General features: G+C 45.0%; 1 protein-coding gene across 1 annotated transcript; it reads left to right on the plus strand.

Annotated features, from left to right (window-relative positions):
• The first annotated feature begins 209324 nt into the window (after nucleotides 1-209324).
• Nucleotides 209325-477958, plus strand: CRISPLD1 (cysteine rich secretory protein LCCL domain containing 1). The gene is made up of 15 exons (XM_069220372.1): nucleotides 209325-209609; nucleotides 210398-210719; nucleotides 286605-286723; nucleotides 329770-329902; nucleotides 336218-336333; nucleotides 345717-345817; nucleotides 355427-355603; nucleotides 363511-363571; nucleotides 363672-363738; nucleotides 364165-364295; nucleotides 393013-393056; nucleotides 393569-393641; nucleotides 399952-400027; nucleotides 445887-446017; nucleotides 473716-477958. The coding sequence occupies exons 2-15, from the start codon at nucleotides 210462-210464 to the stop codon at nucleotides 473765-473767; spliced, it is 1539 nt and encodes a 512-aa protein (XP_069076473.1). The 5' UTR covers nucleotides 209325-209609; nucleotides 210398-210461; the 3' UTR covers nucleotides 473768-477958.
• The last annotated feature ends 98758 nt before the right edge of the window (nucleotides 477959-576716 follow it).

A 576716-nucleotide genomic window follows, 5' to 3' on the forward strand; every position in this document is an offset into this window, starting at 1 on the left:
TTCACCGGCCGCCAGGGTCAGAATCAGGCCCTTTGTCTAATGCCAGAAATAAAATGCAGAAAATGCCTTTAAGGATTGTTTTTGTGCAGAAAGGTGTCCCTTCCTACACAAAAACAATCCTGCCTGTACTGCAAGCACCCTTGCACCACGCTGGAAGGCTTCCTGCAGTGGCACAAGGCAGCATCCAGTGTGCCAGAGCAAAGAGGCATCAGAAATGCACCATCTTTTTGTAAACATGGTGCATTTCGGATGTCTTCTTTTCACGCAGCACAGTGCCTTGCGTTGCGCTGCATGAAAAGTTAGTAAATCGGCCTCTACGTATGCAGGTGGCCGGTGACCCTGGCGGTCACCGGCCGCCAGGGTCAGAATCAGGCCCTTTGTCTAATGCCAGAAATAAAATGCAGAAAATGCCTTTAAGGATTGTTTTTGTGCAGAAAGGTGTCCCTTCCTACACAAAAACAATCCTGCCTGTACTGCAAGCACCCTTGCACCACGCTGGAAGGCTTCCTGCAGTGGCACAAGGCAGCATCCAGTGTGCCAGAGCAAAGAGGCATCAGAAATGCACCATCTTTTTGTAAACATGGTGCATTTCGGATGTCTTCTTTTCACGCAGCACAGTGCCTTGCGTTGCGCTGCATGAAAAGTTAGTAAATCGGCCTCTACGTATGCAGACAAAATGACATAAATGTCCTCCGCTTGTGCAGACATACTAATAGTTGTGTTTACAACTACCCCTAGTTCTACCCATGTCGTCATCAAATTTCATAGCCCATATAATAATTGAACACATGAGAAAACAGAGATATTAAATGCCTACAACCACCTATTCAAGCACACTTGCAAAGACATGCCGCAGATGCAAAAACATGTTGCATGCATGTGTACACATATGTAGCAGCCACACAATTATCTATAGTCTCATACACATCTACTACACACGTATGACCTGGACTCTATGACCAGTCAAATTTTGAAGGCTGGAATTGACATGTAAAGTAAACCCTTATCACGGTCCCATAAGAGTGCTCATTTATATCAACGTCATGATATGTACCATACAAGTTATGTGTGCAGCTGAATATGACCTGAAGTCATGGAGCTAGCCTCAGTAGTTAATTCAGAAAGACAATTAATTGAGATTGTTTAATAAGACCTCCAGTCGTCTAAAGGGATTTTGTGCTTCGAAATACAAATCTACAGCTCTAAAGTACTGACAGACCCAATCAAATGCTGAAAAACCAGAATTATAACCTCCTGACCCGCCTTTCAACTATTCCACAGGTCTATAAATGGACATTTTTCAGGTATGGATAGAGAAAGATTTAGCTGTCTTGAAGGTTCCATGTTATAATAGAGAATTAACAATTGAAAAATACATATATTCGAGTGAGCCCTCTTCATCTGTCTGTTTAACTGTGAACCAATTTTCGCTTCCACCCCTCCATGGACTCAATTCACCAAAATGCCAAGGGGAGCGGAAGTGACATCACACGCCATTTTACTTTCACTTGCGTGCTCTTTCTTACACATAGACAGATAGTCACACATACACTCTCACTCACAGTCATGCACACATCATACATGTAAAAGCGTTTTTAGCTTATCTCAGGACCCAGGAAGGGTCGTATTCCAGCAAATTGCACTCCATTTTTTATTACACTAATAATGAATAATATATAATTATTCACTATTAGTGTAATAAAAGAATGACAGAAAACAAGGCAAGTGGGGCTGAATTGCGTTTCTTAGAACGAGCTGTCCCCTGTGTTCCTGGCACTGATTTTGCCACCTCTGAGGTCAGGGGTCACAAAGATAGTGCAGGGGTCGCAAGGGGCAAGTCAGGGGTTACAGCTGCGACCCCTGGCGACCCCTAAATGACTTCGATGCACCCTGACAGAATTCAACAGAGGTAATGCTCAAGCGCACCTCAGCCATTAGTTCTATTGCAATGTCAAGGACAGTATTTTTCCTGCTCCTTGGCCTTATTCTCCTTAAAGGGAGTGCACTGCCCTGCTGTTGACACAATACTTTTATTTGCCAATGTTTTTTTTTTCTACTCTTTAGCTTTTTATTTTTAAGTCCTTCTTGTGCGTTTAAACTATGTCTTTAGGTTACAATAATTAATGACAAAGTACATTTTCTTTGGAACAATCATATTTTCTTGTGATGTTCATTGAAACAAAACAATATTTCTTTAACTCCCGTACCTGCACCTGCCTGCTAAGAAAGTCACCCACAGTTTACACAATTATACGTGATGGTTATTTTGTATCGATTTTTTTTTTTTTTTCCTTCTTTGTATATTTGTGGAAAGGGTTTGCAATATAAAAATAATAAAAACAATAATAATCATTGCAGGTGTTTGCAAAGGTCAGACCTAATGGCTCTGCTAGTTTTGTTAGTTTATATATCTGAACTGTGCTTACAAAAGAACTTCATTGGAATGCGAAGGCCGCGCGCCTGTTATGCAAGTCTCACATACAATTCTGCAGATGCGAGGACGCTGAAACCATTAGAGAAGTATAGGAAAGTAGAAAAGGAAGTATTGCACCAGTTTACCCATGACTTTTCTGACATCTAGTGGAGATAAGTGGAACAGTGCTTGTTCTGTTAAAACAGAACTAACCGGCAGTGATCCGCGACTTTTTTGGCCTTTTGAACCAAAAGCAGAGCATTACTTATTGTCAGCGCAGAAGTCAAGTGCTCAGGCGGGTTCCTTACGTGTAAATTGGGGATGTTACTGTTAACCATTTTGATACTGACATGCATGATTTACGTTTTTGAAACATTCAAATAGTGCACAGGGGCATAACTTCCAGGGGGTTAGTGGGGGTGTTTGCGGTGTTACACCCCCTAAATAAATGTATTTTCTAGTAAATAGTTGGGTGCAGGTACTTTCAGTTGCGTATGGTGAGGTGACTGTCGGATTACAACATGCTGGGGCATATTTGCAAGCCCCTAGTGCCTCCTTGTGCTGCCCTAGCATCATTTTTTATTTAACGCTAAGGTGGCATCATGGAGACCTTTTCACAGTGCCAAATTTACAAAGTGGCACAATGCAAGCATTGCACCACTTTGTAACCCCATGTGCCACATCATGCTTGCGCCAGGCATAATGTATGCAAGGGGGGCATTCCCCCATTAGGAGGCCCATAAAATTGGGCCGGGAAATTTAGAGATTTCACTGCACCATTTTTCTCGTCATTTTGAACACCTGCCCAAGGCGCGCGTTAAAGTGAGCCCCCATTGTTTCCAATGGGCCTCCCCACGCATTGCTGGACTAGCACCATAATTTTTTCCTCTAGTTGACCAATGTGCCACAATAAAGTCAAAAATGTTGATGCTATTGTGCTAACGTGCGCCATGGTGCACTGTATTGTAAATATGACGCTGAAGTGGTGAAGTTAGGGGGCTCAGGTGGAGCAAGAAAAGTGGGGCAACATAGCTGATGCACCACTTTCTTTTAAATATGCCCATTGTCTATTAAGTAACCCTAACAATCCACACTGCTATCCCTTTCATCTGCCCCTTAAGGACCCTGCTGCTCTGCTTCTCAAATATTGGTCGAAATTTAAGAAAAGTGGCGCAGCATTATATATAGCGCCACTTTTCTTGCGCCCCTTAGTGCCCCCTAGGGCCACTATGTGTGTGCCATATTCCACATACGGCGCACCATGGCGCAAGTTAGGGATAATAGCATCATCATTTTTGACACTATTGGGGTACATTGCAGGATAAGGGCCAAAAATGCTGGCACTAATCATGCAAGGTAAATAGGGGCCCCGTAAGAATAATGGTGTGCCCCCTTTAACACCTGTTCTGGTAAAAATAGCTGCTAAAATTGGTGCAGTGGAATCTTACAGATTCCACTGCTCAATTTTTGCAGTCCCCGTAACGGGGAAATGCCCCCTTACATACATTAAGCCTGGCATGCATTGCAGCACTCTGCAAATCAGGTGCCGCGAATTTGGCCTTGTTGAGCCACATTAGCGCCATAAAAAATGACAAATCAAATGTGCATCATTATATTATCCTGATTCTGCAATTTGAAATTCTTCTGAGAGACACCAGGATGTCTCTATTGCTCTTGATAACAAATCAAAAGTAAATGAAAAATAAATGTCCTCTATATTTACCAAAGACTATACTTTGAACCAAAAGTTCTAAAATCTTTTTCTTTAGCCTGCTATCAAAATTAAAATGAATATGAAAAAATTCTAGTAGTGCTACTGTAAAATCGAAACTTACTGTCCCTTTTCATTTTAGTTGACAGGACTTTTTTGTCATTGACAAAGTGATGAAAGAGGTAAACAAGTAGGTTTAAATAGGCTTCATTAAGAGTGAACCTAGGGGCAGATTTATGAAAAGTGGCGCTCCACTTAGTGCAGCGCCACTTTTCTTGTGCCCCTTAGCACCCTCCTAATGTCACTATGGTAGCACCGTATTTAAAATATGGTGCACCATCGCGGTTGTTAGGGGGTCTAACTACAGCTAGAAGGTAGTATCTAGTTTGCCTGCAGATTCGCAGTGCTGGTGCCTCATACACAGGTCTTATGCATAGAGGCGGAGTACCGACAAATGCAACTGTTTGATTTACTCACTCTATCTAATGCACAAGCTGTCCTACTTGCGGAGATCCAGCCAACGGCTGTAAAAGCTGGAATTCATTTTAGACTCTATAAATGTTTTGAGAATACAGATCTGCATTTGCTTGGGCAAACAATGTGGAATTGTGCACTCTCCAGACCCCTGCAAATAGGTGATCTTTTCATCTTGACTGTTTCCAATACAAAATGTAAATCTCAGAGTAACTGGAGATTCTGAAAAGGTTCTGTCAGCATGCTGTCAGGGAATGGAGGCATAAAGGATATTAGTCCCCAGGCCCCATGCTTTTTTCAGGTCCCCCCTCTCATGCTGTTTAATCTATTTATAGATTGAAGCAAGTCTGCCATGTTTAATCATGGGAGCTAACACAGCTAAAACCACTAGATGGCACTAAAGAACCTTGTTGCGTTGTTTCCTCTCTGCTGAGTGTTTTTTTTTTTTACTTAAAAACATGCACTTAAGATACGTGAGCCCATATTTATGAAAAAGTGGTGCATCAGAGATGATGCACCACTTTTTCTGAACTCCCTTACCGGCATATTTAAAATACTGTGCACCATGGCCGTCGTTAGTACAATAGCGTAAACCTTGTTGACACTATTGTGGCGCTTGCAACACTGGCGTTAAAAATGTTGGCGCTAGTGTAGCAAAGTGCAAGGAGGCCCATAGATTTCTATGGGTATGTCTTTTTAAGGTCCAGATTCAAGAGGGCCCAGCTCCTCCTTGGGCCACATTAGCGTCATTTTTTAAATGCTAATATGGCCCAACGAGGCCAAAATCGCTGCACAAGATTTACAAAGTGATGTAGTGCATGCAATGTGCCACTTTATAACCCCTTGCACCACATTATGCCTTTGCCAGGCATAATGTATGCGAGGGGGGCATTCCCCCATTAGGTGGGCCGAAAAAATGGTGCAAAGCAGGCATTAAAAGGAGGCAGAACATTGGCTACAATGGACCCCTATGTACTGTTCAGGGTTAGTGCCAAAATTTTAGTGCTAACCCTAAACAGTACATCAATAGCGTCACAACGAATGACTATGTTGCCATTGTGTGCCACATTTTAATTACGGCGCACACATAGTGGCGGTAGGGGGCGGTAAGTGGTGCAAGGAAAGTGTCACTGCACTGGGTGCAGCACCACTTTTCTTAAATCTGCCCCTAACTTCTGCTCTGAGCAGGAGTTAAAAATGACACCAAACGCGATAGAGTGAAATCTGTTAAATTTCACTACACCATTTTTGCAGGCCTCCTAGTGCCCGAACGCCCCTCTTGCATACATTATGCCTAGTGCAGGCATAATGTGGTTCAAGGGGTTACAAAGTGGCGCAATGCATGTATTGCTCCACTGTGGAAATATGGCAGGGGGAAAAGGTCACCTTAGTACGTGGGTACTCACAAACATTTTCCCAGGTGCCAAAATCTTTGGTCTGCGATGTGAGCGAGGGCCGCATTAACGCCAGCAGTGGGGGTTTGGGGAGTGGCATGGGAGGAAGAGGGGGGTTGCGGGTTAGGAGGGTGTAGGGGAAGCAAAGCATAAACATTTAGGCCCATATTTATACTTTTTGACGCACAACTGCGCCAACGCAGTTGTGCGTCAAAAATTTTAACGCCGGCTAACGCCATTCCAAAGCGCCATGCGGGTGCCTTATTTATTGGATGACGTTAGCCGGCGCTGCGGACTGGTGTGCGTAAAAAAAAATGACTCACACCAGGCAGCGCCGGCGTAGGGGAAAATGGAGCTTGGACGTCAAAAAATGGGGCAAGTCAGGTCTGAGGCAAAATTTTGGCCTCAACCCGATTTGCGCCATTTTTTTGGACGCCCAACCCCCATTTAAATGACTCCTGTCTCAGCAAAGACAGGAGTCATGCCTCCTTGCCCAATGGCCATGCCCAGGGGACTTATGTCCCCTGGGCATAGTGGCATGTAGGGGGGCACAAATCAGGCCCCCCTATGCCACAAAAAAAATCGAAAAAATATACTTACCTGAACTTACCTTAACTTCCCTGGGATGGGTCTCTCCATCCTTTGGTGTCCTCCTGGGGTGGGCAAGGGTGGCAGGGGGTGTTCCTGGGGGCATGGGAGGGCACCTCTGGGCTCCTTCTGAGCCCACAGGTCCCTTAAAGCCTGCCCTGACCCAGGCGTTAAAAAACTGCGCCAATCAGGCTGGGCGCTGTTTTTTAAGGCCTGCACCCTCCTGTGCGTCAAAATGACGTCACAGTATAAATATGGGGCACAGGCCTTAAAGTCATTTTTTAGAAGGGAACGCCTACCTTGCATATAATTAACGCAAGGCTGGTTCACCCTTCTAAAAAATGACGCACATGGTGGAACTTTGACGCCTGCGGGTCGGACGTCAAAGTATAAATATGGGGCAGTGTTTGCGCCGAATGTGCGTCAAAAATTTTGACGCACATTCGGCGCAAACAGAGTATATATATGCCCCTTAGTGGCTGAACTGCACAATGTGTAACAAGAAAACCTAGGATTAATTCCAACTTCCCCACTAAACCAAATTGTGTGATTCTAGTCAATTGTTTTATTTCTATAGCCCTCCCTTTTCTTCATTTTCACATATAAGAGGGCCTTAAAATACACGACTTCAGGATGTGCAAACATACAAAACGTTGTTTGGTTTAATAAACTATAATGGTGTTCATGTATAATAAGAACCCAGGCAACCCAAAGAGTGCACGTAACAACTGGCTTGCGTCTTAGTTCATTGGTCTCATTGTGGGGGGGGTGAATGCTCCTAAATCCATTTTTAAAACTATCACTTTAAAAAACATACTTCTGAATGCACATATATAATCCGATGTACTAAGGTGAAACGGTTCTGCTTGTAAATAAAAGGACCCGTTTTGAATTTTTAAGTGATTTTTGCTGCAAGATGTCTTTAAAATGAAGGTGTTCCTTTCTTTTACGTCGTTAACCTTTAAATAAATGATTGCCTGTTTATGTAACATCTTTGTATGCTATTGCTGAGTTAGGTAAATAGCAGCACATTGCTGCTATTGACCAGGGGCCACATGTAAAGGTCAGGAGGGCCGCACGCAAACTTTGAGTATCAGTGCCTTAGCATAAAAAAAATTAGGCTAAGGCGGCGCTAAAGCAGCACAAGGTGCTCTTAAGCATGCCCTGTGGAGTCCAGAATGATGTTTTTTTCCTCGTTTGTCAGAATGTGCATTTTTGAAAGTGATATTACTGGGTAGGGATTGAGGCCACCAAGTTATCTATGTGTCAGATGCAACTTTTGGCATTAGAATAAGTAACCAGGGTACCCATGTTTTATCATGTCTCCAGGTCCTAAACAACACAAAAAGATTCGCACTGAAAACAATATAAAATCCAAACACATACATGTGACATCATGTCAGAAAAATTTCTTGCACAATTTGACACGACCAGAGCCACAGGAGCCAGAAAACTTACAGGAAGAACCACTTGGAGTAGAAGAAGGCCACTTTACTTTCAATCATCTGCCCTATATGTTTCCAAGTATCTCAGAAGGCATCATGTGGATACTGATGCACCATAGAAAGAGGGCACAATCAATATAGGATTGTCGCTAAAGTGCCTCTCCTTGCAGCTAGAGACAGAGATTCATCAGGTAACTCACTCTGAGTCAACCTTGACTTTTCCTGATGTTTTCCATTCTGTCATTTACAGTAACATGATTGACTATTGCTGAACATTTGAGTCATCACTCTCATTCTTCATGCATTACAAGGAGAAGCTGTGTCGTAAGACTCCCATTGTTAGAACAAGACTGCTGGATTAGGAGCGGCAGCACCACCATTTATGAGTGACTGAGCCAAACCTTGGAGCATGATGGGGTAGACGGGTGTGGAGGAACACTTGCTTATCCTCCTTTGGAGGCTACATGCCAATGCAACGGTGAGGGTTTGGTATGCCCCAGGAGGGGAGTGTACAGACTCCCTGATTTCAACGGAAGGAGTACAACAAGGATGTATCTTGGCCCTTTCTTATTCCATGTCTACGTAAACAGCTTGAGGCTTTTTTGTTACAGAGGAAAATAGATTATCCAAGGGTTTGGAATCACTTCATTTTGATACTATCCTCCTGGCAAGGACAGCAAATGGCCTACAGTAAGTACTTGATGCCTTTGCAGAGTTTATGTCCTCGCTGGTCCTAATGGTGAATTAAAAAAAACATACATAAAGGTTTGTAGTCCCAAAACAGCTCAAACTAAAATGTTTTTTCTTCAAGGCAATCAGGTGGATAAAGTCACAGATTTTTGTTACTTAAGGTTCTGTTTAATAATCGCTGAATTGGGATGCCTTGTTATCTGCACAGGTGCAGCATGTTAACAGATCTGTTGAATCAGTATTTTGTTTTGTGGCTAAACTAGGACATAAGCCTGTAAATGAACTGATTACGTTACATAAAGCAAACTGTTTGTCCATAGCTGTCTACGGGTTGGGAGTGTGGAGTTCTAGTAAGTGCTCCAAGTTACAGGTAGCAGAGAATGCTTGTCTTAGGAGAGATTGCTGGTGGTTCCTAAGAGCTCTGCATCCACTTTTTCCATTCTGAAGTGGGTAAGAACTACCTGGAGAAAAGTGGGGGGGGTGATCTGTAAAAATATGGTCTACTCCTGAATTACATTTTTCTAGACATGTTCTTTCTGACTGTCAGTCTTTGTGTAATTCGGCTAAAATTTCATGGTTAAACTATGCTAAAGATACCCTTGGCGTGCTTGGGTTCTCTGAGTTTTTTGATAATCCAGCTTCCATTCCATTTTATGCTAAAATCCATCTAAAGGAAGAATATTCTGATAAGGCTTTGGTTATCCATGGGTGCTCACTGCATTGGCAATACCTTCAGAATATTTTTTGTTCGGCTAATTTATGTGTTCTAGGGCCTCCACCTTATTTGTTGTGCTAACCAAATCCACAGCATAGTTTTTATTTGACCAGATTTTGCCTCAGAATTTTGTACCTCCTTTTCCCATAGAGTGTGGTTGGTTTGAAAATCTCCCGCCATTTCCTTGTGATAATACGGCAAACCAATCTACTGCATACTTCCTACTTTTGTGTCCATTATATCACACTCTGAGAAGAACCTTTTTGCACCCCATATTGAGGTCATCCAGACCCAGTTCTTACCAGGAAGGCCTCAATCACCTGAACTCATTGGATACACAATAAATTTGTCATGCTCTCCTCAGTTTTATAAGGGGGGTCCTTTTGATTAGAAAGCGGTATGGGCAATGGTTGCCCCGTGATTATTAGGAGTTTTGATTAGTGTATTCATGTCAAGGTTTTCTTTTGTTAAAATTTATTTTTCTTTTATTTTTTTCTACAAACTGGAAAGTTTTTAAATGAGTAGATGTATTTCTGTACTTATATTATGCTATTATGATACTCTGAAATCGACTAAAGTTTTTATGACTGACTGAATAACTGACTGACTGAGTCAATCTCATATGATCTTGGCAGCTGTCAGCCCAATCCTTTCTGCTAGCTAGCAGCACTGCAGCAAACCCTGAGAGTGACTTCTCAGGGGAAGTTGTGGTCGACAAGTCCTGCCCCTTCCTTCCATTAGCAAAAAGGTATTATGCGCACACATAGGCAAAGAATGAGATGCTGGATGGTTTTCAATACAATTATTGTAAAGACTGCAATCAACAATAAAATAAATGAGCTGCAATTATTAGGGCAATGAGGCATAGCAGTACCAGAATGGTGGTGACCAGTGAGAAGAAAACGAACAGCCTCAGCACATTGGAATGACATATGTAAATGACTCCTACCTAACCCCTAACTCCAAAGTTAGAACAAGGTTATAGTAGCCGCCAATCCTGCATGGGCAGAAGCAACACCCTTGTGCACTGCTTTAATGAGATCTGGTCTCTGATCTTGGTTGGGGATCATACTATCACCCACTTCTGGAATTATTGCAAAAGCAATGTTTTGGGCCTTGAGGTAGGTAAATTTAACAGGGTATGCTTTTGGTAAGAGCTTGCCTTCAGCCGAAGCTTTCAAGTCAACCAATTTCTCACTGTCTAGTCTTGTGTGGGAATGAGTAATTGAAGGGTTCTATTACTCCCTACTACTCCAGTTGTGTGAGAATGTCCCTCAGGGGTGCTTTAGCTTCATGTTTTTTTTTATATTAAGGCTGGATTTCTGGAGTAGATCTAATGGGTATTATATGGTAGGGGGAATCTCTAACCCAACCTACATGGTTGTGGTACAGAGCAGGAGCCTGAGCCAAAGCCCAATCTGAAGCATAGGCTTCCTTTACTTCATCTGGAACTAAGACTGAGAAGGTAGGCAAAATTACATCTTCCCCTTGTAGGAGTATGTGGACAAATTCAGGTGGCCAATCTTTCTGTGTCAATAGGGTATCATGATTTAGTGGTAATCGTCTCCAGAGGATTACTTTAGTTGTGCGTTCAATGTCTCCCTCATTCTGAATATTCAATCTATAGACACTGTTGGGTGTGGAGATGCTCCTGTCTGCAGTTTCGACTTCAAGGAAGTCTTTAGCCGGAGTCACATCCAGAAGATCTATAAGATTTTTGTGACATAATGTGACCTTTCAGTACGAGTGGCATCTTTAATTAAAAATTCTGCCACCTTTTTCTTTTTAAATTGGGGCTTTTGATGTGTACATTTCACTTTTTGGAAAAATCTCTGAGGAGCACTGAGAGTCTTTATTTGGCTTCATGTAGTCGATTGAGTGTTCTGACCATCCTCCTCTTCACTCCATTTATCTGGTGTGTCCTTAAAGTAACGAGATGGGTGAATGTCAGTATATTGATATCTATCTGGTGTTTTTAAAATATCCCTATTTCTAAGGTTGTATCTTTTTTCAGAGGTTTTAGGTGGAGATTCTCCTCTTTGCTGTCTTTTATCTTTATTTAGTTTTTGTTTATCCCAGGCATTTTTAGAGCTCTCTTGTGGTTGGTTATCACCTTCCTTAGTGGAGGTTCTCTGTAGTTGTGATTTAGTTGGTCTGGCCCTAGACTATCCCAACCTATACTCGTATCAGTTTCAGAAACAATATTTGACAGCTCGTGCTCTTGGTGCCATTGAGGAACCTCCTGGAGCCCCTGGCATAATGTCAGTGCTGCTGCTTCCCTTTTGATATTACTTAAAATTATTGAGGAGACTTTGTCAAAATTGTGCATCAGCTTCATCCCCATGTCCAGGGCCGGGGCTGCCCTGTGTTCATTTTGAATTTGTTTTAACACTTTGGGAAATTTGGAAATGCCAGTGTACCATGTGGGGTGGTGTATATTGCGGCAAAGACTGCACCCCTAAAAGCACAGTCTTCAATTGAGGGGACCATTCCAAATGAGACGCACATTGTGAGAATTCTATGTTTATCTTGGGTCCCGTATGGGGAAACACTTCTTCCAGCTGATCTGGTTTTTGCGCAACTTAGAATGGAATCTTCTCCCATTCAGGAGGCACTTTGCCTATTACTGAATGGACAGTTTGCAGATTAATCCCTGTAACGGCCAATTGATTTACAGTTGGAGCAGGCCTCGCGAGGGTGGTGTTTAGAGTCAGCATCATAAATTGTATTAATTGTCTATATATCACTACCAGATCAGTGTATAGTCAGTGACAGCCACTGACAGAGCCTGCACATTGGAATGTGGTGTGTACGTGGACAATGTTGGTTATGGTTGTCCTTCACTGCTCAAAGGACCTAAAGTATTGGATTGTATTACATGTAGAAGGACACCATCACACCAATCTTGATGTTCGTGATAATTTAGAGGTATTTTTAAACATTGGTATGCTCTGCACTTTAAAGGTATATTTGCTACTCTATGTATGAAATATGTTGGAGTCAGCATTTATTTCTGGAAAGGTGACCCATGAATAGAATATTTCTGTTCTGTATGTGTCTTGAGCTTCAACCCCAAAAGTGACAGCCCTGTCCTCAGTTGTTAAGCCATTAGCTAAAAGAAACTATGTAACAGGTTCTCTATGGTAACCTCAAATGTTTACGGGTTGTGCCAATTTAAGGAATAGGTAACAGAGTTGGGAACACTTATGGGGAAATCGTTTTAAGGTTAAAGCTTGAACAACCTACAGCCTACATAGGTGCTCCCTAGTCAGCTGCAGAGGGTTTTCCCTAAGTCCAAGGATGTCTCCATAAAATGGTACTTAGGGTACCTTAGTGTGTGTAGGACAGAGTACTCAGGGGACCGGCATAATTAGTGCCTACCCATCCTTGGCAGCGCCATGTCATATGGCAATGGATCTGCAAGTGGTCTGTGGCATGAGATTTCAAAGTTTTGAAGCTTAATTTCTCAAAAGCTACTGAACAGATTTACACAAAGTCACATAAAGTACGCTTTCAGGACCAAGATCTAGCTTTCTGCCCAAAGTGGTGTAGTTCCATTCAGCTGTCTTTGCAGTATCTCTGTTCAGTATCCTATGGAAAAATGGGAAAACACATTTTGGAACTCCCCCCTTTTTCTCAGCCCTCACTTGACGGATCACCCTAAAACTTCCCATGAAGGATGAGACTGTTTTAGAATGTTTCATGAGGATTTGTCAAACAGTGGCAAAGTTATTAGGAAAACAGTTTTATGTGTATAACTATTACTATTAATTTTTTGTTATTTTTTATTTTTGGGGTTCACAAACCTGTACCTTGGTCTGCAACCCTAAGATGGGGAGCAATAAGGATATGAGATCTGCAGACCCAGGAAAAAGAGTCTGTTAACCTTTGAATTTTGCAAACCCTGACCCTCTCTCTATCAACCCCAACACAAGAACTTGCAGCCCAAGAGATGAACTCCTGGTCCTCTTATTGGCAATTGTAATATTTTTTTTACAAGGCACAGAAACCAAACTACCTGACCTCTAATGGGTTTACTACAGCATAGTTTCTGTTTCATGACTTTGCGGCCGCAGACCATGGTGTGAGCCAATTCTCCCTTGACTAATTATGTGTTTTATTTTTATTTATAGGTTTACAGACAGTCCATAAACTCAGATTCGAGAACTGTCCATGGCCTAATGGTCCAGCTATGTCCAAATTTTCAGTCTTTAGAGCTGACTCTATAGATTAGGGCCATATTTATATTTTTTTAGTGCTGCATTTTGACGCATAAACGGCGCAAACTTACAAAATACAATTGTATTTTGCAAGTTTGCGCCGCTTTTGTGTAAAAAAATTACGCAAATGAGGCACTAATAAAATGTATAAATATGTGCCTATGTTTTTCATAAAATGCTAAACAGTCATGCACAAAGTCAGGAAAACTTTCTTCCCAGAGCAATGTTCCTGTCTCATGCCAAGTTTAGTATAGTTCCATTCAGCATCTTGTTCTATAGTGGACAGCAGGGGTAAAAATGGAAACATTTTTTTCAGCCCCCTCCCTTGATAAATTTGCATGAAACTTGCTATTCCAAACCCAAACTAGATGAATGTTTTTTTTAAAGTTGCATACTGATTTGTCAAATAGTGTCAAAGTTAGCTTTTCAACAGAATCCCTGACCTACTCAGGTGGCAATAGCTTGTGAGTAGTTGTAGTGAGCTCAGACATTCTATAGAAAATGCATTTTTTGTTTTTTTAGTAACTTTGGTGCCATTTAATGAATCTGCTTAAAGCTTTCCCAAAAAGGTTTATCCTCTTTGGCTCCTTCAGGAAAAGCTTACACTGATCCAGTAAGCCAGGAAAAAGAACAAGAGGAGTCCTAAAACATTGATTTCCCATTTTAATTCCTACAGAGAAAATGCTCCATTTCAGAAAAAAACTGCTGAACTGAATTACCCCACATTTGGCAGAAAGTTAGAACTTTACCCAGAAAGCATGTTGGTGTTATCCATTTTATATGTTTAAACAAATTAGCGTTTAAAAGGGTATTTAGGAGTGGGATGAAGGGGTAAACCACCAAAAAAGGTTAGTGATATCTGGACCGATAATGCCCATAGATACTTTGAAAGTTCAATTTAAAGTGGATTGGACAATCCTAATTGGCTGACCACAACATGAATAGTAGGTTGTGACAGCCATGACAGGTCTCAGGGACATGGTCCCTGCATCTTAAAAATGAATTAAAGAAACATATAAGGGGACGGGTGAGCAGACCCTGACACTAAGCAGTATTTTAGGGAGATCCCAAGGCGTCCTCTTTTGATAGGCTTGCCACAGCAGTGACATGTTGTGGCAGCCATTACAGGACTTGGGAACTTAGTTAAAACCTTTTTTGGGGGGTCACAAAAGAGAAAACATAGAGATCTATCTTCCCAGTTGTCTATGTGGGTATATATTTGCATCGACTCTGTTAATCACCCTAATCTACAGTCTGCTTTTTCATACTTTGGTATCTTATCAATTCAAAACCCACTTTGCTGTTCCTTATTTGGATAACTTTTCATGGGATGACCAGTCTTACCTGTGTGCACATGGATGTGTAGATGTGTGTAGGCTGCACATGTGAGACTACAGTCATGGCAGCCCAGTAATTCTGCATAGGTAGCCTGGCACAGAAGGGACTCTGCAAGGACAGATGCTGACCTGGGGTAGGCCTTACAGTATTAGTGGGCATTCATAGGGAGGTCAATAGGGTTTACTGGATTTTATGTAGTGTCACTGTATTATATCACACTCTGAGAAGAACCTTTTTGCACCCCATATTAAGGTCATCCAGACGAGTTCTTACCAGGAAGGCCTTAATCTCCTGAACTCATTGGATACACAATAAATGTGATATGCTCTCCTCAGTTTTATGCTGTATGGGCAATGGTTGCCCCGTGATTATTATGAGTTTCGATTAGTGTGTTCATGTCAATATTTTCTTTTGTTAAAACGTATTTTTCTTTTATTTCTTTCTACAAACTGGCAAGGTTTTAAATGAGTAGATATATTTCTGTACTTATGCTATTATGATTCTTTGAAATTGAATAACGTGTTTAGGACTGACTGACGGACTGACTGAGTCAATCCCACATAGGTTCAATCTGCCTTAAATTGCAGTTTTGTCCAGTAGGGTTTCAAATTGAAGTACAATATGCACACCAGGTTTGAACATGCAGGTCTCTAGAACTACTTGTACATCTTATGGATCATCCAGAATTTTCATATTTCTCTGGCCCAGCTCACAATCAGATTCAAGGTCTTTTATCTTCCTGCTGGTCCAAATTAGTTACTGTGCTCTCTGACAGAGGGAGCAAAGACCTCTTCACAAAAAGGAGCAATTATCAGTACTTGAGAAGGGATTAGGAGAAAAGTCTGCATGTGGTAATTGGTTGTGTCGGGCCCCCACACACAACAAATTACTAGATGCAGATTTTCCTCCTAACCCCTTTCTTCCCAAAGTCCTACAAGGCCCAGTTCCCCATCTTCCAGACTGTTCCACATATATTGGGGCTCAGGACCATATCACTGTGCCCCAGGGACCAAGACTGAGTCCAAGGACGCCATCCCCATGACCCAGGAGAGCCACGATTGCTCCTGCCATGGGTGGGAGCCAGAAAGCAAGATTGCTCCCGCTTAGTGAAAGCACGAGAAGTTGATGTTGGCTTATGTGGCAACAATGGAAGACACCAAGTGAGTCTGCCAGGCAATACAGGAGTGGGCTTCCCGTGTTACCCCCACAATGTCCACTACCATGGGGACCCATCTCATAAGAGGGGGGAAAAGAATACACCGCACAGTCAAAGCTGCTATAGCAATATTAATTGGTCAACAGAGGGAATACTCCATAATGCCCTTCCTGACCTAATGTACACAGGATTGTCTTCCTTCTGGTGTCCCAAGAAGGGTCAGGGACACCACCAATGTAACATTTAATTGCTGCAGGACCTTCAGGGAGTACAGTAGCCCCCAAGAATACTTTTTTAAGTTAGCCCTATGTGTTCTAGGTCTGTGGATAGAAGAACCTGGAGGACTTTTTCACATTTCCTTTATTGCTTAGGAGTCCAGGGACCTCTAGAATTTGGTTATATTTTTGCATTGTATGTTGTGTAAAGGGGTAAAAGGAAAACTGTGCCACATGTTATGTTGATTTCTAAATTCTTCATTGAAAACCTGTTGCTGACAGTGAATTTTGATAAACATTGTGATGCTTTTATTGACAATAATAATTGCATTTGAAGTAAACATGAATACCGTTTCCAGTGATAAGATGGTCATTTTTAACATGTAGTTATTGGTCTTATAATGTGGAGACCCCTTTGACAAAGACAACAGGCATGCCTTATATATTGGTGTGATGATCCCCTGAAAAATGTAATAGGCCTATATAATTAAAAATGGCATCCTCTTATAATGTCCTATCTGGAATAATAATGGTATAGTGATTTTGTGGGGTATTACCCACTCTGGGTTACATGTGATTTCAGAATGTCACCAAAGATATTTCCACATACTATATATATATATATATATACATATATATATATATATATATATATATAAACACTTGAATACGGCAATTCCCTTGCCGCTCCTGACCGCCAATGGTGCCTGGATACGACGCGCGCCACCGCGTCTAACATAAACACAACACCTTATTCCTTAATAAGGCAACCGGCACTCCGTGAATGTGCTAAATAAGGTTTAATACAACCAAACAGGAACGCGTTTCGGCATCTCCGCCTTTCTCAACCTGTGGGGGCCGTCATTTTTTTCCCCTTTTATGTACAAGTGATTTTCTTAAAGCAACATGGTAACACAAAATAGTGATAATACGTTTGAACAAACATATATATACAATTATGCATGGAATTTCCTATATCACATTTTTTGTCTATTATCTGTATAAACCCAATCTTTGTAGAAAATAAATGTGAGAAAATATAAAGAAATATATAAATATCAAGTTTGTCATGAACTGTACAGCTTACAAAAATTAATTAAATGAATTAAACATTGATCTACAAAAAACAAAACTAAACTACATTACCATGGACAAGTCGTAAGACCTATTAGAGACTCATATGAATACTGCAACAACAATGCACTGCTGTGACCATGCTTTACAATCAAGTCGATGTTATGCTTGTTTTTATTTTTATTCGTGGAGAGGTGAGTTACAACTCCAGAGGAAAGACCATGCTGACAAGGAGAGAAAATGTGTGATCAAGTGAAAGTAAATACACAGTGGTGAGAACCAACATGCATTAACACAGATGAATATATAATTCTTCACTGGAATTTAACCCTGCTGGTTCTCTAGAGTCTAGTGACAAAATGTATCTGGATTCTAACTTTCTAACAATGTTCTCCCTGTCACCTCCACGGACATCTTTTCCTATGCCGTCAATTACACTGTATTTGATACTTTCCACTAGTCCTGCATGAAACTCATGTACATGTCTGGCAACAGGGTCTCTAATAGGTCTTACGACTTCAGTTCATTATCACTATTTTGTGTTACCATGTTGCTTTAAGAAAATAACTTGTATATAAAAGGGGGAAAAAATGGCGGCCCCCCACAGGTTGAGAAAGGCGGAGACGCCGAAACGCGTTCCTGTTTGGTTGTATTAAACCTTATTTAGCACATTCACGGAGTGCTGGTTGCCTTTTTAAGGAATAAGGTGTTGTGTTTATATATATATAATATATATATATATATATATATATATATATATATATATATATATATATAAATTAGTGTGTAGTAGCACAGGCTCGACAATCATTTATTGAGTGTTGGTGAGCGCCAGCAGACAGAAATGAGTATATTACACCACCTTTCCTGAGTAGACCTTGGACTGCTCCGCTTTGCTACTGCGAAAGAATCAAGTGATCTAATGGGTGCTTGGTTTCCAGTAAGGAGACCATTTTGGATCTATTACTTGTGCAGGTCTCACATCCTGCATAATTAATAGCCCAATTTCTTAAAGGCATCACATACATTCAATAATTAAGATGAAGGATGTTGCAATTTGCAATATTAAAATATTTATTTTGAATTGTTACTTTCAAAACACGAAACATTTCATGAAGTGAAGATATTCTACTTTTAAAGTCATATAAATTCAAGAGGAAAGGACCTCTTTCTGTAACCCACCCTTCATATCACAAAATCTTTCCAACTCCATCAATCTTTTCCTCTAACTCAACTCTCCTCCTAGCTCGCAATATTCATTAAAATAGTTCCCTTTCTATTTATATGTACCTGTCTCTCTTTCCATTCCTTCACCATCCTTTGCATTACTTAATCTTTGAGCTGTCTGTTGCTTACAGCCTTTATTTCCTTCCCTCACTCTTTTTGCGTGATCCTCCTTCATTCACTTTCATTCTCTTTTGTTTACCAAGTCATCATGTCCATCTCAATCTATCCGACTTAGTGAATGTTTTCTTTGTAAATGGTAGTCTTTTTATTTTCCTCACCTCTGTCTCTCCTATTCACTTTTGTGCACTGTCAACCTGCTCAATGATACCTGTCAATCACTAACCTGTTTATCCCACGGAGACACAATGGTGGTCCAAGTTGCTTATTCCCAACTCCACCTGGGCATTGTGTGCTGTCTGCAGATATCACGTGACTAGCACAGGAACATCCCATGGGGAAAGGGATGGAAGAGAGAAAGAGAGAGACAGAGAGAGATGGTGTTTCCACTGCATCAGAGAATGATGGCCTGTGACTGATCACAGGACCAATTCACGATAAGTGAATGTCTACTGTGGTGACTTAAAACACTGGTTATAATTCTCTTCTCTTTGAACATGTGCTACAACTTGGGGTACACCTGGCAATATCTTGATAACTGTGATTATCCCCTTTCCTGTTTTTGATGTCTCCTTCTCTCCTTAGACTCCAGAAGGATGTGATGGAATTCCTGTAATTAGATAGATTTGTTTACCTAACTATGGTTCTCCACACATGTCCCACCTATATTCCTAAGTCAATCCTTAACACTTACTTAAATGCCTATCCAAGATATTCCTGGTGTGTCCTTTTCTTCCTACTTCTTAGGTTTTGACAGTAGTCACCCAAACATACTAACTTAATAGGGACATACATTGAGAAAAGCAACAATAAGCACAACATTAGTCCAAGCAATTAACATCAACGTACTTCTGTGTTAATGCAAACATTAGTATACTGAAGAGAAGAACTGTGTTTAAAAGCACAATAAGAATGCGATTAGTGTACTAATACAGCAAAAGATATGTTATTCTATCACATACAGCCACTTCTGTGATTTAACACTGATCCTGCACGGTGTATCTCGGCAATCAGTTGCACAAATAAGCACACTTCCAATTAGTTCTCAAATTCACAAGTGTGCCAGGTGCAGGTACTATTAAGCAACTGAGGGCTTGTTTGGCATCAGTAAGTCGTCAGTTAGTTCGCGCCATTTAGATAACGGAGCATACGTCACAAAAATACACTACTACATGAACGGGTTAAGTTTAGTACATTTGGCACAATGAATTCAACACACATGCTTCATTCTACAGGGGCATCAACTGCACGGTGAACAGATGAGCAATATTATTCAACAGGTATTCTGGCAAGTCAAGCAACAGGTAAGTTGTCTTTTAAGCACACACTGCACGTTACCACCTTTCAGATGGAGTCACTACTCTTGTCTTCCTGCGTTTTCCTAGGAGCAGCTCCAGTGATGGAGGGTTTCTGGAAACACATGATTCAGGCCTGAGAGTGGAGCCGAGAAGATCTCTCTCTGCATCAGAAGACATCCAACAGTAAGTGGTCAATTTGAGAACGGATGTGGTTGAAGTACACGCTACACCAGGCCATGCCCCCTCTAGCTCACGAGGCAGGCCCACCCATTCCAACTCATGAGGATGGTACTCCTCATACAATAAGCATTGGCTAAGAGTAAAGAGAAGTCAAAACAACAAGCACTGCAGAATATAAACTCAACAGGCATTAGACAGTGTAAAATACAACAAGCATTGGTTAACCCCTCGGGTGCCCTTGACGTAACGGTGATGTCCAGACAGGGGCCCACGGGGGAAGCGTTAGCGCTCCCCCCGGGGGCCTGGCACCCCCCTACTCTGGGCAGGGATGGAAGGGGAATCACTTCCCCTTCCACCCCAGCCCTCTCTGGATCCCCGCAGGCATCTAATGACGTTAGTGCGCGATCGCGCGCTGACCTCATCAGAGGCTTCCCACACCGCCCTGGATCGGAGGAGAAATGCAAAAGCATTTCTCCTCCAATCACATGGAGGGGCGAGAAAGGCATGAAAGGAGAGGAAAGGCGATGCGATCGGGCAGCAGAAATGCCACTAGACACCAGGGATTTTTTTGTTTGTTTATATCATAAGGGGAGCTGCCCCTTGGGCAAGGGCCGCTCCCCAGGGGGGCAATTTATTTTTAGGCAATTCTGCCCCCCCAGAGCAGATCGGCCTATTATAATTAGGCCGATCTGCCCCCAGGGAGGGCAGGAACAGCTAGACACCAGGGATCTTTTTTTTTTGTCAGTTTCACGTGAGGGGAGTGACCCCTTAGGCAAGAGTCGCTCACCTGGGGGGGGCAAATTTGTTGTAGGCCATTTCTGCCCCCCTTGTGGCCAGATCGGCCTATTGTAATTAGGCTGATCTGCCCCCAGGGAGTGCAGCAACAGCTAGACCCCAGGGATCTTTTTTTTTGTCAGTTTCACGTGACGGGAGTGACACCTTAGGCAAGAGTCGCTCACCTGGGGGGGTGGAATTGTCTTTAGGCCATTTCTGTCCCCTTTGTGGCCAGATCAGGCTATTTTTGTTAGGCCAATCTGCCCCCAAGGAGGGCAGAAACGACTAGACACCAGGGATTTGTAATATTTTGCGTCAATTTCACGCAAGGGGGGGCGACCCCTTAGGCAAGGGTCGTTCCCCTGGGGGCAAATTTATTGTAGGTCATTTCTGTCCCCCTTGGGGGCAGATCGGCCTATTTTTATTAGGCTGATCTGCCCCGGGGGGTGAAGAAGTAACTTAGGCACCAGAGATTGGTGTGTGTGTTTTGTTTGGGGGGTAGCCCCTTGGGCAAGGGTCACTCCCAATGGGAGGCACATTACTGTTGGTCATATCTGTCCCCCGGGGGCAATTGGCCTATTTTTGGAAGGCCCTTCTGCCCACAAGGGGTGCAGAAAGCCCACCAGAGACCGGGGAAGATTTTTTTTCCCAAAACAAGAGGGTGGGGGTATGGCCATACCCCACCCCAAATAAATGGGGCCAAAGTTGCTCTGCCCACCGGTGCTCAGATGGGGCAATTACCCCAGATCCACTCCTGGGGGTGCAGAAAGCATACTAGATACCAGGTAATTAAAAAAAAAAAAAAGTAGTGGGGTGGTTGCTCCCAACCAGTATGGGCCTGGTTATGCCCCTACCCCAACTGAACGGGGTAACAGTCTTTCCGCTCTCCCCCCGCACACTAAAACTTCTTAGCCCACGGCAAGCAAGAGGACATTTGAGTATTTTGGGTTTTGGTTATACATTTGGGTCATGAGAGCTTGGCTAACTCTCAAAATCGTCCCACTTGGAATGGTGAGGGCTGCACTTTTTGGACTTTGGGACGCTGCCATGTAGAAAAACACACATGACCTAGACACATCTGAAAACTAAACATCTGGGTGATTCCAGGGTGGTGTGCTTCACATGCACCCAACACCATTTTCTTACCCACAATGCCCTTCAAACCTCTAATTTGCTGGAAATCACACATTTTTCCCACATTTTTGTGATGGAACCTTCCGGAATGTGCACGAATCCACAAAATTCCTACCACCCAGCATTGTCTCATCTATACTGATAAACATTCTTCCCCACTTGTCAGCCAACATTTTTTTTTTTTTCAAACTGCCCTTTTGGACCCGCTTTGGTTCCCCCTCAATTTCAACGTGTTTTTAACTCTTCCCTGTCACAGGCACTTGGCCCACCTACACAAGTGAGGTATCATTTTTACCGGGAGACTGAGGGTAACATTGGGTGGTAGGAAATTTATCCCAGTGCTGTGTTACCACACAGAAATGGGAGGAAAATTTGATTTTTTAGCTAAATTTGAGGTTTGCTGAGGATTCTAGTTATGAAAACATTGGGGGATTCAGGCAAGTCACACCTCCCTAGACTCCCTCGGGTGTCTAGTTATCAGAAATATCTGGGTTTGGTAGATTTCACTATATGGCTTCTCACCCCAGGGCCAAACACCCAGGTGCCCCCCACAAAAACAGGGAGTTTTGTATTTGATCATTTTGATGTGTCCAGTGTTTTGGGGCATTTCCTTTCACGGGCACTAGGCCTACCCACACAAGTGAGGTACCATTTTTATCGGGAGAATTGGGGGAATGTTAGGCAGAAGGAAATTTGTGGCTCCTCTCAGATTCCAGAACTTTGTGTCACGGAAATGTGAGGAAAAAGTGTTTTATTTGGCAAATTTTAAGGTTTGCAAAGGATTATGGGTAACAGAACCTGGTGAGAGCCCCACAAGTCACCACATCTTGGATTCCCCTAGGTGTCTAGTTTTAAAAAATGCACAGGTTTGGTAGGTTTCCCTAGGTGCCGGCTGAGTTAGAGGCCAAAATTCACAGCTAGGCACTTTCCAAAAAACAGCTCTGTTTTCTTTGGGAAAATGTGATGTGTCCATGTTGTGTTTTGGGGCATTTCCTTTAGCAGGCGCTAGGTCTACTCATACAAGTGAGGTACCATTTTTATCGGGAGACTTGGGGGAACGCTGGGTGGTAGGAAATTTGTGGCTCCTCTCAGATTCCAGAACTTTGTGTCACCGAAATGTTAGTAAAAAGTGCTTTTTTTAGCCAGATTTTGAGGTTTGCAAAGGGTTCTGAGTAACAGAACCTGGTGAGAGCCCCACAAGTCACCACATCTTGGATTTCCCTAGGTGTCTAGTTTTAAAAAATGTGCAGGTTTGGTAGGTTTCACTAGGTGCCGACTGAGATAGAGGCCAAAATTCACAGCTAGGCACTTTAAAAAAAACAGCTCTGTTTTCTTTGGGAGAATGTGATGTGTCCACTTTGTGTTTTGGGGCATTTCCTTTAGCAGGCGCTAGGTCTACCCATACAAGTGAGGTACCATTTTTATCGGGAGACTTGGGGGAACACTGGGTGGTAGGAAATTTGTGGCTCCTCTCAGATTCCAGAACTTTGTGTCACCAAAATTTGAGGAAACCTGGTGAGAGCCCCACAAGTCACCCCATCTTGGATTCCCCCCAGGTGTCTAGTTTTCAAAAATGTGCAGGTTTGGTAGGTTTCCTTAGGTGCCAGCTGAGTTAGAGGCCAAAATCCACAGCTAGGCACTTTCCAAAAAAACTGTTCTGTTTTCTTTGGGAGAATGCGATGTGTCCATGCTGTGTTTTGGGGCATTTCCTGTTGTGGGTGCTAGGCCCACCCACACAAGTGAGATACCATTTTTATCAGGAGACTTGGGGGAATGCTGGGTGGAAGGAAATTTGTGGCTCCTCTCAGATTCAAGAACTTTGTGTCAACAAAATGTGAGGAAAAAGTGTTTTTAGCCAGATTTTGAGGTTTGCAAAGGGTTATGGGTAACAGAACCTGGTGAGAGCCCCCAAGTCACCACATCTTGGATTCCCCTAGGTGTCTAGTTTTCAAAAATGTGCAGGTTTGGTAGGTTTCCCAAGGTGCCGGCTGAGTTAGAGGCCAAAATTCACAGCTAGGCACTTTCCAAAACACAGCTCTGTTTTCTTTGGGAGAATGTGATGTGTCCATGTTGCGTTTTGGGGCATTTCCTTTAGCAGGCACTAGGTCTACCCATACAAGTGAGGTACCATTTTTATCGGGAGACTTGGGGGAACACTGGGTGGTAGGAAATGTGTGGCTCCTCTCAGATTCCAGAACTTTGTGTCACCGAAATGTGAGGAAAAAGTGTTTTTTAGCCAGATTTTGAGGTTTGCAAAGGGTAAAAGAACCTGGTGAGAGCCCCACAAGTCACCCCATCTTGGATTCCCCTATATGTCTAGTTTTAAAAAAGGTGCAGGTTTGGTAGGTTTCACTAGGTGCCGGCTGAGCTAGAGGCCAAAATCTACAGCTAGGCAGTTTGCAAAAAATACGTCAGATTTCAATGTAAAAAAGTGATGTATACATGTAGTGTTTCCTGTTGCGAGCATTAGGCCTACCCACGCAAGTGAGGTACCATTTTTATTGGGAGACTTGAGGCAACACAGAATAGCAAAAACAATTGGTATTGCCCCTTGTCTTTCTCTACATTTTTTCCTCCAAATGTAGAACATTGTATAAAGAAGAATGCCCTGTAATTCACATGCTAGTATGGGCACCCCGGTATTCAGAGATGTGCAAATAACCACTGCTTCTCAACACCTTATCTTGTGAACATTTTGGAAATACAAAGGTTTTCTTGATACCTATTTTTCACTATTTATATTTCAGCAAATGAATTGCTGTATACCCGGTATAGAATGAAAACCCATTCCAGGTTTTGCTCATTTATTGTCTCTGCGTACCTAGGGTTCTTGATGAACCTGTAAGCACTATGGGGGTCATTCCGACCTCGGCAGTAAAAGTCGCTTACCGCCAGCCAGAAGGCCGCCATAACACCGCCGCGGCCGCGGTAAACCGCCACGGTCATTCTGACCTGCAACTGGCAAACCGCCAAAAACCCGACATCCACAAAAGTCCGCCACACCAAAGGTCAGCGGGAAACTGGCGATGACCAAACCTCCAATGTCACGCCAACAGAAATACGCCCATGCCATTCCAACCCGCAAATCCCCGCAGCGGTCTTTCAACCGCGGTATTCCATTGGCGGTACACACCGCCGCGGTCAAAATACACACACCTTTACAAAACACTACCACATTGGATAATTCAAAATACACACACCTGAGACACATACACACACCACTCCCACACACCCAATTAACTATAAAACACACACCCACATCACCCACAAACCCCTATGACCACAATTGCGAGTGAAGTACAGAGAGAGAGAGAGCACAGCATAGAGTACACCATCACACAGAGGCAAATCACAACATCACCCACACAATTTCCACGCACAAAACACCATACACCACCACACTCACCACACTCTACAACACATACACCACCCCTCACCTCATCCACACCACCCCATGGCACCCCAAAGACACCCCAGGTTCTCTGATGCAGAACTCAGGGTCATGGTGGAGGAAATAGTTTGTGTAGAGCCCCAGCTCTTCGGGGCACAGGTGCAGCACACCACCATTGCCAGGAAGATGGAGCTATGGAGCAGAATAGTGGACAGGGTCAACGCTGTGGGACAGCATCCACGCAATCGGGACGACATCAGGAAGCGGTGGAACGACCTACGGGGGAAGGTGCGTTCCATGGTATCAAGGCACAACATCGCGGTACAGCGGACTGGCGGCGGACCCCCACCTACTCCCCCAGAATTCACAGCATGGGAGGAGGAAGTCTTGCACATCCTGCATCCTGAGGGCCTTGCAGGAGTAGGCGGAGGAATGGACTCTGGTAAGTCAAATCTTCACTACTCCATTCCTCCCACCCCACCTGCATGCCAAATCATACCCCCACCCTCACCCCCACCCCCATCACACCAACTCCTTGCAAATGGCTCACCATCACATCCCACCCATCCCAAAACCTAGCCCTGCGTGCGTCCCCAAAGCATGGACACCCATCCCCAAAGCATGCCCACTGCACACACCCATCACCCCCACAAGCCACCGTCACAAAAGCCCCCACAAGGGAATGCCAGCACTGGGGGACACGGCCACCCACCCATTACACTAAATGCCACACACAGAAGCAATAACCATACTCTTACACCCCTGCAGGACCCGAACGCCACCACACCACCACGGAGGGTCCAGAGATGTCCATCCCACCCCCAGAAGAGGCCCCCAGTGATGACAGCAGCTCTGTCTCCCTGGACCCTGATGACCAGCCCGGCCCATCGGGGACCTCGGGATATTCGTTTCCCCATAGACAGCCACAGGCTACACCAGACCTAACCCCCTCTGGGAACACCAGCACAGCTCCCACCCAGCGGGCCCATGCCTCTGTCTCCAGGACCCGTCAATCAGCGGTGTGTCCACTACTACAGGGCACCCAGGTTGACCCACCACCCCAAAAACAACAGGGACCTGGGGGCAGTGGTAGTGGGCACACCGTCCAGGGGACAGAGGCCCAGGAAAACAGGGGAACTGGGAGGGCTGCTGTGCGACAGAGGGGGGACAGGCCCAGGGAACCGACTCTCCAAGAGGCCCTCTCCTCCATCATGGGAGCATACCACCACTCCCAGGAGACGATGGCTACGGTACTGGCCAGGTTCCAGGAGATCCAGGTCATGCAGGAGCAACAGTACATGGGGTTCAGAGAGGAACTGAGGAACATTAGTTCCGCAATGGGGACCATCGTCGTGGCCCTAACCCAGATAGTCACCACATTGCGGGACCATGAGGCACCACAAAGGGCCCCTGTCACTAGCCTGGACCAGGAACAGCCTACCACCTCCGCCGTCGCTAGTGGACAGGAGGCCCCCACACAACGACGGGCCACCAGAACCCCACCTCCTGCAGAAGAAGAACCACCCCGCAAGGGGAACCTGAGATCTCACAAGAAGACAGAGTAGGATTGCAAGACCCCCGCCAGCAAACGATACCCCCTGATGTCATCCCACTGTCCCACATTGTCACCCTGTCCAACCTTGAACTGCCCCTGCTCCATCCTTCCACAGGCATATGGACAATGCACCTGTGCGACTGAGAACTGGACTCTGCCATGGACATTACTCCACCATCACCCATCCCCGTTTTACAATCATGTCCCTTGAATTTAGCACTTGAATTAAATCACTTCTTGCACTAAAAAAATCTGGAGTCTGCTTGTATTTTGAACAAATGTATTAGACATAACGGTGCCAAAATGTTCAGTTACATTGTGATGACAACATACCACTGTCACACAGCTGTAGTCCATGGGCAAACAAAGCAGAGGTCACGCAGTGGGGCCCACAGCTCTGAAAACTGAAGAGAATGTCACAACTCAGTTAACAGGAACTGGGGGGGAACTCAGACAGTAGAGAGGCAGGAGACTTTAAGTAAATGTAAAATGGCGTGGTTGATTCGTACCTGTGTGCTACTGGAAATACTGTTGTATCACTGTGTCCCTGTTGTCTGTGTCGTCCCCGTCGTCCTCCTACTCTTCACTCTCCACAGGCTCCACAGCTGCTACAACACCACCAGCTGGACCATCCTCCTGCAGGAAAGGCACCTGGCGTCGCAAAGCCAGGTTGTGAAGCATACAGCAGGCCACGATGATATGGCACACCTTCTTTGGTGAGTACATTAGGGATCCCCCTGTCATATGCAGGCACCTAAACCTGGCCTTCGGGAGGCTGAAGGTTCTTTCTATAATCCTCCTTGTTCGCCCATGGGCCTCATTGTAACGTTCCTCTGCCCTTGTCCTGGGATTCCTCACTGGGGTCAGTAGCCACGACAGGTTGGGGTAACCAGAGTCACCTATTAGCCACACACGGTGTCTCTGTAGCTGTTCCATCACATAAGGGATGCTGCTATTTCGCATGATGTACGCGTCATGCACTGACCCAGGGAACTTGGCATTTACATGGGAGATGTACTGGTCAGCCAAACAGACCACCTGAAAATTCATAGAATGATAACTTTTTCTGTTCCTGTACACCTGCTCACTTCCACTGGGGGGAACCAAGGCCACATGGGTCCCATCAATGGCACCAATGATGTTGGGGATATGTCCAAGGGCATAGAAATCACCCTTCACTGTAGGCAAATCTCCCACCTCAGGGAAAACAATGTAGCTCCACATGTATTTCATCAGGGCAGACAACACTCTGGACAAAACCTTAGAAAACATAGGCTGAGACATCCCTGATGATATGGCCACTGTTGTTTGGAATGATCCACTTGCCAAAAAATGGAGTACTGACAGAACCTGCACCAGAGGGTGAATCCCTGTGGGTTGGCGAATGGGGGACATCAGATCTGGATCCAGCTGGGCACACAGTTCCTGTATAGTGGCTCGGTCAAGTCTGTATGTAAGTATGACATGTCGTTCTTCCATTGTCGACAGGTCCACCAGCGGTCTGTACACGGGAGGATTCCTCCATCTCCTCGCAAGTCCCAGCGGACGGTGCCTAGGAAGGACAACATGGAGCACAGAGTCAAGCAACCCACAGGTACCTAACCACAGCTTGCACATCACACGATTCGCTATGCATTGAATGGCTTGTATGAGTGGCAATGCAAGGCCTAGGCCTGTGTGATGCCGTAGACATTCAGCCATGTGGGCCCTTGAAATGGTGGCTGCCTGACCTGTGAAGTGTGACAATGGGATGTGAGGTCAATGCTCTGGCGTGGCACACCGTGGCGGTAGACGGTCGAAGACCGCGGCGCAAAGCAGCATTGGTTAACATTGAACCCGATGGGTCTCAGGAGCCAATGACGATGTGCGCCGGCGGTCGTGGTACGCACCGCCGCGGTACGCACCGCCGCGGGCGTGACCGCCATTTTCTACTTGCTTAATCACTCGAGACCTGATCATCCACAAGAGAGGACCTATACTGCAAGTGCTGCTGTGAACTCGGTCTGGAAGAGACAATGGCTGCTGCGACTGGGGAAAGGGCCCCTGCCTTCACATCTGAGGAATTGGATAAACTTGTTGATGGGGTCCTCCCCCAGTATGCGCTACTCTACGGTCCTCCAGACCAACAGGTAAGTGCACTGGGAGCACGTAGTATGGGCTATGCCTGTGTTGGGTGGGGTGGATATAAGATGGTGGGGAGGGGAGCGAATGAGGAGTGCAACGCACGACAGATGAGACCATGTGCCACATGGCAAGGTTGGGGAGGGGGGGGCCGCGCACATCGACCATGCAGAAAAGTGAAGAATTTTATTTTTCAACCCTGTACATGTCACATAGGTCAGCGCCCATCAGAAGATCGACATTTGGCGTGCCATCGCCAAGGACGTCCGGGCCCTGGGGGTCCACAACAGATGGGGCACCCACTGCCGCAAGAGGTGGGAGGACATCCGCCGCGGGAGCAGAAAGACCGCCGAGGCTCTGCTGGGGATGGCCTCCCATCGTAGGAGGGGTGCCAGTCGTCAATTGACCCCCCTGATGTCCCGGATCCTGGCGGTGGCCTACCCCGATTTAGATGGGCGAGTGAGGACATCACAGCAGACACAAGGGGGTGAGTATCAGCACATTCCACTATATTAGAGCACAGTGGAGGCGTCTGGGTGGGGGAGGAGGGCTGTGGCTATCTCTAGGCCAGGGCGGTTTCTGTAGGCTAGTCCCCTCCATTAGGCATGGCCCTGTGCCCTGCCCCCCACCTCTGTAGGGTGCCAAGTACAGCTATCCATGGCCCGGGCTCACCTATGTGTGCATTTGTCGTCCATAGACCTGTAGGCCTAGTCACAAGAACTGAGTAGTGTACCCCGATTGCGCAGCGTAGTGCAGGGGGCTTCTGTGTCTGTCCTCTCCGCCAACGGTGTTGCCAATGCATGCACTCAAACTGTCTTCATCTCTCCCCCCACCCATTTTCTTTTTCTTCCTGTGCATGTGTGCATTAGCATCATCAGGCGGAGGAGAAGTGGCATCGGCGCACGAGGGAGCTGCATCTCACATGGCCCCGGAGGGCCATGCAACCGACTCAGAGTTCACCAGTGAGACGGAGGGCGAGGGGAGCTCCACAACAGGGACCCGTGGAGATGTCAGCGACACCGACACTGCCTCGGAAGGGTGCTCCCCTGCGGTGGCGGCAACATCCGTGCCCACCGCCACAACAGGTACAGCCGCCACCCAGCGCACCAGCCCCGCCCTCCCTGCAGCCCCTCGGCCTTCGCTCCGTGCCCGCTCGCCCAGGAAGGCGGGCATCTCCTTCGCCCCAGGCACCTCAGGCCCTGCCCCAGTTACCCCTGCTGCCCTCAGTGAGGAGGTCATTGACCTCCTCAGGACACTCATTGTTGGGCAGTCTACCCTTTTGAATGCCATCCAGGGTGTAGAAAGGGAGGTGCATCGGAGCAATGCATACCTGGAGGGCATTCATCTGGGTCAGGCTGCCCATCAGCGATCATTCAACGCTCTGGCCTCAGCACTGACGGCAGCCATTGTCCCTGTCTCCAGCCTCCCTCTTCTAACTCCCTCCACCCAGTCCCAGTCTCCTGTTCCTCTGCCTATCCCATCCACACCATCAGACCAGCCTGCACACACCTCAACACCCAAGGGCAGCTCATCCAGACATAAGCACCACAGATCCCACAAGCATTCACACAAACAACATCCAGATGCAGACATGCCAACAGTCACTACTACCTCTGTGTCCCCCTCCTCCTCGTCTCCCTCCTCCCTCCCTGTGACGTCTCCACTCACACCTGCATGCACACCAGCATCAGCCAGTACTTCCATCACCAGCACACCTTCCATTACAGTCAGCACACGTGCAGTCACCACCCCCACTGCCATTTACACGTCCCCTGTGTCCTCTCCCACTGTGTCTGTCACCCCCTCTTCCAAAGCACACAAACGCAGGCAGCCACCCACCCAACAGCCATCCACCTCACGAAAGCCTCCAGCCCAAGCACCTGCACCCAAAGACAGCACACTTGACTCTCCTACAACCACATCCTCTTCCTCCACTCCCATACCCACTGCACCTACCCCTCCCATTGCTCCCAAGAAACTTTTCCTCTCCAAAATTAACCTCTTTGCATCACCTGACCCACCCCCTCCATCTGGTAAGAGTCCAAAGAGCACCTCAGCCACCACCAGCCCTGCATCTAGTATCACCATAGTGCAGGTCTATTGGAGTCCACCAGCTCCTAGGGAAGGAACATCGGCCAGCAGCAAGGGGACAGCTAGCCCACCCCCTGGGAAGAGGACAAGAAAAATTAAGGGCCGGCGCGAAAAGCCTGAGACGGCTGCCACCAAGGAGAGTGGCCTTGCCCTGTCACCTGCCACATCATCTAAGGGAGGCAAGGGCCAGAGAGCTGCAGCGAAGTAGGGCAAGGGCAGCAGGGCGGAGAAGACATGCAGCATGCGAGTGCACCAGGAGGGCCCCACCAGCCCCATACCGGGTGTGACGGACGACACCCACGGGCCCAAGACTCCATCACAGGAGGGCCCCGCTACCGCAAGGTCGGAGGGCGACTAAGCGGGGAGTCTTGGCCAGGTCTGGGTCCCTTGAAAGACAGGACAAGCACCGCTGAACAGGGGCCCGCCAAGACAGGCACTGCTGAACAGGGCCCCGCCGTGAAGAGCACCGCTGAACAGGACCCCGCCGTGAAGAGCACCGCTGAACAGGGCCCCGCCGGGACAAGCACCGCTGAACAGGGCCCCGCCAAGACAAGCACCGCTGAACAGGGCCCCGCCAAGACAGGCACCGCTGAACAGGGCCCCGCCGTGAAGAGCACCACTGAACAGGGCCCCGCCGTGAAGAGCACCGCTGAACAGGGCCCCACCAAGACAGGCACTGCTGAACAGGGCCCTGCCGTGAAGAGCACCGCTCCGCTGGGCCCCGCCGTCTCAAGCACCGCTCCGCTGGGCCCTTCCTGTCAAGCACCGCTCCGCTGGGCCCTTCATCTCAAGCACCGCTCCGCTGGGCCCCGCCGTCTCAAGCACCGCTCCGCTGGGCCCTTCCTGTCAAGCACCGCTCCGCTGGGCCCTGCCGTCTCAAGCACCGCTCCGCTGGGCCCTTCCTGTCAAGCACCGCTCCGCTGGGCCCTTCCTGTCAAGCACCGCTCCGCTGGGCCCTACCGTCTCAAGCACCGCTCCGCTGGGCCCTTCCTGTCAAGCACCGCTCCGCTGGGCCCCGCCGTCTCAAGCACCGCTCCGCTGGGCCCTTCCTGTCAAGCACCGCTCCGCTGGGCCCTTCCTGTCAAGCGCCGCTCCGCTGGGCCTTTCCTGTCAAGCACCGCTCCGCTGGGCCCTTCCTGTCAAGCACCGCTCCGCTGGGCCCCGCCGTCTCAAGCACCGCTCCGCTGGGCCCTTCCTGTCAAGCACCGCTCCGCTGGGCCCCGCCGTCTCAAGCACCGCTGGTCCATTGACAGTGCCGGTTCTGTGTCGAGCAGGTGTTCACGAAGCACTCTGGGCACCATGCCTCCTTCAATACCAGTGGAGTCGGTTATCCATCTGATGGACTGTGGCTTTGCACTCCCCAGGATGGTACAGTGGGCATGGAGGCCCCTCGTGGATCTGGCGTCGTGGACTCATGTGGCTGAGGTGCCCCCCTTTCCCTTCCCCCTGAGGTGCCTGTTGTTTTATCATCTGATGCCCCTGCAGTGTTCTCTCCAATGGTATCCGGTCTCCTGTGTGGGCTTTGCCCATGTCTTTGTACACATTGGCCCATGGACTATGGATATTTAATGGACTGTGCAGGACTTATTGAATATGTTTATACTTTGCACTATGTTCATTATTTCTTTTGTATATTTCATATGGCATATTTACCATGACTTCAATGAACCTATTTTATACATAAATTTGAAACTTCATTTTAATTATGTCTTTGCATTCTTCTGGGGGGTTTGGGGGGTGTCACTCTGACTTGTTGCTCTGCATTGGTGTGTAGGTATTGGGGGGGTGGGTTGGGGGGGTGGGTGTATGGCGTATGTGTGTGCACGTAACCTTTCCTCCTCCCCCCTCCCCTGTGTCGTAGGTGCAGTACTCACCGTTGTCGTCTGCGCCGGCGTTCGTACTCGTGGTAGATGAGCAGGTAGACAAGAGCTGGTAGTATGTTTAATTCGGGTTCCATGCTGTCCAGATTCCTCGTGGAGTGTGTGGAGGTGAGCGTTTTCCCGTTCGTGGTCTGTTTCCGCCGTGTTTTTATCGGCGGGGCTCCTGCCCCGGAAAAGGTGGCGGATTGGTGAGTTGTGAAAGGGTGGGCGGTACATTGTCTGCCGCCTGCCTGTTGGCGGTGACCGCCATGCTGTTTGTCGGACCCGCCGTGGCGGTCGGAGTGTTAAAGTGGCGGGCTGTGTTGGCGGTTCCCGCCAGGGTCAGAATTGCAATTTTTGGACCGCCTGCCTGTTGGCGGGTTGGCCGCCGCTTTATCACCGACCGCCAGGGTTGGAATCACCCCCTTAGTCTCTTTCAGGGGAACCCACAAAGTCTGGGTACCTCTATAATCCCTAGGATGTTGGAAAAAAAGATACAAATTTGGCGTGGGTAGCTTATGTGGACAAAAAGTTATGAGAGCCTAAGCGCGAACTGCCCCAAATAACAAAAAAAGGCCTGGCACCAGAGGGGAAAAGGCCTGGCAGCAAAGGGGTTAAAGTAATAACATATTGTGCACTTTTAGCAGAACTGTTTATCCAGCTGGGGCACTTCTTGAATGCCCGGTGTAGGTTCTGGCACAGGCCAGGGTCTGCAGGCCCGAAAATACCTCTATCTCTGTCTCTTTGAAGAAGCTGGCCACCTCAATAGGGATGTAAATCATTTTATTTTAGTCAGAGCAACAACCCCTTATATGTCCTCACAGAGTCCACTCTTCACCGCAACTATCTGCTTCCTCTGCTGGATTTCACAATTTAGAATCCAGAGGAGTCAGTATTGGTTGCTAGTATACAACACATCTCCCCTTTCTCAATTTTAATACGTTTAATATATACCGACTTACTCAAATATACATCATAAACATTGAAAGTAAATACATCTTCAATTGATAATACATTTAAGAACATACATAATGTTTGTGCCAAATTGGTTTCCTTCTGCATCACTCATCTCTTCTAGTTTCCACGTCAGATTTCACATTTAACTGTGTTGTAATTCCTCCCTCCTTATCCAAAAAACTTTGCATTCCAATACTTTGCACAAAGTGATTTTTCTCACATTCCACTTCGTACCATCGTCTCCGGTATTTCCAATTTCTTTTTTTAATTTCTTTGGGCTTAGACCATTTAGAATGGCTATGCTTTTGATTGCATATTACAGCAGTTTTCACCCAATCCCCCCCAGAAAACATATGGGTGCTCCTTTTCAACCTGTCGTTATGGGGGTCATTCTGACTCCCACGGGCGGCGGAAGCCGCCCGCCTGGCGGGAACCGCCAGAAGACCGTACCGCGGTCAAATGACCGCGGCGGTCATTCTGACTTTCCCGCTGGGCCGGCGGGCGACTGCCAGAAGGCCGCCCGCCGGCCCAGCGGGAAAGCCCCTTCAACAATGAAGCCGGCTCCGAATGGAGCCGGCGGATTTGCTGGGGTGCGACGGGTGCAGTTGCACCCGTCGCGATTTTCAGTGTCTGCCAAGCAGACACTGAAAATCTGAATGGGGCCCTGTTTGGGGGCCCCTGCACTGCCCATGCCGGTGGCATGGGCAGTGCAGGGGCCCCCAGGGGCCCCACGACACCCGTTCCCGCCAGCCTCTTCCTGGCGGTGTAAACCGCCAGGAACAGGCTGGCGGGAAGGGGGTCGGTATCCCCATGGCGGCGCTGCATGCAGTGCCGCCATGGAGGATTCCCCCAGCCGGGGGAAATCCGGCGGGAAACCGCCGGACCCGGCTGGGCGACCGCGGCTTCACAGCCACGGTCGTAATACCTAGGCCCATATTTATACTTTTTGACGCAAAACTGCGCCATCGCAGTTTTGCGTCAAAAAAAATTGCGCCGTCTAACGCCACTTGGATGCGCCATTCGGGCGTCAAATTTATACTTTGACGTACGGCGGCGCAACCAACAGGTGGGAGTCATTATTTCGTGACGCAAACAGCGTCGGTCTGTCGTAAGGCAAACCCACGTAAAAGTGACGCAAATCACTGTGGGTCGATTTACGACAGCGCTATCGTGAATACGCCGTTTTTTTTCACGCTATTGCGTGTCATTTTTGCGCGAAAACTGCACTGACAGGAGAGGAGACCCAAAATGGATCCCAGATGCCCCAACAGACCCCAGGAGGATGAGAGCAGACCAGGACCCAGCCAGGAGGAAGCATACAGGAACCAGGACATGTTAAAGAAAAAAAGAAAGTGTCGCTTCAGTGCAGAGGAGCAGGAAATCCTGGTGAAAGAGGTGACGGAACACCAGCACCAACTTTTCATATCCTCAAAATTGCCACTCAGTAGGAGAGAGGCCATCTGGAAAGAAATTGTGGACAAGATAAACAGTGTGGCTGAAGAACGCCGGACAGTCACCGAGTGTTAGAAACGCTGGCATGACTGTAAACGTAGGACCAAAGAGAAAATGGCCAGGAACAGGAAGGCAGCAATGCAGACTGGAGGGGGGAGTCCAGCACAACAGGAGGCTCTGGACCACATGGAGGAGATGGTCGCAGCCGTCATCCCAGAGGAGATCGTCACAGGGATACAAGGACTGGACAGCGCAGACTACCACGACACTACGCACATGCAGGGTAAGTCGCATGGGGAATTACAATGCAATAATGGGGACTGTAAGCAGGGGGGGGATACCTACTACATAATGCATGTAACTTAGCACATATATGAAGTGGCATGGGGAAAGGGGCACAGCAGGGGGGAATGCCCAGTACTGACCATAGCCGGGCCACGACAAAATACTGCCACCACTACAGTCCCATGGGGACATCCTGTAATTACAACAAGAGAGCCAAGGGAAACCAGTGACAGGTGGGAAGGACACTACCCTGAATCCACATCCAGGCACTTGTTTTGCACAAAATATTCCCCATCAACTAGGTCCCTACCTGTAATGCAGTAGCAAATACAACAACTGCAACTTAACTGCCACCACAGTTGACAATAACACCTCTCATCTCTGGGCAGCTATAGTACCAAATGGCAGGAACCCCACCCTGGAACATACATTCCTAAATTAGGGGGTGAGGATGACATCTGCAACTACTCCTAGAAATAAGACAAAGCTACCAGTACACTTAAATGCCGAATGTCCATAACTGACACATACATAAGCCTAAGTAAACAGCAATAGGAGCCACACAGCACTAACGACACACACATGCTGCATACATCAGGGTCCCTCACGTGCCTGCCTAACAATGCTACATCACAAATGTCATACTGCTCAGACAACAACATTGACGAGGGGACACAGGCAACTGGTCAATGAAACACATCTGCACAGTCTAACCAAAAAATAGGACATCCATACGATAAACAAGCCAATCCAGTAAGACACACGAGACCCCATCAGATACAAACATCAACAATGTTTACATCCATACCACATCCTAACATTGACATACATAGGTCATGCCACCTAACATGTACAGATCATGCAATGTGAATAAAAAGTGTATGGTGCAGGGCCTGTGAGGCAAGTGTGCTGGCAGGGCAGTCACAACACCCACAGTCAGTCAAAGTGTAGCGTGGCAAGTGAAACGTATACTTTGCGCAATAGCCTCAGGCTGGAGGCCTTTGTGCATCTTACCCTGAATGTACTTATACTCATTTGCTCACATCTAAGTGCCTCAGAGCACTTTGCACTAAATGAATCTCATTGCCCTTCCTATCAGTTAATGTAGCAAATAGTCAGTCCTGAGGTGTTGGCAATTAGTCAAATCACCCTGTTTTGCCTACTTCTGCACTGGAGTTTGCCAGAACATATTCACTCTGTGCCCCAGTCAAGGATACCGTCTGGTTCGTTGATGATAGATGTGGTAGGGGTTAAGGTTTGCCATTCCTGCGTAGGGAAACTTTGTCATCACCATGACATATGTCTTTTAAATTCACTTCCTCGTCCCAAGACACGCATGGGGGAGTTTACAAACAGAAAATCACATCTAGATGCTGCCTGCCTTGCTGCTGATGCACAACCAGATCCCAGCCCATTCCTCTGATATGAGGGATGATGTCTCCCCTGTGATTCAGACAGACAAGCTCCAAACTTAACATGCAGTGCTATATATAGAACAAGCAGAGGGAGAGTAGAAACTGTTAGGCACCATGATAGCTGTGTACCAATGTATTACTTTCATGCAGACTATTTCAGTTCTAACTGTGTGTATTGTTTTGGTTATTGGGGCTCACAACGAAATTCCTACAAGTCAGTTGTACACTGAAACTTCATATCCAACAAATACTGTCTGTGTCATTTGTGTATGGGAACATACCGGAAAAGATAGAAATGTGTAGGACCTGAGTGACCACCACTTCCCTGAGAAGTCCCAAAGATGTCATGGGCTTGGACTTCTAAACATTCCTCTGTTGTGGGAGACCAGAGGCACTGCTAGTCTGTCTGAGCTAAATACAATATCTGGGTGACAGAGTTATTTACAAGTGGGTCAAACTTAGTCCCCCACACCATTAGCTATCCTGCTGCCTAGAAAGCCAAGAATCACATGTAGGATAATGAGAGCCCACCCAAACAAATGTCCCTCCATAACAATAGTGAAACACCGAGAGAGGAGTAGGACAAAAAAATGCATATTCCAAAATAATTACAAATCAACACCTAGAGATGTCCTGGCAGGCATGTCTGATAGCTCCATATCATATATGTGACACACAGGTGGGCCATAGGCCTACAACAATGCCCTATGACAGACAGCAGATACCAAGACAAAATCAGAGTACAAAGTAAAGGCATCCAAAGGCTTGTATCTTAGTGCTAAATGATCTCAACACAGACCCACTAATTGTACCCTGTTTCTTTGCAGAGGAACACGGATCTCCTGCCGATATGCCTGTCCATGAGTTCCCTGATGACATGGATGACGAGAACATCAACCTCACACAAGAGACCATTGACATGGTCCTCGAAAGCCTCCAAACCCCCCCTTCAGTAACAAGGAGGAGCCAAGATGAAGCAGCCACCACAGTAGAACCACCCGCCACCCCAATTGTAAGACCTGCCAGCTCCAACACAGCTGAGGACTCTGACGACACTGGCACCAGCTTCGAAAGAACAGTCGTTGGGGTCCAGCGGGAGCTGGCCAAGGAGGTGCGGGTGGGGATGCAAACTATGGCAGCCAGCCTTGAGGGGGTGCGTTCGTGCATGCTGTCAACTGCTGATCAGGCAGCTGCAATGCAAGCCAGAACATCGCTGTTGGAGGAACTTTTAGTAACACAGAAGGCAATCTGCACAGCTGTCCTCCAGTTGACCAAACAACTCCAACAGCAAGCCAGTCAGCGTGTGCACGAATGCAACATCGAACCCCTCAGGGCAGACCTGGCTGCCTACCATCGGGATGTGGCTGCCATTCTGAAAAACCAGCACGCTCTCCTTGCTGCAGTACTGCCCTTCATAACTGGACAGGGATCAGCCCCCGGGATGTCTGCCTCCATGTCTTCTGACACTGAGGTGTGTGTTGCCCCTTCAAAACCAACAACAACAAGGACACACCAGGCAACACACACATCAGAAGAAGAAGACATGGAACAGATAACATTCACACGCAAGAGTACCCGGAAGCCCTAGTCCCTGCACCATGCCCCACTCTGACCAAGGTCCTACGTTTTGACACATGCCAGCCTCACTCCAACTACCCTCAATGAGTGTTCGGCAATCTACTGTTTAACTTGTCCACATTGGCTGTAAATGTTTCTCTCCTACCATTTGGCAATTCCTGTTCCTCTGCACCGTCTGTGACATCACCCCAGCATGTCAGGAGCATCATCCACACCCTGTAAATAGGATCACCATTTAAGAATGCACCAGAACGGACTCACCTAACATTGTTAATGGACTTTTTGCACTACTCCACCTAAAAATAAATATCACTTGCACAACAATTGTGTCTCTGTGTCATTTCACACTTCAACTGTGCAGTACATAACTCCAAAGTGGCTGTGTGGCAACCATGTTGATTCTCTAGACTACTGTCCTGATTTCATGTCTACTGAAACATCTGTGCAGTGGCCAGGATTGCATCATAGCTTTACTAGACTGAGGAAAATAACTGATGTAGGGACTAAGCACACACAATCATGCTGTGTTGGACAGAATGAGGCCCCATCCATAGCTATTCTAGACAACTAATGGTGGATGAGAAATGTAGGCACCTTGCGATACTAACACAATACATTATGCTGTAAAATGAAAGGAATGTTAACCAAATTACACTGCATCAATCACCCTTACAGCGTATACTACCATGAAGGAAAGTCATGCTCAAGCAGTACACACATGATGTAGGTCAGCAATGACAGCAACAAGACAAGAGTGTGAACAAATACTCATCTACAAAGCTCTCCCTGAACTTCACAATGCTGTCCGACCTATCTATTTACCTACAAAATCAACTCTGGAAGCACTCTTTGTGAAGTAGGATACATACCAACCCCAAATCTTGATGATCTATGCAGACTACCAATGGTGGCTCTCCCACACGGTGGATACTTACCAAGTTAGCACACCGGTAGCTGGCATGTTAAACCTCAATAGCCTGGGGATAGCGAGCATAGGACACAAATGTCATACTAAAACTTTCTGCTACACTGATGTCAAAGCCATGAAAAGGTAGCACCTAACGCATCTGGTAAAGGGTTAACAAATTTTTTATTTCAAATAAGTAAGAAAAGAGGCAACTAAGGGAAAGATAAACCTACACTAATCTAACCTGACTACTACTAACCCACAACTGTCCCTAACTAACCTAAGCTAAACTTACTCTACACATGTAACGAAACGATCTAAACATCAACCCCCCACCCACCATTATGAGACAAGACACATGCAGGACAACACTTACTAACCTACACACATACAATACTATCCTAAACAAACATATATTTTTTTGTATTTTTTTTTTTTTATATATTTTTTTTTTTTTTTTTTTTAATCAAACAGGAATCCCAACATTGCCCCCGACCCACCCACCCACACAAAAATATTAGATAGAAAGTATAAGGACCCCCCACCCTCTTACCTAACACTAACTAAGCTAATTACCTATACTTATCCTACAACTAACCCCCCAAACCCAACTAACAGTATGAAAAGAGGAAAGAGGGGAGAGGGGAGGGGTAAAAGTTCAGGAGGGCAAAATAACTAAGGATTTGCCCTCTGAAGTGTGCGCCGGATGGAGCGCACCTTCTTTTTGACCTCTGCCATGTCCTCCGTCAGGTTGTCAACCTTTTGAATTAACCTGTCCAGTTTCCTAGACAATGCGTTGAAGGCTGCAGGGTCAATTGGAGGGTCACTGCTGGTCTGCGTGCCGGTGGAGGTGGAGATTGTTGCTGGAGTGGAGTGGCCACGGGACAGCCCTGCTCCCAACACACGGCTGGGTCCAGGTCGGGAGGAAGATGGCTGGTCCGTCGCTGGGTCCCCTTGGGCAGACCTGGTGGTTGTAGGTGGCACCGTTGGTGGAGCCTGTGGTGTGGCATACCACGCCCCGGAGGCCCGTTCCGAATTGTATCTGCGGGCCATCCTCCGATACCCACACTGCACCTGCAGGATGTGCCTGTACCTCATTGCACGGCGCTCAAACTGGTTTCGAGCTGCGGCACTCAGGTTTGCAGCTGTGAAGGGAAAAGGCAAATATTGAGCATAGAATTTACAGTGGGTTGAATACCACAATGGGTAATTTGACCATTACTAGCAATGTATTGGTTGCAGCAATTGTTACAACATATGTCACGGGAAGGCTCAGAGGAAGTACATGTGAATCATGCATACTGAAGGGCATATCACATATAGCAGATCCATGTCTCTACATGATGGATGACATCACCCTAAACTACTCCTACAATTCATACCTAAGCCATTATACATTATGGCACCAGCTCGTCCGCATACTGACTTCACTACATATGTCATTCTATGTGATAAGAATCACACTCCTCACTCAATGGCATTTCGAAATAGTTGTGTGCTAAGATTGAACCCCTGGCCATGAATCATATGTCGACACTATGGGCCAGATGTAGGAATTGATGGGAAATCAACTAGCAAATTGCAAAGCTGAACGGTGTCTCTGACACCGTCTGCGAGTCACTATGGGGTCCCTAAATCCCACCTCATGAACATCAATGATGTGGGTTCCAACTTGCACCACCTTAGCAACTATGGGCACTCACGGGGATGGAGGCCTGCTGGGAACAGCAGAACTCCATAGACGTGACTGCTTTTAAATGAAGCAAGTTATTTTTCACCAAGTGTAGGCCCTTTATCTGAAAGGAAAATGAGCTGCGATTTGTTTAAATTCACAACAATTGATTGTTCGTAATTTACACAATAATGATTGCTCCCCTAGACCACTGGCTGTTTTGTGCAGGAGTATTTTGGTCCACTCACAAAGGTGAAGGTTCACAATGAGGACCCCTTCCAGTCAGCAAGTTGGTTAGCAGCCACTTCAAGTGGATGATAACAGCTACTCACTTTGCAACCACGTACTCGTTAGCAAATGGGATTGCCTAACACTGTGATTTGCAAGTAGGGCTGGTAAACTCCTTTATTTTTTTACTTTAGAAAACCAATTTGCGAATATGTACATGACCACCAATAACATTTCGGATTAGGAAACAGACGTTTGCAACTCACTAACATCAAATTATGCTATTTGCAATGTGGAGACATTTTGCTACATCTGGACCTAGGTACAAACTCAAGTCACAAAAGGTGTTAAGTACGTGTAACATACTGGTTGCTACAGTCCTAGGTACCCTGTTTCACAGTAACATCCCAGTCTTTGTGGGTGGTGTGGGAAGAACAAACAACAATCCCATGATCAATGCACAACCAGGAGTGTACAGAAAGTGCAACAAGCATGTGCCTTCACACACAACACCTATGAAGGGCTAGCAACACGTTGGAGTCAGCCCAACCTTGTCACATCCCAGGTCCACACATGTCAAAATGATATGACTTAGCCAAACATAACATACTATTAGTGAGGCATGTTTTACAACACACACAGAGGAGGTAGAACACCCATTCACATGATTCAACAGAACACCTAGGCCATTGCACTCAAGTCACACACACTTCGAGGTCACCTTGTGGAAGTACATGCCCCCGGAAGATCCGACCTACAGTGTACACAGTCCATCCTCAACTAGGAAGAAGCACTTGTCATCGAAGCCATGTGCCTAAGCTATCTGGGAGACTGTCAGTCTGATATGCTGACTCAGTTAATGGCAAGTTCCTGACCAAGTCTAACATTGACCAGTGTGTTCAAAATGAGTCATGCTATTCCCAATAGTCGCACTAATTGAATGACCTACTGCCCCTCAATCTGAGAGATGACTAGGGATTGCTTTACCGAAACATTATTCCAATTTGATATCACACCAAAACAACAAAGCCAATGAACGGCCAGCACATCATATCATGAATTGTCCTGAACACACAGTAATCCATCATGCTTCATTTCCAAACAATGTAAATAGCACTTAGGCAACACTCACTGTAGGTATCGGGGTCGTCAAAATGGGCTACCTCACCAACGGTGTACGGGGCTGGTCCACCTGTACAGTAAAGCATGAAAGGAAGATTATACTCAGACTGGGTGAACAGACAAATAATTTCTGTTACAATGACAGTGTGTGAATATTACATGGTAATGATACACTTTCACACATGCTCATCCTGCCTGGCTGACTTTGTATTCTAGATTATCATTGGATGAGTCTCCTGCTCCATTGACACACCCTACTACACTCATGCAGTGGCCAGGACAGTCATGTGTCGTCCAAGTTACTCCTCCATTAGTAGGCCCGAACAATCATGTGATCCATACATCTCAGCATGTGCATCACAGAGAGAAACATTTCACAACTGGTTCCATGAGGACTGCATGACCACTCACCATCAAACAGGCTATGGGGACAGGTTCAACACACAGCAACCAGACACACATGTGACATATGTGTGGACAACATGACTAACTTCATGTGACGTGAAGGCAACACACAGGTGTTGCATCATCATGTGTTTGCAATTTTCGGTCTAGCTATGGCGTCTACATATGTAGGTATGTTGTTTCTACATGACGTACTCACTGGCCATTATGACCAGTAGAGTACAAATTGAGCAGTTCACGTGTTGCTTTTCAGACACAAATGCAACACTACATTCCATGCAGCTACAGCCATCTGGTATGTGTTGCAAAGATAAGGCATCGGCCTGGTAGCATAGGTCTTCATACACACCCGGCAACAAATACACATTTGGACACATATGTATACCTTTGTAGCGCAGCATTTGCATCATTTTGTGACGCAGAGAGGGGGCTACTTAGCAAAATACTAATAGATGTTGCATTTTACTGCTGTTATTGGGTGTACATGTGTAGCAAAAATGGGGATTTATGTGTATGCCCATGGGCCTAGGTTTCCCTAGTATAACACGCAGTCAGCTACTTATTTTGCAGATTGGCTACCAATCATCACATGTTCACGCACACATTCCTATTATTCCCATGTAATTGATTATTACTCACCAACATAGCCACCAATCCGGAGTCCCAGGTGGTCCAGCAGGTCCTGTTCCCTGGTGATCAGATCTGCCCAGCGGTGCTTGAGTTGATGGACATTCCTCATACTCCCGTAGACCCGGACCAGGTGATGGCGCACCTTCTCCCAACGTATTTTCCTCGCCTCCGTGTGATACCCCTGTATCACACGGCCCCCAGCCTCCAGCATCAGTGGGAGGAAATGGCTTACGAGCCAGATGAAGCCCCCCAATTCGTCCTCACCCATCCTGGACAGGCGAGGCCTACCTGACATGATGCGAGGTTGAAAAAAGTAACAAAGAAAAATGAAAGAAAAAGTGGGAAATGGGGAAAGGTAGAGGTGTGAAAGAAAAAGAAGAAGGAGAAAAATAGCCCAACTAACACCCCAAACTATGCTACCCACAACAGACTCCCACAGACAATACAAACTATCACAGGTATAGACCAAACAACACTAAACAGACTGAGACAATGTTTGACAACAATAAAAGATTGACACAAAGACAAAATACAAGGCACACAGGACACTAAAGCAGTAAAACACAGGACAACACCTTTCACACAACCACACAGTCTAGATAACTCTGAGACTGCAAAGTGAAAGTGAAAGTCAACTCCCAGTACAGATTTGGTAAACAGGATATCCTATTACATCACTTCCTGCATAAAATGGCCGCCGTTTTTATTTTCGCGTAATGCGTCATATTTTCACGCATACACAGATGTGCGTCATATTTTTTTGACGCATTACAGTGTACATGATGCGGAGTGTAAAAATATGCTATGAATATTAATATTTCCAATTGTACATGAGATGACCAACATATTGTGCATGTAGCATCAATTACACCACGCATACATCATGGGCGTCGTTTTTTTTTCACGTACAGTGGTGCACATGATGCGGAGTCAAAAAATATGATATGAATATTAATAATTGATAATGTACATGAGATGACCAACATATTGTGCATATAGCGTCATTTTGACCACGCATACATCATGTGCGTGGTTTTTATTACACGTACAGTGGTGCACATGATGCGGAGTCAAAAAATATGATATGAATATTAATATTGATAATGTACATGAGATGACCAACATATTGTGCATATAGCGTCATTGTGACCACGCATACATCATGTGCGTGGTTTTTATTACACGTACAGTGGTGCACAAGATGCAGAGTCAAAAAATATGATATGAATATTAATATTGATAATGTACATGAGATGACCAACATATTGTGCATATAGCGTCATTTTGACCACGCATACATCATGTGCGTGGTTTTTATTACACGTACAGTGGTGCACATGATGCGGAGTCAAAAAATATGATATGAATATTAATATTGATAATGTACATGAGATGACCAACATATTGTGCATATAGCGTCATTTTGACCACGCATACATCATGTGCGTGGTTTTTATTACACGTACAGTAGTGCACACGATGCAGAGTCAAAAATATTGTGGATGTAAATCATAATTTGAAGGTGAAACATCAAGACACTTTTGGATACATTTGTATCTGACTCTGCATTGTGTGCACTCATGTACATGAACAAATTATGACGGCCATGCTGTATGCGTAGAATATGGAGCAAATTGATCCAAATGTCTTCATGTGTTTAGCTTTGGAAAGGTGATTTGTCATGGTAAAACGGTGCGATGTGAGACACATTTGTGTTTGTATCTGACAAATGTCCGTACTTTTATGTATAGACGGCCTTCACACTGTGATGTTTGGGATACGTTAACTAATGTATTGACCATATTTGACAACATATTTGGTGTAATTGCTGATGGCTATTTTGAAATGAGATTTTTGATACCATTATGTATTCCGTCTCCAAAATGTCCCCACCTTTATGATGGGGATGCTTTTATCTGTAGTCCTAACAGGGAGTGGGAGAGTCACTTTCAGTTTTTAGGGGGCTGACCATGTCCCATTATGATTCTGTGTTTCATATTTGTGTAGGACTTGTGACATTGAGGCCACATATGTGCCTTATGCATGTGTTTAGTTCACAAGTACATGATTCCAGTATGTTTTGGGGGTGGTAGAGGTGGAGTTAGTCCCCCAGCACAATAGGATTTGACCATCCAGAATAGCTACTGTATCCATGGAGTATTTTTATCATATCCTGGCAAACCTGCAGCAGCGGGCGAATGTAAGGCCATATGGTATGAATGACTGTTGACCATTCATTCATATCATTAGCCCATTTGACGTTTGCAGTATTGATGATTTGGAGCTAAGTTGCATACCATTTTCATATGACTAAGGGGGTCATTCTGACCGCGGCGGGCGGCGGTCGCCGCCCGCAAAGCGGTTCCCGCCGAAAGACCGCGGCGGTCATTCTGGCTTTCCCACTGGGCTGGCGGGCAACTGCCAAAAGTCCGCCCGCCAGCCCAGCGGGAAACACCCTTCCCACGAGGACGCTGGCTCAGAATGGAGCCAGCCGAGTGGGAAGGTGCGACGGGTGCAGTTGCACCCGTGGCGAATTTCTGTGTCTGCAAAGCAGACACTGAAATTCTTTGTGGGTCCCTCTTACGGGGGCCCCTGCAGTGCCCATGCCATTGGCATGGGCACTGCAGGGGCCCCCAGGGGCCCCGCGGCAGCCCCTACCGCCATCCTGTTCCTGGCGGAAGACCCGCCAGGAACAGGATGGCGGTAGGGGGTGTCAGAATCCCCATGGCGGCGGAGCGCGCTCCGCCGCCATGGTGGATTCTCAAGGGCAGAGGGAAGTCCGTTTCTGGCCGCGGCTGAACCGCCGCGGTCAGAATGCCCATCGGTGCACCGCCAGCCTGTTGGCGGTGCTACCGCCGACCTCCGCCAGGGCGGTAATTACCACCAGGGTCCGAATGACCCCCTAAGTTTGCAAGACTCTCAGCGTTCACGATGTGATAATGCGAAGATTGGTTTGCTTGTCTGTGTCCCTTTCTGCATAAACTGGTTTAGTGTCATGTTACAATCGTCCTGCTAGGTTCAAACTGGGACACAACTGTGATGGTCTACTTTCAAATATTAGGTTGGTTGTATGACATATGTGTACATGTGTGTGGGAATGTGGATCCAGTATGACCTGTCTGTGTGTATGTTGTCACTGTAACTTCAAGGTCTCCTCCTGAGTTAGTGGCAGCTGATGTTGTTGCAATTGTGTATTGCTCATATCATACACTTGAGAGAAGCCATTGATGACATGTTCACGTACACATGGATGGTCCCACCCTGTCTCTGAACCCGTGTGATGTGACTTTCAAATGATCTCCAATTTTGGGCTGGATGAGAGACTGTTTCAGTTGTTTGGATCCGGCATGTCTAATTGTCACATTTGTACTCTTGTTGGGCTCTGTGTATGGTAATGTAACATGTCACATCCTACCCTCTGTGGATACAGTTGTGATGTTTATTTTTGGTGTGATGATTTTTAATGGCATTCTTGATCAATGAGACGACATTCATCTTCAGCTATTTCAAACTAAAGGTGGTCAGAAATGAATAGGCCAAAGCATAATGTGGTGTTTGTGATCAGTGTTTATTTACAAGTGTGGAATACAAGTGATGATAATGACTTAAGTAAAAAAATTGTTCACAAGCTGTTGGCGCCTACGCACTCCTGCTGCGGTGTTAGGTTGTTCCCCCTCCTGTTGCAGGCCAGCATCCTCCTCATCATCATCCTCAGGCATGTCTGGGTCCGGTTCAAGGAGGGGAATGTTCCTTTGTACACAAATATTGTGTAATATGGCACAAGTGAGTATAATTTTGCATACCATCTCTGGGGAGTATAGTAGGCTTCCGCCAGTGATGTCAAGGCAGCGGAACCTTGACTTTAGGATCCCAAAGGTCCTCTCCACAATGCTGCGTGTCCTCTTGTGGGCATCATTGTATGCCCGCTCAGCAGCAGTATTTGGGTTCCCATATGGTGTCATTATCCAAGGCTGGATGCCATACCCCTGATCAGCTGAAAGAGAAACACAGAATGGTATCAATTAGATGTAGGAGGCACTGTTGTACGTATCTTTGATGGCAGTAGTTGTGTTGTGTTGTCTGTGACTATTTTGTGTACTAATGTGACAACCTATGGTTGTTGGTGGAAACTTTGGCATTGTTTATTTTCCTTGGCTGAGCAAGTGTTTGTTGTCTAACTGTTTGTCAGCAGGATGTATTGGTTTCTCAAGTACAGTGTGCCCTCCCTTGCATTGTGACTTGTGACACAGGTGTCCGTGTGTCCTCACTGGGGGTGTGATGATAGTTCCATGCAGAGTTGAAACATGAAAGGGTATTAGAAACGTCCATATGAACATAGCCAGGCCATCCCATCCCTTAAAAGTTATGCATTGTATTAGTGTACAGGTTATTGTGAGACTTCCAATTTGCAAGGTGACATTTAGGCAACCACAGTCATGAATGTCTTCACACTAAGCTGTGGAGTAAATTCAAATGTGTGAGAGGTTCAATGGTGACTTGTGACACATGGCTAGTGATGTGAGTACCTCAGTGTGTTCCTGTCTAGGTGTTGCTATTGTGGTGTATGTGTTGTTCATCCTAGAGGGTTTCTGTGCAGTGAGTATATAAGAAGATTTTTGTCCTTACCAACAAGTAGTCCATTGCCATACCGTCCATCCTGGAAGTGTTGGTTGATGGTGCAGTGACGGAAGATGAATGCATCATGTACACTCCCAGGATATTTAGCCACGATGTTGCTGATCAGTCCTTGGTGATCGACTATGGCCTGCACGTTGATGGAATGTGTGTGCTTCCTGTTGCGGTAGAGGTGTTCACTCGCAGCAGGTGGCACAAGGCGTACGTGTGTGCAGTTGATTGCACCAAGGACGTGCGGGAAGCCACTGATGGCGTAGAACCCCTGTTTTGTTTCCTGCTGCTTCTGCAGTGTGTTAGGGAAGCAGATGTGGCGGGGTGTCAGTCCAATGATGGCATCCAGTACTTTAGGCAGGAATGCAGAGAAAGATGGTTGTGAGATTCCACCAACCAGGGCACCAGTTGTCTGAAAGGAGCCACTTGCCAGCATGTGAAGTACGGCAAGCAGCTTTGTTTCTGTTGGGATAGTGCATGGAGTCACTAAAGTGGGGGCCAATTGCTGTTCAATATTTGTCAGCAGCTGCTGAATGGCCTGCCAGTTCAACCGGTACCTCTGGATGATGTCTCGTTCCCTGAGGCCATGCAGGGTTGTTCTTGGGCGGAATATCCTCTCCTGCCTTCTGCGCTGTCTTTGGGGTCCCTGCTGTTGTTGTTGTGGCTGCTGTTGTTGCTGCAGGGCTCTGCGTCTACGTGCACGTTGAAGAAAAAGCACCTCCATGTCTCCCTGTTGCTGCTCTGCTGCTCTGTTGTTTGTTCTGTGTGTTCTGATTAAGTACAGGTGTGTTTGCCCCATTTTAACGCCTGCCCTGACCCAGGCGTTAAAATGTCACGCTATTCATGCTTTGCACCATTTTTTTGCGCCGCCTGCCGCGCAGGAGTGATTTTTGCCCTGGAGCATAAATACCACGCACCGCTATGTGCGTCTGTTTTTAGACGGGAACGCCTTCCTTGCATCTCATTAACGCAAGGAAGGCGTTCACGAAAAAAAATGACGCTATTTGCCAATACTTTGGCGCTAGACGCGTCTAACGCCAAAGTATAAATATGGCGTTAATTTTGCGCCGAATTTGCGTCGAAAAAAACGACGCAAATTCGGCGCAAACGGAGTATAAATACGGGCCCTAATGTAGCACCGCCAGCCTGTTGGCGGTGCTACCTAATGAGGCCCTATGTCTCTGTACATACTTCTCTTGATACTTGGTTACTCTCTACTCCAATCTCATTCTGTCAATCTCTCTCTTGGATGATTTACACATCCATGCAGGTGTTGCCAAGGTGCATGCCAGCCTTCCTTTCAACAAAGAAAAAGTAGTCTCAGGAGTAGCTGCATGCAGCATATTGAGGCAACTCCACAGCATCTTTTTGACAGCTTCTTTACTATCATTTCCACATTCCTCTGCCAATTGCACACACTATTTTACTACATGATTAAATCGTTCCACAGACCATTTTCTTTTGGGTGGTACACTGTTGCCTTGTGATGTGTCAAATCTGTTTTTTTAGTTCATTAAATTCTTCAGCAATGACTGTGGTCCATTATCACTGATTATGCATTCTGAACATCCCTCACTCCTAAATGCTTCTTCACAGAAGTTTATTATGGAGCTTGCTCTTGTCTCCCTTACAAATGCTACGTTGGTCCATATAGAAAACTAATCCACTAAAAGTATGGCCCACTTTCCTTCTATTCCCTTACTACTGAATGATTCACAAATGTCAATGGTAACTTTTTTCGAAGGTTTATCAGGAAACTCAGTTGGTGTAATGGGCGTTTCTGTGAGATTTGTCACTGCACATGCACGCTGAGCACTGACATACAAATCTTTCTATCTCTTTATCCATATTCAAACACCAAAAATCATCTTGTGCCCTTCTTTTCATGCTGGACCTTCAAGTAATAGCTTCAGCATTCTGTTTTGCAATCCAACTGGCATCACTAATCTCTCATTTCTCCTTAAAATACCATCCAACACAGACAATTCCTATCATATAGTCACCATACTCCTTCTCCACATTTTCCACTTGACTAGGAGGGCTCGATAAACATGCTGAGCTGTCTCAAAACATCATCATCTACGGTAGCTTGTTTCCATTCCGATTCTGTTATGGCTCCACCACACAATTCACTCACACTAGCAAGTAACCATTCCTCACTGTTGTCATCTCTTTCATCCACCTCTTCCTTTTCCAATGGTAGTCTAGACAAACAATCTGCATTGCAATTTTTGTTATCTGGAACATACTACAATTTGAATCATACTCTTGTTGTCAATATACCACTTAGCAATCCTAGCTGTCGCCTTTCCTGGCCCTTTTGTGGTTAACTATGGGTTTATTGACGGTTCTTAACTCAAATGTGGTTCCCCATATATAGGTCTTGAAATGGTTCACACCCCAGTAGCATGCTAGTGCATCCCTTTCTGTTACCAAATATGTTGCCTTGGCACCTTTAGGGGTGTGTGAGCAAAGGCAATAACGTTTTCTAGTCCATGTTTCCTTTGCATCAGTACCGCCACCAATCTGTAAGCACTAGCAACCACCACCAGTATAGATTCATCCTGGAAATCACATGGCGTTAGTGCTACAGCTTTTACAATGTCCGATTTGATCCTTTCAAATGCTTGTTAACATTCTTGCGTCCACATATACTGCACACCTTTCTTCATTAACCCTCTCAATACATGTATTTTGTCTGCAAAATGTTGCACAAATCTTGAATAATACTCGGCTAATCCAAGAAATGAAGGAAGTTGTTCTTTGTTTGTCTGCAAATGTGCACATTCATTTGCTTCTAGAAGTTTCATTTTGGGTTTCACCCCCTCCGCTGATAGAGTATGTCCTAAATAATAAACTTGTAATATACCAAACGTGCACTTATCCATGCTGTTAAACCCGCATCTTGTAATGTGGAAAATATTTCATCCAGTCTGTGATCGTGACCCTCCATACTCACACCCCACACCAAAATATCATCTTGGAAAACCAGAACATTTGAAATCTTCTTCAGTATACTACTCATGAGTCTCTGGAAGCCCACAGAAACTGAAGCCAGTCTGAATGGCATCCATTTACATATAAATGCACCTTTTGGAGTTATAAATGATGTAAGGTGTTTTGAGTCAGAATCCAACCAGATCTGATGACATGCACTCAACAGATGTATGTAGGAGAAGTGCTTAGCATCTTTGATATAATCTGATTTACATGTGGAAGCAGGTAACGATCTATGCATATGGTTTGGTTAAGATCCCTCAAATGAACACACATGCACACTTCTCCGTTGGCTTTGAATGCTAAAACTATGGGACTGAGCCATTCTGAAAACTCTATTTACTTTATTACCCCTGCCACAAATAAACGATCAAGCTTCTATTTGAGGTGAGTTCCTAAAACAAGAGGAACATTCCTCACTTTGAGCAAGTAACCTAATTCATTGGCAAGCAATTTTGGGTACTTCATATGCCATTCGTTTCTTTGCACCTTTTCAGTTAGTGACACTTGTTCAGGGTGATTAGGATCTAGAACTATGTTAAGTGCCTTTTGCTCTCTCCACCCCAAAAGTGCTCTGTATTTTTCCACAACATATACCCTTCCTTTGGCACACCTATCCTTCTATGATATTTTGCAATTAAAACATTCAATCATGGGTAATTTTAAGCCACAATAACTTTCTGGTTCAACATCATTAATTTGCATTCTTCCAAACTTTTCCAAACATGTTTGTCACTTATAGTGTAAGTAGAGCATGAGTCTGCCCATAATGCGACTTTGTTTCCCTCAATTTCCTTGTGCATTTGGGAAGATGTTATCCTTTCTTTATTTCCCCCTCTGTATCCTTTTCATGCATTGTATCTTCACATATTACTAATACTTCAACTCTATTTTCATCTTCATCAGCTTCTAAAATATCACAATTGTACTTCACCACATTTACTCTGCTTTTGAGCTCAACATGACTCTGCTTTACACATGCAAGAACAATGTCCCAACCTTTTTCATTTGAAGCATTTTGCTTTTCTAGCAGGACATGTTTTTGCTTCCGCCATGTGTTTTATACTACTGCCTCTCTAGCACATTAGTTTTTCCTTCACTACAGGACTCTCATGTATTACTTCAAGAAGTTTCCTTCCCTTGTATACAACATTCAATCTGCTATTATCATTTTTTTCTTTGTATTGATCATCATTATGCTCCTTTACATATCTAAGTGTATTTTCTATGCGCCTTGCTATATTTATTGTTTTCTGTAAGTAAGGATGCTTCAATTCTAACAATTTATCTTGAATCTTAGTGATATTCGTTAAGTTTATAAATTGATCACATGTGATTTCTTCGTGTAAATCTTTACATTTACAGGTCACAGTTAAGGTTCTCAAAGTGGATACATATTGTTCCACAGACTCTCCTGGCAATTGAGGTCTTGAAAATAATTTGTGCCTCTCTACAACTATGCTGGTTTTATTTCTCTAATTATCTTCTAGGGCCTTCATTGCACACATATACTCATCTGAAGAAGTATCTTCAGCTTCGGATATCTCTTCTTCATCGCCCTCATGGTTGTTCACTAATGTACCCATTGGCTTGGGCAATGTTTTTAAAACATTTCTCCCTTCAATTCCTAAACAATGTTTTAATACGGCTAACTTGCATGATGCTGCAAATGTTACTCCTCCAACTGTCTCTAAATATTTATCAGAAGACTCACACCAGTCTTCCCATACCATTAACTGGGACTCTTGGTTTTGTAAGAATTTTGGAGGAGCTACAATTGATGCAGCCATAATATACTTCAAGTGTCACCGTAACCTTATGTTCTTTTGCGGTTCTTTTTCTGTAGCATTTTAAATTTCACTTGCCTTAGTATGCTCCTTTGCATTCAGTTTCAATCAACACATTTACACTTATACAAGTCCATGTAGCAGCGTTTATCCCAGGACCTACATTTATAAAATTAGAAACCAAGTAAATAATGTGCTGTAAGTTGTTGAAATGATAAATATTGTCACCGCTTCGCTCCCAAACAGTTCTGCTTCAATGCAATGGGGAAATGTTTTTACCAATACCTTCAAGGGTGAATTCTGCGAAGACGCCGCACTCCCCTCTGAATTGGTTGCCAGGCAAATTAACATCATGTGCACTGCACGTCAAGTGTGATACAGGAAACTCTTGTTCGTGTCTTGCGTGCTGATGCAGCTCCCCAGTCCAGGCAGGCAGAGCATGAACCAAGCAAATTCTATGGCAGCTGTATCTGTGACACGCAGCGGAAGGCTCCACAGTGTAGGGTCTCTTCTCCAAGAAAGAACTCGGTTACTGCAACGTGTGGTGAGTTTTCAAACATCCACAGAGGGTCACATGCAGGGCTGGGGCACACAAACTTGCAGGACCGCTAGCGCCAATCTTTCTCAATAAAATGCCTGAGATAACTCACCCGTGATCCCACAGTCTTGAAATACACCTTCTGAGCACTTCCTTCAGAAGGTCTCATAGACGAGGACCAGGGGTTTTCATCTGGAATCAAAAGTTCTCCTTATTGTAGAATATGCTTGTAGCCGGGAGACGGACCCCTCGGCTACACAACGGTCCGAGCCTGACCCGGACCGACACACAACAACTCCCGAAATGAACACTTACCGTGTGACCGGGAAACCAGACGGACGAGTCCCCTTCGACTCCCCAGAGGGAGGAGGGGACAGCAGCAGCCGAGTGGAAGAGGAAGGACGCGTCGGAACGGGGAACCCGGACATCCGGGTTCCCGAAATGGTAAAAAGGGTAGAAGGACTCTGTGCGCGGGGCGCAAGGAAGGAGGAGGAAGACGCCGAGAGAGTGGACCGCAGAGGAGAAAGAACTGAAAACGCGAATAGAGAAGGAGACGGAGAGAACAGTGGACGACCCTTTGGAAGGGCAACCTCAAGAAACACCTGAGAGGCTCCTGCAGAGGGACAGGAAAGCCCAGAGAAGCCCGAACTCCGCCACATCCCTGGAGGGATGTGGCTAAAGCAGGTACGGTCCTGCCTAAAGAATAAAATATTATCTGCGATTAGAGGAGGAGGGTGGTGAGGTGCAGATAGAGGGAGGAGGGGGGGAAAAGGGTAGGGTCTGTAGAAAAAAGAATGCCCGCAACAGGAGTACTAACCTATCTACAGGGGAGATAGAAGTTTTAGTAATCCTCCTGGGATAATATTTACAGAGGTGTAGGGTTGAGGTTCTGTCTTCCTTCCCATTCCCTCTCACCAAAACCTCCTATTTCTTTACCCTCTCTTGAGAGAGGGTATTTCTACCACACCTCACTCACACCCCATCTCTCTCTCTCTCTCTCTCTCTCTCTCTATCCCACCACATTCACACCCTCCGTGCACGGTGACAAAACTACAACCATCCTTACAGAGACATTACTTACCTGCTTTCCGTTCCTCTCTTTCCGGTTCTCCTGATCACACCAACATCAGGAATTACATCTACAACTACTGGAGCCCCGAGGGAGAAGAAAAGAGGAGGTCACCCACGTTAAAATCTGCAGATAGAGATTGTTGGAAAAACATTTTTTGAATATAATACAGTCCCTTATATGCACCACCTTCACCTGAGTGTCGTCTTGCTCCCTATCGTTATACCCACGGCCACAATGCTTCTAGACCACTCCTGGTAGGTTGTATCCCATCTTCCTTGTCACCATTTTTAAGAAGCAGAACACCTCACTAAAGATGTGAATCAGTTTATGTTATTCCAGAGCCACAACCCCTTACACAAACTCTCTGAGTCTATCCTTCACCACAACTGTCTGCTTGCTCTACTGGAATCCACAATTTAGTATCCAGCAGATCTAGCATCGGTTGCTAGAATACAACAGTCTGAACCTTGCTTATTCTTTAACTTAAACTTTGGCTCTGTGTGAGCCGTCATTTCTCCAAAATCCTCTGCCATTCTTTCACCCTTCTTCACTATCTGACAGAAAATGTAGATATTTAACCAATGATTGCTCCAGGATTGCCAAGTATACCTAAATGTAGTCCTGTGTCATTAGAAATGTTGTGAAAGAATATACAACTAGACGGATGAAACTGAAAAATTAAAATTGCAAATGTTCGACTCTTGCCAAGTAGAAAAACTAAGTAAATTGCAGGGGCATCATTCACTAGAAATGTGGCAGTTCATTCCATAGTATCCAAAAGATTCTGTCCATCACACACATAGACACACACACGCATGCATACACACACACACACTAACACACACACATACTCACGTGGAAGCTGTTGCATAGACTGTACCATAAAAATAATCCATCTGTTTTTCTTGAGCATCTCAATGAAGCTCTCTCAGATGGATGTGTCACTGATGCTGAATGTATTTTAATTTGCCACAAGCCAAAGAGAATACAGAGGAGGACCCTATACGTGATGAGCCACAAAATTTAAATTTACATTGAACTGAGCTGAGAATCCAAAAGCACATTAGTAAGTTTCAAATAAAAAGTACATAAATGCCTATACATGTTTGTGTGTGTTGTTGTTGCACTGTTACAGGGAACAAAACAAAATAAATTGACAGGAAAGTCTGTTGTTTAAGCTACTCTTTCACCTGGTGGATAAGGATAGTTTTGACATAAAGGACTTGCAAGTACTAGTGAAATACTGCTTGTACAAATTAAATACCAACACCATCCCAAGATGAATAGTATGGACATTGGCCTCTTGCTAAGAGAGCTCAGAAAACTCAATGTCTATGAAACTATATTAAAATAGAGAATGAACCCCTTTGAAGCTATTATTCATATACAGCCAAGGACCTTAACACTATCCCCAAATGAATTATTGAAGAGGCTCAAAGGAAATGTGATCTATTTTCCAGTAGATTTAAAAAAAAAAAACATTCAGCATGACTGTTAGGTAACAGAACCAATTGTTGTTTTTGTGAATGGTGTGCCAACAAAATATCAAGAACTAGTTAGTCTGGAGAAAACATAAACAGCACTCTAATATCTAAAGGCAAAATAAATATATATAATTCAGATAGATATATAGAAAGCATCATGCCAGCAGTTGGAATGGAGGACACTCGGGGACAGTTTGAAAGAGTAGGAGATGACAGACAAGAAGAATTATATGGATGATGCAATTAAAATGTACCAGATGTGACATACTGTGGCTAAAAATAAAAATACATACTCCCTGTACTGGGACTAAGGCTCAAATGCAGTAATGACTACAACACACTTTGAGCATGTGCAATGCTAATATTGATGTGCAGTTTGTTGCAGATAACTCCACAGCAGTTGCATGATGGGTTACGTATATCCCAAAGACAGCCAAAACAGAAATAAAGGATCTCTCGGATGTGATGTCATCTGACAAGACTCTGACTAAGAAAGTTTACAACTACAGAGTATTATCACAGTGGGAATGTTGTGCATATGAGGGATGCAACCAGAAAAGTGGGTGCATATTTTAAAGGAAATGTAAAACAATTATTTGGCTGACCTAACTGTGGGATGGGTTCCAGATGCAAATGTGTTTAGAAATCTTCCAGAGAAATCGAAGTAATAGTGATTATGGATCCTGACAATACAGGCATTGTAAAGAAAAAAAAGAAGATATATATTTACTATACACAAAAGGTTCAATATTAGGAAATGTCTGTTTATATGAATTAGTACACATCTACTCATATCAGACAAGATTGGAACTCAGTGGAGACACTCAGACCCATATTTATACTTTTTTAGTGCCGCATTTGCGTCATTTTTTTATGCAAAAGCGGCACAAACGTACAAAATATAATGGTATTTTGTAAGTTTGCGCGGCTTTTGTGTCGAAAAAATGACTAAAATGTGGCACAAAAAAGTAGACATATGGTCCTGGGACTTTCCTGTTTCAAGCTGTGAATAAAGTTTGTTGAAACAAAAAAATTCAAGCATAATAAATCATTGATGCCTAACCTGTGAAATAACAAAAACAAGATTTTACTACATAAGGGCAAAGCCCTAATATTGAAATGAGTGATCCACTAGATATAACAATCATCTAGAATATAGCACAGATGACAAATAATAAAATAGAGTAGCCTTAGAACAAGCAACTGAATAAATAGTTCACTTGCAAGCCATTGTTGATAACGGAACATAGAATAAAAAACTGTGAATGAAAGAGTGATTCAAGAGGTTGACCATGGATTTCCCCATGAAACATCAAGCATCAATTTCTCAAAATGTACCACTCTACTTCAACATGTGATTGAACACGTAAAGGCACGGACATATTTTGTTAGTCGGGCCATATTGGGCTATGTGCATCAGAAGACAAAATCAAATCAACAATGTCATAAATTGTTACAGCACCAACAGGACTGGCTGACTACAACATCAAAGACTTAACAATGGATCAGTACTAGACATTGACTGTAGAACATAATAATATACTGGACTTCAAAACTTCAGTCCAGAGATGTTACAGGAACTTAACTGAGCCAGAATAAAAATGAATTTGTGGTTCACAGACGATGTAAACTTGTTATCCAATTTAATGCTTGATAACATACAGTGTAGAATGAAAAATGTTTTACAAACAGGATATGATGAGTTATTTGAGATTCGCTGGAAATAACACCAATGAAAGGGTAGCAAGTGTTCAAAAAATATACTTACAAGCAAACAAAAAGCAGCATTGACAGAATAGGAAATCAGAACATTTTAACACTTTTCAAGTACGATAAATAAACAAAAAACGTGACGGTTAGCAGACACAAAGTTTGGTGAAATGTTAAAAAAATAAGAGCTGGCAAAATCAGTGAAGCTGGGAAGCAGAAACGTACAATAAGGTTCACAAAGAAACCGTATGGTAAAAAATAACAGGGCCAGAAGTCATACAACAAAACTAATTGGACAACAGAAAGAAACAGTGGCCCATATTTAGGAATAAGTGGCACATCAGTTATGATGCACCAATGCGCCACTTTTCTTGCGCCCCACTACTGGCACCTAACAACACCATGGTTGTGCTGTATTTATGATTTAGCGCACCATGGCGGTCGTTAGCACAAAAACGTCAACTTTTTTTATGCTATTGTGGTGCTCTGCTACACTAGTGTCAAAGATTTTGACGCTAGTGCAGCAAAGTGCAAGGAGGCCCATAGGTTACTATGGGAGCGTCATTTTAACACCTGCTGTGAGCAGACATTAAAAATTATGCAAAAAGTGGTGCAATTAGATCTTTTAAATTTCACTGTGCCATTTTTGCAGGTCTCCTAGTGACGGAATTCTCTTCTTTCATACATTATGACTGGCACAGGCATAATGTGTCGCAAGGGGCTACAAAGTGGTACAATGCATGCATTGCACCACTTTGTAAATATGGCACGGGGGTAAAGCCACCACTTTAGCGCCACCTTAGCATCAAAAGAATGATGCTAAGACGTCACTAAGATGGTGCTAGGGGCTCTGAAATGTGCCCCAGTGTGTCTACGCAAACCTTAGAGAAATGTCCAAAGTGTAGTTTTGTCATGCTAGAGTCAGAAAGGAAACAAATTGTAGAACTAACAGCCATTAATCAGCTGGCAAAACAAACTATAAACTTCTTAGTAGGCCAAACAGCAGCCAAGAGAGTGGATGAACTTGAAAATGCATCACACATGGAAAGAGGAATTAATGAGGAGAAATAAAGATATTTCTACTCATTACTCCAGACTCAGGGGGTCATTCCAACCCTGGCGGCAGGCGGTTTGCTGGCGGGAAAACAGCCAACAGGCTGGCGGTGTCCCGCCAGCAAGTATGACCGTGGCGCAAAAGCCACGGCCATACCGCCGGCCCCTCCATTTTCCCGCCAGGTTTCCGCCTGGAGGTCATAATCCCCAGGGCAGCGGTGCAAGCACCGCTGCCCTGGGGATTATGAGTCCCCGACCGCCAGCCTGTCCGTGGCGGTAGACACCGCCATGGAAAGGCTGGCGGTAAGGGGACGCACGGGCCCCTGGGGGCCCCTGCACTGCCCATGCACTTGGCATGGGCAGTGCAGGGGCCCCCAGGCGTAGCACCCGTCGCTCATTTCACTGCCCGAATTTTGTGAAATGCGCAACAGGTGCTACTGCACCCGCTGCACATCAACATTGCCGCCGGCTCTATTATGAGCCGGCGGCAATGTTGATGTGCCATTTCCGCTGGGCCAGCGGAAATGTCGGAATAGGGAGGCATGAATACCGCCGGCACTGGCGGTATTCTGTCTCCCCCGGCCTCGGCGGTCTGGAAAAAAGACCGCTGAGGTCGGAATGACCACCTCAGTTAGGTGCACTATTTTGCTGGAAACCCATGTTTAGAAGTCTTTAGTAAATATGGGTTTGCTTCAGAATATGGATGGATGCACAGGAATACCCATGCTTCACCAATGTAATGTGATGATGGTAACGCAAGGCAGTGCCTTCCGCTGCCTTGCAACATTTAAAAAAAACTCCATGCAATCCCAGTACAAAAGTTAATCTGTGCCAGCATGTGTGCTATGTGGAGCCATTTTGTAAAATCTGGAAGAATATTGCACTGAGGAACAAAATCCAGTACCATCCTCTCTCTACAAAAGCTAATTAGCCAGAAGTACCACCTCATAACACCACCATGTCCTCAGCAAGGCTCAAGAAGATTAATGTTTCAGGGTGTGAGTGGCAGGTTCTACCTCAAAAAGTAGTCAGGGAGAAGCCATGCATCACTGGACACCTTTTGGACAAGGTTAGTGGAAAGGTATGGGCCAGACTGTGGCAAATAATCACAGACAGTGTTAATGTGTTGTTCTTTAATCACAGAACAGTGGAGGGTTAAGAAAAAATCAATGACCTGAATTGCAGGGCTGGGATTTCTTTTCAAATATCACTGTGAATCCTTTGCCCCAGGTGACCTCACCAGCCGTTGACTTGTAACTGGAGATTTTGGAAGATAGAATCAGAAGTATCATCAATTCTCTCAGCTTTGAGAGATTAGTAGGTGAATGGTGGAGGGCACATTGATTCTGACAAGTACCTGGCACCATTCACCAGCCTAGTAGGTAAACTGGTTTCTAATGACATTGAAAAGATGGCCCATATGAAGCTGAACTCAATTATAGCATGTCTACATTATGCATATGGTGATGCAAAATGTGCAGCCACATTTTGACATGTTAGGCACAGGTTAGACCATGAGTGGCACATATCCACAAATTGCAAGCTTTGTGTGTGGATCAGAGCACAATTACTGTTACCTTCCTAGAATCTGTTGTGAGGGTCAACAAAGCAACATAGGTCTACACACATATATTTGAAAAGGAAGAAAGCCTGGATGGTGACGATGACACCCAACATGTGTCCCTTCTGGATGTCTCAGCAGAATATAAGGCATGGCTGAGTCTGTCCATTCAATTGAGCATGGAAAGGGAATTACAATGTATTGTGGGGAGCTTGGGAGCCCTATTGGTGGGACATAGTACTTTACAGGATAATTTGGGGTCCAATGCAGTTGCACAGAGAACACAATCAGAAATTCATGGAATCATTGTTGACGTGTCAAAGACATAGAATTGAGAGGCTTGATCAGTGCAAAATACAACAGAGGATGGACATAAGGACTGCACAACATCACAGGGTCTAGTTGACAGAGACAGGCCTCACTGTCATGTGATGAGATACATTGCAGTAGCAGTCAGTGGAACTACAGTCAATAAATAGCCCAGAGAGGGGTGGTCATTCAAGACCTCATTACTCACATTGCACAAGTAGAGCTTGCCATACTATCTGCTCTTTACGTACACACACATGTGTTGGAGAGGCTTGTGGTGCAGATGATGCCTGGAGTTCAGGCAGCCGAGACCTAAGCCAGAGCAGCAGAATACCTCCAGACTCCATCTCCTTGCCTTCACATGGCTTCCTTCAAGTCTCATCAATCAGGCCTTGCAGGAATTTCAGAGCTTTTAGCAAATGGCCACACCCCAGCCAAGAAGGTCACAAAGTAATCATAATTTTCCTCTTGGGGTGAGAGATAGCCGGGGTTAGGGTGAGAGTTTGGAATGTGCTAGTGAAGGGTGTAGATTGTGTTTCTATGTGTGTTTTTCCTTGAATTGGTTGGGGTGTAGGTGGAAGTAGAGTGATGCTGTCTTGAGACTTGTATTGGGCCTTTTAAACTGGATACAGCATTATTTGTAATTTTGTAAAGTGGTATTGCCATATGAAACCATGTGGTAACACTGTTCCATTAAGATTGTAGTGAGGGCTATTGTCTGTCTCTTCCTTTGTGCTCCAAACACCAAGTACTGCATGCCCTTGTACCACAATCTCCTCTTGTGTCATGCCTATGTGTTGCATTGTAAAATGATTTATTTGCTCTTCAGTGCTTGCTGTATTCATTTCAGGGCATGCCATATCAATTTTATTACCTGCAATATAAATTTCAGCATTTATGTACTTGCTATATTCCTTTCAGTGAGGTCCATATTCATGTCAGTATGATAGACATATATTTTAGTATATGTTTTAGTCAATTTAGCATATATGTTAATCATATAATTCACTAAGCATTCCTTATGCTGTGCATCTTATTTGCTTAGCTCCATGGTATATTGATTCTGCCATGTATCATATTCATTTTGATCTAAGCTTTATTCTTTCTGGCATGTGCTATCTTTTTTTTGCTATATGAAATGTATTTCAAGATGTTTCATAGTTGAAGAATTGTCATTTTGACATGAACGGCTTCCCATATTCATGTAAAACCAACACCTAGTGTAGCTAGTTTGTACTTGTTGTGTCCCAGAATGGTTTGAATTAACAGAGCACTTACAGGTCTCATATGAGTTTTAAGACCCATATACATCCATTTATCTCTCAGGTAGCAGCAATTACAAACAAAGCATAAGAATGAAGGGGCTGGACTGAGGTATGGGGTGTCAAAGAAGACAGCAGGAAAGAAGGAGGAGAAAGATCATTAGTTAAATGGAAAATGGAAAAAGTTGAAATGTAGCAGAGGAAGCTTTAGATGAGGATGGATGGAGGGACTAGACAGCAAAAGATGAAAGAGCAGGGAAGATGTGCATTTTGACAATGGCGATGTAGGAAGAGGAGAGTGAGAGAAGACATAACCGTTAGTGAGAAGAAAGGTCATATACTCAAATTCTCCTTCTGATGAGCAAAGCTTCCATCTCGGAGCTGAAAACACTGATGTTCCTCAACATTCGTTTACATTTCTCTCTCCTAAATATCTCACAGTAAAATGTAGAAACCACTACTGATCAATATGCTATAAAACCTATGTACTGAAGGAATTTTGGTGGGTTGAATGTGAGTACATGAGTTCAAGGGAAGAAGCAAAAGGAAACAAAAGAAGAATCATGAAGGTAGAAACACTGGGAAGGGCTTAGAAAGACAGAGGCATAAAGTGAGACACTAGTGCAGGAGAAGGAGCATCTTTGGGGAGGAGAGATGTAGGAGAGAAAAAGCATAAGATGAGAAGGGGGTTCACCAGGGAGATTGGAGACTTAAGAGGGAAGTCACATCAATGCTGCAGGGACGTGAAGGAGAAGAGAGGCTTCAGTGTACAATGGAATTTGTGGAGCAAAGCTACGTGAAGACAGGATGAGAAAAAAGAGATGAGAGGCATCAAGGGAGAAAAGAGGGAAAAGGGGAAGAGGAAGAAAAGCTAGAGGAATGAGAGAAGTTCTGGAGTAGAGCAGCAATATGGAAGAATGAAAGTGAAGGAAAGAAACATCAGTGAAGAAAGGAAGCCCAGGAACAGACTGATGTTAGGCGATTAGTGAAGTGCAGTGGATAAATTACAGCTGAGTATTAGAGAGGCGCAGTAAGAAGGTGCAGCAGTGGGAAACATGAGGGACATAGGGGCGTGTAGAAGTGTATAAGCATTAGGAGAGAAAGAAAGTTCAAGAGGTGAGAATCACTGAAAAAGAATACAAGTGCAGCAGGAGAAGTTAGAGAGGGAGTAGGCAGGTACAAAGCTGCATGGAAGTGGACAATTAGAGTGCAACAAAAAGTAGGAAACTCATAGAGAGCTCTATCAGGGTGCAGTTGGAGTCATAATGTGACCAGAGCCCTATGTCCCTGTGGAGGTACAAGGATTCCAGACAGGGTCTTTGCGCCACTGACCAGCAACACTCTTTGTAGGAAATGGTTTTTCAGTGCAAACACGGAGGTCCTGTACAAGTATTTTTCCTCTGAGGCACAATCTGAGGAGGCAGAGGTTGAGTGAACTAGAAGACAAAGACCCAATAGCCTGTGCCAAAACAGGGCATTCTGGTCCCTCAGCACCTCTTCCTCAGTGTCAATTCCCAACTGACATCCACATCATGTCACTACTGATTATTGCATTACTTCTGTAAACATGATGGTAAGAGGCAATCAGATTCCACTTCTGCACCATCACAAGCTTTGAGTTCCTCTGTAACACAGGGAGTCACTTGCAGGGCCAGGCGTTGGACAGAGACTCTTTTAATGGACCCTGGGGCGGCTCAGGATTTATCAGCTATTTTACTCTTCTTCTTGACATTTGTCCACACCCTGAGCCATTTTCCATTTTGGGTGGTGTTAGACCTGACAGCCTTAGGGTGGTCACCCTTACCTTTTTGCTTGCCTCCCTCCACTTTTTGGACACTGTTTTTGCTGGTTTTAGGACTCTGTGCACTTTACCACTGCTAACCAGTTCTAAAGTGCATATGCTCTCTCCCTTAAAACATGGTGACATTGGTTCATACCCAATTGGCTTGTAAGACCCCAGTAAAGTGCACTACATGTGCCCAGGGCCTGTAGATTAAATGTTACTAGTGGGCCTGCAGCACTGATTGTGCCACCGACATAAGTAGCCCCTTAACCATGCCTCGAGTCTCCCATTGCAAGGCCTGTGTGTGCAGTTTGACTGCCATTTAGACTTAGCATTTAAAAGTACTTGCCAAGCCTTAAACTCCCCTTTTTCTACAAATAAGTTACCCTTAAGGTATGCCCTAGTTAACCAATAGGGCAGGGTGCTACGTAGGTAAACGGCAGGACATGTACATGTGTAGTTTATATGTCCTGGTAGTGTAAAACTCCTAAATTTGTTTTCCGCTACTGTGAGACCTGCTCCTTTCATAGGCTAACATTGGGGCTACCCTCATATACTTTTTGAGTGGTGGAATATTGCTAGAAATGGGGTCTTTGGTTGACAGTAAGGTTACCCCCTGTTCAAGCAAGGACCCTCACTCTAGTCAGGGTAAAAGAGAATCACCCTCAGCTAACCCCTGCTTACCCCCTTGGTAGCTTGGCAGAGCAGTAGGCTTAACTTCAGCGTGCTAGGTGTAAAGAATTTGTACCAACACACACAGTAACTTAATGAAAACACTACAAAATGACACAATACCAGTTTAGAAAAATAGGAAATATTTATCTAAACAAAACAAGACCAAAACGACAAAAATCCGACACACACAAGTCATGAATTTTTAAAGATTAAACTCAAAAATAGCGCTTAGAAACACAAAATGATTCGATGAGGTGTTAACACGCCGTCGTGATGGAGTCTTTCCCAACAAGCCGACACCAGCGGCGCCGGACACGGAGTCGCATAGACCCCCCCAAGTACAGTACCTTTGATGAAGAGTGAAAACAAGTCGATGCGTGAAGTCGGGGATCGCGGCGTCTGTGCGAAACGTTGAATCCGCGCACTTCGAGCGGCGTCGGTCACGACGTGGTGCGGCAACTTCCACGGAGTTGCGGACTTCAGTGGGGCTGCAGCGGCATTGGGCCTGCGAAGGTCGTCGCGTTCCAGCGAAGATCACGGAGTCGGTTGCAGGCGGCGTCACTGGATTCAGCAGCAGCGTCGGTCCGAAGTCGCCCGAAGTAGATTTCCTTGGATTTCCACCAGCTTTCCTTTCAAGGGCCAAGGGACTGGATAGGGCACCACTTGTCAGAGCAGGAGTCTCTCCAGAGACTCCAGGTGCTGGCAGAGAGAAGTCTTTGCTGTCCCTGAGACTTCAAACAACAGGAGGTAAGCTCTAAATCAAGCCCTTGGAGATTTCTTCACAAGACACACAAAGTCCAGTCTTTGCCCTCTTACTCTGGCAGAAGCAGCAACTGCAGGATAGCTCCACAAAGTACAGTCTCAGGCAGGGCAGCACTTCTCCTTAGCTCTTCAACTCTTCTCCAGGCAGAGGTTCCTCTTGTTTCCAGAAGTGTTCTAAAGTCTGTGGTTTTTGGTGCCCTTCTTATACCCAATTTCTCCTTTGAAGTAGGCCTACTTCAAAGTAAAGTCTCTTTTGAATTTGAAATCCTGCCTTTCCCAGGCCAGGTCCCAGACACCCACCAGGGGGTTGGAGACGGCATTGTGTGAGGACAGGCACAGTCCTTTCAGGTGTAAGTGACCACTCCTCCCCTCCCTCCTAGCACAGATGGCTCATCAGGAAATGCAGACTACACCCCAGCTCCCTTTGTGTCACTGTATAGTGTGAGGTGCAACCAGCCCAACTGTCAAACTGACCCAGACAGGGAATCCACAAACAGGCAGAGTCATAGAAATGGTATAAGCAAGAAAATGCTCACTTTCTAAAAGTGGCATTTTCAAACACACAATCTTACAATCAACTTTACTAAAAGATGTATTTTTAAATTGTGAGCTCAGAAACCCCAAACTCCACATGTCCACCCGCTCCCAAAGGGAATCTACACTTTAATTAGATTGAAAGGTAGCCCCCATGTTAACCTATGAGAGGGACAGGCCTTGCAACAGTGAAAAACTAATTTAGCAGTATTTCACTGTCAGGACATATAAAACACATTACTATGGCGGTCATTCGGTCACCGTCAAAAGACCGCGGAGGCCATTCTGGCTTTCCTGCTGGGCCGGCGGGCGCCCGCCAAAGGAACGCCCGCCGGCCCAGCGGGAAAGGCCCTGCAACACAGAGGCCGGCTCCGAATGGAGCCGGCGGTGTTGCAGGGGTGCTACGGGTGCAGTTGCACCCGTCGCGATTTTCACTGTCTGCTATGCAGACAGTGAAAATCATGCAGGGGCCCCCAGGGGCCCCACGACACCCGTTCCCGCCATCCTGTTCCTGGCGGTCAAAACCGCCCGAAACAGGCTGGCGGGAAGGGGGTCGGAATCCCCATGGCGGCGCTGCTTGCAGCGCCGCCATGGAGGTTCAGCCCTGCCAGGGGTATTCCGGCGGGAAACCGCCGGATCCCCTTTTCTGACCGTGGCTTTACCGCCACGGTCAGAATGGGCAATGAAGCACCGCCAGCCTGTTGGCGGTGCTTCCGTTGCCCGCAGCCCTGGCGGTTTAGGACCGCCAGGGTCAGAATGAGGGCCTATGTGTCCTACCTTAACCATACACTGCACCCTGCCCTTGGGGCTACCTAGGGCCTACCTTAGGGGTGCCTTACATGTATGAAAAGGGAAGGTTTAGGCCTGGCAAGTGGGTACACTTGCCAAGTCGAATTTACAGTTAAAACTGCACACACAGACATTGCAGTGGCAGGTCTGAGACATGATTACAGAGCTACTTATGTGGGTGGCACAACCAGTGCTGCAGGCCCACTAGCAGCATTTGATTTACAGGCCCAGGCACCTCTAGTGCACTTTACTAGGGACTTACTAGTAAATCAAATATGCCAATCATGGATAAACCAATTACATACAATTTTACACAGAGAGCATATGCACTTTAGCACTGGTTAGCAGTGGTAAAGTGCTTAGAGTTCAAAAGCCAACAGCAACAGGTAAAAATAAATAGGAGGTAGGAGGCAAAAAGACTGGGCATGACCCTGCGAAAAGGGCCATTTCCAACACATATGATCTGAAAGGAGTAAGCAGGTCATATTTAGGGGCATATTTATACTCTGTTTGCGCCGGATTTGCGTCGTTTTTTTTTACGCAAATCCGACGCAAAGCTAACTCCATATTTATACTTTGGCGTTAGACCCGTCTAGCGCCAAAGATCTTGGAGTTTGCGTCATTTTTTAGCGTGGACACCTACCTTGCGTTAATGATATGCAAGGTAGGCGTTCCCTTCTAAAAAATTACTCTAAGGCATGTGCGCCTTATTTAAACTCCCATGCAAAAATGACGCACAGGAGTGAGCGGGCCTTAAAAAATGACGTCCAGCCACTTTTGGGTAATTTTTTAACGCCTGGTCAGGGCAGGCGTTAAGGGACCTGTGGGCTCGGAAGGAGCCCAGAGGTGCCCTCCCATGCCCCCAGGGACACCGCCTGCCACCCCTGCCCACCCCAGGAGGACGCCCAAGGATGGAGAGACCCGTTCCCAGGGAACTTAAGGTAAGTTCAGGTAAGTATTTTTTTTTTTTGTGGCATAGGGGGGGCCTGATTTGTGCCCCCCTACATGCCACTATGCCCAATGGCCATGCCCAGAGGACATAAGTCCCCTGGGCATGGCCATTGGGCAAGGGGGCATGACTCCTGTCTGTGCTAAGACAGGAGTCATTTCAATGGGGGTTGGGCGTCAAAAAAAATGGCGCAAATCGGGTTGAGGCCAAAATTTTGCCTCAGTCCTGACTTGCCCCATTTTACGCCGGCGCTGCCTGGTCTGAGTCATTTTTTTTTACGCACACCAGTCAGCTGCGCCAGCTAACGTCATTCAATAAATAAGGCGCCCGCATGGCACTTTGAAATGGCGTTAGCCGGCGTTAAAATTTTTGACGCACAACTGCGTTGGCGCAGTTGTGCGTCAAAAAGTATAAATATGGCCCTTAGTATGCTCAGATGGGAATACAAAATCCTGCTGACTGGTGAAGAGGGATTTAATATTACTGTTTAAGAAATGCCATTTTTAGGAAGTGAGCATTTCTCTGCACTTAAATCCTTCTGTGCATTACAATCCACGTCTGGCTGGGTTAGTTGACAGCTCCCTTGTGCATTCCACTTAGACAACCCCAAGCACAGGCTGCTCAGTCACACCTGCATACATCTGCATACTGAATGGGTCTTCCTGGGCTGGGAGGGTGGACGGCCTGACACTTACATGTCAAAGGACAGTGGCCTGCCCTCACACAATGGACTGCCACACCCCCTACTTGGACCCTGGAGGACATGATGGAACTAAAAGGGGACCTTGGGCACTTCTAAGACACTCTTTGAAGTCTCCCCCACTTCAAAGGCACATTTGGGCATTTAAACAGGGCCTCTCACCCCACCAACTCAGACAATTCTTGAGAAGAGTTACTGGGAAAGGAACTCTGAACCAGAACCTGCAACCTACTAAGAGAAGCTGCCTGGCTGCACAAAGGACTCATCTGACTGCTTTGATGAAAAGTACTGCTGCCTTGCTGTTTCCCTGCTGCCTTGCTGCTCTCTGGCTTTGCTGAGAAGTGCTCCCCAAGGGCCTGGATTGAACTTGCCTCCTGTTTTCTGAAGTCTCAGGGCCAAAAAGACTTCATCTCTGCAAAGAACTCCTTGTGTGGTGAAAAAAAGATGCACAGCCTGCCAGAATCGACACACAGCCTGCACCGCGGTGAGAAAATCACCACACGCTGACCTGGAACAACGCAGCCCAGCTCCTCGAGTGGAGAGGCGTCAGCATTGCGACTGGAACTTCGATGCACGGCCCACTGGATCGATGAATTGCCGAAGCTGGAACGATGCAGCCCGACTTCCTGCGAAGAGGAATCGACGCAGTGCCTGCCGTGGGAAACAAAATTCACTGCATCGCCCACGGATCGATGCAGCTCCTGTGACTTCGTCCCACACACCCAGGATTTCTCCGCATCGTCTCTGGGGCGTCCAAATACCCTGCAACCTGAAGAGGATCCAAGTCTGTGCGCCGGATAATGACGCAAAGCCCTTGTTGCTTGAAAAAGAGTTGATGCATCACCTGTGTGCGCCCGGAGAAACCAACACACACCTTCCAGTTTTCCATGCATCTCCTCCTCTACGGTCCCTTGCAGATAATTTAGATGCAAACCAGGTACTTTGTGTTTGCAGGAGACACTTATTGCTTTTAAGAACTTAAGACTCTTTTTATCATTTTCAACATGTACTTATCAAACCTTGATCGTTTTGACCTTCATATTATCAGATCGATATTCTATATTTTCTGAAACCTGTGTGGTGTATTCTTGTGGTGCTTATATTGTGTTATTGCATGATTTATTGCACAAATACTTTACACATTGCCTTCTAAGTTAAGCCTGACTGCTCAGTACCAACCTACCAGAGAGTGGGCACAGGATAATTTGGATTGTGCGTGACTTACCCCTACTAGAGAGAGGGTCCTTGGTGGACAAAGGGTAACCTGACTGCCAACCAAAGACACCATTTCTAACAGGTGGTTAGCGCCAGTTCAAAAGGGGGGAGGTATTACTGTGACCACTGTTAACGCGTCCAGCCCTTATAAATTACCTGTACCTGGACACGTTGGAGGTCGGTGAATCTTTTAATCGAGTCGGGCTCTCCTCATTCTAAAATAGTCGAGTCACTCAGATCAATAATCAATAACTACTGTAATCAGTAATCAATACTCAATTAATAGGTCAATATAACACATCAGAAATCAATAACAGTTGGTATTTCGGCGTACCATGACCTTTCAGTCATGAATAACCACACCAGTTTATTAAAAGTTAGTGAATTTATTTCCCTATATTAACAAAGCTAGCACGATATATATATGTCTCAAAACCAATTGATATATGTATATGAACATTACTAGCTGTCCATGACGGCGGAAGAAACGCAATCTACGTAAAATCTGAATAATGATACACTCTGTTATCGCAATGCAAATCACCAATGTGACTAACTGTATTTGACTAATTGCATACATTCGGTCAGCATAACAAGATTTCAATTTAGCATGGTACATTGAATGAATACCTCGACTAACCTCCAATTAGCATCGGCATGTGGGGCTTCATGCAAAACAAATTTAGTCAACACAAATTTGTAAAAAAACTTCTAATTAGGACCCTATCAAAATTAGCAGTTGGTACCTAAAAGGAAAAACACAATGCATAATACATTTATCCTTTCATATTTACCAAATACAATCAGCATTCAAGAAAAGTCTTCGTCCTTCAGGTACCGGTTGATCAGCATGGGGCAAATTTCAAAGGGGCAAAGTTAAGGGCAAGCTTCCTTGCAGCGGCAAGGAGAATGGGGCAAAGTTACTGCATAGGCAAGACGGGGGCAAATCAAAGTTAAAGTCTCTAGGGTGAGAATTCTTAAAGTCTCTTTCTCTCAGATAGAGAAAAGGGCATCAGGGTGTCGTCCAAAATGGAGTCTGGCATCAGGCTTCAAACTGGCATTGAGGAAAAAAATGGCTGACTTCTCTTTGTCCGGTGGGTTTAAGTAAGAAACATTCCAAATTCTGCAGGGTCTTCCATTGGAGGGTTCATAGGTTGGCTTTAAATTGTCCAATCAAAAATTGTCTTTTACCAGCGCTCATTTATGCATACACTGTCCTTGGAGCCTTGGAACACAAATTGTATCATGGTTTGCCAATTATTTTACTATCTGTACCTTCATTGTCCGCACCTGCAGAGACTGGCCTTGTATCAAAGGGGATGAAACCGGCCTAGCACGAAACCTTGGAGATAAGTGTACCAGTCAGCTCTACTGGAAAAATACAACTTCAAGCAAGAATATATGTTTCATTAGTTCAAGGAAAAATCATGCAGTTAGAATTTGAAACCAAGCAACTAGGCCAAAGCCTATACTAAATTTAAGCTAAGCAAAACAGTTTTTAAACAAGAAACATGGCATACATTTGCGATTTATGACGGATTACTACATTTCCAATACTTCATGATTAATAAAGCTCGTTTACAAATGATGGCGAACTACCCCGAGGGCACAATTTCCCTCGTACATTATTTTCTTTACTAAAATCACACTTTATTATATGTATTGATTACACGGTATGTATGAATATATGTCGGACCTTCTTTTTCTGCGTCATCAATCCCTCCTCTGATGACTAATTATGTCATCACATCAAATCTACCCACCATATTTATTCCATTAAAATTCTGTATAGTAATTTGGCACTTCAGTCAATTCCCTTTTTCTTTTAGTCCCTTTTGACTTTTCTCGATATATTTCCACCATTTTGTTCTCTATTTTCTCTTCTCTTTTTCTTTTGTTCCTTGCTTTTAACATTTTGAAAGCTTTCCATATTCCCCAAGGGCCTAATAAACAAATTAATACTATTAATATTCCCTTTACTATTTTTAATAACAATCCGTTCCAAACGTTGCTGAGCCAATTTCCCACAGAAGCAAATCCTTTTCCAACTTTCTCCCAAACTCCAGGTTCTTTCAATTCCTTTAAATCTACACTTTCTTTAGTTAAATTTGTAAGCATCGTTCTAATTTTTCCACTGCTGTCTGGTATATATGTACAACAGTGACGTGTACCAAGCATTTTTCAAACGCCGCCATCCTTTGCTAAAAGAATGTCTAAGGCAAGCCGATTTTGAAGAGTCATAGCTCTTTCTGCAGCAAGTTCAGCATCCATCAGGATTATAGCTCCTGAAAATTTTGTCAACATGTTATCCACAATAGTAGACAACTTTCGTATTTTGATGGAATTCAATATGACTCCTACTGAAGGAATCAATGCTCCAAATATATCTCCTACCACACCAGAAGCTGTCTCCCTTTTCTGAACATGATGTGATTCAGACAGCCTTGGAAATGTCTTTAAGTCGTCTAGTTGGTAAACCTTTGGGAACACTATTCCCAAATAACACCTCCCATACCATCCTTTAGGAAGACGATAATAGGCGTTGAGTCTACAAATATAATATACTCCAGGAATAACTGGGTCTTGTCCATTCAGCATGAACGTCCACTTAGATTAAAATGCATACGTATGTTTGCATTCACTCGTTCCCACAAAAACTGTGTCATAATATGATTGAAATCTATGTATACAGAATCTTCCCACATGCAATGTATCTAAAGCTATTTTCCCTTGTGTCTTTATTGCAGCAAAAGCATAATTATCCACAGACGTTCTTTCGTGTAATTCCCTCTCTAATTTCTCCTTCATTTCATTCTTCCTATCATCAGTGCGGTCTAAAAATTATATTTCTACTGGTGAAAGCAAACATGTAAGGTTCTCTCTATGTGCGTGAGCTGTGTGAAAAGGTGACATCGGTTCGAAGAATTCCCTCATTAATTTGGCATAATAATCTCGAGCTATCTTACTTAGGTGCCCTATTATGGGGACATATGCAAAAGTAACATCGTAATTAGTATAGAAATAATGAATGTCCTTTTGAGCATAAAATCTGGAAGCTATTATACTACATGTAATTCCATACATAAGAGGCATGCTGTGATACGTTACCCCTTCCACTACTGAGGTAGGTATTTGTGTACACACATAACAATCTTTCGCATCCATGGTCTCAACATACTCACTCAGCAAGCGATAGAAAATGTTAGATGAAAGTTCCTTCTTATCATGCAAGTGTCTCTCATCTTGCTCGAGTCTCTTCAGAGCTGTTAGTTCAGTAACAATAATAGGTTTAGAAGTAGAAGCATCATTCGTCTCACTCTCATTTTTACCATGCATTCCAAGAACTATTGCTACGATGATTAGTACGTATGCGGTTATTAGACTGATACACATGTATTTACAACACTTCATCTTACGTCCCTGTGTAGTGAAGCTAGTCATGATCTGTATAGAATCAGAAAGCTGAAGGCACTTTATCAAAGCGTATTTGCAGGTATTTACAAAGCTGAACGAGTTCAATGTTCACACAGTTTTCTTCAGCAGCTTAGTCTCTTATCGGTTAGCAGCGTTGTCTCAAAATCGGTTTCAAAGTCAATCAAGTTAGCAATGTCTTAGCCGGTTGAAAAGTCAATCAGGTGATCAATGTCTTCAATCAACAGAGTCCATAAAGTTTTTATTTCCAAAATGAAGTTCTGCCTCTTCGTTCTCAAGACTGAGGGATACGAATTTGTCTGACCAATCGTTATTGGCTACGTATGCCCACTCCGGACCGGAATACCTTCTGCTTGGTATCCTTTTTCTTTTCAATTTTGCATCTCTCTTTGATTCTTTCTCACTGGTACTTTCCTCTTTGGCCAAGTCCTTTTCTTCACTTGGCGTTGGTACTACAACAGACACTTCCTTTCTCTTCTCTTTCACTCTTGGTCCTTCGCTGTCGTTCAATGTTTCTCTAGTTCTCAGTTTTATTGGCGATATGCTTTGTCTACGTTTTGCACTGGGTCCATTCGACGGACCTGCAACCTCTTCCAAAGGAGTTTGAACAGTTTCACTCTGTCTTGTTTCGTCTTCTTCTTCTGGGAAGTCAATCAGGTTTTCCTGTTCCTTTCCTGTATCATCTGCTTCTGGGAAAGCCCTCCTCTGACCAGGCTCTCCTGCTTCTTCACCTGTTTCGAGCCCTTTGTCACCGTTACTTTCTTCAGGCTCTTTGTCACTTTCAGCTGCTTCAGGTTCTTTGTTACCTTCAGCCGCTTCGTCCCTTTCTGAGGCTCCTTCTTGGTCTTCCCCAAGTGAATCAGTTGCTTCGTCCTCAGAGAATATTTCTCCCTCCTCTATTTCTGCCTGTTCGCTTCTAGTTCTTTTTCGCTCTGTCTCAGCGCTTGGCACTTTGTTATCAGGTACTGGTAACTTCAGCACTTCAACTTCCTCGTCTGTGGGACACAATACCCTCTTTGTGTGACTGGCGTGAATCCAGTTGGGAACTCCCGCACACTTCACAGCGGTGGTAGTCGTCAGAATCACTTGAAAAGGTCCTTTCCAACGGGGTTCCAAACACGACTTCCTCACGTGCTTCTTTATCACGACCAAGTCACCTGCTTTCAGGGCGTGTCCTGGACCCTGGATCGGTGGCAAGGTGGTTGCCTCCACCTGGTGAGAGAAAGAGCGAACCACATCAGCTAGACCTTTGCAGTAGTCTAACACCATATCATCCGTAATATTCAAAAGCGCATTTGCAGGAACTGCTGGAAGTCTCATAGCTCTGCCCATGAGAATCTCGTGTGGGGACAGCCCAGTCTTTCTGTCAGGGGTGTTTCTCATTGACATTAGTACCAAAGGCAATGCGTCAGGCCATTTCAAGTTTGTTGATGCGCATATTTTCGCCATTCTTGATTTCAATGTGCCATTCATTTGCTCCACTAGACCTGATGCTTCAGGGCGGTAACTACAATGCAGCTTTTGCTCAATGTTCCGTGCTGCACAAAGCAATTTTATTACTTAATTATTGAAGTGACTTCCCCTATCTGATTCTAAAGAGATCGGGAATCCAAAACGTGGTATTAGCTCTCTCAAGAGTAGTTTTGCAACTGTAAGACTGTCATTTCTGCGTGTAGGGTATGCTTCAATCCAGTGACTAAAAATGCACACAATCACCAACACATACTTCAAGCCTCCATGCACAGGCATCTCAATGAAGTCCATTTGCATCCTGCTGAATGGACCCCCTGCTCTTCCAATGTGGCTCAAATTTACTACGGTTCCCTTCCCTGCGTTCATCTGTTGGCAAATGACGCAACGGTGGCAAACTGCTTCAGCAACTTGACGGAATTTGGGGTTAAACCAATCAGTTTTAAACAATCTAATCATGGCATCCCTCCCAAGAGGAGCTTGTCCATGGTAAAATCTGGCTATCTGTGTCAAAAGGCTGTTTGGAAGAACAAATTTCCCTTCACTTGAAACCCATAAATCATCTAGCCTCTTTACACATTGCGATTTGGTCCATGAGAGTTTCTCATCCTCACTGACATCATTCTGTAAGGATTTCAATTCATCCATTGTATCTATAACCTTTAGAGCAAAGATTTCGCTTTGTTCAAGTTCTGGTTCACTTATCAAATTCCATTCATCCCTGAGCAATATACAGTTCAATGCGCAAAACCTTGCAACTTGATCCGCATATCCATTTCCCAGGGAAATGTAGTCTTGTCCCTTCGAGTGTGCACTGCATTTTACCACTGCTACCTCTCCTGGTAATTGGATGGCATGTAACAATTCTCTTATTCTTTCACCATTTTTCACTGGTGATCCTGAAGAGGTCATGAAGCCTCTCTGTGACCACAATTGACCGAAATCATGCACTATTCCTAACCCGTACTGACTGTCAGTGTAAATGGTAACTTTCATTAATGCAGAGAGTTGGCACGCTCTGGTAAGGGCTACCAATTCTGCTACCTGTGCAGAGTAAACTCCTTGAAGCCAAGATGCTTCCAGAACACCTGTTACAGTACATACAGCATATCCTGCTTTCAATACACCCAGTGCATCTCTTAAACATGAACCATCAACAAAAATAACTTGATCATTTTCTTCCAATCGGGTATCTTTGATATCAGGTCTTGGTTTGGTGCAAAATTCAGTCACCTGAAGACAGTCGTGCTCGATGTCTTCAGCATTCTAAATTTCAGCATTTTCACTGGGAAACAAGGTTGCTGGATTCAACGTAGTGCACCTTTTCAGCTGCACATTAGGTTATCCCAGAATTATTGTTTCGTACCTTGTTAGTCTAGCACCAGTCATGTGCTGTGTTCGGGAACGTGTCAAAAGTATCTCGACTGAGTGAGGGACCATGACTGTTAAAGGGTGTCCCATCACTATTCCTTCACTTTGAGTGAGGCTGATCCCAACTGCGGCTACGGCGCGCAAACACCCTGACAGTGCTGCTGCGACCGGATCCAAAGTCGCTGAAAAATATGCTACTGGTCTGTTTACACCACCATGGGATTGGGTCAAGACAGACAAGGAACATGCATCACGTTCATGACAAAACAATGTGAAAGGCTTTGTGTAATCAGGCATACCTAAAGCTGGAGCCCTGCACATGCATTCTTTCAATTCAATAAAAGCATCCATCTCATCTCCTTTCAGCTCAATTTCATCTAATGCATCCTTTTGGGTCAGTCTCAGTAAAGGTTTTGCTAAAGTTGAGAAGTTGGGAATCTATTGGCGACAGTAGCTCACCATTCCCAAAAACTTCCTCACCTCCCTCCTCGTCTTTGGGGGACTCATTTGGAGTACACTTGTTATTCTTTCCTTCATTATCCTACGTGACCCCTTCTCTATTTGGTGACGCAAATATTTCACTTTCTTTTGACAGAATTGTAACTTCGAAGGGGACACCTTATGTCCATTTCTTCCCAAATGGTTCAGTAGGGCAATGGTGTCAGCTGTGCAGTCACTTTCTGTCTTGGACGCGATCAGTAAGTCGTCAATGTACTGTACTAGGGTTGACTCAAATGGCAACTCCAGTGCTTCCAGATCTTTCTTAAGAATCTGATTGAAGATTGACGGCGACTCTGAAAACCCTTGAGGAATTCGACACCAACTGTAAACTCTATCTAGGAATTTGAAACAAAAGAGAAACTGGCTGTCCTCATGAAGAGGCACAGAAAAGAATGCTTGCGATAAGTCGATAACTGAGAACCATTCAGCATCACAGGGAACTTGAAACATTATCACAGCTGGATTCGGTACTACGGGACAACATTTTACTATTATGTCATTTATTTTCCTCAAATCCTGAACAATTCGGACCTTTCCACTGGGTTTTATTAGTCCCATTATTGGCGAATTACATGGACTGCTCAACACTTCTTTCAGTACTCCCTGTTTCACAAACTCATCAATGAGTTGGGCAACTTTCATGAGAGTGTCTTGTGCCATGTGGCACTGTGGGGTCTGGGGAAAGGTTACATTGGGTTTTATAGTCACTTTCACTGGTTCTACTCCTTTCACCAGTCCCACCTCTTTCCCTGTCATGTCCCACACTTCCTTTCCGACTTTTTCTTGTAACTCAGCAGGAATGTCTGCCTCAGTGACCATTGGATAAAGAGTAATCAGGGGATACTCTTCATCAACGGTTTCCACTTCATCTCCTCCTACACTGTCCTCTTCTTCCCCATCGCTACTCGTCTGAATTTTAATTCCATCATTTGAACACATAATTGAACATCCCAATTTGCACAATAGGTCTCTCCCTAACAGTGATATTGGGCTTGAGTCACACACCACGAATTTATGTGACCCTCGGTAGTTGCCAATTCTGACTTGTACTGGGTCTGTGATTGGGTTCGTCAGGTACCTATTTGCTACTCCCACTACCTGTACTGTTCTCCCTGAAAGTGGCAAATTTGGTACTTCAATGCTCCTAACAGTGGAACGTGTAGCTCCTGTGTCGACCAAGAATGAAACGCGATGACCCATAACTCTTCCCTCCACATACGGACCCCTTTGATCAACTTCCAAAGATGCTGCAAGCACACAATTTCCCTCCTCATCTGAACTTTCGCTCTCCCATACATCGTTTATTCCATTCTCGCTGTGTAATGGGAATTGGTGTACTGTGTCATTTTGACTCATTCCCTGACCCGTGACCTGTTGAGGAAGCATTGCTTGCTGCTGATTCATTGGTGGTAAGGGTATTTGCATTTGCTGATTAGGTACCATAGGAAACTGCTGTTGCATTGGCTGCAATTGTGTCATTTGCACACGAGGCATCGGCACCTGTTGCGGTTGCATGGGTTGTAAACCCTGCATCAGGTTTATATTGTTTTGAAAATTTGGGTTCGGACCTCTCAACTTTTGTCCTCTCATAGTCTGGAATGCATTGACATCATTGTTTTGCTGACCTACACCTTCCTACACCATCATTGGGCACTCCCGTTTCCAATGCCCGACAATTCCGCACGTGTGACATGGCATCACCTTCTTCATTGCCTGTATACCATTTGGAATCATAACGGTATTCAAATCAGGACCATTATTCACAAAACCTCCTCGGCCTCTGCCTCTCATCTGCGGCTGAAACATAGCATTTCCCTGCTGCTGCTGCGGCATCTGTTGCTGAAAACCTTGCAAGCCTTGCAAACCTGTCTGGGCTGCTCTGAGCTGCATCACCATCACCTTTTCTTTTAATCTTTTCTGTTTGGTCTCAATCTCATCACTGCAGTATTTCGCATAATTCAACACTTCATCAATCGACTTTGACTGCCAACAAATCAAATGTGACTTAATCATCTGGCTAATTTCGGGTCTCAGCCCTTCCACAAACCTGAACACAAAATGGAGCATGTCCTTTGGCTCAATCGTTTCCGTGCCACTGTAATTTTTAAACGCTTTCAACAACCTCTCATAATACGCGTGTATAGATTCGACGCAACCTTGGTTTTCAAGTGCTCGATCACCTTGTGGTACAAACTCATTACCGTAGGTGATGGCGCACCTGTGTCCCTATCTCTCTCTGGTTCACTCGTCGGCCAACCTACAGCCCTTTTACAATCTTCCCACAAATCTGCCGGAACCACAATTTCAAATAAAGTATTCAGGTCTTCCCAGAGACACTTCGCTAGTTTCACAAATCTATCTGTTTGTTGATACCACTCAATCGGCTTCTCTCTCAATTTGGGAAAGTCATCCGTAAAGGACTGAATATCGCACCTGTGCCACGGTACATGTACAAGTTTTCCCCCTGCTGTCTCTCTCATTGGTAACATAGTTATCAGATCGTCATTCTGTTGTTTTTTCTCATTCCGCTCTAGAGTATTTTCTTTCTTTTTATCCTTTTTCTTAACCCATCTGCTTTCCCATTTGTCTAAACATCTCCATACCTGTGCACTCTGCAGTATCTCTTTAAGGTGAGTTTTCAATCCTGCGGATCTCATGTGTTCAAAATCTTTTGTGTCGAAATCTAGCCTGTAACTTCTACTCAGGTGTTTAGTCTTACTTATATCAATCTTGTGTCTGTCTGCAATTTCCTGTAATTTCTTATGTATGCTGCTTACTTCTCTTGTAATCCTAGGGCACATGTATCTTAGTTCTTCCTCTGTGTATGATTCTAATCTGTTCAAACCCATTGTTCCCTCAACTAGCTCATCTGCCTCCATACCCAACCTTATTTTATTCAGGTATTCTTCTCCCTTCCCGCTGGATGCACTCTGTGGGGAGTTCAGGCTGTTGAACCATTGCGTTAACTGTTGTGCGTTCAGTCCCATCAGTGTAGCAGTTACATCAACCGCCACTGACGGTTTCTGCAATGTTTCAGTCTGTGAGGTTAACGGTACTAATAGTGGTGGATGTGACCTTACCACGGTTGACGGAGCACAAATTGGAATTGGACTAAATTCCGACAAGGACCCAGATCCATTTGGCAGTGTCGCTATCAGAGTTGTCTCTGGAGTGGTTTCTATGCACCTTCTTCCTGTCCCATTCTGTATCATTAACCCTTGGTCGCTTGTGCTTGAATTTGCCTGTATGTACAGTGGTACTGGTGGACCTACAGTGATAGGTAGAGATATTGCATCTGGATTCTGTCTGTTCCCCCGAATTCTGTGGCATGTTAATCCCCACATTGTGGTTCATCATTGCTGGCATACCTAACTGGCTTTCTACTACTCGCACTTCTTGTGTCTGCTTTTGAGGCATCGAGAACTGTGTTGATTCAGCTTGAATCAATGTCGGTCTCTGATAGTTTTGTCCTCCCTGTGCCATTGAATCGGAAGTCATTCCCATATTATGCTCATCGCAACAGTGCCTTTGAACCTGTGGCTGATAGTCATCAGCAGGTTTCAATGTAGGCACGTCTGGGTACATTCTCTAAACCCGTGGTATTCATGGTGAGAAAGGCATGTCGGAGCTTCTCGGCCTCTGAGATATTCTCAAATTTGGTGTTACATTACCCTGTATTGGTTCTGGAGGGGCAGTACTAATGCTTGAGCCTTTTTCGCTTTCCACGTATGGTGGTGGGCGATCATTCAGCAATTGTATAATGAACTCCTCATCATCTGACTCGTCTCCCCTTTTCGAGTTTCTATTGCTCTCTCTCTCTCTGGACTGACTCCTGTTTGTCTTATAGGTGGCTTTCCTTCCTTCCATCTCCGCTTCATCAGTAATCGCTGGAAACAGTTTAATCCCCTGCAATACGTCTGATCTCCAAACCTTTTGTGTGCTGTCCCATGTAGCATCCACTAGTGTCTTTTCTACTTTTCTTATTCTTGTCTCAAATTTCTTTTGTTGTTGGTTTCTAGCTATTAGCTCCCAAATTGCTAGTGCCTCAAACTGTGCTGGTCTTGGAGGTACTTTCATATCGTATAGCACAAATCTCAGATTTTCTAAAACTCTTAGATTAAACGACCCGTGGATAGGGAACGCTACCATGTTTTTCTGTTAATTTGCACCATTGTTTTAACCAAAGACATGGCGCTACACCCTTTTCTTCAATGACGATGTAAGCTGGTGTACCCTCAGGCGGTGTTTCTTCTCCTACATTTGCTTTAATATAAACATCTCCCCTCATGGCACTCTTAAATGCTTTGAAAAATGTCATCTTTCCGTCTTTTGTTTTTCTAAAATATGTAATCGATAAGTGACTTTAATTCCTGGAATACTCTTCGCTTGCCTTTCCCCTTCCAATTGCGCTTCACGGACTGCGTCCAATCCGTGCGCGACCCTTCTCACCAACCGACCTATCCCAGCGCGGCTCCTAGTGACATCACACTCACACACTGCGGCTGACAAAGTCCCGCGGCTTGTCCTCTTTTCATTCGGCTTCACTCATAAACTAATTTCTGCAATATAACGCGAGCACTTAACCAAAAGAATAAAACAGATCTGTCGGTTTACTACAGGAAAGGTAATACAATCGCTTCAGAAACCTTAGGGATTTTTCACTAGCCTCGGCAGTTATTCCATCTTTCTCGGTTTCCCACTTTCGCAAGCAAAATTTGACCCGCAAACTTTACTCTCAACTGATCAATGAACTATTCTAGTGCACTTTAGAATTCGTCAAATCTCAAAGTCGAAGTTTTCTTTCACTCCGCAACATTCATACCGACTTGTTGACCACGCCCGATCAACCTATTAAACCTGACCAGATCACAACATCAAACAAGTGTCACATACACTTTTCAACATACTCCGGAGTCTCTTGACCTCACAGGGCCCGTCTCAACATCAACAACCACGTGGACAATTTTTTCTGCTCAAAGCGCTACACACACGTGAAGTTCAACGACTTCCCTACTCTCACACCTTTGAAGTAACACTCATCTAATATCTTTTAACCCCCCTAAAGTCCTCACAAACTTCTCAATTAATCTGCGGCGATAAGCTCTGCAAGCGCAAAACCCTAACTTCACTCATACCATCACTAGAAACGCTGAGACCATCATCATACCTCCATGTTCCTCATTCGCAAGCTCCGAGATTCCGGGAAAGTCATTGGGGACTTAGGGCATCATCATCTCTCCAACTTGTTTTATCACAGAAAATTCTAACTTGACTCTGTCTATTGTTCGGATGGGGTCCCAAAGGGCTAAACCATCAATCTCTGCTACCATCTACTGTTAACGCGTCCAGCCCTTATAAATTACCTGTACCTGGACACGTTGGAGGTCGGTGAATCTTTTAACCGAGTCGGGCTCTCCTCATCCTAAAATTGTCGAGTCACTCAGATCAATAATCAATAACTACTGTAATCGGTAATCAATACTCAATTAATAGGTCAATATAACACATCAGAAATCAATAACAGTTGGTATTTCGGCGCACCATGACCTTTCAGTCATGAATAACCACACCAGTTTATTAAAAGTTAGTGAATTTATTTCCCTATATTAACAAAGCTAGCACGATATATATATGTCTCAAAACCAATTGATATATGTATATGAATATTACTAGCTGTCCATGACGGCGGAAGAAACGCAATCTACGTAAAATCTGAATAATGATACACTCTGTTATCGCAATGCAAATCACCAATGTGACTAACTGTATTTGACTAATTGCATACATTCGGTCAGCATAACAAGATTTCAATTTAGCATGGTACATTGAATGAATACTTCGACTAACCTCCAATTAGCATCGGCATGTGGGGCTTCATGCAAAACAAATTTAGTCAACACAAATTTGTAAAAAAACTTCTAATTAGGACCCTATCAAAATTAGCAGTTGGTACCTAAAAGGAAAAACACAATGCATAATACATTTATCCTTTCATATTTACCAAATACAATCAGCATTCAAGAAAAGTCTTCGTCGTTCAGGTACCGGTTTATCAGCATGGGGCAAATTTCAAAGGGGCAAAGTTAAGGGCAAGCTTCCTTGCAGCGGCAAGGAGAATGGGGCAAAGTTACTGCATAGGCAAGACGGGGGCAAATCAAAGTTAAAGTCTCTAGGGTGAGAATTCTTAAAGTCTCTTTCTCTCAGATAGAGAAAAGGGCATCAGGGTGTCGTCCAAAATGGAGTCTGGCATCAGGCTTCAAACTGGCATCGAGGAAAAAAATGGCTGACTTCTCTTTGTCCGGTGGGTTTAAGTAGGAAACATTCCAAATTCTGCAGGGTCTTCCATTGGAGGGTTCATAGGTTGGCTTCAAATTGTCCAATCAAAAATTGTCTTTTACTAGCGCTCATTTATGCATACACTGTCCTTGGAGCCTTGGAACACAAATTGTATCATGGCTTGCCAATTATTTTACTATCTGTACCTTCATTGTCCGCACCTGCAGAGACTGGCCTTGTATCAAAGGGGATGAAACCGGCCTAGCACGAAACCCTGGAGATAAGTGTACCAGTCAGCTCTACTGGAAAAATACAACTTCAAGCAAGAATATATGTTTCATTAGTTCAAGGAAAAATCATGCAGTTAGAATTTGAAACCAAGCAACTAGGCCAAAGCCTATACTAAATTTAAGCTAAGCAAAACAGTTTTTAAACAAGAAACATGGCATACATTTGCGATTTATGACGGATTACTACATTTCCAATACTTCATGATTAATAAAGCTTGTTTACAAATGATGGCGAACTACCCAGAGGGCACAATTTCCCTCGTACATTATTTTCTTTACTAAAATCACACTTTATTATATGTATTGATTACACGGTATGTATGAATATATGTCGGACCTTCTTTTTCTGCGTCATCACCACCAGCATTAGTCATGAATTTCAGGATAAAGATGTGCAATCGTTGCAGGCCCAGTAATAAAAAAAAGAAATCATGTGCACACATGAACAATACAAATATTTAAAAAAACTATGGGCCTCATTTACAATGCCATAGTGGCACACTGCTCCACCGAAGCGTCATTTTTTCAACGCTCCGGTGGCCCAGTGTGCTGGCCCATATTTACAAGGCCACGCAAAGCACCTTGTGTGGCTTTTAATGGCCTTGTTAATATCTCCACTTTCACGCATAACTCTGCGTGAAAGGGGCGATCCATGGGTGTTGCTTTGGGTGTTCCCGCGTAACACCCATGGAACCTGACGGAATCTGATGCATTCCCAGATATACAAGGTTGGGAATGCTTCAGATTCCTACACCACCTCAGGGGTGGTGTTATATGTGGCAATAGGGACAATTTACATTATTTCTCTCTATTTTTTCTCTTTCTAGAAAGAGCAAAATGCCAATAATGATTGTTTATGTGAAGGAAGGTGTCCCTTCCCGCATACAAACAATCATCTCTGCAACCCAGGCATTCTTGCACCATGGAGCAAGGGTACCTGCGTTGGGGCTAGGCAGACGTTTGTGCACCAGCTCAGAGGAAAGTACAGGTATGCATTGTATTTCTGTAAATATGATGCATCCCTGAACTTCTGAAATGATGCAGCGTGGTGCAGCAAGCTGGCTTGCAGTGTCACGCTGTGTCATTTCCTAGTAAATGAGGCTCTAGGTGTGCATAATGCTAGGCACAGTTTGCTTGCCTCCACTGTGGTCACTAACAGAGCTGCCCATATCACCTGCACAACTTCTTCTTCCCCCACTTCAGTCCCAAGAGCCCTACTTTTAGGACATCTTCTTGGGGTCATTGTCTGCCTTAAAGTTCTGCTCTTGGAGAGCCTTAAGTGTGATCTTCTCTCCCATGACTGTTCTCAGAAGTGTCTTCACTTTTTAATCTCTGTCTCGGAGCTGCATGCATTGATAGCCAGTGTCTCTTGTGTGCAACTGTCGTTGTAACTCACTCTGGTTTCCTGAGACAGCTTTAAGTAAATTAGACACATAAAGGAAGTAACAATAACAGAGGACCGGCAGCATGCCCCCCACAGCTCCATAATAGGGGCATTGCTGCACTCACTCTTAAACTGGAGCAGTGGAGAGTGAGTTCTTGCTTCAGTAGAGGTGCCAGAGCATCTTGTCCATTGCACCTTTTCAGTGGAGCCCCACAGCACAGTCGCCTGTTGCTGCAGGGGCATAGAAGCATGCACTATCCAGGTCGAGTGAAAGGGAAAGATTGATGGTGCCTTAGGTCGTGTTTCTTTGTTCGGCTTTACTGTTTTCTGGGCATTTTCGCAGGGCTTATTTTTTGACAGTTGTGCCCTCTCCTCCTTTTTTCCATACTAATAACATTGCACCACACCGCTAAAAATATTGTGCATAGCTCTTTATTCAGACTTTTGCAATTATTGCTTCAATGGAACGTCATGAAGGTTACTTCAAGCATAAACTGGCTATAGAATGGGCCGGTCCAGAATGTGAGTGACCCTATCAACAGGCAGTGGCTAAATGAGGTGGACTCACTGCTTCTCTCTCCGAATGTGTGTTGATGGCATTTTTTCTGGCTAAGGCTAAATATGCCTTTAGCCAGATCTACAATGGTCACTACAAAATTACTGGTCTGGTCACTACAACATTTCTCTAGGGGCACTCTGAAATTACTTCAAAAGAGGTTATAGCATATAATTGAAGAGCCTCCACGCGGTCAATAGATTTTCACTTAGTTAAAATCAGAAGGTATGTTTCTTACTTTGCAATGAATTAGTTGGAAAGGGCAATCTTGTGTTTCTGTGCAGTGGATATGTGCAAATGCGTGTTTCTTTCCAGTTCTACAATGTGCTTGGGCCGAAGTTTGCGATTTAATAGATTTTTGAGATACGATCACAGCCTGCAGCTTTAGAATAAATTTCTTAGGCATCACTGTAGTCAATATTTATTCAGCATGAAAAGCTCCATGTACTGCAGAACAATAAATACAGCAAAGACTCATGACTGCTGGCGCTGTGGTAGTGTCCCAGTGGGATTGAGGTTGCAGTGATGATTACTGGTTCAGGTCACTGCCCAATATGCTTCTCTTCCCACTCAGAGAAGAAACCCATATTGTGGTAGGGCGAGCAGCCAAAGCGTAGTCAGTCCAGTCCAACGAAAAGAAAGCAACCCTACTTCTTACCATAATGGTCTATATTTAGCCAAGAGCAAAGAAGCAACAGAAGTGAAGTTTTGAGGCCTGTTTTAATCACTGTTACGAATTAGGTGCTCGTCTTAAAGACATAATTGTCTTGCCTTTAAGCAGCCATTGATACTATCTACAACGTCATGGAGTATTAGCATGGCACACATCTACAGGCTTTAATGTCCAAATTAGTACGCTTGTGTTAGCACTAACTCTGATGTGTCTGTTTATGTTCAAATGTAACTCTGAAAAGTTATTCATTCTGAAGGTATTTGAGGAGATTCGCAGAATCTTTGGATAGTAGCCCAGTGGTTACTGAGAAAAGGCATGGTGTTACTCATCTGTAAAAGACCCACACTGCTCCCTGATAGAAATGAGGTGCTCCCCTAATAGGCCAATTAACCCAATCTGAATAGGTCAAAACAAAATTCAGAGAGAATATCTGCTTGACACTGTGTAGCTATTACACAAGCAGCAAACCATTCCCAGAGAAGTGTGTGCTAAGTTCAAACAGGACCAAAAATTAAAGAATAGAACATGAAACAATAAAATTCTCAAACTAATGCAGAGAAAAATGTAGTGACACCAGGATCATCAAAATTGTTTAAGGGAAACTAGGCATAGGGATTTGTAAAGCTTGAAGTCAAAAGTGCCTCGAAAAAGTAAAGAACTATAAAAACAACTAACCGTTTTTAGTGGATTGGTACCTTGGTGCAATTTCAGTCTGACTGTGATAGAGTGGAGGTTGGATACACCAAGCAAGTTGTTCTGGTCAAAGGTTATACCTTTGGACTTGAGGCCTGGTCTAGAGTTTGGCACAAAGGATAATGTCTGTCAGTTGTGCATTACTGTCGCATTGACAGACATCTCAAGTGCCAAATTTAGAGATGCTTTCTGGTCCCATGGACATGTCTCTACAGTGACGTGAAGTACCGTCCTGGCGTTCCTGTCAATGTTGTGAAAGTTTGATGGACGGTAACACCAGGAATGATGGCTGGTCATAAAACATTTCAAATATTTTTGTTTTTGTAATAACAAAATCCCAAAGTGTGAGTTTGTATTTGAAAAACAAAATACTAATGACGCCTAAACCCTGGGAGTTTTCTCTGAGGGTGTGAGGATAATTTAAAATCTTTTCGCTGTCTCTCAGTGCCAGGTTTTTCCTGGCAGTGATGGAGATGAAAAAAGGCAGTTCACATTCACTCTCCTTTGGGCCATCAGGCAAAGTATTCCATCAACAGAGCCAAAAGGGGCTCTGTTGATAGAATACTTAAGGTCTGTCTGTCTCCTAATAAGTCTAGAGGACATAGGATTTGGCAGGGGGAGTACTAAGTCACGTTTGCAATGGAGTACCCTGTCCACCAATCTCTGCATCATGCCCAAGTATCCAACTACTGAAAACGTTTCTTCTGCTCAGTCCTGAAGCCCCCTAGCTCCTCGGAGAATGCAGCTGGGCACCAGGTCTCTCCCTGGCCAAATCTCCTGCAGAGCTGCATCCTCTTCAGTCAGCAGAGCCCCCTTGCAGTCAAGAGTCCTTCTGCTTTTTGTGCCACTGAAGCAGGTAAACAGGAGGCCAACCACTTGACCCATGGTGAGCAGTTCCAGTCCCTAGGTACCAGCAGGATTTAGGGGTCCTTGTGCGAGTCCTCTCCTCCCAGCAGGAGCCAGGAGTGATGATTTGTCATCCTGCACGGCCTTCTTCTTCAGATAGAGTATTTTCAGATCTAGGAATGTTCTGGAGACGTGGTGGTGGAAGTGTCAAATCTATCCTTTCGCCTAGTCAGGGACTGGATGAATTCTACTGCCCAATCCTTGCAATTTTCTAGCAGACCCCTCGCATCCTTTTGCAGAACGTCTGCTTTGCCTTACTGTAATATTTTCCAGGCAACCCTATTTCAAGATGGTGGGACAAAGCTGCCAGGAAACAGGCCTGTCTTCACCTTCTTGGTCACTGACAGGCCCAAAAAAGTTTTATCCCACTTACTGCGGCTTGCGCCTAACTGTCAAAAAGCATCCTGGGGATGAATATGGGAAGTCTTTCTAAGTGGTCAGCTGATAACATCCAATGGTGCTGCTGGGCACAGAGGCAATCCATTGTCCTCTGAATTAGAACTGCCAGCATAGGTTCATGTTAACTCGCTGATGGCTGGACACATTTCATCGACGTGTTAGCTTTCCTAATCCGATACTGGTCAGAATATTTGATCAACTGCCCCTGTAATGTTTCCAGACAAGGAACTTTTCACATTACTTTTTTTTGTACCTTTTATGATGTATCTCAAAGTTATTTTATGTTGCCAATTCTTCGTGAAATGAATAATATTCAATTTTGTCCTGCACTTTTGTTCTTACATCAACTTGCTGCAGGATGTCAAAGTTTTTATGGTCAGTGATATGCATCAGGAAACTAAGGACCGGCTAGCAACCATGTACCACCTCTCGCTTCTTAATGACCCACTTAGTATCAAGTGTCGATTTACTTTGATTTTGAAATATGCCTTGCACTTTATAGTTTTTTACGCACTTTATACTCTACTGTATGCTTTTATGGTTTCCATACATGAAAATCGAATAAAGCTGATTTTGACTTTTAATTGTCAATTCCCCCAGGCAAGGATTAGGCCTGGATAGAAATTTAAATTATGCTGGCATAATTGTCATAATGGCATAATTCCAGGAATTTTGTGATATGGGTGTCACACAAAATTCATGAAATTATTCCATTGCATCACTTCAAGTAATTATACACCATTTATACCAACTATTATAGAAAATAAACAGCTTTCAACAACTATTTGCTGCAAATGCACAGGAACAAAAGAACACTAGTGGCTGTTGTGTTTTGGACTAGCATTTTAGTGAGAAATGTGTTTTTGCACCAAACATTGACACTAGGATGCATTTCACACTAAAATGTAACACAAAATAATGAAGTTCGATTTTGCATACTTATGCATAATTTTGCCAACATTTCATGTAATTATGCAAAAGCAAATCACACAAATTTTTGACACCCCTAACAAGAATGTGTATTTCAGCTCTGGAGGTATGATGAGTCTCAGAACGAAGGCAGCCTAAAATACCGTTTTACAAAGTTAATTTTCTGCTTACGTTCTCAAAAATCTGATTTCACTATTAAATCAGGTTTTAAACTAAGCAGGAAGTAACTTTGAAGCAGTTTTCTAGACATTTCCTACGTGGAGGTGGAAAAATAAAGATTTTTATCCCACTTAGGCCACTTAGAGTAAATTCTGTCCGGGCCTATGAAGTGAAATAGCTTTTTACCTTTTATTTCACCATGAGGGCAGACTAATCCAGATGTGTAGTGTGCCTTATTGGTATAATTTAGCACCCTGCTCTGCGAGCTCACTAGACACATTTTATGGGTGATATAACTGAATAGAAATATTAATTCTCTAAATGTAAAACAAAGCTTTTCCTGTCGTATGTCACTACAATGCATTCAAAGTGCAGCCTTCCCACAGCACAGTATTGTTCCTGGCAGAAATAAGTTTTTGTCAAAAATGTGGCAAACATCGTTTTTAAATCTTTGAAGGAGCGTAAAGATCGTTTGAGAAATGGTATAACAGAGGGCTGCAAAAAATCATAAAATAGTGGTAAAAATAGACAGGTATGCAGATATGTGCAAGAGAAATGCAAGAAAAGTATATCAAGGTTCAAGCAAGGCTTACACCTTCCAAGACTAGATGCAAATGTTTTCAATTTATTACATTAACTTGCATTCCAACACTGTGCCTATACAATCGCTATTGGTTGACTTGTAATACCTCTAGCTCAATGGGAAGAGTTTATGTTTTAGCTAGATGACATACTTTAATATCAATTGAAAATGGTGAAGGAAGGAAGGGCAAGGGAAGTGGTAGGAGAAGGGCAGATAGATAGAGGCTATTTAGATAAAATGTTATACTATTTGATCAAAATTATTCACAGATACAATTTTCCAAAATTCACTTTATGATCTTGCAATAGGAGCTCTATCCAGTGTGGGATAATCAACAGCCCATTTGGAAGTGGACTGCATTGGACCCTATATGCAGTCGAGAAGCATTCCTAAGGATCTGGGATTAATGAAAGATACCAGGGTTGACTTTCACAACATTAACGAGAATTGAGATGTTTTTATTTAATATCTTGTATTGATGTTAACAATAATGACACTGGACATATGACAATTTGTAAAAGACATGTTCTAGGTCAGTGTTTATAAAACATTTTGACATACAGAATCGTGGTTGGTGCCCCTTAACCTGCCATCACATTGATTCACACAGTATCAAGCCTCATAGCTGCTACATATTCTTCGACATGTTCCTCTGCTTCCTTTTGAAAATAGCATGTCACTCCAGCAGTACAAAAGCACTCTTCAGAGAACTATTTACTCATTATTTCTTTCATCTCCCACATTACTAATTGTTCTTTAGGACCTTCCCCCTCTGGAAGATTGTCAGCATGGGCAAGATAAATGAATGGTAGAGCAGGTTTACATTGAGAGTCATAGTTTACTGCATCCATTCCAAGCAAATAGTTCTAAAGATACTATTTCCACCAAACAAAACAATTGAATAAATATCCATTTGTCTCTTTTAAGAGAAGCTTGTGAGCAAACTGATGCTGTATTAAGTGAAAGCCAAATACTGCCTATTTGAGGCTAAACATAAAATTGCCTCACAATAGGCAGCTATAAGTATCTGTGTTTTAAGCAGTTTCTTCCTTTTTTTCTTTTTCTTACTATCTACAGTTTAAATTGCTGTGTATTAAGACAACCAGTTGATTGTATCATTTCTTGTCGGAGTGTCTCGCCATAGAAATGCTGGTCCAAAACCAATTAAAAACGGCTGTGACTTGTGACATAATAAAACAAGTAGGATGATGGGTGTGCTGTGATGCAGCAGGAGTTTAAGGAAGCACAGTTAAAGCAATAGCACAAGGTAACTGAAATTAAACTGTCATTAATTGTGATATTGATGATTTCTTCCAAATATCTTCCTTCAAGTGAAGAAGTGATAAACACGATTTCATATGGCACAAAGAAGTCAGTCAGAGTTCATCATATTATTTTCTTCTTCAGTTCAACAGAATGAAATTATGATCACAAGAAACCAAAAATTACCAACATGTGTTTCACGACTATAAAAGGATAATGTTTTTCATCACCAGGGCCTATATCATTAACATGTCCAGAACACATTCCAGTCAGATCAGAAAAAGTGTTTAAATACAGAAATGCTCTTCACTAAATGCAAAAAGGAGTTGCAGTTACCCTTGAGTATATTTGTGGGATGAACATAATTCAGTTTTTAACTTGGCATGACAACCGGTCCTACAGCTATATGTGCCAATTCCAAAATGTATGCAACTGTAGGAAATAGCATATATTTCCATAAACATATATGAAAAGTATTTTAAGACGATATGATTTTAGAAAGCACTAAAATCTAAAACAAAACACAAAATTAACATTAACAAAATTATACACAAAATTAAAAGAAAAATGTATTTCAATTAAAAGGGTTTTAATAAAAGGTTTAAAACGCTTTTCACCCTATTAACTAAAATTACAACCACAAAACCAAATGAATTAATAATAGAAAAATAACTACACATTATAACAGTATAAATGTATTTTTTTTCTTCATCAGTGTTCATCCTTTGTGCATATTAACTGACTATTTTCTTCATCGGTGTTAATCCTTTGTGCATATTTTGACATCAGAATGGCTTTTTGGTATTTCTAAAACCACTTGCCAAGACCCCTGCCAGGAAATGAGACTCTCCTGATTGTCACCCTTGTGTCCCACTCAGTCACCCTGCCCACCTTGAACTGCCATTGCTCCCCTTCCCATGTCCCCTTGGACAATGCACCTGTGCTACAAACAGATTGGAACAATACCCTGGATTTTCCTCCATCATCAACCCATCCCATTGCACTTGCCCCTCACTAAACACCCTTTGAAAAAAAAACATTTTGGAGTATGTCATGTATATTAAATATGTATTCAGTGTAACAGGTACAAACATTGCAAACCAAATATACAGAGAATGAGCATAGACTAATGACCTGTAGCTGGCTGTAGTGATCACACCAGGAGTATATGTCAGGTCACCAACATCTGCTAAATGAATTGCCACAGGGAACAGTAAGTGGGCCTAGAAGTTGAAAGTATCAGCATGCCATTGCCACACAAATTAATAAAAAAGTAATTGAAATGTGAAGTAACACTGTCCTACCTGTGTGTCCTTGGAAGTATTGTCGGATCACATATGTTCTGTTGTCCTCATCCTCATCCTCCCTGTCCACAGGGTCTACTGCTGCCACACGGGCATCTCCAGCCTCCTCCTTCTGCAGGAATGGGACATGGCGTCTGAGGGCCAGGTTATTCAACATGAAGCATGCTATCTGGCAGACCTTCTTTGGTGAGTAGCAGAGTAGCACCTGCTAGATGGAGGTACCAGAACCTGGCCTTTAGGAGGCCAAAGGTCCTTTCAATGATCCTTCTGGTTCGTCCATATGTCTCATTATAACGTTCTTCTGCCCTTGTCCTGGCATTCCTCACAGGGGTCAGTAGCCATGATAGGTTTGGGTAACCAGAGTCACCTGCAAATATTGAGGGACAACATTTAGCCACACACTATCCTATATGACCCACACCATAACCATACACCAACATATAATGGGTGGGAACCAGGGCTCACCTATTAGCCACACCCTGTGCCTTTGTAGTTGGCCCATCACATTTGGGATGCTGCTATTCCTTTGAACAAAGGCATTATGCACCGACTCTAGATACATAGCATTCACAGTGGGAAGTGTCCTGTCTGCCAAGCACACCATCTGAACTTTCAGAGAGTGAAAACTCTTACGATTCATGAACACCTGTTCATTCTGCCGAGGGGGAACAAATGCAATATGTGTTCCATCAATCACCCCAATTATATTGGGGCTATGTCCCATTGCATAAAACTCGGCCTTCACTGTGGCCAAATCTTCAACCTGGGGGAAAACAATGTAGCTGCACAAGTGTTTTATCAGTGCAGACAACACACTTGTCAGCACTATTGAGAACATTGGCTGTGACATGCCTGCTGCCAAGCCCACTGTCACTTGGAAAGAATCAGTTGCCAGGAAATGGAGTACTGATAGCACTTGCACAAGAGGGGGGATCCCAGTGGGGTGACGGATAGCAGAAATCCGGTCAGGCTGCACCCTGTCAAGTCCATAGGTGAGGATAATGTGCCTGTCCTCCAGTGTCGCCAAGTCCACCAGGGGTCTGTACACAGGGGTATGTCTCCATCTCCTATTCATCCGCAGTGGTAGGAATCCAAGGGACAAAAGAGTGACAATCGGTCTCAAACTGAACAATGGAGCTGCAACAGTACTTTGCATCCTGTAAACATGTTATGGGTCATTGTGATTTGTACAGTATGTGCTAATATTTCCTGTGATGCAGCATTATTCCAGGGCCAGCCCCCACCCCCTTAAATGTCGTCCACCTCTCCTGTGTGGAGGGACAGGTGGAGGTGAAGTGAGGTAATTCGTTGATGTTGTGTGCCGTTGCGGGAGGCGGTCAGGAACCAATGTGCAACTCCTCATTGGCTAACATTGGGCCCTATGGGGTACAGTGGCCACTAGTGATCTATGCCGGCTGAGATGGTATGCACTGCTGCGGATGTGACTGCCATTTTCTATCATATTCCTCACTTGCTACCAGGATAGGACTTACACTGCATGTGCTGCTGTGACCTGTGTCTGGAACCTACTATGGCCTGTGTGACCCAGGAAAAGGCCCCAGCCTTCACTTCGGAGGAGTTGGAGAGACTGGTGGATGGGGTCCTACCCCAGTGAGGACTGCTGTATGGACCTCCAGGCCAACAGGTGAGTACATTGTGAGCACGATGCATGTGGCATGAATGCATGGAGTTGTGTGTGTGAAGACCTCGTGTAAGGGGGGTGGGTGGATGTCTTCTTGGTGGTGTACAGGTTGTGTGCTGGGCCATGTGTGTGTAAATGGTGATGAGAAGGGGTATGGTGGGCCATATGTGTAACAGGCAGGACTAATTCTATTTTCCTGTGTGTATTGCCACTGTAGGTCAGTGCCCATCAAAAGAAGGGTATATGGCATGCCATCGACAAGGAGGTGTGGACCCGGGGGGTCTTTGGCTGGTGGAGCACCCACTGTTGCAAACAGTGGGAGGACCTGAGACTCCCGGCATGGAAGACGGTGGAGTCCCAGCTGGGGATGGCCTCCCAATGAGGAAGGGGTGCCCGTCGAACCCTGACCCCCCTGATGGCCTGCATACTGGCGGTGGCCTATCCAAAGCTTGATGGCTGCTTGAGGGCATCACAGCAGCCACAAGGGGGTGGCTAAAGTGCCCATCATTACAACTTACGCATGGTAGGGTGGTATTCGGGTGGGGGATGTGTGTCAGTCGGTGCCCCTAGGCCAGGCCTTACATTGCAGCGTGGGTCCCCTGGTGGCTAGGGTTCTAAAGGGATAATCCTGCTACCCAGCTCGTAGGCATCCACTACTGTTCAGGGCTGCGTGGGTCCCAGGTGTGTTGCATTTGGCAGTGTGTGCCACTCCTCATGCCTTGGTGGCAAGCTATTTCTCTGGTAGTGCAATGCATGTTGCATAGGCCTGTTCCCTGTGTGTGAGGGTGCTGTGTACGCCAGTGGTAGTGTTGGTGCAGCCATTGACCCAGTGTATCCTTTGTCTCTTCTCCCCCTTTCTTGTTTTGTCATTCTGTCCTTATGTGCATTAGCATCATCTGGCGAAGGAGCAGAGGCACCGGCGATGGAGGGAGCTGCATCCTATAGGACCCAGGAGGCAGAGTCCACCGACGGTGGGGGCACCAATAGGATGGAGGGCGAGGGGAGCACCACGGCGGAGACTGGAGGGGACAGTTCAGACACAGATACCTCCTCCGATGGAAGCTACCTGGTGGTGGAAGACACTTCTGTGACTACCCCAGCTACAGGTACAGCTGCCACCCTCCATACCAGCACTGCCCTCCCGGCAGCCCCTCATCGAGTTGCCCTTGCCCGCTCACTCAGGAGGATGGGCATCTCCTTCTCCCCAGGCACCTCAGGCCCTGTCCCAGTTAGCCCTGCTGCCCTGAGTGAGGTGGCTATTGACCTCCTGAGATGCAGTCAACCATTGTGAATGCCATCCAGGGGCTGGCAGCCAAGATGCAACAATCTAATACATTCATGGAGGGCATTCACACTGGATTGGTGGCCCAGGCTCTGGCCTCCTCTCTGATGGCAGCCACTGTCCCTGTTTCTACAGTTCCCCCTCCAACTTCCACTGCCCAGTCCCATTCCCCTCAACTCCAACCTATCCCAGGCACACATACAGATGAGCATGCACACATGACAACACCCAAGAGTGTCACAGGCAAACATAAGCACCACACTCCATCCCACAGGCACTCACACAAACACCATCCAGTTGCAGAAACAGCAACATTCACTATTTCCACTGTCTCCCCCTCCTCCTCCTCCCCCTCCTCCCTCCCAGCCAGGTCTACACTCACACCTGCGTGCACTACATCATCAGCCACTACCAGCATCATCACCACACCAAGCAGAACTCACACCTCACTGGCAGACACCTCCACAACATCCATGCACACATCCCCTGTGTCCTCTCCCACTGTGTCTGTCCCCCTCCTAAAGTACACAAACACAAGCACTCAGACACCCAACAGCCATCCACCTCACAACAGCATACAGCCCATGCACCTGCACCCAAAAGCAGCAGACAGACACCTCCAACAACCACTCCCTCATCTTCCACTACCATTCCTTCACCCTCTTCCCACCCCAATGTCCCTAAAAAACTGTTCCTATCCACCATTGACCTCTTCCCAACCCCACCCCCTGTCCTGCACGTATAGCCAGGGTATCACAAACCCAACAAAGCACCTCAGCCACACAGTCCACTGGCCCAGTCCTAACCGCACCCACTCTAGTGGCAAGGGATCCAGGCCACATGTACTGAAGGGGAAGGAGCCTGCACCAGCCAGCCTAAAGGGAAAGAAGCCTGCCCCAGCAGGCAAGAAGGGCAAGGAGCCTGCACCGGAAGACAGGAAGGGCAAGGAGCCTGCACCAGCAAGCAGGAAGAGCAAGGAGCCTGCACCAGCAGGCAGGAAGAGCAAGGAGCCTGCACCAGTAGGCAGGAAGGGCAAGGAGCCTGGACCAGCAACTGTGACGGAGCCCCAACCACCAACCATGGTTGTGCATCTGTCCGAGGGTGCAGGGGATGTGCAGGAGCCTCCTCCCTCAGGCAGCACCACCACAGTGCATCAGTCCAAGGGTGCAGGGGATGTGCTGGAGCCTTCCTCCATCAGCAGCACTACCACTGTGCATCTGTCCGAGGGTGCAGGGGATGAGCAGGAGCCTCCACCCACTAGCAGCACCACCACTGTGCAGCTGTCATTGCCGGCAGACACTATTTAATCCTGCCATCATGGACTGCTGTGCAGCCTACCCCCTCCAGAACCAGTGGAAAAGACACCCACATGAGAGACTGTGGCCCATCACTCCCCAGGATCAAGCACAGGGCATGTTGTGCCATCCAGAACCAGTGGGCAAGACACCCACCTTAGAGACTGTGGCCCATCACTCCCCAGGATCAAGCACAGGGCATATTGAGCCCTCCAGAACCAGTGGGCAAGACACCCTCATGAGAGACTGTGGCCCATCACTCCCCAGGATCAAGCACAGGGTAGGTTGTCCCCTCCAGAACCAGTGGTCTTGTTTCATCTCCTGGCTGAGGTACCCCCCACGTCCCTCTGAGGTGCCTCCCTATTTACCAACTGATGCCCCTGCAATGTTCTCTCTGTGTTGAAGCAGGTGACAAGCGGGGCCTTGGACTTTGGCCTGTGGCTATGTGGCCCACGCAAATTGAGGACTGGGCTGTATCATTTTTTCTGTAAATATGTATATATCTATTATCTTGCCTAACCTATTATTTCTACTGTGTTGATCCTATTACAAACACTTTGGCGAAATTGTTTTGTCCTTGCATTATTCAACTGAGTTACGGGGTCAAATTGTTTTTGTAGTGCATCTGGTTGTGTGTATGGTGTGTGTGTGGGGGGGGTGTATGGTGCATGTGTGTGTCACTGTCGTTTTCCTCTCCCCCTCCCTTGTGTGCTAGGAAAAACATGCAGTTCTGGTTCCATGGCAGCGTCGTTCTTCCCTGTGTCTCCAATGGTGAGTCCTTTCACTTCTGAGCTCAGTTTCGGCCAGGCTTATGATGTTGTTGGTACCACCCCGGGAAAGGTGGCGGTTTGTAGGGTCTTAATATGGTGGGTGGAACATTGACTTCTGCCTGGCTGTAGGCGGCTATCGCCGTGGGGGCTGTTGTTTCGGCCCTGGTGGTCGGTGTGGTACATTGGCTGTCTTTCGGAGATCTTTCCACCATGGTCATAATTTGGTGGTAGTTACTGCCAGCCTGTTGGCGGTATTACCGCCACTTTATCACCGACCGCCAGGGTCGTTATGAGGGCCTCTGTGTCAGAAGATACCATTAAATGTTTCATCAGGCAGGATTTTAATATAAGAGTTGATCTATCAGTGCTTTTGATATCTCAACATTGTAGCAACTAACCCATTGATGCACTTCTGCAAATTTATTGAGTCTGACATTACTATCGGTAAGAAGGCGAGGTTTCTTTTTTGTGAATCCCAATTATGATTTCTGTAATTTGGTGAGTTGCTTTGTCATGTCCACTCTTTTCTTCAGGTTGTGTGAGTCATCTGTGCACGTGCTATAATAGTGTCCTACTAAATAGTAATACACTGTAGTTTTTAGATCCCTCCAACAGACATCTTTAGCTGTCTCTTGTCGAAGATTTTTTTGTCTCCAATACAATAAAATAACATAAAGAGTGGATTTTGGATGAGACCCTTACTTATGATTGGATAGCTTTTCCAACTATCTCAATTAAATGCTCTTGATTTGTTGGCCTATTCCCTATTATTGTGTTTGTCATGCTCCTTGAACACTTCTTTACCCTCTCATTAATTGCATAAGTTGTATCTTTCTGCTGCCAACATTAGGGGCGTATATGCTTTATTTTAACACTTGGGCCAGGATTTAAGGGGGCCTAGCGCCTCCTTGGGCCACATTAGCATATTTTGTTCATGCTTATGTGGCCCAACAAGGCCAAAATCGCAGCACCAGATTTAAAAAGTGTCGCAATGCATGCAATGCGCCACTTTGTAACCACTTGTGCCACATTATGCCTGCGCCAGACATAATGTATGCATTAGAGGAACTGAAAAAATGGCACAGTAAATGTAAAAGATTTATTTGCGCCATTTTTTGCAGCTTTTCTAAAGCCTGCACAAAGCAGGCATTAAAAGAAGGCACGCCATTATTTATAATTGGCCTCAATGAGCTTTGCAGAATTTGCATCAAAAGTTTTGATGCTAATCCTGCAAAGCACCAAAATAGCGTAAAAACTGTTGATGGTAGTTCCCTAACTACCACCATGGTGCATTGTATCTTAAATATGGCACACGTATTGTGGCATTAGGGGGGCACTAAGGGGCACAAGAAAAGTGGCGCTGCATTGGAAAGTCAGTATATTGTTATGATCTCTCAGTCTGTTTCCTCCAATTGTACATTCAGCATCAACCCCACTCATAGACTATCCCCTTGTCCTTCCTGGCTTGGTATCTGCACAAAGATATTGGGCTACTCACGTCCCAGCTCCTTATTTCATTCTGCCCATTTCCTTCCTTTTTGCTTTATTTGTGTTTTTTATTATTTCGGAGAAGGCCCTGCAGGAGCACATTGCTGCTAGGATTCTGGTTCAAATTTCCACTGTATTGTACATACCTTTTTTTATAATACATGGGACTCTGTAATCATTGTATAACCGCCAGTAACTAATTTCTTTATAGTCAGCGAATTGGGATGCACCCAGTTGCCAATCATAAAGAAAAGATGTCAAAACGCCTGCTGCCAGCAGGGGAAGAGAAAGGCAGGTCAGCTAACAGAGCGTAACTGAAGCAGATGTTTAAAGCAACAAAAACAGAATGTTGCTCTTCTTTCTCCTGCACTATTTTTTACCTTACAATGACAAGCAGAAAGAACATGTTTATTTTTTGCACTGCTTAGATAGTTATTTCAAAAGGTTGTTTCAAGCCACCACTGAGTTCCACAACCTTATAAAGGAACTTGGCCTTCGGTCTCATCCCTCTATATGATTATGGAACTCCTTGGTGACATGCCATGCCCTTATAATGTACATCAGGGGGTACTCTATCTCTGACATATTGACTCTTCCAGCATGGTCATTGGCTGCCTTCGAATGGTAAATAAAAGTTTGAAATAACATGCCACGTGTGTCCCAACCAAGGCACAGATACAGGTTGCCATCTTGCAAGATTTATTCTTTATAAGTAAAAAAAATCCAAGATGGCCATTCATGTATGCACGTACCTATGCCTATGTCGTCATGACCTTGGAGGTAATCAGTTGAGGCTTGCGGGAGGGAGAAGGGGCGGTCTGGCGGAGTGGGTAGTCAGGAGGAGAGGGGAGAGCGACCAAAACAAAAAGTACAACAATTTTAAAAAGTACCTGTTTCGTCACACTACCTATGAACCGCTCCTCATCTGCAGGCACAGGCTCCCAGCCTGCCCTGCATCCATCTGCCTCCATGAAAGCAGCAGTAGGATTGGACGGAGCAACCAGGCTGCCATAACGTAGGAGTCGCCCCTGCATCAAAGAATGCTTCTCTTTTTTCCTAATTCCAATGCAAAAAACCGTTATCAAAACTAATAACTCAGGCTTGTAAAGGCGAGACGTCTTCGCTCAGCAAATGATTTTTAAAATAGAAAATGATGCCAGGCGAGTGTTAGAGTAAATTGCCAACTGTTGTCAAGGTGGGAAGGGATGGGATTGAAGACTGATTGACCATAAATATAGCGTTTATGGGTGTTTCCAAACAGCCAAGGAATCCACGCCTTGGAATCCCCACTTCCTCAGACATGAGGGATTTACAGCTACAGAGGCCTCCACATTAGTGGCAGAATTCTTCACACCTATAAATGGGTTCACACCAGTCAGAAATCTCTTTGTGATTTCTTGGTTGGTATATCAAAAGTAAAGTCAGTTATAAAAGGACGTTTACGGCTAACTTAACTTATGACAAAGCTTCTTTGAGTATTCCAGTCTGTCTTTGTACAGTCTTTGTGAAAGAAATGGTGTTTCTTTAAGGAAATATATATGTTTATATCAGCAACAAACGCTAAGTGGCACTGCAGGGCAAAAGATCCATGCACTGCACATGCATGGATCCTCCAAAGGCTCTTAGACGAGTTCTAAATTCAAATAGCTATCTAAAGTTATGCATTTCACCCAAAACATCAAAGCAAGTAAAGTAGCACATATTGACTGTAACACTAACATATTGCTTAAAGCGCAAATCAGTTTCTTTCAGTTAAATATGGATCAGCCAATAACCTCAATGTGGTGAAGAGAAAAGATTTAAGCGGCTACAATAAATGGCAAAATTAGTCACGAAATACAGCAAAGTATGAAACACATATTTACTGAATTGTACAAAGTAAGCAGGAAATTCAGAAACAAAAGTAAACGGATAGTTGTGAAATCGGGGAAATGCGAAAAGATTGTACAAACAAAATGATTAGTTAAAAGTCCAAGACTTAAAATAGAGTATAAGCCACAACGTGACTAGTTAATTGCTGAATAAATGTTCCTAACAGTACACGCATGCACGTGTATATATATATATATATGTGTGTGTATATAAACATACAAAACCTTAGAAATTCGCCAGTTATAACTAGAGTAATCTCAAGTAACTATAACTCGTGCCTTAAGGTAACTATGACTCTCGTCCTCGCCACCCACTGATATTTACCCACAAATTATGGCACTTATGACATCTTTGATAACATCATTGATAATATCAATGTCCTATTTGCAGTAAACTTTTTGATGCACCTTTGGTTTTTCAGCAAATTTCTATGTGTTTTTAAAATTCTATTACCTAACTATGACGTCCCTGTAACCTTTGGTTTTGTCAGTGAATTTCTATGGCTTTTTTAACGTATAGTCATTTTCTTTACTATATGTCAATCCTACCACAGCCACGCACGGCCACAGGCCTGGCCCTGTGGCAAACCCCCCATAGCCACCCAACCTTACAATGTGTACGGCCTTCACCTATGTGCAGCAGAGGTTGCCCACAAGACCTGGCCTGCAGCCATAACCTGCAGCCAACTTCCCTCACCACCCAACCTCATTTTGCACATTGCCCTTTGGCTGTACGCGACAGGAGTTGTCTGCAGCCTCTCTGAGTGTGAGAATAGGTGTGAGAGGGTGTATCTGGGGGTGAGAGTGGCTGTCAGATTGTCGGTGTGTGAGAGTCCGTATATCAGTTTTTAGGTGTATGCATCAGTGTGTGTGTGTGTGTGTGTGTGGGTCTGTGAGTGGGTGCATGAGCGTGTCACTGGGTCTGTGAGTGGGTATGTGACAGTCTGGGTGTGTGAGTATGTATGTGATCGTGTTTGTGGGTGGGTGCGTGAGGTTCAGACTGTATCTGTGAGTGAGTGCTTGAGGGTCTGAGTGGGTCTCTGAGTGGGTGAGTAAGTGTCTGAATGGGTGTTTGAGAAGGAGAAAATGATTGAAATCGAGACTGAAAGAGAGAAAGAAAGTAAGGGGGAGAGAGATAGAATTTTTTAAGGTTTGATGTCTGATATTCGTAGAATGAGATATTTGTGTAAAATTTAACCTCAAAAATCTATTTGTTATATTTAAAAAAAAAAGAATAATTTGTTTAAAAAAAAAAAAAAAAGAGTGCAGCTGGACTCGGACCCCCCATACTCGGTGTGACGGTCTGTGGCCTTCACACTGAGGTATGGGTTTTCAATTTTTTTTTAGGCCTTTATGGGCTATCTGGGACCGTGAGGACCTAGTGGTTAAGGTCTCAGACATGCACACTGAAGGTGAAGGGTTGTAGTCTAGGTGAGTCTGTGGTCATTTTCTGCTTTATTTTCTTTCAAACTATACATAACATTTTTAAGTTACATACTGAAAGGTGATCTCCCTCTTTTGAACTGACAAAAAAAAAATATTTTTAATTTGTCTGAAAATATCTCATTCTAAGTATATCATTCACCAAAGCCTAAATCACTCTCTCTCTCAAACTCTCACTTTCTCTATCTGTCTCAGGGTAGGATGGTTAGTTAGGGTTATCTGCAGAGACTCGCTGCAGGCGAGGGCCTGCGGCCAAACCCACTGTGCATGGCCAAAGGCTGTGTGTGATGCAAGGTTGGGTGGTTAGAGAGAGCTGGGCACAGGGCCTGGCAACAATCCAGGCCCTGCGCCCAACTGCAGCCACGCACAGCCAAAGGCCATGTCTGGCAGTGGTTCGATTAACATATGGTAATGAACATTGCTATACATTAAAAAAAACATAGAAATTCACTGAAAAAACAAAGGTTAAAGGGACATTATAGTTAGGAAATAGATTACAGGGACACTATACTTAGGCTCATATTTTAAACGTACTAACCCATAGAAATTGACGAATTATAGTTAGAGTGACCTCAAGTAACTATAACCTGTGCCCTAAAGGAATTATAACTTGCGCCCTCACCATGCACTGCTAATTACTCCACAAAGTACGGCACTCATGACATCTTTTATAACGTCATTGATAATATCAATGAAATATTTGCAGTTAAAATTTTTGATGAGAAAACTGTGCATGGTGGGGGCACGAATTATAGATACTTGAGATAACTCTAACAGGTGGATTTCTGTGATTTTGTACCTTTAAAATGTGAACCTAAATATAACATCCCTGTAACCTTTGTTTTTTAAGTGAATTTCTATGATCTTTTTAATTTTATTTTCTAACTATAACATCCCTGTAATCTTTGTTTTTTTTCAGTGAATCTATATATTATTTAAGCATACCTACAGCAGCTTCACAATTGCAAGGTAGGTATAGGTGTCAGATGATTTATTTTGTGTTTTTAGATCAGGCAGAATGTACTTAATGGGCTTTCAGTCAGTCATTTCTATCCACTGGTCTTTTGCCAGTCACAATTTTCTTCCTCTCACTACACCATATAGCATGGTGCAATTGGATTAGCTGACTTCAGCCACTGGCTCAAATCATTGTAAGTGATGGCACACCTGCACAAAAAGTAATTAGCTAATGTAAGAGTCTGCTACAGTAGAGTGTACATTTTGAGACCAAAAAAATATTTTTGCTTTTAGCCATTTTTCGGCATGCCATTAGCCAAGACCTTTTGATTTTAGTATAATTATGAATTTGATATGCTTATAAGAACTTTTAGCTTCTTCCATTTTTCATTCACATTTTCTGAACCCTCCACTACAGCATACAGCAGAGGGCAGTGGGTCAGCTCACTTCAATCATTGGCTAATTTCATTGCGAGTTATTACATTCGGCTCTTTCAAAATGATCATATCAGAAACCAAAGTAGTTCTCTTTAGTATCAGGGGCTGTTGGACTTTTTTGCTTATGCAGGGTCATCCTCAATCTTTTTGCCTCCTGCCTCCTATTTTTTCTGACCTGTTGCTGTTGGCTTTTGAACTCTGAGCACTTTACCACTGCTAACCAGTGCTAAAGTGCATATGCTCTCTCTGTAAAATGTGTATGTGATTGGTTTATCCGCGATTGGCATATTTGATTTACTAGTAAGTCCCTAGTAAAGTGCAGTAGAGGTGCCAGGGCCTGTAAATCAAATGCTACTAGTGGGCCTGCAGCACTGGTTGTGCCACCCACGTAAGTAGCTCTGTAATGTGTCTCAGATCTGCCACTGCAGTGTCTGTGTGTGCAGTTTTAACTGTAAATTCGACTTGGCAAGTGTACCCACTTGCCAGGCCTAAACCTTCCCTTTTCTTACATGTAAGGCACCCCTAAGGTAGGCCCTAGGTAGCCCCAAGGGCAGGGTGCAGTGTATGGATAAGGTAGGACATATAGTAATGTGGTTTATATGTCCTGACAGTGAAATACTGCCAACTTCGTTTTTCACTGTTGCAAGGCCTGTCTCTCTCATAGGATAACATGGGGGCTACCTTTAAAACTGATTAAAGTGTAGATTCCCCTAGAGAGTAGATGGACATGTGGAGTTTGGGGTCCCTGAACTCACAATTTAAAAATACATATTTTAGTAAAATTGATTTTAAGATTGTGGGTTTGAAAATGCCACTTTTAGAAAGTGAGCATTTTCTTGCTTAAACCATTCTGTGACTCTGCCGTGTTTGTGGATTCCCTGTCTGGGTCAGTTTGACAGTTGGGTTGTTTTTCACCTCACACTAGACAGTGACACAAAGGGAGCTGGGGTGTAACCTGCATTTCCTGATTAGCCATCTCTGCTAGGAGGGAGGGGTGGAGTGGTCACTCTCATCTGAAAGGACTGTGCCTGCCTCTGACAATGCCGGCTCCAACCTCCCGCTGTGTGTCTGAGGCCTTGCCTGGGCAAGGCAGGATTTCACAAGTAGGTGTGAGTCCCCTTTGAAGAAAGGTGACTTCAAAGACTAAAATGGGTAAAAGAAGGGCACCCAAATCTACAGACTGGAGAAACACTTCTGGAACCAAGAGGAACCTCTGCCTGGAGAAGAGCTGATAGCTGAGGAAGAAGTGCTGCCCTGCCTGTGACTGTGCTTTGTGGAGCTTTCCTGCAGTGCTGCTTTTGCCAGAGTAAGAGGGCAAAGACTGGACTTTGTGTGCCTTCCATCTTGTGAAGAAATCTCCAAGGGCTTGATTTAGAGCTTGCCTCCTGTTGTTTGAAGTCTCAGGGACAGCAAAGACTTCTCTCTGCCAGCACCTGGAATCTCTGGAGAGACTCCTGCTCTGACAAGTGGTGCCCTATCCAGTCCCAGGGCCCTTGAAAGGAAAGCTGGTGGAAATCCAAGGAAATCGACTTCGGACAACTCCGGACCGACGACGCTGCTGAATCCGGTAACGCCGCCTGCACTTGACGCCGTGACCTTCGCTGGAACGTGACGCTCTTCACAGGCCCGACGCCACTGCAGCCCCGCTGAAGTCCGCGGGTCCGTGGAAGTTGCCGCACCACGTCGTGACCGACGCCGCTCGAAGTGCACGGATTCAACGTTTCGCACAGATGCTGCAATCCCTGACTTCGCGCATCGGCTTGTTTTCTCTCTTCACCAAAGGTACTGTACTTGGGGGTCTACACGACTCCGTGTCCGGCACCGCTGGTGCCGGCTTGTTGGAAATGACTCCGTCACGACGCCGTGTTAACATCTCATTGAAGCATTTTTGTTTCTAAGTGCTATTTTTTAGTTTAATCTTTAAAAATTCATAACTTGACTTGTGTATGTCGGACTTTTGTCGTTTTGGTCTTGTTTTGTTTAGATAAATATTTCCTATTTTTCTAAACCGGTGTTGTGTCATTTTGTAGTGTTTTCATTAAGTTACTGTGTGTGTTGGTACAAATACTTTACACCTAGCGCTCTGAAGTTAAGCCTACTGCTCTGCCAAGCTTCCAAGGGGGTAAGGAGGGGTTGGCTGAGGGTGATTCTCTTTTACCCTGACTAGAGTGAGGGTCCTTGCTTGAACAGGGGGTAACCTGACTGTCAACCAAAGAACCCATTTCTAACATTGGTGATCAGCGGTTGGGATTTGGACTTGTATTTGTACTTGACATACAGTGACTAAGTGTACACTACTGTTTGAGTTCAGACCACTACGTGACCACATACTACTTGTTTGGTGATCTTTTGCTTTTTCTCTAAAGGACTCCTTTTTGTTCTACTTCCATGATTTTGCTGATCCCTTGACGGAATCTTTTTACTTCATTGGGAACTTATTTTCTGCCTTTGGAACTTTGCACTTGTGACCATCATGTCTCAATCTGGAGATGCAACAGCTGGAGCTGTGTTTGAAATAGAGAAACTGAAAGAGTACTCAGTTGCTCAATTGAAACAGTTCCTTAAAGATCTTGACTGTCCCACTGAGAGCTCCACCAGGCAGGGGTAGCTGCAAAAGGCACAGAGGGCCTGGGAGACAGTCAAGGAGGCTGGTGGGCACACAGAGGAGGAGAATGTGGGTAGGGAAGTGCAGAGGATACACAGTGGTGTAGTGGAGGTACCTGTTACGCCCGGGGGGAGGGCGCCCCCGGGAGGGGTGGCAGGGTGTCATCCAAGGATCTGACTCCTGAAGAGTTACAGGACAGACAGGCAGAGAAGGCTCACCGGTTGAGGTTCAAGGAGTTGAGGATGCAAAGGGAGAAGGAGTTGGAAGAAAGGAGGAGGGACTTAGAGATCAAAAAGAGGATTTGGGCTTATGAGCTCAAAATGAGGGAGCTGGAAGTCATAAGGGCTGAGTCCAGCTGGAATGGTGGCAGCAACAATTTTATATCTAGTGCTGCTGAAGAAGTGCACATGACCAGAGATGTGGTGCCCTACTTGAAGGAGGGAGTTAACACACACCAGGAGGTTCAGGGGTACGAGGTAGCTCCAGTGATGCACAGGGTCCCTGAGGTGGATTGGGGAACTGGCATGGGGAGTCATATTCCTACTGGTGGGAGGGACACTCTACTGACTCTAGGTGAGAGTGACAGGGAGAGGGGTTCCCCACAGGTAGAAGTCCTGGTTATGGAGTGTGAAGACATCCCAGAAGAGTGTGGGTTGAGTGTCAGGGACAGTCAGGTACTGTCTCACCAGTCTCAGGAGGGTGATGTGGGGTGCTTTTTCAAAGCAGAGTCACTGGATGGTTGGGTGAAGGGTACTTTGGTTAATTCATGTGAGGGGCTGAGTGATGTAATTGCTGGAGAGCATATGTCTAGTCCTTATTTTCCAGAGCTACACCAACACCAGGTGGAGTGTGAATTATCTGACCCCAGGGAGCTTACAATGGAGGCAGACTTCTGGGTGAGTACCAGAGAGTCTGAAGAGGCATTTGGGGGTGCTCCTGAGAGGAATGGTCTAGGTAGTTCCCAACCAGGTGAGGTAGGGAAGGATTGTAGTGTCCCAGTGTAGTGGGATGGGTGAGGGACCCCATGTCCAGTCTCAGAGGAGAGGGAATGGGGATGGGTTGAGGCCCAACGTGCCCGAGATCCGGTCCCAGGTCCTGGAGGGTTCCATGAGGGAACACCAGGAGGGGAGCCTAGCCTATACCATAGGGCCATCTGTTGAGGGAGACCCCACAGTGTCAGGAGAACTTGGGGAGCAGCTGTAGACAGCATCCCACCAGTTCAGGCGTCTGGCAGTACCACTCCCAGTGAGAGGGTGCAGAAGTCCATACAGAGGGTTGAGAGGGGGTTGCGGACCCCAGTGGAGAACCTGGAGGGTCAGGGGTCAGCTCTGAGAGCAGAGCCCCCCATGAATGACCTTGGTGAGACCAATTCTGGGTTGGGGGGAATCCAGACTCTGTCAGATGGGCAGAGGTCAGGAGACCTACGCCAGCCAGACTCTTGTGTGGCCCTCGGGGACGGTGTGTCCCTTAAGGGGGTAAGTGTGCCCCCCTAGAAGTCCTGGTGTGCCAGGCAATGGTTCAACTGCAGGTTGGTGACTCTGGGTTGAATGATCAGGTTCAGGGGGTAAACTCTGACCTGATGGGGGGTAGGTGTACTCCCAAGGACGTCCTGGTGTGCCAGGCAGTGGTTCAACTGCAGGGTGGTGACTCTGGGTTGGATGACCAGGTTCAGAGGGTAAACTCTGACCTGTTGGGGGGTAGGTATGCCCCCCAGAAAGTCCTGGGTTGCCAGGCGGTGGTCTAGTCTGTGGGTACAGACCCTGGACTGGAGGATCAGGTTCAGGTTGCCCCCCTGACCTGGAAGAAGGGGCTACTGCTAACAGTGCCCATCCCATGTTGCCTTCTGAGGGGGCCACTTCTAGTTGGGAGGTGCAGGACCCCAGAAGGGAGGGTAGGGGAGGGAAGCCTCACCCCTGGCCCTGGTCCAACCTGAAGGTACAGACCCCAGGTTGCGGACCAGTTGCAGGTTAACAGCCCTGCACTGGTGGAAGAATTGTGCAGGACTGCTTCTACAAGCACCCTGAAATGTTTTGACTCTGGGGGTGCCGTTTTTTGCTGGGAGGGTACAGAGCCCCAGAGGGGAGGACCAGGGTCAGGTCGTCATCCCTGACCTGGTGGAAGAGAGAGTGGTCAAAGGGTGCCGCCCCCCACTCTCCGCAGTCACAGTGGTTGGAGAGGCCTGAGGTCGGGCTCTCATCCCTGACAGTTGTCCGGGGCCACCGTGGCTTGCTGTCCTGGTGGACAGAGTTGCCCCTGGGGGGGGAACGAGAGTCACACCCCAGGGGTGGAGTGGGCAACACCACTGTGTTGGCCCTGGTGGTGCTATCTGCCCATTGGGATACATCTGTGATCAAAGTAAAGTTAGGTGCTACACAGATGGTGTCTGCAGATGTGGAGAAGGATTCTCCATGGGTTAGCTTATTGGACCCTGAGAGTATGGACAGAGGGATCCAACTGGAGTCAGGAAGGCATAGAACTGGAACATGCCCCTGCTGTTTTGGGCCTGGGTCCTTGTTCTATCGCCCCAATCAGGGAATGTACATCAAGGTATTGATTGTTCTCCCCTGGCTTTAGGCTGGTAGGGGGTCGTGTTGGACTTTTTTGCTTATGCAGGGTCATCCTCAATCTTTTTGCCTCCTGCCTCCTATTTTTTCTGACCTGTTGCTGTTGGCTTTTGAACTCTGAGCACTTTACCACTGCTAACCAGTGCTAAAGTGCATATGCTCTCTCTGTAAAATGTGTATGTGATTGGTTTATCCGCGATTGGCATATTTGATTTACTAGTAAGTCCCTAGTAAAGTGCAGTAGAGGTGCCAGGGCCTGTAAATCAAATGCTACTAGTGGGCCTGCAGCACTGGTTGTGCCACCCACGTAAGTAGCTCTGTAATGTGTCTCAGACCTGCCACTGCAGTGTCTGTGTGTGCAGTTTTAACTGTAAATTCGACTTGGCAAGTGTACCCACTTGCCAGGCCTAAACCTTCCCTTTTCTTACATGTAAGGCACCCCTAAGGTAGGCCCTAGGTAGCCCCAAGGGCAGGGTGCAGTGTATGGATAAAGTAGGACATATAGGTGGTCATTACAACCTCGGCGGTCTTTTAAGAAGACCGCCGAGGGACCGCCGTGTGGAAGACCGCCAGTAGTGGCGGTTTGCCGCTCAGCGTATTATGACCATTGGCTGCCCTCCGTCGTTTTTCCAACGGAGAGCCGCCAACAGCCATACTTGCGGGCGGCGGGGAAGTGGAGGTTGCTCCACTTCCACCGCCACGCCAACAGAACACCGCCGAGCTAATCACGTCCTGTGATTCTGCGCGGCGGTGTTCTGTTGGCGGTGTGGTGTTGGCGGAGCTGCTACCATGGCTCCTGTCCCCTCACGGAGGGTCGACGAAACAGGTAAGTCAATCGTCTGTTAGGGGAGGGAGGTGGGGGGTGTTGTGTGTTGTGTGGGTGCATGGGGGTGTGCGTCTGTGTATGTAGGGGGAGTGTGTGAGTGCATGTATGCTTGCGGGGGTGTTGCGTGTTTCGGAAATGTGTGCGTGTCTGTATGGATGTCTGTATGGATGTGTGAATGCATGTTTGAATGTGGGTGTGCGTGTCTGACTGTGTGTGTGGATGTTGGCATGTATGTCGGTGTGTGTGCGTGTAAGTATGTAGGTGGTGACTGCGTGCGTGTCGGGTGTGTAAGTGTAAGGTAATGTCGGGGGTCGGGTGGGGAGGGGGGCCCTGCCACCTTTGGGGGGTGGCAGGGGTGGTGGGGGGGTAGGGGAGGAAGTTGGGGTGGGGGTGGGAGGTGGGAGAGACCCCTATCAGTGCCAGGGAAGGAATTCCCTGGCACTGATAGTGCTTACCACCATGGATTTCATGGCGGTTCCTACCGCTGGAAATCCACGGCGGTAAGCCGGGTCACAATACCGGCGGCGGTATTGTCACTGCTGCTGGGCTGGAGACCCAGGTCTCCAGCCCAGCGGTCGTCTCCACCCTGGCGGGCGGAACGGGGAAGCGGCAGATGACCATGGTCATAATACTAAAAAAAAGACCGCCAGCCTGTTGGCGGTCTTATCGCCGCATTAACACTGTCCGCTAGGGTTGTAATGACCCCCATAGTAATGTGGTTTATGGGGGTTATTACAACTTTGGAGGAGGTGCTAATCTGTCCCAAAAGTGACGGTAAAGTGACGTATATACCACCAGCCGTATTACGAGTTCCATAGGATATAATGGACTCGTAACACGGCTGGTGGTATATCCGTCACTTTACCGTCACTTTTGGGGCGGATTAACACCTCCTCCAAAGTTGTAATAACCCCCTATATGTCCTGACAGTGAAATACTGCCAACTTCGTTTTTCACTGTTGCAAGGCCTGTCTCTCTCATAGGATATCATGGGGGCTACCTTTAAATATGATTAAAGTGTAGATTCCCCTAGAGAGTAGATGGACATGTGGAGTTTGAGGTCCCTGAACTCACAATTTAAAAATACATCTTTTAGTAAAGTTGATTTTAAGATTGTGCGTTTGAAAATGCCACTTTTAGAAAGTGCGCATTTTCTTGCTTAAACCATTCTGTGACTCTGCCGTGTTTGTGGATTCCCTGTCTGGGTCAGTTTGACAGTTGGGTTGTTTTTCACCTCACACTAGACAGTGACACAAAGAGAGCTGGGGTGTAACCTGCATTTCCTGATTAGCCATCTCTGCTAGGAGGGGGGGGTGGAGTGGTCACTCTCACCTGAAAGGACTGTGCCTGCCTCTGACAATGCCGGCTCCAACCCCCTGCTGTGTGTCTGAGGCCTTGCCTGGGCAACGCAGGATTTCACAAGTAGGTGTGAGTTCCCTTTGAAGAAAGGTGACTTCAAAGACTAAAATGGGTATAAGAAGGGCACCCAAATCTACAGACTGGAGAAACACTTCTGGAACCAAGAGGAACCTCTGCCTGGAGAAGAGCTGATAGCTGAGGAAGAAGTGCTGCCCTGCCTGTGACTGTGCTTTGTGGAGCTTTCCTGCAGCGCTGCTTCTGCCAGAGTAAGAGGGCAAAGACTGGACTTTGTGTGCCTTCCATCTTGTGAAGAAATCTCCAAGGGCTTGAGTTAGAGCTTGCCTCCTGTTGTTTGAAGTCTCAGGGACAGCAAAGACTTCTCTCTGCCAGCACCTGGAGTCTCTGGAGAGACTCCTGCTCTGACAAGTGGTGCCCTCTCCAGTCCCGGGGCCCTTGAAAGGAAAGCTGGTGGAAATCCAAGGAAATCGACCTCGGACGACTCCGGACTGACGCTGCTGCTGAATCCGGTAACGCCGCCTGCACCTGACGCCGTGACCTTCGCTGGAACGTGGCGCTCTTCACAGGCCTGACGCCGCTGCAGCCCCGCTGAAGTCCGCGGCTCCGTGGAAGTCGCCGCACCACGTCGTGACCGACGCCGCTCGAAGTGCACGGATTCACCGTTTCACACAGACGCCGCGATCCCCGACTTCGCGCATCGGCTTGTTTTCACTCTTCACCAAAGGTACTGTACTTGGGGGTCTACACGACTCCGTGTCCGGCGCCGCTGGCGTCAGCTTGTTGGGAACGACTCCGTCACGACGCCGTGTTAACATCTCATCGAAGCATTTTTGTTTCTAAGCGCTATTTTTGAGTATAATCTTTAAAAATTCGTAACTTGACTTGTGTATGTCGGATTTTTGTCGTTTTGGTCTTGTTTTGTTTAGATAAATATTTCCTATTTTTCTAAACTGGTGTTGTGTCATTTTGTAGTGTTTTCATTAAGTTACTGTGTGTGTTGGTACAAATACTTTACACCTAGCACTCTGAAGTTAAGCCTACTGCTCTGCCAAGCTACCAAGGGGGTAAGCAGGGGTTAGCTGAGGGTGATTCTCTTTTACCCTGACTAGAGTGAGGGTCCTTGCTTGAACAGGGGGTAACCTGACTGTCAACCAAAGAACCCATTTCTAACAGGGGCCATATGGCAATGTGCTATTTTTGAAACCAAAAAAAAATAGTTTTGCTCTTAGGCAATTTTTGCTGTTCATATTGTGAATGGCCCAGCAGCCCACCAAACAATAACATTTTACAAAAAGAAGTGTTGGCAAAGCCAAAATGCAAGAAGTCAGCATCGGAGCTACAGTTGTTGCCAATGCTTGTTTTCAAATTGATTAGAGCCCAGAATATTTCCTAACAATAAAGTTTTACAAAAGCAATGATGGACAAAAAAAGCACTGACAAATCCAAAAGGTGTGTACCTAAAGCAGACCTATTGGCATGCCAATGCTTGTTTTTATTTTGCTTTCAATTGCCTGGCTTTTGCATGAACAAAACTGACTTTAAATGCAGATCATGATTCATAACCTTTCATTTTTTTGGTGTGGAGTTAGTAGTGAAAGTGAGGTTGTCAAGAGAATGGGGTTGGCAACTACCCTGGAGGAGTCCTTTGGAGAGAACAGCCCATAAGATGGGAATGGATATTTTTGTTTGTGTTTCATTAGCTCATCCTTCTTGCACACATTTGTTTCACTATGCTCCTGCAGTTTTCTGTCTTTCTCATGCATCCCAAGATTGTAATGTGCTTTTCTGTCTCTATTTTGATCTTTTTATTAAACCCTTTAGCTCCCGTCACCATCTTGGAGCCATGTGCAACCTGATACTCGGAGGAGTGGGGTAGGGTTGAGGATCCCTACCTGAACCAAGGGGTATATTTACAAGAAAGTGGCACATCATCTCTGATGCACCACTTTTCTTGCATTGTCCTGTGCACCTCTAACGTCATCATGGTAGCTCTGTATTTACTATACAGAGCACTAAGGCTCACGTTAGCACAATAGCGTCATAATCTATGACGCTTTTGTGGTGCTTTGCTGGATCTGCAGTTGGGATTCAATCTTATGATCTAGAGGGGTTATATACAGTGTTGATGTTTATGAAACGGACATTCGTTGGAATTGTTGTACATTTGTTTGAACTTCCTGAATCCTATTGAGTAATATATTGAATTTTAACAGTACAGAATTGTCTTATTCATTAATTGAAGACTGGATCGTATGTACGCATACTATATCTAAATAATTCCTCTAGGAGCATTTTTAAGTGAGATATTGCTGGATTAGTGGCATAAATTATGGTGCTAGTCCGGCAAAGCACAGGGAGGTCCATAGTTTATTATGGGAGTGTCACTATAACACCCACCCTGAGCAGGCTTTAAAAATCTTGTAAATTTCACTGTGCCATTTGTTTGGGCCTCCTTCCGTGAGAATGCCCACCTTGAATACATTATACCTGGCACATGAATGTGGTTCAAGGGGATACAAAGTGGCGCAATGCATGCATTGCTCCACTTTGCAAATATGGCACACATTGGGGGCCTCCTTAGCGTCAAAAGAATGAAGCCAGGGCAGCACAAGGAGGAGCTAAGGGCTTGTAAATATCATCATCAGCAGCATTCTGCAGAGATTCTTGCATATGGATTTTTTTAATGTTGGTGAAACATGATCTATATTCAATGAATTTAAGCTCAGTTTAAGGGTATGAGCTGTAAAACTGTCTTTACAGAAGGAGTCTATCCATAGTGTGAGTGCAAGCAGCTCCGCCATGGGGATTCCGACCCCCTTCCCGCCATCCTGGTCCTGGCGGTAAAAACCGCCAGGAACAGGATGGCGGGAACGGGTGTTGTGGGGCCCCTGGGGGCCCCTGCAGTGCCTATGCCACTGGCATGGGCACTGCAGGGGCCCCCTAACAGGGCCCCATTGAGATTTTCAGTGTCTGCTTGGCAGACACTGAAAATCGCGACGGGTGCAACTGCACCCGTCGCACACCAGCAACTCCGCCGGCTCCATTCGGAGCCGGCTTCCTTGTTGCTGGTGCTTTCCCGCTGGGCGGGCGGGCGGCCTTTTGGCGGTCGCCCGCCAGCCCAGCGGGAAAGTCAGAATGACCGCCGCGGTCTTTTGACCGCGGTACGGTCTTCTGGCGGTTCCCGCCAGGCCGGCGGCTTCTGCCGCCGGCGGGGGTCAGAATGACCCCCTAAGTCTGGACATTGTAATGCAAGGTTCACAAACTGTCTGTGACCTCAAGCGACGAGCAAAGCATACTATCAAATTGGACATAGGACTTCTGTCATTGCCCTGGATGGGTCACATAATTCAGTGGTGGCAGAATACTGAGTTTTTACTGCTCAGTAGTGTCACCACACATTTTTCTTTGTGCCTGGGACAGCTTGGTTTACTGATCCCTCTTGGGTAAATTTTGATTGCTTGTGCTGACATTCCATGAGTGTGTCCAATGCAGTGTGAGTCCTATGACCAGTGGAATCCATTTCGGATGACATTTGATTTAGCATGGCACAGGATGCCGAGTGGCTACAGAAGCAGTGGAATTGCATTGACTGCATTCCTGTGTCTGGAGTGTGGAGACCAAGATAACAATGTGAAGGAGGATGAAGACAGCGATTCTCTTAGAATTTTAATGAGGACTGTGATAGCAAAATAATTCTGTTTAGTTTTCCCTGAACAATACCATTTGGTAGATCGTAGGGATGAGGGGTGGTACTGCAGATTATGGTGGTAAAGATAAGAATGTTTCTAGGCCGGCTGTCCCTAAATGCTGCTTCGGGAAGACTCAATGATTACGGCCAAGTGCAGAGATCTCACACTTCATTGTGTCCTTGTTTTGGATACTGCTTCTTAGAGCCAGTGCCTTAGACAGAGGATTCACATCTCCTGTCTGTAAAATGGGTATAAAAGTGGCCTCAAAGCCAACTCACTTTATTCCAAGATCCTTGGTCTTTAGGATGAAGGGAGTAAGACCTCTGCAAAGAATTTAAAAGACTGTTGTGAGGCCAGGGCTCAGGTCTGCAAGACACCCAGTCCCCTAGATAAGGTGGCTCATCACCTGAAGTCTGTAGTTTATGTTAGAGGAGGTGAGAGTAAAAGCAGCTGTGTGCATGCAAAGAAAGGGAAGGGTTGTGCCAGGCCCTACAGATGACTGTCCAGGAGAAGAAATCTATTGCATTCATGGTGTATGTTACATCAGAGACAGCAAGAGACTATAATGAAGTCAGGAGTGACCCATGTATTGAGGGGTCTGAAGGTCTCTTTGAACCATTCTTGTCAGAAACTGCACCAAGCATTCTAAAATTGCAAGCATCATGCATGACCGATAGTGTGCCCTGAAACTAAAAGACTGATGCTGCAGACATCAGATTTGGGATAATAGCTGCCTAGGTGGGAGCACTGATTGGCCCAGAGGCTACAACTGCCAAAGACACCCACATGTTGTTAATGATTCAGAGTCCACTTCTGCCATCCCTGCACCCCATTTACACCCAGTCTAGGGAGGCAACCTCTGCCAAAGGCACATCCCGTTGGAAACTTTACCTTCTGACTTAGTCGTTTTTCTGGAAAATGTCCTCATCAACGAGGTTGGTGGTCGGTCAAGGAGGGAGCTGGATCCGAAGTGGGGTTATTCAATGGTGGCTGGCTTAAGTGCAGGACCTCGATGGGAGCTGAGGCTCTTAATGGTGGGAAAACTCAGAGTGGGAGGAGTCTGATGTCAGGGCTCAGGAAGGCTCCATCATTATTGGATTGCTGCTTGCTGTTGGTCTCAATTAAATCCTCTACATTCGGACTTAGAAACTTTTCTGAAAGTCAAGATCCTTTCAGTGGGGCAAATCAGGAAGTTGAGTCCTACTGGTAGTTCAACATTAGTGGCTGCGGCTCGGTGGTGATTTGGTGGTAGGCTCAGTCTTTCATTTTTAAAGGGGGGAAATAATACACTTGAACACAGCTAAGAATCCATGTCCTTTTGGGCACCACTTAGGAGTTAGGACTCATGTCCCAGAAGCCACAAGCAGGGTCCAGTGTAAATCCAGTTGGAAATGGTCAGCACTGTTCAGCAGAGATTTGTGCTTCTTGCAACTTTTGTGATGTTGGAGCTGAACAGGGTGCTAGCCAACAAGTCCCTGAAGCTCACTCTTCTGTCCTAGATACTAGAGGGGAGCAGGTCTTACCCTTCTCTCCACAGTTTCAACAGCAGGTGCAGCTCTTCTTCTGTCTTCCACTGGTCCAGAGGTGTTCTAAAGAGGGTACAGTATGTTTGCCCTGTACCAGCCTGTGGGGGAAACTCCTGGCTACTCCTTAACCAATTTGGCATACATTCCCAGGGGCACCCCTATCCACCTTTGCAGCACGTCCCATGTATTTTGCTGTATAGTATCCCACAGTGCCCTTCTCTACCTAAAACCAATATGGCATAACCTATCTTCCCTTGTGCAGAGATCTGGGCAAAGTCCTGAGGTGTGTGTAGGAAAAGGAGAGAACTACCCCTGCAAACCAGTTCATAACAGGTCACCACCCCGACTGGGATTGGTACCCTCTGGCTACTTGGACAATGGCAGAGGTAGGACTATGAGCGTGTTACATCTAACTGTTACAGGGGATGCCCCTTTAATGTTTGTACAGTTTGTGGGCACAATCCCCCCCCCAGACAAATCTACCAGGTGGAGGTCACACCTCTTCACAGCCAAGGCCCATTTGCTCTTTTTCCTAGGAGCCATTCACATCTCCTTTCAGGGTGCCAGCAGGCTGCCAGGTGACAGCTGGGGATTAACTCTGAAAAGGCTGTCAGAGGTGTTTGGCAGCAAAATAGGAATTTAAAAAGAGACTTGGATTACATTTTAAAGTATGATTAATTTGAGTCCTTGCATCATGGTTTTGGCTATTTTCAGGCTGAAAGTGTGCATTATAAGATGTTATAATATAATCCAGTGTTTTTCTATGGGAGAGACTGTCTTGCCTCAGTGAAGAGCGACTAGGTATTTTTCACTGAGAAGAAATGTAAAACTTAAGTACATATGTCCTACTTTTTAAATGCAATGCTCTATGGGCATTTAGGGCATACCTTAGGGTGACCTATCGGCATTAAAAAGAAAGGTTTAGGTCTGGCTAGAAAGGTTTATTATTAGGTCGAATTTGCAGGCCTGGAGACATGTTTTGCATTGTCACTTTAGTGTGGGCACAATTGGTGCTGCACTCAGCTAAATGATGTTTTACTCACATGCCCTGGGTACACTGGGTACCACATACAAGGGACTTATAAGTAGGTTAAATGTGCTATTTAAGAGTTTAAGCCAATTCAACACATTCTATGAACCAGGGCACATGCACTGGGGCCTGTTAGCAGGGCCCCAGTGTGCAGAGTCCAAAAACGAACAAGATCAGTTAAAAAAAAATGTGGGTGATCATGCAAAATGATTTTTTTTTACAATTTACTTTCATTTAACTTAAAACATAAACACTGGGCTGGAAATTACATAATGTGGTCTGTTGGTTGACTGTTGAGGTCTGAAGCCTTTGACTGCTTACTTTCAATATCCTGGGAATCAAGTGCAAAAAAGGTGTACTTGTCACAGTTGCCAAAGCCATAGTTGGACAGACCAAAGGACTCCTGTAGCCCCTATCCTCCCTCTGCCCAAACTGGATCTCACAAAGAGCTATAGAATATCAGAATGTAATGTATTTGATGATAAATATATATGTTAATAATGTGTACCTTGCTTAGTGCACCTGAATATGTGCGGCATTTTAAATGTTTGGTTGGTAGTTTTTTACATACCATTTTAAACGTTTTGGCAACTTTTATCAGCGTCTTCTTGTTTTGTTCTTGCAAAAATTCATAAGAGTGTTTGCAAACATTTCGCATCTTTAAAGGATTAAAAGCTAATTCGTCGTTTTAAAATATCATACCGATTAGTTTGGTCTTTCAGCGACCCATTTCAGAGGCACTACATGTCAAAGCACGCAGACTGCTGGATATATGTTGAAAATGCCAAAGAAAAAAATAAGCTTCTTATTTTATAATAATTGCTTCTTTGCATCATCGGACAAGCGTTTAATAACCATAAGTATTTTAGAAAAATGAAATATGACAGCGACGTCTCCCTTCATATGCTCTAAAATGGAATCAATGTATTTAATGATTTGATCACTGTGCATTTTTAATGAATAATGTGCGCGTGGTAATCATGTCTGAACTTTTGCGCCGCATTAGTGTCATTTGTTTGCACAAAAGCGGCGTCAACTTACAAAATACAATTGTATTTGGTAAGTTTGCTCTGCTTTTGCTTAAAAAAATGACGATAATGCGGCGCAAAAAAAGTATAAATCAGGGCCTTGGCACCTTTGCTCAAGTATACCCATACTTCAGCAACATGTTGACAAATTCATGATTTAGTTGTGCTTTTGAAAGTGCAATCTTACTAAAGTTTGATGCCTGGAAAGGAATTACTAGTGTACATTTTTTTCCTAAATCTTCCAGCTTTTCCGGAGCTTGAAATCATCCAACTACAACAACATTGCTCCCCATCCTCATGATGCAAATGATTTGGCATTGCATCAATGCATGCGATGGAATCTTCACTGTGGAACAACCTGCGTGCAAACCTAAGAATTTCAATCTTTTTCTTAGGGTTTCAGAATGATCTGAGGATCACCCCTTCTTAACAGGCCTTGTCAAAAATGCTGTCTTCTTATGGCCTTCAAAACTTTACAGCACAGGTTTGTCTGATCAGTTGCGTAAGAGTAGACACAGCTTTTATAAGTTCCATGGCAGATACATGGCCCTCATGGTCTTTTGCAAGGCTTTTACATCCTCTTACAGTGGTCGACAAGATATGTGCAGTCAAGTATGAATGCTTCCTTTCCTGTACTCAAGTACTACCATCCTTCCACAGTGGTCAACAGGACATGTTCAGTCATGGATGGATGCTTCCTTTTCTGTTGTCAAGTACTACCGTCCTCCCACAACAGGCGACAGCAGTGAAGCATTTCAGGCATGCTCTAAATGAGGTTGACAGATCTTTTCACCCTAGCAAGTGGTAAAAGAAGTTAACGTCACAATCAATTGACATTTAAATTTACAGTATGACCAATTTGGTCACACAAGGAAAACCCAAGTCGGTAATAAAGTTAAAGGGCTTTATTACAATATTATACTCAGGATAATATAAACCATTCTCACAACAGAGTGGCCCAAGTCGCGGAAAAACGTTTAGGCGAGCTAACATAGGACAAATAAATATTTAATAAAAGCTATACAGAACAACTGAAAAAGAAGCTGATGTTCTGAAAACAAACAGTGTCCAACTCCCCTGAACATGAAGACAATCTAAGAAATCATCTAAGTTAGCTAACTAAGCAAGGGAAATCCCTAAAAATAACAAGACACTAATTGGAATGTGCTGGGCTACAAAACATGGAGAAAAAAAGTGAAAAGAAAGAAAAGGACATAAAGAATTTGGAAAAAAAACTGGGGCAAAAAGAAGCCGAGTAAAGTTGGCAAAAAGTAGGTAAAAAAGGAAAGAGTCAGCATTTCAGAAGCTTGGTCAAGGGTAATTGCTTGGGGAAAACCTACGTACTCAGCAAACATTGGGAAAATGCGGGACAAGGGCAAAGAGGTCTATACCTCTCAAAGTCCAAGGGATCTCTCCTAGTGAAACTAACTGGAAACGATAAATTAAAGCCCAAAGTGAATGATAATTTGTCCTTTGGTAATGCCACATGGATCAAAACGTTTCATTGCCCAATCACACCACAAAATGCGACAAGCATCAGCAACATCAAGATAAATTCTCAACAACGTCATGGGACGGCATTCATTTTTGCTCTAAGGTACAACTTTGCAACAAATTGTAAGTCGGGCCAACCTTTGAATTCTTTGTTTCTCCTTGTGGTGTCCTCAACGTTACTTTCTCAGGCTTTCTATAGGTAAAACAATAGCTCATCTATTTCCAAACTAACATTTTATGGGAATAACATCTGGAAAGAAATGACACGTAAGCAAAAGAAAACAGTTTTCCCACATTCTGCGAAGTCCGAGTCCTAGCAAATCAATATGGTTTAACCAAAGCAAAGTAAAATTTCAATAGTATATTTTATTCACGTTTAAGCAAACATGTATAAACATTACAATTATAAGTTTATCAATAATAAATTGTGTCTAATTTCATCTTAAAATAAATTGCAAAAGTAAAATAACTTGTTAATGCATCCAGTAAATATGACGGGGAACTATATTTTTCAACGTTATCATGCGATATTTGAAGCATATTCATCAAGAAATTCATTATCGTTTCAGGGAAAACTATCCACTAACATCACAAGAAAACATATGGAATCAAAATAAACCATTGTATGTTTGTATGTTTCTTAAAATGGCTATAAAAACATACATCAAACACTAGTTTACACTGAATGGACTTTAATATAGACTTTTAGTGCACCACTTTACAATTGGCTACTTACCAATTTACACAGTAAAAATGTTAATGTGGTCACATATAGATCAACATTGTGATGTCAAAGGTAACAGCCAAATCTCAGCTGCACCAGTCGCCCCACTGATGACAAATCAAGCCATCACACCACATTACAATCTCTCATATCAATCAGAAAGGATCAAAATCTTTGAGGTAGCACCCGGTAAGATCTGGGGACTCCTCTAACTGCTTAACGTCACTGTAGTAGATACTTCGTCTATTGTCAAGCTCCAATTTCTCTTCTCTTCTTCGCCTTCTCTGCTCTCTCAACTTTCATTTTCTTTTAGAGCTTGAAATAACCAAATGCAACTAAGGCACACAAGGCTATCATCAGGACAGGTCTCAAGATACTACCAGTAACTACACTACCTTGATTTCCAAACCACTTTCCAACTGCTGAGAAAACACTCCCTATAGCTTCCTGGGCATCTGTTGCTTCCAATTCCTTCAAATCATCTTTCAGGTCAGTCATCTTCCTAATGTACTTGCTCAGCTCCTTACTCTTATCTGATAGGAAAGTATAACATTGTTGAACTTTCAGCATCTTGCAAAAACTATCCTCTTCTGCAAAAAGGATGTCTAAAGCAAAACAGGTTTGCAAAATCATTGATCTTATGGCAACCATTTCAGTTTTGACTAACAAGAAGGCACCTGCTGTATCTGTATACAACTTATCTCCAATAGTTGACAGTTCCTTATCATCACATTATTCATGATTACACCTACAAATAAAATCATTGCACCCAAAATATATCCTACTATCTCTGAAGCACTGGCATCTCTCTTGATTCTGGCATTTGACGCCTCATCTCACATGGGATAATCAAAATGTTCCACATGAGAAATCTTTGGAAAAACTATTTCTAAGTAACATGCATCAAACCATCCTTTTGGCAATCTAAAGTAAGCCTGCTTTCCAAAAATGAAATAAAATCCTGGAACTGCTGGATCCTTTCCATTCAACGTAGATGTCTAACTACTCTGAAATTTCAATACATGTCTGCACTCACTTGTCCCTACGAACTTTGTATCACTTTTCAACATGGGCCTATATACACATAACTTCCCTATATGTTGCCAGTCTAAACTCATGGTAGCTTGACTTCCTGCTGCGGAATGGGCTTCTTCTTTCTTTCCCCATTACATACAACTACTCCTCTCTTTGTCTTTTTTTTCATTGCTCTTCTTCTATCTTCACCTTGTCCTAAACATCCTTTTTCTACCAATATAAAAATACAGGTCAAAATATTTCTATGGGCATAAACTCTACCAAATATCAAAGTAGGCTCAAAGAATTTACTGTGTCTATGCTTTTCCCCTTGGAAACTTTATTCAGGTGTCTCATGATAGGTAATCCTGAACAGACAAGATCAATCATAATTGGAATAATAATACTGAACATGTTCCTGTTCATCATTAACAAACTACATGAAATAACATATGTCAAGGGAAGGCTCTGATATGTAATTCCCTCACTAACTGATGTGTACAAACTTAGCAGTTCATAGCATCCATTGCATCAATGTACTCATAAAGTAATTTATAATAAATGTTTGAGGAACAATCTCCTCTTGAGATGTCTATATGTAACTCTTTATCTTCTAGTGTAAGCATTAATTTTATTATCAGTAGGAACTGTGGAACTTGGGACACTTGTAGAGCTAATGTTTCCTAATCTAGAAGATGTAGGTAAGCTCAATCAGATAAGCAAAGCAATCATCAAAATAACTGTCACAAAAACTCTTGTTTCTGTTTGGCTTCATGAGTTCTATAATTTCTGACCAGAAATCCAGAAATAAAATTCAAAAATGCAAAAATGTAAAATGCAAATTGCAACAGCAAAAATAGCAACTGTCTCTTTTAGTCCTTTTCATTGTGAGCAAAGCAAATAATTAGCAATTGTTTCTTCAGCAAAGGTAAATTGTTAGTTGTAAAAATGTATTTTTATTTTCCACAAGGTCTATCGATTGTCTCTAATAAAGTTCAAGTGTCTGTAATAAATGCGCAATTTGAAATCACTAGTAATCACATACAGGGTATAATGTTGCTGTCTGTCTTGTGGCATGACATTTCAAAGTTCAGTTCCACCACAAGAACAATTCCAAGAATGTTCAACTGGATATGTATTGTTAAAACAAAATCTTGCAAATTCCTTCTCCCATTAATTTGCTGCACAATATGTCCATTCAGGTGCTATGTACTTTTGAGAAGGTGCCCTCCTTTGCTTTGATCGCCAGACTTCTGGCCTTTATGTATCACTGTAATTCTGACCAGACTCTTCAGTCTCTTCTGGGCTACTTGGGGGCACTTGTACTACAGGCACAGCCTGTTCCCTTGACCACTGACTGCCAGGTATAACACTATTTGCTACAGCACTAGGTCCTTCGTCAACATCTGAACTTTGTGCGATCAACTGTGTTTGTCTCAGCCCTTCCGTACTAACAGCTGCTGTTGACTCACTCAGACCCCATAGACCATAACTGTGGTGTTTCAGCCACTTGCTCATCCCTAGCAGCTTGACTAACGTGCTCCCTTTGTCTCACTGTCAGCAGTCCCTTCCATTAGGCTCCAGGCTGGACTTCCCTGCATGCTTCTTTACATTGACTCAGTCACCTGGACATAGGTCACGGCACAGCTCCTGCTGCAGCTGGACTGTAGCTTCTCCAACCTGTTGAGACACAGAATGAACCACATCAGCTAGTCTTTTGCAATAATTGAGTACCTATGTCATCTGTAATGTTCACAAGTGCATTTGCAGGCACAGCTAGTAATCTCATGGCATTGCCCATGATTATTTCATGTGGCAATAGTCCTGATTTTCTGTCTGGGGTGCTGCGCAAACTCATCAACACAAGAGGGAATGGATCAGGTCAGTTCAATGAGGTGGGGACACAAACTTTTGCCAGTGGGGACTTCAGAGTTCCTTTTACTTGTTCCACCAATCCTGAAGCCTCTGGCCTGTAACTGCAATGTAGTCTTTGCTCAACTTGTAATGAAGCACACAGTTATTTCAGGACCTCACAATTAAAGTAAATCCCTCAGTCCAACTCTAGGGCAGTCAGGAGGGAGTTAACTCCCTATGTAACAGTTTTGCTACTATGAGAATGTCATTTCTCCTAGTCGGGTAAGCTTCAACCCAACAAGAGAAAGCATATGAAATAACCAAGACATATCTCAGTCCATTGTATGAGGGTAGCTCATTGAAATTGAGATGCATTCTGTTGAAAGGTCCTCCTTCAATTCCTATGTGACTCAGGGTAACTGCAGTATGTTTGACTACGTTCCTCTGCTGAAATGTGACAGAGTTTCTGCCATCAATCTGAATCTGGGATAAAACCACGTCTGCTGAAAAACTCTCACCATGGCATCACGACCAACATGAGCTGGAATATGCTAAGGCCTCACTATAGGAGGTAATAAACTGTTAGGCATCCCTACTCTTCCATCAGTGGAAACCCAAACATCTACTTCATCTCTTTTAGTACAACTTGTTCTAATCCAACTCTGCTACTATTCCTCTGTCACCTCTTCCTGAAATCCTTTGACTTCCTCCCATGTATCTGTAGCCATTAACAAGATATTGTAATTTATCCCATCAATACCATCACTCACATATTCACTGTTAAAGGCAGTGCAATTTAAGGCACAATACATAGCCACCTCATCTGCATAATTATTTCCAAGAGTAACATAATCAGTTGTTTTGAGGTGTTTGAAGCACTTCACAACCGCAGTTTAGGCAGGCAAGCATTCAACAAATTGTTAACTTTTTCTCAATTTCTGATAGGGGATCCAGAAGAGGTCATATAACCTCTCTGGGACCACAACTGTCCAAATCACGAACAACACTAAAGCCATACTGACTATCGGTGAAAATGGTCACCAATAGTCAGCAGGCTCTTGTAAGAGCAATTAGTTCAGCTATGTAAGCCTCTTTCTAGCATGGTTACCCCCACTTTGTGGCCTGTTTGGAAGTGTGTTTGACTGTGTTCACTGGGATCCTGCTAACCAAGACCCCAGTGAGTATGCTCTCTCCTTTAAACTTGGTTGATCTAACCTTTTTCACCCCAACATTTGGCATACTGGTGCTCCCACGTAAGTCCTTAGTATATGGTACCTAGGTACCCAGGGCATTAGGGTACAAGGGGATCCCTATGGCTGCAGCATCTATTATGCCACCCATAGGGAGCCCATGCACAGTATTCTGCAGGCCTGTTATTACAGTCTGCGTGAAAGGGTACATGCACCCTTTCACTACCAGGTCACTGCACCAGGTCACTATAAGTCACCCCTATGGTAGGCTTTCTCAGCCCAGAGGGCAGGGTGGAGGTACCTGTGTTTCAGCGCACCACTGCACTAGCAAAGGTGCCCCCACAAACTCCACATCCAATCTCCTGGACTTTGTGAGGCGGGGACACCATTTAATGGTAACTCTGAACCTGGGCATGTTTGGTATCAAACATGTTGGAATCATACCCCAATATGTTTGCAAGTATTGGAAGTATGATTCCATGCACTCTGGGGGCTCTTTAGAGGACCCCCAGCCTTGCTACCACCAGTCTTACAGGGTTTTCTGGGCAGCTGTCACCACTCAGACATGTTTCTGCCCTCCTGCTGCTTGATCTGATCAAGCCAGCCCAGGAAGGCAGAACAAAGGATTTCCTTTGGGAGTGGAGATGACACCCTCTCCCTTTGGAAATCGGTGTGACTGGCTTGGGGGGGGGGTAGCCTCCCAAAGCCACTGGTATGCTTTGAAGGGCACATTTAGTGCCCTCCATGCATAAACCAGTTCAGGGACCCCCAGTCCCTGCTCTGGCACAAAACTTGACAATGGAAAGTGGAGTGATCACTCCCCTGTCCATCATCACCCCAGGGGCGGTGCTCAGAGCTCCTCCACAGGGTCCCTGGGTTCTGCCATATTTTTTCTAAGGTTGGCAGAGAACTCTGGGAGCATCTGAGTGGCCAGGCTAGGCAGGTGATGTCAGAGCCCCCTCCTGAGAGGTGCTTACCTGGCTAGGTGACTAAGCCCCCTTTCAGGGGTATTTAGGGCATCTCTCTTGAGTAGGTCCTCAGATTTGGCTTGCAAGACTCCAGCAGGATTCGTGTTCAACCTCCACTTCAACATCTGGCCACTGGAACTGCGACCTGACTCTCCAGGGGCCGACAACGCTACAAACAACAAAGAAGAAAATTTCCCTGGCTGTGCATCCTCAGACGACAGCAGCTCTTCAGCCTGCACAAGAAGAAGTAGGAATCTCCCTTGGAGTGAAGGAATCACTCCACTGCAACCGCATGCACCTACAGCAAACAACGACCTCCTGGGTGGATCTCCCCTCATCTTGAGCTGTGTGGATCCTGCATCACAGGTGGTGGTCTGGAGGAGTCCTCTTGGTCCTCTCTGCCAGCTGTCCAACTTTGGTGGAAGTAAGCCTTTGCCTTCCCTTGCAGGACAGCACCCCTGTGCACCACGACTTTTGCAGCTGCCGAGACTTGTCGGCATCTCCTCCCAGGTATCTTCGGGCTATGTGCAGTGCCAGCCCCCTGCACTCCTTCTTACAAAGCACAGCCTCCTGTGTGGTTCTCTGGTGGTGTGGGATCCTCCTTTGTAGTGCTGCGTGGGCTCCTTCTGTGACTCTTGTGTCCCCATCCTGTGGGGCTCCTGTGGGTGCTGCCTCTGCTCCTGTGAACTCTGTGCAATACTGAGGGTCTCCTGTGACTCCCCCTCCAGATTTGAGTCCTCCTGGGCCTTGCTGGTCCCCGGCAGCACCACTTTTCCACTAATCACAAGTTTACCTTTGCCTGTGCTTGTTGGGGGAATTCCTGCACTGACACCCATCTGCAATCTTCACTGCAGCGTGGGATATCATCTGCATCTATCAGGAACTCTTCTCCGGCTCCAGGGCTGCAGTGCTTACCTGTTTTTCATCACCGACGACCAACTCCTGCAAGTACAGCTGAGTGGGTAGTAGCTCGTACTCCTCCTGGACTCCACTGTGACTCTTGGACTTGGTCCCCTCTCTCCACAGGTCTTCTTTCTTCAGGAATCCACCACTGTTTTCTTGCAGTCTTGTCTGGGCTCGTCTGGGTGTCTTCTTTTTATTATTTTCCTCCTTTTGGGTGGTTTGGGGAAGTTCCAGTGATTTATTCCTGCTTTCCTGCTCGCTGGGGATACTGTGTTACTTACCTCTGTGGTTTTCTAGTACTCCCAGCTCCCCTCTACACATTCCACTTACCTAGGTGGGGGTCCTGTGTTTGCATTACATTTTTGTAGCATATGATTAGTGCTCCCCCCCAGGGCCACTATTGGTTATTGGTATTTGCACTGTTTGCCAACCTTTTCTATGCTTATTTCTGATTACTAGTGTATATTTTTAGTGTATTACTTACCTCCTAGTGGAGGGTTGCCCTTCTAGTATTTTGTGCTATTGTGTTCCAAAAATAAAGTACAATCATTTGTGTTCAACTGAATGTTTTCTTTCATGTGTGTAAGTGCTGTGTGACTACAGTGGTATTGCATGAGCTTTGTATGTCTCCTAGATAAGCCTTGGCTGCTCATCTACTTCTACCTCTATAGAGCCTGGCTTCTAGACACTGCCTACATTTCACTAAGAGGGGATACCTGGGCCTGGTATGAGGTGTAAGTACCTTGGGTACCCACCAGACACCAGGCCAGCTCCCTACAGGGTACTTGGGCAGAAAAGGCTCCTTTCAGCCAGGAAGCTTTGACCATAACTGAGACAGTGCAACCTGCATAAGCAACCTTCAGAGTTCCATCATGGTCTCTCAAACAGGAGCCATCAGCAAATGTCACATAATCATATTTGGGAAGTGGAATACTAGTTCTTGGCTTGGTGCATAGTTCAGTAACATCTAGACTATCAGGCTCAATTTCTTCGTTAGACAACATTTGTTATCATCAACAGGCAATGGTAACAAATTTGCTGAGTTCAGAGAAAGACATCTTTTCAGTCTAACGCTGGAAGCAACTAAAATGGTTTGTTCATAACCGGTAAGTCTGTCAGTTGTCTGTGCTGAGTTTTGGTATGGGTCAACAAGATTTCCACAGAAAGAGGAACAAAACATTCAGAAGATGATCCATGACAATGCTTTCGCACTGCTCAGTGCTGACACTGGCAGCAGCAGCCAACTTAAGACTGTTGGGCAATGCTGAAGCTGCAGGATCAAGAGTGGCTGAGAAATAGGCAACTTGTCTCTTCACATATCCAGGCAACTAAGTCAAAACTGAGAAAGCGCATCCTCCATCTCACAGCAGTACAAACTAAAATGTTTGTTGTAATCAGCCTTTCCCAGAGCAGGGGCACAACAAAGATTTTCTATCAGCTCAGCTCTGTGAAGGCACATATGCAGATGTCTTCCAATGCAACTGGATCAGACACATCCTTGTGAGTCTGCCTCTGTAGAGACTTGGCCAAAAGGGAAAAGTTTGGAATCTATTGGTGACAGTAGCCAGCCATTCCCAAGAGTATCTTGACTTCTTTCTCAGTTGTTGGGGAGTCATTTTACGAATTGCTGAGATTCTTCCTTGCCCCTTTCTCAATATGCTGTCCTAAGTACAAAACTTATTTCTTACTTTCTTTTTTCTTTCATTGGGGAAACTTTGGGCCATATTTATACTTTTTGACGCAAAACTGCGCTAATGCAGTTTTGCGTAAAATAAATTAGCGCCGGCTAACGCCATTCTGAAGCGCCATGCGGGCGCTGTATTTAATCAATGACGTTAGCCGGCGTTAGCCGCCGGCGCTGCCTGGTGTGCGTGGAAAAAAACGACGTACACCAGGCAGCGCCGGCGTAGGGGGATATGGAGCTTGGGCGCCAAAAAATGGGGCAAGTCAGGCTGAGGCAAATTTTTCGCCTCAACCCGATTTGCGCCATTTTTTTCGACTCCCAACCCCCATAGAAATGACTCCTGTCTTAGCAAAGACAGGAGTCATGCCCCCTTTCCCAATGGCCATGCCCAGGGGACTTCTGTCCCCTGGGCATGGCCATTGGGCATAGTGGCATGTAGGGGGGCACAAATCAGGCCCCCCTATGCCACAAAAAAAATTAAAAAAAATACTTACCGGAACTTACCTCAATGTCCCTGGGATGGGTCCCTCCAGCCTTGGGTGTCCTCCTGGGGTGGGCAAGGGTGACAGGGGGTGTCCCTGGGGGCATGGGAGGGCAACTCTGGGCTCCTTCCGAGCCCACAGGTCCCTTAACGCCTGCCTTATCCAGGCGCTAAAAAACGGCGCAAAAGCAGCCGTACGTCATTTTTTTTTACCCGCCCACTCCCGGGCGTGAATTTTGCCCGGGAGTGTAAATACGGCGCACATGCCTCGGAGTCAATTTTTTAGACGGGAACGCCTACCTTGCATATCATTAACGCAAAGGAGGTGTCCACGCTCAAAAATGACGCAAACTCCATGGACTTTGGCGCTAGACGCGTCTAACGCCAAAGTATAAATATGGAGTTAGTTTTGCGTCGTAATTGCGTCAAAAAAAACGACGCAATTCCGGCGCAAACAGAGTATAAATATGCCCCTTTATGTCCACTCTCAGCTACGTGGTTCAACAGAGCAATTGTGTCACTCCTGCATGCTTCTTGAATATTTGATACCACTAACAGGTCATCAATACACTGAATCAGAAGTGGTAGGGCATTTTAAGCGACTCCAAATTCTTTTTCAAGACCTGGTTGAAAATTGAGGGGATCTCAGTATGCCCTTATGGGACTCAACACCATGCTAATGCACAAGTGCCAAACCAAAACATGAAGAGAAACTGGCTCTCTTCACGCAATGGTATGGAGAAAAATTACTGGCACAGGGCAATCACAGTGAACCACTTGGCTTCACATGGAATTTGAAACAATTTCACTGATGGATTCGTTACCACGGGGCAGAAAGAAACAACTATTGAATTTTACTTTTGAAGATCCTAGACTATGCAGTATTTTCTTTTGGGCTTCCGCAGTCCCATAATGGGAGATTTACAAAGACTTCCCATTATCGCCTTCAAAATTCCTGTTCTATTAAGGACTCGATTACTGGGGTAATTCCTGCAAGCAAACTCACAGGACTCAAATCACACACTGCAAATTGGTGCTCATATAGAAAAGACCCTATCTTTACAGGGGCAGCTTCTGTTATGGGGTTGGTCAGTGTCTGATTTAAAATTCCTACAACTTGGATCTTCATTCCTGAGAAGGGGAGGTTAGGAACCTCTGCAGTCCTCACAGTAGAGCGGATAGCAACAGTGTCAATTAGAAAGGACCTGTGGTGGCCATTCTTTTTACCATCAACGTACGGACCAAGGTGGGCTACCACTAGGAAAGCACCAACTATGCATTCCTCCTCCCCTCTTGGGCACTATCATTGAGACATATCCGAGAAATTCCCATCATCCAAATCAATCATCAGGATCTGACTTGCCAATTGATTGAATTTACATTTGTGACCTGGCTTACATTCTGTCGGGGAACATTTGACTGTTGTTGGGGCATTGGGCTTGTGGAATGTGCATCTACTGTCTTTGGAACACAATTGAATTTTGAATTTGGGGTCTTTGTATTCGCTGCATTTCAACCTGATTATTTTCCTGCATTTGCACAAATCCATTATTCTTCATCTGATTATTATTTGCATTAAGGGGACACTCCCTCTTCCAATATCCCATATTTTCCACGCATGTGATAGGGATGAATTCTCCTCAAAGTTTTTACATCCACAGCTACTTTCTCATCCAAAGGAACATGTAGTCCTCTTGCTTGCTGCTGGAAAGCATTCTTTCCCTGCATCCTGGGCGCACCCTCCTGATACACTCCCTGCATTCTGCCAGTATTTCCTGCCAACTGCGGATTCTGAGTTCTCTGTGTAGCCTTCAGTTGCATCTTCACTAACTTTTCCTTCAACGTTTACTACTTTGAATCCAATTCATCACTGCAATAATTTGTATTGATCTCATCAATTGTTTTCTTCTGCCAACAAAGCAAATGCTGCTGAATCATGGTATTCACTTCTGGTTTCAATCCCTGAACAAATCTAAAAACAAAATTACCCACAGTTTTCACCTCGATGGTTGCAGTACCACTAAAATGCTTGAAAGCCTGCAACAATCCCTCATAATAGGAATGCATTGACTCCTTTGATTTTTGAGTCGTTATGTCTATTCACAGCCAATCAATATCTTTAGGGGTCAGCTTTTCTTTCAGAAAAGCAATCACCTTCTGATAATTTTTCATTACCTCTTCAGATGGCTCATTTATCACTGGATCTCTTGGAGGTTCACTTTCAGGCCATTCAACAGCAACTTTACATTCAGTCCACAAGTCACTTTGAATCACAATGACAAACAATGTATTCAAATCTTCCTGCAAACATTTGGAAAGTTTCACAAATCTTTTGGTTTCTCTCAATTTTCAGAAATCATTTGTGAATGACAAAATATCACTTCTACTCCTAGGTACATGAACATATCCTCCACCGGGAACTTCTCCCATGGGAAGCATCTTCACATCTCCCTCACTCTGACCTGCTCCTATCAGAGGCAGATCCATTCTCACTTTCTTCTGAACTCTCTTCTTTGCCCATCATCCTTCCCACTTGTCTAAAGCACCCCATGTTTTAATGTAACAAATTAATTCTCTAATCTGCAATTTAATTCCCGGAGGTCTCATGGTCATAATATCCTTGTCGCTGAATCCTAATCGATAACATTTGTTTGGGGGCTGAATCCTAATCAATAACATTTCTTCAGGGGGTTTTGAGTTTTCTAAGAAAACATATCTCTGGGCTCATTCAGGTAGTCTTTCATAAGCTTATCCTGCACATTTTATAATGTCTTTGCATACAAACCACAGTAAGTTCTCTCTGTGTCTAAATGAGCTGTATCTACAGTTCCCAGTATTATCTCATAACATTCTAATTTTAATCTGGTTATGTCTAATGGTCTTTCTCTCTCTCAGGTTTGTACTGATCTTCCACTGCAATTCATAACTCATGCTGCACCTGTAGTACTCAGACCATTTAATCAATCATTTAATTAGACATTAAAACCTAGCAAGCTTTTTTTTATGATTCAACAATGCTTCTCCTCTTGAGGGGAACGGATTTGCCTGCTCAGAAGTATTTGCAATAGACATGTCTTCATTCCGAAGAGTTAAAGGGTAATCTATCTATTACGGGTACTACAACCAATGTTCATAACGCGTTCTGATTTGGGCACAAAATATTTTGAGGATCTCTGAGGAAACCTCGCAACCGGAATAAATCCTGTCTGACGTGTTTTTGGAGTCGGATCTGAAATGCGAATAGGGGTCAATGTTCTTGGAAGTGAAATACATTTTTCTAATTCTGAACCACTTGTGCTAACAAATCCGAGCACTTGTCGATAAAGGAACAGTTCCTGTCACGCCTGGACCTATAAAGGAACAACTGGACCTATTGTTACTGGGACTGTTACTACACCTGGATTAGCGTAATTCATTTTATTTGGTGGAACTGTCATTCCTAAGCTTTGTCCTGTCAAAGATGTATTGAAACCCTGCCCTGTCTAATTTTAACTAAAACATTTGATTTGAATTTGAACTTTGCACTGTCTGACTAGAGCTCTGTTAAATGTGTGCAGTAGGTATATCACATTTCTCAATATCTCACCTGACACTCCTGTCTGCTCAGACTTGTATGGAGGCGGACAGTAACTGATTTATAAAAGCATCATCTGAATCACTTTCTTAGGTTTTAGCTTTTTTTGCTGTCTCTATGACTTGTTTTGCCTTTGCTGTCTGTTTCATTCACTTTGGTTTAGTGCTTTCTCCTTCCTCCCTCACAGGATACAATCTAGTTCTCTCTATTATGTTTGCTCTCTAAGCCTTCTGTTGATTGTCCCCTCTTGCCTCTGTGACAGTTCTTGTTGCTTTCTTTACTCTACCATCATACTTCTCTTTCTGTCTCTGAAGGACTATGTGTGCCAAAGTGTTAGGGGCTTCAAATTGTGCAGGCCGCAGCTTTTCAATGCTTTAAAGAATTTCTTTTTATATCACAATTTAACAATTCACAATTTGAATTTTGTTTGCAATCAGGAATTAACTCTGTTCCCATTATCCTCTTTTCAATGTTCACAACCAATAGCAGTGCAACACTCTGTGACATATTTCACCAATAACATTGCGGCTTCACACCAACCAACCTATATCAGCGTGACACAGTGTGACGTCAGTCTCACTCCTTGCAGCAGTCCACCCTCCTTTGCAATTTCTCTTACACAATCACTCTGTCACGCACACCTAATACAAAATAATGCAAGCAAAAAACAACAACATCTGCTTCACTGAAGGATCAGAAAATCAAAGACTTCAAAAGTAGCATGGAGATTTATTTTCTAACTATGCTTTCACAAACTATGCTTATACTGTGAATAAGACTCAAGTCGCGAATCTCACTCGGATTGATATAGTTCCTCTCTCTGAGCATGTGAGACTCACTAATACCAACCACACCAGGAATACTACTGGCACTGTTGATGACGTTTCATGACTAGGACCTCACACAGAAGACAATAAATTAACCATGTTTTTCTACACTTGTTCATTAGCTGAGGATCTTAGGCGGTGACAGACCTGTTACCAACACAACTTCTTAGCAGTAAGCATCATATTCACACAACTTCAAAAACTCTGCAAAACACCTCACAACTCACACTTCACCACACTCGTGAGCCAAAGCAATGCAAAAAGCAAACCCTATTAATACTCACACATCCACTGCAAAGGAACGCTCCTGAAACTCCTTTAATCTTCTAAACAAACCAGGGGATCAGAACTCTTGGGCTCAGTCTGGACAATTTACATGATAGGACTCTCAAAGTTCGTAACACTATGCCTAATTCTTTTCTCACCCCCTCATGGGAGAAGCCATATTCTGCTATCAGATTTGCTGGGACATTTCACGTATGCTCTAAATGAGGTCAAGAGATCTTTACACCCTAGCAAGGAGTAAGAGAAGTTAATATCACAATCAATCAACATTTAAATTTACAGTATGACCAATTTGGTCACTGTTAGACCTGACACGCAGAGGTAGTGGTTCCCCCAAATTTATTTTCTTTTCCTAGGAGGCTTTGCTGATTCTCTTTGCTTGGCCCTCAAGTCCTGGGCACTTTCCCACTGTAAGTACAGTGGGAAAGTGCATATGCCCTTCCTACATCTACTAGGAAGTGGCACTGAGCAGTATGTGCACACTTGCATATTGGTGTTTTCATGTAAATACTGAGCCTGGCGTAGCTTATGTGTATGTGCACATTTGCGCAATGGTGTATTTTATATATACTCAGCTTGGCATAACTTTCCTGTATGTGCACACTTGCAGATTGATGTTTTCATATATATACTGAGCCTTTCACAGTAGGCCTGTATGGGTACACTTACACCTTTGTGGTGTTCTCAAAGCTTGTGTCCAGCCTGCCCCTGCAGGCTTGTGCATGAGCCAGGACACAAGTGCCCTGGGAGTGAAGAATACCCATATGTGTTTTCACTACCATTGAAAGCTGCTCTTTCCATAGGTTAATATGGGGGAACATGTATAATTCATTTTAGCTGTAATAGTGGGTTGCAGTGGAGCAGTCTTATAATACTTACTATCATTGGATTCACAATGACAGCCCCTTTCTAATGGTAAATGTGGCTTTGTCATTAACACCTTGGAAATGCCACTTCTAGAAAGTGGGTATTTCCAAGTTCTAAAAGCCTTTTATATGCCTTTTTAATTCAAGCGTCATTCCCCTGGGGGATGGGACAAAACACATCTGTGCATTTGTCAGCAACAGCTATAAAACTTAGGCAACTGGAATGGCAAACCTTTGCTATTTGGGGGCCTGGCTGGATAGATACTTGTGTACGTTGTCTGATGGATTCCACCTGGTAGCAGTTGTGTGAGTGTTGAAATAAGTATTGTGCCTGCAGCCCGAATTTGCCTGGTGTGGAGCCTTCAAAGTAATACCCGTATTCAAGGTGTATGGCCTTTTATTGTGGGGCCACGACACGCATAAGCATTTGGTTGGTAGTAAGTGGATTTACCAGTTGCAGGACTGCGCATAGCCCGCCTTTGTCAAGCCTGCTGCATTTATCTTGTGCAACACCTGACTTTATGCTCATTGCGTGCGGTGTCCATGTCACTGGCTGCAACCCTTGGAGGAGCGGGCGTAGCCGGAGCAGTGCTGCATTCTATCTCATGCTGCACGGCTGAACTGACGTCGGTGTGTGTGTGTGAGACCAGATTTGCCTGGTGTGGCTCAAATCATTGTGCACCTACTGTTGTGCCTCATTCAAGGGAGGTACAGGACTGGAACTAATTGTATGTTCAGAGTATCTGGTACGACTCAAGTCATTGCGCACCAGATGTTGTGCCTCATTCCAGGGAGCTGCTGCACTGGTAACTTTTCATGTGCAAGTAGAATTTCAGAAGTGTCTGGTGCAACTCAAGCCATCTCCCACCAGACGTTGTGCCCCATTCTGTGGAGGCATGCATTGATAACCTTTTGTGTGCAAGCAAAATTGCCTGGTGCAATCCAAGTCATCACGCACCAGACGTTTTGTCTCATTCCAGGTAGGCAATGCTTTGTTAATTTTTCATGTACGAGTGGAATTGTCTGGTGTGACCCAAATCATCGTGCACCAGACGTTTCACCTCATTACAGGCAGGCACTGCATTGGTAACTTTTTGTATGTGAGCGGAATTGTCTGGTGCGACTCAGGTCATCGCACACCAGACCTTGTGCCCATACCATGACGGCAAGTCATTGTGCTCCAGACCTGGTGTCTCCTGTCCTGGGAAGTTTGGAATTGGTAACCATTTGGGAATTTGAGTGTCTGGCTTGGCTGGGTGCCACTGTGAACAGTGGGTATCCCAAGGTGATCCTCCCCCTGTGCTTTGCAGCCCAGGGCCCATGCTGGAAGGTGGGAGTGGAGACCTCTGAGTGAACTTCCCGAGTAGGAACCAAACATCCTTTTGCCGACTGTTGCCTGACCAGACATTCTCTCTTTCTTCCCCTGTACCTTTACCCAGGATCCTGATTAAGTGTAACCACCAGCTGCGAGCAGCCTAGTATCTGGAGAAGGGTTGCTACACCTCTAACTCGGAGGGTGTAGGAATTGGTTGGGGGGATGGACAAAGCTTTTTGTCCAAGAGGGATCTGCAAACTCATTTACACCTGACCTGCTGGATGTCAGAGCACTGTATTAGGGTGCTGGAAGCGACTGTGTACAAGTGAGTGTATGCTAGCTTGACTGATATCCGTGGCACCGCATAGTGGTGCAGAGTGAGTGTGTGGGACTTATTGACTGGCCTTGACTAAACTGCACATCAGCATTACTGTGTACACTGTTTACAATTTGTGGTTGACATTGAAGTTTACTAATGTGGCCTAGGTTGCTAAACTATTTTGAAAGTACAGCAGTTTACTGTATGTATAGATTGCTGCTATTGTCGGTAACCAGGATACATGCTATGATCGTTTGATATTCAATTTGGGTGATCTCTGGGGTAGGTCTTGTGCTGCTAATGCGGTTGCCCTCCTTATGGGTGATGGGCAGGAAACTATAATTTTTCTCACTTGTACATACTGCTGATGTTGTTTTAAGACACTTGAGCCTAGTACTACTAGTTATAATTCTAAATGTGATTCATGCCCAAATTTACATGATGTTCATGTGGTGTTAATTCATGTGTGGGTTGAGTACAAGCTTGATTTACATACACCTTGTGCCATGTCTCTTTTGTGATGCTCAGTGTAATTATTGTGTGGAAGTGCTGTGCCAGTGCTTTACACATTGCCTCTGTGATATGCCTGACTTCTTTGTGCCAAGCTACCCAAGGGTGAGCGCAGGTTATACAGTGAGTGTAATCACTCACCCCTGAGAGGAGTGGTAGGTTCTGCCTGGATAAGGCCACACCTCAGCCAACCAGAACGTGCTGCCTCCAACAATCACACAACGAAAACCCAAGTTGGAAATAAACTTAAAGGGTTTTATTACAAGCTTATACTCAGGTTACTATAAATGATTCTCAAAACCAATCTGTGAAGATACAGTATCACCATAGGGTGGCCCGCACTGGGGAGAACATTAATGCAAACTAACATTAAATAAGAGCTATACAGAACAACAAAAGAAGAATATCATAATGTTCCAAAAAGAAATGCTGTCAAACTCTCCTGAACATGAAGATGATCCAAGAAATCATCCAAGTTAGCTAATTAAGCAAGGGAAATCCCTAAAAATAACAAGTCATTAATTGACATGTGATGGGCTACAAAATATGGAGACAAAAAGTAAAAAGAAAGTAAAGCAGAAAGGGCCAGATGTATGAAGAATTTCGTTTGCGAGTCACTAATAGCGAATTTTAAGAAATCGCTATTTCCGGCACGCAAAATGTGATGTAACAAAATTGCGAGTCGGAAATAGCGATTTCTTAAAATTCGCGAATGCAATTTGCAAAGTCCAAATACCGAATCGCAAAAAAAATTGCGATTCGGTATTTGAAAATCGCAAATTGCGAAAACGGTCACCTGGCACAGCCTGATGACATCACAAGCAGGGAGGGAGTCAGCCCATGCTGTTTCCAGGTACCACACCCACAGGAGCAGTCAGACAGTCACAGACCAGCCCCAGGGAGCAAGTTTGTGAGCAAGCTAGGACCTAACACCAACATGGCCAATGCTGGTAATGGGAAGGAGAAGGGAGAGAGGAAGAGGAAGCTGAAATTCAGTGAGCAAGAATTGGAGGTGCTCACTGAAGAGGTGGTCAGGAGCCATGACCAGCTCTTGGGGAAGAGCTCACTCCAGGTACCAGAGAGTGAGAAGAGGAAACTTTGGGCTGATATTCGAATGAAAATCTGCGCAGTGGGGGTTGCGCAGCGCTCGGTGGAAGAGATACACAAGAGGTGGTACGACCTGCGTTCCCGTGCAAAGGAGAGGGTGGCCAGCAGGCTAAAGGAGGCAAGGAGCACAGGAGGCAGACCATCCACCGTGACACCCTCCACCCCATGGAAGACCTGGTGGAGTCCACACTGCTTCCAGAAGCTGTCAGTGGGGTCACTGACATTGACACTTCCGCCACACCCAGCACCAGTAAAGGTAAGTCCAATAATGATATGTAACCCCAATATGTGCATGTACAAATGACCCTTAGGAAATAGCAAGTAGTGCAAAGCACTGTGATAAGTAGTCCATTCCACATCTTACATGCAGCACAACAATGCCTTATGGGAGTGGTAGTCCACAACCCAGAGCTGAAAATAGCACATAGATAGCAAATAAGTATACCGACACACAGAAGAACAAAACACACAGTTCATAGTGATACAATGTAAGTGTACATTTATTACCATTGTGCCACATTTGGTGATACATACATAAATGACATGCTACACATTGTCGTTGCAGATGGCTCAGGCCCAGCAGCAGCAGAATGTGCCAATGTGGGGAATGCAGAAACACAGCCTCTGTCCGACTCTAACACCAGTGAGCCATTGTGTATAGCACCAATCAGACGCAGGGCAAGGGTGTTACCTCTCCACGATTTGAACCAGGACTCCAATGACATGCCGGATGAAGGCCACACACCACACCCAGAAGTTAGATCCACAGGAAGGCAGCAGTCCCTGCCCTAGTGTCACTCAACTGCCCCAGCGTCACTCAACTCCCCGCAGGAGACCTCACAATGCAGGCACACAGCACACAGATGGAGGTGAGGGCCCATCATTCTTTGGTGGCCTTGAAGCGTCAATGCTCAAGGTCTCAAGGTACAGCGCCTGCAATGCAAAAACATGAGGGCAATGCACAGGCAGTTGCAGGCACACAATGCCAATATGGGGGGGGGGGCTACGCAAGCAGTTGGATTGTCTGAATGCAAACATCTGCAAGCTGCATGAGGGACAGCAAACAGCTGCGGATAACACCAAGGAACTGACAAATGCCATTAAGGAACTCTGTACTGAGATCAGGCATGAGCGTGTTAGCCACCGCAGACGCGAACGGCAATTCATGGGAATGTTCAATGGCTTTTGCAGATCTGTATATCGTCTTACTACATCAACTGCCCTGATATCACGGCGTGCTGTGGCCGTACAGGTGGAGGCAGCACATAGCAGTCGGGATGTTGCCCAGGGATTGGTGCAAATAACCGGATCTGGATGCTATGCTGACAGCACGCAGTGCTACACCCAGCGAACTGGCAGTTGGGGATACTGAGGAGTCATCTAGCCTCAACAGTCTTGCAGTGCCCATGATGGAGCCTAGGCGTCGCAATGCCAGGCACAGTAGTGCCTGTGAGCCTGATACAAGAGGTGCCGGTGAGGCCACTGCGCACTCAAGTGGAATGCGTGGTCGTAAGAAGTGACATTGAGGGCTACAGGGGACTACCTTCACATGTAGCAATACAGTAAACTATGATGATAGTAGTGTGGCACTGTTAATGGCTCATGTCTGACTCATGTGTATTGCTTTGTCCTAGTGACACGTATGTTACCTGAAGTCAAGGTAATGAAGGTGCGAACTACCTTGTCAGTGAGGTGGTGTTGTCATTACTTACATCTGAAATGGTTGTGCGTGATGTCAGCACGCCTTTGCCTGCCCTCTGCTGCACTGGTCCTGCCTTCTGGCTGTAGAGGTAGTATGGGATCATCATCCTCTTCTGAGTCTGGCTCCGATATTTCCACAGGTATGCCCCTGGTGGTAGCTATATTGTGCAAAATCGCACATGTGGCCACTATTCTACAGGTCGTGTCCGGGCTGTACTGTAGTGCCCCTTCACTTTTGTGGATGCACCGGAAGCGACTCTTCAGCAGGCCAAAGGTGCGCTCCACAACATTGCGGGTTGCCCTGTGTGCTGAATTGTATCTCCGCTCTGCTGGTGTTGCAGGATTTAGGTAGGGCGTCATCATGTAGGTGCGCACTGCGTAGGCACTGTCTCCTGGAAGGAACAGAGGGTATAATGAGTAGCTGTGCCATCTGATGTCACACTGCCATCAATGCAACATTGTAAAGTTGGAAATTACCCAGTAGATATCCTTCACCAAATTCCCCAGCTAGCAGTCTTGTGTGAATCCCGCTGTGGCGAAAGATGTACAAATGATGTGTGCTCCCTGGGTACCTGGCCACGAGATCAGTTATGATGTAGGAGGCATTGCATATCACCTGTATGTTCATTGAATGTTGGTATTTACGGTTGCAGTACACATACTCTGTGGTCGATGGTGGACAGATTGCCACATGTATCCCATCTATGGCACCTAGGATGTTGGAGAACTGTGCTATCTGGTAGAAATCTATTTTTGTCTGCTGTATTTCCTGTGGGGTGGGGGGGAATCTGATGTACTGGTGTATCCTACTCAGCATGACATTTAGAAATCCATTGAAAAATCTGGAGAGGGCACTCTGTGATACCACTCCAGCTGCTGCTATGGCCCCTTGATAGCTCCCTGAGGCAAGTAGGTGCAGGGAGCATAATACCTGCACATGGGTGGGTATGCTATTGGTCCTGTGTGTTGTGCGCTGCAGTATGGGTTGAAGCTCAGCTATCAGGATTAGGATCATGGCTGAGCTCAACCTGTACTTCTAAAAAATGTCCTCCTCAGTCTGGTCAAAAAGGGTAATGCGCACTCTGAAAATGCGCCCCTGTCTCCTCCTCCCTCTCCTCAAACCTGCCAAGATCCTCATTCTCCTCGCCATGACGTAGAGTGCAGCCATTGTGGAAAAGAGGCTGAGGCATTCTGGGCCTCTTTATATAGGTTGCACCTGGTTACCACCTGGTTTCAATCTGTGGTAAATTGCATGCGCAAAAGGCCATTCTGCGAATATTCGCAATTTGCGATTTTTTGATGCATCGAATTGCGGCATGGTTTAGCGTGACGCAATCTCCGTATCTCAATTTGCGACACGAAATACTGAATCTGTATTTGCGAGTCAGAATTCGGGCTCGCAATTTTCGATATACAAATAGCGATGCAGTATTTCATGTCTCACTTTGCGGTACGCAGATTGCGACGCGCTAAACCATGTTGCTTCGCAAAAAATCAAAATTTTTGCGATTCCTTGTTTTTGGCCTGCGAATGACTTTGATACTTCGCAAAACACGTTTTTGCATTTGCAAACGGCCGATTTCTGCGAATCGCACCGTTTGCGAATGCAAAAACGTTTGATACATCTGGCCCAAAAAGAATTTGGAAAGACAACATCTGGGGCAAATTGATCCTAGGTAAAGTTGGCAAAAGGTAGGTAAAAAGGGAAGGTGTCAGCATATAAGAAGCTCGGTTAAGAGTCTTCTCATGAGTCAGGGGAAAATGTAAGTTCTCTCAGCAAGCATTAGGAAAATGCAGGATAAGAACAGAGAGGTCTGTACCTCCTAAAGTCTAAAGGATCTCTCCTGCTGAGACTAACTGGAAAAGATAAACTTAAGTGCAAACTGAATAATGATTTGTCAATTGATAACGCCACATGGATCGAAAGGTCCAATCACAGCACATCACACAACAGACATCTGCAACATCAAGACAAATTCCTAAGAATGTCATGGGAAGGCATTCATCTTTGCTCTCCTGTACAACTTTGCAACAAATTGTAAGTCAAAGCAATCTTCAGACTCTCTGTTGCTTCATGTGTATTCCTCAAACTTACTTTTGCAGGTTCTCTATGGGTAAAACAATAGCACATATATTTTGACCATTTTATTGAAACAACATTTGGAAAAAATAACATGTTAGCAAAAGAAAAAAGCTATCCCATATTCGCCAAATTCTGAGGCCTAGCAAATCAATATGGTTTAACGTAAGCAAAGTACATTTTAAATGGCACACTTAATTCTTGTTTAAGCAAACACATCTAAACATTATAATTATAATTTTATCGTTATTTAATCTTGTTTTATTTCATGTTACAGTAAATTTCAAAAGTAAAATACCTTGTTAATGCATGTCAGTAAATATGATGGGGAACTACATTTTCAACATTAACTTATGACATTTAAAGTATTTTCATCAATAAATTAATGATTGCTTCAGTGGAAACTTTCCTCGGACATCATAAGGAAACATATAGAATCAAAATAAACTGTACTTTTGTAAAAATGGCTATACCACATACATTAAATACTAGTCTACAGTTAATGCACCACTTTACAATTATCTTGTTAACAACTGCACACTATAAAATGTTAATGTAGTCACATATAAATCAACATTGTGACGTCAAAGGTAACAGCCAAATCTCAGCTGCATCAGCAGGACTCATTACATTTTAGAATGAACTATAAGGATGGCTATCAAGAGACGTGTAATCACAAGGAGGTAGCTGTGCTTCCATTCTTGTCGCCAGGAGCTACTCAACTGGCTGATAATTGTATGCTGTTCAACCCAAAGCACTCTAAGTCAGTAAGTCAGTTTGCAGCTGCATGGGACAATTTTCAAATACAATAAATAAATATTATACTAATGTATATTGGAATGCATGGCACTAGAAATCTCAAAGTCAGTCTTCTCTTGACAAGTCCCACAGTTAGTGCTCCAACTAACCAGCAGTTCCTATGATATGAAGCAAACAGGTTACATGTGCTATCAATTAGATTCTACTGTGCTATGTCTTCCAGGTGACAACCATCCTTATAGTTCCTTCAAAAATAGAGGCTTCTCATTAAACATATAAGAAGTATGCACTAATAACGATCTGCTATTTGCACCATAACATTTTACACACAAACAATAACTTTGGCAATTTTTGATGCATAGATTTACTCCTCCTTTCAGACTTTTTTGAATGGTGGTCCTGAATATTCTTTTGTTAGGGTGTGGGTGGTCGATCACAAGCCATCAAACTTGTGTCATTGATAGAGTCCCTTTGGTATTTTATTTTGCCTTTAAACACTTCAATGTGATTTTATGTGTACATCATGAAAATGCTTATTTCACTCATCAGTTGTTTTATGATTCAAACCTGTATTTGATTTTCAAATGGCTATCTCCATTTGTAAAGTTATTTATTGGGCAATTGTTCAAAGACATGCACCAATCTGGATTTATCCCCAATAGAAATGTTGCTGATAATTCCCATACTTTTCTAAATCCCATTAAGAAAGCTTCTAAGATTAAAAATCCTTTGACGGCTCTCTCATTCGATGTGGAGAAGGCATTTAATAGTTTCCTGGTGTTTTCGATCAGAAATGTTGAAGTCGCATAGTCTTAGCCAAATTATTCTTCACCTTATATCCTTACTATTCTACTCACCATGTTCCTCTGTATTAATTAATGGTATTCCACCTCCCTTCTTTCCTCTTAACCTGGGTACCCACCAGGTATGTCTAATATCTCCCCTACTTTTTCTTTGGCTCTTGGACCTTTTCTTCACTAACTATGGACTTCAAAAACATTCACACATTTTAAAATAAACAACACACAAGGTAAACTTACAGCTTATGCTGACAATATTCTATTATTTATGTCACATCCAGATTATTCCCTTCCAGCCTTTTTTCATGAACTCCTTATTTACTCTGTTGTTTCAGGATATAAGCTTAATGTAGATAAAATTGAAGTTCTACCTCTTAATGCACACTGGTCTAGGTCTGTCTTTGCAGAAGCAGACTTATCTTGAAAGTCTTCTAAAATTAAATGTCTAGGTATATGGTACTTCAAAACATTCTAGGATACTCTGAAGTCTAATTCAGATGTTTTACCCGAAAAGCTTTTAACCCTGTATCGGAAATTGCCTCTGCTATATTCATCCTGGTATAGTCACCTCCAAACCATACAAAATGATGCTTCTTCCTATGATGCTTCATTTCAGATTATCCAAGTCCTTTTTTTGGTATAATAGACAAGATCTCGTCCAAATTTCCTTGGAAGGGTAATCCATCTCGAACTTCTCTTTCAAATTTAAAACTCCCCAAATCCCTGGCCGGTGTCAACTTTCCAGACTTCATTAATTACCATAAGTCTTTTGCAATAAACAATTACAACCTTACATGTCTACACCAACTACAGTGCCTTAGAAATTATGGTTTTCTCTGGAACAATCTCTTCTTTTACCCTTTCCTCACAGGTGTTAGCGCGTCTGACATTAGTAAGTAAACTCACAAGGGGACGTGAATAGGTCGATGAACCTTTTAAATCGCAAGTAAGATGTTCTTACCATAACTCCAGTACATGTAAATCAATACACAATATCACTAATCAACAACAATCAATAACAGTAGTAATCAATAGAGTCAATAATTGACACACACCATAACCGTTCAGTCATGAAAAACCACACCTTTTAATAAAAGTTAGAATATTTATTTCCCAATTGTTAACAATGCTAAGGTCATGTAGACTAATAGCAATGTCGAATGAAACACATGCAGAAACAATACTGGCTGTCCAAAGCAGCAGAAGAAACCTAATCTAATCAAAGCTTGAACTACGACACATTCTAAGGTTATGGTGCCAATTAATTACAAAGTCAACGGCGTTGAAGAGATTACATACATTTGAGTTCAGCAGATAAATTCATCAAGCATTATTCCCTAGTAGCACAATTTTATTAGTGAGGATCCTTAACTAACACCAGATTAGCATCAGCATGTTTGGCTTCATGCAAAACAATTTAGTAACACAAAAATGGAAAACATCCAACTGTGGCTCTATCAAAACAGAGTGGTTGGTACCTAGAAAGAAAGAACAAATAGACATAATAATCAATACTCTAATTAATAATACCTATCCTAAATGTGGATCAGAAAGCAGAGTCAGTCTTTGTCCTCAGGACCTCAGTCGATTAGCAATGCATCAGGATTCAGAATCAAAGTTCGGAAAATGCAAAGTCTTTAAGCGTTAAAGTTAAGCACGTCTCGTGTCAAGATGAGAAATGGGGAAGAATGAGCTATCCCTTCCCTGTGCAATCCAGTTAAATTAAAACCACTAAAACTATTTCCCAAATCCCAATTGGTCAATGAATCACATGTTCACACTTTGTCCAATAAAACTAAAACTCAAAATCTATGAATTCTACTATTACCCCATTCACATGTCATTGATTGGTTGTCCTGCAATGTACTCATCATCTGGCTTGTCAGGTAACAATATTGTTGCAGCTTCTACTCCAGTCAGTGTCTTGATTGTTCTCCTCCTGAGAAAGTCAGTCTCGCACACATTACACACAAAATGTTACATTAGCAAGAACAGCATCTTCTAGCAGTCGGTTCTCATGAGAAAAGATCTCAGCGTTGAGCACACTTAAACAATGCAAATGGAAATCACGGTTTAACTTTCTAAGACAGCCATTTATTAAATGTTAAAAAATACAGCTTTGACATGAGGCCTGGCAGCTGGGCCAAGACCTTCACTAAGTTAAGGCCTACAATTAATAAAGCTAATACATAATGTATAACCCTTAAAATGACATATTACTACATTAGTCAAATACATTTTCAACTTTTCACAGTATTAGAATATTAATAAGTACACTTTGTGAACATTGGCGGCCTCTCATCGTAATCACATTTTGAAATGTGTGCATTATTTTTCTACATTATTATTTTCTACACAAATCCATTATTCAGAATACATGAACACTCATAAATAATTTTTATTAGAACACCTCCGCTAGCACTTTCTATTCTTTTTATATCCAATATCCCCAAACATTGGTTACCTAACACTGATTCTCATGCCTGTACCATATGGAAATTATATTTTACCTTACCCCTATAGATCAATTATTTAACAGTCCTATATGGCATAACAATCTCCTTAAAAAACAGGGTACGACTTTGTGTTCGGAGGCCAGGATGAATAAAGGTATCCTTCTTATTTCTCAAATATACCATTGAGGCTCCCTGATCCCTTTTTCTGATCTTTCGTTAACATAGAATCTTCACCTTGCATGCAATCCCAATATCATGCACTGTGTAATATGATTTGAGACGCTCTTAAACAGCATTAGCCTTCTGATGTCTCATATCCTAGTTCCTATCCTCACCCCATTACAACCTTCACTCACCACAAGACAGCATGTATTTATAAACTCATATGAACCTCTGGTCCAAATAGGGTCAAAACACATATTGAGACATTGTGGGAATCGGATTTTGGTGTTGTATGGCCAATCGCTATACGGGATAGACTTTGGAGTAAAATACATTTTGCAGCCCATACACCAAGACTCACTCAAACCTTGTATTTTTTCATAGCAGACTTTTTACATCCCCATCCGCCTATTTAAACTTAAACTCATGTCTCATGCTGGCACTTTCATGTCCATTAGGGTACAAATTTTCATATGTTCTCCCCCTGCCCAGCTTAGTCCTCATATTGGGTTTCCATCGGAACTTGCATTGGTGCCATTACCCAGATTTGCTTACCTCTGTCATATGAAATGCTGTTTTTGGGTGGTGTGCACAAACCCTGGAGTTTACACCAGCAGCTTGGGAAACTAGTAGATCCTTTGATCTCTATACCGATTGTTGTTATTACTTCGAGTTGGAAATCTTCAGACAATATCACTATCCTAAAGTGGTGGAATTTAATCTGTTATCACCACAGACTACACAGTTTTAAACCTCACTCGTTGAAACTCTTCATCAAGCGTCACCAGCTGTGGATGCCACTCACATTTATTAAATTGCCATCACGCCCCACAAGGTGACAGCTCATCCAACGTCACTGTAAAAAGGAGTAAAGTAACAGTTTACAATAGGGTATTCGGTTGTCAAGGGAGTGACGTAAAAAGAACATGATCTTTCATAGTATGAGTTTTAAGGTATCTCTGTTTCAGTTATTCACAAATGTAAATGACTCCTGTATTTAAGGGTTCAGGGAAATGCTGAAAGATAGCTCAGGTACCTCAAACAATAAATCAAACATAGCAGCTACCGTGTACATAATTTAAAAATTATCTGTTTAAAGTATGAAAATACTTTCACAATTTTTTTCCCAACAACTAGCACCTTTACAATCTACCCCAGTACACATCTTTTGCCTGACGTCGGTACTGATAAAGCACACATGGTGTATTTCACAACATATTTTTCAAATATATTTTCTGCTATTGCCAAGACATTTAGGGGGTGATTCTGACCTCGGCGGTAAAATGCCCTTACCGCCGATCATAAGACCGCCATAACACCGCCGCGGCCGCGGTCAACCGCCACGGTCATTCTGACCCACAACGGCCAAACCTCCAAAAATCCGTCCTCCACTGCAGCCCGCCACATCGGCGGGCAGCGATAAACTGGAGATGACCAAACCTCCACCGTCACGCCAACAGAAATACGCCCATGCCATTACGACCCACGAATCCACACGGCGGTCATTCAAACGGGGTATATCATTGGTGGTACACCCCGCCGCGGTCAGAATACACACACATCACCAAAACACAGCCACATTGGACAATTTGAAATACACACACCTGATACACATACACACACCACTCCCACACAATCAACCAACTATAAAACACACACCCACATCACCCACAAACCCCTGCGACCCTAATTACTGAGAGAAGGAGAGAGAGACACAGCAGACAATCCATAGCAAGACACACTGAGGCACACTACACCATCACACACACCACATAGTAGCACAAAGCACCACTCACCAACACACTCCTCATCACATACACCACCCCACACCTCACCCACACCACCCCATGGCACCCCAAAGGCACCCACGCTTTTCGGACCAAGAACTCCGGGTCATGGTGGAGGAAATCCTAAGAGTGGAACCCCAGCTCTTCGGCTCGCAGGTGCAGCACACCAGTATAGCCAGGAAGGCGGAGCTATGGCAGCCGATCGTGGACAGGGTCAACGCGGTGGGACAGCATCCCAGGAATAGGGAGGACATCCGCAAAAGATGGAACGACCTACGGGGGAAGGTCCGATCGATGGTCTCCAGGCACAACATCGCGGTCCAGAAGACTGGCGGCGGACCCCCACCCACCCCTCCCGAATTTACATCGTGGGAGCAAGAGGTCTTGACCATCCTGCATCCTCAGGGCCTCGCAGGAGTAGCCGGAGGAATGGACTCTGGTAAGTCCAATCTCAACTACTATATCCCCCCCACCCCACCAGCATGCCAACCCACACCCCCACCCTCACCCCCAACCCCCCAGCACACATCCTCCCTGACAATGTCTCACCAGCACAACCCACCCATCCCAACACCAACTCCTGCATGCCAACACAAATCATGGGCACCCATCACCTAAGCATGACCACTGCACTAACCCCTCCCCCCCACTAAATACCCTCACAACACCTCCCTCCAGGGAATGCCTGCACTGGGGGACAAGGGCACCCACAACACGCATGCTATTGCACACACAGAAATAATAACCAAACTCTCTTACCCCATGCAGGACCCGAACAACAACACACCAGCCAGGAGGGTCCAGAAGTGTCCATCCCACCACCGGAACAGGCCCACACTGAGGATAGCAGCTCTGTCGACAGTGAACCTGATGACCAGCCCGGACCATCGGGGACCTCTGGGCAGTCGGTTCCCCTCAGGCAGCCACAGGCCACACCAGACCCGACCCCCTCTGCCGACACCAGCACAGCTCCCACCCAGCGGGCCCATGCCTCTGTCTCTAAGACAGCTCAATCAGCGGTGTGTCTGCCACTACAGGGCACTCAGGCTAACCCAACACCCCAACAACAACAGGGACCTGGGGGCAGTGGTGGCGGGCACACCGTCCAGGGGACAGAGGCCGGGGGAAACCGGGCAGCTCGGAGGGCTGCTGTGCGACAGGGGGGGGAGGAGAGGCCCAGGGAACCCACTCTCCAAGAGGCCCTCACCACCATCATGGGGGCATACCACCACTCCCACGAAACGATGGCGACGGTACTGGCCAGGTTCACTGAGATCCAGGCACAGCAGGAGGAACGCTACATGGGTTTCAGGGAGGAGCTGAGAATCATCGGGACCGCAATGGGGACCATCGTCCTGGCCCTCCACAGGATAGAGGACGCGTTGCGGGACCATGGTGCACCACACAGGGCCCCTGTCACTAGCCCGGACCAGGAACAGCCTACCACCTCCGCCGGCGCTAGTGGACAGGAGGTCCCAACACCTCGACAGCCCCCCAGAATCCCACCTCCTGCTGAAGAACAACCACCCCGTAAGAGGAGCCTGAGACCAAAGAAAAAGACAGAGTAGGATGTCAAGACCCCCGCCTGCAGGACATACCCCCTCAAGTCTTCGCACTGTCCCACATTGCCACCCTGTCCAACCATGAACTGCCTATGCTCCATCCTTCCATAGGCAAAAGGACAATGCACCTGTGAGACTGAGAACTGGACTCTGCATGGATATTCCTCCACCCCCACCCATCACCCTAAGAATCACATGTACCGATATCTAGCACTGTAAATAAATCACATTTTGCACACAAATCTGTTTTGAGTCATGCTGTATTATTGACAAATGTATTACATATTGCTGTTCGATTTCTGTTCTGTCAATTAGTCATGACAACATACCAATGTCAATACGCTGTATTTCATGGGCGAACCAAGCAGAAGTCAGGTACTGAGTCAGACAGCACTGAGAAGGGAAGGGAAAGGCAAAAATCAATGACAAACATCTGTGGGGAACTACAGAAAGTACAGATGCAGGAGGCTATAAGCAATTGTGAAATGGCGTGGGTGATTCTTACCTGGGTGTTACTGGAAATACTGTTGTATCACTCTGTCCCTATTGTCTGTGTCGTCCTCTGAGTCTTCCTCCTCTTCACTCTCCACAGGCTCCACGGCTTCTACAACACCACCATCTGGACCATCCTCCTGCAGGAAAGGCACCTGGCGTCGCAAAGCCAGGTTGTGAAGCATACAGCACGCCACGATGATATGGCACACCTTCTTTGGTGAGTACATTAGGGATCCACCTGTCATATGCAGGCACCTAAACCTGGCCTTCAGGAGGCCAAAGGTTCGCTCAATCACCCTCCTAGTACGCCCATGGGCCTCATTGTAGCGTTCCTCTGCCCTTGTCCGGGGATTCCTTACTGGGGTCAGTAGCCACGGCAGGTTGGGGTAACCAGAGTCACCTATTAGCCACACACGTTGTCTCTGTAGCTGCTCCATCACATAGGGGATGCTGCTATTTCGCATCACATACGCGTCATGCACTGACCCTGGGAACTTGGCATTTACATGGGAGATGTACTGGTCAGCCAAACAGACCACCTGGACATTCATCGAATGATAATTCTTTCTGTTTCGGTACACCTGCTCATCGTCTTTTGGGGGTACCAAAGCCACATGGGTCCCATCAATGGCACCAATGATGTTGGGGATATGTCCAAGGGCATAGAAATCACCCTTCACTGTAGGCAAGTCACCCTCCTCGGGGAAAATGATGTAGCTCCGCATGAGTTTCATCAGGGCAGACAACACTCTGCTCAAAATCTTAGAAAACATAGGCTGAGACATTCCAGATGACATGGCCACTGTGGTCTGGAATGACCCAGTTGCCAAAAAATGGAGGACTGACAAAACCTGCACCAGAGGGGGAATCCCTGTGGGTTGGCGGATGGGGGACATCAGGGCTGGCTCCAGCTGGGCACACAGTTCATGGATAGTGGCACGGTCAAGTCTGTATCGAAGTATTATATGGCGTTCTTCCATTGTCGACAGGTCCACCAGCGGTCGGTACACGCGAGGATTCCTCCTTCTCATCGCAAGTCCCAGCGGACGGTGCCTAGGAAGGACAACATGGAGCACAGAGTCAGCCAAACCACAGGTACGTACAGACAGCTTGCACAGTTAAAGAATGGCAATGGGTTGAAAGGTGTGTATGTGTGGCAATGCAAGGCCTAGGCCTGTGTGTCGCAGTCAAAATTAAGCCATGTGGGCCCTTGAAATGGCGGCTGCCTGACCTGTGAAGTGGGACAATGGGATGTGAGGTCAATGCGCTGGCGGGGCACACCGTGGCGGTAGGCGGTCGAAGACCGCGGCGCAAAGCCGCATTGGTTAACATTGAAGCCTATGGGTTTCAGGAGCCAATGACGAAGTGCGCCGGCGGTCGCGGTACGCACCGCCGCGGTACGCACCGCCGCGGGCGTGACCGCCATTTTCTATCTGCTTAATCACTCGAGACCTGATCATCCACAGGAGAGGACCTATACTGCAAGTGCTGCTGTGACCTCGGTCTGGAAGATACAATGGCTGCTGCGCCTGGGGAAAGGGCCCCTGCCTTCACGTCTGAAGAGTTGGAGAAGCTCGTGGATGGGGTCCTCCCCCAGTATGCGCTACTCTACGGTCCTCCAGACCAACAAGTGAGTACACCGGGTGCTAATGGAATGGGCTATGCCTGTGTGGATTGGGGTGGATGTAAGTTGGTGGGGTGGGGGGCGAATGAGGAGTGCAACGCCCGACAGATGAGAGCATGTGCCATATGGCAAAGTGGGTGGGTTAGGGGCCAATTACATCTAACATGCAGGTCATTGATGATTTCCTCCTTTCCACCCTGTACATGTCTAATAGGTCAGCGCCCATCAGAAGATCGAGATTTGGCGTGCCATCGCCAAGGAAGTCCGGACCTTGGGGGTCCACAACAGACGGGCCACCCACTGCCGCAAGAGGTGGGAGGACATCCGCCGCGGAACAAGGAAGACCGCAGAAACACTGCTGGGGATGGCCTCCCAACCTAGGAGGGGTGCCAATCGCACCATGACCCCCCTGATGTCCCGGATCCTGGCGGTGGCCTACCCTGAATTGGATGGGCGCTTTAAGACATCACAGCAGACACAAGGGGGTGAGTCTCAGCACATTCTCCTATCTTTCTGCGCAGTGGAGGCGTCTGGGTGGGGGAGGAGGGCTGTGGGTGACATTAGGCCAGGGCGCTTTCTGTAGTGTAGTCCTCTCCCTTAGGCATGGCCCTGTGCCCCCGGCCCCCACCTCTGTAGGGTGACAAGTACAGCCATTGAAGGTCCAGCATCTCCCATGTGCGCGTTTGACGTCTCTTGGCCTGTTGTCTTAGTCAGTAGTACTGAGTAGTGTACCCCGAATGCGCGGCTTAGTGCATTAGGCACCTGTGTCTGTCCTCTCCGCCAACGGTGTTGACATTGCATGCACTCAACGTGGTCTTCTTTTTTCTCCCCCCACCCTTTCTCTTCATCTTCTTGTGCATGTGTGCATTAGCATCATCAGGCAGAGGAGATATGGCATCGGAGCACGAGGGAGCTGCAGGACACAAGGCCCCGGTGGGCCCAGGAACAGACACCGAGGGCACCAGTGATCCGGAGGGCGAGGGGAGCACCACGACGGGGACCGCTGGTGAGAGCAGCGAAAGCGACACGTCCTCGGATGGGAGCTCCCTAGGGGTGGCGGCAACATCCGTGCCCCCCGCCTCTACAGGTACAGCCGCCACCCAGCGCACCAGCCCCGCCCTCCCAGCAGCCCCTCAGTCTTCGCTCCGTGCCGGTTCGCCCAGGAAGGCGCGCGTCTCCTTCGCCCCAGGCACCTCAGCCCCTGCCCCTGTTGCCCCTGCTGCCCTCAGTGCGGAGCTCATTGACCTGGTAAGGACGCTCATTGTTGGGCAGACGACCCTTTTGAATGCCATCCAGGGTGTGCAAAGGGAGGTGCAACAGAGCAATGCGTACCTGGAGGGCATTCATTCGGGTCAGGCTGCCCATCAACGAGCGTTCACTGCTCTGGCCTCAGCACTGACGGCAGCCATTGTCCCTGTTTCCAGCCTCCCTCTTCTGACTGCCTCCAGCCTGTCTCTGTCTCCTGTTCCTCAGCCTATCCCATCCACACCATCAGACCAGCCTGCACACACCTCAACACCCAAGAGCAGCTCATCCAAACACAAGCACCACAGATCCCGCAAACACTCACCCGAGCAACACCCAGATGCAGACATGCCAACAGCCACTGCCACCCCTGTGTCCCCCTCCTCCTCGTCTCCCTCCTCCCTCCCTGTGACGTCTACACTCACACCTGCATGCACCCCAACATCAGCCAGTGCTTCCATCACCACCTCACCCTCCAGTACAGTCCACACTCGTGCAGTCACCACCCCCACTGCCATGTACACGTCCCCTGTGTCCTCTCCCACTGTGTCTGTCACCCCCTCTTCCCCCGGCAAGAGGACCCGCAAAACCAAGGACCGCCGTGCGAGGACCGACAGGGCTGCCCCCAAGGAGCAATGTGCGGCCACTTCACCCCCGACACCATCTAGGGGAGGCAAGGGCCCGAGAGCCCCATCAAAGGAGCGGAAGGCCAGCAGGAGCGCGGAGAAGGTGGACCCCACATGCCACATCCCAGCTGGGAAGGAGGACACTAAGGAGGCCAGGAGTCCGTCCCCGAAGGGTCCAGAAACGTCACGGTCCGAGGGCGACTGAGCAGGGAGTCGAGGCCAGGTCTGGCTCCCTTGACCTGCTGGATGAGCACCGCTGAACAGGGCCCCGCCGTGGAGAAGAGCACCGCTGAACAGGGCCCCGCCGTGGAGAAGAGCACCGCTGAACAGGGCCCCGCTGTGGAGAAGAGCACCGCTGAACAGGGCCCGCGGTGCAGAAGAGCACCGCTGAACAGGGCCCCGCCGTGGAGATAGGCACCGCTGAACAGGGCCCGCGGTGCAGAAGAGCACCGCTGAACAGGGCCCCGCCGTGGAGAAGAGCACCGCTGAACAGGGCCCGCGGTGCAGAAGAGCACCGCTGAACAGGGCCCCGCCGTGGAGAAGAGCACCGCTGAACAGGGCCCCGCCGTCTCAAGCACCGCTCCGCTGGGCCCCGCCGTCTCAAGCACCGCTCCGCTGGGCCCTTCCTCTCAAGCACCGCTCCGCTGGGCCCCGCCGTCTCAAGCACCGCTCCGCTGGGCCCTTCCTCTCAAGCACCGCTCCGCTGGGCCCCGCCGGCTCAAGCACCGCTCCGCTGGGCCCTTCCTCTCAAGCACCGCTCCGCTGGGCCCTTCCTCTCAAGCACCGCTCCGCTGGGCCCTTCCTCTCAAGCACCGCTCCGCTGGGCCCTGCCGTCTCAAGCACCGCTCCGCTGGGCCCTTCCTCTCAAGCACCGCTCCGCTGGGCCCTTCCTCTCAAGCACTGCTCCGCTGGGCCCTTCCTCTCAAGCACCGCTCCGCTGGGCCCTTCCTCTCAAGCACCGCTCCGCTGGGCCCTTCCTCTCAAGCACCGCTCCGCTGGGCCCTTCCTCTCAAGCACCGCTCCGCTGGGCCCTTCCTCTCAAGCACCGCTCCGCTGGGCCCCGCCGTCTCAAGCACCGCTCCGCTGGGCCCCGCCGTCTCAAGCACCGCTCCGCTGGGCCCCGCCGTCTCAAGCACCGCTCCGCTGGGCCCTTCCTCTCAAGCACCGCTCCGCTGGGCCCTTCCTCTCAAGCACCGCTCCACTGGGCCCCGCCGTCTCAAGCACCGCTCCGCGGGGCCCCGCCGTCTCAAGCACCTCTCCGCTGGGCCCTTCCTCTCAAGCACCGCTCCGCTGGGCCCTTCCTCTCAAGCACTGCTCCGCTGGGCCCTTCCTCTCAAGCACCGCTCCGCTGGGCCCCGCCGTCTCAAGCACCGCTCCGCTGGGCCCTTCCTCTCAAGCACTGCTCCGCTGGGCCCTTCCTCTCAAGCACCGCTCCGCTGGGCCCTTCCTCTCAAGCACCGCTCCGCTGGGCCCTTCCTCTCAAGCACCGCTCCGCTGGGCCCTTCCTCTGAGGCACCGCTCCGCTGGGCCCTTCCTCTCAAGCACCGCTCCGCTGGGCCCTTCCTCTCAAGCACCGCTCCGCTGGGCACCGCCGTCTCAAGCACCGCTCCGCTGGGCACCGCCGTCTCAAGCACCGTTTATGGTTCACTGTGCCCACCATGCCTCCTCCTTGACCAGTGGAGACTGTCATCCACCTGATGGACTGTGGCTTTGCACTCCCCAGGATGGTCCAGTGGGCAGCCCACCCACTGTAGAGACATTGAGAGACTGTGGCTTTGCACTCCCCAGGATGGTCCAGTGGGCAGCCCACCCACTGTAGAGACATTGAGAGACTGTGGCTTTGCACTCCCCAGGATGGTCCAGTGGGCAGCCCACCCACTGTAGAGACATTGAGAGACTGTGGCTTTGCACTCCCCAGGATGGTCCAGTGGGCAGCCCACACACTGTAGAGACTTGAGAGACTGTGGCTTTGCACTCCCCAGGATGGTCCAGTGGGCAGCCCACCCACTGTAGAGACATTGAGAGACTGTGGCTTTGCACTCCCCAGGATGGTCCAGTGGGCAGCCCACCCACTGTAGAGACATTGAGAGACTGCGGCTTTGCACTCCCCAGGATGGTCCAGTGGGCATGGTGGCTCCTCGTGGATCTGGCGTCGTGGACTCATGTGGCTGTGGTGCCCCCCCCTTCCCTTCCCCCTGAGGTGCCTGTAGTTTTTACATCTGATGCCCCTGCAGTGTTCTCTCCAAAGGACTCAGGTCTCCTGTGTGGGCTTTGCCCTTGTTTCTCAAGACTTTGGCCCACGGACATGCTGAATTCGTAGGATGTGCAGGACTTGTTTCTTCAGTTATACACTGATGTGTATGTCATTAGTTTTGTTGTGGATATCTTTCATGGTTGTACTCTAATTTTCTGGAGCTTTTTGGTACATAAATATTTATTCCAAATATGATTACGTCCTGGCATTTTTCAGGGGTGTTTGGGTGGTGTCACTGTGACTTGGTGCTCTGCATTGGTGAGTACATAGTTGGGGGGGGGGGGTCGCATATGTGTGTGCCCGTGACCTTTCGTCCTCCCACTCCCGTGTGTCGTAGGTGCAGTACTCACCGTTGTCGTCTGCGCCGGACTTCGTACTCGTGGTAGATGAGAAGGTAGACGAGAGCAGGTAGGATGTTTAATTCGGGTTCCATGCTGTCCTCCTTCCTCCTGGAGTGCGTAGTGGTGAGCGTTTTCCCGTCCGTAGTCTGTTTCCGCCGTGTTTTTATCGGCGGTGCTCCAGCCCCGGAAAAGGTGGCGTATTGGTGAGTTGGAATAGTGTGGGCGGTACATTGTCTCCCGCCTGTCTGTTGGCGGTGACCGCCGCGCTGTTTGTTTGTACCGCCGTGGCGGGCGGAGTGTTAAGGTGGCTGTCTGTGTTGGCGGTTCCCGCCAGGCTCAGAATCCCATTTTTTTTACCGCCAGCCTGTTGGCGGGTTGGCCGCCGCTTTAACACCGACCGCCAGGGTTAGAATCACCCCCTTAATGTATGTGTCTTTAATGTCAGGGAGAATACAATCTCTCTCTAAATATAGAAATCTGTCAATTATTTTCGTATTACAAGCTTTTTACGGTGTCAGAAGATGGATGTTAAGGAGAAATGCATCACCAATCACCTTTCAATTACAAGCTCCTGCACTCCTAATACTCAGGGATTAGGAGTGCAGTAAGTGGAACAGAGCTGTCATCTGCTGATCACAGCTGCATTCTTCCGCTCGCCCAGATGGAGAGAATATGAGGATGTCTGAGCTGTGCAGTATAAGGCCTGCAGCGTGAGGACTGTCACCCACTGCTGAGCATTCTAAGCACTGCTTGTACTTTCTCATACTCTCGCCATGTTTTTGCGTGACAGGAGTTCTGCAAACACAAGCAGCATGTAACTAGAACGAGTCTCAAGTGGGTGGTTGACAGGCAACACACTGGTGTGACAGGGTCATGATGACAGTATAGGCAGTATGTGTTAGGTCTCACACAGCACTGTTGAACACTTCCATGCTTTCTGATTGTCATACTCTGATGATGTGATTGTGCATACACAGAGCTGCTCGCACTTCCACACTGGGCGGCCATCTGGTTGCCCACCTGGTTGTGACCCTCACAGCAGTGCAGAGCGGCTTTTAAGCATGCACAATGGCAGCCATCACAATGGCCTGATGAGACCAGCAGACCACCATGACTGTGATTGCTTTTCAATAAATCTGTTTTTAAATGCAATCTGTTTTCCTTAAAGTAAACTTATATGTATTTTAAAAATGAATGAAAGTGTAAATTTCATTTCTAGTGGTCCTCCGGGCTACTGCGTGCTCTGAAAAAATGTTTTTGTCAACATTCACAAAAGGGAAGGGATATTTTAGGGACCCCCTTCCCATTTGCGTATGTCTTACTACTTCTGTTGAGCAGGTGATAAAAGATTAATGTTTCCCGACTGGAATCCAGTTGCAAATAATTAATAAATTCCAATATGATTTGGTAGTTAGAAGGGATGCCCTAAACATGCCCCTTCAAAATACCGAATCGGTATTAGGTAGCAAACCTAAACCGAGATTCATGAAGTTGTTACTGAGTCGCAATTTGTATATAAAAAAATGCATTTTTGCAATTACAATTGCTCGATTCTGCAAATCAGGATGTTTGTAAATCTTTGTAAATCTGCCCCAAACTATGTGCAGTAGTAGCTGAGCCTATAAAATAAGTAATGTATTTGTGTAATCTGCACTTGAGGTACTCTATCTACAATCGCCTCCCAGCCTTTCTACCACCCCTCGCCATTTACAATGCTCTGTTGCTTCCTAGGTAGGTTTATGCCTTTTAAATACCAATACATACAATTACAAGTCAAAGGTCCTTGTGTACATACAGATAGAAGGTAAGTGATGCGGGCTGCATAAGCACTCACATACAACATGAAAGCTGCCAAAATATAAACTTCTGTACTTCCATCCAAAAAGCAGCACACTAATGCCGCGTTGGAGAGTTTTCTCTCGATTGCGCAGGTGTCTCAAATATGAAGCATGAATATGAAGTTCCTAACAGAGTGACTGCACATTTCGGTCTGTCAGTATATGATAAAAATAATATAGGCCATAAGATTAAGTCACAAACTGCATGTGTTTGACTGGTTAGCACATTAGTGGTCTAAATCTTTAATTCAAGAACAGCAGCCTCTCTCCCAGCAGGACTCCAGGCCAGGCTCCAGATTACACTACAATATCGGCGCGGCTTAGCCTCCTCTGAATGAGGCTGTTAGAATCAAAAAGATCCAATTCCAACCTCAGCCAAGTTTAGTAAACACTGTCTGCCTGCAGCTGTGCGCCCACAGACCAGATGACTCAAGAAACAAACCACAGAGCTGTGAAAATTTACAGAGCAGGTGGTCACAGCAGTATCATTATTTTCAACCTTTGCTAAGGATACTCCTTTTTACTGCTTAGAGTTAAATACTTTTGAGTCTTAGTTTGTCATACTCAAAAGATTATTGGGATTATTTTGCTATCCATTTACAAAATTGGGGTTTTCGTGACCTTAAAACTTCCTGCTGAGTACATTTAGGCTTTTCTCTGTGGCATATATTATGCCATGTAACACCTTGTTTGTTATAGACCCATAAGGCTTCTGAACATAATATTTCATCAGCGATATATTTTACACAAAGAAATTGTGCTGTCCTCATTAAGATAATGTCTTTGTCTTTGCCTACCTCAAATCCATTAACTATTAATCATGGTTGGTTAGAAAAAGGAACTGTCTCAATTATATAGGTTTCAATCTCCGAATTTTGTGATATGCATCTCAGTGGGTCTCCCGTTTAATATATGTGAGACACAGCTTCCGCTCATTAAATCGCCATTGATTATTAACTTGTTATGGTCTTCTCACTATCTGAATCGCAGTACACTCTATTATATTGGTTTGGGAGTGCTAACCATCAGGATCTGCCTTTTAAGATATGGTCCACTGCTGCCCAACTAAGGTAAGAGGCTCTCAGCTGGTTGCATTTGAACACATCCACATACATGTGTGCATACATGCACTCTCACTCAGCCTGATATCTGCTCACAGGTAGCCTATCCCAGAAGGATCATTCAGGGATTGGTGACACTCTAGGCAAAGCTTATAATAAAAGTGAGCATTTATAGTGGGAGTATGCACATCTGTAGTGATTACTGAAATGTCTGTGTTCTCATACACTCAAACACAGAATTCACATTAAGTCCTGCATAACAGCAATCCCCGTGGCACTTCAAAATTGATCATTTCTCTCTGACTCAGCATCTAATGCAGATTTTTGTTCCATCTGATGGTCCAAGTTAATTATTCTGCTGGCCAGGGTTAAGATAAAAGACTTCCCAACACACTAGGGCCATTAGTCAGTTATTAGACCTGCTCCTAGGGAAGAAAAGGAGGGGAACTGTCATGTGCTAATTTCTTTTTTGCACTCCACTTGGCCTGTGAAGCCTCAAACCCATAGAAACAAAAGAGAATTGCCATACATCTGGAGCCACTCACTGGAGGGGTTCTTTTATGATGTTTTGGAAGGAAGGGAGTAGGCAGTTGTGGCAGTTAGTGGTTGTTATTAGACTCACATAGATGTTCTTTCAGTAGACCATTTAATGGCATCATCTTAGAAATTTCCAAATGCTGTGCAGTCGGATTGAGGCAGGGGAGAGTGATGATATTTAACCCTAGCTTCTGGAACAACCCACACCCATTTAAAAAATGTCTTGCAGAAAATCTGCCCATTCCACATTGTCACCATAGATTCTTTGCCTTTTTCTCGATCCTATTTTTACTGTTTTGTTGAACTCTGCCTATTAGCACACTGTTGTCCAGGCCCCAATGTATGTGCTTTAACCCTTTAAACATGGTTACATTGGATTATCCATGCCTGACATATTTAACTTGCAGATAAGTCCCTACTACATGATGTGAAAAAGCTCCCAGGGCCTGGAACTTAAATGACACCTGCCAACTGCAGCACCTTTTGCACCATCTACAGGGTTGGCCTGTAAGACATGTCTTCAGACCTATAACATGTGGCATGACCACACCTATAAGTACACATTGTTGCCCACAAGGTAGGGTGCCTGATATTTAAAAGTGAATTTGTGCAAAATTAAAGTTGTCATGTTCCTCAAGTGATTAGCCCCTAAAAGCTTTTTTCACTGGCAGGGCTGTAGCTGGATCCTGGAAAATGGTAAAGTACAGATTATAAACAGTAATATTTAACTTTTGATAGGAAAATACTCTTTCAAAGTCTCTTTTCATATTTCTTACAAATCAAATTAATCTGAGAAGTTCCAATAAATATTTAGGAAAAGTAACTTTAGAAAGTTAGCTTTTCACTGTCCAAAGCTCCTTGAGGCTAATTGCATTAGCCTTCCAGTACCTGCCTAGTCAGTGCTTGACCTTAAAGAGCTGTCTTAACTGCTCCCAGAGCAGAACAATGACTTGGGCCTCGTGAAAGGATGGGCTGGGTGTAGGGCATGTGATCCATATCAGCTCACTAGGGGCAGCGGTGGAGGTTCCATGAGATCTATTAGCTTGAAAGGGCTACAGGTGAGGCCTGCCAATTCATAGTTTTGTGTAACAAGAGTCCTGGTAGGGGTAAACTCTTTAAACCCTGGACACATGGTAGTCAACCTAGCTATGTCTCAGTTGGAGGAACAGCTGCCCCCAGAACCAGTTAGATGTAGATTAGGAAGTGGGACTGCTCATTTACCTAAACAAATCCCTGACTAGCTCACAAGCTCCCTCCAGAGGTAGAAGGACTGTGCCAATGTGGATTTCCCTTACAATGGTGCAATGTGAGATAGTTTGCAGTAAGGGAAACAGGATAATCTGCAAGTGTGGGCAGGGTTGCTCCTGGGCACCCTTTCCTTATTGGTTATGGAGAGTCCAGAAGTCATGCCTGCCTGTTGGCTAGTGAAACCTATGAAACCGGCACTTCACCTACAGCTCTAGAGAACACTTTCTCGATCTGCAGAATAACAGAAGATAACGGGACCTGCTGACTGTCACTTGAGTAGAGACCTTAAAGACTTGGCCTTTCCCCCATTGTAACCATGATGGAAAAGTGGACTGCAAGAGTCAGTGGTCTGACTTCCTGTGTGGCTACAGGGACACAGCACGAGGTAATTTTCCTGTAGTGATCAGTTGATCAGTAACAACTGGATGTGGACTTGTCCCTAAGGGCTATCCCTGTGGTACTGGGAGCTTTAGTAGTGACCCAGTGGGGCTGTTTAAAAAATCCTGAAAAATTAGGACTTACACAATTATGGGAAATCCAAGAACTCCAGACCATCAGTGGGATCTTATGGTAAAGGTTTTCGATTTCAATACAACTTTGTCGAATACACCATCAGGTTTGCTCGGCTGAAGGATGTTGAGCTCCATACAGAACACTAAGTCAGAAGGTAAAAACTTTGACCAGCTTGATGTATCCGATTTTCAATCCATTGCAGTTAGTTTGAAATCGGACCTAGGTCCCAGTCTGCTGCATTCAAGTATTGTCAGTAGCACTTATTGTTTTCTAGCACTATTTTCACTGAAATATATTAAAATGTACATCTCTGGTTCTCCTTGTTGGATTTTTGTCATTTTAGTATCATTTTTTTTAACCTAAATGTACTTTATTTTTTATTTCAGTTTGGGATTTTTATTGTTTGAGGTTTTGATGTTATTGCTGTTTTGGCGCTACATTGCCCTAAGCCGTGCTGCTCTGTACTATAGCTATGAAAGGGTTAAGCTCAGGATAATTTAGTGACATTTGGGGTTCTCGCTTACATGTTAGTGTTTGTATTTCTTGAGGTGGGAGACTGCCTACCCCAAATAATAATCAATTCTTACAACACTGCACAACAAAGATACTTTGGGGGAAAGTCTGTAAACAGGGAAACAACACCAGAGGAATGCTCAGCTCGAAGAAAGAAGACTTAAGGACTTCTGATTTCAGTTGGCACCCAGAGATTATGATTTGTTTCTCCAGGGATAGTGGTGCTGGTCATCCTACACTCTCTGGGAAGCAGTAGAGGGGTGGACCTGGTGGGGGAACCTTGGGTAGCTCCCCTGGATCTTCTGTAGATTGGTCCTGCATGAGTGACCTCAAGAAGGAGTGGGACCCTGACCAAGGTGCTCAAAGAAGGCCGTGGGACCTGGAGGGTGACGGCAGGGAGGGCACTCAGCCTTGAGATGCTGCTGAGGAAATCCCAAGCTCATGGATTGGTCATGGGGCCCAAACAGAGGACATGTCCAAAGGGAGAGAGCAGTTGAAAAGAGAAATCTAGATATCCAAGGAAAACAAGCCTTAGAGGTCAGGAAACCTGAAGGAATCCCCCTTATTCGCTAGAGCTGGCCACCAGGAGAAAAACTAGAGTTTCATCTTCCAAATTGATCGATCCACAATGAACAGCAGGAAACAACTTAGTCCCTCTGGATTCTCTCATGCTACACCAGGGAAATACCAAGGACCCATGGATTGCCACAGTACGGTGTGATGGCTGCCAGGAAGGGCATGCATGGATCCACCCCCTGCCACTGGCAATCCTGTCCAAGTGGACCCCCAGATTTGAGGACCAGTGGTGAAAAAACAAGGATCGCTGCTGTGCACTTAATCAAACCACTCCCAGGAAGGCTAGAGGTCTAGGTGCAAGACAGTGGTGGTCATTCTGACCTCGGCGGTAAAAGGTGCTTACCGCCGGTCAGAAGGCCGCAACAACACCGCCGCGGTAAACCGCCACAGTCATTCTGACCCTCAAGAGGCAAACCGCCAAAAACCCGACATCAACAAAAGTCCGCCACACCAACGGCCAGCGTTAACCCCTTAGCTGCTGGGCCTTTTCCCCCCCAGTGCTGAGCCCTTTTTTGGCTATTTGGGGTAGTTCGCGCTTAGGGCTTCATAACTTTTTGTCCACATAAGCTAACCACGCCAAATTTGCGTCCTTTTTTTCCAACATCCTAGGGATTCTAATGGTACCCAGAGTTTGTGGTTTCCCCTGGAGGAGACCAAGAAAATAGCCAAAATACAGTGAAATTTTTGTTTTTTCCAAAAAAATGGGAAAAAAGGGCTGTCGTAGAAGGCTTGTGGTTTTTTCCCTGAAAATGCCATCAACAAAGGGTTTCTGGTGCTGAAATCACTATCTTCCCACCTTTCAGGAACGGGCAGACTTGAATCAGAAAACCACATTTTTCAACACAAATTTGGCATTTTACTGGGACATACCCCATTTTTACTATGTTTGGTGCTTTCAGCCTCCTTCCAGTTAGTGACAGGAATGGGTATGAAACCAATGCTGGATCCCGGAATGCTAAACATTTCTGAAAACTAGACAAAATTCTGAATTCAGCAAGGGGTCATTTGTGTAGATCCTACAAGGTTTTCTTACAGAAAATAACAGCTGAAATAAAAAAATATTGAAATTGAGCTGAAAACAACAGCCATTTTTCTTTATGTTTTACTCTGTAACTTTTTCCTGCGATGTCAGATTTCTGAAAGCTATATACTGTTTTGTCTGCTGGACTCTTCTGGTTGCGGGGATATAAAGGGCTTGTAGGTTCATCAAGAACCCTAGGTACCCAGAGCCAATAAATGAGCTGCACCCTGCAGTTGGTTTTCATTCTATACTGGGTATGCAGCAATTCATTTGCTGAAATATGAAGAGTGAAAAAGAGGTATCAAGAAAACCTTTGCATTTCCAAAATGTGATCAAGATAAGGTTTTGAGGAGCAGTGGTTATTTGCACATCGCTGAATTCCGAGGTGCCCATACTAGCATGTGAATTGCAGGGAATTTCTCAAATAGACGTCTTTTTTACACACTCTCTTATATTTGGAAGGAAAAAATGTAGAGAAAGATAAGGGGCAATAACACTTGCTTTGCTATTCTATGTTCCCCCAAGTCTCCCGATAAAAATGATACCTCACTTGTGTGGGTAGGCCTAGTGCCCGCGACAGGAAATGCCCCAAAACACAACATGGACACATCCTATTTTTTTTATAGAAAACACAGCTGTTTTTTCCAAAGTGCCTACCTGTAGATTTTGGCCTCTAGCTCAGCCGGCACCTAGGGAAACCTACCAAACCTGTGCATTTCTGAAAACTAGAGACCTAGGGGAATCCAAGGAGGGGTGACTTGCGGGGCTCGGACCAGGTTCTGTTACCCAGAATCCTTTGCAAACCTCAAAAAGTGGCTAAAAAAAAAAGTTTTCCTCACATTTCGGTGACAGAAAGTTCTGGAATCTGAGAGGAGCCACAAATTTCCTTCCACCCGGCGTTCCCCCAAGTCTCCCGATAAAAATGATACCTCACTTGTGTGGGTAGGCTTAGCACCTGTGACAGGAAACGCCCCAAAGCGCAACGTGGACACAACCAAATTTTTGGAAGAAAACAGAGGTGTTTTTTGAGAAGTGCCTACCTGTAGATTTTGGCCTCTAGCTCAGCCGGCACCAAAGGAAACCTACCAAACCTGTGCATTTCTGAAAACTAGAGACCTAGGGGAATCCAAGGAGGGGTGACTTGCGGGGCTCGGACCAGGTTCTGTTACCCAGAATCCTTTGCAAACCTCAAAAAGTGGCTAAAAAAACAAGTTTTCCTCACATTTCGGTGACAGAAAGTTCTGGAATCTGAGAGGAGCCACAAATTTCCTTCCACCCGGCGTTCCCCCAAGTCTCCCGATAAAAATGATACCTCACTTGTGTGGGTAGGCCTAGCGCCTGCGACAGGAAACGCCCCAAAGCGCAACGTGGACACATCCAAATTTTTGGAAGAAAACAGAGGTGTTTTTTGAGAAGTGCCTACCTGTAGATTTTGGCCTCTAGCTCAGCCGGCACCTAGGGAAACCTACCAAACCTGTGCATTTCTGAAAACTAGAGACCTAGGGGAATCCAAGGAGGGGTGACTTGCGGGGCTCGGACCAGGTTCTGTTACCCAGAATCCTTTGCAAACCTCAAAAAGTGGCTAAAAAAAAAAGTTTTCCTCACATTTCGGTGACAGAAAGTTCTGGAATCTGAGAGGAGCCACAAATTTCCTTCCACCCGGCGTTCCCCCAAGTCTCCCGATAAAAATGATACCTCACTTGTGTGGGTAGGCTTAGCACCTGTGACAGGAAACGCCACAAAGCGCAACTTGGACACATCCAAATTTTTGGAAGAAAACAGAGGTGTTTTTTGAGAAGTGCCTACCTGTAGATTTTGGCCTCTAGCTCAGCCGGCACCTAAAGAAACCTACCAAACCTGTGCATTTCTGAAAACTAGAGACCTAGGGGAATCCAAGGAGGGGTGACTAGCGGGGCTCGGACCAGGTTCTGTTACCCAGAATCCTTTGCAAACCTCAAAAAGTGGCTAAAAAAACAAGTTTTCCTTACATTTCGGTGACAGAAAGTTCTGGAATCTGAGAGGAGCCACAAATTTCCTTCCACCCGGCGTTCCCCCAAGTCTCCCGATAAAAATGATACCTCACTTGTGTGGGTAGGCCTAGCGCCTGCGACAGGAAACGCCCCAAAGCGCAACGTGGAAACATCCAAATTTTTGGAAGAAAACAGAGGTGTTTTTTGAGAAGTGCCTACCTGTAGATTTTGGCCTCTAGCTCAGCCGGCACCTAGGGAAACCTACCAAACCTGTGCATTTCTGAAAACTAGAGACCTAGGGGAATCCAAGGAGGGGTGACTTGCGGGGCTCGGACCAGGTTCTGTTACCCAGAATCCTTTGCAAACCTCAAAAAGTGGCTAAAAAAACAAGTTTTCCTCACATTTCGGTGACAGAAAGTTCTGGAATCTGAGAGGAGCCACAAATTTCCTTCCACCCGGCGTTCCCCCAAGTCTCCCGATAAAAATGATACCTCACTTGTGTGGGTAGGCCTAGCGCCTGCGACAGGAAACGCCCCAAAGCGCAACGTGGACACATCCAAATTTTTGGAAGAAAACAGAGGTGTTTTTTGAGAAGTGCCTACCTGTAGATTTTGGCCTCTAGCTCAGCCGGCACCTAGGGAAACCTACCAAACCTGTGCATTTCTGAAAACTAGAGACATAGGGGAATCCAAGGAGGGGTGACTTGCGGGGCTCGGACGAGGTTCTGTTACCCAGAATCCTTTGCAAACCTCAAAAAGTGGCTAAAAAAACAAGTTTTCCTCACATTTCGGTGACAGAAAGTTCTGGAATCTGAGAGGAGCCACAAATTTCCTTCCACCCGGCGTTCCCCCAAGTCTTCCGATAAAAATGATACCTCACTTGTGTGGGTAGGCCTAGCGCCTGCGACAGGAAACGCCCCAAAGCGCAAGGTGGACACATCAAAATTTTTGGAAGAAAACAGAGGTGTTTTTTGAGAAGTGCCTACCTGTAGATTTTGGCCTCTAGCTCAGCCGGCACCTAGGGAAACCTACCAAACCTGTGCATTTCTGAAAACTAGAGACCTAGGGGAATCCAAGGAGGGGTGACTTGTGGGGCTCGGACCAGGTTCTGTTACCCAGAATCCTTTGCAAACCTCAAAAAGTGGCTAAAAAAACAAGTTTTCCTCACATTTCGGTGACAGAAAGTTCTGGAATCTGAGAGGAGCCACAAATTTCCTTCCACCCGGCGTTCCCCCAAGTCTCCCGATCAAAATGATACCTCACTTGTGTAGGTAGGCCTAGCGCCTGCGACAGGAAACGCCCCAAAGCGCAACGTGGACACATCAAAATTTTTGGAAGAAAACAGAGGTGTTTTTTGAGAAGTGCCTACCTGTAGATTTTGGCCTCTAGCTCAGCCGGCACCTAGGGAAACCTACCAAACCTGTGCATTTCTGAAAACTAGAGACATAGGGGAATCCAAGGAGGGGTGACTTTCGGGGCTCGGACCAGGTTCTATTACCCAGAATCCTTTACAAACCTCAAAAAGTGGCTAAAAAAACAAGTTTTCCTCACATTTCGGTGACAGAAAGTTCTGGAATCTGAGAGGAGCCACAAATTTCCTTCCACCCGGCGTTCCCCTAAGTCTCCTGATAAAAATGATACCTCACTTGTGTGGGTAGGCCTAGCGCCCGCGACAGGAAATGCCCCAAAACAGAACGTAGACACATCACATTTTTTCATAGAATACAGTGCCTACCTGTGGATTTTGGCCTCTAGCTCAGCCGGCACCTGGGAAAACCTAGCAAACCAGCACATTTTTGAAAACTAGAAACCCAGGGGAATCCAAGATGAGACGACTTGTGGGGCTCGGACCAGGTTCTGTTACCCAGAATCCTTTGCAAACCTCAAAATGTGGCTAAAATAACACGTTTTCCTCACATTTCGGTGACAGAAAGTTCTGGAATCTGAGAGGAGCCACAAATTTCCTTCCACCCAGCGTTCCCCCAAGTCTCCTGATAAATATGATACCTCACTTGTGTGGTTAGGCCTGGTGCCTGCGACAGGAATAGATCACACAACGGTCAATGTTGGTCGTTACGTGAGGCAGCTGTTGACCCTGGGGTGATCCATTCCTGACACAGGCACTAGGTGTAGGCACTCAAGTGGGGTAGTGTTTTTTTTCTGGACAGGTGAGAAGTCACTGGGTGGTAGGAATGTTGTGGATCCCAGCATATTCCTGTAGTTTGTGTGACAGAAATGCGAGAAAAATAGAGTTTTTTTTCAACATTTCAGCTTTGCAGGGTATTCTGGGTAAGAAAACTTTGGGGAATCCACACAAGTCACACCTCTGTGGACTCCCCCGAATGTCTAGTTTCCAGAAATGTTTGGGTTTAGTGTGTTTCTCTATATGGCCGCCGAATCCAGGACCAAAAACACAGATGCCTGCCTTACAAAACCAGTTTGTTTTGCCATAGACAATTTTGATGTCTCCACAATGTGATTTGGGTGGTGGAATTTGGGGCTGAACTAAATTGGTGAGCTCCCAAGAGAGCACTCTCTCTCTGCTTGCCGCCGCATTCACCTGCTCTCTGGGTTGGCCTAACCCACTATTACCCAGTTGCACGAACAGCTTGCGAAGGGACAGCAGGACTGTCCTCATCACCTCCCTCATAATGTACTGGAAGAGGAGTTTTCGAATGGGACTCCTCTGACTGAAAAATCACTCCCAGAGTCTGCGCCATTGTCCTATCCCTCAGATGCTGTCTCAGTATCTGATGTCTCAGTCTCTGATCCTATGTCAGAGCGGTCCTCTATAACCCGAGTGCAGGCAGCAGTCATCCATCAAGATGCCATCTCTGCTATTGGCTAAACTGTTGCTCTAAAACACTAGCCTACGTAGACAGTCACAAAATCGATGGTGTGTGTGAGATACGTGCAACAGTAGAGGCCACCTTACCTGCGCTTCTTCCCTCAATCAGCACGTACTTTCAAGACACTCAAAAAACACCTTGTCACATACCATTCGTCACAGTCTTTAGCACCTCCTGCGCCCAGTCCAACAATCATTATTGGTGCTCCCACTCCCTCCTCCTCGGATTCCCTCATTACCACCCAGCAAAAGTGCCCTTCATCTCTCCATAGACTTTACTAATGTACTCAGCTATTTACATAAAATACAGATGTGCTCTTTGCAGTAGGCATATAAACCTTCTGCGCTTCTTTATGGCACTAAAACTGCCACTAGACAAGTCGGACCCTTCTCCCCCCAGGGAAACCACACACATATTGACAAAAGTGATATATATATGACAGCCAACCACCTGAAACTCAACTCAAGCAAAACCGAAATAATCCTCTTTGGCCCACACAAAAACACCTGGGACCCCCCATGGGGCCCACCACGCTAGGCCCTGCACCCACCCCCGCCAACCACGCACGCAACCTCAGCATCATCCTAGACTCCTCCCCCTCGATGACCCAACAAATCAACGCTCTTACCTCCTCATGCTTCAACAAACTCCGTATACTGAAAAACATTCAAATGGATCCCCACAGAGACCAGAAAAACTGTCACTCACGCACTCATCCGCAGCAGGGTTGATTACGGAAACGCCCTCTACGCGGGCACCACTCTAAAACTCAAGCGCAAACTACACGCATCCAGAACTCAGCAGCACGACTCATCCTCGACCTCCGCCGACACCAACACATCTCTCCACACCTCAAATCCCTCCACTGGCTCCCCATTGACAAAAGGATCACCTTCAAGATCCTCATCCTCGCACACAAATCACTCCACAACACAGGCCCTGCCTACCTCAACGAGAGTCACATTCCACACCCTCACACGAAACGTCCGCTCAGCTGACCTCTCTCTCGCCTCTGTCGCCTGCATCAAACACACCACCACATAGGGGGCAGATCCTTCTCCTACATTGCACCCAAAACCTGGAACGCACTCACAACCCACCTTCGCAAGACCCAAAACCTACTTCTTTTCAGGAAGGGCCTCAAAACCTGGCTTTTTGAACAGTGAACCTCCCAGCCCCTTTCCCTCCCCCCGTCCTCCCCCCCCAGCGCCTTGAGACCCTCACAGGTGAGTAGCGCGCTTTATAAATCTCTTTGATACAGATCTACCTCTATATATATATATATATATATATATATATATATATATATATATATACATATATATATCTACATAGATATATCTATAGATATATCCATGTACCTAGATATATCTATCTACATAGATATATACATAGATATATACATATATTTTTTTTTAGTAGTTGTATGGTTTCCTTGGGGGCCAAAATGGCCCCCAGGGAAACCCTTCAACTTCTAAAAAAAATTGCCCCCACAGGGGGTCACCCTGCCCACGGGCGACCCCCTGTCATTTCATTTTTTTAGTAATTTTTTTTTTTTTTTTAAACAAAAAAAAAATCCCCTGGGGGGGGCACGATCGCGCCCCCCCCCAGGGGGCTCCTACCTTTAAAAAAAAAAAAAAATTATGCCGGGTGGGGGCGGCCCGTTTTCCGGGGGGGCCGCCCCCAAAAGTGAAATCCCTGGTGTCTAGTGGGGTTTCCTGGCCCCTGATCGCAGCTGTGCTGCGATCGGGGGCCAGGAAACCGTTTCAGAAGGCCTCGTAAGAAAGGGGAGACTCTCCCCTTTCTTACAAGGCCTTTTCAAAGTGTTTCCTGGCCCCCCCGATCGCAGCTGTGCTGCGATCGGGGGCCAGGAAACACTTTCAGGAAGGCCTCGTAGGAAAGGGGAGACTCTCCCCTTTCTTACGAGGCCTTCCCGAACGTGTAAAAGGCCGTTTTCCCCATCAAAGCAGGAAGCGGCCGCAAGGCTGCTTCCTGCTTTGATGGGGAAAACACCTTTGCAACGTCAGCGCGTCACAAAGGGGCGGGTGGGGGGCGGGGGGAGACACGGTAGCTTCCGTGTCTCCCCAGGGAAGAAAAAAAATAAATAATAAATCCTCGGGTGCGACGCACCCGAGGATTTATTAATGCCCTTCCTGGTGTCGGCCACTGGTCGTGACCCGCACCTAAGCGGTTAAACTGGCGAAGACCAAACCTCCACCGTCACGCCAACAGAAAAACGCCCATGCCATTATGACCCACGAATCAACGCGGCGGTCTTTCAACCGCGGTATTCCATTGGCGGTACACACCGCCGCGCTCAAAATACACATACAGCTCCAAAACACAGCCACATTGGACAATTTGAAATACACACACCTGAGACACATACACACAACACTCCCACACACCCAATTAACTATAAAACACACACCCACATCACCCACAAACCCCTACGACCACAAATCAGAGAAGAAGCCCAGAGAGAGACAGCACAGAATAGAGAACACCATCACACAGAGGCACACTACACCATCACCCACACAACAACCACGCACAAAACACCACACACCACTACACTCACCACACTCATCACCGCAAACACCACCCCACACCTCATCCACACCACCCCATGGCACCCCAAAGACACCCCAGGTTCTCAGACGCAGAACTCAGGGTCATGGTGGAGGAAATAGTTCGGGTAGAGCCCCAGCTCTTCGGGACACAGGTGCAGCACACCACCATTGCCAGGAAGATAGAGCTATGGCAAAGAATAGTGGACAGGGTCAACGCTGTGGGACAGCATCCACGAAATCGGGACGACATCAGGAAGCGGTGGAACGACCTACGGGGGAAGGTGCGTTCCATGGTATCCAGGCACAACATCGCGGTGCAGCGGACTGGCGGCGGACCCCCACCTCAACCGCCAGAATTTACAACATGGGAGGAACAGGTCTTGAACATCCTGCATCCTGAGGGCCTCGCAGGAGTATCTGGAGGAATGGACTCTGGTAAGTCTCATCTTCACTACTTCATCCCCCCACCCCACCAGCATGCCAACTCATACCCCCACCCTCCCCACCACCACCATCACACATCCTCATTGCTAATGTCTCACCATCACAACCCACCCATCCCAACACCAAACCCTGCATGCCAACACAAACCATCAACAGCCATCACCTAAGCATGCCCACTGCACATACCCATCTCCCCCACAAACCGCCGTCACAACAGCCCCCACAAAGGAATGCCAGCACTGGGGTACACGGGCACCCACCCATTGCACGCTATGGCACACACAGAAGCAATAACCATACTCTTATACCCCTGCAGGACCCGAACGTCACCACACCGCCCAGGAGGGTCCAGAAATGTCCATCCCACCCCCAGAAGAGGCCCCCAGTGTTGACAGCAGCTCTGTCTCCCTGGACCCAGATGACCAGCCCGGCCCATCGGGGACCTCGGGACAGTCGGTTCCCCTCAGACAGCCACAGGCTACAGCAGACTACCCCCCTCTGGGAACACCAGCACAGCACCCACCCAGCGGGCCCATGCCTCTGTCTCCAGGACACATCAATTAGCGGTGTGTCCACCACTACAGGGCACCCAGGTTAACCCACCACCCCAACAACAACAGGGACCTGGGGGCAGTGGTAGTGGGCACACGGTCCAGGGGACAGAGGCCCAGGGAAACAGGGGAACTGGGAGGGCTGCTGTGCGACAGTGGGGGGACAGGCCCAGGGAACCCACTCTCCACGAGGCCCTCACCTCCATCATGGGAGCATACCACCCCTCCCAGGAGACGATGGCGACGGTCCTGGCCAGGTTCCAGGAGATCCAGGTGCTGCAGGAGGAACAGTTTATGGGGTTCAGGGAAGAACTGAGAAACATTAGTTCCGCAATGGGCACCATCGTTGTGGCTCTCAACCAGATTGTCACCACATTGCGGGACCATGTGGCACCACAAAGGGCCCCTGTCACTAGCATGGACCAGGAACAGGTTACCACCTCCGCCGGCGCTAGTGGACAGGAGGCCCCGACACAGCAACAACCGGCCACCAGAACCCCACCTCCTGCAGAAGAAGAACCACCCCACAAGCGGGGCCTGAGATCTAGGAAGAAGACAGAGTAGGATGCCAAGAACCCCGCCAGGAAAGGATACCCCTGATGTCATCCCACTGTCCCACATTGTCACCCTGTCCAACCTTAAACTGCCCCTGCTCCACCTTCCACAGGCATATGGACAATGCACCTGTGAGACTGAGAATCTGGACTCTGCCATGGACATTCCTCCACCATCACCCATCACCGATTTTCAACCATCTCCCAAAATTGAGCACTTTAATAAACACACTTATTGCACACAAATAATCTGGAGTCTGCCTGTTTTTTTGAAAATGTGTATTAGACATAAACGTGCCAAAATGACCAGTTACATTGTGATGACAACATACCACTGTCACACAGCTGTAGTCCATGGGCAAACAAAGCAGAGGTCACGCAGTGGGGCCCACATCTCTGAAATTGGAAGGGAAAGTCACAACTCTGTTAGCATACACTGGGTGAAAAGGACAGACAGTAGAGAGGCAGGAGACTGTAAGTAAATGTAAAATGCCAGTGTTGATTCTTACCTGTGTGTTATTGAAAATACTGCTGTATCACTGTGTCCCTGTTGTCTGTGTCGTCCTCTTCGTCTTCCTCCTCTTCACTCTCCGAAGGCTCCATAGCTGCTACAACACCACCATCTGGACCATCCTCCTGCAGAAAAGGCAGCTGGCGTCGCAATGCCAGGTTGTGAAGCATACAGCAGGCCACGATGATCTGGCACACCTTCTTTGGTGAGTACATTAGGGATCCACCTGTCATATGCAGGCACCTAAACCTGGCCTTCAGGAGGCCGAAGATTCTTTCTATAATCCTCCTTGTTCGCCCATGGGCCTCATTGTAGCGTTCCTCTGCCCTTGTCCTGGGATTCCTCACTGGGGTCAGTAACCACGACAGGTTGGGGTAACCTGAGTCACCAATTAGCCACACACGGTGTCTCTGTAGTTGTTCCATCAAATAAGGGATTCTGCTATTTCGCATGATGTACGCGTCACGCACTGACCCAGGGAACTTGGCATTTACATGGGAGATGTACTGGTCAGCCAAACAGACCACCTGGACATTCATGGAATGATAACTTTTTCTGTTCCTGTACACCTGTTCACTTTCACTGGTGGGTACCAAAGCCACATGTGTCCCATCAATGGCACCAATGATGTTGGGAATATGTCCAAGGGCATAGAAATCACCCTTCACTGTAGGCAAATCCCCCACCTCAGGGAAAACGATGTATCTCCGCATGTGTTTGAGCAGGGCAGACAACACTCTGGACAACACCTTGGAAAACATAGGCTGAGACATCCCTGATGAAAGGGCCACTGTTGTTTGAAATGACCCACTTGCTAAGAAATGGAGTACTGACAGCACCTGCACTAGAAGGGGGATCCCTGTGGGTTGGCGGATGGGTGACATCAGGTCTGCCTCCAGCTGGGCACACAGTTCATGTATAGTGGCTCGGTCAAGCCTGTATGTCAGAATGACATGTCGTTCCTCCATTGTCTACAGGTCCACCAGCGGTCTGTACACGGGAACATTCCTCCATCTCCTCGCAAGTCCCAGCGGACGGTGCCTAGGAAGGACAACAGCGAGCACAGAGTCAATCAACGCACAGGTAAGTTCCCACAGCTTGCACAGTACACAATTCTCTATGCATTGAATGGCTTGTATGAGTGTCGATGCAAGGCCTAGGCATGTGTGACGCAGTAGAAATTAAGCCATGTGGGCCCTTGAAATGGCGGCTGCCTGACCTGTGAAGTGCGACAATGGGATGTGAGGTCAATGCGCTGGCGTGGCACACCATGGCGGTAGGCGGTCGAAGACCGCGGCGCAAAGCCGCTTTGGTTAACATTGAACCCTATGCGTTTCAGGAGCCAATGACGAAGTGCGCCGGCGGTTGCGGGACGCACCGCCGCGTTACGCACTGCCGCGGACGTGACCGCCATTTTCTATCTGCTTAATCACTCGAGACCTGATCATCCACAGGAGAGGACCTATACTGCAAGTGCTGCTGTGACCTCGGTCTGGAAGATACAATGGCTGCTGCGACTGGGGAAAGGGCCCCTGCCTTCACTTCTGAAGAATTAAGAAACTCATGGATGGGGTCCTCCCCCAGTATGCGCTACTCTACGGTCCTCCAGACCAACAGGTAAGTACACTGGGAGCATGCTTTGGGGGCCATGCCTGTGTTGAGTCGGGTGGATGAAAGATGGTGGGGAGGGGAGCGATTGAGGCATGCATCAAACGACGGATGAGAGCATGTGCCACATGGCAAGGGTGGGGATGGGGGGGCCACTCACATCGAGCATGCAGAAAATTATAATAATGTTATTTCTCCCCCTGTACATGTCACATAGGTCAGCGCCCATCAGAAAATCGACATTTGGCGTGCCATCGCCAAGGACGTCTGGACCCTGGGGGTCCACAACAGACGGGGCACCCACTGCCGCAAGAGGTGGGAGGACATCCGCCGCGGGAGCAGGAAGACCGCGGAGGCTCTGCTGGGGATGGCCTCCCAACGTAGGAGGGGTGCCACTCGTCAATTGACCCCCCTGATGTCTCGGATCCTGGCGGTGGCCTACCCATATTTGGATGGGCGCGTGAGGACATCACAGAAGACACAAGGGGGTGAGTACCAGCACATTCTGCTATCTTAGCGCGCAGTGGAGGTGTCTGGGTGGGGGAGGAGGGCTGTGGGTATCCCCAGGCCAGGGCGATTTCTGTAGGCTAGGCCCCTCCGTAAGGCATGGCCCTGTGCCCCGCCCCCACCTCTGTAGGGTGCCAAGTACAGCTATCCATGGCCCTGTGTCACCTATGTGTGCAGTTGTCGTCCATAGGCTTGTAGGCCAAGTCCCAATGATTGAGTAGTGTACCCCAAGTGCGCGGCGTAGTGCAGGGGGCTTCTGTGTCTGTCCTCTCCGCCAACTGTGTTGCCAATGGATGCACTCAACATGTCTTCATTTCCCCCCCTCCCCCTTTTTTGCTGCTCTTCCTGTTCATGTGTGCATTAGCATCATCAGGCGCAGGAGAAGTGGCATCGGAGCACGAGGGAGCTGCATCTCACATGGCCCTGGAGAGCCATGCAACCGACTCGGAGTTCACCAGTGAGACGGAGGGCGAGGGGAGCTCCACAACGGGGACACGTGGAGACATCAGCGACACAGACACGTCCTCGGAAGGAAGCTCCCTTGTGGTGGCGGCAACATCCGTGCCCACCGCAACAACAGGTACAGCTGCCACCCAGCGCACCAGCTCCGCCCTCCCAGCAGCCCCTCTGCGATCGCCCCGTGCCCGCTCGCACACGAATGCGGGCATCTCCTTCACCCCAGGCACCTCAGGCCCTGCCCCAGTTACCCCTGCTGCCCTCAGTGAGGAGGTCATTGACCTCCTCAGGACGCTCATTGTTGGGCAGTCTACCCTTTTGAATGCCATCCAGGGGGTAGAAAGGGAGGTGCACCGGAGCAATGCATACCTGGAGGGCATTCATTCGGGTCAGGCTGCGCATCAGCGATCGTTGAACGCTCTGGCCTCAGCACTGACGGCAGCCATTGTCCCTGTCTCCTGCCTCCCTCCTCCTACTTCCTCCACCCAGTCCCACTCCCCTGTTCCTCTGCCTATCCCAGACACACCTACAGACCAGCCTGCACACACCTCAACACCCAAGGGCAGCTCATCCAGACATAAGCACCACACATCACACAAGCATTCACACAAGCAACAGCCACATGCAGACATACCAACAGCCACTGCCTCCTCTGTGTCCCCCTCCTCCTCGTCTCCCTCCTCCCTCCCTGTGACGTCTCCACTCACACTTGCATGCACAACATCATCAGCCACTACGTCCATCACCAGCACACCCACCAGAACACTCCGCACACGTGCAGTCACCACCCCCACTGCCATTTACACGTCCCCTGTGTCCTCTCCCAGTGTGTCTGTCACCCCCTCTTCCAAACCACACAAACGCAGGCAGCCACCCACCCAACAGCCATCCACTTCACGACAGCCTCCGTCACAAGCACCTGCACCCAAAGACACCACACTTGACTCTCCTACAACCACATCCTCTTCCTCCACTCACATACCCACTGCACCTACCCTTCCCACTGCTCCTAAAAAGTTTTTCCTGTCCAAAATTAACCTCTTTCCATCACCTGACCCACCCCCTCCATCTCGTAAGAGTCCAATCAGCACCTCAGCCACCACAACCCCTGGACCTACAAGGTCCATAGTACAGGGATATTGGAGTCCACCACCTTCAAGGGCAGCAACATCGGCCAGCAGTAAAGGTTCAGCCAGCCCACCCCCTGGGAAGAAAACCAAGAAAGGCAAGGCCCGGCGCGAGAGGCCAGAGACGGCAGCCTCCAAAGGCACTACCCTGGCACCATCAGGAAGTGGGGTGCCACCTGGCACATCTACAAAGGGAGGCAAGGGCCACAGAGAATCACGGAAGGATGGCAAGGGCAGCACGGCTGACAAGTCCGGCAGCAGGCGAGCTGCCCAGGAGGGCCCCACCCGCCCCATTCCGGGTGTGAAGGAGGACACCCACGGGCACGGGACTCCAGCACAGGAGGGCCCCGGAAGCGAGAAGTCGGATGGCGAGTGAACTCCATATATTGGCCCGATATGGTGCCCTGGAGACACATGTCAAGAACCGCTGAACAGGGCCCTTCAAGACAAGCACCGCTGAACAGGGCCCTTCAAGACAAGCACTGCTGAACAGGGCACCGCCGTCTCAAGCACCGCTGAACAGGGCCCTTCAGGACAAGCACCCCTGAACAGGCCACCGCCGTCTCAAGAACCACTGAACAGGGCCCTTCAAGACAAGCACCGCTGAACAGGGCACCGCCGTCTCAAGAACCACTGAACAGGGCCCTTCAAGACAAGCACCGCTGAACAGGGCACCGCCGTCTCAAGAACCGCTGAACTGGGCACTTCAAGACAAGCACCGCTGAACAGGGCACTTCAAGACAAGCACCGCTGAACAGGGCCCTTCAAGACAAGCACCGCTGAACAGGGCCCTTCAAGACAAGCACCGCTGAACAGGGCACCGGCGTCTCAAGAACCGCTGAACAGGGCCCTTCAAGACAAGCACCGCTGAACAGGGCCCTTCAAGACAAGCACCGCTGAACAGGGCACCGCCGTCACAAGCACCGCTGAACAGGGCCCTTCAAGACAAGCACCGCTGAACAGGCCACCGCCGTCTCAAGAACCGCTGAACAGGGCCCTTCAGGACAAGCACCGCTGAACAGGCCACCGCCGTCTCAAGAACCACTGAACAGGGCGCTTCAAGACAAGCACCGCTGAACAGGGCACCGCCGTCTCAAGAACCGCTGAACTGGGCACTTCAAGACAAGCACCGCTGAACAGGGCACTTCAAGACAAGCACCGCTGAACAGGGCCCTTCAAGACAAGCACCACTGAACAGGGCACCGCCGTCTCAAGCACCGCTGAACAGGGCCCTTCAAGACAAGCACCGCTGAACAGGCCACCGCCGTCTCAAGAACCGCTGAACAGGGCCCTTCAAGACAAGCACCGCTGAACAGGGCACCGCCGTCTCAAGAACCGCTGAACAGGGCCCTTCAAGACAAGCACCGCTGAACAGGGCACCGCTGTCTCAAGAACCGCTGAACAGGGCCCTTCAAGACAAGCACCACTGAACAGGGCACTTCAAGACAAGCAACGCTGAACAGGGCCCTTCAAGACAAGCACCGCTGAACAGGGCACCGCCGTCTCAAGAACCACTGAACAGGGCCCTTCAAGACAAGCACCGCTCCGCTGGGCCCTTCAAGACAAGCACCCCTCCGCTGGGCCCTTCAACTCAAGCACCGCTCCGCTGGGCCCTTCAAGACAAGCACCGCTCCGCTGGGCCCTTCATCTCAAGCACCGCTCCGCTGGGCCCTTCAAGACAAGCACCGCTCCGCTGGGCCCTTCATCTCTGCACCGCTCCGTTGGGCCCTTCATCTCAAGCACCGCTCCGCTGGGCCCTTCATCTCAAGCACCGCTCCGCTGGGCCCTTCAAGACAAGCACCGCTCCACTGTGCCCTTCATCTCTGCACCGCTCCGCTGGGCCCTTCATCGCTGCACCGCTCCGCTGGGCCCTTCAAGACAACCACCGCTCCGCTGGGCCCTTCATCTCTGCACCGCTCCGCTGGGCCCTTCATCTCAAGCACCGCTCCGCTGGGCCCTTCAAGGCAAGCACCGCTCCGCTGGGCCCTTCATCTCAAGCACCACTCCGCTGGGCCCTTCATCTCAAGCACCGCTCCGCTGGGCCCTTCAAGACAAGCACCGCTCCGCTGGGCCCTTCATCTCAAGCACCGCTCCGCTGGGCCCTTCAAGACAAGCACCGCTCCGCTGGGCCCTTCATCTCTGCACCGCTCCGCTGGGCCCTTCATCTAAAGCACCGCTCTGCTGGGCCCTTCATCTCAAGCACCGCTGCGCTGGGCCCTTCATCTCAAGCACCGCTCCGCTGGGCCCTTCATCTCAAGCACCGCTCCGCTGGGCCCTTCATCTCTGCACCGCTCCGCTGGGCCCTTCAAGACAAGCACCGCTCCGCTGGGCCCTTCATCTCTGCACCGCTCCGCTGGGCCCTTCATCTCAAGCACCGCTCCGCTGGGCCCTTCAAGGCAAGCACCGCTCCGCTGGGCCCTTCATCTCAAGCACCGCTCCGCTGGGCCCTTCATCTCAAGCACCGCTCCGCTGGGCCCTTCAAGACAAGCACCGCTCCGCTGGGCCCCTCATCTCAAGCACCGCTCCGCTGGGCCCTTCAAGTCAAGCACCGCTCCGCTGGGCCCTTCATCTCAAGCACCGCTCCGCTGGGCACCGTCGTCTCAAGCACCGCTCCGCTGGACCCTACAAGACAAGCATCGCTCCGCTGGGCCCTTCATCTCTGCACCGCTCCGCTGGGCCCTTCATCTCTGCACCGCTCCGCTGGGCCCTTCATCTCAAGCACCGCTCCGCTGGGCCCTTCATCTCAAGCACCGCTCCGCTGGGCCCTTCATCTCTGCACCGCTCCGCTGGGCCCTTCAAGACAAGCACCGCTCCGCTGGGCCCTTCATCTCAAGCACCGCTCCGCTGGGCCCTTCATATCAAGCACCGCTCCGCCCTTCATCTCAAGCACCGCTCCGCTGGGCCCTTCATCTCAAGCACCGCTCCGCTGGGCCCTTCAAGACAAGCACCGCTCCGCTGGGCCCTTCATCTCTGCACCGCTCTGCTGGGCCCTTCATCTCAAGCACCGCTCCGCTGGGCACCGCCGTCTCAAGCACCGCTCCGCTGGGCACCGCCGTCTCAAGCACCGCTCCGCTGGGCCCTTCATCTCAAGCACCGCTGGCCCATTGGCAGAAGGGGCAGGCCCGGATCTGTGTCAGGCAGGGCTGCACGATGCACTCTGGGCACCATGCCTCCTCCAGTACCAGTGGAGTCTGTAATCCACTTGAGAGACTGTGGCTTTGCACTCCCCAGGATTGCACAGTGGGCAACCCACCCACTGTAGAGACTTGTGAGACTGTGGCTTTGCACTCCCCAGGATGGCACAGTGGGCAAGCCACCCACTGTAGAGACTTGTGAGACTGTGGCTTTGCACTCCCCAGGATGGCACAGTGGGCAAGCCATCCACTGTAGAGACTTGTGAGACTGTGGCTTTGCACTCCCCAGGATGGCACAGTGGGCAAGCCACCCACTGTAGAGACTTGTGAGACTGTGGCTTTGCACTCCCCAGGATGGGACAGTGGGCATGGAGGCCCCTCGTGGATCTGGCGTCGTGGACTCATGTGGCTGAGGTGCCTCCCCTTCCCTTCCCCCTGAGGTGCTTGTAGTTTTTCTATCTGAAGCCCCTGCAGTGTTCTCTCCAATGGCTTCGGGTCTCCTGTGTGGGCTTTGCCCATGTGTTGAGGCCCATCGGCCCACGTACAATGACTGAAACCCAATTTGGACAGGACAATTTACATATGTGTATATAGTTATAGATGTTTGAATTTTTTTTTTACGTAGCCTTACAATATATTTGAATTTCATGATCATTTTATTTTGTCTTTGCATTCTTCCGGGGGGTTTGGGGGGTGTCACTCTGAGTTGTTGCTCTGCATTGATGTGTAGGTAGTTGTGGGTGAGGGTGGGTGTGTCGCGTATGTGTGTGCCCGTAATCTTTTCTCCTCCCCCCTCCCCTGTGTTGTAGGTGCAGTACTCACCGTTGTCTTCTGCACCGGCGTTCGTGCTCCTGGTAGAGGAGCAGGTAGACAATAGCTGGTAGGATGTGTAGTTCTGGTTTCATGCTGTCCAGATTCCTCGTGGAGTGTGTAGAGGTGAGCGTTTTCCCGTTCGTAGTCTGTTTCCGCCGTGTTTTTATCGGCGGGGCTCCCGCCCCGGAAAAGGTGGCGGATTGGTGAGTTGTGATAGGGTGGGCGGTACATTGTCTCCCGCCTGTCTGTTGGCGGTCACCGCCGCGCTGTTTGTTTGTCCCGCCGTGGCGGTCGGAGTGTTAAAGTGGCGGTCTGTGTTGGCGGTTTCCGCCAGGGTCAGAATTCCATTTTTTTGACCGCCTGCCTTTTGGCGGGTTGGCCGCCGCTTTAACACCGACCGCCAGGGTTGGAATGACCCCCAGTGTGTCTCCTCCACCCCCTGTGTCCATGTATGTAGGGGGAAGAGTGAACTGAAAAGCTTTAGCCTGGTCGAATCCATGTGGGTGGTAGAAGAAAGGTTGACAGTTCCTGTGCTGACACAGGACACAGGCCCCTCCTGTTGATCCTTAGGCCAGCAGATGCCAGGTGCCCCCTAGGAGCAGCAGAGAACCTGGCCTTTGAAAAAATAAAAGGAGCATTGTGAAGCTACGAAGTATAAGAAAAACAGAAATGCCTGAGTGCAGCGTGAGGCCACTCGTTGAATATGCATGCCTCAGAGGTATGGAACACCCCATAGACACCCTGTGGTGCCCTGGAAAGGGCAGAGGCACTCTTAACAAGCACAGAGTGTTTTGGGGGTTCCCAGGGATGCAGTTACCCTCATAAAAGCAATTCCTACATGTATTTGAATTCTCCACTTTAAGTCTTCCAAGTTAGAGAAGGAGTGATCTGGAAGGACACATTCTAAACTCCAAGGATTTTTAAAGCAGAGTTGCAATTTAACTAGGATTTCTACAGTGTCTGGGGTTCATTTCGGCACATAGCTGTATAGTTCAGTCAATAAATAGTGACCAGGCATGCATGCTATCTTATGTACCTTCACAGTCTAAACATTAAGCACATTCAACTTTGTCTTAACACTCTCTGGTGAACAAAGCACATACCCCGTTTTCAGTGCTATTGCTCACATGCATGTCCATCTGACTCTAGATCAGTATGTATGGCCACCCCAATTTCCCCACCCACCATTGTATGGCAGACTTGAAGAGAGGGAGGGGAGTTTCATTTCCTGCACATTCTTAATGGACTCATGCTGTACTATGAGTTAATGTGAGGAAGTATCACAATAAAATTTCCATGCATCATTCATATGTATAATATTTTTGTAGGGATGTTGTGGGAGCTGCTGTTATTAATGCTGAGTATGATTTGTTTGCTCAATGTTCAATTACATTCCTTGTGATTCCTGACGGTGAACTGAATGCATCTTCTATGGCACACCCATTCTCAGTTGCTGAAGAACTGTCATCACTTTTTTACAATGAATCAAGCAATATGTTGAGATCAAGTAAGACTATGTAGCATCAACCTTGGAAAGGGAGTTGTTATTTTTGAAGAAAATCTTACTGTCATGGTGTGCTTAGATCACCTGCCCAGGAGGGCATAGTTCTTTGTTTAGCTTTTGCCTTGCAACATTAAGACTATTCCAGTTGGTGATAAGTGTCCCTCTGAGTACAAAGGAATGACAAGGTGCCACAATATTCGCATAGTAGAACTCAGACAATGGTTAATAGACCCCCTGCTTGGTGTCGAGAAAGTTCGCCTTCACATAAGCTTGATAGACAGGCAACATTGTCCTGAAGAGAACCATGGCTTTTATCCATAACTTTGAAACATCAATATAATCTCGGGATGGTTGCTACATGAACTGATGTCAAACTATGATTCAAACACTGTGTGTTGAATTAGTACTATCTATATTGACATGGCACCCTGAGTTCCATGTACAGATGTACATATGTAATTATTATTCACACACCAAGTAGTTTCACCACACTATTTAGATTGCATTATATGTTGTACTATGATGTTTGAATAATACAATCCATCAATATATTTACAATGGCCCTTTGTTGCATTTTTGGGGTACTACTGAACCTGTTTATGAAGAATTACGTGATATTTGTATATCAGTATATGAGTTTAACTCACAGAACCATTGTCTGTATTCTACTTACTAAGCAGTGTTTCGTTCTACATACAAGAACCCGTACTGTATGCTTATATCTTACCTCGGCATACACATAAAAATTGGCACAGACTTTGAAACAGAGTACACAACAAATTCTAATCCTACTGGATGTCACAAACATTTGAGGCTTGTACCAATAAAGTAGTCTGTCATGGTTGTGATTTTCTGCTGTTTAGGAGGGACCCACTGGACTGATTGACACCCATGAGGGACAACAGGACATCCTGTTTTAGGGCTAGTGCTCAACTTGTGCTTCAAACAGTGTTATCACAAGACATAAAAATCACAGAATGGCTCCTAGCTGAGGGTGACCTGCTTCTGCCGCCTCATAGGGAAGGAGAGGCAGAATGTTTGCATCTCTATGAGAAGTGATACGAAAAGAGGACTGATTTATCTAAGAAGCTGCATCTTCAAAGACATTGGGATTCTACCCCAGAAAAAACTGAGCACAATCTATTGGCCACCCTTGCCGATAACATGCCTGGGCTTGGCTCATGTATGCCGCTTCTGTAACTGACTTATCATAAGAGCAGGTTAATAATTACTATCATTTTGGTGGTAGGATTTCTATGAAAAATATAAACACATACATAGTGTTCATTTTTTCATTATTTTGTTTATGTTCAATGTTATCAATATACTCATGATTCTTGCTTCAACTTTGCTACATATATTCTGTAGAAGGTTACTGCATAATAAAGACCTAGAGTATATGATGGTAGATGTTTTGTGTGTTTTCAGTTCTGGGGGGTGCAGAAATCACCACAAACCTGCAGAGTCTTTGGCAGGACTGATTGTTTGTCCCGGTATGCTAAAACCTCTGAGGCACTATAGTTAGCCTTGCTAGCTGTCTTCCTATCTTGACCTGCAACATGGCTGGCTCCTGACATAAGTCATATGCGGACGTGTGCAGTCGGGCTTACTTTCAGCATGCTAGTGGCATGTCCACTAGGTGTTTGTGCAGCTGAGTTTGTTAAATAGGGCAGTACTGTAACGGTCATTCCTAACTGAAATGGTACTTTAGGCAGATCTCCACAAAGGAAGAAAAATGGCTTTGGGATATCCGTGCTGAAGAATCAGACTGGAGAGCAGGTCAAGAGCAATGCATTTTGAATAAGCCCAGTAAAAACACACACACAGACTATTAAAAAAAAACGAATAGTATATTGTGTCAAAATCAAGAAACTTTGTGCAAAATCACAAAAGTATTACGAGACAAGCAGCCTTCCTGGATGTGTCCCCACTGCAGCATTCATTTAGCACTGGTCATTCCATCATAGAGCAGCCAAAGAATAGCAAACTAAAATGGCACCTCGAAAATAGTCTCCACAAAGGGCGAAAAATGGCTGAAGGATCTCCCTCCAAAAAAACAGACTGGAAGCATGTCAAGATCAATTTGTATGAAATGCCCAGTAAACACACTACACAGACTATTAAAAAAAAAAAAAAAAATCATATTGTCCCAGAAGAAAGAAACTGTGCAAAATCCTAAAAGGATTCATTAAATAGGGTGAGACCTTAGTGGTCACTCCTGTCTTAGAGCAGCTAGAGTGCTCCTACCTAAATTAGCGCCTCTGCCCATTCCCTTTTAATTTTCTGCAGGACTTGAGGAATGAGGGGAAATGGAGGAAATGCATAGAAAAGGGGAAGCAGCCTGAACCACAACTCCCGAACAATTAAGTCATGGACAACGAAAACAGAACAGCGCTTTCGTTAACCACGACTTCCTTGTTCGGTGCCTTGACCACACATGTGCTGAACCACGCACATGTGTAGTTAAGGCACAGAAGAAGGGAGTCGGCTTCGGAGGATGACGTGATCAGGTAAGTGGGGCTGGGACTGGGGTTGTTTTAGGGATGGGGCGGGGTATTTTTAGTTTTAGGGGCGGAGTAGGGGGTCGGGGTATTTTTAGGTTTTGGGGGTGGGGTCGGGGTAGGGGCATTTTTAGTTTTAGGGGCGGGGTGATGGGTCGGGGTATTTTCAGTTTTTTTGGGTGGGGGGTCGGGTGGTTTAGGTTTAGGCGCGGGGGAGAGGGGACTGGGGCATTTTTTTTTTTGGGCTGGGTGCGGGGGTCGGGGTATTTTTAGTTTTAAGGATGGGGGTGGTGGGTCAGGGTATTTTTACTTTTTGGGGTGAAGGGTGGGGGAAGTTTAGGTTTTTTGGGCGGGGTGGGAGATTGGGGTGGTTTTAGGTTTTAGGGGCGGAGATGGGGGGTCATGGTAATTTTAGGGGTGGGGTGGGGGGTTGGGGTGGTCTTAGGTTTTAGGGGCGGGGTGGGGGGTTGCAGTAGTTTTAAGGTGGGAGGTGGGGGAATGGGGTAGTGTAGGTTTTAGGGGTGGGGTGTGGGGCTGGGGGTTTTAGGGGTGGGGATGGGGAGTCACGGTAATTTAGGTGCGGAGGTGGGGGTTGGGGTGGTTTTAGGTTTTAGGGGCGGGGTGGGGGTCATGATAATTTTAGGGGCTGGGTGGGGGGTTTGGGTAGTTTTAGGTTTTAGTGCTGGGGATAGGGATTGGGGGCTGGGGTGGTTTTAGGTTTTAGGGGTGAGGTGGGTGTTCGGGTAGTTTTAGGGGCAGGGGTGGGAGGTTGGGGTGGTTTTAGGTTTTAGGGGTGGGGTGGGGGGGTCGCAGTAATTTTAGGGGTGGGGGTGAGGGGCCAGGGGGGTTGCATGCTGGAACCATGCATGCCATTCCACGCATGCCTTTTCCAGGAATGCCTTTACAACAAAACGTCGCTGTTAAGGCATTTGTGGTAAAGGCGTTAGTGGTAACAACGCGGTCATTGTTCCAACCCCGTTGTTCAGGCATGCGTATTTCCAGCATTCGTTGTTCCGACATACATTCATAGAAAAGTACCTTTGGCTAAGAGGGCACCAGAACCTTAATCTCCCCAATTATGTAACTGGGAATAAAACGGAGCCACCAGGCGACCCTCTCTGGTAGTGAATAGATCCATTAGGGGCAGCTGAACTTCTGACAACTTGAATGCAGCACTGTTTTTGATAAGCAATGATCTCAGGAAAATGAAAGTATCCTGCTAAGGTAATCTACCTGCCAATTGAATACACCCTTCAGACAAATGTCTGTCAGAGAAGGTATGCAAGCCTGCCTACAGGAAGTTGTAGTTCTTCGCCTAAGAGCATCCCTTGGACTTCATCCCCTGGCTGTTGATCTATGCATTTGTTACAGTATTGTCTATCTATCCTTATACTTGGAACCTCTCAATACTGTGAACAATGAATCTGTATTGCAAGTGCCAGAAGACCCCTCCTCCCTCCAATTGGATGACTATTAGCTTTCAGTTGGTGTAAAACTTCTTTGAAATTTCAGTTCCCCCAACATGGCCCACCATCCAATGGTGCTGCCATCTGATGTTACTACACAATGAACATAGGGCCCCAGGGGTACCCTTACAGAGAGATAACCTTGCACCACCTACCACTCTAAACAACTCAGAAGGGATGGATGGACAAGAAGCACACCATTGTCCTATGAATCGGGGCATCACTTTGCTAATAGGTGATGAAGTAAAGGCTTGAGATGAAAACAAGACCATTCAACAAGAATACAGTGGATACTATGGCCCTCATTCCGACCCTGGCGGTTTCAAACCGCCAGGGTGGAGGGCAGAGGAAGCACCGCCAACAGGCTGGCGGTGCTTCCCGGGCCATTCTGACCGCGGCGGTAAAGCCGCGGTCAGAAAAGGGGAACCAGCGGTTTCCCGCCGGTTTTCCCCTGGCCCAGGGAATCCTCCATGGCGGCGCTGCTTGCAGCGCCGCCATGGGGATTCCGACCCCCTTCCCGCCAGCCTGTTCCTGGCGGTTTACACCGCCAGGAAGAGGCTGGCGGGAACGGGTGTTGTGGGGCCCCTGGGGGCCCCTGCACTGCCCATGCCATTGGCATGGGCAGTGCAGGGGCCCCCTAACAGGGCCCCACAAAGATTTTCAGTGTCTGCTTTGCAGACACTGAAAATCGCGACGGGTGCCACTGCACCCGTCGCACCCCTGCAAATCCGCCGGCTCCATTCGGAGCCGGCTTCCTCTTTGCAGGGGCTTTCCCGCTGGGCCGGCGGGCGATCTTTTGGTGATCGCCCGCTGGCCCAGCGGGAAAGTTGTAATGACCCCCGCGGTCATTTGACCGCAGTGCGGTCTTTTGGAGGTTTCCGCCCAGCGGAATGACCCCCTATGTGCCTTGGAATCCTAAAGAGAGTCACTGGTGCTATCCTTTTGTCTAGCAGGGCTTTCGCCTAAGCTTGGACCCCTGTACTCTGCATTCAGGAAGGAACACCCTGATCATTGTCATATGAAAAGCTGCCCCAATCCATTCCAGCATCTGATATGGCATTAGATGTGATTTTGAGAGGTTAGTAGTAATCCATGCTTCAACAACACTCCACACACTCTCTGAATGAGACCAACAGCTATATCAGCCAGTCTTCTAAATAAGGGTGCAGCATTGTGCTTTGCTAATGAAGTAGATCCACCATGGAAGCCAGAAGTTCGGTGATGACCCTTGGGCAGTCTTAAACCAGAAGGGTAGGACGGTAAACTGGTTTTAATATTGAAAACAGTGAAATGAAGGCACTTGTGGTGAGAGTCTCAGATTAATATATGATGTTAGTAGGTCTTCTGCATGCTTAGTGAGGACAGGTACTTCTAAGATCACACCCACTGCAACTCTTACCTTATGATCCAGAACCACTCTGAACCCATCTGATGCTTTTGGCACCACAAAGATTCTCAAGTAGAATTCTCTAACCTATTTGATCCTTGGGACTAAACACAAACCCTTTTTTCATATAATCCAGAATCTCTTGCTGAGGAGCCCTGTTTTTGCATTGACCTTGGTCAATGGATCAGCAAAGTTTGGGACTCTGTTGGAGGTAACTTTATTTCCAGACAAAAGACAATGGTGAGTATAAAAAGAAATTATGGATCTCTCATCAACTGTTCCCAGGATGTCTTCAACAGGCATAGGTACCTTCCGACCAGTGAGTGGCAGTTGAGGGGACAACCAGTCAGAATTGTTGCTTCTTTTCCTGGACACAAGGGAAAATATGTTTTACCTGAAGACCACCGCAATATTTATTTCATGAACAGCCACTGTAGAACCTCCTATGAATGCTGATGCCTGAAAGAGTGAAAAGCCACATCCATGAGAATATCCACTAGAATCTCAGAACAGTCTTTTTCATCTAAGATAAAGTAATAAAGATTAGTAAAATCGTGTTTTAATGATTTTGCCACAAAAGCTGCATATGTTCCAGCCCTAAAGGAAAGGTAAGCACCTGCCTACATCAATGTGCACTTCTTAAATAAACCTTTGTAGAAGGATTGCTCTTTCAGAGCAAAGATTTATTCAGCTGATCATTATCCCAAGCCAAGTGCCTATAGCATATCTAACACGTAATCTCAAAACACGGCTAGATATAGCTTACTTCAGCAAAGGAATATCATCAGTCAATAGGGTTCTAAAGCAAGAAAGACAGTGTACATTAATTAAACTGCAACATCTCCTGGTACAACAGATAACATTAATATGCATTCTTCCCATCATGGTTTCAGCCTTGAAATGAAGCTGCCAAGGCTAAGTCGGAAATACAACATACAATCCCTTATCTTCTCACAACATCAGAAGCTGAGCTCTTCAAAATACCATCTATTGATTCTATTTGTTAAATCTTAAAACTTGTGCATGTGCTGTAGCTGAGTTTTTCACAATCTAACCAAGTTGGAGTCAGTCTGTTTTCATGATATTGGCCTATTTGCTCACAATTCTCTCCTCCTGACACTTAAGTGCCAACATTCACTTATCATTCAATGTCATTTCAATCAGTGACTGGCCTCCCTTTGGGGTAATTCGACTTCTTTGACTCAACCCCCTGTTGATAATTCTTGGACACTGCTGTTCCATTCTACATTAGCACATATCAAACACAATCTATGCCCTACAAATGTTAGTAACAATAAAATAAGAAAAACTAGAACTACAGCACATAAATGCCCAAACTTGCACTGTCCCCTTATCTTATCAGCCTGCTCTGTCCAGAAACCTTGCCTGCTCATTGCATGCTCTTCTTGTAAAACATTTGATATATCAAATGTGAGAAACCACATTTTGTGCATTAACAGGAATGAAGGTGCAACGCTGAGTATTGATGACTTTACACACCCTGCCTTCTTTTGACAGGACCAAATATGAAACCATTCTGTTCTAAATGAGCATACTGCATATCATAATCATTTATTCGATTGTATAAGAAAGAGCAGCAGCTGTTTCACTGGCCAACCTCTCAATGAACTAAGTTGTTTTCTTAATTTTACTATATTCAATGTGATCCACATAGGAATAATCACTGCTGATAATATATCAAGATATCCTTCTCTGCATCTCTCCTCTGAAGCTAGAAATGAATATTTCTAATTTTTTTGTTATGAGGTATACTTGTAGACACCAGGGCTAAATAGCAAGAACCACTTCATCCAATGGACAATGAAAAGTAAGGTTTTCTTTTGCAAACTTGAAACATATCTCAATTGGTCCCTATTCTATTGTAATGCATAAAACTCTCAGGCATCTTGAAAACATGCAGGCAATTGCTGTCACGTATATTAATAATTCCCTTTTTGGGTATGTGAAGCATTCCTGCTCTTTCATGCCAAAGACTTAAAGCTGGGTGTATTAGTAATGAAGCAATCATTCAACACCTTTTTGGATGTCCATGTAGTGTTTACTTTCATTTTCATAATCTGGTAACAATCCCCGCTCCTCTCTGGATAGCCTGCAATGCACATCTTAAGGCATTGCAAACTTGATTTCTCTTGACCTTTTTTAAAATTACTTAAAACATCCCTAATAAACATTTCAAAATGCTTGTGAGTCAAGATAGAAAGGTAAATGGTTCATGCCAACAGAAAAGAAAGCAAATTTTAGTGAAGAGGTATCTCCCTTTGTTAGGTATGCAGGCAAATGTGTGCAAGCCCAACAATTTGAAACATTCATAGTTTCATAAGTTTCAACCTGCTGGACATGCAAGTTTTGTCCATGCTCATTTTGCCGATGGATGTGCATCTTCTCCTTATTCACCTTCAGTTTGCTGAGTATCACTGGGGTGGAGTGCATACCGTACACTATAAGATGAATCATCTGCACTAGCAGTGTCGAAATCATTTGAACTGTGCATGTAGTAAATGCAGGCCCCATGATGACCAAGGTTATCTTCTGATTCTATCCCTTCATCTTTCCTCTTAGATTTATTGTGACTGTTTACTTTGTTCACTTTAAGTAACTCAACTGCCCCTTTCAGGTTCCTACACTCGCAATGCTTCTGGACCAGAATAGTTAATTTCCTGAGGGCCACAAGGTCTTGGTCACCCTCCTTTTGTGCTTTCATATTCTTTGTGTGTGATGTATGTACCCAGATTGGCAGCTTTTCACATTTCACTATAGGATTCATAAGCAGAAGGGCATGATCAGGCCCTTTCCACCTGGACTGCAAACAATTCTTTCAAATGTGGTTCTTCATGTGGTTCTTCACCAGAAACCAACCACTTGGTTCTAGACTATGGCACAGAGCAGTCAATTGAATCGTAGCAGCTTTATGAACCTGGCAGGACACAGAGCATACCACATCAGAGAGCCGCTTGCAATAATCCAAGATCAGGTTATCAGTTATTGACAACACCAAAGCAGCATGATTGCTGGACATTCAAGACTTCAGGCTGGATAAGTCAAATTTTTCTGTTGGGAGTGTAGTGAACTCTCATGCGCATTAGAGTCAGAGTGTTGGATTTCTTCAGTATGGTGGAAGCACATTTACATTTTTTTGCCAGTTTATTTACACAATATTGAGTCTCTCCTTCAGAGCCAATTACTGGGGGCACTATACACAGTGCAATCTATTGGTAATGCCTACAGCCTCACAAATTAGATTCATGAGCTCATTCTTGAAGTGACCACCTTGATGACTTTCTATGTACTTCAGTAATCTGCACATTAAATCAGTTATCTGAGCAACAGCTTTGCCAAAGTCATTGCATCACACCAGCATGTTGAAAAGGACTCCAACCATTTCAGAACATACAAACAACAGCCAGGATGTATAAGTAGCCCCCTCTCAAAAGTAACTCATTGAAATCAATCTGACGTCTCAAAAAATGGTCCATTGGCCATTGGAGAGTGAAAATTCCTTTCCCTGCATTATTTTTCTGGCACACCAACTATTGTGAACAATAATCATGAGCAACCTTCCAAAGTATTTAATTTGACCAAAGTTTATCAAAACTAGCTGTCATTACAGCCCTTCCTGAGTGAGTTGGCTCATGGAAGAGTTTTTGTTAGCAAATAATTTGTCAGTGTCATCCTTTCTCCTGAATCCATTCACACACCTCCCCCATTGCATCTGCAACTCTTTAGCACTTACTCATGGGTCTCGTCTTGTTATGCCCTTTTTTGTGCATTCCTCATCTCTTTTTTAGTACATACAGACATATTCAGACTGTCCCCTCTGCAAATAGCAGCGTGGGACCCATGAGGGCATTCAGGGCATAAAACCTTGCTACCAAGTAAACAAAATGATTGTCTTTTGAAAAATCATCTGATCCTTTCCAATGTACTGCACATTTCACATTTCACAATCTAGGCTGGTATTTTCAGAGTTCTCAGCAAAACTAACTGTTAGAAATGGGGTCTTTGGTTGGCAGTCAGGTTACCCCCTGTCCAAGCAAGGACCCTCACTCTAGTCAGGGTAAGTCACACACAATCCAAATTATCCTGTTCCCACCCTCTGTTAGCTTGGCACTGAGCGGACAGGCTTAACTTAGAAGGCAATGTGTAAAGTATTTGTGCAATAAATCATGCAATAACACTGTAGAACACCACAAAAATACACCACACAGTGTTTAGAAAAATATATGATATTTATCTGATAAGATGCAGGTCAAAACTATTAGAATGCAATACGTATATGTTGAGATATCACTGTAAAAATGATATAAAGTGTCTTTAAAAGCAATTAATGTCTCTTGCAAGTACAAAGTACCTGGTTTGCATTCAAAACCTCCGCAAAGAACCGCCTAGGAGGAGATGCGTGGAAAACAGGAAGGTGTGTGTGCGTCGATTTCTCTCTGGAAGTCGGGCTGCGTCATTCCGGCTTGGCTGTGCATTGATCCAGTGGGCTGTGTGTCGAATTTCCAGTCACCACACTGGTGCTGCATCGATCTTCTCCCTGCGAAGTTGGGCGACATCATTCTGGTTCGGTGTGTGGTGAATTTTTCACTGCAATGCAGGATGTGTGTCGTTTGTGGAAGGCTGTGCGTCAATTTTGGCCGCACAAAGAGTTCTTCTTGCAGAGGTGAAGTCTTTTTGGTCCGGAGACTTCAGGGAACAGGAGGCTAGCTCTATCCAAGCCCTTGGAGAGCACTTCTCAGTACAGCCAGAGAGCAGCAAGGCAGCAGGACAACAGCAAGGCAGCAGTCCTTCACAGAAAGCAATCAAGTGAGTCCTTTGGGCAGCCAGGCAGTTCTTCTGGGCAGGTTGCAGATTCTGGTTCAGGTTCTCTTCTCCAGGAAGTGTCTGAGTTGGTAGGGGCAGAGGCCCTATTTAAGTTCCCAAATGTGCCTTTGAAGTGGGGTGAGACTTCAAAGAGTGGCTTAGAAGTGCACAAGGTTCCCTTTCAGTTAAATCCTGTCTGCCAGGCTCCCAGTAGGGGGTGTGGCAGTCCTTTGTGTGAGGGCAGGCTACTGTCCTTTGACATGTAAGTGTCAGGCCCTCCACCCTCCCAGCCCAGGAAGACCCATTCAAAATGCAGATGTATTCAAGTGAGGCTGAGCATCCTGTGTTTTGGGGTTTGTCTTAGTGAATGCACAAGGGAGCTGTCAACTGAACCCAGCCAGACATGGATTGTAAGGCACAGAAGGATTTAAGTGAAAAGAAATGCTCACTTTCTAAAAGTGTTAAAATAATGTGCATGGAGCTATAACTAAAATGGCTACACAACAAGTGGGTGGCACAATCAGTGCTGCAGGGCCACTAGTAGCATTGAATCTACAGGCCCTGGACACATCTAGTACACTTTACTAGGGAATTATAAGTAAATTAACTAATCCAGTTGGGTGTGATCCAATGCTATCGTGTATAAAGGGAGACAGCATATGCACTTTAGCAGTGGTTAACAGTGGTAAAGTGTGCAGAGTCTTAAAACCATCAAAAACAGTACCCACAAAGTGGAGGGAGGCAAGCAGAAAGTTATGGGTGACCAGCCCAAGGCTGTCAAGTCTAACACTAACACTCTGGGAAAATTGTGTGTGTGAGCACCAGAAGAAATAATAAATCCCCTATGGGACCAAAGTTGATAAAAATCATGGACAATCCCAAATACATAACGAGAGTCTGTATAAATTAGCACATTGTTTGCTTGACAACCAGACTTTGCAAGTGTTAGCAAAGCTCCTACTTGTGCTGGCCGCACATTTGCCAAAGAAGAAGCTTCAATAGTTCTGTTAATGGTACAAACAGCATGTCTGGCTCTTCAAATTCCAGCATTGTCTCTCAAAAATTAGCAATCTACATAAAATACCTTAGCACAATATTTCAGTGGTTCATCTTTAGTATCTGGTCATGGAATTATGCACCATTTTGTCACTAAAATACAATTGTGACCTTCTGCTTCATCCTTTTGGGAGGTAAAGGCAATCATATAGTAAAATTCAAAAAACTCATTTTTAATATATATTGTGGAAGTTGGGAGAGTTATTATTTTATAACGAGTTAGTTGAGCATCAGTCAAATGTTGCATTTTGCATTGTGTAAGCAGAATTTAAACTAAATGAGGCATAATGTTATAGAGTGTCCCATCAAAATGTTATCACACTGATCTACTGCCACTGCAGCAGGTGGAGTAGCTCTTTAACACTCTGGAAGCACTACAAGATCCAGAACAGATGAAATGTATGCAGCTGGGCACTGTTGAATGCCATGACAATGAGTAAGCACAGACAATTAGCACCATTCTCACTCTGTGCAATATATTAAAAATTCCTTATCATAATAAGGCATGTCTAAAGTTGGGGATGTCAAAAGGGAGCTATTTAACTCCAGAAATGCTTTCTGGCACTCGTATGTCCAGGACATTTGATCAGGTACATCACTTTTGTCAGGGCTGTGCTATGAGGGAGAAATCTGGTATCCATTGTCTGCAGTACCTCACCATATCAATCAAACCTCTCACCTCTTTTTAGGCATGATTCACAAAAGCCTTCACAATCATGGTGGAGACTCTGCAGTCATGGTAGGATTTCCACACTTATGGTTGGATCTCCACACTGCAGTTTCTTTTTGTAGAGATTGCGCAATGAGTGACAAGATCTCACCACAACTGCAGAGTCTCCTCCATGAGTGCGGAGGCTCTTAGTGAATCTGGTCCTGTCTGTTCAGGGTGGTGGTATCTGTAATACACTTGTCATCCTCTCTTGGGACACCACCTTTCTCAAATTCATGTCAACAATAAATAACTTTGGTCTGACAATATTGCAGCTTTGTGAGGGAGATCTTATATCGTCCCTGAGCCAAATGATTGATTAAACAATTGTATCCTGTTTGAAATTGCACAGTTGAGGAGGGGTGAGAACCCACCTCAAAAACTAGTCATAGTCCTTGTCAGGGTGAACCACAAAAGCCAGTAAATAACCTGTACTCAACTACCGTCAGCCTGGCACAAAGCAGTCAGGCTTAAGTTAGAGGCAATGATTAATGTATTTATGCTGCACTCAAACAGAAATAACATGAAAATACAACTCAATAAAAATCCCAATTTAGATAATTAGAGGATATTTTAAAAAATAAATGACACCACAATTAGAAAAATCCAATGGCTAGAACGAAAGGTATGAATTTTTACATTTTGAATTAAAAATAGTGCCAAAAAGCATAAAGCACCAACCACACTTCGTTGGTCACGCTAGACCGAGTCAAAATCAAATGTTTAGGCTAACAGCGATGGAGCACGGGTGGGATACAGAGTTCAGGTTTGTTCCAGTGGAGAATCTACCTTCTTACTTAGAAGCCTTTGTTTAGAAGTCAGAATTTATGAGTTGTTGGTAAAGTAAGGTGCAAGACTGATCCAAACTGGTACTCATGAACATCAGGCTCCTGAAGTGCAGGGTCCTGGTTCATTCATCACTGAAGGCAGGAAAGTTCCAAGCAGGCAAAGTTCAAATTGTGTTGGTCCTGATTTAGCCCTCCATGTTTGGACTTAGAAACTTTTCTGTAGGTGAGATCTCCTTCACCAGGCAAACCAGCAAGCTGAGACCGACCAGCAATTCAACGTCAATGGCTGTGACTTTGATGGCGATCTTGGTCTCTGTAAAATATCCAGGCAAAAATTTGGCAAAATGTTTCTAAGTCCCTCTTATACTTTGGGACAGGAGGAGTACACTCAAACACCTGCCAAGGATCCAGGACTTATGACTTAGGACTCACAGAAGGGTCCAAGACAGGTCCAGTTGGACCTAGTCAACTGGGCAGTTGCAAGGGGAGAACCCTTGATGTTTATTGTGTCCCTAAAGCTCAAACAGGAGATCAGGAAAATGTCTTCTTGGAGTCACTTCTGGGGTGCTAGGCTCAAGGCAAGCAGATCTAGTATTCATTGAGGTTCTTCTGAAAGCAGGGCAGTCCTTTAGATTCTCAGTCCTGGATTGCTCTGATGAGATGTCTGTGGGGTCTACTTTTATGTCAAAAACCAGCCTGTGGGTGGAGGATAAGCCTTTGCCCAACCCTCGAAAACAGTTCTGGTCAGTTCTCCTCCCTCTGGTTTTGGTGCCAGCATGACTAGAAAGACAAAAGAGAGGCAGACCTATGTGTGAGCTCCAACTACAATTGACAAGTTAGGTATCTTTGAAGCTTACAAAGGGAGTGGGACCATCCCCAAGTCATCTATCCTGTCAAGCAAGGAGCTCCTTCCCTACACCCTGAGTCCTTTGTCCACTGCTTGTGAGCAATCCACATCTCAACAGAAGGGAGCCATCAAGGGTCAGGCGACAGCTGGACACTGACAAGAAAGAATGAATGAATTAATGTATAGTTAATAAAAACCATTACAGTCATTAAAATCAAAGTATCACCACATAAAATACATAAAGATAGGAACTTCCTTAAAATAAAATTACATTTAAAAAGTAGACTTGAAACATAACAACCATATTCTACATGACCTGTGCCAGGGTTAGTCCAAATTTTGCAGTATCTTGTTCTCGCTCTACTGGTACTGCTATTATTCTGTTACTTTGCTTAATAGTGTTTATTTCTCTGCCCCCTTTAGAAATTTCACCATATGGAAATTCAAGATGGGATCATGTGGTTTTAGACATGCTATTACTGCCTGTCTACAGGTTTGAATACCACGTTTATTGAAAATAGTTTTTAACAGACATTTTCTTTCTTGCATTTCAGCTGGGCACAAACATAGGAGATGTATCAAATTCCTCTGGCAAAAAGACTTTTGACTTTACACAGGAAAATTATTATTCTCTAAAAATGTTGTTTCCCAAATAGCAATATAATGCCAACTTGACCTTAAGTTGGGTTTTCTATTAATATTAAAATGAGTCCTTGGACTTTTTTTCTAGCTATTGACAGAGAAAATTTAGCACTTATTAACAGTAATAGTGTAACCCAGTGTTAACCTATGGGAGAGCTAGCTTTGCCACAGTGAAAAACACATTTAGAAGTTCTTCACGGCGAGGACAGGTAAAACATTAGATTTACATGCCCTACCTTTTTAATAACATGCACCCTTCCCATTGGGCAGTTAAGGCCTATCCTAGTAGTGACCTATACGTATTAAAAGGTAGGTGTAAGCCTTGTGAATGGTTTGTTTTCCCAGGTTAAAATCGTCATTTAAAATTGAACACGCAAACTGCAGCGGCAGGCCTGAACGCATGTTTTCCAGTGCTACTCTAGTGGGTAGCACGAGTGTTGCAGCCTATAAGAAGCTTTTTATTTACAGGCCCTGAATACAGGTGGTACCAGATACTATGGACTTACAAGTAAATTAAATGTGGCAAATAGGGGTATGCTAACTCTAATCTGTTTAGAGGGGAGAGGTTAGCTGGAGTAAAGTGTGCATTCTATGACCAGTTGTTAGAAATGGGGTCTTTGGTTGGCAGTCAGGTTACCCACTGTCCAAGCAAGGATCCTAACTCTAGACAGGGTAAAGGAGAATCACTCTTAGTTAACCTTCGTTCACCCACTTGGTAGCTTGGCACAAGCAGGCAGGCTTAACTTCAGAAGCACGGTGCAACGTATTTGTACCAACACACACAGTAACTCAGTGAAAACACTACATAATAACACAACACAGGTTTAGAAAGATAGATACTATTTATCTACACAAAACAAGACCAAATCAACAAAAATCCAACATATACACAAGTCAAGTTATGAAGTAAAAAGCAAAAAGAGTCTTAAATCCTTTAGAAAACAGTGAGAACGCTGTTAGCGTGCAAAAGTACCTAGATAGCATAAAAAATAAAGCTGCACAGGTGAGTGTGCGTCAAAAAAGGCCAGCGATGCGTTGATTTCTCACCAGCACGTGAGAACGTGCATCGTTCTTTCTCCGGTAGGGTCAGCGTGTGTTGTTTCTTCTCTCCCGCAAGAGTGAGGGCCCCTCGGGTCCGGGCAGGCTTTGCGTTCATTTTCTGTGCCCAGCAGTGTTGCGTCGAAATCCGGTCACACGGTCTCAAGAACCTGAGCTATGTAGGGGCTTGCATCATTTAGAGCAGCAGCTGCGGGTGTTGCACATCATTTCTCCAGCAACATTGCAGCGATCTCAAGCCGCGATGCAGATGGAGTGTCGTTTTTAGCTGCGAGGCCGGCGGGCGTGGTTTCTCACCTGCAAGGCGGGTGGTGCATCGAAAGCGGCGGTCTTTGCGTGGTTCCTCTTGGTTCCAGAAGTAATCTGACTGTCAGGGGTTTTGGGTGCTCTTCTTATTTCATTTTCTGCCTTTGAAGTAGGCCTACTTCAAAGAGAAGTCTCTGTTATTTACAAGTTCTTGCCTTGCCCAGGCCAGGCCCCAGACACACACCAGGGGGTTGGAGACTGCATTATGTGAGGGCAGGCACAGCCCTTTCAGGTGTATGTGACCACTCCTCCCCTCCCTTCAGCCCAGATGACCCATCAGGATATGCAGCCTAAACCCCAGCTCCCTTTGTGTCACTGTCTACAAGAGAGGTGCAAACAGCCCGACTGTCAAACTGACCCAGATAGGGAATCCACAAACAAGCAGAGTCACAGAATGGTTTAAGGAAGAAAATGCCTACCTCTTAAAAGTGGCATTTTCAAACACACAAACTAAAAAAACAACTTCACTAAAAGATTTATTTTTAAATTGTGAGTTCAGAGACCCCAAATGCAATATGTCTATCTGCTCCCAAAGGAAATCTGCGCTTTAATACTATTTGAAGGCAGCCCCCATGTTAACCTATTAGAGAGATAGGCCTTGCAACAGTGAAAACCGAATTTGGCAGTATTTCACTGTCACAACATGTAAAACACATAAGTGTGTGTCCCACCTTTAACATATATGGCACCCTGCCCATGGGGCTACCTAGGGCCTACCTTAGGGGTGTCTTACATGTAAGAAAAGGGAAGGTTTAGGCCGGGCAAGTGGGTACACTTGCCAAGTTGAATTGGTTTAGTAGCATTTGGGCCCATATTTATACTTTTTGACGCTAAACTGCGCTAACGCAGTTTAGCGTCAAAAATTTTTGCGCCGTCTAACGCCATTCTGAAGCGCCATGCGGGCGCCGTATTTATGGAATGGCGTTAGCCGGCGCAAGCAGACCGGCGCTGCCTGGTTTGCGTGGAAAAAAACCACGTACACCAGACAGCGCCGGCGTAGGGGGAAAATGGCGTATGGGCGTCTTAAAATGGGGCAAGTCAGGTTACGTCGAAAAAATCGTCGTAACTCGACTTGCGCCATTTTTTTTTCAACGCCCATCCCCCATCAACATGACTCCTATCATTGTAAAGATAGGAGTCATGCCCCCTTGCCCAATGGCCATGCCCAGGGGACTTATGTCCCCTGGGCATGGTCATTGGGCATAGTGGCATGTAGGGGGGCACAAATCAGGCCCCCCTATGCCACAAAAAAAAATTGAAAAATAACAAAAATTATACTTACCTGAACTTACCTGTACTTCACTGGGATGGGTCCCTCCATCCTTGGGTGTCCTCCTGGGGTGGGCAGGGGTGGCAGGGGGGGTCCCTGGGGGCAGGGGAGGGCACTGTGGGCTCATTTTGAGCCCACTTGTCCCTTAACGCCATCCCTGACCCAGGCGTTAAAAAGCGGCGCAAATGCGCCGTTTTTGGCCACGCCCACTCCCGGGCGTCATTTTTGCCCGGGAGTATAAATACCACGTAAAGGCCTGGGAGTCATTTTTTAAGACGGGAACGCCTCCCTTGCATCTCATTAACACAAGGAAGGGGTTCACGCTAAAAAATGACGCTCACTCCGGGCACTTTGGCGCCCGAAGCGTCTAACGCCATAGTATAAATATGGCGTTAGTTGGCGTTAGTTTAGCGTCGAATTTGCGTCGAAAAAAACGACGCAAATTCGGCGCAACCAGAGTATAAATACGGCCCTTGATTTACAGGCCCTAAGCACCTCTAGTACACTTTACTAGGGACTTACTAGTAAATCAAATAGGTCAATCATGGATAAGCCAATGTACATATACAATGTATACAGGGAACACTTACACTTTAGCACTGGTCAGCAGTGGTAAAGTGTCCAGAGCAAACAAAAACAGCAAAAACAGAGTCCAGCACACATAAACAACCTGGGAGGAAGAGGCAAAAGGTTAGGGGAGACCATGTCAATGATGTCAAGTCTAACACCAGCAAAAATGGGTTTAGCAAATCAGAGGAAATACCATGCAAAAGATGGTAATTTCCAACAAATCCTATTTTCAAGCTTTTGTAGTAGGGGAGGCACTCAACAAATTATCACTGTTCTGGTCTGTAGACCCATAAACAAGGTGCAAGAATTCTAAATTCTTATGGCGGGGTCAGGAAAAAAATAGAAGGGACTCTGTTGTGGAATTCTTTAACAACAATAAACTGTGTTTTTGATCCTGAAGGCAAATAGATACTGAATATCCTCAAGTATAACACTGAGCACATGTCAACAATTGTAAACCACTTTGCAGTTACTGGACTCTGGGACAGAATCACAGCAGGATTCGGGACAATAGGAAAACTAGGGAACACCATATCATTAATGTCTCTCAGGTGTTGGACCATACTCCAGGCAAGCCTGCTGGCTTTTCACACAGGGAGAGGAAGAGTGAGGCAAAGACTAAACTTTATCCTCTGTATAGTGCCCTGCCTCAAAAAATCTTGTATCATTAGTTTGATTCCTTCTTCTGCCTTCCGTGACACCATATCTTTGGGGAACCTGTGGTAGTCTGGCACTTACTCTCCGTTTTACACATATCAGTTGAGCACTTTGTATTTTTCCTATTTCTCCACCTTTCACAGCCCAGAGCCCAACCAACACAGTTTGGCACAGATTGTCAGTTATTTCACTCAATTCTAAGGAGGACACATTCTGCGTAGTCATCGGAGTCATTGCTGTCATTCATGCACATCTGGGACTCTTGCCTGTATGAACATCCCCTCAGGGTTTTCCATACAAAGTACATTTCATTTTAAACAAACTATCAGTACCCAAAAGATTTACAGGACAAGCGTAGCTCATCAAAAGCTCCTGGTGCTCCGTAATGGGTCCTATACTTACCATTATACAAGTCAAAATTAGGTAAGTAATGAGAGAATTGGAATTACTAACTGCTAGCACTTTTCTACTGAGAGGGGTAGTTAGGAAACTTCAGTAGGACTTCTGGTAGAGTGGGAAGCCCAATTGTCTACCTGGAAATTTGCAAAGTGTCCATACACTCTCTCAATTGGTAGCATTGGAGTCTGCAAGCAGGTTTCCCCTCCTCAGTTAGCCCTAGGCTACATAACTGTGGCCTGTCACCCCCCATAATGCCCCATCCCAGCAAATTGGGGAAAAGCATCACTCATTACAGACATTTGCTGGTTAGGGTAACCGTGGCTCAAGGGAGGGCTGGTGGATAAACCGAGGTTAGGATCAAAACTATGGGAACAGGAGGAGTCTGCAAGGCTGGGTAAATTTGGTATCACAGGAGTGACGGGCTGGCTCTTTGGAATTCCCTCTGGCACATTTCCATTCTTCTGCAATGAACACAGTGTCCTGGTGTCTCACACTTAAAACACATATCTTCTTTTTCCCCTCTCCATGTACCTGCCCCTTCTCCTTCCTTGGCCATTCCAGCCTCTCTCTTCAACCCCTCTGGGATGGCATTGCTACCTCTGCAGCCCCATCACTTGTACATTCTAGGGCACCTGCTGCAAAAAGTGCAGAGTCTCCTAGATAATAATGAAGGAGAGTACTGATTTTCTTGAAAATAAAGGCAGTGAATATTATGTGGTCCCTCTTATTGCTTTAGTTTATACAACACTACATCTCCCATAATCCTGCTCCCTTGGGCAGGACGTCACAAAGGATATTTTCAACTATAACTAGCAGAATACATTGTTTCTTCTTTTATTGATGGGTCTGAATCTCTAGTCCATTAAAAAAATGAAAAGTCACAGTCAGTAGCAGAAAACCAAGAAGCAGATAAAGAACATCTTTCCTTTGGCTGCCCTCCTCCGAAGATAAATGATAAACTTGAGTTTCATGCCATTGTCCAGCCAGATTATGGTTGGATGCTTGAACTCATTGCTTGGCTGATCAAGACTGGCACTAGAAGTATGCAAACACAAAAATTACTATCAGCCACAGGAAAGGCCAAAAAATATCAGCGTTGGAATAATTGTTGCCTCCTCTGTCTTTAATAAAATCAGGACTTTCCTTAAATATGATCTAGGAGAATCTAGAATTTTAATACATGATAGTAGGCTCTATTATGCATGTTTAAAACCTTTGAACAACTGTTTGTGGGTTTGCAAAAGAAGCTTTAAATGTAGATGCCCTTGACCAATCTACAGTTCTCAAAATAGTCTTCAACCTTGTTCTCAGCCAAACATCATTAGACATCATGATATCTCTAATCGATTGAGACCCAAAACAATCTTTGTCCACACCTGCCATGACCAGTACACTTTTAACTCACAGACTACTAAGGGTAGTAGAAGACACGTGGCTTGTGGAACGCTATAAAAAGCTGGAGACCATATATTCTCAAACATGCTTTTACATATAAACACAGCTTGAAACATCTGACCATACACAACTTCGGAAGTAGAGGAAAGGCAGGCTACTCGTGGATGTAGAGGTGTCTTTGGTCGGGCTTAATATTGTAAAATTAATCTCCATCAGAGAAAAATGCATGGCAGAAATATCTGGTGCTCTTCAATAATTTACAAACCAGTTGGTACTCCATGACCAGTTTACCTTTGACTTTCTGATGCCCTGCTGGTATAGCTGATGTAGGCGCATTAATATTTCTACCAGCCTTCTGTCCCACTGCTGAGGATGCCAGAAAATGTAAAGGATTTTGGAGATCAATAAAAATGGGATTGATACCTCTTCCCACATAATAGCTACTCCTAGTATCCCATGGTGACCCTTGTTCTGCCTATCATCCATGATGATCTAATATAAAAAAGCTGATTCTAAAAAGCCAGTCAAGCCTATGGATACCCCGAAATTCTCCACGCCACCAGAGTAAGGCTTCCCTCCAAAACCAGGTTGTGAAACCACCCCAGAGGGTTCCTCAACAGCTGAGGTAAGGATGGAACAAGAGTTGAACAATTGACTAACAATTCTAGTAGTCAAGGGAACCCAGGTAATGCCCTCCACAATGGAGTTACCAATGTGACCCTTACCTACTGTCTATAGACGTGGGAACACATCTTGAATTCATGATAATTGGTGGAAAAGCATGAAGATTCCCACTGGAACAATGCTGACGAAAAGCATCAATAGCTAAATCATTGGGATCTTCCTAACTGAGCTGTCAAGTGGGATACAAAGAGGACTACACTAAAAGGACCACATGTCTTATTTAGAGCCGGAAATGCTTGGTGATCCAGACGCCACTTGATGCTGTTATGTGTGGCCCTTGAATACCAATTTGCTTATGCAGTGTTCTGTCCTCTGACTCAATCTGCCACCAGACATATTTTTCTACTCTGAAAAAAAAACCTAAGCAACATGCTTAGCCCCATCCGCAGCTTTGACCTTTTGCCTCTGAGTCGGATTATGAACTTGACTACTTTCATGTTGGCCATGCAAAAGAGGATCAGATATTTGGGCCTGCTTTTTTTTCACAAAGCCGTGGTTTGCAAAGGAGACTTCAAGACTCAGTGAACAATGTATGTGCATTAAGGATTACTTCCTGGACCATCCTTCTCTAGTACAGTAACTGCCAAATCTTGACTCCAGCACATAGACTTGCATCTGACTCTAAAAGAAGATCTAGGGATGTGGGGAAGATGGCTCACCCATTCCAGGTGGCTACATATTGTAGCATCAACTCATCCCTACTTTTGACTCCTGATCTAAATAGACTGTGAGTATTCTACAACCCACTGAAGGTGCCTTAACTTCAGGCACTGGAGAACCCTGTAAAAGAGGAGTCCTGGAAAAAATGCCTGAATTGAGAAACAAATCAGTCTCATGATCCTTGCCATCTTGCAGAGAGAAATCTTATGTTGTGACAACGTGACCCACAACTCCTTCTTTACCGCCTTTAAATTTGCTTCTGGTAACAGAAAAATCTCATTTTTGCAATCCATCAGAATCCTCATTATTCCAACCTTCCTGAGTGCACCAATTCAGATTATTCTCCATTGATAATGAAGCCCAGTGACTAAGTTAACTCTGTGCCCACCTGAACATGCCCGACCAATCTCCCTGTCTCATGTTGCAGGAAAATGGTTTCATCCAGGTACACAACCATCCTCAGACCCTGTGCTCTGATGGTGGTAAAGCACCACAGATTATCTGGAAGGTCGAATGGAAGAGACTTGAAACTTAACACCTGTCCTTGCCACCAAAACTGCAGGTACTTCCAGGGGCACTGTCAGGTAGGGGTTTTTAACTCCAGACGCACTATGCAGTCCCGTCGGAAGAAGGTTGTCTCTTAGGCATATGACAGTCTCAGTTTTGAAAAGGCTGAACAGCACTAATTGTTGAAGCTCCCTCAAATTTATTATTGGCAGATATTTTTTGCTCTGCACCACAAAGACATTGCTGACAAAACACTAAGGGTGTAAGTGGCATGGTTCTATAGGCCATTTCTGCAGGAACCAGACTCTAATCTTCCTGAGAAATATATATTAGAACATTGGAAGTTGGCAGCTCCATTGAAAACAATGGAATGCTGCGGGCTTTTACTGGCCGGTAAAAGCCCGCAGCGCCAACATTCCAATGGGCTTTGTTCACAGCAGCATCTGTGAACAAAGCCTCATGGAGCCCGAGGGGATTCTAATCCCCTCGGCTCCGTGAGCAATTTGTTTTTTTTAAGAGAACATTCTGCCCTGAGTGGCAGAATGTTCTAATAGCCTTAGAACCCGCCATAGCGGGCTCTACCGGCTATTAAAGGCCCTTTCCCTTGTTAAATGCCCTCGCGTTCGGCTCGGGCATTTAACTCGGGAGTGGGCCTTTAATAGCCGGTAGAGCCCGCTACGGCGGGTTCTAAGGTTATATTGGCAAATGCCACCTGGTCTGTATTGGAATTTCATAGAATTCTATTTGAAACCCTCTCATTGTCTGTAACAACCATGGGTCTTTTCATATTAAACTTCACTGTTGAATAAAAACTGCTAACCTGCCTCCCATTGTCAGAATGGGAGAGGACACTACACTTACCTTAAGTACCCCCTTCTCTTGCTTGGTCAATAATGATGACAAAGCATCCTCTCCTTCTTATTTGTGGGAAAAATTTTGACATTGAGTATTTCTACTGTTGGTGGTAGAAGGGTGTGCAGACGATCGCGGCCAGTGAAACAACCCCAGTTTATTCTTTGTGTTGTTCCTACAGTACATTAGGTGATTGTGTTTGGTCCTGAAGACAGATGCACTAAAGTAAATCTGTACTACATAATTGTTAATGCCCATTAATGTTCACAAGCTCTGTTCACTTGTCTTTCTGATTTCTATACTATCTTTTTTGTAACCGTGGCTAATGCATTTGTCAGAATTTGGGGTGACATTTACTTATGACAAATGTAATAAATAAAGTTTGAAAAAATACAGGAAACAAGACCTGTGGTTCCAATGCTTTAACTTGCCACGAGAAACCATGCCCTGTTCACATCTTTTCTAGGGTCTGTTCCACAGGTGCTTAAACGTGTTAAACTTTTAGCACCCAAACCCGGAGTCGTGGTCTTTTTCTTAGCTATTATTGACATTAAGCACTCTGCCCTCATTTTAGATCTAAAACTTCCGCCCACTGATCTTTTTATCCTGGACGTAATGTATTCATTTATAAATGAAGGAGGAGCCCACTCTGCTAAATTTTGGATGCTGAATGGCCCAGGCTCAAACACGAGGGTACCTCTCGTATCCAAAATAACAAAATGAAGCTTATTCCCAGTTTTCATCTTTTTGAGAACATTAGTACCTTCGTAAACATCACTGTAATAATTGTCATTGTTATAGTAGTCATCAGAATTATGTGAATATAAATCATTATATGGCCACTTACTTGGGCCCCCCATATTACCCACAATTAGGTTTTGCCACGTTGACATCAAGTCATTATCTCCTTGTAGAACTGAACGACCACCAAAATCATCTCCATCATACTCATGAGGGAATACATAATTGTCTTCATCATGCATTTGCTATAATGGATACATAATTCATTTTTCCGGGGATGTAACCTGGCATCTGCAACAATTAAAGAGCTACTAGCATTCAGCACAGAATGTCCTACATCAGTGGCCACACTTAATGATAAGGAGACTGTTAAAAAACCTCACCCTCTTCGTTATTAAAACCGTGTCAACCATTTTAATCAGCAAACAATAGAAAATGTAACCCCCACAATATTTTCTTTGAATAATTTGTGTCAAAAATATTGAACTGAGCACAAAGGAAAAAGGTTTTGCTTTTAACCGACATTCACATAAACCCAGGCAGCTGCTTGCATAAATACTTTCCCAGGCAAGCAGCTGCCTTTCATCAAATAATAAAATGCATTTAACCATGAAATAAACGTAGACAACACTCCCCAACAGTGCTGTGCAGCTACAATATAATTATCCATATGTGAGCCTTGAAAACAAGCAAATTGAACCTTAAATTAAAAAACAACCACATCGGCCTCAATAGCAGGCACCCATGTGAAACTGGCTCCAACCCAAGTAACAATTTGACACAGATCCTTGAAAACACCAGTGTGAAATTGACCTAAAGAAATTTAAACTTCTGTTTAAACACCAATAAATAAATAAATCTATAGTAAATCAGAATCCTATGCTAGCAAACCGTGTTTTGCAATGCAATCATCTCTAGCAGCAAGAATAGACAAAAATTACTTATGGACTACTGCCATTTTTTAGGTAGGGATGTCCATAGTTTGTGTTAATATCGTCCTGCCCAGAGGAGTGGATTATGGAAGCTGTAGTGTTCTTTTTTATTTGCTGTAGAAAACAAAGAAGAAGAAAGACTGCATGATAGAGCCACCAGACTGGTAATAAAATTCAGTCTGCACAACCATCAATTTATCCTTATTTTGCTTTGTTTTCTAATCCAACTATTTCTTACAATATCATGCAAAAGGTAACGTCCCCTCTATTGTCTTAACCTACCAACTAGGGTTGGGTGAAATATTCCATTTCCCCAGTAGAACTGGAGACTCCACATTATTCTTTGAACATGGAGTTCTGGCAAAATTCTGGTAATTGGTGTGTGGTGGAATTTTTTCTTGTACTTGTCTCCAGAAAGGTAAGTTGGCGAAACCGAGTGAGATTTGGCATCTCCTAGCACAATTCCTGTTTGCTAGGATGAACATGCAGTGAGAGTATTCTAATGAGGGTGGTAGTGGTAGTTCACAGTCAGAAAGCTGCCACTAAAGAAGAAAATCTACTTGAAGGGCGGTAAAATCAACTGCAGTAGCTTTGCCCTCTGGCACATCATGTGGTGCTATTCATGCTGGTTTTACAGCACACAATGTGCTACTGGCACTAAATCACAACACAAGCAGAGTGATGTGCCTGTTTCCACCCATTGGCAGAACTTCACGGAATCTCACAGAGTTTATATGTAAGTCCACTGAATTCTGCAGAGTAAAGTTCAATCACTTCCGCCCACCCCTTCTGCCAACATATTATAGCTTGTTGCTTTTGGGTGCTAATACTGGGCCCAGTCCCATCACAAAAGCTCATATCATGGCTAACATTCCCTGCTGAGAAGAGTCCTCTATTTCATTGTGCTGTTTATGTGCCTGTAACAATCTCTCATAATAAGCATGCATGCTCTCATCCTTGTTTTTTGTGGTTTACATAATTTTTTACACATTAACACATGGCGGCATCTTTCCCTTCAAGTAAGTCATCATATCCTTACGCTTTTTCATCACAATTGTGAAGGGTTCATATTTAGGAGCTCTTTGCCTGAGTAAGCAGGGTACGTTTGGCAATTCTTCGATGCAGAACTACCAATAATAAGGCAATTATGCCCATTCTCAAAATTAATAGCAATTTGGGGCAAAAAATCACACTGCAAGAGCACATTTAGCAAGCACAATTCAAGGTAATATTCTAAAGGTTTTTAGTCTTATCCTCCCGTAGCTTTTCCACTGACTATCTAGGCGTACTGGGAGGAAGAGGATGAAAATTCAACAAATCTTCATTAAGGTAACCCTTCTTGATCTCTGGTCCTCTGGAGCTGGAGGCTTTGCCAAACAGGGGTACATTCCAGTTTCTTACATACTATAGTCTTGAAAGCTCTCCTTTTGTTTCTGCAAAGTTTCCTTTCTCAGACAACTCAGCACCTTGCACACCTGTTCCTTTGACATGCTCTCATTCACTTTGTCTGTTGCTAGCTGTTTCCGCTCATTAAGTGCCTGCGTCTCCAAAGATCGAAGCGCCAAAGGTCTATTCATTCTTTTGTGTTTTCAAATATTGCAAGTATTTTACACCCAACAAACCATTCTCAGGAAATTACAATGTCAGATCATTTTTCTTGAGTTCATGCTATTCTTTCAACCAAAAACAATTAAAAATACTCACCTTTATCTCAACATTTCGTGAGTTAATGTTCCTTCGTGAGAGGGACAGATGTGCCTCATCAAATCTTTTACTATTAAATGTACCCATGACTTTGGTTGGTGGGATCCTACTGCTCATACACTTGGAGGGGAACCACCCCTTCAAAACCATTTCCACACTCACAACCTCTAAGGGAGAAATGTGTTACAATTCATCTTTCTTGCCCTGCCTGTGAGATTACCTGAGTAAGGGTACAGTTCGCAATCACACCTGCCTGTAACTTCTAATCATGACCTGACAGCAGTGTACCTGTTCCTTCCTTTCTTGTTTAACCTTTACTCAACCTCCCCCACAGTGAGCCCCTCATAGCTTTCAAAGGACTACTGGGGTTACATGCATGCCACTTACCAATGCATCCAAGTTGAGTCAATAAGAGGAGGTCAGAATTTTGGGGAAATCCATCCATTTGAAGCACCTGCCACATTAACAAGGATCACTGTGACTTGGATGCCATGGTTTGTGTTGACAGCGTGAACACGCTTCTCCAACAAACGGTCCACATGCAATTCTTAAATAAAACTCTGTAGCAGGACTGATCGTGGAGACTGAAAGTTTATTCAGCTGAGTTGCATCTCAAGTCAAATGACTACTGCATGTCTAACATGTAATTTCTAAACACGTTTAGATATACCCTTTTTCATCATAAGATGTTTCACAGCATTTGTGTGCTCAAGCAAGAAAGACAGTGTGCATTCATTAAAATGTGACATCTCCTGTACTGCAGATAACATTAATAAGTATTCTTCCTACCATACTTCGATTAGGCCTTAAGATGCAGCTGGCAAAGCTGAGAAAGAAGAATTGTGATACACTTTCTTGTCATCCCACACCACCAAAAGCTGAGCTCAGCAAAATGCCATCTATTGAATCTATTTGTTAAATCTTAAAGGTTGTGCTTGTGCTGTAGCTGAGTTTTAGTGCCGGTCACTGCATATGTCGGGGGGCGACGACGGTGATGGGGGAAGCAGAAAAAAAGACATGAATAAAACACTCTTATTGTACTGAGGGCAACCACAGAGGTGGCATTTTTTGTCCTTTTGGTCCTTTTATGTCAGGACAATCATCCCCAACTCAGCACCCATACTGAGTCCAACCACAGTGGATGTAGCGGATCCCGAAACTAACATGGTGCACTGGTTGAGAGCCAAGTCTGAGCTGCAGAAAGGGTTTAGAACTTGGGCAAGGATTTCCTTCTGAGGGAAAGGAGGCAGAGTCAGTGTGCACATGGGAAGCCTGGAGCCTGCTTCGGAAGGTGGTGTAGGAGTGAAGAAAGCAAGTGCGGGGCAGCTTTCAGATGCAGAATTCTATGCAGACTAAGCCTTCGATAGCTCAGTACCTAGAGGAGGTGGAGCAGAGGAGTCAGGGTTAAGCCCTTTTCACTGGCTTATTTAGATGACTGCAACATCTCCCTGTCTAGTCTTTTTTTCTTTTCTTTTGTCTTTTTGTCTTGCCTCCCTTTTGACAACCTTGTCTCGTACCCATGGATATTTCATACACTGATGTAAGGTTACCCTTCACAAGAACCCTGACTTAAAGACTTTAATAAATTAAATGTAAAACTCTACACAAATTGTCCCCCAGATAATAATGCTTTAACAAACTTTGCAAATCTGTTCAATTAACTTTATCAAATGTTTCTGTAGCATCCAAGATTATGACCAGCAATGGTACCTTAAAGGAAGTGACCAGATCTATTGAACCAATGAGGCCAAAGGTTAACGTGTGCAATGTAAAAAGTCCTTTTGATCTTTATGTAGCATGCCTCCTAATAGGGTTCAACCTCTCAGACTAAACGTTGGCAAAATCTTATAACCACAGTATAGGAGTGCCATAGGTCTATATGATTCAGAACTACTGGGATTTTTTATATTGAAAATATATGCTCAGTAAGACACATTCAATTCCAACAAATTTACAATTCAGTGCTGAGTTTATGCCCCCTTCCAAGGCAACAGAACTCGAATGTCGGCACACCTCCTTTGACCTCTGTACTTGACTTCACCTTGAAGGGGGAGCTCAGATGATCTGCTTGCAGGGAAACCTCCAGCTAAACATATGAGCACCCTGCCCTGCCCCACCACTCCATCCCAATTTCTACTTGTTGGGGTCAGTCAACGGACAGAAAAACTAGTTGAGTTCCTCTCCTCACAGCATGTAAATTATAGAGGAGTGAGTCATTCAGGAGGAGGGAGTGGTAATGGGCAATGGCTTCAGGAGAGTCTGCTAGCAATGCAGGATGTTTCTCAAGATAAGTAATTGGAGAAAGGATACGGAGACGTCAGTTGTGCCATCATCTTAGATCTGCAAACTCGAAAAGACAGTGCTTTAGAACTAGGAACATTAGCTGGATCAAGAACATGCTCAAGAATTAATCTACTTTGAAAAAGTGCTAATTTATAGCATTAGCATTAGATTTAGTGGGGAACGAGGAGACTCTTTGGGAAGACAAAACTTTCTAGAATTAAAAAGCATTGAATAAACTAAGGCATGTTTTACAGCATATAATTTAATTACTTTTTCTACAATGTACAATGTTTGCCTTAAATGTGATTTTTTCTATTCAAGTGGTGAGGTCTACAATATAGAAATACTGCTTAACATAGATAAAGTTAATAAATGCAGTATCACGATCTCTGAAGCATCAATGTAGTCCCGTTGTATAGACCCAATCCTTTCCGCGAATAAGAGGAAACGTATATTTGGGGGATGATACTTTGCCTTTAAGAATTTGAACTATTAGTAACCTGATAGGGGGTGTTAGTTGTGCAGTCGAGCAGCTGAGCGGTTCAGTGCGCCACTGGAGGGAAAGGAACACACAGTTGAAGGCTTCCAGCGTCTGCTCTCTCTGCCAAACATAGCTGCAGGGAAGGCATGAGCAGGGGCGCACTGCAAGCTTTTTCTGGGCTGCGGTTCTTCAGCCGATTTCAGCTTCTCAACACTGTGTGAAATCTGAAGAGGAAATTAACTCCTAGTCACATCTGGGAAATCATCATTTATTTTGGCTGAAAATCACAGCGCTCTCTCTACCTGCTCTTTTTGTAATCTCAGGTAAAATGAATGTCCTTCTCTGTTGAAAAGGTGTCGGTTTTAACTTCTAAATGAGGGTCAGTGTTTTGGTCATGGTTGTACATACGAACTGTCCAGATAATGCAAATCTTGAACTGTTTTTAGTTGGGCGCAGATATTGCTGTGTGTGCTCCGTTTTGGGTTGGGTGCAGTTAATGCAAAGCTTGCACTGTGTTGATTTTACTGCAGAGTCTGAATTGTGTCGCAGCCATAGTGAGTTTAATATCTTCGACTTTAAAAGGCTTTTCGGTTAGTTTTTTTTTTTTTTGAAGAAAGACACAAATGTGTTTTTTACTGTAAGGTTTCCGTAAAAGGCTTTGGGAGGAAACACGCGCACACAGGCTAGCAAGTGGCTTTATTTTAGAATTTGGAAGCTATATTTCTTTCTATTCTGGAATTTAATTGTAGGTTTTAGTGCACTTCTATTCCCTTTGTGTTTTGTAAATCCATAATGTGATCACATGGTTGTGTTGGAAATGATCGCTCGCAAGGAATGAGAATACCTTTCGTCAGGTCGCTCGTTAGGGGGAAAGCAACCCGTTTTAAGTAAGCCCCCAGTGCGGGGGGCTGCAGATAAGATTACGCCTGAATACCTCGGTGTGCAGTGTAAATGGAGAGTGTCTGCGTTCACTGGCGTCTTGGTCTGTCTCCCTAGAAACCACACTGGCACACTCGCCCTCCGCCACAGTTTGACTTCTGTGATTTAGCAGGGTAGCTGGTGCCAGTCATTTCACCTCAGAATCAATCCACTCTCTCTTGTGCCCTGACAGGTTGCAGGTCTGGGAGAAGCTCGTGCCTTGCTGTTTACCCGGGGAAGCCGCGAGACCATCCGTCATGAAGTCCGCCGTGCAGGAATGGCTCAGAGTGGCAGCCTTGCTATACATAGCCCAAGCAGTTGCTGTCATGGCTGTGCCCAATGCCACACAGTTAGAAGAACTTTTGGATAAATACACTGATGAGGACGGCGAATGGTGGGCGGCCAAGTCAAGAGGGAAGAGAGCTATCACAGAGAGTGACATGCAGATCATCCTGGACCTGCACAACAAACTGAGAGGGGAGGTGTATCCTCAGGCTTCCAACATGGAATATATGGTAAGAATAAGTTATTGCTGGTGTCGGATATATCTTTAACATATGCAATTCTATGTGCTACACATAGAAGGTTGGCGTTTTGCTTCCAAAAAATACAACTGTGGTGCGTGTTCCGACATAGTTCTAAAGCTACAGCTTGGGTTTGCCTTGTTCATCCATTCAACCTTCTTTTGTTGCATTCTGGCAGGTGACGTATGATTTGTCCCACGACTGAAAGTAGAGCTGCAAATAATAGCATTCAATGCAAAGGCGAGAATAGGATGAGCCAACTGGAATGGAAGTCTGCTTAGATGTGGTAACTATTTGGTTAACAAATGCGTTCACTCTCTTCTGTGTACGCGCGCCCTTATAATTCAAACCCAAACTTTAGATGTTACTGAACAAGGAAACCAATTCGTGCAGTTGTTAGTTTAGGACCCTGAGCGGAATGTAACAGGTGCTCAGTGAGCAGGCAAAGGAAGTGCAACTAAGGTTGTGCACAAAATGCGAAACACCTGATTTATCTCCTGTTAGACGTAAACACGTCCAAAAGAAACAGGTAAAGATGTGATGGTGATGTGAAGGGAAGCTTACGAGTTTAATTAATAGTTATTTGTTACTGCGTTGACATTTTGATGAGCTAAGCTGACCAGATCTGAACTCCTCGGCACTTCTGACGAGCAAAGATGTCCTGAAATGTTCGCAATGGATACCACTTTCTTATGGACGTTATTTATACATTGTTACGTGTTTGAAGATCAGTCGATCATGTCGGCGCTGTTTTGAATTCTCAGCCCCATATGGAGCCGCACTTTAATTGGCTAAAATTAAGCAATTGCCATTAATTATGACCCATAATTCACAGGCATGAAAATATTGCTTCGAATAACAGGTTTTGAAGTGTCTGGAAAACATAAAGAATTGACGCATAAACAGTGTGAAAGTTATGTAGTTAAACGTGGATTTTTGAAGAAACATGAGCAAAGTCAGATAATGATACAACATCAACTAACATCACTTTTAAACGAAACAGTGTACCACCACTAACTATGCTTTTAACATACCACGCAAGGTGCAATGACTGCAGACAGTTTCTGTATCCGCCTTTCTATGCTCTGCGTGCATGACTATAGTGCTACATTGCCATTCCTAGTCTAGTGAGCATGACTGTGCAGTATTCACTGACTCCCTCGTGTTCATGTGTGTGAACACAAGGGAACCGCTTTCTCACGAATGACTGTCTTTAGCTAAAACCTTTTTCTGGTGAACTCAGAGAAAGAATCTTTGTTGACTTAAGGATGTGGTGTGGAGTTTGGGAAACTTTGAGATTGGTGAGAAATGGAAGCGTCATGTATCACGTGGGACGATCTGCTATTAGCATACAGCAGTAGGGGACATTTGCAATTTCTCTCGCTCTCTCCTACACACACAGACATATAGAACTATCACCCAAGTACAAAGTTCTACCATGACACAGCCGAGACTTGTAATCTCCCTTCAGTCAGTGCAGCCATTCCAGGCATCGCAGGGGCACCAGTTAATCCCTCCATGTTTTAAAGACCAGTCAACAGCATGTGGTCGATTTACAAAACCCTTTTCCCTTGAATAAGTATGTCATATGGAAATTTAAGGGGGAGTCACTCCTAAGCCAGGAATAACACTCTGCTATTGTAGGTAAAGATTGACGAAGAGACCTTTGATACGGTGCCAGTTATTTACTGGTAATGTTCATTACACAAGTCCTAGTTTTCCTTGCCACAGGAATTACCCATGAGCAACTTGGACTTGCAGTGTTGAAGGTAAGTTAACCGAGGCATTAGCTCCTTGCCAGTCTTCCTCACCACAGTGATTACCCAGGAGTTGACACCAAAACAAAAATCGTCTTTAAGTAAAAAGTAAAAAAAAAGTTCATCTGATGTAAATGCCATGACAAGAATTAAAATTTATTGATATATATATATTTCATCTAACCACATCATAGGTTATACATTCCATATAAGAGGTTGCTGCTTGTGTTTAAAACCATCAAAGAAAAAGCAATCGACTTATTACCTCCCAACACCAGTCTATAATAGTCCATAAACATGAGCAGACGACCATGTAGCCGCACTACAGATGTCTTTCTTTGACTTTCCTCTAAAGACGTTGACATATTCAATGTAGATCGCCCTTGGCCGTGAGTCCCCAAGTCTGAACCTTGCTTTTCATAAGCAAGGAAAATAGCTTGCTTAAGCTGTGTACTTAAGGTAGAAGTGGAAGGCTTCTGTCAACATCAAACTGACCGAATTTTACAAAAAGATTATCTGCCTTTCTGAATCTCTCAGTTCTTTGGAAATAGACCAAAACAGCCCTTCTTACATCTAAGAGATGTAAAGTAGCCTTCTTTTCTAACTGAGAATTCAGGGAAAAAAACATTGGTAAAATTACCTCCTGTGACTGTTGATGAAAATGTAGGCAACAAAAAAAAACATTTCAGACTGAATCTCAAGACAATCTTATCTGAGATAAGCAGAAAGGCCTTGAGAGCCAGACGTACAGCCCGTAACTCTAACAGATTGATGTGAAAAATCTGTTCCTCTGGAGACCAAAGACCTTTGATCTCCAGATCCCCCAGATGAGCTCCCCACCCTAGAGTGGAAGCATCCGTTATGACTGTTGTCACTGGTGGCGACTGCTGGAACGGCTTTCCTTGTGAAAGATTGTTGCTTGCAATCCACCACTTCAAATCCACAGCAGCATCTCTGGAGATCTTGACAGTACCCTCTAGATCCCCTCTGTGTTGAGACCACTGCCTTCGGAGGCACCACTGAAGAGCCCTCATGTGCCAGCGAGCATGCGTGACCAACAGAATGCAGGAGGCAAAAAGACCGAGCAGACGAAGGACCTTGAGGACTGGAACTACCGCTCCATTTCGAAACATTGGAACCAAATCCTGAATATCTTGAATCCGCTGAGGTGGAGGAAAGGCCCGACCCAATGTTGTATCCAGTACTGCCCCTATGAACAGGAGGCGCTGAGAGGGCTCTAGGTGAGATTTGGGCTCGTTCACCGAAAAGCCCAGGTCGAACAACAACTGGGTTGTTGACTGCAGATGACGCAACACAAGCTCCGGGGACTTGGCTTTGATTAACCAATCGTCCAAGTAAGGGAATACTGCTATCCCCTTCCTTCTGAGCTCTGCCGCAACCACCGACATCACCTTCGTGAAGACTCGAGGTGCTGAAGTAAGACCAAACGGAAGGACCGCAAACTGGTAGTGTTGCGATCCCACCACAAACCGGAGATACTTCCTGTGTGACTTGAGTATCGGGATATGAAAGTAAGCATCCTGCAAGTCGACAGACACCATCCAGTCTTCCATGTTCAACGCCAAAAGCACCTGTGCTAGGGTCAGCATCTTGAACTTTTCCTGCTTGAGGAACCAATTCAAGATCCTCAGGTCCAGAATTGGTCTCAAACGACCATCCTTCTTGGGAATCAGGAAATACCTTGAGTAAACTCCTTGACCCCTTTCCTGCTCCGGGACCAACTCCACCGCGCCCTTTAAAAGGAGGACTTCTACCTCCTGTTCTAGCAACAGGAGGTGTTCTTGTGAACAATACGAAGGGCGGGGCGGGATGAGGGGCGGAAACTCCCGAAAGGGAAGGGTGTAGCCTTTTCCCACAACACTGAGAACCCAAGTGTCCGACGTAACAGTCTCCCATTTGGTGAGAAAATGCTGTAATCTTCCCCCTACAGGAGAGGAGTGAGTGGGAAATGGTGGAAGCCTAAGGCTGCTTCCCCTGCTGCACCCCGCCAGAGGATGAGGAAGAGGCAGAGTGCTGCTGAGAAGCTCCCCTGGTGCGGACCCTACCCCTCCCCCTAAAAGATCTATAGGGATGGGAAGAGGCAGGTTGCTGATATCTTCCCAGAAAGGAAGAGGAGGAAGAGCCACGCCCAAATCCACGAAACCTCCTGAAGAATCTGGAAGAGGCCGTGGAAGAAGGAGCTTGGAGTCCCAGCGACTTAGCCGTGGCCCTGCTCTCCTTAAACCGTTCCAAGGCCGAATCAGCCTTAGCCCCAAACAGTTTGTCCCCATCAAACGGGAGATCCAACAATGTGGACTGTACATCTGCCGAAAAGCCCGAGTTACGGAGCCAGGCCTGTCTCCTTTCCACCACAGTTGTGCCCATTGCTCTGGCTACTGAGTCGGTGGTATCCAGTCCCGTCTGGATAATTTGGGTCGCAGCAGCCTGGGCATCAGAGACAAGATCCAAAAGACCCTGGGGAAGCTCTGTAAACGAAGAGGAGATGTCATCCATCAGAGCATGAATATACCTCCCCAGGATACAGGTTACATTGGTGGCTTTTAAAGCCAGACTGCAGGACGAAAAAATCTTCTTCGACTGCGCCTCCAGCTTTTTTGAATCTCTGTCCCCCGGCACCGTCGGAAAAGAACCAGGCGCTGACTTGGACGAACAGGAGGCCTGCACAACCAAGCTCTCCGGCGTAGGGTGCCTAGATAGGAAACCAGGATCAGTTGGAGCCGTCCGATACCTCCTGGCCACGGCTCTGTGAACTGCTGGGGAAGATGCCGGCTTCTTCCACACCTCTAAAACCGGATCCAGCAGAGCGTCATTAAAAGGTAATAGAGGCTCCGCCGCGGCTGAGGCTGGATGCAACACCTCTGTCAAAAGGTTTTGTTTCGCCTCCACCACCGGCAAAGGCAGGTCCAAAAAACGAGCTGCCTTCCGTACCACTGTATGAAAGGAAGCAGCTTCCTCGGTATATTCCCCCGGGGACGAAAGGTCCCACTCAGGGGAAGTGTCCAGCCCACTGGCCGACTCCAGTCCACGCAGCCCATCACCCGAGTCCTCTAGCTCTCCTTCCTCTAGGGCTCGTTGGTACTCCTGCTCCTCTAGTACCCGGAGAGCACGCCTCCTTGAATGCAGTCGTTGCTCAATCCGCGGAGTCGACAATACCTCCGCCGAAGTCGGAGATCGGCGCCGATCTTCCGAAGCCACCGACGCCGCATCCGGCGCCACAGGTAACTTCGGCGCCGACTGAAGAGCAGATGAAACGGATGGACCCACCGGAGTCACAGGCCGAAATCTCGACGTCGACGGGATGGAAATCCCTGGGGCCAATCCCTCCGAAGCCATCGGAGCGGCCACCGGCGCCGACACTGGCGCCGAGCCCACGTTCCCAAACGGGAGAAAGGGCATAAAGGGTGCCGGCCGAAGAGGCGCAGGATCACCCAAAGAAAAGGCCAAAGGCCCAGCCGGAGCACCCCCTGGAGCCATCTGTTGGAAGATGGCATACATCGCATTCAAGAATGCGGAACTATCGGCTCCAGGGGTGGGAAAAGCCGGATACTGGGGTGCCTGACTCGGAGGCGACCCCGACGCCGGCCTCGGCGTCTGCGCTGGAGAAAACACTTGAGGCTCCAATACCTCAATCACCGACGCCTGTCCAGGCGAAGTTGGAGATGCCGGAGAGAGCAACGGCGTCGAAGGATGCGGCGTCACCGTGGGGCTGACCTCCCATGTCCTCCGGCGCCGATCCGGAGACCTGGAACGAGCCTCCCTTGAATGACGCCGAGATTCTCTACGGCGCCGGGAGTCTCGATGACGCCGATGTCTTGGAGAAGACTTTTTCTTGTGATGCTTCTCCTTTGACTTGGCCATAAACAGCTTCGCCTCGCGTTCTTTAAGGGCCTTCGGATTCATGTGCTGACACGAATCACAAGTCGAGACGTCGTGGTCGGAGCTCAAACACCAAAGGCAATCGGAATGAGGATCCGTCACCGACATCTTGCCTCCACACTCACGACAAGGCTTAAATCCAGACTTTCTCTGCGACATTATTTCCACAGAGAAAGAGTACGCAGCAAGATATACACTGTAACCGCAAGAGTAACAGTTGCTCACTCGAAGATAACCGTTTCGAATGCACGGAAAAAAGGGAACTGACGTCTGCACGTCGTCGAGGACCTCTTATTGCCTGTATGACGTCAGACGGCGTTGCGTGCGAGACAGTGACGTCCTCGTCGACGTGCAGAGACTAGTAAGAAGATTTCCGTCGAATGCTGGCGCCATGGGAGTATTCATGAGGTGAGGAATCCACAGGTAGTTGTATCCATCAGAAGAACGAGTTACTTACCTTCGGTAACGACTTTTCTGGTGGATACATTAGCTACCTGTGGATTCCTCACCTCATGAATACTCCCATGGCGCCAGCATTCGACGGAAATCTTCTTACTAGTCTCTGCACGTCGACGAGGACGTCACTGTCTCGCACGCGACGCCGTCTGACGTCATACAGGCAATAAGAGGTCCTCGACGACGTGCAGACGTCAGTACCAATCATTTTTTACGTGCATGAGAACAACCAGGCAATGCAATGAAAGAGCAAGGCAACATCCATTATATTGTAAAATACACCACATTGTATGAATAACTGTAAATCTTTTTATGTACATATATATATATATATATAAAAAAAAACTCTCTCTTTTAAAATATATACACACACCAATTATATATATAAAGATATATACACATATACACATATATATATATAAATATATTATATATATACATCTATTGCACCCTCAAGGACCAAGAGGAGCGCACTCAAGGATTACTTGGCAAGACCATAAAGGCAACGGGGAGGCGGGTGGGACCGTGGGAATCCACAGGTAGCTAATGTATCCACCAGAAAAGTCGTTACCGAAGGTAAGTAACTCGTTCTTCTGATGGATACAACTACCTGTGGATTCCTCACCTCATGAATAGAGTCCCAAAGCAGTACCACGCCCGGCGGTGGGTGCCTAAATGGTCAAACCAAGAAATCCTGCAGCACTGACCGTGCAAAATGGCCGTCCCTTCTAACCTCAGAATCTAAACAGTAATGTTTTGCAAAAGTGTGAAGGGACGACCAAGTTGCGGCCTTGCAGATGTCGACCACAGGAACACCTCTGGCTAAGGCCGAAGTGGCCGACTTAGCTCTGGTGGAATGAGCTCTAATGCCCTCAGGAGGATCCTTCTTTGCCAAAGAGTAACATATTTTAATGCAAAGAACAACCCACCTGGATAGTGTTCTCTTGTGGACTGCCTTTCCTCTCCTCTTGCCCACGTATCCAATAAACAGCTGATCCTCCAGCCTGAAATCCCTTGTTCTATCGATAAAGAAGCTCAACGCTCTCTTTGGGTCCAGACGGTGCAGTCTTTCTTCCTCTTTGGAAGGATGAGGCGGAGGATAGAACGTGGACAAAGTAATTGCCTGAGCCAAATGGAAGGGTGAAACAACCTTCGGGAGGAAAGCAGCCTTGGTCCTCAACACCACCTTATCCCCATAAAAAGTTGTATAAGGGGGTTTTACTGATAAGGCCTGCAACTCACTCACTCTCCTTGCTGATGTTATAGCTATCAGGAAGACTGTTTTTAAAACCAAATACCTCAAGGGGCAAGAATGCATAGGTTCAAAAGGGGACCCCATAAGGAAAGTCAGGACTAAGGACAAATCCCATTGCGGCATAACGAATGGCTTTGGAGGATATTGATTTAGAAGACCTTTCAAGAATCTGATAACAATAGGGGATTTAAATAAAGATGGTTGGTCTGGAAGACATATGAAGGCTGACAAGGCCGATAAATAACCTTTAATGGTAGCCACTGCACAACCTTTTTGCGCCAGAGATAGAGCAAAAGACAAAATGTCCGATAGATGAGCATGTAAGGGATCAATCTGCCTCTCTCCACACCACGCAACAAATTTAGACCACCTATTAGCGTTGATAGATTTAGTGGAGTGTCGCCTGGCCGCTAATATAACATCCACTACCTCAGGCGGGAGAGAGAAGGAACTCAGGTTGCCCCGTTCAATCTCCAGGCATGTAGGTGCAGACTCTGGAGGTTGGGGTGTAGAACCTGCCCCTGCGACTGTGAGAGGAGGTCTGCCCTGAAAGGGAGACGGAGCGGCGGGCACGTTGAGAGTTGGAGAAGGTCGGAGTACCACACCCTCCTTGGCCAATCCGGAGCTATTAAGATTACTAGAGCCCGGTCTTGGCGAATCTTCCTCAATACTCGAGGAATCAAGGGTATGGGAGGAAACGCGTAAAGCAACTGGCCGCACCAGGTCATTTGAAACGCGTCCCCCAACGCTTCCTGCATCGGATACTGAAGGCTGCAGAACAACGGACAATGCGCGTTCTCTCGAGTGGCGAACAGATCTACCCGAGGAAACCCCAACTTCTGGAAGATTAAACGGACTTGATCTGGATGGAGACGCCACTCGTGGTCTGCCGAGAAGTGGCGACTGAGACTGTCCGCACGCACGTTCAAAACTCCGGCCAGATGGTTTGCTATCAAGCAAATCCGATGGTCCTTTGCCCAGGACCATAGTCGAAGAGCTTCTCTGCAGAGAAGGTACGACCCCACTCCTCCCTGCTTGTTTATGTACCACATCGTGGTAGTATTTTCCGTTAGGACCTGTACCGACTGACCACGAAGGGAAGGGAGGAAGGCCTTGAGAGCCAGACGTACAGCCCGTAACTCTAACAGATTAATGTGAAAAATCTGTTCCTCTGGAGACCAAAGACCTTTGATCTCCAGATCCCCCAGATGAGCTCCCCACCCTAGAGTGGAAGCATTCGTTATGACTGTTGTCACTGGTGGCGACTGCTGGAACGGCTTTCCTTGTGAAAGATTGTTGCTTGCAATCCACCACTTCAAATCCACAGCAACATCTCTGGAGATCTTGACAGTACCCTCTAGATCCCCTCTGTGTTGAGACCACTGCCTTCGGAGGCACCACTGAAGAGCCCTCATGTGCCAGCGAGCATGCGTGACCAACAGAATGCAGGAGGCAAAAAGACCGAGCAGACGAAGGACCTTGAGGACTGGAACTACCGCTCCATTTCGAAACATTGGAACCAAATCCTGAATATCTTGAATCCGCTGAGGAGGAGGAAAGGCCCGACCCAATGTTGTATCCAGTACTGCCCCTATGAACAGGAGGCGCTGAGAGGGATCTAGGTGAGATTTGGGCTCGTTCACCGAAAAGCCCAGGTCGAACAACAACTGGGTTGTTGACTGCAGATGACGCAACACAAGCTCCGGGGACTTGGCTTTGATTAACCAATCGTCCAAGTAAGGGAATACTGCTATCCCCTTCCTTCTGAGCTCTGCCGCAACCACCGACATCACCTTTGTGAAGACTCGAGGTGCTGAAGTAAGACCAAACGGAAGGACCGCAAACTGGTAGTGTTGCGATCCCACCACAAACCGGAGATACTTCCTGTGTGACTTGAGTATCGGGATATGAAAGTAAGCATCCTGCAAGTCGACAGACACCATCCAGTCTTCCATGTTCAACGCCAAAAGCACCTGTGCTAGGGTCAGCATCTTGAACTTTTCCTGCTTGAGGAACCAATTCAAGATCCTCAGGTCCAGAATTGGTCTCAAACGACCATCCTTCTTGGGAATCAGGAAATACCTTGAGTAAACTCCTTGACCCCTTTCCTGCTCCGGGACCAACTCCACCGCGCCCTTTAAAAGGAGGACTTCTACCTCCTGTTCTAGCAACAGGAGGTGTTCTTGTGAACAATACGAAGGGCGGGGCGGGATGAGGGGCGGAAACTCCCGAAAGGGAAGGGTGTAGCCTTTTCCCACAACACTGAGAACCCAAGTGTCCGACGTAACAGTCTCCCATTTGGTGAGAAAATGCTGTAATCTTCCCCCTACAGGAGAGGAGTGAGTGGGAAATGGTGGAAGCCTAAGGCTGCTTCCCCTGCTGCACCCCGCCAGAGGATGAGGAAGAGGCAGAGTGCTGCTGAGAAGCTCCCCTGGTGCGGACCCTACCCCTCCCCCTAAAAGATCTATAGGGATGGGAAGAGGCAGGTTGCTGATATCTTCCCCGAAAGGAAGAGGAGGAAGAGCCACGCCCAAATCCACGAAACCTCCTGAAGAATCTGGAAGAGGCCGTGGAAGAAGGAGCTTGGAGTCCCAGCGACTTAGCCGTGGCCCTGCTCTCCTTAAACCGTTCCAAGGCCGAATCAGCCTTAGCCCCAAACAGTTTGTCCCCATCAAACGGGAGATCCAACAATGTGGACTGTACATCTGCCGAAAAGCCCGAGTTACGGAGCCAGGCCTGTCTCCTTTCCACCACAGTTGTGCCCATTGCTCTGGCTACCGAGTCGGTTGTATCCAGTCCCGTCTGGATAATTTGGGTCACAGCAGCCTGGGCATCAGAGACAAGATCCAAAAGACCCTGGGGAAGCTCTGTAAACGAAGAGGAGATGTCATCCATCAGAGCATGAATATACCTCCCCAGGATACAGGTTGCATTGGTGGCTTTTAAAGCCAGACTGCAGGACGAAAAAATCTTCTTCGACTGCGCCTCCAGCTTTTTTGAATCTCTGTCCCCCGGCACCGTCGGAAAAGAACCAGGCGCTGACTTGGACGAACAGGAGGCCTGCACAACCAAGCTCTCTGGCGTAGGGTGCCTAGATAGGAAACCAGGATCAGTTGGAGCCGTCCGATACCTCCTGGCCACGGCTCTGTGAACTGCTGGGGAAGATGCCGGCTTCTTCCACACCTCTAAAACCGGATCCAGCAGAGCGTCATTAAAAGGTAATAGAGGCTCCGCCGCGGCTGAGGCCGGATGCAACACCTCTGTCAAAAGGTTTTGTTTCGCCTCCACCACCGGCAAAGGCAGGTCCAAAAAACTAGCTGCCTTCCGTACCACTGTATGAAAGGAAGCAGCTTCCTCGGTATATTCCCCCGGGGACGATAGGTCCCACTCAGGGGAAGTGTCCAGCCCACTGGCCGACTCCAGTCCACGCAGCCCATCACCCGAGTCCTCTAGCTCTCCTTCCTCTAGGGCTCGTTGGTACTCCTGCTCCTCTAGTACCCGGAGAGCACGCCTCCTTGAATGCAGTCGTTGCTCAATCCGCGGAGTCGACAATACCTCCGCCGAAGTCGGAGATCGGCGCCGATCTTCCGAAGCCACCGACGCTGCATCCGGCGCCACAGGTAACTTCGGCGCCGACTGAAGAGCAGATGAAACGGATGGACCCACCGGAGTCACAGGCCGAAATCTCGACGTCGACGGGATGGAAATCCCTGGGGCCAATCCCTCCGAAGCCATCGGAGCGGCCACCGGCGCCGACACTGGCGCCGAGCCCACGTTCCCAAACGGGAGAAAGGGCATAAAGGGTGCCGGCCGAAGAGGCGCAGGATCACCCAAAGAAAAGGCCAAAGGCCCAGCCGGAGCACCCCCTGGAGCCATCTGTTGGAAGATGCATACATCGCATTCAAGAATGCGGAACTATCGGCTCCAGGGGTGGGAAAAGCCGGATACTGGGGTGCCTGACTCGGAGGCGACCCCGACGCCGGCCTCGGCGTCTGCGCCGGAGAAAACACTTGAGGCTCCAATACCTCAATCACCGACGCCTGTCCAGGCGAAGTTGGAGACGCCGGAGAGAGCAACGGCGTCGAAGGATGCGGCGTCACCGTGGGGCTGACCTCCCATGTCCTCCGGCGCCGATCCGGAGACCTGGAACGAGCCTCCCTTGAATGACGCCGAGATTCTCTACGGCGCCGGGAGTCTCGATGACGCCGATGTCTTGGAGAAGACTTTTTCTTGTGATGCTTCTCCTTTGACTTGGCCATAAACAGCTTCGCCTCGCGTTCTTTAAGGGCCTTCGGATTCATGTGCTGACACGAATCACAAGTCGAGACGTCGTGGTCGGAGCTCAAACACCAAAGGCAATCGGAATGAGGATCCGTCACCGACATCTTGCCTCCACACTCACGACAAGGCTTAAATCCAGACTTTCTCTGCGACATTATTTCCACAGAGAAAGAGTACGCAGCAAGATATACACTGTAACCGCAAGAGTAACAGTTGCTCCCTCGAAGATAACCGTTTCGAATGCACGGAAAAAAGGGAACTGACGTCTGCACGTCGTCGAGGACCTCTTATTGCCTGTATGACGTCAGACGGCGTCGCGTGCGAGACAGTGACGTCCTCGTCGACGTGCAGAGACTAGTAAGAAGATTTCCGTCGAATGCTGGCGCCATGGGAGTATTCATGAGGTGAGGAATCATGAGGTGAGGAATCCACAGGTAGTTGTATCCATCAGAAATCAGAAAATACCCCAGCACACCAATTCGTTTGGCTGAAGAAATAGGCACCAAAAATAAAACCTTAAGAGTCGGAAATTTTAACTCTACAGTCTCAGGTGGCTCAAAAAATAGAAGGTGGAGGGATTTGAAATCGAAGGGAAGATCATAAGCTGAAGATGGGCAAAAGAATCTAGGTCACGTCCGAAAGACGGGTTTAATCGGTTTTGAAACCAATGGTTAAAGATGGTCTAAAAAAGGACTCATCTGAGCTTGTAAAGTTGAGTGAGCTAAACCCAAAGCAAACTTATAAGAAAAATCTAGCACCTTTATGCGATCAACTAAAACTGAATCTAATATTTTCTTGTGGCACCATTTACAAAAACCGTTCCAGTGTCTGGAATAGGATTTTAATATAGACAGTTGTCTGAAATTCTGTATCGCGTTCACAACATCTGCTGAACTACCTTTGGAAGAAAGGCTTACCCCTACTACAGCTAGGCCTGAATAGGAAAACCTTTGAGACATACCCAGAGGAAGAGGGCCTCTACTAGATGACATTGATGAATCAGGATTCCTCAAAAGGGCTGCAATCTCTAATAGACAGAGAACGGGGAACACCTCTCCCAGGCTGGGACTGTCATGAGAACCCAGGATATGTCCGCTCTGATCTTTTGGAGAACCCTAGAAACCATTGGAATGGGAGGAAATGCATAAATTAGTTCCCCCAGCCACTTGAACTACATTGTGTCTGTTAGAAATGGGGGTTTCTGTTTGGCTAGGGTATGCACCTAATCCAGGGAGAACCCACCCACTCTAGTTAGGGTGAGGGAGTTACACACCCAAAATAACCCCTGTTCATCCCCTTGGTAGCTTGGCGCGAGCAGTCAGGCCTATCCCAGAGGCAATGTGAAAAGCTAGTGCACAATAGATAACACATGTGACGCACTATCCCCACAACAAAGGAAACACAACCCCATGTTATATAAAAATAAACTATTGTACACAACATTATTTGACCAAACACAACATGTCAGTAATACCCTGCGACCCAAGGAGTTGTCAGAACATTACACAGTACTATTACTCTGCGAAAGCCAGCAGTACTCACATAAAACACATAGGTTACTGGTTACTCTGCAACATAAGCAGTAGTCAGGAAAACATTGCTAAAAGAATGCACATGTCATAATAACATACATCATCATGAATGCACCAGGTCAAAGAAAACATGTTACCAAAAATGCACATGCCCTAGTACACATGCCATCCTAAATGCCCATACAAGGAACATCGGAGAACACATTGGCAAGTCATGAGAAACATATCACCATAAAACCATTCCCCCAAACAATATAGGTCACACACTGGGAAAATGTACTTAGCCCTGAAACACCCCCACTGGTACATCACGTAGGATTAGAACAACCAAGTTCGTACAGGTCCCAATCCAGGAGCTCCTGCACTCCAATCAGGGAGGAATGTAATTGTAATTGTAATCGTATTTATATAGCGCTTACTACCCCGGACGAGGCGTCGAAGCGCTTTTCGATGAGTAGCACGCTACTCCGGTACCCAAACAAGAATTAGTGATGGATTAGTATAATTTAATAAGGAGTACAGTTTTTGTATTATTATGAGTTAATTTGAGTTGCGGATATGAGAGTTTGTTAGTTAGATTGACTGGAGTAATGGAGGGGTGGAGGAGGAAAGAAATCCAGAAGTGTTAATTGGGAGTTTATCCTTCATTTACTCAATCCAAAGGCTTGAGATGAATAAAAGGGGGGCGGAGGGGAAAGAGGATGTGGAAGGGTTAGGGAGAGCATATTAGCAGGGTGAGATGAATGCAGGAGAATTTAGTAGGGTTGTGTGGGAGGTCACAGAGGTAGAGTGAGGTTTGGTGAGTTAGATGTGGGGGTGGAGGGATGAGCTTAGGCAGAGATATTTAGGAGATGAAAGTGGTCGAAGGGATTTGGGATGAGTCCGAGTGAGAATGGAGGATAGTTTGATAGAGACATGACATAAGAGTGATGAGTAGATAAGTGTGATAAAAAGAGAGCAGAAATTCATAGAAACATGCCAGGCACAGATACGACATATACACATACATACACATATATATATATATTTATACACACACACACATGACTATACACACACATCTGCACATACAATACATAATTAGAATCATGGGTAAAAAATACTTAGTCGTCCATCCATCATCCTGGTAAAAGGCGGGAACTCCCCCACCTACCTCGAGGGTGGACGGGGCGTGGCCCAGCGGGCGGAGCCCACAGGTGCTCCACAAAGGGAGAAACCCTCCACTCTGTGTCTCCAGCAGAGGAAGACAGAAACCGCGCGTCCCAGTCAGACACAGACCACGTTCCAGCACAATGTGATCCCCAAAGGAATACTAGTAACCACAAGGAGCTCACGTGCTCCTACTGAACGAACAGGGAAAGAAACCAAGGCACACGCAGCTCCACTAGCAACAGGGAGACCCCTCGAGGTCCTCCTGTGTAGAACCACGTGCCCAGCACCAACCACCAGCAGTCGTCCATGCGGAATGGCTATCCAGCGATGCTAGCTGTTTCAATTAGGAAGCACCCTCGGAGCCTCCCCCAGGGCTTCCCAGGTCGCGGCTGACCTTTACCAGCAGCAGGGCTACTTGAGATGTATTCACTTATCTGCCAGGCCCTGCGCCTCCTCCTAGTGAGGCTTCCAGCTTGGGGGCACACAAATTAGCTCTTCCACTCCACCTGCGGGGGGACCCTCTATCCTGCCCAGTCGGCAGGTGATATTACTTTCTCCCCGGGCCCGGCACTCTTCAAGTGGCCAATTCAGATCCGCCCAGGTCAATGCATTTACTCCTCTGTGAAGGAGCTCCTGCTTGTGCCCAAGGGGCACTTTCCCAAGCGTTCCTGTGCCCCAGGGGCTCTAACCCACAAACGTGCTCAGTGCACGCTGGATTTTCTTGATCCGGCTGGGTCGCGGCGGTGAGTCTCCCTCTGAGCACACAGACTAAGCACTCTCCATGCAATTTGTCCCAAATAAATCAAATCGCTCTGCAAGCACTAGTACCAGATCCAGTAAAGCGCTCTTGTAAAGTGCTCTAAACAGAGGAAATAAAGCGCTCCTTCTTCTCTTCCAGGGTCCACCAAAAAGTGCTCTTTCTGTTCCTAAAGCAATAAAGATGCAGGGGAGCAGGGGCCACAGCACCCAGCCCCTGGGGACACCAGTGGACACAGAGGGCTGTAGGGCCCAACAAACAGGCCAGCACAAGGGTGTTTGCAGTCAGGCAGTTCCTCCAAGTGACCCAGTAGGTCAGCAAAGTAGCAGCAGTCCAAGGCATTTCCTGTTGAGTCCCTCCAACAGCATTCTGTGTCCCAAAAAAATGTCTCTTCTTATCTCAAGGTGTCTCCCAACATGAGGAAAATCCCCTGTACGGATACTCAGAGTTATAATCACAGAGAAAAGCTCACTTTCTAGAAGTGGCATTTGTATAATGGTAATAAGAATCCACCTACACCAGTAAGCAGCATTTCTCACTGCCATTACAAACATGCTTATGCTACCCCTCATAAATCAGACGATACCCCTTATCCATTAGGTAGGTAATTTCCAATGTAATCCTATGAGTAAGGGAGTGCTCACAGTAGTGAGAAACCAAATAGGCTGCTTGTCACTACCAGATGAGGCCATGCAACCAGGCGCATGTCCTGCCTTCTACATACATAGCACCCTACTCATAGGAGTTTCTAGGGCCTACCTTAGGGGTGACTTACATGTAGTACAAGGGGAGTTCTAGGCCTGGCAAGTAAATTTAGATGCCAGATCCCTGTTGCAGTAAACTGTGCATGCAGGCCCTTCTGTGGTGGCACAAGCTGCACTGCAGACCCACTAGTAGCATTTAATTTACAGGCCCTGGGGATAGAGATACAACTTTAAAGCGTCTTATAAATAAATTAAATGTGCCAATTAGGTGTAAGCCAATCATACCAACTTTTAGAAGGGAGAGCACCTGCACTTTAGCACTGATCAGCGGTGATAAAGTGCTCAGAGTCCTTGAGCCAACAGCAAGACGTCAGAAACAATTTAGGGATGACCCTGCAAAATGACCAGGGCCAAAAATGTCCAACGTCCATGCTTCCTCGCAGGAAATAATTGTGTAAAATCATAGAAACAAAGCATTATCCCTGCTGGAAAAACATCTTCTGCAAATCTGGAATACTTCTTTCTGCAATGTTATTGCACTCAGTGGTAAGAAAAAATCCAACTCAGATTCTCGGGTGCCTTATTTCCTTCCTTGGGAGATAATCCACCCTTGTGGATTCAGAATAGATTCTGCCCATGTGACAATCTCCTGTGTCAACAACCAAAGTGACTGGACCCTGCAACCCCCTTGATGGTTCAGGTACCTCATTACTACCTTGTTGTATGTTTGTACCTATACATGATGCACTAGGATCTGAGAAGCAAATCCCTGAAGGGCTAACTGAACCACTTTCAGTTCCCCGAAATTTGACAGGAAGCTTGTGGCTGAACCAGTTTCCACTAGATGAACCCAAATTCCAAGGTGGCCACCCATTCCAGCTTGCTGGCGTGTGTGATCACGACAATCATTGGGGTTATGTGAAATGGGAGCTCCCTGGCCAGATTCTGTTTGTTCAATCACCAACCCAATGAACACTTGGTATGTTCTGAAATGGTAACCTGTTGACTGTATTCCTGTCAACAAGGGAGTCAAAGGAACAATAAGTGATTGAATATCGGGTATATGTGAAAACATGCCAAAGGAAGTTCATTGATAGCTGCTACCATCAAGCCTTGAATTCTAACCATTGGGAAACTGGAGAAGAACTCTGTTCCACAAAAAACCTGTGATATCCCTTCGAAGAGTTTCTCCCCTCTCTGCTGACAGGGACACCTGCTCCCCTTGTGTGGGTGTCAGACAAGACTTCTTGATGTTGAAAAGGAGACCATGTTCCTTCAGAATCTACCACAATTCCTGAGTATGCAGAGAATCATTAGAAAAAGAAGAGACAGAGATGAGCTAGTCACCAGGATAAGGAAAAATCTGAAACCGCTTCTTAGGAAGGTAACCCGTCAAAAGTGCTAACACCTTAGTGAACACCTGTGATGAAGATGAATGCCCAAATGGTAATACCTGGAACTAGAAATGGGGGTTGTTTATTAGGACCTAAGAAATCTTTGGGACATCTTATGCATTGACTGAAGAAGATAAACACCCCCAACAATCTAGGGACACCAGGACATCTCTCTGGTTCACACGAGATAGTATCTCCTGGAGTGACTATATCTTAAAAATAAGGGAATTAATTAATGTACATCCTTGATGTCCAACACAAGCCTGTAATCTCCTGATTATTTTTATACCAGGAATAGCATTAAATACACTTCCTGACCCTCTGCAGAGGAGGAAGCAGGATGATAACTACCTCTGAATGGAGATCTCAAATACCTTCTGAAAGCCCCTTCATTTTCAGAGGATTTACTGGAAGAGGAGTCCATTTAAAATATTCTGGGGATGGAATAAAAAACAATCTTGTATCCTCTCTCAACCACATTCAAGACCCATTGGTGTTAGACTTTTCATCCTTGGCTGGTCTCCCTTAACTTTTTGCCTCTGTATCCCAGTTTGCTGATGTGTGCTGGACTCTGTTTTTGCTCTTTCCATTACCCTGGGCACTTTATCACTGCTAACCAGTGTTAAAGTGCAAGTGCTCCTATACAAAATGTGTATGTAATTGGTTCATCCATGATTGGCATATTTGATTCACTAATAAGCCCCTAGTAAAGTGAACTAGAGGTGCCCAGGGCCTGTAAATCAAACACTACTAGTGGGCCTGCAGCACTGGTTGTGCCACCCACCTAAGTAGCTCTGTAATCATGTCTCAGACCTGCCACTGGAGTGTATGTGTGTGCAGTTTTTAACTGTAATTTTGACTTGGCAAGTGTATCCACTTGCTAGGCCTAAACCTTCCCTTTTCTTATATGTAAGGCACCCCTAAGGTAGGCCCTAGGTAGCCCCAAGGGCAGGGTGCAGTGTATGATTAAAGCAGGGCATATAGTAATGTGTTTTATATGTTCTGACAGTGAAATACTGCTACATTCATTTTTCACTGTTGCAAGGCCTGTTCCTCTCATAGGCTAACATGAGGGCTACCTTTAAATATGATTAAAGTGTATATTCCCTTTGGGAGTGGATAGAATTGTGACGTTTGGAGTCTCTGAGCTCACAATTTAAAAAAAAAATCTTTTAGTAAAGTTGATTTTGAGATTGTATGTTTGAAAATGCCACTTTTAGAAAGTGAGCATTTTCTTGCTTATACCATTTCTGTGACTCTGCCTGTTTGTTGATTCCCTGTGTGGGTCAGTTTGACAGTTGGGCTGGTTGCACCTCTCACTAGACAGTGACACAAAGGGAGCTTGGGTGTAGTCTGCATTTCCTGATGAGCCATCTGTGCTAGGAGGGTGGGGAGGTGTGGTCACTCACACAATGCAGTCTTGTGAACATCTCCAGGGGCTTGATTTAGAGCTTGCCTCCTGTTGTTTGAAGTCTCAGGGACAGCAAAGACTTCTCTCTGCCAGCACCTGGAGCTTCTGGAGAGACTCTTACTCTGCCAAGTGGTGCCCATCCAGTTTCTGGGGCCCTGAGAAGGGAAGCTGGCAGCACAAGAGTGAGAAATCCACGCACAGACCATCGTGCGGGGAAAAGATTAATGCGACTCTGATCTGCAGCTGAAAAATCGACGCGCCGCCGGCTTGGCGGCTGAAAATCGACGCTCGCCTGCAAGATCGACGCCCGGGCCTGGAGAAACGAAGTGCAGCATCGCTGACGGAGACCGGTGAGATCACAACCCGCGCTGCGTGGTTTTCGGACCATCGTGCGGCTGAATTTCTGACGCAAATACCGCTGGGTGTGTAAAAACAAAGCAAGGCCTGCCCGGACCTGTTAGTGCTGACCGGATCAACGACACACACCGACACGACTGAAGGAGATACAATGCAAGGTCTTGCTTGTGAGTGAAATCAATGCGTTGCAAGCCCTTTTTGATGCACAGCTGCCCATGTGGGGTTATTTTTGACGCACCCAAGGTACATTTTCATGCTAACAGCATTAGCGTTGTGTTTAAAACTACATGAAGACCCTTTTTGCTTTTTAATTGATAACTTGACTTGTGTATTGTGGATTTTTGTCGTTTTGTTCTTGTTTTGTTTAGATAAATATTTCCTATTTTTCTAAACCTGTGTTGTGTCATTTTGTAGTGATTTCATTGAATTACTGTGTGTGTTGGAACAAATACTTTACACCTAGCACTCTGAAGATAAGCCTGCTGCTTGTGCCAAGCTACCAAAGGGCTGAGCAGGGTTTAGCTGAGGGTGATTTTCCTTTACCCTGAGTAGAGTGAGGGTCCTTGCTTGGACAGGGGTTAACCTGACTGCCAACAAAAGACCCCATTTCTAACAATTGGTTTGAAACTGAACTTTGCAAGGCCTCCGGAAAAAAATGATATTCAACCCCCCATTGGCAAATCCATTTTGTTGATGACATAGTCAGAACTTTGTCTGTGACCGGGACCTCCATCTTGTTGCTGAGATCAGGCTTTATCAGAGGGAGGGACCACCCTTCCCTTCCATGAAAGGGCTAATTTAACTTACCCCTAAAAGATAGGAAAAAGGCTCTCATTATAAATAAAAAAGGTATCCCTTGGTGCTTTTGTTGAAACAAAAAGTTTTGGTTTTCCACCAACATTTTTACCATTTCCTCTGAAGGTACCCCTACACAATTTTGGACCTGAAAGGGGGATTTTCTTTTGAATTAGAAGAGTTTTTTTGTGTTGCGTCCACCTTCCAGTGTCTGAGCTAAAGTTGTCTTCTGGCCTGACTAGAATATTCTGCTGTAGATGCAGCTGCATTCAATGTATAGTAGGAAATACCCAACGGCGTTCTAGTCTGTTGTTCCATAACCTCCAGAGTGGATGTGATATCCCCAGATTCCATCAGCTTTAACAACATTTGGAAATCTTTTATGAGCAATTGAATTGTATATGAAGAATAGGCATCAGCCCTAATGGAAACATTTGCTAATGCATGTGTGCACTTCACTGCTGTCTATTAGCCTCTTATTGACAGAGTCCGAAGGGGAAGAATCTTTAGAAAAAGTAGTGCCCGGTGATGCTGACCCCGCCAACAATGAGTCCACTTTCACCAACATGGGAAAGTCATTTGCAAAGTTCTGAATGGGGTAGCTCCTTAATTAATATCTAGGAAAGGAGGCTTTGCTAATATCCTTTCACTCATTCTCAACTGCCTCTTTATTGAGACATGTAGGGGTGGTGACCCTGGCTCCCTTTCCTCCTATTGAGAAAATAAATCATCCTGTTCCTCCCTGTTAGTAATTTCTGGGAAAGTCATAATGGTCTTGATGTGCTGGATTAATTACTTTAACTCCTACCCCTATACAATCTGCCCATAACCTCTTCCTCCTCTCTCTCTGGATCCTCACTTCTAGAGGGATCCAATCATAGGGCCAGATTTAGAGTTTGACAGATGGGTACTCAGAAATGTGAAAGATATCCCGTCCACCATATTAGGATTTTCACTAGACTTAAGGGAATGGTAATACGGCGGACAAGATATCCGACGTGTTTGTGATGGAATTACCCCATCTGCCAAACTCTAAATCAGGCCCAGATTGTTTTGAGAAAAGAATGAGACTCCTTTTCCTTAGACTCAGCTTCTGCTGCAGCCTGAATCATTTGCAGTATAGCAGTCATCGAGGCTGTAGCAGCAGAGTCAGCATCTATATTGTGTGCCTTTTCAATGGATTTTCGTGGCTCTTACATGTTGCTACGTTTCTATTGAAAACCACAGCACTGGAGAGCTCTTCCTCTCGCTTTTGTAGTTGCTAAGCAATGAGCCCGACAAGTACTCACTGTGAGCTACGTTGCATAGCAACTGCAAAGAGCTGTGACTGAGCACAACACCTTGCCTGATTCATTCAGCATGCAGAGAGACACAGAGGGGCATATTTATACTCCGTTTGCGCCTAATTTGCGTCGTTTTTTTCGACGCAAATTCGACGCAAAACTAACTCCATATTTATACTTTGGCGTTAGACGCGTCTAGCGCCAAAGTTCATGGAGTTAGCGTAATTTTTTTGCGTGAACACCTTCCTTGCGTTAATGATATGCAAGGTAGGCGTTCCCGTCTTAAAAAATGACTGCGATGCATATGCGTTGTATTTATACTCCCGGGCAAAAATGACGCCCTGGAGTGGGCGGGACTAAAAAACCCGCATTTGCGCCGGATTTTAGAGCCTGGGTCAGGGCAGGCGTTAAGGGACCTGTGGGCTCAGAATGAGCCCAGAGGTGCCCTCCCAAGCCCCCAGGGACACCCCCTGCCACCCTTGCCCACCCCAGGAGGACACCCAAGGCTGGAGGGACCCATCCCAGGGAAGAAAAGGTAAGTTGTGGTAAGTATTTTGTAATTTTTTTTTTTGTGGCATAGGGGGGCCTGATTTGTGCCCCCCTACATGCCACTATGCCCAATGACCATGCCCAGGGGACAGAAGTCCCCTGGGCATGGCCATTGGGCAAGGGGGCATGACTCCTGTCTTTGCTAAGACAGGAGTCATGTTAATGGCGTCTGGGCGCCCAAAAAAAATGGCGCAAATCGGGTTAAGACGATTTTTTTTGCCTCAGCCTGACTTGCCCCATTTTTGGACACCCAAACGCCATTTTTCCCTACGCCGGCGCTGCCTGGTGTACGTGGTTTTTTTTCACGCACACCAGGCAGCGCCGGTCGGCTAACGCCGGCTAACGCCATTCAATAAATACGGCGCCCGCATGGCGCTTCAGAATGGCGATAGCCGGCGCTAATTTTTTTGGCGCAAAGCTGCGCTACCGCAGTTTTGCGTCAAAAAGTATAAATATGGCCCAGAGAGTGTAAAACGGCTTGATCCGTGTAAACCAACGATGTTTACCAGAATATGATCCACTACAGCAGGATCTAGTCTCTGTCGTACTGCTCATTGGCACAAGGCCACCATCATGCTCTAGAAATAGTGCAGCTGCCTTGCTCAATAATGTTGTTTTTTTCATTGGAAAAATATATATATGTAAGCAAAAGATGTAAACTCATAATTGTATCTACTGAAGGAGTTTAACAAAAATATTGCTGGCACATGTTTTTCATAAGTGGGACCATAATGTATCTTTTCAACATTATTTCTTCTTGTCAAAGGCACAGCTTTATTTGGGTGACTTTAGACAACTTCCAACACATGCTGTAGTGAATCCTAATTCATTTTAATGGGATAACAGGAGTTAGCTTAGCTTCTGGCTTGCAGACTCGTGCCCCCGTCACCTAGTGACTTTTAACCTACTTAGCTTGCTCTGTCTTAGCCATTTAATTATTTATTTCTTCTAAGATGGCTGCCTTGTTTATAGATAGGCCACTTGTTATGGGTAACATTATCAGTGTCACTGCGCCAAGGAGTCAAGATCAAGCACCAAAGACAAACAAACAGTAGGTGTTCACACTTAGGGATTTTCCCTCTCTATTCTTTCGAGGGATTGTTTATATTAATTGCCGTCCCAAGCATGTCTGTTATCTATTGTTTAGGAACACACCTATGTCAGGGGTCCTTGGAGATCTGTATAAATACATCACACTTTAGACAGATAGTCAGAGGGATTCAGACCAGAGGGCATCGCCACCATTGCTGATACCGATGCTGCAGTCGTCTTGACGCTGACCCAGTCTTTGTGTCCCTGCGGAGTCTGAGATAGAGACCTCATTCCAAGGTAACAAGGGTTGGGGGCTCCTCTCATGGGCATGGCCTTGGCAGATTAGGATTAATAAACCCAGCTCTCCTTTAGGTAGGAGGTTAGGACTTTCACATTAGGGTATTAGGGCATATTACATCTCATATATATTTTTTACTCTCGTCTTCACAATGCTGTTTCTTGCATTATTCATTATCCTAATCATTGCAGCCCATGCAACTTATCGCAAATTGCAGTTATGTTAAATGAAAACTATTGAAACTCTACTGCATCTTTGTCATTGCCTGTGTTTGTATGAGACATGATATATCTGTGAGAAAGGGGTAATCTCCGTTTAACCACGACACTTCCTGAGATATCTTATTCTCAAGCCCATGCGTAACGGCTGCCATAAATCACCTTTTACTATTGTGTTTCTGGTGAGGTGCTGCGAGTGAGCCAGTAAGGTTGGGACAACAGTTGCGACTTGTTGTAGGAAAGGTGTAGTCGCCTACAAACAAAAGTACTGTCATCCTTAAACCAGCAGTCTTGCTCAGAGCAAGAGTCCAAACTACGACATGGCGCCACCAACGATGGTGTTTAGGCACTAATTTACGGATACCCCGACTATCACTGTCTCACAGACAACAGGTACCCTAAGTACCATTATACGGAGACGTCCGTGGTCTTTGGGAAAATCCTCCTTGGATGAAAAGGTAACCTGATTAAGCTGTAGGTTTTTCGAGCTCAAACTCATAAAAGGACTTTACTACCCACTTTTGGTGTTACGTTTTTCTAAACAAATATGGCTGACGCATTGACATTCCTGAAAATGCTAGACAAGCACTAACACAACATTTATTAATGCATGGCCTTACAGATGAGGGCGGGATGTTACTCTGATAATAGAAGCTACTGAAGCATACCAAACAGAAACATTTTACTGTTGTGTCACCTTTCCTGAGGTTGACCAAAGAACAAACACATTCCACACATATGAAGTTGCAAACGTACCTTTACGGTACCAAGCATACCAGTATCATGAAATATCGCTCACATACCAGGAGAATCAGAAGTGGTTCGAAGGCGCCCTACCACATGTATTACGAAGAGTGAAGTTAGGTCCCTTAAGTAATGATGGACCTGCATGGCCTATGTTTGCCACAAACACACCTCACCCAGGCATACAAAATATGACAATAGCAGATCTACGAGTTTTATATAATGAATTAGTGGCATTATATAGACGATTAGTCCAGTACGTAATGCTAACATTGAACACAACACCAGCGCGTCCAGCACCGCCAGTAGCTGGTGGTTATCAATTGGCTACTGGGATTAATCCGCAAACAGTGCATACTATTATGGGTAAAGTGGCCACGGAACGTGAAAAAATACGTTCTGGATTGCCCAGAAAACGAATCAGCTGGAAGCTGTGTTTCCCCATACGGGACCACAGGAAAAACATGGGTTGCTCACTTTGTGCTTGCCTTTTGGGATGGTTCCCTCTGTAGATGACTGTGCCACATGGGGTACAGTCTTCGCTGCCATATATACTACCACACATGGTACCCCGACACTTGCCAATTTACCGGATGTGTTAAAACAAATACAAAATAAGCATGGGCCTGCACCAGCCCTGGATTTGGGGATGAAATTAATGCGTAACTTTGACGCCGTATCCTCAATAATACTGAGTAATATTAGGGGGAGGCGGTAGCACTGGCAATTTTCCAGCGTCTCCGGGAAACTCCACACCAGGAACAAGAGAGACAGCTACCGAAAATAATTTCCGATACCTATACTAGTATAGGACGGGATAGTTTGGGAGCCAAACCTAAAAAATTGGAGTCACAAGGTACCGTCCATAAGGAGGGTACAAAGCAGGCATAAGAGGGCTCTAAGAAGCGATGGGACAAACAAAAAGATTTCAAAGAAAGAAGAAATACGAGAGCTGATTTTCCACACCTGGAGAACTCCGAAAGGAGATATAGGCCCTCATTCCGACAACCGCCAGGGTGGAGGGCAACGGAAGCACCGCCAACAGGCTGGCGGTGCTTCCAGGGCTATTCTGAGGGGAACCGGCGGTTTCCCGCCGGTTTTCCCCTGGCCCAGGGAATCCTCCATGGCGGCGCTGCTTGCAGAGCCGCCATGGGGATTCCGACCCCCTTCCCGCCAGCCTGTTCCTGCCGGTAAAACCCGCCAGGAACAGGATGGCGGGAACGGGTGTCGTGGGGCCCCTGGGGGCCCCTGCACAGCCCATGCCTCTGGCATGGGCAGTGCAGGGGCCCCCTAACAGGGCCCCACCATGATTTTCACTGTCTGCTATGCAGACAGTGAAAATCGCGACGGGTGCTACTGCACCCGTCACACCCCTGCAACTCCGCGGGCTCCATTCGGAGCCGGCTTCCTCGTTGCAGGGGCTTTCCCGCTGGGCCGGCGGGCAATCTTCTGGAGATCGCCTGCCGGCCCAGCGGGAAAGTCAAAATGACCCCCACGGTCATTTGACCGCGGTGCGGTCTTTGGGCGGTTTCCACCCGGCGGGCGGTGCCCGCCGCCCGCCGGACTCGGAATGAGCCCCATAATCTCAGAAATAGGGAGAACATTAAAACTCCATACAGATATACTGATTCACGTCCCTCTCGTTCCTTTCAGGATGCACCGGATAGACATAGCGAGAGAGGGGGCCGTCCAGATCGACGTCCTGACTACATGAAAGAGAAGAAAGACTCTACGCAGTCTACCATTAAAAAAGAAGAAAAGACTCCTCAGCAAAAGCCACAGTTTAAAAAGAAGAAGGTGGCGGCACTGACAGTTAAAAATGCCAGTAAAATTGAGAACACTGTTGAGGAACAAGACGTGGGCAGTGACTCTGTTAGACAGCGCGGCAGAAGTCACGATATGTCGCCAGAGTCAGAAAGCCTATGCTACTGAATGGTCTTTCGCGCAGGCACCTGCGCTATATCGCAATCATGTAGGTTGGGACAAGGAGTCTCCTTGTCATATTATTCCCGTTTACACCCCAACCGCAGCCACAATACCCTGTCAAACATGAAATGAAGGCTCCGGTGAAGGAGATCCTCACCCAACTTGAGTACCAGGGGGTTATTGAGCCCTGTACATCTGCAATGAATAATCCGTCATTCCCCGTTGCAAAGCCAAACCATTCATATAGAATAGTCGTTGATTATAGACACTTAAATAGTCATACACGCACGTATGCTATACAAAATTCACACAGCATGGCACTGATAAACTATATAGTGCGTAAAAAATATAAAACAACATTAGACATATCTAATGGATTCTTCTGCCAGAATTTAGCACATGAAAGTCAGGACCTGAGTGCATTTGTCGTTTACCTCAGGGCTATAAAAATAGCCCAGGACTGTTTTCAGCCCGTGTAACATCAATATTACATGATATTGATTCCGAGGCATTGTCCTATGTGGATGACATATATCTCACAGACGACATCCTCGACATTCATCTTGCGAGGGTCAATCAGATCATTTTGGGATATGCAGATCTCGGTTACAAATTCAATTTTAAGAAAAGCAAGATAGCCTTTCTTAGCGTATTATTCCTGGGATATGAGCTATCAAACGAGGGGAAGAGCCTGGCACCCGCACTTTCTAGAGAAGTGGGCTCAACTTCAGCCTCCAAACACACTTAAGAAATTGCAGTCATTACTGGGTTTCTTCAATTTTGGCAGAACATACATTCCAGATTATGCAGAACGCATCAAGCCACTTTATGACTTAGTTCAGCCCAAATTTTCGAGCAGACACTGGACAATTGAACACACGCACATCCTTAGGGGCATGCAACAGGACATGCTAGAAGCTAGACACTTACACACACGCGACAATAAAACAAATTTGGTCATCAGAATAATTGCTGGTGCCATTGGATTTACTTATGTCACCTTTAATGAGGATGACACGGTACCCATAGCATATAAATCACATTTATACTCAAATGCTGAACAACGTTTTGCACCTACAGAAAAGATTCTGACAGCAGTTCAGATGGCCGTCATAAAAGAAAGGCCACTTGCCCAGGGGAAACACATAATTGTTGTCTCCCCGGTGCCGGCCTTAGAGGCTGTCACCAAAGCAAGCATTCCTAACGCAAAAGCATTACATCCACATTAGATTCAATGGGCAACGTCTCTGACCGCCACTGATGTTGATTATATATTCGATCCAAAACGTCAGACACAGGAATTCCTCCAGTATGAACAAGCGTACCCCTCTCCTCTAAATATCTTGCCACTAGACAGCTACCATACAGTCATATACACTGACGATTCAGCACCACCGTCTGTAGGTACTAAACATCAACACTCAGCAGCTTGCGCAGCCGTGAGCGGAGTGATGGAAGATGGAGTTTTCCACCCTCACAATACCTACACGCAGACCTTAGGGGACTGCACAGCCCAGTTGGCTGAGCTTAAAGCTCTTATCCTAGCGCTCGAACATACTGAGACAGGAAGACTGACTTTGATTGTCTGGGATTCATATTACTGCATCCAGTCATACAATGAATATCTCAATCATTGGAAATTGAACGGGATTAGAGATTCTAAAGGGAACACCATTAAACACAAGACATTGTGGGGGAGGGTGGCTGATCTTAAGGATAAGCTACCGTGTGTCCATGTAGTCCATACATTGGGACACCAACATGTAGGAGTGCACGTTACCGGTAATACACTGGCTGATGAAGCGGCGAAAACAGCAGTAGCTACGGCTTCTGTGGCTGCAGTGACTCGTTCACAAACGAGAATAGATAATGAAATATTGATTGCCGTTAAAGCTTCAGCTAAAAACAAGCCCCTTCCGAAAGGATATCCTACAAACTATACTTACCATATCAGTGCACAGAATGTTACTTACACAACGATTCCTGGGGTTGGAGATCGAGTGATCCCCAATGAAGACCAGAGATTAGATCTAATCAAAGCACCGCATGAGGGTGTCGCTTCTGCACATGCTGGTATACAGGCCACGATAACACTCCTACAGAAACGCTTCTGGCGGCCTGGTCTATGCAGACGAACAAAGCAGTTTGTCCTTTGCTGTGACATTTGCCAGCAGATCAGGGGCTCTAATAAAATAATAAACGCCCACCGCAGACATCCCTCTTAGTGTCCAACAAGCCACTACAGTGTGTGTACCTAGACCATTGTGGTCCCTTACAGCCTGATGGTGCATACAAATACATTTTAGTAGCTGTAGATTCCTGTTCTAGATTCCTGTGGGTATGGCCAGAGCGGTTGGCTGACACCCGGACTGTTATAAAAGATTTGCTGATCTTTATCGGTACATATGCGGTTGCAGCATTCCATTCAGACCAGGGCCCTGCATTTGCCTCTAAGGCATTCAGGGACACCATGGGGACGATGGGTGTTGAACTCCATTACTCCTCACCATACCATCCCGAGGGAAATTCGGTCGTGGAGAGGCGGAATCGTGATCTAAAGCAGTCCTTAACAGCTCGAGTATTAGGTTCAGGCCGCAGCTGGTTACACCACCTATATGGGGTCCAGAGAGCACTGAATAATCTGCCAAGACGGTCCTTGGGGGGATGCTCTCCATATGAGGTTATCTTTGGGATACCTATGTATGTCCCAGATGCCCCTGGTATGGTGGCAGCAGAAACACCGTTTGACATAAAAGAACGTCTCACTGTTTTACAGGAGCTTCAACAATTTTGGCATGATAAATCATCTGCAAGTGCTGCCACCTTAGGAATAAGGGATTTGGTGAAAACTTCAACTGGCTGGATTCCTAAAGTTGGGGATCTGGTTCATGAGAAGATCGCTGTGAAGAAGGAGTTCGGTCCATCATACAGAGCACCTGTACCAGTCTTGGGAATACAAGGCACCAGGACTGTCATCTTACCACCACTGTCTGGTTCTAAGACAAACAGATTCATCTCCATTGATGACATCAAACTACACCATGTGGCCGATCCTTCGTAGTAGACCAGAAGGTCCCTTGGGTGGTTCCTGATACCCTCTCACTACCCAACAGGACATCCATCTACATAGTAGGTTGAACATCACTACTACAGACTATGCAACAATGTCAACTGCTGTTCAAGACACCTCCTCGACCATGGGGAGGGCGGAAAATTATCTCTTGTCGGTTTCAGTCACATCTTCAGTGACCACCCCGCTTCAAGATTTCACTGTATTTTACACTAACACATCACCGCCTGATGACGTTGTCTACCAAGAACTTCCACGTGCAGTGGACCAGAGTACACCGGCTCCTGTGTTTGCAGAGACTACCTCTGGCTATTTCATTGACATTGATGATTTTTCTTCAGATTCATCCACTACTATGATTGACAATGTCTCAAAAAGTAGTAAGCTGTATCGATGGCTTAAAAAGAACTATTTGGAACTACTTGTGGTTCTGTTGGACATTTTTTGCATTATTTTTTTGGATTGGTTTTGTGACTGTTTTCTTTTTGCTTATAAATGGCCACTATATTCCTGATCGCGCCTCAGTGGAGCCTGTTGATGAAGTTTTAACACCACATCATTCTTCACATTAGGTCCGCAGAGATTTTTCCCCTGTAAATATTACAGCAATACCGATTACTGATGGGATTGTGTGGGACAAAGTTCCATTCGATATATACGGGCCTACAGAAATTATTCGAATACCATACGTGTTAAAAATTTCCATGACTGATGTAATTACACCTGATGTTATCTCTGATGATTGGGATGTCCAAACAGTTGATTCCATGCTTACTGAAATGAAGGACTATTCTGCTTTTGAAAGTGATGATGTATATGATTATACAATGAATTATGGGGAAATGTTTTGCTATAACAATTGGGGACATCACTACCTACTCCGGGGCACTAGATACAGGCCAGTATTGAACTACACACAGTGGGAACATTGTTCTACACCACTGGTAAGGGAGTCCAAAGTATTTTAGCGATAAATGTACATACTTTTCTGGGCATGATACAAGAAAATCAGAGTCGTATTATTTTAAATTACCTCCGGCACAAATTAGGAAAATTTTGCTAACTGATACAAAACTGATTTATTCAGATCCCTTTGTTTCCCAGCTCGCAATTGAGGGTTACGAATACTGGAAGAGCACTATTGACTTGAAAATTGTATGGGGAACACAAGATTGGCAAATACAGGGTGGGGAGGCTTTATTTCGAGCATGCCTGATTCCTGTGCAAATGATTTTCTTAAATGACACTATTCAGCAGAAATCCTGTCTGGGGTTAGCGAAAATTAAGGATCTGAACACACCCTGTATCCCTACCCCGGCAAGGTTTAGAGATTGGCAACACTTCCTTAATATCACAGAAGAAAGGTTAGATGCAATGGTTAAGGCTGGTACCTATAATTCTTCACTTTCCAATCCCGGCGGGTGGTTAATATGGCCCACTGACAATAATGAGTGTCAAGCGCGTTTTTTTAACTCTTCAGGGTTTTTTTCAATTAACAGGCCAGACCCTCACTTTATATCGGTTCAACATACAGGTACAGTTACAACATACAGTGTGGGTAAGCTGTGCCAGCAATGGGTACAAACAAACACGTTAGCCGCGGTTAAGAAACACCTGAACACTCTTTCTGACAATATAGAATTGCAGGATTTTCTGCTGGGTTCTAGGAAACAACGCTTGAAAAAGTTTTTATATGCTATGTACAATGAAATTTGGAAACTTTCCCAGATTGAGGCTGCTGCGCGTTTAAGGCAATTGGATAAAGAAAATTTAGAAAAGACATTAGCTGTTGTCGACAACGGCATGAATACACTGTCCAACAGAATTTATTCACTATCAAATATAGTGTTGTCTGCTACTGATATCACTCAGACAGACTTGTCCCGGTTATATCATGGGCAAACACAGCTACGTTCCATCATGCAGCTAGGTTGGACATTACAGACACTGAAAAGTGGGCGCATTCCATGGAAGTATATTAATGAGAGTGAATTCTTCACTGCCTTTACTTTTTCCAAGGAACAAGCGACAATGGCTAAAAGGGATGCTAGTTTCACCCTGCTTCAAGTAGAGAAGTTAGATAAGTTGCCCTTCACGGTAGCAGAGAGTCCTTCAACTATCTGGCTCTTACATGGCATCATTAATTTACCGATTTCGACCTTTCGTTTCTCGAGCTGCCTGAAACACCTTGCAGTGGGAAGATATGAGCAACTAGGAGATAGCTTTATTAAGGAAGAGTGGGGGTTGCCCTTTGACTATAGAAGTCTGAACGGTGAAAAGGAGGTCTTTCTTAGCGGAAGCGAATGTCAGACTGCTGTTCGTCATTCTATGATATGCAGGCAGGTGTCTCTTCACGGTCTTTGCAATGCGGGGGTCGCGAATTTGGCCTGTTTTCTGAAGGGTACTCCCATCCCTTTGATTCACCCGGTATTTCATGTACTTTCCAATGGAAGTTATGTGGTACTGAACGATCAAAGTTGTTGCGGCATGCGACCAGGCATTGCCTACGCAATCTCGGTCTCGAAGGTCGTTACGTGTTGTGGACATGTTTTGTTTCCCCCCACACAAGAGATTAAAGTATCTGACATGTGGCCCCACATAGATACTATTAATGTGAACTATGACAAGCTGAGTAGGGTAAAGGTGCTATTGTTTAAAAAACAGGTCGCCTTGACATCCGCAAAGGAGACGTATGCTCTACAGATTGCGAGATCTACAGATTGCGAGATCATCAATGAGGTACAAATGAAGAAAGCAAAGAAATTCAACAAAGATAGATGATGCCACAGTTATGATACATTTGTGAAGAGGTTTAACTCATTTTACACCAGACAAACCATGGATAAAACCATTGATCCTGACAAAGCCCCGGCAAGCATTGACAGTTCAGATCTTAGTTTAGGGGATGAAGTTCCAATGTAAATGGGCCCAAAATTTGACTTTTCAGGAGAGATGTGCCTCTACAATACGGAGACAAGGAGATGTGGGAGGGGAACACATAGCAAAGTATATGTGAGAGCATGAGGAGATCAAAGAGGAGAAGGAAAGGCAAGAAGAGGATGAGACAAGAAGGATTAATAAAGTCAGCAGTACAGGAAGATTTGATCATCAACCTCTCTTCCAAACAATTGGAGGACAAACATAAAATTGTTGAACAAAGGATTGAGTTTTTGCCCTATGGCACATATGGATCTAGCGGCTTTCAGAACTGACCTGTATGAATTCTTTGGAAAATTTCAACTAAAGAAGTTCTTTGCATTAGTGTAAGAAGCTTTATACTCCCAGCCATCACGATAACCCCCCATTAGTACTAGGGATATGGATCATTTGAGAACTCCATCCAGTTCGGAAGAGGAGTCTGGGGGAACTTCACAAACACCGACCCTGGGAAATTTATCAGATCAGGACTCATGTCAAGCCTTGGGGATCCCAATGGATGCTACGACATCTAGCCCTTGCAGGCCAAAATCACATTTTATCCCAAAAGGAACAATAAGAAGAGTGACACAAAGTGCCCTTAAATCAAGGAGATATGATTATATTAACATGACAAATTAGGACTGATTGGCAATGCAGCATCTGCGAAACGATGAGACAATCATAATAAAGACATTGGATAAGTGAGGCAATATTGTGATTTTGAATCATACACACTACATCAAAGAAGCTAAAGGACAACTTGGTGACAGAGCCAGTTATTTCAAACTGGAGACGAGTCCGATGGAGCACCTTACCATTATATATCATTAGAAATTGCACAGTTTGTTTGAGAGAGGTACGTTAGAGGAGGAGGAACTAAGATACCTCAAGATAGATCATCCAATTACCCTAACGATATATTTCTTACTGAAAGAGCATAAAGATAACATCAATCCACTTAGAAGACTGACTGTGAGCTCAATAGGGTCCTTTTTAGAAATGCTTCGAGATTTGTGGATTTCTTCTTGTTTCCCTATGTTCCCAATTTTCCATCCTATCTTAAGGACTCAATGGATTGTCTGAATAGAAATAACAACATACCATGAAAGAAGAACTATGTAATGGCTACAATAGATGTTGTGTCCTTCTATACTTCTATTGAACATGAGGATGGGTTAAAAACCTGCAGATACTTCTTAAGGTCAAGGTCCATCAGTCTATTAGAATACACTGAAATGCTAATGGAAATGCTACAGTTCTGTTTTAAGCACAACACCTTTTTTTTTAATGGGGATTACTACCTCCAAAAGAGAGGGACGGAAATGGGCACATCCTTTCCCCGACATAATCAAACCTGACAATGGCATGGTGGGAGGCAGAGACTGTCTGGACAGAGAAAAATCAAGGGACTTTGGAATGTGCGATTCTGTGGGCACATTATATCAATCACTTATTTTTAATTTCCGAAAGGGGACAAAAGGATTTGGTTGAATTTATTGTGCCACTCAACAAAAATCCTCAAAGTCTGCGATAAGTACAACAAATATTAATTATATAGACATTGGGATCTACATCAAAGATGGTAAGATATGCACCAAAATCTGCAGGAAACAGACAAGTTGTAACAGTTTGTTACACACTAACTGTGGACATCCTCGGCCTCTGAAGTAGAGTGTGTTCTAGGGTGAATTTGTGACCAGATGTAACTGCTCAGAAGAGGGGGAATTTGAGGTACAAGCTACAGATATGTACACAAGATTCACCCATAGAGGATATCCCAAATAAGAACTTGTAGATTCCATGACAAGAACTAGGTGGGTTAAATGAGATGGACTATTGATACCGAAATCAAAGTTTGCAAACGATACAGCATGTGACAATGAGACTATATATGCTATGTAGTTTGATGCTGTGAGTCAGGAAACAAAAGAGCTGTTGAAAAAGAACTGGAACCTACTATTAATGGATTAGACATTGAGAGGAATGTTGCTCGATCACCCACAGAGCACCTACAAAAAGCAACTTTATTGGGGGATCATCTAACAAGAAGTTATATGGCACCCCAAAAGAAGGATGGCTCAAATTAGTTAAAACAAAAACAATTGGGCTTTTGGAGATGCTTTAAGTGTAAAGCTTGTTCATTTGGCAAGAACATGACATTGTTTAAATTACACAATGGTAAGGGGATGAAGATCATGAAATGGATAAGCTGGGAGACCTTGTATGCAGTTTATGTGATGGAGTGTGGGTGTCGTAAAATGTACGTGGGCAGCACAGTCAACAATTTGAAATTACGCATATTACAGAATCTCAGAGCCATCAGCAATAAAGACACAACCTACTCCATGGTTAAGCACATTTGGAAACAGCATGATGTTTATAGATCTGGATTAAGATATTATGGCATCCAACACATTACCCAGGCCCCAGAGGAGGTGATCAAAAATGATGGTTACGCAGATTGGAATCCAAGTGGATCATACTGATGGAGACCTACATACTATGGGGACTTAATGCAGATGCAGAGCTACATGTACACTTATGCTGGTATAGAAGAAATGGATGATACTAAGATGTACTAATAGTGAAACTTGCCAGCAACTGTCACCCAGACAGTCTGACGTAGCTACAGCTCGGATGGATGTAAGAGCTCCCAAGCTAGTGTTGGTGACGCATTCTCTCCCCTTCTAAATTTTGAATTGGGATATGGGGTAGTTTTGAGTCCCTGAAATTGGGGAGGATTACAATTGGTTTTAGATCATAAATACAACTCACCATCCATTACAATGTATGGTGATTGCTTGAATGGAATTAATTTTATTGATATCCTTATGGGGGGAATGTAGTGCATTTGACACTTAAGATAAGTACAACGGTTATTCCTTGAACAGTGAAATGTAATGTGTGCATGTTGAGCCATGAAGTATCCAGAGAATTAGAGGTGCATAATGTGGATGTGATAATATTTGAAGATTAACTCTGCTGCAGTGTTTCAGTGGGCATTAAGGAAAAACAATACATTATGATGAAATATGCCATAGGTATTGCAACAGATGAGGAGGTGATTTTGTTAATCATGAACATCCGGACAGAATAATGTGGTCATCCATTTTTGATTGAAGATAGTGTAAAGTATCTGTTACTATATCAAATGAATTAGGTTCTAATTGAGAAAAGGGCAATGACAAAATATGTACTTTACCTATAATCACCCAACCACACAATTTCCTTTTATGAACAATGCCATTGAGGGAAGAATATTGACATCAGTGGGAGGTAGAATTGAGAATCAGACATTTTGATGGGTACTTATAACTCCTGTTCAGTTCTTCTTGATTCATCAGCATAGAGAGAGGTTTGTGTTTTAAGGCATTGATGCTGCAGTAGCAATTGAATTGGAATACCATGGGTAAATGGTAATGATGAAAACAGGACTTTATCAATGACTACTCAATGATGTGGTTCCTATTTACAGTAATGCCATTGCAAAAAGATCAACACAGGAAATGTGTAAAGAACAGGGGTTTATCAATGACAGTTTATGATGTTGCTCCGATTTGTAATAAAGCCATTGCAAACAGATCAACAAGGAAATGAGCAGAATGTTTTTTCATATTTTATGTACCAATTTGACATTTCTGTTCAGTTTCCTCTGAATTTTCAGTTTGTCAATAAGTTCATATTTTGAAGGCATTGGTGTTGCTGCAGTACTTGAATTGGGCTATGTGAAGAAGGAAATGATGAAATCAGAATTTTAACAATGACCAGTCAATGATGTTGTTTCCATTCATGAGTAATGCCATTGCAAAAAAAGATTGAATCAGGAAATGAGCAGAATTAATTATCGTATTTGATTGGGTGCTTAACCATGATTTAACTTTTTGGTTTGATTCTCTTTTTAAGAATCAAGATGTCAACATGTTCATAGTACTGTAGTGTATACTTATGTAATGGCAACCATTTGTAAACCAGTCGGAAACCGAATGAGTGAGAAGTTAGCGATCTAGTGTTCACCACTTTTCAATTAGTTGCGGGATGAATGTCACTGTTTATACACAATCTGAAATGTAAAACACTATAGTCAGTCAAAGGCTCATGCCGAAATGCTTCGCCATTTTTCCTTGCACCCTGCACTTTTTGGTTTAATTTGCAATAAATATATTAACTTGGGGCTTGGTGGTGCTGCCGGTTCTTTCTGCGACTCCCTCCTGGGGTGTAATGCTGAGGATTCTGTATATATATATATATATATATATATATATATACATATATATATATATATATATGTTAGAAATTGGGTCTTTGGTTGACAGTCAGGTTACCCCCTGTTCAAGCAAGGACCCTCACTCTAGTCAGGGCAAAAGAGCATCACCCTCAGCTAACCCCTGCTTACCCCCTTGGTAGCTTGTCAGAGCAGTAGGCTTAACTTCAGAGTGCTAGGTGTAAATTATTTGTACCAACACACACAGTAACTTAATGAAAACACTACAAAATGACACAACACCAGTTTAGAAAAATAGGAAATACTTATCTAAACAAAACAAGACCAAAACGACAAAAATCCACAATACACAGGTCAAGTTATCAATAAAAATGCAAAAAGAGTCTTTAAGTAGTTTTAAACACACACTAGCTCTGCTAGCGTGAAAATGTACCTGGTGCGTGTCAAAAATAACCCCACATGGGCGGGTGTGTGTCAAAAATAACTCTGCATGGCGGTACGTGAGTCGGAAATCCAGCGGCACGATGATCCAAAATCCCCGCAGCGCAGGTTTTGATCTCACTGCCTCCGTCAGCGAAGCTGCGCATCATTTTTCCTGCTCCGTGCGTCGATTCTTCAGTCGCATTTCCTGCGAGAGTCGTTTTCTCAGCTGAAGAGCCAGCAGCGCGTTGTTTTTTCAGCTGCAGATCGGAGTCGCGCCAATCTTTTCCCCGCACGACGCTCTGTGTGTAGATTTTCTTGTCTTTTGGCTGCCAGCTTCTCCTTTCAGGGTCCCAGGAACTGGATGGGCACCATAGGGCAGAATAGGAGTCTCTTTAGAAGCACCAGGTGCTGGCAAAGAGAAGTCTTTGCTGTCCCTGAGACTTTAAACAACAGGGGCAAGCTCTAGATCAAGCCCTTGGAGATTTTTTCTCAAGATGGAAGGCACACAAAGTCCAGTCTCTGCCCTCTTACTCTGGCAGAAGCAGCAACTGCAGGATAGCTCCACAAAGCACAGTCACAGACAGGGCAGCTCTTCTTCCTCAGCTATTTAGCTCTTCTCCAGGCAGAGGTTCCTCTTGGCTCCAGAAGTGTTTCTAAAGTCTGTGGTTTTGTGTGCCCTTCTTATACCCAATTTCTCCTTTGAAGTAGGCCTACTTCAAAGTAAAGTCTCCTTTGAATGTGAAATCCTGCCTTGCCCAGGCCAGGCCCCAGACACTCACCAGGGGGTTGGAGACTGCATTGTGTGAGGGCAGGCACAGCCCTTTCAGGAGTGAGTGAGCACTTCTCCCCTCCCTCCTAGCATAGATGGCTCATCAGTATATGCAGGCTACACCCCAGCACCCTTTGTGTCACTGTCTTGTGTGAGGTGCAACCAGCCCAACTGTCAAACTGACCCAGACAGGGAATCCACAAACAGGCAGAGTCACTGAAATGGTATAAGCAAGAAAATGCTCACTTTCTAAAAGTGGCATTTTCAAACACACAATCTTAAAATCAACTTTACTAAAAGATGTATTTTTAAATTGCGAGCTCAGAGACCCCAAACTCCACATGTCCATCCGCTCCCAAAGGGAATCTACACTTTAATCAGATTTAAAGGTAGCCCCGATGTTAACCTATGAGAGGGACAGGCCTTGCAACAGTAAAAAACGATTTTAGCAATATTTCACTGTCAGGACATATAAAACACATTACTATGGCCCTCATTTCAAGTTGAAACTGCCGCGCGGCCACCAATGGGGCCGAACACCGCTGTGTCTATTTGGAGATTCCCGGTGGTTTCCTGGTTTCTGCCCGCTGGCCCAGCGGGGATTTCGGCCGCAACACGGGAGCCAGCTCCAAATGAAGCCGGCAGGGTTGTGGCGGGTCACTGTCTGCTATGCAGACAGTGAAAAGCTCCATGGGGCCCTGCGACTCCCCTTTCCGCCAGCCTTTTCGTGGCGGTTCATACCGCCATGAAAAGGCTGGCGGGAGGGGGACTCGTAGTCCCCAGTGCAGCGCTGCAAGCAGCACTGCCCTGGAGGATTAAATCCGCTGGGACAAAAGTGTTGGGAAACCGCCGGTCCCGGCAGTGCGACCGCGGCGCTTCCGCTGTGGTCGTAATGCCCGGGTTTGTACCGCCAGCCTGTTGGCGGTACAAACTCCAGAACAGGGTTGTAATGAGGGCCTATATGTCCTACCTTAACCATACACTGCACCCTGCCCTTGGGGCTACCTAGGGCCTACCTTAGGGGTGTCTGACATTTAAGAAAAGGGAAGGTTTAGGCCTGGCAAGTGGGTACACTTGCCAAGTCGAATTTACAGTTAAAAACTGCACACACAGACACTGCAGTGGCAGGTCTGAGACATGATTACAGAGCTACTTATGTGGGTGGCACAACCCGTGCTGCAGGCACACTAGTAGCATTTGATTTACAGGCCCTGGCCCCTCTAGTGCACTTTACTAGGGACTTACTAGTAAACCAAATATGACAATCATGGATAAACCAATCACATACAATTTTACACAGAGAGCATATGCACTTTAGCACTGATTAGCAGTGGTAAAGTGCTCTGAGTTCAAAACCCAACAGCAACAGGTCAGAAAAAATAGGAGGCAGGAGGCAAAAAGACTGGGGATGACCCTGTAAAAAGGGTCATTTCCAACAATATATATACATATATATATATATATATATCGCTTAGTGACGATTGCCACTAGGTAGGTATAGTTAGGACCTAGTTTCTATAGAAAAAACATTTTTTGTTTTGCTAATAACTTTGGCACCATTTGATGAATCTTCAAGAAATTTTAAAAAATATACTTTGCTAAGTTCAGCTTCTGTCTTGAAAGTTTTGCGGTGATCTGTCAAGCAGGGGCAGAGAAAAAGGGGGAGGTCCAGAACCACTGAACGGAATTGCACCAAATTTGGTATGAAGCTAGATTCTGTTCCACAGATAACGCTTTTTGTGATTTGGTGCAAATCCTTACAGTAATTTTAGAGTCATTTAAGGCCAATAACTATAAATATATAGAGACGCGGATCCAGACCCATGGTTCTGGCTCTGGATTCACGAATTTGGGAGAAAAGCAAGGCCCTGATTGACTGGTCGCAACCTGACAGAACAGTTGTGGCCCCCATTTTGTTTGTCACAACCGGCTGGGGGGGGAGAGTGCAAAAACACATAAGGGGTCACAATAGAGGTATCCTGACCTCCTTAGACAGATAGGGGTTTCCCTTAGGGACATCTCATGGGCAAAAAATGGCCCACAATTTTTTTTTTGTCTGATCCGTGGAGCTGCAGATCCATGAGTGGATCCTCGAGTCAGGACATGTGGTTTCAAAGGATGCACCACGGTTCCAGAGAAAAATTGGAAAAAAAAAAAATCGACTGCATCCAACCTCATGCTGCACACAGCCGAAGACCGTGTGCAGCTTGGGTTTGGGTGCATGCTGGTGGGTTGTCTGATGGGACTGGCTATGGACAGTGCCCTGCGGCCCACCCCTGATGTGCATGGCCAAAGGAAGTGCACGGTGCTGTTTATATTTACATCTGCGCATGCTAAAAAAACACTCACTGCATCCAACTCATGCTGCACATGGCCGAAGACCATGTGCAGCTTGGGTTTTGGTGCCTGCAGGCGGGCTGTCTGAGGGCACTGGCTATGAGCAGGGCCCTGCGGCCAACCCCTGCTGTGCACATCAAAAGGACGTGCATGGTGCTGCTTGTATTTACATCTGCGCATTTCCATCCATATATGAACGAATAAACTAGAAGCTTTGTGCAATGCGGGGTTTTAGCAAAGTTTGCGTTTCTGCCATGGTTAGGCCACAGAATGGTTAGGGGCAATCATTAGAATTAGTCCCTTTTTCTTCTTTTATTTCCGTCAGCCCTATCCTATGATGTCCTGGGATACAAATAAATAAGACAGGAGGAAAAGAAATACTAGCACCTGGAGTTATACGTGCAAGTACTGATTTTTGTTCACATCTTAAAAATCTGAATGAATTATTTTGCATGATTTCCACATTAATTCTATCACATAACGTTTCGATGTTTTCATGTGTAATCCATCAACATATGCCAAGCAATAGATAATTTGTAATCTGGCATTAGATCAGTGCTGAATTTGGTCAATAGTGCCTAACAGATACGCAGCAATAGCAACTTATTACTGTACACTTCACACCATGTGCCACAGCAAATCATACTAGGCAGAGCTGCTAGAGTGTTACCAGATGCCCAGCAACAAGACTATGGCCCTCATTACAACCCTGATGTAGAAGACTGGCAACATACTGCTACGGCCGCGGAATTCCGCTACAGGTATTACTACCCACAGCTAGGAATCCGCCACAATACAGACACCCACACAAGTCCGCCACACCGAAGGTCAGTGATAAACTGGCGATACCAAAACCGACACTGTCACGCCAACAGGAATTCGCCCACACTATCATGACACACGAATCAACGCAACGGTCTTTCAACCACAGTATTCCATTGGCGGGACATACCGCCGCGCTCAAAATACACACACATTTACAAAACAGAACCACATTGGACAATTAGAAATACACATACCTGATACATATACACACACCACTCCCACACACCCAATCCAATATAAAGGACACACCCACATCACCCAACAACCCTTACTGCCAAAATTTTGAAAGAATGCCAGAGAGAGAGCCTACCTAAAACAACACCAGCATCCACAGGCACACAACACCATCACTTACACAACATCCACGCACCTCAAACAACACACACAACAAATCCCCTCACACATCACAACTGACCCCACCTTACACATCACCCACACCACATCATGGCATCTCAAAGACACCCCAGGTTCTATGAGGAGGAGCTGAGGGTCATGGTGGAGGAAATCGTCTGAGTAGAGCCACGGCTATTCGGATCACAGGTGCAGCAGACATCCATTGCTAGGAAGATGGAGCTATGGCGCAGAATTGTCGACAGGGTCAACGCAGTGGGACAGTATCCAAGAACACAGGATGACCTCAGGAAGAGGTGGAACGACCTACAGGGGAAGGTACGTTCCGTGGTATCCAGACACCAGATTGCTGTACAGAGAACTGGCGGTGGACCCCCACCTCCTCCCCCACAACTAACATCATGGGAGGAGCAAGATTTGGCAATTATGCAATTATGGGAGGTGGGCAGTGGGTTCCCCTAGGCCAGGGAGAACTTGGTAGGCAAGGTCCCTTGTGAGGCAGGCTATGTGGAACCCCCAATCCCACTAGTGGTAAGAGCCATCTACACCTAGTCAGGCTCCTGTGACTTCCAGGTGTGCAGCAATTGGGCTTAGACCTCGGACCCCATGGTCAGGTGAAATTTCTAGGAACTGTTAGTGCATGGCGTAGTGCAGAGGGCTGCTCCCTGTGTGTTGTGCCCACCAATGGTAGTGGTGTTGCATGCACTGAACATGTTTTTCTTCTGTCTCCCCCCCCCCTTTTTGTGGTCTCCCTGTTCTTGTGTGCAATAGCATCATCAGGCAGAGGAGCATTGGCACCAGAGCAGGAGGGAGCTTCAACCCACTTGGCCCTGGAGGGTGAAGCAAAAGAGTCTGAAGCCACCAGTGGGACGGAGGACAAGGGGAGCTCCGCGGCGGGGACAGGAGCAGACACCAGTCACAGCAACTCCTCCTCTGATGGGAGCTCCCTTGCGGTGGCGGGCACCTCTGTGCCCACCGCATCAACAGGTACAGCCGCCACCCCCCCTACCAGCACCGCCCTCCCAGCAGCCCCTCAGCGTGTGTCCCGTGCCCGCTCACCCAGGAGGATGGGCATCTCCTTTGCCCAAGGCACCTCAGGCCCTGCCCCAGTCATCCCTGCTGCCCTCAGTGAGGAGGCTATTGACCTCCTGAGATCCCTCACTGTTGGGCAATCTACAATTTTGAATGCCACCCTGGGTGTTGAGAGGCATTTGCAACAAACAAATGCATACCTGGAGGGCATTCATTCTGGGCAGGCGGCCCAACAGAGAGCATTTCAGGCTCTGGCCTCAGCACTGATGGCAGCCATTGTCCCTGTTTCCAGCCTCCCCCTCCAACTTCCTCCACCCAGACCCAATCCCCTGTACCTCAGTCTATCCCAAGCACACCATCAGACCAGCATGCACACACATCAACACACAAGAGTGGCTCAGGCAAACATAAGCACCACACATCCCACAGGCACTCACACAAGCACCATCCCCATGCACACACCAACATCCACAGTCTCCACTGTGCCCCCCCTCCACGTCCTTCTGCTCCCTCCCTGTCTCGCCTCCACTCACACCTGCACGCACTACATCCTCAGCCACTACCTCATCACCAGCACGCCCATCACCACACACCGCTCACATGCACTCACCACCCCGACTACCATTCACACATCCCCTGTGTCCTCTCCCAGTGTGTCTGTGAGCCCTCCTTCCAAACTACAAAAACCCAGGCTCACACCCACCCAACAGCCATCCTCCTCACAACAGCCTCTGGCACTTGCACCTTCATTCCAATTCAGCAGACGTACACGTCCTAAAACCACTACCTCTTCCTCCACTCCCATACCCCCTCCATCTTCCCCTCCCAGTGTGTCTAAAAAACGTTTCCTGGCAAGTTTTGACCTCTTTCCTTCACCTCTCCCCCGCCCTTCCCCTAGGGCCAGGCTTTCCAGGTCCCAGCCCAGCACCTCAGCCACCAAATCCCCAGGCACAGTGGTGCTAGCAACTGCGGGGTCATCGAGTGCGCCACCCATCAGGGCTGCCAGTGTGCCACGTAGTGAGGGCAAGGACATTCCACCACCTGCCAAGGTGAAAAAGGTGCCCACATCCGGGAGGGAGAATCTGAAAATACCAGCCTGTTGGCGGTGACCGCCGCAGTGTTTGTTTCTACCGCCGTGGCGGTCGGAGTGTTAAAGTGGCTGTCTATGTTGGCGGTTTCCACCATGGTTGTGATTCCTTAATTTTTTCCGCTGGACTGTTGGCGGTATTACCGCTGCTTTAACACTGACTGCCAGGGTTGTAATGAGGGCCTATAACTCTTACTGTCCTGTAATGAAGATGTAGGTCTTAAAGTCACATTCACTGTCATGCCAGTCAAAGTCAAACATATGTACTACTCAAGTGTATTTCTTCCTGTAACATTAGTGCAACTAGCTCCACACTCTTATTCAGTTAGTTGAAAGTGACTAGAAGGTGCAGGAGCCCAGTAGTTGAGTTTGTGCCTTGTTATTTTTATAAGTGGGTAGGCTATTATGTGCCCTCGTTACTTCATGCCATCATTGCATGCCATCTTATATTAGTGATTTACTCACTAGAATCAGAAGTTTGCCTTTACTTGATGTGTAATCCATCACTATGTAGTGAGAGTAAGCACAAATGTGCTTAATGATAGTGTTTAAACAAAATCAGTAATTTAAATCTGAAATCCTGCCAAGGCACAAAGTACTGTCTTGTGTAAGGATCAGCAAATGTTTATGAATTTATCATAAATGCATAATTAATGAGGATTTTAACATTAAGAGTGAATGTCAATGTTCAGAGCAAAAACATGAATTGTCTATCTAATGGGGTAATTATTGTGAGCCAAGGTTTTGTTAAGGGTTACTAGTTTTGTGATCTATTTACTGAGAAACATATTGCTACATTATTCATAATTCTATTTTATATCTTTAATGTTATCATCTTACATATCTTAGATATCATGAATAAACAAGTGAATAAATCATAACTTCATGATTACAATCAGTGTGTATTGTGTGTTTGTTGTCATATAAAGGCTGCAATCTGTTTCATTGGTGGTGTTTGTAAATTTACATATTACACAATTAGTGCAGGAGTGGTGGCCCATGACCCTTAGTATGGACACAAGTGTTGTCTAGGTGTCCAACAGATGTTCTGTTGCGTAGGTCTGGTGTGAACCAGGTCATACCTATGGCTTCTCCCTTGTATGAACATACAAAGTGGCGTGCTAAAGTTCACTGCTCCTGAGTTCAAGATGTACTAGGTTTTATAAATGTTCAGTTTATTTGAGATGGGTATACATCTTGTTACACAGATAAATATATTTTTTGCTTTCTGGTTACTTTCAAGGAGGGCTTCCCTATTGTTTTTAATGTCTCTTAGACTGTTGTAATATTGTCTATGGTTAAGTACTAGGCATATGTTTATCTGTAAGGATTTTTTTAATGTTTTTCATTTCTCTAAAAGTCTGTGCAGTTTTGATTAATGCAAAATCAATGTTTTCTTTTGCATAAAGACTATTTAAACTATAGTAATGAATTTCTGTCAGCTGCATTTATATAGATTTCACTTGTGATCTGGCTTCCTCGGGATACAATAAAAAGGTTACGGAAAGCTGGCTTGTATCTGTCCTTACAGTAAGTAAAGTGAAAGTAAGGGTCAAGATTGTTTAACCACTTAGTGAACTTGGGCAAAGTATCCTAAATGCCCCTCCAAAAGATGTGGACATCATCTAAAGGGAAACATTGTTTTTGGAAGGATTTGACATTAATTGATCTAATCTCAAAATCCTTTGTATAATGGCAGGCCAAGCTTGCAGCAAAAGTACTGTTCATAGATGGCCCACCTGTTTTGTGGACTATATTATCTTCAAACTGAACTTAGTTCTTTTAATGCTGTTTCTGGAATGAACGTAACAAGGCTGACTGTGGTTTGCTAGTTTCAGTCTCTACTTCCTAAGATTCCCTCCAACACCTTGAGTGATACTCCTAAGAAAAAGTAGTGTATACAGCTCCCCCATACACTGTAACCAAAATGTCATAGATAGGATCTTATTCTATAACTTTGATCAAAAGTAGAACACTCTTGGTGTCCTTTAGATAGAAAGGCTTTTTTGTACCTTTGGTCATAGAAACAAGGTACAAAACTACAACAGGAAATCCAGAATTGTCCAATCCCTGAGACAATCAGTCTCCTTGGTGTGGTTGACCCCTTTGTATATCTTTGTCAGGGTGCTATCTAAGTGTTCTTCTTGCTTTTATAGACAGGTTGCTGAGAGTCCATCTGATATCACTGTATTCAGCTCATTTATGATTTTCTCAGTGGCGTCTCTATATTGTGAGTCATTAATGAAGAGTCATACATATTCATTTATTTTCCCTGTCCAAGGGTGGAGCACTGTTGCACCCCCTTTAGCAGCTGGTTTTATTTTTAAGTCTGAATTAATCTTAATATATGCCAGTGACCATCACTCCTCTTTCAAAATATTGTTTTAAGGATGTATTTTCTTCTTCTCCTGGATTGGCAAGTTATGTAGGACTGCATTCATGAAGATCTGTACTTTCTGACCAATCGTATGAAGTTGTACACAAAAAAGGAAGCTCTTTTTAAGAAATGTGACGTTTTCCTTTAGGAACTGTGGGTGATTAATGAAGTAGTATATAAGTTCAATCTTATGAAAAATTGAAGGAGCTTAGTCTATATTTCATCATATTGTTCAACAGGGATGAAGCCCAATCACTTGTTGTTGACCCTCAATTCCATTTCAGATAAGAAAAAGCTTGTAAATTTCACCAAACATAAATCTGTTGTTGATTTCCTTGTTTTTCTGTGCACTTCAAGTCACTATTGATAACTCGTAGGCCCATATTTCTACTTTTTTTTCACTGCATTTGCATCATTTTTTTATGCAAAAGCGGCGCAAACTTACAAAATATAATTGTATTTTCTAAGTTTGTGCCACTTTTGCATCAATAAATGGTGCAAATGCAGTGCAAAAAAATGGGCCTTAGTTCCATAGGCCATGGTACCCTTTTTTGTTTCTTTCCCTGCCTTTCCCTTTTCCTTGTCACAAAAAAATGTTTAACTTTAGTTCATGTAATTTTTGAGGGAAGGGATGTTGCCAGAATTGTGCGTGGTCAAAATAGCCATTGCTGGGGCCTTGCCTCCGCTGCTTGACTCATTAGAGCAGAAGGTCCACTTCTAAGTTGTGGGGTGCTGTTTGGTGTTAGGTTTCTTTGTTTGGACAGGTGGTGGCATGTTATTATCATTTTTAACATAATATAAGAGCGTAGACTGAAAATCTTTGTATATTTTTATTAAGTTTAGTTTTTTTCTGTGGTGGCGAGAATATGTTTCACTCGGACATCTAATTGTTAATTTCATCTAAGCCTTTCTTACAGTTAGAATGAGAATGAGAAACCAAGGTTTTTTTTTACTGTCCTTGTTTGTTGTGATTTCAATCAGCATTTTGCCTGACAGGTGCTTGATAGCATGGTGTGGATTGAAAATGCAAGGCACTCACCATTCATGGTTGGCATGGAGGAGATGAGTGATAGGAGGAAAATTAAGATAGAATTGTTTCAGCTGAAACAACATGTATTGTGGAGGATCAACAGTCCACCAGGAGACATTGCCTGCCCACCCATCCCCGCCAGCAGACTGAGACCCTATACTTTAAGTTCACATAAATTGTAATACAATGTGAGAGGCAACCAAAAACTAGGTAGGAACGACTGTTTGCAGTCCCAACTGGAGGGGGTAACAGTTATTCAGCTCTCCCCCACATACTAAAATATCTTATCCCACGACAAGCAAGAGGACATTTGATTATTTTGGGTTTTAGTTTTACAGTTGTGCCATGAGAGCTTGGCTAACTCTCAAAATCGTCCCACTTGGAATGGTGAGGGATGCACTTTTTGGACTTTGGGACACTACCATGTAGAAAAATACACAAGACCTGGACACATCTGAAAACTAAACATCTGGGTAAGTCCAGGGTGGCGTGCTTCACATGCACCCCGCACCATTTTCTTACCAAAAATGCCCTGCAAACCGCACATTTTCTGGAAATCACACATTTTGCCACATTTTTGTGATGGGACCTTCCGGAATATGCAGGAATCCACAAAATTTCTACCGCCCAGCATTGTCTCATCTATACCACTAAAAAATCTGCCCCACTTGTTAGCCTAAAAATGTTTTTTTTTTCAAACTGCCCTTTTGGACCCACTTTGGTTCCTCGTCAACTGTGACACGTTTTTGGCTCTTCCCTGTCACAGGCACTTGGCCCACCTACACAAGTGAGGGGAATGTTGGGTGGGTGGACATTTGTCCCGGTGTGGTGATCCCACACAGAAATGGGGAAATTTGATTTTTTAGCTACATTTAAGGTTTGCTGGGGATTCTGGGTTAGAAAACATTAGGGGATCCATGCAAGTCACCCCTCCCTGGATTCCCTAGGGTGTCAAGTTTTCAGAAATGTTTGGGTTTGGTAGGTTTCCCTATATGGCTGCTGAGTCCAGGACACAAAACGCAGGCCCTCCCCCACAAAAACAGGTAGTTTAGTATTTGATCATTTTAAAGTGTTTTAGGGCATTTCCTTTCACGGGGACTAGGCCTACCCAGACAGGTGAGGTACCATTTTTATCGGGAAACTTAGGGAAACGCTGGGTGGAAGGAAATTTGTGGCTCCTCTCAGATTCCAGAACTTTCTGTCACCAAAATGTGAGGAGAAAATGTTTTTTTTAGCCAGATTTTGAGGTTTGCAAAGGATTCTTGGTAACATCCTGGAAAATCTACAGCTAGGCACTTTGCCAAAAAGACGTCAGATTTCAATGTAAAAGTGTGATGTGTCCATGGTGTGTTTCCTGTCGCGAGCATTCGGCTTACCCATGCAAGTGAGGTACCATTTTTATTAGGAGACTTGGGAAACACAGAATAGCAAAACAAGTGTTATTGCCCTTTGTCTTTCTCTACATTTTTTCTTTACAAATGGAAGACAGTGTGTGAAAAAGACATTTATTTGAGAACTGCCCTGTAATTCACATGTTAGTATGGGCATCCCGGAATTCAGAGATGTGCAAATAATCACTGCTTTTCAACACCTTATCTTGTGCCCATTTTGGAAATACAAACGTTTTCTTAATACCTATTTATCACTCTTTATATTTCAGCAAATGAATTGCTGTATACCCGGTATAGACTGAAAACCCATTGCATAGTGCAGCTTATTTATTGGCTCTAGGTACCTAGCGTTCTTGATGAACCTACAAGCCCTACATATTCCCATAACCAGAAGAGTCCAGCCGACATAACAGTATATTCCTGTCAAAAATCTGACATTGCAGAAAACAGTTACAGAGTAAAACGTTGAGAAAATTGCTGTTTTTTTCACCTCAATTTCAATTATTTTTATTTCAGCTGTTATTTTCTGTAGGAACACCTTGTAGGATCTACACAAATTACACTTTGCTGAATTTACAGTTTGGTCTACTTTCCGTAAATGTTTAGCTTTCTGGGATCCAGCATTATTTCACACCCAATTCTGTCACTAACTGGAAGGAAGCTGAAAGCACAAAAAATAGTAAAAATGGGATATGTCCCAGTAAAATGCTGAAATTGTGTTGAAAAATTGGGGTTTCTGATACAAGTCTGCCTGATCATGGAATCTGGGAAGATGGTGATTTTAGCACCCCAAACCCTTTGTTGATGCCGTTTTCAGGGAAAAAACACACAAGCCTTCTTCCGCAGCCCTTTTTCCTATTTAAAAGAAAATATACAGAATTTCCACTGTATTTTGGCTAATTTCTTGGTCTCCTTCAGGGGAACCCACAAAGTCTGGATACCTCTAGAATCCCTAAGATGTTGAAAAAAAAGGATACAAATTTGGCATGGGTAGCTTATGTGGACAAAAGGTTATGAGGGCCTAAGCGTGAACTGCCCTAAATAGCCAAAAAAAGACCTGCCACCTGAGGGGAAAAGGCCTGGCAGCGAAGGGGTTAATGTTTATATTGTTTATAAAATAAGAATTGTTTATTTACATTTTATTTTTGTATTCAATTTCCTTTTATTTTCAGTTCACATACTCATTTGTATAATAATCTTGTTTTTTCAATATGCTTGTTGATTTTTATTAAAGTTATTAATATTGTTTATGTACTATTGTGAATGAGTGCTTAATTTTTTTATATTTTTAGTGAACATATATTAATATACACACACACGCCCTATATATAGATATATATATATATATATTTATATACATTTACATATATATTCATTACTAACTAAAACTATTTATTTTTAAATATATTATTATTATATATAATGGTATATGTTTCAAAATTTCAATATACTGCTCATTTTTGTCAATATTTGTCATTCTATTCCATGATATTGTTGACTCAATATTCTGGTAGTTTACATAGAGAATATGTAAACTCGATATTTTTTTTTATTGGTATTTTTAACACCATATTCTGGTATTCTTGATATTCTGTCATACAACCCAATAAGTTACTTGTTATGAGATAAGATTGTACCATGATGACAAGTTTGTGCAGTTCTGTTTCAGAGGTTTTGACTGTAACACTTGCTCTTCTTCAGAAGCTAGTAGTGCCAAACAGAAGCTGACAATCAGGCACTACTTTTACAATATTGTAAAGATCTTTGATACCTGACATATTTATAATAAATGCTAGATTTTTTTTTAGGCAACTAAATACATTAACCTTCCTGGAAGTGATACAAAATACTAGTCCGCCTAGCGTCATTTTCTGATGCTCACACAGCCAAATAATGACTCCTGTCTAAGTATAGACATGAGTCATTACCTCTACCCCAATGCCCACCACAGGGGACCAGTTTCCCCAAGGCAATCCCAAAATACACAGTGCCAGGCAGGGAGCCCCACGTAAGGGGCCTCCAGTGGCACACCACACATACATATACACTTACCTTCAACTTACCTAGGATGGGCTCCCTCCTTTTGTAGTGTCCCTGTGGTGTTGGGTTGGGGTGGGCATCTATGTGCCCATTCCCTGGTGTTTACCCATGAAAATGGGCCTACCTGCACTTTCTCCACTTTAATGGGGCTGTGGGCTAGAGTTATTTTTAGGAAGGGAACACCTACCTTGCATCCCATTTATGGAAGATGGGTTGGCGCTTTGTATAAATGGCGCTAACACCAATATTTTTACGCTAGATGGGTCAAGCGGCAAAATATAAATATGGAGTTGTTAGCGACGCTTTAGCGTCAAACTAAATTACGCTAAGGCAACGCTAACTTTCCATAAATATGGGCCAAAATATGGTAGAGTCACAAAGAATTCCCTATAGGCCACTAGTCTCCTAGTCTTCTGCCCAAACACCTACACTGCCTCACGAAGAACAATCTTGCAGTTGAGGCATGACTTGAATAGAATTTACCATTGAAAGTTTTTCCTGAATTCCTGTGAAAGTTTCAACGTTCACATGCGAAACAATTTGTCCAAACCATGGGAGATTTCAACCACAAGTATGGAGGCAAGTAAAATAACTAGACCAGCCTTGCAGGCTTTTGTAGCTTGAGTCTTAGGCCTAAATGTAAGAAAAGTGGCGCTGCATTATATGTAGTGCCACTTTTTTTGCACCCATCAGCACCTCCTAAAGCCACTATGTGTGCGCCGTATTAAACATACAGCGCACCATGGCGCAGGTTAGGAACAATAACATCATCATTTTTGATGCTATTGTAGTACATTGCAGGATTAGCGCCAACAAAATTGGCCCTAATCCTACAAGGTACATAGGGGCCCATTACAAATATTGGTGTGCCTTCTTTTAACACCTGCTCTGTGCAGGCGTTAAAAATAGCCTAAAAAAATGTTGCATTGAAATTTCATAGAAACCACTGTGCCATTTTTGCAGTCCCCCTAAAGGGGGATCGCCCCCCTTGTGTACATTATGCCTGGCATAATGTATGCATTGCACCACGTTGTAAATATGGCGTGGTGAATTTGGCCATGTTGAGCCATATTAAACGCCATTAAAAATTATGCTAATGTGTCGCAGGGAGGCGCTCGGCCCTCTTAAATTTCGGCCTTAGTTTCTTCATAAGTATATCCAAAAGCTGACATATTCCACTCTATATAGTGCTTCTGTGCTTATTTTTTGGTAACAAATTGTTGTGATTCTATCTTCACAATTAATAACTTACTCTTCAGTTCAGGGACTTTTTGTCAAGGGTCCTGTCATGTTTGTGCTAATTGTGCCATCAAAAAAATTCAAGTTAAAGGAACAAGAACAATCATTTTAGTAGCTCACATCATTCTCTTCTTTGTACATTTATAAAAATCTATTTTGGAGCTGAAAACAGAAATTAAAAACACAACAACTGCCCTCACATTACTCCATTGGAAATTCATGAAAGCATGTGAAAACACTGTGAGGGGCTTTAATACACCCAGAATTCTAATACCCAAATAACATTAATGTACATTTCCAAAGGTTACTTTAAGGAATATGCTTTGTTACATAATACCTATTTAGTTTCAATGTTCACATATATTATCTTGTTAAGGTGTATGGGCTGTCTTCCATATTGCAGTCACCATTCCCCTCTGAGGGTTTTGATGAAACACGACTATAAGTAAAAGTATGCATTTGTTAAACAAGACAGACTTCCCATGTGCATGCATTGAGTGCTACTCCTCCAAATTAGAATGATTGTGTCATGAGACTTTGGACCTAACAACTAAGTCAGCATCCTCATGAATGTCTTATGTAGATATACATAACAATATTGATATCACTTTTCTAAATAAAGTTAGTGGGATCAATTAATTAAAAAACATTACCTTAGTACAAAATGTAAGTATAGACATGCTGAACTATTAAGTGTCCCCACAACATTACTAACAATATGTAGTATTTTGGGTAAATAAGGATTAGACAGGACACCATGTATGAAATGCTATAGTTATCACAAACTGCATCTAATATTATTCATCTCACAAATATGTCTGCGTGCAATTATAGTCACCTTTAATCCTCTAAAACCATATTGTTATTAGATGGTAGCACATAAAAACCAAACACACAAAATAATCAAAATATAATATGAATAGGTTGAAAAGTGAATGCAGATCTTAAAGTCTTGCTGCTATTGTGGATTTGACATTAATTGATCTAATCTCAAAATCATTTGTATAATGGCAGGCCAAGCTTGCAGCAAAAGTACTGTTCATAGATGGCCCACCTGTTTTGTGGAATATATCATCTTCAAACTGAACTTAGTTCTTTTAATGCTGTTTCTGGAATGAAGGTAACAAAGCTGACTGTGGTTTGCTAGTCTCAGTCTCTACTTCCTAAGATTCCCTCCAACACCTTGAGTGATACTCCTAAGAAAAAGTAGTGTATACAGCTCCCCCATACACTGTAACCAAAATGTCATAGATAGGATCTTATTGTATGACTTTGATCAAAAGTAGAACACTCTTGGTGTCCTTTGGATAGAAAGGCTTTTTTGTACCTTTGGTCATAGAAACAAGGTACAAAACTACAACAGGAAATCCAGAATTGTCCAATCCCTGAGACAATCAGTCTCCTTGGTGTGGTTGACCCCTTTGTATATCTTTGTCAGGGTGCTATCTAAGTGTTCTTCTTGCTTTTTTAGACAGGTTGCTGAGAGTCCATCTGATATCACTGAATTGAGCTCATTTATGATTTTCTCAGTGGCGTCTCTATATTGTGAGTCATTAATGAAGAGTCATAGACATTAATTTCTTTTCCCTGTCCAAGTGTGGAGCACTGTTGCACCCCCTTTAGCAGCTGGTTTTATTTTTAAGCCTGAATTAATCTTAATATATGCCAGTGACCATCACTCCTCTTTCAAAATATTGTTTTAAGGATGTATTTTCTTCTTCTCCTGGATTGGCAAGTTATGTAGGACTGCCTTAATGAAGATCCGTACTTTCTGACCAATCGTATGAAGTTGTACACAAAATAGGAAGCTCTTTTTAAGAAATGTGACATTTTCCTTTAGGAACTGTGGGTGATTAATGAAGTAGTATATAAGTTCAATCTTATGAAAAAATTGAAGGAGCTTATCATCATATTGTTCAACAGGGAAAAGCCCAATCACTTGTTGTTGACCCTCAATTCCATTTCAGATAAGAAAAAGCTTGTAAATTTCACCAAACATAAATCTGTTGTTGATTTCCTTGTTTTTCTGTGCACTTCAAGTCACTATTGATAACTCGTCGGCCCATATTTATACTTTTTTTGCACTGCATTTGCGTCATTTTTTTATGCAAAAGCGGCGCAAACTTACAAAATATAATTGTATTTTCTACGTTTGTGCCACTTTTGCATCAAAAAATGGTGCAAATGCAGTGCAATAAAATGGGCCTTAGTTCCATAGGCCATGGTACCCTTTTTTGTTTCTTTCCCTGCCTTTCCCTTTTCCTTGCCACAAAAAAATGTTTAACTTTAGTTCATGTAATTTTTGAGGGAAGGGATGTTGCCAGAATTGTGCGTGGTCAAAATAGCCATTGATGGGGCCTTGCCTCCGCTGCTTGACTCATTGGAGCAGAAGGTCCACTTCTAAGTTGTGGGGTGCTGTTTGGTGTTAGGTTTCTTTGTTTGGACAGGTGGTGGCATGTTATAATCATTTTTAACATAATATAAGCGTGTAGACTGAAAATCTTTGTATATTTTTATTAAGTTTAGTTTTTTTCTGTGGTGGCGAGAATATGTTTCACTGGGGCATCTAATTGTTAATTTCATCTAAGCCTTTCTTACAGTTAGAATGAGAAACCAAGGTTTTTTTTTACTGTCCTTGTTTGTTGTGATTTTAATCAGCATTTTGCCTGACAGGTGCTTGATAGCATGGTGTGGGTTGAAAATGCAAGGCACTCACCATGCATGGTTGGCATGGAGGAGATGAGTGATAGGAGGAAAATTAAGATAGAATTGTTTCAGCTGAAACAACATGTATTGTGGAGGATCAACAGTCCACCAGGAGACATTGCCTGCCCATCCATCCCCGCCAGCAGACTGAGACCCTATACTTTAAGTTCAGATAAATTGTGATACAATGTGAGAGGCAACAAAAAACTAGGTAGGAACGACGGTTTGCAGTCCCAACTGGAGGGGGTAACAGTTATTCAGCTCTCCCCCACACACTAAAATATCTTATCCCACAACAAGCAAGAGGACATTTGATTATTTTGGGTTTTAGTTTTACAGTTGTGCCATGAGAGCTTGGCTAACTCTCAAAATCGTCCCACTTGGAATGGTGAGGGATGCACTTTTTGGACTTTGGGACACTACCATGTAGAAAAATACACAAGACCTGGACACATCTGAAAACTAAACATCTGGGTAAGTCCAGGGTGGCGTGCTTCACATGCACCCCGCACCATTTTCTTACCAACAATGCCCTGCAAACAGCACCTTTTCTGGAAATCACACATTTTGCCACATTTTTGTGATGGGACCTTCCGGAATCTGCAGGAATCCACAAAATTTCTACCGCCCAGCATTGTCTCATCTATACCACTAAAAAACCTGCCCCACTTGTTAGCCTAAAAATGTTTTTTTTTTCAAACTGCCCTTTTGGACCCGCTTTGGTTCCTCGTCAACTGTGACACGTTTTTGGCTCTTCCCTGTCACAGGCACTTGGCCCACCTACACAAGTGAGGGGAATGTTGGGTGGGTGGACATTTGTCCCGGTGTGGTGATCCCACACAGAAATGGGGAAACGTGATTTTTAGCTACATTTGAGGTTTGCTGGGGATTCTGGGTTAGAAAACATTAGGGGATCCATGCAAGTCATCCCTCCCTGGATTCCCTAGGGTGTCAAGTTTTCAGAAATGTTTGGGATTGGTAGGTTTCCCTATATGGCTGCTGAGTCCAGGACACAAAACGCAGGCCCTCCCCCACAAAAACAGGTAGTTTAGCATTTGATAATTTTAAAGTGTTTTAGGGCATTTCCTTTCACGGGGACTAGGCCTACCCAGACAGGTGAGGTACCATTTTTATCGGGAAACTTAGGGAAACGCTGGGTGGAAGGAAATTTGTGGCTCCTCTCAGATTCTAGAACTTTCTGTCACCAAAATGTGAGGAGAAAATGTTTTTTTTAGCCAGATTTTGAGGTTTGCAAAGGATTCTTGGTAACATCCTGGAAAATCTACAGCTAGGCACTTTGCCAAAAAGACGTCAGATTTCAATGTAAAAGTGTGATGTGTCCATGGTGTGTTTCCTGTCGCGAGCATTAGGCTTACCCATGCAAGTGAGGTACCATTTTTATTAGGAGACTTGGGAAACACAGAATAGCAAAACAAGTGTTATTGCCCTTTGTCTTTCTCTACATTTTTTCTCTACAAATGGAAGACAGTGTGTGAAAAAGACATTTATTTGAGAACTGCCCTGTAATTCACATGTTAGTATGGGCATCCCGGAATTCAGAGATGTGCAAATAATCACTGCTTTTCAACACCTTATCTTGTGCCCATTTTGGAAATACAAACGTTTTCTTAATACCTATTTATCACTCTTTATATTTCAGCAAATGAATTGCTGTATACCCGGTATAAAATGAAAACCCATTGCAAAGTGCAGCATATTTATTGGCTCTAGGTACCTAGAGTTCGTGATGAACCTACAAGCCCTACATATTCCACAACCAGAAGAGTCCAGCCGACATAACAGTATATTTCTGTCAAAAATCTGACATTGCAGAAAACAGTTACAGAGTAAAACGTTGAGAAAAATTGCTGTTTTTTTCACCTCAATTTCAATATTTTTTTTATTTCAGCTGTTATTTTCTGTAGGAACACCTTGTAGGATCTACACAAATTACACTTTGCTGAATTTACAGTTTTGTCTACTTTCCGTAAATGTTTAGCTTTCTGGGATCCAGCATTGTTTCCCACCCATTTCTGTCACTAACTGGAAGGAAGCTGAAAGCACAGAAAATAGTAAAAATGGGGTATGTCCCAGTAAAATGCTGAAATTGTGTTGAAAAATTGGGTTTTCTGATACAAGTCTGCCTGATCATGGAATCTGGGAAGATGGTGATTTTAGAACCGCAAACCCTTTGTTGATGCCGTTTTCAGGGAAAAAACACACAAGCCTTCTTCCGCAGCCCTTTTTCCTATTTAAAAGAAAATATACAGAATTTCCACTGTATTTTGGCTAATTTCTTGGTCTCCTTCAGGGGAACCCACAAAGTCTGGATACCTCTAGAATCCCTAAGATGTTGAAAAAAAAGGATACAAATTTGGCATGGGTAGCTTATGTGGACAAAAGGTTATGAGGGCCTAAGCGTGAACTGCCCTAAATAGCCAAAAAAAGACCTGCCAACTGAGGGGGAAAAGGCCTGGCAGCGAAGGGGTTAATGTTTATATTGTTTATAAAATAAGAATTGTTTATTTAAATTTTATTTTTGTATTCAATTTCCTTTTATTTTCAGTTCACATACTCATTTGTATAATAATCTTGTTTTTTCAATATGCTTGTTGATTTTTATTAAAGTTATTAATACTGTTTATGTACTATTGTAAATGAGTGCTTAATTTTTTTATATTTTTAGTGAACATATATTAATATACACACACACACGCTATATATATATATATATATATTTATATACATTTACATATATATTCATTACTAACTAAAACTATTTATTTTTAAATATATTATTATTATATATAATGGTATAGGTTTCAAAATCTCAATATACTGCTCATTTTTGTCAATATTTGTCATTCTATTCCATGATATTGTTGACTCAATATTCAGGTAGTTTACATAGAGAATATGTAAACTCAATATTTTTGTTGATTGTATTTTTAACACCATATTCTGGTATTCTTGATATTCTGTCATACAACCCAATAAGTTACTTGTTATGAGATAAGATTGTACCATGATGCCAAGTTTGTGCAGTTCTGTTTCAGAGGTTTTGACTGTAACACTTGCTCTTCTTCAGAAGCTAGTAGTGCCAAACAGAAGCTGACAATCAGGCACTACTTTTACAATTTTGTAAAGATCTTTGATACCTGACATGTTTATAATAAATGCTAGATTTGTTTTTAGTAAACTAAATACATTAACCTTCCTGGAAGTGATACAAAATACTAGTCCGCCTAGCGTCATTTTCTGATGATCACACAGCCAAATAATGACTCCTGTCTAAGTACAGACATGAGTCATTACCTCTACCCCAATGCCCACCACAGGGGACCAGTTTCCCCAAGGCAATCCCAACATACCCAGTGCCAGACAGGGAGCCCCACGTAAGGGGCTTCCAGTGGCACACCACACATACATATACACTTACCTTCAACTTACCTGGGATGGGCTCCCTCCTTTTGTAGTGTCCCTGTGGTGTTGGGTTGGGGTGGGCATCTATGTGCCCATTCCCTGGTGTTTCCCCATGGAAATGGGCCTACCTGCACTTTAATGGGACTGTGGGCTAGAGTTATTTTTAGGAAGGGAACACCTACCTTGCATCCCATTTATGCAAGATGGGTTGGCGCTTTGTATAAATGGAGCTAACTCCAATATTTTTACGCTAGATGGGTCAAGCGGCAAAATATAAATATGGAGTTGTTAGCGCCGCTTTTGCGTCAAACTAAATTACGCTAAGGCAACGCTAACTTTCCATAAATATGGGCCTAAATATGGTAGAGTCACAAAGAATTCCCTATAGGCCACTAGTCTTCTGCCCAAACACCTACACTGCCTCACGAAGAACAATCTTGCAGTTGAGGCATGACTTGAATAGAATTTACCATTGGAAGTTTTTCCTGAATTCCTGTGAAAGTTTCAACGTTCACATGCGAAACAATGTGTCCAAACCATGGGAGATTTCAACCACAAGTATGGAGGCAAGTCAAATAACTAGACCAGCCTTGCAGGCTTTTGTAGCTTGAGTCTTAGGCCTAAATTTAAGAAAAGTGGCGCTGCATTATATGCAGTGCCACTTTTTTTGCACCCATCAGCACCTCTTAAAGCCACTATGTGTGCGCCGTATTAAACATACAGCGCACCATGGCGCAGGTTAGGAACAATAACATCATAATTTTTTATGCTATTGTAGTACATTGCAGGATTAGCGCCAACAAAATTGGCCCTAATCCTACAAGGTACATAGGGGCCCATTACAAATATTGGTGTGCCTTCTTTTAACACCTGCTCTGTGCAGGCGTTAAAAATAGCCTAAAAAAATGTTGCAGTGAAATTTCATAGAATCCACTGTGGCATTTTTGCAGTCCCCCTAAAGGGGGATCGCCCCCCTTGTGTACATTATGCCTGGCATAATGTATGCATTGCACCACGTTGTAAATATGGCGTGGTGAATTTGGCCATGTTGAGCCATATTAACGCCATTAAAAATTATGCTAATGTGTCGCAGGGAGGCGCTAGGCCCTCTTAAATTTCGGCCTTAGTTTCTTCATAAGTATATCCAAAAGCTGGCATATTCCACTCTATATAGTGCTTCTGTGCTTATTTTTTGGTAACAAATTGTTGTGATTCTATCTTCACAATTAATAACTTACTCTTCAGTTCAGGGACTTTTTGTCAAGGGTCCTGTCATGTTTGTGCTAATTGTGCCATCAAAAAAATTCAAGTTAAAGGAACAAGAACAATAATTTTAGTAGCTCAAATCATTCTCTTCTTTGTACATTTATAAAAATCTATTTTGGAGCTAAAAACAGAAATTAAAAACACAACAACTGCCCTCACATTACTCCATTGGAAATTCATGAAAGCATGTGAAAACACTGTGAGGGGCTTTAATACACCCAGAATTCTAATACCAAAATAACATTAATGTACATTTCCAAAGGTTACTTTAAGGAATATGCTTTGTTACATAATACCTATTTAGTTTGAATGTTCACATATATTAACTTGTTAAGGTGTTTGGGCTGTCTTCCATATTGCAGTCACCATTCCCCTCTGATGGTTTTGATGAAACACGACTATAAGTAAAAGTATGCATTTGTTAAACAAGACAGACTCCCCATGTGCATGCATTGAGTGCTACACCTCCAAATTAGAATGATTGTGTCATGAGACTTTGGACCTAACAACTAAGTCAGCATCCTCATGAATGTCTTATGTAGATATACATAACAATATTGATATCACTTTTCTAAATAAAGTTAGTGGGATCAATTAATTAAAAAACATTACCTTAGTACAAAATGTAAGTATAGACATACTGAACTATTAAGTGTCCCCACAACATTACTAACAATATGCAGTATTTTGGGTAAATAAGGATTAAACAGGACACCATGTATGAAATGCTATAGTTATCACAAACTGCATCTAATATTATTCATCTCACAAATATGTCTGCGTGCAATTATAGTCACCTTTAATCCTCTAAAACCATATTGTTATTAGATGGTAGCACATAAAAACCAAACACACAAAATAATCAAAATATAATATGAATAGGTTGAAAAATGAATGCAGATCTTAAAGTCTTGCTGCTATTGTGTGACTAAATGGTAATTTGACAACTGACAACTGTGATGTAGATCTCTAGTGACTACCTAAAGGAATTTGTGGGTTCCCTAAATCCTTTAACACCTTTAGAGTTGCAACTTAATTAAGGCCCACTCAATTGTGTGAAAACCTTAATGGCTCAATCCCCAATACCCTGAGTTTTCCTGATGGAATGTTTATAAAAGCCTATTACCTAGATATTTATTTCTCCTAAAACACAACCAAATCAAAATAATTTTACTGACAGTGTATGAGAGTAAGATGGCACAGCCTGCCCAAACAAAAAGATCTGAAATATAAAAAACATATATTTCCTAAGCTTATACTTGGCTCACCTTTTGTGGCTTAAGATGGACAGAAAATCAAACATTCAGACATCATGGGATTTCTGTAGCCAAATTAATTGAAAAGAAATTCATTTAAAGAAATTAAGAATATAGAGTTCCATCACAGTGTAAATTAAAACAGTAGACATTTAGGACCTCATTATGACATTGGCGGTAAATGCCACTTACAGCCACGCTGACGGCTGCCAACTTACCGACGCATCTGCGGATATCCGCTCACCATATTATGACACACACTCACCAATCCAACAGAATTCCGCCACATACACAAATCCATTAGTCCAAAGTGGCAGTATCAAAACCCACGCCGTTATGCCAACAGAAGAACGCCCACCACATTATGACCCACGAATCACCACGGTGGACATTCAAAGGCGGTAAACCAATGGCAGTACATACTGCCATGTTCACAATGGACAGCACATACAAAACAACACTAAATTGGACAACTCACACCTTACACCCATACACACAAAACACCCACACACTCACACACCCACACCACTATAAAACACACACCCACATTACCCACAACCCTTTACGATTACAATTCATTGCCACCAGAGAGACAGCAAGACCACTAACACAACTAGAGCCACACGCTACTCACCCCTATACACCACTCACGCACTCCATCTGACACACCCCAACACATTATCCAACACACCCTCACCAACACACCTCACATAACACCCATGGCACCTCAAAGACACCCCTGTTTCACAGAGGAGGAGCTAAGGGTCATGGTAGAGGAAATCGTCAAGGTAGAGCCACAGCTATTTGGAGCACAGTTGCAGCAGATATCAATAGCCAGGAAGATGGAGCTATGGCAGAAAATTGTGGACAGGGTCAACGCCTTGGGACAGCACCCCGGAACTAGGGATGACATCTAGAAGAGGTGGAATGACGTACGGGCGAAGGTACATTCCATTGCAGCAAGACACCAGCTCGCTATCCAGAGGACTGGCGGTGGACCCCCATCTCCTCCCCCACAACTCATAGCATGGGAGGAGCAAGTCTTGGCAATACTGCATCCTGAGGGCCTGGCCAGAGTTGGAGGATGACTGGACTCTGGTAAGTCAGCTCTCAACTACTATCAACCCCCTACCTGCATGTCATCACATACCCTCACCCTCACCCCATCACTCCACTACATCCCACACACCCCACCACCACGGTGGTATTCACTTGCAGTGGTGTGGGTAGATGCCTATGAAGAAGCATAGCACAATAAGTTGTGGGTGAGGTGTTCACTACAAAATATCGTTGATTTCATTCATGGCAAGTTCCACATTCCAATTTGGACTTGGTTGTCTTTGTGTTTTTAGTGTTTAACTTAGGGAGGACACAACCAGGTTTTGCTTTCTTCTCTCTCGCTGTGTAACAGAAACCTATTGTAACAGACCAATGCAACAATATTAAAACTGTCAGGGATAATACCACCTTACAATGACATTTATTGGAACATGTAATGATTCACTGTGAAAAAGGTGGTCATCAATTTGAATAATTCCCGAGAACCGTCATTAAAACATATAATGACTAATTGTCAACATTGTCATTGTCAGTAAAATGTATGCATTAGTATTTCTTTTACTTTTAATGCACTGCAAGTGAGTATTATGAACCAGCAACAGGGATACCCACATTTCAAAACCGATTAGCAAAAGCTCAATCTCCAGAAATGTTTATAAACAAGGACAACTTATTCCAGGCTCCTAAATATACCTCCACAAGGGACTTTGGGCGAAAACCTTCAATTAAATGTGGAGCCTCCTCTTGGGGTTGTTACACTCCTAGCATCTCCAAGGACACTATACATCTCATTGGTGGTGCCCCTACTCTTCCTTCTGCTTTCCTTGGGAGCAAAACAGCCCATTTCCCATTCACAGTCAACATGGACAGGAGGCTTGAAGCAGAGGGCCTTTACCCTCCCCAGTCATGGGCACAAGGGGTGTGAGGAGTGCCCGGCCTATTCTCATCCTTGTGGCTGTCAGGGAGGTTGAGTCACTTGGAACAATGAAAGTAAAGAGTACAACAGGGATAAGAATGTGTTAGTGTCAGGTGGCTCCATGAACACACACTGCTATCCTCACTTTTGCCTTGCAATGACCTCTGAGGGCCATTAGGAGTTCAAAAAGCTCACAGAGCAAAGTAATACTTGCACCCATTCAACCAGTCCCCTTGAGTTCTGAGGCCCTCATTACAACCCTGCCAGTCGGTGGAGAAGTGGCAGTAATACTGCAAACAGGGCGGCAGTAAAAAAATCGGAATTACAAGCATGGTGATGACCGCCATGCGAAACCGCTACTTCTCCACTCCGACCGCCAGGGTGGTAAAGACCGCTGGGCTGGAGACTTCAGTCTCCAGCCCGGCGGCTGTCACTGCACCGCCGGCGGTATCACGACCCCGCATACCGCCATGGATTTCGTGGGGTTCTGTACTGCCACGAAATCCATGGTGATAGGCACTATCAGTGCCAGGGAATACGTTCCCTGGCACTGATATGGGTCTCCCCACCCCCTCCCCCTACCCCTCCCTAGAGACCTCCCCCCAAACCCACAACCCCCCTCCCACCCCCAAAGGCGGTAGGACCACCACCCCCCAATATTGACACACACACCCCCCTACATGCACACTCACACAACAACTACACATACACGCACACATACTCTCACACATACACACAGACATACACAGACATTTTCCATACACACAGCACACCCCCCCACATGCATACACGCACTCACACACCCCCTCTACACACTCACATGCACACCCCCATGCACGCACACAACACACAACACACCCCACCCCCCAGTTCCCCATCACCAGAACACCTCCACACCGAATCATGGGTTATGATTCGCTGGGTGGTGTTCTGATGACATGGCGGTGGAGCAGCCTCTACTTCGCCGCCAACCGCCAGTATGGCTGCTGGCGGCTCTCCGTCCGGAAAAGGGTGGAGGGCTGCCAGCAGTCATGATACGCTGTGCGGAAAACTGCCTGCACTGGCAGTTTTCAGCACAGCGGTACCTCGGCGATCTTGGTAAAAGACCGCTGAGGTTGAATTGAGGCCCTGAGTTTTTTGGTCTTTTCTCTGCTCTGGGTGGCCGTTTAGGATGCATTTGGTGTCTTTTTGTTCCTGGTAGCCCACTCAAGCCACCAGTAGTAACTTATTTGTGGTCCTAGCCCCCCACCTTGCCCTGGGGATCAGGGTGTACCCACCAAACACTTTGAATGGACCAATAAAAGCATATCTGGACACCAGTGGTCCCATTAGAGCTAACATTTTACGCATAGCCCCTTTTAAATGCTAATGCAATAAGCATTAGAAAAGACAATAGAGCTCGCCTTTTGGTTTTGCCATTTAAGAACTACTGGCTGTGCCACTGCTTTTTGCCCATGGGGTTCAGCATCTACAATTTTTTTTTTATTGTTAATGCTGGTCTATTACAACTGTTACACAAAGTCAGGCAAGGAGGACACATTACCTGCAATAAACCTGAAGTAAAGAATAAAACACTGACTGAAACCTTTGAAGACTTGCTTTTCAAAACTTTAAACAACCTAAACATAGTATTTTGAAGCAATTTAATATGACGCACATTAATTTGCATGCACGTTATACTACATATAACCAAATATATGGCATAGCTTTCCAGAGGGTAAGAGATTGTGCACGTAATTCTTGTTTCTGTCATAAATATATCCATAAAATGACCTAGTGCATCATGTGTCAGACCTGGTCATATAGTTACTGTGTGGAAGATTTTAGCATACTCCTAATCTTGTCATATATCTGTTTTCACTGCTCTTATAACTGTAACCTTCCACTGTAAACATGCACTTAGCAGTGCTCCGAAATGATCACGTTTTGGGGTGTGATGCTTTTAAAGGAACACCTAATAGGTAGTCTATGCTCAGAATTAACCAAGTATTGACATAAGGCATACGGCAAAAGCATGAAATTACACTTCCTTCACTTGATGTTAAGAATTATCAATATAATTCTCTATTCTAGCCCTCACCAAAATAAATGTGATTTTACATAGTGTACCTACTTGTATGCTGGCTGAGTTAGCAAACTAACTGTTTGTACATTTTATTATTTATATTATTGCATGCAGTAAACCATGAAAACACACTGCCATGTTCCAAATTTCAAAATACCTTTTGTTGGTCAAACTTATTAACTGTAGGTACACTAAAATGTCACTATGACATCCCATTCCCCGATAGTCCCTTTCAAATGCATTTCAGCAAATACACTCTGCTGTAGGGGAAGACCAAATATTGTCCACATAATGCAGCAAGAAAAGTCTAATTATGTGGCATAATTTTGCCCATTTGTTATAGTCTTCATTATTATTTTACACATTAATACCGTCTTTGAAAGATTTCCCCTTGTTAGTACCAGTTTACCTCTCGAAAACTACAAAAAAATAACTGAACGGTGACCAGTAAACATTTGTGAAGTACCTATCACTGTGTAGCTACACCTCCTGCTATGTTATTACTAGCTTTTGATATGTTTTGACTTCTAATGTTTTATTAATATTTTTATTGATGTTTTAAAAGTTGCCTTGAGTGCTGTAATATCTATGGTAAATAGCAGTGCATTCAGTGAATTTCTATGGCTTTTTAAATTCTATTTCCTAACTATAACGTCCCTGTAACCTTTGTTTTCTTTTCAGTGAATTTCTATGTTTGTTTTTAACGTGAAGTAATTTCATTACTATACATTAATCCAACCTCCACCACACATGGTTGGCGGGGTTGGCTGCAGGGCCTAGCCTGTGGCCAGTCCCTGTTGCCAAACCCATAACCATCCGAATCCACGACCTTTGGCCATGTGGGTGTGTCACACTTGCTTTGCCTTTACCATGCCCAGGAGTTAGGATTATTTGTCCTTTTCAGAAGTGGTGCTTCGATTGGGACATCTGCTACACTTATATTTGTAAAATCTTCCTGTTGAGGTTTAACTTCTGTAAATGAGCATCATGGCTAGAACGGAAGGAACCTGCCTGTTTATCCGACAGGAGCCCACAGCTCTGCACAAAATGTCTATCCAGCTGGAGCACGTTAGGTAGTAAGTGCTACTTTGGTGGATAAATATATGTTGTGCAGTATGCAGGCTGCGTTACCCCCCTGCAACAGACATTTATACAACAAGCTGATTTCGGGCCAGGGGACCCCATCCCCTGGGGCACAGCCTTAAATTATTTATGGTTTTTAGATGGGAGCCGCCCTCCCTCTGCTGATTTCAGCCCAGGGACCCCCTCTCCAGGGGGCCAGCTTCACCATGTACTTTTTTTTGTGGAGGGGGCCATCTGTCCTGGGTGACCCACAGGGCACCCAGTGTGTGTTCAGGACTGCGGAGGAAGCCTTAAGACCCCTCCAGCTCCAAACAGTGGCCTGCCTCCTGAGAAGCCATCATTGCTGTCACAGAGAGGGAGCTCCTAAATATGAGGCTCCCTCTCTGTAAGAGCTATAGTTTCCTCTGTTTCCCTGCCTGCATGTCTGTCTCCTCTCCCAGCAAACGAGAGCTGTTTGACAGCTCTCACTTGCTGGAACCAGAGTGTTTGTTTTGACTTGACAAGAGTTGTCAAAGCTGGGGGTGGTGGTCCCCAGGGCTGGGGGTCCGTAACAGACCCCCTAACTTCTTTAAATTCAGATCCGGGGACATAGCAGTCCCTGGGGCTGTGGGGAGCCCTGCCAGATTTCATTCAATTTTTGCACTTGGGAGGTGGCGGTCCCAGGGGCTGCAAGAAGGCCAGACACCCCCCAGCATTTCATTCTGTGTTTGGCCCCAGGAAGGTGGTGGCCCCAGGGACTGTGGGGGGACTACATGACCCCCACATTCACAATCTCTTTGGCTCTGGAGAGGTGGTAGTCCCTGGGGCTGCGGGGGGCTATGCAGCCCTTGTGTTAATTTAATCTTCAGCCCCAGGAAGGTGATGTCCCCGGGCTCTGGCCTCTCCCATATCAAATTATATTTTTTCCCCTGGGAGGTGGTGGTGTCCCCTCATCTTAGTCTCTGATCTCCCTGCGGAGGTGGCAGTTCCCAGGTAAATACAAACCCTGGGAGTGGGGCCCTATGCGCCCCCTCCATTTGAAAGCCCCCAGTGTGCCCGGGACCTGTTTAGGTTATTGTAAATGAATTGGTACTCATGTGTTGTGGCTTTTTTATAGCGAAAGGTATCCATGGAAATCATTTATAAATTATGGTTGTTTGCACCACTTTTTTGCATTCAAAGATGGCACTCAGGTATCCACGAGTGTCAGAGGGAACTTTTCTTTGTTTAAGTTGATTGCGCATTTTTTTTATGGTGGGGGTGGCTTTACTTAATTTATGTGTTGACGAATCTTCACGATTTTTAAAATTTATTTTTAAAGTGTGCCGGTTATTCCTTTCACTCATGGGATGTTTCGGGGTGACCCATAAAGTGAGGGCTGAGAAAATGAGGGGGGGGTCAAAAAACATACATTTCCCATGTTAATTCCCATAGAAGTTTAGAACACGACTACAGCCCCAGCCATGCACAGCTTTCCTTCAATAACTTGACTGCTAATGTTTCATTGTTTATCATGAGTGCTGTAATATCTAGGATAATTAGCAGTGCATGGTTAGGATGCGAGCTATAGTAACCTTAGGGCATGAGTTATAGTTACTTGAAATAACTCCGACTATAACTGCTGAATTAATATGGTTTTGTGAGAGTAAATTCGGAACCTAATTTCGTCCAGCGGTTTGGCTGTAGTCATGTTCACAATTGCTATGAGAAAATGCATGGGGAAAATTTGTTTCAGCACCCCCTTTTTTCTCGGCCCCCGCTTGAGGTCTCACCCCTAAGCTTTCAATGCAGCATCTGAACAGACCGAAGTATACGTTTCCAAACTTCCATGAAGATTCATCAAGCAGCGTCAAAGTTATTGTCAAAACAACAAACGCTCTTCCTTTGGAAACTAGGACATAACTATAACTATAAATACCTACCTAGGATATATATATATATATATATATATATATATATATATATATATATATATATATATATATATATATATGTATATACATTAATTTTTGTGTTTCTTGCCCTGGGGAAAGTGGTGGACCCCGAGGAGGTTTTTTTAAGATTATGGGGGTCATTACGACCTCGGCGGTGTTTTCAAAAGACCGCCGAGGCCGCGGGAGACAGAATACCGCCATTGCCGGCGGTATTTCTGTCTCCCTATTATGACATTTCCGCTGGCCCAGCGGACGGTAACAGCGTTACCGTCCGCTGGCCCAGCGGAAATGTCACATCAACATTGCAGCCGGCTCGTAATAGAGCCGGCGGCAATGCTGATGTGCAGCGGGTGCAGTATCACCCGTCGCGCATTTCACTGCCCGAAATTCGGGCAGTGAAATGCGCAACGGGGCTATGCCTGGGGGCCCCTGCACTGCCCATGCCAAGTGCATGGGCAGTGCAGGGGCCCCCAGGGGCACCCCAAGTCCCCCTACCGCCGGCCTTTCCATGGCGGTGTGTACCGCCATGGACAGGCCGGCAGTCGGGGACTCATAATCCCCAGGGCAGCGGTGCATGCACCACTGCCCTGGGGATTATGACCGCCAGGCGGAATCCTGGCGGCAAAGTGGAGGGGCCGGCGGTATGGCCGTGGCTTTTCCGCCACGGTCATAACTGCTGGTGGAACACCGCCAGCCTGTTGGCGGTGTTACCGCCAACATACCGCCGGCCGCCAGGGTCGTAATGACCCCCTATATTTGTTAGCTATAATGTCCTTATAACCTTTCGGTTTTTTTCAGTGAATTTCTATGTTTTTTTAATAGAAATTCATTTTTATTACTATACATTAATCCAACCACTGCCCCGCACGACTGTCGCCAACCCCTATAATCATCGAACACCAGCCTGCTGCCAGGCCCTGCGGCCGACCCACATGTGCGGTGAGAGTTGGCCGTGGGGCCTGTCTCACTGAGTCTTCGGGCATGAGAGTGGATGTGAGAGTGTCTGGGTGTGAGAGTGGGTGTGAGAGGGTCTATGTGGATGTGAGAGGGTCTCTGTGAGTGGGAATATGAGTGTCAGCGTGGGTCTGCAAGTGGGTGTGTAAGAGTCTGATTGGGTCTGTGAGTGGGTGCATAAATTTCTCATTGGGTCTCTGTGTGGTTATTAGAGTGTCTAAGTGGGTGTATGAGCGAGTGCGTGCGTCTCTGAGTGGGTTAGTGAATGGATGCATAAGTGTCTGAGTGCGTCTGTGAGTGGGTGGGCACCCCAGACATATCAGGAGCAAGCCCTGAGGGGTGGAGGTCCCCAGGTCCATGTGTGGCTCCACAAAGATGGCCACACAACCCCCTCAATGTGTGCTTTAGCCTTGGGAAGGTGGTGGTCCCAGGGATGCGGGGGGCCACTCAGGATCTCCTGCATTCATTTCATATTTAGTCCCATGGAGGTGGTGGTCCCTAGGGGTTGTGGGGGAGACTGGATAGGCCTCCCCCATTACAACCTATTGTTTTGTCTTGGGGAGGTGGTGGTCTCCGGGGCAGCAGGGAGGCCGGGTGGCCCCTCTGCATTCAATTCATATTTAACCCCAGGGAGGTGGTGGTCCCCCATTCCAACTTAGTGTTTTGCTCAGGGGAGATGGTAGTCCCTGGGACTGATGGGGAGCCATGTGGGCCCCCCACATTCATTTCATATTTAGCCCCATGGAGGTGACAGCCCCCCAGGCTATGGGGGATGCTGCATGGGACTCCCCTATTAGAAATTAGTGTTTTTTGTGGGGGAAGTGGTGGACCCCAGGGCTCTCGGGGGGCACACAGGCCCCTTGCATTCATTTTTATATTTAGCCCTGGGGAGGTGGAGGTCCCCCAGGGCTGTGGAGGAGGCTGTACAGGCCTCCCCTGTTAGAATTTACTGTTTTGCTCTGAAGAGGTGGTGGTCCCTGAGGCACTGGTGGGCTGTGTGCCCCCCCCCCCCATACTTCTGTCTCATTGCCCCAGGGTGGTGGTTGTCTCTGGGGCTAATACAAGCCCTAAGAGGGGGTTCCATGCCCCTCCTCCTTTTTTGAGTCCCCCAGTGCCCGTGGACTTGGTAGACCTGGGGACGAAATATGAGAAAAGGGTGGGGGACTTCAATAAAAAAATAAATAAATAAAAAAAAAAAAAGATCTCAGAAAAATCAGCTGATTCATTTGCAGATCTTTCTGAGATTTGTTTTTTTAAAAGAAATGCTTTTTAGCCTTGGCAGGGCCCGTGAGTGACCCATAGACCAAGGCTAGATGCTCAGGGTGACCCTACCCCGGCCTATTTCTCTTTTTAAAAAAAAAATTGTGCGACGGCTGAAGTCAAGTCCGAAAATGTCTGCCTACACTTCCTTATTTGGCAGCCAATCAGATATCAGCCCAGCGACAGTTGGATCCACGGAGGATCCACATCCCTAGACATCTATATTTTTAAAACTCTAATACCTCAATAACAACTGAATAGCTTTACACCAGATCACAAAAAGTGTAGTTTGTGGACCAATAGCTAGCTTTCTGCCCCATTTGATGTAATTCCGTCCTGGAGTTCCAGCTGAAGCTGTGTTAAAAATCCCTGTGGAAAACGCATGGGCAAAACGCATTTTGGGAACCCCCTTTTTCTCTGCCCACACTTGATGGATCACCCCGAAGCTTTCAAGACAGCAGCTCACCCAACTGAAATATAAGTTTAAAAACTTTTGTGAAGATATGTCAAGCGGCATCAAAGTTATTGTCAAAACAAAAACAAAATGCTCTTCCAATGAAAGCTTTGTCATATATATATATATATATATCAGTGTGAATGGTTTATTATACAAATTTCATTACAGCCCATGCAGCTTGCACTGTAGAATAAATGCAATTTAAATAAAACAAACTCAGCATAGACATTCCCTGCAACTTAATTCCCCCTCGATCTGTTGAGGAGAATTCTGAGACTTGCCTAAGAATGAGCACTAGTCGGGGAGGGGGCATTTAAAATGTTATTTCCTTCTCCTCAGCACCTCAATGTTTAACACTAATACCAACAGTCAGAAGCTCACAGCCATGAGTAAGTTCAATTTGAGCTACACCAAGCATATGTCAGAGATGCTGGAGAGAGTTTCAAGACTGAAGAGCCCAGTGTTTGAGAGAGCTGGCGTCCCTGTTGTTCATCAATGAAAGTGAGGTGATTGAAAAAACAAACATAGTTCAACATTTGATGGGTGGTCAAGTTACTCTGACTCAGCTGGGTGAGGAAGCAAGGTACCTGATAAAATGTTTTTAAAAAAACAACTTGAAATACCGAGGGGAACTGTGTTATATCCTGAATAAAAGAGAAAATAGATAGTTTCAGAAAACCAGTGCTATGAATCAAATCAAAAGCTACCACTAGTGTCCCAAAAAAGGAAATACACTGTTTGCAACATGGAATACATTCTCTATATAATTGTAAAATTTTCTTAACACCTGAACTCTGTGTAATATTTTAATCCCACTTGCTTTTTTAACCATTATGTTTTACTCCTTGCAGCTTTTTTATTTGTTTTTTTGTAATGATGTTTTAGTGTTCCTGTCCATGTACCACAATACCTTTCCTTTTATGGACGATGCCAAGCTACCAACTGTAAGCTTGCGATTCCTCACAGAAAGCTGTCTGTCAGAATATATACTAGTAGTATAACTTGATTATAAAAATTGAGGTCTAAATATCGTTTACAGAAATATTGCCCAATTGGGTGTAAATTTCTGTTATCAAATCCATTTTTGCAATAATTTACTAAAATACATTATTGAGGACATGATTATTTTACCAGGAGATATTCAGGCCACAATAGTCTGGCACCATACCTTAAATAAATAAGCTTTTTTAAGTGTGTCTTGACCACATTGGAGCCCACCCACAATTCATAGCAAGACTGAGTGTCTGATTTAGAGTTTGGCGGATGGTTACTCCTTCACAAACGTGATGGATATGCTGTCTGGCTTATTAAAGTGCTATAGGATATAATGCAATTGTAATTATGGAAACAGCCTATACATCTCAGTCAAAATCACGCATGCTGGTACTTTGCATGCCTTTACAAAGCATGCATGTTTAACATGCATACCTTTACCACGCATGACTTTACAAATTTTGATGTAAAGGCACAAACTCTAAGAGCATACGTGTGGAAAAAGTTTTTGGAAAATGTAAGTATTTTGCAGCTAAGTAATGCTTATATATATGTATTTATAAGTATGTATATTTATTCACTTAAAAAACAAAGGTTACTGGGACATTATAGTTAGGTTGTGAAATGACTTGTACTTGTACCAACACATAGGTATTCACCAGTTATAGTTATCTCAAGTAACTATAACTCACCGCCCTGCACAGTTTTTTCCAAAAATTTGATTGCAAATATTATATTGATATTAATAATGATGTTATCAAAGATGTTATGAGTGCCGTAATTTGTGGGGTAATTACCATTGCATGGCGAGGGCATGAGTTATAGCTACCTTAGGGCACAAGTTCTAATTACTTGAGATATCTATAACTGTTGAATTTCTATGTTTGTGTACGTTGTAAATTCTGAACCAAGTGTACCTGCAACCTTTGGTATTTTAAGTGAATTTTTCAATGTTTTTTAAATTCTATTTCCTAACTATAACGCCCCGGTAACTGTTCTTTTTTTCATGAAATTTCAGTGTTTTCAGTGTGGGGGACTGTAATCTTAATCATTACACCACAGGCAACACCTTTCCCTGCTATTTCCAGATATACCTATGACATTCAAGCCATGCATTTGATTGGAAAGAAACATAAATGTTCCATTACGAGGAAGGTTTAACAGTCAAAACACTAGTAAATAAACAAACACACTCCTAAGCGATACTATGATTTGAACCTTCAGGTTACTGAGTGACAGTACAAGACCTTGACCATTAGGCCAGAAGTGACTCTGTTCTGCTTCCAAATGTAATCCAAACGCATCCAAACGTAATTATAACATTTGTACCAAACATCTAGCTAGTCTTAATCTTTGCAGTCATTTCAGAAAGAAAGGCAGAGAGTAACAGGACCACTGGGAGCGTCAAGGCCCCATGGTCTTAGCTGGCTCCCCATGTCTTCCGGGAGCCGACATTTCTCCCACAAGCAGTGAGCTGCTGCCTGCTTGTGGGAACATTTTTTTCATCTGTTTCCCTGAATGCATATTATTGTGCAGGAAAACAGATGAAATCTTCACTTTCTGCAAGTGAGAGCTGTTTGAGAAATCTCAATTGCAGAAAGTGAAGTGTTTGCTCTAAATTGGCGGAAGCTCCTTCCAATTCAGAGTAAACACTTGTGTCACAAGGTGGGTAACCCGGGACATAGCAGGAACCAGCCCAGGGAGCTGGTGGTCCCCAGGGCTATCTGTGGCTCCTCATGGGGGGCTGCGTTGTCTCCCTCCAACATAAATACCTCTAGGGAGTTGGTGGTATCCAGTGCTGTGGGTCTGTAATGGGCCCCTATCTTTTTTCAGTTTAGCCCCAGTGAGGTATTAGTCCCCAGAGCTGCAGGGGCAATGGCCTCCCCTATTCAATTTGTTTAAAGCTCCAGCGAGGTGGAGGGGGTGGCGAGATGGCTCCCTGCATTCAAAATTTGAATGCTCCGAAACCTTTCCCACCCAGAGGCTGCAGTTAAACAAGCGTGGGAAGCCTCAATTGTTACTTTTAAAATTATCCGGGTATTCGCAGATGCGCCGCAGCTCCTGATGAAAACATTTAAAACAAGTGCTTTTTTTGCTCTGGGGGGTTCCCTCTGGGACCCCAGCACCAGAGCTAAGGGCACAAGGTGTCCGTACCCTGGCTTGAGTCCCAATATGGTTGCCAACACTTCCTTGCTGAAGCGTTGGCAGCCAATCAGATCTTAGCACGAGATCGGGATGGTTTGCAGAGCCTTTGCGTCCTTATATACACAAATTTGTTTTTTCTTAAATATTTCAAAAACTACTGAATGGATTGAATGGATTTCCACCAAATAACAAAAAGGGTGCTTTCTGAAGTAAGAGCTACCTTTATGCCAAATTTGGTGTAATTCCATCCAGTGGTTCACACGCTATTCCTGATCAAAATCCCAATGGGAGTTAACATGGGAAATGCACCTTTTTTGACTCCCCCTTTTTCTCGGCCCCCGCTTGATGGATCATCCCAGAACTTTCTAGACACTAACTGGCATGAACATTAAACTGCTTTCAACATTTTTGGAAGATTTGTCAAGGGGCACCAAGGATATAGGCAAGTAAAAAAATGCTTTTTCTACAGAAACTAGTTCCTAAATATAACTACCTACTGGAAACCACCTGTAGGTAATATATATTACCTAGTGGCAGTTGCCACTACGTAGTTGTAATTAGGACCTAGTTTCTATATAAAAAGCGTTTTTTAGCATGTCTATATCTTTGGAGCCGCTTGACGAATCTTCACAAAACCTTCGAAAAAAAATTGCCAGTCCCGTCAGCTACTGCCTGGAAGGTTTCGGGGTGATCAGTCCTGGGGGCCCAAGAAAAAAGGCGGGGTCCTAAAACACATTTCCCCATTCATTTTTACATAGAGATTTTGAAAAGCAATAGCGCAAAAGCTACGTGATGGAATTTCACCAAATTTGGCAAAAAGGTAGGTCATGGTCCAGAAAGCGACCTTTTTTTGTATTGGTGTAATTCTGTTCAGTAGTTTTTGAGAAATTAAGGGGAAAACAAATTTGTATATTTAGGGGCACAAAGGAATCACGACTCCTCCTGATTTTGTGCTGAGATTTGATTTACTAATACCATTTCAACAACAGAAGTTGTTGAAGTGTTGTCAGCCATCTTTGGACTAAAAGTAAAAAAAGAGAAAAAGGACCAGGGTACAGATACCCTGACCCTTTAGGTCTGGTGGTGGAGTCCCAAAGGGCTTAAAAAGCTTTTTTTTAAATGTTACAAGTGGAGTTGTGGTGAAACTGCAGATCTGGCACAAAAACAAAAAGAATCACAACCTCCCATGCTTTGTTAGTGTACAGCCCCCGGGTAGGACAAGTCCAGCTGCATTTTTTTAGAATGCCCCAGGACGTGTCCCACCAGAGGGCGTCCCACTGCTCTGGGGACCGCCACCTCCCCAGGGCTTATAGTTTCTACGCGGGGGCACATACCCTCCCACTGCCCTGGCAAAGCCCTCGCAATGCACCGCTAATTACCCCACAAATTAAGGGCACTCATGACATCTTTGATAACATTATTGATAATATCAATGTAATATTTGCAGAAAAAATTGGTACAAAAAACTGTGTATTATGGGCCGTGAGTTATACCTACCTTAGTGCATGAGTTATGGTTACTTAAGGTAACTCTAACTATAACTGGTGAATTGCTTTGGTTTGGTACATTTAAAATGTTACCCTAACTATAACGTCACTGTTACCTTTGCTTTTTAAGTGAATTTATATATATATATATATATATATATATATATATATATATATATATATATATAGTTATTTGTGAAAGGCCGTTTTAGGGTTTAGTGTGGGTATTTTTTTTAGGTGGCAAGGGCATTTTTAGTGTTGAGGGTGGGTATGGGTTTTTGGGTGGCATGGGCTTTTTTAGATTTTAGGATGTGTTTTGGTTTTTGGGTGGCAAGGGCATTTTTAGGTTTTAGGGTGGGTACCAGTTTTTGGGTGTCTAGGGCGTTCTAATGTTTTAAAGTGGGTGTGGGGTATTGGGTGGCAAGGGTGGTTTTATGTTATAGGGTTGGTATGGGATTTGGGTGGCAAATGCATTTTTAGTGTTTAAGGTGGGCATGACTCTAGCAGAGGCAAGGGCGTTTTTAGGGTTCAGGGTGAGTATGGGTTTGTTGGGGTCAAGAGCATTTTTAGTTTCTAGGGTGGGTATAGATTTTTACACGGCAAGTACATTTTTAGGTTTTTCCAGTGTTATGGGTTTTTGGGTGGCGAGGGCATTCTAAAGTTTTATAGTGGGTATGGAATTTGGGTGGCAAATGCGTTTTTAGGGTTTAGGGTGGGTATGAGTCTATCAGAGGCAAGGGCATTTTAAGGGTTCAGGGTGAGTATGGGTTTTTGGGGGTAAAGACCATTTTTAGGTTCTAGTGTGGGTATGGGTTTTTGTGTGGCACGTGCACTTTAAGGTTTTTCCAGTGGTATGGGTATTTGGGTGGCTAGAGCATTCTAATGTTTTAGAGTGGGCATGGGGTATTCAGTGGCAAGTGTGGTTTTATATTTTAGGGTGGGTATGGGATTTGGTTTGCAAAAGCGTTTTTAAGATTTAGGGTGGGTATAAGTCTATCAGTGGTATAGATTTTTGCGTGGAAAGGGTGTTTTTATGTTTTACAGGGGTATGGTTTTTCAGGTGGCTGGGGCGTTTTCGGGTGGATATGCATTTTTGTTTGGCATGGACGTTTTTAGGTTTTAGGGTGGGGTTTGGTTTTTGGGGAGTCATGGGAGGGCGTTTTTAGGTTTTAGGGTGGGGCTTTTGGTTGGCAAGGCGTTTTTTATGTTTTAGGGTGAGTATGCATTTTTGGGCAGCACGGGTGTTTTTAGGGTTTAGGGTGGGTGTGGAGTTTTGGGTGGCGAGGGTGGTTTTATGTTTTAGGATGGGTATGACTTTTGGGTGGCAAGGACGTTTATAGGGTTTAGGGTTGGCATGGGTTTTTGGGTGGCAAGAGCATTTTTAGGTTTTAGGGTGGAATGGATTTTTTGGTGGGAAGGGCGTCTTTAGGTTTTACTGTGGGTATGAGTTTTGTATGGCAGAGGCATTTTTAGCTTTTACTGTGGTTAGGGTTTTTGGGGGTGCTAAGGGCAGTATATATATATATATATATATATATATATATATTCATGTGTGTATATACACATATGTATGTACTTATATGTGTATAGGTGTGTAGATTATGTGGATTATGCTTACATCTGAATTTTTACCACGCATGTGCCTTTACAACAAAATGTTTGTGGTGAAGGCATACATGGTAAAGTAATATGCATGGTAAATGATTTTGTAGTAAAGGCATGCATGGTAATTGCATGCATGATTCTGTCATACAATCTTGTAATAAGACTGGTTAGATATCTCTCACATTTGTGATTGATGAACCCATCCACTAAGCTCTATTGTTCTGACTATTGGTTATGGAACCCAATGGAAATCAGACCATTAGCAATAATATAACATATATGTATATACATATTTAACCTAGCCTGTTTTGTTATCTAGTTACAATTTACATCTGGCAGAAATGCCTTGTAATCATTCCATTTGTGTCTTTTTCACAGACATGGGACGCAGAACTGGAGAGATCAGCAGAAGCTTGGGCAGAAACGTGCTTGTGGGAACATGGCCCTGCAAGCCTGCTGCCATCAATCGGACAGAATCTAGGTGCCCACTGGGGGAGGTACTTTTTATGCATATACTTTGCTGAAAATAAATTAAAAACCTAGATCAATAAAGCATTATGTGGTGGTCATTATTCAAATGATCTTTAAAGAAGACAGACCACTATATTTTTAGCTCATCAACTGTTTTAATAGACTCTTCAGTAAATAGATGGTGTACCTCACCCATAACACACAGTTGTTTTTTAAATTGTAGATATGGTAATTAATACAACAGCAATAGAACGGAATTGTCATATTGTGTTGAGCAAGGACAAATGTGGATTTAAGAACCTGTGAGGAAGACTTTACATTGTAGTCCACCACTGATAGTATAAGATAAACAGAACCCTCCCCCCACATTGATATGTCAAGATTCAGCTTGATATTAAACTGTGCCTTACAGAAAGAGATGGTGACTTTGGAACAGAAAAGTTGGCAAGTGGAGTAAAGCAGCTCATCAAGAGTTGTTATGTGGTAATCAAAGCTGCATACAATATTTTATTGTAATTCTAACAGATGAGGCTGGATACATGAAACAATATAAATTAGCACTGGAGGATTTGGTAAATCTTGGTTGTGGCGTGAGTGAACAGTTAGATTGGAAAAAAATTTATGATCTTTGGCATTGAATAAAAAGAGATAGATCTGGTACTTATGATGGGCTGCTTCTCAGCTCCTGAATCAGCAGGGACTGGGCTCACTATCAACATCAAACATGTTTGAATGGTGGAACTGACTATCATGTTGCGCAGCAAAACAGCCTGCATCTTGCTATTTGGCAGGTTTCCTAGGAGTAGCTGAAGAGCACTGGATAATTGGTGATATAACATTACTAAAATATTGCTGTGATGATCAATGCCTAATTAAAAAATATATATATATATTTGCTTAATTACCAGTGCAATGGATCATTAAACATGCTTGTAAGAGAATTATTGATGGGCAAACACCACAGCTATTCTTGTGTAACCAACAACCATCACCACTTGCATGGTATAGTAGATGATGATCCCTCACTGCATAGCCTTAACTTAGTGGAGACATGGAAATACATTGTTGGTGTAGGTGAAATATTGTATCAGTAATAGCCTGGTATTCCATGGACATTCATAAATATTCTATGTTTGACTCCAACATTAGTTTAACAGAAATATTCAAATTTCTTCCTAGAGGATGTGTAACAAAACTAATGAACTTTATGATTGACCCGCTGTACTTCAGGGAGCTCATAGAATTACAAAGAGGAACAGTTGCTCTTAAGTGGAGCTTGAAAGTTTTTTCTGTTACAACACTTTGATATAACAAAGTGGCAGATGTTTTTACCACACTGGAGCAATACAATGGAGTCCTTCAAAGTAATGTTCACATATTGAGTTACAAAGAGCCACAAGCTAATTTCACTGAGGCAGCACTGGAAATCTCTGCAAGTCACTTACATCATGTAGGTACTGTCAGATTCATCTGTCTTTAGATTTACTATGGATAAGAGTATACAATACTGTACAGAACCAAGATGCTAATTGTGTTTCTTGGAAGAATATGAACAATAACATGGAATCCAATGCCTGGAGTAATGAATGTGAATGACATTCTGTTGTATGCTACAAGTATGACATTTAAGTTTGAATGTTATTGGTTAAGTGGTGAGTGTAAGCTAGGGCAACAGGTAAAGCTTGTTACAGATAATTTTGTGTTGTGTGCTTCCTTTTAATAGGCAGAAATAATGGTTTAATGATTCACACAGAATATGTAAAGGGTCTTCAAATAACAGGTCTTTCAGTATGTAATACTGACATTGTGTGTTTTTTATGCAAATTATTTCTGTGTGTTGTTTGTGTTAGACTGTAGTTTGTGTAAAGTACATATATCATTTTATGAAACATGGTGAAAAAAGACATGGGTACTTAGATCATGCTTGAAAATAATAATCCATATTACCAGAAAAAGAAAGTATATTGCCAGAAATGAAGAATATTAAGGTCAATGTAACTAGCTGTTTTAGAGGACAGAAATCTAAACAAAGTTGATACTGAAAAGCATCCACCATGTCTCATTACTGCCTTTCATTCTTCATCGAGAGGGGTCATGTTTATAATAAAGAACATGTTGGGGGTAATTTTGGATGGAAGGAAGCGGAAATATTGTTTTTGATTAAGGTGAACTTAGAAGAAAAGCTTTATGTTCTTGACAATGCACATGCTACTACAGATGTCAATGGCAAATGTGTACAGATTTTCTCAAGCTATTTTAATTTCGATTACAAAGAGTCAATTTATCACTCTACTAAGATTTCAATTTGGTGCAACCTACCATGATGGAAAAGCTAAAATTGGAAATTGTGGGGTGGTGCTGGATGACTGGAGAGTCATGGGAGATATTTTACATTATAACCAGCTGTACATAATGATTTTCACAGACTGAATGTTTCATAGTAGCTTAAGCATAGTACCAAACCATTGGTTAATGACATTATTATCATTGGTTTAGGGAACATGCCAGTAAATGTGAGAATGGCTTTTTGTTGGAGTAATAGAGGCCCACGGAGATGCAGTCTATCTTGCAGTGTCCTGATGAAAAAGGATATAAACATTTTATAACTAAGGAACCTAGGGCCAGATGTAGCAAAAAAAGATTTTGCGAATCGGAAATTGCGAGTTGGTGCGACTCGCAATTTCCGATTCGCAAAATCGTATGCAGAATGGTGTCTCAGACACCTTCTGTGAATCTCAAGGGGGTCTCAAAGACCCACCTCATTAATATTTGCAATTTGCAACCCCCTTGAGATTCCCTGCACTCACAGGGATGGTGGCCTGCTGGAGACAGCAGACCTCCATGTCTGTGACTGCTTTTTCAATAAAGCAGTTTTTTTTTTTGTATTGCAGACCGTTTTCCTAAAAGGAAAACGAGTTGCAATACAAAAAAAAATAATTAACATTTGATTTCGTTTTTTCAGAGTAGGCAGTGGCCACTGCCTGCTCTGAAAAAACATTTTTAGCGACATTCACAAAGGGGAAGGGGTCCCATGGAGACCCCTTCCCTTTTGCGAATGAGTTAGCACCCACTTCAAGTGGGTGGTAACTGCGAATTGCTTTGCAGCCGCTTTTGCGGTCACAAAGCAATTCTGCATCGCGGTGCGAGTCGCAAATAGGAATGGAACACCACTTCCTATTTGAGATTCGCATTCCCATTTTGCGAGAATGTGCATTGCGATGGCCGTTTGCGCCATGCCAAACGGTTACTACATCTGGCCCCAAGACTCTTTCTATAGGTCAAAGTGAGTACTATTCAGAGTGCACAGATTAAAGTGAGTACTATTCAGAGTGCTCAGACTATAAGAAGAACCTCAATGGCTTTTATACATTTGGGGAAAAAATTAGCTATTTTCACGAAAGAAAAAAATGGGAGGAAAATAATCCCAAAATACACTAAAAGAAAAGAAGGCAACAGGAAAGAGTTTTTTTCTGACTCGATTCATAATCATCAACACTATACCAATACATGAAATAAACATAAAGTAGCTAAAAATAAATGAATACAACTTAACTGAATTGATAGCGATAAAGTGTGAGTATAATTTTAAATATTTATCAATGTTCAAGTGATAATGTTTAAAACTAGACACTGGAATTTGAGTCTCAGGTGATAAATAAATTGGAAAACTTTCAACATATAGTTTGAAAAATGCAGACTCTTCTGATAAAATGATGGAATATGCATTATCTAAGCCAATTGAATTTAGATATTTAGATTTCATGAGCAAATGATTATTCAAATGGTTTAATTCAGCCTACAAATCAGTAGTGATGGATCTGAAAGCAACAAGAATGTTTCTTTGTAGCTTTAATTTACCGTACATACCCAATGAAGAAGAAACAATCCTTGATGAATACACAATTATCTGGCATTTGAAATTTAAATTAAAGACATGAGGTAAAGTAGGTTCTAGACTTGGATGGTTTGCTGACATTTCATTATAAGCTATGTTGTAGTCACATTAAGGCAGAGCAGAAGCCCCGCCAGATACTGGAGAAGTTCCAGCTCTGCAAACTCTGTGCCCCACTTCCCCTATGTAGAAATGGGGAACCTCAGAGTGATCACCCAAGGAGCCTCTGCAGGCTCTTCAGCAGTCAGTAATGGGCAGCAGCCTATCTGCCACAAGGCTACCACCTTAGATGCATCATGAGACCAGACCTATTTAAAATAGTCATTCTGATACAGTATTTCTGTGCCAAGGTCTGCCACATCAACAATGGCTCCTCATGCAGGGAGAACTTTCCATGCATGTTAAGGAGAACCTCTGTTGTTGTTCATAAACAAATCCCACTTTCGTAGCTTGTTTCTGGGAAAGAAAATGCACAGCTTGTGTCAGGAAATGGACATTGGTGTCCTGCTTACTCTTAAAGGCTGGTCTGAGCACTAAGAAGCACTTCCCTGAGTTCAAGTTCTAGGTAGTTGAGAGTATGCACTCACAGAGTCAGACGCAGACTATCTCAGACCATAACTTCACAAAAATCTAATTAATGGTTTTATTAGAACATCACAGTCTGCATCTTTGTCATCATTATTTTTGTACCTTCAAAAGAGGGAGATTTAAGGGCATATATATGTTGCAGAGCTCTCAAAAAAATTACTTTGAAGATTCTATACCCCTTGCATTTGATATCTGTGTTATTAGTTCAGATTAGAAATGCTAAGTCATTCAATAGTGAAATTAAACTGGGCTTACCATCTGATCAAGGTCGAAGTGTGTGATGAGTGGAAGAGGGTTTTCCATAAAACTTTTGAATTAGCTGAATTCCAAGTCATGCATTTGGACCCTCCATGCTCCTGCAGTGTTTCAGTATTTTATTGATGAAGTATTGAGGGGTTTTAGGATACATTTTACATTGTCAATCTAGATTATATTTTGATCTACTGTGGTTCCTTGGAAACTTGCATATAATGATTTAAGACAGTGTTATACTGTATAAAGGAACAACACTTTTTACTAAAATGTGTAAATGCCTTTTTCACACCACTACTTGGAATTCTTGGGTTACATCATTACAAATGAGGGAATCAAGATGGATGAAAAGAAAGTAACCGCAATAGTGCAATGGCCTGCACCTATTTCAGTTAAGATAATTCAGATGGTTATTTTGGACTTTGCCAAGTTTCATTGGTATATTCCTCAGTTCTCTTACATTATGCCACAGATCACAAAGTTACTACTGAAAGGAGTAAATTTAGTTTGGTCAGCTAAAGCATATAAGGCTTTACATTTTTTTAAAGTGCTATAAATTTGAAACACCCTTATGTAGACTGTCCTTTCATTTTTGAGATAGAAACATCATATAATGTGATGGGAAATGTGGTATCTAAAGGAGATTCAAATACTGAGCAGTTTTACTTACACCTAGGCAGCTCAGATGGACTCTGTTCTTCTCTTTGTTTTTAGACCTCGTCTAAAGAATGCACGGGCTGTTGCCTTATCACGACAAGGTTAGTTGGAGGGGAAAATTCAGATACTTAGAATCCATCATTCATTTAATCTTCAAAGGGGCTGTGCAATCATTCTGTTGATTTAATCAATGTAGATACATTTTTTGTCATCTGAACAAGGAAATCAATATGAACATAGTGGATTATTTAACCATGAAATAGATGTATGTTTATCACTGAATCAGTTAAGAGAATGGGCTATGAGTTAACATTGTTATTCAAAGTGACTTGCCATCTTGCAGTTGCTTAGACTTTAACAACAGTACAACGATGAGTTTCGTAGCCAAGATTAAATGCTGATGGTGAAAGCAATGTGCAAATATGTTCAATTTGTGACTAAATCAAAAATTCTTATAGAAAATCTGTTCGACTTTTGAGACATTTTCCTGTTCCTCCTAGAATGTGTCTATGGGTGATTTGAATAGTTAAAAAAACATTTGCCTAGGATAGGTAAATTTATATTTGTACCTGGACTGTCCTCGTCTAAAGAATTAGCACAGCTTTTTCACAACATATTGCTCATTTACATTGTGTTCCACAGGTGTTGATTACTGTTACTCACAGAGGATTCCAGTTCTTTTAAAATTCTGGTTTGTCTTATGTAAAGAATCAGGTACAGAGGTTTGTCTGTCAACCAGTTATTTTCTTTAAATGGATAGACAGACTGAAAAATTTAATCAGTGCAATTCTCCAATCATCAAAAGGATGATTGGAGCAAGATGTTGCATTCAGCAGAGTTACTATACAAGAACCAAAGAGCATCCATTTGTTGGGGATTCTCTTGTATGTATGGTCATCGTCCTTGTAACTTTGGTCAGTTTTTGGCAAACTCAATTATTTCAGTGCTAGAACATTTATCTGAGTTAATTGATATTCCGAAGTTTGCACAAGATTCCTTAAAAAGCTAGATGTATAAACGTTTGGTGCACTTTGTTAAATGAGGTTCTCCTCCTAGGTGAGAAATGTGACTGCCAACAATGAATTTGCATTTTAAAGAATCTGACTGACCCCAGGAAGCTTGTGCAGGAAGCGGACCGCTGGGAGAGCACCAGGGTCCTAAAGAGGTATGGGGGAGACCACGCCAAGGGTGGGCAGGGTTCCTCTTAGAAGAAAGGGGGAGCAAGGGTAAAAAGGGTGAGTTCTCTAAACGGCCCTAAACTGATTCCCAGGGTAAGGATTCCAACCCCCAGTGAGAAGAAGCCATGGTTCTCCAAAGGGAAGCCAGTGGCAGATGGTCCCCCACGTAAGTGCTATGCATATGACCAGGTAGGTTATGTGAGGGATACCCCAAATGTCCCAAAAGTACACCGGCACCCTGTGGTGCGCTGTCCCAGGGTTTGGCCAGTGTAGCACTTGGGGAGGAGTTGCTTCCAGGTGGGAGGGAGCCAGCTGAGGTGACCCTTGTCTCACTAGGGGACAGTGAGATGGTCCAGAGAACCCTAGTGCCTGAGAACACTAAGAAGTACAGGCAGTGGGTGACCATCAATAGACAGAGGGTGGAGGGTCTGAGAGACACATGAGCCAGTGATCCTACAGTGAGGAGTCAGCTGGTGTCTGAAGAGCAGATTGATCCCCGGGTACTTCACCAAGTAGTTGCAGTGGACAACTCAGCGCGCCTGTGCAGAGTGGTGCAGGTTCCCTTTGAATGGGGGGGTCTCAGGTTCTTTGAAAGTAGCTGTGAGACCAACCATGCCTGTTGATTGTTTGCTTGGCAATGACCTTGAGGATTCCCCTTTGGAAGGAGGTGGAACACAGGTCTCACTTGGAGATGTTGGGTCTGCCTTGGTGGGTATGCGTATCCACCCAGTCATTGGCAGCCCGTCAGGGTGGTCAAGAGCCCCTGGAGCCTGAAACAGTGTCCTAGGGGACCACCAGGAAGAGGAAGGGCAGGGGGCATGGGAAACTGGCCCCAGAAGTTCCCATGGTCTGGGAGGTGGTGGACCCTGATGGTGACGCCCCGGAGCCTACAGGGGAACAGGTGGCTGAACTGGGTGAGGTCCCTGCGCTGCCACAGTGACAGGAGGAGGGGGGGCCGACCAGGGAAGCATTCTGTACAGCACAGAGGACATGCCCTACTCTGGAGGGTTTGCGGCAGCAGGCTGCAGATCAGGCGGCTGGCAAGGAGCCAGGATCACACCTGATCTATTGGGAGGATGACCTCCTGTATAGTGAGCCTAAGGTTCCTGAGCCTAGGTCAGCCCATGTGCTGGTGGTACCCCAGTGCTTCAGGTCCTTCCTACTGGGGCTGGCTCATGATATGCCTTTAGCAGGATATTTGGGGCAGGACAAGACCTTTGAGAGGCGTGTCACCAACTATTACTTGCCCCTAATGTGCAGGCACTCAGATGCACATTGCAGGTCTTGCCAGACTTGTCAGTCAACTGGCAAGAGTGGAGGGAAATGTAAGGCTCCCCTCCAACCTTTACCTGTTTTGAAAGGGTAGGGATTGACATTGTGGGGCCTCTGGATTCTAAGACAGCCATGGGCAACAGGTTCATCCTGGTCTTGGTGGACCATGCTACCCAGTACCCAGAAGCCATTCCTTTGAGATCAATCACTTCCCCTGTGGTGGGTCGTGCTTTGATGTTTTTTTTTACCCGCATGGGGTTTCCCAATAAAGTGGTATCTGATAGGGGTACCAACTTCATATCCACGTATATGAAGTCTCTGTGGAAGGAGTGTGGGGTAACCTACAAGTTCACCACCCCTTACCCCCCCCAAAGTAATGGTCTGGTTGAGAGATTCAACCGCACCTTGAAAGGCATGATCATGGGCCTGTCAGAGCCCTTGAGGCAGAAGTGGGACGTCCTCTTGCCATGCCTTCTGTTCGCCTACAAGGAGGTGCTTCAAAAGGGACTTTGAGATCATCTATGGCCACCCTGTGAGGGGACCTTTAAGTCTGGTCAAGGAGGCTTTGGAAAAAGCTCCTGGTAAACCCCAAACCCCCCCCAGGATGGATTCAGTTACATGCTGGCTTTGAGAAACCAGACTCCCAGCTTCAGGAGTCTTGCACAGGAGAACCTGGAAGCAAGCCAGGAGGACATGAAACGCTGGGATGGCCAAAATGCCACTCTGGTCGAGTTTCAACGTGGACAAAAAGTGTAGGTGATGGCACCAGTGGAGCCTAGGGCACTCCAGGATAAGTGGACTCAGCTATTTGAGGTGATGGAGCGCAACAGTGAAGTCACCTACCTGGTGGACTTGCAGTCTTCAAGGAACCCTTTAAGGGTCCTGCATGTCAACTGCCTCAAGCAGCACTTTGAGCGGACTGAACTGTCCATGTTCCTTTCGGCAGGTGATGGGGTGGAGGAGGAGAGTGAGCCTCTTCCTCACCTCCTATCTGCAGAAGAGAAAGATGGGTCTGTGGAGAGAGTGATCCTCTCCCCCTCCCTGACTGAAGAGCAGCAGGGTGACTGTCACCACGTGTTGGGGCAGTTTACCTCACTGTTTTCCCTGATCCCAGGGGTCACACACTTGTGCACACATGATGTGGACACTGGGACAGTCCACCCATTAAACAGAAAGTTTACAGGGTGACTGACAGGGTCGGGGCTTGCATTAAAGATGAAGTATCCCAAATGTTTACCCTAGGGATTATTGAGCACTCCAGCAGTCCTTGGGCCAGCCCAGTGGTAATGGTCCCAAAGGCTGCTACACCTGTTGCCACTCCAGAACTCAGGTTCTGTGTGGACTACCAGGGACTCAATGCGGTCAGCAAGACTGACGCACACCCCAACCCCGGAGCTGATGAGCTCATTGACCGGTTGGGAGTTGCCAAGTACCTCAGTACATTTGACTTAACATCTGGGTACTGTCAGATTGCCTTAACTGAGGGGGCCAAGTAGAGGTCAGCATACTCTGTCCCAGATGGACACTTTCAATTTAAAGTCATGTCATTTGGTGTGAAGAATGCCCCTGCCACCTTTCAGAGGTTGGTCAACCAGGTGTTGGCTGGGCTGGAGGAGTTCAGTGCCGCCCACCAGGATGACATTGCTGTGTTTAGTTCCACATGGGATGAACATCTGCAACACCTCTGGAGAGTGTTAGAGGCCCTGCAGAAGGCAGGCCTCAGGATTAAGGCGAGCAAGTGCCAAATAGGGCAGGGTTCGGTGGTGTACTTGGGACACCAGGTTGGGAGTGGCCAGGTGGCACCCCTACAGCCAAAAATTGACACCTTTTTGGCTTGGGAGCCTCCCATGACCCAGACTGAAGTGAGAACCTTCTTAGGTCTCACAAAATACTACAGGAGGTTTGTCAAGGGGTATGGTGCCATTGTTAAGCCCTTGACTGAGTTGACTTCAAAGAAGCAACCCCAGAAAGTGATCTGGACAGAGACTTGCCAGAATGCTTTTGATGCCCTGAAGGTTGCCATGTGCACAGCACCTGTGCTGAAGGCACCTGACTACTCCAAGGAGTTTGTTGTGCAAACAGACGCCTCAGAGCATGGTATTGGTGCAGTACTCTCACAGCTTAATGAAGAGGGCCTAGATCAATCAACCCATAGCCTTCATCAGCAGGAAGTTACTTCCCAAGGAACGGAGGTGGAGTGCCTTAGAACGAGAACCGTTTGCTGTGGTCTGGGCGCTGTTGAAGCTAAGACCCTACTTGTTTGGGACTCATTTCCGGGTTCAGACCAACCACAGGCCCCTAAGATCGTTAATGCAGATGAGGTGTGAGAATCCAAAACTGTTGAGGTGGTCCATTTCCCTACAGGGGATGGACTTTACGGTGGAACTGTACTGGTACAGAACACGCCAATGCTGATGGTCCGTCCAGGTTCTTCTGCCTTAGTGATGAGAACTCCCATGAGCTTGGGTAGTTGCTCCCCACTTTCAGCTGGTGGGGACCCGTGTTAGACTTTTCATCCTTGGTGTGGTCTTCCTTAACGTTTTGCCTCTGTTTCCCAGGTTGTTGATCTGTGCTGGACTCTGTCTTTGCTGTTTTTGTTACTCTGGGCACTTTACCACTGCTAACCAGTGCTCAAGTGCAAGTGCTCCTTCACAAAATGTGTATGTGAATGGCTTATCCATAATTGGCATATTTGATTTACTAGTAAGTCCCTAATAAAGTGCACTAGAGGTGCCCAGGGCCTATAAATCAAATGCTACTAGTGGGCCTGATGCACTGGATGTGCCACCCACATGAGTAGCTCTGTAATCATGTCTCAGACCTGTCACTGCAGTGGCTGTGTGTGCAGTTTTAAACTGTAAATTCGACTTGACAAGTGTACCCACTTGCCAGTCCTAAGCCTTCCCTTTTCTTACATGTAAGGCACCCCTAAGGTAGGCCATAGGTAGCCCCAAGGGCAGGGTGCAGTGTATGATTATGATAGGACATATAGGGCCTCATTATGACCCTGGCGGGCGGCGGAGGCCGCCCGCCAGGATGCCGCCCTCCAAAATACCGCGCCGCGGTCAAAAGACCGCGGCGGGTATTACAAGTTTTCCCCTGGGCTGGCGGGCGGTTGCTGAAAAACCGCCCGCCAGCCCAGGGGAAAACGACCTTCCCACGAGGATGCCGGCTCGTAATCGAGCCGGCGGAGTGGGAAGGTGCGACGGGTGCAGTGGCACCCGTCGCGTATTTCAGTGTCTGCAAGGCAGACACTGAAATACTTTGCGGGGCCCCCAGGGGCCCCGCGACCCCCCCTACCGCCATCCTGTTCATGGCGGCTTTCCCGCCATGAACAGGATGGTGGTAGGGGGGGTCGGAATCCTCATGGCTGCGGAGCGCGCTCCGCAGCCATGGAGGATTCACACGAGCAGCGGAAAGTCAGCGGGAGACCGCTGACTTTCCGCTTCTGACCGCGGCTGAACCGCCGCGGTCAGAATGCTCGTTGGAGCACCGCCAGCCTGTTGGCGGTGCTCCCGTGGTCGGTGACCCTCATAATAATGTTTTTTATGTGTCCTGGCAGTGAAATATTGCTAAATCGTTTTTCACTGTTGTAAGGCCTGTCCCATAGGTTAACATGGGGGCTACCTTGAAATATGATTAAAGTGTAGATTCCCTTGGGGAGCGGATAGATGTGGAGTTTGGGGTCTCTGAGCTCACAATTTAAAGATACATATTTTAGTAAAGTTGATTTTAAGATTGTGTGTCTGAAAATGCCACTTTTAGAAAGTGAGCATCTTCTTCCTAAAACCATTTCTGTGACTTTGCCTGTTTGTGGATTCCCTGTCTGGGTCAGTTTGACAGTTGGGCTGGTTGTACCTCTCACTAGACAGTAACACAAAGGGAGCTGGCGTGTAGCCTGCATATACTGATGAGCCATCTGTGCTGGGAGGGAGAGAAGGAGGGGTCACTTACACCAGAAAGGGCTGTGCCTGCCCTCACACAATGCAGTCTCCAACCCCCTGGTGGGTGTCTGGGACCTGGCCTGGGCAAGGCAGGATTTCACAAAGAAGAGAGACTTTCTTTGAAGTAGGCCTACTTCAAAGGGCAAAATGGGTATAAGAAGGGCACGCAGAACCACAGACTTTAGAACACCTCTGAGAACCAAGAGGAACCTCTGCCTGGAGAAGAGCTGAAGAGCTGAGGAAGAAGAGCTGCCCTGCTTGTAATTGTGCTTTGTGGAGCTATCCTCCAATTTCTGCTTCTGCCTGTGCTAGAGGACAAAGACTGGATTTTGTGTTGCCTTCCTTCTTGTGAAGATGTCCAAGGGCTTGATTTAGAGCTTGTCTCCTGTTACTTGAAGTCTCAGGGACAGCAAAGACTTCTCTCTGCCAGCACCTGGAGTCTCTGGAGAGACCCCTACTCTGCCTAGTGGTGCCCATCCAGTTCCTGGGACCCTGAAAGGAGAAGCTGGCAGCCCAAGAGTGAGAAATCCACACACAGAATGCCTTGCAGGGAAAAGATCGACTTGACTCCGATCTGCGGCTGAAAAATCAATGCGCCGCCGCTTTCGAGGCTGAAAATCAACGCTTGCGACCCGAAGATTGACACCCAGGGCTGGAGAAACTATGCACAGCATCGCTGATGGAGGCTGCTGAGATCGCAACCTGTGTTGCATGATTTTCGGATCATCGTGCGGCTGGATTTCCGCGGCAAACACCACTGGGCGAGTGAAAACAAAGCAAGGTATGCCCGGACCCGAAAGTGCTGACGGATCGACGCATCGCTGTCTGACAGAGAAAGGAAACGGCACACACCGACCCAACTAAAGGAGAAACGACGCAAGGTCTCGGTCGTGAGTGATATCGACGCATTGCAAGCTTTTTTTTGATGCACACTCGCCCGTGTGGGGTTATTTTTGATGCAGCCAAGGTACATTTTCACTCTAACAGTGTTAGTGTCTGTTTAAAATTACATGTAGACTCTTTTTGCATTTTTAGTGATAACTTGACTAGTGTATTGTGGACTTTTGTCATTTTGTTCTTGTTTTGGTTAGATAAATATTTTCTATTTTCCTAAACCTGTGTTGTGTCATTTTGTAGTGTCTTCATGAAGTTACTGTGTGTGTTGGTACAAATACTTTACACCTAGTGCTCTGAAGTTAAGCCTACTGCTTGTGCCAAGCTACCAAGGGGATGAACAGGGTTTAGCTGAGGGTGATTCGCTTTTAAACTGACCAGAGTGAGGGTCCTTGCGTGGACAGGGAGTAACCTGACTGCCAACCAAAGACCCCCATTTCTAACACTTTTAAATTGTAAACTAAATTTGTGGGGCTATTGTTGATAAAACAGATTACAAATCCATTAACTGTAGAACTGAAACTGCCTGCCTATGAAAATCCACCCAGTGTTTCATTTATTCCTTTTGAAGTCTAGTCTTGCAAAACACATTATGCGTCACATAATGCACACTTCACATTCCATGTCAGTTGAGTTGAGCTCCGAGCATTAAGCATATAAGATTTTGATGCAAGACCTATACATGGAAAATTGCAATATTTGATGCTCTGGAATGGTTTTGACTCTAAAGCGCAATCATGGGCACCAGCTACCAGTCTTAATCCTCCATGATTGCTGCAATATTTTTATGCAAGATATCCTGACACACCAGGAGTCTATGGATTTGGATTCTTATTAGATAACATAATTGGAAAGTTGCCACTGCAAAGTTACAAAGAAGTGTGATGAAGATGCATTTGCATTGAATCAAAAGAAGGATTGCATTCCCAGGGAGTGTTTTTCAATTGAACAGTTTTGCAGCATTTTAAAAACCAGGCAAAACTAATTTTGTGCTTGCAGGATCTTTCTCTGGACCTCTGCTCTGTCATTTAGAGGTTCTTCTTGTACCCAATTTAATATCCGGGCATCCCACCTTCCTTTCAGGCCCCAGTGGAAATGTATTGCAGACCAGGAGACTGCTGAAATGATAAATCCTAAACAAGTGGGACCATTTCGAAAACTAGCGGCTCTACTGCAGTCTGTCTTAGGGCGTTTACGTTGGCAATATACAGCAGTTGAAGCTGTCAGGTGTGGCCTCCCGGCCTCTTGGTGCTCGCCCTTTTTAATGAAGGCTCAGACATACAGGGATGAAATTCTGTTGCTTATGATCACTAACAGTTCAGTCGTAGATTGGCTCTTCCGTGGCCGATTCAAAATGTCAGTAACACTCCCAACAGAGCAATCAATGGTCGAGGGAAGCTGGCACATTGCGCACTTTTGTATGCTGTCCAATGAGGTAATATAAAATGAGATTGACACTGCTAGCAAATAGTACCCGACTGGGCTGACCTGAAATGCCTTTGTGTGAGTCTTGCAGTCAAGTAAAGTTGTCACAACAGACATAAAAACATTTTTTAAATTCTCTATTCAGTGGACAGAATCCAGGCCTGCGTCTGTCACCATCCCATTAATAATGTGTGGTCGACTAAAAGCATACCAAAGGCATACTTGGGTTGTGAGAAAAGTTATATTGCTTCAATTTTGTGCTGCTAAGCAGCCTTTTGTGATGAGCCTGTGCTCTTTAAGCTAGATATGACGTGCCAGTGACCTGATTTTACTGATATTTATTAAATACAGTTTGCATCGTGTCCTATTCTGGGAAGTTATTTAATTCAGGCGGTAGGAGCGGAGTCAATCTTCACCGTTACCCTTCATTTCAGTGCATTTCAATCCGGTCATACTATCATTCTTATAACATTATAAATAGCCCTTGGAAAGAGACTATTGTTCGAGAAACTACAGTAACCAGGGAAAGCACAGGCGCGTGACTAAATAGTGAACGCGTATGCTTCCTTAAAGGAGTAGTTGCTTAAAATACGAATTAGTTTAATAGATAAGTATGTAGCAGTGGGTGCAATCGCCTTTGAGGAGAATTATATTTCTTGCCAGGAACTTATTGGATATTTCGATAGATGTGCTTTTTTTCCTAGCTTTCATTGGAGGCGCATGTTTTAGTAATAAACATTACAAAGAGACGCTGCCATGCCTAAAAAATAAAAGCAAAACGCTTCCGGTCAGCATTAGTTACTCCCACAATGAGAGACCGTTTTGGGTAAAACAATTTCACAGTCTAAAAAAGGGACCCCAAAGGAGATTACAACAACTTCTGTGCTAACAGGTGCACATACACGCAGCATGCGTGTGTGGTCATATGGAACAATGGCTGAAAATTCCAAATCTGAAAGGTTAACCCTGAATAAAAACAAGCAATGGCAATGTCCACTGATATCGTGAAAATGTTTTTCGAAGGTTTCAGAATCATACAACGCAGATAACAAGATGGTTAGGAGCAGTGCAATTGTTCTAATATCAAGAAGAGGTAGAAGGCTGATGGCAGCGGCCAGTAAAAGGTTTCTGTCCTTCGACACGCACACACATGCAAAACACATAGGTGTGCGCACACAGACACGCACACACACTCACAGAACAAGCCTTGCATGCACATGATGTTCTCGTTTCTTACACATTGCACATAGCTGTTTCTCAATAGGCAAAAGCAGTGCACTCGTCCCCATAAGAGGGAATAGGTACAGCTTATGAAGCAGCAGTACGAGTATCATTGACTGCGTGATTCTGTGAATGAACGTGGGTCAAGCCTTTTAAGTGTATGTTTAGAATGTGTCAAAGAATGGTGAGGTGTAATGCTAGCATCTGGGGCATACAATATTGTAGCCAAAATCTCGACAATCAAAATGTTATTAACGTGAAAATAAATAGGTGATCCCTGCTTTACTGTAATTATTTCCAGATATATGAACCTTGATGATATATACATCTTTAAGGTACACAGATGCGGAATTAAGAGCAGTAAACCTATATTTGGTAGGCAATATTTTGCCGGTGATATTTTTGTAGCATTATATTAACGCCCGTGATAACCATCTGGGGGTGGTGTCTTTTGACAAGTAATCATGTTATGTTGTGCTGTTATTCTTTCGGTGGTAGTGTGTGATGCTGTATTGATGTCTACTGGTGGTCTATGTGTACAAAATGTTTTCACAGTGCCTTGCCTGGATAACAATTGTCACATTGCTTTAAGTAACTAAACAGTGCATAGTAGGTTCACATTCCTCAGTTAAATGCCCATTCACATGTCAATCCCTGACATTGCAGCACCAGGTTTTTAAATAACTCAGATGTTGTTGAAACAGCATTTGTTGTACCTTAAATCATGTACCAGCTGCATACACTTTCACCAACCCACCAGACACCTACACGCAGCCTCACTCTCACTCGCACACACTCCTCACATACGAAAAAGCAAAACAGGAGGTCGCCCCTTCTCCTACATCACACGTAAGACATGGAACAATCTTCCTTAACACATCAGAGCCTATTTTTCACTTCTTCAGTTCTGCAAGAACATTATGACCTGGCTCTTCATATAAGCACTTTGGGACTACACACCTACACATCTTGCCCACGCGCCTGGATACCCTCTCTGGTGCTTAGTGCGCTATACAACACAATATAATATAACATGTCTGCTGCCACTCACCTGATGGACAGAAACACTGAAAGGCCTGAAAACTGTAATGTTACACAAAGATAGGTCTTGTACCGACCCGAATGCCAACACCTACCATAGCACAACTCATAACTAAGGCATATTGGAATAAAATAATCTATTGGAGGGTTACAACAAAGAATGTTCATTATAACTGTTAATGGTGCTTTTCTGAGGACCCTCTAACTATGAAAGGAGATTATTCCATAGTTCTGGTACATGCCATGATGACATTTGGAGGAGTTTGACAGGGAAGAGGAAACAGGTGTAGGAGGCTGGCCTGGCTTATAGTGGGTACCTTGTGGTACTTACACCTTGTGCCAGGTCCAGTTATCTCTTATTAGTAGATTAGAGGTGTTCTAGCAGATTAGGCTGATAGAGTAGCTATAGCAGAGCAGTTTAGGCTGAACTAGGAAACATGCAAAGCTCCTACTATACCACTTATATCATATATCACTATATCATAAGAAAACACAATATTCATAGTTACTAAATATAAAGATACTTTATTTTAGTGACAATATGCCAAAAGTATCTCGTAGGATATACTCCCTTAGGAGGTAAGTAATATACACACATTATATGCACACAAACCAAAATCAGGTAAATAACAGTTAGAAAAGTAGTGCAAACAATGTAGAACACAATAGAATGCAATATGGAGAAATAAGCCTAGGGGCAACACAAACCATTTACTCCAAAAGTGGAATGCGAACCACGAATGGACCCCAGGCCTAGTGTAGTGTGTAGAGGGTCACTGGGAGTGTAAGAAAACACTAAGGGTGTCCAAGATACCCCACCCCAAGACCCTGAAAAGTAGGAGTAAAGTTACCCTACTACCCCAGAAAAACAGTAAAGTCGAGATAGGGAATTCAGCAAGGACAACAACTGACTGCAAAACACTGAAGACGGATTCCTGGACCTGAGGACCTGTAAAGGAAGGGGACCAAGACCAAGAGTCACGCAAGTGTCCGGGGGGCAGGAGCCCACTAAACCCCGGATGAAGGTGCAAACTGGCTGCCTCCGGGTGGAAGAAGCTGAAGATTCTGCAACAACGGAAGGGGCCAGGAACTTCCCCTTTGGTCAGAAGATGTCCCACTGCGTGCTGGAGGATGCAGAATTATTTCCACGCAGAAAGAACACAAGGAAGCCTTGCTAACTGCAAGAGTTGTAGTTGAGGATTTTGGGTGCTGCTAGGGCCCAGGAAGGGCCAGGAGGTCACCCCTTGGAGGAGGAGACAGAGGGGGTGCTCAGCAACACAGAGAGCCCACACAGAAGCAGGCAGCACCCACAGAAGTACCTGAACAGGCACTTAGAAGATCTGAGGACAGCAGTCGACTCAGAGTCACAAAAGAGGGTCCCACGACGTTGGAGTCCAACTCAGTAAGTTGGGCAATGTAGGACAAAGTGCTGGGGACCTGGGCTAGGCTGTGAACGGAGGAAGTCTTGCAAAAGTGCACAGAAGCCCGAGCAGCTGCAGTTCACGCAGTACACAGGATTACTGTCTGGTGTGGGAAGGCAAGCACTTACCTCCACCAAATTTGGACAGAAGGGCCACTGGACTGTCGAAGACACTTGGACTCGGCTCCTGTGTTCCAGGGACCACGCTCGTCAGGATGAGGGGGGACCCAGAGGACCGGTGATGCAGAAGTTTGGTGCCTGCGTTAGCAGGGGGAAGATTCAATCGACCTACAATCTGGTAGTCTTCTTGCTACTTTGTTGCGGTTATGCAGGCATCCTGGAGCAGTCAGCGGTCGATCCTTGGAAGAAGTCGAAGAAGGAAGTGCAGAGGAACTCTGGTGAGCTCTTGCATTCGTTATCTGCTGAGATGCCCTCAGGAGAGACCCTAAATAGCCCACAGAGGACGATTGGCTACTGAGAAAGGTAAGCACCTATCAGGAGGGGTCTCTGACGTCACCTGCTGGCACTGGCCACTCAGAGCTGTCCATTGTGCCCTCACACCTCTGCATCCAAGATGGCAGAGGTCTGGGACACACTGGAGGAGCTCTGAACACCTCCCCTGGGAGGTGCTGGTCAGGGGAGTGGTCACTCCCCTTTCCTTTGTCCAGTTTCGCGCCAGAGTGGGGATGGGGGATCCCTGAACTGGTGTAGACTGGCTTACGCAGAGAGGGCACCATCTGTGCCCTTCAAAGCATTTCCAGAGGCAAGGAGAGTCTACTCCTCCCAGGCCCTTCACACCTATTACCAAAGGGAGAGGGTGTAACACCCTCTCTCAGAGGAAATCCTTTGTTCTGCCTTCCTGGGACCAGGCTCCCCAGGACCGAGGGGGGCAGAAACCTGTCTGAGGGGTTGGCAGCAGCAGTAGCTGCTGTGGAGACCCCGGAAAGTTAGTTTGGCAGTACCCGGGCTCTGTGCTGGAGACCCAGGGATGCATGGAATTGTCCCACCAATACCAGAATGGTATTGGGGTGACAATTCCATGATCCTAGACATGTTACATGGCCATGTTCGGAGTTACCATTGTGACGCTACATATAGGTATTGACCTATATGTAGTGCACACGTGTAATGGTGTCCCTGCACTCACAAAGTCTGGGGAATTTGCCCTGAACAATGTGGGGGCACCTTGGCTAGTGCTGGGGTGCCCACACACTAAGTAACTTTGCACCCAACCTTCACCAAGTGAGGGTTAGACATAGAGGTGACTTATAAGTTACTTATGTGCAGTGTAAAATGGCTGTGAAATAACGTGAACGTTATTTCACTCAGGCTGCAGTGACAGTCCTGTGTAAGAATTGTCTGAGCTCCCTTTGGGTGGCAAAAGAATTGCTGCAGCCCATAGGGATCTCCTGGAACCCCTATACCCTGGGTACCTAGGTACCATATACAAGGGAATTATAAGGGTGTTACAGTGTGCCAATGAGAATTGGTAAAATTAGTCACTAGCCTGCGGTGACAATTTTAAAAGCAGAGAGAGCATAAACACTGAGGTTCTGGTTAGCAGAGCCTCAGTGATACAGTTAGGCACCACACAGGGAACACTTACAGGGCATACTTTATGAGCACTGGGGTCCTGACTAGCAGGATCCCAGTGACACATAAGCAAAAACAAACATACATACAGTAAAAATGGGGGTAACATGCCAGGCAAGATGGTACTTTCCTACACAACCCCCCCCAAAAACGAGGGACAATAAGGCTAACCTTGCCCAGATGAGTCTTCATTGTCTAAGTGGAAATATCTGGAGAGCCCATCTGCATTGGAGTGGGTACTCCCAGGTCTATGTTCCACTGTATAGTCCATTCCCTGTAGGGATATGGACCGCCTCAACAATTTAGGGTTTTCACCTTTCATTTGTTTTAGCCAAAGTAGAGGTTTGTGGTCTGTCTGAACAATAAAGTGAGTACCAAACAGGTATGGTCTCAACTTTTTCAATGCCCAGACCACAGCAAAGGCCTCCCTCTCTATGGCAGACCAATGCTTTTCTCTAGGGGTCAACCTCCTGCTGATAAAAGCAACAGGTTGATCCTGGCCCTCAGTATTCAGCTGTGATAGCACTGCCCCAACCCCTAATTCAGAAGCATCAGTCTGGACTATGAATTTCTTGGAGTAGCAAGGGCCTTTTAGGACACATGCAGAGCACATGGCCTGTTTAAGCTCATCAAAAGCTTTTTGACAGCTAGCTGTCCACAATACCTTTTTAGGCATCTTTTTGCTAGTGAGATCATTAAGAGGAGCTGCTATGGAGCTATAATTATTGATGAATCTCCAATAGTACCCTGTGAGGCCTAAAAAGGCTCTCACCTGGGTTTGCGTTGTAGGGGGAGTCCATTCCATAATGATCTGGATCTTCCCCTGCAGTGGTGCAATCTGTTCCCCACCTACCAGGTGGCCAAGATAAACCACTTTCCCCTGCCCTAACCTGCAGTTTGAGGCCTTGATAGTGAGGTCTGCCTTTTGCAGGGCCTCCAAAACTTTCCATAGGTGGACCAGGTGATCATCCCAGGTTGAGCTAAAGACAGCTATATCATCTAGATATGCTGCACTAAAAGTTTCCAGCCCTTGCAGGACTGTGTTCACCAACCTTTGATAAGTGGCAGGTGCATTTTTCAGACCAAAGGGCATTACTGTGAATTGATAGTGCCCTCAAATGGTTGAAAACGCAGTCTTTGGTTTAGCATCTTCTGATAACATAATCTGCCAATACCCTGCAGTTAGATCAAAAGTGCTTAGATACTTGGCAGAAGTCAGTGTATCTATGAGCTCATTTGCCCTGGGTATAGGGTGAGCATCTGTCTTGGTTACATGGTTGAGCCCTCTATAGTCAACACAAATCCTCATCTCTCTTTTTTCATCTTTACTGTGAGGTTTAGGGACAAGCACCACTGGGTTGGCCCATGGGCTTTCTGAAGGCTCAATCACTCCTAAGTCTAGCATTTTCTGAACCTCTTGTTTAATGCAGTCCCTGACATGGTCAGGCTGCCTAAAAATCTTACTTTTGACAGGTAAACTGTCTCCAGTATCAATTGTATGCTCACACCAAGTAGTGGTACCTGGTATCAGTGAGAAGAGTTCAGAAAACGGACTTAAAAGATTTATACAGTTATCCTTCTGCTCTGCAGTAAGACAATCTGCAAGTACTACTCCCTCCACTAAGCCATCTGCTTCAGTGGTGGAGAAGAGATCAGGGAGAGGGTCACTCGCTGCTTCCTGTCCCTCATCAGTTGCCATGAGCAGGGTGAGATCAGCCCTGTCATAGTAGGGTTTCAGGCGGTTGACATGGACTACCCTAAGGGTACTCCTGGCAGTGCCAAGGTCTACCAAATAGGTAATCTCACCCTTTTTCTCAACAATTAGATAGGGTCCACTCCATTTGTCCTGGAGTGCTCTTGGGGCCACAGGCTACAATTCCCACACCTTCTGTCCTGGGTGGTACTGAGTCAGGACAGCATTCTGGTCATGCCATTACTTTTGCAGCTCCTGGCTGGCCTGAAGATTTTTACTGGCCTTTTTCGTGTACTCAGCCATTCTTGATCTTAGGCCAAGTACATAGTCCGCAATGTCCTGTTTAGGAGCTTGTAAAGGTTGTTCCAAACCCTCCTTCACAAAAGCAAGGGGACCTCTCACATGGTGCCCAAAGAGGAGTTCAAAGGGGCTGAAGCCCACTCCTTTTTGGGTACCTCCCTGTAAGCAAAAAGGAGGCAAGGTAACAGGACATCCCATCTCCTTCTGAGTTTTTCAGGGAGTCCCATTATCATACCTTTGAGAGTTGTATTAAACCTCTCAACCAGACCATTTGGTTGTGGATGGTAAGGAGTAGTAAACTTGTAAGTTACACCACACTCCTTCCACATTGCCTTGAGGTATGCAGATATGAAGATACTGCCTCTGTCTGACACTACTTCCTTAGGGAAACCCACTCTGGAAAAGATTCCCAAGAGGGCCTTTGCCACTGCAGGAGCTGTGGTGGTCCTTAAGGGGATGCCGTCAGGGTACCTAGTGGCATGATCCACTACCACCAGGATAAATCTATTGTCTGAAGCTGATGGAGGGTCGAGGGGGCCAACTATGTCTACCCTTACCCTTTCAAAGTGCACCCCAACCACTGAAAGTGGGATTAAGGGGGCCTTTGGAGTGCCACCAGACTTGCCACTGGCTTGGCAGGTCACACAAGAGTGACAAAACTCTTTAGTGTCCTCTGACATATGAGGCCAGTGAAATAGGGGAACAAGCCTGTCCCATGTTTTTGTCTGGCCTAAATGCCCAGCCAAAGTAATGTCATGTGCCAAGGTAAGAAGAAACTCTCTGTACTGCAAGGGAATAACCAAACTCCTGGCAGCTCCATGTTTAGGGTCCCTTGATTCAGTATACAAGAGGTTGTCTTCCCAATACACGTTATGGCTATCACTGACATCCCCATTCTGCTGCTTGACAGCTTTCTGTCTTAAACCTCTAGTGTGGGACAGGTCTGCTGTGCCACACTCATCTGTTCCCTAGCAGGCCCCCCTGCACCCAAAAGCTCAGCAGTGTCTGCTGCCAGCTCCTCTGGTGTAGGTTCTGCACAGGGAGAGGATTCCTCTTCCTCAAAAGGGGAATCTTCTGGAGAGGGAGGAATAGTGGGCAAGGATTTACCCATCCTACCTCTAGCTTTTGGGAGCACTTGGTCCATTGTTCCAGGATCCAAGTGTCCCTGTCCTTTTTGCTTTTTGGCCTGAGCCCTTGTCAAAGCAGAAATATGCCCAGGAATGCCCAGCATTGCTGCATGAGCCTCCAACTCCACTTCAGCCCAAGCTGATGTCTCCGAATCATTGCCTAGTAAGCAATCTACAGGTAATTCAGTGGCTACCACAACTTTCTTTGGATCAGTAACCCCCCCCCCCATTTGAGATTCACAACAGCCATGGGGTGGCTAAGTATTTTATTGTGAGCATCAGTCACTTGGTACTGCTGACCAAGTAGGTGTTGATCAGGGTTAACCAGTTTCTCTATCACCATAGTTACACTGGCTCCTGTGTCCCTGTAGGCCTCAACCTCAACACCGTTGATTAGGGGTAGTTGCTTGTACTTACCCAGATTAAGGGGAGAAGCAACCAAGGTGGCAAAGTCAATGCCACCATCAGAGACTAAAACAGCCTCTGTGGTCTCGCTAACAAGACCAACCCCAACCACACTGCCAATAGTGAGCCCAGCTACACCATTGGATTGGCTATTTGTAGTAGACTTCCCACCACCACTGCTATTACTAGGGGCACTAGAGGTTGCAGTTGGGGTTGTGGTGGTGGGAGGTTTGGTGTTTTTCTTTGGAAAAGTAGAATCACTTGCCCAATGGCATTTTACTTTACATAAATAACACCAAGGATTTTTCTGATTGTGAGAAGAGGATTTGGACCCACCACCGCCAGAGGATTTTTGTGGGCCCGATGAAGACTCAGAATGTTTTTTATCTTTGTCCCCACCCTTGTCAGAAGACTTACCATCCTTCTCCTTGCCATCCTTGTCACCCCCTGTATGAACTTTTCTGTTCACTCTTGACCCATTTGTCTGCCTTCTTTCCCAATTCTTGGGGAGAGGTCGCATCTGAGTCTACCAAGTACTGGTGCAATAAATCAGACACACACTTGTTAAGAATATGCTCTCTCAGGATCAGAGTATACAGGCTTTCATAGTCAGTCACCTTACTGCCATGTAACCAACCCTCCAAGACCTTCACTGAACAGTCTACAAAGTCTGTCCAGTCTTGAGAGGACTCTTTTCTGGTGTCTCTGAACTTAATCCTGTATTGTTCAGTGGTGAAGCCAAATCCATCCAAGAGTGCATCCTTCAAAACTTTGTAATTATTAGCATCACTTTCTCTGACAGTAAGGAGCCTAACCCTATCCTTACCAGTGAAAGATAGCCACAAGATAGCAATCCACTGCCTTGGAGGGACCAACTGTACCATACAGGCCCTCTCAAGTGCAGCAAACCACTTGTTAATGTCATCCCCCTCCTTGTAAGCGGGGACTGTCTTATGCAGGTTTCTGGAATCTTGGCTCTCTAACATGATTGCTATCAGAAACACTGCTGCTGCCACCATGGGGAACTAACCATAATCTCTGTCTTTCCCTCTCTACATCCAGGGATTCCCTGTCTAAGTCCAGCTGCTGCTGTTTAAGCTTCAGCCTGGCCTCTTCCAACCTCAGCTTTATGAGTTCCCTTTCCATTAAGTTATCCTCAGGGTGGGAGACTTGGGAATGTTTAGATACAGAGCAGGTCTGGGAATTGGCAGAGAGAGACCTGTCCCTAACTGGCTGGATCCTAGTAACATGGCCTTTAGGAGTGAAAGATGCCCTACTAATGTGTGACGCTCTCCCACTACCAGTGTCACTAGGTGGCCTGCTAGATGACAGGTCTTTGTAAGAACCCTCCCCAATCTCTTGAGGGAACTCCTCTGAGTCTGACTGGGCACCCTCCCCTCCTACCTCCTGTCCCTGGGATGGACCAGACTGGTTCTGGTCACTTTATAGTAGAAGGTTAAAGAGAAAGTCTCTGGTAGGATTCTTACCAATGCTTAAACCACTTTCTATGCAGAGACCCCTCAAACGTTTAAAGTTTAAACTCTCATAGGTTGCTTGAACAACTTTGGGAGTGAGATCTACTGCAGACATGATAGAAAAGGTTTAAGACAGAGAGAGAAAACGTTTTAGAATTTTTGAAAGCACAGATGAAAAAAACCTTTTTCACACTTCAGAAATTTTGTAGAAAGTTTTAGAGCAGAACAGTAAACTGTTTTGGTTCAATGTGTATATATTCAAATATTTGGTATATATTTTTCTCATGAACAGTACCAATGACAAAGTGGTAAAACAGTTACAAGTACTTATCCCACTGCTGCACCACCAATGTAGGAGGCTGGCCTGGCTTATAGTGGGTACCTTGTGGTACTTACACCTTGTGCCAGGTCCAGTTATCCATATTAGTAGATTAGAGGTGTTCTAGCATCTTAGGCTGATAGAGGTAGCTATAGCAGTGCAGCTTAGGCTGAACTAGGAGACATGCAAAGCTCCTACTATACCACTTATATCATATAGCACTATATCATAAGAAAACACAATACTCAGAGTTACTAACAATAAAGGTACTTTATAGTGACAATATGCCAAAAGTATCTCAGAGGATATACTCCCTTAGGAGGTAAGTAGTATACACAAATTATATGCACACAAACCAAAATCAGGTAAATAACAGTTAGAAAAGTAGTGCAAACAATGTAGAACACAATAGAATGCAATAGGGAGAACTAAGCCTAGGGGCAACACAAACCATATACTCCAAAAATGGAATGCGAACCACAAATGGACCCCAGGCCTAGTGTAGTGGGTACAGGGTCACTGGGAGTGTAAGAAAACACTAACGGTGTCCAAGATACCCCACCCCAAGACCCTGAAAAGTAGGAATAAAGTTACCCTACTACCCCAGAAAGACAGTAAAGTCGAGATAGGGGATTCAGCAAGGACAACAACTGACTGCAAAACACTGAAGACGGATTCCTGGACCTGAGGACCTGTAAAGGAAGGGGACCAAGTCCAAGAGTCACACAAGTGTCCAGGGGGGGCAGGAGCCCACTAAACCCCGGATGAAGGTGCAAAAGGGCTGCCTCTGGGTGGAAGAAGCCGAAGATTCTGCAACAACGGAAGGTGCCAGGAACTTCACCTTTGGTCAGAAGATGTCCCACGGCGGGCTGGAGGATGCAGAGTTGTTTCCATGCACAAAGACCGCAAACAAGCCTTGCTAGCTGCAAGAGTTGTGGTTGAGGATTTTGGGTGCTGCTACGGCCCAGGAAGGACCAGGACGACAGAGTGCTGGGGACCTGGGCTAGGATGTGCACAAAGGAAGTCTTGCAAAAGTGCACAGAAGCCCGAGCAGCTGCAGTTCACGCAGTAGACAGCATTACTGTCTGGCGTGTGGAGGCAAGGACTTACCTCCATCAAATCAGAAGGGCCACTGGACTGTCGAAGACACTTGGACCCAGCTCCTGTGTTCCAGGGACCACGCTCGTCAGGATGAGACGGGACCCAGAGGACCTGTGATGCAGAAATTTGGTGCCTGCGTTAGCAGGGGGAAGATTCCGTCGACCCACAGGAGATTTCTTCTTGGCTTCCAGTGCAGGGTGAAGGCAGACAGCCCTCAGAGCATGCACCACCAGGAGCAGTCGAGAAAGCCGGCAGGATGAGGCGCTATAATGGTGCTGGTAGTCTTCTTGCTACTTTGTTGCGGTTATGCAGGCGTCCCGGAGCAGTCAGCGGTCGATCCTTGGCAGAAGTCGACGAGGGAAGTGCGGAGGAACTCTGGTGAGCTCTTGCATTTGTTATCTGGTGAGATGCCCACAGGAGAGACCCTAAATAGCCCCCAGAGGAGGATTGGCTACTGAGAAAGGTAAGCACCTATCAGAAGGGGTCTCTGACGTCACCTGCTGGCACTGGCCACTCAGAGCTGTCCATTGTGCCCTCACACCTCTGCACCCAAAATGGCAGAGGGCTGGCACACACTGGAGGAGCTCTGGGCACCTCCCCTGGGAGGTGCTGGTCAGGGGAGTGGTCACTCCCCTTTCCTTTGTCCAGTTTCGTGCCAGGGCGGGGTTGGGGGATCCCTGAACCGGTGTAGACTGGCTTATGCAGAGAGGGTACCATCTGTGCCCTTCAAAGCATTTCCAGAGGCCAGGAGAGGCTACTCCTCCCAGGCCCTTCACACCTATTTCCAAAGGGAGAGGGTGTAACACCCTCTCTCAGAGGAAATCCTTTGTTCTGCCTTCCTGGGACCAGGCTGCCCAGGCCCCAGAGGGGCAGAAACCTGTCTGAGTGGTTGGCAGCAGCAGTAGCCGCAGTGGAGACCCCGGAAAGTTAGTTTGGCAGTACCCGGGCTCTGTGCTGGAGACCCGGGGATGCATGGAATTGTCCCCCCAGTACCAGAATTGTATTGGGGTGACAATTCCATGATCCTAGACATGTTACATGGCCATGTTCGGAGTCACCATTGTGACGCTACATATAGTTATTGACCTATATGTAGTGCACGCGTGTAATGGTGTCCCTGCACTCACAAAGTCCGGGGAATTTGCCCTGAACAATATGGGGGCACCTTGGCTAGTGCCAGGGTGCCCACACACTAAGTAGCTTTGCACCCAACCTTCACCAAGTAAGGGTTAGACATATAGGTGACTTATAAGTTACTTATGTGCAGTGTAAAATGGCTGTGAAATAACGTGGACGCTATTTCACTCAGGCTGCAGTGGCAGTCCTGTGTAAGAATTGTCTGAGCTCCCTTTGGGTGGCAAAAGAATTTGCGCAGCCCATAGGGATCTCCTGGAACCCCAATACCCTGGGTACCTAGGTACCATATACAAGGGAATTATAAGGGTGTTCCAGTGTGCCAATGAGAATTGGTAAAATTAGTCACTAGCCTGCAGTGACAATTTCAAAAGGAGAGAGAGCATACCCACTGAGGTTCTGGTTAGCAGAGCCTCAGCGATACAGTTAGGCATCACACAGGGAACACATACAGGGCATACTTTATGAGCACTGGGGTCCTGACTAGCAGGATCCCAGTGACACATAGGCAAAAACAAACGTACATACAGTAAAAATGGGGGTAACATGCCAGGCAAGATGGTACTTTCCTACAACAGGTTTAAAAGCACACATTTGCAATAAGTAGATCGGTGTCTACCTGGTAAGCATACACTTAGGCACAACCACCAATGGCATGCCTCATTGCCGTCATGACTCCACCCATCATTGAATATGGGCACCATCAATACACCTGTTTCAAGTGCTGGGTATGCCCTCGGTCACTGTTAGGATCCTGATGTCAAGATGTGCAGAAGGCCAGTAGCCTTCTGAGGTGTGTGCCCCTAGATCCAGACCTAGAGCATGCGTGCTACCTCGAACTTAGCACCATCAGGGTCTCGATTGCAAACCTCTGAATTTAAAGGGACTCCTAACTCACATCGGAATAAGCTAGTGCCTGTCACCTTTGTGAGGCTGACCAAGTAGTCAGCATAATGGACAGTAATGGACACATTAAGGGGGTCATTCTGACCCCGGCGGGCGGCGGGCACCGCCCGTCGGGCGGAAACCGCCCAAAGACCGCACCGCGGTCAAATGACCACGGGGGTCATTTTAACTTTCCCCCTGGGCAGGCGGGCGATCTCCAAAAGATCGCCCGCCGGCCCAGCGGGAAAGCCCCTGCAAAGAGGAAGCCGGCTCCGAATGGAGCCGGCGGATTTGCAGGGGTGCGACGGGTGCAGTAGCACCCGTCGCGATTTTCACTGTCTGCTAAGCAGACAGTGAAAATCTTTGTGGGGCCCTGTTAGGGGGCCCCACGACACCCGTTCCCGCCAGCCTCTTCCTGGCGGTGTAACCCGCCAGGAACAGGCTGGCGGGAAGGGGGTCGGAATCCCATGGCGACGCTGCAAGCAGCGCCGCCATGGAGGATTCCCTGGGCCAGGGGAAAACGGGCAGGAAACCGCCGGTTCCCCTTTTCTGACTGCGGCTTTACCGTCGCGGTCAGAATAGCCCAGGAAGCACCGCCAGCCTGTTGGTGGTGCTTCCGTGTAACCCGGCCCTGGCGGTTTGAAACCACCAGGGTCGGAATGAGGGCCTAAGTCTCACCTTGGCTGCTGGTAGTTGGTCTTTCGACTTCACACAACTTAATGAAGGCAAATACTTTGCACACACCTTGCTAAGATGCCACTTTCAATAACACCCCTCTTAGACTTTCAATGTAAGGCCATTCCCAACTAGCTGGACCTTTGCTGGTAATACCCCAGCAGTACTGGTACATTAAGCATGACACAGTAGGAACCAAACTGTTGATAGGTCACTTCCCAGGCAAAAACATGTTTTAGGATTCTCTGCTTGTGCTTACGGTTCACGCTCCCAATTATTGCTCCTATGAGTCAAACCTTTTTCATGCCTAACACCCTCACTGTAAAATGGGTGGATCCCTTTAGCATCCTTAAATATTTTACTTTGTATTTCACCTCTTTTTTGGACTAGAAAACAAGGAACAGCTGATGAGGTGCTGTTCTGGGAGGGGAGGCAGGTTTGGAGGGGGCAAGTACTGTCCTGTATCTGAGGTTAGATTCTATACATTGACAGTTCTGAGTTAATCTTTCGGAATTATAGGTTATGAGGTCATAACCAACAACTGAGCAAGTGTTAACATAACTGGAAACAAAGCAGGGATAACTCCTTCCCTTATAGGGTGTAGCAATCCTATATCATTTTCCTGCTTCAAGGTGGCACCTACTCCATGCTTCAAAATCATGCATATTGTCATTATGGTATTTTGTAGAGTAATATGCCTCCATCAAGAACATTTTGATAAGCCTTTAAGTTGTCTCTGTGTTTTGTAGCTGTAGAAATAATTTAGCTTGATTGCTCAGATTTAAATGGAAAAGACGGCATTGGTGACTTTTGATTTCCTTGTGAAATAGACTGGCAGGTGGTGTCTACTGTATATATAGCCACATTTGCTTTCTTTTAATGAACACTCTTTGCTGCATTAAAACGATGCAGTTATTTTAGTGCAGCAAACACATGGTGGTTTTCTCATGCTCCTTATGTTTCTAACCCATGGTTTTATAACCAGTTGCTAAATAATGCTATGTTAGGGAATAATCATGATGTGCGGTGTACACCACAAATATCCTCTTAATGCTGAGCTGCCGTAGATGAAATTACTAAATTACTTTTAGGAGGGGAACAGACTTCCGTCTGCTTCAGCTTAACAGGTGTCATTTTTAATTACTCTGTACTGCCATGATCATTTACATTCACTAGTCGTATACAGTAGGAGTTAAGTGCTTTAGTGGGGCAGCAACACGTTGATGTCCATTACACTACTTTAACAGTGTGGTAGACATTAATGGGTTGTCCACCATACTGCAAAAGAAAATGTTTCTGGTAAAACACCAGAAATATTTTATTTTCCTAAATTAAAGTCGAGACACAAGGGCACTGCTTCCCTTGCATCCTGAGTCAGTTATTATTTTTTTTTTTTATGATGAGCAGCACAGACAGCGGGATGATGCCACAGCAAAGGAAAAATTAAAGCCAACCCAGCTAATGGTACAGTCTGCTTTCACTTTTGATCGGTGCCAGGGGTAGCGAACAACATGGGAGAGGCGGAGTTAGAAAGAGTACAATGCCTTCTTTGAAGCACACCTCTCCATACTGGTTTCCTGCTTATAGGGGGAAACACTATCCCCTAGCAAGAATCCTTCCCACTAGACACCTGGGACATTTCCAGCCTGGGCAAGGTCCTGTGTTTCCCCTCTACTCCCAGGGCAAAATAGTGTTTCTGCCCTGTGTTTTTACCACTACACTGCTGCCCCAGGAGGAGGGAGGGTGTTTAAGGTCTGCTAGTAGGAAATTATGTACTTAGCTTTTTTATTGGGGGTTGTAACCCCTGGGCGTGGGTCTGTGCTTCTCCCATGACCAAATCAGTCTTTCTACCCCCCTGAGGTGCAGAAAGGAGGTATTTAACCTCAGTCTGCCCGACTAAGGGACAGCAAAGTCTTCGTTTCACTTTTTGAAGGGAGCAGCCACAGGGTTTGGGCCTGTACTGTCTCCTCATCCCCAGGCACAACAATCTGTGTGCCCCTAGGAGAAAACTCACTAGACCACGGGGAATATTTTAGATGTGTTGTTTTGGGGGTGGTAGCCTCTGTGGGTAAGGGACTCTGCTCCTCCTCCTTTTGTGCAAAAAAGCCTTTCTGGACCCCTGGGCGGCAGATAGGAGTGTTTATTTCTAATCTGCGCCCCCCCCCCCAGGGATTCAGAAGCCCACTAGACCTTAGTAGGAAGGGGAGCACCCCCCCCCCAACCTCCCCAGGGCATGGTCCTGTGCTTTCCCATCACTGGAGCAAAAGAGTCTTTCTACCCCAAGGGGGGGCATATATGAGGAGGTTAACCCCTATCGGTCCCACACAGGGGGAGGCAGAAAGCCCACTAGTAGGAATACTTTAGATTGATTGTTTGTGGGGAGTAGTTACGGTCCTGAACTCCCCCTTGTGGCCCAGGCACAAGAGATTTTCTACTCCCGGATGTCAGATAGTTGGTGGTTACCCCCAAGCTACCGCCAGTGGGGTAAAAAGCTCACTAGACACCAGGTGAAAGAACACAATATAACGGAATACACTAACCAATATGAAAAAATTTAATGTGGACTCAATAATGATCAACATTGGCTGTGGGGGAACTTAAAATATGTATTTTTACATTCTGAAGGCATAATGTGTCACAAAAACATAAAACACCCAATAAAGTCAATATTCACTGAACAAGGGTCAGAAATATCAGGTTAAAAGTGCTTTAGCAGATTTTCTATTTAGTTCTACATTTAAAATTCACATTTTACATTAATTTACATTCATATTTCAAATACAGATAGTTTACAATGTTCCCAGTAGTCTCCATCATGCAACTGATGAAGTGATTTTGAAATGTCGATTAAAACAATTCCTATTAGCTATTCATCATGTTTCTATGAATTTTAATTCTCTGTAGCAGAGCCTTATAGCCCGCTGCTGAGGGCAATACCAGTTGTTAAAGGCCCCGAACCTGAGTGATAGGCCTGAGCCGCAGGCGAGAGCCTATAACAAGGGCCTTTAACAACAGGTATAGCTTGGAGCATAAGGGCTCTGTTATGTAATGTTATTGGGGTTTTGTAGAGCATGTAGCTATTCAGATGAGTGTCCTAACGCTAAGACTTGTTAATCTCTAGAAAGTATTTAGAAAGCGAGATTAAACAGCCAGGTTTTAAGGCTTTGTATGAAGGAACTTTTCTTTTTGATAGCCCTCAGGTCAAAGGGAAGAGCATTCCAGCTAGAGTCGCGAAAGAGGAGCAACTCCATTTTTTCCTTTTGGTTTTTGGCACCACTGTCAACAGGGCATCAAAGAGATGCACACTTCCCGTTGGGAGGTAGTGTGTGAGTCTGTTAGTCAGCTAGAGGGGACCTGGCTGAGAAAAGGCTCTCCAGGCCAGCACAAGTCCCTTGGAATGAACCTTGCTCACAAATTAACAATCAGTGCAATTCCTTAAGGTGCAGATGGATGTTATTATGTTTCCGGTGCCCTAGAAGAAATTGGGCTGAAGCATTCTGCTCCAGCTGGAGTCTCTTAATTCAATCACTCAAACATTTATAGAGCACAGCAAATCACCTGTGAGAGTCTCGAGGCACTGGAGCTGTATCACTGTATCAATTATCGCATGATGAATTCAGTGGCTCACGCAGAATATCACTTCGGTTTGAGAATGCATAGGTGTTATTGCCTCTGCATATGTTTACCTCAATCAACCGGCCCCTGCAACCTGCAGAAGCTCTGGGGAAAATGTTGGTTACCTACCCTCATGGTCTCTGTGGGCTATCCAGGAATGGAAAACAGTAATTCAATTGTAAGGGTTCACTTCCTGAAGGTTTTCTTTCAAGGTGAAAAATGTTTTATCCTGGACTTCTGTGGATTATTCGGATAGAGAGGAATAGGATTAGAGCATCTGGTCTGTGAATCTGGTTAGATTTTACACAAAAGCTGCATTCTATCCAGTTTTCTGCTTAATATACATTAATGTGTGCTAGTGTTTAGTTTATTATTAATGGCACACAGATAATTGTCATGCGCCTCACGGCAGATAATCAAATTACTGTTTTCAAAACTGTTCAAGGAGCCATACCAATACAAGAAATAAAAAGCAAATAAAGAATTTAGGGCCAGATACCATTCTTCCTGTCGCAAACGGCCCGATTAACAGAATCGTACTGTTTGCAACAGGAATTTTTTTTTGGGGTATGTACAGACTCTATTTTGGGATTTGGTAGTCTGTTTACCAATCGCCAAAAAGGGTTTGTGAGTCGCAATTAGGAAGAGGCATTCCCTTCCTAATTGCGAATGGCAGTGCGATGTAGGATTGTTTTGTGACTGTGAATGCGGTCACAAAACAATCGCAGGTAGCACCAGTTTCAAACTGTTGCTAACCCATTCGCAAACGGGAAAGCTTTGTGAATGAATACGAAAATATTTTTTCTGAGCTGGTAGTGCCTGCTCTGAAAAATGAAAAGAAAACTTTTCAATTTTGTTTTTGAAATGCATTGCATCCCGTTTTCCTTTAAGGAAAATGGGCTGCATTAAAAAAAAAACTGCTTTATTTAAAAGCAGTCACAGACATGGTGGTCTGCTATCCCCAGCAGGCCACCATCCCTGTGAGGATGGCCATTTCCAACGGGGTCGCAAATTGTGACCTACCTCATGAATATTTATGAGGTAGGTAATTTGCGACCCAATTGGGAATCACAAACAGTGTAATTGACACTGCTGTATATCAGATTTTGCAACTTGCAAACAGCGAGTCGCTATAACTTTTTGCGAATCACAAAACCTAATATTCGTACATGTGGCCCTAAATTACAAAATTGTCTCAGAGTTAGCATCCTGCATCCTACATAAGGCGCCAGTTAGAAATCAGGCCCTTAATATTTGGCGCTTTTAAAGATACAGACAGTTTTTGACCTAGTACAGAGTTCCCATATTAAAATTCTTTACCCACGTGTAAAGAAATGGAATGCCGTCGGAACTGAGATGTACTGCAGAAGTCATGGGGATAAGTTTGTGTATTGACCACTTATCTATTGCTAATATGTATCTGAAAATGGAAAGTGCACAAAACACAACACAAATAAAATAGAATTTTGAGTTAGAGTACAACTGGATCCTGAAAAGGGAGGGTACTTTGCCTTTAAGTTTGCTTATGGACAAAGCCACTGATATGCATACTTCCTGAGCATAGTCACCACCCATCTTACCTGCACGTTGTAGCAGTGGCTGTCTCAGCAGCCCACAAGAGACAACAGCCCACCTCATTCTCTAGTGAGTGTTTTAAGGGTGTGAGTGAATGTTCACAAGCACCAATTGTCTTTGAAGTTATTTCTGTACCAGTCTGGTTCTTGACTTGTGGTGCAAGGCAGCGCTAGGTTATATTAATTTCTTTAGCAGTCTGTTTCCAGCTTCGTGGTGCAAGACAGCCATTGGTTATATTAAACAAGTGAGGTTGTTGGGCACACACTGCCAAAAGTGTCAAGTATGGATATCTACCAATGTGCAGATGCGGAGGTACACCTTCCACAAGGCTGCTTCAGTGGACAAACATGTGCATTCCCCTCCAGGCAGTCAGCAAACAGGGTGGTGTATATGGAGAAGTGTGGAATGGAGTTGTCCTCTTTGGGCAGCCTTTATGCTTCATCTTGAAATCTCTTCTTAATCTAAAGTAAATGTCTGTGATAAGATAAGGTTAACCTTTATAATAGGTGAATCAGTAATGTTTGTGAAACATTAACTGTATGCATTCTTTCTAGTATTCATGGAGAGGTACAAAAGTGATCAGTTGCGGATCACCCTTACGAACATCAGGGCTGTGCCCTCTCTGTGTGGGGCTCTTTTTAAAATGATAAATGTTGTGAATCAAAACCTGATTCACCCATGGCATAATTAAAAAAAAATCCAACCCTCACTGCAGCCAGAGTCAGTAAATTTGTCTGATGCCTTGGATAGGCACACAGAGGCACCTGCGCCAATCATAAGACCGACAGTCCTGGGCTGCCAAAGTCCCGGTCCTGGCCTCAGGTGCCTGGCATGCCTCATGGCCATATGTGACACACTGCAGTGTCATCGACACAGGTAGCCCTGAGTGCTCAAGGTTGAAGTCCTGCAGTAACCAAGGCTACTCGTCAAGCTGTCACCTAACCCTTTTCCATACTCTCAGAAGGGAGGGGTGGAGTCAGGAGCCTCAATAACCCCACCTCACCCTGTGTCAAGACGGAGAGGGTAATTTGAAAAGCAAGAAACTGAAAGCTGGAGTCAATGCATCATTGCAGAGTCTCCAGATTTGACTGTCCTGCATCAGTACTCAAGGCAGGAGAAAGCTGTTTTACTTCTCTGATGGTATACCAAGCACCAGCAGCTGAATTTGATGAGCACAGGCAGCTAAAACAAAGTGAAACAATATCTCTCAAATGCACCCATGCTTGTATGGGTGTGTTTGTGTGTGTATGTGTGCGTACATGTGAGAAATTGAGAGTGAGTGACAGGGAACTAAATGTGAACAAGTGACTGCGAGTGACCGTGTAACTATCAGTGACAATGAGTGAGTCAGAGTGTGAGAATAAGTGAATCTAAGTTAGGATGAGTGAATGAGAATGAATGAGGGTGATGGAATGTGAGTGAGAATGAGTGTGATGAGTGTGATTGAATGTAAGCAAATATAAGTTATTGATAATGTGTGAGCATGTTTGCGTGTGTCACTATTTGTGAGTGATGGGGTGAGGGTGAATGAGAATGAGTGAGAGTGAGTGTAACAATGAGAGAGAAGGGATGAGTGGGAATAGGTGGGAATAAGTGAGACTGAGTGAGAGAGTGGTTATGGTTATGGGTTTGGTCACTGTCAGTATTAGGACTCTTTTTTCTTAAATGTTGTATGAGTTTTACATGTCGATGGAGTGTGGTAAGTGTTTAATTTGTGTGTTTTTATATGTATTACTTACAGCAATGAGAAAGTGCAAGTCAATTGAACCACACGTGTGGGCTGTTTTTTGTTTGTTTTGATGAATAAAGCAATTAAATAAGATACAATATCAAGATATTCAGGATTTTGAACTTCCTGTTTGGGACTGTGTTTGTGTAGTTTAGTGTGTAGATGTGTTGATTGTTGTGGTTGTGTCATGTGTGGATGTTGTGTCAACAATGTGTGTGTGTTGTGCCATGGATGTATGGCAACATGTATTTCCAGCTGTTCGTGTTGTGTTGTGGTAGAATGGCAATGGATATGTGTGTATGCAGTGTGTTGTGTAGTGTGTAGTGTAGTGGGACACATAGCTAAGGAACAGTGCATGCTTGAGATACTCCTATTTCATGGCAGTGCCTTTGTATGATGTCCTTTGGGTCCAGCAATAGTTTCCCTCCACCAGTACACCAACTGCTGGACTGTAAGGTCTAAATAGGGTTGACAGAAACCCTCCAGCCTGACAGCTAGAAAGAGCACTCCATTGTGGCTCTCTTCGGCTCTGCTGCAATACATCTAAATAAGATGGGTGGAACACCATTGACTTGACAGTCTTTTCAGGTCCGACGCAAATTGGTGGTGAGATCGGCAAGATCTAAATCAGGCCCCTTGTCTCTTTTTTGGAAGTTGAAAATCTCCAACAGGAAGAGGTTGTAGCTGACAAGAGTTCAATGACGCCAGGTACCCCTTTGGTGAAGGACTGCTGACCAGGATTTGCTGCTGTGGAAAAGAACGTAGCGATATCTGCTACAAAGTCAAGCCGACCAGCAATGCACCTTGAGTGGATAGAAAAGGACATCAATTCCTATCTTTTCTTGGTTCCCAGAGCTATTTGTATCCCAAAGTTTGAATTTTGGTGATCTGGGCACCTTTATTACAACAACTAAGGGTCTAGGACTGGGGGAATACCACTTGAGTGATTATGACACACTCAAACTGAGCCCAAATGCTGGTTCAAGATAGTTGGAGCCCTTTCTATCCCTGAGGATCTGATAAGAAGGCCATCCAAATAGCCCTTGGATTCAATCTGGTAGTCCTGGATTCAAGTGACAAAACAGGGCTCCAGCAACGGAGCAGGCTTCTGAGGGTTCAAGTCAGGTTCCAGGCAGCAAAGCAGTACTTCTAGGTACAGCAAAGCAATTTTGTGGAGTGCAGAGCAGGCACAGCAGCAGGCAGAGAGTCCTTCTGCAGGTCCAGAATGTGAACCTATCTTTACACCTTCTACCATCTTTAAAGGAGTCTTTGCCTAGTTCAGAGTTCCCTTTGATGAACTTGAGGTTTCCTGCTCCCCTCTCCAGCCTCCAAGCCGACTGCATGAACAATGAATGGATGACAAGTCCTTTGTGCGAAGCCAGACCACAGCCTATTCAATTTCAGCTCCACCCCCCTTCCATCCTTCCTGTTGATAGCCCATCCATATTGCCTTTATTGTGTGGCTGTCTGGGAGCAATAAACAATGTCCAGCTGCCATCTACACCCAGTCATGTGACCTATGATGGGCTGCAGGTACCCAATAGTTAGAGGAGGAAAATGCCAACTTTCTAAAAGTGGCATTTTCAATATTGAATCTAAAAATCCAACTTTACTATTAAAGAGGACTTTGATTACAATTTCTCAGACACCTGTTCCCAATCCAAAGTTGGCACTTATGAAATGAAATAAGGTAAACCAATGTTATCCAATAGGAGAGGTAGGCATCACAGTACTGAAAAAGAATTTAGGAGTTTTTCACTACCAGGACATGTAAAACCTAAAAGTACATGTCTATCCTTCTAATTACAATTCACCTTACCCTATGGGCTACCTAGGGCTAACTTTAGGTGTCACTTATATGCAATAAAATTGGAACTGAAGACTTGCATAGGTGGATATATTGCCAAATCAAACTGACAGTTTAAAACTGAAGTCAGGCTGCAATGAAAGCCTGGCACAGGTTTTGAGTGGCTACTAAAGGTATTGCCACTATAAGTGCTACAGGCCCACTAGTAGCATTTTATCTTAAATCTTATAACTACAAGTAATGGCATTTCATCAGAAGGGGTCAAAGTAGCCTAAGTCCTTTTAAGGGCAGGTAACTGTCAGAATCTACTTGAGATAGCTGACCAATAATAACATTTTTAACAAGGAAGAGCCTGTCTTCACTGAGAAAGAGAAAACTGAAGAGATCGGATAGCCCTGTTGTTTCTTTTACTGTCAAACAAATTGCAAAAGAGTGAGTTCAATTCTCTGAATGAGAGCAGAGGGTACGATAAAAGGTAAAAGCCTAAATAGAAATTAAAATGTGCGTAGTATTGTCATTTTATGAATATTACGTGATGATCCCTTATGGAAGCCTCTTGCAGATTTCAAGACAGTGGTAGTCAGCAGGCATTCATTATTATGTTTAAACAGCTCATCAATTTGAAATGATAGTTTCACTCCTATATATGTAGCTTTAATGACAAAACAGAGTCAGAATTGGAATATTTACTGTTACACAATATTTGAGTCTTGTTCTGATTCAAAAGGTATCTGAGAGTTCTACAAATTGACCTGCTTAATATTCAATATCAGGAAGAGCTGAATTCAAGTTAATACTAAAACAGCAATTTCATGAAAACAAGCGGGTAACTTAAAATCTGTTCTGCTGACTCTCAAATATGGAATGCCTGTGTTCGTCTTTAGATGTTTTGAGTATAGCTAGAGATACAAGGCAAATAGATAATGAGACATAGGACATCCTTTACTAGTTGTCCTCTGATTAGAAACTCCAGGTGATAGAGTTCCCATTCATATAACCTATGTCAATAAACCTTTATATTGAAGCAGAATTCTGCTGTGAACAATGGACGAACCCAAACAATACAGAACTTACCATAGAAAGGGCCAAGAGGCTGTCCTAGGCCCCCTCAGCATCAATCTTTATCATTGCAGTTGGCTTCCCAGGAACCATAGCAACATCAATGGGGGAGGTGGAAACATTTGTGTGATTGGCCACATACCAAGATGGAACAAATTAGAATCCACCTACCCTTCAATCCAAAGTGAAAATCGATTTGCCAATATTTCATAAATAAATCTTAAAGTCACAACTTATGGGAGAAATTGACATAAATGAACCATAAACTTTAGAGTTTTTATCCTGGTTCGGATCTATCAGAATATTAGTTTCTTTCCAGAAGAGAGGAGGTAAAGTCCCTGTTTCAAAAGAATTAAACATTAATAGCGTGAAAGTTGCTAGGATTTTAGCAAAATTGTTATAAAATCAGGACTAGAATATGGACCCAAAGCCTTGCTTTTAGGTAAACTATTATTAGCTCTTTCATCTTCCTATGTATTAATAAGGGTATCCAACAACCTCTTTGAGTCTTTTGATTTAAGAATATTGTGTTGGGTTAAATGTAACAAGAGCTGATCTCTGGTGCAATTTTATATAATGATCCCTAAATGCAACAACAACATGTTTTGACCTGTGGATTTCTTCATCCTCTGATTCTATAATGACTTCACTAGAATTCTTAATAACCTGTTCTTTAATTTTAAGGGCCTAAATTTCCCCCTATTTTAATTAATGTCAATATCATGATGTTGTTTTGTTCCAAATATTTTAGTTAAAAGTGTTACAATTAATTTATCATTGAATCTCAGCTGATACATCATTTCAGACTGCTAGAGCCTGTTCGACTTCTAGATTTAAAAGTTATGTACTTAAACGATCTGATTCTAAGTTGTCTTTTCTATCTTCAGGGATGATAAATCATAATGTAGCTTCTCATATCTGTGCTTTCAGATAATTTCAAGCAAGAATAATGTAGATTTTAAAATGGTTTCCAAATAAACAATAATTGTTTTGTAATTATAGCTAAAGGTGCAATAATAACATTTGCAAGAAAGGTTTTATCAAATGTCAATTTACGTAAGAACGTTGGTATTTTAAGGAGATTTTCAGAGCTAGGTAATAATAAAGACTTAGGGGTAGACTACGATTTGGGCGGATAGAAAAGGCCATCCGCTTAAGTCCAGACGGTCAGGTTGCCACCAGTGCGGCCGCCTTCCCGTGGGCCCCATTAAGAGTTTCACTCTGGGTCAGCGGGTGGAAACAGTGTTTCCACCTGCTGGCCTAGTAGGAAACAGCCTACAACATCGACGCCGGCTCATAATAGAGCCGGCGGCAATGCTGTAGTGTGGAGGGTGCAACAGCACCCGTCACGATGTTCACTGTCTGCAAAGAGGCAGTGGACATCACAACAGGGCTGGCCACGGTGGCCCCTGCACTGCCCCTGCTAAGGGCCCTGCACCCTGTCTCTGCCAGCCTTTCCATGGCAGTGCCACCATCATGTAACTGCTGGCAGAGAAGGGGGTCTTAATCCCCAGGGCACTGTGTTAAGGCCGCCTGGGTTGTAATGACCCCCTTATTGTTAGATACCACTCAAGGATACACCAAATAAAAGTCTACAAGACTCGATTCTGTGTGACTAAAACGTTTTCAGTCCAAGAGCATCTGTTATGTGAGGAGGAGTAGAATATAAAGTTAGGTCTGTTTGGGTATTAGAGGCAGCAAATATCAATAAGACCATATGACGTCATGGTATGTTCAGTGCTGTACAAGAAGGTTGCATATCCAAAACCTTTTCTAGATGTGTAGAGTCTTTGCTAGACTAACTTTGTGATGTAATATCATAAAAAGGGCCTGCCAAAAAAGAACAGCAGCTGCTAAAATATAGAGAGTTCCACATTGTTTGGGACATCAATACTGCAAACCATGAGGGCACATGATTTCTTTCTAAGTCTACAGAGAACCCCTCTACTTTGATCCTCATTTTCCAATTTTACCAATAAAGCAGACCTTTCAGAGTAGATATAACAATAGCTTTAAAGCCAGGTTGTGCTAATTTTTGTAGGATCTGAAAATCAAAGTCAAACTGCTATCCAAACCATTCAGCATCTTTGCACATTTTTGCATATTGCCCCTTTCCCCACAATTATCCCACCCTCATGCCTATCTCCCTCCCAAAAGCAAACTCCAAAGAGAAACCCTCCCACACCAAAACCCAAAGTAGCCCTTGGTGAAGGAGGTCTGAGCTCCATAGATGGATTTCATGTGCTTTTGAAAGGGAGCAGCCCTGTCTCTGCAAGGTATCCATAATGAGTAAAATTCACTAATTAACCTATCCTTTAAAGTTCCTCTTGTAATCCCTCTTGCCTTAACCCCTTCCTGTTCACTACCACCAATTGATAGTTTAGTCAGAGTCAATCCGCATCTGAAGCATTTCCTTTGGGCCATTTCTCAGACAACTTTTAGGTTTTTATGACTGAGGTGCAGTTCAAAACTGTGAGTGAGGCATAGATAGGAAAGTCAGTGTCCCTATTTTTTCAAAAGGGGGTATGATTTTTCAAAGCTTCTAATGGTGTTCCACAGTAGAAATGTGATTGAACAAAAAATTTAAATGTGCTCTTTTGGATTGGTTTAGAAAGGGTTGTGCTGTTTGATACACCAACTGGCAAAAAGATTTACGTTGTTGGTATATTTATGAATGGCCCATTGATATATCTTGCCCTGAATGGCCTTAGTCATTCGAAAAGGAAAACGGTGAGCTTACTGGAATTGACAGTAAATATCTCAAACACATAATTCAAGAAAATACTTCTGAAAGAGAGGAACGAAAAATCAGCATTGATCATCCCCTCTGTTCCTGATATTCCCAGAATACGAACATTCTTGTGCCACATTCTATTTTTCATATCCTCAAGCATTTCCACTAAATCATTTTTCACCCTTGTTCAGATACTTATTGCAAAATTTTCTTGTGTAAGGTCTCCCAATTTCCCAGTGTGCCTTGACTTTCTACACCTAAGCATCTGTTTAGAGGCATTTCGAACTGCTGCTTGTGTCTTTAAATGTGCAGTCTGTATGGCCACACAGCTACAATTCCTATACGTGTTCAGCAGCTTACCCACATCTATAATTGCATGGCACACAATTACACGCACAAATATATTTCTGATGTTTGTGTGTGTGCAGACTCACTCATATAAAGGTTGAAATGACCAATGTTGTCCAACCACTAGAGTCTTAGGGCCAGATGTAGCAAAGGGTTTTACCCATTCTGTGTCTGTGGGAAAATGTGTTCGTACATATGGCCCTCAATGCTATTAGTGCTGGGAAGAAAATTAACGCTGGCTGATCTGCATTCTGTAGTTACTATATAGGAGTTTTATTTCGTATCACAATTAATTTAACAAAATGTTTCACCTAGTATTAATGGGCATGGTCTATCATATACCAGTGTTGAGAAACAGCTAGCGTACCTTTCTATTTCCTTGCTAGGTGAGGATTATAGTGTTGTGTCAAATAATTCAAAAGGGTTCATTCTAGGTTGTGCTTTCATGTCAGTCTTTTTCATATTCAGCTTTATACTACTCTAACCAGAAACCAAAAAGGTACCCAGATGGGGATTGAAGTAATCAAGATTCCAAGTTCGTATTATGTTGTGCTATACTTATTTGTATGGCATGCATATCACCCAGAGGACAGAGGGGTTCCTCAAACTTCAGTTGCACCTTATCGTCATCAAACATTTGACTTTTTTTGTAAATAAGAAATTAATTTGCAAAGACTTCTAGCTCCAGTACCACACCACAAATATACATTTTCTTTCAGTTTTAGTGCCAATCAATTATTCCTAGCAAAAGGTTCCAAACAGCCAACCTCGCTTAAAAATTATAGCTTTCCAAAATGTACACTCAGAAACATTATGGTAGTCACTCGAGAACATACAGCGAGATGCTGAGACAAAATGGCTCGAAAAGTGATAGTTAATCTCATGGCAACCTGACACTGTGATACAAAGAGTAAACTGTAAAAACAATCTAACATATTGCTCCCGTTATGGAGATCAACCACAAGTTATCAAAAAGGGCAGAGAAGCGTCATATTGACCTTGGTCAATTAAATGTATCCATTCCTAGAGCTTAGCTCTTGAATATCCTGCCATCCAAGTAATAGGTGAGAAATCAGCAGAACCATATCTCATTTAAGGAGACATTTGCAGTTTCTTTGCACCAAGATTATGAACAGTACTAGGCCTTTAGGTCTTAGGATACTAGCTTCAACCCTTATCTTTTTGTTAGTACCTTTAAGTTAGCTGTCTTATCTTTGAAGCGGTTGAGAGAAATGCCACATTCTTGACTTTAATGTTCATATTTTCTAAATTGCTAAGCTTTGCATGTGCTATTAAACATTGACCATTTTCCCACTGTTCCTCCTAGTTGATTTTTTAATCGGAAATACTTTGGTTTAGCTGGTAGTTACACCTCCACAGAGTTACATAATGTGATCATTACACCAAAGAATTAAAATGTTAGTTGGTCGTTCTGGATTTTACAAGGAAGTATTTTTTTTATTTTTTTTATTGTGCATGGGATCTGTTTTACCACTGGCATTATACATGGCTTTTACGGTTATCAATTTTAACTAAGCTATTTCATGTGGATGACGTATTATTTTAGATTCTAGATTATACATATATTTTCGACATTATGAAAACATGAACATCTGTAATTAAGCTAGAATTGTTAGTAATATTTTCATAATGCAAATTAAGAGTGATACATTTGAATTGCTGTTAAAATCTTTTCGTTGTATTTTATAAACAGATTCAGACCTCCAACCTACCATGTTCAGGCTTGGTATGATGAAGTGAGAGACTACACCTACCCTTATGCACAGGAATGCAACCCGTATTGTCCATTTAGGTGCTCCGGACCTGTGTGCACCCACTATACGCAGGTAAATTCCAGTGAGCATTTATTACACTGTGCTATGCTTTTAAATATGCATCTTGCCCTTGATGGCTTGGATTATACAATTTGAAATTAGGACTTCACAACAGAACAAATATGTTTTTGCATAGTCTGATGTTTTGGAATGATTTTGACTTTGACTGTGCATTGCACATCTCAGTCAAGATGTCTTTACGAATGAAAGCGAAGTATAGGTCACTACAGTATTTATCAGGACCAACAAGAATGGCTATGACAAGCTTTGTGCTTCTGATAGATTAATCGCTTTATTTCTCACTTATCGCACATGTCAGGATAAGTTCAATCATCAATGCCATGTCACCAGACAGAAGCCCCGGTTGAAAAGAATGTCATCAGCTTTGCACTTTAATAATGAATGCTCATCTGACACATTTGCATACATTTGCAGTTGGCAATGACATGCACCCTGTCCAAGTAGGCACCCTCCCTCGAGTCAGGGAAGGGAGCCACACAGCTAAGATAACCCGTGCTCACCCCCTTGGTAGCTTTGCACAAGCAGTCAGTCTTATCTCAGAGGCAATGTGTAAAGTATTTGTACACAGATACAGTAACACAGTGAAAACACCACAAAAGTACTCCACACCAGTTTAGAAAAATAGCCAATATTTATCTGTATAAAATAGAACCAAAACAACTCCAACATACACAAGTAAAGATACACATTTTTAAAGGTTAAATCTCAATAAAAGCTCTTAGAAACGCAATAGCTCCAACTGGGTCTATCACAATGTGGTAGACTGAGTCATTCCCAACAGCCTGGTGCCGCTTGTGAGGAATTGCGGTCAGAGTGTTGCACATACCCCAAGCACAGTGCCTTTGGTAAAAGGTGGAACAAAGACGTTGCGCGGAGTCGGGGATGTGAGGCGTCGCTAGAGCCGGTGCAGCATCAGTTCCTTACTGCTACCAGCAAGGTGAGGCATTGGTTCCTTACTGCCAGTCAGGGGAGGTGAGCTGTTGGTTCCTTGCGGTTGCAGGGGAGGTGATGTAGCATCGGGGGTGAGGCATCAGTTCCTTACAATCCAGCCGGGTCGATGAATCCAGCAGGTCAAGATGCTAGACTTGATTTTGCGGTGTTGTGATCACACTACAGGGCCACAGGTGCTTAGGTGTAGTCGGGTGTCCCAAACAGCGTAGTCGGGTGTCCCAAACATCGGTTATCTGGCACTCAGGACTCATGCTGTGATGGGACTTCGGAGGCACTGCAGATGCATGTGGCCTGTGGTGTTGGTCGTGGTTGTTGCACTCAGAGGGAAACATGGCTCCTGGTGCAGGCAGCAGTGCAGAGTCAGACAGCTGCGCCAGTTCCAAAGTCGCTCTGGTGTTGATGCACTTGGTTTATTCTTGGTTTCACCAGAACTCACTCCCAAGGGCAGAGGAACTGGATATGGCACTACTTAGTGAGTCAGGACTATCAGCAAGAGAGGCCAGGTGCTAGCAGGTGAAGTCGTTGTTGTCCCTGAGACTTCTAAAAGGAGGCAAGCTCAGGTCAAGCCCTTGGAGAACCTTGGAAAGCAAGATGTTGAAAGCAAAGTCCAGTCCTTTCACTCTCAGGACAGAAGCATCAAGCAGCTGGCCAGCACAGCAAAGCAACAGGGAGACTGGCAGTCCCTCCTAAGGCATCTAGCCCATCTTCCTGGAATAATTTCCTCAGTCCAGAAGTGTTCTGAAGTTGTGGTTTCAGAGGCCCAGTACTTATACTCATTTCTGCCTTTGAAGTAGGCAAACTTTAAAGGAAAGTCTTTGTAGTGCACAAGGCCCTGCCTTTCCTGCCCTGGTCCTAGACACACTCCAGAGGGTTTGAGACTGCTTTGTGCAAGAACAGGCACAGTCCTATTCAGGTGCAAGTGTCAGCTCTTCCCACCACTCTAGCCCAGGAAGATCCATCAGGATATGCAGAGCACACATCCGCTCCTTTAGTGTGTCTATACAGGTGACTTCACAAACAGCCCAGCTGTCATCCTGACCCTGGTGTGTATTCCACAACCAGACAGAAGCACAGAATGGTTAAGCAAGAAAATGCCCACTTTCTAAAAGGGGCATTTTCAAACTTACAATTTAAAAACCAACTTCACCAAAATATGTATTTTTAAATTATGAGTTCAGAGACCCCAAACTCCAATCTCTATCTGCTCCCAATGGGAAATTACACTTAAAATATATTTCAAGGCAATCCCCATGTAAACCTATTGGAGAGATAGGACGTGCAATAGTAAAAACCATATTTAGCAGTATATCACTATCAGGAGATGTAAAACACACCAGTACATGCTCTACTTTTTAAATACACTGCACCCTGCCCATTTGGCCTCCTTGGGCCTACCTTGGGGTGATTTACATCCAGTAAAAGGGAAGTTGGGTGCACTTGCCAGGTCGAAATGGCAGCTCCAAACGACCCACACAGACACTGCAATGGCAGGTCTGAGACATGTTTGCAGGGCTACTCATGTAGGTGGCACAATCAGACCTGCAGGCCCACTAGTGGCATTTGATTTGCAGGCCATGTGCACCTTTGGTGCGCTTTTCTACGGACTTACTAGTAACTCAAATATGCCAATCATGGATAAACTAATTACCAATCCAATTTTGATAGAGAGCACTGACACTTTAGCACTGGTCAGCAGTGGTAAAGTGCCGAGAGCCCTAAAGCCAGCAAAAACGAAACTCAGCACAGGATCGAAACAGGAGGACAGAAGCCAAAACACACCAAGAGCTGTCAGGTCTACAAGATCTGATTGAGGGTTATTTACATATTCATTGGTTGTCCTGCACATCTTACATTTTGCAGCTCTCCAGGGCAAAATCGAGTATCTATGTTTGATATTTTTTTCATTTTAAAACATAGAAAATTACAAATGTCAGAATTCTCTTTGTGTAATACGAAGAACCTCGGATGTCACAGAAAATACCTTTAGGTCAGACATTAAGACATCACGGACTGGTGTAAACCTAATGGTTCTTAAACAGCAGGTTGACGAAGATCAAATGGGAGGAAGAGAGTGTAATTTGAGGGAAAAAGCTTAAAAGAAGTTGCATTTGAATCATATCTTACTCAAAATGGCATTAGCTGCTTTTTTGTAATCACTGTGTTCATTAGCCCAAAATAAGCATATTCATGATCTTATATTTTGTTGGCAGAAAATGCACCAAAATGTTTTTGGGAAAAAATGCTAGCTTATATTACAGTGCACATCTTTTTCACTGCCACTAAACAAATTACATTCAATACATGAAGTCACATTACTGCCCGTAGCCCTTAACATGGGTCTGCCTCAGACATAAGTGCCATTAGTAAAACATGTAGCCACCCTCGATAATTTAATATATGAGATTTATGGGCACTCCCTCTGTCCACGTTCTCAACACTAAAACGTGTTTTCAATATGAGGAACAATTATGTAAATTACTGTGTTCGTTAATTTATCTCATGAACATGCACTTTGGAAATACTACATTTCTGACTGCATCCATCTTCAAGGACCATCATCGTTGGCTCTTGCATAGGATCATGGTTGGGTCATTCAATGTGTTATGTGGCTGTACATAACGTAGACCAGTAGCTCCATGGACTATACACCCGATAACCCTCACATGCCATCTTTCAAACACACAAAAGCTGATGGGATGATGCTTGCAATACGTCTAACCACTGGCAAGTTTTCGAGGTAGCATGCCTTCCATCATTCTTTTGCCCACTATGCCACCCAGTCGCAGCCATATGCAAATCAGTCTTAACCCAAGTCCAGTATTAAACAGTCAAGCTCAAACTGCTAGGCCAGGACCTCCCTACACCAGAACAGACCGAACTGAAAAGGCTTCTTATTTAAGCACATACACACATTTTGAATTTTGGTTTTGAAGGAAATGTCACTTAGCCCTTTTTTCAGTTGTTTTTTGTTATACAGAGTTTTAGTGCTGTCTTCTTGCAGTGTTTCAGTGAGAACATTTCTAATATGGCCCCACTATAGGACACTGACTTTTTGGTTTCCATTGCACACATACAAATGGTTATTATTTGTGCACAGCTGATCTGTAGAATGTAAGTGTTTAGGTGTATTCTTATGTCCTTTAATTATACAGGAAAACCAAGCTTTCTTAAGTAAAAAATAAATATTTCTGCCATTTCATCTTCAATAGTATTTTCATATATCAAGTACTTTGGCATTTAGTGGGTATGCACAAACTCACACAGTGCTACATCATTATTTTTTATCAAAATAAAACACTTCTTATTGTGACATGATGTTCTAATGGGCATAGAGGCAAGCTACCACATATGTCACCAAATAAACTGCAATGTTTCTTAAGCCAGATGTGTCACAATACACAAAACTTAAACATTTTGCAAGCTTCACGCTTTACATACCTGTAGTCATGGCTCACTGTGATCGCAAGAGGAAGAGCAATTCCCTCTGGATTATTTAAAAGCCCTAATTAATCAAAGTTAAGTCGTGTGCCATCTCTTCTAGACTTATAGTGCTGAGGTAATTTGAAAAGCATCTCAAATATGCAAATACGCCTTGATGTTTGTAATATGAAACAGGCAGATTATTATCAATGACATACCGAAATCATATGTTTAAACAAAATTGGCGGTATGGGTCAATGCAGTGAAATAGTAAACAGTGTAGATGTTGAAAAAGTCCACATGAATTTGGGATGGGATGAGCCAACAGTTTCAGATATTAAGTATAAATGAATAGTAATTTTATTAGCAGCCTTGCAACTGAAATGTCGAGCTTTCATCCCCATGTCATAATTCGTGGAGTCAGTTGAGTTTTGAAAGGGATGAACCACCAATCACATAAATGAGAACATTAAAGCGTCTGACAAAAAGGTCATGTAAAATGAACCCACATTAGATTAATCCTTAAATAGGGGCCAAACAGATCCCAGAGTGGCTGGTGCTCAGGATTCAGTGGAGGAATCATAAAAAAATCTGATGCTTAGCACACTTTGATTTCTGACTTGCAAAATCACTTTTTGGATTCTCAAAAGTAGGTTTTCGACTCATAAAAAATCTACTCATGGGAGATTTCATGTAAGTGTGATTTGGAAAGGTCATACATTTATTTTTTGAAATAGACAAAAGTAATCCCTTTCCAAGGTGGGAAGGAGGTTGCAACAACCTGGCACCTAGTGAGCCGACATTAGAACTGAGAAAGCAGGTCGGAATTCTGCCATTGGCTCAACATCGGGTCTTTCCAAGCAAATCACTAAGTGCATGTCTTAGAGTTTGGGGATGAGTTACTCTATCACAAACGGGCTGGATATCCCATCTGCTCTATTACGATTTCTATAGATATAATGGGATTGTTATAAGGCAGATGGGATATCCGTCATGTTGGTGATGGAGTAACCCCATCAGCAAAACTCTAAACCAGGCCCTTAATCTCCCTATACCTGGGACAAGAAAAGTGTAACCTAATCTGGTTCTCTTGCAAAGCACCACATAAACTAAAGGAAAAAATCGTACATTGATGGGGTGTACAGCAAGAAGTTACTCAGTGCGAGGAAAGAAAGTTGCAAGTGTCTGCACTTGCTTGAAATTGAAAGATTATAGCATGACCAATTACACATGTACATATATGCTCTTGCAAAAATGGTAATGAACTGCTGCAAGTTTGCAAGCAAATTTCTAGGAACTTATGTGAATTTCTTAAAGCCATAACTCTGGACCCATGTGAGTTATTAGACTCACAGGTCAAAATCCATGACTTTTTTAAGAATCATATCATTATGCTGGAGTTCTTCTCCTAAACACCTCTTTTTGCATGGAACTCTTCATATATCACTTCAGTGCCAAACAATTTTAGTAGATAATTCAGCATGTCAGTACCAGCTATACACCTTGTAAAGATTTAATTCAACTAACTGTATACAGGGGTTCTTAAGTGTTGTACAAAAGGAAGGTTTCAATGAATCGCCTTGCATTTTGGTATTACAATGAAAGAGTAGATTAAAATACAATACATTTGTTTCACTGCAAACTGACATTCTCCTTTCTGAGAGGATCGCAGAACAATTTGTCTTTTCTAGGAACATTCTTAAGTTTACTTCTCTAAGTATTCTGCTCTTAAAGTGTGAGAAGTGCATGGAGATTATCTAAACAAATTATATTGCATCACATTATTCAAGCTTGAGAGAATAAATATTGTACTTTTCTTAGGTGATTATGCATACTAGCAGGTCAGGTTTCTTTAAATTATACCTTTGTCAAATCTACATATCTGTTTTTATTGTTTTCCTACTTCATTTTACATAAATATTTCTTGCTATTTAGGTAGTATGGGCAACAAGTAACAGAATTGGATGTGCTATAAACTTGTGTCATAACATGAATGTGTGGGGACAGATATGGCCCAAAGCCATTTACCTGGTGTGCAATTACTCTCCCAAGTAAGTACACATTATTTATCTAAGCTCCTCACATTATCAAAATGGCATGAATCTTTTTGATAGCTCCTTAACACATGTTTATTAGAGAAAATAAATATGGTTTGATCTGCACCGCTAGTATGACCACATATATTTTCTATTTACAGTATGGATTGTGATGCATTTTGTGTGTACAAATGTGTTTGAAGTCAATATTCATCCCTAGTCCTGTTGCCGTTGTGTTTATCAGATTGGCAGTTAGTATTTTGTTTGGAGACCAACCAGTCAAAAATTACCTACCTCGTCTCTAAACATGGAAATTCCACTTAAATCATTCACTGATAATCACTTATTTTAGCAGGATTGTGAATTTTAGATTATACTATATCACTTTTTACGAATAGTGTCCACCCCACTTTCTGTAAATAATAAAGAGAAACATTCTTTTGATTGCAAGAAAACGTTTTTAAATACAGGTAGATTAAATTAAAACCGAAAAACATAGTGAAGAAGACAACAGGGAAACAACAAACTTTAGAAAGTTGTGTGAGCTTTTGATTTAAATATGTTTTTTTCATGACAAATATGATCCATTGTTATTTTGTTATACTTTGTATAATTTGTTACGTGAACAATGTGAATTGCCTCCCACTCACTAAACATATCCATAAATAATTATTACAAGTTCAGTCTGAATTCGACAAGTTTACATAGGCCCCTCAATTTTGCAAAGTGTTGACATCAGGAGAAAGAACTGTGCAAACCATTTCAATGTGTTCAGTAAGAACGTCTGCCAAGTCTGGCCTATAACTGTTAAATGTGATGCAAGATTTAACACTCTCTTTCATAGATATTGAATTGTTGATGAAGACTTTAAAGTCATTCAAACATCGTTGCCAAAGAAACTACCAGTATTGTTCTGGCAGCTTTGAGATTAACTCCACAGTTTTGCGAATGTGCTAAATCTCATGTATAGTGCATTCTAGAACTATTCCAGAATAATGTTCTGCTGCTCACATGAATGGCAGGCACCAACTTCAGAAGAATGCTAATAAATTCCTCTCGAGAATGAATAGATGGTGACGCAAGTAAAAGGGAGTGGACACAGAGAGATCTCCCCAAAGAATAGCCTCACTGGATCTGGAGAGGAATGAGATGGGAGGAGGTTAGGAAAGAGGTGCAAAAAAGGGAAGACGAAGAGTGATGGGAACTCTCCCAATGGAGGAAGGAGAATAAACCAGGAATTGGAAAAATGTCAATGCAGTGTCTAAATAACTCAGATATCAAGTCAAGAAAGCAGGAGCAGGTGAACTCAACATAAGCAACCTTAGCAATTATAATCTCCATCATGGATCTCCAGCCATCACAGTGTGACACAACCCAGCCTGCACTTCAAAGGGGGACAGACAACCCTCTGTTGGCAGATGCAATCAGTGCTTGCCTGCAAGGGGGACATCGGGGCTGGTTCTTCGACCCCTTTACCTCTTTTTTAAAGGGTGCACTCAAGGAGCTCACTGAATCTGCACAACCTCTTAGTAGTACATAGTCCAGGCACCTCTTGGTTGACTTTAATTCAAAATTGAAGTGGGCAGGTATCCAATGTGTTACATATTGTCCTATACTATAAAGATCAATGATTAAACTATCTTGAGCAGAGGCCTAAGTATTCTGAACAGTGAGCTTTGTTTATAGAGAAACTGGAAAAGGGGAGACAGTATATTCCATGTAATATATTCAAAGCAAAAAGATATGGTTTGGGGAGCCTCATGAATAAAAATGACAGTATGATTAAACCTTGAGATAAATGGTTACATTGAATTCAGGACACACCTAGCAGAGATCATGCACCAACCATGGAACACTGAGCACTCCACAAAAGCTTCATAGAGATGGAGTAACCCTAAACATAGAGCCATTTGGTTGACCTACAGAAACAAATACTTAAACTTACTCACTCTCCCATCAATGTGAAATTAATCAGTGAAGATGCTTTCAATCTATACATAAACCCAATCCCAGAACATCAGTATTGTACAAATTTGCCTCGAGAAATTCTCAAGCAGCAAGGCAGTCCTCTGAGGGAAAAGGCAGGCTTCAGGCAGCAGGGCAGTCCTATTGGTGCAGCAGGAAAGTCACCTGAAGTACCCAACAGGCCACAGAAAGCAGAGAAGTTCGCTGATCCAGAATTGAACTGAAGAGTTGGTCTGAGGATCCTATTTCTATAGCTAATGCCCCCTCGGAAGTGGGAGAAGCTTCTGGAGTTTCACTCACATATGTGATTTGAATCTTCTGATTCCCTGCCCATTCCACCTAGATAGCCCATCCTGCCACCACCCAGTCTCCCTGTTGTTTGGCTGCCTGGGAGGAGTGCACAATGGCCAGCTGACATGCACACCTATTCATATTACCCAGGAGCATGATGAAGACAACAAATGGGTAGGACAAGAACATGCCAACTTTCTAAAAGTGGCATTTTCAGAATTGTAAATTAACATCTGACTTTACCATTAAAGAGGGTTTTAGATTACAATTTTTAAGAGACCAAACTCAACATTTCTACCTACTCCCAAAAGCTATCACCTATTAAATAGGGTAACCAATGTTATCCTGTGGGAGAGGTAGGCCTCACAGTAGTGAAAATTAATTTGTGATTTGTTCACCACCGGAAATGTAAGACTTTAAACACATGTCCAACTTTTTAACTACACTGGACTCTGCCCTATGGGCTGTTTAGGGCCTAACCTTGGGGTGACTAATGTATTAATAAGGAAGGTGTAGGCCTGGCAAATAGTTTATTTTGCCAGGTCAAAATGGAAGTTTAAAACTATATACATAGTCTATGATGGCATGCCTGAGGCATGTTTCAAAAGGCTATGTAAGTGAGAGGCACAATTAATGCTGTAGGCCCTCTAATAGCACTTAATTTAGCATCCATGGGTACATCAGTACCGCTTTATTGGGGACTTATAAATGAATTAAATGTGCCATTGGATGCAAGTCAGTTTTGACATGTTTAAAGGAGAGAGCACAAGCACTCTAGCACGTGTTAGCAAAGAGACGTAAAAGCCAACGTAAACAGGCTCACAAAAGAAGAGGGATGAAGCAACAAAAGGTTGGGGATCACCCTGCAGAAAGGGCCAAGTCCTACATGATACCCACCATGGAAGAGTAGACTATTCAAAACCTTGATGGATTTCCTGCTTTGGGGATAGAATGTTGACAGTGGGCCTTTTAAGCAGTGGTACCATGCCCTTTTAAACTCAGTTGGATCCTTCTGTCTACACTCTCCTGAGCCACTGGCATCTTATAGTTTAAAGGGAGAGAGACGAAATGCAATAATATGATATGTGTCATTTTCTATCACGCCTGTAAGCCTAACACAAAAGAAAGTTCTACAAAAAAAAGCTAACTTTTTTGGTGGTTATAACTACTAACCACACTCTATTTGCTTTCCAATTCAAGAAGAATGCGATAGGCCAGTAGGCCATGGCATAGAAAAAAGGCTTGAGTTCAATGACAGGTAATGTCAAATGTGGTAAATGTTTAGCCTGCAAATTTACAAAAGATATGACAATGTTTGTGTATCAAAAACAGACGTGACAATTTTCTTTTCAAACTACAACTGTGCCAAAAACAGCATACTCAATTAAGTGTTTATTTTCCTAATTTACACTGGCCAAGTGACTCAAATCATTAAGCAGTGAATCTGTACGCATCGGTGTAGAATTTTTCATTCAACAGCCAGTGCCCGCTTATTTGAGCGTTTTCACACATTCAAGGACATCTACCACTCATCATATTGAAGGGCAAATGATTGATATAGTTAAGCTTGATTTCCAAAATGTCCAACATTTTATCTGTGTAAGAATGCTGTGGGGTTGATCCTTTTCAAACAACGCAGACAGTTTGACTTAAAAATTCACGCTGTGCAATGTAACATAGCAGTGATTGTAATGTTTGCATACGTCTAATGAAAACATGACCGAGGAGATCCTTCTTTGCTGTTTGGCAAGAACTAGTTACCAACTGTGGGCAGAACGAACAAGCAAGTTATAACCCACCCATGTCCCTCAGCCCAGGAACTGGAAATAATGCACATTGGACACGTTACAACCTGCCAGGGACTGTCAGTTACATGTGATTTATTGTTGTGAGTTCTGGCAACCTTTTGTCACAAGCATACATTCAGAAGAAATCAACACTATTATTTTAAAAGACTTTATTTCAAGCCAGTTTAGTGCTAAATAGATAAGAGTATAATCGCAGAAACCAATAACACTGGAAGTAGCAAGAAAGCACAGAAGGTACATTTCATGAAAGCAGACAACATACTTTACAATGCATTTTTAAGGATCCTTTTATCTAATCTTTAAACATGACATTTTGCAACAATGAGGATTCCGTATCTCAACAGTTAACATACATTAATACTTATAATTCATTTGAGTTTTGAAGTCCATTGGTCTGTCTGCCAGACAAGCCCTTTTGATGTTTCTATAGCAGAAACATCATGATATTAATGGCACTGATGACCTCGGCCCTGCTGTTTGAAGATCCTCTCCACTTTTGTTGGTTTTAAGGCGAGGGCTGTGAACAGCTATTTTATACCTTTCGAGTAGCTTATTTAAAAAAAAAATGATCTTCATTATTTTGAAGTGAGGTGAGAGAAATAACTGTAAAAACATACTAGCAAAACACACAATAAATGTAATGCACGTTGTTTCACAACCACAAAAATAAGTACATCAACTATTTTAAATGAATAACGTCTTTTATGGTCTGGGGCCTCAGCAAAGGTATGCTTTAGAGGGCTTCTAATAAACATGAAGGGCATGTTGTCTGTAGATCAATAATATAACATCCTGGCCAGCAGTTGATGTCCTCTAACCAAAATTATGTAATTTACAACGAGTTTCTGAGATGAAAAAATTAGACTATTAGATGTAGCTAACAGTTTTATGAGTATGTTATTGCCGTCAACACTTTGTATAGACATATAGGGGGTCATTTTGACCTCGGCGGTCTTTTTTCAAGACCGCCGAGGGACCGCCGTGTGGAAGACCGCCTGTGCAGGCGGTTTGCCGCTCGGCCTATTATGACCGTTGGCAGCTCTCCGTCCCTTTACGGATGGAGAGCCGCTAACAGCCTTACTGGCGGGAGGCGGGGAAGTGGAGGTTGCTCCACCTCCACCGCCACGCCAACAGAACACCGCCCAGCGAATCACGTCCTGTGATTCGCCGTGGTGGTGTTCTGTTGGCGGTGTGGTGTCGGCGGAGCTGCCCCCATGGCTCCCGTCCCCTCCCGGAGGATCGATGGACCAGGTAAGTCGATCATCCGTTAGGGGAGGGGGTGGTAGGGTGTTGTGTGTTGTGTGCGTGCATGGGGGTGTGCGTCTGAGTATGTAGAGGGGGTGTGTGAGTGCGTGTAGGCTTGTGGGGGTGATGCGTGTTCGGGAATGACTGCGTGTATGTCTGTGGGTATGTCTGTATGGATGTGTGCGTGTATGTTTGAATGTGGGTGTGCGTGTCTGACTGTGTGTGTGGATGTTGGCATGTATGTCTTGGTGTGTGCGTGTGTGTGTTGGTGGTGCCTGCATGCGTGTCGGGTGTGTGTGAGTTATGTGATGTTGGGGGTCGGGGTGGGGAGGGGGGCCCTGCCACCTTTGGGGGGTTGCAGGGGTGGTGGGGCGTGTAGGGGAGGGAGTCAGGGTGGGGGTGAGGGGTGGGGAAGACCCCTATCAGTGCCAGGGAAGGAATTCCCTGGCACTGATAGTGCTTACCGCCATGGATTTCATGGCGGTCCAAACCGCTGGAAATCCACGTCCGTAAGCCGGTTCAAAATACCGCCGGCGGTATAGTGACGGTCGCCGGGCTGGAGACCCAGGTCTCCAGCCCGGCGGGCGGAACGGAGAACGGCGGATGACCATGGCGGTAACCGCCCTGGTCATAATTCCACAAGGTAAGACCGCCAGCCTGTTGGCGGTCTTACCGCCGGTTCTCCGCCTTCCGCCAGGGTCGTAATGACCCCCATAGTGAATTCATATGTACAATTTATTGTTTGACTATAGGATTTCTGGCTTGTGTTATCTGTAAGTAATATACACTGTACAATTGTATCTTAGGTATTAGGATTTTATGTAAATAATATGTGTTTAGATTGTAAGTCACATGACCAGTCCATTCTTTTGGTTCTGAGTCAATGGCTGTATGAGATTGCCAAATTATCCATTAGCTCCTGACATTTACAGCAGTTATCTTTATCAATCTGCATCTGTTCTGGGAATGACCAGACCATACTATATGCAGAGACATGGAAGATGTTGCACTGAATCAGGAATGAGTTATGCTTATTTTCCTTGTCACTTACTTCTATTCTATTGCAAACCAGCGACACAGGTGTTCATTTTGCTTACCACAATTACTTCTGTGCTATGGAAAACAAATCACACATGCAACCCATTGGTGGCTAGACAGCCATTTCTTCCAATAACTGACCTTTCTAATGCATCTTTGCCTTTAGAGAACCTTTACACCTGATACTTTCAGCAGAAAACATCATCTTTGTCGCTTCCTAATCCAGTGCTGAATTGAAGCAATAATGTTGAGCCTCCAATCCTTTCACTGGAACATTTTTATTCTTGGTTTCCCTATTTTTCAACTAAATTTATTTTTGTTTTTCAAATTTTCCAGAATCACTCACATGTGAGAACTAGAAGCCTCTCTTTGTACCCTCTTGGAATATCATACATTTTGGTAAGCCACATTGACACTATTAGGAAACCATGCAGATAAACCATGTTGGTTTTTAAACACTCTATTACTTTTAGCTTTTTTCAATATAGTAACACTACTCCATATTTTCTAGGTAAGCGTTAGAAGTTAGATGTTTACTGTTAGGTACACTACATTATAGATGGATCACTGAAGCATCTACTCTGTCATGCATGTCTCTAGCACATTACACACCTGGATATAACAGCCATATATGAGTATAGCACATGCATAGGTGATAAAAGTACAATAATAAACATACATAGCCTAATAGGACCCTTTTCTTCTCTCTGTATGTATAGTGAAGTCTCACACAACATTACTGTGCTGAGGTCAATGGATTCTATACCAGTAGGGTTGACATTTTAACTTACCAGACTACATTTAGCAAACAGTGCATAGAATAGCTTCTACAAAGCATCATTTAACACTTTAAATTAATTAGGCGCAGCCAGGGCACTGTCATCACAAACGCTGAGGCCAACTGATGAGGGTGTTTATAAGTACAAGAAGTAGTGCTGCAAGAGAACTCATTTCACATACTCTTAAATACTTATGTTAATCAGCACAGAATCTTCCAACTTCCTATTAGTAATACTATGAAGAGGGCACAGTCCTTTCTATTTGCACTATATGTACATTATTTTTGGCTGAATATTCTTGTTTCATTCCCGTTTTAGAAAGTTTGGGTCAAGTTACTTTTACGGCATGTAAGAGCATAATAAAAAGTGCGACGGGGTACTATGTTTAGTACTCCAAAATGCCTCAGTGAATAGCTCCCTTTTGTGGACTGTGCCATCAGTATTACTCCCAAATACTTGTGTAGTCTGATTAAAAACAAACTGTAGCATTTGTGTATGTACATTGAACTTATGCATACTGTATAATGTAAATACATTACTCTGTACATTGTTTGTGTTGTCTCTTGGTTGATTGAATCATATATCTAATGAGTGCATGAATTTAAATGCATTGAAATATAAGTGTAGCCTCTTGGGAACATTGAGGCCCCCATTTTGACTTTGGCGGTCTTTTGCGAAGACCACCGTCGAAGCTGGTGCCACAAGACCGCCAGTGTTGGAGGTCCGAAGACCGCCGTTTTATGTGTCACCTATGGATTTCCACTCATAAACAGGTAGAAATCCGACACTGTCGGCCTGGCAGACAGCGGGTGAGAGGGGGTTCCACCACTAGCACCACCATGCCAGAAGGACTCCACCCACCATATTACGAGCAGTTATATGGAACTGTGGTCCTTGCACAGTGATGCAGCATTGTCAGTGGAACCACTGAAATCCACCCCCTCTCGGACAACCACCTCGACGTGGGCTGGGCTGCGGCCCAGACAGGTATAGGAACCAACCGGAAGGTGCATGTGTGTGGTTTGTGCGAGTACGTGTGCAAGCATTTATTTGTGTGTCAGAAGGGGTGTGCATGTGTGTCTGTGTGAATGTATGCGTGCATGGTGGCGGTGGTGTGAATGTATGTGGAGGGTGGGGGTGTGAGTGTGCATGATTGCAGAGGGTGTGTGTGAATGTATGCAGAGGGTGGGGGTATATGTGTGAGTGTATGCGTTTGTGGTGGTGTGAATGTATGCAGAGCGTGGGGGTGTGTGAGTGCATGAATGCAGAGGGTGTGTGTGTGTGTGTGAATGTATGCGGAGAGTGCGGGTGAATCTGTGAATGTATGCGGAGGGGAGGTGTGTGTGTGAATGTATGCGGAGGGTGTGTGTATGTGTGCGAGCGAGTGGGGGTGCATGTCTGTGTGCGAGCGAGTGGTGGTGCATGCTTGTGTGCAAGCGAGTGGGGGTGCATGCCTATTTGTGTGCGAGCAAGTGGGGTTGCGTGTCCGTGCGAGCGAGTGGGTGTGTGTTTCTGTTTGAGTTCGTTTGGGTTGGAGGTGTTTGGATGTATGCATGCGGTTGGGTGGGGGGTGTTTGGATGTGTGCGTGCGGTCGGGTGAGGGTGTGTGTCAGGAAGTGTGTGGGCAAGTGGGGGTGTGTGTCTGAAAGTGTTTGGATGTGTGGGGGTGTGTATCTGCCAGTATGTGGACATGTGGGGATGCATGGGGATTCCTGTCACCGAGTGCATTACGACCAGGGTTTTCGCTGTGAGGCGACAGCTGCGAAAAGCCTGGCGGTTTGCTGCTTTGTAATACGGGCGGTGGTCTTAGGCATGCAGCGGGCCCGGAAAAGCACACCACCAGCTGCATTGGTCAGTCCGCACTGGCGGGACTGGCGGCATTGTGGCAGTCTTTACCACAGGGACCGCGGTGGTAAGACCGCCACCATGAGTGTGGCAGTCTTAAGACTGCCACACTTGTAATGAGGGCCTGAGTGTTCACTGGATATTTAAGATGTATTGACAATTTATAAAAATTAAGGTACACACAATTCCTTGGGCTCCACTGTCTCTTGTGCTCCAACTTTCCATGTGGAAGAGTCCACAACTAAAAATGTTGTAATTCCAGACTATTTGATGAGGAAGCGTATGTTACTTTGTTGCACGATAAATGTTATTGTCTTCATCTACCTCACCATTTTTAAACACAAATCTGATGTTCATATATATATATATATATATATATATATTAACATAATGATGTTTATAAATTGATCTATTATTTGCATTTAAGGGGCAACTGGTGGGGACATGCTCCATACAAACATGGACGGCCATGTTCAGCCTGCCCACCAAGCTTTGGAGGGGGATGTAAAGATAATCTTTGTTACAAAGGTACGTATACTGGTATTATGTGAAATGATGATCCTTGTATACACGAATAAGTGGTTTTTAAGTGCCATTTTTAGATTTTCTCCTGGCTAAGCTGTTCAATTGAAATTATACTTTTTAGTTTGCAAAAAAATAACTGAATGATTTGAAATGACATACATGAGATTTCTCTGCTCTGTAAAGTATGAATAACAATGGTGTTTGCATTAGAATTTATAAGAGACTAATTGCTATGTCATTAAATGCTATGGAGAGTGCCTCTAACTAAATCGCCATACATAAATACCTGCATGTATTCTTGCATAACTCAAGAAAACTCCTGATAATGCTCGATGCACATGTAATCTGAAAGAATACACTTAAAATATTTGTAAAATTAAGAGCACAATCATGGTGGCTATGGTTAATCATAGGCTGCTAATTTTAAATGCACTATAGAATGAAAACCTTTAACTCCAGCCAATGTTTGCAAATGCTTGAAATCATGCACATACCTGATTTTGGCTCTGTAAAATGTAAGTATTTAGGTACTGATAGAATTAGCTGAACACTACATTTATGGCAAACAAAAACGTACTTACCACTAGTTCAAGTTGTTTATGTCATAAGGCAAGTGGATGCCCTCATCTGCTATGCAATGGCAAGATTCTTCAGAGATGTCTCCCAGTTCCTGAATTATGTAACATAGGGGCTTAGGATTTTGATCAGTAATATACTTGAACATGTTTGTGCAATATCTTCCTACTCCTGTGTCTGAAATATTGCGAATTGCCCTGGTATTAAACCCCTAGCAAGACAACAGACCAAGACAGCACGTGCTCCATTACACTGAATGTGCAGTTCGCAGTGCACCTGCACTGGCAGGAGCACATAAAAAAATAGCGGGCATTAGGATGCACATGTGCTTTGATGCACCTTTACTTAGGTGTGTCTGACCCAGTCTGGGAAAGTGTGCCCTATTGCACCAAGTTCACTATCCTTAAGGCAGGTGCAAACTTGGGCCCACAGTAAGAACAGCACATCAGTTGAAGGTGGACTAACTGCTTGAAGCCTCCAAATCACCTTGTACTGTGCAGTCAGCAGTTCATCCCCCATTTAAAAGGGAAACAGAGATTCCACTGAAGGCAGATGCAGTGAATGACTGAAGGGGGAACTTGGGGTCCCTGTGTTGCCCTAACCACCTCTCAGGGGCACCCTCAGAGGGCATTCTGACTGAGACCATCTCTGTTAGGGCATAGTCAGTGTTCCTCCTGATATCTTTTTAACTCTGCACTCATGTAAATATGATGCAAGTGCAGAGGTAAAACATCTCCTCATTTTCTAGGGGCAACGTACCCATGCAAATGAGGAAAACATGCTTGCTACCACTGTGACTCAGAAAGTGCACTATCATGGACTGTATTATAGAATGGGCTGCAAAAGCATCTAAAACCCCTCTATAATACCAAAGGGCCCCAGGGTCACAAGAAGTAAGAGCAAATCCCTCAGCAAACCTGAGTGAAGTTTCCACATTTTTGGGATTCAGATCTCCAATGGTACGGATAGAAAACTATATTCTGGGATACAAGTGCACTCTTGAGAATCTTTTGAGAATTCACATTTACTCTTATTTGATGGCATTCCAGCATTCCACCTGTACTATTGTTCCTTCTGGAATGTTTTCACATGTGCTAATTTTTCTACTTTTGCATTTTGTTCCAAGAAAAAAATATTTTTTATTGGAAATAAGTCTTCCCTTACATCCAATCCAATTCGGGGGTCATCTGCTTCATTTGTGTTAGAAATGGGGTCTTTGGTTGGCAGTCAGGTTACCCCTGTCCAAGCAAGGACCCTCACTCTAGTCAGGGTAAAAGAGAATCACCCCCAGCTAACCCCTGCTTACCCCCTTGGGAGCTTGGCACGAGAAGTAGGCTTAACTTCAGAGTGCTAGGTGTAAGGTATTTGTACCATCACACACAGTAACTTAATAAAAACACTACAAAACGACACAACACAGGTTTAGAAAAATAGAAAATATTTATCTAAACAAAACAAGACCAAAACGACAGAAATCCACAACACACAAGTCCAGTTATCAATAAAAATGCAAAAAGAGTCTTCATTTAGTTTTAAATACACACTAACACTGTTAGCATGAAAATGTACCTTGCTTGGGTGCGTCAGAAATAACCCCGCACGGGCAAGTGTGCGTCAAAAAGGGCTTGCGATGCGTCGATTCCACTCATGAGCGGAACCTTGCGTCGTTTCTCCTTCCATCGGGTCGGGTGCGTCGTTTCTTCTCTTTGCAGGAGAGCGATACATCGATCCGGTCAGCACTCTCGTGTCCGGGCAGGCCTTGCATTGTTTTTACATGCCCAATGGTAGTTGCGTTGGAAATCCTGCTGCACGATGATCCGAAAACCATGCAGTGCAGGTTGCGATCTCCCAGCCTCCGTTAGCGATGCTGCAAATCGTTTCTCCAGCTCCGTGCATTGATTCTTCAGTCGAAGCATGCCATATACACAAGCTCCCCGGCTGGTATAAGAAATCCTTGCCAATTTCAGTTAACAGTAATCACCTCCATTTGCTTAATTGAGCAGAACATAAAAGAGCCTCAAGTACTAACAAGAAGGTTTTTGGAGAAAGTGGGGTCCTTCAACCAGAAAAAGATCTCATTTCAGCAAAACAGACAAAATGAGAGCAAAAAATGAAATGCAAAGTTTATCAAGCCACAAATAGGACACTGTCAAATTAAATTAAATAATCCCTGTTCTATTTGCAGTGTTGTAAAATCGACTTTACTAAAAGATGTATTTTTAAATTGTGTGCTCAGAGACCCCAAACTCTACATGTTCATCCACTCCCAAAAGGAAATCTACACTTTAATCAGATTTAAAGGTAGCCCCCATGTTAACCTATGAGAGGGACAGATCTTGCAACAGTGAATGAATTTAGCAATATTTCACTGTCAGGACTTATAAAAAAACATTTCTATGGCCCTCATTTCAACCTCGGCTGACTTTTCCTAAGACCGCCGAGGTTCCGCCGGGCGGAAGACCGCCAGTATTCGCGGTGTTCTGCCAACCATATTATGACTGCTGGCGACCCTCTGCCCTTTTTTGGACGGAGAGCCGCCAGCAGCCATACTGGCGGTCGTCGGTGTAGACTCAACCGTCACCGCCAGATCATCAGAACACCGCCCACCAAAGTGCGCCCCAGTATTTGGCGTGGCGGTGTTCTGGTGACGGGGTGCTGGCGGCAGAGCAGCCCCAATGGATCCCGTTTCCTCCCGGAGGACCACCGAAACAGGTAAGGTGATCGTCCGTCAGGGGTGGTGGGGTGTTATGTCGTGTGTGCATGCATGGGGATGTGCATGCGAGTGTTTAGAGGGTGTGTGTGAGTGCGTGTATGTATGCGGGAGGTGTAATGTGGGTAGGGGAAATGTTCTGTGTATGTATGTGTGCATATGTGCATGTATGTGTGTGAGTGGTGTGAGCATGCATGAAGGGGGTGGAGGGTACGTTTGGGGGGGTCTATGGGGGTCAGGTTTGATTGTGAAGCCTTTGCAGAATGGAAGTCAATTTCTGGCACCTATGTATGTAAAAAAAGTGGCAGTTTAAAGCATTCTGCATGGAAAGGGGAGTGGCTGTGAACAAGAAATCCAAAAGGGAGGATCTTGAGTCAGCCCTGTTTCAGTATGAGTTGAAACTTTGTCAGGCAACACCACCAAATGAGTTTGATGAGGAGAACTACTCTGAGGAGGAGGACTACACTGAGGTGGAGGGCAGTGGCCCTGAGGAGGAAACAGAAAGAGATGATTGGTGCCTAGCTCGAATCCAGAGCCTGGAAGAGCTAGATGGAGAGCTTGAAAGGGCTGCGGTGAAGAGAGCCTTAGCCCTGGAGAAAGAAAAGTTGGCAGCTCAAGAGCTGAGCTGTGAAGAGCTGAACCTGGAAGCCATGAGGGCTGAGTCCAGTTCCGATGGTGGCAGCAAAAATCTTGTATCCAGTACTGCTGAAGAAGTGCACATGCCCAGAGATGTGGTGCCCTACTTGAAGGAGAGAGTTAACACACACCAGGAGGTTCATAGGTATGAAGTAGCTCTAGTGATGCACAGGGTCCCTGAGGTGGATTGGGGAACTAGCATAGGGAGTCATATTCCTAGTGATGGGAGGGACACTCTACTAGCTCTAGGTGAGAGTGACAGGGAGATCGGTTCCCCCCAGGTAGAAGTCCTGGTTATGGAGTGTGAAGACATCCCAGAAGAGTGTGGGTTGAGTGTCAGGGACAGTCAGCTACTGTTTAACCAGTCTCAGGAGGGTGATATGGGGTACTTTTTCAAGGCTGAGTCACTGGATAGTTGGGCGAAGGGTACTGTGGTTAATTCATGTGAGGGGCTGAGTGATGTAATTGCTGGAGAGCATATGTCTAGTCCTTGTTTTCCAAAGCTACTCCAACACCAGGTGGAGTGTGAGTTCTCTGACCCCAGGGATCTTACACTGGAGGCAGACCTCTGGATGAGTCCCAAAAAGTTGAAGAGGCATTTGGGGGTGCTCCTAAAGGGAGTGGTCTAGGTATTTCCCAACCAGGTGAGGTAGGGAAGGATTGTAGTGTTCCAGGTAGGTCCCAGTGTAGTGGGATGGGTGAAGGACCCCATGTCTAGTCTCAGAGGAGAGGGAATGGGGATGGGCTGAGGCCCAGGGTGTCCAAGATCCAGTCCCAGGTCCTGGAGGGTTTCATGATGGAACACCAGGAAGGGAGCCTAGCCTGTACCGTAGGGCCATCTGTTGAGGGAGACCCCACAGTGTCAGGAGAACTTGGGGGGCTGCTGTAGCCAGCGTCCCCCAGTTCTGGTGTCTGGCAGTACCACTCCTAGTGAGGGGGTGCAGAAGTCCAGACAGAGGGTTGAGAGGGGGTTGCGGACCCCAGTGGAGAACCTGGAGGGTCCGCGGTCAGCTTTGAGAGCAGAGCTCCCCAGGAATGACCTTGGTGAGACCATTTCTGGGATGGGGGAATCCAGACTCTGTCAGATGGGCAGAGGTCAGGAGACATGCGCCAGCTAGACTGTTGTGTGGCCCTTGGGGACAGTGTGTTCCTTCAGGGGGGTAAGTGTGCCCCCCTGGAAGTCCTCGTGTGCCAAGCAATGGTTCAACCACAGGGTGGTGACTCTGGGTTGAATGATCAGGTTCAGGGGGTAAACTCTGACCTGATGGGTGGGAGGTGTGCTCCCAAGGAAGTCCTGGTGCACCAGGCAGTGGTTCAACTGCAGGGTGGAGACTCTGGGTTGGATGACCAGGTTCAGAGAGTAAACTCTGACCTGGGGGGGTAGGTATGCCCCCCAGGAAGTCATGGGTTGCCAGCTGGGGTTCTAGTCTGTGGGTACGGACCCTGGACTGGAGGATCAGGTGCAGGGGGTAAACTCTGACCTGAATGGGGGGCGTTTTGCCCAATCACCCCCGGTGTGATTTCAAGGGGTACTCTCCCTGAGGAGGGGTGCAGAATCCTGAGAGTAGGGGCAGGGGAGAGAGAGACTCACCCCTGACCCCAGTGCAATCTAAGGGTACAGCCCCTGGATTGGAAGGCCAGGATCAGGGTGTCCCACCTGACCTGGAGGACGGGGCTACTGCTAACAGTGCTCCTACCATGTTGTCTTCTGGGGGCGCCACTCCTAGTTGGGGGGTACAGGACCCCAGAAGGGAGGGCAGGGGGAGGATAGCCTCACCCCTGGCCCTGGTCCAACCTGAATGTACAGACCCCAGGTTGGAGGACCAGTTGCAGGTTAACAGCCCTGCACTGGTGGAAGAATTGTGCAGGACTGCTTCTACAAGCACCCTGACCATTTTTTACTCTGGGGGTGCCACTCCTGGAGTGAGAGTACAGAGCCTCAGAGTGGAGGACCAGGGTCAGGTTGTCATCCCTGACCTGGTGGAAGGGAGAGTGGTCAAAGGGTGCCATGCACCTGGGGCTACCACTCCTCGCTCTCCACAGTCACAGTGGTTGGAGAGGCCTGAGGTCGGGCTCTCACCCCTGACAGTTGCCCGGAGCCACTATGGTTTGCTGTCCTGGTGGACAGACTGGCCCCTGGGGGGAGGGGCGAGAGTCACACCCGGGGGTGGAGTGGGCAACACCACTGTGTTGGCCCTGGTGGTACTATCTGCCCGTTGGGATATATCTGTGAGCAAAGTAAAGTTAGGTGCTGCACAGATGGTGTCTGCAGATGTGGAGAATGGTTCCCCATGGGTTAGCTTAGTCGGCCCTGAGAGTATGGACAGAGGGATCCAACTGGAGTCAGGAAGGCGTAGAACAGGAACATGCCCCTACTGTTGTGGCCTGGGTCTCTGTTCTATCGCCCCAATCAGGGAAGTACATCAAGGTATTGATTGTTCTCCCCTGGCTTTAGGCTGGTAGGGAGTTGTGTTGGACTTTTCTGCTTATGCAGGGTCATCCCCAATCTGTTTGCCTCCTGCCTCCTATTTTGTCTGACCTGTTGCTGTTGGTTTTTTAACTCTGACCACTTTACCACTGCTAACTAGTGCTAAAGTGCAAATGCTCTCTGTGTAAATTGTATTGTTGATTGGTTTATCCATGATTGGCATATTTGATTTAGTAGTAGGTCCCTAGTAAAGTACACTAGAGGTGCCAGGGCCTGTAAATCAAATGCTACTAGTGGGCTTGTAGCACTGGTTGTGCCACCCACATAAGTAGCTCTGAAATCATGTCTCAGACCTGCCACTGCGGTGTTTGTGTGTGCAGTTTTAACTGTAAATTCGACTTGGAAAGTGTACCCACTTGCCAGGCCTAAACCTTCCCTTTTCTTACATGTCAGGCACCCCTAAGGTAGGCCCTAGGTAGCCCCAAGGGCAGGGTGCAGTGTATGGTTAAGGCCGGCGGTGTTGCGGCGGTGCGACGGGTGCAGTTGCACCCGTCGTGCTTTTCACTGTCTGCTAGGCAGACAGTGAAAAGCTGGCCGGGGCCCTGTTAGGGGGCCCCTGCACTGCCCATGCCACTGGCATGGTCAGTGCAGGGGCCCCCAGGGGCCCCAGGATACCCCTTACCGCCAGCCTCTTCCTAGCGGTGAAAACCGCCAGAAACAGGCTGGCGGAACGGGGGTCAGAATCCCCAGGGCAGCGCTGCTTGCAGCGCTGCCCTGGCGGATTCTCCCAGCCGGGGCAAAAACGGGTCTGAGAAGGCTCCATTGGTCCCTAAATCAGGAAGATGGACCAAACGTTTGCCAGAGAGGGACTTCATCACTGTTGTGACAGAGATCCCTCTCTGCCAAACCTTAAATCAGCCTCCTATTCTGTTATCTTGCACAGGAATGTGTGGGGAACTCTCATTCAATTCTTGGGGTTCAGTTAAAAAGATGTAGTGCTCTTGTTCTTTGCAGGTGATGTCTATGTTGTCTTTTTCCATATACTTCAGCACAGGGGTCAAGATAGCTGGAAAGTAATTCTCATCTTTGAGCAAGTTGTGTGACAATCTTTCCATGGCCATAGTGTGCCATCATTTCCACAGCAACATTTGCAATGAGGGTGCTGCTTTTCCCTTTCAGCAACTCGCTAATGTCATCTTAGCAGCAACCACTGCCTGTAACGTCACATGAAATTCCTATCTCCCTCAGCACTATACATCCTTCCAATAACCTGCTAAATCTGGACATGATCACCATATGTACAAAGTGGTTCGCCCTGAGCCAACAAACCTTTCAGCACCTGCCAGTTGAGCTTAGGAACTTTTTACTTAATTTGATAGGGATAGTATAGAAAGCTTCAATATTGATTGTCTATGCAAGACTGATTTGCTGCCTCTAGTGGTGTCTTTAGATAAGTGCTCCCAGTTTTTAGTGAGTAGTTTGTTCCCTTCTACCTTTTACATTTGATTCATATATCTCCATTTTACTGTGTATAGGAGTGTCACAAGCAGTTGGTATAAAGATTAGATCAGGTCTTTGGTATTGTTAAATATTTTAATTGCTTTGTCAAATAGAGTGTCTTCTTTGATTATTGCTGCTTTATTTATTGGATAGCTACCTTGTGCCTGAATTGTTGGTAACTCAAATTTTACCCCTACGAGACACCAAATGCACTTTTACAGTCCTTGCATGTCCTTATTTACCCCCTTTGACCAAATCACTGTGGTCCTACAGTCACTGTACCATTAGTTTTCTTGTACAGGTCCATTGCATACTGGTTTAAAGTTCTGTCTCCAACCCAAGGAGAGCTTATTTGTGGGACTGCCACTTTGGGATAATGCTTTCATAGATTTTTATAGGTTTTTCAGGGAAAAATGCATTCTACTGCATTGCAGCTCTTTAAAGGTTTTCAGTCATTCCTTCATGGTGGCTCTGAAAGGATTCTGAAAGCCATGGCTCAGAGCTTCGGAGAAAACCAATTACCATCTTTGCCTCCCAGCCGCATACACCAGCAGCTTATCTTTAAGACAGTGGAGGAATTATAATAATATCAAAGTCTTTTTTATTATATATTCTGAATCTTGCAAGAAAATGTAAAAGTTGGTATATCTGAGATGATCAACTTCAATAGTGCTGTTTATAAAATGTTAATTGTGTGATTTAAGCTAACTCTTCTCATCGAATGAGCATGTATTTATCACAAGAATAGATTTTAAATGTGAACTCTACAGTTAGTATCCAATTTAAAATAGCATACTTTGTTCCCATGTTGTATAATTCAAAGTGATGGCAAAAGAAATAAATCATATGATAAATGTTATATTTTTAATAAAACATCAAATTCTTACAATATATTGCACTGTAAGCGTATAAAATGGTTTACTTGATTTAACATCATTCGATTTCGACCACAAGCAAAAAGATCAAAGACAAACAATATTGTTGGACTTTCCATTTAGAAACGTAATTAGTGTTAATGAAAGATTTACTGATCAACCAAGAAGAAGGAACACATATGTCTAGTAGCAAATGAAGATTTTTAAAGACATAGGGCTTTATTCTCAAAAGCAAATTTCCACATTTAGATTTACCCCTACAAATGTATTCTTGCACCTAGGTCTACACATTCTTGATCTTCATTATTTGGGAGAGTAGTTTTACACTTAGGTGTAGATTTATGTCTCCAGCCCCAGAAACTAAGGGAAAAACTGACAGTGTTTTAGCTTATAACTATCACTCAAGGAACATCACATACGTATCAAGACTTGTGAATTGATGTTTAAAAGACAATCAGCTGCAAGCATGACTTACAGTGCGCATGCTACTTTCTAGGATCTGAAAATAGACAATAGATGACTTAGTAACCTTGGCAAGGTATTTATGTCCAAATGTAACCATGAGCCTAATTCACCACACACTGGAATTCAAATGAAGTTGTCCTAATAGAGAACAGTTATGTGGCAGTGCCCAGAACAATCTATGAATTTGTAAAACGATAAGGACAGAAGTAGTAAGGCATTGGCATTTAAAATGCAAGTACCTAAGCATGGGTAGTATTGGAAATCATAAGGGCTGCAAAGATAAGACCCTTACATCCCAAACAATTATCTCTGTAATTTATACAAAACATTGCCTCTGTAATAGCAAGGCATCAGCACCCGACACAAAGTAAAACCCTAAAGGGATTTTCTGAAAATTGTTTCCTTATTTTGATTTATTCCAGGGTCTGAGAGACCATATCCTCCTCCAGAGCCAGAGGAAGAGACCAATGAGATTGAACGTCAGCTTTCAAAAACCCAGGATACCACTTCACAAAGCCGATCACGAACCCACTCACCAACTTCATCGACAAGGATTGATGACCTCAACAAGAATGAATTCACAAGCACCGAACAAATGTGTAAGGAGATTTTATTGGGGTTACAGTAATAATTCACTTAAAGAATATTGTTCAGTAGATACAAAGGTAAAATAACAAAGTTATGCACGCAAGAATGAATGTAGGTCTATCACAAAAGCTAGGATTTCTTCTAACCATTCCAAAACTAATATTTTTTCCTGATGCACAAACACTATAGGGGTCATTCTGACCCTGGTGGTCATGGACCGCCAGGGCCAACGACCGCGGGAGCACCGCCAACAGGCTGGCGGTGCTCCCATGGGCATTCTGACTGTCCCGCCGGTTTCCCGCTGCCCAAGGGAATCCTCCATGACGGCGCTGCAAGCAGCGCCGCCATGGGGATTCCGACCCCCTTACCGCCAGCCTGGTTCTGGCGGTTTTGACCGCCAGAACCTGGCTGGCGGTAACGGGTGTCGTGGGGCCCCCTAACAGGGCCCCACCAAGATTTTCAGTGTCTGCCAAGCAGACACTGAAAATCGCGACTGGTGCAACTGCACCCGTCGCATCCCTTCCACTCCGCCGGCTCCATACGGAGCCGGCATCCTCATGGAAGGGGGTTTCCCGCTGGGCTGGCGAGCGGCCTTCTGGCAGTCGCCCGCCAGCCCAGCGGGAAACTCAGAATTACCGCGGCGGTCTTTTGACCGTGCAGCGGTATTCTGCCGGCGGGACTTTGGCGGGCGGCCTCCGCCGCCCGTCAAAGTCAGAATGACCCCCTATGTTGCTTGTAAAACTGTGGTGAAATATTCCAACAAGCACTCTTACAATTTGAAACTTTTTATAACAAGTGAATATTTCAAAACGTGCATGATGTTAGGGAAATGCCAGAAATGGGCTTCAAAAATAGAGAGCAATATGGAAAGTAATCACTGTGTTGCAATCTTTAAAAAGGAAACGCAATGAGGTAAATCAAGAGTGAAATCATCCATTATTCAGAACCACAGACACTGGTCAATTTGCACCCCGGTTTCAAGGAAACTTGACTAGAGTATATGGCAAAACTAGAGATCAATCAGAACTTATAAATCTCTCGAGAGGGTATCCTATAAGTGATCCCTGTCTTTCATAAACAGTATGCTCTTGAAACCTGAGACGGTAAGCATACATTTCTGAAAAACAGAGAAATGCATCCACTAGAGCAGTGTGTGAGGTCATGTAGAATGTCAGTCTTAAAATGAGCGTAGTCTGAGAAAAGTGATGTACTAGCTGCATGTTATGCAGATTATGCGTCTGTTTGCATGGGTTTTGAAACTGCATTTAGATAGTAATGTATTCCTGTGTTTGTGTTCACTTACTTTTTCCAATTATAGGTTTTTGACTATGTTACTTTGTTTCATTTGGGATGCGTTCATAAGAGTGGTGGTCAGAACTCGCTGAGTTCTGCTCCACAGAATTCCGGGAAGTTACATAAAGACTCCATTACTTTATGCAGAGAACCACTCACAGGCCAGAGTCCTCATGTAACCCTTCCCCCTACCTGTTGCAGTGCTCAGAGGCAGGTACCATTTGCATGGAGTGCTTTTCAGCAACAAATACGTTACGGTGAACAGAACATCCATTGGTATGGAGGATCCGTGCAGGCCCTGGCTGCTGCCAGCACACCCGCATCCTGTTCCCTTTACAGCCTGCCGGGGAGACCAGGGCGCAGTTCACAAACTGTGAGGAAAGAAGTATTTAAAAAAGACAACTTTCCAGGAATAGCTGCACTAACGTCCCAAAAAACCACAGCCTACCAACTCCTGGGGAGGGCTAGGACGGTTTGGGGGGCATTGGGGTGGAGATACAGGGAGAAAGGGGGAGAAAGGACAGCTTTCCAGCCCCTGAAAAAAGTGCGGCAGCTGAAGAGATGTAGAGGGGAGCCTGAGGAATACACAATGAAGCTGCCCTACTCTAGTGAAACCCCATCTATCCCCACCAGGTGGTCCCATTTCGGCTCTCACTTACTGTCAGACAGCTTTAGTTGCAGCTCAGCCAGGCTCTCACGCTCCTCTGGGGAGGCAGGGCTCCCTGTAAGGGGTCCCCTCACTGATTGGCCATCACCAGCTCACCAGCAGCCACACTAGCCACCACAGCCCAGACCCTCACGCCCTGTAGCGCACTAAGGGGGTCATTACAATTTTGGCGGATGGAAAAGCCCGTCCATCGAAACCCCGATGAGGAGTTTGCCACCATTTTAGCTGCCTCCCCGCTGGGCCCATTATGAGTTTCCCGCTGAGTCAGTGGGCGGAAACTGAGCAGGAAATGGCCTACAGCATTGTCCCAGGCTCGTTATTGAGCTGACAACAGTGCTGTAGTGCGCAGGGTGCACCAGCACACTTGCAATGTTCACCGTCTGCAAAAAGACAGTGATCGTTGTGACAGTGCTGGCCAGGGGGAGCCCTGCACTGCCCATACCAAGTGCATGGGTAGTGCAGGGGCCTTGCTGGGGCCCCCTGCACCCGTTCTCTGCCAGCCTTTTCATGGCAGTGCTACCACCATGAAATTGCTGGCAGAGAACGAAGCCGTAATCCCCAGCGCTGCCCTGGCGGATTAGGACTGCCAGACCACCGGGACGACTCATCCTGGCGGTGCTGGTGGTCTGACCACGGCACAACCACTGCAGTCATAATGTGGCGGTCGGACTGCGGCATTGGTGGCGGTTCAACCACAACCGCGAACCTGGCTGTCATAAGAACGCCAGGTTCATAATCAGGCCCTAAATTTTGAGCCAGCCTAACTGGCACCTACAGAGCCCACCTATTAAGGCACTGACATCTTGCCCAAAGTAGGATCAGAATCACCCCCACAGCAACGTTACACTGCACACCCACCAGTGACAGAGTCACGCTCACCAACTGACTGCAACGTCAGTTGAATACTGTAAACATAAGGAAGGGTATCACTGTAGGGCCTGGCACTTTCTGCTGCCCCTGCGGACATATACTCTTTTATTGGCTTGTAAAGCAGACACTGTTACTACGACAAGTAAATGTGGCTGATGATGGGTGAGCAGCACTGAGCGCAGGTAAACTGCGCCAAGCGGCATAGGTGGAGTTTTTGCTGAACTGCGTGCTTCATGCAGAGCTGTCAAAACTCAGTGAACTCCGCCCGCAGAGCAGAGTTTACTCACCAGGGCTAGTTCATAGTTGTACACGGATGGTATAGTATGGCACGAGGTGAAGGGGCACGGTGTAGGGTAACATATTCACGGCTGTTTAATTGTACTATCTTTACTTGGACTTTGTTATGTTTAGTGATTTCTTGTAGTAGCAAGGATATTTAGTTCCAAATGTTTGCTTGCTTGACACCATGATGTGTTTATCGTCTGCAAGTATTTACTGGTGTATGTTTTCATGATTTCAATAGTGTCACTGATCCTGGTCTTGCTCGATTAGATCCAGCATGTCAATAAATATTTTAGTGTGAAATACACAAGCTTTCATAGACATTCACAGAAATGGGGGAGGCAAATTCTATGGCAAATAGGCAATAAAATGAACAGGAAGGTACTTTTGCTCCCTGGCCTTGACCTCATGGCTCACACTATGATGGCTACTACTCCATCAGGTTGTCAGAGTTAGTTTTCCATCAGTGGAGCCAGTGAGTGGGGGTAATGCTGTTGGAAAATTGATGGTCCTCCCAATGCGAAATATAGTGGGCGGCCCGAGGGTTTGGTGAACAGGGTACTTTGTCTGCCAAGCTCTTAAATCAGGCCCTAGGTCTTTGAATGCAATGGGGAGCAATGGTAGAATGGGCATGAGCCTAGCAAATTAGTGGCAATACCTACTTGTTAACAAACCTATTTTAGTACTAAATGTAATAATAGCATCAAAGATAACATCAAAGATAACACTCGATTTTTTTACTTTACAAAAAGTTCTGTCCCAGTAGCTTTCGAGCAGAATTAGCATTAGATTACCCTTCTTTTTGGTGATGAATAGTATAACCCCAGTTTTTCGAATTTTTTAATGGAGACAGATGGAGTTCATCCAGACCACTACGTCTTTCCCTTTGTAAATGTAATGCATACTTGGGTATTACTGGCTTTGGACTAAACCAGCTAGGTAGACATTTAATAATATTAGTGACAAGAATTAAACCTTTTTTAATTTAACAAAATGAGAACGCTTTTTGTGAAAGGAAGACATCAAAGGATGAAGGATGCTCTTTTACAGGGGTTCACAAATTGGGCTATGCTTATATTCTCCTCACCCACTGGGGCTGTCAAAAGTGACGATGTATGTGATGATTTCCTAGGGCCCTGGGGCAATTGTGATTCCCAGGGCCACAAATACTAGTTCAAATCAATTGGATACTTGAGTTTCTCTCTGTGGAAAGTGGTTTTCATGTTTGAGCAGTCTAGGTTTAATATTGGAGGTGATAGTGAAGTTCAGGTACAGCATGGCACCTTAAATTGCACACAAACAATAAAAGGTGCTAACCACATCTGGGGCTGAGATATAACCGTGAACATGCACATGCATATACTTTTTACTTGTGTGGCTCTATGTGATTCAAAAATATATAGTCCCATGTTATCCTTTGGTGGTAAACCAGTAGTGGTGCTCTGATGTTTCTTTACCCAAATCCCAAATTGCAGACATATTAAACAATATATCTAGTTGTGTAGGACATATTTTCAATCTGTCTTGATTTCATGATAGCATGGGGTGCAAGTTGAACAAATAAGTGTATTTGGTTCAAGCATGTTAAATATATAGTAACATCCTTTCACAAATTTAAAACCTAAATGCTCACTGTCCTCCTTGGTCCAGGGTCCCTTTCAAGAAACAAAAAAAGGTCAGGGTGTCAGTATCAAGTTCGATGAAGTCATGTTGTCCAAATGTAATGGGCCTACCAAGAGTCTGGTAGGCAAGTTTCTCAGTGAAATTGGGCTCAGACACTGGAGGAGGACCAATTAGGGTTCCAACTGATGTTTGAAAAGGGGATGAGGGTTAGATACCTGGGACATTAACAACAGGGTCTGCATGATGTAACAAATTCGAGGAACCTGCATTTTGGAACATTCAGGCCCATATTTATACTTTTTTAGTGCCGCATTTGCGTGATTTTATGACGCTAAAGCGGCGCAAACTTACAAAATACAATCGTATTTTGTAAGTTTGCGCTGCTTTTGCGTCGAAAAGCGGCGCCTATGCGGCGTTAAAAAAGTATAAATATGTGCCTCAGTGTTTGGTAAGACTAACAATTCCAAGGGCACTCATAGGCCTCACTGGCTCAATCGGTGCTAGCTGAAATTTAGTGTGAGTGGGCAAAAGCAATTTGGACATCTTGGAAAGGGAATACAAAAAACTGTGCTAACCATTCACAAATCACGAAGACCAGGTGAAACAAAGCAGACACAATCCCAAGTCATGTGTTGAACTTAAAAAACTGCTGCATATTTCTGGGACTGGATCTAGACAGATACAAACTATGCAGTTTAGGGACAAATTTAGCAATGGCATGTGTAATGTTGTCCCATTGCATGTGCGTTTGCAACTCCCCAACCCCTGGTGCTGCAGTTTCTTTTTGGAATGATTGTGGCAAGTGACTTAGCAATGTAGCTGCAAGGTATCTGTGGCTTCAGGGTGCACAAGTCCTCAATACATTCTCCTCCCAGGTTTCAATGATTTGTACCTTGCTTTTTGTGGCTCTCCTTTGTCTAAGGAGTTGAGCAATAGGATTTCTTCCAGAATGGTGAGTGTGTTCCAGCTTTGAGAGTGAATGACAAAGTGTCGGTTTATTCTGATGCTAGAAATGTCTTCTTGAAATCCACATACATAAAAATATTGGTTTAGGATTAGCCTTCTCCAGCCCACCAGACAATAACTGTTTTGCGTCAAGGAAGGAAGACATCAAAGGGCATGCAGATCACATGCCCACACTGAAGGAAGGCATCTTGGAGGGAATGTATAATGCAAATAAGTCCTGCATGTCATGTCTTCTATGGACACCGTTCCCCTGGCACACGATGGTTTACTGTTTTCACTCACACCCAGCACAAGTAACATGATCTACTACTTAGCATGGAAATGTGTGTAACCCACATATGGTACACTCAGCAGAGTTTTATATGGGTGGGACGTTACTCTGTAATTAAAGAGATGGGTAGCCCTTAACTTTCATTCACCTGCCAGCAGCAAGAGGTCCCCTTATAGCCTGATAAGTGAGAAGAGTGGCCACTCTCCTCTATAGAGTACACAAATGGATTGTTATCATTGAACATGAAACACCTCCTGTGGAATCATGTTGTGTTGAGGCCCAATTTCACAAGAACATAAATCAGGTAGGATTATAAAATTAGGATGGGGAAGGTAGCACAGGTTTTTTAACATACCATAGGACCTATTTTTCTTTGTCTCCAGCCTGTACCTAAACTTTACTTTACAAACAAGGTACTCCTTCAACCAAGTGCGCTCCCCTAAACAGTAGCAATATAAATCTACTCTATTCCTTCAGAGAGTCGATGCCACGTACCTCACCATCCGAGACCCTAGTACAAAAAGTGACCCGGGGGCACAACAAGCTTATACATGCTTTGTGCACACCAGGGGCACTTTGGTATTAGAGAAGGAGCCACATATAGTGCTGGAACACATGTAGCACCAGCGCTATGTCAACAGGGCGTTCCCTTATTGGCCTCATGCAAATGAAGGAATCTACACTTGCACTGTATCAAGAGTGCGGCCGCAAAGGCAAAGAAGCACTGCAACTGAGCCACAGAGGGTGGCGCACTGTCAGTGTATCCCCCAGATGGCAGCCTTCTGGATGAGGGGAAGGGGGTCCTATGGTTCTCCCCATACATCCCGTTGCAGACAGGTGCAATCACTTACTGCAACCACCTGCAAAGGAATTCACTATAAAAGGGTGCACTTTCCCTATTTGTGCACTTCGCGCCTATTTTTCTTTGTTTCACTGCTGCCAGTAGAACCTCTTGCACTGAGAGGATTCGATCTTCCTCATCTTTGCAAAAAAGACTCACTCTCCTAGTTGAGTGTGGAGGAGAGGTAACTCAAGTTCCTTTGCTGCTGGTTCTACCTCCATTTTCTGTCCCACCACTTCATGCAGTCTCACCACGGCCTTGTGACACGGCTTCATGACTGAAAAGTGATTGCGTGATGCTTATGTACTTATGTTCATGACAACATACACCTGATTTTATGAGTATGGCAAACCCATTCTGATTTCTTGTGCTAAAGACCTGTTTCCCGAGTCTCCTGACAAGTATTCTAAATCATTTTAGCATATTTTTCGCCAACCTTTGGGTGATTGAAATTCACCCAAAGTCGGACTACTTTTAATGTGAGTGGCTACCACTCCTCCATGGCTAGGCCGTGACCCTACTTAGAGATGGAGGCAGCAGATTCTAGTTATGACCTACAGCTCTTTTTACTTCAGCCCTGGTAAATCCGTGTAGTATGATATGTTCGGGGGTAGACCTGCCACAATTGAGTTTGGGTGCCTAACCTGGTGTTCCCCAAGCCAGCTCCCTTCCCCCACCCTCCACACTGTAGCACATAGCCCCAAAGATCGCATGAACGGTTAGTGACAGTCAATAATACTGACTCCCCAATCCCGGCGCTCCTCCTTTGATCCCCACTCCTTCAATAATTAATTCAAGATTATAAGTGCGTGTAGGTAATTTGACTTTATGGAAAGAGCACGTGCTGATTTGGATGTTCTACACTACACCGCCTTTCATGAGTGACCCTTTACTGTTCAACCTCTCTACTCCCTGAAAAACGAAACCTAACGAGGAGGTAGGTACTTAGCTACTTGAGTTGGCAAAAAGTATATTGTTTGTCTGCACTCGAGTAACAAAAAACAGAAGTATCCTGGCAGTTTATACTGTCATGGCAGCTTATAGTGAAAATGCTTATTTTAACATTAATATTCGCCAAGTTTATTTCAAGTTTACTTTTTCTCAGCTCAGATTGTCACATGTGAGATACGACTGAGGGACCAGTGCAAAGGGACCCCATGTAACAGGTAACAATTTTTATTCCCTACTCTTATTTTAAGCTTGTCCAGAATTAAAAACTGTCTATCTTCTAATGCGGTTCTCACGGGAATTGTGTTTCCTCTCTAGATATGAATGTCCAGCTGGCTGCCTGGACAGCAAAGCCAAGGTCATTGGGAGTGTACATTTTGAAATGGTAAATCATTCTTTCAGAATAAAAAAACTCTGATTTGAATAAGAGCATCACGGTGTTTCTATAATATGGTAGAGAAAGATGTCTTTGGACTAGAAATCCATACTTAATATTGTCCTCAAAGCAAACAGATTTGTGGTCGATTTGCAAAGTCAGATCCCAGGTTCTTCAGCCTTCTGTTAATCACTATGTGACCATGTGGTAAATACGAACCCTTCGGTGTTCAACACTAGGGATGCTGCGAGTGCTCGTGGTGCATTTCAGTGTGAACATTTATGCTCGAGGTGAAGGTACTATTACAGTTGTGCAGTGACTGTGTATCTGGAGACCGTTCTTGTAATGCACTGTGTCTACTTCAGCACATTGTCATGTGAAGGCGCTGACTATGGGCCATGGCACTGAAATTATTTGCCTACTGTTTTCATACAGCAATCTAGCATTTGCAGAGCGGCAATACATCATGGGATTCTGGACAATGATGGCGGATGGGTAGACGTCACTAGGCAAGGAAGAACAAATTACTTTATCAAATCATTTAGAAATGGAATACAGTCAATTGGGTAAGTGTATTTGATTAAAATTAAATGAGGTTAGTTGTTCTGAGAGTTTAATGTGGACGTTTTAGGTTGCATTATGTTTGTTAATCTGTGAAAGCTGATTGACTGTGCAATTGTCATGTATTTTGTTGATAACATTTTTATTTTGACAATAGGTGCTGTTTCCGTCAGTAATTAATAATCTTAGTATGTCAATCAATCCATCAGTATTTGGAAAGGGCGGCTACTTACCCATGAGGGTCTCAAGGTGCTGGGGGGGGGAGGCGAGGAGTCTCATCCAAATAGCCACATCTTGAGGTTCTTCCTAAAGATGGTGAGCGACGAACTTTGTCTGAGGTGTAGGTAGAGGTTGTTCCAGGTCTTTGCTGCAGTATAGGTGAAAGATCGTCCTCAGGCTGTGTTTTTACGGATGCGAGGGATGGTGGCTGGGGCCATCTGGGTGGATTGGAGGGATCTGGCAGAGGTGAGGAAGGAGACGCGTCGGTTCAGGGTGGCTGGTCCTGTGTTGTGTATGGCCTTGTACGTGTGGGTGAAAAGCTTGAAGGTGATTTGCTTCTCGAACGGTAGCCAGTGGAGGGTCCTCAGGTGTTGGGAGATGTGTTCTCTGCGAGGCAGGTTCAGAATGAGTCTGGCAGCGGTGTTCTTGATGATTTAAGTTTTTTGATGTTCCTAGTTGAGGTGCCAGCATAGAGGGCATTGCTATAGTCGAGCTTGCTAGTGACTAAGATGTGGATGACTGTCCTGCGACAGTCTGCTGGGATCCATCTGAAGATCTTCCGAAGTTTGCGGAGTGTGTGCCAGCAGGATGAGGCAACAGAGTTTACCTGGCGGGTCAGGGATAGGGAGGAATCGAGGATGATTCCTAAGTTGCGGGTGTGCTCTGTCACTGCAGGGGGGGCCGAGATATGTGGGCCACCAGGAGTCGCCTCAAGGTGAGGTTGGATTTCCAAAGATGATGAGCTACATCTTGTTGGAGTTGAGCTTGAGGCAGCTTTCCCCAATCCAGGTGGCGACGGCTTCCATTCCTGAGTGAAAGTTCCTTTTGGCCGTGTCAGGGTCTTCGGTGAGGGAAATGATGAGTTGTGCATCATCGGCATATGATATGATGTTTGTTAAAAATGGGGTTTCTGGTTGGCTAGGTTATGCACCTCATCCAGGCAGAACCTACCCACTCTAGTCAGGGCTTTGGAGTTACACGTCCAAGTTAACCCCTGCTCACCCCCTTGGTAGCTTGGCACGACCAGTCAAACTAAACCTGGAGGCAATGTGTAAAGCGTTTGCACAACACACAACACATGTGACGCAAAATGTACACCACAAAGTAAACACAACACTGAGCTATGTAAAAATTATCTGTATTGCACAAAACATAATTAGACCAACATTACACGTAAGTAATACCCTGCTACCTTAGCAGTTGTCAGACTGTTACACAAGTTACTAATACTCTGCAGGAATATGCAGTTGTCACATTAGAACACGTTAGTATTCAGGATTCTGCAACATAAGCAGTAGTCAGGAATTATAGTAAAAGGTATATGCACTTGTCATGAACAATTCCTAAACACCCATGAAAGGAACATTAGAGAATATACCACAAGTCATATACATACATATCACCTAGACATGCTAGAAAAGGAACATTAACACATATATGTATCACCAGTAAACAGGTAGGAAATCGCAAACATCTGTAAGTTTGTATTAGGCTCCTAGAGCCTTGATTTTCTAAAGTGTACCTAATTTATGGTGGAAGAGGCACTTCCAGTGCCTAGAAGGTGAACAATGGGGCCCCCGGCGCTCCTATGCGCAAAACGGGGGCCTCGATTTCCTTTGGAGGAGAAGAGGGAGGCACGCACCTCCTCTATCCCGTTAATGGGCCCCTTGGGGGACCGAGATTGCTGGGGGCCTCCCTAGGCCTCCACTGGCCCACACGTGGGGGGGGCCCCGAATCATGGAAATCCGTTGAGGAAGGAGGGGCGCCATGAACCCCCTCAGGTTTGAAAACAGGCCCCTCCAGGGACCTGCAAACTCCTGGGGTCTCCCCGGGCCTTCGCCAGCCCTCACACGGGGGGAAGACCTCTGGAAAAAGTCCACTAGCCCATTAGGGGGCCACAAAAGAAGTCGGCGGTACAGCTGAGCCTCCGGTGAGGCTACCGCCTGGCCGCCAAACACAGGAGAGTCCTCCGGGACTCCCACAGGCGAGGGAGAGGCATCCTCCTCTCCCTCGGACTCCCGATGATGTCCTGGCCCAAGGCAGGGCCTGCCGGTGCACCGGGGGTGCTCCACGGAGCAGTCCTCGCCCCGGGGGCACCAATAGGAGCACGCTTGCTACAGATAGAAACAAGAAGGTTTTCTTCGTGCCCTGGGGGCACCAGTAAGCGCGCTGCTCGCAATTTAACAAAATAACTTCCCCGGGCTGTGGCGGTGATCCGGGCAAAAGAGAGAGCTTAAAAAGCGCAAGGGCATTTCCCCAAGCCCGAGCTGCGGCGGTGATTCCTGCAGACAAAGAAGGTGCCTAGAAGTGCACCTGGGCATCAAAAGGGCGCTCTCTCAGTGCTAAGAATTATGCTGAAGGGATCGTTGCAGGGGTCAGGGGCCACAGCACCCTGCCCCTGGGAACAGCAAGGCAAGAAGAAGCAAAGGGCTGGTGGGCCCATCTACAGGCCAGCACAAGGGATGCAGATGGTGGCAGTTCCTCCTAGTGACCAGGCAGGTCACAGGTCAGCACAGCAGCAGCAGTCCAAGGTGGTTTCCTGGTGAGTCCATTCATCAGCGTTCTGTGTCCATTTTCAAGTTCCAAGAATGTTCCAATTGTGGGGAAAATTCCCCTGTACTTATAGTCAGTTCTTACAGTGTTTTTCAATGGTAGGGAGAGGAGGTTCCAGCCAGTTACAACTGGTTCTGGGAGTGCCCCCTCTCTCCTTTCAGCACAGGCTCCAAACATCAGTGGGGGGTTAACGACCCTATTGTGTGAGGCCAGGGCACAGTCTTTACAAATGCAGGTGTGCCCCGCCTCTCCCTTCTCTCAGCCCAGGAAGGCTTTACAATATGTAGATGCACCTCTGTGTCACCTCCACCCTCCCTGTGTTCAGGCTCTCTGAGAAGTATGCACAAAGCCCCAACTGTCAGTCTGCCCAGACGTTGATTGGAGACAAGCTGCAAAACACCAAAGTCATAAGCACAGATAAATGCGCACTTTCTAGAAGTGGCATTTCTGTGATAGTAATAAAAAATACACCTACACCAGTAAGCAGCATTTCTTACCACTGTCACAACCATACCAAATATGCCTACGCTACCCCTCATAAATCAGACAATACCCCTTACACATAAGGCAGGGTATTTCCAATGCAATCTTATGAGAGTGCAGCACTCACAGCAGTGAGACACCAAGTTAGTCTGTTTGTCACTACCAGGATACGCCACACAACATGGCACATGTCCTGCCTTCTATATACATGGCACCCTGCCCAAAGGGCTAGCTAGGGCGTACCTTAGGGGTGACTTACATGTAGTAAAAGGGGAGTTCTGGGCCTGGCAAGTATATTTAGATGCCAGGTCCCTGTGGCAGGAAACTGCGCACACAGGCTCTGCGCTAGCAGGCCTTAGATAGGTTTGACAGGCTACTTCAGTGGGTGGCGCAAGCAGCGCTACAGGCCCACTAGTAGCATTTAATTTACAGGTCCTGGGTATAGGGTACCACTTTACAAGGGACTTATAGGTAAATTAAATATGCCAATCAGGTAGAATCCAATCATACCAAATTTGTAAGAGAGAGCACATGCACTTTAGCACTGGTTAGCAGTGAACAAGTGCTCAGAGTCAAAACGTCAGCCAACAAAGGTCAGAAAAATAAGGAGGCAAAAGCAAAAAGTCTGGGGAATGACCCTGTAAAAGAGCCAGGTCCAACAATGTTCATATCGTGGCTTCTAACGATGACAGCAAGAGGGGCCATGTATACGTTGAACAGTGTGTCGTGACGCAAAAGATGCACATATTAATGTCTGATGTAAAAGATAAACAAAAAGGGGCAGATTTATCATTATTTCACACAGCGTAAATGCAGTGCAGCAAACCACCTTGCTGCGCTGGGTGAAAAGGAAAGGGCACGAAGGTGCCATAGCACTGCAGGGATTTTTAAATTTGTGTGAGGCAAACATTTGTTTTTAAAATCTGCATTTATGTTTGTACGACTAAGGGCACTCACCAATAGCTGAACCATCCATGACCAATTCATGCATCACTCTCAGTAAACACACCAAAGATCTTTCCACTAAATCATGTGAATGTTCGGAAAATCAAGTCTTCTTGAACTTTGGATCTTTAATATATTCCAATGCCTTAATCATTCCCCCTCATCAGGCAGGGAATAGCTCGTTCATTAACAGAGCAGTGTACAGTGTGAAATATACAGCAAACAGTCACAGTGTAAAAAGGGACATAAACCTGGAACAGCATAGGCCCTGATTTAAGAAAATTGCGCCCCTTAGCGCCCCCTAATGCCACATGTGTGCACCGTATCTAAGATACAGCACACCATGGCAGTAGTTAGGGGCACTAGCACCAAAAAATGTTATGCTAGTTCATCGGAACGTGGCAGGATTAGCACCAAAAATATTGACACTAATCCTGCAAAGCCCTTTGAGGCCCATTGTAAACAATGGTGTGCTTCCTTTTAACGCCTGCTCTGAGCAGACGTTAAAAGTGCCAAAAAAATGACGCAAAGAAATCTCTTTCTTTGCACCATTTTTTCGGCCCCTCCTAACAGGGTAATGCCCACTTTGCATACATTATGCCTGGCGCAGGCATAATGTAGCGCGAAGGGTTACAAATTTTGCACAACTATTTTGGCATCATTGGGCTACATTAGCATAAAAAGAAATTATGCTAATGTGGCCCAAGGAGGCGTTAAGGGCTCTTAAATAAGCCCCATAGTATCTTTAGTAGCACATCCACCTTATTTGAAAAAACTCAAACTTTAGCCCATGAGGTGGATGTTTAAGCTCTCTTACTCCCTTTCTACCACACATTGGGCCAGATTTACAAGGCCCTACTGCCTCCTTCGATATATTAGAGTCTTTTTTTTTTGCTAATGTAGCTCAACAATGCAAAAATTGCTGCGCCATATTTACAAAGTGGTGCAATGCATTCATTGTGCCACTTTGCTACCCCTTGTGCCACATCAGGAATGTGTCAGGCATAATGTATGCAAGGTGGGGGGGGCGTTCTGGCATTAGGAGGCCCACAAAAATTATGCAATGAAATCTGCAAGATTTAATTGCACCACTTTTGGCATCAATTTTAACGTCTGCTCAAAGCAGTCATTAAAAGAACGCACCAATTGAAATCGATGGGCCTCCTTCGTTGCACCAACCTAAACATTTTTGATGCTGGTGCAGCAAAGAACCACAATAGCGTCAAACATTTTGACCATATTCGTCTAACGTATGTCATGGTGCGCAGTATTGTAAATACAGTGCACCCATGGTGTTATTAGGTGGTGGTGGGGGGCACAAGAAATCTGGTGCTTTAGTACTGATATGTTAGATTTTTGTAAATCTGGGCCATTGTGTGTAGTGGAGTCCCCTGACAGAGATCTGTTCACACCCTTCAGTGAACCTGAAATAAGTACAATTTGGTCTATGTTGGATTTGAACCAGCCCTTATTTCAGCACTGAGGTCCTGTGAGCTGTTTTTAGGGAAGAGTGCTTTATTTTCTTGACCACTGAGATCATTTAATCTGACACCTGTTGTCACCATAGCTGACAAAAATAAGAATTCTTCATTTAAACCTTGTACATTGTGTGGCATCCTCAATGTATCTAATACCTTTATCCAATTCATAAGGCATCAGAATGCAATATTTGTAAGACCTTTAAAACTAAAAGGCTTAGGGACAGAGGAAGGAGGTAGATCTGATTTCTTACTGATAAAGAGAATTTTCCTCCTTCTGAAGGAGATGCCTCCTCCTCAGGAGATAATTCCATGAAAAGTCCCCCTCTGAACACTTTCACAAAGGCAGTGTACAAGAGGAGTTTTTCACAGTTTCCTGAGCATGATTTATTTGGTACAAAGCTAAACAGCCACCTCCTCTGGTAATACGTAAGATAAGCATATTTCAAAGCACTACTGATGGGATCTACCTGTAGTAAAGAAGAATAAATCTTCAAAAGACATAATTAATGATGAGACTGTGGATGACATTGTCAAAGACATCAACACCATCATCGTTTATGAGAACTATGACAACAACAATATTGTTGATGACAATAATACCATTGATGACCATAGCGCCGGCGCCATCAATTACTTTCATACGTCGTTGACAAAATCACAGTCAACCGAAAACTTAGGAGGAGATGTTTTTTAAACACTGAAGGTGTCAAATTTACCTCCACCTCAAAATATTGCAGTCAAACCAAGAACAGGAGGCTTGTGATTATGTCTTGGTGACGACTTCCAGCCCAATGCAGTTAGATGTAAGATCTGCCCCAGATTTGGGAGAAGAAATGGATGACGATGAGTCCTACAATGAATATGCTTATCAACAAGATTATGGCGGTCATTCTGACCGCGGCGGGCGGCGGTAGCCGCCCGCCATGCGGTCACCGCCATTTGGCCGATCCGCGGTCAAAAGACCGCGGAGGCCATTCTGGCTTTCCCGCTGGGCCGTCGGGCGCCCTCCAAAGGAGCGTCCGCCGGCCCAGCGGGAAAGGCCCTGCAACATAGAAGCCGGCTCCGAATGGAGCCGGCGGTGTTGCAGGGGTGCGACGGGTGCAGTTGCACCCGTCGCGATTTTCACTGTCTGCTATGCAGACAGTGAAAATCATGCTGGGGCCCTGTTAGGGGACCCCACGACACCCGCTCCCGCCATCCTGTTCCTGGCGGTAAAAACCACCAGAAACAGGGTGGCGGGAAGGGGGTCGGAATCTCCATGGCCGCGCTGCTTGCAGCGCGGCCATGGAGATTCAGCCCAGACAGGGGAAATCCGGCGGGAAACCGCCGGATCCCCTTTTCAGACTGCGGCTTTACCGCCGCGGTCAGAATGGGCAGGGAAGCACCGCCAGCCTGTTGGCGGTTCTTCCGTGGTCCTCCACCCTGGCGGTCGATGACCGCCAGGGTTGGAATGACCCCCTATATCTCTTGAACTACTAGAATTGGAATGAGAGAGAGACTACCAAGATATTTTAGGGAACCAGATGTTGCCCAAGTGCTGATAACCTTTTTTATCAGTGTTGCAACAGATGATGGATACTTTCAATAAGTTCTTACCACAGCAACCTGCTAATAATCCTAAATTGGTATTACCAACACACATTCTACCACTTCCTCCATCACCTTCTATACCAATTTTGTCTCCTCGTCAACCATCATCACTAACTTCTACTTCACTGAAAAGGGAACAATCTTCCAGATCTGTTCACAGAAAGGACATGGATGAAGTTGACTCTAATGGCTCTGTTTATTCTAATATGGATGAGTAGGAGAGTGAGCTCCCATAAGGTGATGGAGGACAAGATGATAATGGCAGGAAATGAGGATAGGTCAAATACACTGGATTCTATGAATGAGCTCTCTAAATTTCATTCATTATTAGAAAGAGCTGCCAAGAAATGCAACCTACCAACGACATCTATAGATCAATCATGTTTCCTTTCTGATTTTAAAATGCAACCTTGAAAGTGTGTTAAGTTCTTACCCATTCTTGATTACATCTGGTCTGCAGGTTTGAAATAAATGAAGACACTGGCTACAGTTCCAATGGTGATAAAGCATGTGGAGAAAAAGTATAAAGCTTCAGATTCTGCTCTGCCTTCTCTCACTGGTCATACTAAACGGGATTCAGTAATTTCTTCAGCAGCTTAGAGAACAGCCAAAGCACCAATAATGCCATCCTCTGGACTGCCAGACAAGGATAGCAAATTTAATAATAATCTGGGCCGAAGACGTTTGTCTATACCGGAGCCCACAATTAAGACAGCCAATGCCCTGACAAGTCTAGATCGTTATGATTTCCAGATGTGACATGAAATTGCTCCATTACTGGAACTCATTCATGATGATAAGAAGGGAGCAGCGACAGCTATCCCAAAGAAAGGGGAACTTACTCCTTCCTTCATTACTGATGCAGCAATGGATGCCTCAAACACAGGTTTTTGCCAGATGGGAACAGGTACAATAAAAAAAAGACAAGGCTGGATAAAGTCTACAGCCTTTCGTACTGACTCCCAATCCAAAATATGCCTTTTGATTGCCTCACTCATTTTGGCAAACATGTAGATGAGACTTTGCATGGTCCTAAAACTGACACTGATACTGCAAAGTCAGTAGCACTTTTGCAGTAGCACAGATCGGGAACATCTAGTTTTCATCGCTTAAGAAAATCCCAACATTTTAGAGAAGGATTCAATCAATGTAGAGGTCAGGGATGTTCATTTTATCATTATCTTCAAAGATTGTCTGATATGATCAAGGATACCACTTCAATGTGAATCAAGGACAGTATTATGTGAGCTTCTCAGGGAGAAAGAGAGGTTTTTCACCAGCAGGCAACAATGACGATCAGAAAATAGCTTGACTCCCAGCTTGTACCCTCTTTTCCATCTAGTTGTCAGATGTTACGAGAGAAAATTCCCCTTTTTTCTCCTGCACGGAAGATAATAACATCAGACAAATGGGGGAAGTGAATTGTACAATGGGGTCATCTGTTGTAGTTCATACTAGCTCAAGTTTGTCCACCAAAAAAGGAACATTGGTGGTCATTACAAACCTGGCGGTCGGTGTTAAAGCAGCGGTAAGACCGCCAACAGGCCGGCGGTAAACTTTTTGCAATTACGACTGTGGCGGAAACCGCCAACAAAGACAGCCACTTTAACACTCCGACCGCCACGGCTGTACAGACAAACAGCTTGGCGGTCACCGCCAGCAGACAGGCAGAGGACAATGTACCGCCCACAGTATCACAACAGGCCAATCCGCCACCTTTTCCGGGGCGGATTCACTGCGGATAAAAACACAGCGGAAACAGGTTTTCGAAGGGAAAACGCTCACCTCTACACACCCCACGAGGAACGAGGACACCATGGACCCAGAACTCCAAATTCTCCCTGCGATAGCCTTCCTGCTCCTCTACCAGGAGCACGAACGCCGGCGGAGAAGACCACGGTGAGTACTGCACCTACGACACAGGGGAGGGGGGAGGGAAAAAACAAGGACACACACACAACACCCCCACCCCCACCGCCACCCCCACCCATGACAACACACACTAATACAGCATGATGCATCACAGTTACACCCCCGAACCCTCTGGAAGAATGCAAAGACAATAGAAAATGAGTGTAACCATTGTAATATATTAAAATCAAGTAGGCAAAAATATATATACACCATGTACAAAATATATACCAAGCATAGTAGTCCAGGTAGTGCTCCAATTAAGTCTGTGGAACACTGGGCCCACACGGTATGGGCGAGGCACACACAAGATCCCCGACCATGATGGAGAGAACACTGCAGGGGCATCAGAGAGCAACAAAACAGGCACCTCAGGGGGAGGGAAAGGGGGGGCACCTCAGACGGCTGAGTGCACAACGCCAAATCCACGAGAGGGCCACATGCCCACTGTTCCATCCTGGGGAGTGCAAAGCCACAGTCTCTCAAGTCTCACAAGTGGGTGGGTTGCCCACTGTTCCAACCTGGAGAGTGCAAAGCCACCGTCTCTCAAGTCTATACAGTGGGTGGGTTGCCCATTGTGCAATCCTGGGGAGTGGAAAGCCACAGTCTCTCAAGTCTCTATAGTGGGTGGGTTGCCCACTGTGCCATCCTGGGAAGTGCAAAGCCACAGTCTCTCAAGTCTATACAGTGGGTGGGTTGCCCACTGTTACATCCTGGGGAGTGCAAAGCCACAGTCTCTCAAGTCTCTACAGTGGGTGGGTTGCCCACTGTTACATCCTGGGGAGTGCAAAGCCACAGTCTCTCGAGTCTCTACAGTGGGTGGGTTGCCCACTGTTCCATCCTGGGGAATGCAAAGCCACAGTCTCTACAGTGGGTGGGCTGCCCACTGTGCAATCCTGGGGAGTGCAAAGCCACAGTCTCTCAAGTGGATAACAGTCTCCACTGATTCTGGAGGGGGCATGGTGCCCAGAGTGCTTCATCCTGCTAAGGACAGAGGTAGTGGATGGATCTCTCCACCGGTTCTGGAGGGGGCATGGTGCCCAGAATGCTTCATCCTGCTAAGGGCAGAGGTAGTGGATGGATATCTCCACTGGTTCTGGAGGGGGCATGGTGCCCAGAGTGCTTCATCCTGCTAAGGACAGAGGTAGTGGATGGATCTCTCCACTGGTTCCGGAGGGGGCTTGGTGCCCAGAGTGCTTCATTCTGCCCATGACGGACTCAGTAGCATCAGTGCCCTTGGCGCTCATGGGCCAGCGGTGCTTGAGACGGCGGTGCCCTGTTCAGCGGTGCTTGATACGACGGTGCCCTGTTCAGCGATGATTGAGACGGTGGTGCCCTGTTCAGCGGTGCTTGAGACGGTGGTGCCCTGTTCAGCGGTGCTTGAGACGGCGGCGCCCTGTTCAGCGGTGCTTGAGATGGTGGTGCCCTGTTCAGCGGTGCTTGGAGCGGCGGGATCCTTTGCAGTGACTCAGCTGCTGGCGGTCCTTCATGGCCCAGTGGGGCTTGTGCTGGCGGTCCTTCATGGCCCAGCAGGGCTTTTGCTGGTGGTCCTCTCTGTCCCGGCGGGGCTTGTGCTGGCGGTCCTTCATGGCCCAGCGGGGCTGGTGCTGGCGGTCCTCTCTGTCCCAGCGGGGCTTGTGCTGCCGGTCCTCTCTGTCCAAGCGGGGCTGGTGCTGGCAGTGGCCTCCTGGGCAGATGGGCTGGTGCTGGCCCCCTGGGCAGTTGGGCTGGTGCTGGCGGTGGCCTCCTGGGCAGCTGGGCTGGAGCTGGCGGTGGCCTCCTGGGCAGCTGGCCTTGTGCTGGCGGTGGCCTCCTGGGCAGCGGGGATGATGGCAGTCTTCTCCGCCATGCTGCTCTTCCCAGACTAGCTGAATTTCTTGTGCCTCTTCCCCACCTTGGAAGGTGTCGCAGCTGACTCCACACTCCCACCGGGACCCCTTGGAGCGGCTTTGGTGGCTGGAGTCTTCCCCCTCTCCCGCCGGGCACTGGCCAACTTCTGATACTTCACAGGTGGGGGACTGTCTGTGCTGTGGCTCCGTGCCACACTGGCTGCCCTGGTGGCCGGTGCACTCCAGATTCCGGTGACTACAGGCACCACTGGTCCCGGAGATGTTGTGGCTGAGGTGCTAGTTCGGGACCTAGGAGATGGACGGGGTGGAGGAGGTGTGGGAAAGAGGTCAAGGTTGAACAGGAAAAGTTTTTTGGGAACACTGGGACGGGCAGCTGGAGGGGGTTTGGGAGTGGAGAAAGAGGTTGTGGTTGTAGGAGGTGTTTGTTTACTGACTTTGGGTGAAGGTGCATGCGCTGGAGGCTGTCGTGAGGTGGATGGCTGTTGGGTGGGTGAGTGCCAGCGTTTGTGTATCTTGGGAGGGGGCGTCACAGACACACTGGGAGAGGACACAGGGGACGTGTAAATGGTAGTGGGGGTGGTGAATGCACGTGAGCGTGGTGTGGTGGTGGGTGTGCTGGTGATGGTAGTAGTGGCTGTAGAGGTAGTGCATGCAGGTGTGAGTATAGATGAGACTGGGAGGGAGGAGGGAGACGAGGAGGAGGGGGACACAGTGGAGGCAGTGGATGTTGGTGTGTCTGCATGTGTGTGATGCTTGCATGAGTGCCTGTGGGATGTGTGGTGCTTATGTTTGCCTGAGCTTCCCTTGTGTGTTGACGTGTGAGCATGCTGGTCTGTAGGTGTGCTTGTGATAGGCTGGGGTACAGGGGATTGGGTCTGGGTGGAGGAAGGTGGAGGGGGGAGGCTAGACACAGGGACAACGGCTGCCATCAGTGCTGAAGCCAGAGTCTGAAAAGCTGGCTGAAGGGCCGCCTGACCAGAATGAATGCCCTCCAGAAATGCATTTGTTTGTTGCAACTGCCTTTCTGCACCCTGGATGGCATTCAAAATGGTAGACTACCCAGCAGTGAGGGACCTGAGGAGGTCAATGGCCTTCTCACTGAGGGCAGCAGGGGTGACTGGGGCAGGGCCTGAGGTGCCTGGGGCGAAGGTTATGCCCACCCTCCCGGGTAAGCGGGCACAGGGCGAAAGCTGAGGGGCTGCTGGGAGGGCGGTGCTGGAAGGGGGGGGGTGGTGGCTGTACCTGTAGATGGGGGTGCACAGATGTTGCCGCCACCACAAGGGAGCTCCCATCAGAGAACGAGTCCGTGTCACTGGTGTCAGCTCCTGTCCCCGCCGTGGAGCTCCCCTCGCCCTCCGTCCCACTGGTGAACTCAGATTCCATAGTGTGGCCCTCCATGGCCATGTGGGATGCAGCCCCCTTGTGCTTTGGTACCACTGCTCCTCCGCCTGATGATGCTAATGCACACAAGAACAGGGAGACACAAAAAGGGGGGGGACGACAGGAGAGAGACATGTTGAGTGCATGCATTTCCGCTACAGTTGGCGGACACGACAGACACAGAAGCCCCCTGCACTACGCCGCGCTCTTGGGCTCCACTGTTCAATTCCTGGGAAATGGCCTACTAGGCTATGGATGACATCTGCACACATGGATGACACAGGGGCATGACTAGGTGTACTTGGCATTCTACAGAGGTGGGGTGGGGTGCCACATGGCCTGCCTTATGGAGGGACCTTGCCAACGGATCTCGCCCTGGCCTAGGGAAACCCACAGCCCACCTCCCCCACCCAGACACCTCCACTGCACACAAAATCAGCAGAATGCGAGTGTACTCACCCCCTTGTGTCTGCTGTGATGCCCTCAAGCGCCCATCCAACTCCGGGTAGGCCACCGCCAGGATCCTGAACATCAGGGGGGTTATGGTGCAACGGGCACCCCTCCCACGTTGGGAGGCCATCCCCAGCTGAGCCTCCGACGTCTTCTTGCTCCAGCGGCGAATGTCCTCCCATCTTTTCCGGCAGTGGGTGCTCCGTCTGTGGTAGACCCCCAGGGTCCGGACGTCCTTGGCGATGGCATGCCAAATATTTTTTTTCTGGTGGGTGCTGACCTACATGAGTTGTACAGGGGGAAGAGAAAGTTATTACCAACTACACCGTCAAAGTGATTGGCCCCCATCCCTACCCTTGGCATGTGGCACATGCACTCACCGTTGTTTCATGCACGCCGCACTCTCCCCCCTTCCTTCTTACATCCATCCCTCTCCACACAGGCATAGCCCATACAGCATGCTCCCAGTGTACTTACCTGTTTGTCTGGAGGACCGTAGAGTAGCGTGTACTGGGGGAGGATCCCATCCACTAGTTTCTCCAACTACTCCGATGTGAAGGCAGGGGCCCTTTCCCCAGACACTCGAGCCATTGTCTTTTCCAGACCGAGGTCACAGCAGCACCTGCAGTGTAGGTCCTCTCCTGTCGAAGATCAGGTATCAAATGCTTGAACAGATAGAAAATGTCAATCACGTCCGCGGCGGTACGTACCGTCACCGCCGGCGTACATCGACATTGGCTCCTGGGACCCATAGGCTCCAATGTTAACCAATGCAGCATTGCGCCGCGGTCTTCGACCGCCTACCACAACGGTGTACAACGCCAGCGCAGTTACCTCAAATCCCATTGTCCCACTTTACAGGTCAGGCAGCCGCCATTTCAGGGGCCCACATGGCTTCATTTTCAACTGCGTCACACACACCTAGGCCTAGACTCAACACACATACAGGTCACTTTTTAGATTATGAATGGTGTTCTGTGTAAGCTGTGGGTACGTACCTCTGAGTTGGTTGACTCTGTGCTCGCTGTTGTCCTGCATAGGCACCGTCCGCTGGGACATGTGAGGAGATGGTGGCATCCTCCTGTGTACCGACCGTTGGTGGACCTGTCGACAATGGAGGAAAGACATGTGATGATAACATACAAGCTTGACCGTGCCACAATCCAGGAAATGTGTACCCAGTTGGAGCCAGACCTGATGTCAGCTATCCGCCATCCCACAGGAATCCCCCCTCAAGTGCAGGTGCTGTCAGTGCTCCATTTCATTGCAAGTGGGTAATTTCAAACAACAGTGGCCATAGCATCAGGGATGTCCCAGCCTATGTTTTCCAACGTGTTGTCCAGAGTGTTGTCTGCCCTGCTGAAACACATGCGGAGCTACATCGTTTTCACTCAGGTGGAGGATTTGCCTACAGTGAAAGGAGACTTCTATGCCCTGGGACATATCCGCAACATCATAGGTGCCATTGATGGGACACATGTGGCTTTGGTAACACCCCACAGGAGTGAACAGGTGTACAGAAACCGGAAGAGTTATCATTCCATGAATGTACAGATGGTATGTTTGGCCAACCAGTACATCTCCCATGTGAATGCCATGTTCCCTGGCTCAGTGCATGACGCCTACATCCTGCAGAATAGCAGCATCCCTTATGTGATGGGTCAACTCCAGAGGCACAGTGTGTGGCGATTAGGTGAGCACCTGGAAGCTAGTCAGTGGGAATGGTTGTCTGGGTCTGGGGATATCCCTCCAGGTTAGTGTGTGTCTAACAGTTGTCCCTCGCCATTTGCAGGTGACTCTGGTTACCCCAACCTGTCATGGTTACTGACCCCAGTGAGGAATCCCAGGACAAGTGCAGAGGAATGCTACAATGAGGCCCATGGTCGAACTAGGAGGGTGATCGAGCGGACATTCGGCCTCCTGAAGGCCAGGTTCAGGTGCCTCCATATGACAGGTGGATCCCTATTCTACTCACCAAAGAAGGTGTGCCAGAACATGGCCTGCTGTATGCTTCACAACTTGGCTTTGTGACGACAGGTGCCTTTTCTGCAGGAGGATGGTCCAGATGGCGGTGTTGTTGCAGCTGTGGAGCCTGTGGACAGTGAAGACGAGGAAGCAGAGAAAGAAGACATGGACAACAGGGACTCAGTGATCCAGCAATATTTCCAGTGAAACACAGGTAAGAATACAGAGCTGCCTACTACATGTACTTAAACACTACTGCCTCTCTACTGTCTGTCGTTTTCACCCAGTGTATGGTCACTGAGTTGTCACTTTCCCTTACGATTTCACAGATCTGGGTCCCACAGTGTGACATCTGCTTTGATTCCTCATGGACTAGAGCTGTGTGACATAGGTATGTTGACATTACAAATGAAAGAGCCTTTTTTCCACAGATATTGCTAATACACTATTCCGAAATCACAGACTGACTCCAGATTGTTTTGTGCTTTCAGGGTGTTTATTTTAGTGCTCAAAATTGGAGGGGGTAGCAAAACGGTGAGGGGTGATGGCGGAGGAATGTCCATGGCAGAATCCTGTCTATTAGTCTCACAGGTGCATTGCCCAAATGGGCATAGGAAGTGGAGCTGGGGCAGTTTAAGGATGGACAGGGTGACAAAGTGGGACAGTAGGATGACAATCAGGGTGGTCTCATTTCTTGGCGTTGGTCTTGGCATCATTCTCTGTCTTGTTCCTGGACCTCAGGGACCGTTTGCGAGGTGGTTCTCCCTCTGCAGGGGGCTGGGTGCTGGTGTGGTGGTCCTGTGGCAGTGCCTCCTGTCCACTAGCGCCAGAGGAGGTGGTGGGCAGTTCATCGTCCAGGCTAGTATCAGGGGCCCCTTGTAGTGCCACAGTGTCCCTCCTGGTGTTGATTACTTCCTTCAGCACCCCTACGATGGTGCCCAGGGTGGAATTGATGGTTCTGAGTTCCTCCCTGAAGCCCATATACTGTTCCTCCTGCAGGCGCTGAGTCTCCTGAAACTTGCCCAGTACCGTTGCCATCGTCTCCTGGGAGTGGTGGTAGGCTCCCATGATGGAGGAGAGGGCCTCGTGGACAGTGGGTTCCCTGGGCCTGTCCGCCCCCTGTCGCACAGCAGCCCTCCCAGTTCCCCTGTGTTCCCGGGCCTCCGTCCCCTGGACCGTGTGCCCACTACCACTGCCCCCAGGTCCCTGCTGTTGTTAGGGTGGTGGGTTAGCCTGGGTTCCCTGCAGTGGTGGACACACTGCTGATTGACGTGTCCTGGGGACGGAGGTATGGGCCCGCTGGGTGGGTGCTGTGCTGGTGTTTCCAGAGGGGGGAAGCTCTGTGGTGGCCCGTGACTGGGTGTGGGGAACCGACTGTCCCGAGGTCCCCGATGGGCCGGGCTGGTCATCTAGATCCAGTTGGACAGAGGTGCTGTCATCACTGTGGGCCTCTTCTGTTGGTGGTGTGGACATGTGTGGACCCTCCTGTCCGGTGACGTTGGGTAGGGGTCCTGCAGGGATATAAAAGGATGTTTATTACATCTGTGTGTGGCATGGTGTGCAATGGGTGGGTGACCCTGTACCCCAGTGCTTGCATTCCTGTGTGGGACCTTGTGTGGTGATGGTTTAGGGGGGTTTATGTGCGTATGTGCAGTGGGCATGCTTTAGTGATGGGTGTCCATGCTTTGTTGTTGCATGCAGGGCATGGTGTTAGAATGTGTGGTTTGTGATGTTGGGACATTTGTGAGGAGTTAGAGTGATGGGGGTGAGGGTGAGGGTGGGGGTATGTGCTGACATACAGGTAGGGTGGGGGATGTAATAGTTAAGATTTGACTTACCAGAGTCCATTCCTCCACCTACTCCTGCGAGGCCCTCAGGATTCATAATCGCCAAGACCTGCTCCTCTCATGTTGTTAGTTGTGGGGGAGGAGGTGGGAGTCCGCCGCCAGTCCGCTAAACCACCAGGTGGTGTCTTGAGGCCACGGAACGCACCTTCCCCCGTAGGTCGTTCCACCTCTTCCTGATGTCCTCCCGATTTCTTGGGTGCTGTCCCACTACGTTGACCCTGTCCACGATTCTTCGCCATAGCTCCATCTTCCTTGAAATTGAGGTATGCTGCACCTGTGACCTGAATAGCTGTGGCTCTACCCGGACGATTTCCTCCACCATGACCCTGAGCTCCTCCTCCGAGAACCTGGGGTGTCGTTGCCGTGCCATGGGGTGGTTTAAGTGATGTGTGGGGTGGTGTGTGAGGTGATAAGTGTGCTGATATGTAGTGGTGTGTTTTGTAAATGTGTGTGTATTTTGATGCCGGGGGTGTGTACCGCCAATGGAATACTGCAGTTGAAAGACCGCCGCGTGGATTCGTGTGCCGTGATAGTGTGGGCGTATTTCTGTTGGCGTGACGGTGGAGGTTTTGTTTTCGCCAGTTTAACACTGACCTTTGGTGTGGCGGACTTGTGTGGGTGTCTGAATTTTGGCGGATTCCGTCCTGTGGGTCATAATAGCTGTGGCGATCTTCCGCGGCCGCGGCGGTGTGTTGGCGGCTTTTACCGCCAATGTTGTAATGAGGGCCATTATCTTAATTTGAAGAAACTTCGAATGGAAATTCTCATGCTTCTCCTCAAAGTCCTCCTTATGATGCAGGAAGAGGATTTTATTACCTCTCTGGACCTTCAGGATGCATATTTCCACATACTCATTTATTGAAAGCACAGAAAGAACTTTGGCCCTCATTACAACCCTGGCGGTCGGTGATAAAGCAGCGGTAATACAACCAACAGGCTGGCGGACAAAAAATGGGATCACGACCACGGCGGAAACCGCCAACATAGACAGCCACTTTAACACTCCGACCGCCAGGGCGTTAGCAACAAACACCGCAGCGGTCACTGCCAACAGACAGGCTGAAGACAATGTACCAATCCGCCAGCTTTTCCGGGGTGGTACTAACGACATCAAAAGCACAGCAGAAACAGTACACTGAAGGGGAACCACTCACCTTTCAAAACTCAACGAAGAACCAGGACGCCATGGAGCCCAAACTGCAGGTCCTCCCCATGCTGGTGTATCTGCTAATACACCAGGAATTTCAAAGAAGGTGGCGGCGACAAGCACGGTGAGTACTGCACCTCGTACACAGGGGAAGGGGGAAGAAAAAGAGAGTGACACAAACACGCAACACGCAACACCCCACCCTCACCCTCACCCACAACACCATACACACTAACAGATCCAACAACATTACAGATACACCTCATAACCCCCTGGAAGAACACAAGGACAAAAGGAATTGAGTCAAATCTGTGATATTTAGAAAATGCATATAAAGTTAACTATTGTAAACAACAGTTTAAAAATATTTACAATTTGTACAGAGGGCCGTACACTGTCCCTTGCAAATGTCCGTTCGACCAGTGGCCCAAAAAATCATTGGTGAAGCACACACTTGACTCCTGCCTCAAAACCGAGAGAACACTTCAGGGGCATCAGGTCGAAAAAACACAGGCGCATCAGGGGGAAGGGGAGGGGGGGCACCTCAGCCTGAAGATGGTACTACTCCACTGCTCCTGGAGGGGCAACATGCCCACAGCAATGTCCTGGGAAGTGCAAAGCCACAGTCTCTCAAGTCTCTCAAGTCGGTGGTTTGCCCACTGCTTGGTCCTGGGGAGTGCAAAGCTGCAGTCTCTCAAGTCTCTCAAGTGGGTGGTTTGCCCTTTGCTTGCTCCTGGGGAGTGCAAAGCCACAATCTCTCAAGTGGGCGGTTTGCCCACTGCTTGGTCCTGGGGAGTGCAAAGCCACAGTCTCTCAAGTCTCTCAAGTGGGTGGTTTGCCCACTGCTTGCCCCTGGGGAGTGCAAAGCCCCAGTCTCTCAAGTCCTCTCAAGTCGGTGGTTTGCCCACTGCTTGGTCCTGGGGAGTTCAAAGCCACAGTCTCTCAAGTGGGTGACATGTTCCACTGGTTCTTGACGGGGCCTTGTGCCCAGTCTGCTTTATCCTGCCAAGGATAGGGGGAGTGGATGCATCTCTCCACTGGTTCTGGAGGGAGCCTTGTGCCCAGTCTGCTTCATCCTGCCAAGGATAGGGGGAGTGGATGCATCTCTCCTCTGGTTCTGGAGGGGGCCTTGTTCCCAGTGATGCTGCATCTGGGGTGTGGCAGTTCACTTTCCCTCACCTGGGTGTCTGAGGCACAAGATGTGCAGGGAACAGGTAGCATGATACTTCAAGGAGGCAGAGCCAGACTCCATCCTGCGGCGACTTAGGCTGCAAACTGCTGGTAGTGCCAGTGCTGGTGGTGGTGCCTCAAGTGGTGGGTGCAGGGTCCAGGACATCACCTGCAGCCTTGGACAGCTGCCCACTGGGGATGCTGCTGATGTCCGATGTAGTGGCACCGGCTGGGCCTGTGGCGGTGCATATGGCGGTGCAGGTGGCGGTGCCTGCGGCAGTATCTGCGGCGGTGTCTGCGGCGGAGATGCTGTCAGTGCTGCATGTGGTGCAGGTGCTGGTAGTAGTGGAGGGAGGCACCAGGCCGTCTCCAGCAGCCTCAGATGGCTGCCCACTGGGGATGATGCTGGTGACTGTTGTTGTGGCAGCGGCAGTGCAAGAGGCGGTGCGGATGGCGCTGCAGGTGGAGGTCATTGTGGCGCTGCTTACCGTGGTACAAGTTGCTGGCCTGTCAGGACAAATGGTGGTCACCAGTCCCTCACCTGGCGACTCCAAGCCCTGAAGTGCCTTGCCTTTGCTTTTTTTTCCCTTCCCCACCTTGGTGACGCTGCTGGGACCTTGGTACTGTCCTCTTTTTTTTTGGACGAGGCCTTGCTGGGTGGGTCGTACGTCTTGTCTGTGCTGCATGCTGGCCCCTTCTTAACCTTGGCAGGTGGCAGAATCGGTTGGTCTTTTGCATTGTTAGTTGGCACACTGCCAGCCCTGATGGGTGCCCCCTTCGATCCTCTCAGACTTGCAGGGACCACAGCGGACACCAATTTGGTGGCTGAGGTGCTGGCCTGGAATCTAGACATCCTGGCCCTAGGGGAAGGACGGGGGGAGGTGTAGGGAAGAGGTCAATGTTAGCCAGGAAAACTTTTTTAGACACACTGGGATGGGAAGATGGAGGGGGTGTTTGAGTGGAGGAAGAGGTAGTGGTTGTAGGAGGTGTACGTCTGCTGAGTGCGAAGGTGCATGGGCTGGAAGCTGTTGTGAGGTGGATGGCTGTGAGTGGGTGTCTGCTTGCGTTTGTGTACTTTGGGAGGAGGGCTCACAGACACACTGGGAGAGGACACAGGGGATGTGTGCATGGGTGTGGGGGTGGTGATTGCTGGTGAGGGGTGTGTTGTGATGGGCGTGCTGGTGATGGAGGTAGTGGGTGAAGATGTAGTGCATGCAGGTGTGAGTGGAGACGATACTGGGAGGGAGGTGGACAAAGAGGAGGAAGGGGACACAGTGAAGGAAGTGGATGTTGGTATGTGTGCATGGGTAAGGTGCTTGTGTGATTGACTGTGTGATGGTGTGTGGTGCTTATGTTTTCCTGAGCCACTTTTGTGTGATGATGTGTGTGCATGCTGGTCTGAAGGTGTGCTTGGGATAGGGTGAGGTAGAGGGGATTAGGTCTGGGTAGTGGAAGTTGGAGGTGGGAGGCTGGACACAGGGACAATGGCTGCCACCAGTGCTGAGGCCAGAGCCTGAAATGCTCTCTGTTGGGCTGCCACACCAGAATGAATGTCCTCCAGGTATGCATTTGTTTGTTGCAAATGCCTCTCGACACCCTGGATGGCATTCAGAATGGTCGACTGCCCAACAGTGAGGGATCTCAGGAGGTCAATAGCCTCCTCACTGAGGCCAGCAGGGCTAACTGGGCAAGGGCCTGAGGTGCCTGGGGTGAAGGAGATGCCCACCCTCCTGGGTGAGCGGGTACAGGAAACACACTGAGGGGCTGCTGGGAGGGCGGTGCTGGTAGGGGTGGTGGCGGTTGTACCTGTTGTTGGGGTGGGCAAAGAGGTGTCCACCACCGCCAGGGAGCTTCCATCGGAGGAGGAATCGCTCTCACTGGTATCCCCTCCAGTCCCCTTCGTGGAGCTCCCATCGCCCTCCGTCCCACTGGTGCCTTCACCATCAGTGGATTCGCCCTCATGGGCCATGTGCCTCTGCTCCTCTGCCTGATGATGCTAATGCACACAAGGACAAGGTGACAAAACCAGAAAGGGGGGAGTGACAGAGGATACACTTGGTCAGTGCCAGCAACACCACTACCGTTGGCGGACACAACACACACTGAGCTGCCCTATGCACTAGGCCATGCCCAACCAGTCACTAAGGTAGCCACCAGCCCATGGGTACAATGCCTAACGCCAGCATCTGCACACCTGACACCCAGAGGACCTTGCCCAGTAGTAGTTGGCCACTTGTACCATTGGGGTAGGAGTGCTTCAGAGCCTGCAAACAAGGGACCTACCCTGCCATGATCACTCGGGCCTAGGGACACCCACAGCCCACATCCCCCACCCAGCTAGTTCCTAAAGCGTGCAAAATCAGCTTTCTGAATCTTTACTCCCCTTGTGGCTGCTGTGATGCCCTCAAGTGCCCATCCAACTCCGGATAGGCCACCGCCAGGATGAGGAACATCAGGGGGGTCATGGTGTGACGGGCACCCCTTCGATGTTGAGAGGGCAGCCCCAGCTGGGCCTCCACCGTCTTCTTGGTCCAGCGGCGCCGGTCCTCCCATCTCTTATGGCAGTGGGTGCTCCGCCTGTGATAGACCCCCAGGGGGCGCACCTACTTGGCGATGGCACTCCAAATACCCTTTTTCTGATGGGCGCTGACCTAGAGGGAAAAGACAGTGGAAAATGTAATTACTCACCCGTCCGGACCGTCATACTCATTGTCCACCAGTTCCCACGCTTGCCCTGACACACATACACTGACCACCTCTCATGCAGCACTCAGGCCAGGATGCCTTAGCACCCACCAACATGTGGCTTACATCCAAACTACTCCAAACAGGCATTGCCCATCATGCTCACAGTGTACTCACCTGTTTGTCTGGAGGACCGTAGAGTAACGTGTACTGGGGGGGACCCCATCCACCAGTTTCTCCAACTCCTCCGCAGTAAAGGCAGGGGCCCTTTCCCCAGACACTCTAGCCATCGTCGACACAGTCACAGGTCACAGCAGCACTTGCAGTGTAGGTCCTCTCCTGTTGATGGTCAGGAAGCAAGTGTGTGAATAGCTAGAAAATGGTGGTGATGTCAGCAGCGGTGCATACCATCACCACCAGCGTACATCGCCATTGGCTCCTGGGACCCATAGGGCCCAACGATAACCAATGCAGAGTTGCGTGGTGGTCATCTACCGCCTACCGCGACATAGCACAACACCAGCGCAGTTACCTCATTTCCCCTTGTCCCTCCTCACAGTATATGGGAATATTGGCTCTCCCTAATATAACATTTCCTAATCTGTATATATAATTCGTCCAACTCTCAGAATCTGAAATGAAAAGGTCCACTGGAATCCCATCTTGACCTGTGGCTTTGCCAATAATGATGCTCTTAATGGTGCATAGGGTGTCCTTGTATTGTATGACAAAAGGGGTTACATTGGTGTTTCCCCCCAATATTGATGTCTCACTGGCATCAGTCACTCCCTCTGTGCCTAGGATGTGTAGTCCATATGGTATGGATCAAAGGGTTTTCCCCATTCTGCATCTACGGAGAAATATGCTGATACCTAAGAGCAATAAACTTTACTTATAGACTGTAAAGTGATACTAATCTATGTAAGCCAAATTTGCCCTTTTCATGAAAGAAAGGAGAATGCAATCTTGGCGTTATGTTTGGACCACGAGTATGTCAAGTCAAAATACTCATGTAAAATAAAAGAGTTGACAATTTCTGGGGATTTATAGTGCACTTGTAAAAGGTGCCTAATGTTTATTGGATAGTGTTGGAAATGACCATCTTTTGTGTGGTGTGTTCCCCAATATTTGTGCCTTCTTTTACTGAACCTGATTTTCTTAGCCATAGGACTCTGCCCACTTTACTCCTCCTAACCAGTGGTAAAGTGCTTGTGTTTACCAGTTTAATCATGATAACTAATTGCTGTACATCTAATTGGCACCTGTTAGACTTTGCATCCTTGGCATGGTCTCCCTTAACTTTTTGCCTCTGTTTCCCAGGTTGTTGATGTGTTCTGGACTCTGATTTTGCTGTTTTATTTTACTCTGGGCACTTTACCACTGCTAACCAGTGTTCTTTTACAAAATGTGGATGTAATTGGTTCATCCATGATTGGCATATTTGAGTTACTAGTAAGTCCCTAGTACAGTGCACTAGAGGTGCCCAGGGCCTGTAAATCAAACGCTACTAGTGGGCTTGCAGCACTGGTTGTGCCACCAACTTAAGTAGCTCTGTAATCATGTCTCAGACGTGCCACTGCAATGTCTGCAGTTTTTAACTGTAAATTTGACTTGGCAAGTGTACCCACTTGCCAGGCTTAAACCTTCCCTTTCCTTACATGTAAGGCGCCCCTAAGGTAGGCCCTAGGTAGCCCCAAGGGCACGGTGTAGTGTATGGTTAAGGTAGGACATATAGGGGGTCATTCCGACCCTGGCGACCACGGAAGCACCGCCAACAGGCTGGCGGTGCTTCCCAGCCCATTCTGACCGCAGTGGTAAAGCTGCGGTCAGATAAGGGAATCCGGCGGTTTCCCGCCAGATTTCCCCTGCATGGGCTGAATCTCCATGGCGGCGCTGCATGGAGATTCCGACCCCTTTCCCGCCACCCTGTTTCTGGTGGTTTTTACCGCCAGGAACAGGATGGCGGGAACGGGTGTCGTGGGGCCCCTGGGTGCCCCTGCACTGCCCATGCCACTGGCATGGGCAGTACAGGGGCCCCTTAACAGGGCCCCATAAAGATTTTCACTGTCTGCATTGCAGACAGTGAAAATCGCGACAGGTGCAACTGCACCCGTCGCACCCCTGCAACTCCGCCGGCTCCATTCGGAGCCGGCTTCATTGTTGCAGGGCCTTTCCCGCTGGGCCGGCGGGTGCTCCTTTGGCGGGCGCCCGCCGGCCCAGTGGGAAAGCCAGAATGGCCGCTGTGGTCTTTTGACCGCGGAGCGGTCTTTCGGCGGCCTGATATTGGCGGGCGGCAACCGCCGCCCGCCAAAGTCAGAATGAGGGCCATAGTAATGTGTTTTATATGTCCTGACAGTGAAATATTGCTAATTTGTTGTCCCTCTCATAGGTTAACACGGGGACTACCTCTAAATATGATTAAAGTGTAGATTCCCTTTGGAAGCAGATAGACATATGGAGTTTGGGGTCTCTGAGTTCACAACTTAAAAATACATCTTTTAGTAACGTTGATTTTAAGATTGTGTGTTTGAATATGCCACCTTTGGAAAGTGGGCATTGTCTTGCTTAAACCATTTCTGTGACTCTGCCTGTTTGTGGATTCCCTGTCTGGGTCAGTTTGACAGTTGGGCTGGTTGCACCTCTCACTAGACAGTGACACAAAGGGAGCTCGGGTGTAGTCTGCATTTCCTGATGAGCCATCTGTGCTAGGAGGGAGGGGAGGAGTGGTCACTCACACCTGAAAGGGCTGTGCCTTCTCTCACACAATACAGCTTCCAACCCCCTGGTGTATTTCTGGGGCCTGGCCTGGACAAGGCATGATTTCACAAACAAGAGAGACTTTTCTTTGAAGTAAGTCTACTTCAAAGGGCAAAATGGGTATAAGAAGGGCACCCAAACCACAGACTTTAGAACACTTCTGGAAACCAAGAGGAAACTCTGCCTGGAGAAGAGCTGATGAAGAAGTGCTGCCCTGCCTGTGCTTTGTGGAGCTGTACTGCAGTTGCTGCTCCTGCCTATGCTAGAGGACAAAGACTGGACTTTGTGTTGCCTTCCTTCTTGTGAAGATCTCCAAGGGCTTGATTTAAAGCTTGCCTCCTTTTGTTTGAAGTCTCAGGGACAGCAAAGACTTCTCTCTGCCAGCATCTAGAGCCTCTGGAGAGACTCCTACTCTTCCAAGTGGTGCCCATCCAGTTCCTGGGGCCCTGAGAAGAAAAGCTGTCAGTCCAAGAGTGAGAAATCCACGCACAGACCGCTTTGCGGGCAAAAGATCGATGCAACTCTGATCTGCGAATTAAAAATCGATGCGACTCCGGCATCGCAGCTGAAAATCAATGCTCGCCTGCAACACAACCGGAAGAACGACGCCCGTGGCTGGAGAAACAACGCGCAGCATCTCTGACGGAGGCTGGTGAGATCGCAACATGCGCTGCGTGTTTTTCGGACCATCATGCGGCTGAATTTCTGACACAAACACCACTGGCCGTGTAAAAACGATGCAAGGCCTGCCCAGACCTGAGAGTGCTGACCGGATCGTCACATTGCTCTCCTGCAGAGAGAAAAAATTACGCATCGCAAGCCCTTTTTAACACACACTTGCCCGTGCTGGGTTATTTTTGATGCACCCAGGTACATTTTCACTCTAACAGCGTTAGCGTTGTGTTTAAAACTACAAGAAGACTCTTTTTGGTTTTTAATTGATAACTTGACTTATGTATTGTAGATGTTTGTTATTTTGGTCTTGTTTTGTTCAGATAAATATTTTCTATTTTTTTAAGCCTGTGTTGTGTCATATTGTAGTGTTTTCATTAAGTTACTGTGTGTGTTGGTACAAATACTTTACACCTAGCACTCTGAAGTTAAGCCCACTGCTCGTGCCAAGCTACCAAGGGGGTAAGCAGGGGTTAGTTGAAGGTGATTCTATTTTACCCTGACTAGAGTGAGGGTCCTCGCTTGGACAGGGGGTAACCTGACTGCCAACCAAAGACCTAATTTCTAACAGCATCTTTAATTTACTTATATGTCTATGAGACTACATGTACACAGGGACTGTAAATTAAATGCGCTTAGTGGGCTGCAGCACTCATTGTGCCACCCAGTACTAAATTAGCACTATAAAACATGTCTCAAGGACTGCCCCTGCAGCCTGGGTATGCAGTTTTAAACTGCTGTTTCAACAAGGCAAAATAAACCTATTGCCAGGCCTAAGCCTTTTCATACCTATAAGTCACCCCTCAGCTAGTCCCTAAGTGTCTATCAGGCAGGGTATTGTATTTACAAAGTAGGACATGTATATTTGAAGTTTAACCTGTGTCTGCAGTGAAAAATATACAAAGTTGTTTTTCACTGTGGCAATGCTGGCCTTTCAATATAAAAACACTGGTTTACACATATTGCTTTACTTCAGTTTGAGAGCAGCTAGAACCATGATTCAAGTTCTCATTATAATAGAAGTTACAAATGTAATATCCAGTTTAATGGTCAAGTTGGATTTTTAGCTCTATTTTAGAAATTACACTTTTAGAAACTTCTCATTCCTCTTTCTAAGGCAAATGTGCTTTTCTACCAGTGTCCAGTGTCACTATACTAATAATGACTCTCTGATGGTATAATGTGTATTGCTCCCAGACATCTGATAAAAGGCTTGGGTGTGGAGAGATGTTTTTCTTCCTTGAGAAGGATGACTTGGGTGGTTGTGCCTGCCCCTTACTAAGCTTCAAATGGTGCCCACCATGTCAATGGAAGTTATAGCTCACACCCTGGGCTCCCTCTATTTGTCTTCCTAGTCAACTTGGATCCAAACCTAGAGGGAGGAGAGATCTGCCCCAGAACTGGTTTGGGATCACCACAAGGGAAGGTTTGCCCATTCTCATAGCCATACCTCTGGGTGGGTACAGGGAGCTCTGACCAGGGAGCATTGGTTCTGCCATACTAGAATGGCACTGTGGGATAGTTTACAGTAAAATACATAGGAAGTGCTGGAAACGTGAGTAGGGCTACCCCCCTGAACTTTTACCCATTGGTTAGAGGAACAGCCAAGGGTTTCTCCCACTCACAGGCTGCCACTGTGCATAATAGTGGCATCCCCATTAATCCTCTCAAAAAACTTCTGAATGTGTGAAGATCAGAATAAGGACTGCCCTGCTGTCTGAATCCTGAAAGAAAACTGACCATGCTTGCCCTTAACCCAGCACACCATAAGTGACTCCAAGGTTCAGTTGGCTGGCCTCCTGTTTTAGCTACAAGACCATAACAAGCTTCCACTGACCTCTCTCCCTACAGTTGCCCAGCTGACCAGTCATAACTGGGCCTGCTCTGGACCCTGCTGCTGGCCTGTGTGAAGTGAGTCCTAAACATCAAGAAGTGCCTCCAAGGTCCTGACTTCGTGGTTGATGTTTTAGTGTACTCATGCTTGCATTACAAGAGCTGACACACCTTGCTAACATTCTGTTGGGGGAACTGATGGAGACCCTAGTGTCAACTGAATCCATCAAATCACCAGTTGGCCTCTGCTTGTGGTTTGCCCCACTGAAGAAAATCTGACATTGAGAAAAGTTTCTAAGTTCATCCTTAGAAGGCTTAACCAAGACAGAATTCGATTGACGTTGAGACCTTGCCGGGCTGGACTTCGCCAGCCAGGACCTATCCCATCATCGTCTATGACTGAACCGTGACCCCATGTTTCTGCAACCCGCTGTCATCGAGTCCAGCTTCAGATCCCCCTTGCTGCTTTCGCTGCCTATGACTCGTTGATCACCACTTTTTCTCCATAAAAGTTTCTAAGTCAGAAGTCCGAGATGAAGAGGGTGAACCTGGTTCCTGTATTTAACCCATGCCACACCATGACTGGCCTCAACTTTTGACTTTGACCCAGTCTAGCATGATGGTTGGTGCTATTTTTAATCCAGACTTTAAAAATGCAAACCTTTGATTCTACTTATTGGACTTTTGTTGTTTTATGTCGTTTTATTTATTAAAATGTACTCTATCTTTTCAAATTGGTTTGGGGTTTTTCTTGTGTTGGGTTTTCACATTATTAGTGTTTGAGTACTACATACACATTGCCTCTAAGTTAAACCTGGCTGCTTCTGTCCCAAGCTACTGGAGGGTTAGCACAAGTTTACTTAGTGAAATTTGTAGTTTATTCAGACAAGGATTGTGAGTATTATTTGAGGTTGGTTCTTGGCCCGTCAACTAATACTTTAATTTCTTACAGGTAGCACTTGTAGTATATGTCTGAGCGTATAGCTATCGCAGTGAGTGCACAGGATATGGTTTTATATAAATTAAAAGAAAAACCTAAAGGTGAACAATGCAAATTTAATTTTTTAATTTTTTATTTTAATAAGAAGCTTGATTGCCAAAGGTATGTGCATTTCCTCTTAGCAGGGTATATTAAATTAATAAGCATCAAGCTAAAAAAAATATTATGAGGCAACCGAAGCTCATCTTTATCTGTCATCTGATTACTTTGCTGTTTGTATCCTGGTTCTTTCTCCGGGAAGGGTGAATATTGGTTTATAATGAAGCACAAACCGACCGATGCCTCTTGGAATATTCTGCTTTTGCCTATTTTGCTTATGACATGTTTTAGAGTGTTTTCAGTGGCTTATTTGTGTCTTTAGCCACATTGTCGTTGCATGGACTTGTTACATACAGCACCTCACACGTCTGAAGGCCACCTTATGCATCACACTACGCTAAATTCTAGTACACATTTGTCAGGGCTAATATCAGGACTGTGATGTCCCTCTTGTTCCCCAAACCAGCAGATCTGCTGCAATTCTGATAACGTTTGCTATCTTTCTGTCAGAAAATCACCTATGATTCTGGTTAGAATGATGTGACTATGTGATGACTAAGTTTACGGTTTAAAATGTCAAGATGCGTCTATTAGACAGTTTTGTATGTAGACAACATAAGAAAAACATGGTGCTTGCAATAAATTTTTTAGACGATTCTTACTCCAAAAACTGATCTCTGAAGCTGACGTTTTTGGAGTGAGCATTTAAGATAAAAACATGTTTCGGTTTTCTTTTTTTCTTCAGGAAATATCATTCTGCTAACTCCTTTACTGTTTCAAGAGTATCAGGTCAGTGTCTGTTTTAATGTTAAAGTGTGTTGTAGGTAGAAATATGTTGAATGGCATTCACTGTATTGTACTGTAGTTGCATGTGTATATTATTTCCTACCATGACGAAGCACTGAAGCACTTTGCTGAGAGGTAGTGGGAGTATTATGGAACTGTGAGTATGATTTATGGCCTATGTGGTTAGTTTCGGTGCTGTACCTGAGAACCAGAGTTGTGATTTTACCTTGCTTTTGTTGCTGCTCTTATGCACGAGCTTGAAGTGAGGAAAGTGTAAGATAGAATGCATGCATGATAAGAGATGCTGCCATGCAGGCGAACTTTATCACGCCGTTTGTCGTGCAAGTAGTCATGCATTTAGCCATGCAAGGTGTCATGCAAGAAGTCCTACAAGTAGTCATGAAAGCCATTACCTAGTATATGATATTATAATCTTGGAATACTGATATAGCTCTGCTGCTGTCTGACCCAATGTTTAGTACTTTTACTCTAATTATTGTTTTTCCTTTGTATAGTTCAGGCAGTCACCTGTGAAACTACAGTAGAACAGTTGTGTCCATTTCAAAAGCCAGCCTCACACTGTCCGAGGTAATATTTTGAATTTCATAATCTATCACATATTTCTAATGGTAATATTTGTATTTTAGCTGTACCGTTTACCATTAAGTCATTAAAGAATGTTAAATTTGCAATCTTTACAAGCCTTGCTATGTTTGCAGTCTCTGTACAGACAAGAGAGCATTGAAACTAAAGTAATATGTACTAACAGAGGGCTTCCAGCCTGTCCCTTGCCCATAGTTTGCTGGCTTTGTCTATTTCTATTTAATGCTCCTGATACAATGGTTTTTCTCCTCATTCATGTGCTTGTTCTGCCCCTGGAACATTTAGGCTCTCATTACGAATCTGGCGGTGGTGTTCTGACCGCCACCAAAGCGGTGTTCTGACCACATTGGCGGCAATCAGACCACCACATTATGACTGTGGCTGTTCGGCCACAGTCGGAACGCCAGCACTACCAGTTTTCCTCCACTGGAGGGACTGGTGGTGCTGGCAGTCCAAATCTGCCAGTGCAGCACTGCATGAAACGTTTCCCTGGTGGTTGCACTGCCACGTAAAATCTGGTGGAGACGGGGTGCAGGGGGCCCCATGGGGGCCCCTACACTGCCCATGCACTTGGCATGTGCAGTGCTGGGGTCCCCATGGACAGCACCATTATGCTTTTCACTGTCTGCTTAACAGACAGTGAAAAGCACGAAGGGTGCTGTTGCACCCTATGCACCGCACCATTGCCACAGGCTCGATTACGAGCCTGCGTCAATGTTGTGGGCTGTTTTGCACTTGGCCAGAGAGCGGAAACTCTGTTTCCACCCACTGACCCAGCGGGAAACTCGTAACAGGGGGCCATGGAAAGGTCACCGCACTGGAGGTGACCTGACTGCAGGAGTTTGGCAGAAAGCCTTTTCTGCCCAAAGAACTCGTAGTGAGGGCCTTAGTCTGCACCCTGCCTAGTTACTGGTTTAGTCCATCTTTCCACTGCTGATGCTATAGAATTATTTTTCTCATTGTAGCTTTCTGTGTCCTTTCAGTTTTAGCATTCAATGGGAGTGCATGTCCTGCTCTTTTCTCTCTTTATTTATCCACCCACTCATCCCCAGTCATTTTCCTTATAACTGCCTCCATACCCCTCTTTCCTTCCGCCCGTCACTCTGCCTCCTCTGCAATTCTTAAGGCAGAGAGCAGTGCTGCTGCCTAGTGTCTCTCTCTACACCGTCCTTAAGCTTCCTCTTCCATCTTTTCTGCTGCCACTGTTGATTTGCAAATGACTGTAGTGTTGCATTTTGTGCATTGACAAACCCAAATGAGACAGGTGGCTGTCTTAAAATGCTATTTTGTATATTTCCAAACCGCTCCTAGGTTGAATGAATGCACAACAAGGCAGCCATCTTGGAATGGCATAAAAATATAATTTGTAGTTGTAGTAACAGCTTCTTGAGCTACAGTGAGGAAGTACGGAGTTGGATTACATGTAACAACCCAGGCCTGGTGTCCCACAGATCAACCAGCTCTGACTCTCTGACAACACCACACAAACTATTGATGTACTAAAATTGAACCTAATAAGGTTCCCATGTTTCATGAAGGTACAACACATATACTTTCTAAAAGCAAAATAATTCTTTGTGAAGGAATTGTAACCTCAAAGATGAAACAAAGATAAAAAGAACAGAACCTTGAAGGGCTTCAATAGAAAGGTTTTTTTTTGTTGGAAAAATAGATAAACAGAACCCCTCATTGTTTCTAAGTTCCACAAAAGTATGGATAAGGAACCTACTTCGCATTTGTGTATTAAAGGTACAAATTAAATGATAGTAGGTAACACCACACATAGGCCCTCATTCTGACCTTGGCGGGCGGCGGAGGCCGCCCGCCAAAGTCCCGCCGTCAGGTTACCGTTCCGCGGTCGAAAGACCGCGGCGGTAATTCTGACTTTCCCGCTGGGCTGGCGGGCGGTCGCCTTCAGACCGCCAGCCAGCCCAGCGGGAAAGAGGCTTCCACGATGAAGCCGGCTCGGAATCGAGCCGGCGGAGTGGAAGCTGTGCGACGGGTGCAGTTGCACCCGTCGCGTATTTCACTGTCTGCGCAGCAGACAGTGAAATACATGTAGGGGCCCTCTTACGGGGGCCCCTGCAATGCCCATGCCAGTGGCATGGGCACTGCAGGGGCCCCCAGGGGCCCCGCGACCCCCCCTACCGCCATCCGGATCCCGGCGGTCCGACCGCCGGGATCTGGATGGCGGTAGGGGGGGTCGGAATCCCTGCGGCGGTGCAGCAAGCTGCGCCGCCGCGGAGGATTCAATGGGGCGGCGGTACACTGGCGGGACCCCGCCAGTGGTGCCGGTCCGACCGCGGCTTTACCGCCGCGGTCGGAATCCCCATTGGAGCACCGCCGGCCTGTCGGCGGTGCTCCCGCGGTCCTCCGCCCTGGCGGTCAAAGACCGCCAGGGTCAGAATGACCACCACAGTCTTCTCACCTTGGAGGAGTCCTCCTCTCTCTCCTTCAATCAGTTCTTGAGGGAGTAGTGTGGTTAATGTTCATTCCCATAACCACCATGCCTTTAACCACCTGCACTGCTCATGTCCCTCAGATCCCCACTTAGTTCACTGTCACTCATCAAAATTACTCTACCACAACTATTAACTTACCAGCTACTCTTCTTCAATTACATTTTTGACCATTCTCTAACATTAACTAACACTCTTTCATAGCTGGTACTTTATATGGACTGTTAGCTTTTGAAAGACCAATACCTACATGGCTTGGGTTAAGCCTAACCCAGTCAACTTTATGGAATTGTTGCATTTATCTTTATCACATCTATTTTCTTTCTGCAGTCATTTCAACCACTTTTTTCCAGCTTCCTGATCTTTGTTTCATGTTCTGTTCTCCTTCCCTTACCAGGAAAATGGTGAATATCCTGTGTCTTTAGTTGTAACAGTGCATTAGGCCTACACAATAGCTGCCACTTGACCAACATATTTGCATGTTCACACATTTCATTCAGTTGAGGGTCATAAACAACTGCCCTGCAAAGCATCACTACATACCTCTCCAAAAACTCCTTGTTTTCTTTTAATCAACTGTGTTCCATTATCAGTCACAATGGTTGTGGTTACATATTCCGACATGAACACACTTTGTAACATTTTGATTGCACCAGACACAGGTATTTCTCTCATAAACTACACCCCTAGCCACTTTTTGTGTACATTCAACAGTAATGCTAAAACATTCTGTAATTCTAACAAACAAATTAGTGGGCTGATGAAATTTAGGCAAACCTTCTTCTAAGGAGCTTTAACGTCCCCAGTGTGCTGAAATTCGCATTCTCCTACCTTTAATTTATTTCCCCCCATCCTTACATATCTTGCACTTTTTACCAATTCTATGACTTGCCTCTTTAGGTCTGACCACCAGAGCTGCTTTTTTAAACATTTCATCAATAAAATGTGTCCCAAGTGACCCTTATGAGCCTTATGAGCTAGTCCAGTTAGCCTTTTTTTCACCTTGGGTTACAAACATGCTGTCTCATGCTTACTGTCTCACTGACAATTCATCTACAACCTTAAAAACAGCATCTCACCGACCTACCTACAACTCTCTCTCTTGCAACCCTTCCTGACATGTAATAGTCTATACACCCTATCTACCAACATTCACTCTTACCTTGATACTGCACTGCTGTATCCCTCCAAAACATTCTTGCATGCTCACTTCCTCAGCTTCATATTTATCATTGACTTCTTCCTTCCATACCCCTAATCTGGAAAGCAATATGCCTAATATTCCAACCTGGTATGTATATTAGGAACTGGCAAAATATTCCATTCCGCCATTGGAATTGGTGGAATTGTGGCCACTCCGCATTTCTCTTTAATGCTGAGTTCCAGACAAATTCTGCCAATCACTGCATGGTGGAATTTTTCTCCTGCAAGGCTTGAAAATATGTGAGCGAGTGTGAGCGAGATTTGGCATTTCCTAGTACTAATTTCTAGTTTGGGCGGCTGCTGTCATGGGCAAGTGGTCGCAGTCAGACAAACACCGAGACATGTCAATGGGTTCTATGACTCCTTCATGAACCATTTCTTTTAACATGGTTTTCACTTTATCCCTGATCACCTCTGGTATTTTCCTTTCCCTCTGTCTAATTGATATCACTCACTCCTTCAACTTTTTTTTTCACATTGCCTTTCAATTCATCTGATTTTCCTTCAAACACAGATCTCACATCCCTTAAAATCTCTCCAACAATGAGGTCATCTGTTACCATGACTTGACTGGGAAGACATGTATGTTTTTCTTTTAATGTTTCTTTACATAAAGGTTACATCTGCCCACATGTATGCAATAACCTCTACTGAACATCCTTCATACCCACTGAGATTTATGTCCTTGGCTTCTTAAGTGGTATTTGGCCATAAACTTTTAAATAGATCTTACAGAATGATATTATCCATAGAGTCTGAGCCTAACAATTGAGTTACATTCTTTATTAGTCATAAAAGGTGCCTTCGGTGTACTTTTCCTGCCTTTTTCTTCCTCCGAGCCTCCCACACTTAACACATTCTGTATTTCTTCCACTTTATTGGCCACTGATGCAACATTGTTCTTGCCACCCTCACTGCACATTCTATCAAAATATCCTTAGCACTACATTTCCTGAACTTTCTGTTGCTGGCATAACAACTTTTAGAACTGTTGCCATAGTTGCTTCCACATCTACTGCAAACTCTGGGGTTATCCTTTCCCCAAATATTGGTTGGTTTGTAGCTGCTTCTGCCTGCATTAGATCAGTTTACATATGTAGATGTTTATCTTTATACTGTGCTTATTTCAGCAGACCATTTTCCTATTTCAGGCACTTCTCTGTTTTTCTTTTCTTCCTTCTCCCTTATGCATGTATAAGATGAATCAACAATTTTCACAATGGTGATTGAATCTTTCAGTACTGGAGACCTTGCAGTTCATACTTTTTCTTTCAATTCCTTAATTGCGCAGTATACTCTTATTTGGCCTCTTAACAACTCTTCTTGCATTTCTCGAAATTGGCATATAATTGCTAACTCTCTCAAACGAGCTACACATTCCTATACTGTTTCATAGGACTTGTGTGGTTGGACATACAATTTATCAGGAGTAAGCCAATATTGATAGACTTTGCATATCTGGTTTCCAACTTTGACTTAGTTTAGTTTAGATTTAAATCAAATGGTAGTATGTCAGAATATATTTGACAAAAATATGGTTTGACACAAATTTTGGCCCTCATTACAACATTGGCGGGCGGCAACTGGCGCCCGCCAAGTTGTAACCGCTGTGCGGTCGCCAATGCGGCCGCACTCCCATAGTGGCCATTACGACATCCCCGCTGGGCCGGTGGGTGGAGCGGGGATGTCGGCCGCAACATGGGAGGCAGCTCCAAATGGAGCCGGCGGTGTTGCGGCAGTGCGACGGGTGCAGTTGCACCTGTCGCGCTTTTAACTGTCTGCTGTGCAGACAGTGGAAAGCTGTGTGGGGCTGTGCCAGGGGGCTTTGCGACTCCCCTTTTTGCCAGCCTTTCCATGGCGGTTCATACCGCCATGAAAAGGCTGTCGGGAAGTGGACTCGTAATCCCCTGGGCAGCGCTGCCCTGGAGGATTAAATCTGCCAGGACCAATGTGGCGGAAAACCACCGGGACCAACGTGGCGGAAAACCGCCGGGACCAACGTGGTGGAAAACCGCAGCGCTTCCGCCGCGGTCTTCATATGCAACCGCCAAAACAGCCCTGGTGGTCTTTGACCGCCAGGGTTGCAATGACGGCCTTTGTGTCTTAAATATTGTTTTCAAATATACCTTCCGAATGGATAGACATTGTGTATTATTAACTCCAATGAGGCTATATTCAGGAAACAATGTTATTGTCAAACACTATCTATTAAATGATATTCCGGTATCATATCAAATTTGTTATCATTTAGGTGGTGAACAGTAACACCTTTTATATACATTATCTAAAAAAGGCAAAAATTCCCAGTGTTAAGTTGCTTTTATCATTATTATTAAAAACATTTGAAACATAGAACATGTTTTATTGAAAATGCTCAATAAGCAGTTTATGGTTCTGTTTATCAATGGCCATTAGATCATTTGTCAAATAATCTAATTGTTAAATAACACTAATGTACCTGAGAAGAACCAGGTAGAGTACGTGTTCACCTTTCTAATGCCTTGTGCATTAAGCTGTACATTTTGTTGACCCCCCTTGCAATGTAACAGTGTATCATTACTGATTTTGTGCACCAAAAGTGATACAACTCCTGTCTAAAACGTTTTTATTTTTTTGCTTGTTTATATTCTTAGGATTTACTGTCCACGGAATTGTATGCAGGCAAATCCACATTATGCCCGTGTAATTGGAAGTAGAATTTATAGTGATGTAAGTATACACCTTAGTGATAAACTCATGCTCTCCTTTATTTTTAAGGAACAAACTGGTTAGGGTGGTCTTCTAGAAACATCTGACGACAATAGAATCAGTTTATTTTCCAACCCCTTTTTGACACAGATATTAGTACTTTTGGCAATATGTCCTTTTTGCACATCTTTGTTTATCTTTAAATGATATGACCCACCTTTGAGACCTGACCTGATGTACCATTGAGTCTTTTATTAAAGGTGATCTTAAGGGATCTTAGGGACCTTTGGGACCTATTCACAAAGGTATTCTCGACCTAAGTGTAAGTTGACCTCATTTATGTCTGCCACCATTTCTCAAATGGATTTCCTGAAAGGCGTGATTTACCTTCCTGGTAGGGAAAAATGCACCTGGCACAGGTTTCAAGGTTTACTTTTGGGAGAGTTTGAGACTAGAAGGAAATGTAAAAATATTATGTAAACACTGACTGTATTTTTATTTCTTTTTGCTGATAAGGTCTCTAGTGTGGGCCCAGCTCCTTAATTGCACACTATATCAAGTGTTTAAAGTCTTCTCGTTCATTGCTTGTGATATCTGCTTAATTTCGAGGGCCATAGAGTCTCAGGCATCGTGGCACTATGATAAGCAGGCATGGTTCGAAACAAACCTACTATCTGTTAGAAATGGAGTCTTTGGTTGGCAGTCAGGTTACCCCCTGTCTAAGCAAGGACCCTCACTCTAGTCAGGGTAAAGGAGAATCACCCTCAGCTAACCCCCGCTCACCTCCTTGGTAGCTTGGCACGAGCAGGCAGGCTTAACTTCAGAGTGCTAGGTGAAAAGTATTTGTACCAACACACACAGTAACTTAATGAAAACACCACAAAATGACACAACACAGGTTTAGAAAATTAGAAAATATTTATCTAAACAAAACAAGACCAAAACGACAAAAATTCAACATAGACAAGTCAAGTTATTAATTAAAAAGCAAAAAGAGTCTTAAATCCTTGAGAAAACAGGTAAAACAATGTTAGCATTGAAAAGTACCTGGGTAGCGCCAAAATAACATACACGGGTGAGTGTGCATCGAAAAAGGTAAGTAGTGCTTCAATTTCTCACCTGCAAGTGAGCTCGTGCCGGTCGAGCTGGCATGCGTTGTTTTTCCTCCCCACAGGGGAACGATGCGTCGATCCAGACAACATTCGGGTCCAGGCAGGTGTTGCATTGTTTTTCCGCATCCAGGAAGGTTTGCATCAAAAAACCTGCCTCACGGTCTCAGCAAAACCGCGTAATGTGGGTTGTAACGTTATCAGCCTCTGTCAGCGGGTGTGAGCACCGTTCTTCCAGCTCTGTGTGTCGATTTTCCAGGCGCAATGCCGGTAGAAAGCCGATTTCTGCTGCGAAGCCGGTGGCACGTAGTTTTCCAGCCGCGTCTCGGAAGGTGCGTCTAATTTTTCCCCGCACGGCGGTCTGTGCGTGGATTTTCAGTCTTGTTCTGCCAGCTTCTCTTTTTGGGGTCCCAGGAACCGGATGGGAACCACTTGACAGGGTAGGAGTCTTAGCAGAGGCTACAAGTGCTGGCAGAGCAAAGTCTTTGACAGGAGGCAAGCTCCACTTCAAGCCCTTGGAGATTTCTTCACAATAAGGAAGGCAACACAAAGTCCTCTAGCACAGGCAGAAGCAGCAACTGCAGGGTGGCTCCACAAAGCACAGCCTCAGGCACGGCAGCACTTCTCAGCTCTTCAACTCTTCTCCAGGCAGAGGTTCTTCTTGATGTCCAGAAGTGATCTAAAGTCTGTGGTTTTGGGTGCCCTTCTTATACACATTTTGCCCTTTGAAGTAGGCTTACTTCAAAGGAAAGACTCTCTTGATTGTGAAATCCTGCCTTGCCCAGGCCAGGCCCCAGACACACACCAGGGTGTTGGAGACTGCATTGTGTGAGGGCAGGCACAGCCCTTTCAGGTGCGAGTGACCACTCCTCCTCTCCCTCCTAGCACAGATGGCTCATCAGGAAATGCAGACTACACCCCAGCTCCCTTTGTGTCACTGTCTAGTGAGAGGTGCAACCAGCCCAACTGTCAAACTGACCCAGACAGGGAAATCCACAAACAGGCAGTGTCGCAGAAATGGTTTAAGCAAGAAAATGCTCACTTTCTAAAAGTGGCATTTTCAAACACACAATCTTAAAATCAACTTTACTAAAAGATGTATTTTTAAATTGTGAGCTCAGAGACCCCAAACTCCACATGTCTATCCGCTCCCAAATGGAATCATATTTAAAGGTAGCTCCCATGTTAACCTATGAGAGGGACAGGCCTTGCAACAGTGAAAAACTAATTTAGAAATATTTCACTGGCAGGACATATAAAGCACATTACTATATGTCCTGCCTTAACCATACACTGCACCCTACCCTTGGGGCTACCCAGGGCCTACCTTAGGGGTGCCTTACATGTAAGAAAAGGGAAGGTTTAGCCTGGCAAGTGGGTACACTTGCCAAGTCAAATTTAGAGTTAAATACTGCACACACAGACACTGCAGAGGCAGGTCTGAGACATGATTACAGGGCTACTCATGTGGGTGGCACAACCAGTGCTGCAGGCCCACTAGTAGCATTTGATCTACAGGCCCTGGGCACCTCTAGTGCACTTTACTAGTAAATCAAATATGCCAGTCATGGATAAACCAATTAACCATACAATTTACACAGAGAGCAAATGCACGTTAGCACTGGTTAGCAGTGGTAAAGTGCTCAGAGTTCAAAAGCCAACAGCAACAGGTCAGAAAAAATAGGAGGCATGAGGCAAAAAGATAGGGGATGACCCTGCATAAGCAAAAAAGTCCAACACTATCTTTTTAGTACGAGAGAAATAACTCACAAATGAAAACGTTATTGCCAATATCTGTTTCTTGTAACAGCTATCATTGGTGTTTTTGACACCAAAAATCAATGTATCCCATTTGTCTACATAGGCAAAATTTGATTACAGAGTAATTTTGCTATGGCAACTAGGATTAACTGCTGTTTAAAGAAAAGAAGAAACACAACCCACCTTGTCAATTTGTAATATGTTGCATATCTGCATGTGAAATTGGACAGTAGTAGTGAGCATACCACATCCCCCTGAATTGACCACACTGCTTCAATATGCCTTGACCTGCCAAACTTCAGAGCTCCCATCTCTACTTGATTACTAGTAGCTGGAGAGATGCCTTTTTAACCTTCACCACTCTTAATACATGTATAGATGCACTAGCACCTACATCTGAAGTACCTGACTGACCAAGTATAGCAACACACCATGAATACTTCATACGTGGCCAGAAAAAAACAGAAGTAAACATAATTTGTTTAGCCTTAGTGCAGCAAGTCTACTTTATGTGCATGGTCAAGCCAGATTTGTCACCTTTTTCTGTAATTTTTTTTTGCTGCTCTTAGATCTCTGTGCACTGTTAGCCATGTTAAACAGGAGTAAAGTGGTGGTGCTCCCCTTTTAAACATGGTTGAGTTGCCTTATAACTGATTGTTGTATCTAACTTCCCTACAGGTCCCTAGCAGATGGAGTAGAAAATGCACAGAGGGGCTTTAGCTTAAATGGCACCTGTGGACTGCAGCACCTACTGTGCCATCCAGGGGCAGTGCAAAACATGGCTTCAGGCCAGCTGTTTGTAGCCTGATTGCAGCAGCTTAAAACATGTTGTCAAACCTGTAAAGAAAATATCATTTTTTGACAAACGGGAAGCTCTGTTTTTAAATATTAATACTTCATCCCTAAGTATACATGTTGTTACCCACAAGGTAGGGTGCCTGATATTGAATATTAATGAGGTGTGAAAACAGCTCCCAGATCAGAAACAATGGCCTGGGTGCGGGGTTGTGTTTTTCTTCTGCTTTTAGGAAGACCAGTTAGGGTGGACATGGGAATTCTGTTAACTTGAAAGTAAATCAAGATGAAACTTGGGGAATGCAAACCTTTGTTCCCCCCAGGCATGCTGGCTCTAAACTTAGTCAGAGGGAAGCTACTTCCTCAATGAGTTTTGAGAAACTACAAAAGAGGGGGCTACTCATTTCCCTAGACACATCTCTGGGTAGGCACCAAGGCTCTGGACGAAGGAGAAAGGGTTTCCTCATAGAGGGTTTTAGCAGTAAAGTGAGCTCAGATTGTTTGCATTAGGGCAAAGAGGAACTGCTGAAAAGGTGGATAGGGTTGCCCTTGGGAACCTTTTGCCCATTGGTGAGGGTGGAGCACGCATTCATCCCTTCCCACTAGTTAGTGCCAAACATAAATGTGCCACACCATGAAACCCTCCTCAGAACACTTTATAAACCAGCTACACAAAATTGGAAGAGGACTGAATCCTGCTTGCTGTAACCTGAGAGGAGTTATGAAAGACTGTGCCTGACCTTCCTGTATCCAGGACAAAGATGTGGACTCCAAGGGTCAGTGATCAGTATTCCTGTGTGACTACAGGGACCCAACAAGCTGAAGAGGCACTTTTTCCTGGATGACCAGTCACAACTGGACCTACACAGGACCCTGCACACTGTCTTTGCTGAACCAAGCCCCTGAAGAGCCCCCCTAAAGCCTTAGGTAAAAAGACGATGAAAGAGGGGCTAACCACTACATCATTCTTGGGCTTTGAAAAATTCTGACTTCCATCTGCTAGAGGACTGAGACAAACCACCAAAGCCAATACAGTGAAGGTGTGACTTCTTTAGGCTGAGGAACAGGTTCACCCCACCTGGAGCTTCTCCAGAGTACCACATCTGTTTCAGGGGAAGCTGTGGTGGGAAGTTATCTGACCCCATGAACCCTCTTTGGATACTCCTTTCTGCTGCCTTGTCTCAATTGATGTATCTGACCTCAGGATCCTTTGTGGCTGGCCTCAGTCTACCACAACCATACACTATCATTGGCGCTTCATGCCTTTTGGCACTATTATCCCTTATAACTTTAGAAACTCATATCTCTGGTTCCCCATATTGGATTTTTATTTTTTTAAGTGTAATTTTATCTATTAATTTTTACTCTAGGCTTCTAATTTGGTTTTGGATGTTTATTGTTGGTTGGTGTTCTATATTTATTATTGTTTAGGTCCAGCATAAATACTTTTGACATTGCTCTAAGTTAAGCCTGTCTGATCGGAGCCATGGCTACCAGTGAGGTGAAGCTCAGGTTACATGAGTTAGTAACCTTTGAAGTTCACCCGGACATGGTAGTGTTATTATTCCTTGAAACGGCCAACTGTCCATCCCAAATAATTATCGAGTTTCTTACATGTAGCTGGAAAGGATGTGCAAATGTTGTTTGTTATTCCAACATAAATTGTAAACGACTAGTACCAAGACATTGATATAGCTTTGGAGGCATGGAATAGTCTGAATTGTCAGACTTGTAAGAGTATAATGGTTGGTAGTTTTGTTGGTATTATCATTGGCAGTGCTGTCAGGGGCAATGGGTGGTTAAAAGCTGCAGTGAACTCTCGATGAGGAACTGGCACTTATTATACTACAAATTAACCTTGCTGCCACTCTTTTCTCATCATGCCCATTAATATAAAACGTAAGTCGGGACACCCGCAGGCAGGACAATAGCAGACTGCAGACTACGATGTGAAAACAGAAAACGGCAGCAAGCCTTGTCCATCTATGCACCTAGGTTCTGAACAACATCCCAGTATCCTTTGGGACCACCCTAGAGCTGCTTCAGTTTGGGAAGGAGTTCAATGCTGACTTCTTTAAGGAACACCATATCAAATTGCAACAGTCCATAAACAAGCAACCTCTCCGATCACGCGTTGACTTTCTGCTTCACTTTCACTGTGTACAGAGCTGCGCTGCATTTTAGATAGGCTTGTGCTATATAAATAGCCCATACATACATTCATACATACATACATTAATAAAGTTGGAGAGGAAGATTGTCTATTCAGAGACGCAATAACAGCTCATAGAACAAAAGAAAAGAGATACAGCCTGGTAATGTTTAAGAAAAAACACATGCACAACAGCGTATTGAATCTTTGAAGTACATTAAATTAAAATCCTTTCCACCATAGCGAGTTGACATCAGTGGAATGAAGCATTTGATTTATAACTTTTTGACGATCAGTCACATCATATTTTTAACTTGTTACAGTGATCCGCTGTGTTTTAGGCATACTGTGCCTTTTAAATGAAACTATTTTCTCTGACACAATCAAGAATATCACAGGCACCATTCGGAATCTTCTGTACTGTTATTTAAAGAAATATGAGATCAGTTGAAATCTTTCTCAGGCGTTGTCAGTAAAACCAAAATGTAAAAGCAATGTGCTTTTGTGGGAACGCGTTTTTGTTTCCTGGAAATTCATTCCCACAGCTGGCTGTGATTGTTGGCATGTGGACTCTGTCCCAGGACACAAAAATACATTTGTTTCTTTTAAATGAAATACTTGTAATGCTCTGTTTTATTTAGATTGCGCCAATACTGTAAATTGTAGCAGCCACCGCAGGTTTTTGAGAACCACCCCCTCCTGCAGCAGAGAATGGACTTCATTTTGCATTTTCACTAAAGTAATTCTTGTTACCAATGTTTATGAGTTCATACATTTCCCATATGAGATTCTATTTACAGCCTCTCTTTGAATATGTATGTAAAGATGCCAAGACCACAAACTAGCTGCTTAGCAGAGGGAATATGGATATTTTCGGAGCTCTGCTTCCTATAGGAATTGTACAAAATGCTCGGACTAAGCGTCACAGACCTTAAAGTGTGTCAGTATGTGTGGCACTGGGTTCCATTCAGACCATCGCAATTCAACGAGCAAAATGAAAGCTCGAGGTGGGATACATGAGTCAACTCCATGACTGAATGAGTTGGCCACATCACTTGGCGCAGCCCAGCTTCTCTCAGTTTGCTAGTTGCATGATTTTCAATTAACACTTTTCGTGGCTGCAGAGTCTGGTGCAGTGTTTCCCTGCGTTACGTTGGATGCCCATTTGCAATCATGCCCCTAGGTATGGTGCCAGTATATCAATGCCTGAAAGATGAGGAAACGATTTATTAGCTCTAGAGACTATATAGAAACAATAAGTGGCTCGCCACAATAGATGGTGAAAAGGAGCAGTGTATAAGAAAGTTCCTCAGCTCACATACCCTCAGCCCATCAGCTTTTTCATAACTGCTGCTTATTACAAATACATACATTTCATGTACCTCATCTTACTGCTGCCCTCTGTATAAGATCAATCGTTCTATATATATGAAATCACAAATGTCTATGGCCCTCTTTATGACCTTGGCGGACGGCGGTATTTTGGAGAAGAGTACTGCCAACAGGCTGGAGGTTCTCTTCCCCAAAATGTGACATTGGCGGTTTGGAATGTACCACTCCGTCCGCCAGGGCGGTACCAGCCGCCGGGCTGGAGACTTAAGTCTCCAGCCAGGCAGCCGTCACTGTCCCACCCGCGGGATTATGACCCTGCCTAACACCATGGTTTCGTGGCTCCCTTACCACCACGAAAACCATGGGGTAGGCACTATCAGTGACAGTGAATTCCTTCCCTGCCACTGATAGGGGTCTCCCCCACCCCCCTCCCCTGTGTCCTCCCCCATCCTCCCCCTCCTATTCTAGACACCCCACAACATACACGCACCATCATATACATGCATACACACACTCATACCCACATTCACCCACGCATGCATACATCCATTCACACACACATCCACACACACTGACATATATACACTCACCCACGCATTCAGACAACACAACATACATGAACACTCACAACCATGCATGCACACATGCATTCCACATGCCACACACCCGCATGCACGCACACACAAACATACACACAACACCACCTTCCCCCCTCCCCTGTCGGAGCACCCGACGTACCTTTTGTGAGGGGGTCCTCTGGCATGAGACGGGATGGGGCTCTGCTGCCAGCAGCAGCGTCCACCAGCAGAAAACCACCAGGCCGTATCATGAGTCATGATACGGTCTGCGTCAGTCTACTGGAGGTAGCCACAGCGATGGTGTTTTGGCGGCCGTCGCCACGGCGGTAGGCAGTCAATACCACCAATGTTATAATGAGGGCCTATATCTTTGAAAATCCCAAGAGTAATATTAATGCTGGCAGTAAATGTTTATATCTCTCACTTTCCTCACATATTATGTAATTTCTGTTCGCCCTGCAGCTGTTATGCACGTATATATGCCATTAACCTTAGTTGTAAAGTGTTCTATCACTCTTTGGGTCTAGCAGCACTAAATCAATAACTCTAAAGTAAAACAATATTAAAGGGCTCAATCCACAATGTTTTTCTGTGAGAAGGTGTCTCATAAATTTGACTAAGGTGTGACTTACTCTGAAATTTAGATGAGTATTGGAAAGGAATTGTATAGTCCAGGGTTCTGCAAAGTCGGCCCTGGAGAGCCGGGTCCATGCCAGATGTTTAGCATATCCACATTTAGAAAAAAGATGCTTCAGAAATCTACATTTTTCTAAATGTGGATATGCAAAAAATCTGGCATGGATCGGCTCTCCGGGACCGACTTTGCAGGACCCTGGCTATAGTCAATGCTAAAAAAAGACATGAATGTACATGCTAGATATATTCCTTAGTTTTTTATCCCTAACTACTGCAGAATACTCAGAGTATTTCAGGACCCTTATTACACATAGGGTGCACTTTTCCTCTTTGCACCTTGGAGCACCGTTGAATAGGTGCCTCATACACAAACAGGGAACGTACGCCTTATAACAGAGAATGCACTGCCCTCAGGGCAGCGGCAAACTCATGCTGCCCTGCAGGCAGCGCATTCAAGTGAAATATAAAGTGGTTGCTTGTAACCAGCTCCATGTTTTCACAATGCAGATGGCAACCCGCTTCCACTTTGAGGAGGGGTTAGAGATCCCTCTGGAGGTGGGTGCAGTGAGTGACTGCACCCACCTGCAGGGAGATGTCTGAGGGGTCAATAGGACCCCTTCAGTCCCCTTTAGAGGGCTGCCATCAGGAGGCACTAACAGTGCTGCATCGTTTTGTGGCACATTTTTAGTGCGCTTCCTAACAGCTTCTTTGCCTCTGCATCCATAATACTGTACAGACGTAGAGGCAAAGAGAATCTCTCATTTGCATAGAGCCACACCCCTAGGCACATGTGGGAACGCCCTCTTGAGGTAGCGCTGCTGCTAAATGTGCGCCAGCTCTCGCAGTAATACAGGATGGCTGAACAAGCATCTGTGGCCCTTTCTGTATTACCAAAGTGCACACAAGCTAGGTTCACATGCTTGTTGCGCACCCAGGGCACTTTATGCATTATGGCCACAGAAGTGCTTGCAGAAAAATATAGAAGCTACATTCTAGAAGTAGTAGTTCTAGAATTCCATTGTAAAATCCGTGTACCTTTTTACACTTGTAAATGTAGCAGGTGTACATTTTCGTATGTGTAAGTACTTCACATTATTACAAATGTGCGTTAAAACAGGTCTCTCTTAAAGGAAAATTATTTTCCACTAAACTCCTAGGACTACATAATACCAGTTTTGAAGATGTTACTTCTCCATTCTCATCCCACAGCCAGATGTACCCCTGCCCTTCCTTGACAGCAATAAATCTCCCATGGTATCCAAGACGGAAATGTGCCTAACAACATTTTGCTAATACTCTAGTTTTTAAGTTATTCCTAGCTCTATAACAACAGTAGTGTAATTGAGCTTTAAATTGTGTTTATTTTTTTTTCTCGAGAGCGAAAATGATTTTCCTCCCAAAGAAGATCCTTCACAGACATAACACCAACTTTGAAGATGTTCTTCATTACCATTCTAGTTGCAGATTTACTAATGTTGTTTCCCGAAATAGATCTCCAATAATTTCCAGGATTTGAAAGTGCCTAACAACTTTTCATGAATAGCCTACTGTTTTAAGGTATCCCTGGGTTGGAACACCTACCTACATCTTCCTCTTCGAAAAATACTAATTTAGTCTTGCGGACTATTTCACCAGTCTGGTTTAATAGTAGATATGGGTAAATCGACTTGTGATTGCAAATGCATGTTTTTTCACATTAAATTTGCTGAACTCCAAATGCATATGCATAAATGGCTTTCTAGTTCCTTCCATGTCCATGGGCAAGATAGGGACGTGTAAAAATGCATTTGTTGCAAATTATCAGAATATTTCTTCAAAGCACACCACCTTTGCCAAATGTGAAGGGAAAATGTTGCTGCTCTTGAAAAGGGAGCTGGCTGGCCACCATCACTTCTCAGCATCCATTCCCCTTCTGACTGAAGTCATGCCCCTCGGGATTGGACTTCCTGCAGTTTCCACCCAATGCTAAGGGTATCCTTAAATGGTAGTGGGTAAGCCACTACAGCCAGTGCCTTGCAACTTGACGTTCTGCCATTCTTGGGTTGGACATCAAGCTGCACTGAACTCCTGCGAGAAAACCTAAACTTGATGTCGGGCAAAGTCAGCAGACTATTATCTAACTTGACACAGACTAAGCCTGCCTTACTCCTGGAAATTCATGAGTAAGACAAGCCGAAGACTGGAGTAAGATAGAAATAATCAACAAATAAAGTTTGTAATTCGGACCCTATGCAGGGATCACCTGGAATAGTCAAGTGGAGAGGTTCTGTTCACATTAATAGCTTCTCCCTTTCCATACAGCTCTCATGGAAATCAATTCCATCTATACCTTGCTTCGCTCTCGTGGCAGCAAGCCAGGCAGCTCCTGCGATGAGATCAGTTCCCACCATCGCACTGCGATGACAGCTAGCTGAAGACTGTGCACCCCGAAGGCACTGACATGAGCAGCAGACAAGAAGTTCAGCCATTTGTTACGAAGCCTTTGTAGTGTCGCTGCATGCTGTTCTGGACATCTGGTATTTTGCTGAGTAGGGAAAGAAGGAAAATGATTAAGCGGCTGGATATTCAGATTCTTTGACCTGTTCAACATTGACAAACGCCAGAGGGTTCACGGCACAGCAACAAAGCAACGTTACGTAATCCTGTATGAAGTGTTGATGTTAACTTGCCAAACGCATTGTTTTATGCAGCCTATGGACTCAGTTACCAGAAAGTGAATGTGCCATGTGAAATCTAGAAGTAACAGCGAAGGAGGTGAAATTGGAAAAGGCTCTCAACATCAGTCGTGTGAGGTTTCACTTAGCTGCAGACTACTGTAGTGATGATACAGGTTACTCAGTATGCAATGTAGCAGCCACTTGAAAGGCTCCTGTCACTGCAGACTGGGATGTTCTGACTTACATTCGTCTCTGAAATGTGTATGCTAGTAAAATGTGTCCCCCCAAACGTCAAAGAAATATTCAGGTCCTAATTTAAGAAAAGTGCTGCTGCATCCAATGTAGCACCACTTTTCTTGCACCCCTTAGCATCTCCCTACTGCCACCATGTGTGCACCGTACATAATAAGCTGGGCACCATGGCGCAGGGTAGGGGCAATAGCATCACAATTTTTGACGCTATTGATGTACTGTGCAGGTTTGGTGCCAACATTTTGGCGCTACTCCTGCAGAGTACATAGGAGCCATTGTAAACAATGGTATGCTCTCTTTTAAATCCTGCTCTGTGTGGGCGTTACAAATAGCTGCTAAAAATGGCACAGTAGAATCTCTTAGATTCCACTACTCCATTTTTGCAGTCCCCTTAATGGGGGAACACCCCCCTTGCATACATTATGCCTGGCGCAGGCATCATGTGGCCACGGGGTTACAAAGTGGTGCAATGCATGCATTACACCACTTTGTAAATATGGTGCTAATGTGGTGCAAGGAGGATCTAGGCCCTCTTAACCTCTTCGCTTCCAGGCCTTTTCCCCCTCAGGTGCCAGGCCTTTTTTTGGCTATTTGAGGCAGTTCTCGCTTAGGCCCTCATACCGTTTTGCCCACATAAGCTACCCACACCAAATTTGCATCCTTTTTTCCCAACATCCTAGTGATCCTAGAGTTTATGAGTTCCCCCGGAGGCGACCAAGAAATTAGCCAAAATGCAGGTAAAATTTCATTTTTTAAAACAAATATGAGGAAAATGTGCTGCGAAAGAAAGCTTGTGTTTTTTTCCCTGAAAATTGCATCAACAAAGGTTTTGTGGTGCTAAAATAACCATCTTCCCAGCTTTCAGGAACATGCAGACTTGAAATAGAAAACCTAATTTTTCAACACAATTTTGGCATTTTACTGGGACATACCCCATTTTTACTGTTTTTGTGCTTTCAGCCTCCTTCCAGTTAGAAACAGAAAGGGGTATGAAACCAAGGCTTGTTCCCGGACAGCTAAACAGTTACAAAAAATAGACAACATTCTGAATTCAGCATGGGGTCATTTGTGTTGATCCTTCGAAGCTTTCCTACAGAAAGTAACAGCTAAAATAAAAGAAATATTGAAATTGAGGTGAAAAAAGGGCCATTTCTGTCCACGTTTTCTTCTATAACTTTTTCCAGCTATGGCAGATTTTTGAAAGTATATATACCGTTACATCTGCTGGACTCTTCTGGTTGCGGGGATATATAGGGCTTGTAGGTTCATCAAGAACCCTAGGTACCCAGAGCCAATAAATGAGCTGCACCTTGTGATGGGTTTTTATTGTAAACCGGGTATACAGCAATTCATTTGGTGAAATATAAAGACTGAAAAGTAGGTATCAACGAAACCTTTGTATTTTCCAAAATGGGCACAAGATAAGGTGTTTGTACATCTCTGCATTCCGGGGTCCCCATACTAGCATGTGAATTACAGGGCATTTCTCAAATAGATGTCTTTTTTACACACTGTCTTACATTTGGAAGGAAAAAATGTAGAGAAAGACAAGGGGCAATAACACTAGTTCTTCTATTCTGTGTCAAATTTTTACATTGACAACTGACATGTTTTTCGGAAAGTGCCTAAGTGTGGATTTTGGTCTGTACCTCAGCCGGCACCTAGGAAAACCCACCAAACCTGTGCATTTTTTAAAACTAGACACCTAGGGGAACCCAGAATGGGGTAACTTGTGGCACTCTCACCAGGTTATGTTACCAAGAATCCTTTCCAACTTCACAATTTGGCAAAAAAAAACTTTTTCCTCATTTTTTGGTGATAGAAAGTCCTGGAATCTAAGAGGAGCCACAAATGTCCTTCCACCAAGCATTCCCCAAAGTCTCCCTATAAAAATGGTACCTCACTTGTGTGGGTAGGCTTACTGCCCGCTACAGGAAATGTCCCAAAACACAACATGGACACATCACATTTTCCCAAAGAAAACAGACCTTTTTTGCAAAGTGCCTAGCTGTGGATTTTGGCCTTTAGCTCATCTGCACCTAGGAAAACCTAGCAAACCAGGACATTTCTGAAAACTAGACACCTAGGGGAATGCAGGATGTGTTAACTTGTGATGCTCTCACCAGGTTCTGTGACCCAGAATCCTTAGCAAACCTAGAAATTTGGCAAAAAAACACTTTTTCCTCACATTTCGGTGTTGCAAAGTTCTGCAATCTGAGGGGAGCAACAAACCTCCTTCCACCCAGCATTCCTCCACGGCTCCTGATAAAAATGGTATTTCACTTGTGTGGGTAGGCCTAGTGGCCGTGACAGGAAATGCCCCAAAACACTACGTGGACACATCAAAATGATCAAATACAAAACTACCTGTTTTTGCAGGGTGGGGGTGATGGTGACCTGCGTTTTTGGTCCTGGGCTCAGCAGCCATCTAGGGAATCCTACCAAATCCTACATTTCTGAAAACTATACAAGAAAGGTAGTCCAGGGAGGTGTGACTTGTGTGGCTCCCCCAGTGTTTTCGTAAACAGAATCCTCAGCAAACCTCAAATGTGGCTAAAAAAATCAAATTTTTCCCCCATTTCTGTGTGGGATCACTGCACCCGCACAAATTTCCTACCACCCAACCTTCCCCTCAGTCTCCTATAAAAAATGATACCTCATTTGTGTAGGTGAGCCAAATACCTGTGACAGGGAAGAGCCAAAAACATGTTGAAATTGAGGGGGAACCAAACCGGGTCCAAAAGGGCAGTTTGGACAAAAAGGTTTCTAGGCTGACAAGTGGGGCAGAATTATTATCAGTATAGATGCAACAATGCTGGGTGGTAGGAATTTTGTGGATTCCTGCAGATTCCGGAAGGTTCCATCACAAAAATGTGGGGAAAATTTGTGATTTCAAGAAAAGTTGGAGGTTTGCAGGGCATTGTTGGTAAGAAAATGGTGTGGGATGCATGTGAAGCACACCACCTTGGACTCACCCAGATGTTTAGTTTTCACATGTGTCTAGGTCTCGTAGATTTTTCTACATGGCAGCGTCCCAAAGTCCAAAAAGTGCAGCCCTCACCATTCCAAGTCGGACGATTTTAGAGTTTGACAAGCACTCATGGCCCAAATGTAAAACCAAAACCCAAAATAATAAAATGTCCTCTTGCTTGCTGTTGGATCAAGATCTTTTAGTGTGAGGGGAGAGAGCTGTAAGACTGTTACCCCCTTCAGTTGGGGTGGGGGCATAACCATGCCCATACTGGTTGGTAGCCACCACCCCACTCCTTTTTGTTAGTTTTTTATTCCCTGCCATCTAGTAAGCTTTCTGCCCCCCCCCCGGGGAGTAGATCAGGGTTAATTGTCCCATCTGCCCACTGGTGGGTAGAACAACTTTGTCCCCATTTATTTAGAGTGGGGGTATTGCCATACTCCCACCCTCTTTTTTGAAAAAAAATCTTCCCTGATGTCTGGTGGGCTTTCCTTACAAAAATAGGCTGATCTTCCCCCAAAGTGGGCAGAAATGGCCTAAAATAAAATATCCCCCCAGGGGAGCGACCCTTCATAAGGGGTCGCTCCCCATCTGTAAATGTTATCTTTTTTTAAAAATCCCTGGTACCTAGTGGTGTCTGCCCACTTAGGGGGCAGATTGGCCTAATGAAAATAGGCCGATCTGCCCCCACGGGGGGCAGGAATGGCCTAAAATACATTTGCTCCCAGGTGAGTGACCCTTGCCCAAGGGGGTCGCCCTTCCATGAAATTGGCACAAAACAAAAACCCTGGTGTCTAATGGCTTCTGCCCTAAAAAAAATAGGCTGATCTGCACCCAAGGTGGGCAGTAATGGACTAAAATAAAATTGCCCCCAGGTGAGCACTTTGCCTAAGGGGTCGTTCCCCATTAATAAAAAAAAAAAATCCCTGATGCCTAGTGATTTATGCCCCTCTTGGGGGCAGATCGGCCTAATTTAAATACGCAGATCTGCCTCCAAGGGGCAGAAATGGCCAAAAATAAATTTGCCCCCCAGGGGAGCGACCCTTGCCTAAGGGGTAGCTGTACTTGCATGGAATTGACCTGAAAAAAAATCCCTGGTGTTTAGTGGTTTTTGCCCCCCTTGGGGGCAGATTGGCCTAATAAAAATAGGCCGATCTGCCCTCAAGGGGGACAGAAATGGCCTAAAAACAATTTGCCCTCAGGGGAGTGGCCCTTGCCTAAGCGTTCGCTCCCCACATGTAAAAAATAATTTAAAAAAAAGATCCCTGGTGTCTAGTGGCTTCTGCCCTCCCCCGGGGGCAGATCGGCCTAATTAAAATAGGCCAATCTGCCTCCAGGAGGGGCAGAAATGACCTTATAAAAATGCCCCCTTTGGGGAGCGACCCTTGGCAAAGGGGTTGCTCCCCTCATGCCAATTTTGTAAAAAAATGAAATCCCTGGTGTCTATTGGCATTCCTGCAGCCACATCACTATGCGATCGGGCTGCAGGAATGCTCGGAGAGACGTGAAAAGGAAAGGAAAAGCCTGCCCCAATCCCAAGGAGAAACTAATCTGTTTCTCCTCTGTCACGCTGGAAGATGAGCTTCCGGCGTGAGAGGGGCAGCCTCTGATGAGGTCAGCACGCGATTGCGCACTGACGTCATCAGACATCACTGGGGTGGGCTGGGGGGTTGGAGGTGGAAGTGAAGGGAAGTGATTCTCCTTCCATCCCTGACCAGGGTTGGGGGGTGGGAGGCCCACAGGGGTGAGCTAGTGCTCCCTCCGTAGGCCATTTGCAGGAAGAGCTGGTCTTGCCCTCGAAACAGCAGCTCTGTGCCCTAGGGCGAGACCAGCTCATCCACGGCACTGTAGTGGTTAAATCTGGCCCTCAGGTTTTTTATAATAGAAACATTTGCTTAAACAGAAATTTTACCTGTGAGTGAATGTTTGGAATTTAAAGGTTCAAGGAACACCACAATCGTAAGAGAAAGGTATTTAAAATACAGATATTTATCTATTCATTAATTTACTTGTGCGGGCTTGCGGTCATTTGAGAGTGTTTCTCATGGAAATAATTGATCAAATATGCTATTGATGCCTCTGTAGTGCTCTATGGTAAAAGTGAGACTAGTTTGGGGACTACTCAGAAATTCTATACAATGAACATTTTTCAATATGCATATTGCCGAAGGTATCAGCGTGAATGTTGGCCACAATTTTGTTAAAACTGAAGATTGTTACTAAAACTTAGACAGTAGTTTCATTATACTAACCTCAGAGATAGTGGAACATGGAGATCCAAACCTTTAATGTTTCTTTATTTACAAGTACCTGAAAGTTCTGAGAACCAAAATAATTAGCTGTGGTAAACAGTCTATGTGGACACGAGAAAAGGATTAACTAATTAGGATAAAATACGCTTATGGTAAAGTATGTCTTTTTCAGTGTCTCCACACATTTTCAATTGGGCTTTGCTGCTGTTTTGTCTCTGACAGCTCCGGCGTGAAGATTGTAGAGGTGTGGATTAGCGGTGGGCCCACGGACCACAATCAGCAGTAAGGTGCCCACTGCTGGTATCCCTGCACCCTCACTGTGTTCAGTGCTGTGGGGAGGGATGACCCGGTCTGCAGGTGCTCCCGCTGAGAGCAACAGGCTCATAGTGGTGAAAGGTGTAATGGGCAAGAATAGCGCACACGAGGGAGACTTTTCCCCATGCCAAGCAGGGAAGATCCTGGTCTGCCCTGTATCCTTGCATTAGTCCTCCTGACCTACAGAATGGAAGACCGCAGGAGCAAGAGGTCCTGGGGATGGAGCGAGCAGACCCTGCCTCGCTGCCACCTTGTGAAGCTGGAGTAGACCTCAGCAGCAGTAGTGAAGAGCCCACAGGTGAGGGGAACATAAAAGGCAGCAGGCCACTTAATGTTGGGGCTGAGGTATCCCGGGCAGTGGTGGGCCCACAGGCTGCTGTTGGTGGCAGGGTGCTAGCCACTGTTGTCCCTGTGGCCCCCACTGGAAGTGTTATTGCAAGAGGGGTGAGAGACTGACTTCCTTAGCAGGAAGGGTGAATTAGTTCCCCAGCACCTGAAGAGAACAGTGGGCTGCTTGTAGCATGTACTGAGGAGCCCCTGCCGGCCCTTCATGGGAGCGTATCCTGCGCACCCGAGGCTCATCCATACAATCTACTAGTTCATCATGGGCAAAGATATCCACAAGCAAGAGCCATGTGCAGAGGAGGTCACACAGTCTGGGCTGGAATGTGATCAGGTGGGCTTCTCAGCCCGCCCTGACTCTGGAGGCTCTGCCTCAGAACTTGCACTACAGAACATACTCCAAGCCATTGCAGCATCACGTGAAGCCTCAGAAACCAACATTGATACACTTGCCATGGAGTTAGGCCCTCTGAGAGACGACTACAAATGCCTCGCTGATAGGGTCACCAGTGTGGAGAGAGATCGCAAGGATGTGTCCCCCACCATACACACCATCAACTGTCAACTTGCCACTATGGAGTCCTGCATGAAAATTTTAGAAAGCAGAGCAGAAGATGCAAAAAATAGATCCTGCCACAATAATATTAGGATTGTGGGGATTCCAGAGAGGATTGAGGGGGGAGATATGCCATCTTATCTGGAGAGATGGTTGCAATCTGATTGTGACCCGGGAGGGTCTCTCCTCATTTTATGCTTTAGAGCACACCCACAGAGTACCGGTGAGGCCCCGTCCACCGGGGACCCCGCTGAGGCCAGTAGTGGCACGCCTACTGTACTTCAAAGACCATGACCACATTCTGCAGCAAGCCAGGCAGAGAGGCACCCTCACTGTTGAAAATAACAGAGTCATGATTTTCCCGGACATCTCTAGAGAAGTGCAGCGCAAACGTGCAGCCTTTGTAGAAGCAAAGAAGACGCTGTGTGAACTTAGAATCTTATACTCAGTGCAATTTGCTGCCTTTCTAAGAGTGGGTACCCCTGGGGGCGTTCAGTTCTTTCAGTCAACACAGGAGGCATGGGCATGGTTAGTTCTTCAACCTTGAGCTAGACCAAGTGGGGTCCCTCAGGCAGAGAATGGAGAGCGTTGTCCACATGCCCTCCACTGAAAGAACATAGGCTGCACATTGACCCCCACGGAAAAGGAAGCACAGTGGGAGCGATGGGAGGCGGGGATGCCATGGCCTCCCTGAGTGCCACTGGATCGCTGACAGCCTCACCGCTGCAGGGAGCAGATGGATATTGAGAAGATCTTCGACACGTTGGAGTGGAGGTTCCTATACGGAGTCATGATACATATGGGGCTGGGTACAGGTTTTGCGAACTGGATATGTCTTCTTTACACCAAACCCACTGCTCGAGTGCGTACAGGCCTTACTAACTCTGATAGCTTTGTGGTTGGGCATGGTACCCGTCAGGGCTGCCCTCCCTCCCCTTTCTTGTTTATACTCGCTGTGGAGCCTCTTGGGAGCCTGGCCCAAATGGGAATTCATTATATGAGTCTACAGGTGGCCAGACTACGCAGAGGATAGCATTATATGGTGACAATCTGCTATTATTACTCCATAACACCAGGGATGACCTGTTGGGGGCCAGAGACCTGCTGGAAACCTTTGGTGCACAGTCGGGGTTGAAGGTGATTTGGTTAAAAACGAGACTATTCCCTACAAGAGGAATAATTGCAGACCCTGGACTCCGAGGTGACCTCCTTTGGGAGGCCCGATGCCTCTACTATTTAGGACTGAGAATATATCAAAATACACTGGACATATTTGATGGGAATTTTGGGCTTGCGGTCCGTAACTTGAAATCTTATATGGATTTATAAGTTTATCGATGCACCACTGTTGATAATGAAAGGTAATGAACAACTGTATACTTTCAGAGTAATTTTCGGGCCATGTTTGAATGACTTTGGTGCTTTTTCATGCTGACTTTTCTTTGACAGGTGTTAGAAATGGGGTCTTTGGTTGGCAGTCAGGTTACCCCCTGTCCAAGCAAAGATCCTCACTCTAGTCAGGGTAAGTCACACACAATCCAAATTATCCTGTGCCGACCCTCTGGTAGCTTGGCACTGAACAGTCAGGCTCAACTTAGAAGGCAATGTGTAAAGTATTTGTGAAATAAATCATGCCATACCACCATATAGCACCACCAAAATACACCACCCAGTGTTTAGACAAACATATAATATTTATCTGATAAGATGCAGGTCAAAACGATTAAAATGCAATAAGTAGATGATGAGATATCACTGCAAAAGTGATATAAATTGTCTTAAGTCTTTGCAAACAATAAAGGTCTCTTTCAAGCACAAAGTACCTGGTTTGCATTCAAAATCTCCGTAACGGACCGCAGAGGAGGCGATGCGTGGAAAATGGGGAGGTGTGCGTCGGTTTTACCCCTTCGCACACCGACTTGCATCATTTTTTTACACACAGGGGAAGGCTTTGTGTCGATTTCCGGCACGCGGACTTGGTTCCTCTTCGGGTTGCGGGGTTTTCTGGTGCTCCGGTGACTGTGCATGGAATCCTGGGCTTGAGGAGTGAAGTCACAAATGCTGCATCCATCCAGTGTGAGTTGCGTGGAAATTTCTCCCGTACAGCAGGCGTTGCATCGATTCCTCTCTGGAAGTTGGGCTGCATCATCCCGGGTCGGCTATGCGTTGATCCGGTGGGCCGTGTGTCGAAGTTCCAGTCGCAACGCAGGCGCTGCGTCGATCTTCTCCTTGCGAAGTCAGGCTGCGTCGTTCCAGTTTGCCATGCAGTGAATTTCTCACTGCAGGGCAGGCTGTGCGTCGAATTTTCGCCGCACAAGGAGTCAAGTCGCAGGAGTGAAGTATTTTTGGTCCTGAGACTTCAGGGAACAGGAGGCAAGCTCTATTCAAGCCCTTGGAGAGCACTTCTCAGCACAGCCAGGGAGCAGCAAGGCAGCAGGGCAACAGCAGGGCAGCAGTCCTTGTCAGAAAAGCAGTCCCAGTGAGTCCTTTGGGTAGCCAGGCAGTTCCTCTTGGCAGGCCTGGTTCAGGAATTCTTCACCAGCAGGTTTCTTGTCCAGAAGTGCCTGTGAGGTAGAGTGTCTACCTCAAGAAGTGTCTAAAGTCTGTGTTTGGGTGCTCTTCTTATACCCATTTTGGCCTTTGAAGTAGGCTTACTTGAAAGGAACGTCTCACTTGTTTGTGAAATCCTGCCTTGCCCAGGCAAGGCCTCAGACACACACCAAGGGGTTGGAGACTGCATTGTGTGAGGGCAGGCACAGCCCTTTCATGTGCGAGTGGCCACTCCTCCCCTACCTCCAAGCACAGATGGCCATCAGAATATGCAGGCTACACACCAGCCCCCTTTGTGTCACTGTTTGGAGAGAGGTGCAAACAGCCCAACTGTCAAACTAACCCAGACAGGGAATCCACAAACAGGCAGTCACAAAAATGGTCTAAGCAAGAAAATGCCCACTTTCTAAAAGTGGCATTTTCAAACACACAATGTCAATACCAACTTTACTAAAATATGTGTTTTTGAATTGTGAGTTCAGAGGTCCCACACTCCACAGGTCTATCTGCTCCCAAAGGGAATCTACACTTTAATCATGTTTAAGGGCAGCCCCCAGGTTAGTCCATGGCCAAATTTGGTTTTCACTGTTGCAAGGCCTATTCCTCTGATAGGCCTTGCAACAGTGAAAAACGAATTTGGCAGTATTTCACTGTCAGGACATATAAAGCACATAAGTAGAAGTCCTACCTTAATCATACACTGCACCCTGCCCATGGAACTACCTAGGGCCTACCTTGGGGGTGTCTTATATGTAGAAAAAGGGAAGGACTTGCCAAGTCGAATTTACAGTTTAAAACTGCACACACACACACTATAGTGGCAGGTCTGAGACATGATTACAGGGCTACTTATCTGGGTGGCACAACCCAACCAGTGCTGCAGGCCCACTAGTAGCATTTGATTTACATGCCCTGGGCACCTCTAGTGCACTTTACTAGGGACTTACCAGTAAATCAAATATGCCAATCATGGATAAACCAATCAAAAGTACAATTTACACCGAGAGCATATGCACTTTAGCACTGGTTAGCAGTGGTAAAGTGCTCAGAGTTCTAAAGCCAACAAAAACAGGTGAGGAAAAATAGGAGGAAGGAGACAAAAAGTTTGGGAATGACCATGCAAAAAGGGCCAAGTCCAACAACAGGTATTTCTCTTCACATGCGGCCAGTCCCACAAGTGCACATTTTTCTGAGGTAAACATTGACCTTCTTCACTTTGACTTAATATTGCTACTGAAGAACATTTTGACAATGACTTAGGTGACACAACTTTCTTTGGTGTTGATTTTTCCCAACTGGTGTTGTCGCTTGGCCTTGTGGGCGTGTATCGGATGTTGCTTATGGAACGTTCGGACAGCCATTTTGCTTTCTAGCTGTGACACAGTAACTTTTTGCTTTGCCTTGCCAACTATTACAAAATGGTTCTCCATCCCACAGCCTATCCAAATCTGCCCAATCGTGGGACATTTAACTTTGTGTGGAAACGACAATCTATACCTGAAACACACTTCTTTTTCCGTAGAAATATCTCCTTGTGTCCTTCAGTTTTGTCTTTACGCTTGCTTTTCATGTTCATGAATGACTCATTTCGGGCACCTTAAGACTCCATGTCAGCATCTTGTCGATATGACACTCTTCAGCTCTGGAATCCATGAGAGCTCACTCTAGACCAGTGGTATTCAAATTTGTTAATGCTGCACCCCCCCAGTGGGAAAAAATAAATCATCAGGCCCCCCTCAAAAAATTTCGTAACCATTCTATTACGTTGGCAATGTTTGAATACGCCTGGACTTATACAAATATTGCAGTTAAGTTCTGTTACCTTTCTACAAATGTAATAATCATTTTTCTGCTTAAAACAAAGCACTATTATCTGCATAATCTTTCTTTTGGCCAGAGTCTGGAGCCCCCCTGGGATCACTTGAGGCCCCCCTAGGGGGGCCCACCCCTTGGTTTGAGGACCCCTACTCTAGACTAAAGGTTTCTCTCAGCATTTCTTCATCTGAATGAATGTGACAGGCATCCGTCAATAACTCAGTGATGTATTGCTTACTCATCATTAAATTCATGAAACCTACAGTGTTTGATGAGCTTATCCAGTTTCTCAATGAATTTGTCTACGGTTTCACCAACTCTCTATCGTTCTTGACTGAAAATATACCTTTTGTAATCTACATTCGTATTGGATTAAATTTGAACTGCAAGGCTTCTTTAATTTGGCAGTACTTAACTTCATCAGCTCGCTGCATATTCCTTATGACTTCTTTTGCACCTTCACTAGAAAGATTCTTGAGGTATTTGATAATTTTCTTATTAGTTTCTTCTGGCACATCAATGAAGTCATGAAATGTTTCCATCCAAGCAGTCCATCCTTCACCAATCTTTAAATTTTAGATGGTATCAAATGGCGGGGTGTTAAGGAAGGCGGCAGCCTTATAACTATTTACAGGATTGGCTTCCATGCCATCACTAAGGCCCTGTGATGTGCTGGCCTCTGGGTCATCTTGGACAGACTGAGGAACTATGACCTCTTTCTTGGTCTCCATTGGAAGAACGGCCTTTGACTATTCCGATCACCACTTCAGGGGTGGACAGCTCTGTAAGCACAACCCTGACCACTTTTACTTGGTCCACTTCCCAATGATGAATTTCTTTAATCAGTTCTGGTAAGTAGATGACCTTTTCTTCTTTCTGATTTGCTGTGTTTTCAGGTGTTCTTTTGTGTTTTTTTACACCTGGTCGATCTCTGCTCTGCTTTGCAGTGTTTCTGGTTGCAGTGCATCTTGCAGTTTACTGTCGCTGTATGCTGCACTGTCAAAACCTGGTTGCATCCACCTTCAGCGTTATCACTCTGTATGTTGCATAGTAGCGTAGTACCCCTCTCTATGGCCTTGTCAGTAGGCTGTTGGCCACTCATGCGTAGACTTCTCAGTGAAGTTTTCTTTATTTTCAAATGCTTCCCACCGGCTGGAGCTATACTTTGGCTCCACATACGCCAGATGTCGACGGAGGCACACATGGCACGCACAAGCAGTTTGCTTGGACCATGGCACTGTCGATCTACATATCTCCTATCTCATTCCCAGCTGGGGTACCCTCCATTAACTCCACCACACACAGAGCTGTGTATTACACAACATTACTCATCTGCGTGTAACCACAAACTCAATATTCTAAACCTGTATTCACTTCACCACATTTTAACGCTTACATCACAGTTATAGGGAGTCCTTTAGGAGCCAAGAAGGTTCTGTCATTCATAACTCGCATGCACTACACATCCCTGCTATGTAAATGTTTCCAGTGAGAATGTACACTCGATTTAGGGTAAATTGTCACTGCCCACACATCTATCCACCCCATCATACTGGATGGTGTTTACCAACGTGACTTGGACATTATAATCATCCTTACTTGAAGCTGTGCTACCCTTTGTCAGGTGACATTTCACAAAGTCAAATAGGATCAATCAATTTAGATGGGGTGCTGATCCACCACCACATCAAGCAAATCTACCTATCCACCCTAACAGATGAAATAGCAGTGTAGGGCAAGTTACTGCCAATTCCAAAAACAAAAATTACGAAGCTCGAAATCTGTGGTTTTCGTTTCGCCAAGAGGAAACTTAAAACCACTATTTTTTGGCAGAATTGCCTAAAACACTTACAGTACCACTCTGAATCAGGCCAGAAGTGCGATGAAGCTGACTTGAACCATCTGTAAACTTCTGTGATCCATTTTAGACATATTGGCTGATCACCTATTTCAAGACATTAGCAAAAATTGTGTAGTATGATGTTTTCACCTCTAAAACCTCCACATTGACATGTGGGAATGTCACCCCCTCTACTTCTAGCAGTGTCTACTCCTACCTAGAACATTTTCACTGAACCCCTTCACCTTGACCGCTTCTCTCCCTGTTTCTACATTATGCAAACACTGTAATACATTTCTGATCTGCACCCATTAAAGAGTTTTGCACTCTGGCAAACCCACATATAGAGAGTCACCCTGGGGAAACCCACTAAGTGTATCTGGCAAATGCACTCCTTATGTCGGAAAATGAATAAGTCTTCTCAGGACTGCAGCTTTTCCATCTATTCTCTCCTGCTTCACTGATGGCAACCACTAAGTCAGCTAAAGTCTTTGGTACCCATATGAATCATCACCAATGGCCATTTTCTGCAGGACTGAAGAGAAATTCATTAATGAAAAGTGTAACGTTTGCTACTGCACTAAGTCTCAACCGGAAGGAATCACTATCAAATTTGCCGGTTTCTCGAACTCGTTTTCATTTAACATTCCAACAATGACAATTTCAAGATATCCATGACTTTAAGATTCTGTTTTGTCTTAAATGGGAAGAGAAATATTCTTCGATCTCTGTAATTCCCCTCCATTTTGTCACTATGCTAGTTCATATTTATTTATTATAAAGTGTCTGCTTGTACCTAATTACCCCCATGCAGCACTGATAACAGTGAGACTTACTTGTACATAAACTGCCTTAAGCACAGTGTTTTAAGGCAGTTTATGTACACCAACAATTTCACTTCTGAGGTGTCTGAAGTTAATGAATAACTTGAGAAAACTTGAATGGTATACGCACCATTTTATGAAACTTACACATTTTACGGATTTCATTAAATGAATTTATAAAATATTACTTTTAAGTCCATCCATTTCTCAACCAATATACAGATTGGCATCTGGGGCTTAAAAGAAGTACTCATAGGATAATAAACATCCGTGAGTATCCCTCGATGAGCTAATCAATTGCGATTTTGCACAGGAAGATAATTCACCCTTTAGCCATTATGCAATTAAACTCTCCGGTGTCTAAACTGAGAGTAACGCCACTGCTTAATTTGTGCTTGTTGTATCCGGAGCGGAGCACCAGCACTTATTTTGAGGGCCAGAGCTTATTCTTCTGCCTCAAGCATTTGCTGTGAGCAAAAGACACATATGGGAAAGACGGAGGAAGGAAAACATTTAAAAGCGTCACAAAGGGAGAAAGCAGAAAGCTGCAAGAGTTAGCTGAAGGGGCAGGGAGTGGTTTTATATGGATTGAAGAGGCCAGAGATGGCTTCAGGATGACGCTGCCTCAGTATTCCGTGTTCTCACATTTAATTGCAGCAGCCGTGTGTTTAAGAGGAAGGCTTTGGGCACCAGCACCTTTTTATTTACAAATTAAGCACTGAGGAACGCAGTCCTACTGGTTTGATGTCCAGCACAGAGGGTTCTGTATCACCAGGAGGGGTATTGATATAGATAAAACAACACTGACAATAAAGAGAAAGGGGCACTCTTGCTGCAAATCCGAATAACTTGCTATAATGTAACTCATTACCGGAAATCAAATTTGATTTCAGTGTATAGATGGCGCTTTCTGAAAATAATGTGGTACAGACAAAAAGTTCACAAGATGTGGTTATTTTGCTGTGAAAGCAAAGATAGGTACATTTAGAGATCATTTGAGCTAGAAAGATGGGTCCCCATAATCTCTTCTTTACCTTCCACTTAGCCTCGAAGGTGCCCACTCAGCAAGCTGCATGCTTTGAAAATTTTTCCAATTCGTGAGAGAAAGAGAGGAAGTCGCCTCTTATGCGAAAGAGTCTTTTTGGACTTCTTTACCAAATCGGATAAATTATCTACTCAAATAAACCAAAGAGCTGCAGAGTAGTCTGTCATCCGAGGAGATCTAAGGTCCTGAAACCTAGGCGATCAAAAGCAACCTCACTAGTATGGTTAAGAGCAGAGCTGACCATATAGACAATAAAAGGGCAGATGTGAAAAAATCAATACTATGCACTTAGATGAAACGATGCAGGGCAAAGAGCAGGGTGCCAGGAAATGCATAAAACAAACTCAAGATTTCCATTGGGGATCAAAGCTTTCTCTGATAAGGAAATATCCTTTACGAAATGCTGAGAAAACTGTGAAGAGACAACTTCAAGGTGTTCATCAAAATAGAAAATATGACCTAGTGAAGTCATTTCTAAATAAAAACACATGGCATAACTAAGAAGGGCATACGGTAAGACACATAATTGGACTTCCTAAATGTGTATGGATGTATGAATTTGAAAATTGTAAAAGAGTATTCCCCTTTGAGAAAGCTGCGTCATTTAATCAAACCCGCTGTAATATCGCAGTTACTTATTTTTTTTAGTATGCAGAGATTTCAGTGTGGCAAGGAAAGAGGTAATTTAAAAAGAAGCAGCAAAAGACCTATTTCAACAAATTTAGAACCAAATTTAAGAGGGCCTAGCTCCAACTACCACCACATTGGCGTCATTATTTGTTACACTAATGTGGCTTTAGTGTGGCAAAAACACTGCACCATATTAACAAAGTGGCGCAATGCTAGCATTGCGCCACTTTGTAAACCCTTGTGCCTCATTGTGCCTGCGCCTTCATAATGGATGCAAGGGGTGTGTTCCCCCATAGGGGTGTTCACTGCAAAAATTGTGCAGTGAAATCTAAGAGATTCCACTGTGCCATTTTTTTTTTGCTGCATTTTTTAACACCTACACAAAGCAGGCCTTAAAAGGAGGCACACCATTATTGATATTTGGCCTCCATGTACTTTTTTGGCACTAATCCTGCAAAGTACAACAATAGCATAAAAAATGTTAACGCTATTGTCCCTAACCAGCTCCATGGGGCACCATATGCTTAATACAGCATACACATGGTCACATTATGGGGGCGTTAAGGTACGCAAGAAAGGTGGCGCTGCATATTATGCAGCCCCACTTTTCTTAAATTTGGGACTTAGTTTCTTATTCGATCCTGGGAATGGGTGTGCAGTTAGAAGTTTTGTGGTGTGCACTTCCTATTTTGTGGTGTGCACTTCCTACAAGGTAAAGGCTCATGAAGCCAGATATGCACTTTATTTCGTTTTCAGATACAGCAGATCAGAACTGAAGTTTAGGATAGAAAAATTAAAATACATGTTACATTATATAAAACAGCTCGTTTAATGGGAATGAACTTTGGGCATGATTTTCTCACTGTGCGGACTGCAATAGCAGATAACTGCAGCGCATGCTTGAGCGTATGTGTTGTAGGAAAGATTATTAAAATATGGGTCAAGAATGCAATTCTTGGCAGGGAAACTCTTCAGCTGTGTTAGCCTCAGCTGTTGCAGGGAACCCATTCCGCACTCATTATCAGGGAGTTTAGCTAAACAGGAGGGCTTCTTGTGCGTAAATGGAAGGAATTTGTTATTTTTATGGAATCTATCGTAATATGATAAATTATACATTATGTTAAAGTTGAGAAACACAATTGAAAATTAGACTAAAATACCAAACCATGCACATTTTTCAGAGTTGAGGCCAACATGCTAGCTTCGACTACGCTCTAATCTCAGTTCTATTTCCTCATTGTCTGTAAAGCCAGTGTAATTTGTAAAAAAAAAGTGACAAGTACATTTTTTTAACCTCTTTATGGTGTTATGTCTACTCTTAGTAGAGCACAGCGAAAACCTTGTAGAAAACGAATGGGAGATGTTTTAGCAGGAGAAAGCGCACCACAGCATCTTTACAACTGGTTGCATCCATTTTTCAGTGTGTTCCTTATGTCATTACCTTGTCACTGAGGGAACAGTTTTTACTGTTGCATTCTGATCCAAGAGGGCGCATCTCTCGTTGATGACCACAGGCCTGAAGAGTATGATCTTATTATGGAATGCCAGAACACAGTCCAATAAGTAAACAATGATATTCTTTGGTACCCTCAAGTCTGAGACACACCTTAAAGTGCATTTGATTATCATGACGCCGACCTATATAAGGCAAACATACAAATTACCACAAATACACATCTCAACTGTGCCCAAATGGTGAAAATGGTATTTTGAATACACATTTTTAGAAGCAGGTTACTTCTCTATTCGATCATTTCTTATTATTATTAGGATTTGGGTCAAAGAACAAGAACCCAGCATGAACGAAGCAGCAGGGATACTAAATATGTCGGAAACCAAGACAAAGTTTAATTGTAAAACTTTGATGAAACTACTGCATATCTTCAGGCACTACAAACAATTTCTGACCTCAAAACGCACATTCGGAAGATAGGCTTGACTCACAGATTGTCGACAATACAATGCAAGCTACTCCTTGAAACACTTTCATTGCACGGATAGCAGAACATAAAATATTAGAGTTTCACGAATGAGCATTATTCTCTATTTAAGGACTGTTGTGCCTTGCAGAAAGAATATTCAGAACAAACATAAATACAAATACATGAGAAGCAACATACAAGCAGCCCATGAATCACCTTTACTGCTGAGGTACACGAGGAGAGCACCATCCTTATTCCTCTCTCCAACCGATGGGAGAAGGTGCAATGCCATAAACACCTAGCTAGTATTACCACACTGCTCTAACCACAACACCTCATCAAAAGCATCACATGAAAACTGCAGAATGTTTCAAAGACTCCATCAGAGGATGCCTCCTTTGGGGCTAAGTAATTCGGTATAATTAGACATCAGTGGGAGACATAGAAGGAAACATCTCCTGTTGTTATGTCATATCTGCCTATCACATACTTCAGGGAACGAAGAGAGAGAACCAATGAATTTGCATCTCAGGGATTTCACCCCAAAGCCACTTACAAATAAAAACACAGAATACCTGCCACCAAACGAGATGGCAGACTTGTATGTTTACCGGGCTGACTTGTGTGTTTACTTGAGAGCCACAGTTACTGGCTAGTACTGTCTTTCTCTTTGACTCTTTATACTTCAATGGACATTGCAGACGTAGGCCCAATGGATAATGCCATTTGCTTTAGGAACAGGACTGTTGCCATGCACTACCGGGTTGAGACAGTGACAGAGAACAATAATCCCGTAGGGTATCAGAGGTCAAGAGGACTATCAGTGGGAGTTCATCAATGCACCATCCTGCTAAACACTGTTGGTCCCTGTGGGTATATACAACATGAAACCCATCCTTCACATTTTGTTCAATGTTGAACAAAAACTTGTCATTTATGGAAAGCATAAATTATGCTGACGCACCTGTCTAGTCTGCAGTTCTTTGCGACTTCACATGCATTTTAATATACCCCAGTTTTTAAGTTTAAAGAGAGAAATATTCAGAGTATATTTAAGGCTTTTACAGAGGATGGTGAATTATGTCCAGGTCCAAGCCCCTTGTTTCTTATTGTATAGTCAATGCATCTTTTACATATACATTGTGCAAGAAATTGGGTTACTGGTTGAGGAGTTGAAACTCTTTTCAAGCAGCAACCACCATTCTTCTCAGGTTGAAGTCACAAGCCAACCCTAAATTAATCTGTGCTCAGCCCTCAAGAAACTTGGCACAAAGCAGTCAGGCTTAACTCAGGGGCAATATGTCACATATTTGTGCAACACTTCAAACAGTAACACAGTGAAAACACACCACAAAAGGAGCCCCCAACAGAGTTACAAAATAGAGTAATTTGTTATAACTGGAACACCTCCAAAATGATAATAAGTCAGTCAGTAGAACCAGAGCTATGCAGCTTTAATGATTTTAGTAAAAATAGGGCCAAAAGGCATAAAATGCCAACTGTGGATATATGGTCACACCAGACAGGGACAACTCACAAGCTGCGACCGACTGTGATGTAATGCAGGCTGGTTACAGTGACCCAGTTAGGTCCACTGTTACAAATTGTGTTTCTGGTTGGCAGAGGTATGTATCAATTTCAAGCAGGAACCACAATCTTAGAGTAAGTCACCAACAACCCATAAATTGACCTCTGCTCACCACCTGGTAGCTTGGTCAGAGCAGTCAGACTTAAGAGGCAATATGTTAAGTATTTGTGCAGCACTTCAAACAGTGAAAACACCACTCAAAAAGATACCGCACATGGGTTGGATAAATAGACCCTAATTTAATAAATAAAATCAGACCAAATGTCAAGAATCCAATATGTAGAACTTAATTAATGTTTAAAGAATAAACTGTAGAAAAGTGCTTAGAAGCAAAAAGCACCAACTAAAGCTATCTGGTTGCACTGAACCAGGACAAAGTCAAAGGTTCAGGCTGACCACAATGAAGTGTGGGCTAGCTACAGGACCCAGTTGGGCACACTGAACCAAACTATGTTAAAATCATGCTGTGAGAGCATTGCAGTGGTTCCAAGCCACACTGTTGAGGAGATGCATCAATTTCCTCCACACTGGCGAGAAGATGCATCAAAGTTCTCCACTGTTCCGCAATGCATCTGAGCGCTGATGTGATGGAGTTTGGGTACATCAGCCAGCCATGTCAATGTTGAGACAATGCACTGATGCCAGTGAGTGCAGTGGCTGCAATGCGGAATTCATCATCATCATCATCAGGGGAAGCAGGAGCATTGCTCTGAAGAAAATGCTGCAGTACTTGTTCTGAAAGCGATGCACTGGTTTTATCCATGCAGTGGTGCAGATGTGCCTCTTCTGTCCATGCAACAGTAGGTATGCAGTGGTTCCGTTGGAGCAATACCTGAAGATGTATAACCAAATGTCCAGTACTGGAGTGTCTCACAGATAGCAGAGTCTAGTTGGGTTGAGTGGAAGTCCTTTATGTACCTGATACTTCAGAAAAAGGAGACCAGTCAGCCGGCCACAGTGGGTGTTGGGTTCAAGTGTTGTGGGTCCAGTCCTTCTCACCCAGGCAAAGATGGAAGCACAGCAGTCCTTCTTCCTGGCTGACTATGCACAGGTTCAGAAGTGTACTGAGTTTGTAGGGTTTGAGGTCCTGTTGTAAAAACCCAGTGGTGCCTTTGAATTGGGGGGGACCTCAAAGAAGCCTTTGAAGTGCATAGACTTCTTCCCTTCCTACTCTTGCTCCAGACTTACTACCAGGGGTATGCAGCCGCCTTTTATGTGTGGACAGGACACAGCCTATTCAGTTGTAAGTGTGAGGCTGTGCCCAGCTCCTTCCTTCCATCCTGCCCAAGATGGTCCATTAGGATGTGGATGGCCCATCAAGTCACATCTAATCTCCCATTATGTGTGGCTGTCTAGAGGGAATACACAAAGCCCAGCTGCCATATACCCAAGGCATGTGATGAGAGACAGGCAGCAAGCATCAAATGGCTAAGGCAAGAAAATGCCAACTTTCTAAAAGTGACATTTTCAGAATTTCAATTTAACAATGGACTTCATGGTAAGTTGTCTTTTAAATTGTGACTCCAGAGACACCAAACTTGAAAAGTGTACCTCTTCCAGATTGTTAAATAAATTACACAATTTAATAAGGTAACTCCAATGTTAACCTATTCGAGAAATAGGTCTTGCAGTAGTGAAAAATGAATCTTAGAGTTGTTCACTAGCAGGACATGTAAACCTGGAAAATACATGTCTAATTTTTTTTAATACAATTCAACCTGCTTTTGGGGTTGCCTAGGGCCTATCTTAGAGGTGTCTTATGTGTAGTAAAAAGGAAAGTCTGAGCCTGTCCAAAGGGTCATTTTGCCAGATCAACACAACAGTTTAAACTGCACACACAGGCTCTGCAGTGGCAGGCCTGAGACATGTTCAAGGGATACTTAAGTGGGTTGCACAATCAGTGCTGCTGGCCTGGCAGTTCGGGCTGAACTATTCCCATGGGGAACAGGGTCAAGACTGATTTGCATATGGCTGGGTCCAAACTGGAGTGGCCTGGAAGGCAAAGAAACTGATGGACTGAACCCAGATCTGTGACTGGGGGCGAATGTTTGATTTGTTCTACTTCCCATCCAACATCTGATTTCTTTTCATTTGTTGTTGTTTTTGCATTTGCTGGCCCACTATTAGCATTTAATTTACAGGCCCTGGGCACAGGTAGTGCACTTTACTAGGGAATTATAAGTAAATAAATATGTCAGTTGGGTATATGCCAATCAAACAATGTTTTAGGGAGATAGCATAAGCACTGGTTAGTAGTGGTAAAATGCACAGAGTCCTAAGACTAACAAAAATAAAATTGAGCAAAACGTCGAGTGAAAAAGGCAAAATATGTGGGGGTGACCCTGCAGAGACGGCTATTTCCCACACTCACCGAACAAAGTACCTTCAATTCTGGTTTGAAGAGTGTTGTGCGGATTGATGTTGAAGATGCATTGCTCAGTAAAGTGATGCATCGGTTCTGAGATGCAGTGAGGCTGCGGTTGGAGGTTCTGTTCCATCATCAGAGATTCTGACGATTAGGGCTTGAGATGCAAATTTTGGAGTCAGGGATGCATCTGAGGAGCTGCGTACCTGCTATGTGGAGTCAGGCTTCGTTGTAGAAGCTGTCATTGAAGAGAGATGCAATGGCCTGTGCTGAGGATGCATCGCACAGCAGCTGTTCTAAATGCTATGCAGGCTGTTTTCCTGGTAATGCTGGTCTTTGCAACTGACCCAATCCATGCATAAGTGGATGTGCATATATCTGCTCTGGGGTGCGCCGTGCAGCAGATGATATGTGTCAGTTCCGCTAGATCCATAGAGGCTGGCACAGCACCTTAAGCCCACTTCCAAGGGTCCGGGACTGGCCAAGCACCATTTGGCAGGGTAGACTAACAGATGGCAGAGTCCAGCTGCAGGTGAAAGTTTGTTGGAGCCTTCTGTCCCAGTGGCTCAAGTCAGGAGGCCCACCAACTAGCCCTTGGAGTCACTCTGGGGTTCTGGATCCAAGAGATGTAGGTCCAAACCTTCTCAATATGGCAGGTGAGCAGCAGGCGGCAGATCAACACAGCAAAGCAGGTAGTCCGGCAGAGAGCAATCCAGCAGAGTGGCAGTTCTTCAGCAGCACAGCAGTCCTTCTTCCTGGCAGAGTATCCAAAGGCCCAGACGTGTACTTGAGAGGTGGTGCTTGAGGTCCCTCATGTATACCCAGTTGTGCCTTTGAAATTGGGTAGAAGCTTCCAGAGGTTTCCATTCAAAGTCCGCAGGCATCCTGCCTCCTCTGTTCTGGATCCAGACTGACTACAGGGGATATGCAACCCTTTGTGTGGAGGCAGGACACAGACTATTCAAATGTAAGAGGGGCTGTGCTCAGCTCTCCCTCCCATCCTGCCAGTGATGGCCCATTCAGGCACACCTGAGCCCCTACCGTGTGTGGCTGCCTATGATGAAGAAACAAAGCTTAACTGTCAGCTGCACCCAGACATGTGACACATGTAAATGCTGGAGGCACCAAATGGCTAAGGCAAAAACATGCCAACTTTCTAAAATCGGCATTTTCAAACTTGCAATTTAAAATCTGAATTCACCATAAGTTAGGAATTTAAATTACTATTCCAGAGACACCAAACAAGAACGGATTCTCATGTGGAAATAAGACATATAAAATGTAATAAGGTAACTCCAGTGCTATCCTATTGGAGAGTTAGGCCTTGCAGTAGTGAAAAACGTATTTCAGAATGTTTCACTTACCAGGGCATGTAAAATGTAAACATACATGCCCTGGGTACATGTAGTACCACTTTACTAGGGACGCATGAGTAAATTAAATATGTCAATTCAGTGTAAGCCTATCAACCATGTTTTAAGGAGAGAGCACATTAGTTAGGAGTGGTAAAATGTGCAGTGTCTTAAAGACAACAGAAACAAATTCAGCAAAAATAGGGGTGAAGGCAAAAAGTTTGGGGGCGACCCTGCAGAAAAGGCTAAGTCAAAGACATTGGATTGATAAACTCTTTTAATCTAACATCCTTTCTCCCTTTTACTTTATTTCCTTTGAAAATTTTATTTTCACAAACATTGCACTCTTTCCTACACACTTCTGGATAGATTAGCATTACTGTACTGATTGTATGGCATCAGATTCTTCTGGGTGTTGGTTGTACAACTATGCATAGTACATGCATTTGCACTGTTAGAAATGGGGTCTATAGTTGACAGTCAGGCTACCCCCTGTTCAAGCAAGGACCCTCACTCTAGTCAGGGTAAAAGAGAATCACCCTCAGCTAACCCCTGCTTACCCCCTTGGTAGCTTGGCAGAGCAGTAGGCTTAACTTCAGAGTGCTAGGTGTAAAGTATTTGTACCAACACACACAGTAACTTAATGAAAACACTACAAAATGACACAACAGCAGTTTATAAAAATAGGAAATATGTATCTAAACAAAACAAGACCAAAATGACAAACATCCACAATACACAAGTCCAGTTATCAATAAAAATGCAAAAAGAGTCTTTAAGTAGTTTTATACACACACTAACACTGTCAGCGTGTAAAAGTACCTTGGGCGCGTCAAAAATAACCCTGCACTGGCAAGTGCGCGTAAAAAAGGGCTTGCAATGCGTTGATTCAACTCATGAGCGGGACCATGTGTCGTTTCTCCTTTTGACGGGTCGGGTGCGTCGTTTCTTCTCTCCGCAGGAGAGCGATGCGTCGATCCGGTCAGCACTCTCCGGTCCCGGCAGGTCTTGCTTTTTTCACACCCAGCAGTACTTGAGTTGGAAATCCAGCTGCACGATGATCCGAAAACCCCGCTGGAGGGGTTGTGATCTCCCAGCCTCCGTCGGCGATGCTGCACGTCGTTTCTCCTGCTCTGTGCGTCGATTCTTCGGTCGCGTTTCCTGCCAGAGTTGTTTCTCAGCTGCCGAGCCGGGGGCGCGTCCTTTCTTCAGCCGCAGATCGGAGTCGCGTCGATCATTTCCCCACACGGCGCTCTGTGCGTGGATTTCCTTGCCTTTAGCCTGCCAGCTTCTCCTTTCAGGGTCCCGGGAACTGGATGGGCACCACATGGCAGAGTAGGAGTCTCTCCAGAGACTCCAGGTGCTGGCAGTGAGAAATCTTTGCTGTTCCTGAGACTTCAAACAACAGGGAGCAAGCTCTAGATCAAGCCCTTGGAGAGTTCTTCTCAAGATGGAAGGCACACAAAGTCCAGTCTTCTCTTACTCTGGTAGAAGCAGCAACTGCAGGATAGCGCCACAAAGCACAGCTCTTTTTCCTCAGCTCTTCAGCTCTTCTCCAGGCAGAGGTTCCTCTTGCTTCCAGAAGTGTTTGTGGTTTTGGGTGCGCTTCTTATACCCAATTTCGTCTTTGAAGTAGGTCTACTTCAAAGTAAAGTCTCTTTTGAATGTGAAATCCTGCCTTGCCCAGGCCAGGCCATAGACACTCACCAGGGGGTTGGAGGCTGCATTGTGTGAGAGCAGGCACAGCCCTTTCAGGTGTGAGTAACCACTCCTCCCCTCCTTCCTAGCACAGATGGCTCATCAGGATACCCCAGCTCCCTTTGTGTCACTGTCTACTGTGAGGTGCAACCAGCCCAGCTGTCAAACTGACCCAGACAGGAAATCCACAAACAGGCAGAGTCACAGAAATGGTATAAGCAAGAAAATGCTCACTTTCTAAAAGTGGCATTTTGAAACACACAATCTCAAAATCAACTTTACTAAAAGATGTATTTTTAAATTGTGAGCTCAGAGTCCCCAAACTCCACATGTCCATCCGCTCCCAAAGGGAATCTACACTTTAATCATATTTAAAGGTAGCCCCCATGTTAACCTATGAGAGGGACAGGCCTTGTAGCAGTGAAAAACAAATTTAGCAATATTTCACTGTCAGGACATATAAAACACATTACTAGCTGTCCCAACTTAACCATACACTGCACCCTGCCCTTGGGGCTACCTAGTGCCTACCTTAGGGGTGTCTTACATGTAAGAAAAGGGAAGGTTTAGGCCTGGCAAGTGGGTACACTTGCCAAGTCGAATTTATAATTTAAAACTGCACACACAGACACTGCAGTGGCAGGTGTAAGACATGATTACAGGGCTACTTATGTGGGTGGCACAACCAGTGCTGCAGACCCACTAGTAGCATTAGATTTACAGGCCCTGGGCACCTCTGGTGCACTGTACTAGGGACTTAGTAGTAAATCAAATATGCCAATCATGGATGAACCAATTACATACACATTTGTATAGGAGCACTTGCACTTTAGCACTGGTTAGCAGTGGTAAAGTGCCCAGAGAAACAAAAACAGCAAAATCAGAGTCCATCACTCATCAACACCCTGGGAAACAGAGGCAAAAAGTTAAGGGAGACCACGCCAAGGATGAAAAGATGGCACATTTCCCTAGGTGCCTGCTGAGCTAGAGGTCAAAATCCACAGCTAGGCACTTTGCAAAAAACAGCTCTGTTTTCTTTGGGAGAATGTGATGTGTCCACGCTGTGTTTTGGGGCATTTCCTGTCGTGGGTGCTAGGCCTACTCACACAAGTGAGTTACCATTTTTATTGAGAGACTTGGGGGAATGCTGGGTGGAAGGAAATTTGTGGCTCCTCTCAGATTCCAGAACTTTCTGTCACTTAAATATGAGGAAAAAGTGTTTTTTTTTGCCAACATTTTGAGGTTTGCCAAGGATTCTGAGTGACAGAACCTGGTGTGAGCATCACAAGTTACCACATCCTGCGTTCCCCTAGGTATCTAGTTTTCAGAAATGTCCTGGTTTGCTAGGTTTTCCTAGGCGCGGATGAGCTAAAGGCCAAAATCCACAGCTAGGCACTTTGCAAAAAAGGTCTGTTTTCTTTCGGAAAATGTGATGTGTACATGTTGTGTTTTGGGGCATTTCCTGTCACGGGCACTAGGCCTACCCACACAAGTGAGGTACCATTTGTATCGGGAGACTTTGGGGAATGCTGAGTGGAAGGAAATTTGTGGCTCCTCTTAGATTCTAGAACTTTCTATCACCAAAATGTGAGGAAAACGTTTTTTTTGTGCCAAATTGTGAACTTTCAAAGGATTCTTGGTAACAGAACCTGGTGAGAGTGCCACAAGTTACCCCATTCAGGGTTCCCGTAGGTGTCTAGTTTTAAAAAATGCACAGGTTTGGTAGGTTTTCCTAGGTGCTGGCTGAGGTATAGACCAAAATCCACAGCTAGGCACTTTCCGAAAAACATGTCAGTTGTCAATGTAAAAATTTGATGTGTCCATGTTACATTTTGGGGCGTTTCCTGTTGCGGGCACTAGGCCTACCAATACAAATGAGGTACCATTTTTATTGGGAGACTTGGAGGAATGCTGGGTGTAAAGAAATGTGTGGCTCCTCTCAGATTCCATAACTTTCTATCACCAAAATCTGAGGAAAAAGTGTTTTTTTGCCAAACTTTGAGGTTTGCAAAGGAATCTGGGTAACTGAACCTGGTGAGAACCCCACAAGTCACCCTATTCTGAATTTCCCTACGTGTCTAGTTTTCAGAAATGTATAGGTATGCTAGGTTTCCCTAGGTGCCGGCTGACCTGAAGGCCAGAATCCATAGCTAGGCACTTTCCAAAAAACATGTCAGTTTTCTTTGGGAAAATGTGATGTGTCCATGTTGCGTTTCCTGTTGCAGGCATTTGGCCTACCCACGCAAGTGAGGTACTATTTTTATCGGGAGACTTGGGGAAACACAGAGTAGTAGAACAAGTGTTATTGCCCTGTGTCTTTCTCTCTTTTTTTCCTTCCAAATATAAAACAATGTGTAAAAAAGACGACTATTTGAGAAATGCCCTGTATTTCACATGCTAGTATGGGCACCCAGGAATTCAGAGATATGCAAATAACCACTGCTTCTCAACACCTTATCTTGTGCCCAGTTTGGAAATACAAAGGTTTTCTTGATACCTATTTTTCACTCTTTATATTTCAGCAAATGAATTGCAGTATACCCGGTATAGAATGAAAACCCACTGTAAGGTGCAGCTCCTTTATTGGCTCAGGGTACCTAAGGTTCTTGATGAACCGACAAGCCCTATATTTATCCCCTCAACCAGAAGCGTCCAGCAGACATAACGGTATATTGCTTTAAAAAATATGACATAGCAGGAAAAAGTTACAGAGTAAAACGTGGAGAAAAAGGGCTCTTTTTTCACCACAATTTCAATATTTTTTTATTTCAGCTGTTATTTTCTGTAGGAAAAGCTTGTAGGATCTACACAAATGACCCCTTGTTGAATTCAGAATTTTGTTTATTTTTCAGAAATCTTTAACTTTCTGTGATCCGGCATTGGTTTCACACCCATTTCTTTCACTAACTGGAAGGAGGCTGAAAGCACAAAAAATAGTGAAAATGGGGAATGTCCCAGTAAAATGCCACAACTGTGTTGAAAAATGTGGTTTTCTAATTTAAGTCTGCCTGTTCCTGAAAGCTGGGAAGATGGTGATTTTAGCACCACAAACCCTTTGTTGATGCCATTTTCAGAGAATAAACCACAAGCCGCCTTCTGCAGCCCTTTTTCCCATTTTTATTTTTTTTAAACAACATTTTTGCTGTATTTTGGCTAATTTCTTGGTCTCCTTCTGGTGAACCCACAAACTATGGGTACCCATAGAATGCCTAGGATTTTGGGAAGATAGGACGCAAATTTGGCATGGATAGGTTATGTGAACAAAAAGTTATGAGGGGCCAAAGCGCAAACTGCCCCAAATAGCCAAAAAGGGTTTGCCACAGGAGGGGAAAAGATCTGGCAGCAAAGGGGTTAAGAATGTGGTTAGTTCTGGCACTTTAGCGGGAAAGTTTGTCATCATTGTGGTTCCGTTTTTGGAGGAGTGGTTGGATTTGGCCTTTTTAGAGAGGAAAGGTAAATGTCTGTAAGGCTGATGCACTGACAATGTCAAGCAGTGATGTTAGGCCCCAGCGATTATGGGCTTAATGACTGAAACTGTAAGCTACTCATCATTCTAGGTGGTTGCTTCTTGCAAATCTGTTGTGCTATGCAAATGTTGCCTGATTAAAAAATGGAAGAAATGCAAAGAGGAACTGGGATGTGTAGGTATTATGTATGATCTTGTGTGAGCCAGTGTTATGCTTGGTTTGTGTTCATTTTTAGGTCACTCCTACCAGACTGCACAAACTGCCTGGTTGTGAAACACCTATTGTGGGCTAACAAGAACTTACACAAGCCTACAACCTGCCAATTGTTTACCATTGATTTGCTTTATTGCCACTATTTTTTGCTTGCTTGCTCGTTTGATAGCTTTCCTTGTCCATCTTGTGTTTGTCCCTCCCTTTGAGCGTGTCATCTTGACTGGTTGACTTGTATACATTTGCTATTCATTTTTAGGGAACTACTTTTTCTTTTTGGTTAAGCACTCAATCAAAGGGCATGTTTCTTCCATCTCAGTCCTTTTGGTGTTTCTCAACCACAAAATAACTGTCGCCCCTTGGTGTTTGGATGCTCTCTCTGTCACTCTTTCATGGATGCTCTCTCTCTCTCTCTCTCTCTCTCTCTCTCTCTCTTTTTCTCTCTCTCTCTCTCTCCTTTGTACATCTCCTACCACATGCCTTGTGCTGCTGTATCACTTGTGTACGTCTCCCTCCTGCCCTGATTTTGCGATCTCAGTTGTGTGGTTCTCCACTCAGCGCTGGTCTCTCCTTGGTGCCCCCAATCACTCACCATTGATTTCACAAAACTGCTGCTTCATCCTCCATTTTAAAATTATATTTGTTTGGAAGGTCAAGCAGAAATGTTTTTTGTGCACTTACAATTTCTTTTTTTATTGACAGTTTAAAGTGTCACCTGCCATCTTAGAGTATATATTGTGTTTGCAGGTTTTGTATACTGCTATAAATTTTAAATCCTTGAAGAGGGACTTAGAACTGTGGCTTGTCATTTGGAGTTTGTGGATATATTTTTCATAAATGTTCCTTGATGCAAAGGTTTATGTTTATTTTTTTGCATCTTGGAGTGTTGCCTTATGGGCCCGATTTAGAGTTTGGTGGATGGGGTTCCTACTTCATAAACATGACATAAATCCCGTCTGCCTAATTATGATTCCACTATGTCTAATGGACATCGTATTACAGCAGATGGAATATCTGTGACATTTGTGACGGAGTAACCCATCCACCAGACTCTAAATCATTACCTATCTCAGATCCTAGTAAGAACTGATTTGTTCAGGAATGTTTCATGTAAGTTCTTAACGGACCATGGACTTATTTTGGTTAGTTTGGGTTATTACTTTTAGTGCATGTAATCTATGATGTAGAGTGGAGCTGAGTGGACAAAAGGCCACTTGAGGTCTGGATGTAGTCCAGTCATAGAGGGGAGCACAGAGTTGACAACTTCTACTATTTTATCTTTGGAGTTTGGAGGTGCAGCGATGTTACAGGTGAATTCGACTGAAGCTAGGATGTCCATCAAGGAATCTTTCATGGATGATTCTGTTCTTCTTGGTGATTGAAATATCTTAGGAAGCAATTGTTGATGTTGGTGTTAGTGGTTGTGAAAGTAGGCACCGTGAATTATGATGAAGTGTGTTGAAAATTGGTAAATTAGGTTAAAGATGGGTCACTGAGTCGTTTTTGTGCAACATTTTAGATAGTCAATTGAAGGACGCAGCGGACAATGCTGAGAGCCTTTTCAATGGTGGCCTGACTTTGGCTGTTATGAAAAATGGTTGACACTTATTTTGTGTGTGCAATTGGTAAAGTCTTCTGTAGTTATCGTAGTTGAGTTCAATGGATGCAGATGCTATGGTGGGGTTAAATCATGAATATTGAAATGTACGATTAGATTTTTGTGTGTGATGAGAGCAACGATGATTTAAGGTATCTCTTGGTGTGGATAAATAAGGATATGTAAAAACTAGCGGGGCTTGATTCAGTGTGAGAAGCGCAGATGATGGCAGCGTAGTCTTTGCAACACTTGTCAAGTGAAGAAATTAATCCAATCAGCTGCTAGTAATCGCAATTGCCCTGAGAGAGAGAGAGTGTGAGAGAGAGAGAGAGTGTGTGTGTGTGTGTGTGTGTATATATAGTATGGAGCTACTTTGTGCTTCAGATCCAAAGTGAATCCTGTGAATTTTTTTATATCATTGTGAATTTGTGACTTGTTATTTTTCATTTGTCATGCACTTGTGCTGGCAATGGTGATAATATGGTCAGCATCTATTCCAGCGTGACTGAGGGGTAGATGAGAGCAAGAAAATATAGGTGAGTATTATTGCAAAACGCACACCAATGTGGAACCACTTAATGCAATTTAGGCAAATATTACACAATTAAGGACTATATAAATAATTATGTTCGAGCTACACAAAAGATATAAAATATATTTATTTGAACTGAACCAATACCAGAGTCTAGGGTTGTTGATTTCCTTGAAAACGTTGTTTCACAAAACCATAAAATGGTCACCATCACAGAACAAGATAAACAGTTTAGCACGACTACTCATTTGAACCCACTTGCCCTGTCTCTGTGCAAGATAGCTCTGATTTTAAACTGCAAAAAAGTGGTTGGCAGTGCAAGATGATGATCCCTTAACTGCAGTGCTAATGAGATAATGCCTAAATATCTTGCACCATCCTGCTGTACCAGCCTAGAATCACAGTGCTGGGATCCCCAACTAGCCTTAAGTTTACTGCAGCAGAGGAAATTTCACACTGGATGGTGTGGGCTGTCAGAGGATTGACCAGGGCTAGGTGCTGCTCTGGGACAGACAACATGGTGACTGCCTCCGGGCGAAATTTGGCCTAGTTGAGGAGACACTGCATGGAAGCTTGGTCGAGCTGTCCTCTGCTTTCCGGTTGCTGTTTGCAGCTGACAGTGATGAACAGGACCCTCCGCTCAGACTCCTTCTCCACTACTAGAGACACTTATATGGCCAGTGTAAATCTGTATCTGAGACCTGAGAATAAGGTCTCACCCTGGAAATATTGCTGCACAAGCCATGCAGGCTCATTGGATTAGTATGAAACTGGTCCAAATTCTTGCTGGATCATGTGTCTCACAGATACAAACAAGGTGTTGATGAGCAACTAATGAGGAAGGGCCCCAGAATTCAGCAACAAAGACCCATTCCTGTTCCAAGTGGTGCCGTGTAGGTAAATATGACAGGGGGATGGTGGCTATCCCCTGGATGTGGTGGACCCCGTGAATGACACAACAGCCTAGAGGGGTGGGGTTTGTAAACTGAAACTCCATGGACCGAGAGAGGAGTTGGTGGTTGGATTTAGCCACCACAGGAGCAGCTTGTGAGATAGAGTAGTTGCTGTGGCTGTGGCTCTGGAAATGGGCTGATTCCTGACTGACTCACCAGTACCCTAAACTGACAACAAAGGAGACTTTCCTCTGTAAAGCCATGGAAGATTTATGTGCCAGTGGGGCCCAATGGTACTTGTACTTGACCCTCAGTTGCTCTCATCATAAAGTGAGGCTTCTCACTCCAGTTATACTTGGTTGGGGTGAAGTATTACCCAGCAGGAGGGGCAGACCCAAGAATTGGGCCTAGAACCCCAGCCTCCCCAATCCCACTCACACAGAGAAAGTGTTCTAGGGTGCAATATCCAACCTTGGTAGATGCCCAATAAATAAGTGACACAGATGGAAGTGGCATTGGCAGCCTGACTACCTCCAAAGGGGAACGCCTGCTAACTCCCTCAATAGATTGTTCATTCCCCTCATAGATGAGGGGGCAGCATGACTAAACAGCCACTACATTGGGGAACCTGTCCGCTGCCACATAGGAGAACTCAAAGAAGTGGCCCTAACTCACACCTTGACCAAAGATAAAGTTCTCCCTAAACAAGGGAAATAGGATGAATTTACAAAAACTTTCCATCAGGGATGTGAATCTCAGCTTGCGGAATATACAGTAGCACCAGGTGGAGACACCACTGGTGAGGGTGCTTGTTTAAGGAAGGATACAATCTTTCGGGCCATCCAATCCTCAAGCCTTGCCCTTGAAACAAAAATCAGAGAGGTGGGTGTTGCAGATTCGCCACTTTCCTTAACGTTGATGCCCCATCTCCTTAATCTCTTCAATTACATAGTTAGCTTGTTTTCATTGTCTAGTAAACCTCACTGCACCTCAGTAACAGTCATTCATAAACTAAATAAAGTTCTGGAGGAATGATCCTTGTACTGGCCCATTTTCCTTCTTAATGTCGAGCTAAAGCTGCTGATGACTAGATTGGCCACTGGGATGGGGAGGTCATTCCAAGAGGACCAGAATGAGTTGATACAGGGCTGGAACATGAGATACCAACTAAGCAGTCTCCAAGGGGCACTGGCCCTCATGGCATGGTTCAATAGCCTTATTCATATTGGACTAGCCTTCAATGCTACACATTGGCCCTTCCTATTTCAAGTACTTCAACACATTATTATTGGCCCTTGATTTCTAGCATGTCTAGTAGCCCTTCACAACTCTCTCAGGGCCAAACTGAGACTAAAATGTGAGCTTTCTCCCTCCTTTCCTATCTAACATGACACACGTCAGGGCTGCCCCTTATCCTCACTCTTTTTTGCATTAACAACTGAGCCTTTAGCAGAATGGTTGAGGAGAGACATGCAGGTGTACGGCTTCCTCTGGCCTTATAGGAAAGAGTTTCATTATACACAGATGACATGCGCCTTTATTTATAACACCCACAAACCTCACTACCGTCATTAATGTAAATACTGTGAATATATGGGGAGGCATCTGGATTGTCTGCTAACTGAGGGAAATCTACCTATGTACACTTGGCTGGCACAGCCCGACAACTTCTTCCAGAGGTCAACTACCGGCAGGTGGAAGGCGCATCCCAAGAGCTGAGCCTTCATGTTTCTCACGACCAGCAGATGGTCTGGAATAGGAACATAACTCCTATCCTGTGACTCACCTCAGGAGATTTGGATACTAAGACCTTACAACCCTCAACTTAGTGGGAAGGGTGGTTCTTTATATAAATGGTGATTGTCTCTCACTTCCTCTATGTACTTCAGAACTGCCCATTCATCAGTCCCACCATGTTCTTTCAGGTCTTGCAGGCAGTTATGTCCCAATTCCTTTGGGTAGACAGGACCCTGAGATTCTCCTATATCAAGTGAATACTATCCATCTACATGGACAGCCTAGGTCTTTCCAATCTCCTGCTTTTAGTACTCGGCAGCACTGATGGTTCAGATCAGAGACAGGTTATTTGGGAACAAGCATGACTCCTCGTGGGGACTAGAAGTGGCTACCATTGAGAAACTACAGACTCTAAATCTGCTTTAGAAAGTATCCCCTCCTCACTCACTACATCAGGTCACTAGACTCCCACTGCTACACTGGTGAACGTCACTCACTCATATTAAATGGGTAGGCAAAGTTACAGGCCAGACATACCTGTAGGTGGAGGCCTGACTGATGCTGGCAGCATGGGTGCCAAGCTTCCATCAGTGGGACTTAATTGATATTTTCTGCTAAGTTAATGTATATGATCATGACCATATCCTATTCTTCGAACAGCTGACTGAATAGTTCCAGCTACATAAATACAAATTCTTTAAAAACCTGCAACTTCACCATGCTCTAGATATGTACTAACTCAACCTCAAAGCTCTGCCAAAAAATCTGCTAGAAATTAATGGAATTATGAAAACCTGAGATAGAAAAGGAAGATCAAGATTATATAAATCCCTTACAATTTTTACAAGAGGACTGGGAGAGAGATATTGGGGAGATAGAAGATGAGTGGCAGGAGGACATGATGGCAGCTCAAGGGTTAGCCCTCCCATCCTACTTAAGATCAATCCAAATTCATTATTTTCATAGGACTTATGATATCCCCTGTAAAGTCTGGAAAATGAGCAGGGTGAAATTAAGAGTAGGACATGGGTGGTGAACTCCTCTCTGCTCGCAGAGTTTGGGGAATCTTTCCCACTCCGTGCTCGACTTAAAGTGTGGAGTTCCAAAAAACTCTGCATAGTGGAGCAAAGTTTTTTCCTCGCACATGCTTGTCAACAGTGAGTTGGCGAGCGCGAGCAAAGGAAATCTTGCTAAAGACTACCTCCCAGTGAGATTTCCCAGTGAGAGCAGTCACAGATGGTTGCTACTGCTCGCATTGAGATATCTTCTGTTCACGTTGAGATAGCTGCCGCTTGACTGGAAAATCAACTCGAGCGGCAGAAAAGAAGAAGCGCCCTCTTGCTCTGCACAGGGAGCCATTCGGGCTGATTATTCAGTGTGGGACAAACACCTGGCACTAAAAATCAGCATGAACGGCGCGACCTAATGCACCTTGCGCTGTGGAGTTTTTTGGGCACTTCGCGGAGCTCCACATAGTGCATCTCCGAGAACTCCACCCAGGCCTAATTAAGAATACACAAGATGTGGTACTCCAAATGGGTCCCTTTACCATATGATTTGAATATGCCCTTCTATAATGCAATACTGGCAAGAGATTCCTAACATTCTAGCAAGCATGATACATACCGTTACAGTTACAGACCCAAAGGTTGTGTAATTGGAGGGGCTAACGGAGTGTTGGACAGACTCTCGTGCGCAGAGAACCTTGTAGCAAAGAAATAATTTGCAAAGTCCTTGAGAAAGGTAGAACCCCCGACCCTACAGGCGTGATTACGATAAGTGGATGACTGTGACAGATTGGAAAAGGTGGTTTATAAATGGAGGTGATATGAAACGTAAGTACAAGAAAATTTGGGGTCCTTGGACCACCAAACATATGGACATTCGAAGAATGAAGCAAACGCACCGCTACAGCAATCTTTACGTATTTATCTCTATGTAATTCGGACGTGAGATATTTAATTAGAGATTGCCTCTGGTGGGTTAGGTGCCATAGTTCATGGTTGTTCTTTAGGTTTTTTGTGTTTCTCTTTCAAAATGGTAAAAAAATATATCTATTTAAAAAAATCTACAAGCCACAAGTGAAGTTAACCTTTCTGTCTTCCAGATATCCAGCATTTGCCGGGCTGCAATCCATGCAGGTGTAGTCCGCAATCATGGAGGATACATTGATGTCATGCCGATTGATAAAAGAAAGCAGTACATCGGCTCCTTTCAAAATGGAATCTTTTCAGAGAGGTACAGAGCCAAAGAGTAAAGTTCAGTGTGAATGTACATTTCTTTACGTCTGCTCATTGTTAGGGCACAATCGACTATGTTGTTGGACTGCAAGCATGTATGAATAGGCTAACACAGGTGGTTTACAAGTCTGTGCAATGCCTGATCTTATTTATGGTGCCTGACTCCAGTAAGCCTAAACTATAACTCCAACAAGCTGCTTAGGACTCAAAAAGTCTGCTTGTTCATTCTTGCTGGGAATAGTACAATATAGATAGTGAAATGTGCAACTTGCCTTTCAAGATTCGATCGATTTAGAACATTTATTCTATACTTGGGATTATAAAATGACCAGGAATGGCACAGTAATGGTTGCACTGAATGGAGTGGACTAATTGTTCTAAATCCCCATTCGGGTACAACGTTCAAAATACGACACGTAGATCTTATGCCAATCTTTTTTATTTGATGGAATACAGGCAGAGTGCACTGATATTATCACACTCTTTTGAGGAGAGCCCTTGTTATTCTTCTTAAAGCCTTTGTAGGTGTAGCCAGATAACTTCCGATGTGTGGGGTAGTTCTTGTTACACAATATATCAGCATTATGGGTTTTGTGTTTGTTGTCATATCCAGTACATAATAGTTGTGGTATAAAATATCCGCAAATATAAGGATATGTTGATTCTTGTGTGTCAACCACAAATGTTCACATGTTGTACTCCGTTTCAGGGGCAAATCTCGCTATAAAAGACCGGCGTTGCTTTTTTAATTTTGCGGTATTTACCGCACAAAAAAAGTGACCATTCCTAATGGGGGCCAAAATCGCTCTTGGAGATAGCTGAGATCACGAAGAAGCGCTACGAAATGGGTGGCTTTTCAGCTCTTGAAAGCATTGATTATCAGGCCGAAATGGCAGCTACACACATGATCTTTGGGTTACTGTAATGGTAACAGTGTTACACTTCGTGCTGTACCCAATACAATGTGTAGATTTATTGCTCTGTCCCCGATTTTGGGAGGATACAAAAAGTGGGAGATGACATTCACCATATTAGGACCCTCATTAACTTGTGGGGCATTATTTATCAAATCTCAAATAGATGTGGTCGGATGTTTTTAGCTTGCATCATCAAAATATGCATGTTCCCATATTAACCAAGCATTATCTAGGTCTTCGAATTCTGGCAGGCTTGATGGGCCGAAATATAATTACGGGTGCGAAACCATAATTTACATCGCAAAACAAATCTAAATCGCTGTTTGCACAGGGATCGCAACTTACTGTCCCTATCGTAGTAAGGAACAAACACCGCCCACCACAGCATCTAGATGAAAGCCCCTAAGGTATAAAACAAGACAAAATATGGTACTGGGGATGTAACATCATTTTTTAACTTCTGTGATCTCACAAGTGAATGATGGTTTGCTTTGGTGTGTTTCCATGTGATTATAAAACCCTCCACTTACTTGCTTATAATGGACAGCCGTGATTACATTAGCGTAACTAAACATATCAGACCACTTGCCGAGCACTTTATACAGCCACTGATTTCTATGACCATTCGAACTAAAGTCTTTCCCAGTACTCCCTATATTGCTCCTGATAAGATGAAGCCTGATATCACTACAACCATTTTCTCATATTTTGTCCCTTTGGGCATTTTTATTATAACCAGACAGCTGGAGGGTTATGGCTGCATCCACTCCCATCCCAATATGTATTTTGCCTATTATTTTGTGCTGGTGGTGCTACAAATATGTTATCTCAAATATTTTATGGAATTTGTGTGAAAGGTCTCAAATTAAATATCAGATTTTAATTAAATTGAAATGTTACTACAGAAATACCGACATACAAACCAAACCTGCCATTACAGTGTTAGCCAAATGTAGGGAAATAGTGGCGACAGTCAACAGAGGTGGGCAGAGTTGGGGGATAGTGCATGCAGGAGATCTGTTTAAGAATGTATATTTTCATACCTTTGAGAACTCACATTACCTAGCACGTGGTACCATTGTGTAGAGATAAAGCACTAATGGGAGTATGGATTAAGGAACCTTAGAAAAAAATGATTTTACTCACAATGGGTGTGACAAGACGGCCAACACAGTGTTACATCTCATCGTCAACTCCATATTTACAGGTACAGATCCTCCTGAAATAACAAAGCTGTCCCCATTTTAGGTGGGCATAGGTGTGGGGACGTGGAAAGGCCTTAAAATTCTCCCACACATCAAGTGACACGCCTCCTTTGGCAGTCTTTGAAGCTGCAGTGGTGCCCAACCTGGGGACATCCACATCCTTGCTCTAGCACATGACATCCATCCCAGGTATGCCACAATCTCTTTCTTTGCACCAGCACTGTCAGTGGCTGCTCCAGAAGAAGGTTATGTAGCTGAAACTGCAGGTTCGAGTGTGCTGCAGATCCCTGGAATCACCACCGCATGTTTCCACCTTTGCCACACACACACACAGTCTTCAAGATCGGGCATAGGTAAAGGAGCAAGGTGCAGTACTTCAAGGGAAGGCACACTGAGGCCAACACCAAAAAATACACAAATATCTCCTTTACTCTCTCATTAGGAGCACCAGTTCACCCAAACCTCTTTTGCCGCTTGGTGAAGATGGGGGGGTGTCTGCTGGAGAAAGACAGCGAGTGGGTGTGCACTTTAAGGTTCTGAAAGCACTGGCCCCTCCATGTCTCAGAGTGCACCTTGAGATTCGCAGCTGCTGGGTGCACACTGCACAGCAACTGCCACACTAGGACTGTCTGCCCTTTTCAATCCTATGCAAAGTGAGCCTCGAGCCAAACCTTAAGCGCTCATAGCTGAATTCATGCTGCTGCCATATCAGGACTATCTGTCCTTTACACCCACATGTAGTTTTTATGTGAAATATGGTAGCACCCAGAGAGGAGTACATGCAGTGAAGTGAGTACAGAGTCAGGGGTGAATGTGCCCTGAAAGGATGTGAGTGGGGCAGATGGGGTCTTCAGTCAATCAATCAATCAATCAATTTGTAAAGCGCCCTAAATACCCGTGAGGGTTTCAAGGTGCTGTGGGGGAAGGGGGAGGGTGCTGCTGCTGCTCAAAGAGCCAGGTCTTGAGGAGTTTTCTGAAGGAAAGAAGGTCTTGGGTCTGTCGTAGACCCGGCTGTGAGGGTGTTCCAGGTCTTGGCAGCGAGATACGACAATGATCTGCCGCCTGAAGATTTGCGTCAGATGCAGGGGATAGAGGCGAGGGCGAGGTTAGCGGAGCGGAGATGCCGAGTGGGGGTGTAGAAGCTGAGTCTCCTGTTCAGGTATGATGGTCCGGTGTTGTGGAGTGCCTTGTGTGCGTGGGTGAGGAGCTTGAAGGTGATCCTCTTGTTGACGGGAAGCCAGTGAAGGTCACTTAGGTGGGGGGTGATGTGGCAGTGGCGAGGGATGTTGAGGATGAGTCGGGCGAAGGCGTTTTGGATGCATTGGAGGCGTTGGAGGAGTTTGGATGAGATGCCGGTGTAGAGGGTGTTGCAGTAGTTGAGTCTGCTGCTGACGAGGGCCTGGGTTACTGTTTTTCTTGTTTCTGTTGGGATCCATTTGTAGACTCTGCGAAGCATGCAGAGGGTGTTGTAGCAGGAGGAGGAGATGTCACTGACCTGTTTTGAGATGGAGAGTGAGGAGTCGAGGGTGAAGCCGAGGTTTTGTGCGCTGTCGGCGGGTGTTGGTGGAGGACCCAGCGTGGACGGCCACCATGAGTTGTCCCAGGCGGAGGGGGAGCGTCCAAGGATGAGGACCTCTGTTTTGTCAGAGTTTAGTTTTAGCCGTCTGTCTCTCATCCCATCGGCGATGGCTTTTAGTCCCTCGTGGAGGTTGGTTTTGGCGGTGTGCAGGTCCTTGATGAGGGAGAGGATGAGTTGGGTGTCGTCGGCGTAGGAGATGATGTTGAGGTTGTGCTGACGGGCCACTTGTGTGAGGGGGGCCATCTAGATGTTGAACAGCGTCGGGCTGAGGGATGAGCCCTGGGGTACGTCACAGATGATGTTGAAGGCTTTGGATTGGTACGGGGGAAGGCGGACTCTTTGGGTTCTGCCGGCGAGGAAGGATGCAGTCCATTCGAGGGCCTTGTCCTGGATTCCTGCTGCGTGGAGGCAGGATTTTAGGGTGTGGTGACAGACGGTGTCAAAGGCGGCTGATAGGTCTAGGAGAATGAGGGCTGATGTGTCTCCATTGTCGAGGTGGATTCTGTGGTTGTCTGTGGCGGCGAGGAGGGCGGTTTCAGTGCTGTGGTTGCGTCTGAAGCTGGACTGGGAGGGTTCGAGGATGTTGTTGTCTTCGAGGTACAGAGTGAGCTGAGTGTTTACGATTTTCTCGATGACCTTCGCCGGGAAAGGGAGCAGAGAGATGGGCCGTAAGTTTTTCAGGTCCTTGGGGTCTGCCTTTGGTTACTTGAGAAGGGTGTTGATTTCGGCGTGTTTCCAGCTTTCCGGGAATCTTGCAGTTTTGAAGTAGATGTTGATGGCTTTCCGTAGGTGTGGTGCGATGGCTGTGTCTGCTTTGCTGAAGATGTGGTGTGGGCAGGGGTCTGATGGTGATCCGGAGTGGATGGAGTTCATGGTCTTGCGGGTTTCGTCGTCGCTGATGTTGGTCCAGGAGGTCAGTCGGCTGGAGCGGGTGAAGTTTGTGGTGGGTGGGGTAGGAGCGTCCGGAGTTTGAGGGGAGTTGAAGCTGTCGTGGATGTCCGTGATTTTTTGGTGGAAGGCGGTTGCTAGGGCGTTGCATAGTTCTTGGGAGGGGGTGATGTCGTTGACGGTGGCGTCTGGGTTGGAGAGTTCTTTTACGTTGCTGAAAAGTTCTTTGCAGTCGTGGGCATTGTTTTCTAGGTGGGTTTTGAAGGAGGATCTTTTTGCTAGCCTGATGAGTTGGTGGTGTTTGCGTGTGGCATCCTTGAGTGCCGTGTGGTTGTCTGGAGTGAGTTCGAGAAGCAATATTTGCTTGAGTTTTCGGCAGTGGCGTTTGGAGGTTTGGAGGTTGTCGGTGAACCAGGTGGCTCTTCTGTTTATGTGGTTGTTGGTTTTCTGAGTGGAGCAAGGCGGTCGGCGCAGTCGTTTATCCATAGCTTGAGGTTGTGTGCCGCAATGTCAGGGTTGGTGGGGTTTGCGGGCGGTTTCTGGGCTAGGGCGGTGGTTAGTTGAAATTTGGTGACTTTGCCCCAATGACGGCGAGGTGGTTGTTCGGTGTGGTGGCGTTCTGTCTGTTTCTTGAAGGTGAAGTGGATGCAGTGGTGGTCGGTCCAGTAAAGTTCGGTGGTATGGTTGAAGGCGACGTGGTTGCTTGTGGAGAAAATGGGGTCAAGGGTGTGACCGGCTGTGTGGGTGAGTATGTTGACGAGCTGTGTGAAGCCAAGGATGGCGAGGTTTTTGGTCAGGGTGGTGGAGTTGGTGTCATTGTTGTTTTTGAGGTGAAAGTTCAGGTCGACGAGGAGGATATAGTCCGTGGAGGCGAGTGCGTGGGTGCTGGCAAGGTCGGCAATGGCGTTGTTGAAGGGTGCCCTGGGTCCTGGGGGTCTATAGATGAGTGTTCTTCTGAGCGTGGTGTTGAAGTCGGTGCGGACTTGGAAGTGAAGGAATTCGGCGGCGCTGAAGGAGTCGTCCAGGGTGGTTTTGACTTCGAGGGTGGCTTTGTGGACGATGGCTATGCCACCTCCGGTTCTGTTGGTGCGGTCTCGGCGAGCAACTTTGTATCCATGGCTATGGCGATGTCTGGTGCTGAGGAGTCGTTCCACCAAGTTTCGGTTAGAAAGGCCACGTCCAGGGAGGTGGAGTCGAGCAGGTCCCAGACTTCAATGGCGTGCTTGCGTGCTGAGCGGGTGTTGAGGAGTATGCAACGGAGGTGGTTGATCTTGATCCTAGGAGGTTTGTGGGCTCTGTTGCAGGTGAAGCTGCAGTTGTGGCAGGAGAAGGGTCCGTGCGTGTTCTTTGGAGAGGCCTGGAAGCAGGTGGTGTCTCCGCTGGTGTTGACTGCGCGGAGGGTGTCGGCGTTATAGCGAATGCTGATGGGATGGCTGTTGCCTGGGCCAGGGGTTCTGGCGCTGGGCGCGGTCCAGGCGTGGACGGGCGCAGACGGGCTTGCCTTTGGCGTGCCTTCTGCCAGTGAGAAAGTCGAACATGAAGTGGAGTGATTACTGTGTGTAAGCAAGAGCTAAAGTGGCTTAATTTAAGTAAGTGAAGCATGCAGCAGAGGGAATGTGGTGAAAAGGGAGTGAGGTATGCAGTAGGGGTGAATGACATAAATAGTGAGTCAGCTGCGCAGCAGGGGTAAATGAGGTCTAATGTGGGTGCTTGAAGTATGCAGGGATGGGGAAGCTAGATAGTTGGGCAATGGGGTAGAATTGTCACAAAGGGATTGAATGAGGCATGAGTGGGGGCTGCAGTGAGATGAGTGTGATATGTAGCAGAGGTGAATGTGGCATAAAAGAAATGAGTGAGGTGAGCAGGAGGGTGAGTGTGGCATAAAAAAGTGTAAGGGGTTTGCAATGGTTGAATAAGGCATGCAGTCTAGTGAGGGTTCGTTCAGCAGGAATTAATGTGACAAAAAGAAGTGAGTGAGCAAAGCAGTCTGGATATATACAGCACAAAAGAAGTGATTTTAAGTGGCTGGTGGAACATGCAGCATTTGAGGCAGGGAGAGAGGATAGAGACACAGAGAGAGAGAAAAATAGTGGGAAGGGGAGAGAATGGAGAATTGGAGAGAGAGGAACATGAGGCAGAGAGAGAGGCTGAAGGTGTGAAGAGAAAGGGAGGATATAGTTGAGAAGAGCCAGGGTGATGAGGCAGAAAGAGAGGACTGCAAGGCAGAGAGCAGGAGGAGGGGGAAGTAGAGAGCAAATTGTGCGTTGAGAGAGCAAAGGTCAAGGTGGAGAGAGGAAGGAGAGGCAGACAGAGAGGAAGGTGAAGCAGACTGATAAAGAATCATAAGATAGAAAGAAATGGAAAGGCTTGAAAGAGGGAGGTGAGGTGAAAATGAGGGCAAGGGAGTGAGGAAGGCAAGATGGAGAGGGAGAGAGAAGGGTGAGGCAGAGAGGTTATGTTGAGGCAGAGGGGAGGGCCGAGTGGAGAAGAAGAAATGAGGGTAAGATGGACGTGTAACATGAGGTGGAGCATGAGGGGAAGGTAGAGAGGACCATGAGGGGAGGGCATAAGAAAAGGGGGAGAGGGTGAAGGTGTCTGACCAGAGGAAGATGAGACAGATTGAGGGGAGGTTGAAATAGAGAGAGCGGAGTGTGCACAAGGCAGGGAGATGAGGGTGAGGTGAAGAGAGCAAGAGGAGGATGAAGTGGAGAGAGGGGAGGGTGAAGTGAACTGAGTGGAGAACAATGCAGTGAGAGAGGAGGAAGAGATGGAGAAAGAGTATGGTGACATGGAGCGAGGAGAGGTCATGGAGACAAAGAGTAGGGCAAGGTAGAAAGAGAGGGGTATAGAAAGTAAGGGTGAGGGAAAGCTTAAAGCATAGATGTAGGATGTTGAGGTGGAGAGGAAGGAAGTTGAAATGGGGAGGTAGGAGACTGAGCTACAGAGTGAGGGGGTTTAGGCAAAGTGGACAGCGAGGCAGAGAAAAGAGGAAGGGAGGGGGGATTGGGAGAATAGAAGACAGAGACCTGTTAGGATGAAGAACAGAGAAAAAAGAAGGATGAGTCACAGACAGGAGGTGGCAATGAAGGGTATAGTTAGACCAGAGGGAGAGGATGGGATGATGGGGACAGAGAGGAGGGTGAGGCAGATAGATGGAAGGACAGCACAGAGGAGAAGTGTGAAGCAGACAGACAGAGGAGGTTGAGATAGAGTGAGAGAGATAGAAGGATGAGATTGAGGGAGAGAGAAAGGTGAAGAGTAGGAAGGGCCAAAGAGTGAGGCGGGAAAGGTAAACAAAGAGTACAGACGGTTAGGCAGAAAGAGGATTATGAGGTAGATGAATTTGAGGTGGAGGTAGAGAGGAGCATGGTAAGGAGGGATAGAAGGTCAGCAAAAGGCGGAAGGAGAGATGAGCATGAGGCAGAGCCAGCAGGATGTGGTAGGGAGAATGAGAGGAGGTTGCGGTAGTGAAAGTGAGAAGATGGTGAGGTGGAAAGTGGTTGTAACTTCCCACAATGACCACTCAGAGGATAATGGCCTGGGGCCTGAATCTGCCCGGAAGGGAGCCTGACATGCAGGCCTGTTGAGCTGTTCCCCACCTAAGCTCTATTCCAAAGCTAAGTTACTACTGCGGTCCCAAGTCAGTAGATTCACGCCTGAGAGCACTAACCCGAGGAGCATCCACCAGTGCATGTTGACCACAAAAGCAAGTATACGAAGTGGGGTCTTGAACAAAAGGACTGGACTAGATGCAGACAAAGCTCACAAGCAGGGATGGTCCCACAGGAGTGGTGAGTGATTAGATGAGTGTTCGGGATATACTGTTGGCAGAAAGTTTCTGAGTGTAAGATTGGTTCCAACCATGAGACATCTTCTGGGCTTCCACTCACTCTACATTCTCATGCGTCTTTGACCCTCCTGTCTGGTGGTGCCCTCTTTCACCTTTAACAACTAATCACACATCAACACACATTGCTTGGCTCTGCATTCATAACTTGAATTGGGGCAAGTGATGTTTTAAGTGTGATTTTGGGTATGGGTCTTCAGTGACAAACAGTATATCTCTGCAGTTTAACATCATTTTTAATTCTTAGACTTGTCAAGGATGTAGAATAAAACACCTTTGAACACACAGAATCAAAAAATCCACTGCAGTTATATTAATAGTCCATCCATTATTATAATCTTCATGCTTTCACTTTTCAGTTTTTACTCTTTGAGACAGGTCTTAAACATCTTTAGCCAACACATGTTTCGTCGCGATGTCGTATCGGCCATGACATCATCAGAGCTAAAAGTTAATAAAATAATGAAATCACTATTTTACCCACATTAATCTCCACAAAAAGCAACACAATTTCACTATTAGCCCTCACTTTGTGATATAAACACATGTATAAATAAGAATAACACTTCATGTCAAAACACCATATGTGGAAACTGAACAATATATCATTACAAGTGAATGTAGAAAACAAATCTGTTTATAACCATATAAGATGATCCAATAGCACAAAATATTACAGAATCACCCTTCTGTGACATTTGCCTATTGCCTCACCAACGTATTGTGTAAACAATATAATATGATCAAGCCATATACCCAAAACTACCCTTGAGTAGATAAAACCACCGTCAACGAAGCTGATATCAACAATTGACTCTAATGCTACCAAAACAAAATAAAAACTAAGTAAAACTAAGTAACAAACCCATCAATAAATATATATATATATATATATATATACATATATATATATATATATATATATATATATGTGTGTATCAAGGTATAATTAATAGGGTGAACACAAAGTAGTCACTCGCCAAATATACAATGTTCTTTTTCATGTACAGAATAGTATATCTCATATCCCCGTAATGCCTGGAAATCACAAAGTGTATAAACAACTTATAATGATTGGGCACACTATAATAACACTACAAAAAATCAATAATTGAGAGTACACAAATGACTAAACTAATGCAGCTGCCATCTCGTTCTCACTTGGAATGGGATGCCAATAGCCACCCTGAACCTTCTAGTTTAAGACCAAATTGTACATAATTTAAGAAATAAGACTAAACTATATTGAAACAAAATTTAAATCACTCATTCTTAGAATAACACCTGGATGTTACACCGAAAAACCTAACATTCAGTATATACAATATCATACCCAACTTACAAATCAATGAAATCTTTCTCCTTTCATTTAGCTTGACACTCAAAGAGGGAGTAGGGACCTCTTCCACCTCAAATTCTAAGCCAGGGTCCTTTTAAGCTGGTTCACAATCTTCATGCATTTGAATGATTAGGTTTGAACTTAAGGTGCGGTATTGCCTGTCATCCTGAGCCTGCAGTAATGTCATTTTGGTTCTCAGGGTGGAGGGGACTATCTCCCGAAATTCATAATATTGCTCCATACCTAGGTGTGGCAAGAGAGTAACCAAGCTCACACTGTCAGTGTTCCTTCAATGGGGTGAATGAGCAGTACTAATACATATCACTCTGTGTATTATGCATTTCTTTCATGTTAAAGAGATTATCGACTTCTAATAGCAGGTGCACAGAAGTGGAATCAGGTGCTCCTTCAGGCCAGAGCTATTCCTTGCACTGGCCAGAGGTAGTCTGAACTAGTCACATTTCTTAGACAAGCACCTGCATTGCAAACATACTTGGCCTGGGTAGACTGGCAGGCTAAACATCTGTAAAATAAGGGTGGGCATAACTTGCGTAGTTCGGTGTAGCATAATCATGCAGATTTATCCAAAAATTAAATGGGATTCTGCAGAATTGTATCAGGAAGATTAATTCTGCATTTAGTGCTATTTTATTAGCACCAAAATACTCCTTGCATCCAAAATAGACACAAGGATGCATTTTGCACTACAAATAGTGCTAAATGCAAAAAACATGAATTGCAGCACAAGCAGCCACTTGTACTTGCTAATTGTGCCCTTTGGGTAGTATTTTCCCCAGCTTACTGCTGGCATTTAGCACTAGTTTGTTAGTGCGAAATGCACCATTGCATCCAAAATGGATGAGAGTATGCATTTTCCTCTAAGAAAACCATGCTAAATGCAAAAGAGTCTAAACAGCAGTGTGAGCAGCCACTCATGCACGCTAAATGCGCTCTTGCGGTAGGATGTTTTCCCCTACATTACTCTTAATTACAAGAGTGGGTATAATCATACTATTAGCGGTCATTCATTGTCAAAGAGTAACATGAAATTATCACAAATACTACAATATATTGAAATTTTGCTCAGGCCTACAGTAAATAATAAAAGCTACACCCTGTCTCTCTTTCTACAGAATAGGGATGCATTCCATCAAACATCCTGCTGGTATCACTCCACTGAAACATCTACACAAATCTCATCCATCTAATACCAAATATGAACAGTGCTAGTAACGAAATAGTCATCCCCTGAACCAACTCCGACTAGTCATAATGACCTGAACCTGAGCCATTTCAAAGAAGATTTCTTGATCTTATGAAAGAGTGAGGCATTGACCATTAGAGCTTCTTATGAGAGATGCACATTCTGCACCTCAATAGAAGGAACATTGCATCCCTACCCTGCAATCCTAAATTTTGTCTCACAGATAGTATACCTCATAGGTGTTATTTCTATAGAACACATTGCCCTCGGGGGCGTGGCCTGGCCGGCAGCGATGGTGACGTGTAGACTCGCCGCTCCAATGAGGTCTTCTAATTCTCCTTTAATTCCCAAACCCCGGAGGGAACCCGCAATGACGAAAGGGCGGCGGGGGATGTTGGAGGAGCCCGGGAGTGCTAGTGCGGCCGACTAGTACTCCGAGAGAGAGACGGACCGAAGGCGGTCTGCCAGGCGTGAACAGCAGGCGGCCCCCGGGACATTGAAGCCGGCCACTGGCTTGTGGAGCGCACTGCGGTGGCTGTGACGGAGTGAAGTGGTGCTTGAGGAGGGCCGGGACGCGACTGATGCTAATGGCCGACCGGCTCCGGCGGACACCTGGAGGCGGGTCTAGGGCTGAGATGGCCCTGAAAAAGAAAAGTGAAGACCAGAGAGGGCACGAGAGGCGGCACTAAAGGGGGCGAAGAACTCGCCCAGCCCAGGGAGTGGCCAGACAAGCAGGCCTGCCCCCCCGACAACGAGGCACTGGATGCGCTGTTGTACAGGTGAGTGCCCCCTGGAACGGCACAGAGGGGGCCAAACCACAAGGAGAAGGCGGTTGGCCCAGGAGTGCGCTGCCCTGAGGGAAACACACCAGGGCAGGGATTGTGGGGCACAGGGCACGTGCGGCTTGACTGGGCATGGCAGCGGATGGACCTGGGGAACTGGACGAATGATCCAGACACATTCATCGAGACATCGAGCCGATTGAAGCTGTTGCACAACAGACAAGCTGCAATGGCGGGGCATGCCCTGATGCATAACTGATGGTGCACGGTGTGACTCTGCGAGCTGGGAGCTCCTGTGGAAGAGGAGAAGAGGTGCCCAGATGTGGTCAGTGGCTGGAAACGAGCTATATCAGGGGAGGCAGCTATCCCCCTGGGCCATACTTGTAAAGGGCAGACCGAGAAGAAGGCAGAGATGTGCACACCGCAGCAGTTGCTGGCCCCTGGGAGGGAGCACCCCGCCGTCCACGGCTGGATGTCGACCAAAAGTCACAAGAAGGGCAGGCTGCAAGGGAAAGAACGCATTGTCGGCCAAAGCACTTTGGAAATGGCCAAACTGGTACCGCACTCTCTGCAGGTGACACTAGACAAGATTCTGGGGGAACAACTCTTCAGCGAGAAATTGACCAGATATCGGTGGAATTGGGCCTACTGCATGCAGATCACCAGAAACTAGCAGAAAGGGTTTGGGAAGCGGAGACGACGCTTACAGAAGTGTGGCTCAATGGTTAGAGCGGCAGACCCTGAAGCAGAGATCTGGCTCAAGACCAGGGTTCAAGTCCTGCTTCGGCAGGTCTTGGGCTCAATTCCCCTTGACCAGATAATTCTCGCCTCGGTGCCTAATCTAATTCATGGGTCCCACTCTGCAACTCTGGGCAATAGCTTGCTTAATCTCCACAACGGCCCCACTTGGATGCCTGGCTTCACCCTGGGGGTGCTCAGGAGTGGGTGCCTCACAGGGAAAAGCCAGGAGGGGTTCCATAGCGGTATGAGTACAGCGCCTTGAGACCCTAACGGGTGAGTAGTGCGCTATACAAGTGCTAATTTACATTTTACATTTACAGGAGTGGCACCAGTGCAGCAAGTGATACAGACCACACTAGAGCGACTGGCAGACCCTGTCCAGAGGCTGAAACACCATATGCAGAGGATGCAGAAGGTCGCAACCTGCGAAATAATGTACGCATCGTTGCGCTGCCGGACGGATCTGAAGGGAACGATGCAGTGGCATTCCTAGAAAAGTGGATGCAACAGGAGGTGGCCCCGGACCTGCTCACCCCATTATTTGCTCTGGAGAGGTCTCATTACGTCCCGGCGAGACCAGCGATGCCTGGACGTCCCACGCGGACTGTTATAGCCAAATTGCTGCACTATAGGGATAGGGACATCCTGTTACAGTGCGCAAGAGAAGCAGGTCCTTTTAGGATCGATATGGATCAGTTACCTTACTTCCGGACTTTATGGCAGAGGTGCAGACCAAAAGGGCATCATACATGGCGGTGAAGTGGGCCTTGAGGGATTCTGGTATCCAATATTCGCTCCTATTCCCAGCTAGAATGATAGTAATTCAAGACGGTCACAGCACATTCTTCCAATCGCCGGAGGAAGCCTGGGAGAGGTTAGAGACACACAAGATGGAAGGGAACCCTGGGACATCACCTACGGCATCGCACAGCCAAAAGCGCAGGGGAGAGAGGAGACCCCAGAACATGTCACGCACGGGAACCAGACCAACGCCGGCACAGAAGGACCTGGCTAGGCGATCAGCCCTGGAAGCTGTAGCATCACTGCAACAGGGGAAAATGACGGCCGAGGCCAGTGGTTGGGACTCAGATCATCGAACTTACTCCACGGACTCAGACTCCCACCATTCTGATGGGGGTTCAATAGTGACCCCACGAACAGCAGATGACCTGTAGGAAGTGCAAGGGGTAAGATGATGGGTTGTCCTCTGGGGGCATGACTTGGTTGAGGGCCTATAAGCGATGAAAGCCTCCACCCACCCAGATTCTCGTCCAATATCATCAAATGGCGAGAACTCTACATGACCTAATGTTACTGTTTGGCTCATTGAGTGTAAACAGGATGACCGCCTGTTGCGGGATTGCCCTGGAAGAGGGAGTTGGGGTTTGCTTTGATGTTCTTGTTATATTACATGCGCAGGGGATTAGTTACTCTAGAATCATGGTATATGGCACAATTCAGACATGGCAGAGTGGTGAGGAATTGCAGACTCCGCAGGGGGGTGATGACCCTTATAGACTCAGTTCCCACATATCAATGGCCTACAAGCTGATAACTTGGAATATTCGGGGATGGGGTCACCGGTTAAGCATCATACCTCAAGAGAAGGGGGGTACACATAGCAATGCTCCAGGAAACGCACATTACTACACAGGAGGTAGATAAACTGAGACATAGATGGAGAGGACAGCTCTTTGCCACTGAATAATCGGCTTTTGCAAGAGGGGCATTGATTTGGGTCAGGGCTGGAGTCCCGTTTAAAGCTCTCTCTATAGACTTGGATCCAGAAGGTGGATATGTTATAGTAGAGGGTAGACTGCAAGGCAGGCTAGTGGTGCTGAGCTGTATATATGCGCCTAATCAGGATCAGGCCTCCTTTTGGCACACACTATCGGGCGAATGGCTAGGTGCTCTGGAGACCGCTTCTTAATTGGGGGGGATTTTAATTGTACATTGGACTTGAGACTTGACAGCTCCTTTGCTCCCATGCCTGGAGTGGCGGCGCATAAAATGGTGGAGATCCTTGGAGAATGGATGAGAATTTAGGGAGTGGAAGATATATGGAGGCTACAACACCCACAGATCAGAGACTACTCATTTTACTCGGGACTACATCACTTACAGACCAGAACAGATTGGGTGGCGTGCTCAGGCTCCATCACCCACAAAATAGTTTATTCTGAGTATTTGGGATGTACGATATCAGATCATTGCCCATTACTTGTCACCTGGCAAAGAACAGAGACAAGGGCCCCTACTCCGACGTGGAGACTCCAGCCGCGGGCACTGGAGGACCCAGTGTACGGAGAGAAGCTCCAGACACACCTCCGGGAACATATTAGGATCAACAAGGGCTCTATGGGATCCTGCAGTACGGAATGGGGGACACTGACGGTAGTGAGCAGGGGCCATTGCATGGGACAGTCGGTGGGGATCAGACGTACTCTAGTTAGAGAACTGACTCAACTAGAAATGGACCTTCATGACAGGGAGGTTGAGCAGTGAAGAGACCCGGAAACTAGCCGTAGACTATTCAAGGCCAGAGAGGCATTTCATCAGACACTAGATAGATTGATCTGCCACGATCATCGGAAGCACATGCTGTCCGTGCAGGCCGAGGAGGGCAGGGTGGGCAGACTACTTGCTTGGTTGGTACGACCTGCGGGAGGAAACGCCCCGATAACAAGTGTGCGAGGGGTGGCCGGGGTCCAGGTTTACTCGACACCCGAGATTAATGATGCTTTCAAATCCTACTACACGACCCTGTATAGACACCCAGGGGATGACTTTCCGCTGATGGTGGGGGAACAGCTGGAGTCCCTTCCTTTGATTGGCCTCCGACCGGACGACAAGGGTCATCTGGGGGAATCGATCTCTCTGGAGAAGTGAAAATTGCAATTACACAGCTGGCTGCGGATAAAACTTCAGGCACGGATGGGCTACCCATGGAGTTCTATAAGACATACATATATATCCTGGCCCCAGTATTGGTTGAATCCTACGCGGAAGCCTTTGGGAATGGTATTCTTCCCGGGACCCTAAGGGAGACGTTGGTGGTTCCGCTACCCACGAAAAAATCAGACGAGAGATCAGTGGCTGATTCCCGCCCCTTGTCCATGCTGAAATGTGATTTCAAGATTCTCAGCAAGGCGCTGGCTAATAGGTTGTTGCAACACATTCCCACTCTTATACATGAGGATCAGAATGGTTTTGTGCCCACACGTAGCACCTCTCTGAACCTCAGACGGCTGTTTACGATCCTGCACCGGCCCCTAGGCCATGCTCCTAGTGGGAGACCTAGAAAAGGCATTTGACTCAGTGAGATGGGACTATCTTCGAGCAGTGATGATGAGAATGGGGATGGGAGAGAACTGGATACGCTGGGTGGAGTTATTATACCACTGACAAGTGGCCAGGGTGCGAGTGGGGAGAACGGTGTCCGAACCCTACCCCATACGCCTCGGCACCAGACAGGGCTGTCCCCTCTCACCCTTGCTGTTTGCGATTGCCATTGAGCCCTTACCAGCGCAGCTCCAAGTGGAGGGACGGGGTAGGGGGGTGATGCTGGGCCGGGAGGAACACATCATATCACTCTATGCAAATGACCTGCTGATATATCTGCGAGATGGCCAGTCTGGGATACCAAGGACATTGGCGCAGCTGGAGTGATTCTGTGTGCGCTCAGGTCTCGGGGTTAACAGATGGAAGACGCACATTTTTCCACTGTCTGAGGGTGGCGGGCACCCGTCCGCGTGCCCTGCTAATCTCCCCTGGTCACTACGCTCTTTTAAGTACTTGGGCATCCAGATTTTCCACGGTATGCATGATCTGCGTGATGGGAATCTGGGAGCGGCCCTCCATTCTTTACGATCCGCTGTCCAGTTCTGGCGCTCCTTGAGACTCCCAATGATGGCCCGGGTGGCCTTATCTAAAATTATCATGTTACCACGCCTCCTCTATTACGAATCTACCAGTGACTATTCCAGGGAGCTGGTTTAGGGAATTAAATTCGCTGCTTAGGGGGCTTTTATGGGACGGGGATGCCAGCGGACATCACTTTCTATTCTTCGCCGACATGCACTGGATTGGGGGCTGGCGGTCTCAGATTTTGAGTTGTACTACTGGGCGTGCCAACTCCAATGGGTGGCTAGATGAGTCTCGGGGGGCACCGGATGGGATTGAGTGTGGCCAGTGGTGAGATAGCGACAGAGACTCTACTGGCGGACCTGCTAGGTGCTGGAAACCTTCTGCCCGGGAGATCGGTCCTGCTGGCAGTGGCACTTTCCTGATTGAAGAAGTGCCTGCAGCATACAGGGGTGATGGTGGCCTATTCCCCTGGGCTACCGCTGACTGGGATACCGTTGAGAGCATCAGGCCACACCTTGAGTGGGGGCCAGGTCGGGGCCTGGACCCGGGCGGGGGTGCTGAACATAGGGAGTCTTTTTAGGGATGGGGTGCTGAGACCCGTTATGGGACTGGTGGAAGAGGAGGGGATCCCAGTGGATCAATTTCTGACATACCAAACGCTGGTCCTAGTGGTGCGACGATTACGGCCTACAGTGAATGCGGAACCGGAGACCCATGCCTTATTACACTTACTACTGACGGGGTGTGGACAGTCATCTGGTCACTAAACTTTACAAGGCTTCCATTGATGCTACTCTAAAGCCCTCACAGACCCTGAGGACAAAATGGGAGGAGACAGGGGGTAGAGAACTAACAGATACGGAGTGGCAGAGGGTATTAGCATATCCTCAGAAAGTATCTAGAAACACACGGTTTCAATACATCCAATACAACTATATCCACAGAACATACCTCACCCCACACAGGCACAGAGTGATATACGGGGGGGAGCCCAGGGATTGTCCCAGATGTCAAGTGGCAGATCCAGACTTTCATCATATGGTCTGGGACTGCCCCAGCATTCAGGGGGGATGGATTAGAGTATTGGAGGACCTGAGGGAGACCCTCGGCACTCTGCTGCACATGAGCCCCCTTCTGTGCTTGCTGGGATTACACAAAAGACCAGCATTCAAGGGAGTGGGTAGCAGGTTTTTATATCTTGCAATGGTCTTGTACAGGCGTCGAATAGCGATGACCTGGAAGTCCCAGATGGGACCGAAATTCGAGGACTGGAGAGCAGATGTCTCGATATGGGCCCAAGCTGATTTTCAGGCGCTGCAGAGAGAGGAGGCACAAGGGATTAGGACTAAGCACATAGCCACGCTCTGGATGGAAATAATGGAGGCCTGGGAGGATCAGAGGCGATGGTGTGAGAGGCCACGGGAGTATAGGAATGACAGCATGCTAGGAGAGGATACCGAGTCAAGAGATGAAGGGGAGAGGAGGCTGCGGGAGGACAGACTTGAGTGCAGAGAGGGCACGAGCAGTGTAGCACCAATTTGTTGTGTAGGGTAGACTCAAGGGAGGGAAGGAAGACCCCGAAACTCCTCCGGATAGGAAGTGTTATTTTAATTAAAGACCGGGAGGATCCCTGATGGAACGGGGGAAACCACACCAGGAGGAAAGGACAGGAGAAAGCGTCAGTGGACCCCAATGGTAGAGCAATCTAAATGTACTGGAAAGAAAGGGTCTCAAATGCCACCACTTATACCACCCACGCAAGGTTTAATTTCTTTTGTTGTTTTAGTAGTTACCGTTCAGATATTTTAATGTTTAGACGGTTACAGTGTAAATGGGGATACCGAGTACATGAGTATGAACCGGATGTGAGAATAGATGTGAAGCGTAGGTGGTAGACAGCACAATGACTAACCTGATAAAGTAAAAAAGCCTGTCATTATCCGCGACCGGAATGTATAACATGAGTCCTTAATTATGGCTTGTATGGAAGAGTATGTATACGTACCAGTGATTACTAACAGATGTAAAAAACCAATAAACAAAGTTTAAAAACAAATAGAACACATTGCCCTCTTACAATGAACTGTCCATCCTGCCACATTCTCTCATCTTTTCCCCTCCCCTTTCGATGTCTTACAGTTCTCTCATTTCCTCTTTACCTCCTTTCTTTGCTCTTCTTCCCACCTCATGTCTTCTCCCCTATGCTTCTGTCCCCCACACTTGTGACTTGTCTCTTACCTCTCCTCCTTTTACTTCTCTTCCTTTCTCTATAATCTTCTCTCTTGATCTGTCCTTGCTTATAGGTTCTGTTATCTCCTCCCTTTCTCTGTGTTCTCTTGTCCTCTCTCCTCGACTTTACTCTTCATTCTTACTCTCTACTCTCCTTTCTTGAACACTCCTTTCTCTACTTTCCTCTTACCATCACATAAGGCCATGACCTTTTCTTACTTTTCCCTTCCCTCTTCCTTCTGCTCTACTCTCCTAGCTTCTCCTACTTTCTTCTGTTTTCTTTGTCTCCTTCCTTCTTCCTGCTGTCTCGTCTTGCTATACCACCCTCTTCACTCTTCCTTTCTACCTGTTACTTGTTTCTCCACTCTCTGAATGCTTTTTTCTTCCATTCTACCTCTGAATACTTCCTTCATATCTCGGTGATCTCACTCCTGATCGCTCGACTTTATTCTCTTCCTACCCCTCTGTTCCTCTTTCCTATGTTATGTCTTCTTGCTACTCTACTCGTCATTTCTACTCCCCTTCCTACCTCTCTTCCTCTTTCTTCCTCTGTACTCTTCAATTCTCTTTGCTAAACTCCACTTTTCCACCTACCAATACACTCTCTGTTGTTCCTTCTACCTCTGCTCTCTTCTCTACCCTGCAGGCAGCAGGTGCAGAAGTGGGAGCAGAGGATGTAGGGTAACATTGCATGTCACACACAGTGCTATTATGGGTGTCCATGGCACTCAGCAGCACCAGCAAAGTATTAGACCATCTGGGACTGGAAATTCATAGATAACTGCTATCCTCACACACCTGCCCCCAGGTGCAACACAACTTTGCAAGCTTCTTTTTAGGCACAAAATATGCACAGCTATACAAGAATCTTCTTCCCCTAGGGGAAAGAAGATTTTAGCCTTTTGTCCAGAATTCAGCAAGGAAACAACAAAGTGAAAAACAGCCACTCTGAAGGTTGTTACGTGAAGGTGATGGCATTGACCAATGCAATATGGCCAAAATCCTGCACAAGTAAGGAGACCCAAAGTCCAAGGTGTGAATCATGGAACACATCCTTGCAAGCATTTCAGTGTAGGGCCTTAGTTGGCTATCTTCACCTTCTTCACTGGCTTTGGAGGTGACAGTAATTCCAGGACTACAAAACATAGTACGATTTGTGCCTGGAGTAGGGTGGGCCAGTCAGTATCCCACAGCTCCCACCTTCTTTGACACTGGAGTGGAACTAGGATCAGGAAATAACCCCTAGCCAGAGAGCTATTTTCACACAGCATGAGGGAATCTTGGGGTTAGGCTGAGCCAGGATGTGCCTGAAGTTCCAGGAGTAAGTCACACCTATTTATGGAAGAAAACGGGCTACCAAAAAATTTACGTAGGATCAAGGGAGCAAAAGAACTGAATGACCTGAGTAGGAGACATAGTTGATAAACCTTGAGGTACAAGTGGAAACAGTCACATTCTCTAAACCATATATGTAAGCGAAAGTGCATAACTGGGTATTGCGTGTTAGCTTGCATGTGTCTCATTACCTCTGTTACTCTCCCCCTCTATCTCTGCTTTCCTTCTTCATCTTTCTTGGCGTTTTCTAGCTTCTTATGTCTCCCTGTGCCTCTGTCTTTCTCCGACATTCTCTTTCTCCCCTGTATTTCTGAATTTTTCTCTGTCTCTTGCTATCCTGCTCTTTCTCTTTATGTTGTGTTTCCACTCCCCTCTCCATTCACGATTAACCTTTACGTCTTTTTATCTTATCCATCTCTGGCTCCAGCTTTCTCACATTTCACTCTTTATCTTTATCTTTATCTTTTCTCAAGCTGTCTCTCTATATCATCACTCCCTGTCTATTTTCTCCCTCTTAATGTCTCTCTCTCTCTATTTCTTTCTCTCTCTCTCTCGTTCCATTTCTTTACCGAGCTTTCTGTCTCTTTTTCTCCCTGTCTCTCTCCCTGCCTGTCAAGTCCCTTTCTGCTGTCCTTTCCCTCTTGTCTTCATATTTTCCAATTTCTCTCCTTTAGTGCTATAGATTTTTCTATCTCTCTCTATTTTTGTATCACTTCACCTTGCTTTGCATTCCCTGATTTACTCTGTTGCTCCCTATCTTTCAGTCTCTCTTCCTGAGGTATTCTATCTCATTGATTGCAGTCTTTCTCTCCCTCTTTTTCTGTCATGGTTTCTCCATATCCTACTGTATATTTATCTTTCTTCCTCTCTTTCCCTGTGTTCCTCTCCCTTCCTTTATTCCTCTCTCCCTCTTAGCCTCTCTCCCTGTCTTTCTCTGACTTGATCATACTTTCTGTCTCTGTATTTCTCCCTCCCTACTTGTTTTTGTTTTTATTTTTATTTCTTTGTAACTACCATAGTCTTCAGACCGTAGTGCTTTGCAGGCTCTATCTGTAACAGGGTCAGCTGGAACAGAAGTGCATTGTAGGCCCAGTTTGTCCTAGCATCTTGTCTTGTGAGTGCTTCCAATTGATGTAGGGATATGGGCCTTTCAAGGACATATCTTCTTGCCCAAAGCTGAGAGGCATTCTGTACATTATTGAGGGGCCATGAGGAGGAGATTTCCATATTTGTAAAATTCAGTTTAGTCATGAGTGTTGTCTACTGTAGTCCGTGCTGGATTTTTGCCACCATGCTGTGTGGGAGGCTCCTGTCACTTATTTCCCCACAATATCTTTGTTGAATCAGTGGGTTGGATTGCCGAGGAGAGGGAGAGTTACTAAATCAACATAGTTTGAGGTGTTCACATCCTTCTATTTCCCAGACTGCAACCTCTGAGACTTCCACAACAATACACCACATAGATGGGTGATATCACACTTGAAAGAGGGGGAGTAGGAAACATGAGGGCAATACTTCTATTTCTACAGTTGTAGGTAACAAAGGCATTCTAGCCTAGTGTCGTTAAAGAAATACATCTATTGTATCCACATGTGGGTCCAATGTGCAAATATGAGAAAAACCAATCATTTCTCCATGTTTTGCCTGTTGTAGGGAATTCTGGAATAGTTATCATAATATTCTTCTGCATCTCTGTCTGAGAGGACTTTTCTCAGAACCTCTGAAAACATTCTTCAAAAGAGGAGGACCTTGGAGTTTTTGATTTCTTGAGGTAAATTACAGCATGTTGTGAAGCCCACAATCCTAAAGCCTGGAAGCACCTAAAGCTGAAAGGTGCTGTAACAGAGAACGCGTACTGCTCATTGGAAGAATCTTTAATTTGAGTCAACACAACTATTCTTCATGCATTCCATAGATTTGACAAGAATTGAATAGGAAAAAACATTCGACTAAAACTGGTAGCTGAACATTGAGCTTTTTCTACAGAATTTTAGAGGAAGGAGCGCAATGATCCTGTAAATGCCGAGAGCAGCTTAATCAAAAAATCCTTATGTAATATAGACTAAAATTCCTTAATAATGCCTCTGACACCTACTAGTTCTTAAACTGTTTATTAACTTCCTTCAACTGCCAAATATCCTAATTCAGAAAAGATTAAGCTCAGGAATAAGTATCTCAAAAAATCACAAAAAATTTAAAGGAGAATCAATGGTTCCTTTTGTATTTTAACAGTGATGTTGACAAGCACATACATTAGCTTATCTAAAGGAATAAGGTTTGATGCCCTAGATCACCTTCTACCGCCTTTCATTCACTCAGTGGTGCCATGATCGAGAAGCGTTCTGAAAATGCAGCGTTTACCATCAATATTGTAGAGCTTTCAAAGCTCTTTATCAATGACATTTGAATTTAATATGAGGCACTGTTAGAGTACAATTTTAGATGAGGAGCTCTGAAAGATTAAAGACTAAGGCCCCCATTACGACTTTGGCAGAATGAAAAGCCTGTCCGCCAGAGCCGTGAGGCCAGAAAACCGCAAGTGCGGTGACCTGACTGCGAGGGCTATTACGAGTTTCCCGCTGGGCCGGAGGGTGGGAAACAGCCCACAACATTGCCACCAGCTCATAATCGGGCTGGCGACAATGTTGCGATGCGTCAGGTGCAGTAGCACCCATCGCGCTTTTTAATGGGGGCCCCTGCACTTCCCTTTCACTGGGGGTTGCTGTTAGACTTTTTATCCTTGGCGTGGTCTCCCTTAACATTTAGCTTCTGTTTCCCAGGTGGTTGATGTGTGCTGGACTCTGATGTTGCTGTTTTTGTTATTCTGGGACCTTTACCACTGCTAACCATTGCTAAAGTGCAAGTGCTCCTTTACAAAATGTGTATGTAATTGGTTTATCCATGATTGGCATATTTGATTTATTAGTAAGTCCCTAGTACAGTGCACTAGAGGTGCTCAGGGCCTGTAAATCAAATGCTACTAGTGGGCCTGCAGCACTGGTTGTGCCACACACATAAGTAGCTCTGTAATCATGTCTCGGACCTGCCACTGCAATGTCTGTGTGTGCAGTTTTAACTGTAAATTCGACTTGGCAAGTGTACCCACTTGCCAGGCCTAAACCTTCCCTTTTCTTACACGTCAGACACCCCTAAAGTAGGCCCTAGGTATCCCCAAGGACAGGGTGCAGTGTATGGTTAAGGTAGGATACATAGTAATGTGTTTTAAATGTCCTAACAGTGAAATATTGCTAAATTCGTTTTTCACCGTTGCAAGGCCTGTCCCTCTCTTAGGTTAACATGGGGGCTACCTTTAAATATGATTAAAGTGTAGATTCCCTTTGGGAGCAGATGGAGATTGGGGGCTCTGAGCTCACAATTTAAAAATACATATTTTAGTAAAGTTGAATTTGAGATTGTGTGTTTGAAAATGCCACTTTTAGAAAGTGAGCATTTTCTTGCTTATACCATTTCAGTGACTCTGCCTGTTTGTGGATTCCCTGTCTGGGTCAGTTTGACAGTTGGGCTGGTTGCACCTCACACTAGACAGTGACACAAAGGGAGCTGGGGTGCAGTCTGCATTTCCTGATGAGCCATCTGTGCTAGGAGGGAGGAGTGATCACTCACACCTGAAAGGGCTGTGCCTGCCCTCACACAATGCAGTCTCCAACCCCCTGGTGAATGTCTGGGGCCTGGCCTGGGCAAGACAGGTTTTCACATTCAAGAGAGACTTTGCTTTGAAGTAGGCCTACTTCAAAGAAGAACTTGGGTATAAGAAGGGCACCCAAAACCACAGACTTTAGAACACTTCTGGAAACCAAGAGGAACCTCTGCCTGGAGAAGAGCTGAAGAGCTAAAGAAGAAGCTGTCCTACCTGTGGCTATGCTTTGTGGAGCTATCCTGCAGTTGCTGCTTCTGCCAGAGTAAGAGGGCAAGGACTGGACTTTGTGTGCCTTCCATCTTGTGAAGATCTCCAAGGGCTTGATTTAGAGCTTGCCTCCAGTTTGAAGTCTCAGGGACAGCAACGACTTCTCTCTGCCAGCACCTGGAGTCTCTGGAGAGACTCCTACTCTGCCAAGTGGTGCCTATCCAGTTCCTGGGACCCTGAAAGGAGAAGCTGGCAGCCTAAGAGGAAGACATCCACGCACATAACGCTGTGCGTGGAAAAGATCAATGCGATTCCGATCTGCGGCTGAAAAATAGACGCTCGCCTGCAACGTGACCAAATAATCGATGCAGGGAGCAGGATAAACGATGAGCAGCATCACTGACGGAGTCTGGTGAGATCGCAACCAGCGCTGCATGGTTTTTGGAACATCATGTGGCTGGATTTCCGACGCAAGTACTGCTGGGCGTGTAAAAACAACACAAGGCCTGCCTGGACCAGAGAGTGCTGACCGGATTGATGCATTGCTCTCCTGCGGAGAGAAGAAACGACGCCCCAACCCCACAAAAGGAGAAACAACGCAAGGTCTTTTACCCTGACTAGAGTGAGGGTCCTTGCTTGGACAGGGGGTAACCTGACTGCCAACCAAAGACTCCATTTCTAACAGTCGCTTTTCAGGGGGCCCCTGCACTGCATATGCCAAGTCCATTGGCAGTGCAGGGGCCCCCATTGGGTCCCCAGCACCCTGTCTCCACCAGCTTTTACATGGCAGTTGCACCGGTGGAGAAGGGACTCGTAATCCAGAGGAGAGTCCTAGGACAACCAGACTCGTAATGAGAGTCTAAATGCTGGAAGAAGAAGGAAACAGATTAACCTTTATGCCAATGTTTTCCTACTTTGTGAGTACGTTTTAACACAGATCTCTCTTTTAAGGCCACCTCTGGATTTTTATTAGGCTGTTGGTACCAAGCTTTCAGACATAATTGATTAATTCAGAAACTGCTAATTGAAGCAGGGAAAATTGGCTGCTCGTCTGATTGTTGGGCATACAATTTCTGAAGCAAAACTGATAGGGGTTTGGTTCTGGCCTTAACCATGCATTTCCATAGACAGAATGCAATAATGTCTACAGTAACACACAAATGTTATAATGTGCATTCTTAGGATCCCATATGATCGTGTATTATGCACCAGTGTCAACAGCGTGGTTTTTGCTAAGCCTACGAATCTGCAGTTTTGCTTCATAATACCAAAGAATCTGCATAGCTGATGACCCTAAATGACACATACTTTACATGTTTTATACGTCAATTACAAACACATATAAAGGTTTTATTTTGTACAAGAAAATTCAAATATAGTCATTGATAGAATAATACACTGCTCTACCATGCGAACATTGGATCTATACTAATTTATCAGCTATCATTTATTTTTCTTGTATTTCATCTCACCAAAATGAAAGTAGTAGCTTTCTTTGGCATCACTATAGCAATATAGCCTGCTGCTTTGGGATATAGCGGTTGTTAAAGTCCCTAAACCTGTGTTATTGCCCCAAGCGGCAGCAAACGACATGTAAGGAGGGAGATGCCCTTTAACAACTAGCATAGCTTGAGGAAGGAGAACTGAAGAGATATTTGAACATTCCACCCACTGAGGGCAGAACGTTCTAAATTATAAAACAAAACAAAAAAAACCACCAAAAACAGAGCTAGAAAGACAGGCGTTGAAATGTTAGAGCAGAAGGTCTGTACCAGCAGAGTTTGTCCTGAGTCACTTGTCCTTTATGGAACGTCAGACATTTCTGTGATCAAATACTGATATAGGTACACGGCAAGTGGGAATACTAGTATTGTCTTTCAAAAAAAGAAATAGGCATCTGCCTCATTCCATAATGAAGTAATGCGGCTTATGTATGATACAGTTCTGAAATCAGGACTCAGAAGTAGCTAGACAATGTGTCCGAAAAATTAACGGCCCTTAATTATGAAATGGGATTTGTAACTTTTTACCTTAAATGTAATTTTTGCCTACTTATGTAATATTCCGATTTGCGTTCTATTATTGTGCCATTGTGTTTAAATTGTGAAACTTGATTTCATTCTAATCTGCATTTTCTTCTAAATATTTCTTTTAAAGCGCAAACATAGATGTAACAAGTTTTATGGCACTATCATTAGGAGAGGTTTATAAAAGGGATACTTGATGTCTACAAAGAAAAACTCACGTTTTTAAATGCTACCGGATGTTTAACTGATTGTGCCTCCCCCTACGGGTAAGATGTGGGTGGACCCAGAGCTTGTCAGCTGGGCAATGGAAAGTCCAGGAACCAGATCTTGAACCTTGCCTTCAGAATTCAGAAAGTCGAAGCTGTATATTTTAAAGGTGTGTTAAAGAACAAAAGCTTCATAGAAAACCACATGAACAATAAACATGCATTCAAAGGCAGCCACCCAGTGCAGAATGCTTAACTTGAGCACAAATTGGGCAACATATGCTGGACACGCTTGTGCTGATTCATTGTCTGAGCAGCTAGCTCTTGATACACAATGTTCCTAAAAACACAGCTGGATGAAATTATCACACTAACAGCCCTAATTAATTTCAGCCCAATAGATAATAGCAGGACGTCTCTGTCCCACTTGGAATAGCCGAAAAACACAGCTTTTTATAGCTGTGAGCACAGAAACCAGGAAAAGTTCTAAGTCAACTGTAATGTCCAGATTATAGCTCACAGTAAAGGTTTCTAGACTTGTTCCCACAGAGGTGGGTTGCATACTAGGATTCCACAAAATAGAATCCCCTTGAGCATGGCATGTAACCTTTACTCTGCAGGCTTTAGTCCGCATAGCCTTTAGTCCTCAGCCTATGCTCAGTGTGTGCCCTTATACCACATGCCTTTTCTCCACAGGCCAGGGTGATTTTAGGGTTAAGATATGGGTAGAGGTGAAGTGGTGGTGGGTTTCAATTGTCTCTGTTTTGGTGTAAAATATCACATGACTCTGGCTTCCATCTGTTAGTGGATGCTGTCTAATTTCCTGAAGTTGACGGCTGAAAAATCGGAACATACCTAACAAATATTACTTTAGTCTGTGAACTTTGAGTCTGCATTCCTTTACTCTGTGAATTTTATTCTTCAAGCCTTTACTTTGCAGTTTTATCTAAAGTGATGATAAATGCCATTACAACACAAGTATTTGCTCCTCACATATATTTTGTACTCTGCATTTAGTTTTGCTTTTTAATCACCTCTGGGCAGTTATAGTTAGGACTATGATTCTATAGGAAAAGGATTTTTTGGTGTGCTAGTAACTTTGGTGCTGTTTGATGAATGTTCATGAAACATTACACAAATGTTGTTTTACCTCACCTCCTTCCTGGCTGAAAAGTTACAGGGTGATCAGTCAAATGCGGCAGAGAGAAGGGGGTGGGGGGGAGGCCCAAAACACCCCATTCAATTTTCAGTAGGAATTTTAGACAGAGCTACAGGTTCAAACTGATGAACGGATTTACACCAAATTTGGCAGAATGCTAGATCGTGGTTCCAAAACAGTGTTTTTTGTTATTTGGTGTAACTCCATTAAATAGTTTTTGAGCAATCAATGCTCAACAACTTTGCATATCTTATGCTGAGATCTGATTGTCTGCCACCATTTCACAAAGGATGTTGCAGCTGCCATTTTAGGATTCAGGACTTACTCCTGAGTCTGAAAAAAAAGTTAAAAAAGGAAATAATGGGACAGGGTAACAATACCCTGACTCCGGTGGCCTTATTTGGTTTACTTTTGTATGATGATGATTACCTTTACGTTGGTAGAATGGATAGTTCATGTTCTCACTGTACAGATTTGCACTAACAAATGTTGTTTTTCTTTTGCAGTTTACAGAATCCACCAGGGAGTAAAGCTTTCAGAGTTTTTGCAGTCATTTGATTTATTCAGTGATTAAACATAACAGGTGGAATGAGACGGTTACAACAATGCATTTATACTTCCTGAAGTTTGTAAAAAGCTGTAACAATATTGTACAAAGGAAATCAAAACATTTCAAGGACACATATATACCAGTAATGTCATGTAGATAACAGAGGGGTCATGTGGTAAAAGGAATCGCAAGATATATATTAATTTCAAAAGCTTCTAGGAAACTATACATATTTTTTAAATCCCGTGTTTGATATTGCTATATTTTCTTAGCAGTCACTCCTTACGCAGTTAGTACAGAACTCTTCTTTATCTCCATGTTATTGTATTTTTTTGGACAAAGATAACAATTTACTCTTGTTGGACTGAAAAATCCGGTTTCAATGTCTCTCAATCCTGCAGGTAATAGGCAAAACATCTGGGTCATTTGCATCCTAAGGCCACCATAAAAAGGTTGTGTTCTGCATTTGTTGCGGAACATATATTAGTTCTCTGCGCCTATCAGTAAACATTCACACTGTGGGCAAGTTTCCCAGGACCCTTTGTAAACTTAGGCCTGCCAGGCAAGCAAAGGTTTTCTGCTTATGAATGAAAGGTGCTCACTCATAAATTTCAAAATTCTACTACAGAATTACCCTATTTTGGTCTAATATTGTGTGTGAGTACCTCTCAATCACTGGTTGGGGAGTGGGTGTTGCAGGTGGGGTTTCCATGGAAAGTCTCAAAAGAAAACAAACTCAGGTTTTTGGGGGTACAAAAACATTTTACTTTAATGGCATTTTCAAACTCCTATCTAACTCCTCCTAAGTCTGAAAATGAAAAGGATTGTAGGTTGGGAGTGGTAATGGAACATCAACCAAAATTCAAAAGGGCATAGGTTAGGGTTTCTACAAAGTAAAATATTTTCTGTGGAGAAAACATTTTTTTTCAAAGTATCATTTTCACAACACAAGGTATGATGACAATGCCACACACCTCTGATTATCTTTCACAAACATTTTTAGCTGCCTTTAGCTGCCAGAAGAGAGATGAGAAAATGTCCAACAATAACAATGTTACCTCCATTTATTCCCTAATTGCCCCAGCAGTTTCTCTAGCAGTGAATTTTAAGGTGGCAGACATTGAGCTAAAAATAAAAGTGCTGGGGCCTCTATTAAAGGTTACACACACACACATATATTTATTTACATATATATGTGTGTATATATGTGTGTGTATATATATATATATATATATATATATATATATATATATATATATATATACACAGATATATATATATATATATATATATATATATATATATATATATATTAGTTAGGGTCACATTTGCCCCACTCAAAATGATAGAAATCCACTAGTTATTGATGTACTTATACTGCCAGGCTGCAGACTGGCTGCAGCCTGGTGTGTCGGCAGTATGACAGAGGCAGATCAGCCAGGGTCATAATGGGTGCTTGATGGGGAAAGGGGTTGAGGTGGATGAGTTTTTTCTTTCTAAATTGTTGTGCTTTGCCAAAGTTATGAGCAAAATAAACAACACTCTTCCTATGGAATCTCTGACCCAACTATAACTACACAGTGGCAGTATGTAGTTATATTTAGGACTCAAGTATTATTTTTTTTGATAATAACTTTGGCACAGTTTGAGGAATATTCACATTTTCAAAACTCGTATACTAATTAGTTTAGCTGCTGTCTGGAAAGTTTCATGGTGATTTGTCAAAAAGAGGCCTAGAAAAAGAGGGGTTCCCAAAGCACTTTTCCCCATGTTATGTCTTTGGGGATTTTTCAACTTTTGAACACAACTACAGACCGAACCGCTGAATGGATTTACACCAAATTTGGCAAAAAAGTAGATCGTAGTCCAAAAAGATCTCTTTTTGTTATTTGGCACAAATCTGTTCAGTAGCTTTGGAGTTATTAAAGGAAAAAACAAATTGTACATCTAGGGAAGCAGATCCTTTGCAAAGGTCGTGCTCAGCATGGGGTTGGGTGCATGTGGGGGGGGTTTGCCGCAGGTCCTGTGACCAACCCCTACCACACAGGGTTGAATGCTGTACGCGGCAGTGTTTTTTTTAAAGTATGGTATTTATATCCTATTTTGCATTAAAAAACCATAGAAATTCACTGAAAAAAACAAAGGCTAAAGGGACATTATAGTTAGATTCACGTTTTACCAACACAAAACCCTAGAAATTCAACAGTTATAGTTGCTTATAGTTTTACTTATCTGAAGAAACTACAACTCATATGGGAAAGTAACTTCAGGCTACCAGTTATAGTTTCTTAACAGAAATAAAACTCCGGGTGGTTGTAATCTGCCAGGGCAGCACTGCAAGCACCGCTGCCCAGGGGATTACGAGTCCCCATCTGCCAGCTTTTCCATGGGGGCCCCCATGCACAGCCCTGCTCCATCGCGCATTTCACTGCCCAAATTACAGGCAGTGAAATGCGCAACAGGAGCTACTGCACCCGACGCACCTTAACATTGCCGCTGTGGTGAGTTTTCTGCTAGGCCAGCTTGCGGAAATGCTGTTTTCATCCGTTGGCTCAGCCAAAAACTCCTAATAGGGTGCCAATCATACCACCAGCACTGGCGGTATGATGGTGCCCGTGGCTTTGACGGTCTTTGAATAAGCTCACCGAAGTCATAATGAGGGCCAGAGTCCCTAAATGTTGATTTCCCATGGTAATTCACATGAGAAATTTTGCTCTACAATATTGAAAATCAGACTGAATAGAGTTAAAACAAGTTTAGCAAAAAGTAAGAACTTTGCTCAAAGCTTGCTTTTTGTGATTTGATGGTAGTTTGTTTAGCAGTTTAAGAGGAATTTGCAATTAAACAGATGCTCAGGTAGGCATGAAGGGGTTAAAAAGTTAGGCATACCTAGTCCTTCACTACCTAAAATGGAAAGAATCAGGGGCCTATGATTGACAGAGGGAGCTTTTTCTCACATTGACATTTTCAGTATTGCAGGACCAGTCCCACATTACCAAGCGATCTGATTAGCTGGTCACAGCTGAGAAGGAAATATTGCATCTGAGATTACAGGACTCGTCCTTGTCACTTGAAATTTTTAAAAATAGGCTGTAAAGGAGTAGAACCGGCACCTCCTGGTACTAGTGGTTTTGGGGGGCAGAGGGACCACCACACTCCCCAAGGGGCCAATCTTAATAAAAGCAATATGTTGTATTTGAACAGTACGTCTGTGAGGTACCACCATACTCCAGAGGGACCCAGGATGGCTGACCCATTTGGTACTGCTGTTCTTCCCCTGGAGCCACTGCTCAAGCGTCACCACCATGTTACCATAGTGCTGTGGCTTCTTCCTCAGGTAAACCAAATACACATAAAAAGTCAAGTAGAAACTTCCATTTTTAAATAGGGTTATTCATCAGTATGTTAATTTCATATTGCAAAATATCTAAAGAAGGACAGAGGAAGCAGGTTCTCAGAGTAATTATTTTAATTGTTATCATTATTTGATGTTCTCTAAAACACAGTTTTCTTTAAATTGACCAGAAGACTGGACTGTGGAGTACATCCTCATTTTGTGTTACCACTGGGTCAAAAATGGATACTAAATATGGTGTGTTTTACCTAGAAGAGCATTGAATGCTGCTAACGTATTGAAATTGATAAAATAATTACATCAGTATCAATTCACACAGGGCGATGGAGAGCATGGGGTTCATATGATAAGTTACGAATTTGCTGTTTATATACAGTAGAAGTAGATGTGAGGATGAGCAAGACATGATTTGTGTGTTAGTGAGAAAATTCTAAGTTTTAAACATTATTAAACTCATTTATTTGCTGCCCTAGCAATAACTCCTGCAGGCCAGGACATATGTATAGTGTAGTGGTATATAGTCTAGTGAAGTTTTCTTCATTCATTTATAGCATATTGCTTCACTATTGTGGTATGTATGTCTGAGTGCTTTCGTTGTAGGTTGTGTGAATGTTTGTTTCCATGAAAAGTGGACTGTATTTTAAAACTGGAATATTCTCTGCTTTATGCTGTTTTTCTTTGATTGATTTACTTTCAAACCGTTCTCCTCGACACTCTATAAAATGTCTAACTTTTCATAGGATTATTTTCTGTTCATGTTTTTTGCCAAATGTTCAATTTGTGTAATAAGCAAACAATGTTAGCAAGTTTTGTATCGATTTTAAATAAAATAATTTGTATGATGTTTCATGTCTTTTATATCCATATTTGTTATATTATTTCTTCCTGCTTGTTCCCCAAAAATGTGATAAAGGATCCTGTTTGTCTTGCACAGCAAGCAAGGCTATACATTGTCTGTGCCAAAGAGAATTGAATGTTACATACAAAGTTATTCACATACTTCTACATTAAAACATGTTTACAGTGTTTTTAAAATCATTTGACCAATTTGATAGCTTCCAGCACATGTCACTATTTAAACATGGATCTAGAGTAAAGCAGTTGTCTACACTACAACTACAAAACCAGATGGCTATTTTTTTCACATTCTTCAAAATATTTGAATTGAATCAGTTTAAAGAATTAAATTAACAGGTAATCATTTTTCCTCAAATTGTTTGTGTAACATATACTTCATGTGTATTTGTGGGCTGCCATGTCATTATGTGATTACTTTCATTAACTTCAAACAACACAAACATTTATTTAGTTCTTCATTCATTATGTTTTTATTCTACTTAAAACATTTTGTACCTACACCATTTCATCATGAAGAGCAATAAGAAATAAACATATCAGTTTTTTCTTGAAACATTTGATTACAAAAGGTCTGCAGAGTGAACAATGTTTTCTTGAACATATGGTATCAACAAAGAAAGGGATAGGGAGATTGATGGTCCAGTCTCCCAAAATGACTAATCACACAATAAATAAGTACACTGTTCCAATATATCTAGGGGAACATTAATGTTCAGGAGCAAGAGCCCTCACACATCCAAATGGATGTCATGCTTCATCATCGGGTTGCTCCTCATCAGACTGGCAGTGCAATATCTGACGAGCTCCCCGATCCGGGGATCTATGCCAGAGATCTTTTTTAAAGTAGCTGCTGTCGTGATCGTAATGGTCAGACACTAATTGCGGCAGGAGAGTGAAAGGATTAAAATTGGTTCTCAACCCCACAGGAGTCTGCTTTTTTTAATGTGTCAACAAGAGAAGGCTAAGACCAAGATTAAAAACACAGGGAAAGTGGAAAATGAGGATTCATGCTCAACCACTTTATAACAAAGCCTGGAGATCTGGGAAATTATCACCTGACCCCTAAGGTATGGTCAACATGTTTTGCGTATTATGGTCTCTACAAATCCTATAACGCTTCTTCAGGACCAACAAACAAATTAACTTCTCCTGACTTATAATAAGTTACGAGAAAACTAATTAGTGTATATATAAAAATTATTACAGTCACTTACATTTTGGTAAACTGTCTGTCAAAAAATTGAAACAAAAAAGGTCGCCCATTCCTCATCATTGGGAGGGTCCCTTGGGAAATAGCATGCCCCAAACAGTCACTATTGTGTGCTGGTGGTGAGGGTCCGTTGCACCTACCCTTGGCATGCTCTCCCGAAAAAGTACTTGAACATATGACCTGAGTGGTCAGTGGAGTAACTAACTTGTAAACTTTAACTACTGTTTTTCTTCTTGCTTTTATGGATCTGTCCTGCACATTTTACAACATTAACACATCCAAGCTATGGGACTTACTAGGTGATACGCGGTTGAGGATGGATTTGTGCAGTTCCTGAGAGAGCTGCACCAACATCTACAGGCCAGAGTGACGCATGGGTCTAATGGGGAATGTTTCTGATTCCAGGAATTTACACTGAGAGGTTCACCAGGGGTGTATGCTGGCTTCAAATCCTTTAACTACTTTACATCAATAAGTTAGAGACTTCTTCTGTAGGTTTAGGTGCATGAACAAAAAGGTGCTGGCACTTCTCTATGTTGATGTATTGGTGGTCAGAACTGCCAATGGCCTTAGCACCCTCATTGATGGTTTTGTTGTTCATAAGGAGGTCATCAATCTGGAAACAAATCAATCAAAAACCTTTACAACGGTCTGCATCCCTAAAAATGTGAAGACTTGAATCCTTTATATTAAGGTTAATCGTATTGAGAGGGTGTGATCTTTTCTGTATTTAGGTGTCACTTTTGATGAAAGTGTAAGTTGGGCCCCATGTATGGATAATAGGTGTTCTAATTTTAAACAAGCCACATGGTCAAATTTTAATGTCTCAGCGTGCATTGGGGAAAAAAGAATGATTTGCCTGCTCATTGAGATATATAAATACAGATGTGTGCATGTTTTGACCTATGGTACTGGGATTTGGGGTTGCTCAATTATGGACATCTTGCAATTGGAGGAAAATAGGGTGCTACGTAAGCTGTTAGGGTTCCCACCCTGTAGTAGCAACTTTTTAAGTGCATGAGGAGCTTGATCTAGACTATGTTAAAGACTGCATTAAATTAGCTCCTATGTTACTCTGGTGTTCTGTGTGGTGTAATGAAGAGGCCTCAGTTACTAGAGAGGTGATAGAGGACTGTCCCATGTGTGCCGGGGTCCCTCATTGTCCTGGTTGCAGTGCATGCAGAATACTCTTTCCAGTCTTGATAGACCATCCCTTTTTTATGATCCTACATCTATTAGGAAGGCGGCTAAGAGGTGTGTTTGGGAAAACTTCCTGTTGGTGCGTACTAGGGAAAGTGAGCTGGCCCTATCTGTGACAGAATCTTATGGTATGTTTGTGTCAATCCAGATGTTTTCTGGGAGTGAACCATAACTAGAGTGGGTCTCAAGTCCTTGGAAGCGGTCTCTTCTTACTAGAATCTGCCTCAGTTCTATCAGGTGGAAGCTATGTTTTCTTATTGGCCAGTACAATGCTTTCACTATTTGTCACTGACCTTGTGACAAATCATCTGGCCAAACTTTACTGCACTTTTTGTTCTTCGGTAAGTTGTACAGAGATTTGACTTAGAGTTTTCTTATTCCTGCACTCTGGAAAGCAAAGATCAAAAAGTGCAGACCTGCACTCCTTTATCTCCCTGCCATCTCAGGAAGTCTCGTTTAGAGTGGGCCTGTTGTGAAACTACATAATTCTTTGCTGTTTTAATCACAGGTTTTTATGTAACTAATTCTTACAGTTTTTATCCTTTTAAAAATATTATGTGTTTTATGGGTGAAAACCAGTTTTAATGCTTGGATTGTATTGTGGTTATTGTTATACGGGTGCTTTTACGGCCATTGTTTGGCTCCAAGATTTTCTGTCCGTCTGACTACTATTTTTTTAAAACAATACTTGATCCAACTGAAAGTAGTTATGGGTGCTTATATTTAAAAGTAACACTTAATTTTTAAGAAAACATTTTTTTTTAAATCAGCTGCATTCTAAGTTTCAGTGTCCAAATAGATCTAGTCTTTTAATGCAACACTGTTAATAGTACAAATAAAGGCACATTTGAGTTATTTAAAAGAGGCAGAGCCTCTATTCTAAGACATGCACTATGCAAGCAAGCACCAATTACTATTATGTGCACATCAATCTGGAAGGAGGATTGAAAGCGAAGAGACACTGCACCAACGGCTTGGTCCATTCATAAAATCCAACAATTGAGCACTTGTGTAGTAATTGTGCACACACCAAAATACTCAGGCCCAATAGATAAACGTGATATGTTTGTTGCGTCGACTTTTTAAAATAATATACATAAAATGGTGAAAAAAAGCATATTTTTTTCCTGAAGTAGGCATGCTTTCATAGGAATTAAATATGCACATCTCAACATGTAGAAATTGGGAAGATGGTGAACCCCCACAAAGTAATAATCTTTTGGTTAAAATATAAATGATGAAACAGTTCTTGACTCAATAAAAATCACTGGGACATCATGGCATGTCATTGTTTTTAGGCCGAGCGCGCAAGCGCTTTGACCTGTTGTAAGTATTGTGGTCTTTAAACCACTCCCATCTATCATTTTCATTCATTTCTAGGTTTGCCTTTCAAAAATCACTTGATTTTTAATTAGTAAATGCTTTATGTTTGTCCCACCTTGGGGTGGTTTGGTTTACCGCCTTGGACACCAACCCTGTTACAGGGATAATTGCATGATTATCGTCATACTTGAGCATGGGTAAACTACTTTTTTCTTTTGTCTGTGCTTCATGGCTGCCATGTCGCTCACAGTGCTCAGAGCGAGAAATCAATATACTGTTTCGTTTTTGCATTATATGCACTCTGATCTGCTTAGTACATGTTCTTTGCAGCAGGCATATTAACCCTGTGCACTACCTTATGATGACTCCAAGCTTCCACTAGGAAAAAGTATGTTCTCTCTTCAGAAAGAACATAAATCGCCAGAGTTACTTGTACATTTTAACATTACATGCGCTTTGTGATTTGCCTAGTACACGTTCTTTGCACTAGGCATATTAACCCTGTGCGCTACCTTATGATGACTCTAGGCGACCACTGAATCAAAGTATGTTCTCTCTCCAGAAAGAAACTAAATCACCAGAATTATTTTGACATTTTTACATTATATGCACTTTGTGACTTACCTAGTGTATGTTATTTGCAGCAGGAACATTAACCCTGTGCTCTACTTTATGATGACTCCAAGCTTCCACTAGAAAAAAGCACGTTCTCTCTCCTGAAATAACATAAATCACCAGAGTTATTTTGACATTTTTACATTACATGCTCTTTGTGATTTGCCTAGCACTCATTGTTTGCAGCAGTCACATTAATCCTGTGATGATGACTCCAAACTTCCACTAGACAAAAGTATGTTCTCTTGGCTGCCATGGTGCTCACAGCGCTTAGAGTGCGAACTCGATCGGCATTATTGTTCTTACATTATAAGCACTATGATCTGCGTAATACACATTCTTTGCAGCACACATATTCATTCTGGGACTTGTAGTTTTGTTTTTATAACATGATACAAGCAGGAAACCAGCCCTTGGAGTAGTATTTGTAGAGTTGTTCAGTTCCCTAGTTCTATGCTTGATTCGCTCATATAGTTTACGTTTCAGCTTTGCATTTCAGGACTTGTAGTTTTATTTTTATAAAATTTTACAAGCTGTGAGTACAAAGCAGAAACATGACTAGATGAACTACATACTTTGAAGTCTATGAAACTTGAGTTGTGGGTGTGTGTGTGTATTTATAAAACTAACCTTAAGGAGAGATTACAGTTGATTATGCTGTACAATGGTCAATATTTTATAACTAATATTTCAGCTCAAGACTGCCTGAGGATCATTAATGTCATGTGAGGTGGTTCTCCTCAAGCAAGTGAAATATCATGGGCTCTTTGTTCAACTCCCCGGAATGCAGTAAAGGGACAGTGATCCAGTAAGCACGTATTCTTGGACTACAATTATTAAAGTTGTCTGTACCAACTGCCAAGTAAATGTGTTTTGCACCTGAGAGTAGTTTGTCTTTTAAGGGCCTTGTTTAAACAATATTCCAGTAGGCCTATTAGCCCTTTAGGTATATGCAAGGCCACTGGAACTATATGGCAGAAAGGACTAAAACATGCAGCAGGGCTGACCATTTAATGTGGCAAAAACATCCAGTTATGCATTTACAATTCCAATAGCTCCAACACAAGTAAATGTGAGACCTATTGCATTGCAAATGTTTGTTACAGTATTGAATTGTGAACAGAAACAGTGCACACTAGGAAAACTGATTTGAGCATTTAAGCCTACAATATCTTTGCAGATAATTTAAAATGTGTTCAATGTCCCTGTAGGAAGTCAATCTTCTCATTATGTTTCAAATTTTTGATTTCATATAGCTATTTTTTACCTCCTTTGTGGGTTGTAGCTAAGTATCCTATGCCATTGGTCTTCCACTGCCACCATTTCTACATTGGCACTGCCCTCACTGTATGCCAGAACCTCAGGCTGACATTAGAGAGTACTAAAATATAAATAACTATTCAATTGCAAGGAAACATTTTAAGTGTAGGGAAACATGTTTGTGACATAAAGTTTAGTTAAAGAAATGCAGCAGCTATAGTCACAGAAATCGTAAAGCTTAAATGACCTATGTATCATATGGATAGGTTTAAATTTCTTTTAAATTAGACCTCAGGAAATGTGGCCATGCACATTAACAATTTTGAATCATATATGTAATTTTACCAAAACAACTAATTGGCCGGATTTGAAAATACCTTTGATTGGCACTGTTAAATGTCCTCTGTGGTAAATAAAGCAGTGCTTGGTGCATACATCTTTATACCTCTGATTTCTGAAAACAGAATTCTGTAGGTGGTAATGAGTAACAAGAATGTTTGTGCATATTTACTATGTTGCATTTTGTTTTGATGACTATGTGCTGTGTTGTTTCCTGGGCTGTTGTGTTCTTTGTTGCTTTATTCCATTGTGTAGGTGTTATGTTTTGCTGTAATTGCTTTGTTGTGTTCTATATTGCTTTGTTTTGCAAAGGTATGTTCTAATTGTGTTATTTTGATTTTTCGTATTTTACTGTGGTATGCTTGATTGTGTACCCTAGAGATGTCAGCAAATGCTGCTATATATCAGCCAAAAGTTCCAATAATAAACAATCATTTACCATTATATATGGTGGTAAAATAATGCAGCTCTAGCTCCTCCACTGGTTAAAACACCAGACCGTCCAACACTGATACAGAGACCTATCTTGAATTACCACAGATAATATATGATTTGACCCCATATTTCCAATGAGATATCTGAGATACCTTTTACCTTTGTTGACTTATGAAACTGTTTGGGTGATTGAAGCGTAAGTTAATTAATTGAACATTTTCACTTGTTATTGGAGGACATTACACCTTTTCAAAGTACACTACTGACCAGGGCCTGGACATTAAATGGTACTAGTGGACCTGCAGCACTGCTTGTGACACCCACTTAAGTAGCACTGTAAAACATGTTCCAGGCCTGCTATTGCAGCCTGAGGGCAGTGCTACACTGCCATGCCGACTTGGCATTTAAAACCCCTTGTCAAGCCTTCAAACCCCCTTTAATTACATACAAGTCACTCCTAAGGAAAGTCCTAGGTAGCCCATAGGGCAGGGTGCTATGCACATAAAAGGCAGGACATATACTTTTATGTTTTACATAGCTTGGTAGTAAAAAACTCCTAAATTAGTTTTTTACTACTGTGAGGCCTAACCCTTTCATAGGATAACACTAGGGATTCCTTATAACATCTACATTTTTGTAATTCCTGATTGGAAAGAATAGAACTTTCATGTTTAGTACCTATGGAACTGTAATGATAAATCCTCTTTAATGGTATGGTCGTATTTATTGTTATAATTTAGAAAATGTCACTTTTAAAAAGTTGGCATTTTCCTGCTCTTAGCCCTTTGTGCCTGCAGCCTGTCTCCAATACACTTGTGGGATGGCAGCTGGGCTTTGTGGATTCCCTCTAGACAGCTACACATAAAAGGGAGCGTAGGTGTGACCGAGGGAACATCATCATCCTGATGGGCCATCTTGGGCAGAATGGGAGGGAAAAGGTTAGCACAGCCTCACACACCTGAATAGGCTGTGTCCTGTCCCCACACAAAGGACTGCTTAACTCCCTGTAGTAAGTCTGGAGCCAGGGCAGAATGGGAGGACCTCTGTGCACTTCAAAGCTCTTCTTTGAAGTCTCCTTCACTTCAAAGGCATCAGTGGGTATAAGAACATGACTTTTGACCCTACCAACTCAGTACACCTCTGGACCTGTGGATGCTCTCCCATGAAGAAGGACTGCTGTGCTGCTACAAGGACTGATACTCTGCTGTACTGCTGATCTTGAAGAACTGTTTTCTTGCTGTGCTGATGTGCTGCATGCTGTCCTGCTTGTCTGGGTGAGAAGGACATGACCCACATCACTTAAACCCAGAGCCAGAGTTACTCCAATGGCCCGCTGGCTTGCCTCTTGTTCTTCTGAAGCCTCAGGGACACAAAAGACTTCCAAATTATCACTTATAGCACCTGGACTCTGCTATCTGTGAGTCTTACCCTGCCAAGTGGTGACAATCGAGTCCTTGGCCTTTGGAATTGGGCATAAAGTGCTGCTCCAGCCCAAAATCCGTGCATCGATGCTGTTGCACTGCTTGAAACTGGTGCATCTCCATCAACATCGCTGCTGCAAGGATCGGGGCATCACATTGCTGTCAACACTGTGTATAACCTCTAGTTCCAATGCACTTCTGAGTTTGCAAGACGATGAACCAACGCATCATCTACATCCAACGGATTGACAATGATGTCCTTCTGTGTGGTATTGTCGCTGTTTTACTGTTGCACCAATACCTACAACATTACCTCTTAATTTAAGACTGATTGCTCAGTGCCAAAATACCAGGGGGTGAGTGCAGGCTACATTTGGATGTGTTTGTGACTTACCCTTACTAGGATTGTGGTTCCTGCTTGGACAGGGTGCATACCTCTACCAACCAGAAATCCAATTTCTAACACCAGTGTTTCAAAGAAAACATATGCTGATATGATTAAACACTTGAGTGGCTGAAATGTGATTACTGCCCTGATTATATGCTAGTGAATAGGTATGACATTTGTTTTTTAGAGGGTGTTGCTTGTGCTGTGTTGAAAATGTTTGGTAGATGCAACAGGAGCTCCTTGGCCATATGGCCGTTTTATGTTCTCCCACCATAGAACCAATACCATATAGTAGTAAAGGAAAAGTGTATAATGTGTGAACTCTTTAGGGACTAGATTCTGACAGTCTATCAATGGTACTCATTTGTTGCCCCACTGGTACTTCAGAATGATCTTCTGGCAGTAAAAGAAGAAATATGACCACACTGGCTGTTCTTCGAGAATTTCTGTCTGCCTGCCAAATGCATCCTGGGAGAACCTGGCTCTAAAAATGAAAAACCTGAAGTCTAAAAGGATTAAGAACATCTAGGACCAGAGATGCCAGTTGCCTAGTTAACAGGATCCCATTAAGCAAATGTACTACTATGGACACTGTGTAAGGCCTGAACCAGTCATGGGGAGTTAGATGTATTTATATGTTGTCAGACTGCTTCACAGAGATAATTTACTTTCTATCATTCATATCTTTTGTATTAGCCTTTGTAAAAACTTTAAGCTGAAGTCTTTGGGAAAAACTTTTTGGTGTATTACTTATTGTTAATACAGGTTTGTCTGATTCCTTATCCATTGTTGGAAATTTTTATTTTTTTATTTTTTCTAATTACATTTATCTTTTTTTTTACTTAAATGTAAAGTTGACGTGTAGGTTTTTTGTTTCCTAGCTCTATAGATAGATGTTTGGTTGGAATATCACATATTACAACACAGGGCATTCTCCCACATGCCTTTACCCAGCAAGTGTTACAACTTTACGACATTCACAATGCAGTGCTTTACAACACTTGTTTCTACCATGCAATGTATTTATAGCATATATATTTAAAGTCACTGAAAAAACAAAGGTTACAGAGACGTTCTAGTTAGGTTCTAAATTTATTTGTACAAAACCATAGAAAATCAAGAGTTATAGGTATTTCAAGTAACTATAACTCGCTCCCCAAGGTAATTTTAACTCGCAACTCCGCCATGCAAATGTTTCTTCATTAATTTGACTGCTAATGCTTCATTTACATTTTTAACAACATTATAGAAGTTGTCATGAATGCTGTGATATCTGGGGTAATTAGCTGTGCATGGCAAGGTGACAAGTTATAGTTACTTTAGGGTGCAAATTATAGTTACTTGAAATAATACTAAATATAACTGTTGAATTTCTAAGATTTTGTATGAATAAATTTAAAACCTAACTATAACGCCCCTGTAACCTTTGTATTTCTCAGTGCATTTCTATTTCTTTTATTCTATTTCCTACTATAACACTCCTGTAACCTTTAGTTTCTATGGGTGTTAGAGTGGGTGTGAGAGTGTTTATTTGGGTGTGAGAGTGTATGCCTGGGTGTGCGAGTGTCTGAGTGTGAAAGTGGGTGTGAGAGTGTCTGGGTTTGAGAGTGGGTGTGAGAGTGCCTGGGTTTGAGAGTGGGTGTGAGAGTGCCTGTCTATGTGTGAGAGTGGGTGTGAGGGTGTGTACCTGGGTGTGAGAGTGGGCCTGAAATTGTTCATCTAGGTGTAAGAATGTATGTCTTGTTTTGAGAGTGGGTGTGAGAGTGCCTGTCTGGGAGTGACAACATGTGTGAGTGTGTACCTGGGTGTAGGAGTGGTTGGAAGAGTATCTACCTGGGTTTGAGAGTGGATGTGACATTGTATTCTTGCGTGTGACATTGGGTATGAGAGTGTATTTCTGGGTGTGAGAGTGTTTCTCTGGGTGTAAGAGTGTGTACCTGGGTGTGAGAATGTCTGTCTGGGTGTGAGTGTGAGTGTGAGTATGAGACTGTCTGTCTGGGTGTGAAAGTGCCTTCCAGAGGGTCTGTCTGGTGTGATAGTAGGTGTGAGAGTGTGTACCTTGGTGGGAGAGCATCTGAGTGTGAGAGTGCAAAGGGTCTGTCTCGATATGAAAGTGGGTGTGAGAGGGTCTGGATGTGAGAGCACATGCCTGAGTGTGAGAGTGGGAGTGAGTATGTCTGTCTGGGAGTGAAAGTGGGTGTGAGAATGTGTACCTGGGTTTCAAAGTGGGTGTAAGAGTGTGTATCTGGGTGGGAGATTGGGTGTGAGAGTGTCTATCTGGGTGGGAGAGTCGGTGTGAGAGGGTCTGTCTGGGTGTGAGATTCACTGAGATCCGCGGATCCACCTGCAGATTTACACTGGGGGCTGCTATGAGCCCCACAGATGGATCTGTGGATCTCAAAAACAGTAAAAGAAAAAAGATGTCATGATTTTTACAACTTTATTTATGGCTGTCCTCTACTTCTATCCCCCCATCGGGGCTACTGCCAGTAAGTTTTAATTTTTATACATTTTTTTACTTTAAGCCTCAAATTACTTTCAAATGTACCTCTGCAACACTATTTAGCCACCCTCATCCTTTATCTTGGTTAACATAGAGTAGCACTTGCATCTCAAACTTTAGTGATTTCTAAACAGAGCATCACATAAATTATAAGATGCACAACAATGCTTGCTCCCAGGACTTATGCTATTTCTGTGCCGTGATCCCACACTTACACTCAGTAGCTCAATGCTGATTAGAACTATGGTGTTATAAGTATTCATTTAACATTTCATGAGTGATGTAATATGCAAGGTTGTATGTAGTGCCTGGGGGGAGTGCAAGTTACTGTTAGCTCAGTAAACCATAACTGATTAAATGTTGTATTATTGTTTATATTATTACAAAGCACAACTATACCTTCACTTTCCTTTGTTTTAAATTTCCAGTGACTGCATATATGTATATGTGTATATATATAAGTATATGTGAAAATATGTATATATCTATATATATATATAGATATAGATATATATATATATGTATATATATATATATATATATATATATATATATATATATATATATATATATATACACATACATATATATATTTATATCTATATATATATATATAGATATATATGTATATACATACATACATTCACACACACACAGGGCTAAAATCATTTTTTTAAACATTTTTGCTGCGGATTCAGTGGATTTTTAAAAAAAAAAAATTTAAATGAAGCCCTGGCTGCAGCTTTTCATTTCTTTAAGCCCCCGGGTGGCCCAAGTCCAGGGGGCATTTGTGTTTTGGAATGCGGGTGGCTGCCTGGCCCTCACAAGCCCCAGGGATCACCAGGGGTTAAATCAAACTGGTGGTGGGGAGGCCCATTGGCCTCCCCTACAGCCCCAGGGACCACCACCCCCCTGTAGCAGTACTGGATTACAACATGGGGAATGCCCAAATGCCTCTCCCACAGCCCTGGGATCACCACCTTCCCAGGGCTTTGTTTCATTGACTGTCAGGGGGCCGCATGGACCCCTGGAGCCCTGTGGATCACCACCTCCCGAGGGCATTTTTTTATCTTGTGTGTGGCGGTATTAGAATTTAGTGTAGGGGTGCCCTGTTGCCCCCCTGCTGCACTGCCGATCCATTTTGGATCTCCACCTTCCTTGGGCTATGATCATTTGAGGCCCCCATCCCTCAAGGAGCCACAGATGGCCCTGGGACCCCACCCCCAGGGCCGGCTCCTGCAATGTGTCCATCGCCGGGACATAGCTGTTTTCTGTGGTTTGGCGGCATCTTTGCAGTTGCAGCCAAGCCATAGCAAACACTTCGAATTTTGACAGCGGGACATGTGAACCATGTCCCGCTGTCAAAAACAAAAGCTTTCATCTCTGTTCCCTGCATAGGTGCAGGGGACAAGGATGAAATGCTTCAGCAAGCATGGAGCTGCTTGCGGAAGCATTGGCATTGCGAGGGAAGCTTTGAGGCTTCCCCCGCAGTGCCCGATAGCCCGGAAAGGTCATTTCGAAAAAATAAAAAATAAATAAATAAATAGATAGATAGGAACCGCAGGGGAGCCCTTGAGGGCTCCCTCACGGTCCCAGATAGCCGATAAAGGGCTAAAATAAAAAGTAGAAAAAACAGTAGATCAGTGTGAAGGTCACAGAGCTTCCCTCTTTTTCATTTTTTAAAGTGCAAATTAATTTTACTTTTTAATGACAGATATTTTTTTTATTTTAAACTGTAGATAAATATCTCATGATAAGTATATCATACATCAAAGCCTAAAAAACTCTTTATCTCTCTCCCTCTCACTTTTTTCTCTCCTCTCTCTGACTCTCTTTCAATCAATGTCACCCACTTACACGCTCACTCAAACACTTATGCACCCACTCACAGATCCACTCAGACACTCACGCACTCACTCATAGACCCACTGAGACTCTTGCACCCACTCAAAGTTCCAGTCAGACCCTCACACACCCACCCATAGACCGACTCAGCCAGTTACACACCCTCTTACAGACCCAGACTGTCACACACCCACTCACAGACCCACTGACATCCTCATGTACCCACTCAAAGACCTGCGCAAGCACTGACACACCCATTAAAACCCTGATTTACGCACTCTTACACCCAGACAGACAGCCTGACAGCCACTCTCACTCCCAGATACACCCTCACACACCTAGTCTCACACCCAGAGAGGCTGCACCTTACTCATGTTGTGCCTGGACAATGGGTCGTGCACCGCATGAGGTTGGGTGGTTAGGGCGGTGTGGCTGCTGGGTTTGGCTGCAGGCCAGGTCTTGCAGGCAACCTCCCCTGTGCACAGGTGAAGGCTGTGCACGTTGTAAGTTTGGGTGCTTGTAGAGGGTTGGCCTGGCCAGGCCCTGTGGCCAAACGCCACTGTGCATGGCCATAGTAATGAAAATTACTATACTTAAAAAAACTATAAGGTTACTATAACTCACACCCCTGCCATGGACAGATTGTTGTAAAATGTTTTACTGTAAGTATTACATTGATATTATCAGTGATGTTATCAAAGATGTTGTGTGCTGTAATTTGTGGGGTAATTAGCACTGCATGGTGGGGGCGCGGGTTATACTTACCTTAGGGCACGGGCTTCAGTTACTTGATATAATTCTAACTATAACTGGTGAATTTCAATTTTTTTTATGTTTAAAAGGTGAGCCTAACTGTAACGTCCCTGTAAACTGTTTTTTTCAGTGAAGATATATATCTAGAGCATGATTTGTGTGAATTGACTCATTTATGGATGAAAGCATTACATGAGCTCTACCAGGACCAGAATGCTTTGAAACTTCCACTGGGGAAGCTCCGCTTAGAACGTGGAGGTCAGCAAAAACTCTGCCAACAGCCAGCGGAGCAAGGTTTACTGCCGCGCTCAGTCCTCTCACCCCGAGCAACACCAAAAACTCATCAGGAAGCGAAGCAGAGGACCCATGGACACCAAAGTAGAGCATTCTTCAGTATGACAGGCCTCACTAGAATGGACCACGAATACCGCCTTCTCCTCCAGCTTATTACCAAAAACCTAATTTTAATGCAGGCTCTAATACAGCCTATGAGAGTCCTCTTCCTGCAGCCTATCAATGCTTACTTCAACTGCAGTGATTTCTTCTTGGCTTATCAAGGCTCAGGGGAATGCACATCTGCATCTGCACATCTTGTATTTCCTCTGCTGCTCTGTGTGTCTGCCATCCTTTTAGTGTCCCTTGCCTCCGGGACTCAGCGCAGCAGAAAGAAGTACGTCCGAGACTATAATGAAGCAGCCATGGCGCAGTTGCTTGAAGACTGGGAGGTGAGTTAGGAAGAAGAAATGAAAGGGAGCTCTCGGGGTAGATGAGAACACAGGTGGATCTAGGGATCCCAGGGATGCACTGCTCCCCAGACTGGGAATGAGATGTCCCGTTCTTGAGTCAGTCTATGCTTGTATATCCTGAGAAGATCATTTAATCTCCCACGACATCTCATCCACCAAAATATAAATCCATTTATTTCCTAGGGGATTTATGTTTCATCTCACATTGAAATCTAAGTCAGGCCCTATTTCCCTAAGTAAAGGTTCTAAATAAACAAATGCAAGTTTTAGAATCATTGCACAACTGGCTCGAAAATGAAAAGACAATTTGCGCCAATAACAATATTTCTCAGAGCTTGCTCCAAAGTATGTATTGTTAGCGCATCTGACCTCAATAAGTAAACTTACAAGGGAACGCAAATAGGTCGATGAACCTTTTGGCTACACTTAATATCCCGTACATGCAGATCAATAATCATTAACAATTAATAACGTTAGTAATCAACTGGAGTCAGTAATTGTCCCACACCATGACCTTGCAGTCATGAAAAACCACACCTTTTACGTAAAAGTTAGAATATTCATTGCCCTACATTAACAAAGCTAATGTGATGTAGGTGAATCTCAAAATCAATTGGTAAACATACAGAAAAACACTGGCTGACCGAAGTCACAAAAGAATCGCAATCTAATCAAAGCTTGAGCTACTACAGATTCTAAAATTACAGTACAAATTAATAGTAAGAAAAACTGCACCAATTATATTAGATTCAGCAAGGAAAATAAAACAACTGTTACTCCATGTATTGAACTCCACAGTGAGGATCCTAATTAGCACCAGATTAGAATAGCGTGTTTGGGCTTTATGCAAAACAATTTAGTCAACACAAATTTGAAAAAACATCTAACTATGTCTCAATTAAAATAGCGGTTGGTACCTAGAAACAAAAGCAAATAGACATAGCAAACAACATCACAGTCAATATACCTATCCTCAGTTTGGATCAGCAAGCTGTGACAGTCTTCTTAATCAGGACATCAGTTTGGTCAGCAAGGCATCAGGATTCAGCATCAAAGTTCAGAGAAGGCAAAGTCTTTAAGCAGAGAAGTTAAGCATGTCTCTTCTCAAGATGGAAAATGGGTAAAATGGGAAATGCTGTCTTCTTCTCAGTGCAGTTACATTTCCTAAAACTATTTCCCAAGTCCCTATTGGTCAAGGGATCGCATGTTCACTCTTTGTCCAATTGAACTAAAAATTCAAATCTACATTTCTACTAGTACATGGTTCACATGTCGATGATTGGCTCCTTTGCTACTGTTCTCATCATCCGGCTCATCAGGTAACAATATTGTTGCAGCTTTTTCTCCAATCAGAGTCTCCATTGTCTTCTCCTGGGAAAGCCAGTCTCACCTACATTACATTAACAATGTTGCATTAGCAAGCAGTTCTCATGAGAAAGACTTTCAGCTACGAGCACATGGACAGTACAGTGGAAAATCACAATTTAATTATCTAAGCAGACATTTTATTAAATGCCTACAAAATACAGCTTGACATGAGGCCGTGCAACTAGGCCAAGACCTCTGCTAAGTTAAGGCGTACAATTAATAAGGTTAATACATAATGAACAACCATAAATATGACATATTAGTACATTAATCAAACATAAGCTCAACATTTCATATTAATAAGCCATTAATAAGTATACTTCGTGAACATTGACGGCCACTCACGTTGGCTCACCTTCAAATACGTGCATTATTTTTGCCTACATTATTACATTTACTATGCGAATTCAACACTCAGAATACATGAATATTCATCAATAATTTCATTAATACAGCGTTAACTATATCCAGAAAGATGCTAGTGTCAAATCAATTTTGACAGGTGACAGCAGGGTGGAAGCTGGAGTGGGCTGCTGGGGGTGGGGTTAGCAGGCCAATGTGATAAAAGGGTAAGCCTGCAACCGGGCAGGAACTGGCAGTGGGCACACATGTGGTAAATTCAAGGTAATTCATGCCATGTGCGGCAAACACAGGCATTGGGGGTTTAGCAAGCTTTCTGAATGAGCCGCATTAAGTTGTGGAGTCACACTATTGGTGGCTAGTGACAAGAGCAATTTTCACGGTCGGACTGGGACATAAAATAGTGCCAGGCACCAATATAGAAGTGCCATCAAATCAGATAGCTAAAAGCTGGAACACATTTGAAAAACTGGAGCAGCTCTGAACTTATAAAGATGTGCTGTGCAGGAGTTTAGCAAGGTATGGGAAACTGCATACATGTGTGCTTACTGGGTGCAATTTGTGTGATCTCAGAACATTTTATAGTAAAAACCTGCCTTCCAGACCATAGGAAAGGTCCACAACAGCTACAACTGGCCCATTTTTAAGGCCAGCAAGTTTGGCACTGCCAGATTACCTTACGCCAGTCTTACCCTGGGAACAAAAGGTGGTGAGTGGGAGAGAAAGGAGGATGTTGAGAGTAGAGAAATTAAGGAGAAGAGAGAATGTAAGCCAGATAATGGAAACATGCAGGCTTGCAGGAGTGGTAGTGTGAAAGACACAGGTAAAGAGGGCACTCTGCCCCTCAATTGGTCCATACCTACTAAGAGAAATTGTTACTTGCAGTCTCTGCTGTGTCCTCCAGTACCCATTTGGATGTGAATTTCACCCGAGCACCATGCTCTGTCCCACTTATTATTGATGCACTTGCCGGTGAGACTAGTTTGTACTGGGAGGAGGGGAGAGGCAGAGCAGGAACTAAACCAATTGTTTCAATTGAGCTATCTCCGTTTGTGAAACTGATTCTTACAAGCGAGCATTACAGGTTTCTGTAGAGGTACGTGCTGCACGCTATGAGCACGAGAAAGGGAACCCCCAAATGAAGATAAAAGGGAGTGGACTGTGCATCATCCAAGAATGACAGAGGGCCTGATTACAACTTTGGAGGAAGGTGTTAATCTGTCCCAAATGTGATGGATATACCACCAGCCGTATTACGAGTCCATTATATCCTATGGAGCTCGTAATACGGCTGGTGGTATATTCGTCACATTTGGGACAGATTAACACCTCCTCCAAAGTTGTAATCAGGCCCAGAGTGTTTAATTAAATGAGACTGTCCCTGACCCCTTAAGGGTTCACTGTAAACAGTGCTTTAAATTGGCTGGTACTGTCTGATACTGAGTACCGACACTTTTTTATTTTGGGTGGGAGAGTACCTGCTCTTCTCAAGAAAAATGTAATGTGTGGAGAGAGACTGGCCTCTGCACTGACACCTCTGTCTCAGTTGATGGGTGTGCATAGCAGCGGCGGTTCCTCCATGGGAGTGAAGTAACATCGCCCCCCACACTGCTGTGCAAAAAAAGTAAAACATAAAATGGTAATAAATTAATTTATTACCATTTTATTTGTTATGCTTTCTGCCAGCAAATGAAGTGCAAGGGCAGGGCAAAGCCAGTGCATCACTGCTGCCCATAATTGGCAGCAGTGAGGAGTGGCCACTTAAGTTTGAAGTGCACATCTAGTTTTGTCCGACTGCCTTGCTATGGCCAAACTGACATGCGCAATTCAAATCTCTCTGACCCGGCTGTCCTGGACAGCTGGGTTGGACAGCAAGAACAGGCCTACAGTGCTAGTTGGTGCATGGAGATGGCCCGCTCCAACCAATTAAGACACTTCTTTCACTCTGCTTAACAGCATGAAACCAGTGTCTTGATTGGATGAGGGAGTTGGCTGTGGACTTCACGCTTGGAGGACGTGCTGCAGAACATTGAGCATGGTAAGTGGTTTTTTGAAAAATATTTATATTGGTGTGTATGTTATGTGCAGTTTTTTATGTATGTGTTTTGTGCCCTTCTTACGTAATTTGCCACCAATCACCACTGGTGCATAGTAGGATGGGGGACAAGAGACTGGCGTCTATGCTCAGATATCTCTCTGAGATGGCTGGTGTGCATTTTAGCATGTTTACATGGACACCCCTCTCGTATCAGACCTGTCTCACAGATGGCGGTGTGTATATTAGGGTGTGTACATGGACTAGCCTCTCCTGTCGAACCTCTCGCTCAGATAATGGGAGTGAATAGCAGGGTATGTACGTGGACTAGCCTCTCCCTCTAGATCTCTCTCTCGAATTGCAAGTGTGTGTAGTAAGGTGTGTGTGGAGAGACTGGCCTCTTCATTGAGACCTCTGTCCCAAATGATGGGTGTGGTTAGTTGGATGTGTATATGGACTGGCCTCTTCAGTCAGACCTTTATCTCAGATGATGGATGTGCATAGTATGTAGTGTACCTGGACTAGACTCACCTGTCAGACATCTTTCTCAGATGACAGGTGTGCATATTAGGCTGTGAACATGGACTGGCCTCTTCTGTTGAACTCTGTCTCAGATGATGGGTGTGCATAGTAGGGTCTGTGGAGAGAGACTGTCCTCTCCGCTGAGACCTCTCTTTTGGATGACAGGTGTGCATACTTTGCTCTGTCCGAGGAATGTCATCCCTTCTAACACCCCTTTTTCTGATAATGAATGTGCATAGAATGGTGTGGGAAGAGGTCATACCTTTCTCACAACTCTTACAAAGCTGATGGGCATAAATAGTACACTCTGGCAAGCACCATCTCCAGAAAAACTCCTTCCTACAGTAGAAAGTGTGCATACTACAATCTATTCAAAGATCAACTACTCCTTTCTACTTTTCACAATCCTGTAAGCGTTTTACTAGATTGTAACTTTTTTGGGAAAATGGGAATTAACCATCTACTCATCACAGTACTTATCTCTTACACACTTCCTTTCAAAAACAATGACCACAATATGCATTTCTACTAATGGAGTGTATTTGCACCTCATCTACCCCATCTTACTATTAATGATCTTGTGAGAGTCCCGCAAGATCATAAAACTTAGTTAAAAACATTATACATGTATTTTCTTCACAGTACTTATCCCTTAAACACCTCCTCTCTAAACTTAGGGGGACAGCATGCCTTTCTGCTGCCCCCTTATATAACTTTTTTTTCATTTCCCCGACACCTCGAGTTATTCACAGTAAACAGTAAAGGCCACCATTTCATTTCTAACATTCCAACTGCCAGCCAATGAGAGTGACTCTTGTGGGGTTCTTGCAAGCCCAGCAGCTTAAATGCACAATTATTTTTCACCCTTAATTTCTCAAATAATACTGAACCGACTTATATTAAATCCCAAAAAGCACAATCTGTGGCCCAAGATCTAGCTTCCTACCTGTCCCCACCATGCACAGTTTTCTAATCAATAATTTTATTGCAAATGTTGTAGTAATATGATTAATGATGTGATGACTGACGTAATATATGGTGTTAATTAGCAGTGCATTACAAGGGCGTGTGTTGTAGTTACCATAGGACATGAGTTATAGGGCCAGATGTAGGTAGGAAATGCGAATCGCAATTTCCGACTCGCAAAATGGGATCCCAAAAAAAAGTGCGACACCAATTTGTGACTCGCAAATGATGTCGCACCACATTTTGCGAGTTCGCTTCTAGCTTAATTGTGACTTAATTCAGTGACTTTCTAGGTTTTTTTTAAGCATAAAGTCATTTTTTAATTACCACATGTTTATCCAGTCACTGCGGCACATGGCTTTGGCCATTTGTGGTCGTTTGGCTGCAGGGCCTGGCTGCAGCCAACCTTCTGCATGCAGCCAACTTGACGCTGCACAAGGTTTTTGGCCAACCCCCACATGCAGCCAGCCTGATGCTGTAGGTCTGCGATGTGTGAGTGGCTGTATGGGTTTGTGACTGGGTGTCTGGGTGTGTAAGTGGATGTCTGAGTATATGAGTATGTGAGTTGCTTTGTGGATCTGTGAGTGGGTGTGTGAGTAGCTGCATGGGTGTTTGAGTGGTTGTGTGGGTGTATGAGCAGGTGTGTGAATGGTTTTATGAGTGTGTAAGTGAGTGTTTGAGTATGTGAATGGGTGTGTGACTGCATGTGTGAGTGGCCATGTGGGTCTGTGACTGGGTGTGGTAGTGGTTTTGTGGATCTGTGTGTGAGTGTGTCAGTGGGTGTGTGAGTGTGTCAGCTGGTGTGTGAGTGGGTATAAGAGTGGCTGTGTGGGTCTGTGAGTGGCTGTGCAAATGTTTTTGTGGGTCTATGAGGGTGTGTGTGAATGGTTGTATGGATGTGTGAGTGTTGTGTGGGTGTGTAGGTGTGTAAGAGGGTGTGTGATTGTGTGTGTGAGTAGCTGTGTGGGTCTGTGACTGGGTGTGTATGACTATCTATAACATTCCTGTTTTTATTTTATTCCATTTTCTAACTATAACGCCCCTGTAACCTTTTTTGGTGAAGGTGAAGTGTCACCGCCAATGCGCTTTAAACACCAAACTTCATTTCTCTCAATAAAGAGCAATACCTGCACTCGAACTAGGTACAATATTCTTTATTAATTCAATCAGCAGCATCCGATATTTCCTTGTGGGTGCCCATTTTAAAAACACTCCTCGCAGGAGTGCAGAACGCATTTCGGCTGATTAGGAAGCCTTTATCTACAGAGAAAATGCCATACCCGAATTAATATATACTCTTTGCATGTAAGTTAATTCCAACAAACATGGTAAAAATACTTCTCATGCAGTTTACTATATAAATGTATCACCGCCTCAAAATAAATGGCTAAACTGTGTAGCATTGTCACTTCAGTTATTTTCTCATGTTTATATTTTTCCTTTGTAATAATTATTAACGTCCTGAAGCAGGCACAACATGCGCTCTCTGTGCACTGTACATATTCTTAGGCATATTGCAAAGTCCTGCATGACATAACATTATATATCACCCTCCATCAAGCTGTCACTCACCAATGCAGGTTAAATGCCTGCAGTCATATCAATGTTACCAATGTTACTTCAGCCGAGTCCCAGAGAAAAAGTGAGAAAAAATTAATAGGGGCCAGGGTGGGACACACTGACCCCTTAGTTCTGGTGCTGTGGTCCCAGAGGGACCCCACCAGGACTAAAAAGCACTTATTTAAAAAAAAAAGAAGAATTGCTGCAAATTTGCAACTACATCACAAATTCACAGCAAAAATCAAGCATGGGCTCCTGCACATTTTTTTCTGGAGACCCTGTGGGGGCTAAGTCCCGTGGGCATTTTGAAATAAAGGAGGAGTTGCACAGGGCCCCCCCAGAACACTTTGATGCACTTGGGACCTACACCTCCCTGGGTCTTATTTATAATGAATGCAGGGGGCCACAACTCTGTGGTCCCGGGAAATGCCACCTCCCGGGGGTTTAAAGAAATACAAATGGGGAACTGGACCTCCCCATGCAGCCCCTGGTACCCCCACCTCCCTGGGGCTATTTTACTTTGGAGGATGGTGACGCGGCCCCCCCCTTGAGGAGCCATAGATGGCACTGGTGACCGCCACCACAGAGGGCCAGCTCCTGCTATGTCCCTCCCAGGGTTCCCACCCATGACAGAGCTGTTTGCCCTCACTTGACAGGAGCTTTGACAGCTCCCACTAAGTCAGAGCAAAAACTTCACTTTCTGCAAGTGAGAGCAAATATGCATGCAGGGAAACAGATGATAACATTGCTCCTTGTAAACTTTGTTTTTTGTGTGAATATATACATATTGAGAGGAATGAAGTTTGCTTTTTAAAGCGCATTGGCAATCTCACTTCATCTCACACCACCAGCAGTTAGGAAGCATACCGGCAACTGCAACTGGAGTGTTTATGCATATATATATATATATATATATATATATATATATATATATATATAAATGTAGATATATCTTGATATATAGATATATTTTGTTTTTAACCTACTGGCGGTCGCTAGTAGGTAGTTATAGTTAGGACCTAGTTTCCATAGGGAAAGCTTTTTTTTCCTTTGCCTATAACTGTGGTGCCAATTGACAAATCTTTACGAAATTCTCAAAACTAGTTTGCCACTAAATTCAGGAGCTGTTTTGAAAGTTTAGGGGTGATTTGTCAAGTGGGGGCTGAGAAAAAGGTTAGTCTCAAAATGCTTTTTCCCCATGCAATTTCCATAGGGAATTTTAGACATGACTACAGCCCAGACGGCCAGCAAGTCAGCACCAGGTCTCCCACTACATTATGGTAAATGAAGTCTATAGTGTTTTTGAATTACACGTGAAAAAAATGTTTTCCATAAGGTTGTTCCTTCCCCCTTGTTGGTTAGGATCTTCTAGAAGTAATTTGGTAGATGACCCATGGGATGGACTTGCACAATCTGGAGTCGTACTTTACCTAACATACTACATGCTCATTTCAAGTATCACCAAACATGCTATTTTCTGCTGAAGACAGGGAAGGACTCAGAAACGTGATCTGAAATGCGAGCACTGTCTGAGCCAACAGTGGTGACAAAAACTCTTTCACTTTTTAGCAACCTAAAAGCACTATGGACTGCATTTCCTAGAAATGTGTTGATTTGTTGACAATGTGCTCCCTCTGCTTTTGATTAGCTAACTCCTTTGTTTGATTTTCTGTTCAGACTTCCCAACAGTGTCACCCTCATTTTGTATGTTTTCTCCCTGTGATGTCTTCTTGTGGGGTCATTGGTGGATGTCTCAAAACCTTTGAGAGGGCCATGGATCAAGACGGACCTATTGGACCCAACCGTGTGGTTGAGAACTATTACTTCAGCTGTTCCAGGACCCAACCTATGAGGGTTGTGAGTAATTGGGCCAGGTACTATCCTCAGCACTTGACTCTCTGTTTTAGCACAAGTTGAGCATTGCAAGGTACTTTAGGGGGAGTTTGGTATAATGCATGCATAGGTTGCAACTCAAGGTACGAACAGTTACAACAGTAAGGTGAATATCCTGTCAATATCCCATCAAATGCTTGCTTTTATGAAAAAAGGAGTATTTTAATGTAACGCACAAAACATAGCATTGGTACACAAAAATAACCTCTATATATAACCTCAGGTCTATGCATTAACGTCATCCTGGCAAAATCCTTAAGTTCCTCTGTCCCATACAGTCTGGTCTGTTATTACCCATTCAGTACTAGAGGCAACTCCCAGATGCAGTTTGTGATAATTCTGTGTTTATGAAGTATATGTTTAGTGTTAAGAGCTAAGTCATTAGTTCCCCTAAATCATGCTGCTACGTTTGTGCAAGTCTCCGGCAGGCCAGATTGTCTTGAACAGTCTTACTTGACACATGGGCAACTGGCATCCCCAGAGAACTGGAGAGCTCCTTTGCACACTCTGGTCTCACACCATGCAGACCCACAAACTCTTGCAGCCTATCTCTGATATTGTGTCAGCCTGCTCAGTTTCTGGATGACTGTGTTGATGTTGAATATCCCAACTCAATTCCTCTAGTGATAACTATGTGTTCACAGCAGTTCCTTAGGCACATCGACCCAGGGCAATGGCTTGGGCCCCATGGGGGTCCCCTTCTGGACACACTGGGGTCATTTACTTTGCCCTGCATTGGTCCTGCCTTTACAATGGTCCCCACCAGATGCAGGCATACTCTAGGCACTTTCCTCAGTGCAAGAAACTGGTTTCTTGGCAGGCGGAAGGCGGGTGCTTGAGGCTCAGGAAAATGTGTTTTGATATTCTGGATGACAGCCCCTCACCGAGCCCAGAGACTGACAGACGTTGGTACTCAGCCCTGGTTTCAGCAGCAAGAAGTCTTGGAAATCTTCCCTCCCTTGATGAGATGGTGCTGTTAAACAAAGTATGGTATTCAGGCTCCCGCCTTTATAGTCCAAATCCTAGCACATCTGTGATTTATGTTACTAGTTTGAGGCTCACCTGCAACAACAACAAACAGACACTTACAAATCAGCCCTCCAACGCTACCATTAGCAACTCAGAGTCCCCAAGCATGCAGTCGTGACCAAACAAATCAACCACAGCATCAAAATGCAAAGAAAATCTTCTTCATAGTGAAGAATACACATCCTCCACTGGCAGCTCCACATCCTCCATAGCACATGGTCTCAACACCATCTCTTAAGCTGATGATACATAGTTCATCCTCTCCCTCTCCAAGACCCCCCCAGCACCCAAGCAAAGGTCATTATCTGTATGTCAGAAATCTTCATCTGACTGAAATCAAACTGCCTGAAGCTCAACTCAGACAAGGCAAAGGTGGCACATCACACTCAGCCTTCTAGCCCCTTGAACTGGGACCAACATGAACCTTATACAGCCAAGCCAGGGTGGTAGGGAAAACCTATGCCAGACTCATGCAGTCAGCTTTGCACCGTGGTGCAAGAGTGTGTACATGACACACAGCAGCCTAATTGTGTGCCAGCGCTAGGGAGAGACCAGGAAGGTGCCATATCATTGTAGATATGGTGGTTTCCTGCTTTCTCAGGAAATGCAGCAACTCCGGGTGCTGCCCTGCACTGTATGAAAGTTTTGAGAATCTGGGCCTGCATGCTCACTGTGACTCATATTTTCTGGTAAGAGTTCTCCACACACATAAATACATTGTTCATACGGTTAGCATTGCACACCCTGTCTATTAAAATCGCCTCACTCCCTTTTATGAACCTGTCATCCCCATATTTTGTAATTATCAAATAAATCATAAAACATCTTGATAACAGATTTAGAAGTTCTTAAAAAATAATGAAATTAATTGTAATTATTTGCATACATCAGTTTAATAATTATTGATGCACATTAAGGCCCTTATCTTAACCTCAGTGGTCTTTTCGTAAGATCGCCAACGTACCGCCGTGCTGAATACCGCCAGGGCAGGTGGCTTTCCGCACAGCGTATTATGACTGCTGGCAGGCCTCTGCCCTTTTTCGGACGGAGAGCCGCCAGCAGCCATACTGGAGATCGGCGGGGAAGTTGAGGCTGCTCCACCTCCACCGCCACGTCATCAGAACACCGCACACCGAATCACGTTCCATGATTCGGTGTGGCGGTGTTCTGGTGATGGGGAGCTGGCAGCGGAGAAGCCCCCATGGATCGCGTTCCCTCCCGGAGGATCACCGGACCAGGTAAAGTGATCGTCCGTTAGGGGAGAGGGGTGGGGGGTGTTGTGTGTTATGTGTGTGCATGGTGGTGTGCGTGTGAGTGTGTAGAGGGGGTGTGTGAGTGCGTGTATGCATGCGGGGGGGTGTGGTGTGTTTGGAAAATGTGTGCATGTCTGTTTTTTGTATGTATGTGTGTGTGTATGTCTGTGAGTATGTGTGCGTGTATGTCTGTGTGTATGTCTGTTGGAATGTCTGTATGTGTGCGGGTATGTGTAGTTGTAGTGTATGTGTGCGTGTGGGGGGGTGTGTGTCAATGTTGGGGGGGTGGGGAAGGGGGTCCTGCCACCTTTGGGGGGTGGTAGGTGGATCAAGGGTGTGGGGGAGGTCTCGGGTGGGGAAGACCCCTATCAGTGCCAGGGAATTAATTCCCTGGCACTAATAGTGCCTACCGCCATGGATTTCATGGCTGTACAGAACCCCACGAAATCCATGGCGGTATGCGGGGTCGTGATACTGCCGGCGGTGTAGTGACAGCCGTTGGTCTGGAGACCGAAGTGGAGAAGTGGCGATTTAGAATGGCGGTCACCGCCATGCTTGTAATGCCATTTATTTTTCCGCCAGCCTGTTGGCGGTATTACCGCCATTTCTACACCGACCACCAGGGTTGTAATGAGGGCCTAAATGTCTGAATTGAATTTACATTAATATATAACATAAAACATTTGTAATATTCTCTATTCTTTACCATAGGAAAACTCCACAGCCGAGAGAGAGTTCTTCACATAGTGAAGTACTATAAAATATAAAAAAGTTTATTTAACTTGAAAATAAATATCAATCGCATTTTATGTTAAATATTCATGGGAATTAATTTGATATATTAACTTTAAATATAGAACAATATTTAAAAAAGCATGTCATAATCAATGGAAAAGTATTCAATTAAATTAAAAGTATTTTTTCTGCAGTTTAAATGAAAACATACATTTTACCAAAAGAAAAAAATTATGTGCATAAATTATTATTAAAAGTGATGTATAAATTTAGATATATACGTGCAGAACATACTAGAAAGTAAACGCTCACTGAGGAGTGCATAAAGACGTGCAAGATTTAAATGATGTGTTTCAGCTGATACAGCAGCCTTGCTTAGATAATGAGTAGAAGACGCAAACGGTGTATATACATAAACATAAAAAGTGAAGACAGACAAGATTATATGTGTAATTACCAAAATCATACAACAATAGGTGCCATCTTGGAAAAGGGAAATTGGTATGAAATAAACATCAACCTGCTCCTAACAACATTTATAACTAAAAAGGCATTTCATGATTTGATGTGATGCTGGGAGTAGCACTTAAATTCCTATCATAAAGAAAGTCATAAAAAAAGTAAACAAATTGATACATCAAAACCAATCAATATCAATAGCAAGCATGGGTTACAAATAGTGTAAGCCAATGCTAAAAAGATGTCTATTCACAACACTAGAAAAATAGTTCCCTTGTGAAACAAAAAAAGGGTGTGTTGCTCAAATCCCATTAAATCTTAGATACATACACTGTTTTCTATACAGTGCAACAAGAGTGTGTGGTGACCATATCAAAGTGACAACAAGTGGAAAGTTTACGAAGCTGGCTTCGTATGTACTATATCAAAATGCGAAATGGTGTGTACAGAGTCCAGGAGTTCCCCAGATGCTTAACAGAGGCTAAAGTAGATCATACTAATGTTTTCTTTTGTGCTAGTGTAGTCGAGTAGTCAGGTTTTTCAGGGGGTTGTGCAAAGCATTTGTTGTACAAACGCCGGCAATAAATTAAGCACACACTCAAGGACTAACTTCAGGCCAATTGTTTTAATACTGCAAAACTATGGCCCTCATTATAACCCTGGCGGTCGGCGATAATATGACGGTGAGTACTGCCAACAGGCTTGCAGTACTTACCGCCATATTATGACATTGGCAGTTTGGGTGAAGCCAACCCAGCAATGTATCACACCGACCGCCACGGCGGTAACAGCCGCTGGGCTGGAGATATCCATCTCCAGCCCGGCGGCCATCACTGTTCCTCCTGCAGGAGTATGACCCACCTACCGCCATGGTTTTCGTGGCTTCCTTAATGCCATGAAAACCATGGCGATAGCAATATCAGTGACAGGGAACTCTTTCCCTGTCACTGATAGGGGTCTCTCTCCCTCCCCCTCCAGTTAGCTCCCCCACGCCCACCTCTCCACAGCCGCCCCACCCTCCCTCCAACATTCACGCCCCCCTTCAGAGACACACACACGCATACACACACCCATTCCCACATGCATCCACGCATGCATACATCCATTCACACACACATCCGCACACACTTACAAACATACACCCAGACAGGCATTCACATCACACAACATACACGCACTCATAGCTCCATACATGCACACATGCATTCCAACATGCAACATACACCCGCATTCACGCACACACAAACATTCACACACACCCCCACACACAACATGCCCCACCCCCTCCCCTGTCGGAGACCCGACTTACCTGGATCCAGGGGATCCTCCGGCAGTAGACGGGACAGGGCGCTTTTGCCAGCAGCAGCGTCCGCCAGCAGAACACTGCCAGGAAGTATTATTTATCATTATAGGGCTGGCGGTGGTCTACTGGTGCGGCGCTGCTGCTGGCAGCAGCGCCACCTCACTGACCTCCGCCGGCATGGCCACAGATGGATTTCTGCCATTCTTGTGGTGGAAATCCGGCTGTGGTCATAATTCGGCGTATGGCTGGTAGCCGCGGTGACGGTCTTTTGGCGGCCATGCCTGCGGCAGTAGGCGTTTTTTACCGCCAGTGTCATAATGAGGGCCTAGGTTTTGTTACTTTATTTCTAGAACCACAGGATTCAGTTTGCAAGTAAGTACATTTGTAAGTAAGTAGCAAGCATATGTATTAATGCCACTTTGTTTCAATTTGGCAAGTTAAACGGTTTTCAAGAAAATAGCAAATATCTGTTTTAAAAGTTGACACTGCAATATTTAGAAACAGTTCTAAGGGGGAAGAAAAGTCAGAACCGTTTTGAGGTAAGTACAAGACTTACAGTTCCAGTGTCCGGGGGTTAGGCTGTCCATAGGTTTGGGTTCAAGCCAACCCCAAACAACAGCCACCAGCAAAATGCGGCCAGCCGGGTGCATAGGTCAAAGATGATGCAAGATTTAAAATAGAATCCTACGGTGACCGGAGGCACTCGGAATCAGGCCAGCATGCAGGTAAGTACCCGTGTCTTCAGAGGGCAGACCTGGGGGGTTTAGGTGAGCACCTGGGGGCATAGGTCAGCACCAAACACACACACTCAGCGGCACAAGGGCTGCAAACACAGCGTTGGGCTTCGAATTCTTCTCAATAAGGGTATCACGTGGATCACAAAGATGCTATAGGCTAGGTCACGGGAGTAGATTCCGGAAAACCATAGGCTGGGTAAGAAGAAGGACCGCCTGCTGGGTGTTGCTGTACTGGTGGTCGGATTTCCCGAGGCCAGGTGCTGCGGGTGCAGGGGTACCTTTTGGCACCAGGAATCTTCATCCATTTCTCTCACGGTCAGTGTGGTCCTCTGGACTTAGGCTGCAGGAATCATCGTGTTGGACAGGAGGGGTTATCCTAGGGTGGCCAAACCAGCTTTAGTTGGTTTGGCCACCTGGACACGGGCCGTGGGTGTAGGGTGCAGCATGTGCAGGACATGTGGATCTGGGGCAGTTCCGGAGTCTTTTGCTGGAGTTTCTTTCTGAACAGGGCCCCTGTCCACAGGAGATCTTGGTCCTCTGGGGTGCAGGCAGTCCTCTCGAGGCTTTTAGGAGTTTGCTGGTCCTGCAGGATGTGTTGCCTTTTTGTAGCAGGTCTTCAGAAGCTGGAGACAGGCCTGTAGGGCTGGGGGAAAGTCAGTTGGTGTCTTTAGTCTTCTCTGATTGGGTCAGCTTTGCAGTTCTTCTTCTTTCTTCTTGTCATCTTCTCAAGGTCACCAGGAATCTGACAAGCTAGGTACAAGAGGCTTGAGCCTTTGAGGCTCACCTCCAGGTGTTACAATTCCGGCAGGGGGAGGTGTGAAGCACCTCCTCCCAGTGCAGGCTTTGTTTCTGGCCACAGAGAGCACAAAGGCTCTCACCCCATGTGGACAGAAACTTGTCTGGAAGTGGCAGGCTGGCACAGGCCAGTCAGTCCTGCACTAGACATTTGGCTAAAATAAAGGAGGGATCTCTTAGATGGCATCAGTGTGGGTTTATTGTGCTGAGAATTTTGATACCAAACTTCCCAGACTTGAAGGGGCCATCATGGAGCTGTGGAGTTTGTAATGACAAACTCCCAGCCCATGTACTTTATATGGCCACACTGCACTCACAATGACTAAGACTGGGCTAAGACACTGTAGGGGCATATTGCTCATGCATCTATGCCCTCACCTGTAGTATAGTGCACTCTGCCTTAGGGCTGTAAGGCTTACGATAGGGGTGACTTACCTATGCAACAGGCAGTGGTTTGGGAGCTTGGCACACTAAGAGGGGTGTCATGTCAACTGTTATTTTCTCCCTGCCAGCATACACAACCTGCAATGGCAGTGTGTGTGCTTGATGAGGGGTCTCCCAGGGTGGCATACTACATGCTGCAGCCCTTGGAGACCTTCCCTGGCCACAGGGCCCTTGGTACCATGGGTACCTCTGACAAGGGACTTAACTGTGTGCCAGGGGTGTGCCAATTGTGGAAACAATGGAACAGTTTTCAGAAAGAGCACTGGTACTGAGGCCTGGTTAGCAGGATCCCAGCACACTCTCAGTCAAGTCATCATCAATATCAGGCAAAAAGTGGTGGGGTAACCATGCCAAGGAGGGCACTTTCCTTCAGTAGGAGAATAAACAAGCCATGCAAGCACCCCCCAATGTATAAGAAAATATATCGAATGGGGTGTGGTGTGTAAAGTTCCCTAGACACTAGGAGCAGATGTGCCAGTTTACATGACGCCTCAACAAAGTGCGGCAATAATCAAACGGAGCGTGATGTACCGGATCCTACATGCAATCATGTAAAAGAGACCACCCACATCCAAAAATCACATGTGAAAGTATCATGCCATGATTTGAGCAAGATGCAAGACATATGCATGAGGGAACTAATGCAAAAGGGGAACTTTCTACTAATGTGTTCTATCGCTTACTAAACGAATATGTGGAAACCATGGATGTGAAAGATTGTTATGTGTGTACTAAAATTCCTTCGTCTGCACAGGAGGGAGTTACCTATCATAGCCTCCCACTCACTTATGGAATTAGTTGCAGCTTGCTACTAACAAGATTCTATAATCAAGAGCATGTGCAATACTTTTATTCGAACTTGGATGTTGTGTTTTCTTTTGTGCCTGTGATTGAATTTTTGAATAAATTAGCTAAAGAGCATGATATAAAAATAGTTAGAGGATTCCTTGAGCCAACACTTACATTTGGGACTGCTTATGCACATCGCAATAATTTGACTTGCTTATTGTCACCTGTAGAAAAAAGCTTTTTAGATCACACAGATGATAGACGCAAAGCACTGAAAGAAAGATTATAAAAAGGATTAGAGAAACGTACATATGCAAATGATTATGCTTATACTGCAATCAAAACACAAGGCAAACTAGCTATAGATGCATTACACGTAGGTAGACTCTGTGTATATAGACCAAAATCTGATCAAGACAATTTGTTTGTGGGTACGAGTGAGTGTAGGCATGTGTTTTTGTTTCAGAGTAAATGGACCTTTATGCTGAATGGACAAGATCCAGCGATCCCTGGAATCTATTACATCTGTGGGCTAAATGCTTATTACCATCTCCCTAAGGGATGGTATGGGACATGTTATTTGGGAATAGTATTCCCAAAGATATACCAGATTGATGACTTAAAACAAATACCTAAAACATCTGAATTGCAACATTCTAGACAAAAACGAGAATCAGTGGCGGCTGTCATTGGTGATATATTTGGAGCTATAATCCCATCAGTAGGGGTTATCTTGAATTCTATGAAAATTAAAAAGTTGTCTACTATTGTGGATAACATGCTGACAAAATTTTACAGGGACTATACTCCTGGTGGATACTGAACTTGCTGCAGAAAGAGCTATGACTCTTCAAAATCGGCTTGCTTTAGACATTCTTTTAGCAAAGATTGGAGGTGTCTGCAAAATGCTTAATGAGCGTCATTGTTGCTCATTCATACCTGTTAACAGTAAGAAAATTAGGAGCATGCTTACTAACCTTACTAGAGATAGTACAGACTTGAAGGATCTGAAAGAACTTGGTGTGTGGGAGAAATTTGGGAAAGGAATTGCCCGAGTGGGAACCTGGTTTACCAACATTTGGAATGGGGTACTTGCAAAAATATTAATGGGTCTATTAATTATTTTGGTTTGTTTATTAGGATTATGGGGTGCATGTAAAATAAATGACGAGGTAAAAAGAAATTGGACCAAAAGAACCAGACGAAATGAAGAAAATGAGAGAGAGAAAATGTTCAATGAAATATGGGAAAGTTCTCATAAAGGGCAGGATGTTGAAATGCGCATCATGCGTAAGGTGAAAAATTAAAAATTAAGGATCAAAGAAAGATTTGTGTGATGACGAGCGTCATCAGAGGAGGGACTGAGAGAGCGTAATCTAAACATTACCTGTGGAAATGCTTATACTTAACAATGCTGCATTAATAAAATATTATTCATTGAAACGTATTTTAAACGTAGAGAATTATTGTATACATATACTAATGTCAACTATAAGAAATTATTGCTTGCATTATGATTAATTGAATACATTAACATCTACGAAGATTGCATTTGTATTAGAACCCATAAGCCTTAAGTTAGCGTGAGTCGAAGAATTAGCTGTGTAGCTCTCATATTAAAGCATATTTTTCTGTTTCTTCAGTGTGCTGACTCGCAAAAGGCCATGACCCAGCATGTGTTCTTTCTTTGTTTCATGTAGCAAACTTAAGCTTGTTCCCATCCACATGCTAGCTGCTTTAGTATAAGTTTTATACGTTTTTGCAACATTTACTGAAACATCCAAGGACATTCAACCATGAAGAAGAGAACTTTTGACCCGAAGAATGTGCCAGAAAATGAAGTAACCCCGGATGTGCCACCTACGAAAAACTTCAATTATGAAGACAAATCAAATGTTATGAATTATCATGGAATGACAAGTGCATTACTGAATGTATAATTTGATAGGTTAAAGATAGTGGGGTGTAGCGACTATCCAATAGAATTTTGGGGGAAGGTACTGAGAAAAAGGGATAAAAACTCATGACACAGGAGACTCGAGAGAACTAGGTAGGGAATGATATTGGTTGCATCCAGAAACTCTGTCACTCTTTTTGGTGACTTGAGACTTAATAAAACCATCTTCACCCTTAGTTTGCCCCATTAAACTTTCCTCCTTATGAGGGAAGTGCCCCCTGCCCTTAGACTAGATAGACTGACGACGATCCAACTGATGTCCTGAAGACGAAGACTGATCCTGTATGCTGACTCATTCTGAGGAGGGTAATTATGACAATTCCTATTGTAATTCGTCTATTTGCTTTTCCTTTCTTGGTACCAACTGCTGTATTTTTGGATAGAGACCATAGTTAGATATTTTCCAAATTAGTGTTCTAAATTATTTTACATGAAGTCCAACATGCTGATGCTAATTAGTGGTTAGATTAGATATTCACCTTGACTGACAAACAGACATGACTGACGTTGTACTATGCTGAACTGGGTTTATATGATGTTCTTTGCATTCTGATCTATGTATCTCCTATGTTAGTGTCTTAATGGTTGTGATCTTTGCATAGGCAAAATCTTATCATAATTGCCATATCGTGACTATGCTCTTTTGCTTTTTGGTTTTGAGATACATTTGCTATTAGATTGTAATCAATAGGGAATAAAATTCACAAAACTTCAATAAAGGTGTGGTTATTCATGACTGAAAGGTCATGGTTGCGTTGACAGTTTAACCAATGTCTAAAGTGAAATACATTGTGGTGATATATGTCGATAATATTATTGAGATATTGCTTGACATATTCATCAGTTACCTCGTCTTACGGTGTCTCACCACTGGGTCAAAAGATTCATCGGCCTAAAACGAGTCCTAATGTGTATTAATTGACATAGAAGGACATGTTACCAATAGCATCAAAGGTGTTGCCACAGCAACCTTACATGAAACAGAATTTTGACAAGAAACACGGTCAAACGGGAGGTGAGCTAAAGGTAGATGATTGGGTAATGATTAAAAACTCCATCAGAGCTAGGAAAAGTGAGTCCACGTTATTCACACTTGTACAAGTGGACAATGTTAGTAAAGGTGCTGCACTCATGAGAAATGTTTTGTGGAACAAAAGGCAGATAGTGAAGCTTACCCCAGAACATGTAAGCATCATGCGCAAAAGAAAAGAATCTGCTAATAACTTTCATTGAGTACAATGGTTACAACCCATGAGTGATCAGCTAGGCTCCATCACCTGTGTACTAGGTGGCAAGGTGCATGTTGATGAACATTTTTCTGAGGGAGGAGAATTTCCCTGGAAACGCAAGGGCATGAGTTCTGTGGGTTCCTGCACTAGAAGGGTTCCTAAAACGTTTTACAACTTTGTACTCTCATAATTATTTATGCAAATTGTAATTATTCTGAATGTAATCTTACTGGGACATATGTTTGGATTTCATCAGTTTTGGTTTTTTTTGTTTTCATTTTTAAAGAGACGAAGGTGATGTGATGAATGTATCCTTATTTTCATTATGCATTTTTCAAATGTACCAGGTGCGTTTGACATGTGTTGTGTGCACGTGTATAGACGTACGCGTTATTATTTTTTAATGTATCTCATCACGGGCTTCATGAACTTACAGTGAGGATTCGTTGACAGCAGTTAGTTTGCTGTTGGCATCCGGACTGACAGTCGCGGGCTTTCTTATATATGGAATATATATTTATGAAACTAGTTGCCTCTGCTGAGCCTCCATTAATCTTGCTACCATTGGTTATATTTCATGTAGCAGCAAATACTGTTTTTCTGGACAGTATATTGGGAACAAAAATATCGAGAGACACAAATATTGTGTCAAAAATATAATTTACCCTAATATTGTGTCCATATACTTCTGATGAGAACAGCCAAAATATTCATTATACATACTAGCTAGTCTCAGCTGAAGTGTAAGTGGCGTGCCACACACCCCCCTGTTTTGTGGATATATGTTGTGGGCAAAACACTTTTCAGCCAATTGATTCTTTCATGTTTTTCACTTGTAGTTTGGATTATACCCCTTTAACTATGTCCTCAAAGTCCAACCACATAAAGTGATGTTAAACTCATACTCATATTCTGGTCATGGTGGACTCTTAAGCATACGTCTGCTTTGCATTCTCTGCAGCACAATGCCTGGAGGCACGTCACAAGGCTTATTAACAGCAATCACAAAAATGTAACATAGGGTGTCCTGATATTGTTGAGGTTTATCCCCTTTTGTCACGTCAAAAGAAGGGATTTGATTGTGATGTTCATTCTGTGTCATGTTCTGAGAGATTCCCTGGCTGGAAGTCACATGGATATGCTGCATCATGTAATGTGTTAATTGGCCCAGAAGTACTATGGCTTTCCAAGCGGTACACAGAAGTCCATGCAAATCGAGGCCCAACCATAACGCGGGGTCAACAGGCATCTTCTCCTCTGAGTGGCGCGTCAGCTGGCCACTACTTGCAAGATCTCATCCAAGCGACTCCTTAAATGCCTAGAAAAAATATTTAAGTTAAAAAAATAAATATGTGTTGCTATATGAAGTGGATGTCCATACCCATACATCAAGGCACTAGTAAATTAACGTTCAGCTTCTTAGAATTGTTTATATTCAGGCAGCGAGTAGCGCGAGGCGCAGAATTTAATATGACAAAATGTCTGCAGTCTCGAAGGAAGTAGGTCAAGACTCGCGTAGGTGCAATGACCTGCCGTTAAAATGGTAACTGATGCTTCCTTTCTGGACACCCTTCCTACCTATTCACGCTTATTCTATACACATTTTGGCAAGGCTTCCTCCGAAAGCATTCTTGTCTGCGCTTCACGCCTATGTCAAAGACTGCCCAGTGCGAGATACACACTCGTGATATTCAAACAAGCTGACTGGTTGCGAAAATGTGGAATACCCTTAAAAAAACCTTGCAATATTTGGCCAAATCGTTTTGACGTTAATCACAATTACTTGCGTGAACTCCACGAGCTAGTGCATATCGCGCGTTTTAATCAATAAAATGTGATCCTCTCTTAGTTTAAGTTGTCAACAGGGATGATATATCTATAGCATTAGTTATGGACATTTACGGGATAAAAACGCGTATCTCTTCTGCCTGCTGCTTTAAACACATCCCAGTCAGACCCCCTCACACACGTCTATAAAACAAGTTCCTGGGTTGCAAGTTACATAAGAGAATTGGAACACATTTTTCCTATAAAAAGCATTCATTTTAGATGCTGGAGTTTTCCCAATGCAGAATACAAAGAAGTGTATTAAATCGTTTGGTGCCCGTTGTGCTGGAGGTGGTATTCGGGTCCTGGCACGGCCATACTTGATCCCAGAGCTGAAGAAATACTTTACTAGAATGCACTTATCGTTTCTCCTGCACTTGGGAAAGATTATGGGCACAATTAGATCAATGTTTCTATTTAAAGCAGTCGAGAAACAGTGGTTTTGGATGGTTTAGGGAATATAATCTCCTTTCATACAAGAAAATAACATTTCACATAAAAACTAAAGAACGTATTAATTACTTTCTAGCAGTGATTAAAACATGGTTTTGTTTTTAGTTTGCCTAGCCTTGAGGGTTTCAGTTTTCTTTTGCAGAACTTCCTACTTGTCTTCCCAAATGTGACAATGTTCATGAGCTTAAAGAACCATGACTTGACAAAGCATGAGTGTTAAACTTGTTTTTTTAGGTCTCACATGGGACATTTCATATTCTGCAGCTTGAAGCCAGCGCTTACTGCGTAATTGCACTTTCTTTTAACCTGCGACAGAACACGAACAAGGATGTGCCCACTCGTTCCACTACTACAGTCACGTTCTATCCTGAATGCATCGAATGCTTATATTTTCCGTCATAGGTAATTTATTTTCCATGTGAATGTATCATAACACATTTTACACAAATATTTTACATGTAAGTTGAGAAAAAGTGTCACTTGTTGGCGTAAATTACATTCAGATTCATAGAATCACGATCGGTGTAAACTGCTGTATAAACTTTGGGTCTGCAGTAAAATTAAAACAAGCATTTGCAAAGCAATGGGTTTCACATTTGCTAGAGTTAGAGCTATTGGCGTTGTAAATTCCTAACTGACTTTTCTTGCAACATAAATTGAAAATGAAAAAAACCAGTTGACATAAGGGAGCCGCCATGAGCATGAGCGCAAATGAGAGAAACAAAAATAAAAATAAGTTTGCTCGCAGTCAAACGTATTGGCAATCGTGCAATTATCCATGTAACCGGGTCTGCAAAGTAGTAACACAACCTCCACATGGAGGGACAAATGCAAAGCATTTAACAATGATAACAAAGGATTTTTGAAAGGCAAGCCCACGAACGAGTGAAAGTGATGGGCATGCGGTGGGCGTGGTTAAAAGCCCGAAATACTTACAACAGGTCAAAGCCATTGCGCGTTCGACCAAATAAAAGGAGGACTCCTTCCACCAATGGTGATTTCCTTGGCAAGATAACCTTAAAAAATATCTTTATTCTTAAACAATAGTGCCTAAAGATAATAATCTTGACGTTTGTGTATAGAAATTGGGGAGCATTAACTTTAACAATTTTAGAGGTGACAGTAAGAGGCTATAGCTTAAATGTGGTCTAACCTAGTAGCATCTGCAACTTGTAGGGTCTTGTGCTGGTGTTATCATGGCTGTTAGCAAACGTTTAGCAGCAGGGCTCAGACAGGGGCATTTGAAGAAAATTTTGTTATTTTGGGAAATGTATGTACAAAACATTACAACAATAAAGCATTGCTCCAAAGATGTGACCGTCTGCAAGTTCGGTTCCCCAGCCTTACAAGCAAGGCACACCCAGGAAGGAGATTGCATAATATTAAAAGGCTGAGGTGGTTTAACCAAGACCTGCAAACAGGCCCATAACAGTTAGAGCGGAAGGAGTGCTGACTGAAAATTCATCTATCTCCATTTCCTCTATGAATGAAAGTACATGAAATCTAATGGAAACCGTTATATATTTATGCCAACGCAGCGAGCCACCCCTCTCCAACGAAGTCACTCCCTCTCCCTTAAAGGGCACATCCTGGCTTTAAAATAACACTGATCCCTATTTCTAGTCAAACCATACATTCCCTGCAAGACTTCTTTTCTTTAGTCATCAAAAGAGGCAATTCGCTTTAAGTCGAGGGGAGGTGGGAAGGGGAAGAGCTTAAAGAACACCCAATGGTTTACCCCAGCAGCAGATAAATAATCACAAATATTAAACTCTCTCCTGTGCATATATATTAAATAAAAAAATAGGTCTCCAAGATCATACTCTCTGACTGTGGCAATTGTAGAGGTGGTAATGGTGTAACTTCCAGTTTAAGAGTGATAGGGTTGGAGGTGAGGAGGTCAGGGCAGATGAGTTGCCAGAAGGATTACAGTGGGGGTAGCTAAATGTGGATAAGGGCCCAGGGTTGTAATGTAGTTACAACATGGAACAACCTCCCTTGAGTCTTGCCGGTGTTATGAAATATAGCAATGGAAGGCAGTGTGTTTTATAGAGTTATCCATTTACTTACGCAGTAGTGCGCTACTAATACATCTGTGGTGTGGGTTCAAAAGAACCTCATAGCCACGCTGTGCGAAAATGGGCAGAAATGTGCACTGCTTTTCCCACCTTCACTCATTCATGACGTCCTGTTGGTGTCTTGAGAGTGTTTTTGGAGTCAAAATCCAGATGTCAGGTGTGACAACAATGCTCGATTTTTAAAAGTAGCAGGCTGCGAATAATTAGAATGGCAAACACTCCCGTTCTCAGCGGGACGTTGAGAGTACATCAAGAGAGTAACGGTGGAGCCAGAGTATAGGAGGCTGGTGGGTCGCTACTGCAGGCACCTTTTCTTGACTCCCTGTACAGGGGAAGTGTGTCCAACATCACAGGATGCGGGCCCTCAGCTCATGACCCCTCTGCCTATTCTCCTGTCTAATGTGGTTATATTTCAGTATGCAGACACTCCCTTAGAAAGTTAAACTATTACAGCACCCAAGCATTTCGTAAGACACCATTGATACTTGGCCTCTTGTCAGAAAGATGGCTTTTGGATTTTGAACCAACAGCACTAAGCACGGGTGGTAAAGGGTGGATTCACAGGCGTATACCTGACAACAGTAAAGGAAAACTACATGTCACAATATGCAGCGTCTTCGTCGAAAATACAGAACTATCTGAAAGACAACATTGTGAAATGGAATAACACACAACAAGGGTAGAGTAAAAAAATAATGAGCAAAAACAATATGTATGTTTTGATGATACTCTATCCCCAGATGCTAGTGCCTCTTTTTCAGTCATCAAATAGTTTCTGTCTTTATTAGAGTGGGAGCATGAAGCGAAAGCAATTTTTTTCTCAGTCTTCTGTGTACCTGGGATAAGACTACCCCAATGCTCATGGCTCCAGCATCAACAGTAAGTACTGTTTCCATTTGCTATCAAAGAGAACCAATATTCATGCATTAATTATGTTCCTTTTGATAATTTCAAGACACTGTTGTTGCATATCACCCCACTCAAAACTACTGCCTTTTCTAAATAGGACCCTGAGTACTTCTGTCTTGTTGACAAAGTTGTTCCCACGTTTGGGATCATACTTTATTATGCCCAATAATTTTCTCCTTTGGTTCTTATCACTGGGTGAGGGAGTTAACCTTCTTGTCTTTCACAAATCTATTTTACATTTTTCTTTCTCAGCCAAACTTGTGTACCCCAAATATTCAACCTCTAATTCTAGGAATTACATATTTCTTTCCTCAATAAATAACTCTGCCTTGCACAATCTGTTCAACACCTGTTTCAGGACCAGGTTGTGCTCCTTCACGGTCTCTCTGAGATCAAGATGGCAACCTGAAAGAAAGTCATATTATTCAATCATTCAAATATCTTGGATATCACTCATTAAAATGCACTGGCAGCAGAGGACAGGCCAAAAGACATTCAGGTAAATTGATACACCTTCTCGCCTGGTGGTAAAGGTGTTCTCAATCACTCTAAAATATGATTTGTAGATATGCATTGTTTAAATCCTCCTAAAAGAGCTTTCCCTCATTCAATATAAAACCAACCTATTACTATTCAGAAGAGGAAAATTACCAGCCCCTATATTCTGGTTGAAGCCATGCAGATCTATACAGAACCACAGTCTGCATCGGTCTTGTCAACGATAACCACCGGGGAAATCCAACTTGAAACCTCTACAGACTTATTATTCCTTCTCTGACCATTTCCTTCAGCATAGACCTCACTTCCTTCCTAACTACAATCAGTAAAGTCCTCATTTTATTCTGAACTGTTTCTGCATTCATTGCCATAGAAAGGAACTGGCAGCAGAGGAAAGGTCAAAAGGCATTCAGGTACATTGATAACCTCCTTCCTGGAGATAAAGACAGTAAGCTGTTCTCAATCCAACAAAGGATTGTGGACATGCATTTTTTAAATTCACTTTGAGAAAAGCTTTCCCTCATACAAAACCAACAAATTCATATTTGAAAGAGGAAAATTATCAGCCACTATATTCTGGTTAATGTTGTGCAGATCAACACAAGTCTGCATGTGTGAGAAACCAGGATATTGTGCCGTGTCCCCCAACGTGTTGTCCCTATTTTGACTACTAGATAGTGGTTTTCTGACTCTAATTTTGCCCTGGGCTCTGCTAACTAGACCCTGGGCCTGTGTTCTGATTAAAAGTACATGGTAATTAGGTGTAATTACAATTGATACAAACATCCTACGTGCACATCCCTAGTGTATCAGAGGGCATGTAGGTTTAGAGGTCCAGCATATTTAATGCACTTACATTTGCACTGCTGTGTGGCCTGCTGTCACTTTATAAAAGTCAGCCATGCTTTGCAAACAGCTTTTAAATTAGAATTATATGCAATTTGATTCCAAAGTCTCAAACAACCTTATTTTTACATGTAAGTCACCTATAAGGTCTCCCCTATGTGCCCCCTGGGTAGGGTGCCTTTTAACCACAAGAAGGGACATTATGGGGGTTATTACAACTGTGGAGGAGGTGTTAATCCGTCCCAAAAGTGACGGTAAAGTGACGGATATACCACCAGCCGTATTACGAGTCCATTATATCCTATGGAACTCGTAATACGGCTGGTGGTATATCCGTCACATTTGGGACGGATTAACACCTCCTCCAAAGTTGTAATAACCCCCTATATGTTTTATGTTTTATAAGCCCTTGTGAATGAAAAACTATCAATTTTGTTTTCCTCATTGTAGTGCATTAGCTCCATAGGCTAACATCGGAAGACTTTATTTTAAATTAATAAAGTCTTACTTTTGACAGGAGTGAGCTAAAAAGCTCATTCAAGACATCAAATAATAGTTAGAATAAATCCTTCCTAAACTTGCTAATGTTAGAGTTATTATAACTATTATAGAGAAAGAATTTTAGAACTCAATCCTAAAGCTACCTAAAGTTAGCCATGTAGCAGACTCTTCTAATTGCTCAGCCGTTGACAGGCTGGCTGGGCTGCCTTAATGAGATGTGAAATGGCCTGGGCTGGGCTGAGAAAAAGGAAGCATCTGGTAGGAGGAGAACTGCTGTAGCAGATGCCACAGCAGGGCGGAGCCTGGGTGGCCAAACTGGTCTTCAAAGGAGGGAAAGACAGTTAGGACAGTAACCAGGCCTCCCCTGTCTCCTGCACCCCCAACCAGATTGGAGCCCAAGTAATTAGATTATGAAAGGGGCTGGGAGAGGAGTGTTAGAGAAAGTTAGGCACGCCAATAGACTGGGTTAGCCAAACCTCAACCTCCAGAAGAGATTTTCTCCATTTTGGATTTTTAAAGAACAATGCTTTCTGGGACAGAAATATGCCACACTTTAGAGGAAGTGGTCATACCTGAGGGTGGCACCCTGCATTCCATTGGTCAGGGGTGCCCTCTTTCTTGTCAACCAAGAAGCATGGATATACGTGGGAGAGCTGACCAGCAGCTCAGATCCCCACCTTGAAACTACAAGAAGAAGAAGAAGGGCTGCCCTGCTGGACCCTTGGACTGCACTCTTAATAACTGCACCTGCCACATGCTTTGGTCTTCAGCCCAAAAATGACTTTGACTTGACCTCAACGTTGAAAGGGTGGACTGCCTGAAAGCAACAGGTTAAGAGAGCTCCATCTGCATCATCTTCCCCAAGAGGAACCCAACTGACCACCTTCAGCTGGATGTTTAGGTATTTGGCAAGTACATTATGCTAATTGTAGCCCCGATACCCCAAGGAGGAACTTAGGAATTCTCTAACCTTTCATTGGTGTTGTGGACACATTAAAGCCCCACTGGAACCTTCTGGAAGACGATCCAGACGTTTGAGACCAATTAGAGAATTTTTGGTAAAAAGTGGACCGACTCTCTGTCGAGATTCAAGCAGGCAACTGTGAACTGCGACCCGACCTGGATTTTAGGTTTTCCCCGCTGAAGCTCTGGAGCTCTTTGCCATTGAGAAGACATTCAGGGGTTGAAAGAGCCATCGCACTGGATCAAGCTGCCGTTGTTGACTCCAAACCCGGCCTTCTGAAGACACCTGATCGAAGACAAGAGAAAAAGCTTTGAAAAAAAATGAAGGAGCATTTTTACAATGCATTTGCATAGGGCAGTGCCACAAGTCTTTGTGCTGCACTGCTCTACATCAATTCAAAAGGGCAGGAATTATGGGATACAGGGTATGCCTGTCCTTTCAGCCAGTGCCGGTGAAACATTTGCTGCCTATCTCCAAGGCAGGCTCCCTTGCACCATTGTGCAAGGGTGTCTGCATTGCTAGCAGGATTTTTTTTGTGCAGCATAATCCATAGAGGCTTTTTCCTCTTTATGTGTGCTGCATTCTGCAGCATACACAGAAAGAGGAAAAGACGAGGAGAAAAAAAGATATTTCTCCTCCATACACCTCCTCTAGAGAGGATGCATTCCTTGTAAATCTGGGGATGCATCAAAACCCATTGGTGTTACATGGGAAAACCCACTGTAACGCCCATGGGATGCCCCCCTGACGCAGTGTAAGGCAACGTAGAGACTTGTGCAGCATTGCCTTCCACCATAGTGGCTTTGCATGGCCTTGTAGATATGGGTCTGTACACTGCACTAATAGAGCGTCATAAAAAATGACGCACCAGCGGCACAAGGTGCTCGTAAATAAGCCCAGAAGGCCAATTTTCATGAAGATTTGTGCCATTTTTGTACGCAAAAGTGGAGCTAACCCAGCCCCATTTTTATAAAGTGCTGCCAGACCAGTCTAGGAGCACTTTTCTGCCATTAGCGTCATTTTTTAGGAGCATTGCGAAACCGTGCATCATTGCAAAGTAGTTGTTTCTTCTATAAATACAACACTAGTCCACTAGTACCATATTAATGTCCCATTGAAAAAATGACGCATGCCTAAAATATAATACCAAATTATGCTAACTCTGGTTAGCGTAACAATTTCAATGCCTGGTCAGACGAGGTGTTAAAATGATGTACAGACACATGTTAAAAAGGAAAGGCCACATAAGGAACTCTGGCAACCAACTGGACAGCATGGATCTGTTACTACTACAGATCAGCACCTGGAGACTGCAATGATACCAAGTGCCACCAGAACCACCGCAGCACCCTCAACCAGCACAACAGCAGCCACAAAGGCAGAGCAGAAAGAGGTAGAGAATATTCCATCAGTGCACATCCATCCTTGGCCTCAGGGAACAAGATGTCATCAGACTCTACTGTCTCAAGTGGCAGTCCATTGTACGCTTGTTCCATCACATTACTACAGAGATCACCATAAGAGTGCAAAGTCCAACTACCATACCACTCATGACCAAGCTCCTAGACATGCTCTACATGCTGGCCTCAGTCTCATTCCATACCACTGCAGCACAAGTGGGTGGCATCTCCCAATCATCCTTTTCTGCCTTCCTCCCTATTGTACTCTACGCCATCTTCCACCTTACTCCCCACCACATCCTGTTCCCCAACACCCAGCAACTGCAGCAGGACACCAAACAAGAATTTTCCCAAATTGTTGGGTTCCTGCATGTGCTTGGTGCAATGGACTGCACGCATGTCCATCTTATCCCTCCTGCTGCAACAGAACACCTCTTCAGGAACAGGAAACACACACACTAAAGTAATGTGCAGGCCATTGGTGACCATCTCAGGATACTCACAAAATCCTTGCAAAACATCCAGACAGCGTCCATGATGCATTCATCTTCCGACAATCAATAATCAACCAACATTTCCAGGATGGACGATATGGCAATGACCTACTTGTATACACAACAGCATACAACATCATAAATACAACATACTAAACATCTGGGAAAAAACCTGCATACACCACACTCCACACACATGGACAGGAAACCACAGATGACCATTTAACGACATAAATGCAACATGCAGCACTCCACACATTCAATGCACATCAACCTCACATATTGCCACATGTCATGTCCCTTGCACCACTGGACTGTTACATTTAATGATGCTGTGGTGGAGCAATGCCCTCGCTACATTTCAAAGGTGGTGTCAAGACATCACATGTGTCCTGATGCTACATCAAAAAAGATGGCCCTTTCACACCTATCACTTAGTGTGGAAGTGGTCAGCAATTGATTTGGCATTGGGCATGCCACCACCAAAACAATTGCATATTGGCACTGTCACACATTTACTTCAATCTTGAAACCTGAGGTGGCACCATCAAATAACGCCACCCTAGGGGTGGTCCCACCATAGTGACATCAAGTCAAATAACGGATGCTCTCATTCTTTATACATTTACCATGTGTGATGCATAGTGCAGCATACATTCAAACTTGAACTTGCCATCAATGATTGTTCATATGTAGGAAGGGACACCTTACTGCACAGAAACAATCAAACATGCAAGGAACCAATCTCTCTCCCATGTTACAAGTGTGCTTTCAGTGGAATTTGCCATCTGAACTTCTCCCAGTGCAGTGGTTGAGGTCAGAAATCCAACATATCATATAGAAAGGGCACATTATTGGCCTTTACTGGTGATGCAGGGCAGTGCAGAAAAACAGCTCATACCATGTCCTGTGCCACAGGTCAATCAATCAATCACTCAATCAGGAATTTGTAAAGCGTACTACTCACCCGTGAGGATCTTAAGGCACTGATGGGAGGGGGAGAGGTGGGGAGGTGCTGCTACTGCTTGAACAGCCAGGTCCTGAGAAGTTTCCTGAAGGCAAGGAGGTCCTTGGCCTGACACAGGTGGGTGGGAAGAGTGTTCCACGTCTTGACGGCGAGGTGCGAGAATGATCAGCCGCCGGTTGTGGTTCAGCGGACGCGCAGGACTGTTGCGAGGACGAGGTCGGAGGAGCGGAGATGCCGGGTCGGGGTGTAGAAGGAGAGCCGTCTGTTGAGGTATTCTGGTCCGGTGTTGTGCAGTGATTTGTGAGCATGGGTGAGGAGTTTGAAGGTTATTCTCTTGCTGACTGGGAACCAGTGCAGGTCTCTCAGATGGCCGGTGATGTGGCAGTGGTGGGGGATGTCCAGGATGAGGCGTGCAGAGGCGTTCTGGATGCGTTGGAGCCTCTTCTGGAGTTTGGCCGTGGTTCCTGCCGTAGTCCAGTTTGCAGCTTACCAGGGCATGGGTGACTGTTCTTCTGGTTTCGGTGGAGATCCATTTGTAGATCTTTCGGAGCATATGGAGGGTGTTGAAACAGGAGGAGGAGATGTCATTGACTTGCTGAGTCATGGATAATGAGGAGTCCAAGATTAATCCTAGGTTGGTTGCGTGGTTGGTGGGAGTCGGAGCGGCTCCGAGAGTAGCAGGCCACCACGAGTCATCCCATGCGGAGGGGGTGGAGCCAAAGATGAAGACTTCTGTCTTGTCAGAATTGAGTTTGAGGCAGCTGTTCTTCATCCATTCGGTGATGGCCTTCATTCCTTGGTGGAGGTTGTTCTTGGTGGAGTCTTTGGTGAGGGAGAGGATCAGTTGGGTGTCGTCAGTGTATGAGAGGATGTTGAGGTTGTGAGATCGGGTGATGTTAGTGAGTGGGGCCATGTAGACATTGAAGAGGGTCGGGCTGAGGGACGAACCCTGGGGTATGCCACAGATGATTTTGGTGGCTTCGGAGCGGAATGGGGGGGAGGCGGACTCTCTGGGTTCTGCCAGGGAGAAAGGAGGGGATCCAGTCCAGGGCTCTGTCGCGGATTCCTGCATTGCTGAGGTGTGTGCGCAGGGTGTGGTGGCAGATGGTGTTGAACGTAGCCAAGACGTCTAGGAGGATGAGGGCTGCGCCGTTGTCGTGTATGGTTCTGATGTCGTCGGTGGTGGCGATGAGGGCAGTTTCGGTACTGTGGTTCCTGCAGAATCTGGATTGGGAAGGGTCTAGGGTGCAGTTCTCCCCGAGGAAGTGGGTTAGTTGTCTGTTGACAGCCTTCTCGAAGACTTTTGCCAGAAAGGGGAGCAGGGAGATATGGCAGAAGTTCTTGAAGTCCTCTGGGTCCGCCTTGGGTTTTTTGAGGAGGGCGTTGATTTCGGTGTGTTTCCAGCTCTCCGGGAAGCTGGTGGACTCGAAGGAGCTGTTAATGATATTCCGTAGTTGGGGTGCAATGATGGAGCTTGTTTTGTTGAGGATGTGGTGAGGGCAGGGGTCAGATGGAGAGCCAGAGTGGATGGTGTTCATGATTTTGATGGTGTCGTTGTCGTTGACGGGGGTCCAGGAGAGCAGGAGGTTAGTTGGAAGTGAATCTGTGGTGTTGGTAGTTGCCAGGGGAGTCCGGGTGCTGAAGCTGTCATGGATGTCTGCAATCTTTCGGTGGAAGTAGGAAGCTAGGGAGTCTCAGAGGTCTTGGGATGGCGGAATGTCGTTGGCATTGGAGCTGGGGTTGGAGAGTTCCTTCACGATGTTGAAGAGCTCCTTGTGGCTGTGTGCGCTGTTTATGATTCGCTCTTTGAAGACGGTTCTCTTGGTGGTTTGGATGAATTGGTGGTGTCTGTGGATGGCGTTTTTGAAGGCTGTTTGTTTGTCCAGAGTCTGATCTTTGGCGCCACTTTCTTTCGAGCCTACAGCAGGTTTGATTAGATTCGTGGAGGTCGGCGGTAAACCAGAACGCCCTTCTGTCGGTACGTCTTTTGGAGGGATTCTTGATCGGGCGAGAGTATTGGCACAGAGAGGACAGAGGAGGGGGCGGGGCTGCAGGGGTAGCAGCGGCAGGGGAGAGGGAGAGAGGGGGAGAGCGAAGTGTGAGAGAGAGAGCAGAGTGAGTGAAAAACAGGGAAGAGTAAAATGCAAAGGAAAAGAGCCCAAAAAGGGACAGACACAGAGAGCAAAGCAGAAAAAGGAGGAGAGAGGTAGAGGGCAAAGAGGGCCCAAAGAGGGACGGACACAGAACGCAAAGCAGAAAAAAGAGGAGAGAGGCAGAGGGCAGCCTGGTAGGAAAGCAGAGCTCTCCCACTAGACACCAGGGATGAGGCACAGACGGAAGCCTGTGGGTGGAGGAGGGCCTCAAGCTCCTGACAGGAGTCAGGAGTTCAAAGGAGTGAGGGGCTCTACTTACCAGGTGGAGCCACAGGAGGTAGAGCAGTGCACTGACCAGATCAGTAGTATTGCTCAGCCTACGATGCAGTGGCTACCATTAAGTAGGGAGGTAGGGGAGGAGAGAACAGCTGGGTGGTGGGAGCAGGGGCGAAAAACAGAGCAAAAAAGTGGGTGGGGCAGCAGGGGCAGCAGGGGCAGCAGGGGCAGGAGTGCAGCATGAGAGAGAGAGGATGGGGGTGGGCCGCAGGGGCAGCAGTGGTGGGGGAGAGACAGAGTGGGGAGAGCGAAGTGTAAGAGAGAGAGCAGAGTGAGAGAAAAACGGGGAAGAGTGAAACGCAAAGGAAAGGAGACCAAAAAGGGACAGACACAGAAAGCAAATCAGAAAAAGGAGGAGAGAGGCAGAGGCAAAAGGAGCCCAAAGAGGGACAACCAAAGAGGGCAAAGCAGAAAAAGGAGAAAGGCAGAGGGCAGCCTAATAGGAAAGCAGAGCTCTCCCACTAGACACCAGGAATGAGGCGCAGAAAGAAGCCTGTGGGTGGAGGAGTACCTCGAACTCCTGACAGGAGTCAGGAGTTCAGAGGGGCGAGGGGTGAGAGGCTCTACTTACCAGGTGGAGCCACAGGAGGCAGAGCAGTGCACTGACCAGGTCAGTGGTATTATCTCTGGGAAAATGTAAACTTGTCACATACATGGCAAGACATCTCCAGCTACTCTGCCACACTTTGTATGATTTCCACATATCTACACACATTGTGGAGGACAGTAAATATACCAGTCTCATTTCTACTAACTACACCTGTGTGCTTGGCCAGCACAAACAAGTGTGACTGATGCAAGTGGCAACTGACACCATCTGTACCCTGGATCTGCAGAAATGACCCTGTTCTACTACCTACCAATGATCTAAAAATGCATAACAAAATCAAGTAACACAACATACACATTGTCATGCTAATTTTAAGAAAACAATAACACAAGTCCCACACAGCCAACCTGTAAGTTCCTAGAATGTAATATTGCAAGGCTGACAGTAGCAACCTGTAAGCTCTTAGTACATAATAGGGCAAGGCTGACAGCAACAACCTGTAAGTTCCTTTCCTGGTACATAATAGGGCAAGGTTGACAGCAACAAGCTGTAAGTCCCTAGCACGTAATAGGGCAAGGCTGACAGCAACAACTTATAAGTCCCCAGTACATAATGAGGCCGCGGACTTCAGGTATGCTGTTGGATTTCTTGACCTGAATGTGCACTGCAGTGCCGATAAGTCATGTGAGGATGACAGACCCAATCATAAAAAATCCCTGTAGCGGGATCCATCCACTCTGTACATAGTCAGGGGCCTATGAACTGTGGCGAGAGAGCCACCCTGATCTCGGTTCCACACTAGAACCAATGGTGCTGTTGTGGTGTTGAAAAAGCAACTGGTGCACTGGTGAGTCACCTACCATCCCTGTATCACAGCAGGCCTGCAATGCAGCTTGTGTGTCAAAAGGGAAGTCTTTGCAAGACTACATGGCAGTAATAGTGCAGTCAAAGTGTATGTGTTAAAAACATTTACACTGCAGTAATTGCCACATGTCCACCCTTGCTGGGCCCGGACTCGTGTGGCCTTTAACTTTGTGCATGGGAAGATGAAAACAGGCAACATTTTGCATGCTGTGTGCGAAACAAACAACTCTTAACTTGTACATGTATCTACATAGGGAAATATGTCAAACATTGCTATGAGTAAAGTCTTTTTGCTACAATGCTGCCCATTTCCCCATAAATTATTGCACAGTTAGTAGATGATACATCCCTAAACACACCACTGTAGAAGGCATTACTGATCACACATGAATGACTCATTCCAATCACTAACATATAACATGAATACCAAGCATGACACATCACTCCAACATATCCAGAACTTTGCATGCATGACAATCTGGTTCTGACTCATGTTGCATTACATCATGATTTAAGGCCCTTGGTACACACCATACAGTGTCACTTACATGCACCTACATAGCTCTGTGTCAGCGGATCATATACCAATCTGAGTCACCAGCATCCCCAGATATACTGTTGTCAAGGGTAAGGTGCATGAACATGTTTCACGCACAGGCCACCTATCACAAGCTGTGTGGTGAAACAAACAGTGGACATGTACAATATGCATTCTGTAAGACTGAACAATGCAAATTTCTTCACATATGTACACTTACAGTACACACATTGTGCACATGTGGATACATGCATGTGGGAAATTGCATCAAACACATGTACACTTGCACTCAATATCACTCCTCCCATGCATCTCACAGATCAACATACATGATGAAACACATTTTCCTGTTTGCGTAAAAAATGCATGCGTTCATTTTGAGCAAACACGTTTAAAAAAAATCATGCACTGCACATGTGCGTCAAAATTCACATGTTATGCCCTGTCAGCCATCATTAAAAAACACACGCAGGGCCATCATGTGTCAAAAAGTATGACAGATGAGCTCAAAGTGTGACACACACTCCCAGAAGTGATGCAATTGAACTTCCTTGCTGAACACATGCAAAAGATAAGTTACTTTCACTTTCATTTTACAGTCTTTTGGTCTGTGCTTGGAAGATGTTTGTGGTACTGGTGCGAGGAGTGGTGGTTATTGAGTCTTTTGTGCTGTCTGCTGTCTGTGTTGTGTCATGAAAGTGTTGTTTTGCAGTGCTTATTGTCATTTTGTCATCTATTTTGTGATGTTTTGTTGGGTGTTTGTCTCTGGGGTGGTTAAATGTGTTGGGGCAGCTGGGTTTAGTTGGGGTATGTTTTTTGTTGAGGTTTATAATTTGTGCACAGGATTTTGGTTGCAAAATGTCTGGAAAGGGAAGGGCAAAGAAAATGAGTCCAGATGAAGTGGGAAGAAACATCTAGCTAGTCTGTCACCACCTCCCCAACATGGTGGCCTTGGGTGGCCGTATGATACAGGGCTACTGGACGGAGGCACAAAAGCTGTAGTAAGGCAAGGTGCTGGCCCAGTTGTCCAGGGTCTTTGATGTTCAGCAGATTTACCACCAAGTGAAGCACCAGTCGGCAGACCTGATATCCTGTGAACAGGACCCCTGGATTACGTGGGAGTAGAGGTCAGTGGAATTGTTGGTTAGTACAGCTCATATGGCGCTTAGTGAAATTTTGCTTTTGTAATAACCGAGGCTATAGGAGAAGCTTTACCAGATCATGACAAAGGCCAGGATTGCCATTAGTGTGTCTGCACCAACCCTCATCCATGAGAAGGGTAGCAATGCACCGCCAGTCACAAAAGTGGCACAATCTTATCTTTGTTGCCTGTGTTTAGCCAGGTGATTTTGAAGTGGCACAAAACCAACACATATGTTTCATGGCGCTAGGGTACATTTTACCAGCCACAACTGTCTATGTTCATCAAGGGCTTAACCACTGTGATATGTTGCTTAGTCATGTACATGTGACGGAAAATATAGCACATGAGTATAGGTTGAAATTGATGAGTGTGCCCTGGGTCATGTGTTAGACTTTTCAGCCTTGGCGTGGTCTCCCTTAAGTTATTGCCTCTGTTTCCCAGGTTGTTGATGTGTGCTGGACTCTGTTTTTGCTGTTTTTGTTACTCTGGGCACTTTACCACTGCTAACCACTGCTAAAGTGCAAGTGCTCCCATACAAAATGTGTATGTAATTGGTTCATCCATGAATGGCATATTTGATTTACTAGTAAGTCCCTAGTACAGTGCACCAGAGGTGCCCAGGGCCTGTAAACTAAATGTTACTAGTGGGCCTTTTCTTATATGTAAGGCATCCCTAAGGTAGGCCCTAGGTAGCCCCAAGGGGAGGGCACAGTGTATCGTTAAGGTAGGATATATAGTAATGTGTTTTATATGTACTGACTGTGAAATATTGCTAAATTTGTTTTTCACTGTTGCAAGGCCTGTCCCTCTCATAGATTAACATGGGGGCTACCTTTAAAAATGATTAAAGTGTGGATTCCCTTTGGGAGCAGATAGACATGTGAAGTTTGGGGTCTCTGAGCTCAAAATTTAAAAATACATCTTTTAGTAAAGTTGATTTTAAGATTGTGTGTTTGAAAATGCCACTTTTAGAAAGTGGGCATTTTCTTGCTTAAACCATTTCTGTGACTCTGCCTGTTTGTGGATTCCCTGTCTGAGTCAGTTTGACAGTTGGACTGGTTGCACCTCTCACTAGACAGTGCCACAAAGGGAGCTGGGGTATAGTCTGCATTTCCTGATGAGCCATCTGTGATAGGGGGAGGGTAGGAGTGGTCACTCACACCTACAAGGGCTATACCTGCCCTCACACAATGCAGTCTCCAACCCCCCTTGTGTGTGTCTGGGGCCTGGCCTGGGCAAGGCAAGATTTCACAATCAAGAGAGACTTTCCTTTGAAGTAAGCCTACTTCAAAGGGCAAAATTGGTATAAGAAGGGCACCCAAAATCACAGCCTTTAGAACACTTCTGGAAACCAAGAGGAACCTCTGTCTGGAGAAAACCTGAAGAACTGAGGAAGAAGAGCTGCCCTGCCTGTGACTGTGCTTTGTGGAGCTATCCTGCAGTTGCTGCTTCTGCCTGTGCTAAGAGGACAAAGACTGGACTTTGTGTTGCCTTTCTTCTTGTGAAGATCTCCAAGGGCTTGATTTAGAGCTTGCCTCCTGTTGTTTGAAGTCAAAGGGACAGCAAAGACTTCTCTCTGCCAGCACCTGGAGCCTCTAGAGAGACTCCTACTCTGACAAAGTTTTGCCCATCCAGTTCCTGGAGCCCTGAGAAGAGAAGCTGGCAGCCTAAGAGTGAGAAGTCCACACACAGACCGCTATACGGGGAGAAGATCGATGCAACTCTGATCGGCGGCTCAAAAATCAACCCGCCACCAGCTTCGATGCTGAAAATCAATGCTCGCCTGCAACGCAACTGGATGATCGACTGCTGCAGCTAGAGAAATGACATGCAGCATCGCTGACGGATACCGGTGAGATCGCAACCCACGCTGCGTGGTTTTCGGCTGAATTTCTGATGCAAACACCACTGGGTGTGTAAAAATGACGCAAGGCCTGCCCAGACCGGGAGTGCTGACCGGATCGACGCATCGCTCTCCTGCTCGCCGACCTGATCAAAGGAGACACAACGCATGGTTAAATCGACGCACCGCAATCCCTCTTTGACAAACCCAAGGTACATTTTCACGCTAACAGCATTAGCGTTTTGTTTAAAAATACATGGAGACTCTTTTTGCATTTCATTGATAACTTGACTTGTGTATTGTGGATTTTTGTCATTTTGGTCTTGTTTTGTTTAAATAAATATATTCTATTTTTATAAACCTGTGTTGTGTCATTTTGTAGTGTTTTCTTTAAGTTACTGTGTGAGTTGGTACAAATACTGTACACCTAGCACTCTGAAGTTAAGCCTACTGCTCGTGCCAAGCTAACAAAGGGGTAGCTGAGGATGATTCTCTTTTACCCTGACTAGAGTGAGGGTCCTTGCTTGGACAGGGGGTAACCTGACTGTCAACCAAAGACCCTATTTCTAACATCATGCATGTGCAGTGTGACAAAACAATGTGCCTGGCTTATGACAAATTGTCAGTGGGCTGTCCTTTACAAAATGTTACCAATGTAACTGAAACATGTACATATAGTTCAAGTGCATAGCTGTACATGTTTACCCGGCATACCAATAGCTGTCAAATAGACATGTTGTAGGGCTCAATTCAATGTTCCTTCAACTGCGTCTCTTAAGTCCATCTGAAAAACATATGTGATGTGTGATGTTTGTACAGGGTGTGCATAGTACAACATTCATGCTGCTATGTCTCATGTCATGTTTTGCAGGTGGACCCATCCCATATATCATCAGTGAGGTTGCAAGCTTTGTGGACCCCGATACTACCAGTAAGTGTCATCCTGTATGTATAATGTATACTGTAAGAGTTGCGTGTGATGTTGTACAATGTGTACAATGGCATGTCACATTTGCATGTGTGACAATTTGGACACCATTGTATATCCTTGGAAATTGACAGTATGTCAGATGTCATGTAGAGGATGTGGAGTACAACAAAGTGATGCATTAGTGGCATTGTGTGCTGCAAGGGTTTTGCGATTGTTTGATTATGTATATATGCGGACAGACAGTGTGATGATAGGACGTGCCTGAAGTGCTGGTTTAGCAATATGTATGTAGGGTGCCAATATGTGGGTCACAGTACATTAGCCAGCTCTGTGTGTCGCACATAGCACACAGTAACTAAGGGCATGTAATGAATAGGGACCATGTGAATTTGTCACTAAGGGGCTCATCATTGCACCCCTTGTGCTGCCAGTGCTTCAATTTTCCCCTCTGAAAAGTGACACCCTGGCGGTGCAAGTGGCTCATAAGTAAACATTTCTGATAGTGAGGACAAGGGTCATCATACCACATGTGAACAGTGATTTTGACTTGCACACACATGTTATTTACACCCCATACACTATGTTTGATGTGGCAACATAGACAATCCTTGTTATCCTCATAGTACTTGATATGTGTGTATGACATGAGAGATCTCCATAAATATTCTCATATCGCATGCAGTCACTCAATACACTTTCAAAAAGTTAGGGTCCTGAGAATGTCCAATTATGTTGTGCAAACAGCTCCACACAATAAGCAGTACCACCCAGTGCTGTTGCTGGATCACTATGCAGATAAGATGTGTGGCATCCATGCACCCAAATATGAGATGGTGTATCTGAATTATGTTGTGCAACACGCTGACATGAACCTATTTACACATACACAGACATTGGGCATCATAGTGTCACACATCAAGCTGCATTGGAAATATGCATGTTGTCATGGAACAGCCCATCATGCCGTGAGCTGAGTGGATATTGGACTGGATCCATATATCTCAGTGTCACATGAGTGAATAATGCACCCTATGTTCGCATATACAATACATGTCACATGTAGATTCAATGTACCATTATGTCCAGACATCTGTCCTTGCCTGATCATACACATAGGGACTTCCTTACAAGACTATTGCTCTGTTGGTGGGTCCCTTTTTATATGGGAAACAGTGCTGCACCAGTGGTGCACGGGCCTTGTAGATTAGTACAAAAGTTTTTGAGTCCACATATAAGTTGCAGACCTTGTTCTGATGAGTGTGGTACAGATCTGGGGATCATAGGTAAATGATGTGTGCAGAGGCACATTAATGAGATATTCAGCATGATGTGAGTGACCGACCATGGTGAAAAAAAAACGTATATTGGATGAGCATGCTGAATGTTTACCTTGTACTTTGGAGATGTTAAAAACTAGTGCACTGGTAGTGTGCAACATTAGTTAGCTTTGACACCTTGGACATGAGAAATGTGTAGAACATGATTGTGATGCAGATGTGTGATATCGTAGGCCTCCAGGATGGCATTGTGTGTTGCTTTGGCCAATGTATGTGATATGAAGATGCTGCTCTTTTTGCATGCTTGCTCTCCCTCTGCCAAATGCACATTTGAATAACATGCTCCCTTCATGTTTCGTCAACCTCTATGACTGCAGCACAGAAGCAAGCCTTTGAGATAAGGAGGGAATACTACAGGCACATCAGTGCTGTAGATAAGGCCTACCAGAGAATGGGCTGCAGGCAAAATCGGGAGAAAGCATGGGCGTCCTGGTCGCATTTTCACATGGAGGACCACCAGAAGACCAGCAGCCAGCAGCCACACAGCAGGAAGCTTCAAGAAGAAGGACAGGGGTCACTGTAGGTTTCGCACCCCCAACCTCAAAAGGCCAAACTGCAGCACAAATCATGTCCACAGCCTGGAGGTCCAATCATGGCCAAATCTTTGAACAAGAAATGCTCCAGGATATGGCAGATGTGAAATTGAGGCTGGACAAGTTGGAGGCAAGGCAGGCGAAGTCCTACAGGATGTTATGCAACATCAAGAGGAAACTTTCAAAGCTATGAAATGTTTTCATCCCTCCTGCTCTCCTCATCTTCTCTTCTCCATGTTTTATGTTTTTTTCTAACACTAGGGGGTTTCAATTGTTAGGTTTAGTTTAGTTAGCATAAGGAAGGTTAATTTTAGATCATCGTTTTAAATCTTAGGGGGTGGGTTTTGGTTTTTTTATTTTTTGGGGGTAGTTTTAGGGGGTGGGTCATGTTTGGGTATGTGTTATTATTTTTAAAAAAATCTTAAAAAACAAAGAAATATATATTTGTTTATCCTATATGTTTAGTCAGTCAATGTTTAGCTCTAGTCACTGTTGTTGTTTACTGATGTCTCTTGGGGTGGTGGGGGTTGATGTTTATTGTGTGGCGTTGCATGTTTAGCATAAGGTAAGATTAGCTAAATTAGCTGTAGGTATAAGTAAAGATAAAATAGTATAGATTAGGTTAGTGTAGGTTAGTCTGTAGTTTAGGAATTTTTAGGATAGTCAATTTTTAGATGTTATTAAATCTTGTTATTTTGCACACTATGGCCCTCATTACAACCCTGGCGGTAGGTGATAAAGCGGTAATACCTCCAAGAGGCCGGGGGTAACAAAAATGGAATTATGACCATGACGGGAACCGCCCAGAAAGACAGCCACTTTAACACACCGACCGCCACGGCGGTAGCAACAAGCACCGTGGTGGTAACCGCCAACAGCCAGGCAGAATACAATGTTCCACCCATTGTATTATGACAGGCCTATCCGCCACCTTTTCCGGGGCGGTACCAACAACATCAAAAGCACGGCAGGAACAGAACACAGAAGTCAAAGGACTCTCCTCTGGAGACACAGGGAACAACCACGACGCCATGGAGCCTGAGTTGCACATCTTCCCCATGCTGCTATACCTCTTCATGCAATACTACGTCAACGCCGGTGAAGACGACCACAGTGAGTACTGCCGCCTACCACACAAGGAAGTGGGGAGGAAAAGAGAGTCACATACACACACGGAACACGCAACACCCCCATTCCCAACACCATACACACAAACAGATGCAATAACATTACATATCCACCTCGTACCCCTCAGGAATAGGGGCACAGACACAGTGGGAGAGGACAAAGGGGATATGTGCATAGATGTAGGGGTGGTGAATGTCAGTGAGGGGTGTGTAGTGAAAGGCGTGTTGGTGATGGAGGTAGTGGATGAGGATGTAGTGCATGCAGGTGTGAGTGTAGACCTTACTGGGAGGGTGATGGATGAGGAGGGGGACACAGTGGAGGCAGAGGATGTTGGTATGCCTGCATCTGGATGGTGTTTGTGTGAGTGCCTGTGGGATGATGTGTGGTGCTTGTGTTTGCCTGAGCCACTGTGTGTTGTCCTGTGTGCATGCTGGTCTGCCTGTGCACCTGGTATAGGTTGGGGTTGAGGGGAATGGGACTGGGTAGAGGAAGTTGGAGGGGGATGCTAGAAACAGGGTCAATGGCTGCCATCAGGGAGGAGGCCAGAGCCTGGATTGATCTCTGTTGGGACACCATGCCAGAGGTAATGCCCTCCAGGAATGCATTTGTTTGTTGCAAATGGCCTGCCAGCCCCTGGATGGCATTCACTATGGTTGACTGCCCAACAGATATGGATCGCAGTAGGTCAATAGTCTCCTTACTCAGGGCAGCAGTGCTAACTGGGGCAGGGCCTGAGGTGCCTGGGGCAAAGGAGATGCTCACCCTCCTGGGTGAGCAGGCATCAGAAACTCGCTGAGGGGCTGCTGGGAGGGCAGTGCTGGTACGGGGGTGGTGGCTGTACCTGTAGTTGGGGTGGCCACAGAGGTGTCCGCCAACACCATCGGAGGAGGTATCACTGTCCGCACTGTCCCCCCCTGTCTCCGCCATGGTGCACCCCTCGCCCTCCGTCCCACTGGTGCCCTCACCGTCAGTGGATTCGCCCTCCTGGGCCCTGTGGGATGCATCTCCCTCCATTGCCAGTGCCTCTGCTCCTCCGCCAGATTATGCTAATGCACATAAAGACGAAACAAAAAGGGGGGGGAGAGACAAAGGATACAATTGGTCAATGGCTGATCCAACACCACCGTTCACATACACAACACACACACACAGGGAACAGCCCTACATACTAGGCAATGCACTACCAGTCACAATGCTAGTCACCAGGCCATGGACAGGAATACCTAACGCCAATAGCAGCATACCTGGCACCCACAGACCCCAGCCCAGTACTGGATGCCTACTAGCTTGGTAGGAGGTGGTGTTCATCAGCCCCTGTCCAACATGGGACCTACCCTGCAATGTCTGGCCCGGCCTAGGGGCACTCACAGGCTCACATCACCCACGGGAGACCACCCCACCACACGCAAGTAGTATATAGGGAAACTGTACTCACCCACTTGTGGTTGCTGTGATGCCTTAAAGCACCCATCCAGCTTGGCATAGGCCGCTGCCAGTATGCAGGCCATCAGGGGGGTCAGGGTTCGACAGGCACCCCTTCCTCATTGGGAGGCCATCCCCAGCTGGGCCTCCACCGTCTTCCTTGCCCAGTGTCTCAGGTCCTCCCATCATTTGTGACAGTGGGAACACCACCTGCGGTAGACCCCCGGGGTCCACACGTCCTAAGTGATGGCATGCCACATTCCCTTTTTCTGATGGGTGCTGACCTGCAGAAAAAAAAAAAAAAAAAAAGGTATTATTCAGACCGTCCGGCCTGTTACACTCATGGCCCACCATAGCCCTCACATCCCCTTACGCACAGTAATTGCCCTCCATACATGCAGCACGCTGCCCAGGGCCCTTCCACCAAACCCCCCTACACGAGGCCCTCACACACAGCACTCCATGCATTCATGCCCCACGCATTGTGCTCACAGTGTACTCACCTGTTGGTCTGGAAGCCCATACAGCATTCGGTACTGGGGTAGGACCCCATCCACTAGTCTCTCCAACTCCGCAGCGGTGAAGGCAGAGGCCCTTTCCCCAGTGACACGAGCCATGGTCGGTTCCAGACACAGGTCACAACAGCACTTGCAATGTAGGTCCTCTCCTTTTGAAGGTCAGGTAGCAAGTGAGTGAACAGACAGAAAATGGCAGTCACGTCTGCAGCGGTGAGTACCGTCACCGCCGGCGTATATCACCATTGGCCACTGTAACCCATAGAGCCCAATGACAACCAATGAGGAGTTGCACGGCGGTACTCGACCTCCTCCCGCAACGGCACACAACTTCAGCAGCATTACCTCATTTCCACACGTCCATCCACACAGGACAGGCGGACGCCATTTCGGGGGGGGGGCAGGCCATGGCACCTATGTGCGTCACAGTACACATAGGCACCATTTGGGCCTCTCCAACAAAACACTGTTACAGTCACAACGTGCAATGCAGTGTAGTGTTTGGAAATGTGGAATACTGACCAGCTGCTCCCTGTTTTGCCTCCTAGATTACAACCGCTGCAGATGAATAGGAGATGGAGACATCCCCCTGTGTACAGACCCCTGGTGGACTTGGCAACAATGGAGGACAGGCACATTATCCTCACCTATAGACTTGACAGGGCCACAATCATAGAGCTGTGTGCCCAATGGGAGCGTGACCTGATATCTGCTAACCGTCGCCCCACTGGGATCCCACCTCTTGTGCATGTCCTATCTGTGCTCAATTTCTTGGCAGGTGGCTCCTTCCAAGTGACAGTGGGCTTGGCAGCAGGAATGTCACAGCCAAAGTTCTCAATAGTGCTGACCAGAGTGTTGTCTGCCTTGATTAAACACATGCGCAGCAACATTGTTTTCCCCCAGGTGGAGGATTTGGCCACAGTGAAAGCTGACTTCTATGCAATGGGACATATCCCCACCATCATTGGGGCAATCGATGGTACACATATTGCATTTGTCCCCCCCCAGAGAAATGAACAGGTGTTCAGAAATTGAAAGAGCTTTCACTCCATGAATGTGCGGATAGTGTGCCTGGAGGACCAGTACATCTCCCACGTCAATGCAAAGTATCCTGGGTCTGTGCATGATGCCTTTATCCTAAGGAATAGCAGCATCCCATATGTGATGGCTCAACTCCAGAGGCACCGAGTGTGGCAAATAGGTGAGCCCTGGTTCCCACCAAGTGGATGTTGGTGTATGGGTATGCAGTGGGCCCTAAGGATTAGTGTGTGTCTAATAGTTGTCCCTCGATATTTGCAGGTGACTCTGGTTATCCCAACCTCTCATGGCTACTGACCCCAGAGAGGAATCCCAGGACAAGGGCAGAGGAAAGTTACAATGAGGCACATGGGCGAACAAGGAGAATTACAGAAAGGACATTCGGCCTCCTGAAGGTCAGCTTTCGTTGCCTCCATCTAACTGGTGGATCCCTGTGCTACTCACTCAAGGTGTGCCAGATAATCGTGGCATGCTGCATGTTGCATAACGTTGCCTTGAAAAACCAGGTGCCTTTCCTGCAGGAGGATGAGGCTGGAGATGGCCATGTGGCAGCAGTGGACCCTGTGGACAGTGAAGATGAGGAGGCAGAGGATGAGGATGAGGACAATAGAACAGCAATTATATGACAGTACTGCCAGTGACACACAGGTAAGACACTGTAACTTCACTTCACACTGACAGTTTTATGTTTGACATTGTACATGGCAGGCAGATTCTCCCAATTCTATGGCCACTTACTGTACTCTTTGGCATCTCTATTTTCAGATATCTGTGCCCCACACTGGCACCTGGTATGTTGATTGCGGCCTACTACAGGTCATTCCTATGTATTTATTCCTGTAAAGCTGTATTGCAGTGTGTAAAGCTTGTTAAATGAATACATCGTTAAATCATTTGACAGGCTCCATACTTGTATTTTTTAAGTGGTGTTTATTTAAGTGCTAAGCAGTGGAGAGGGTAGCGGAATGAGCTGGGTTGATGGTGGAGGAAAGTCCAGGATAGAGTCCAGTCTATTTATATTGCGGGTGCATTATCCAAGGGGGCATAGGAAGGGGAGCAATGGCAGTTCAAGGTTGACAGGGTGACAGAGTGGGACACAAGGGTGACAATCAGGAGAGTCTTATTTCCTTCCGGGGGTCTTGGCAATAGTCTCTGGCTTCTTCCTGGATCACAGGGACCATTTCCAGGTGGTTCTCCTTCTTCAGGGGGAGGGGTGCTGGTGGCCTGTTGTTCCTGTGGCAGGGCCTCCTGTCCACTAGTGGCAGCGGAGGAGGAGGGCTGTTCATCGGTGTGGCTAGTGTCAGGGGCCCAGTGGTGTGCCACTGCCTCCCTCATGGTGTTGCCCATGTCTGCCAGCAGCCCTGAAATGGTGACAATGGTGCTGTGGATGTCCTTCAAGTCCTCCCTGATCCCCAGGTAAGGTCCCTCCTGCAGCTGCTGGGTCTCCTGCAACTTGTCCAGTATCTGGCCCTTCATCTCCTGGGAATGGTGGTATGCTCCCAGGATGTTGGTGAGTGCCTCCTGGAGAGTCGGTCCCCTGGGCCTGTCCTCCCCCGTCACACAGCAGTCCTCCCAGCTTCCCTGTTGTCCTGTGCCTCTGTCCCCTGAACCATGTGCCCACTGCCACTGACCCCAGGTCACTGATCGTCCTGTGTTTGTGGGGTTGCCTGGGGTCCCTGTAGTGGTGGACACACTGCTTATGTGTCCTGGGGACAGAGGTATGGGCCCACTTGGTGGGTGCTATGCTGGTGTATTTCCTGAGGGGGGAGGCTCTGTGGTTGTAAGGGACTGTGCCTGAGTAACCGACTGTCCGGAGATCCCTGATGGGCCAGGTTGGTCACCCAGATCCAGGCGTCCAGAGCTGCTGTCATCACTGTGGGCCTCTTCTGTGGGGGGACTGGATGTTGCTGGCACCTCCTCTCTGGTGACATTGTGTGGGGGACCTGTGGGGATGTAAATGCAGTGTTATTGTTTCTGCGTGTGACATCTTGAGCATGGGTGTGTTGCCCTCTATGGTTGTGATTGCCCTGTCAGCTTTGCCTTGTGTGAGTATTGATTTTGTGGGTAGGTGATTGTCTCTAATGTGCATGCTTTAGGTGATGGGTGTCCATGCAGGGCTATGCGTGATGTCCATGCATTGGTGGTGCATGCAGTGCTTGGTATTGGGATGGGTGGGTTGTGATGGTGGGGTGTATGTGAGGTGGTGGAGTGATGGGGGTGAGGGTAGGGGTGGAGGTATGTGATGGCATGCAGGTAGGGGTGGAGAAAGCATTAAAGAGTTGACTTACCAGAGTCCAGTCCTCCTGCTACCCCTGCCAGGCCCTCAGGATGCATGATTGCTAAGACTTGCTCCTCCCAAGTTGTAAGTTGTGGGGGAAGAGGTGGGGGTCCACCGCCAATCCTCTGTACTGCTATCTAGTGTCTTGCTGCTGTGGAACGCACCTTCCTGATGTCATCCCTTCTTCTGGGGTGCTGTCCCATGGTGTTGACCCTGTCCACGATCCTCCGCCATAGCTCCATCTTTGTAGCAATGGTTGTCTGCTGCACCTGTGATCCAAATAGCTGTGGCTCTACCCGGATGATTTCCTCCACCATGACCCTTAGCTCCTCCTCAGAGAACCTGGGGTGTCTTTGTGGTGCATTGGGTGTAGTGTGTGTGGGGTGATGTGTTGGGGTGTGTGCTGTAAGGTGCGTGGATGGTGTATGGGTGATGGTGTTCTGTGGCTCTGGATCTGTGGTTGCTCCTGGTATCTCTCCATGAAGATGACAAAAGGGTAGATGTTACAGATGCCAAAGTGAGCTGAGGGATGTGGGGGTTTGAGAAACGGTCTGTGCATATGGGTGGGAGGTGTGTGCCCATTACAAGTGTTTGGGAATTACTGTGCCCTCGTGCAGCCCTCTTGTATGCATACAGTGGGTTCTATGTGCCTCCCCCTTTTGCCATTTGTTGGTCACCAAATTGCCCCCCCATTGCAACTTACCCTGCATTTTTGGTACTTCTTGAAATGCTGCACTGTACTGTCCCTGGAGTCCGGTGACCATCTCCTTCCTTCCAGCTCAACCAGCTGTTCCTGTGGTGCCGGACTCCCACCTCCAGTCTGCAGTGCTGCCTTTCGGTGGCTGGCCAGTTTCTCCTCAGTTCCGTTCTTACAATCAGTCACAGTCCTCTTCATCTCTCACACGATGTTGACTTTAGCAACTATTGACAGCCATATGGCTTCCTTCCTGCCTATTGGCAATTTAGAGATGACAAAGAGCTAGTGTTGGTGCTCTGTCACCTCTCTGACCAAGATGTTATTCTCCTCCTGACTGAAGCCACACTTACTCTTCCTTTTCCCCTTCTCCTGTGTGTCTGTCTGTCCATCCAGACTTGTATTGGGCGGACTGGGGTCCCTCCGGGGCCTTGTCTCTGCTACGTTCTCTATCTTGGGTCCTTGTTCTTTGTGTTTAGCAATTTTTTACGCTTATGACACAAAAATGGTAGTAGCACAATTAGCGTAAAAAACGTGCTACAAATCATGCTAGCACCACTTTTGCAGCATTAGCATAATTTTTATTATGACTTGTCGCAAAAGTTAGCATCATTTTTCTACGCTATCCTTTTCTTAACCCCCATTGTGCGATATGCAGTGTTAAAACAATAGATGCACAACTGTGCTAGCGCAGTTGTGAGTCATTTTTCATAAGCATGCCCCTAAGTCAGAAGGTATAATTTTGACTGAGGCCTCCCGCTCAGTGAATCTAACTTGGGCCCATCGTGGTCATTCTCAAGCTTTGACTTCGTCCTGGTCAAGCGTGACCAGATGTCCCAAGATGGTGGTTTTTAAGCAATAGAATGCATTTTAATTTAATCTTTAAAAATTCATATCTCCAGTTCTTTACTTTAGATGTTTGTCATTTTGGTGTCATTGTAATCATAAAAATATTTCCTATTTTTATAAATTAGTGTTGGACTTTTATTGTGTGTTGTGTCTTACTTATTTACTGTAGTGGTGTTTTTAAATGCTTTACACAACTGTCTCCTAAGTTAAACTTGTCTACTTGCAGCCAAGCTACCAAGGTTTGAGCAAGGATTAATTTATTGAGACCTTGACTGGACTTTATGTGTAACTGTGGCCTTATTGCTAGCTGTATGTACCCAAATGTATCTACTAATAATCCACCTTCCAGCATCAGTCCTATCAGTGATAACCACTGGGAAAACCAAACTAGAACCCTCATCAGGTCTACTGTTCCCCTCTCTGACCATTTCCTTCAACATGGATCTCACTTCACCCCTGACTACAATGAGTAATCTCATCTTATATTAGAGTGGTTCTGCATTCTGTGCAATATAATGTTGCTAACACACTCAATGAGCTGTCCCATCTCCTCAATGAACATTTATTTTGCATCACAATTTTTGATGGAGACCTCCATGACTATTACTTGACTTGGTGCCTTTCAGAAACTTGAGGTAAAAAGTTGTGAGAAGACTGGGAGTCAAGAACTGTGACCTACATGACTATAGCAGACAGGGAAAAGTCACAACATAGATGAGCATTGAGAGAATGGGGTAGGTGGGAGATGAAGACAAAAACTCTAAAGGCTCAATCAGAACTTCCAGGTTAGTTTAGTAGAGTCAAAATAACAGAAGAAATTGCAATGCAACTTCATTAGTTGTAGGGTTTCCTGCACCCATTAGTTGATTCAGCATTTGGCATTTCCCTTCACATTTGTTGTGTTTCCCTTCCCTCTCTTCTCGTTTTCCTGTCTCATCTCAAGTACTTTTTAACTGTCCTCTATTTGATGATTACTGCTTCTGTTTGGTATGCTGTCCCTGTGTCAGCTGCAAGTGCTCCTAAGTCTGGGGATAGTTCTTGGAACTCTCTGGCGTTGTCAGCCACCACGGAAAAACAAACTTAAAATCTGCTGTATCATGATCATATACTCCAGTGAAGTGCACTATTATCAACCATATATTTAATCTTGACTATATGAAAATGTAGTCACATATGTATGCCGTTTTCTATTATGCTTGTAAGCTTTCATGGCTCTTGTTAGTTAAACAATAACATAACCTTGTTTACAAACCTGGTCAGTAGAGAAGTATTTTGTGAAAATAATAAGTGCTGCAATAAGAACATGAGTGCTTTAGTCTCTTCAAGACCATTTGCACCTCCTTGAGGGGAAGATCCTGGCACCTTGATCATGCCTCAAAGACTTGTGTTAAGAGCAAATGTATATGTAGTAGGCTGCTTTTATACGTATTTTAGCTCATAGTTCCAACTGATTATTTTCAGGTCAGACAGGAACCTTAGTCAGTTGAAATAATTATGTTCTATGATTGTTTGCTTTGCTGCCTGTTACTTTCTATTAAACACTAGTTGGGCTCTAAGTTTACCTATATATTGTGTTTTATTTTTAACAGACCCATCACAATAGCATCACTTAACTGAGCAGAGGGGATCAGAAAAGTTTCTAATATGATCATAGTAAATAAACCATATCATTTGTTAAGTCTTTAAATAATAATTAAATCTGTTAATTTATATTTCTAGTAAGATCACATATGTGAAAAGCCTAAGACTAATAAGGGGTTAGTGAATGACTGACTGATGAGAGCTGTATAAGTATATATACATATAAGTATATTATATACTGATGGTCACCAGTAGGTGGTTATAGGTAGGTCCTAGTTCCATAGGAAAAGCATTTATTGGCTTGGCTATATCTTTGGCGCTGTATGATGAATCCTAATTAAATTTTCCCAAAAAAGTGTCCTCTATGGTCTTCTTGCTATTGGAATGTTTTGGGGTGATCTGTAAACTGGGGATTAAGAGTAAGGATGGGGGCAAAAAAAGTGTTTCCCATTATAATTTCCTTAGAGATTTTAGACATGACAGTAGCCATAACCGCTAGACAAAATTACACAAAATTTTGCAGAAAGGTAGCTTTTGGTCCAGAAAGCACCCTTTTTGAGATTTATGAAAATCGGTTTAGTAGTTTTTGCAATATTAAAGGAAAAAGAAATGTGTATATATGGACGGAGACTCAGCACAGATCTCATGGTGAGATCATATTGGCTGTCAACACTTCAACCAGAAAGTGCTGGCAGCCATCTTGGGACCAGTATACATGATAGCAACCATTTGAAATGCATTGTAGTAAATGGCGGGTTTTGAGGGTCACAAAAAGAAGACAGCATAAAGGGCGATAACAGATATTAGTTACAATATAAATCATTTAAGGTGATTCTAAGCTATGAAAGAGCGTTCTGCTGAGATTTCATGAATCATGTTTGAGAGAAAATTGTTTTCTCATGATTTTCCCATAGAGGTTATGAAAGGTGCCCCAGAAGCTAAAATGAGAGCATATTTTCTGTAAATTCACATTAGCTTTCTCAGCCACATGACAATGAAGTCTGACATTCTCAGTGAAACATGCACTTCCAACAGTAGCAGCCTGTCGGTTGATTCCCTTTTGTTCTACTGCAGCCTCCCAGAGTTTTCTAAAGAACAATTAGAGTGCTAACAGTCTTACTTATGACAAAAGAATGGCACCTGAATCCATCTTAATTGAATCAAACTGGTACAACATTTAGGGCCTCATTATGAGCCTGGCGGTCTTCAGACTTCCAGACTCACAGTGGCGGTCAGACTGCCGTGGTCGTGGCAGTCCGACCGCCACATTATGACCATGGTGGAGCTGCCACGGTCCGACTGCCAGGCTGCGTTTTTGGTAGTTCTAATCCACCAGGGCAGCGCTGCAAGCAGAGCTGCCCTGGGTATTACGAGTCCCCATTCGCCAGCCTTTCCATGGTGGTCTACACCACCATGGAAAGGCTTGCAGAATGGGGGAGTCAGGGGCCCCCATGCACAGCACCCTTGCGCATTCCAGTGCCCAAATTATGGGCAGTGGAATGTGCGACAGGTGGGGCTGCACCCGCCACACCGCCACATTGCAGCCGGCTCAACTATGAGCTGGCTGCAATGTTACGGCCCTGTAAACCACTTGGCCGGTGGGTGGAAACACTGTTCTGTCCGCCGGCCTAGCGGGAAACTCAAAATAGGGCAGGCGGGGTTTAGCCCACAATGGTGGTATGGTGGCATATTGAGTTTGGCTGGTGGCCTCCACCACCCCCCCCAAACTCATTAGGCCATAAGTTTAGAAAAGAGCAAAATGTGTTTTTTCTTTTGTCATAGAAATTAAGGTTAGTGCTGGTCACCTTTCAAGTGAATTCTCAAATATCTTCCACTTCTATTTCACTAAAACATTCTAACATGTAAACTGAAACATGCACTTTCAACACCAGCAGCAGACTGCCAGTTAACTCCTTGGTGATCAGCAGTTTCCTACAGTGTTCTAATGAGCAACTAGAGCACCAAAATTCTGAATGTATGCCAAAAGTGTGACATATCTGACAGCCATTGTGAAGAGGACATTAGGGAGCTTCATAACAAATAAGTCTCCCAAGATGGCCACAAGAGAAAAAAGAGCCCAAATATAGCACACATATCACCCAAATTTAGCCCAAGGATAGCCCAATGACAGAAGTGTTCAAAATACATAGGGGCTTATTTACAAGGGGCCAGATGTAGTACAAAGTGGTGCAGCGAGGTGCTGTGCCAAAATTTGCAGGGCTGCACTGGGTCACTTTAGAAACTCAGGCATGCACCAAATTTACTAAAATACAGTGCACCCCTGTGTTTCCCCCTTCGCCAGCGCTAAATATAACTGCCACTGTCAACGCAGGCATCCTTGCACCATAGTGCAAGGGTGTTTGCATTGAAGGGAATGATTGTGTATGTGCAGGAAGATGTCCCTTCTTGCACTTAAACACATTATGATGGCGATTTGGCACTTCTATGTGTGCTGCATTCTGCATAGAAGTAGCGAATCATCATTTTTGAATGATTGCTTATGTGCAGGAAAGGACACCTCATTCATGGCCTTTTGCTCTTTCTATGTGAGTGGAAAAAGCAAAAACAAAGAAGAATAAAAGTATTCCTCCTCCTTGTGCCATGCTAAAGCCACCCCTGGGGTGGTGTTAGTTTTTGGTGCTGCCACAGATTTGTGACTTTTTCTAAATCTGGGGCATCATCTAAAGCAATGGGTGTTGCAATGGAACACCCACAGCAATACCCATTGCATGCCCCTGTAACACAGAAAACTGTGTCAGAGGAGCCCTTATTTACAAGGTGGCGTTAAGTCACAAAAACTAGCTTAGTGCTGACTTGTAAATGTGGCGTACTGCACAGCACCACTAGGGTGTCACAAAACGTAACGCTTCAGTGTTGAAAGGGCCATGTAAGTCTGGCCCATAGATAGCAATCTATTTGTTCATTAGAATACTGTGGGGAGGCAGATGTCAGGGGCACAGACTCAGATAATTGAGGGCAGGGAGGAGGGTGCAGAGGCAACAAGTTGATCACGCTAGGCAGGCAGAAGGAACAGTAGCAGCACAACGTACCATGGAGGGCAGGTGAAAGGGGAGCAAGAGCAACAAACCAACCATGCATGACAAGCAAGAGAAGCTGTGGAAATACAACAGACCATTAATGCCAGAAGGAAGAGCCAGTGGCAGTACAACCATGAATGCAAATGCTTTATTTTATCTGTCACCTGACTAAAATCTCCTCTTTTTCAATGTAAGTCAAACTGGAATATCAATTCCCAAGTTTTTATTTTCAAAATCTCCCTCTTCTCAAGTTCACAATATTGGCAAGTATGGTACATTGGATCACTGAGAGCAGGAGGAATGAGGTAGGACATGGACTCAGATAACAGAGGGCAGGAGGGAGATGGAGAGGGGCACCAAACTGACCTTACAGGGCAAGCGACAGGGGTTGCAGCAGCACAAAACACTACACAGTGCAAGAGGGACAGCAGTGTCGCACAACGGATCATGGAAAGGAATAGGGAAGGGACAGGGCCATACATATGGACAACAGAGAGCAGAGTGGAAAGAGTCATGGGGAGCAAGCTAACCATACTCGCCAGACAGGAGGGACAGTTTCAGCATAATGTACCATGAAGGGCAAAAAGGAGAGAGCATAGGTGTTAGACCTGACAGCCTTAGGGTAGTCACCCCTAACTTTTTGCCTGCCTCCCTCCACTTTTTGGACACTGTTTTTGCTGGCTTTTAGACTCTGCGCACTTTACCACTGCTAACCAGTGCTAAAGTGCATATGCTCGCTCCCTTAAAACATGGTAACCTTGAATCATACCTGATTGGACTATTAATTTACTTATAAGTCCCTAGTAATGTGCACTCTATGTGCATAGGGCCGGTAGATTAAATGCTACTAGTGGGCCTGCAGCACTAGTTGTGCCACCCACTTAAGTAGCCCCTTTTTCCTTGTCTTAGGCCAGCCATTGCAAGGCCTGTGTGTACAGTTTCACTGTCACCTCGACTTGGCATTTAAAAGTACTTGCCAAGCCTAAAACTCCCCTTTCTCCACATATAAGTCACCTCTAATGTGTGCCCTAGGTAACCCCTAGAGCAGGGTGCTGTGTGGGGGAAAGGCAGGACATGTACCTGTGTAGTTTATATGTCCTGGTAGTGTAAAACTCCTAAATTCGTTTTGGCACTACTGTGAGGCCTGCTCCCTTCATAGGTTAACATTGGGGCTGCCCTCATACAGTATTGAAGTGGTAGCTGCTGATCTGAAAGGAGTAGGAAGGTCATATTTAGTATGGCCAGAATGGTAATATAAAGTCCTGCTGACTGGTGAAGTTGGATTTAATATTACTATTCTAGAAATGCCACTTTTAGAAAGTGAGCATTTCTTTGCACTTAAATCTTTCTGTGCCTTACAATCCACGTCTGGCTGGGCTTGGTCGACAGCTCCTTGTGCATTCACTCAGACACACCCCAAACACAGGGTACTCTGCCTCACTTGCATACATCTGCATTTTGAATGGGTCTTCCTGGGCTGGGAGGGTGGAGGGCCTGCTCTTACACAAAGGACTGCCACACCCCCTACTGGGACCCTGGCAGACAGGATTGAACTGAAAGGGGACCTGGTGCACTTCTTAGCCACTCTTTGAAGTCTCCCCCACTTCAAAGGCACATTTGGGTATAAAACAGGGCCTCTGCCCTACCTCATCAGACACTTGCTGGAGAAGAAACCTGAACCAGAGACTACATCCTGCCAAGAAGAACTGCCTGGCTGCACAAAGGACTCACCTGTCTGCTTTCTACAAAGGACTGCTGCCTTGCTGTTGGCCTGCTGCCTTGCTGAACTCTTGTCTGGCTGTGAAAGTGCTCTCCAAGGGCTTGGATAGAGCTTGCCTCCTGTTCCCGGAAGTCTCAGGACCAAAAAGACTTCTCTTTTTCACTTGGACGCTCTGGGCGCCGAAAATTTCGACGCACAGTTTGTACCGCGGCGAGAAAAACGCCGCACACCGACGCTGACCGACGCAACGCTCTTGGGACGACCGGAAATCCGACGCACGGCTTCGCAAGGACAACGCCGCCCGACCTCTAGAGGAGAAATCGACGCGACGCCTGCCGTGAGATCGTAATTTCGACGCGCAGCCCCGCAGAACAACGCGCAGCCGGAAAACAAGCAGGAAAATCCCCGCACAGACCCGGGACATCTGGTAATCCCCGCGACCCACAGAAAGAGACTGTCCGCGCGCTGGAAAATGACGCACGACTTCCCCGCGTGGAAAATAACAACGCAAGTCCGTGTGTGCTGGGGAGAAATCAACGCACACACCCTTTTTCCACGCACCTCTTCCTTTGTGGCCCTCTGAGGAGATTTTTCCACTCCAAACCAGGTACTTGTGCTTGAAAGAGACTTTGTTTATATTCTAAAGACTTAAGACACTTTTATATCACTTTTCAGTGATATCTCTACAATTTTCCATTGCAACTTTATTCTTTTGACCTACAATTATCCTGATAAATATTCTATATTTTTCTAAACACTGTGTGGTGTATTTTTGTGGTGTTATATGGTGGTATTGTATGATTTATTGCACAAATACTTTACACATTGCCTTCTAAGTTAAGCCTGACTGCTCGTGCCAAGCTACCAGAGAGTGGGCACAGGATAATCTTGGATTGTGTGTGACTTACCCTGACTAGAGTGAGGGCTTTTGCTTGGACAGGGGGTAACCTGACTGCCAACCAAAAACCCCATTTCTAACATTGGTGATCAGCGGTGAGGATAGGACTTGTATTTGTGCAGTGACATACAGTAGCTAAGTATTTCACTACCTACCCACAGTTGAAGGTCAACTTGGTTTTTATCTCTTTTTGCAAATCCGTTTTTTTCCTGACAATTTTCAAAAACTAAATCCTCACTCAACATGTCTCTGACTGGGTCTCAGACAGGGGACTTTGACCTAGTCCAGTTGGATACATATACGGTCAAACAACTAAGAGGATTCTGCAGGGCAATGAGGGTACCCACCCAAGGGGCCTCCAGAAAGGAGGACTTTCAAGTGTTGCTGAGGGCCTGGGCAGAAGCCCATTTAGAGGATGATGAGGAAGAGGAGCCAGAAAATGGCCCCTCAGAGGAATTTTCACTATCTGTGGATGGTGTTACCACTGCAATTGTGCCCCCTTCCAGACCAGGGAGCAGTGTCTCTGTGCAAAGCCTGACCGCAGAGGAAAGGAGAGAAGAAAGGGAGTTCCAATTGCAAATGGCAAAACTGAAAATTGAGGCTCAACAGGAGGAGAGAAGGGCAGAAAGAGAAGCCAAGCAAGCTGAGGCTGAAAGAGCAGCCAAACAAATTGGAGCTGAAAGAGAAGCCAAACAAGCTGAAGCTGAAAGAGCAACCAAACAGGTGGAGGCTGAGAGAGCTTTGGCTGAAAAGAAACTATTGTTGGCTCATGACCTGAGTCTCAAGGAGCTGGAGATCAAGGGGAGACAGTCTGAATCCAGCAATAATGGTGGCAGCATACTGACAGGACCTGCTGGAGAAAGGAAGGTTCGTATACCCAAAAATGTGGTGCCCAGTTTTGTGGTGGGAGATGACATAGATAAATGGTTAGCTACTTATGAAGTTGCACTAAGGGCTCATGAGGTTCCTGAAGGGCAATGGGGGGTAGCTATGTGGGGTTATGTACCGCCATTGGGGAGGGATACACTCCTCACATTGGATCAACCTGATCAAAACACATACCCACTTCAGAAAGCCACTTTACTTGCCAAGTTTGGGCTGACCCCTGAGGGATACCGTCAGAGGTTCAGGGACAGCACCAAACAAACCACACAAACATGGGTAGATTTCTTTGACTTCTCCAGTAAGGCACTGCATGGATGGGTGCGGGGCAACAAAGTAGCTGATTATAAAGGTTTATATGACTTGATTCTGAGAGAGCATATGCTTAATACTACTTATACAGAGTTGCGCCAGCACTTAGTGGATAGTAAGCTGACTGATCCCAGGAAGCTTGCTGAGGAGGCGGACCTCTGGGTTAGCACCAGAGTGTCCAAGAAGGTACCTGGGGGGGACTCCCACAAAGGTGGTCAGGATTCCCAACAGAAGAAAGGGGGGGAGATAAACTTGCAGATAAGGAACTCTCCAAAGGCCCCCAAAAGAATTCCCAGGGAGGGGGTGGCAACCCTTCCTTTTCCAGATTTGGGAAAAAGCCAGGGACATATGAAAAGTCAGGGAAATCTAACCCCAAGTGCATGGAGTGTTACCAGTATGGTCACTATAAAGGTGATCCCCAGTGCCCCAAGAGGGCACCATCCACTACCGGACAGGCACCTGGGTTGACTAGTGTAGCGCTCGGGGGAAGATGGACCCAGATAGCTTTGGGGAACAGGTAGAGATTTCCCTAGTGTCCCTGGGAGAAGGAGAAATGGTGCGCAAGGCCCACATGCCCAAAAATACTTCCAAGTACCGGCAGTGGGTCACCATTGATGGGCAGAAGGTGGAGGCTCTGCGTGACACAGGAGCCAGTATGACTACTATCAAGAGTCAGCTGGTGTCAACAGAGCAGATAGTCCCTAATACATTCCACCAGGTCATAGTCGCTGACAATCGCGAGAGTCACCTACCGGTGGCTCTGGTTCCCTTTGAGTGGGGGGGGTCTCTGGTTCTCTGAAAGTAGCTGTGAGTCCTGCCATGCCTGTAGATTGTCTGTTAGGCAATGATCTTGAGCATACTGCTTGGAAAGAAGTGGAGCTCAAGTCTCACCTGGAGATGTTAGGGTTACCTGAGTGGGTCTGCATGACCACACGGTCCATGGCTGACCGAGAGGGAAGTCAAGGGCGTCTGGAGCCTGGAACGATGGCCCAGAGAGCTGCCAAGAGGAGGGACAAGGGGCGCGGGAAACCGTCCCCAGAAGTTCCCGCAGTGGCTGACGGGGCTCCTGAGGAGGAAACTCCCGAGCCAACTGGGGAAGACATTGCCACCCTAGGTGACTTACCTGAGCTTGCTGGCTGGCAAGTTGAGGGTGGACCCACCAGGGAGGAATTCTGCAAGGCGCAGAAAGAATGTCCCACTCTGGAAGGTCTGAGGAAACAAGCCTCAAACCAGGCAGCAGGTGACGCCTCTGGCGATCACCACCTATATTGGGAGAATGATCTCCTTTACAGTGAGCCTAAGGTTCCGGCCTTTGGGGCAGCACGTACGCTCGTGGTCCCCCAATGTTACCGAACCTTCCTACTGGGTCTGGCTCACGACATTCCCCTGGCAGGACATTTGGGGCAAGGCAAGACCTTTAACAGGCTTGTCACCCACTTTTATTGGCCCAAAATGAGGACACACTCAGATAAGTTCTGCAGATCTTGTCCTACCTGCCAGGCCAGTGGTAAAGCAGGAAAAAGGGTTAAAACCCCCCTGATTCCACTTCTTGTCGTTGGCACCCCCTTTGAAAGGGTGGGCATCGACATTGTTGGTCCCTTGGATCCCAAAACTGCCTTAGGCAACAGGTTCATCCTGGTTTTGGTGGACCATGCCACCCGTTACGCAGAGGCAATCCCTCTGAGGACCGTAACTGCACCGGTGGTGACCAGAACTCTGATGGGGATATTTACCCGTGTGGGATTCCCCAAGGAGATAGTGTCTGACAGAGGCACTAACTTCATGTCTGCATACATGAAGTCTCTGTGGGATGCGTGTGGTGTAACCTACAAGTTCACCACACCCTATCACCCCCAGTCTAATGGTCTTGTGGAGAGATTCAACAAGACCCTGAAAGGCATGATTGGTGGGCTCCCTGAGGCCATGAGGCGTAAGTGGGACGTCCTCTTACCACGCCTTCTCTTTGCTTACAGAGAGGTCCCCCAGAGGGGGGTAGGGTTCAGTCCCTTTGAGCTTCTCTATGGGTACCCTGTCAGGGGACCCTTAAGCATTGTCAAGGAGGGATTGGAGAAATCTCCAAAGGCACCCCCTCAGGACGTGGTCAGCTACATGTTGGCCCTCCGCAACCAGATGACCCGCTTCTGGAAAGAGGCCCAAAGTAACCTTGAGGCCAGTCAAGAGGTAATGAAACACTGGTATGACCAGAAGGCCACCCTGGTAGAGTTTCAACCTGGAGACAAAGTGTGGGTAATGGAGCCAGTAGAGCCCAGAGCTCTCCAGGACCGCTCTGGCCCCTTTGAAATAAAGGAGCGGAAAGGGGAGGCCACTTACCTAGTGGACCTCCAAACCCCTAGGAATCCCCTAAGGGTGCTCCATGTGAACCGACTGAAGGATCATTTTGAGAGGTCGGAGATCAACATGCTTCTGGTCACAGATGAAGGAATGGAAGAGGAGAGTGAACCTCTCCCCGACCTCCTCTCTGCCCAAGAAGGTGATGGGTCAGTAAGCGGGGTCATTCTTTCTGACTCCCTGACTCTAAACCAGAAAGGAGACTGCTATGAGCTGTTGGAGCAGTTCTCCCCCCTGTTCTCCCTTACTCCTGGACTGACCCACCTCTGTGTTCATGATATTGACACCGGTGACAGTCTCCCTGTGAAGAACAAAATACACAGGTTGTCGGATAAGGTGAAGGCCAGCATCAAGGAGGAGGTCTCCAAGATGTTGACTCTAGGGGTCATCGAGAAATTCAGTAGTCCCTGGGCCAGCCCAGTGGTGTTGGTCCCTAAGGCTACTGCCCCAGGTGCGAAGCCAGAACTCCGGTTCTGTGTGGACTACCGGGGTCTCAACTCAGTCACACGGACTGATGCTCACCTCATCCCCCGAGAGGATGAGCTCGTTGACAGGCTGGGCGCTGCCAAGTTCCTGAGTACGTTTGATCTTACTTCAGGGTACTGGCAGATCGCCCTGACTGAGGGGGCTAAGGAAAGATCCGCATTTTCAACCCCTGATGGCCATTACCAGTTCCGGGTGATGCCGTTTGGAATGTAAGAATGCCCCCGCTACCTTCCAACAGTTGGTTAACGGGGTCCTTGCTGGCAAGGATGCCTTCTGTGCAGCCTACCTGGATGACATAGCTGTCTACAGTTCCAGCTGGGAGGAACACCTGCTTCACCTCAAGGAGGTGCTTCAGGCCCTGCAACAGGCAGGCCTGACCATCAAGGCTAGTAAGTGCCAGATTGGGCAGGGTTCCGTGGTGTACTTGGGACACCTAGTGGGTGGTGGCAAGGTGTAGCCACTCCAGGCCAAGATTGAAACTATCAAGGCCTGGCAACCACCTCGAACGCAGACTGAGGTGAGAGCCTTTTTAGGCCTCACAGGATACTACCGCAGATTTGTCAAGGTCTATGGTACCATTGTGTCACCCTTGAGAGAACTCACTTCCAAGAAACAACCTAGGTTGGTGAATTGGACAGAGGCTTGTCAGAAAGCCTTTGACGCCCTAAAGGAAGCCATGTGCACGGCCCCGTGCTCAAGGCCCCTGACTACTCCCAGGAATTTATCGTGCAGACAGACGCTTCAGAGCATGGCATAGGGGCAGTTCTAGCACAGCTAAATGAGGAGGGCCTAGACCAACCGGTAGTCTTTATTAGCAGAAGGCTATTACCACGGGAACAGAGGTGGAGTGCTATTGAGAGAGAAGCTTTTGCTGTGGTCTGGGCACTCAAGAAGCTAAGACCCTACCTGTTTGGGACTCACTTCCGGGTTCAGACAGACCACAGGCCCCTCAGATGGCTCATGCAGATGAGGAGTGAGAATCCAAAACTCTTGAGGTGGTCCATTTCCCTAAAGGGGATGGACTTTACGGTGGAACATCGCCCAGGGGTTGACCACGCCAATGCTGATGGTCTCTCCAGATACTTCCGCCTTAGCGATAAGAGCTCCCAGGAGGTCGGGTAGCTCTCCCCACTTTCAGCTGGGGGGGACACATGTTAGACCTGACAGCCTTAGGGTAGTCACCCTTAACTTTTTGCCTGCCTCCCTCCACTTTTTGGACACTGTTTTTGCTGGCTTTTAGACTCTGCGCACTTTACCACTGCTAACCAGTGCTAAAGTGCATATGCTCTCTCCCTTAAAACATGGTAACCTTGAATCATACCTGATTGGACTATTAATTTACTTATAAGTCCCTAGTGATGTGCACTCTATGTGCATGGGGCCGGTAGATTAAATGCTACTAGTGGGCCTGCAGCACTAGTTGTGCCACCCACTTAAGTATCCCCTTTTTCCTTGTCTTAGGCCTGCCATTGCAAGGCCTGTGTGTACAGTTTCACTGTCACCTCGACTTGGCATTTAAAAGTACTTGCCAAGCCTAAAACTCCCCTTTCTCCACATATAAGTCACCTCTAATGTGTGCCCTAGGTAACCCCTAGAGCAGGGTGCTGTGTGGGGGAAAGGCAGGACATGTACCTGTGTAGTTTATATGTCCTGGTAGTGTAAAACTCCTAAATTCGTTTTTGCACTACTGTGAGGCCTGCTCCCTTCATAGGTTAACATTGGGGCTGCCCTCATACAGTATTGAAGTGGTAGCTGCTGATCTGAAAGGAGTAGGAAGGTCATATTTAGTATGGCCAGAATGGTAATATAAAGTCCTGCTGACTGGTGAAGTTGGATTTAATATTACTATTCTAGAAATGCCACTTTTAGAAAGTGAGCATTTCTTTGCACATAAATCTTTCTGTGCCTTACAATCCACGTCTGGCTGGGCTTGGTTGACAGCTCCTTGTGCATTCACTCAGACACACCCCAAACACAGGGTACTCAGCCTCACTTGCATACATCTGCATTTTGAATGGGTCTTCCTGGGCTGGGAGGGTGGAGGGCCTGCTCTCACACAAAGGACTGCCACACCCCCTACTGGGACCCTGGCAGACAGGATTGAACTGAAAGGGGACCTGGTGCACTTCTTAGCCACTCTTTGAAGTCTCCCCCACTTCAAAGGCACATTTGGGTATAAAACAGGGCCTCTGCCCTACCTCATCAGACACTTGCTGGAGAAGAAACCTGAACCAGAAACTACATCCTGCCAAGAAGAACTGCCTGGCTGCTCAAAGGACTCACCTGTCTGCTTTCTACAAAGGACTGCTGCCTTGCTGTTGGCCTGCTGCCTTGCTGAACTCTTGTCTGGCTGTGAAAGTGCTCTCCAAGGGCTTGGATAGAGCTTGCCTCTTGTTCCCTGAAGTCTCAGGACCAAAAAGACTTCTCTTTTTCACTCGGACGCTCCGGGCGCTGAAAATTTCGACGCACAGCTTGTACCGTGGCGAGAAAAACGCCGCACACCGACGCTGACCGACGCAACGCTCTTTGGACGACCGGAAATCCGACGCACGGCTTCGCAAGGACAACGCCGCCCGACCTCTAGAGGAGAAATCGACGCGACGCCTGCCGTGAGATCGTAATTTCGACGTGCAGCCCCGCAGAACGACGCGCAGCCGGAAAACAAGCAGGAAAGTCCCCGCACAGACCCGGGACATCTGGTAATCCCCGCGACCCACAGAAAGAGACTGTCCGCGCGCCGGAAAACGATGCACGACTTCCCAGCGTGGAAAATAACGACGCAAGTCCGTGTGTGCTGGGGAGAAATCAACGCACACACCCTTTTTCCACGCACCTCTTCCTTTGTGGCCCTCTGAGGAGATTTTTCCACTCCAAACCAGGTACTTGTGCTTGAAAGAGACTTTGTTTATATTCTAAAGACTTAAGACACTTTTATATCACTTTTCAGTGATATCTCTACAATTTTCCATTGCAACTTTATTCTTTTGACCTACAATTATCCTGATAAATATTCTATATTTTTCTAAACACTGTGTGGTGTATTTTTGTGGTGTTATATGGTGGTATTGTATGATTTATTGCACAAATACTTTACACATTGCCTTCTAAGTTAAGCCTGACTGCTCGTGCCAAGCTACCAGAGGGTGGGCACAGGATAATCTTGGATTGTGTGTGACTTACCCTGACTAGAGAGAGGGCTTTTGCTTGGACAGGGGGTAACCTGATTGCCAACCAAAAAACCCATTTCTAACAATAGGCATGACAAAGGACCAGACAAAGCAGGAGGGAGGTGCTAGTAGCTTGCACATGGAAAACAGAGGGCAGGGAGCAAGGGGGCAGGGCTGAAGTAGCAAGCTGACCATGGAGGAAAGGCAGGATGGGCACTGGAAGAACAACACACCATGGCTGGCAACAGTGAGACTATATTGTTATAAACACAAACAATGGAAGGAAGGTATGAGAGGGTCAGGGGCAGCAAGCTGAGCACACACCGAAGGTGGGAGGGGCTTTGGCAGCAAAGAAGGCTATGCATGGCAAGCAGGAGGGTTAGTGGCAGCATATCGGCCATGGTGGGCAAGAGAGAGGGGGCAGGGGCATGCACAAAGGACCGTGGAGGTCAGAAGTGATGGATAGGGGATGGACACAGACAAGAGAGGGCAGGGGAAGGTCCTTAACAACATACCACGTGGGGTAGGCAGGTGGAGCAGTTGCAGCACAACAGAGCCTGGAGGGCAGAAGAGAGTGACTTCAAAATTGACCATGGAGGACTGAAGAGAGGGAATACAGGCATTGAAATGGAAGGCAGGGTGGAGGGGCAGAGACAGGCAGCAGTCATCTGATCATGGTAGGCAGGAGGGAGGGGCAGTGGCAGCTCAACAGAACACTCAGAGTAGATAGGAGGAGCAGTGTCAGGTCCATTGACATGGTGAGCAAATAGGAGGGAGCGGAGCAAGCACACAGACATCAGAGGGCAAGAGAAAGGAGGGTAGGGGCAGCAAGCTAAGCACAAAAGCTAAGCAGGAGGGCAGTGATGGAACATAGAATTGGGCAATGGAGGGTAGGAGGAGTGGACAGGGACATCAAGCTAAATGGCCTAATTGGTTCATATGGGATTAATATAAAGACATGGTACAATATATTAGTCTATGCCAACACCTCAGATGAGAGGCAAAATGAATGGACAAATCAGCAGCAGATTTTTTTTATAATGGATTGAAAGATGAGATCAATAATTGTTTGCCATAATCTACAGACATCAAGTGATGCCTTACCTCAACAGACGGCTCTCCTTCTACACCCCGACCCGATATCTCCGCTCCGCCGACCTCACCCTCACAATCGTCCCACACGTCCGCAGAACTACAACAGCCGGTAGATCTTTCTTTCACCTCGCCGCCAAAACGTGGAACACTCTTTCCACCCACCTGGGCCAGACCGCAGACCTCTTTACCTTCAGGAAACTTCCCAAAGACCTGGCTGTTCGAGCAGTAGCAGCACCTCCTCCTCTCCCCCCCCGCCCCCCTTGAGACCTTGTGCCTTGAGACCCTCACCGGTGAGTGGTGTGCTTTACAAATTCCTGGTTGATTGATTGATTAATGGACTTAATGTTGCAGATTAAGGCTCAGCGAAGAACTCAAAGAAATGACAGACGGTGGACGGGTAAATGCTTTGCTCCTTTGTATAAGCTGGGAACTCCTAAATGAAAGAAAGGTACAGTGAGCCAATGCAGATTGGGATTCTGACAATAACTTTTACCATGGAATAAGAGGGATGTCAAAATGGAAGGTCTTCGTTTATATAGAAAAATGTGTCCATTTTGTTCACCAAAGTCCGTGTTTGCAGGAAAAACAGAAAGATTATCTTTGTTCGGTAAACTGAAGGCAAGCCTTCCACTCCAGTTTTTGCCAATTCATGAAATAATTTTTATTTCCATGTTAACATCATCACCACAGGTCAAGGCCCCAGGAAAACAACAACTATGATTGACTGTGATGCCCTCAGATGTTTTAGCAGTTACGCTTTTTGTGACCAGCTGAGTATTTCTATACACGAAAAGACCTTGGCTGTAGCCATTTTGTGAACTGGTGGAACTCCGTTAAACTCTGGGGAAAATCACCCTCAATTGTTAGCATCAGAAAATGGACACGTACAGTGATAATTTTTTAATGTAATTATGAACTATAGTAATTATAAATATTGATATAGATTAGAAATATTAATCAGGACTTTCAGCTTGTGCAATGCTTCCACTTCACTAACGATGTCTTTAGTGACGTGTTGATAAGGTTTGTGGTGATTTATTTAGATGACATTTTGGTGCTTTTGTTAGCGCCTCTAACCTTATTTGGCTTCTCTTCATTAGTTTATAATGTCATGGGTTGGAGGTTCGATGGACCTTTTGAATGCGCTTAGAGTAATTCCCACCACGAGACTCAATTATAATATCAATCAATAATAATATCAGTCAATAGGATCAATAATCTTTGGAGTCAGTAATTTCCACACACCATGATCCCTTTAGCCATAAATAACCACACCTTTGTGTAAAAATTAGAATGTTTATTTACCTATTTTAACAATGCTAATATCACCTAACATATGGCTAGGTGTACGAAGCAGTTTTCAAGTTGCAAACTGTGAATCGGCCCGTTTGCAACTTGAAAAATGCTATTTGGGTTTTGCGATTCGGTATTAGGAAGGGGCGTGAAAAGGGCGTCCCTTCCTAATACCGAATCCAGATGGTATGTATGATTGTTTTGTGACTGTGAATGCGGTCGCAAAACAACCACAGTTTTAAACTGGTGCTAACCCCTTTGTGAATGATAGCAAAAATATTTTTTCAGAGCAGGCAGTGTTACCTCGGACCACTGCCTGCTCTGAAAAAATGAAAAATAAACTTTTCATTTTTGATTTTGAAATGCATCTCGTTTTCCTTTAAATGCTTTATTTAATTAAAAGCAGTCACAGACATGGTGGTCTGCTGTCTCCATCAGGCCACGATCCCTGTGAGGGTGGCCATTCCCAATGGGGTCACAAATTGCGACCTACTCCATGAATATTCATGAGGTAGGTCATTTGCGACCCCATTGGGAATCGCAAACAGTGTCATTGACACTGTTGTACATCAGGTTTTGCAACTCGCAAATTGCTAGTCGCAAAACATGATTTTTGTACACGTGGCCCTTAGTCTCAAAATCAAATGATAAATATTCAGAATCAATACCGGTCGATCAAATCTTCTAAAGAATCTCAATTTAATCAATGAATGGATCGCTAAACTTTCTAGAGTCACAGTACAAATCACTGCGCAATAGAAATAGCATTCCTTTAGATTCAGAAAAGAAAAGACATCAACTGTTGGTAACATTAAGCAACATCCTTAGTGAGTGTCTTAACTAACCTTCTGATTAGAATAGCATGTTTGGGCTTCATGCAAAACAATTTAGTCAACACAAATTTGGAAAAACACCTTGCTATGGCTCTATCAAAATTAGCGGTTGGTACCTAAAGACGAAAGCAAATAGACTTGCCAATCAGTAACCTAGTCTTATACCTTGCCTCAGTATGTTCAGCAAGCTGCGACTGTCTTCGTCAATTGGACATCAGTTCGGACAGCATCAGCATTGAGACTTAGCAATAAAGTTCAAGAAAGAAATGTCTCAGGAACGGGAATAATGGGAATGGCCCTTCTCTGTAAAGGTTTAGGAAAAAAGTGAGTTCTCCTCCCTCTGTACAGTCGGGCTAACTTAAAACCATCCAGGACACTTTCCATGTTGGTATTGGTCAAAGAACCGTACATTTACTTTTAGTTCAATGAAAATTTAACCCCAAATCTAAGACATAACTAAAACTGTCTTTCACATGTCGATGATTGGCTCCTCTTCTCCTGTTTTCATCGTTTGGCTAGTCAGGTAACAATTTTGTATCATCTTGTATTCCAGTCAGTGTATCTGTTGTTGGTTCCTGGGAATGCCGCCTTTACACGCACTAAATTCTACAAAGTATCACTATCTAGTACAACATTTTCTAGCAAGCAGTTCTCATGGGAAAGAAAATGTAGCTGTTAGCATTCGGTCATTGTGGTGGAAAAATGCAATTCTAATTCTCAAGGCAGCCATCTTGTGTGACTCGTTTAAGCATTGCAACTTGACATCAGGCTGAAACTAGGCCCAAAACCTTGTTAATTTAAGGCGTTTGATTAATAAAGCAAATACATAATACATGACCATTTATATAACATCCTACTATATTAATCTGAACATGAGCATGACATTTCATCTTAATAAGCAGTTAATAAGGACACTTCATGATAATTGATGGTCACTCAAGTAGGCACATTTTCAAAGACGTGTATTATTTCTCTTTATTAATTAATTTTCTATGTAGATTCAAAATTCGGAATACATGAATATTTATTATTAAAATTTGCATTAACAATCCCTTCTCTGATGATTAAATATGTCATCACACTTACATCTTCCCACAGAAATTTTTGCTCAGCTAAAATTTGTCCTTCCTATCCTTTCTATTTCTTGGTTTCCTTTTTGAATTTTCCCTAAACGACTTTTCCATTTTAATTTCTTCCCTTCTCTGACCATTTTTAATTTTCTTTGATTTAATCACATTATACAATTTACAGATCCACTATGCTCCAATTATGCACATTACAATAATCAATATCCCTTGCCCTATTTTCAATATTATCCCTTTCCCAAGGTTGCTGAGACAATTTCCCACTAAAACAAATCCTTTGCCAACTTTTTTCCAAACACCTGGCCCCATATTTATACTTTTTTGCACCGCATTAGAGTCATTTTTTGATGCAAAAATGGAGCAAAATTAGAAAATATAATTGTATTCTTTAAGTTTGCGCTGCTTTTGTGTAAAAAAATGACACAAATGCAGCGCAACAAAAGTATAAATATGGGCCCTGGTTCTTTCAGCTCTTTCAAATCAGCACTATTGTTAGTCATATTACTAAGTAAGCTTCTAATTTCTTTGCTATTATCAGGAATATATGAACAACAATACTTTGAATTCAGCATTTTGCAAACTCCGCCATCCTTTGCTAAAAGAATGTTTAATGCAATGCGGTTCTGAAGAGTCATAGATCTCACCACAGCCATTTCTGTGGCCATTAGGACCTTGGCTCCTGAAACATTTGTCAACATGTTGTCTACAATAGTAGACAACTTTCGAATCTTTATAAAATTTAGGATAACTCCCACTGAAAGAATTATTGCTCCAAATATATCTCCAATTATACTTGAAGAAGACCCTCTCTTTTGTCTCACATGATGTAATTCCGATATTTTCTGTAATTTTTTCAAGTCCTCAAGTTGAAATATCTTTGGGAAAACTATCCCTAAGTAACACGTGCCATACCATCCTCTTGGAAAACAGTAATAGGCATTTGGCCCACAGATGTATTAGATTCCACAAATCGACGGATCCTGTCTATTCAACATGAACGTCCACTTACTCTGAAACAAAAACACATGCCTACATTCACTCGTTCCGACAAACAGCATATCAGTTCTAGATTTAGGCCTATATAGACAAAGCTTTCCTGCGTATTGCGCATCTAAAGCTAATCTTCCTTGTGTCTTTATTTCACTAAATGCATAATCATTTCTAAATGTTCTTTTCCTTAAACCATTTTCTAGTTTCTCCTTTAATGCCTTTCTCCTATCATCTGTCTGATCTAAGAAGCTTTTCTCTATGGGTGTAAGCAAGCATGTCAAGTTGTCTCTATGCACACATGCGTTGCCAAAGGTTAACATGGGCTCAAAGAATCCTCTCACTAATTCTATATTGAGCTCCTTCGCTGTTCTACTCAGGTACTTAATTATAGGGACATACGAAAATGCAACGTCATAATTGGAATAGAAATACTGAATGTACTCCTGGTTATAGAATCTTGTTAGTAACAGACTACAACTTATCCCATAAGTGAGGGACAAACTATGATAGATAACTCCTTCCTCGACTGATGAAGGGATCTGCGTGAAAACTAACAGTCTCTCGCATCCATCATCTCAACATACTCGCTCAATAAGTGATAGAAAACGTTAGAAGAAAGTTCTCCTTGGGCATTATCCATGTGCAGATACTTCTCGTCTAACCTAAACGTCTCTATTTCTGTGAGTGCAGTAGTTGTCTCTAAAGCTAATGTATGGTTGGCTTTACTTTTGAGAACAGTCATACCCACAATCAATACCAGGCACAATATCATGCATACAATCGCCAAACCAATATTCGTGTATTTACAGCGCCTATTCTCCCTACCCTACTGGCTAAAGTTACTCATGATCTGTAAAGAATCAGGAAGTAGAAGTGAAAACTTCTAACTATGCAGCAAAATCAAAAACAAAATCTTCACTCTTCTTTTGCAACTATTTACAGCTTTGAGTCTTATTTCCAGAATCCTTTTTTCAAAATTGGTAAGGTTGTCAAAAATCGGTTTAGCAGCTTGTCAAATCTCAAACCAGGTTATCAAAAAGCCTTTTCCGGTTACTTTCAATAGTGTCTTTTTCTCAGCACTTCTCTCAGCTTAGAGTTTCAACAGTTCCATTCATTGGTTTCTTTCAAGTGCCAAAATATTGACCTGGAATGTCTCGATCAAAACAAAAAGACAAAAATTCTCTTTGCCACTCACTTGTTGTTGGAAATGCCCATTCAGGACCTGCATACCTTCGATCCGCAATCCTTTTCCTTTTCAATTTGGGATCTCCAATTAACTCTTCATCACTCAAATCTTATCTCCTTGTCGTGTTTACTTCTTCCTCAATTGTTGTCACAGTAATTGCTTCTTTTCTCTTCACTTGGGACTTTTGTCACTTATCTCCTTTCAATGGACCTTTCGTCAATGCTCTTTCCAGTGTTGGGCTTGTCATTTTGTCTTGCTCTGCAGGATTTTCTCTTGACAGACTTGCAACTGGTTCAGCAAGAGTCAGACCACTTTGGCTTTGATCCACCTCAACTCCTTCCCCTATGTGTCTGTTGTCTGCTCTGTTTGTCTCTCAAGACAGTCTACTTCTGGGAGAGTCCTCTCCTGACTAGACTCTCCTGCTCCCTCAATTGAGATCGGTCCACCTCCACTTTCCTGTGGGTCTTCCCCTTCGTATCTCACAGGCGTGGCTGAGCCACTTTCAGTTTGCTCAAATTTAGTCTCAGTTTCTCCTCCTCCTGTCTCCAGTTCTGGAGTTTGTCTGGAGGTTGTTGGTACTCTCAACAACTCCTCTTCATTGTCCAACGTACATGCCACCTTCCTCGTATGGCTTGCGTGGATCTAATTCGGAACTCCAGCACACTTCACAGCTGTGGTAGTAATCAGCACTACCTGGTAAGGGCCTTTTCATAGAGACTCCAAACACGTCTTCCTCATGTACTTCCTGATCACAACCCAATCACCTGCTCTCAGGCGGTGTCCTTGATCTTCAGATGGTTGCAGTGTGGTGGCTTCCACCTGATGAGAGAAAGAGCGAACCACATCAGCACTACCCTTGCAGTAGTCCAACACCATATCATATGTTATGTTCACAAGAGCATGTACAAGAAACGCTGGCAATCTCATTGCTCTGCCCATTGGAATCTCATGCAGTGACAGTCCTTTCTTCCTGTCGGGTGTGTTTCTCATTGTCATTGGAACTAATGGTAGTGCGTCGGGCCATTTCAGATTCACGGACGCACACATTTTTGCCATTCTTGATTTCAAAGTACGATTCATTTGCTCTACAAGTCCTGAGGCTTCAGGGTGGTAACTACAATGCAACCTCTGCTCAATGTTTAAAGCTGAACATAGTAATTTAATTACTTCATTGTTGAAGTGACTTCCTTTATCTGATTCTAAAGAGATCGGAAACCCAAAACGTGGTATCAGTTCCCTAAGCAGTAATTTCGCTACTGTGAAGCTGTCATTTCTTTGTGTAGGGTAAGCTTCAATCCAATGACTAAAGATACAGACAATCACCAACACATATTTTAATCCTCTACACACAGGCATCTTAATAAAATCTATCTGCATTCTGCTTCCAATGTAGCTCAAATTGACCACAGTCCCTTTTCCCGCGTTCATTTGTTGACAAATGACGCAACAATTGCAAACTGTTTCAGCAACCTGTCTGAACTTTGGATTGAACCAATTCTGTTTGAACACTCGAATCATCGCATCCCTCCCAACATGTGCTTGACCATGATAATATATAGCCATTTGTGTCAACAAACTGTTCGGCAATACCAGTTGACTTTCTGAAACCCACAGCTCATCCTCACGAGGTACCCATGGCCTTTTTTCTTCTCTTTCAATGTTATCCTGCAATGTTTTCAGTTCGTCCAATGTGTCTATAACATGTAATGCAAAGCTTGGGCACATCTCGTCATCATCAGATAACAATTCCCATTTATCTTTAAATGATATACAGTTCAATGTGGAAAACCTTGCAACTTGATCTGCATATCCATTTCCCATTGACACAAAATCTTGTGATTTCAGGTGTGCACTGCATTTCACCACGGCAATCTTCTCAGGCATTTGAATAGCTAACAACAATTTATGAATACTCTCACCATTGCTGACTGGTGAACCAGAAGAGGTCAGGAAACCTCTCTGTGACTCCTACTGGCCAACGCCATGGACTATTCCAAATCCATACTGGCTGTACGTTTAGATGGTATATTTAAGCTGTGCAGAAACATGGCATGCTCCAGTAAGGGCTACCAGTTCCACCATTTGTGCTGAAATATACTTCTCAAAGCCAGGACGCTTCAAGTATATCAGAAATTGTGCATACAGCATATCCTGCTCTCAATGTTCCCATGTTGCCTCTTTAACACGAACCATTGACAAAAATAATTTGGTCATTTTCCTCCAGTCGGGTATCCCTAATATCAGGTCTCGGTTTTGTGGACAGATCAGTTACTTCGAAACAATCGTGTTCAACATCTTCCAATTTCTCAATTTCAAAGTTTTCCTTTGGGAGTAAGGTTGCTGCGTTAAGCACTGTACACTTTTTCAATGACACATTCTGGGACCCCAGGATGCTTGTTTCGTGATGAGTCAGTCTGGCACCTGTGAGATACTTTGTCTTTATTCGTGTAAGTAAAACTTCAATGGAGTGAGGGACCATGATAGTCATGGGATGGCCCTCACTCTGAGCGAGGCTCAGTCCAACTGCAGCGACTGACTGAAAACAGCCTGGTAAAGCTGGTGCAACTGGTTCCAAAGTAGCTGAAAAATAGGTACTGGGTAGTTCACACCACCATGGACTTGAGTCAAGAAAGACAAAGAACATGCATCACGTTCATAACAGAACAATGTGGAGGGTTTTGTGTAGTCAGGCATTCCCAAAGCCGGGGCTTTGCACAGATTTTCTCTCAACTCAGAAAATGCTTTCATACAGGCTTGACCTAGCACTATGTAACTCCTTTGTGAGTCAGCTTCTGCAATTGCTTCAAAATAACTGAAAAGCTGGGAATCCACTGATGACAAAATTCTCAAAAACATCCTGACATCTCTCTGTGTGGCTGGGGAACTCATCTGCAATATGGCTGTAACCCTTTCTCTGGATATTTTCCTAATTCCCTTCTCTATCTGATGCCCCAAATATTTCACTTCTTTCTGACAGGATTGTAATTTAGCTGTGGACACTTTATGACCATTCTCTCCTAAATGATTCAGTAAGGCAACCGCATTGTATGTGCATTCCTCTCTTGTTTTGGACGCAATTAACAAGTCATCAATGTACTGCACCAATGTCGATTGGAAAGGCATTTCCAATTACTCCACGTTCTTTTTCAAGATCCGGTTGAAAATAGAAGGTGATTCACAAAACCCTTGAGGAATTCTACAACAACAGTAGACTCGATTTTGACTATCCCTGTGTAGAGGTACAGAAAAGAATGCTTGTGACAGGTCTATTACGGTGAACCATTCAGCAAAATCACTGCTGGATTTGGCACCACGGGACAACATTTAACCACAATATAATTTATGTTTCTCACATGTTGAATAATTCAGACTTTACCACATGGCTTTCTCAATCCCATTATCGGTGAATTACATGTACTGCTCAATGCTTCTTTCAAACCCCCATGGTTCACAAATTCTGCAATTATGGGAGCAACTTTCTCAATGATGTCCTGTGTCATGTGGTACGGGGAAATCTGGGGAAAAATCACATTCCGCTTGACTAAAACCATAACTGGCTCAGCTCCTTTTATTAGACCAATATCCTTTCTTGTCAAATCCCACTCCTCATTTTAACTGTTCCTTGTAAATCAGAAGGAAGATCCTTTACTGTGAAAACTGGAAAGAAGCTGATCAAAGAGTACTCCTCATTTATTATCTCACAATCTGTCTCTGGAGCTGGGTCATCTTTATCATCACTGTTTGTCTGAATTTCAATTCCGTCATTTGAGCATGTAATCGAACATCTTGTTTTACACAACAGGTCCCTTCCCATTAAGGATACCAGACTTGAGTCACAAACTATAAATTTGTGTAATCCCTCAAAGTTGCCAATTTTAACCTCAACTCGTTCTGTAATTTGGTTGGTCAAGTACTGATTTGCTGCTCCTGCAATTTGGACTGTTTTTCCTGAAAGGGGCAAATTTGGACCTTCAGCAGTTCTCACTGTTGAGCTTGTAGCTCCTTTGTCAACCAAGAATGAAACTTTGTGACCCATTACTTTTCCCTCCACATATGGACCCTTTCCATCTACTTCTAGGGAAGCTGCAAGCACACATTCTTCTCCGTCCGAACTCTCACTCACCCAATCATCGTTCATTCCATTCTCACTGTGTAATGGGACATGGTGTACTATGTTATGACTCTAGTTAAACCTCTGACCTGTGATCTGCTAAGGAAGCATCAGATGCTGCTGTTCCATTGGGACTTGAGGTTTGAATATGCTTTCTAGGTACCATTTGAACCTGCTGTTGCCTTGGCTGCGACTATGACATCTGCATATGTGGCATTTGCAGCTGGTGCATGGGTTAAAAACTCTGCATCTGATTCACTTTGCTTTGAAAATTATGGCCTTTCATTCTCGGTCCTCTCATGTTTTGGAAAGAATTGATGTCACTTGATTGCTGTACCACACCTTCCTGTACTAACATTGGACACTCCCACTTCCAATGTCTGAACCCTCTGCAAGCTTGACATGTCAATAATTTCTTCATTCCCTGCACATCATTCTGAAACACTATAGTATTCAAGTTGGGATTTTTTTGCGATTCAGTAAAAAATCGCAAATTGCGAGAAAGCACACCTGGAGGAGCCTGATGACATCACAAGCAGGAAATGAGTCATCCCAGGCAGTTTCAGGTGCCACACCCAAACCAGCATCCTGAGAGAGAGCAGCCCAGCCACACAGAGCGGCACTCAGAAGGAGGCAGCACACCTGAGCAAGGATAAACACCCCAGCCCAAGCACAGGAGAAGGGAGAAAGAAAGCGCAAGCTAAAATTCAGCGAGCAGGAGCTTGAGGTGCTGACAGAGGAGGTGGTCAGGAGCCATGACCGCCTTTTTGGAAAAAGCTCACTCGAGGTGCCTGAGAGTGAGAAAAGGAGACTATGGGCGGATATCCAATCAAAATTCTGCGCAATTGGAGTGGCACAGCGCTCCGTAGAAGAAATTAAGAAGAGGTGATATGACCTGCGGTCCCATGTGAAGGAAAGGGTGGCAAGGAGACTGCAGGAGGCGAGGGGCACAGGAGGCGGTCCACCCACAGAGGCACCATCCACCCCATTAGAGGACTTAGTCGAGTCCACACTCGTCCCTGAAGCTGTGACAGGGGTCACAGAGATCGACACCTCCGGCACACCAAGTACCAGCCAAGGTAAGTGCAATATTGATTTGTAACCCCATATGTGTATGCACAAAAGCCCCTTAGGAATTAGCAAATAATGTTAAACATTGTGAGAAGTAGTCCAGTCCACATCTTAGAAGCAGCACAACAATGCATTATGGGAGCGGCAGTCCACAACCCAGAGCTGAAAGTAGCACATACAATGTATTTAAGCAGAGTGACACCCAGAGGAACACAACACACACAACACAGTGTAGAGAAGTACCTGTACCTTTATTACCAATGTGTGACCGTAAATGTAACAAACATAACTGACATGCTGCATATTGTCATTGCAGGTGGGCCAGGCCCAGCAGCCACAGCATCAGCACGCGTAGGCAAGACAGACACCCATCCGGCCTCCGATTCCAACACCAGTGGTTCTCTCACCATTGCGCCTGTCCGACGCCCAGGGCACTGCCACTGCCGGAGCTCAGCCAAGACTCAGATGAGCAGCAGGAAGGGCCAATTTCCCCATCACCAACAGGCAGGCGCAGCCAGATGCAGGAGGTCAGGTGTCAGCAGACCACAGCACCACGCAGGATGGTGACAAATTCCGGGGAACAGCAGCATGAGGTAGGTGAGGGTCCCTCCTTATTTGGTGGGCTTGAAGCTGCTATGTTGCAGCAGCAGCGCCTACAAAACAAGAGGATCCTGGGATTACAAAAGAATTTGCGCCAACATAACAGCAACATGGTTGGCCTGCATCGCCAGCTTGAGTCCCTCAGTGCCAACATAGAACAGCTGCGTGAGGGACAGGTGCAGGCATCACAGGAAACCAGAGACCTCACAAGTGCTGTCCATGAACTCTGCCAGGAGCTGCGCCATGAGAGGGTGAGCCAGCGCAGACAGGAGTGCAGATTTAGGAACATGTTTGGCAGCTTCTGTCGTTCTTCTAACAGGGTGGCAAATGCATCTGCACTGATTGCCCGTCGTGCAGTGGCTGCACAAGTGGAGGCAGCACATAGCAGCAGGGATGTTGGGAACGGACTGGTACAGATCACCAATGTGATCACCCACATAATGGGACAGAGGTCAGCCACACCGAGTGAGATTGCACTGGGGGACACTGAGGACAGTTCCAGCCTCAGCAGTGTAGCCGTACCAGGACACCAGACGGCGCAGTGCCAGGCACAGCACTGCCACTGAGGTGGACAATAGAGGTGCCAGTGAGGTAACTGGGCACCCGAGTGGTGTGCGTGGCCGCAAAAAATGACTGTAGCTGCCTGTGGACTTATGTTTTCACTATGACGTAATAGTGCATTACTCAGGTCCTTCATTGTTACTAGTTTCTCACGTAACCTTTTTTTTTGCTATTCCTCACACGTACATTACCTGACTTAAGGTAATACATTTATTTTACTACAGGTATAGTTGTCAGAGGATTTGTGGCATTTATACTCACGTCTGAAATGGTTGTGTGTGATGTTGGCATGCCTTGCCTTCCCTCTGCTGCACTGGTCCTGTCTGCTGGATGTAGGGGTGGTATGGGATCATCATCCTCATCAGATTCACATATTTCTACAGGTATGCCTCTGTTGGTAGCTACATTGTGCAAGATAGCACAAGTAGCCACTATTCGACATGTCGTCTCTGGACTGTACTGTAGTGCCCCTCCACTTTTGTGGAGGCACCAGAAGCGACTCTTCAGCAGTCCAAATGTGCACTCCACCACATTGCGGGTTGCCCTGTGTGCTGCATTGTACCTCCGTTCAGCAGGTGTTGCAGGATTGAGGTAGGGCGTCATCATGTAGGTGCACACTGCGTAGGCACTGTCTCCTGGAAGGAACAGAGGGTATGATAAGAAGTGGGCCATCTGACATCAGCATGCCATCAATGCGCCATTTTATAGAGGGACAATACCTAGTAGATATCCTTCACCAAACTCCCCAGCTAGCAGTCTTGTGTGAATCCCGCTGTGGCGAAAGATGTAGGAATCATGTGTGCTCCCTGGGTACCTGGCCACGAGATCAGTAATGATGTAGGAGGCATTGCATATCACCTGTATATTCATTGAATGGTGGTATTTCCGGTTGCGGTACACATACTCTGTGGCGGATGGTGGACATATTGCCACATGTGTCCCATCTATGGCACCTAGGACATGGGGGAACTGTGCTATCAGGTCAAATTTAATTTTTGTCTGCTGTATTTCCTGTGGGGTGTGGGAGAATCTGATGTACTGGTGTAGTTTGCTCAGCATGGTGTTGATAAATGCATTGAAAAATCTGGAGAGGGTACTCTGAGAGACCCCTCCAGCTGCTGCTATGACCCCTTGATAGCTCCCTGAGGCGAGTAGGTGGAGGGAGCATAATACCTGCACATGGGTGGGTATACTGTGAGTCCTTAGTGTTCTGCGCTGCAGTATGGGTTGTAGCTCAGCTATCAGGTCAAGTATCATGGCTGAGTTCAACCTATACCTCTCACATATTTCCTCTTCTGTCAGGTTAAAAAGTGTGATGCACACTCTGAATATGTGCTCCTGTCTCCTCCTCCCTCTCCTCAAACCTGCCAAGATCCTCATCCTTCTCGCCATGACGTAGAGTGCAGCCATTGTGGAAAAGAGTATGAGGCATTCTGGGCCTCTTTATATAGGTTGCACCTGGTTACCACCTGGTTTCACTTAGTGGTATTTTGCATGTGCAAAATGCCATTCTGCGAAAAATCGCAATTTGCGATTTTTTGATGCATCTCTTTGCGACTTGGATTTTGCGACTCGCAATTTGCGCCTCGCAATTTCCTACTGGAAATACCGAATCGCAAATAGCGACTCGCAAAACCAGGTTGCAACGCCAAAAATCTCCATTTTTGCGATTTCTTATTTTTGGTCTGCGAATGCCTTTCATGCATCGCAGACCACCTTTTTGCACTCGCAAATGGACGATTTTTGTGATTCGCACCGTTTGCGAGTGCAAAAAAGTTTCATACATCTGGCCCTTAGTCTCAAAATCAAATGATAAACATACAGAAATAATACCGGTTGACCGAATCTTCTAAAGAATCTCAATTTAATCAATGCGTTGATCAATACACATTCTAGAGTCACAGTACAAATCAGTAGCAAGAATAACTGTGCAACAGAAATAGCATACACTTAGTTTCAGCAAAGAAAAGACTTCAACTGTATTTAATGTTTAGCAAACATCCTCAGTGAGTCTCCTAACTAACCTTCTGAATAGAATAGCATGTTTGGGCTTCATGCAAAACAATTTAGTCAACACAGATTTAGAAAAACATCTTGCTATGGCTCTATCAAAATTAGTGGTTGGTACCTAAAGACGAAAGCAAATAGACATGGCAATCAGTAACTAAGGGCTGGATGTATTAAGCTCCCGGCTTGCATTTCTGAAATAGTGAATTTTATGAAATTGTATTTATGAAATGCAAAATGGGATGTATGGAAATTGTGAGTTGGTAATAGCCATTTCATAAAATTTGCATTCTCTATTACCGAATCGCAATTAGGGAATGGGACTCCATTCATCCCTATGGGCCTTTAGGCCCTTAAGGGTGAATGGTTTTGCATTAACTAATTTGCAAATTCCAGTTAGGAATTCGCAAATTAGGTAATGCAAACCCCAGGGTGCTGGGGGCCTAAGGCCCCCTTTGATGCACCACAAAAAAATATTTGCAGACATGTGAAGCACACACATGCCCTTGGGGCATGGGTGTGCTACATGTCATTTTGAAAAATTCACTTATAATGCATTTTTTAAAATTTCACATGCTTACCACCAAATTGGATTTGGTGGTAATTGCATTTCCTAAATGCCCAATTCGCATTTAGGAAATGCTTGATACATGTGCTTTGGAAAATTTGCGATTCTCTAAATGGGGTCACAATTTTAAGCAATCGCTATTTTTGTGATTCCTTAAAATTGCACAGCGAATGCCTTTCATACATCTTGAAAGGCATTTTTGCATTCGCAAACGGCTGAATTTTGCGAATCGCACCGTTTGCGAATGCAAAAAAGTTTGATACATCTAGCCCATAGTCTTATACCTTGCCTCAGTATATTCAGCAAGCTTTGACTCTCTTCGTCAAATGGACATCATTTCGGTCAGCATCAGGACTTAGCAATAAAGTTCAAGACAGAAATGTCTCAGGAACGGTAATAATCGGAATGGCCCATCTCAGTATAAGATTTAGGAAAAAAGTGAGCTCTCTTCTCTCTGTGCAGTCGGGCTAAGTTAAAACCATCCAAAACACGTTCCACGTTGCTATTGCTAAGAATCGTACATTTACATTTAGTCCAATTAAAGTTTAACACCAAATCTAAGATAAAACTAAAACTGTCTTTCACATGTCGATGATTGGTTCCTCTTCTACTGTTCCCATCGTTGAGCTCGTCAGGTAACAATTTGGTATCGTCTTGTACTCCAGTCTGTGCATCCATTATTGGTTCCTGGGAAAGTCTCCTTTCCACACACTAAATTCTACAAAGTATCAATATCTAGCACAACATTTTCTAGAAAGCAGTTCTCATAGGAAAGAAAATTTAGCTACTAACATTCGGTCAGCGCAGTGGAAAAACACAAATCTAATTCTCTAGGCAGCCATCTTGTGTGGCTCATTTAAGCAATGCAACTTGACATAAGGCTTTGCAACTAGGCCCAAAGCCTCGTTAATTTAAGGCTTGGGATTAATAACGCAAATACATAATACATGACCATTAATATAACATACTACTACATTAATCTGAACCTGAGCATGACATTTCATCTTAATAAGCAGTTAATAAGGACACCTCATGATTATTGGTGGTCATTCAAGTAAGAACATTTTCAAAGTTGTGTATTATTTCTCTATATTAATTCATTTTCTATGCAGATTCAAAATTCTGAATACATTAATATTTATTAGTAAAATTCAGTGTTAACAATCTCTGAAAATTTAGACCAACATTTCAAACACATCAGGCTTTGGGTAGACTACAGCAACACTTTGTTTTATGCTAAGGCAGAGAAACATATATTTGAGACTAATTAACTCACCTTGTTAGGTTTCATAATTTCAGGTCAGTGGAAACAAATTAATCCCAGCAAGTCTATCTTCTAATGGCCACACCTTACTTCTGTCAAAGAGATACAGACGTTTTTGGGGTTCCCCAATTTTTATCAGCATGTTATCATATAATATTCCCTAGATTGTAAAATCCATCACAGAACTTGATAAGAAGAGTCACCTTTCATAGAGAAAAGAACAAGAAGATACATTTCAATAGCTCAAGACTTCCTTCATAACTTCTCCATCCCTGCACTATCCAGATTGCACACAGCCTTTTTGTGGAAAAAGTGTATTCTACTTTCACCAATGGGGCAATCCCTTGTCAAAGATATTCCAAAACTAATGATGTGCAGCTTATAACATTCTTCTCTAGTACAAAATCATCTCCAGAAAAGTAATACAAAATCTATGACAGTAAATTGTTAGCAATCAAAGAACCCTTTGCACACTAGTATCATTATTTAGAAGACACATAACACCTTTAGATAATATGAAATGACTATAAGAACTAAGGCTTCCTCCACAGCATGAGGGATTCCAATGTCAGGCATGCTAGAAGGTCACCTTTTCACTATTTCACTTAGTACTCTCTCTTTCCTCTTCTAACCTTCTAAAACTAGTTCTACCCTACTTTTACTGGATTTTCTGCACACATGTCGAAACTTTGGCACATTTTCTGTACTCCCTTTTTATGGCAAAGAAACTGGACTTTGGACCATCGTAGTTGCTGCAATGCTGACAACACCTCATGAAGCCTAGTTTTCTTACTCCACTTCCCCCTATTTCTTACTTAATTTACCCTCTTTTCCCAAAATATTTAGGTCCTCATTTAGAGTTTATCAGACAAATGACATTGTCACAAACATAACCTGTACCCCACATAGCTTATTACAAATGCATTGCATTCTATGTGTCCCCAGCCAAGCCACGGTGTCTGTGCAACACCTTGCGCCATGCTGCCATTGCTTTGGATTTACCCTCTCTGGGAAAAGCCATATGTTGGACTCTGCATTGGTGGCTGTGGTGCCTTGCTCAAATGCACTAATCCAGCTTCCTTCAGCTAAATGGTTGGTGCCCGCATTGTGTTTAAACATTCTTTCTCTTTCTTTTCCAGTACACCTGCATTTGGGACTACATGTCCCAGGTGTCCTGGAAGGCGTCCATCTTGGGGGTGGCTGTATTCAATAAAAAAGCATTAGTAAATGCAATAAGTTTCGCCTATGTGATTAATAATACTTTTTTTGTTGTAAGTGTTAGTTTGGTGAGCCGTTGTGTAATATAAGTTACTGAAACTCCATGCAAGGGTTATGACTAGTTTATTGAGAAAGGCAATATATTGTGCATTTACTGGTGGTGCTATGAAGTGGGTAGATTAGGTAAAAGAGGAAGCCAAATTAAAAAACATGCATCTGACAAGCATGCTTGAAATGTGTCCAGCCACAGGGAGATTAGCGTAGGACAAACCAAAGAAGCATAGCGTAAGTGCTGTGCAGGAAAAAACTAAACTAGAAAAAGAGAGCGCAGACCTTGCGCAATACGTAAACAAGTGGAGATGTCAAAACAAAGATGTGTGCACTAAATCTAGGACGAGGTCAATGCATTAATGGTAATATTAATTCTAAAGTTCCTTTTATACAACAATAAGCAACATTACCAAAGTTTGATGGAAAATGTCACAAAGTGTGCTCCCATTTCCATTTGCGTGAAAATGTTGCCTTGCAAGAGTTTATTTTTTAAAGCTGGACTTGCTGATAAAACCTCTTCACGCATTTACAATCGTGCATAGAAAAGCCCAGTAAGAGTCCAATTACCCCAATACACTGGTAAGCAAAATGCTTGCCAGCAGCCGGGGGTGAAAGATACACACTGACCAACAATATGGACATAGTGCCCTAGACCCATCAGTTACAAAGGAAGGTGTGCTTGAATGTTTTTTGTGTTTTCGGGTACCTGGAAAGGGTGGGAGTTAAATGTGTGTAGACAGTGAAACACACAAGAATAAACTCTCCAATCGTGAACCAATTTGTGTATTTTCTACAGGGGGAGCTATGAACCCCGTTTAAAACCAGGATTGCAGAAATAAATCAGTGGGAGAGAAACGGGATCATATGCAAATGAGCAGTGTGCAAATATGTTTTTTCTCCTTTCCTGCTCAAGAAACTCACTTGCTTAATGGCTTTTTCCAGAAGCTGTTCCGTACGTTTTCAGAGTGGAAAGGTAATACAAAACATGGCTGAGCCCTCGCAATCTAATGAATTTATATACATTTTGCGATTTCCCACCTCGCCCCCTTTGGTCCTCCTCCTGGGCCTCTCTTACCCATTTATTTAGAATATTAGGTAAGCTGTCACAAGAGAAAAGTTCCTGCCATGATGATACAGTCTATGCGTGCGAGTCTCTACAGAACCTGATTCTGTGAACTAGGACCCAAGAATGAAAACGTGATTATATTTACAAAAACATATATGAATCAAGCACAAGGAACATAAGATGTTACATTTAATTGTTAAAAAAGAGCCGTGATTCAGAAAGTGCCTTGAGTCCGACGAAAGTTTTCTTACGAAAATTATAATTGTTCTGCTAATAATGTACAACGCTTTACTGCAGCTATTTGTATATTAAAGATGTATTTAATATCTACTGTTTGGCAAGTATTCGTTTAAGATTCCTTATATTGCATCTTTTTCAAGAAAGGCTTGTTGGTTTACAAATTCTTTAGGAATTACTGCAGTGAATGCAAATATGCGTTATTTAGGCTCGTGCTGTATTTAAATTTATGGAACACACGTTTCTGAAAGGAACATTACTCATTTGTGTGCAACACAGTTTCATTTTCGTAAATTAAAACTATATCCAAAGGTTGAACTTCTGACGAGGGACGAATAATGGCAGCTGTGTTTACCACATGAATAAAGCCAGTGCTCTGCAACCTGCAGAGGAACTGAAGCCTGGAGCAGTGGAGGAACAGTTTTGGAGGGGGTGGGGGATAATACAAGTAAATTAATAAACAGTGTGCACCAATCACCAACCAAAAAACACTCATGAAAGGGAAGCCGATGAAAATGTGCCATGGGAGCCTAATAAGAGAAAAACACACAAAAAAACAGACGAAAAGAATGCCTACAACCAATTGAAAGGTAGACAAGAAAAAATGACAAGCACACAGACCAATAAGAAGGGGAGGCGAAGGGAAGCGAGGTATAAGCCCTTTTTAAGAAGTATTTAATACAATACATTCTACAACCACAACACAAGCGCTGTGCAGGCCAAACCTAACAATGGCCTCACCCTGTGGAAGCCACTCACTATCTTGCCCCCGCTGTGCAGGCCAAACCTAACAATGGCCTCACCCTGTGGAAGCCACTCACTATCTTGCCCCCTAGTCAGTGTCACGCAACTTCTGGGTAGCCTGGTGGTGATCTTGGATCTCATGCATTCCTGGCATTCCTCGTTTCCCCAGCCAGCTCCTCCTACATTTGTGTAGAAGATGGCAAGGCATTAAAGTAAGCACAGAGCAGGCAGTGCTCTGAGTCAAAGCTTGGAATGAAAAATAGAAATGCAGTTACTCTGTATCAGAATACTTACTTGAATCTGAGAAGTGCAAGTACTCTCCAATGAAAAGTATTATGTTTTTCTTGAGAAGTGCAGGTACTCTCCGTTTCAAAATAAAAACGTGCTGGTACTCTGTGCTGGACAGTGCCGGCCCATTTAAAGCACTGCTCTGAGTGGTAAGCTGGGTAATGAACACATGTTTACATAAACCCTCTTTTGGCCTTCCTTAAGCAGAGCTCTGTAGTACTTGCATAGCATTTGAAGTATTAGCTGGAATTAATAGCTTTGTAGCTTCCTTTGGGGAGAGTATGGTTCCGCTCATACCGTATTTGATTTATTGACCACAACTACTGCATTAGGGCTGACAGCCGCCTCAGGCTCTAGGCTCATTCAGATTTCCACTGATAAGAGTTCTGACCCTATAATTAGAAGAGTGATTGCATGTTGGAAATGGCCCTTCTGCAGGGTTATCCCCAGACTTTTTGCCTTCCTCCTTCTCTTTTTCTGACCTCATTTTTGCTGGTTTTTAGACTCTGTGCACTTTACCACTGCTAACCAGTGCTAAAGTGCATATGCTCTCTCCCTTTAAACATGGTAACCTTGGATCACACCAAATTGGACTATTTGATTTACTTATAAGTCCCTAGTAAAGTGCACTATATGTGCCCAGGGCCTGTAGATTAAATGCTACTAATGGGCCTGCAGCACTGGTTGTGCCACCCACTTTAGTAGCCCCTTTACCTTGTCCGAGACCAACCACTGCAAGGCCTTTGTGTCCAGTTTCACTGTCACTTCGACTTGTCATTTAAAAGTACTTGCCAAGCCTAATACTCCCCTTTTTCCACATATAGGTCACCCCTAAGGTGTGCCCTAGGTAACCCCTAGGGCAGGGTGCTGTGTGGGTAAAAGGCAGGACATGTACCTGTGTAGTTTACATGTCCTGGTAGTGTATAACTCCTAAATTCGTTTTTACACTACTGTGAGGCCTGCTCCCTTCATAGGCTAACATTGGGGCTGCCCTCATACATTGTTGAAGTGGTAGCTGCTGATCTGAAAGGAGTAGGAAGGTCATATTTAGTATGGCCAGAATGGTAATACAAAATCCTGCTGACTGGTGAAGTTGGATTTAACATTACTATTTTAAAATGCCATTTTTAGAAAGTGAGCATTTCTCTGCACTTAAATCTTTCTGTGCCTTTCAATCCACGTCTGGCTGGGTTTAGTTGACAGCTCCTTGTGCATTCACTCAGACACACCCCAAACACAAGGTACTCAGCCTCACTTGCATACATCTGCATTTTGAATGGGTCTTCCTGGGCTGGGAGGGTGGAGGGCCTGCTCTCACACAAAGGACTGTCACACCCCCTACTGGGACCCTGGCAGACAGGATTGAATTGAAAAGGGACCTGGTGCACTTCTCAGACACTCTTTGAAGTCTCCCCCACTTCAAAGGCACATTTGGGTATAAAACAGGGCCTCTGCCCTACCACCACAGACACTTCCTGGAGAAAAAACCTGAACCAGAAAATGCACCCTGACAAGAAGAACTGCCTGGCTGCCTAAAGGAC

Source organism: Pleurodeles waltl, chromosome 2_2 (genome assembly GCF_031143425.1).
Source record: "Pleurodeles waltl isolate 20211129_DDA chromosome 2_2, aPleWal1.hap1.20221129, whole genome shotgun sequence".
In the NCBI taxonomy this organism is placed as follows: domain Eukaryota; kingdom Metazoa; phylum Chordata; class Amphibia; order Caudata; family Salamandridae; genus Pleurodeles; species Pleurodeles waltl.

Coding starts and splice junctions, on each gene's coding strand:
- CRISPLD1 (XM_069220372.1), top strand. CDS start 210,462: ATGAAGTCCGCCGTGCAGGAATGGCTCAGAGTGGCAGCCTTGCTATAC. Junction 329,903..336,217: donor TGTGCACCCACTATACGCAG/GTAAATTCCAGT, acceptor CTTGCTATTTAG/GTAGTATGGGCAACAAGTAA. Junction 364,296..393,012: donor AATGGAATACAGTCAATTGG/GTAAGTGTATTT, acceptor TTTTTTCTTCAG/GAAATATCATTCTGCTAACT.